The sequence below is a fragment of the Mixophyes fleayi genome, chromosome 6, assembly GCF_038048845.1.
Source record: "Mixophyes fleayi isolate aMixFle1 chromosome 6, aMixFle1.hap1, whole genome shotgun sequence".
In the NCBI taxonomy this organism is placed as follows: domain Eukaryota; kingdom Metazoa; phylum Chordata; class Amphibia; order Anura; family Limnodynastidae; genus Mixophyes; species Mixophyes fleayi.
Genome location: NC_134407.1, coordinates 16,549,603 through 17,029,279, shown reverse-complemented (window position 1 = coordinate 17,029,279; position 479,677 = coordinate 16,549,603). Strand labels below are relative to the sequence as shown.

General features: G+C 41.3%; 2 protein-coding genes across 2 annotated transcripts; both read right to left on the bottom strand.

Moving 5' to 3' along the window:
• Nucleotides 1-95,269: 95,269 nt before the first annotated feature.
• ZMAT4 (zinc finger matrin-type 4) lies at nucleotides 95,270-383,137 on the bottom strand. The gene is made up of 8 exons (XM_075215932.1): nucleotides 382,764-383,137; nucleotides 325,624-325,728; nucleotides 315,692-315,784; nucleotides 274,860-275,019; nucleotides 238,430-238,666; nucleotides 151,572-151,668; nucleotides 110,405-110,535; nucleotides 95,270-100,118 (listed from the first exon to the last, which is right to left on the bottom strand). Exons 1-8 carry the CDS (start codon nucleotides 382,842-382,844, stop codon nucleotides 99,991-99,993), a joined length of 1,032 nt encoding a protein of 343 aa, XP_075072033.1. The 5' UTR covers nucleotides 382,845-383,137; the 3' UTR covers nucleotides 95,270-99,990.
• Nucleotides 383,138-470,628: 87,491 nt separating this feature from the next.
• MARVELD1 (MARVEL domain containing 1) lies at nucleotides 470,629-471,739 on the bottom strand. Its single transcript, XM_075215931.1, has one exon. It carries the CDS (start codon nucleotides 471,508-471,510, stop codon nucleotides 471,016-471,018), a length of 495 nt encoding a protein of 164 aa, XP_075072032.1. The 5' UTR covers nucleotides 471,511-471,739; the 3' UTR covers nucleotides 470,629-471,015.
• Nucleotides 471,740-479,677: the final 7,938 nt, after the last annotated feature.

The following is a 479,677-nucleotide window of genomic DNA, read 5'->3' as shown; positions in this document are numbered from 1 at the left end:
CAGCCAGTAATTCCCTACCTACGGGTCCGGCTGTATGGATTAATTCTGGACAATTAGTCTGAAAACACAAAATCAATTATCTCTTTTTTACTTTACTGATATGCACTGGATTGATAAAGAATTGTTTAATACTCTTGCACAGTGGAACTGTAGTGACAAGCAATATTATAATGAAACCCATACATCACAGTAGAACTACCCCCAAACACTAGTGAAATTTATAATTAAAATAAAGTTTAATCTGTGGCAATATGCCTATGACAAGATGGGACAGCAAGATCGGATGATTCCGCTACAGAAAGACAAGGGAGAATGGTTGCCGGGGTAACCACGGCTTAAGACTTCCTGGGGCAGCCTTAAAGAAGCCAATTTTTATGTGGTGATATAAATTAGGGTAGACAGCAAAATATACCAATGAAGAATTCAATAAATAAAACCACATTTTTACAGTATCCCAGATAAGGAACTTCACTTTATCCATTTTTAACATTAGTTTCTACTGCCAGCCGCCCCAGATCTGCAGCTTCGAGGAATAAAATACCTTGAAATAAATTGTGTAACCAACTCTTTCTTTCAGACTTTTCTTTACTCTTTCATTCTTTTTATATTTTTTTTCCACCCTATGATCAAGGTGCATGAGAACAGAGAACACTTTGATTCTGTACGGCAGTGATCCATATAGTCCCTGCATGGATTGTGCAGCTACCGCTGACTGTAGCATGTTAATAAAACTTTCATACAAAAGGAATTATTCCTTGGCATAGATTGTACTAGTTGGGATGGCTGGCCGAGAATGTTACTGAAGCAGCACTTTCGGATGCGGAGAAAATATTGCTATTCCCAGTAAAACAATTGGAATGTGACTTGCATGGCATTATAATAATATTGTCAGCAGACACTTTGGGCTATTTTTAGTCATCTCCTTAAAATATGTAATCGGAGTGCTCCCCAAACATAAATGCATCCCTCTTATTCTCGTTTTTCTTCTTTGTTTATTGCCATCGTTGTTATATGTCTTGGTGTGGATATGATAGAAATCTGGAAAATGTTAAAATTAAAATGTATCATATCTTGTTTGCTGCGGCTTCAGCTAGTCTGGTGGTTCCTGAAGCTGGGTGTTTGCTTAGCTGCGGCCACAGGTTCTGGATTTAGTACATAGGGCGTATGATGAAGCCTGGGCAGCAGGTACCTCTGCTATTTCACTGCTGCATTACTGCGTAGGCAAACCGAGGGGGGGTTTCCTAGTGCCTGAAAATCCCCCTCCAAGCCTGGGGCACTGTATGATTTAGGTGTCTGGACCCTGCCCCCGCTTCACATGGCTCTGCTTGAAAAGAGGGAGCTGCGTGCACCTAACAGTAGTGCATGCAGCATTGCCCATGTATATTATGGGGATAGGGAGAGTTGGAGAGCAGCCAAGCACTCTCTAAAATTATAGCCACGCCCCGATTCATGCTGATCAAGCCCACTGGTGTGGAAACCCCCCTCTACAAATCCTGCGTTTGCCCCTGTACTGTTACCAACTTGGCGTGTTTGGGGTCATCCCATTCTGCTGGATACCCTGACCTTTAGCTTGTATGTCATCCCCGTACCTGTGCTGCCTCTCCCGACCTTTGAACTGTCTCCTGCTCCATCTGTGTCTTATGCTATGTATTTTTTGGACTTGACGCTGTCAGCTGGTGACTAGTAAACCAAAAACTCCATATATTACCATCGCTACATACGGCACTACGGGGTCTATTTAACAATATCAGGTTCTATGACAGCTATAGAAAATCTTCTCTCGTCTGAATTTACCATTACATTTTCACCAGGACAACTGAGTGATGCTCAGTTTCCCGGCGATACTGTCTGGCAGCAGTGACGGTAGTATTAGTGCATCATTAGTCTCCCTTTAGGATGTAAGCTCGTATGAGCAGGGCCCTCCTTCCTCCTGTCTCCTTTACTGTTCTTCTGCTCCGTCTTTACTGCAGTAATTATTTCATTCACAAGTATTAATAATAGTATTTTATCAGCCCGATCAATGGCATTACCCAGCAGACTGCTATTTAATGAAGACAGCTAATAACGGAACGCGGGACCCTGACCTAAGGGATCTGTAAAGCCAAGAGACTAATTAGCTAAAGATCCATGGTGGTGTATGAATCATGTGTTTTCAGCACAGAGCGAATCATTAAAATCTCAGTAATTTCTTTGACTTTTTTGGGGGTATGATTATAAATCCAATCATCATTTCATGCAATAAAATTCCAGTAATTTATAAACTTGGCACATGGTCACAATGTATTTCGACACAAAGCCTTAATGTGCACTATATGTAGGAAATTATCTTTCTGTTGTCTCCATCTGTTTGTTTTCTATTATACTTCTCATATCCGATTCGGTTAATATCTGATAAACCTATATTGCTGTGTAGAACTGTTGACCTGCGTTATAACATTATATATTGAACAGGACCTATGCTTGGTTTGACGCTTTATATATCAATAGCAAATATGATGATAAAGTCGAGAAGGGATGACAATTGTTATAGACTAGATGAGGGAGACAACTTGTATTAGTCGTACTCCAACTTGCAGCTGCTCCTGTTCATCCTGTGCAATCTTGGATTTCCCTAAGCAGTATGCGTATGTTGTGTACAGCTTTATACGGGATGGGCATTCGATTTGGCAGTACCTTGACTTTTAAATACATTGAGGAAGGATTCATCCTATCTGATGCCACCTTACTTGCTACTAGCTGCATTGGGGGCACTTTTGGGACATTGGGAAGTGGGGGATTTTTTATTTTTATTTTGCCATAAGAGTTTGGTGCATATTATGGTCGAAAAATATACTTTGCTAATGGTTGTAGAACATTTCATCATAGGTATAGATTTTTTGGGGATTCCTAACGAGACTCAGCACTCCTTCTGAATATTCTTTCTCTGGACTCAAACTTACCTCTACTGACATCATATAATCATCAGCTATTTATATAGCGCCATTAATTCTACAGCGCTGTACAGAGAACTCACTCACATCAGTCCCTGCCCCATCGGAGCTTACAGTCTAAATTCTGTAACATACATAAAGAGAGAGAGAGACTAAGGTCAATTTGATAGCAGCCATTTAATCTAAAAGTATGTGTTTTGAGTGTAGGAGGAAACCGGAGCACCCGGAGGAAACCCACGCAAACACGGGTAGAACATACAAACTCCTCACAGATAAGGCCATGATCGGGAATTGAACTCATAACCCCAGTGCTGTGAGGCAGAAGTGCGAACCACTAAGCCACCGTGCTGCCCTGATACGCACCCCCACCGACGTATCCCATATAATTTAGAGTTAGGAAGAATTACTTGTTAGAATATCTGTGAAGCTTTTTCCATCCCTTTGATAATATAATATTGTTTTATGTTTTGCTTTTGATGTTCGTGTGTGTGTGTGTGTTCCTGTTTTTCATAACTTTATTGCAATTATAAATTAACATCTTAAAAACAAACCTTTTTACTCCAGTAATCTCGCTGGCGTTCCTGCGGCTCTCTGAAATTACAAAGTAATGCTCATTTTGAAAAATTGTTTTGTAGTCGGTTAGGGAGATAATATAATTTATCATCACTTTGATACAGATTGGTTTTGTAAACAGAAACAACGTATAATGTCGAAGGACTGTTTTTCCTGCTGCAGTACTTTTCCTGTAATAAAATAACCGCCTCAATAAGTCATATGCTGCTCAATAGCCGCAAAACTAAAATGATGCAAATTGTATAAATGTTCTATGCGTAGATCTCTCTGGACACTGATAAATGACCTGCTTTATGTTTAAGCAGATTACTTGTTTTAAATGAATTTTATATTTTCAGAGCCTTTCAATATAGTGATCATTTTTTTTTTAATGTAGAAAAGGTATTCAATCTGCATGGAATTTTCTATGCTATTTAAAGTTCTGGAGCCTAAATAAGGATGGTGTAATACTTTACTTACAGCTTACATCCCTAATGACATTAGAAGGGTTCACAAAGCAACCATTATCATCATCATTTATTTATATAGCGCCAGCAAATTCCGTAGCGCTTTACAATTGGGAACAAACATTAATAAAACAATACTGGGTAATACATACAGACAGAGAGGTAAGAGTGCCCTGCTCGCAAGCTTACAATCTATGGGACAATGGGAGTCTGAAACACAAGGGTAAGTGCTACATTATATTGCACACTGGACCAGCTAGAATACAAAGGTAAAAGTATTGAGTGGGCTGTGTGATCAGTCACACAGCAATGTTGGTCAGAGGGTTGTTGTCTTCTGTTAGCTGTGTAGAGGGTGGTAATAGGGTAATCTAGAGAGATTAGGATGGTGGTTGAGGAATATTATAAGCTTGCCTAAAGAGGTGGGTTTTCAGAGAACGCTTGAAGGTTGTTCACTTTTTGGGTAACCCCGCTTAATTATACCTAATGGAGTTTTAGGGGGACCACTCTTATTAGAAGTTGGGATCAGGCAATACCTTCTGCTGTTCTTTTTTACTCCAATAACCATGCATCTCATGACATGTATTAGAATCAGTGTATTTCTCTTTTATGGAGTTTTGTTAACTACATTGGGCAGACTGAGGGGTAAATTTATCAAACTGCGGGTTTGAAAAGGTGGAGATGTTGCCTATAGCAACCAATCAGATTCTAGCTGTCATTTTGTAGAATGTACTGAATAAATGATAACTAGAATCTGATTGGTTGCTATAGGCAACATCTCCACATTTTTAAACCAACAGCTGGATACAGTTACCCTTGAGTCCTCTATGCTGTAAGCACACAGCACGATCTGGCTTCAGGTAATGGGGGAGCCCTGCACCAATCTATTTGTTGAACAGGAAGACAAGCAGCACCGAAAGCAAAGGGTCGGAGGTCCCAGTTACTGAGTGTTAAGAGCCTGTTAAATACAGCAAATGGTGAAGGTCCTCACCAAAATACTAATATTGGGAAGGGATTTAGGATACTTCTTAAGTCGAAATCAAAACCCCTTTAAGAGGAAGCTTGATTTCTAAATATAAAAACAGTTATCACAATTCAGCCAGTGGAGTGGATTTTCAATATGCTCAGACTGAACAATGCCCTAAAGAGATCAACATTGGTCTACATCAACATTTTGCTGCATCTATCAATCCTCTCATCCTGTCAATCAAGTCTGAAATTAGACATCAATCTTACTAAGATCAGCATATAGAGAGCCCTGATCTCAGTTTTTGAGTGAGGAAAGTTTATTTGACTATTTTAGTAATGCTCTTATTCTGAATATCATCTACTATATAGTTTCAAATATAGTCAATGAGAAATAAATCCAGGGCATTGGTAGATTAGTTACACAATGTTCTGAGCATGCACAGAAGTTTCCCAATAACTTCTTGGTTAATTCTTATGTTATTGATGCCTTAGGAAAATCTGTGCAGCCTTTCTGTGGGCAAGCCATGAATTAAGGCTCATTGACATATGTGTGTGTATATATATATATATATCATGTATGTATGTTCACGCATAAAAGAAACGTCAACATGCTTAAAGGACATTGATCCTCTTGCCATAGATCCATGTGTGTTCAAACTATACAGTAAATTTTGCTGTATGAAACATAGAAACATAGAATTTGACGGCAGATAAGAACCACTTGGCCCATCTAGTCTAACCATTTCTTTTAATTAACCTATGGTAACCTCAAACCCTATTTGGTCCTTTCAATATTTGTAAGGATGTCCTTATGTTTATCCTATGCATGTTTAAATTGCTGTACTGTATTAGCCTCTAACACCTCTGATGGGAGACTATTCCACTTATCCACAACCCTTTCTGTAAAGTAGTTTTTTTCTCACATTTCCTCTGAACCTACTTCCCTCCAGTGTCAGTACATGTCCTCGTGTTCTAATACTTCTCTTCCCCCCAGTGTCAGTACATGTCCTCGTGTTCTAATACTTCTCTTCCCCCCAGTGTCAGTACATGTCCTCGTGTTCTAATACTTCTCTTCCCCCCAGTGTCAGTACATGTCCTCGTGTTCTAATACTTCTCTTCCCCCAGTGTCAGTACATGTCCTCGTGTACTAATACTTCTCTTCCTTTGTAGAATGTTTCCCTCCTGTACTTTGATAAAATCCTTGATATATTTGAAAGTTCTATCTTGTCCCCTGTTCCCTTCTCTGCTCCAAAATATATATCTATAAGATCTTTTAGTCTCTCCGGGTAAGTTTTGAGCTGTAAGCCATGCACCATTTCAGTTGCCCTTCTTTGTACAGTCTCTAACGTATTCTTATCTTTCCGGAGATATGGCCTCCAGAACACAGTATTGTAGATGAGGTCATACCACTATACAGTGGTGTTATTACTTCTTCCTTTCTGCTACTGATTCCTCTCCCTATACAACCAAGCATCTGACTTGCCTTTCTCATTGCTTTGTTACATTGCTTACCTGCCTTTAAGTCACCTGAAATAGTGACTCCTAGATCCATTTCCCCCTCAGTAGTTTCTATTATAGTGCCATTAATACTATATTTAGCATTTGTGTTTTTGAGACCCAAGTGCATGATTTTGCATTTTTTGGCATTAAACTGCAGATGTCACTCTCTTGATCATTCTTGTAGTCTACCTAGATCATCAATGAGATATGTAAGGTCCTTTTTCCATTTCCCCTATAGGTTCACATGCACAGACGCAAGTGTTTTCAATAAGGATCAATGATCCTTATACATGTTAAACTTCCTTGTGTTTAAGAGCAGTGCGCCTTGCAAGTTATGCATAACAGAACACACAATCACTGCAAAAGTCTCTCGTAATGAGCCCGCAAAGTGCTGACAAAATGTCACTGCCTCTGAAAATGATTGCACAATTTATCAAGATGATTGTCCAGGAGAGATGGCAAACTCTGAAACAGGGGTGTGGGGAGTATATTGTCAAGGAGGGCAAAACATTTGGATGTGAGATGATTACAATACAATGTGGTCCGACCATTCAACAGTTTCTTAGCTTTATAAACATCAACGATCTCTTATCACACTTATATCTGACACCAGATGAATCCCTCTTCCATATGCCAAATGTTACAGCTGAATTGTGATGTATTTGTCCCTGAATCAGAGTGGAACGCAAGTGTCAGTGTAACTTGTATGTCTATGTACGCAGAGTTGCATCCAGGGGGTAAATGTATCAAGTTGAAAGTTTTCCGGCGGGTTTGACAAACCAATCAGATTCTAGCTATCATTTATTTAGTACATTCTACAAAATGAAAGCTGGAATCTGATTGGTTGCTATAGGCAACATCTCCACTTTTCAAACCCGCCGGAAAACTCTCAGCTTGATACATTTACCCCCAGATCTAAATGAGTAGCAGATGCGTTCTCTCGGCAACAAACACACTTATGTCTAACTTGTGAACATGTACAAAAACCTTATATTTTATGATACAAATGTAATTATATGAAGCATCATTTAAACTTGACTAACCCAGCTAATACAGGAGGAACAGTTTCCTGGCACGCGTACAAAAAATATAATATATTGAAATCTTTCCTACAGTGTGTTCTGCAAATCCTAATTTATGGCCGAGTGAGTACTAAAGTCTCAATAAGCGTCTGCTAATCATTTGCAAACCTCTAATTACAAACAATTTGCTAGTTTGGGTGTCCATCACCATCATCATCATCGTCATCATTTATTTATACAGTGCCAGCAAATTCCGTAGCACTTTGTGATTGGAAGTTTAAAAAAGTCCTAGCCCCAGATGGCTTCACAAATACTGTACATACTATAAAAAATGTCAGCATAGTTAAGATGAGTGGCGGATGTCACTGCCCGCCAAGCCGGTGACTAGTGACAGCGACCGATGCCCTCAGCCTATCAGGTGGCCTCGCTCCAAGCTGATTCCCAAGAAGCAGCAACAGTATTTCTCCGTCTTCATTGCCGGTGTGTCGCCAATTCCTCAGCAGATGCTACCTAGCTAAATTTGTTTTTCAGAGCCTACTGCATTAAGTGCGGATAATCAGGCTAGGCTCTTCCTGTATGTTCCTCTGTGCTGCTGATAGTTTCTGCTAGAGTTTGCTGCTTTGAGTTCTAATCTGATATGACTTCTTGTTTTCTCTTGACCCTGACTACTGCCTGCTTCTGGATCTGCTACTAACCTCTTCCTGCACTGACCTTGGCCTGTTACCCGGATTTTGCATTGAACTCAGCCTGTGATACCGATTTATTCTACTAAATGCCACCAGCCTAGACCTCAGCTTGTTCTTTGATCACACCTTTGTACACAGCCTACCCTGACCTTAGCCCTGTATTCTGGACTAATCCTGATATCCATGTGGTTGTCTGCAAACCTCATACATGCCAACTTTTAAGATTGCTCCCCCGGGGGTGAAGTCATGTGACATGGGGTAGGAGGGGGGCGTGGTGACATTGTAGGGTCACCATAACCCCCCACTAGGAAAAGCTGAAATTCACGGCATTGAATAACAGGGGTGGAGCCTAATGACGCGATTAAGCCCAGCTCCCTACATTTAAAGCCGTGAATTTCGGCAACTGCGGGAGCTTTGTCTACTCTTCCGGGAGAGTAGGCAAGTATGGCAAACATCCTTCTGTTTCCTGTCTACCCCACTGGAAATATTGTGTTTTATAAAGTGCTACTACCACGAGGGGGCAAAGGGGCAACCAAGTACTGTGGATCATATCAAGTTCTTTGGACCAGGGGCTGCTATAAGTGAAGACCTCGTGGCTTATGATCACTTCCAATATTGTCCATAACAAGCACACACCTATCACACTGTACTGAATTTGATTAACCTTTTTAATATATATATATATATATATATATATATATATATATATATATATATATATATATATATTCCAGCCTTAATGTTCTCAGCCCATATAACGCTAATTCATAAAACTGGTAAAGATACAAATTTATGTGTTAATTTACATCCCATCTCCCTAATATACTCGGATCTCAAGATCTTTTACTACCAACTCTTATAGACCCTGACTGCGTAGGCTTCTTCACTCATCGACAAACCCCAGATAATACTGGGCAGACTGTTAATTTGATACATATAATAAAAACTCATCAGCCTTATATGCAAAACATACAACCATCCTAAAACTTCCTGAAAAATCTAACCCTCCATTTTTAAGTATGATACACATCAATATAGCCTCTTGTCTTCCTTACTTTTCATTATCTCAGTTGAATCCCTTGCCTCTAAAAAGGAATGCCAGAACCTGGATATTTAAAATACTTCTCCAAAAGACAGTGACTATAAACTATCATTATCTGCAGGTGATATTTTAATAAATCCACCAAAGCCTTCAATCTCCCTACCTAATCTGTTTGGGGAAATTCACACGGAAAAATTATTCAACTTCCTAATGTAACGATCTGCCTACAGCTTGCTGCTTTGTATTGGCAGCTCCTGCCTCCTGGACTTTTGGACTTTATTATTTGTGTTTCATTTTATATGTTAGCAGCAGTAGCTCTGATCACCAGAGGTGCTGCTATTGTTCCTGCTTCTTGTCCTTTAGGAGTTAACCTTGTTGCACTATTATCCCTTGCACCTGGGTGTTTCCCTATGTATACCTGTCACTCCCAGCATACATTGCTGGTTATTGTTGTTGCTTCCCATTCTGCTGTGCTTGTGGTTTACCTGCTGCCTGGGAACTCTCCATATCACCGCTTACCTGCATCAGCTGTGTACCTGGTATTTACTTCTGCATTTCCCTGTAATGCTCAGTTCTACACCTATAGGTTGTACTTCCAGCAATAAACATTGTGTGTTTTCACCTTATCCCTGGCTCCTTAGCTGTATTCCTGCATTGAATCGTAACATCTAATCAGCCACGTTAAGTAACAAGCCATTTGTATTTGGATCACACACCCCACTCGAAAACTTTTAAGTTCTTTTTGGACCACCAAAGGCCTAAAATACCTGGGTACAGTGTTTACGGATTCTTTTTTCTACTTTGTATAAATCAAATCTTACACCATGGCTAAAAGTCATTACTGTAATAATTTAGAAGAGTTGGATCGTTACTCAATCTCTTGGATAGACTCAATTTCGTTAATATAAAGAAAAATCGCCATATATTGCTATATTGCCATGGAATATTATATAAAATCCACAAGTCTACAACCCAACAGTGTTGGAGAAATTGTTGTCACTCTGGCTCCTTTCGCCATATCTTATGGGACCATCCAAAAATGTCTCCAGTGTGGCTAATCGTCGAATCATTGCTAGCTACATTCTTCTTCCAACTCATCCCTCTAGACGTAGACATGGGCCATTATCTCCTGAAATGATGCTTTCCTATACTCTCCAGATCCCAAAAGAAATTATCTGGTAATGTCCTGCCTGCTGCCAGGTGCCTTATTGCTTCATTCTGGAAATCTCAATTACTTCCCAGTGAGGAACAAATTGTTGCAGAAGTCTGGTTTATAGCCCAGATGGAGAAGCCGACAGTAATGATTATACATAACTTGGGAACATAAAATCATAAAACTTATGACCCATGGGTGAATTTTAATACAAATTAAGAATTTTTATGTTTCCCTTACATGCCTGCCCCCTTTTTTCTCATAAAAGACAAACACACAGTAAAGACTCTCGCACCAAGTCAGTACTTTACAGGGCTTTTTTGCACCCTATTACTCTCCATTAGTACCGTAGATGTGGGAACATATCTTCACTCCCTGGCAAATATCTGAACAAAGCACTGTTGAGTTTATGTAACACAAATCAGGAACAGAGCTATAGCATTTTTATGAAAGGTTAAATCAATATTCCTATAAATGTTGTAAGATAACACACATGGAATACAATGCAATATGATAGTGGTCTCCTTATAGCTAACCCTAGGGTATCCACTTCACACGTAACTCATTGTTAGGGTGGCTCCTCTCCAGTTGCTGCCGGCATGGCAGTTGTCCTGCTTCAATGTTGTGCGGGATGACTCTTTCTCCAGGATAGTAGGGGACACAGTTTAATTATGTATTATATATAACATAAACATACAGTTAAACATGAGAGGGGTTATAGGAAAGGAGAGAGAGTCATAGTGGGCTTAACCTTTATTGAACATGTCTGGCCTCTGCCTCTTCTGAAACCTGGGGAAAAATGAGCAAAAAGTTTCCATGGTGTAGTAGAGTTAATTCCTCCTTTGGTCACATTCTTTTTAGACCTTGTTCCCAAGTGGCTTGGGCTTCCTCACAACAATCTGTCTCAGACAAGTGCAAAGTCTGCTGCAGATGCCGCTGCGCTATTCTGCTATTTCTCTACCCGATACCGGTGGGTCCACAGGCAATAGTCCACAGGCTCATGTTCTCTCAACGGTTTCACAGGGACGTGGGTGCAACAATTCCCAAAGCTGGGAGGGTTGATTTGAGCCTCCAAGTAGCAGATAATAAAGGAAAAGGCTGGGTGTTTAGTGGCACAGCCCTGAACACAATAGGTGATATTTCTGGTTTGCTCTGGAGAAAGAGCCAATGTCCCCCACTAAACTTCTTCACAAATCCCCAGCAAATCTGAATAGGGTAACAGGGATGCAGCCCCATATACTCAGTTGGCCCATTCCACCTCCAAAGCCATCGAGAGGCACGAAAGCTCCAGTTGAGATGCTAGCAATACTTAGGGCTCCTTGCCTGGCTCTCTTTAAGGCTTAATACCGACTCTCCCAAATGTGCAAGCGATAAACTGCCAAGCGGCAGGAAAATGTAGGGCCTCCAGGATGCCCAGCGGGGCCGAAAGGACCTCATCTGAAGCTTCCACTGGTGGCTCATCTGTGGCGAGGGGTCATCTGCTCCACTATTGTTTTGGGTGTACTGCTATCTATGTTCAATGTTCGTATTACTTTCAGTATTATTTTGGCTGCATGGATTTGCATTGCCCGCTTTATATATAATACTTTTGGAGTACGGTATACTATTTGGTTCCTTGTGTGAGCACTGTTTTGAATATAGTTGTCTAAATGTTTTGCAATATAGAGGCTGATATTGAGTATAATAATAATTAGCTGTTACTTTTGCTTGTTTAACATATCTAATATATTACCATATCCATGTTTCATATCTCTCCGTCTGATTGGCAGAGTGTTAACACTTTTGCTATATGTCTATTGTTGCTTAGCAACTTGAATATACTACAGTGATTTATGGCTATTTATACATTGCTCTGCGTGGCCAAATAATATTCTTAGTTATTAATTAGGTCTCTTTCAACACACTTGAATATTATTGTGATGATGTTTTGACTTATGAGTGATTGCCAACATATTCTGCTGTCCGATATCGCGGCTGTGATTAATTATTATGGCAGCTGCTTTCTAGCCACAATACTGCTACAACCATTCATAATGCAATTCTTATTATGAATTTCTGTTCTATGTATTTATCTTATTTATATGTGTGATTGTTCTATTGTGCTTGGTTGCTTTTTGGTATTATAGTATTTAATATAATTAGCTGTCAGCTGCAGGCTTGATGAGCTGACGTTTTTGAATTTGCTATTACATTTTTTCCCCTAGTTCTTCATTGATTTGGTTTTTCACTTGTTGTTTTTTTGTTTGTATTGTAACATCTGTTTTGTCATTAATTGCTGAGTTCTTTCTTTTTTTGTTGTTAATTAATTATTCTGATTTTACATGTGTGACAAAGGTGACATGCAATAAAGCTAAGTCTTTTCTCATGATTAAAGATAAAAATGGAGATAAACTGTGCTGTGTTTCAGGAAAAACATTTGGATGTTTAAATTAATGGGGTGAGGTCCTAAAGAGGAAGTAAGTAAAGAGGGGTAAATTTATCTAGCTGCGGGATTGAAAAAGTGGAGATGTTGCCTATAGCAACCAATCAGATTCTAGTTATCATTTATTTAGTACATTCTACAAAATGACAGCTAGAATCTGATTCGTTGCTATAGGCAACATCTCCACTTTTTCAAACCTGCAGCTTGATAAATTTATTCCTTGATGTGATGCTTTGACTGTTTTACCCATGTATATTTTTTAGAGATGAGCGGGCTCGGATTCCGCTAATCCGAGCCCACCCGAACAGTGCGGATCCGAACGGGATTCGAGCACTGTTCGGATATTTCCGGCGGGCAAAAAATTGAAAACGAGGCTCTGTCGTCCAAGTCTCGCGTCGAATCTCGCGAGGGGTGGGAGGGAGGGCCCAGAACAATTCCATCTTGTACCTCTTTTTTTGGCATTATGTGCTCAAGCTACCTCGGTGCAACCTTTTGGCCTAAAAACAATATTGTGAGGTGTTCAGAATAGACTGGAAATTAGTGGAAATGATTGTTATTGAATGTTATTGAGGTTAATAATAGCGTAGGAGTGAAAAAAAAACCCCACAAAACTGGTTTTTAGCACTTTTTATGTTTTTTTCAAAATAAATCCGAACCAAAACCTTTCGTCAGGTGTTTTGCGAAACAAATCCGAACCCAAAACCTCAAGAAAATCCGAATCCAAAACACAAAACACGAGACACAAAAAGTGGCTGGTGCACATCCCTAATATTTTTCAGTGCACCCTTCTAACTGAAGCGCTAGGCAGAAAATGATTTTAATTGGGATGTTTCCAAAAACTGCCAAGCGAAACCGCTCAACAAGTAGGCGCACACAGAGACACTGCAGGTCGCTACTTTCAGTATCTCTTAAATGAGCCTTACTGACATCCTTTAAATCGAAAAATTGGACTTTGTTCTGACAAATATCTCTTCAGAGCTTCTATGCAATTGGGTATATACATACACTTTATTCCTTAGAAATAAAAGATAACAAGCTCTGCAGTAAGTAATATCAATATAAAATACAGGTTTAACTGGTTATCTTTAGGAACTGTTTCTTGACTACAAGTAAATATAAATGGCCATCCCATTTTAACAGTAAAAAAAAGACTGAAAGAGCCATTTATAAAGATCCATAGTAATATGCGGCCCATTATTTGCAGTTTTTGTTTCCAGTAATATTTTTAATTAGCGATTAAGCTCTCATTGGTATGTTAAATTCGAATTTCAGGAGCTGATCTTATTGTGTGTTCGGAAAAATCTAAATGATTTCAAAATAATCTATTGTACCTCCCCTTCTCCCTGATGGGGTGTGTGTTAAGAAGTGTGTGTGTGTGTGTGTGTGTGTTAGAGATGAGCGGGCTCGGATTCCGCTAATCCGAGCCCACCCGAACAGTGCGGATCCGAACGGGATCCGAGCACTGTTCGGATATTTCCGGCGGGCAAAAAATTGAAAACGAGGCTCTGTCGTCCAAGTCTCGCGTCGAATCTTGCGAGGGGTGGGAGGGAGGGCCCAGAACAATTCCATCTTGCACCTCTTTTTTTGGCATTATGTGCTCAAGCTACCTCGGTGCAACCTTTTGGCCTAAAAACAATATTGTGAGGTATTCAGAATAGACTGGAAATTAGTGGAAATTAATGTTATTGAATGTTATTGAGGTTAATAATAGTGTAGGAGTGAAAAAAAAACCCACAAAACTGTTTTTTAGCACTTTTTATGTTTTTTTCAAAATAAATCCGAATCGAAAACCTTAAATCCGAACCAAAACCATTCGTCAGGTGTTTTGCGAAACAAATCCGAACCCAAAACCTCAAGCAAATCCGAATCTAAAACACGAGACACCAAAAGTGGCCGGTGCACATCCCTAGTGTGTGTGTGTGTGAGTATGTGAGTGTGTGTGTGTGTGTGTGTGTGAGTGTGTGTGTGAGTGTGTGTGTATGTATGTGTGTGTGTGTGTGTGTGTGTGTGTGAGTGTGTGTGTGTCTTTTCTGAATATAAATCTTCACCTCAATATCTCCTGCGCAATGCTTCCACTATAGTCAGGATTCAGTACTATCTTTGCTGGGTAATGTTGAAGGAATAAGCAACACCAAAGGGAGACTAAGGAACCCTCTGCCCACCTACCTAAGACCACAGACACACAAATAACGTACCAATACAACAGACTGGTCTTTAGAAGCCACATCGGCACATTTATTAGTGGAGGCGTGGACTACCAAAGGTATATTAGTTTTGTTCAGGGCTTTTTTCTCATAGAACGCTCTGAACGGCATTCCAGCACCTTTTTTCAAGGGGTTTTCAAAGTTTAATTAACTTTTTTTTTCTCTGCGGTGCAGCACCGCATCTTAGTGTGTGTCCTGCTTCCGGCTCCGGCAGCGTTGTGATGTAACGACGCTGCCAGTGAGAGGTGAGAGAGCCATTGAGAGAGCCACGATCAAGCAGAGGAGCGAGAAAAGAAGCATAGAAGGTAAGTACAGACTACAGAAAGTGGGGGACGGGGGCGCAGCAAGAGAGGGCTACAGAAAAATGAAGTGGACAGAAAGAGAGGTCTACAGAAAAACGAGGGGGGCAGAAAGAGAGGGCTACAGAAAAATGTGAGAGGGCTACAGAAAAATGTGAGAGGGCTACGGAAAAATGAATTGGGCAGAAAAAGAGGGCTACAGAAAAATGAGGGGTGCAGAAAGAGAGTGCTACAGAAAAATGAGGGGGCAGAAAGAGAGGGCTACACAAAAATGAGGGGGGGCAGAAAGAGAGGGCTACACAAAAATGAGGGGGGGCAGAAAGAGAGAGCTACAGAAAGACGGGGGGGGGCAGAAAGAGAGGGCTACAGAAAAATGAGGGGGCAGAAAGAGAGGGCTACAAAAAATGAGGGGGGGGGGCAGAATAGGGGTGAGAAAAGCTAATTGGCATATGTGAGAAAAGTTGGTAGGCAGCAAGGGACATGTCAGTGTGTAACAGGTCAGTGATGACCAGTTGTTTTGTATTATTAAATCTAACATTTGGGGCCTCCCCTCTAGATATCCTGCATTTGCTCCTGGGCAGCAGTGAAGCCTGTACAGCATTCTGCATCAGACTCCAGTACGTCTGGACATCAGTGCATCTGGACATCAGTGCATCTGAACTGCAGCCTTGCCAGCCAGCCAGGAGGGGGTAAGAAGAGAAGTATTTGATTATCTAGCACAGAGGTGTTTGTAAGGAACCATTGTACAGTTTGTATACACTAATCACGGCGTAATACATTATAGAGTGGCTCAATAAGTCGTATAACATCAGTACAAAAGATCTTTTTTTACTAAAAGATTAACAAGATGTGAGTTCTGGCACCTATTTTCTTACAAAAAAAGCACTGGTTTTGTTACCAATATAATATTTCTTTATATCAAAGGGTATTTTAGAGGTAGCCTTACATCCAGAATAACACACTAATCGTTGGACGGGTATTTACAAGGTAATAGCATACTTGCCATATTTCATTATTTTTTTCCGGGAGCTGCTAGTAGGAGGTAGGCGTGTAGGGGGCGGGGCCCCAAAAATCGCGTCATTTTAGCCCCGCCCCCATTACGCAATGATGCAAATCGCGTCATTTTACAGTGGGGCCAAACGCTGCGATTCCCGGTGAATCGTATTCTGCCCACTTCTGGGCAGATCAGGGAGATTGCCACACTCTATCGGGAGTCCGGGAGACTCACGTAAAATGTGGGAGTCTCCCGGACGTTCTGGGAGAGTTGGCAAGTATGGGTAATAGTCTGTGTTAGAAATGAGTTGACAACGCTAAGCACAGTTTGTATTTTTACCACCTGCTGTGTGTGTGTGTGTAAATTTAGACTGTAAGCTCCAATATGGCAGAGACTGATGCGAGTGAGTTCTGTGTACAGCGCTGCGGAATCAGTGGCACTATATAAATAGCTGTTGATGATGATGATCAGGCTGTGCGACCCATCTGTTAACTTGATGCCTGGTTCCTGGTAGACGTGACCAATAGAGATGCTGTTATGATGTAAATCTGAGAAACAGTCCACAACTGTTCTGCTAACTGGGCAGTTTTATGGATTGTTCGATGACAATTTGGATTTGGGAGCAGGGGCAATTGCAGGATTTTCAGAGGGGGGGTTTCCTCACAACGCCGTCAGTGGGCGTCACCAGCATGTATGGGGGAGTGGCTATAATTTTAGACAATACTTGGGTGCTCTCCAACTCTCCCTATCCCCATAATATACATGGGCAATACTGCATGCACTACCGTTAGGTGCAGCTCTCTCTTTTCAAGCAGAGCTGTGTGAAGTGGGGGCAGGGTCCAGCCACCTCAATTATACAGTGCTCCAGGCTTGGAGGGGGTTTTCCAGGCACTAGGAACCCCCCCCCCCCCCCTTCGGTTTTCCTATGTCTATAGTATTAAGAGGTACCTCTGACCCACTTATCCTCACTAAGGGTAAGTCTACAAAACCCCTCTAGTTACATAAACGCTTCCTGTAATAATTTAAAATTATCGCACTCAAATCTTGCTCAAGATAAACTAGCATATATCATACAATAACATTCGTACAATAAACATATACATTCAATGACATGGTTCCATAGGGTAGCACAGATTTCCACTCTTTGTCCACAGAGTTAACATTCATGAACATAGCGGGATACATAAAATGAGAGCATAGTTCTCTGTAACGCTCAACTTGACATAACACACAGGACCCCCAATAGTTATATATAATGAACATCAAAAGCAACAATGGTAAAGGAAAGAGGGACTCAGATTTTTGGGGGTTTAAACCGAAACTCCCCCAAATCAGATAGAGCGTTTATATATCATGGGTTATAAAGTATCTTATAGAATGCCAAAAGTATACTAAGCTTCCAGACTGAAATGTAAATGCTATAAAATTATATTTTATTGTTTCTAATCTATCTAATGCACACAGGCAAGACTACAAATAAAAGGATAAACCGGATAATAGTTCTGTATAGCGAGATCCGTAATTATAGACGTGGAAACATAACAATACACGGGGAACGTGACTTGGGTAACGGCCTCTAGGCACATGAAGCAGCTTGATCTCTATTTCTGGGTAGGGTGCTGTCCTCAGGTTTATGAAGCTGCCGATGACAGATAACAGCTAAGCCATACAATCTGTATAGAGTTAAAAGCAGCATTTGATTAAACAGGGCTTAGCTTGAATTCTTGCCAGGAACTCCGATTTTCTTACAGAACGGTTTTCATTTTAAGGTACATTGGGTTCTAGATTAATGAGAAATCCCAGAGTGTGCAAATATTGTGCGTTTTTCGGAAGCTTTTTCTAATGCCTCAGGTCCCAGGTTCAGTCTTTTGCAAAATACCAGATTGTTTGAAAGTTTGCAGGGCCTGGGGGGGATGTTTAAAGAATTAGCCATTCGTTGCCCTTTTAAATGTATTATTAGCAATGTACTGCAGGGTATGAGTCTACTGTATATAAGCCTATGAGTTTACCTTTTTTTATTATTTTCCTGAATTTATCCAAAAGTGTTCCTAAGTCATGTTAGAATTTCTCTGGGGAAAAAGGAAATAGGTAATATTCAAAAGGAAGTAAGTGCATATCATGACATTTTATGTTATGGAGCTAATATTAAACGTCCTCCATGAGCGTTAGTAGTCTTAGATATTATTTACTCAGCATAATAAATGTATTCCTTCATACCCCACTGGACACTGAAGGCATGCATAATGTTCACTGCTATATGGTGGTGTTTATTTGTAATTTTTATTGGGACCCTATCATTAAATATGAATAGCAGTAAGGACATGTGTACACTGACACAGGCATCTATTACTGATGCTGTTTCTTGTGCGATATTAAATCCATAATTGCCAACTCTCCCTGAATGTCAGGTAGACTCCCTGAAATAGGGGTGATCTCCCTCACTCCCTGAAGAGTCTGGCATTCTCCCTGATGCTGAGCCAGTACAAGACGTGGTTGGCTTCGCCATCTGTGGCATGATGACACAGTTCAGAAATTGTGTCCTATGTCCATGTATTGATGCCTATGGAGGTGGCCATTTTCATGGAGACCAAGATTTAATCGAAGACTGGCAGGTAAGACAACATGACTTCAGGAATGGAGACAGAACTGTAAAAGACACTTAAGTCTCTAGAGATTCATTAGCTGCTATTCTTTAACGCATAGTTGCCTACTCTCCCGGAATGTCTGGGAGACTCCCGCATTTCTGGGAGAGAGGGCAACCTCCCGGCTCTCGCCCCGCAATAAATAAGTGGCCATCTTAGCCCCTCCCCCTGCTGTAATTGGCCAAAATTGTGACAATTGTTTAGGGGGCGGTGCAAAGATGATGCGATTCACCCCCGCACGCCCACCTCCCCCGGGATCTCCCTGAAGCCAACGAGGAAAAGTTGGCAAGTATGTATTAAATACCCCAGCTCATGGCCAGGTTTTGAAGGGTGCCATAGATGCCGCTGCACAGGGCCCACACTTAATGCCCTTCTCTTCACTTTGCTCATGCCCCTTAATGGAGCCATGGGAACCGAACACAACAAAATTTCCAGCCAAAAACCGGTGGTAACAGCATTGCCTCTGTTTCTTTTGTTACCTGCTATGAGGAAACTGTGAAGATCCTGGGGATGCCCATGGTCATGGGGAGGGGTTCGTCCAACTGTTTTCAACTACTTTTAAGTTTATATAAACAAATTCTACTCACTGTAAATTTCATTTAATTGAAGTACTGCATTGCTGCCCTCATGAGTGGGTGTTATTAACCTTAGTCATACCCCCAGAAGGTATATAATATGACTGCTCATATTTTCATTATCCTTAACTTCCCAAGATCTCCCTGAAAAACATATAAACAGGTAACATGGGAAGGAACATTAGGGCTGGAGTACTTAAAGGAAGTGAAATTAAGGCTGAGTATAATTTGCTTATTTCCTTTTCAGACTCCATGGCAGCCCTCATGAATGGGACGTACCTAAGTAACAACAAAGGCTGGGTCCACAGAATCAAGTCAACATCAATCAATCAATCAATGCATATAAAATATTTAATAAGCAACTGCTTGAAGATTTTTCCTTGCAACGTAAGTGTCAGCCGATGATACGACATGTAAAAGGTCATTCCTGGAGAAGGTCTGAAGAGACGTTCATACTGCTGCTTTGCACAGTTCAGTTCAGCTACTGAAGCCGGAGCTCTGTGTGCCCAGCGGGTTACCACTGCCCTTGTGGAATGTGCCATCAGTCATTTTGGCACCTCATGTCTGTTACTCTTATAAACCTGTGAAATTACTTCTGGAATCCATCTTGTAACTGTTGGTTGGGACTTGCCCTTGATATGGACCTTCTACAAGTACTTCCTGAATATTACAATTATATTTCTATTTGCTAATTACTGGGAACAGGTGTCGGTCTGCATACCTTTTCCAAAGGTATCTGAATTCTTCTTTATATTTCCAATACAAGTAGAGCGATGATCATACTATTCTGTTAACATATTTCAAAAAAATGATACCAAGCCTTTGTCAGGAGCACGAGACAAAGAAATTTTACATCATCATTTCATGTATACACTATGTTGCTGTGAACTCTTTTGCTTCTGATCCTAGTTAAGTGCTTGGAGTAGGGTCCTTGCATTGTGAGAACTCCCATGGTTTAATTCCCGATACACCATACGCGCAGGTCTACTCATCATTTTGTACAATTACAGCAGTGTTTCAGCTGGTTATCACAGTTTAGAGCCACACTAATGTCTCAGTAGTCCCATTTCTATGATGTTTTACAGCAGACTTATTCTGAAGAACACGGAGCCAGGGGCAAAAATACCGGTGATCAGTCAGGGGCCCGTCTGCCAGCTTTCTTTTTTTTGTTTGTGTAGACCAGAACAGTGACTGATATTATTAAATGGGGAACATCTGGCTTCCTCTTGAACAGGCCAGAGCAGCCTGTGGCTCTCCAGGTATTATGAAACTACAAGTCCCATCATACCCTGCCAGCTATCAGCTGGCAATCTACTGGCAAAGCATGCATGCTGGGACTTGTAGTTTCACAACGCCTGGAGAGCCACAGGTTGGCCAGGCTTGCTCTAGAAACTCCTGAAAGAGAGGCAGAAGGGTAAAGAAGACTTGGGGGTTGATATCAATCATTTACCTTCTAAAAAGGAAAAGTGGAGGTGTTGCCCATAGCAACCAATCAGATTCTACCTATAAATTTATCCAACACATTCAAGAACATGATAGCTAGAATCTGATTGGTTGCTATGGGCAACACCTCCACCTCCATATCTGTCAAGTAAGATGTGTTTACCTTTTACCACTAGTTATTACAATATATTAGTCAGTGGTTGTTTTTGCAAAAAAAAAATAAAAGAGTAAACCGTGGGTGCTTGTGTGCAAATGTAATCATTAGATACGGAAAGTCCTCAGAGTATTTAGGGCAGTAACTTAAGTAAATTGGATTTATTTACAGTATATCAACCTCACAGGGACCTTTTACCAAGATATTTGAGAAATTACCTGTGAGTTCAAAACGTTGATCTATGGTCAATAAACCCAGTTTATTTACGTTACTGTACCGTAACCTTAAGTCCTTGGAGGGTTCTGCTACTTAGATGGCTTTTAGCTGGCAGACTGCAGCAGTAAGCCGCTGCCGGGTCTGTAAATTAATCATAAGAAAAGAAAATTACGATCTCTGGCACACTCGTTAGATATTTTGATATGACTTATGATATGTGATATATATGGTTTTGCAGTGATCACTCTCTGCATCTGTGCACACCATTTATGTTATTTAAAAGTGAAATAAACTAGGGATAAAAACATATTTATCCATTGGTTTGTATTTTTTGGGATGGGGTGGGGGGTCATGAATAATATTATTGCACCTAAACTCCTTTTCCTTAGCCCTTGCTCCTTGCGCTGTGTAGGGGAGGTGTATGATCAATTACTTTGTACCCAGAATTCTTCAGTTGAGGCTTAATCCTTCTGTCTGGCTGATATAAACCAGCTATAAGATTGTGAGTTATAGGCAAACTTGTGCTGCCTAATAAATTTGTATGACTTGGCTCTAGTCGCTTATATCCTCCCCTTCGAAATTTAATTTATTTACTTTTGCGGATGTTCTTCTGTCCTGTGCTCAACCCCCCCCCCCTCCCAACCCTTGTCGTGTTATTGTGACTCTAGAGAAGCTGATCATTCTTTAATTATAGTTTATATATTTGTAGCATTATCAAAACTTGATTTACCTGTGCAGTTGAGCCATAGCCGGATCATCCACTAGGCAACCGAGGCTCTTGCATAGGGCCCAGTGGGCACTGAGGGGTCTGGATTACTATAGTGTTTATTTTTGTTTTTTTAAATTTAGCATGGGGGCCAAACCAAGGCTGCATGAGATCTTAATCCATCTGTTGGTTGAGTTACATGTTTAGTGGTTGAGTCCTTATTACCTTATGGCCAACAAGCAACTGCAAAGCCAATAGAAAGCTGCTGTGCTGGGAGTCTGACTTCCGCACTATCACTGGGGTATGATGCTGTGAGAGGAGGAAGAGGGTTCATAACCAGATTCCCGTCATTGAAGTAACAAGGACTTAGAATGGTCATGTAGTGCATGCAGCACTATCGGATCCCGAATTACTGATCTTCGATCTTTATATTGAACAGGTTTAACTGGTTAACAAAAACTGCAAATAACGGGCTGCATATTACTATAGATCTTTATAAATGTCTCTTTCAGTCTTTTTTTACTGTTAAAATGGGATGGCCATTTATATTTACTTGTAGTCAAGAAACAGTTCCTGAAGATAACCAGTTAAACCTGTATTTTATATTGATATTACTTACTGCAGAACTTGTTATCTTTTATTTATAAAGAATAAAGTGTCTGTATTTTGGAACATCCATAGCAAATTGCATAAAAGCTCTGAAGGGATATTTGTCAGAACAAAGTCCAATTTTTCGATTTAAAGGATGTCAATAAGGCTCATTTAAGAGATACTGAAAGTAGCGACCTGCAGTGTCTCTGTGTGTGACTACTTGTTGAGCGGTTTCACTTAGCAGTTTTTGGAAACATCCCAATAAAAATCATTTTCTGCCTAGCGCTTCAGCTTGAAGGGTGCACTGAAAAATATACATGGGTAAAACAGTCAAAGCATCACATCCAGGAGTATTATTTATCAAGATGCAGGTTTGAAAAAGTGGAGATGTTGCCTAAAGCGACCAATCAGATTCTAGCTGTCATTTTGTAAAAATGTACTAAATAAATGATTACTAGAATCTGATTGGTTGCTATAGGCAACATCTCCACTTTTTCAATCCCTCAGCTTGATAAATGTACCCCTGAGACTCTTCCTGACCAAGTTATTGAAATATTTTGTTCTCCTTTGTTTCACTGAATACAATTTACGAATCACCATAATCGATCAGCCCATCTCCAATCAATAATCCCAGAGAGTAGATTATCGGTTCCGCCCCTCAGACCCAGGCTGAACCACAAGTATATATAAACCTTCACACTCTTCAGCCAGAAAGCAGAGGCCCAGTGGTTCTAGGAGAGATTGTCTCCTATTAACCTCAGGGGGAGTTCAACGTTTTCATAGAAACTTCTATTTTATTAATGTCCATAAATGTTCTCATTGTATAAGTAATTTGAGCAGATTTTCTCTAGCTGACGCCTGGCTGCACACTCTGCTACGCTGCACATTTACATGACATTTTCTGCTATTTCTATGGATTTACTGTCCTATTTTACTTTACAGATCAATACATAATCCCTTGCAAATCATCCTACATTATGACCATTCTGAATCTCATTATGAGCATAAAGCCTGACAGATCGTCATCTTGACATTTGTAATCCTTTAAGCACAGGGAACTAATAAAGTATTTGCCCCGGTTAGTGTAGCTAGATCACTTCGCGTTGTATAAATATTACTTTTGCAAAGCAAATGAGGGGTAAGGAGCGCCTGCATTGAGTAATAGGGTCGTAACATATGTTCCTCCTATTAGAGCTGGTTCAACATCTCATTATGTGCAGCCATAATGTGGCTGCATGCGGCAAGATTCATCACGTTCTCTTATTCCTAATTACTCCCACATATGGCTTCATAAACATTCCGTCCTGTGCGCTTACCAAACAAGCAGTTTATCAATTCAGTTGCTTAACTAAGATGATATCGACTTAAGTAGCTATGGCCATACTTCCCCACATTGTCCCGCTGCAGTTATTGGCGTTGTGCAGACAAAAAGGCAGGGCCAGCTCTACCACTAGGCAACCTAGGCAGTTGCTAGGGCACTGGGGTTCAGAGCCTGTTTAAGACCCCGTAGGGCCCTAGGCAGTATACTGGTACCCTCCCTCTTTTAAAAAGGGACACATAAAAACAGGTTAGAGTCAGGCCCTCTGAGCCCTAGTCCACTAGGTTGCCTAATGGATGACCTGGCTCTGTCACAATGTCACTCATTCCGTTTCTTTATTTTCACCGCTTTGTCCCATCGCTCTGCACCGGTCGCTGGCATGGAGGGGCAGCAGCAGGGTAATAGGCTGTGAGTGCGGCTCTGGGCTATGGTGCCACACTCCCAAGAAGAGAGGACGTCACCCCACACTTCTTACCTGGCTTGCAATTTGGTGGCATGCCATGTCCCTTGGGTGCATTCTGAGTGTTTCCGAAGCACCAGGTTGCCCTCAAAACCTTTCCTCCCCTAAAAAGACCCTTGCATTGCTGAGTACACCAGTGGCTGCTGTGCACGGCACCTGCTCACTATGGTGAGTGAGACAAACATCCCAACATTCCAGCCTAGATCTAGGCATTTGGGAGGTAAGCGTAATACTTCTGTATAGTGGTGATTCTTGGAACATTCAATAGAAAAACAAAAAATGCAATGGTATCTCAATTCACAATGAACAATTTGAGCACTGTGGATATTTCAAAATGTAAATTTATTAGTATAAACACATATAAAATCTCACCAAAATGGTGATACCACTACTCTGTATCATTCAATGATTAGGATCTAAATATTAACTAAAATATATTTAAAAGAGACCTCAAAACCATATAGGTGCACCTATTTGAATAATACATATATATCTCTCTCTAATGTCTTGAATGATCCTTACAACAAGGTATTGATGTAATAGCACTGAAAAGTCAAAGAGCTAGATTTACTAAGCTGCGGGTTTGAAATAGGCGGGATGTTGCCTATAGCAACCAATCAGATTCTAGCTGTCATTTTGTAGAATGCACTAAATAAATGAAAGCTAGAATCTGATTGGTTGCTATAGGCAACATCCCCACTTTTTCAAACCCGCAGCTTAGTAAATCTAGCCCTTAGAGTCTCCATATTGGTTTCAAGGCACCCCTCCAAAATAATTATACAATGTCTGCCACTCTTCATCCTCACACTGTCTACCCCTCTTCATCCTCACACTGTCTTCCCCTCTTCATCCTCACTGTCTGCCCCTCTTCATCCACACACTGTCTGCCCCTTTCCAATATTAATCAGGGAGTTTGATATCCAATAATCAAAACAAATTTGTGCAGCTAGATGAAAATATATATATAATAGCAATCCACAGAATGTAACGTAGAAAGAATAGTCTCTTACCAGATGAGCGTTTTTTTGGCATTCAAGAGGGGGGACAACATCGGCAAGGTATAATATTGAAAACAAGTTCTTACCAGATACCTGGAGTATTAGTGTTACATTCAACTCGGGTAGTCAAAGGTTGTAGATAGGGTTTCACCCAAAAGCTTCTACCCTAGCGCCGATTCCGTGACTTCTGTGTATATATAACGGCGTCTCACCCCCTTAGACCCTTAGGTTGGATTTTTAGGTTAGATTCCAGAATGCCGATGGAATATGTACGCTCAACGTCTGATGTTGGTTCTGATATTAGTTTCTGTGTGGGTACATTATCCAAGGTAGTGATGGGTACTCTGAAACATTTTTGGGGCCACATGGTGGAGCACTTTAACTTTCCCTTAAGTACCCTTAATCTCAGTAATACGTTAAAATAAAACATTTCATTAAAGAAAGAGAAACCTATCTGTAATAACAGATCAGCAGTCTTCATAAACAAGTGTTACAAGCTATAACTAACATATCTGACAATAAACTAGGAAGGAGCTGGGGGCCACAGATGAAGGCTTGGGGGGCCGCATGTGGCACCAGGGCCGCCTGTTGGCCATTACTGATCCAAGGGAACTGTTTTGACTGTAAGAAAACACCACCAATGTGCTTGAATATGACTGTAATTCATAGATAATGAATATTTAATTCCAAAAAAGGGTTAAGTATTGTCTGCGATACATGTTCTGTTAATGCTCAGGATTATAATAATTTATTGATTAAATACATTTTTGGGTGCAGATCTCTTGGCCAGTTGCTCATTGGAGCATAAACTGCATGTGAAAATGCATACAGAAGTTTTTGCATTTATATGTGGTTCGTATACGTACTCAGGAGACAATTGGTCTCAGGGGGGCCATGGCTATTATTGCAAGAACCTAAATTATGAAGAAACTTTGATAAAGGGGGTTACATTCTAACCCATCAGTGCCTTGAACACAATTCCCTCAGGAAGAACCCCAAGCGTTGTAAAAAGACTAAAGACAGAAATCAAAAGTCTCCCCTTAGATATTTTGAATGAGATCCACAAGAGGAAGCTGCAGACTGTGTCCTCTGTATTTCTTGTATATTATTTTGCACCGGGCCAGAGAACTGGCTACTAGAGAACAGGGATTCAGCAAACTCTCACAAAAAAACACCAATTCAGGTTCACATTAGGACAAGAAAAACACTATATCATCATCAGATGACGAATGATCTTCTCAGATTAATGTCTCAGATATAATATAAGAATGTGTCTTCTCCAACAACTTCTGCACAGCAGGAGAGCTAGGAGGTAAAGAGGAGGCTGGCCTGAAGGTAAGGTCTCTATTCTGACATCCCAACTCAACTTCCAAGTGAAGCTATCATACTGCACTATGCTCAGGGTTGGAGGAAGGTCCATGGGCACCCTAGGTGCCCCCTCTGCTCTACCCTCCCCCGCTCAGGTTCTGCAGCATCCTCTGCTCCTGCCAGATTGCGAGAGTGGAGCTTGGCTGTAATAGTATAGCCCAGTACCCCCCTCCAAGCCTGGGGCACCAACTCTGCTTGAAAAGGGAGAGCTGTGTGCACCTAACAGTAGTGCACACAGCATAGCCCATGTATATTATGGGGATAGAAAGAGTTGGAGAGCAGCCAAGCACTGTCTAATGTTATAGCCACGCCCCTATGCATGCTGGTCACACCCACTGGCGGCGTGGTGTGGAAACCCCCCTCTACAAATCCTGCGTTTGCCCCTGTAATAAAAAACATTTGTGTATTAGATTCAGTAATATCACTATACAATTTAATATCTGGGCATAGTCACAATTTGATCAAAATGCTGGACCAGGAAGGCAGGGTGACAGGGAACCCTGTTTTTTATTTTTTGGCTAACTTCATAGAGCACCATGCATTAAGCAGTAAAGCAATAAAATGACAGTAGACAGCTTGGTGGCAGGCCCTCTGTCTGTTGGAACGCTGGTGAATTCCGCTGACCGGTATCAAGTGAGTTATACGGTAAATGATACATCTCCTCTTTCCCCCCCCGTGACCTTGGCAGGCAGCCAGCGGAACCTGGGAACTACGACATTTATAGAAAGTTTGATGAATGTTAGAATTGCCTAACTTTGTGCCGCATAAGCGGATTCTAAATGCTGTGATTTTACAGCGCTGCTTTTCCAGCATGAATAGTTTTTAATGCACTTTAAGAGAACATTTCTGGCTGCATGCGAGAAAAGGGTGTTTTTTTCCTTCTTTCTCGGATAACTGGGTATCCATTAAACATATTTTCCTGATTAACACTCTTTTCCCTTTGTATTATTATTTTTAAACCTTGTTGCAGTGTTTCATAATAGGATATTGATTAGCACTTCGTTAATTCCTGTGTTAATAGTTATATTCCAAATAAATGCCACCTGACTTGCTTCTGCAGCAGCGGACAGCAGACATATATTATTTATATGGTTTAACCAAGTTTAACTACAAGACGAGCGATATAGCCTTCGTTTAATAAGCCCAAGATGTGCGCAGTTAAAGGACTCTGCTGAACCGCAACTGCCAATCAGAAATGAAATTTTATCTGTATGAGACGAGATAGACACAGAAAGCATGTCATTGATTTAATGCAAATTTTGCAGCTAAATCCAATGTTAGTAAAATAGCCGTTCTGCGTTTGTTAAGCAAAGGGGTACAATAGTTTTGTATCTAGTAAGCAGACATTGACCACAACAGTGCGCAAGGCAGCGTCGGTGATGAAGGGACTGTCAATAAAAGTCTGTTCTATCCAGAGGCTCATTTCTGCTCTCCCTTCTCTGTACATTATTAAATAAATATTATTATTAATATTAACTACCAATTAGAAAGATAATTTATATTTTTCATCTTAAAAAGTTTAATTTTTTATAGTCATTAACCTAATTTTTATTCAGATTTCGTTGACAGTCTAATCTCATTTGATTGGGAGTATTTTTAAATCTATAATCACTGGCTCACTATGGTTATGGTATGTGCTATAAATATGTATGTACATATAAGTATGTGCACTATGGTTGTGGTATGTGCTATAAATTTTAATTGCTGTAACTCATGTTTGCTACTGGACGCAGCGCACGAAATTCAGGGTAAAAGTAAAGTGAATAGTTAGCTGTTCATCATCAATACAGGTTATTTATTTATCATCATCATCATCATCAACATTTATTTATATAGTGCCAGCAAATTCCGTAGCGCTTTGCAATTTATTAAATGTTTATGGACGGAACAGTTAGTTTTTTAAATAAACAAATCAATCAATCTGTATTAAATCTGTACTAAGACAATCTATATTAAATAACATGTGGTAGTTATACTAACACAATCTATCATTTTAGAACAGATACCAGGGGGTAAATGTATCATAGTCCGGTTTTTGTATCCTGCGCAAGATCGGCCAGTTGACAGCTAAAATTTAAAGCGGCGCTGGCTTGTAAAGGCAACTCGCCGATCTCGCGCGGGATGCAAAAACCGGACTATGATACATTTACCCCCAGGACTTCAGAAAGTAGCAAGTAGAAGGCTTTTGTGTAGAAGTTCATGGGGGGGCAAAACAGTCTTTACCCACCCAAGAGAAATCATGGGGGGGTAACTGGCCCCCCAGTTCCTACACCCCTACCGGCGAGTCCGGTGACTATTCTCCCCCCCGCCCTCCACACAAACACTTCCAAACCTGTGCTGATGGCGAGTCCGCCAGCATTGCTCTTTTAATATCGGCAGTGTGACTGTCACATTCTGAATGTCGACAATCACACTGTCCACATTTTGAAGCTGTCACCAGCTTCATTTTTGAAGCTGACATTTTCACGTCAACATTTTTATTGTCTACATTTCGTACCCAACCCATGCAGTGAAATCCCATTTGAGTCTTTGTACTAAATTCTGCTAGAGGGCACAGTGATCACTTGTTACGCCCTTGGCTCAAAAAAGATCACCCCTTCCCTCAATGTGAACAGGAAGAGTTCAGGATTTCAGAGGCTGGGTAGAAAGGGCTTCACGTTGTTACTTTGAGCTGTAAGCGCACAAACCGCTATTTGATGGAAAAGGGAAGAATTGTTCTCTGCAAGAATTTTGTGAACATTATAAAAATGACTAGAGTTTTAGACCCATTATCGTCACAGGAGTAAGAATCCTCTCGCACAGCTCTGACAGTGGAAGGGTTAAAACATGTTTAATGCATGGCTTGGGGGGGTCGATCGTGGGATATATATTTGTGGAAATGACATCATCTCCATGGCTACAAACTCCAGGAGATAATAGAAAATAAATGACACAAATCATATACAATAATAAAAACAACATTAGAAATTATGTCAGCAGCTTTTTTTGCATTAATTTCTTCTAAAAGCAATCTCCGGGGAGACAAAAGGTTATTATTATCTTGGGATTTTTTTCGCCATTGTGTGTTGGGTATATGCTCTGTCAGCTCAATGTCATTTTAGAACAGTAATGAAAACCACAAAAAGATTAGTATGCGATGTCTCCTGACACAATCTCATCAAAAGTAAGCGTGGAACCCAAGAGACGTAAACGGTTAATACCGATGTACAGTAATTGAATGAATCTGCCCAGTTGTGTTTTCTTAGCAGCGTGATGTGAGAAGTGTTTAGGAATACAGAAGGGAAGATTCTTTTGGCTCTTCTTTTCTTCGTTTCTTCGCTCACAATAATATGCAAAATTGCTGTCAAAGCAGATCGAGATGTTGACATGCAATCTCTGGGGTCAATCCTGTTAGAATTCCGGCTGCGACTTGCGAATCATCTGTGAGTGGCATTTGCGCTAAGTCTAAGTGGAACGGAATGAGGATGAGCAATCCATTTGGCACTAATCACAGTATTTAGCTGATAAGTCCCAACTTCCAATTTCTCAGTTCTAGGACATGCATATGCTTAATAGATGAGAAAACTTAGCTACAGTAGACAACCTGGAAGAATATTTTATATCCATTATATAATTCAAATTTAATCCGTCCTCTGCTGCAGCAGAATTAATGTCGTAGAAAGTAGATGCATATTAAAAAAAAAAAAAGACGACTAAAAAAAAAAGAAGTTGAATTTAAAGTGACAAAAATACTCCCCAAAAAATCTTAAAATCACGGCAGCTATTCGATACAGTACAGCAGTTTTTAAAGGGCTGATTTCTGCTCTGCAGGGACTTCTGTGTATTTCTTACCGATACAGAGAAATCACAAATGCTATGCTAGGCAGCAAATTACTTTATCAATCAGTGATTACCAATGTCTCACGAGGGGTGTGTTCAATAACAAGATGTTGGCAATAGCTGGAACAAAACACTGTACCCCAGGCATTTGAAATTAACCAAAATAGTTTCCCTGTTAAGTTAAATGAAGCCACAAGGTGCAGGACTGAATTATGAAGGGATGATTAGGAAATCAAAATGTGTATATTCTATGTATGATGTACTGTGTACTCTAAATGCAAAATGATTTACAATGTGCGCCATTGGAGTCTATGCAATGAGTTTGAAACCAACAGTCCCTTAATGTTTATATTGTAACACACATACTTGTGAGTCCATCACTGAACCCCTGGTTTCTTGAATTGCTAAAGTGAATCTTTTCATAAGCTACTCAAGCACTGACTGGGGGGGGGGGGGGGTACATTTATCAAACTGAAAGTTTCAAAAAGTGGTGATGTTGCCTATAGTAACCAATCAGATTCTAGCTGTCATTTTGTGGAATGTACTAAATAAATGATAACTAGAATCTGATTGGTTGCTATAGGCAACATCTCCACCTTTTCAAACACGCAGCTTGATAAATTTACCCCCAGTTGTTATTTTGCCCTTAGTCAAGGGTCATCTCTACCCCCTTGAAGAAGGAACAGCAGTAGGAATTGCCGGTGGAGTAACCTATGGTAGCAGATTTTGGGAACGTGATGAGATCCAGGCTGTCAGCTAAAGTCATGGTCCAGTTCCATTCCGATTGGTCCAGGGTCTTAAAGACATCGCACATGGAGTTCATAATGAACCGCTCTATCGGGCCTATTTATTAAAAAGCGATGATAGGGATAGTTTTCTACCGGCGTTTATCGCAGCGATAGTAAACCATCTATCGCCATAATTTAGTAACGAAATATCGCCGTGGCGATGTTAATAATAATAGTCCTAAATGCACACAGGGTCTATATTATTCCCATTTGCAATTAAATGATTGTTTTTGTGAAACAGCCAATAACCATATACACATACAGACCGTCAGGAGCCAGACACGTATCAACAACATGCGCGCAAAGTGCTCCTAGTGAGGATTAATCTTGCTTGGTTGTTAGTTACCCGCAGACACTGAAATACTTGTTTTGTTCGGTGGCAATATAATCTCATCAAATGAAAAATTGCTGTGTCTGGGACCGGCATTGTGTTGCCGCTTTGTGAAATCAATCCTGTATTTCTTACATTCTGCAAATTCTGCTATTTTCAACACTACTCCTTTGGAGTTTATGGCTGATTTTCATTTTAGCTCAGCAAAGCTAAACATTTGGCATGTTTAATAAATGCAAATACCCAGAGAAATGTTTTCTGTGCTGAGCAATTCCACTCATACATTTAACTAACCAAGTTTATGGCAGAATAAAGACCAGTATTGACAAGGTATAGAGGCGACACGATGCCTGTATACTTGGCAATGATGACAAGTACTTGTAAGGTCATGTACAGTGTTTGGACTGGTGAAGGGCCTCTGGAGAATACAATGTTTGAGCTCCGCCACAGAGTTGTGTCTGGCTGCAAGAGGGGGAGTGGCCAGCCACCAGAGAGACGTGGTCAGCCATTAAAGGGGGCGTGTTCATCCTATGGAGGATGTCCTTTAATAAATAAACATTAATACATTTATACCCATAGGAATTAATTCCAGAAATATAATAAATACAAAATATCCTGTATAATAATGCATCATAAAAAAAATGATATATGTTCATAAACTGAAAATATAGTACTACAAGTGAAGACAAAGACAAAATAGAATCGCTGTAGCTATGGAGAATAACACTATTTGGCTCTCATTCAGATACCATACTATGTGCAAATGGCCAGAGGTTACTTATAATGAGAAGGAACAGATTGGGCATATATGATATTAAATATGCATTTGCCTATATTGTTATTCTTGAACAAAGGTGAAATTGTTGGATAATGATGTATAAAAATATATACATAGAAACAGACATAGATCCTCTGCACTCACCATGTACAGACTGGGGTGCAAGAGGGGGTTGCCCACATTATATAGACAAAAAAACAGGGATACTCTGCACTCTCCAAACACATAATTAATGCTGTACTAAATACTGTTCTATATTAAAAATATAGGGAAAATATATACATGTTAAACTGCCTCTGATCCAACTATGTGCACAGGTATTGTGGCAATATTGCATTTAATTGAAACAGTCTACTCCAGGTACATAAATTTGTACACACACGCACGCACACACATGCACACGCACACACTTTATTGGGCAGCACAGTGGCTTAGTGGTTAGCACTTCTGCCTCACAACACTGTACAAAAGTCTGTACAATATTGCAGCAAAAGAGCTTTTGGTGTAACGGTAAATCTACCAAACATTACATTATTTATATCTACCCTTACTGACACTAACAAGTTTGCACTAAACACTGACTCATAACATTAGCTGCTTATGTAATGATAACTAACCTTCATATTTTTCAATCATTAAGAGAACATCTACAAACATGGGTATTGGGCTACCAATCATAGCTGGGCCTTATTGCTGTATATGAGATCCTTCTTTCTACAAGTGTATATTTTTTCATGTACCACCAATATTTATAGGCAGGACCAGTGGGTGAAGTGTGCCGGTATGTCGTACCTCCACTTATCCCACTGCCTCCATTGTAAAACTATCAAATTCCATTAATTTACATATTCCATACCGCCACTTCTAAATTTCCACTTCAACCACTGGGTAGGACTTCATTCATTAAAAACTATTTACCGTATTTCCCCATGTATAAGACGCACCTTTTTCCCCCAAATTTTGGGTCTAAAAAAAAGGTGCGTCTTATACACTGCAAGTCTTACTTACCTCAATAAAGAAGTCGGCACCTGGATGTGAGAGAGGAGAGAGGAGTCCCCGCTGGCTGTATGGAACAGCGTGTCCCCGCCGGAAGTCCCGCCGCGCAACTGGAAGTAGCGGGTCCGCCGGGCTGTTCCAACTCCAGCCCCTGGTCTCCAGCGGAAACAGGCCACAATTGCCGTGAAAGGCGCTCCGAGAGGTAGAGGTAAGGCACTCAGCTAGAAACCACCAGGGCCAGGGGGGACTCTCAGAAGGCGGGGGCACCCGGGAATTTGGAAACCGCCAGGAGGGCAGCATGCTCAGAGCATGAGATGGCGCGGGACGTCCAGCCGGCAGTGGGAGACCCCAGTCGTCTCGGGAAGCTTTTTTTTTCATTTTGGGCCCCAAAATTAAGGTGCGTCTTATACACGGGTGCGTCTTATACTTGGGGAAATACGGTATCTGTATGTTTTGAGAGTGGTTGGCCATTTCGACTCAAGTCATGTACAGTCAAGTCCATAAATATCTATAATATAAATGCCTAGTGGCGTGTGTTTGTCTGTGTGTGTGTGTGTGTGTGTGTGTGTGTGTGTGTGTGGAAAAAATAAAACCAAGCTGCAGCGCCACCTGCTGGGCGGAGTTATACACTGACCTACTAAACTCTTAGTGTGTGTGGAAAAAAAAATTCAGAAAGGGCTGAAATTTGGTATACTAAGATGTTTTTAATTTGTTAATTTAATTTGTTCATTGTTAAAAGTGTTTATAAAGATTTAAAAAAAATATATACATATTTCTTGAAGGAGAAGTGACAGTTGGGAGTAGTTGGTGGTTGCCGGGGGTGACAGTGGGGAGTGGTTGGTGGTTGCCGGGGGTGACAGTGGGGAGTGGTTGGTGGTTTCCGGGGGTGACAGAGTGAGAGGAGTGTGATACTCAGGACCGCTGAGAGAGATCCCTGTGTCTGGATAGACATCTGGATAGATGTGGCGATGAAAATGAAGGATGAGGTGATGGAGAAGAATTATGAGGGGGTGACATGTGGACAAAACCACATTAAAAAAGGGCGCTTACGTCGGGAAGTAACGCTCTTCCCCTGAGGAGGTCTGGGCTATGGACCAAATGCATGACAAGAACCTTTTTAACACCTTAAGTAGCTTGATTTGACTAGAATGCATGAGTATCATGCACGGGTTAACTTGTTAAAAATATAAAGAATTCATCCTGCTGCTTTTGTCAGCAGTCACATCATTTCCCACCTAGAATCAACTCCAGATCTTTTACCTGCTTAATTGATGATGAAATAACGAGGGAATAGCCCACACATGTCCAAGAAATAGCTTTTGAGTCGATTGTCCCATTCCTTTTGGTCCCTTAAAAAGTGGGAGGCACATATAGAAACCGTTGTAATTCCTACACCATTCACCTGATTTAGATGTAAATACCCTCAAATTAAAGCTGAAAGTCTGCAGTTAAAGCAAATCTTGTTAGTTTCATTTCAAATCCATTGTGGTGGTGTATAGAGCCCAAAATATGAGAATTTTGTCGATGTCCCAATATTTATGGACTTGACTGTATATTCCCCAGCAACTTATATTTTTATATTTCCTTCAAAAAGTGAATGACTGTATTTTTCTCTTAACCGGCTCCGGACAAATTAATGCATATTTACGTCAGGCTGAAGTCTCTTAGGGGTATATTTACTAAACTGCGGGTTTGAAAAAGTGGAGATGTTGCCTATAGCAACCAATCAGATTCTAGCTGTCATTTTGTAGAATACACTAAACAAATGACAGCTAGATTGTGATTGGTTGCTATAGGCAATATCTCCACTTTTTCAAACCTTCAGTTTAGTAAATAAACCTAAGTCTCTAGCCCCAATGTGTATTTGCTAAGGCCAGTAATGACAGCCATTGGTGAAAGTCCAACAGGGGCAGGAAAGAAGCAAACTGACTCCTACCCCTTTGATTACTAGCATGCTAAGTACAAAGTAATTCAGCAGAGAGGGAATACCAGGTAACAACATATTTGTTCTTATGTGCTAACAAAAGTAAGCTCCATTTATCCCAAACACAACCCCAAAAATTGAATCCAATTCCATAGACTAGGCTATAAAGTGGTGCAATTCATAAGCAGAAACTTTCACAATGATGTAGAATTTAGTCCGCAATCCGGATAGAAGAGAGTTTACAGACTCAGACCAGGTCCACTCATTGGGAGATGTAGGAACTACCGTACGTCTGGTGATTTGACCAGTATGTTAAGATCTTATTCTACAATTTTGTACACCATCTAAAGCATGTGATCTGTTATGGTGACGGAACTGGTCAGGAGTGGCTGCGATGGTGCTGTGATCTGCTCTATTTTTCCTTGTTCAATGACATAATACGCAAGGGGTCAACTGAGTGTCCTTCATTGACCACAGCTCCAACCGCATTAGCTGGTGTTTGACATGTACTGTCGTCACTTAATGCCAGCGGGTAACCTGTCTTAAAAAAATATGTGTTTTCATTGGAATAAATTGCTATCATGTTACAACAGTAGAAGACCCCAAGTGACCAATAGTAAGTCTACAAAACCACAGTTTGGGCCAGTTTGCAATATTGGGACAATAGCGCACATCTCATCACAAATCTTTTCTTTCTGGTCCAGACAAAGTAAATCAAACGCAATTTTCGGCTTCTACTGTTTTAAAAAATGTTGGGTGTTTATTCCACCCATTTGGGACTGACTTATTAATGGTTAAAGAGTATCTTTACTGATGTATGAACATGGATGTTTTGGAGTTAACTGTATGTCAGTGCAATGCTATCTGTCTACTGTTTTCTCCTCTCTACCAATTTCAGTAAAGCTATTATTCATCAAAAGATGTCACAACATCCTTACTGAACAAGGCTGCTTTGTTGATATGTAAGGGAAGCTAGCCTTTAATTCTACATTTAACAAATGGTCTTTTTCTCCAAAATGCATCACCTCTCTTTCTATTGCATTGTGGAAGTAAGCAGACTGACGAGCGAGACAGCCTTATCTCTGGTCTGCAGTCATCATAGACCATTGTTTCATTTCAATAATGCTCCCTGCTTTAATCATCGTTTTCTAAGACTTGACACTCTTTCCTCAGTATGGTGCCACTTCGATTTATGTCCCAAACAGCTTAATTATTGTTATTATTTTTGATTACATGGTTTAGCGAAACATGCATCCTTGTAAGCAACCCCCTCCAACTCATTTCATTTACTTCTTAACTGACCAGCCACGATGTTTCTTGCTAAGTACTTACATTTTTGCCTACGAGATGTTAATGCACAGAAAGTGTTTTTTTTTTTTTCTTAAAGGCAATAATTTGTACTTGCAGATTCATCAAATGTCAGCAGCCTGGTAGTGACGTTTCTTTGGTTCGGATAATTACACAGAGAGGTGTGTGTGTGGCACGACATCGGGACTATTTTTAGAGGGCAAGCTAATTTTCATGGAAATCAAGCTATAAAAACAGAAAAGGCTGAATCTAGCATCAATATTAATGTAACAGCTGTGTCTTGCATGTACAAAAGTTATTTTTATCAAAGCATTTGTCCTTTAAAAGCCCAACTAAAAAACAAACAAACAGGCGAAAGATGGTATTTAGTGAATTTCTATGCACGTAGGAGCGTGGAATATCAGAGTCTTTGCTATCAGCTGAATTTAAAGAAAAGGGACCTGATTCATTAAGGAAAGGAAAGCAAAAAAATGAGTAACTTTGAACCTTTGCAAAACCATGTTACAATGCAAGGGGTGCAAATTAGTTTATTATTTTGCACATAAGTTAAATACTGACTGTTTTTTCAGGTAGCACACAAATACTTGGTAGCTTTATTTGTACACTGAAATTGATATAGGACATGACCTACCCTAACTATAAATCTGTCCCCACATTTTAAATGTGTCTCCCCCTCCAATGCAACATGGTTTTGCCAAGGTGCAAAGTTACTCATTTTTTTGCTTTCCTTTTCTTAATGAATCAGGCCCAAGAGGTGTACAAAAGGATCACTGTAGCAAGATTGTTTTAGGGAAAAAGTCCACCTCAGTCATTTACAGCATCTAAATTACCCTTCAGGGACATATTTATATAAGGGGTAAAAGCCCTATGGCCAGGAAATATGGGTAACCCCTGGCAGTGATCAGATTCACAGGGCCTGAGTCAATTAAGGCAAAAAAAGGAGTAAATGTTCTCCTGGACAAACCATGTTGCAATGCAATATTTTGTACATAAGATAAATACTGGCTGTTTTTCATCTAGCAAACGAATACTTGATAGCATTATTTTTAAACTGAAATTTAAAGTTGATCTAGGACATGCCCTACCCCAACTATAAATCTGTCCCCACATTTCAAATTTATCTCTCGCTCTAATGCAACATGATTTTTCCCAGGTGTAAAATTACTCCTTTTTTATGCTTTGCTCTCCTTAATGACTCAGGCCCACTGGGTATTGTGGGAAAGCCTATTTAATATACATTAGAGCAGTGCTATACAGCTCCAATTCTTGTTCTGTTACAGCCATTAATGGATAATGATAATGAATGAATAAAGCATTTTTTTTCAATGGTCACAATTTTTTTTTTAAAATATTGCTAGACCTGTAATGTAAATATAATACTTATAAATATATAAACTCTGTGTGGGAATAGTTTTCAGTGCAAAAAAAATTGCAATATAATATGGAGGAGACCGGTCACTGATTTAAAGGTAGAAATTGCCCACTCACAGCACCCAGATACCGGGTACCCGGCACCTCCCCGAGAGAGTGAGGGGACATTTGTTCCACCAACTATAAAAGAATGTGAGATATTTGCATGGAGCGAGCAGAGAGTTAGGATGGTGACACTGAAAAATGAAAGATTGTAACAAGAAATGTTACACTCTCCTCGCGCACTGTGTCTTATAGATATCACTGTGCGGGAGCCAGAAATCAGCATGTGCAATCAGTGTTACTAGGTAAAGGGAGGCTGGGGGAGGGGCTCAGACATCACAATGCAGGAGGGGAGGAGCAGAACTCAGCATGTGCATTAGTAATGCTAGGTAAAGGGAGGCTGGGGAAGGGACTCAGACATCACAATGCAGGAGGGGAGGAGCAGAACTCAGCATGTGCATTAGTAATGCTAGGTAAAGGAAGGCTGGGGGAGGGACTCAGACATCACAATGCAGGAGGGGAGGAGCAGAACTCAGCATGTGCATTAGTAATGCTAGATAAAGGGAGGCTGGGGGAGGGACTCAGACATCACAATGAAGAAGGGGAGGAGCAGAACTCAGCATGTGCATCAGCAATGCTAGGTAAAGGTAGGCTAGGGGAGGGGATTAGACATCACAATGCACGAGGGGAGGAGCAGAAGTCAGCATGTGCATCAGCAATGCTAGGTAAAGGGAGGTTGGGGGAGGGGCTTAGACATCACAATGCAGGAGGGGAGGAGCAGAAATTGGCATGTGCATTAGTAATGCTAGTTAAAGGGAGGCTGGGGGAGGGACTCAGACATCACAATGAAGAAGGGGAGGAGCAGAACTCAGCATGTGCATCAGCAATGCTAGGTAAAGGGAGGCTGGGGGAGGGGATTAGACATCACAATGCAGGAGGGGAGGCGCAGAAGTCAGCATGTGCATCAGCAATGCTAGGTAAAGGTAGGCTGGGGGGAGGGGCTTAGACATCACAATGCAGGAGAGGAGGAGCAGAATTCAGCATGTGCATCAGCAAGGCTAAGTAAAGAGAGGCTGGGGAGGGGCTTAGACATCGCAGTGCAGGAGGGGAGGAGCAAAACTCTGCATGTGCATTAGTAATGCTAGGTAAAGGGAGGCTGGGGAGGGACTTAGACATAGCAGTGCAGGAGGGGAGGAGCAAAACTCTGCATGTGCATTAGTAATGCTAGGTAAAGGGAGGCTTGGGGAGGGGCTTATACATCACAATGCAGGAGGGGAGGAGCAGAACTCAGCATGCGCATTAGCAATGCTAGGTAAAGGGAGGCTGGGGGGAGGGGCTTATACATCACAATGCAGGATGAGATGAGCAGAAATTGGCATGGACGGTGAGTGATACTAAGTAACAGGATGCTGGGGCCAAGGATCAGTCATCAGAATAGAGGTGTCAGTAGGGAAGGATCAGAACTCGTTATATGCAATGAGCGATGCTTGTTAACTGGAGGTCTGAGAAGGCTGTGTACCCCAGACATGCATGTCCACATGCTGCCCAATACTTGCACACAGAGCTGTAACTAGGGCGTTGCGGCATGTAAAACCACCCAGGGCGCCGGAATACAGGTGGCACTGTCTATTTTAACTTATAAACTGCATAATATAGCAATGGGTTATGTGTTGTTTAGCTTACCAAATGTTGGATGTATAAGATTTGTATGTATTTGTCAGATTTATGGACAGAAGCTGGGACAGACACGGTGGTAGACCCAGGAATTCCACTGCATCCCAGCATGTTTAGACGGTGCACTTGGTTTCCTTGACACCCTCTGATACCCTGTGCTGGACATTCATTAGTATTATGGGGACTAATTGACTGTTCAAGATTAGTTCTGGTGGGTTTATTAGGCTTCTGTACCTTTCACTCATTGCCAGTTATAGTGTTTGCTTCACTAGTGTTCGTCCTCTGTATTATTCTAGTATCCTTGTCGTTTGACCCTGTTAGTTCAACGATGACTAAGTCTGCCGCCTGTAAAGAGCTCTGCTTGTTTTCTGATTACGTTTGGATTCCGCCTGCTCTGACCTCGGCTGTTATTCTCTTGTCTGCTGCCCACCCTGACTTCAGTTTGTCTTAGTTACTCTGATTTACCGTTAGCACTGATTTCAGATTGTTACAGTTATTCTTGTCTGCAGTTCTCACTGACCAGCTTGTTACAAGAATTCTAGCACTTACACTGACTTCAGATTGTGACAGTTCTTCCTGTCTTTGACTCACGCTGACTTCTTATTGGTTATACTTTGTATTTCTATACATGTGGATCTAGTGCAGTTTCTCTTCTGCTGTTTAGTATTATCAGGGTTTAGTCTTCAATATTTCCTTGTATGCACCAGTTTGTTTATACAAACTAAGGATGTTCACTGACCCCTGTGTTTTGGTTTTGGTTTTGGTTTTGGATCTGTATTAACTTCATGCATTGGTTTTGGTTTTGGCAAAACCGCCCTCACGTGTTTTGGATTTGGTTTTGGATCTGTATTTTTTTGAAAAATTGCTAAAATATAAAATCACATAATTTGGCTCTTTTTTGTTCTTACATTATTATTAACCTCAGTAAGACTAATTTCCAGTCATTTCCAGTCAATTTTGACCACCTCACAGGTCACTATATTATTTTCATCTACTTTTGGCCAAATACTGCAGCGACCTGGCTGGATGGTAAGCGACAGAGCAATGACACAAACACACGGCAGTTCCTAGCACATCTAGGAAACATTGCCAGACAGCAGTGGCAGAAAAGAAAAGTGGTGCAAGATGGAATTGTCCTTGTTCCTCCCACCAACTCTTATGTTGGATCTTAAAAAGGACATGTAAAATTTAACAAACCAAGCACTTTAACAAGGAGTGCCACTTTTGTAGCTGAATTTGTTTGTTTGGGCGCCCATAAACAAGCTTCCAATGGGCTAAAAGCAGCTAAGCTAACAGTGCTGTCAATGAATTCTAAGACTGCAGCGAGCTGGCTGGTTACTAAACAACAGAGTAATGGCACAAGCACACGACAGTTTATATCACATGTAGGAAAAATGTCAGAAAAGAAAAGTGATGCAAGATGTACCTCCCACCCACCCTTCTGTTGGATTGACATAAGATGATTGATGGAAAGCAGACTAGACAAGGTTATAAAGTCGACAATTTATTGACATCAACAGTATTATTAGGACAACAATTGAAAAGAAGACATAATTTATTCGGTTGACAATTCAAATGTAGACAGTATTATCCCTAACTCTAACTCTGTCTCTATCTCTAGACCTGTACCTAACCCTGTAATTATCCCTGTCCCTGTCCCTAACCCTGGCCCTAGACCTGTCCCTAGTCCTGTAATAATACTGTCCACATTTGAATAGTCTACCTAATCATACTGTTCACCATGTGAATTGGCAACCTAATAATACTGTTGACACTGCTACCCCTCCTGTTTCTGTGTGAGCAATGGCACAGAGCAATGTCTCTGGAAACAGGAGAGTGAAAACAACACTGCTACACCTCCTGTTTCTGTGTGATCAATGGCAATGAGCAATGTCTCTGGAGACTGGAGAGTGACAACAACACTGCTACCCCTCCTGTTTCTGTGTGAGCAATGGCACAGAGCAATGTTTCTGGAGACAGGAGAGGGACAACAACACTGCTATACCTCCTGTTTCTGTGTGATCAATGGCAATGAGCAATGTCTCTGGAGACTGGAGAGTGACAACAACACTGCTACCCCCACTGTTTCTGTGTGAGCAATGGCACAGAGCAATGTCTCTGGATACAGGAGAGTGACAACAACACTGCTAAACCTCCTGTTTCTGTGTGATCAATGGCAATGAGCAATGTCTCTGGAGACTGGAGAGTGACAAGAACACTGCTACCCCTGTTTCTGTATGAGCAATGGCAATGAGCAATGGCATTGGAGATTGACAAGAATGCTGCTATCCCTCCTGTATCTGTCTGAGCAATGGTGCCGAATCACCGGTGGAGGGAGGTACTTTATGGAATCCAAAACCCATGAGATCCAACGATGCAACAATGATGTTTTGCCTTGATTTCAGTTCCGTGGAAGCAGGAAAGTACTGAGCCGGCTCGGCACTCGGATTTATGATGTTCGGGGGAGGCTCGGCAGGGTGGCCTGCAGCTGCACATCCCTAATATAAACCTATAGTATTACATAAGACTTGGGAGCAACTGATGATCAGCATATCTATCTCTGTGAGAAATTGGGACTGCTATAGGTGAAGACCAGAACTTCAGTTCTGTGGTATATGTAATAGCTGTCGGCATATGTTACAGTGAAATTGTACAGATATATTTAGTGCCACCGAGTAAACATTATTTTACATAGGCCAAGGTCAAAATATCAAGTGCAATGAATAAATTACAATACCGGCAACAGATACTTTAAGAAAGAACACGTGACTGTAACAGGATGGATATTATCCTGTCCTGAAAAGCTTTCACTTTAAATATTCATGAAGCACCTTTTAGAACTCACTTGATTTCAAGGTTTGAACATTCTCAGTTAGGATATTAACTTTATTTGTTCTAAAGGGAATTACAATTGGTTCTTATACCATTGCATTGAAATACTGTTATATTTATTTTTCACATTAGCTCCTTCGTAGACATTAAAATGTGAATAGAATATGAATTCTATAAATCAAATCACCAAGCCTTGCTACCACTCTCATTTATTCACTGGCTTATTTTTTGTCAGTTCTGTGATCAGATAAAAGACCATAAAGATACATAAGAATGATTAAAATCTCGACACCCAATGGGGAAATGAACTAACCTCCAAGACTGTCTCATCTCTTTTATTATCTGCAATATTTCTGAAACATGAATCTGGATTGCCTCCCTCCTCCAAACAGTTAGAGACATTAAAGTACATTTCCTTTAATGACTGGCAATAAATTGTTTCCCGACACCTAGCCAGAATTACTGACAGTCAAAAGGTATGATATTCCCCGGAAGTCTCTCATGTCAGATTCAACAACTGATCTTTAAATACTGCAAAAAAGTTTCGTAAAGAGTTGAAGGAATGTGGAGACAAGCTAACGATATGATTTTTTTTTTACAGCATGGGGTATCGTGTCACAAGCTATCTCTCGTAAGCTGTCCTTGCTTTTTACTCTTATGCATGTCTTTATTCGGCTTTTTGTACATTTACAGCAAGAGCTTGGGGATAATGTCACTGTAAAGATAGTGGAGGTCATCTTGCCTGAAGCCAATGAATTTCACAACATCTTGAGTTTCAGTTTATTGCGTTTGTATTTGTAAAATATAGACACAAACGTACGTAGAAGTGAGGACCTTATATAGGCAAAGTGCAGTTTGCATTAAGTGAAATTGAATGTGTAGTTGTTAGTGTTGATGGTACATTGCCATCTTAGCTGGTATTGCGGAGATCCTTTCATGTTGCAGTTGCTTTGGCTAAGATCAGGTGTAGATCCCCATGTATTCAGTGGGGCTTAAAGACGCCCCCTGTAGATGACGGGCCATCATCTGGTCCGCTAGCCATGAAGCCGGGTTGCTTTCGGCCGATGGTGCACTGGTGTTGGGATGCCACCATGAGTACATTGTAAGGCACTTTGCGCTACAACACTTTGATTTTCAAGTGGCACCACATTTTTTTTGCCCTAGCCTATTGCCCAGGTGCAAGGACAACTTTTATATTTCCGGATGAGAGGCTGGAGCCTATATGGCACTTATTATTTTACATTTTAAACGGCACATTTACTTTGCATATTTTTTGTGTTTGTATATTGGGAGGAAGCAGAAGACTCCAGTCCCAGGGTAGGGCTTCGGTTGACCCATGAAAAAAGCTGAGCCTTGTGGTTAAGATAAGCCTGAAGATCCATGCCCCCCAAAGGGCCATTAGGATCTGCATATCAGAGATGTAGTAGGCCCCTCTAGCTTCTGGGAAAGGGGGCCTGAAGACCCTTATACCCCTAAGGGGTCTTATTGGTCCAGGCGAAGGGGAGGAATGGAGTCTTCTCTTTTTGGATAGGGCCCAAGACCTGAGCACAGTGTGTGCACTGCACTGGGTAACTGGAGTTCTGCCCCTTGGACTTCAATAAAAAAAAATGTTGCCAGTGTTGGCATCATCTGTAACCTGTATTGCAGCATCTCCTCACAATGCCCTCCCTGTAGAAGCACACTCCAGATGCAACCCTGAAAGCTTGGCAGGATGCAGCTTGAAGAATTTGGCAAGCATGGCAGGTGCATGAACATCAGACTTAATCCAAGAGGGGTCCCCAGGTGATCTTCCTCTACCTCTTCTGTGGGAGGAGGAACTATCTTTCATTTTGGAAACAGATTCCTCATCATTGGTTTCAGAAAGGAGACGTGAAATGCAGGGTGGATGATGGTAGCTCTAGACTGCATGCTACTGGATTTATCTTCCCAATTATTGGGTGTGGATTGAAGTATTAAGGCCTCATTTTGACTAAAGGCATGTTCAGAGCAATGTTACATGGGGAGAGCAGCACTTAATCGCCCACTGAGAACGTTGGCCCTTCCCGTCTCCTCTGGTTCCCCAAACCTTTTTTGGTTAGCTATCACCGCTTTCAGTCACTCCTCCAGAACATAGTCCCTGTAGATCCTGCTCATGCTTTTCCGCAGAAGGAACACCAGAGATGGCATGGGAAAGTGGGAAGACCACAGGGTGGAAACTGTGGTTTATTTAGAAGGGGAATACCCTGTAAACTCCCGCACAAGGTTGTTCCCTGAGCCCATATAAGCAGGGTGACACCAGCCATCCAGGGCATCCAAAAAAGCACTGTAGAAACTGATTGAGGGATTTTTTAGAATGCTCTGTGTGTACATTTCAAAGTGAGTGGTAACTGTATGAAAAGTGGAATTAAATTTGCAACCCTTTGCAGAATGCCCTCCAAAACTTAAGCCACCCACCTAGCCCCCTCGGCCAGAAACGTCCTCCAATGGAAATCCGTGTAGCCGGATGAACTCTTTGGTGAAGATCTGGGAGAGGTAGAGTGCTGACGATACTTTTGTTTAAAGCAGTGAAGTGAGCTTGCTCATATAAGTGATGCACTACCACAAGGGTGATGGTGTTATCTTGGGATAGGGTGGTGATTAAATCCAGAAAGAAATGGGTCCATGCCATCTATGGAATGGGTAGGGTCATCAGGAGTCCAGAGGGCATGGTTCAAGCATAAGTAGTGCAGGATTGAATGAAGGAGGCAACAGCCTTCCTACCAGAATTTCCAGAAGAGCAAATCATTGTTTTCTTGATGATGGGATGCCCTGTGAATCGCAAATAGTGTCCCCATTGCTGGCTGCAAGGAGAGTGCTTGTGTTTTCGATCAGGATTCGGTTGAGCAACTCCAAAAAGATGATTACTCCCAGAAACAGGTATAATGGCTTCACTTTTATGATGGATTGTTCAGGAGAGAGCTGCCAAGTGAGCACATCAACCTTGACGTTGCTGTATCCTGGCTTGCATGTTATGATGAAGTTAAACCTTGTTATGAATAGCACCCCCTGAATATCATATCCTGTGGTCAGTGAGGATAAAGAGAGGGAATCTATACCCCTCTAGAAGGTGCCTCCACTCAGTGAGGACCATCATGATGACCAGCAACTCATGGTTTTCCACGTCATAGTTGACCTTGACAGAGGTGAACTTCTTTGAAAAGAAGATGCAGGGATAAGTGGACTCCGCTATCTCGGATGCTTCTACTTCAAATGTATATTGGTCAGGATAACAGAGGAAATTGTGTATGCCAGGAAGCTCACTCTGGACTGGTGAAAGAACACATCTCCATCTTGGCAAATAGACAATTATCCATTATCCTTGTTGAATTCAGGAGTATGTATACCCAATTTATGTGCGTTTTAAAACAAACGCACATTGTGCACCGTATGAGTCCTTGATAAATCAATCCCAGCATCTCCTCTCCCTTCACCTACATTACCAGGCCACCCGCTTCTTGTTGTTGTCTGAGGCTGGCTCCGGCAAATGTCATTCTCTTCAAATGCCTTGCGGTGTCAGTGGTCACACAGCACGGAGCTCATCAAGCTCTCTGCTGACCGAAGACACTGTGCAATTTCCCTCTGAGTTCAATGCTCAGAGAAGATGGCAAAGAGAAGGAGAGCCCACAGCAGTATTGGTGGCAGCTACAAGGAGGCCCCTTAGTTGCTGGTTCCTGAAGCAGTTACTGCATGCCCATGATGGTAAGGTCCGCCATCGTTCTTGGATTCGGAAGTAATATTAAGATTTTTTTATCCAAATTGTTTTTGGTTTTTTTGGCAACTTTTAAGAGTTCCACGGCTATTTGCACTACCTGACTCATAGCTCTTGTTTACAAATAAGGATTGTTACTGAAGTGCATGACAGTATGCAGTGATCAGCTAGTGAGGAACCAAACAAGAGACTGGACCTGATGCTGTTCCTAAAAACAGAGGTGCAGCAGTGTCAGCTCACGTAGGATCCAGAGGTTCTCCATGTTCATAAACATCAAGCTGCAGTAAGTGAGTAAAGGGAATATAAACTCTCCACTGGACCGTGATATGTTCCAGACTTTTCCCAGCTCAGAAGTGAGTCTGGAACTTGGAAAATTGTGTTTGAGTTGCTAAAGAATCTGAATAAATGTTAAGACCAAGTAGGTCTACAAGAAGTTAATGAGCTCCACTTTGTAAGGTCCGTCACTTCCTCTACAGCCGTTCTCTCTTCATAGGCTACTAACATTTTACACATCAGTAACACTGACTATAGCCATCATGCCGTCTACTTGGGTGTCTTCTTGGACTCCTTGCCCATTGTTTCCCATATTCAATCCTGGTCACTTCCATCTTCATATCATATCGACAATGTATCATAATCTAAGACTACCAATATACAAATTGACTTCCTTTTTATTTCCTTGATGGAGTTTCGGGTCTCCCTTCGAATTCACCTTCTCCATTTGTAAGACCGTTCTATTCCATCTTGAATGTAACATTTTTACCCCAAGACATTTCTCCCTTGCTGGTCCCTTCTGCCAATCATTGCAGCTCAGAATCCAAAAGTAAAATCCTAACACTATCTTATAAACCTGTTCCTTTACTGCCTCTATCTTCCTATATAATCACCGCTCCATTTTACAGTCAGAAATTCTGACATTGCTCTCTATCATTAACGCTCTCTATATGGAGCAAGGCACAGTCTACCTTTTTGTATTGGTCTATTGAGAATCCACCTAGGCATGAGGAGCTATCGTTCATCACTCTGGTATTGTTAAGCAGATGAATGATTATATAGAAAAGCTTTGAAGATGTGGCCAATTGGTTTGCAGGATTATGGGTAAAAGCTGAGCTCTCTACAGAATGTCTGGATAAATACTATATCATGTTCTTACTGCAGATCAGAAGTCTCTGCAGGTTTAAAAGGACAGATAAGACAAAAAACCCTTTGAAAAACATTAATAATGACCTAAGCAGCTGTAAGAGGAGGCTGTATAATAATAAATACTGAAACAAGACAAATGATAAAGCTTTTTCTATGGGCGGCAATTTAGAGAGTAAAATACGCCCAACATGCATTCAACTCAGCATGAGGTCCATAGTATCCAGCGCTGGGGCGTTTGAAAAGTTCAATTAAATCGTGTATTAACCATAACACATTTCGTTACAGCTTCTTCAGAGGGAAATAATGTGTAATCTGAGAAGGTTTAATGCTCTATATAAATATACTTCATTAATTCAGACAACTTGCAGCTGTCAGGTGCTGTAGTGATTTGCCGAAATCCTAGAGATCATGGCTAAAAGCAAATTTATATGAATGTATATAAACAGACCCAGAGATATAAACAAATCAAACATATATGTATAGAAAGATACGGAGACAATCATATACCACTCGCACTTCAGTAAAAGTTAACAAACATCAGTTTATACAATTTGTGGCAAAGAGGGATATTTGCCACAGTTCCCCTATAAGGGAACAGGTAGGAACACAGTTAGTCTGCAGCAGTTTAAGTTTTCCCTAGGTTCCTCTTTTAGCACATACACACACAGATGTTCCACATGGGTGTAATCTGTTTGCTTTGCTGTGATTTGTTGTAATGCTGGGGTGGAGGATAAAGGCACTGTCTGTATGTGTGGGTGGCACCACCGATGCCAGTAAGTGGCCGGCTTGCAGACAGGGAAGTTATGTCTAGCCAGATGTAGATGGTGGAAAATTTTGTGTTCCTGTTTCTGGATGACTGCTGTACCATTGCTGGAGCTGTTTACCATTCTGACAACTGCTAATAAACAGTTAAATGGTTGAGCATACCTGTGTCCGATTCCTGTGAATGCTGTACTCTCACACATTATATAGGAATATAAGGAATAATATAAGGGGTATATCAGTATCTGGATAAACTACATTGGGACAATTAAGTTCCATATTGGATGTGATTTGTAGCCAGAATTACATATAGTGTCGAATTTTTACCTTTAAAGATTGGATCAGATTGATTATCCATATCCTATATACATACAATAAAGTACTGTTTGTATTTTCCAGTATTTGGTGTGTAGAAATGATTTCTGCTTAACAGTTGTATATGATGTTTTAGATTTGTACAGTTTTATTATTAATACATAATAATATTTGTTACTATTTATATGATATATTACAGTGATTGGTGTCATATATAGTTTATTTGTCTTATTTAGACAGACATATGATTCTTTGCCTTTTTCAGCCTATTGACCCACCTCTCATCTACTGTTATTTAATTTGGGCTTACAGCAAATCATGACATGTAAAGACTAATTTATGGCATAAGACCATACTTGATAACTGTCCCGGAAGGTCCGGGAGACTCCTCAATTCTAGGTAGGTCTCCCGGACTCCCAGGAGAGTAGGGTAACCTCCCGCATCTGCCCACTTCCTAATGAGGTGGGCAGGATTAGAGTCGCCTTGACGCGTAAGCATCCTTACATCACAGGGGTTGGGCTAAAAATGACGTGATTTGCCAAGTCCCGCCCCCTCCATCTACACCCCCCACCTCCCACTCCCGGAAGGGAACATCAGAAAGTCGGCAAGTATGCCTAAGACTGTACTAAAAAAAAAAAATGATTTTCCACTTCTTTACATTAAAAAAGATTATTTGTCCTGTGATGGTCTCTTGAGAAAGGTTGGTACCCTACTTATGGTATAGAGTTAGCAGGGGCAAATGCAGCATTTGCAGAGGGGGGGGGGTTTCCACACGACGCCGCCAGTGGGTGTGACCAGCATGCATGGAGGCGTGGCTATAATTCTAGAGAGTACTTGGCTGCTCTCCAACTCTTCCTATCCCCCTAATATACATGGGCAATGCTGTGTGCACTACTGTTAGGTGCATGTAGCGCTCTCTTTTCGAACAGAGCCGTGTGAAGCGGGGGCAGGGTCCAGGCACCTCAATTATACAGTGCCCCAGGCTTGGAGGGGGTTTCCAGACACTAGTAACCCCCCCCCCTCAGTTTGCCTATGAGTTGCAAATTGCTTTTCACCTAGGGTTGTCAGGTCCACTGGTGACTCAATTGAGCCCTGTTTCCTGGTTCCTATCTGTAAATGTCATTTTCGGTGTTTAGTGGTTCTATAATTAGCTGCAGGTCTACAAACACTACTGCTGAATGGTGTGTATCAGCAAATGTGATCATTCCAACATGATACTGCCCAGTGTACATACACACAGACAGACTGACAGACATCCAGTCATACTTTCCTGTCATCCCATCTCCCTGGCAATCTGATGTCAGTCAGAACATTAAACTACAGAAGAGACAGCTGGAGGAGATTACTGATGAGCTGCAATTCCAGGGAGTAAATGTCAGCTGGGAATGTTACAGATGTATTATTCTGTGAGAGGCTGCGGAATAGGCAATTCCGAGATATCTTCCCCAGCCACCCCGGTCACTGGACCAACATGCAGCTACACCTCAGGGTTCCAGTCCATAGCTTCTTATTACTTGCCTCCCTGCACAGAGTAATGACACAGAAGCAATCCCCAGAATGCAGCCTTGTGAGTAGTCACAGAATAAAATCTTGTGGCAGAAGACATTAGTCTTACGGAAGTGTTAAATCACTCGAAGTCCAGGGGAAGAGGGACGGAAACAAACATGCTGAGCGCCTGCTCTCAGGCCTTCCTCTGTCACTTTGATGAAGCAAACATGGGCCCATGATTTCCTAATTAATATTTAATTGTCCTTCCAGACAATCTTTCTCATGTGATTCTGCTTAGCCCTACGGTGTGATCTTAAATCTGACATTCTGTTCTCAATGTCTGGCCAAATTGTGATGAATGTTATTTTTTGGGCACTTTCTTAAAACACTGGTGCTTTGTAAGCTCAACACATTCACTGTCACTGTCGTCACCTTCACGCCATGCCTTCAAAATTAAGGAAATATCACTTTATTTCAGGTAGGTTTATGCTGGAGTCACACAGAAGCAAGGACAGTACATCAAACAAAGTGCTAAAAATTACACAGGCAAAATTACTAAAGTGTTAAAAAATATACGCCCCAAAAATGTACATGGAAAAATAGCGTCTTTCAGCCCATACGCTGAGTCACGCGCCTCTCAGGATGTGTCTAGTTCTGCATCTGTAGCGTATTAACCTGGTTTACAGCTGGGGTACTTACACCCACATACACAGCACCAGGTCGTAAGCGCAATAAAACGTTTTAAACCTGTTTTTCTTTATAGGGAAAAACACAGTCGCTATTAAGCTTCATATAATACAGCTGATATAAACTTCCTTCTCGCATACACATTAAAGTTAAACAAAAAATATTTTTTTGTAAAATATGCACACAAAATACTATAATATATGTCAAATCAAGGAAAAAAGCTCCTGACAGCCTCAGCCAATCAGACGCATCTAGCTAGTGCTGGTGCGTTTTGGAATTTTCCTGTGAACTGTAACCTACAAATTACCATTGTCTCCAATTTCAACTTTCTAGGTCTTCTGCAAGTGGATTGGACAGCGTATAATCGTGTGCTTGCATCAGTGTCCGAACATTCATGTAGAGTATATTAAATGAGGTCCTAGACTAACCAAACTCACAAATATGACATCAAACTCTGATGTCATAATGCATGCAGACATGGGTTGTTTAGCCAGGGCTTAATCTGTTAGCCCCCCACGTATAATTCTGTTAGTAAAATATTTACCTATTATATCAGTTTGTGTATGAAAATTCAGCCTGCAATTATATTTATCTCTATGCTAATTAGTTTGAGCATGCTGTGTGTTTACAAACTGTTAAAACATTGCTCCTATAAATTTTATATGTGTATGTTGCTGTTATAAATATAATACATTATACACATAAATATATTTATAACTGCAACATATACATACTTCACTTACTACAACTCGTATTAAATAAAATATGTCCATAGTTCATACTTACCAACTTTTTTAAGTTGGTGTCCGGGAGACTCTCTGTAGCAGGTGGGCGTGCGGGAAGCGGGTCGCCGAAATCGCGTAATTTTGGCCCCACCCCCGCCAGTATTGCATAGCTGGGGTAATGCGTGCACTCACAATGCAATGCCAGGAGGTTGCTAGGCAACCTGGTGACATCGCTATGACATCACTGTGATTCCATAAGGTGTGGGAAATTCCTTTGATAGTATTGGAGAGGACCAGAACAGGTTTCCTCGTTCTCTATTAGATCAAGTATCACCATGCTCTCATACAAATCACCTTTCCCCAGCTCAAAAAAAACCTCACCACTGTGTTCCGGTATTGATACCGCTTCTTTTTGACAGAATAACAAAATAAATTGTTTAAAATGAACTTGTGTAAACTAAGAAGCAAAATAGTTGTTCCCTGCAAAATGTTGTACAATGTGTTCAATCTGTTTCCCCATTTCTCACGTTTGTTGTGATACCTAATGTGTAATGTTCTGTAGTTTACGGACACTTATTGGGGCTACAAGTAAGGATGAGTCGTTTGTAACAATTTTTTATTATTTTTATTTTTAAAATTTAATTTTTATGTTTTGTTATTTTTTTTATTAATGCTCCCAACTTACTTCACAATAGACCTTGTTGGACTTTACAAATATTCATTTTATTTGGATACCACCTGTTTGTTTGTTCTAACTGAAGCCACCATATCAAGCCACAAAGTCCTATTTTTGTGTTTTTACCCTGAGAGCCTGGGAGGTCTGAGACCCAATCACTCCTCCAGAGTCACAGCGGTGTGGAAGTATGGCATCCTATATGTACTGCGCGGTGTCATATTAAACGCGCAGACAACACAGCCCATTCATAAAAGTTCTTGCCCATTTCTTTGGAGAGAGTGACAGGTGTTTTTGTGCTATAACCTACAACTATCAGTCTCTTATCTTCATTAGTTAGGCGTACACCTGTCTAATTGTAGTAAGTACGCATCTCGCCTGGTCACTGTGGAGACAGCCATAATGTGGGGTGAGAATGCAGCCTATTATTCAGTAGGGATCAGTGCTCCTTTTGTCCCTCAGTGATGATAGGCTCCACATCTGCAGCAGAGATACAACAACTGTAAGGACGGACTGCAAAGTTCCCAGCTGTCCAGGTTTTTGTTACAGGTTGCGGCTATTGACATGAGCTTTCAGAGCAGGAGACAGAGGTCATCACCTTTAGCAGCCGCCTTTCCCGTAGAGCTGGACATGCTCACAGTTATTTGGATACCCCAGGTCTTAAATTCAGTATAGTGAAAGCTCACATACAATACCGTGGCAGGTGGATAGAAAGCAGTAGCCAGACAGGAGCGGATAATCAGAAACTAGCCGAGGTCAGGGGTCTGTGGCAGGCAGAGTAGTCAGAAACAAGCAAAAGGGTCAGGAACGGCAGCGCGCAGGGATATCCAAATAACAAGCAATCAGAGTTCAAGCAGATCCAAAACAAACCAAAGGTCAAAACAGGAAATCTATCAGAAGTTAGCAAACAGCAACCAGCAGGTCAGCTATCTACAGAAAATAAACGCTATAACCGGCAGGGAGGCTAAACTCTCCCTGCCTTAAATACTCAAAGTGACCAATCAGGGAAGGGGGAAGAGGTGGATCCCAATGAGCCCCAGCAGGTGTATAATACTAAATAATTTAGCCCACAGGCTATGAGTATTACTGAGCACACGCCCGGCTGCCCGGCGTTGCCGGGACATGGCGCTGAACAGAACAGCGTCTCGGCCGTTGCCCTGGCAGACAAAGGTAGGAGCGAGTAGGGGGGGGGCCGCCGCTCGTAACAGTTTTAGAGTGTAGTCCCTGGAAATGTCCCTATTTTTCAATAGCATTTTTCTTTCTGTGCCTCTTAAATGCAATTCTTACCAACTTCTTAATTCCTGGGCTTCATCAGTTAATATTTACTGAAGAGAAGTATTTTAAATGCAAAACATACTTAGTAACGGTAATAGTGCGCAGGCCGCGTGATGCCTAGAATAACGCGGTCAAATTGAATCGGCCCCTAAGTCAGCACCAAAAATATGTCAAATATGATGTAAATTGGGCAGAAGAGGATATTTTAATTAGTCTGCACATTAGTATAACTTAGTCACGGTACATAGCATGTGGCTGTATAGCCAGCAGCATTTGTAAGCGCGGTCCTAAAATAAGAAATGCATATTTTATTACGTGGAGAGGATTTCTATTCTTGTCCTTCCATAAGTCATTCATTACCATAACTCATAACACAGTCTTATTCTTCCCTCTGTCCTTACTACTGTATCATAATTATGCTGAGAATACAAAATAGCAAGCAGACATAAATAGCTAAATGTGACGAGAGTTCTGAAGCTATATTTATTCTTGCATGGAACATATTTATAATAAAAAAAAGATAGAAAGACACACTGATTTTTCTATAAATTAAATATTAAATGTTAAACGAACCAAGAAGTTTAACCACAAACTTAAAATAATATCTACAATAAAGTATATTATCAAATATGAATAAGGCTTCATAGCTCTCAACTGTCCAGGTTTAAGCAGGGCAGTCCCGGTTCTCAGACTGTTGCCCTGCCGTGACCAGGGCTGTCTTTCCGACTGGGCACGATGGGCAGGTGCCCGGGGGCCCAGCGGACAAGGGGGCCCAAGGAGGACTCCTATAAAAAGCAAACGTACCTTTTACGGTCACCTGACCGTTCAGGTCAGGTCAGGTGACCATCCGGCTCATTCCCTGGTCCCCTCTTCCGTGATGCGCTCGCAGTGAATATCGGCCATGATGTTGTTAAGATGGCCCTGGCCGTGACTGTGTGTCCTGCTCACCAACGCTCCTGTCCTTGGTGAACGCGATAATGGGGAGGTGTTTAAAGGAAAAGGAAGGGGCGGGCAGCCTAGAAGAACCCCCAATTGGACAGTACTGGTATTACAAGAAAACAGTATTAAGAATTTGAGATTTTTTATATATTTTTGTATATATTACAAAGCTTTCCCATTTAGCCTGATAATAGTGTACTGTACTTTGTACTGCATAATCTATAATATAAATGTCTAGTCTATAATATAACAAATACATAAATAAAGCAACCAATATATGCTATTATAATCTGCCTACACACGCTCATGTACAAACCACAAACGTCTTTCTCGGTGTAGTGCATCTGTTTGTGCACATAGTGCATTTCAAGATCAACATCCACCTACCTGTCCTTGGTGCTGCTCCCCAGGAATTCAGTTTTCACCCAGCTTTGCGGGCTTGTGGATCATCCTGTAAATGTGCATTGTGCAAAGAGTGAAATATCACTTCATATTCCAACCGCAATCATTTAGGACCAGTCCCTGCATTTATTTCAACTTTTTAGTTTTCTCCTAAAATAATGCTTGGATTGCTTTTATTTCTGTCTTAAATTCATCATAAAGGGATGTAGGGGCTGTCTTTATTACACCTGTCACTTGTGTGTGTTTGAGTGTTTCTATTACATTGCTTGAAGTGCGCCTACCAGTGCACTTTTCCACAAAAGTCCGACTGGTATAGTTTCATCGCTGTATGAAACTTAAATGATACAATCGTATTTTGGAAACTGTGGAATGGTCTCTTGATTATCTTAACAACAAGCCCGGTTTAAAACACAAAATACTTTTTATGGACAACAATTTCTTCAGTTTTTTATCCCTATATGTGCACTATAGGAGATGTATAAGTTATTGGTGATATAACAAGTCCGGATCATTGTTATTGATTTTAAACTATTGTGCAGTTTGCTTGTGTTTGTTTACTTTGAAGTTGACACACAGACAACTTATAGATTGAAGCAGCATTATATATCCTTACCTAAGTTGTTCAACAGGATTACGGATGGTTTATTTTGTTAATATCTAATATTTAAGGTCAGCACCTAGTTTTAGCGCTCAAGGTTGGATGCTGGATTTTTGGACACATCATACTTGCCTATTCTCCCGGAATGGCCTGGGGACTCCTGAATTTTGGAGTAGTAGGCATTTCTTCTAAATCCCGCCCAGATGGGGGCCTCAATAACTTCACTTCTGGACCCAAGTGGAGTGATTTGCTACTCCAGGTCCCCCTGCACTCCCCCCTTGCCCTTTCATGTGTATGGTACACATATGGGAGAGAAAATATAAACAGCGCTTCTGGAATGTTGCAGCGCCTCTTAGTATATTCCTAAATTCTTAATATGGGTACAAAACCTTGACTTCCAATTAGCTACATTTGTATCTATGTTTCGAGCTCAGCTTCTGTGAAGATAAAAGAAAACATATACAAAAAGATATATCGCTGGTACTACATCCTAACAAGACTTAAACTTATACACCCTGACTCATCCAAATGTTGTTGGCGGGGATTTCCTAGAACAGTGGTTCCCAAACTTTTCAGTTTGCAGAACCCTTAGGGCTAGATTTACTAAGCTGCGGGTTTGAAAAAGTGGGGATGTTGCCTATAGCAACCAATCAGATTCTGGCTGTCATTTTGTAGAATGTACTAAACAAATGAAAGCTAGAATCGGATTGGTTGCTATAGGCAACATCCCCACTTTTTCAAACCCGCAGCTTAGTAAATCTAGCCCTTAGAGTCTCCATATTGGTTTCAAGGCACCCCTCCAAAATAATTATACAATGTCTGCCACTCTTCATCCTCACACTGTCTACCCCTCTTCATCCTCACACTGTCTTCCCCTCTTCATCCTCACTGTCTGCCCCTCTTCATCCACACACTGTCTGCCCCTCTTCATCCACACACTGTCTGCCCCTCTTCATCCACACACTGTCTGCCCCTCTTCATCCTCACAGTGTCTGCCCCTCTTCATCCACACACTGTCTGCCACTCTCTATCCTCACTGTCTGCCCCTCTTCATCCTCACACTGTCTACCCCTCTTCATCCACACACTGTCTGCCCCTCTTCATCCTCACACTGTCTGCCCCTCTCTATCCTCACTGTCTGCCCCTCTTCATCCTCACACTGTCTGCCCCTCTTCATCTACACACTGTCTGCCCCTCTTCATCCACACACTGTCTGCCCCTCTTCATCCACACACTGCCTGCCCCTCTTCATCCACACACTGTCTGCCCCTCTTCATCCTCACAGTGTCTGCCCCTCTTCATCCTCACACTGTCTGCCCCTCTTCATCCACACACTGTCTGCCCTCTCTATCCTCACTGTCTGCCCCTCTTCATCCTCACACTGTCTGCCCCTCTTTATCCTCACACTGTCTGCCCCTCTTCATCCACACACTGTCTGCCCCTCTTCATCCTCACAGTGTCTGCCCCTCTCTATCCTCACTGTCTGCCCCTCTTCATCCTCACACTGTCTGCCCCTCTCTATCCTCACTGTCTGCCCCTCTTCATCCTCACACTGTCTGCCCCTCTTCATCCACACACTGTCTTCCCCTCTTCATCCTCACTGTCTGCCCCTCTTCATCCACACACTGTCTGCCCCTTTTCATCCTCACACTGTCTGCCCCTCTTCATCCTCACAGTGTCTGCCCCTCTTCATCCACACACTGTCTGCCCCTCTTCATCCTCACACTGTCTGCCCCTCTTCATCCACACACTGTCTGCCCCTCTTCATCCTCACACTGTCTGCCCCTCTTCATCCTCACACTGTCTGCCCCTCTTCATCCTCACACTGTCTGCCCCTCTTCATCCTCACACTGTCTACCCCTCTTCATCTTCACACTGTCTGCCCCTCTTCATCTTCACACTGTCTGCCCCTCTTCATCCTCACACTGTCTGCCCCTCTTCATCCTTCTACATCGTTTTTGGTTAGACATTAAGAATTTGATCTTTGCAGTCCTTCAAATTATCATTCCCCTAGAGCCTAAATGTATCCTCTTACCCCTTGGAGTCCCATCTGCTAATCTCCATCAAAATAAGATTATTCGGTACATAATCTCGGCAGCCACCTGACAACTAGCTGCCAACTGGAAGCAACCCAACCCTCCCACCACCCAAGCCATCAGTAAGATCTGGCAAACCGTATGCATGGAATTCATGACCAGTATTATCAAAGATTCCACTAAGTCTTTCCACGAGGTATGGGGGCCTTGGTGAGCCTTTATTCATTCTCGTTCCCCTTTTAACGGAGTTCAAATTTCTCCTCAATATTTGGTCCTTCTGAGTTTCTTTCTCTCTCCTGTCCCCTTCCATTCTCGTTGACGGTTTTAGACTCTCCGTTCCCCTCCCTTCTTTCTTTCCTAGCGACCTTCTTTTATTATACAGTGAAAATTGGAAATTTCTTCCAAGTCTCTTCACAGATTATCCCTATGAGATGTAGTATTTTTAGTTGTCTTCAGACTTATTTTCATTACCTTATGATACTGTAATTAGGCTTCTAAGGACTTGACATTTAGTAAAACATTTAAAAGAAATAAAATAATGACGTACTTTCAGAATGAAGGAAAAAACATGAGCCCCTTAATGCGACCACTGCAAGTCCATATCATTTCTTGTACATTTGTGACAGCCGGGTACCAACCCCTATTTGCAGGGACCTCACTGTGTTTCAGTCAGATATAATTATACATTGAATATGCTGCAGGCTAGGCAGGAACATAGGAAGCTGTAACAATAATAGAGAGGAACATAGAAAACCATGACAGTAATTAAGCATAACGAATACTTTAGATGTTGGTAAGTTTGAGGATATGCCAGAGCTTAGCATGTCAGGAGGCAGCTGCAGAAATGCAGTAACACAGTTATATTCCATTATTTACTATATCAATAGTTTGAGATGTATGTGCTCAAATCTGTTTGCAGAATTATGCAGTGAATTGAAACTCACATTTGGTTTGCTTATTAATCATAATAAATCTTCAGCATTTTAATAAGCTTGTAAAACATTGCATCTTGAATTAGTATTTTGTATTTGCAGGCTCTATAGCAGTAATAACTTAATAACATTTTATGTCAGAAGGCAGAGCTGTCAGTTCACAAGGTCCCCACGGTGTGTGACAGTCACAAGCCAGGTATGACACATGGGCATTGTCACCTGGTAAGTGTAGCTCATCACATAGAGTTCTCCAGGAAACAAAGGATTGCTCAGTGCCGGATCCTAACATAGAAAGCAAAAGGGAACAAACTGTGCAGTTATTGGTTATAGCTCTCCATTTGTTTTTCCTGTAGTCATATACAGCAGCCAATCGGAATGCACTATATAAAGAGTAGGGGCTAGATTTACTAAGATGCGGGTTTGAAAAAGTGGGGATGTTGCCTATAGCAACCAATCAGATTCTAGCTATCATTTTGTAGAAGGTACTAAATAAATGAAAGCTAGAATCTGATTGGTTGCTACAGGCAACATCCCCACTTTTTCAAACCCGCAGCTTAGTAAATCTAGCCCCAGGTGTAGCGCTATAGGACAAGGATGATTCATATGCTGGAAATGCGATGTAGCAAACAATCAACATTTTGCATTAAGAAAATTGCCTTTTTTAATTATTTTTTTTATTTTTGATGACCCCAAAATCTGCTGCCTGGGCCAGTTGCCATGGTCACCTCATTATGGGCCAACGTGACCAACAGGATCACACAGAGGCCGATTGGGCAAGTTGGCCAATGTCCCACACACACTGACGAATCCCAGTTACAGTATTACGGGTATATTTACTAAACTGCGGGTTTGAAAAAGTGGAGATGTTGCCTATAGCAACCAATCAGATTCTAGTTATCATTTATTTAGCACATACTACAAAATGACAGCTAGAATCTGATTGGTTGCTATAGGCAACATCTGCACTTTTTCAAACCCGCAGTTTAGTAAATATAGCCCTCAGTCAGAGTTTCCTCCAGTCCATTCAACATCTGGTTAATCACAGCTAGTTATTGATCAGGGTCACTGGTTGTCTTGGCCGTATAACTTTATATCATTTTGACCAATTTCTTACAAGAAAATGCCAAAGTGCCCTATCCGATTGCTATGTTTATGGCTAGCTCAATAGTTTAGGACAGGACATTTTGTTGAGAAATTGTACGTATTAAACTGTATTTAGTATCGATTTCAGTTTTAGAGAGAAGGGTGTAATTACAAAGCTTTTACCAAACCCTTGTTCCGTATTAACAATAGTTCTCACATCAAGGGTATTGTTGACATCAAGATCTTCTCTTGTATATTTTGTCATTCTATACACAGGAGTTTCTCCGAGAACTAACCCGGTATCCAACATAAAGCCTATCCCTTATCCTAGAGGAAGTCATGGTAATGAGTTGATTTGCGAGCGGTGTCACACTGAAGCAAGAGATTTAATTTGTTTCTTAAATAGGATACTCTGCTTCATCCGTACTCCACAGGTGTCCCTGTGTAAGGAAGATTTCTGGATTTCATACCTCCAGTCAATGTATTATTTTCATTATAATTGGGAAAGAGATGTCATTAAAGAAACGAGGCCACAGCTGCAATGGGCCGACAGCTACTTTGCTCTGATTTATCCTCAATAACTTCCTGACGTCCACAGAGGAACCGGGGGAAAAGAGATTCTGGAGGGGCTCAGTGGAAAATACAGCCTGAATTAAGCTAATGATAGTACCGGCAGTGATGGTTATCCTTTACAATGGCTTAAACAGCGGCCAGAGAGAAACTATTTTTGGCAACGCCAATCAGTGTAACTGCGTCGCCCATAGAGGAAAATGCTTTTAAGTTATAATAGGGACAGAGGTGAGTGACATAACTGATCTATGAAACTTGTAATCCATCACGGCTTTAAGTATATCTGTTAAATGTAAGAGCTGCTCTGAAATCTTCACAAATACAGTAAAGACGTTTATGAATACTGCTGCTCAGGTGACAATGCCGAAAAATTGATGTAACCGATAGCAACCAACCCCCGCTTCCACTGAGCTCCTCTTTAATCTCTACTTAATGCTGTAACTAGACTTATGTTCCTCTCTCGCTGCTCCACTTCTGTCTCCCCTCTCTCCCTAGCCTTACACTGGATCCACTTCCCCTACAGAATCCTTTTCAAACTCCTCATCCTCAAGACCCTCTCCCACTCCACAAATAAACAAAGAAGAAGAAAAGTCTTGGGGCTGAATTGTGTATTTTAAAAGACAAGGAAAAAATTGTGAAAGGTCCCAAATGAAGCTGCCCATAGCAGAAAGTGTCAATACTCCCCTTAAAGTAAAAAACAACTAGAAAAATTATTGGGCTGTGGAGACGGGATCTGATCCACCTTTAAAGACTGAGTAATCAAAATCACCTTTCTAGGTGCAACTGCATGCAAAATTTATAAATCATGTGATGTGTCAACCGCATAAAATACCATGTATACCCAATGAATCAATAAAATAGAACACAATTTAATAAATGCATAAAAATAGAAAAAACAAAACACATAAATAACAAATAAAAATTATAGATGTTAAGCCACAAACCACTTATCACGGCACAACCAATAATTATATCGCAAAAATATCTGGTTAAATGTCCAACAGTATACGCTGGAGAAAATAAGTGAGAATGTATATGTTTCCACCAAAAGTTTCTTTGGATTTGAGTATGTTCTCAAGCCTCTCAAACACCACTGCTCCCTACATCTCCAACCTCATCTCCATTCATACTCCCTCTCGCCCCCTGCAGCCGGCCAATGACCGTTGCCTTTCCTCCCTTCTGGTAACCACATCTCACACCCTTATCCAAGATTTCTCCCGTGCTACCCCCATAACTGGAACGATATCCCTCGTTCTATCAGACTGTCCCCTAGCCTGTGTAGCTTCAAGCGATCGTTGAAAATCCACCGGTTCATAAAAGCCTACCAGTCCTCCACTTAACCATCTCACCATGTAGTATACCTCACCCTCTTTCATCCTCCATCTCTCCCACTCTTGCTTCTTGCCCTCAGATCCCCTTACATTGGCTCATCCCCATGTTTCAATCCTTTGTCTTCCCCTTTCCCTTTAGATTGTAAGCTCTAGTGAGCAGGGCCCTCTTCCCTCCTGTTCTCATTACCTATAACTATTTATCCCAGGTTATCAGTAGCTGTGTTGTGAGTTGTAGATTTATTTGTTTACTGTATTGTATTGTTATACTATGTACTGTTGTTTGCCCACTGTATGGTGCTGCAGACCTCATGTGGTGCCCAGGGACAGGCTGGACTCGGGGCAGGGCGGAATCTGCCCCCTGGACTGGTCCTATAGTGGGCTACCTTGGGCTGGGTCACTGGGTCATCTGCATTTCTTTAAAATGTTCTTAATAGGCTGCTGAGTTGGGTCTTGGCACTTGGGCTAAAATTTGCCCCCCTGGTGGCACCCTATAAAGATATTGGGCCTGATTCATTAAGGAACTTAACTTAAGAAACTTCTTATTTCAGTCTCCTGGAGAAAACCATGTTACAATGCAAGGGGTGCAAATTAGTTTTCTGTTTTGCACATAAGTTAAATACTGACTGTTTTTTCATGTAGCACACAAATATCAACTTTAAATTTCAGTATAGAAATAAGCTATCAAGTATTTGTGTGCTACATGAAAAAACAGTCAGAATTTAACTTATGTGCAAAACAGAATACTAGTTTGCACCCCTTGCATTGTAACATGGTTTTCTCCAGGAGACTGAAATAAGAAGTTTCTTAAGTTAAGATCCTTAATGAATCAGGCCCATTAATTATAATAAGGGAACACTTTTCCTTTTTACCACTGTTTCCGCTGCTAATGTAATTAGAAATGATATATGAAGTTGTAATGTACATAAGTGACATCACAGAATTCTTTTATGATGTAATCAGTCACATGATCAACCTAGTTAAAGCTTCTAAATAGCAACCTGTCTGCAATTGTAACTGGTCAGAGGGATATTAAGGTCTATTTATAATATTTTATTGGGAACTAACCCCTTTTTTTAGATATCAGTGGAAAAGCCACTCACTGATTGCAATCTATGAACTCTGTTAATACTCTTGATGACAAATTACAATTTTAATAATAAAAACATTGTCAAAACTAATAAAAACACAGATTTCACCAGCCCTTGTTCCGTATTAACAATAGTTAATACTAACAATCAGTGTGGGAGATTTTCTTTGAGGATGATGATAAGATTCTAATGTGTGTTCCCAGAAATTACTTTTGTGAGGACAAATCAGTTTTTCAGATATTTTATAGAAGCAAATATGGTTCTTCAGTTGACAGGTACAATGCAATATTTATATTGAAAAAAACATTTTACGGTAATGGAAAAATCCAATTCCATTTGTAATGCTTCTCCATAGGGCGTATTTTCATCTTACGGAGGCTTATTACACAGCGCTACATATAAATGTTACTATAACATCATGTGAAGGTACCGTAATCAGGTTTATGGTGGTTATTATGTCTTTTTATTTACATAGGACCAATATATTACACCGCGTGTGCAGAGATTGAAATAGAACCCACTGCATCCAAGTACTAAACCTTCCCACCGGGCATAGATGTGCGTAGGGTGGAAGATAGGGGGAGGACTATTTCCTATTTATCACTTAAAAAATACAATGAATATCTTTAAATACTAATACAATTATTTATTTTGTGTAGCGGAGACATGAAATGGTAACGGTAAAGCTGATGGAGTTCTGCAGTGATGGGGAGGAGGTTGGGGTAGGAAATAAAAATCTAGTGGGGTAGAAATGTTTAATCTAACACCATATATAAACATTTACATGGTGTGTTGTGTGCAAGAACAATAGTGTAACGATGATTCGGGATAGATGGTTCTGACTGGGGGGTGTACAGAGAAGTACAGGGGATACATTGGATAGATTAAGGATCGGGAGAATTTAGTTAGTAGTTTCAGTGAAGAGACAGGAGGTCAGGCTTTTGCTGAGGAAGAGGAAATACCATTGTTGCAGAAATGTATGGAATGTTCAGGGGTCCTGGAATGCTGGTAGCCAGGTAATCATTTGGGTGTCTTAGTTACAAGCAGTACTTAGATATGGCTTTAGGTGTAGAGCCACTTTAATCCGCCATTAATAAAAAGATATCTGAGACAAATCTACATTTACATTCTTTTAAGTTCTCGTCTACAAGACACTTTGTCATATTGGAGTTTCATCATGGAAATTAAAAAGTTGCATGTGTAATTCATTTTGTACCAATTTTTTTACTGATGATATGAGCAACACAAATACCAATGTGTTTCTGGCCTGTATATGGGAGTTTTTCAAGGGTAGAGGGATTTCTTTGTGTAACATACTAGAGGGGGTATATTGTTATTTTATGGGCATTAAATGGGGAAAGCCAGTAAAAAAAAGGGAAATGTACTGTGTTGCCCAAGCTGTTAGGGTCAGCAGGCAAAATTTGGAGGGTTTCCACCTGTTGTCCCTGGTTTATTCTTTGTGGCATTCGTTTTTGCGTCAGTGCATGATGTTCGTTCTTGAGGCATTGGGGAGACACTAGCAATTTTTTTTTTTTTAGATTTTTGTACTGTTTTATTTATTACATATGTTTTGTTTTTCATTTTTCTCATTAACTTTTATTTTTCAACTTGAGGTGTAGTGGGAACCTACTCCATGTGTCCTGCAACTTGGCATAGTAAGATGCCAAGAAATCAGGGAAGTATTGGAATCATAAAGTGGCCCTAGGAAAAATTCTGAAAGTGGCCTCATGTAGGCGGGACCAAAACAACTGTAGGGAGGCAACACAAAGTAGGAGGGGCCAACGCAAAGTAAGCAGGGTTAGCACCCAATGGAGTCAAAGCCTGAGACGCCAGTAACAGAACAGGTATAGCGCTGGTACTGCCATGATACTTGTAACACGGGCTTCCCCAGGGCAAGGCATTCTGTATGGTTGCTGGGAATAAACCTGTGAAGCGTGATAAAGCCCTGTTGATTTATTAAAGTGTTTTTTAGTCTTTAATAAATTGACCCCTTAGTGCGTTTTGACCATGATGAATAAGACATATTATGTAAACAAAGTTTACTATTGAGACACTCAGCAAAAATTATTAAAATCAGAAAATTGTACTTACCTGCCTTCCTTATGTGCTGTTGGACAGGGTTGTTCCTCTGTTCATCCGCAAGGACCCATAATGTGGAGACAGAGACACACAAACAATTGGCGGGTGCGGGTAGAGAGAAACACACAGGGGGAGACAGAGACAGATGGGGAGAAATTGGTACACAAACAAAATTGGAGACAGAGACAGACACACATAACAGGTAGGACAGAGGGCACACATAAAAGAGGGGACAGAGGGCACTCATAAAGGGGGGACAGAGCGCACACATAAAGGGGGGGCAGAGGGCACTCATAAAGGGGGGAAAGAGCACACACATAACAGGTAGAACAGAGGGCACACATAAAGGGGGGACAGAGCACACACATAAAGGGGGGAAAGAGCACACACATAAAGGGGGGGCAGAGGGCACACATAAAAGGGGGGCAGAGGGCACAAATAAAGGGGGGACAGAGCGCACACATAACAGGTAGGACAGAGGGCACACATAAAGGGGGGACAGAGCACACACATAAAGGGGGGGGCAGAGTGCACACATAAAGGGTGGACAAAGGGCACACACATAACAGATAGGACAGAGGGCACACATAAAAGGGGGGACAGAGGGCACACATAAAAGGGGGGACAGCACACACATAAAAGTGGGGACAGAGGGTACACATAAAGTGGGGGACAGAGGGCACACATAAAGTGGGGTACAGAGGGCACAGAGGGCACAAATAAAGGGGTGACAGAGCACACACATAAAAGGGGGGACAGAGGGCACACATAAAGTGGGGGACAGAGGGCACACATAAAGGGGGGACAGAGGACACACATAAAGGGGGGGACAGAGGGCACATGTAAAGGGAGGGACAGAGGGCACACATAAAGTGGGGGACAGAGGGCACACATAAAGTGGGGTACAGAGGGCACAAATAAAGGGGTGACAGAGCACACACATAAAAGGGAAGACAGAGCGCACACATAAAGTGGGGGACAGAGGGCATACATAAAGGGGGGACAGAGGGCACACATAAAGGGGGGACAGAGCGCACTCATAAAGGGGAGGACAGAGGGCACACATAAAGGGGGACAGAGCACACACATATAGGGGGGGGACAGAGGGCACACATAAAGGGGGGACAGAGCACACACATAAAGGGGGGGGCAGAGTGCACACATAAAGGGTGGACAAAGGGCACACACATAACAGATAGGACAGAGGGCACACATAAAAGGGGGGACAGAGGGCACACATAAAAGGGGGGACAGCACACACATAAAAGTGGGGACAGAGGGTACACATAAAGTGGGGGACAGAGGGCACACATAAAGTGGTGTACAGAGGGCACAGAGGGCACAAATAAAGGGGTGACAGAGCACACACATAAAAGGGGGGACAGAGGGCACACATAAAGTGGGGGACAGAGGGCACACATAAAGGGGGGACAGAGGACACACATAAAGGGGGGGACAGAGGGCACATGTAAAGGGAGGGACAGAGGGCACACATAAAGTGGGGGACAGAGGGCACACATAAAGTGGGGTACAGAGGGCACAAATAAAGGGGTGACAGAGCACACACATAAAAGGGAAGACAGAGCGCACACATAAAGTGGGGGACAGAGGGCATACATAAAGGGGGGACAGAGGGCACACATAAAGGGGGGACAGAGCGCACTCATAAAGGGGAGGACAGAGGGCACACATAAAGGGGGACAGAGCACACACATATAGGGGGGGGACAGAGGGCACACATAAAGGGGGTTGGACAGAGGGCACACATAAAGGGGGGGACAGAGGGCGCACATAAAGGGGTGACAGAGGGCGCACATAAAGTGGGGTACAGAGGGCACACATAAAGGGGGGACAGAGCACACACATAAAAGGGAGGACAGAGGGCACACATAAAGGGGGACAGAGCACACACATATAGGGGGGGGACAGAGGGCACACATAAAGGGGGTTGGACAGAGGGCACACATAAAGGGGGGGACAGAGGGCGCACATAAAGGGGTGACAGAGGGCGCACATAAAGTGGGGGACAGAGGGCACACATAAAGGGGGGACAGAGCACACACATAAAAGGGAGGACAGAGGGCACACATAAAGTTGGTGACAGAGGGCATACATAAAGGGGGGACAGAGGGCACACCTAAAGCTGGGCACAGAGGGCACACATAAAGGGGGGACAAAGACGCACACGTTGAAACAGAAACAAAGGTACACATACAAAATTGGGGAGAAAGAGACAGATGGGGTGAAATTGGTACACATACAAAGTTGGACACACACACTAAGAAGGGGACAGAGGCACATATGAGGAAACAGTTAGAGAGAAAGGCACACATATAAAATTGTCAAAGACATAAAGTGAAGTTATATAATGCACATGTGTTCCCAGACACTGGATAGCTAACTGGTCTGTGACGAGCACAGGCTCTTATACTAAAGCTGCAATGACATCACAGAAGCCTTTAAATATGTAATCGGTCACATGATCAACTTAGTTAAATCTATAAAATATCAATCTGTCTGCATTTCTAACTGGTCAGAGGGAAATTAATGTCTGTTTATAATATTTTAATGGGAACATACACTTTCTTAGATAACAGTGGGAAATCCAATCACTGATTACAGTCTATTAACTCTGTAAATCCTCTTGATAACAAATTACAATTTTAATCATAAAGACTGTAAAAACTAATGAAACGTAAAACTACACAATACAAGTACAAACAATTAATTAATCCTATCAATCACTGTGATTCCTTTTAGGATGATGTTAACCTATATTTTTATATATTTATACATTCCAGATTAACATTATTTTCATATATTTTATATTTTTTATAAACCTTGGGTTAAATTAAGTTTACCTTAGAAATGTGTGAAGTCAGATCCGGTGGACATAGGTGAAATAATCAGTAAATATAATGTATAAGTTGTAACCTGAAACACGATTTCTTTTGTAACAACTCAGTCTGATACTAATTACCCTAAAAACAGGGGATGTTACAGTTGAAATCAGTGCCGGTGCTAAGGTCCTTGGCGGCCTTTCAAAATCCGCCCAAAGGCACACTTTCAAAATCCCCGCCCCGCCCGCCACACTTTCAAAATCACGGCCCCCCTTCCCCATCTTTCCTTACCTTAACTTGCCTCCATAAAGCTGCTCCTCTCTGCTCCGTCTCCTCCCCTCCACTCACTGACACTGTCGGGCCGTGATAATGATGTCACGCCCAACAGTCAGTGAGGGGAGGAGACGGAGCGCCCCATCAGCTGTTGGAGGGGAGGGCGGCGGTGGTGATCCATAGCCCCTCCCCCCTCTCCTTGGATCTATCTGAAGCTGTGCGGCGGCCGTGGAAGGTATGGTCAGCGGTCGCCGCACAGTTTTAATGTCATTTTAATTCTGTGGCGCCCTCCAGAGCCCGGCGCCCTAGGCAAGTGCCTAACCTTGCCTAACGGGCCTGGTTGAAATCCACGTGTTAAAGCGAAATGTTGTATAATTGAACAGATTCTGCCTATACTATTAATAGAAGTAAAACTCAGGCGCAAAGAGATATTTTTTTAAAAAAAATCACCTTGCTAAATGGTAAATTAAATTATGTGAAAAGAATTGCATTGGAAAATGGAAAAAATACACGAAAAAAAAACAGTCTACGCGGCAGAAAAAAATAAATCACATCTAATTGAATTCCCCCTCTTATACTTTTGTTTTAGGTGTGGAGCCTCTTTAATCCCCATTAGTAACAAGGTATCTGATACAAATCTATATGTACAAAAATTTAAGTTACAACTTCTTGTCTACTGATGGTTCGTCATATTGGAGGTCTGTTGGATGCAAAAAAAATTTGGATGTGTAATTCATTTCCTATAAAACAAGTATGTCCATCTAGCGGGTTCAAACATTACGTACGGTGGCTCAGTGGTTAGCACTTCTGCCTTACAGCACTGAGGTCATGAGTTCGATTCCCGACCATGGCCTGATCTGTGTGGAGTTTGTATGTTCTCGCCGTGTTTGCGTGGGTTTCCTCTGGGTGCTCCGGTTTCCTAACACACTCCAAAAACATACTGGTAGGTTAATTGGCTGATATCAAATTGACCCTAGTCTGTGTGTGTGTGTGTGTGTTGAGGAATTTAGACTGTAAGCTCTAATGGGGCAGGGACTGATGTGAGTGAGTTCTCTGTACAGTGCTGCGGAATTAGTGGCGCTATATAAATAAATAAATGATGATGATGATACAAGAGCATACTGTACTCTCTCACAAATGTACAAGAGATTCCCGGGTTACGGGTACCGCTCCCGGAGAACAGGCTGCCCTTTCACAATCTGCCAACTCCCTAGAGAAGCGGGTGGAACGGGAACTTCAATGACTTCATCGTGACATTTCCCTGCAGGGTCATAATGATGCGACTCGCGGCGTCACACCAAGGCACACTGGCCACGTGACCTCCAGTCCGAGATCTTCCGGAGGGGAGAGTCAGGAAATTGGTACGCATGAACGAGAGCAACTGCAAATATTAGAAAAATAAAAAGCGTAACAGGTTTTACCCATACTTACCAAATTCTTACACCTCCCCTTCAGGAGATCCCAGAGGGGAGGTGAAGCCTGAGGGCAGAAGGGGGCGTGGTACGGGAATCGCATCATGGAGGTTCCACTTCCATGCAGGATGCAGGAGAACGGCCTGCTCTCTCGGCAGTCTGTGAGACCTAGCCAGAATTCGGGAGTCTCCCGGATATTCCAGAAGAGTGGACAAATATTGTTTCACCCCAATGCCACATCACCTACTAAACTGCTTGAATCCCAGTGTAACTGAAATATTTTTTTGCTAGTTAATAATGATATGAACATTGCTCAACAGAATGTTGGAATTTATAGCTGTTTTCAGAGCTGGGCTGTGATCCTGTCATGTTGTTAATCTTTCCTGCATTTATCTTGATTATCTATGCATAGAAGCCAGGAGTTGCAGAGGTTATACTCTATTACACTGACCCGCAACCCTTCCGTAATTAAATAAATATCTGAGGCCACCGGCCAGACCCAGACACGCGACCTCACTGAATCTAAAACGGGCTCGATCTGCAGTTGTGATGTGCCTTGGGTTTAAAAGCATTTTCTATGCACATAGACATTACCTGCTTTGTACTGACATAGAACTTAGTTCTACAAAATGCTTGGTGCATAAAAGGCTATTGCATTATTTACAGGGGGCTCATTTTTTTTGTGCCAAGGTTAATTAACAGTTTCAGAGTAAGAGATTTACTAAAACGGATAATTGGAGGGGTTGCCCATAGCAACCAATCACATTCTATAACTCATTATATAGAATGTATGATGGGGCAGACTTAGAATCCTGCAGGTGGCAGCACTAACATTAGTGGTAGAAAGTGCTGTTTCTGTACAATCTACCCTCCATTCATTTATCTCTTTACCAACACATCAATCAATGTCTGATTCCTGAGGAATTGCTCCACAGGGATCCTACATGAACTACAACTTACATGCACAAATTTGTCAGCCACGTCTTATATCCTGTGACATTACATTATTCTGCCGTCAATGTCTTGTATGTTATAATTCCATTTCTACATCAATAAAGACTCCGTCTTACTGGCTGCAATCTAGCTGCTCTGTCAGGCTTTTGATTATTGAATAACCGAAAGTAATTTTACAGTTATACAAGATGTTTTGAGAAGATAAAATCGCTGTAAACAATACGTTTGTGAAAACTGTCACCTTAAAAGTCTGAGTAATTTCCTACCTAATTACGTCTGCAAGATGAGTGTATTATTTTTTTCTTCTTCGCGTGTTTACTCGCCGTCTCCTGAATCTTACTGCACAATAATCTGACACTGATCTCCAACTCCTGTGTTCTCACAGCGCAACCAGTGTCGGACTGGGGCATTAAGGGCCCATCGGTTGGGGGAATCCAATGGTAGAAACCCACAAAGCAGTATGTGCGCTGCATTGTGGGGCGTACTTACCAACTTTTTTCACCTCCCCTCTGGGTGGGGCATGGCGAATCGCGCCATTTTGCCCCTGCAACAAAAGCCATGCTGTACACACCCACATACTCATATACTTCCATAAGGATGCCACCCGAGTTGGCATTTAAAAGCTCTGATCCCGCAACTACATTCCTGGCCCCTCCAAGGCGGTTCCATTCCTAACACATTGCCTATGAGATAGATTCAGATAAAAGCTGATGGGTTGTTATAATTTTAGTGCACGTTTACACCCTTCAGACTTGACAAGGGTTATTTGCTGCTCCAAGAGTCAGGACATCAGTGATATTTGTAAATAGCATGTAAGTGGGTAAGGGAATGAAACGCATTTCGCCCAGTGACCCCATACCCACTATCATTTGCATTGCAGCATCATTTTTCAATGCTGCCTGCTCCATTTAATGAGGTCAACAGCGTATTTTCCATTGAGCCCCTTAAATGTAAGTGCAAGCACTCGTTGATTACCAAATGACAAATGTGATTGTGTTTGACACGCAGTGTCACTGACATTTAATGTAGAGCCAGTGGGTACTAAGGGGGGTTTGGTTTCCCAAAATCTCCCCTCCTCACCACGAGGATGCGGTTCTTGAGGGCATAGGCCGAGGGACACTACACTTCCTGGTGCTGATCCCTCCCCCAAGGACCAGCAAATTTACAGCAGACGACTGATGACTGTCCAGATCCTGTCCTCTTGTCACGAATCAGAGTAGAAATACAGCTGAGGAGTCATGGATAGGTGGAGAAAACAAACAATGTTTATTGCTGGTGAACAGTTGATGAGATAATATCTTGCAGAGTTTACCAGATATACAGCTGATGCAGGTAAATAGGAGGTGAGGTAATATTCCAGACAGCATGCACAGGGAAATACACGGATAAGTCCCAGGTACAAATAAGGAACAGGTCAGCAGATAGTATGCTGAGATAGATCCCAATGCAGCATACAATCACAGGAGCAGGGTAGGAGAAAGAATCACAAGGTGGAACCACAGGATATGACATCAGGATGACAACAATAACCAGCAATGACTGCTGGGAGGAACAGGTATATATAAGGGGAATGAGACACACCCAGGTGCATGAGATAATTAGTGAACATACAGGTTAACTCCTTAAGCACAAGAATAATGCACAATAGCAGCACCTCTGGGGAAAAGAGGTACTGCTGGAACACAAAATAGAAATACAAATAATAGAATGACAAAAAGGCAGGAGCTGCCATGCAAAGCAGCATGTAATGCATACGCTGTAGGCAGATCATGACAGTATCCCCTCCCTTAAGGGCGGATTCCAGACGCCCAATTACCAAAAATGTCTGAATTCATCGGAATCATAGTCCAGAATTGGGGGCCCGGCAGAAAAGTCCTCGTCCATGGGTGGATGGGCAAAGGAGACTATGCCAGCTGCCAGTTCAAGCTCTGTAGACCTTGCTCTCTTCTTTCGCTTTTTCTTTTTGCGAGAATTCCCTGGAACAGCAGTTTGAACCAATTGGGTGGAGCCCAAAGAAATCTCTAGGGCAGGTGAGATGGGTGGACCTGCTGACAATACAGAGGCCCCGTAACAAGGCATAGCGGGAGGTGTTGGTGAAAACTTGTTGATCACTGCCTCGACAAATAGTTGTAAGTCAGAAAGAATGGGGTGATCAGACTCAACAAAAGGGTTTGCCCATTCCATAGCCTCTCCTCTAAAATGTGTTAACAAAAACAAAACTTGCCTCTTTGGGTCACTGGCAAGGCTAGGTACTGAGGGGAAATAAGAAGCACAAAACCTCAGTAGAGCACTAAATTGAGAAAGGTGCCCCTCAAAGGTAGATGACAGCTCACACTTGGCACCCTTGGCAACGGATGGTTCGGACTTGGCAGCAGGCTTGACAGGAGACCCGGACTGGGTGGCAGGCTTGACAGCAGGCCCGGACTGGGCGGCAGACTTGGGAGCAGGCCCGGACTGGGCGGCAGACTTGGGAGCAGGCCCGGACTGGGCGGCAGACTTGGGAGCAGGCCCGGACTGGGCGGCAGACTTGGGAGCAGGCCCGGACTGGGCGGCAGACTTGGGAGCAGGCCCGGACTGGGCGGCAGACTTGGGAGCAGGCCCGGACTGGGCAGAAGGCTTGTCAGCAGGCCCGGACTGGGCAGAAGGCTTGCCAGCAGGCCCGGACTGGGCAGAAGGCTTGCCAGCAGGCCCGGACTGGGCAGAAGGCTTGCCAGCAGGCCCGGACTGGGCAGAAGGCTTGCCAGGGACAGCGCTTTGAGAAGCCTGAGGGCAGACAGCGCTGTGAGAAGCCTGAGGGCAGACAGCGCTTTGAGAAGCCTGAGGGCAGACAGCGCTTTGAGAAGCCTGAGGGCAGACAGCGCTTTGAGAAGCCTGAGGGCAGACAGCACTTTGAGAAGCCTGAGGGCAGACAGCACTTTGAGAAGCCTGAGGGCAGACAGCACTTTGAGAAGCCTGAGGGCAGACAGCACTTAGTGGTAACTCGGGCTGAACCGCATGGACTGGCAACTCGGGCTGGACCGCATGGACTGGCAACTCGGGCTGGACCGCATGGACTGGCAACTCGGGCTGGACCGCATGGACTGGCAACTCGGGCTGGACCGCATGGACTGGCAACTCGGGCTGGACCGCATGGACTGGCAACTCGGGCTGGACCGCATGGACTGGCAACTCGGGCTGGACCGCATGGACTGGCAACTCGGGCTGGAGGGACAGAACCCCCTCTGGAGCAGACTGTAAGAGCAGCGCCCCCTCTGGAACAGTCGATAAGGGCAGCGCCCCCTCTGGAGCAGACGGTAAGGGCAGCGCCCCCTCTGGAGCAGACTGTAAGAGCAGCGCCCCCTCTGGAGCAGACGGTAAGGGCAGCGCCCCCTCTGGAGCAGACTGGAAGGGCAGCGCCCCCTCTGGAGCAGACTGGAAGGGCAGCGCCCCCTCTGGAGCAGACTGAAAGGGCAGCGCCCCCTCTGGAGCAGACTGGAAGGGCAGCGCCCCCTCTGGAGCAGACTGGAAGGGCAGCGCCCCCTCTGGAGCAGACTGGAAGGGCAGCGCCCCCTCTGGAGCAGACTGGAAGGGCAGCGCCCCCTCTGGAGCAGACTGGAAGGGCAGCGCCCCCTCTGGAGCAGACTGGAAGGGCAGCGCCCCCTCTGGAGCAGACTGGAAGGGCAGCGCCCCCTCTGGAGCAGACTGGAAGGGCAGCGCCCCCTCTGGAGCAGACTGGAGCTCAGGAGCAGAGACAGCGGCTGAAGACTCAAAACTGGACACAGTGGCAGGAGACTCGGAACCGGACACAGTGGCAGGAGACTCGGAACCGGACACAGTGGCAGGAGACTCGGAACCGGACACAGAGGCAGGAGACTCGGAACCGGACACAGAGGCAGGAGACTCGGAACCGGACACAGAGGCAGGAGACTCGGAACCGGACACAGAGGCAGGAGACTCGGAACCGGACACAGAGGCAGGAGACTCGGAACCGGACACAGAGGCAGGAGACTCGGAACCGGACACAGAGGCAGGAGACTCGGAACCGGACACAGAGGCAGGAGACTCGGAACCGGACACAGAGGCAGGAGACTCGGAACCGGACACAGAGGCAGCAGGCTCCAAGCTGGAGGCAGATGATGTGACCTCAGAGCTGGAGGCAGATGATGTGACCTCAGAGCTGGAGGCAGATGATGTGACCTCAGAGCTGGAGGCAGATGATGTGACCTCAGAGCTGGAGGCAGATGATGTGACCTCAGAGCTGGAGGCAGATGATGTGACCTCAGAGCTGGAGGCAGATGATGTGACCTCAGAGCTGGAGGCAGATGATGTGACCTCAGAGCTGGAGGCAGATGATGTGACCTCAGAGCTGGAGGCAGATGATGTGACCTCAGAGCTGGAGGCAGAGGCTGGCACCTCGGCACAGGAGACAGTGGCTGGCACCTCGGCACAGGAGACAGAGGCTGGCACCTCGGCACAGGAGACAGAGGCTGGCACCTCGGCACAGGAGACAGAGGCTGGCACCTCGGCACAGGAGACAGAGGCTGGCACCTCGGCACAGGAGACAGAGGCTGGCACCTCGGCACAGGAGACAGAGGCTGGCACCTCGGCACAGGAGACAGAGGCTGGCACCTCGGCACAGGAGACAGAGGCTGGCACCTCGGCACAGGAGACAGAGGCTGGCACCTCGGCACAGGAGACAGAGGCTGGCACCTCGGCACAGGAGACAGAGGCTGGCACCTCGGCACAGGAGACAGAGGGAATGGGTGCCTCAGGACAGGCGGCTGGAGCTGGCAGATTGGGTCTCTTCGCAGAGGACAGGAATGCTGGAGCATAAACAGATTTGGAGTGCCGAGAGGAAACAACAGGAGATGGTTCAGTAAGCTGACGTGGTCTACGGATAGGACAGTCCTGCAAGAAATGTGCATTGCTGGCACAGTAGAGACACAGTTTGTTGGTTACTCTGCGCTGTCGCTCCACTTCGGTCAGATGGGGGCGTGGCCCACTTGTGAACCGGGCATTAGTTAAACTGCAGTTGTTAGTTAAATGCAAATTTGACATGGTATTATTGCAAGGTGTTGGCGGCACGGATTCAGCAGCAGACAGAGTTGGCTGGGTCAAATCAACAGCATTTGATTTCAGTGAAACCGTCTCTGATAGTCTCCTGAGTGGGTCCAAAAGCAAAGCGGAAAATCCGGCCAGCTGGGAGCGCAACAATATAATGTCCATTTGTAAGGTTTGTAGCAGGGGCAATTCCATGATTGGTAAAACAGACATGTTGCAAAAGACAAATGAAAACTTGATTGCAGCAAAAAAAAGGTCCCAGAATAAAACAAAACTTTCACCTGACTCCAAAGCTGTTTTTTGGGCTGGTTATACTGTCACGAATCAGAGTAGAAATACAGCTGAGGAGTCATGGATAGGTGGAGAAAACAAACAATGTTTATTGCTGGTGAACAGTTGATGAGATAATATCTTGCAGAGTTTACCAGATATACAGCTGATGCAGGTAAATAGGAGGTGAGGTAATATTCCAGACAGCATGCACAGGGAAATACACGGATAAGTCCCAGGTACAAATAAGGAACAGGTCAGCAGATAGTATGCTGAGATATATCCCAATGCAGCATACAATCACAGGAGCAGGGTAGGAGAAAGAATCACAAGGTGGAACCACAGGATATGACATCAGGATGACAACAATAACCAGCAATGACTGCTGGGAGGAACAGGTATATATAAGGGGAATGAGACACACCCAGGTGCATGAGATAATTAGTGAACATACAGGTTAACTCCTTAAGCACAAGAATAATGCACAATAGCAGCACCTCTGGGGAAAAGAGGTACTGCTGGAACACAAAATAGAAATACAAATAATAGAATGACAAAAAGGCAGGAGCTGCCATGCAAAGCAGCATGTAATGCATACGCTGTAGGCAGATCATGACACCTCTCTTATCTCCACTGTTTTGTGTACCTGCCCATCTCTCACCCAACGCTAATAGTATATGTGAAGAAAGCAAGCTACAGCTCCTGTAAATGTGGTGGCTGGGAAGGGGCTTTTAATGTAATGTGGCTGAGAGTGTGAGCTGCTAGTTTAATGGTAGGGTGAGTGTGGGGTTAGTCATGTTATGGTGCATGGTGCATTAATTTATTGGTGGGGACTATTTATTTGGTGGTGGGGATTATTTAATTTATTAATGGGGCTATTCATTCATTTAAAGTGGAGTAATGGAACTATTAATTTAATGATGGGGTATTTTTGGGGCTATTAATTGAACATGTGGCTGGGTTTAGGAACAAGAAGGGTCATTTATTAAATGTGGATACTATTAATTTAATGTCAGGGCTATTAAGGGGAAAGTAGATCTGAAGGTGAATGCTATGAATTTAATGTTGGGGCTGGTTATGGGGATATAGGTCTATTTATTAAATATGAATGATATTAATTTAATGTCAGGGCTGGTTGCAGGGAGGGAAGCTTAATTATTAAACATATGTGTTTTTTATTTAATGTCGGTGCTGGTTAGGGGGTGTAGGAAGTCTTAGAGTGTGCACTGATTGCTCGGCTTTCTGTATATTATGTTCAAATCCTCATTCCAAACAAGGCCCCAACATTCCAGGATCCAGACAAGCAGCAACTGAGCTTAAGACAGTAAGTAGTGGATGACCTATAAATATTGTGAGTCTATACACCTAAGCAGCCCGTGATTATTAATTTCCTAAATGATGAACACAACACCTAAAGTTAATTTCTGACTCCAAATATTTTAAGATGCTGCCCATACAGTTATATTGATCAAATAGTTACTCAACTCGTTAAACTTGTAAGCTGGCTTTCAATTTTCAAATCTCCAAAATTCATTTTTTCTCTACTTCAACCTGGAGTCACTTTTTGCCGGTGATAACAAAAATCCGCTTTGTGAGTTAATTGTTTTTTACTTGAAATGAATAGTTTGTGTCTGTTTTTTGTTTGGGAAAAGATCTATGTTTGCAAGGTCAGAATGTATAAATCAAAAATGCTTCTTCTAGAATTGTCAGTGACTCTAGAGCAATGCCTTTATAGCTGTATCTACTGTCTGCTGGGAGATTTAAATTCCTGGTGGCGTTCCAGCGTCTGTCAATCAATCTTAGTACAAAGATGAAGGATTTAATCCAATTTCTCAGGTTGGTCAACGCTGGATGATTTATCTTTTCGTGTAGCTGCTGAGGTCATTCCAGAACTGTAAACGCTGAGTGGTCTTATTTCCACTCTCATCAGAAACACATTTGCAGAACTGTGAAGCCCGCTGACTCATGGGGTGTATTATTATTGTATTCTTAACTTTTCTTTGTATAACGCCATGATATTCCGCAGTGCTTTAGAGTTTGGAATAAACACAACAATAATATAAGACTATAGTATTATAGTCTATTACTGTATATTGTATATATAATATACATGTCCAATGGATTGGACGAAATGCGTAGGGTTTTGAAATTACCTCATTTAAGCCAAAAGCGGAAACTGGAAGTGTGCGTTAGAACTGTGTTTCACGCACCACATCTGGTCATCGGGAAGTGGACGGTAAGCGACTTTCCAATATCGGGATCAGAACGGACAGAAGAAACAAGACTTTACCGGACAGAGGAAGCATCTGACATGGTAAGGCAGAATTAGCAATAGGGTTAGAACCAATATTGATTTGCGCTTCTTGAGCCACAGTATTCTTGATCTTTTTTATAGGAGCAACATAGACCCAATTTTTTTTTAAACAAAGTGCATCTTATACATGGGGAAATACGGTATTTGTCAACATCTTCTCCTATTGGAAGTGCCTGCACTATATATATAACTGTTTAATCAGTAAGCTGCTGCACACCCATACTCAATCAGCTACGTTTGGTAAACATAGCGGCTCCGGAACCCACCAAGAGACGATTCTGGCTTCTGATCCTTTGCTTTTAATGCAGCATGTGATGAAAGAACACATGGCGTAGAGCGCTGTTCAAAAAAATTACATAGTTAGAAGAGACAATGGGCAGATTGTGTAGTGAGGTTGGTTCTGTCCAGGGATCCATCTAGTCTAACACGCTCTGCGCAGACAGTAGAACGACCATTACAACAAGTATTATGAGAATCAGGGGACAAATATCAAGGAAAGACAATGTATTAGGCAGCTCCGTTATTAGACTCGCACATCCGGACCTGTAGCTTTAAGCACATTTCTTTGGTCACACAGTGTATATTATCATTATATTAGCAAAATATTGATGGTGTTTTATGGCCATATTATGTACTGTGGGATTGAAATATAAAACTTCACATAAAAATGTCCTTGGAAATGAAGTAAAGATTGGAGACATTTATATAGCTAGGTCATGATTCTCTTTAATCCATTATACAGATGTGTCAGTGTTTCTGCTGTAGAAGTAAAGGACACAGAGGGTCAGGCGGAGGACTTTCCTCTTTCATTGTATTTTCTATGCTTTGTATATTATACTCCGTCTTCTGTGCACACATTATTATTATTAATATTATTATTATTATTATTGTAATTACTACTAATAATATTAGGTTTTATTTCTATAGCACCAGTGGTGGAAGCAGGCTGGTATATGGGTGTATGTCATTCCGTATGTCATATCGCCAAATTTCAGGAAGATATATGAGGCGAGATGGAACGAGTTGATTTCATCGACTGCCTTGAAAACTCTTAAAGAGTCCAAGTGGAACATGCCTCAGCTCTTTCCCTTTCACGGAAGATGTGAAAAAGATGCACTTGTACCTCGATGAGAAGCAGCAAGCCTACCGAAGTGGTCTATCCACCAAGCATACGGTTAACCACTGGGCACTACTTGCAAAAGTCACCCTGGCACAAGTGATCTTGTTCAATCGAAGAAGGAAAGGGGAAGTTTCAAAAATCTTGCTGATTACCTTCTCCTCAAGTGATACTTCAGATCTCCACAAAGATGTGTCCCTAGTGCTTTCCGAGGTTGAGAGGAAACTCTTCCGGGACTTCACTCACATTGAAATCCGAGGAAAAAGAGGGAAAAAAGTCCCCATCCTGCTGACAACAGCCATGGAAGCTGCAATGGAACTTCTCGCAGAAAAGCGTAACAAATATGGAGTGGATAGCCAAAATGTCTACATGTTCACCAGACCAGCGGCCTTGTCACACTTCAGAGGCTCCGATTGTATACGACTGTTTGCCCGAGAGTGTGGGGCCAAGCATTCCCACACGCTGTCTTCCACGAAGCTTCAAAAGCACATTGCCACTCTCTCGAAGTTCCTTAACCTAAACGACACAGAACTGGATCAGTTGGCAGACGACTTCCTTGGGCACGACATCAGGGTGCACCGGCAATATTACAACCTCCCAGAAGGTACCCTCCAACTCGCCAAGATCAGCAAACCGCTAATGGCTCTTGAGAGTGGCAGACTGGCCAAATTCAAAGGCAAGAATTTGGACGAGATGTACATTGATCCAGACGGTAAGTGGAAAATCTGGTGTCTGATGTATGCTTTTGACTTTTACCTTGGTCATTTACATATCTGTTTCCTTTCAGAACCGGTCCAGCTACAGAGCGAAATGTGGGATGATGAGCAATCCCCCGTGACAGAGGGACAAGTGGCCAAGCGTTTGGTAGACACTTCCACGTCAGAAGAGAGGCAGTGTATGGACCTGGCAGCACGGGACCAGTGCCCAGCCTTGGCTTCCACAGGTGGGTGTAGCTAGGGAGAAGAACTTTGCCTTCTCTGTATTTTTCCGAGCCATAATGGACCACTCTACTTCCTTTCAGGTTGCAAAGAAGTGCGGAGGAAATCCTGGGACAGAGAGGAGGTCCAGGCTGTGGAGAAACATAGACATGCCGGGTGTCCAGAAAGCGAGACTGTGTTGCGTGACTCATGGCTGAACCATCCATACTGAAAGATCGGAATTGGTCGGGGGTGAAATTCTACATAAATAACCGCATAACATCTTTAAAGAAGGATAAAACTTGTTGAAATGATGCGCAGTGATTGAACAGGGCTGTAGCCTCCATGGCTAGGTGTCGGTGTAAGCGACATGCGGATGTCCTCAGACGGCCAGGAAACACAAAACTTTCCCTGTGTCACGGGCACTAGGAGTCTTTACCCAGGGATCACCAGGTGATAGGCTTACCAGAGCAGTATAGGTGGTAATATGGTACTCTGGTAGCAGGGTGATCACGGAACAGGAAAAGCAGATGATGAGATGCTCAGGAAAGTCTATGACTAGCAGCACTGGCAATATGGAGGTAGTAATACACGAGGAACTGTATGGACAAAGGACACGTGAAGGTAGTCAGTGGTCTGCGGTAGCAAGTTGTACCACTGCTATAGTGAGGAGGAATGTCCAACAGAAACGAGGAGGTGATGAGAGTCAGCGGTCTGCGGATAGCAAGTTGTACCGCTGTCTGAGTGAAGGAATGGAATCCAAGTGGAGGTATCCGGGGAGTCAGTGGTCTGCGTTAGCAAGTTGTACCACTGCTATGTGAGAGGATACTGGAACAGGTGAAACTGTAAACAGGAGTCAGTGGTCTGCCACTAGCAAGTTGTACTACTGAATATATATGTGAGGAGGTGCACGGGGAGAGACTGCAACACAATATATACACGGGCACCTTGACTTTGATCCACAGTAATATGCACAATATAAATGTATAAATGACTGAACAACACTGCCAATATAGAAAGTCTCTTGAAGTAATCCGGCATAAGATAACACAGTCAATGATGGCAGTAGAGTCAGCAGATAGTACACTCCAGAGGAGAACCAACACAGTCAATGATGGCAATAGACTCAGCGGATAGTACACTCCAGAGGAGAACCAACACAGTCAATGATGGCAATAGACTCAGCGGATAGTACACTCCAGAGGAGAACCAACACAGTCCAGCAAGGTATGCAATACACAGCACAGTCAATGGGAAGTATGCATACCGTGGTTCAGGAGAAGGCAGTCAGACAGGAGTGCAGAGATACCTGAAGGGCAGGAGGCCAGCAGGATAACACAGGAAGGCGTGGAGAGCGGATCAGCAGTAGATGGATGAGTAGCGCTGAGAAGTAACAGCAGCGGGTCTCTGCGGGAACACGGAGGTAACCAATAGCAACCAGCAGGTGCAGTAACGATGGGACACCGGAGCAGAGTTGAACTGGAACAGATGATCACGGAGAGTAGCGGGTAGCAATAGTGGCAGCAGACTCAAGGAAACACGGTAGAGTAGACAAGGACTGAAGACTGAAGCGCACAGAGGCAGCGGATAGGAATCAGCTAAACAGTCACGATGAAACACAGACGGGTTGCAGGTTGAAGACTGTAGTGCACGGAGGCAGCGGATAGGAATCAGCCAAACAGTCACGATGATGAAACACAGACGAGTTGCAGGTTGAAGCCTGTAGTGCACGGAGGCAGCGGATAGGAATCAGCTGGCAGTCACAATCATGAACAGGTGAGTGGATGTGGTTGAAGCCTGTAATGCACGGAGGCAGCGGATAGGCATCAGCTAACAGTCCCAATGATACATGGTAGAGTTGAAGTGATTAGAAGACTGTAGTGCACGGAGGCAGCGGATAGGAATCAGCTCACAGTCACGATGATACAGTAGATGGTAGAAGTGGTATGGGAACCACAGTAGCAGAAGTGGTTTGGAAACCACAGAGGTAGAAGTGGTTTGGAAACCACAGGAATCAGCAGGGCTGAATAAACGAGGAAACACAGGAACACCTTCAGAGACTCATGGGGAATGAGACTCCAAGATCAGGCAACGTGGTGTTGACCACAGGTGCTTAATATAGGGAGGTTGCCTGATCTGCCAATTAAGTTAAAGGAACATACACTGAAGGTTTGGAAAGGGCTGCGCATGCGCAGTCCCTCAGGATAGAGGACGTCCACGGTTCCTAATAGTCCGGGAAGAAGCACTCACAGTCCGGTGAGTGACAGTACCCCCCCTTTTAAAGGTGGGCACAGAACGCCTGGAACCGGGCTTGTCCGGATTTTTGGAATAAAACTTCTTCAGAAGGGCAGGAGCATTAAGATCTTCAGCTTTGATCCATGAACGCTCTTCAGGACCAAAGCCCTTCCAATGAACGAGGAAACGGAGGACTCCTCGCGAAATTTTTGCATCCAATACCTCAGTAATCTCGAAATCCTCCTCCTGATGAACTTGAACTGGCTGCGGTGCTGAGGGAGGAGTCGAGAAACGATTGATAATAAGAGGTTTGAGTAAGGACACATGGAAGGCATTGGAAATCCGAAGATTCTTAGGAAGAAGAAGTTTAACACATACTGGATTGATAACTTGAATGATCCTATATGGACCAATAAAACGAGGGGCGAATTTCATAGATGGAACCTTCAAACGAATATTTTTGGTAGATAACCAAACCCGATCTCCAATTTTTAGTGGTGGAATAGCCCGCCTCTTCTTATCTGCGAAAGACTTATATTTGTTAGATGTCTTCTTTAAACAGGTTTTGACCTGAGACCAGATATTTTTGAAGGTCTGACAAGCAGTCTCCACAGCAGGAACTTGGGTGGGTGGGAGGGCAGGAAATTCCGGAAAAGACGGATGGTGACCGTAAACCACAAAGAATGGAGTTTTGGATGATGACTCATGGTACATGTTGTTATGGGCGAATTCAGCCCAAGGGAGCAATTCTACCCAGTTGTCTTGGTTGGCTGAAGAGAACATCCTAATAAAAGTCTCAAGATCTTGATTGACTCGTTCCGTTTGTCCGTTAGATTGCGGATGGTAAGACGATGAGAGTGCTAATCGTATGCCCAAGGTTTTACAAAGGGCCCGCCAGAATCTGGAAACGAATTGTACTCCTCTATCTGACACAATCTCAGACGGACATCCATGGATGCGGAAGATTTCTTTAATGAAATGTTCAGCCAGAGTAGACGAGGAAGGTAAACCGGACAGAGGGACGAAATGAGCCATCTTCGAAAATCTGTCTACCACTACCCAAATAGTATTGTGATTCTTACTTGGTGGCAAATCAGTAACGAAATCCATACTAATATGGGTCCAAGGCTTGGACGGAATGGGTAGTGGTCGCAGCAACCCTGCTGGAGTTCTGCGGGAGGATTTGAACTGAGAACATAAATCACAGGAAGCAATAAACTCTTTGACGTCTCTCCTCATTGAAGGCCACCAGTAACTACGAGAGAGAATCTCAAAGGTCTTATGTTCACCGGCGTGTCCAGAAAAACGAGAGGCATGGAACCACGAAAGGATTTTCCTCCTCAGAGTAGGAGGCACGAGGGTCTTCCCAAATGGTAGCATTTTGGTGGATGAAGCAGCCAGAGAAATACATTTGGGGTCTAGAATAGCATGGTTGGGAACCTCTTCTACATCAGAGGACGTCACAAAAGCTCGAGATAGAGCGTCAGCTTTCTTGTTCTTAGCAGCTGGTTTGAAGGTTATAATTAATTCAAAACGGGAAAAGAAAAGAGACCATCTTGCTTGACGAGGGTTCAAGCATTGAGCAGATTGCAAATATGACAAGTTCTTATGATCCGTGAAGATCGTCACCGGATGGCGAGCTCCTTCCAACAAGTATCTCCATTCCTCTAATGCAGCTTTGATGGCCAGCAACTCCTTGTCCCCGATAGTATAGTTTTTCTCTGCGGGCAGAAGACCCCGAGAGTAGAAGGCACAAGGATGTAATTTTTGTTGCTCCGAGCGTTGGGAGAGAATAGCTCCTAAGCCCACATTAGAGGCATCTACTTCTAGGAAGAAGGGGAGTGTCACATCAGGTTGTCGCAGAATGGGAGCAGACGAGAAGGACTCTTTGAGGATTTGAAAGGCTTGGAGAGCCTCAGATGACCATTGCTTAGTATTAGCCCCTTTCCGAGTTAAGGCCACAATGGGAGATGCAATGGATGAGAAGTCTTGAATGAAGCGTCTATAGTAATTGGCAAAACCTAAAAAACGCTGGATGGCACGAAGAGTAGTTGGCTGAGGCCAATGTAGTACAGCATTTACTTTGTCTGGATCCATCTTCAGGCCAACTCCGGAAACTATATACCCCAAGAATGGAATCTGGGGTAACTCGAATGAACATTTTTCCAATTTGCAGAACAACGAGTTTTTCCGTAGTCTGGAGAGGACCTCTGCCACATGTTGGTGATGAGAAGGCAGGTCCTGTGAGAAGATCAATATGTCGTCCAGGTAGACAACGACACATACATATAATAAGTCCCGAAAGATCTCATTGATGAAACCCTGGAAAACCGCGGGGGCATTACACAGCCCGAAGGGCATTACTAAATATTCGTAATGCCCATCTCTGGTGTTAAACGCGGTCTTCCATTCGTCACCGGAACGGATTCTAATTAAATTGTAGGCACCACGAAGATCCAACTTAGTAAATATCCGAGCTCCCTTGATGCGATCAAATAGCTCAGTGATCAGCGGAATGGGATACCGATTCTTGATAGTAATGGCGTTGAGTCCACGAAAATCTATACAAGGGCGTAATGATCCATCCTTCTTTTTGACGAAGAAGAACCCAGCTCCAGCGGGAGAGGTGGAAGGTCGAATGAACCCACGCTGGAGATTCTCCTGTATGTACTCAGATGTGGCTTGAGTTTCAGGTAACGAGAGAGGATAGACCCGACCCCTGGGAGGAGTCTTGCCAGGTAGAAGGTCGATCGGACAATCCCAAGAACGATGAGGAGGAAGACGTTCAGACTGAGCTTTATCAAACACATCGGCAAATGAAGCATACTGAGGAGGGAGTCCCGGGGAGGAAGATGAGATGGAAGATTGCTGTACTTTAAGAGGAATAACTTGAGAGAGACAACGATGGTGACATTCAGGCCCCCAAGACGTAACTTGAGGGGTGCGCCAGTCAATCTGGGGAGAGTGACATTGAAGCCATGGAAGGCCTAAGACAATCGGACTTGTCGTAACAGGAAGAATTAAAAACGAAATTTCTTCATGGTGTAGTACACCAATCTGAAGGGTTACTGGAGACGTACTCTGGGTGATGAGACCATTGATGAGACGTGATCCATCTATAGCCGTCACAGTAATGGGTGTTTTTAAAGTGATCACTGGTAGGGACCATTGATTCACTAGTGATTTAGAAATGAAATTTCCTGCTGCTCCGGAATCAATCAATGCCTGTGACTCAAAGGATTTGGTAGCAAAGGAAATCGTAACATCGAAAGCGCAGACTTTAGATTTCATAGACAATGGAGAGGACTCCAGGGACCCTAACTTCACCTCTCCAGAACTAGTTAGGGCCTGGCATTTCCCGATTTCTTAGGGCAAGAACTGAGCATATGTGTGGAATCAGCACAATAGATACAGAGTCTATTCTTTACTCTTCGTTTCCTCTCTTCTAAAGATAATTTGGAACGTCCTATCTCCATGGGAATCACAGAAGGTGAAACTGGACGAAATTGAGGGTTTAAACGAAGAGGTGCTTTAGCAGAAGTTGTTTTCTCAGATTCTCTTTCACGAAATCTCATGTCTACACGATGGCAAAGAGAGATCAAATCTTCTAGTGACGAAGGAAGCTCTTGGGTAGTCAGTGCATCTTTAATTTTATCGGAGAGCCCCTGCCAGAAGGCGGCAACTAATGCTTCAGTGTTCCACTGAAGTTCAGAGGCTAAGATCCTAAATTGAATGACATACTGTCCTACTGTATGGGAGCCTTGTCGCAAACGAAGAATGCTGGAAGCAGCGGAGGTCACACGACCTGGTTCATCGAACACACTTCGGAACGTGGAAATGAATTTGGCACTATCTTGTAGAATTGGATCGTTTCTTTCCCACAGAGGGGAGGCCCAAGCCAGGGCTTGTCCAGAAAACAATGAGATAAGATAGGCCACTCTGGAACGATGGGTAGAAAAATTTTGAGGTTGGAGTTCAAAATGGACTGAACATTGGTTAAGGAAACCTCTACAAGTTTTGGGGTCCCCGTCATATTTTGACGGAGTAGGCAGGTGAAGCGTAGGAGCTGTAGACACCTGGGATGGCACTGGGGAAACGGAGGAAAGCACAGGAGCTTCAATACTAGCTGTAACAGTCTGTCCAGATGTTCCTTGGGAGGTTAACGATTGGTAACATTGAAGTAACAGCTGTTGGCGAGCATCCTGTTGCTCCACACGGCTGACCAGATGCTGCAGCATCTCTTTAGCAGTAGGTTCCGTATCTGGGTCTGTCATGGCCTGATCTTACTGTCACGGGCACTAGGAGTCTTTACCCAGGGATCACCAGGTGATAGGCTTACCAGAGCAGTATAGGTGGTAATATGGTACTCTGGTAGCAGGGTGATCACGGAACAGGAAAAGCAGATGATGAGATGCTCAGGAAAGTCTATGACTAGCAGCACTGGCAATATGGAGGTAGTAATACACGAGGAACTGTATGGACAAAGGACACGTGAAGGTAGTCAGTGGTCTGCGGTAGCAAGTTGTACCACTGCTATAGTGAGGAGGAATGTCCAACAGAAACGAGGAGGTGATGAGAGTCAGCGGTCTGCGGATAGCAAGTTGTACCGCTGTCTGAGTGAAGGAATGGAATCCAAGTGGAGGTATCCGGGGAGTCAGTGGTCTGCGTTAGCAAGTTGTACCACTGCTATGTGAGAGGATACTGGAACAGGTGAAACTGTAAACAGGAGTCAGTGGTCTGCCACTAGCAAGTTGTACTACTGAATATATATGTGAGGAGGTGCACGGGGAGAGACTGCAACACAATATATACACGGGCACCTTGACTTTGATCCACAGTAATATGCACAATATAAATGTATAAATGACTGAACAACACTGCCAATATAGAAAGTCTCTTGAAGTAATCCGGCATAAGATAACACAGTCAATGATGGCAGTAGAGTCAGCAGATAGTACACTCCAGAGGAGAACCAACACAGTCAATGATGGCAATAGACTCAGCGGATAGTACACTCCAGAGGAGAACCAACACAGTCAATGATGGCAATAGACTCAGCGGATAGTACACTCCAGAGGAGAACCAACACAGTCCAGCAAGGTATGCAATACACAGCACAGTCAATGGGAAGTATGCATACCGTGGTTCAGGAGAAGGCAGTCAGACAGGAGTGCAGAGATACCTGAAGGGCAGGAGGCCAGCAGGATAACACAGGAAGGCGTGGAGAGCGGATCAGCAGTAGATGGATGAGTAGCGCTGAGAAGTAACAGCAGCGGGTCTCTGCGGGAACACGGAGGTAACCAATAGCAACCAGCAGGTGCAGTAACGATGGGACACCGGAGCAGAGTTGAACTGGAACAGATGATCACGGAGAGTAGCGGGTAGCAATAGTGGCAGCAGACTCAAGGAAACACGGTAGAGTAGACAAGGACTGAAGACTGAAGCGCACAGAGGCAGCGGATAGGAATCAGCTAAACAGTCACGATGAAACACAGACGGGTTGCAGGTTGAAGACTGTAGTGCACGGAGGCAGCGGATAGGAATCAGCCAAACAGTCACGATGATGAAACACAGACGAGTTGCAGGTTGAAGCCTGTAGTGCACGGAGGCAGCGGATAGGAATCAGCTGGCAGTCACAATCATGAACAGGTGAGTGGATGTGGTTGAAGCCTGTAATGCACGGAGGCAGCGGATAGGCATCAGCTAACAGTCCCAATGATACATGGTAGAGTTGAAGTGATTAGAAGACTGTAGTGCACGGAGGCAGCGGATAGGAATCAGCTCACAGTCACGATGATACAGTAGATGGTAGAAGTGGTATGGGAACCACAGTAGCAGAAGTGGTTTGGAAACCACAGAGGTAGAAGTGGTTTGGAAACCACAGGAATCAGCAGGGCTGAATAAACGAGGAAACACAGGAACACCTTCAGAGACTCATGGGGAATGAGACTCCAAGATCAGGCAACGTGGTGTTGACCACAGGTGCTTAATATAGGGAGGTTGCCTGATCTGCCAATTAAGTTAAAGGAACATACACTGAAGGTTTGGAAAGGGCTGCGCATGCGCAGTCCCTCAGGATAGAGGACGTCCACGGTTCCTAATAGTCCGGGAAGAAGCACTCACAGTCCGGTGAGTGACACCCTGCCATTGTTATCATTTATTAATTTATGTACGCGGGAATGTAGATGTCCTCACACAGTCAAAATACATGACACTTTACCCATCTTGCAGTCCGTGTCAGTACTTTATGCAAAGTCAAAGTATAAATCTCACAATGCAATAAAAACAAGTGTGTATGTGTCTGTGGCTCGTGTGTGTGTGTCTGTGGATCATCTGCGTGTGTGTGTCTGTGGCTCGTGTGTTTCTGTGGCTCATCTGTATGTGTGTGTGTCTGTGGCTCATCTGTGTGTGTGTATCTGTGGCTCATCTGTGTGCATGTGCCTGTGGCTCATTTGTGTGTGTGTGTGTGTGTGTCTGTGGCTCATCTGTGTGTGTGTCTGTGGCCCATCAGTGTGTGTCTGTGGCAGGGCCGGTGCCAGGGTCCATGGCGCCCTAGGCATTTTTAAAAAAGCGGCGCCCCCCCCCCCCCCCCCGCAAAAATCACCGCCCTCTTCCCTCCTCTCCTTACCTTGTCTTACCACCGCCGCCTCTCTGCTCCGTCTCCTCCCCTCTACTCACTGACAAAAGTAAGTGGAGGGGAGGAGACGGAGCAGAGAGGCGGCGGTGGTGACAAAATAGCCTCTTCCCCCCTCCCCGTGCATCTGAATGCTGTGCGGCGGCCGTGACAGGTATGGTCAGCGGTCGCCGCACAGTTTTAAAGTCTTTTAGAATTCTGTGGCGCCCTCCAGAGCCCGGCGCCCTAGGCAAGTGCCTAACCTTGCCTAATGGGAGCGCCGGGCCTGGTCTGTGGCACATCTGTGTGTGCCTCTGTGGCCCATCTGTGTCTGTGTCTGTGGCCCATCTGTGTCTGTGTCTGACTTCCTCCACTTCAAGTTCATGATTGGCTCTTATAGTTCGGCCCTTTCCCTCTCTAAACAATCTTTCTTCAAAGCTCTCATTTCTTCCCAATCCTCCAACCCCCGTCGGCTTCTTGCCACCTTCAACTCCCTCCTCTCCACTCCCCCTCTCCCACTCCGCACCACGCTCTCTGCTGTCGACTTTGCTACCCACTTCACCTCCAAGATTGAGTCTATAAGTCATGACATCTCCCAGCAGTCCCTTCTTACCCCACCCTCTCCCTCCTACATGCCCATTCTGTCCCCCTTCTCACCCTCCTCTGCTGCTACTATCTCCTTTCTCCCCTCCCCTCCAGCTAGCTCACCCTCCTTCTCCTCCTTCACTCCGGTATCTGCAGATGAAGTCCATACCCTTCTCTCTTCCTCTCCCCCCTCCACTTGCACACAGGACCCAATCCCCTCCCACCTCCTCCGCTCGATCTCCCCCGAAGCCTGCTCCCACCTTCTCAACCTCTCCCTCTCCTCTGGAATCTTCCCCTCCTCTTTTAAACATGCTCTTGTCTCCCCCATACTCAAGAAACCATCCCTTGATCCCGCCTCTCTCTCTAATTACCGCCCTATTTCGCTTCTTCCTTTTGCCTCCAAACTCCTTGAACGGGTTGTCTACAACCGTCTCACCTCCTTTCTTTCCTCTCACTCACTACTTGACCCGCTCCAATCTGGTTTTCGCTAGGGGTGTGCACCGGCCACTTTTAGTGTTTTGGGTTTTGGGTTTTGGGTTCTGATTAGCTTGAGGTTTTGGGTTCTGATTTGTTTTGCAAAAACACCCGACGAAAGGTTTTGGTTCTGATTTAATTTTAGAGTTTTGGGTTCTGATTTATTTTTAAAAAAGCATAAAAAGTGCTAAAACCCAGTTTTTTGGGGTTTTTTTTTCACTCCTACGCTATTATTAACCTCAATAACATTCAATAACAATCATTTCCACTAATTTCCAGCCTATTCTGAACACCTCACACCTCACAATATTGTTTTTAGGCCAAAAGGTTGCACCGAGGTTGCTGGATGTCTAAGATAAGCGACACAAGTGGACGGCACAAACATGTGGCCCACCGTAGGTGGCTGTGCAGGCTTGAATGGCCTTTTTCTGCTCCTCCATCCTCTGCAGCATATAGAGGGTGGAGTTCAAGCGCGTCACTACCTCTTGTTTTTGTTGATGGCAGGGCATGTTAATGCTTTTTTGATGTAGCGGGAACAGTGAACGTAGTTTAATATCTGATACTAATATTTCTGGACTGCAAGAACAGTGAACAATTTTTTATAGATTGCAGTACTATGTTTATGGACTGCAAGAACAGTGAATAATTTTTTATAGATTGCAGTACTAATGTTTCTGTACTGCAAGAATATATAGCACTAGAATTTTTTTTTATACTTTTTAAATTCTTTTTTTCTATTTTTTTTAAATTATTTTTGTATAATTTTTTTTTTTTTTTTAAGATTTTTTAATACTTTAAAATAACTATGCACTTAGCAGAACAATGCACAGGACAAAAGCACCACTGTACTCAGCAGCACAGAGCACAGGACAAAAGCACCACTGGACTCAGCAAGGTCAGAGCACTGGACACAAGCATAAAGCACCACTGGACTCAGCAAGGACAGAGCACTGGACTGATGCACCACTGGAATCAGGAAGGACAAAGCACTGGACACAAGCATAAAGCACCATTGGACTCAGCAAGGACAGAGCACCACTACTCTACACACCCTCCCTCTTCCCTGATGTCAGGCGAAATGAAGATGGCGGCTGCAAGGTGAGAATTTATGACATCCGAGTCTCGCGAGATCCGACACTACTCCCTTCTTATCCTTCTTGACCTCTCTGCTGCCTTCGATACCGTTGACCACGCACTCCTTTTGCAAACTCTCTAACCTTTAGGCCTATGTAACACTGTCCTCTCCTGGTTTTCTTCTTATCTCACCAACCGCTCCTTCTCAGTCTCTACTCATGATTCTACATAACCCCCTCTTCCCCTACCCGTTGGCTTTCCTCAAGGCTCCGTTTTTGGCCCTCTGCTTTTCTCCCTCTACACCTCCTCCCTTGGTGTCCTCATCCACTCCTTTGGCCTCCAGTACCACCTCTATGCTGATGATACCTAAATCTATCTTTCATCCCCTGACCTCTCCTCTTCCCTTCTGTCTCGTGTCTCCTCCTGTCTCTCGGCCATCTCATCTTTGATGTCCCAACGCTTCCTTAAACTCAATATTTCCAAGACCGAGCTTATAGTCTTCCCTCCTGCCAGGACTCACCCCCTATCTATTTCTATTAATAACACTACCCTCGTTTTTGTCCCCCAAGTCCGATGCCTTGGGGTCATCCTTGATTCCTCCCTCTCATTTAAGTCTCACATTCTGTCCCTCTCTAAATCCTGTTACTTCCACCTTTGGAATATATCTAAGATACATCCCTTTCTCACCACGGAAGCCACGAAAACCCTTGTTCACTCTGGCCTACCTGATTCTCGCCTTGACCCTCTTAAGTCTATCCTCAATGCTGCTGCCCGCCTCATTTTTCTCTCCCGACGTTCTATCTCTGCGGTCTCCCTCCAACAGTCTCTACATTGGCTCCCCATACCCTACGGAATTAAATTTAAAATCCTCACCCTCACCTTTAAAGCTCTTAGTCAATCTTCCCCTCCCTACATCTCCAATCTCATCTCTACCTACACTCCTACCCGCCCCCTGTGCTCTGCCTGTGACCGCCGCCTCACTACGTCACTGATCACCTCCTCTCACTCTCGTCTTCAGGACTTTGCCCGGGCTACTCCCCTGCTGTGGAACGATCTTCCACATCCCATCAGGTTAGCATCTACTTTCAAAGGCTTCAAGCGTGCCCTTAAGACTCATTTCTTTATTCAAGTCTATCAGTCCTCCTAACTTTCTTGTCCTGGCTCTTTCCCCTAGTTAGTACCACCCTTTATGTGTCTCCCCCTTCCCTTTAGGATGTAAGCTCTCATGAGCAGGGCCCTCTTTCCTTGTGTGCTCCTTCTACTGTTCCTTCACCCTCTGTACCTCTTGGCCTGCTTCCCTAGCCCTGTTTTCCCTGTTTTATTAATCTTCGGCCTTCTTCTTGCTGATTTCTACCATCCCTTTTACTATCTGTCCCAGATATAATCTGATTTGCTTTACCCTGTCACCTGTGTTTGTATATATGTGTGTCTCATGTTGTGTCTTGGTTCTGTTTTCTGTATATGTAATGTACGGTGCTGCGGACCCTTTGTGGCGCTTTATAAGTCAAAGATAATAATAATAATAATAATCTGTGTCTGTGGCTCATCTGTGTATGCGTGTGTGTCTGTGGCTCATCTGTGTGTGTGTGTGTATGTGGCTCATCAGTGTGTGTGTGTGTGTATGTGGCTCATCAGTGTGTGTGTGTGTCTGTGGCTCATCAGTGTGTGTGTGTGTCTGTGGCTCATCTGTGTGTGTGTGTGTGTGTCTGTGGCTCATCAGTGTGTGTGTGTGTCTGTGGCTCATCTGTGTGTGTGTGTGTGTGTGTCTGTGGCTCATCAGTGTGTGTGTGTGTATGTGGCTCATCAGTGTGTGTGTGTGTATGTGGCTCATCAGTGTGTGTGTGTGTCTGTGGCTCATCAGTGTGTGTGTGTGTCTGTGGCTCATCTGTGTGTGTGTGTGTGTATGTGGCTCATCAGTGTGTGTGTGTCTGTGGCTCATCAGTGTGTGTGTGTCTGTGGTACCATCTGTGTGTGTGTGTCTGTGGCTTATCTGTGTGTGTCTGTGGCTCATCTGTGTATGCGTGTGTGTCTGTGGCTCATCTGTGTGTGTGTGTGTATGTGGCTCATCAGTGTGTGTGTGTGTCTGTGGCTCATCAGTGTGTGTGTGTCTGTGGCTCATCAGTGTGTGTGTATGTGGCTCATCTGTGTGTGTGTCTGTGGTACCATCTGTGTGTGTGTGTCTGTGGCTCATCTGTGTGTGTGTGTATGTGGCTCATCAGTGTGTGTGTGTGTCTGTGGCTCATCAGTGTGTATGTGTATGTGGCCCATCAGTGTGTGTGTGTCTGTGGTACCATCTGTGTGTGTGTGTCTGTGGCTCATCTGTGTGTGTGTATGTGGCTCATCAGTGTGTGTGTGTGTCTGTGGCTCATCTGTGTGTGTGTCTGTGGCTCATCTGTGTGTGTGTGTGTGTGTGTGTGTGTGTGTGTGTGTGTGTGTCTGTGGTACGGAAATTAGATTGTAACCTGCACTGGGCGAGGACCGGTGTGAATACAATTTTCTGATTGTTGGCGCTACATAAATAAATATAACAGCAATAACCACATCAATGGCCTGGACCATTTTTCTCTCTGTTCAAATTTCCTTTTAAAAGCGATTTTGTGTCTTGAGGGCAGGTAACATATTAGAGGTTCTTGTTTTATTCTTTTCCGGCGTTTCAATATTTATACTGTTTATTCTGTGTCTCTCCCGGTTCTTAGCATTCTCCTCTAATAACTGTACTCGCCCCCAGTGTGAGCAGTGTAATCTAACACTTGGAACAGACAGTACTCTGCATAAGTGACGGTAATGCGTTATTCCACTTGTCACTTTGTTTTCTTTTTCTTATAAATCAAATAAAACAGAATATGTTACGGTGTAGGCACATTATTATAATGTGATATTCTTGTTGTCACTGTAAGGAAATCACACGAGCTCATCCGCATCAACTACATTTCATTTTAATTATTTTAGATGTTTGGAGTTCTCAGCCCTAATAATGGAATATGCCAGATAGCAGCCATACTTTTCCAGTGTCTATCAGGTGAGCATTAGATGGCGGTATTATTCTGATGCACGCAGTTAGCAATATGCTGGAATCTCTGTTAAACCACAGATTAGATGAACCAGTCATCACAAGTGTTGCTACTGGGAAATAAATATATCTGTAATTCACTGGGTGTCGCACAAATTTTGCTTTGCTTTATAAAGTCTGTTCTTTACCGAAGGCTGCCTGCTTTATAAGGTAGATTATACTATATGAATAGGTTATACTGGGTACCAAGAACACCTCTATGCAGTGTGAACAAATATCAACGATGTTTCATGTACCGTACGTCCCGCGGAGGCGCATTGCACAGGGCTCCTACAGGACCTTGTGCTGTATTGAACCCCCCCCCCCCCCCATGTGTGAAGACTATAACATTTTATTCTGCTATGATTTTTTTTTTAAGTACTGTATTGTGTACTCACATAAAGGAGGGGGGTCAGTTATAGCATAAACTTCACCTCTTTTTCGGTTCAGAAGGCGATTAAAGGGTTAATGGCTTGTTAACGGCACAGCTAACGACAGGGTTAATGGAATGTTACAATGAATGCGTATTTCAGTGGTGATAATTCATTCTGCATATGTAAAATGTTTGCTAGGGTCTAGAGGTGTTATGAGACACCAAGTACATTCTTTGCCTTGTATATGGGCATATAGTTGATACATAACCAGAGATATATAATCTTTCATCTTGGCTCTGCGTTGCCACTTATGCAATCACATTATTGCAATACATAGATAATCCTTAATCAATATCTGGACAATCGCCTTCTCCACTTAGATAATTGTATCTATGTTTGACTTATGTGCACTGGTGACTTTTGACTCTTAGGGGTATATTTACTAAACTGCAGGTTTGAAAAAGCAGAGAGGTTGCCTATAGCAACCAATCAGATTCTAGCTGTCATTTTGCAGGCCGTACTAAATAAATGATAACTAGAATCTGATTGGTTGCTATAGGCAACATCTTCACTTTTTTCAAAACTGCAGTTTAGTAAATATACCCCTAAAAGTAAGTAAGCCTTCTGATTCTCCACAGTTGTCTGCACCAGACATAAACATACAGAAGTAGTAGAATGTTGTGCACAATTTAGCCATATTAGGATAAACTCATATAGGAGATGCCTTGACGTTAGCAGGTGAGCTTGTCCCAATATTGTTCACAAAATGTGCCTACTTCTGTATATGCTGACACATAGTGATCTATATATTGTTTGTTTTACAGCGCTGGACTAACTTTCTTTTATTCTCACATACACAGTGGTTTTAAGTGTCCTGGCTGCACTCTCTGAAATGACTTTATTCAATTCTAAACATTTTATTATTTGAAAGGAGCGCACCTTGGTCTCACTGATTATTAAACCCATACTTGCCTACTTTTGAGACCTCGTCTCCCGTAGAACCCCAGAGAGGAGACCAAAGCGGCAAGCAAGTACACCGGACATGGTCATGTGATTCACATCATCGCGCAGTGTGGTTCGAGGCTGCCGTGACGCAGTTTGCCGTGAATAGCCCCATCAAGTCCCTAGTGAGCATGTCCTCTTCTTCCAGGAGAACTCCCCAAAATTCGAGAGTCTCCCAGACAATACGGGAGAGTAGGCAAACCCTGCATAACCCTGTTTAATCAATCTTTACTACTCATACATTATGCAGTCCACAAGAGCTTACACGTTGTCAAACACGATTCTTACACCACATCAGTGCACAATTTTTAGTGTTTGTTTTATTGTCAATTCTTTAGCACAAACACAGATACTTAGAAGCATGAGGGATGTGTCGATAACACAGGTTTTACACAATCTGCTTCCAGAGTGTTACACACAATAAAGTGGCACAATACTATGTATGTAATAATTCAGAAATGTTATGTGCTGAGCAGTGACATGAGATTCCAGAGAATACAAAAGGAACTTAAAATACACAAATCTATTTATAATTTATTCACACAATATAATGTTTTAAGTCATTAGAATGTTCGATTTTTGGAGAAACTCCTATAGAACATTTAATTCTGTTTTTAATACCAAATCAGCAGAATACATCAGCGTTTCTTACTTTTTTTATTTCCTATCTGAGCAATAAAAACATTGTATGCATATATCTTTTCAAAGTAAAATAATACCTTTATTAAAACCATAAGAGGCCATCCCCACAACCTTGTGTAATCTTAGCTGTATATCAGTTCTCTAACACTTGATTTATCAAACATTCTGAAAAGGAAGAGTGGAGGTATTGCCCATAGCAACCAATCAGATTCCAGCTATCATTTAGCTAGTACAATTTACAAGATGATAGCTAGAATCTGATTGGTTGCTATGGGCAACACCTCCAATTTCCTATTTAGAAGGTTCACTTATCCAGCTGTATTAATGAATGTACCAATATGTACTATTGTTCATAACAGTACATTAGACAGCTCCATCAACACTAAGATTACAATGTTGGTTAAGTTGTAATTTGTGTTTGCTCGTTGCTGAGACTACAGTTACAAGGTTACTTTCAAAGCCCACAAAAACTTCCCTCTGATGTATACAAATTAATGGATTGGCTGAGATATGGTCATGAATATTATATTAAATACCTTTGTACATGTTATTGAATGAAGCACACAGTAACAAAGTTCTCATATAAAGCACACACATATATTTTGTTTCCAAATGCTGGATTATTGACATACTGTTTCCTTGAGACATATTCAAAGGGTTCCCAGTAGTGCTTAGAAGCGTTCACTGAAAAGAACCCTCTCTGTAAAAGGCATTATTATCACATCTAGAACCCAAATACCTGCCCGTCCACAATACTTGGCTATTGCTATTTGTAAGGCAACTTCCTGTATATATCAGAATGCTCCACTTTTCCCTATGGCTCTGTACAATTTAAGTATGATCTGTCAACACTATGCAATATACAGTATTGTCTGAGACAATGTCACCCTCCTCAATTTATTTTCTATCACCTCTCAAATAGAGATTTCAATAAAACTGTCTCACGTAGGTTAGAACCCACTTTTTATTTTTTTATAAACCGGTTTTCTTTTTGATCCTCCATAAGTTTGTTATGGAACACCCTAATTAACCATATAAGAGGGAATTTTAATGTTCTGTCCTACTTTGCTCTCCTCTTTGAAAGCTGCCAGGAGAAGCATTAATATGCCCTTTAAACCTTAACATATTACACTGTAGGTATTGATTTAATACCACGTGGACCAGTTTAACTTTGAATTTTGCAAATGTTATTTTCCTTTCCTATATACATTGTTTAAACAATGACTTGCATATGTTTTAAATGATACATGCAACCAGACAAGAGACAAAACACTTCCTGTTAGAAGATGCAAACCCCGATTCACCAGACCTGACACGTGTTGTCATTTTATTCTTTGGAATTGAGAATGTTTGGATGTTTAAACTGTATCAAGTCATACCTCCCAACATTTAGGTTTGTGGTATTGGGATAGGGGGCGTGGCCACACCATGATGGGGGTGTGGACACACATCTGGGGGTGTGTCTAGCACTTTTGAAGCACTAGGCTGCCTCGTTCTCTCCTCCCCTCCCCACCAAACACATCCATTGCCCTGCAGAGCAGCAGTAAACAGACAATAGTTGTCGATGTTCCCACCCACAGGACAAATCTAACCCGATCGGGATGGCGGGACAGAGTCTTTAAATCGGGACTGTCCTGACTAAATCGGGAAGATTGGGAGGTATGATCAAGGTGACAAGAACTGTTAAGTTCCTAACATTTGCACTTTGTGCTGCGGGACACCTAAGAATGACTGCGTAACCTGCAATACTGGGGGTACTAGTTAAGCAGGTGGCACAACAGTAAATATACTCTATTGTTCAATCACTTGGCATTAATTAAGGAAAGTGTATATACACAACCCTAGAGCCCAAGCAAATGGAACCCTGGTTCAGTTTCTGCAATACAAAATAGTTTATTATATGTAGTGTTACTTAGCTGCTAAACTGAGCTTGCAATCTTGGTTTTTTAAGCGCGGCAAAGTGATTGGTTGAAGGTCACGAGGAGATAACACTGGGATTCGACCTTGATCTCATCGCGTTTCTCGTTGTTATATGGCCAATGGCTTTAACCATTGCACAACTTCACGTTCATAACCTAACAGCGCCTATATTTATATTAATAATATTCCATGTCTTATTCCGACCTGCCCTATGCCGTCTCACTGTGTGGGACTAAGAAGTCTATTTCAGAAGAGGTGAAGAGCCGAAATGCCGGCGTAAGTGGCTGCAAAAGGCTCTTGCAACATTTTTTGCTATTTATTAAAGGGTTAAACATAGCTTTCTCTGACATTAGCCTAATTTTCGGAGCTTACGGCTGTCCCCATAGACTTCTATGCGGACAGCGGCACTTGTTAATTTATTAAGCTGAAAAAAGTTTTGCAGTACGCAGCAAAGTAACGTCATCTTAGGACCGGTAATGGTCAATTTCAATGGGATCCAGCTAAAGCCTCTCCAGCATCACTGAACCCTCACTGGGAAAGCAATAAGCTCATAGTACTTTTTCTAATTTCTCCTGCTTTAACCTCTTGATAAATTAAATGAGGAGCTGCGATGGACATTCTCTGGAGAAAACAGCTGTTTTTGGGCTCACAGCAGCTCAGTAAATAGACTCCTAAGTCTGTAGATGAGGCTTTTCTAATGAATGTTATGCTGAGCGAGCGTCAAGTCTTTTAAGTTACCCGGATCCTGTGTATGTGTTTAGCTGTCTGGCTTTGTTGGTGGCTCATTGGGAGATGTACCGAAAGTACTTTTGACCTGTGTATTATTAACCTGAGAATTTTGGTGAGTTTAAAGTTCATTTCAGTGTCAGAGGTGACGTTCTGTGCTCCTAACCTGTACTGAGGACCAGGCCTTCTAACCACCCAGTTCCTAATCAATAAAAGCGCGGTCGCGTTGGGATGAGCATTCTGCATTGCAGAAGTGTAGGGATTGCATGCACGCCATACGCAACGTCTGTGGACCGCACAGAAGTGTCCCTAGTGTGGTTATGGAGCTTTCACTAAGTGTTTCGGGATCATCTCTGCTCGGGCTCTTTCCCTTTGGCTCATAATCTGGATGTCACTAAAACCGTTTCGGAATGCATTTCACATCCCGCGTATTAACTCAAGCCCTAAACTGCTTTTGATACATTTATCCCAGCGCCGTGTAGCCTGTAGATTCTGATATTACACTACAAAGACGGATCGCCTCATGTTTATAAGGGATTTGCTGTCTTGTCTTACAAGCACAGAACTACTGATCTCAAATAATATGCGATGAAACAAAAATACAAAGCAAATACGTACTAGAAAATACGTGCACAAGACACCAGCTTTTATATGCAGTTTCCATACAAGAAAGTCTAAACGGCATATTATCCCCCAGACAGAGGTGCTGAGAAAACACGTTTTAAGGGTCAGCAGCAATTTTGGTCAAAAACACAGGTTAACAAAACTAGAAATATTTCCTCAATTAAATCAATATTTTTTTTTTTGCAGGCATACTGCTGGAATTACCAGCAATATGAATATAATAAATATATAACTGTTTCTATATAGCCCGTGCTCTATATTGTTCCTCATTAGAGCTGTTTAGGCATTTGCTACCATCAGCTTTGCAGCTGTTGCTGAACATGGCTCCCATGATGCTCAGCCATCAGCCTAAAAACCTATTTTCACTAATTATGTTGTGAAAATGAATACTAATAAGAAATACATACAACATTGCATTTGTATGTAGTGTATGCCTTATGTATCCACCTGAAATGTTCTTGTGTTTACGCTCCGTTAAATCGGTTACCAATTTTCGATCCACAGAGGACAGTCACACCCCATTCCGGGCAACGGGAGAATAACCTAGCCATGTAGAGTCTGACGTATATTGAAAAAAGTCTCGAAATCCCAGTATAGCTCGACAGGTTGTGCAAGTGGAATCGGATAGCTTTTGACCTTTCAACAATGATTTACGGGGAGAGTTAAAAGTGTGTTGATGGTAAAAGGTCAAACAAGATGTGTATTGAGGACCTGTCCAGACCTCTTCATCCCAACGTGTTTAGGCAAAATGAACTTTCATTGTGAACTTTCCAATGAACTCCTTAAGGTTTCATAGATGCAACCAGGTATCAAGTGGCTCTGTATGGTCCAGTGTAGGAGATCCGGAGGAACCAGATTGAAGGTCATCGAATGTCAAAGAGCCAACCTATGCTGTAGCTGAAAGAAATATCTGTGATGCCACAAGATCCACCAATAATCTCCCATTGGATCTAATCAACGTTCACGCAGATGAATTTGGGGCAGGAGAAGATCTTGAGATAAATACATGCTCATTTCTCTGCTTCTTCCAACCCAGGGATAAAGAAATAATTAAAGCCCTTTCTTGTGCTGTACTCATTAGGAGAAAGTCTTCGCAGTAGGTGTGACGTCCTCAGCATCTAATGTGGCTTTCCTCTCCCACCATAATGGAGAAGAAGTTATTCTCCGGAGAACATTCTCCTGCTTCTTCTGTGACTTGTGGTGGACTAAGGGAACTCCTCCCGCTGTCATTGTCCTTCCCTGTAAATTGGAAAAGGACATTGTTTAATAGGAGGTCAAGGTTCAATCAAGTACAAAAATAGAATATTCTACGTGTCCCTACATTTTCCTTCTACGATGTTTAATAAGAGCATTTAGATGCTATGTGAAAGGGATTAAACAGATACAACCTATAGCAGATGAATGATCGGAGATTAGATCCATCCTTCATATTTTTGATTATTATGTTTGTTACTTGTATCACTCAGTTAAACCTGCTTGTATACGCAGTTTTGCGATAGCTGTGGATTCACAAGAAAAGCCAGGATGATACAGACTAAGGGGTAAATGTATCAAGCTGCAGGTTTGAACAAGTAGAGATGTTGCCTATAGCAACCAATCAGATTCTAGCTGTCATTTTGTAGAATGATGAGAGGAGTTGAGAGAACTGAGGATGTTGCTGGCTAAGTAGGTTGTAGGCACATGGGGGCGTCTAATTTTGGGGAGCAGTGCAAAAACAAGTTTCATTTTGCCAAGTGATATTACATAAATGAGGTAAAGGGGGGAGAAGGGGCGTTTCCTGCTGTTTGAAAGGTCATCAAGCCATTTCCACTCTGCAAAAGTACTTGAGCTGGTGAAGATCTGGGGGTAAATGTACCAAGCTGAGAGTTTTCCGGCGGGTTTGAAAAGTGGAGATGTTGCCTATAGCAACCAATCAGATTCTAGCTGTCATTTTATAGAATGTAATAAATAAATGATAGCTAGAATCTGATTGGTTTTTCAAACCCGCCGGAAAACTCTCAGCTTGATACATTTACCACTTGATCTTGTGCGATTAGAAATACAAAAGTGATACATGTAATAAAGACACTCTCTCATGATTAGTTTAATGCATAAATTAGGCTAAACTAGAAGTAGTTATGATGTAAGCTTAGGATGTAAGCTCGTATGAGCAGTGCCCCTTTCCCTCCTGTCTCCATACCTGTTCTTCTGCTCCGTATTTATTGCATTAGCCTGCCTGAAGTATTGGTATTTTTTTATTTATTGTTCTGTATTGTTTCACCCTGTATAGTCTACTGTTTGTACAGTGTATGGTGCCGTGGAAATCTTGTGGCACCTAACAAATAATAATAATAATAATAATAAAAGTAGTTTAGGTGGAAAATGGAAAGGTTGTAATGAGAGGGGTGGTTGTGAAGGGGTAGGAGGTACTTCTGCACAGTATGCCCCTACAGAGTCTCCTACCGCCCCCCAAACATAGGCGCACTTCAGGTTTGAGAGTGGTGTGTAGGATTGTACATTGATGTGTACTGGGGGGGTCGATCTAAACGCCAGAAAACCAGAGCACCGTGCATCAAGTCTGCTTCACAAATGAGGTCCATTCCTTACACACAGAGAAGATGGGTTTTATAGTTTGAACCAATATTCATCAGACTGCAGCCTATTGTAACTAATTACATCCCCCGGGCACAGTGCCTAGTGAATTGATAGGCTGCATTCTGATTAATATTGGTTTATCCTAAATAAAAGGACTGCTTCCACAATAGGTGCACATTAAGGCCCATTGTGGGCAGCACAGTGGCTCAGTGGTTAGCACTTCTGCCTCACAGGCACTGGGGTCATGAGTTCAATTCCTGACCATGGCCTTATCTATGTGGAGTTTGTATGTTCTTCCCATTTTTGCGTGGGTTTCCTCCCACACTCCAAAAACATATTAGTAGGTTAATTAGCTGCTATCAAAATTGACCCTAGTCTCTCTCTCTCTCTCTCTCTCTCTGTCTGTGTATATCAGGGAATTTAGACTGTAAGCCCCAATGGGGCAGCGACTGATGTGAATGAGTTCTCTGTACAGCGCTGCGGAATTAGTGGTGCTATATAAATAAACGGTGATGATGATTAAAAACTGTGTTCATTTTCAGGATTTCAGCATTGCCTTGGAAGCAACGGTCCTTCTTCTGGACAAGTATAGCTATTTGATTTTGACACCAATCCTCACTCACTTTCAGACATGTCTGAACATAGTATTGGTAATATTTCTGTACGTTACTGCATTGTGGTGCTTGTGGCGATGTATACATGACTATGTGTCACAGGAGATGTGGCTTCAGTTACGTCTACTAGTCTTCTCTTTAACCAGCAACTTATTGCTAGGTTTTGTTAATCCCAAGTTTGCTTCAATCATTCAAAAAAAAATATAATAATAATAATTGTCCACCTTAAAACTACATAGTAGCAACATTTCCATTGTTTGATCACTTTCCTGCAGATTTACTCATTTATGAAAATGCTTATTAATAACAGACCAGATGGTGGCTCCTGCTGAATCTCTCATATGTGGGCAGCACAGTGACTCAGTGGTTGGCACTTCTGCCTCACAGCACTGGGGTCATGAGTTCAATTCCCGACCATGGCCTTATCTGTGTGGAGGTTGTATGTTCTCCCCGTGTTTGCGTGGGTTTCCTCCGAGTGCTCCGGTTTCCTCCCACACTCCAAAAACATACTAGTAGGTTAATTGGCTGCTATCAAATTGACCCTAGTCAATGTGTATGTATGGGAATTTAGACTGTAAGCTCCAATGGGGCAGGGACTGATGTGAGGGATTTCTCTGTACAACGCTGCGGAATTAGTGGCGCTATATAAATACCTGATGATGATGATGATGGAAGCACTGGTCTAATTTATGGAAATACTGTTCATTTACAATCTTCTCTGCCAAAGGAAGAAACAACCTTAACTTACCATTATCAACTTAAATATAATATTAGGGATTATGCTGAAATATTACTTATCTAAAAAGCAATACAAACATATGTTTTGCAGAAAGAACGCACGAGGGAGCATATTGTGATGTGTCAGTCATAGTCTTCTGCTGAATAATCTAATATCTCCGCTGCTGAATCCTTGTGAGTATGTGCTGAGTGACTGCGTTGTGTCTCTGTTTACTGCATCCCCCCAGCCGTATCAGCACAAAGGTTTTATGAGACCAGGCGCCGCTGAGTGTATTAACTGCAGCACAGAAGGTCGCCATCAGCTTTCCTTCAGTGCCAGATCTCATCAGCAAAACTGACTGCCTACCTATCTCCTTGCCATCCATCCTAAGGGGGTGGGATATGCTGACTACAAAATTCTCCAGGTCACCCCAAGAATGCATTCTGTTGCTGGATCAGTCATACTACACCAGAGACACATGACATAACTAGTTCAGTAATATTGTGAGCAGACAGCATGCATTTAAAATAATTGCAATTCATATATGTCTTCATGATCAATCTGGTCTAAAAATGCAGGCAGTGGATGTCTGCCTAGGGGGAGAGAGCTGTGTTTGGGAATGGTTGATTCTCTGTTAATTCAGGAAAGGTTGGATACATCTTCCAGAGCTTTACCTTTCAAATAGTTGTCAGGGGCAAATGCAGGGTTTGTAGAGAGGGGTTTCCATGCCACACTGCCAGTGGGCATGGCCAGTAGGCTTCGGGCGTGGCTATAATTTTAGACAGTGCTTGGCTGCTCTCCAACTATTCCTATCCCCATCATATACATGGGCAATGTTGTGTGCACTACTGTTAGGTGCACACAGCTCTCCCTTTTCAAGCAGAGCCATGTGAAGCGGGACATACCTCCCAACTGTCCCTACAATCAGGACAAAGTCCTGACTGAGTGTGTCAGAACAGTGGACAGACTGTCCTGCTCTCTCCTACCTGGTGTTGCTGCTTTCAATACTTGTTGGGAGAGATGGGTGTGAACAGTGCAGACAGAAACGATCTGCACACAAGCTGCAAAGTGGCTGGTCCTGGGGCAGGGTCCAGCCACCTCAAGCATATAGTACCCCAGGTTGGGAGGGGGGGGGGTTATAGGCACTAGGAAACCCCCCTCGGTTTGTCTATAGTTGTCAAATTGTAATAAAGTGATTAGGATCCACACCCAATTAGAATAAATGCACGTGTTGTGTGTGTGTAATCTGTAGGGTGAATTCATGTTTACAAATGACATTTGTGACAAATAGCTCACTCCTGTATTTATTTTCTTAATATACATTTCTTGAGATGAAATAATGGAATCCGGAGTCACTTGTTATTGATAAAAGTCCACGTTGAGGTAGATTCGTACGTGATGACAGGAGATGTTGTACTTCAAATGGGGAAAGTGAGATTTTGTTTCTAAATTTTAAATCAGCCCTGAAGTAAATAAGGCTGGAAACTAATCAAGTCTAATCCTGGATTAGTTTCCAAACAGGATGAAAGCATAAAGCAAAGTCAGATCATTAAATAAAAATGAAATGATGTCTTGGGGATTAAAGCGCGGGACAAACTAACGGTGCTGTATATTTGTTGTGTCACTTAAAGGGAAAGTGTTTTTCATTCTCACCCTCCATGGATTATTTCTGCCCTGGATGTGGCAACCTTAGATACTTGTGGCCTAGCGCTTAGTTGGGAGTACTCCCGTAGGCAGAGGTCGCCTCCTTACGCCTGGTGAGGCGGAATGGAGGACGGAAGGGAGGCGGTTTAATGCAAGCCACGCACAGTAAGGGGCGAGTTCACCCAAATGCGGCTGAAGCAGACCAGTACGGAGACGTATATAAATCAGCCAGGAGACAGATCTTTTGCACCTGCTAGAGGGCAGGTGCAAATACACACTGATGACCATGATGGTCACCAGCGCTTCTGATTGGCTGATTGCAAACTCATCTTTCAAGCTGATAGGTCAGACCTGGCCAACCAGTGGCTCTCCAGCTATTGTGTAACTATAAGTCACAGCATACCTGGCTGGCTATCTGTTGACAAAGCATGCTGGGACCTGTAGTTACACAACACATGGAGAGCCACAGGTTGGCCAAGCCTGGGATAGGTGCTTGCTGCATTGATTGTGCCTATGTTATAGGATTTTTTGCCGTATTTTTAAAATTATTTATTTGCTACTTTTATTTGTACGCAAGGAGTATTATACTTGCTGTGTTATATCAAGCCTAATAACGAACTTGTTTTTCACTATCAAAACAAATTGAAAAACTTTTCTTGTGCTTCTGACCTGGTTGTGTGTATGTGGGTGTATGTATGTCTGACGTTAGCCTGGTGTATATACTACAGGGGCACAGCTGTACACACCTAGAGGTACCTACCACTGGGCATATGGGTGTAAATACTATATCTATGGGTGTCTTTATTGAGCGTAACTTACGGCCAATATGTGTCCGACCCAGCATTGGGCCCATAGTGACTGTGCTTACTCTCCCGCTCCAGGACGGTCTACTGATTGATGTAGAGTACATGGAAACACACGCATTCTGTTGGAAGCTACATGTGCAGTTCCAAGGTGGGAATTCCGGTGACCGCGGAGTTCCTCCGGAATGCTCGTGGGGACATTCCGCAGAAATATAACATTGCAGATTTCTCCTTGCACCCCATTGAGGTTGTACCCGGAAATGTGCGCAGTTGCGATGTTCTGCCACACATTACGGTTAATTTATTTCCTCACCAAATATCTTTATAATACAACAAAAGGTCATTCAAGAATGTGGATAACGTTAGACAGGTAAAAGCCATTCCTTCATATACTGATTAGTGATAGTGAACGTTGCCAGACATGGGGAACTGGGCAAGCTGCAGCAAATGTAGAATATCAACAGCAATATGTCTGATTTAAAGGACTTATGTATAAACAAACTTTTATTCTGAAGAGGTGATGACATATTGGTGACATATTTCAAGGTTTCCTGTTTAAGAATCAACCAAGCAGATCAGTAATCAGAACTCACCTCTTACTTTAAATCGTCCGCTCTGCCAAAGCACATTTATAGTGGATGTATGTTAACATCATCGTTGCACCATTGTTTGCATTGCTGTCTCACAGCGCTGGGGTCATGGGTTTGATTCCGATCAGGGCCCTATCAGTGTGGAGTTTGTATATTCTCCCCGTGTTTGCCTGGGTTTCCTCCGGGTGCTCCGGTTTCCACCCAAACTCCAAAAACATACTGGTAGGTTAATTGGCTGTTATTAAATTAACCCTAGGTTAATTGACTTCTGACAAAATAAACCCTAATGTGTGTGTGTGTGTGTGTGGTAGGGAATTTAGACTGTTAGCTCCAGTGGGACCGGGACATATCCTCTGTACAGCGTTAAATAAACTATAATAATAATGAGAAGCACAAACACCATTCTACTGAACTATTCAAAATGCAAAATGATTACTATATAAAGACATTGCCACCTTATATTATACATATGGGATGGTGAAAAATAAGTAAAATTCTAAGTAAAGGGCTGGTACAAATGTAATGTTTGGCTGTACTTTACTTTTACAGAAATACACATCTCAGTCACGGCGCAAAATACACAACTTATCTGCTCAACTGGACTATGAAAACGCAAAATGGGAACATACACCTGTTATACAGTATACAGCGTATGCACTGTGCACGAACATAAGCACAAAGGTCAATGTGCTTCATATATACGTACTTGTAACAATTCTTAACTGAGTCCCAAGACAGACCCAACATAAGTCCTGGTGGCAGCAGTCGGAATGAGCTATGATGCTGGGGGTAGATGTGGCTTGTGCGGTTCAGTGTGCAGTCAGCAGATCCGGGCTGGGACAATTTTGTCTATTTTTCGTATTTCAAATGTTAGAAGTATCAATGTGTATATATATTAATTAAAAATGCCAAATATTTAGTATAGGAGCAATTTGTATTTGAAATTGAAACCTGAAGGTTACGCTGAATATAAAAGTGCCAAGGTCTACAACCGAGGACGCCGACCGCGCAGTACCGAGGTGTGGCTGGCATTCATTTTCACTTCACATTGGGTTTATGTCCACTTCCCAGAGATGTAATCTGGTAACACATTATAAAGTGTTATAGAGCTAGCAGGCTTACCATTACATTAGATTGATGCTACTGTAATGATAGCCTGATAGTTATCTGTTCAGACCCATTCCATTGCCCGGTAGTTATTTGTCAGAGGCCTTGACAGTCAGTAGTAATAAAACACAGATACAGTTATTCTCAGGCCTGTGTTTCTGGGGAAAGGTAATAGAATAACACTTGTAAAATAATCACATTGTAACTGGGGTAATTCCGGCATGAAATGACACCATAGGTAACAAAAACAAATTTAGTTTTTCTAAAGGGCTCACTGTGTATGTTCCCGTAAACCTTACATCAACCTTAGAATTCTAACATTTTGCATGCAAATAAACACACGGAGACATGTATAAGTTATTAAAAAATTGCCAGAACTTTTATTATGATTTTAACTTTAACTAAAACTTATGGTGGCGGAGAAAGGGCCCTGTGAAACAACTCTCAAGCTGATAACACTATATCACAATTGGACTGGCGCAAACCGCCGTACGTCCACAACCACGGGGAACAAATCCCATCATAACTTGCGCTGAGTTGGCGTCAGAGTGACTGCCCCTTTAAAACTCACGCTGCCCTCCCTCACCGAGCCGGACAGGGACCCTCCTCACCGAAGGGCCAAAAAGGGAGTTACTGGTGCCTCCAAGGGGGCAGTGACCTACGACAACTACCTGTGCGCCCACAAATCAGCCGCTGAACGCAGTGCCTTCCTACCGCAACATTAACCCAGAAATACTCGCAACTAGGAGTGGGTGGGTGGGATCTCGTGCTGTGGAATGAGGCAGAACAGGAAGTACAGCCTTCTTTACCAATCAAGGTCCCTCCCACTGGAGCACACATTGGTCGGGCCAAAACCTATGTTAACCCCTTCAGGTAAGATTTCAGCTTACTACAAACCCTGTCGCCCTTTAAGTGCATTCGTCCTATGCAGCCTCACTTGTCATTTTCAAAGTGTGAAAATGTCGGAGGCTCCTTAGGCCAATGATATTTCCAGTAATGGATCCGAATTTTGTTTTTAAACGAGGCATCATAATGTTTTTATTTATTATCAAAAGCTTGTGAAATGTTGACATGTGTATCTGTGAATGTCATTAATTATCGTTTCTATGCACAAGTTGGTATTTTAGGATTAGTGACCCATCATATCATGAAGTTTTGCTGATCAAGACGTATATTGTCTTCATCTAATCCACTTTGTATGAGCTTGTAAAGCCAATGCAAACTTTAAACATTACGGATCTGATTTAAGTCCGAGCACAACATGCACGCAACTTGCGGCTGAAAGAAAAAGCGCAGAACTTGAGCGCTATCCTGCCCATAGTTTAGTGGCATGCATATGTATAGCTTTAATTCAAAGACTATGCCGTTGTCAAACATCGATATCAGTCGGCGCTTACACCTGCCCTGTACCTGGTGTACATGATACGGCTAAAACAAGCGTACTTACGAGAAGTCCAGGATGGAATTGGTCACATCTGCGTTTGAACGCCCTCAGCGCACCATAACGGGTCTTTCCCTACATTTGTTAGCCCCTTCCCTCCCCCCATTCCGCCCTTTAGGTGGTAGACAGTCGTAAGTGTCATCTCTGTTCAGACATGAATTGCATACAATTGCGTTCATTAGCGTAAGTTCCGTTTCTGGAGTATGCGCACGGCGAATTCAAGCAAGCTTTATAGAAACCATTTTTTCTTTAATACACAAAAAAAATGGACTTACGTCCGAACAATAATCAGGCCCTACTTGTTTAAACCATTACATTTTTGTATTAGATCTTGAATGTGCATTATATCCTGAATAAATACCTTTTACTTGTTTTATTTTGACATTGGACATTAAAGAATAACTTAATTGCTGGAATTCCTTACCCATCCACTGATACTGGATCTATTATACTGTAAACCACCTAAATTCTGTGCTGTTCTTATTAATCCAGTGATTGGACTGGCAGACTTACATACACATTACATATGTAGATATATGGGAGAGATTTCACAGATGACAGTTAATCATAAGACAAAGGATTCTGGATGATTTTCAAATGACTTTTCCAATCCATTCTATCAAATTGTTTTTAACCTGCGCTTCATATTTTAATGTTAATTTCTCAATCTATTCAGACATTATTTTACAACAAGTTAACCCATGCATGATACTCATGCATTCTAGTCAAATCAAGCTACTTAAGGTGTTAAAAAGGTTCTTGTCATGCATTTGGGGCTAGCCCAGGCCTCCTCAGGGGAAGAGCGTTACTTCCCGACGCAAGTGCCCTTTTTTAACGTGGTTTTGTCCACATGTCACCACCTCATCATTTTTCTCCATCACCTCATCCTTCATCTTTATCGCCACATCTATCCAGATGTCTATCCAGACACAGGGATCTCTCTCAGCGGTCCTGAGTATCCCACTCCTCTCTCCCTGTCACCTCCGACAACCACCAACCACTCCCAACTGTCACCCCCGGCAACCACCAACCACTCCCAACTGTCACCCCCGGCAACCACCAACCACTCCCAACTGTCACCCCCGGCAACCACCAATCACTCCCAACTGTCACCCCCGGCAACCACCAACCACTCCCAACTGTCACCCCCGGCAACCACCAACCACTCCCAACTGTCACCCCCGGCAACCACCAACCACTCCCAACTGTCACCCCCGGCAACCACCAATCACTCCCAACTGTCACCCCCGGCAACCACCAACCACTCCCAACTGTCACCCCCGGCAACCACCAACCCTCCCAACTGTCACCCCCGGCAACCACCAATCACTCCCAACGGTCACCCCCGGCAACCACCAACCACTCCCAACTGTCATCCCCCGGCAACCACCAACCACTCCCAACTGTCACCCCCGGCAACCACCAACCACTCCCAACTGTCACCCCCGACAACCACCAACCACTCCCAACTGTCACCCCCGGCAACCACCAACCACTCCCAACTGTCACCCCCGGCAACCACCAACCACTCCCAAATCTTTATAAAGCCTTTTAACAATTAACAAATTAAATTAACAAATTAAAAACATCTTAGTATACCAAATTTCAGCCCTTTCTGAGTTTTTTTTCCCACACACACTAAGAATTTAGTAGGTCAGTGTATAACTCCGACCAGCAGGTGGCGCTGCAGCTTGTTTTTTTTTTTTTCACACACACACAGACTAACACACGCTACTAGGCTTTTATTATATAGATAAGCAGGTAGCTTAATCAAGAAGGAGCGAGATGGATCAATTCATTTTCTGTATCATTACTATGGGCTTAAAGGTGGCAGCGAAAAATTGTATGATTCAATTAAAAAAGAAACATTTCAAATATAATTTTATCTACATGTTCCCCTCCAAATTTCTATATCGGGACATAAACAGCGAGATGTTTATGAAAACTGGAGTTGGAATGGAAGCATCTGCAAAACATGTAGCTGCATATCAACAACAAATGCAAACAGGACACAACAGATCTGCTGATAGTTACCCTCCTTGGCCAGTCTTTTCTGCACGCTGTTCCTGCTGTGATAGTCGGTCCTTGGCTGCGTCTGTGAATCAACAGATTCCTGCAGATCACTTTCTCCGTTTAACTTGGTTCCATCTGAGCTGTTGTTTGCACTTTAGATTAAAAAAAATTAAAAAAAAATTTAATTACCGTTGTAAAAACAGATTATATCACACACAGCTTCAGTTAATTTATTAAACACACAGGCACATGTCTGCAATATCTGAATATATAATTGTGTTTGATGTCAAAGAATAAAATGTTCCTGATAATTACATGTAGTATAATTTATTAATATGAAAGTGCTGAAGTGGAAATGGCTATTCTACCTTATGTGAAGCGATTCAGTAGCTTAATACTTAAATATATTTACACATTGCATGATAATTACTCACATTATTATACATTATTTATTATGCAACATTATTCAAGTTCTTATATTTGCATTAATAAGGCTGCATTGTCTCTCTCACTCAGCTAATCTTTTCTCAATTTTCAACTCAAAGGTAATGTTTCTAAGATTGCTAAGCTATAGGTATTCATGAATACAAATTAATATGTATTTTTAGAAAATAGTTTGCTCACAGACAGCTGAATTTCATGCTTGCGATAACCTGTAAATGAATCTGCTGACGTGAGGCTTTAAAATGATATGTGCTACAAATTCTAACGTATCCAAACATTCAGCATCGATAGTATTCACACTTGAGATTCCCGGAGACCTCCTGGAAGAGCAGGATCCCCTGATGAGTTCAGGGGCAAAGGCAGGATTTGTAGAGGGAGGTTTCCACACCACGCCGCCAGTGGGCGTGACCAGCATGCATGGGGGCGTGGCTGTAATATTAGTCAGTGCTTGGCTGCTCTCCAACTCTTCCTATCCCCATAATATACACGGACAATGCTGCGTGCACTACTGTTAGGTGTACGCAGCTCTCCCTTTTCAAGCAGAGCCATGTGAAGCGGGAGCATGGTCCAGCCACCTCAATTATACAGTGCCCCAGGCTTGGAGGAGGGTTTCCAGGCACTAGGAAATCCCCCCCCCCTCGGATTCCTATGGAGTTGCAAATTGAATCGTCATGGCCCCTTCCACGAATGTTGCTTTTGCGCAGTGTGGTGGGAGCATAATGTTACAAATGTCAGGACTCCCATACTTGTCGCTTGGACCTCCCCTCCGCCATCGCCCAGGCAGGAGATCCATAAAGTAAACAAGTATAATATTATTATTATGCTTTGTATACCATCAACATATGGTGCAGTATTGTGCAGATACAGGATTTTTATCTTTTTATGATTATTATCTTTTATTTATAAGGTGCCACAAAAAGTCAGCGCGGCACATGACATTTATAGTAGTATACAATAAACAGGCAACATATTGTCTCCTGGACATTCCGGGAGATTCGCTCTCATTCTATTTTCTGCATTGATATTATGCTTTTGTCTCCATGAGGGGATATAGTTAATACATTACATTAATATTTGCCAAAAAGTGTTGAGAATGGATGAGCGAAAGACTTATATTTAACAATGTATCAGGCTGTCATAAGAGTTGAAACCTCCATTTAACAGAGCACTTTTCCTTATTCGGGGGTGGGATCACTGAGATAATGATATGAAGTAGAGAGGTCCTGGTTACTAGCATAGTGAAAGTGAAATTATTCGGTAATGTTCCATGACATTGTGTTATATCTGAGAGCATTTAAACTTCTACTGCAATATTTTTGCTATTCTTTCCCTTGTCCTCAATATGGAAATAGGTACAATTACACATTTTATTCACATTCATATTGTGACCTTCATTTAATTTTAATATGTTATATAGCAGCCTAAAAGGATCATACTAATTATTGGTAAGCATCATGACTCACTTACTCATATAATTGATCTAAATGATGTTTTCATATCTGGGAGCAGTTATGGAGTTGAATGTTTTGATAAAGTAATTATACACTTTCTTTTTTTTTGCTTAAGGTGGAAGCTACCCCCTTTTCTCCCTTTCAGACATGTACATCAGTGGATGTCTCTTATCCCTTACTCGTACCAGGGATGTCTACTGGAGGTCTGTAGGAGCCCTGTCTAAAGGCACCAGGTTCTGATGCGTTGGTAGAAATGATAGCAGGCTCCTGATGGGTTGGCCCATAGTGCTTGTCCAATCTGGGACAAGCAGTAGTTTTACTCAGTGCTTTCTAGCCCTGCTCTCCTACAGCAGATGTCCCCAGTATAAACGTACCAAATAAAACATCAGGGGGTATATTTACTAAACAGTGGGTTTGGAAAAGTGAAGATGTTGCCTATAGCAACCAATCAGATTCTAGTTATCATTTAGCACATTCTACAAAATGACAACTAGAATCTGATTGGTTGCTATAGGCAACATCACCACTTTTTCAAACCCGCAGTTTAGTAAATCTAGGCCCAGGGGTCTTAGAACATAGATTCCTATTGATGCACAAGTCTGGAGGCAGGAAAGACTGTGCTAAATTATACCTACCTCACTCAAAGGCGTTGCTACATTCACTCCATAGCTGTTCGCTAGCTAATAACATTGCACTCTTACTTATCAGTATGTAATCTCTATAGGCTGGGTTGACTTGCTATTTGGATAACACACACACGCTGTCTTGGCATTCTGGCCGATGTCCTAAACTTAGGAGCACTCACTGCTCACACAAATGCCGCCTTATGCTGAATATATTATTTTGCTGTTTATGTATATAAAATATATATAAATACGTTTTTGTGTTTTTTCCACCCACTGGTTAAAATCACAGATATGACAATGTGCAAGCAGCCGTACAGAGTGTCCAGATCTTCAATATAGCATATTAAGATAACTGTGTATAGCTTGGCATGATGAATAAGGGCACACTGATAGCTGGGAGTCCGCAGGGGCCCATTAAGAGATGATTATAATGCAGTATACACAACATTATTGTAACTGAAATGTATGAAATATTATTTGTGCCATTTCTTCTTGCAAATATGTATTATTATTATTATTATTATCATAGATTTGTAAGGTGCCACAGTGCTCCACAGTGCCGTACAGTAGGGAAGACAAGGACATACATAAAACATGGACATACATATAATAGGGACATACAAGGGGGTAAATGTATCAAGCTGAGAGTTTTCCGGCGGGTTTGAAAAACCAATCAGATTCTAGCTATCATTTATTTAGTGCATTCTACAAAATGATAGCTAGAATCTGATTGGTTGCTATTGGCAACATCTCCACTTTTCAAACCCGCCGGAAAACTCTCAGCTTGATACATTTACCCCAAGGTAGACAAAATAAATACAGACATGAAAACAAAGGGTATGGAGGACCCTGCTCATTAGAGAGCTTACATTCTAAATGGAAGAGGGCACAGCCGAAACAAGAGGAGCGACTGTGGCTTAGAGTGGAGATTGGGACAGTTGTGAGGGTGAATTAGTGTGAGTAGTATCATCAGGGATAAGGTAAGATCTAAAAAAGAGATGGGTTTTCTAAAGATTTGAAGGATGTGGGAAAGCCTGATTGGGCGTGGTAGAGAATTCCATAAGTGGGGAGCAGCGCGGGAGAAGTCTTGTAGGCGGGAGTGAGAGGTGGGTACCAGAGATGAGACAAGGAGCAGGTCAGAGGTAGATCTAAGAGGGCAGGAAGGAGAGTATTTTGATATGAGATATGAGATATATGAAGGGGTGGTGTTTTTAGGACTTTGTAGGTAAGGGTGAGTAATTTGAATTTGATTCTGGAGGACACAGGGGAGCCAGTGTAGGGACTTGCTGTATGTATATAATATGTTCTGCCATATCCATTTTAATTTTAAAGAGGGTCTGTTAGATAGGCAATTAAAATATTATGCAATTGCTCATTAAAATATAGTATACCGTGCAACTTTTTTTTATAGCAAATGTGTTTGCATTTACAAAAAACAACAACTCCTGTTTGAAACTGAAGTTGTACTGTGGACTTGCAGTCACAGTAATGCTGCTAAGGAAGCCAGGAGTACCAGTCCTGAGAGGACAGTCTGAGGGGCAAGCTAATAGTGTCATCATAAGGAAAAAGTGTGTAGAAGAGGCCAGCAGGGTCTGTTGTGATGAGATGGTCTATAGAGCATGCCAGCAGTGTCAGTCATGATGAAACAGTCTATAGAACAGGCCAGCAGTGTCAGTCATGGTGAGAAAATTTGCAGAGGAAACCAACAGTGTCATTAATGATGAAACAGTCCATAGAGCAAGCCAGCAGTGTCAGTCATGGTGAGAAAGTTTATAGAGGAAACCAGCAGTGTTAGTCATGATGAAACGATCTATAGAACAGGTCAGCAGTCTCATCCACGATGAAACAGTCCATAGAGCAAGCCAGTGTGTGATGACCTCATCTAAATCCCTGAGGAAGTCTGCATCAAATTCTATGAAACGCGTGGGGTTCTATCCACAGTCATCACCATTCTAGAAGCTCCCGGCTTCCGTAACCCACCAGTGACATCAGTGTTAACAGCAAGAGCGACTTAGTACTGGAGACTCAAAACTACACAGCACACCTGAAGAAAAGAGGGTGTGACTCCTCTGATCTCTGGATATAACACCCCCTCGTAGACAAGACACCAATAGACACATCCTAAACATTGGATACAATGACTCATGCCAGCTTAAAAGATGTCACTGCTTATTGTTTTACTGAACTCAACTCCACTGTTGGTATACATACTCTATCTTGCCATTCCTGTTCCCACCAGTTACCACCAAGAACGACTCAAGGAGCATCTACTACATTCACTTTCATTAGTGTCTAAACTTCTTTACTTTTTCTCTACATTAAGATATAACATTGAACATCCATTGTTAGAGCACAAACCGGATTATTATTTACTTTATATGTCTCAGCAATGTTTCTATTGCCAACACCAGATTACTTTTCATGTATACAGGTTCTTCTTTTGTACATTGGTGTCACTTTATGACACCATATTATTGTGCTATTGCCCATTGAAATAATTTCACTTGCCACCTACATCAGCCAGCACGATAGGGTCGCAACACACCACATTCTCGAAACACATCCATCAGATTTTCATGATTAGATTCACACACAGACTCGCCATAAAAACTTACTATACCTTTTCGTGCTATTAAAGTAATTCACTCAAGAGACTGGAATCCCCCTTGTTTCCAAATAGGCTGCAAATAGGTCTCTTTTACATTGGAAGGGCAGCGCGTATGGTCCCCTACCCAATTTCAGTGTCAAATACCGTGATCACGTGATCCTGTGTAAGGATCCAGCTCTTCTACTCTCTGTACGAGAAGAGGACCAGACAGCGTGCCTCTTCTAACAACTGTGGGCCTGATTCATTAAGGAAAGTAAAGTAAAAAAAAATAAGTAACTTTCCACCTGGACAAAACCATGTTGCATTGGAGGTGGAGATAAATTTACAATGTGAAGACAAATTTATAATTGGGGTAGGACATGTCATAGATCAACTTCAGATGTCAGTGTAAAAATAAAACTATTAAGCATTTGTGTCCTACATGAAAAAACAGCCAGTATTTTCCTTATGTGCAAAATAAATAAACTAATTTGCACCCCTTGCATTGTAACATGGTTTTGTCCTGGAAAAAATGTTTTGCCTTACTTTCCTTAATGAATCAGGTCCTGTGTGTTTAAAGTAAGTGAAGATGGGGGGATAAAAGGGGGTGAAGAAGGAGAGGGAGGTACAGATGGATGTCCCAAGTCATACTTATCGACCCAGTTAGTGGCATTAAAGTATAATGAAAATGTTGTTGTGCGTGGTATTACAGGAGGCTATTGCAGCCCAAAGCACTAGGCATGCCCTCAATGTGATATGGCCATGCCCCCATTATTATTATTATTTTATTATTATTATTAAAGTGTAGGACACTCAATCTCCGCCAGTTCAGGCGCATCGTTCTGCAAAGCAAAAAAAAAAACCATAAAATGCACCCACCCTCTCATCTAATCACCCCGCTCCACAAAATGAAACCTAATTTTTCCCCTGCTTCCCAAAACTCGCAGCACTGTGCCAATCCATATTTGGACACAAAATGTTGAAACAAGTCACCTGAAAGAGGTTGTTTACTGAGGCACTCCAGTCCATAAGAGTATAAAAACAAAGTTTATTGAAAATCATCTTTAAAATCAAATAACCAGGTTATTTGATTTTAAAGATGATTTAATTACCTAAATATATATATATAAATATACAGGGTGATTCAAAAGTCACAGTACACCCTTTTATTTCAAAAACTCTACTGGAATTGGGCCGATTGGCCGATTTCAAGATGGCGCCCATGTTTGGTACATACCGTAAAAGACAGACCACGTCACCCATACCTTACTGGAGTATTCAGGTTTCCCAATTTCCTGTAGAGTTTTTGAAATAAAAGGGTGTACTGCGACTTTTGAATCACCCTGTATATAAATAAATTTTAAGGTAACAAGGATGAGGAAGTCCTAACTCTAGAGCGAGATGGGTTTGCCTTTTTTCCAATCCATATTTGGTAAGAACGCCCTTGCTCTGTCTTACTATTGCTCCTCCGCCAACGCCGCCTCCTAGCTCCGCAAACCCATGCACCTTGGTGAACACTAGACGCGTTTCGCACACTCCCTAAAATATGTGTTTGTATTTATAGCAGCTGAACAAAATGCCATTTTCAAATATATTATACAGATTGCATTTAACAGTGAAAAAAATCCGTATTGCTTTATGACCTGGAATTCATAAAACACATTAGACCCTCTATATGCAATGAGAACAACATTTAATTATTTTATGGCCTTAATAAACATGTATTTTTACATTGTTAGTTTAATTGGTTCCTAAGGGATAATCTCAGGGAAATATATCTTGATTTTCATTGTGGAAAGTGTTTGCTGTTTTTAGGTTAGATATATTTCCCACATTATGTGCTCTTCCTAAAAGTGATAATATCCCTTTATTATTATTATGATAATTACATTTTGCAGAATTGTCTGATTTAAGAAGAGAGGTTAAACTGAGGGTGGCGCTTTGTTTTCTATAACACGATTAGATAAATAATGTATCTATCGCTTAATTGTTGGAGAGTGGAATATACAGTAAAGATAAATCTTCCTCTGTTTTTGCTTATAGTCATTAGGAGCTGAGATGCAGCGGACCTAGAACAGTGTCTTCAGAGCTAATGTCTCTCAATGCATAATCAATTACTCACACCCTCGGAAGACTTGGAGCTGCTGGGTGCTTGATAATCAAATGAGTTCTGCTGATGACTGTAAATGAATTACTGCAATATTTCAAAGCTAAGCAAACAGTTGTTGTCAAATTTCTTGGCGTAGCTATATAAAGAGACATGAACGTTGGGTTATACACACAATACAAAGGGTCATTTATGAAGCACAGAAAATGCAGACGTACAACACTTACGTAGCGCACATGTTAAAAAAATACATTAAGATTTTTTAGCAATGTCTCTGTATGAATACCTTGCGCAATCATTTGCAGTACTGTGATATTTGATGGGAATGCGCATGACAGCAAAAGTATAAAAACTGCAATAATGTGTACAAAATTTAGACTGCCACGTAACAGATTTTACAGATCATCATCATCTAATTGTATAGCGCCACTAATTCCGCAACGCTGTACAGAGAGCTCACTCACATCAGTCTCTGCCCCATTGAAGCTTACAGTCTAAATTCCCTAACATACAGACACACGCAGAGAGAGACTAATGTCAATTTATTTGCAGACAATTAACTTACTAGTATGTTTTTGGCGTGTGGGAGGAAACCGGAGCACCCGGAGGAAACCCGCTCAATCACCGTGAGAACATACAAACTCCAAACAGATAATGGTCAGGAATTGAAGTTATGACCCCAGTGCTGTGAGGCAGAAGTCCTAACCACTAAGCCACCGTGCTGCACACAGTAAACGTTTCACACAGTAGACCAATCCTCTTTCTATTGCAGTGGTCAGGGAACAGGGGTAAATTACCCCAAATGGGGTAAAAATGAAATTTCTGGGGGTAATGCTGCCGATTACATGCTGTCAGTTGAATTGTAGACCCCTTTAAATGTGAAATTGCTGTTGTACCAGAAGAGCCTCAAGGGTTGGCAGAGGCACTTCTTGAGCTTCGATGCAATAATGAAGCACGTATTGCATTTGAAAACAAAGCAGATCTGTCATATGTTTGGATGTCAACAGCTGCAAAGGCATTCAAATGAGGAGGCAGTCAAAAAGTTGCTGCCTTTTGCAACCTACCTTTGCGAACAAGGATTTTCCACTCTAACGAACATAAAAACAAAGCAGAGAAATCGATTGGACGCTGAAGACTGTATCCAAATTGCTCTGATATCAAAATGCCCCAATATTGATGCTCTCGTATCAAAAATTAAGCAACATCATTTCTCCAAAACCTGAAGTTTTGAAGTTGAAGCTTTCGAAGAAATTTTTTAATAGATTCAAAAAATATTTGAATTCCAATAATTAATAATATATGATTTTCTTCCTTTCAAATCAAGGGGGTAACATCGGCCTATCTAAATATATTTTGGGGTAAAAGGTAAAAAAGTTCCCTGACCCCTGTTCTATTGCAAAGCTGCTCCATTTAGCGCAGAGGTGTAGGGAATGAAAATGTCCTACACACCTAGCTTTGCACATTTGTAACTCTATGAAGCGATCTTATAATGCTTTATTTTATTAGATATTTACTTTCAGAATTCTCCCCTACTTTATCAATAAAGTTAAAGGCAAAGGACCTGATTCATTAAGGAAGTTAAGTAAAAAAATTGAGTAAGTAGTCTCCTGGACAAAATCATGTTACAATGCAAGGGGTGCAAATTAGTTTTCTATTTGGCACATAAGTTAAATACTGTCTGTTTTTCATGTAGCACACAAATATCAACTTTAAATGTCAGTGTACAAATAAGCTATCAAGTATTTGTGTGCTACATGAAAAAACAGTCAGTATTTAACTTATGTGCAAAATAGAAAACTAATTTGCACCCCTTGCATTGTCACATGGTTTTGTCCAAGAGACTACTTACACATTTTTTTTTACTTAACTTCCCTTAATGAATCAAGCCCAGAAAACTTAAATGTGAATGATGTAAATATTAAGAGTGTTAGGAAAAAAGTTAAAATAATTTAGTCGAGCTCAACAATCAACCATTTGTTATGTATTTCTGTCTGTCTCTTGCTACAACTTGCCAAATACGTAAAACATTTACAAGTACAAAAAACATTTCTTTTGTTATCTACCTTTAATTTGAATTTAGTATTAAAAGGGTTGTTCAATTTTGGTTAACCCTCCTTATGTCATTACCCTCTAAGAAAGCCCGAAATACTTGTCTAGTGTCCTGGTTTTCATGTCACAAATTGATGTTTGTCGGTCCCGCAAGAAATTACTTATTGTGAAAGATTTTTGTTGGCAGGGACGAGTCTAGAGAGGATATTCTGGCAAATAAATAGATTTTATTTTACTTGGGACTGATCCAGAGTTTTCCAGAGGTAGAAATTTACTTTGGCAGATAGAGCTCATCGTGGACTACAGAAATCCTCTATTCTGTAAATACAGTTTGCAAAAACATTAAAAGAAAAAAAGTTTACTGGGACAGCCAAACTTCAAGCACCTGAAAGTCAGTGCAATGGAGCTGGTCATTGGGATCTTCGCAAACACTAATGAGTTGATACATTTTTTCATCAGACTTTTTTGACTGATAAACGAGCACTTTCAGGAGATCATGATAGACACCTGTGCGGATGTATCCACGTCAGACCCGTAGAACACTGGGACTTCACAGATATCATCATCAGGGTTCCATTGCGAATGACAACTCTTAGCTGAACCCCAACTCTTCTGTTGGCTACTAATACACAGACCTAGTTTACTATTCTGCTTTTCAAGCTATATGAAATAGGTTTGAAATAAAATTCACAATAACTCCACATGAAGAGGGATATTAAACAATGCTACATACTTATGGTGTTTATCAGAAGCTGTCATGTACCAGACCCGCAGACCACTCGGACAGGGTCCAGCGCATTTACCTGGATTCCCCCGCTATCTTCCTCCTCTCTGGCGCTCAGCAGTGCATCTCGCTCATGGATACTATATTGGATTTGACTCTACGCAACCTCTTAGACTATTTAAGGCACTGGAGTTCCTCCAATGGTGCCAGGTCCTCAAGTACTTTGTGGCTCCATACATCCTGTGCATGCAGATCATTGCTCCATCTGATTTTCATCTCACAAGCTTCTGAGCTAAGCATCCGGACAACTCCTGTCTGCAGGCTATCATCACCACCAACATACCTTCACCACCTGTACCTGCTTGCTTGTCGATGTCTTCATTCTCTTAAACTGGTCTCGCTTGTTACCCACTTAGAGAACTGCGACTAGTGGGGCAGAAGTAGCAAAGGCCACCCCTCTTTGCGGGGGTTCCTGGCAAACACATTTTGCCTTGTTAGACCCTAAACCTCCCCAGGTTAGCATTAAACCAAACAAATCACAAGGATCCGACTGATACCTTGAATTGTGACAGCAGCATTTCACAGAGTAGAGTAAGAGTAATCTCGGACCCTGGAAGAGCTTCCTTAACTAGTGGGCAGAAGACATCAAAACAGTGTAGACAGTGGAGATGGAGGTGAAACTGCACATTAGAGGAGTAACTATTTAAACCTTTGTTGAAAGTTGTATTGGTAAGGGGGCATTAGCCATTGCCCAGCGGTGGCCAACAGGCAGCTTGCGGGCAACCAGCGGCCCATAAGCCGGCTGCACCCGATCTTATCATAACAGGGAGCAGCTGGTTTCTGTGTCATGTGACTTCCTCTGCACAGTACAGGGAGGTCACATGGTATACCCGGAGGAGGAGGGAGTGCACAGTACAGGGAGGTCACATGGTATACCCGGAGGAGGAGGGAATGCACAGTGCAGAAAGGTCACATGGTATACCCGATGGAAGAGGGAGTGCCTTGTGCAGAGAGGGCACATCGTATACCGGGTGGAGGAGGGAGTGCACAGTACAGGGAGGTCACATGGTATGTCCGGAGGAGGATGGAGTGCACAGTACAGTGAGGTCACATGGTATACCCGGAGGAGGAGGGATTGCACAGTGCAGAGAGGTCACATGGTATACCCAGAGGAGGAGGGAGTGCACAGTGCAGAGAGGTCACATGGTATACCCGATGGAGGAGGGAGTGCCTTGTGCAGAGAGGGCACATCGTATACCGGGTGGAGGAGGGAGTGCACAGTGCAGAAAGGTCACATGGTATACCCGATGGAAAAGGGAGTGCCTTGTGCAGAGAGGGCACATCGTATACCGGGTGGAGGAGGGAGTGCACAGTACAAGGAGGTCACATGGTATGTCTGGAGGAGGAGGGAGTGCACAGTGCAGGTAGGTCAAATGGTATACCCAGAGGAGGAGGGAGTGCACAGTGCAAAGAGGTCACATGGTATACCCAGAGGAGGAGGGAGTGCACAGTGCAAAGAGGTCACATAGTATACCCAGAGGAGGAGGGAGTGCACAGTGCAGTGAGGTCACATAGTATACACGGAGGAGGAGGGACTGCACAGTGCTCGGAGGTCACATGGTATACCCGGAGGAGGAAGGAGTGCACAGTGCAGAGAGGTCACATGGTATACCCGATGGAACAGGGAGTGCCTTGTGCAGAGAGGGCACATCGTATACCGGGTGGAGGAGGGAGTGCACAGTACAGGGAGGTCACATGGTATACCCGGAGGAGGGAGTGCACAGTGCAGAGAGGTCACATGGTATACCCGGAGGAGGAGGGAGTGCACAGTACAGGGAGGTCACATGGTATACCCGGAGGAGGGAGTGCACAGTATAGGGAGGTCCCATGGTATACCTGGAGGAGGGAGTGCACAGTGCAGGGAGGTCACATGGTATACCTGGAGGAGGAGGAGGGAGTGCACAGTGCAGGGAGGTCAAATGGTATACCCGAAGGATGGGGGAGTGCACAGTGCAGAGAGGTCACATGGTATACCTGGAGGAAGAGGGAGTGCCTTGTGCAGAGAGGGCACATGGTATACCGGGTGGAGGAGGGAGTGCACAGTGCAGGGAGGTCACATGGTATACCCGGAGGAGGATGGAGTGCACAGTGCAGGGAGATCACATGGTATGTCCGGAGGAGGATGGAGTGCACAGTGCAGGGAGGTCACATGGTATACCCGGAGGAGGATGGAGTGCACAGTGCAGGGAGATCACATGGTATGTCCGGAGGAGGATGGAGTGCACAGTGCAGGGAGGTCACATGGTATACCCGGAGGAGGAGGGAGTGCACAGTGCAGGGAGGTCACATGGTATACCCAGAGGAGGAGGGAGTGCACAGTACAGGGAGGTCACATGGTATACCCAGAGGAGGAGGGAGTGCAGAGTGCAGGGAGGTCACATGGTATGTCCGGAGGAGGATGGAGTGCACAGTGCAGGGAGGTCACATGGTATACCCGGAGGAGGATGGAGTGCACAGTACAGGGAGGTCACATGGTATACCCAGAGGAGGAGGGAGTGCAGAGTGCAGGGAGGTCACATGGTATACCAGGAGGATGGAGTGCACAGTGCAGGGAGATCACATGGTATGTCCGGAGGAGGATGGAGTGCACAGTGCAGGGAGATCACATGGTATACCCGGAGGAGGAGGGAGTGCACAGTGCAGGGAGGTCACATGGTATACCCGGAGGAGGAGGGAGTGCACAGTGCAGGGAGGTCACATGGTATACCAGGAGGAGGAGGGAGTGCACAGTGCAGGGAGGTCACATGGTATACCAGGAGGAGGAGGGAGTGCACAGTGCAGGGAGATCACATGGTATACCCGGAGGAGGAGGGAGTGCACAGTGCAGGGAGGTCACATGGTATACCAGGAGGAGGAGGGAGTGCACAGTGCAGGGAGGTCACATGGTATACCCGGAGGAGGAGGGAGTGCACAGTGCAGGGAGGTCACATGGTATACCAGGAGGAGGAGGGAGTGCACAGTGCAGGGAGGTCACATGGTATACCAGGAGGAGGGAGTGCACAGTGCAGGGAGGTCACATGGTATACCCGGAGGAGGAGGGAGTGCACAGTGCAGGGAGGTCACATGGTATACCAGGAGGAGGAGGGAGTGCACAGTGCAGGGAGGTCACATGGTATACCAGGAGGATGGAGTGCCTTGTGCCGAGAGGGCACATGGTGTACCGGGTGGAGGAGGGAGTGCACAGTGCAGATAGGTCACATGGTATACCGGGTGGAGGAGGAAGTGCACAGTGCAGAGAGGTCACATTGTATACCTGGAGGACGAGGAAGTGCCTTGTGCTCTCCCTCCTGCCTCTGTGCAGCCACTTTGAATGCTGGAGGGTCACACCTGCGACTCTCCACGTCTCTCTCATTGCCCCTCACTGCCGTAGACCATGATCATTTTAACTAGCTCTGGGAGAGGGTCATTACACTGGTTTACAACAAGCATTAACTGGATCACTGCTGCTAGTGTCTCCAGCGCTGCTATCTGGCCTCTCCGGAGGGGTCGATAAAATGTCACAGTGCTCAGATTCACTGACAGGTTGTGGCAGCTCATTAGCCACAACAGCTCTTCCTGAACCTGAAGGACAGGAATATAAACACAAACGTGTCCCGTCAAGCTCATCTGTTTCCATCCTGCTTTGTAAAATATGATATAAAAGCAATCTGGTCTCCTATATACATTTATGAGTGACTGCTTAATTACGAGGTTTTGTTAATCCCTTGTTAAATAAATTACATTTCCAAATGGATTTGTTTTCTTTTCTTTTTTTTTAGAAAACCTGTTACATTGTAATTGCTGTGAATTGGATTGGAATAGTGCCAGTTTTTTTATTAGTCAGATAAATGTGAAGTGTCTCTAATAACGCCGTTTGATTGGAATTAGAATTTAATATAAGCCTACTGCTTCCTTTGTAATCTGTGTGTTCCTTTGACGCATTTAGGCTCCGTTAAAGAGCCTGGCTATAGATAAACATAAACCCCTCAAACAGAGTCTTTCTCTATAGAGATCCATTTATGTGCACAACTCCTCAAGCTGCCGCATGATATAACTTGACTTCTCTTTAACCTTGAACATTCCTGGCTGGTTCTCAGGGTTCTGTGTATCAGTTGAAGCTGTCATACGTTGTGTGTGAAAGTCAACAGTTTGGCATTTGATTAAGGTGCTTTCTCCACCATTCGTAAAGTCCTGTGCTGCAATCTCCGATCAAGTTTTCTCTTGTGGCCATATTCAGGGAGGTTGGCTACAATGCAATGGGTCTTAAACTTATTAACAACATCATGTACAGTGGTAATGGGAACTTCAACGTCTCTCTTGATTTGTAGCCTATTGACCATGTTTGCCCACAATCTTCTGTTTGACCTTCTCAGGCAATTCTCTGTCTTTTTATTTTTTCCCCAAGCCCATTGCAGTACACACAGTGACACAAAACAGGAGAATGAGTCCTTTTCTCTACTCAAGCTCGTGTAATAAGTGCTTTTAATATTGCAGACACCTGCTACTCAACACTGGTGAGCTCACTTCCAAAGTGAAGAAGAATACTGTGCTTGAACTACAATTATTTCTAAGTATTTCTAAATGGTGCCAACAATTTTGACCTGCCCATTTCAGGATTTCTGTGTGGAATAAGCTAAGGCTTAAAATATGTTTTTAATTTCCACAATCTGGAAGAAATTGTGCATTATTAGCGAAAACTACAAGGATGCCAATATTTTTGGCCACATCTGCATGTCACTTAATAAGACACTAAGGCTAATTGTTTTTTTTATTAAAGCCTATCATCTTTAGATTGTTAGATACACTCTGCTCTATATCATTGGGATTCATGACATTGAGCAGATGATGCAATGGTGGGGGCCAGGGGTGCACAGAATATCGTTTCAGCAACAGAATAATTTCTAACGACAGTTAACCATCGGATACACTCTGCCAGAGAGTGTATCTAATGATCTAAAGAAGATAGACAGGGACTTCAGTAATGAAAAATGACCCTGTAATCTAATTAAGTGAAACATCTAAAGTCCATAAAAGATAGACTTATCTTTTAAATATCCTTTTTCCTTCTGCTTCTGTGTTATTTAAAGTGGACTTGTCACATAAGCACCAATACCACAGCACAATCGTACATTATATGGATGGCACAGTTGCTTTCTGACAGTGCTGGAGCTGTGGCTCCGATCAGGGCACTAGCTCTGTGGAGTTTGTATGCTCTCCCTGAGTTTGCATGGGTTTTCTACCACAATGTGTGGGAAATAATTTTGACTGCAAGCTTCACTGGGACAGGGACTGATGTGAATTATTAACCATTCTCTGAAAAGCCATGCAATATAAATATTATTAGTTGATTCATTGTGTAATATATTTTTATTTTCAGCAAATGGGTTTTAATTCAGCAGAAAAATCCATTTGTTTGAAAGTTCCGACCCCATCCAAAATTCCCAATTACAATGCTGTTGGCTTGTACTGTAGACTATCTGATCATGACTGACACTGCTGGCTTATTCTGTAGACTGCTTCATCATGACTGACACTGCTGTTTTCCTTTATAAACTGTCTCCTCATGACTGATACTGCTGGCTTATTCTGTAGACTGCTTCATCATGACTGACACTGCTGGTTTTGTTTATAAACTGTCTCCTCATGACTGACACTGCTGGCTTATTCTGTAGACTGTTTCATCAGGGTTGACACTATTCGTTTCCTCTGTAAACTGTCTCATCATGACTGACACTGCTGGCTTGCTCTATGGACTGTTTCATCATGAATGACACTGCTGACTTGTTCTATAGATCGTTTGATCATGACTGACACTGCTGGTTTCCTCTATAAACTGTCTCCTCGTGACTGACACTGCTAGCTTATTCTGTAGACTGTTTCATTAGGGTTGACACTATTCGTTTCCTCTGTAAACTGTCTCATCATGACTGACACTGCTGGCTTGCTCTATGGACTGTTTCATCATGAATGACACTGCTGTCCGGTTCTATAGATCGTTTGATCATGACTGACACTGCTGCTTTCCTCTATAAACTGTCTTCTCATGACTGACACTGCTGGCTTATTCTGTAGACTGTTTCATCAGGGTTGACACTATTCGTTTCCTCTGTAAATTGTCTCATCATGACTGGCACTGCTGGCTTGCTCTATGGAATGTTTCATCATGAATGACACTGCTGTCTGGTTCTATAGATCGTTTGATCATGACTGACACTGCTGCTTTCCTCTATAAACTGTCTTCTCATGACTGACACTGCTGGCTTATTCTGTAGACTGTTTCATCAGGGTTGACACTATTCGTTTCCTCTGTAAATTGTCTCATCATGACTGACACTGCTGGCTTGCTCTATGGAATGTTTCATCATGAATGACACTGCTGTCTGGTTCTATAGATCGTTTGATCATGACTGACACTGCTGCTTTCCTCTATAAACTGTCTTCTCATGACTGACACTGCTGGCTTATTCTGTAGACTGTTTCATCAGGGTTGACACTATTCGTTTCCTCTGTAAATTGTCTCATCATGACTGACACTGCTGGCTTGCTCTATGGACTGTTTCATCATGAATGACACTGCTGACCTGTACTATAGATCGTTTGATCATGACTGACACTGCTGGTTTCCTTTATAAACTGTCTCCTCATGACTGACACTGCTGGCTTATTCTGTAGACTGTTTCATTAGGGTTGACACAATTCGTTTCCTCTGTAAACTGTCTCATCATGACTGACACTGCTGGCTTGCTCTATGGACTGTTTCATCATGAATGACACTGCTGTCCGGTTCTATAGATCGTTTGATAATGACTGACACTGCTGGTTTCCTCTATAAACTGTCTTCTCATGACTGACACTGCTGGCTTATTCTGTAGACTGTTTTATCAGGGTTGACACTTTTTGTTTCCTCTGTAAACTGTCTCATCATGACTGACACTGCTGGCTTTCTCTATGGACCGTTTCATCATGAATGACACTGCTGTCTGGTTCTATAGATCGTTTGATCATGACTGACACTGCTGCTTTCCTCTATAAACTGTCTTCTCATGACTGACACTGCTGGCTTATTCTGTAGACTGTTTCATCAGGGTTGACACTATTCGTTTCCTCTGTAAATTGTCTCATCATGACTGACACTGCTAGCTTGCTCTATGGACTGTTTCATCATGAATGACACTGCTGTCTGGTTCTATAGATCGTTTGATCATGACTGACACTGCTGCTTTCCTCTATAAACTGTCTTCTCATGACTGACACTGCTGGCTTATTCTGTAGACTGTTTCATCAGGGTTGACACTATTCGTTTCCTCTGTAAATTGTCTCATCATGACTGACACTACTGGCTTGCTCTATGGACTGTTTCATCATGAATGACACTGCTGACTTGTACTATAGATGGTTTGATCATGACTGACACTGCTGGTTTCCTTTATAAACTGTCTCCTCATGACTGACACTGCTGGCTTATTCTGTAGACTGTTTCATTAGGGTTGACACAATTCGTTTCCTCTGTAAACTGTCTCATCATGACTGACACTGCTGGCTTGCTCTATGGACTGTTTCATCATGAATGACACTGCTGTCCGGTTCTATAGATCGTTTGATAATGACTGACTCTGCTGGTTTCCTCTATAAACTGTCTTCTCATGACTGACACTGCTGGCTTATTCTGTAGACTGTTTTATCAGGGTTGACACTTTTTGTTTCCTCTGTAAACTGTCTCATCATGACTGACACTGCTGGCTTGCTCTATGGACTGTTTCATCATGAATGACACTGCTGTCCGGTTCTATAGATCGTTTGATCATGACTGACACTGCTGCTTTCCTCTATAAACTGTCTTCTCATGACTGACACTGCTGGCTTATTCTGTAGACTGTTTTATCAGGGTTGACACTTTTTGTTTCCTCTGTAAACTGTCTCATCATGACTGACACTGCTGGCTTGCTCTATAAACTTTCTCACCATGACTGACACTGCTGCCTTCTCCCAGCATATCGATGACTGTGACTCAAGCTCTTCCACTGTGGCTTGATAAAGGCAACAGGTGGCAACAAGTCAAGGAGTCTGAACTGGGCCACTGTGACTCATGGACCCATGTGCACAGCACACTTTGCACCCTTGGCAGATGGGTCACTGTTCTAAAGTGGTAGGGGGTTGGACTTTGGATGGGATGTTTACACTTTGCCACCAAGCAATCCGTCTAGTTTGCAGAGGCTTCTCCGGAGAGCGCAGAGTTGGCACACAAATTGAAGTGCACTGGGCAGACCATACAGACGCACCCGTGCAAAACCATTGCAATATTGCAGTGCATGTTTCGTGCACTTTGTAAAGGACATCCACTGTGTGCATGTACTGATGTACAGCATCTACAAACCATAAGGAGGACAGAGGTACAAGTGTCAATTTTCATTTGTGTTGCATAATTAGTTTCCTTCAGTAGCAACAACAAAGTCACCACATGTCTGTGACTTGATGCACCTGCAGGAAAGGAGATTCATGGCCCAATCACTTGTAGTTCCATCAGATTCTAGCTTTTAAACAACCCTGTGTCAGTGCTAGAGGCTCTTAGTTCTCAAACTTATTTAGATAGAGACTGAAACTCTATTTGGAGAATGGCTGGAAAAATGATTCACGGTTTAATGATTGTTAATCATGGTTCTGATGCCAAAGGCAGCGACATCAAATATTTCTGGCCACAGGTTCTTTAAATTGAACTGACAGCTCTGCGTGTTATGGCAATATCCCTGCATATTAAAATTAATCAAGGAGATCATTATCACATCAGTGTAACTTTTTATCCGGTTTTCCGCAATAGCTGTTTCTATGATGGCTTTCACAGACAAGGTAATGGAGAAATATTATTGCACTCTCTTCCAAGTTATTTAATTTTGTTTCACTCAAGGGCACGGACGCCAGAAGGGTATTATCAATCCCCCCACCCTTCTTTCTCCAGGGATGCCCTCTCCAAGCTTGTAATGAGCTGTCAGTGGTGCTGACAGATCTCACAGCCTTGGGTCACGATACCTCTTCTACCTTGCTTTGCTATGTGAAATCAATCAAACACGTATTACTCTTACATGAGGCTGTGTGTGGACATTTACAGTGCAATTGCAGGCCATATTTGTTCTAGCGAAGGATGATAAGACATATCATCTATGCAGCCTGCATGTGGCTAGCAGCGAAGACAGATCTCAGCACTTCGACTGAGAATATGTTGAAGGTTTTATTTAGAATCTGCTGCTAGAGACTTGTGAGAAGAAATGCCAGCCAGCGTACAGATGCACAATGTAGTCTAAGGGGAAACAGAAGTATTGACATTACATTTTACAAAGGATTGTTAGCTAAAAGTTACTGTTTCTAAATCTAAAGCTTAGACCTCCAGCGTGGTACATGTTGGAGAAACGCGTCTCCCGAGATGCAAACTGTTTTAATTCCTGGGATTCTGTGGTGTGAAAATGAACCAGAAGCAATTTTACTAGCACCTAACAGTGCAGGTTCACAGGATGTATAATCTGTATAAGGGGTTTTTCAGCAGAGAATCCAAAAACCCCGTACTGCATGATATGTTAGAGAACATTACATGGGATACTAATGTGAAGAATTTTAAAAGTTCTCCCAATTAGCACAACTTAGTCAATCTGTTCTGGTCATCGCATATATAATAAATGTTACACTGTGTTGTCCATCTCCACAGATTAACCAATGTATTGTCACAGATAATGTCGTGCCACTCTGCAGCCAGAAAAGAAAAGATAACCCTCTTCCCCCAACTAGTAAAAGAGCAAGGGAGTGCTACACTCGGGTGAGTATACCATGACCGGCGGGAGTACGAGGGGCATGATCCCAATAACACACTTCAAGATTTTTATGCATAAGGACAAATGCCTTTCTTTCAATGTTTAAATTATTGAAGTCATCAGCAGCAGCTAATTATATAGCGCCACTAATTCTGCAGCGCTGTACAGAGAACTCACTCACATCAGTCCCTGCCCCATTGGAGCTTACAGTCTAAATTCCCTAACATACACACATACACAGACAGACAGACTAGAGTCAATTTAATAGCAGCCAATTAACCTACCAGTATGTTTTTGGAGTGTGGGAGGAAACCGAAGCACCTGGAGGAAACCCACGCAAACATGTGGAGAACATACAAACTCCACACAGATAAGACCATGGTCGGGAATTAAACTCATGACCCCAGTGCTGTGAGGCAGAAGTTCTAACCACTGAGCCGCCGTGCTGCCCAAAGATAATGGTGCATGGCATTGTCATGAGGGGGCTTGCTACATGCCCCGATATTGTACACAGCTTTTTTGAAGCACTAAGCCACACCTTAATACTTCCCAACAGTCCAGTCCTTTCCACCACAGTTTTAAAGCTGTGGTATTGATGTTTGTTCTTAAAGTAACATGCTCTATTATAACAACATTGCAAAGCACAGCCCTAGATAAGAAGAGCAGAAGAATTGCATAACAATGGGATTAATGTGCACAATAACTTTATAAAGTGTGAGTTTGGGTATCACTCACCAATTATACATTACTTTGCACAGAAATATATTGGGGCATTTTTGTTTAATATGTAATATACAATTATATTTTATCTTAAACATTCATTGTTATTGAATACCTTTAAACAAGTCCTCTATGTATTAATTAACAGCAATAACTACTCATTTGTAGGCTGCAGTAGTATAAAACGGAGCACACGAAGGTTGTCTTACACAAGGCACACATGCGCACTGCAACTTTTACATAGGCGCCATCTGCTGGTTTGAAATCGGAAGTGTATGTCCGACAAAGAATAGCAAAGGATATTTTTTCGATCTGAAGGGATAGTTAAGGAGGATACACCAATGTTTATAAAATAGTACTGCTGCACCTGTATGTCAGAACCTGGTAATTGTGGGATCAGCTGTATTTTTATGTTATATTCATTTATGTAATGTGGTCATAAATGTGTGTGGATGTATTTGCATGTATCAATGTGTAAATAATATGCATTCTGACACACAATACATTTTCCCTTTGTTGTCATCATCATGCACACAACTTAGAAGTGACAGGTTTAGCTTTTGTATAGCTAGTGAAAGACTCGGGAAAAGTAATTTATTTTTATTCAAGTCCACTAGTACCTCTGAATTCTATTTAAGTCACTTCAGTTCAAGTTAATTCACTTATTTATCCACTCTGCCTTCAAACAGTGATAAGAGGAAATAATAAAATCCATCATTCATACAGTACCACAATGTGCAGAATCTCTCATAGCTTGTTAGGTTCTTATCAGAATGGCCCAGGAGTCAGAGACTGTGCTAGCTGAGTGATTATATCCTTCCTTCAGGGGTTAGGTCTTTTTACATCAAGTAAGTCAGCTGTACATCTCTATTACCTTCTTCTACAGTGTTCAAACAAAATAACTTGGGAAAAAAAACAGAAAAAGTTTCTTCGCAGGGGCTGGAACAGTTTGATTTAAAGTTTTCAAGCTGCTAAACTAGGTCACAAGCAGAAATTTTTTTCAGAAATCTGATGAAATGTAATGGTGGTCGCGTCTTTTACTGTACAGATGTCTAGGGCGGCTTGGGTCTTGGTCAGGATGCAAATGCTCCCTGGGCCAGCTTTACCAGAACTAGACCCAGATATGAGCAAACCCAGAAGCCCTGAAAGAACTGAACCTAGAACGGGGTCAGGGCTGGGAGGCCTGTGCATTGCTGCAATTCAGAGTGGTTCGCCCCTCTACGGAGACTAGCTCCTCTGATCTGTTCCTATCCTTCCTTCCTTCTCACACTCCGACCTCTTTCCTCCTGTTGTAGTGGACCAGAACTCCTGATTTCTTTCCATCCTTCCTTCCCACAATCCTACATCACTTCTCCTTCTGCAGGTGCCAGCTCCCCTGATCTGTCCTATTCTTTCTTCCCACACTCCTACCTCTCTTCTCCTTCTACAGGGCCAGCTCCCCTGATCTGTTCTTATCCTTTCTTCCCACACTCCTACCTCTCTTCTCCTTCTACAGGGCCAGCTCCCCGATCTGTTCTTGTCCTTTATTCCCACACTTTGATCTCTCTTCTCATTCTACAGGGCCAGCTCCACTGATCTGTTCTTATTCTTTATTCCCACACTTTGATCTCTCTTCTCCTTCTACAGGGCCAGCTCCCTGATCTGTTCTTATCCTTTCTTCCCACACTCCTACCTCTCTTCTCCTTCTACAAGGGCCAAGGTCTATATAATTCTGTTACCCCTGGCCTAAATGTATTGATTGGCTATATGGTAGATACTTTGAAAGGAAGGGTGTTGTAGCAGGACCCCTGACAAAGTTCAAGGAACGAAACGCGTACGCTGGTTGCCGTCACAGTTTTATGTTGACATTGCTGGTTGTCTGTGTCGATGAGGAAAGCTTTGTGTCCGTGGTATATGATCATCATTGTCCAGAGAGCGATATCAGAATTGGACTGCATAGATAATCCTTTGTTACATTTACTCATTGTAAGGGTTTTTATTTGGCATCTCAGAATAAAAACTGTTTGTAATATTTTACACATGTGGCTGATTTTCGGCCTGTGTTTATTTGTAGTACAAGACACCAATATTTGATTCAACAATAGAAAATCGTCTTCAAGGTAGTACCTTTTTTATAATGTACAATTTTTCTATTAGATTATAATTTATGGTGTCTAATATATTACACTATGAGCGCCCTTATCCTTTATTTTATTCATTTCTGGTTTTGGAGCAGGGGTCAACTTATTTTCTATTTATTTGTTTGGTTTGCAGATACAGTATATACATAATATATTATCTAATCTCCCTTTAATCCTGGGTGATATATACATCTCTGTAAGACTGATTAACACGACTCAGAGAGAATTCTGCAGACTTTTCATGTCACTGTGCTCTTTTCTCAACGCATGAGCTTATTTTTGTATTTTATACTTCATCTCATTTCAGTTCTTTATCCGTTTTTGACTTAACCTAACCGGTGAACGGTGAGAGAATTGGCGGCTTTTCACTCTGCACTTTGTACCTGATCACTGAACCACAGCACAATCTGCTGCATGACCTTTCACAGAAGTGCTGTGCTAGTGGATTATGCACCGAAGCCTTTAGCTAAATGTTTTGCATTAACTGGTCAATATTCCACTGTATTAATTAATATTGATATTAAAAACCAACCAACTGTGCTACAAAACATTGGGAAAATCAGACATAAAGTTTAGTTCCATAGTTACATGGCACTGTGCGTTTGTCAGTAATTACCTCCTCATTCCTTTACTTTCTGGATGCCCAAATGGCAACTAATGGCACGATTACATCTATTCCTAAGTGACGCCACAGAGCTTTGAATATGGATAATATAGGATAAAGAAAAATGCTTAAATTTCATGTAATCACAATGTAACATTCTCTGATTCCATAACCACCATATAACTGTAAACAGTGGCCTAGTGGTTAGCACTTCTGCTTCGCAGCACTGGGGTCATGAGTTGGATTCCCGGCCATGGCCTTATCTGTGAGGAGTTTGTATGTTCTCCCTGTGCTTGCGTGGGTTTCCTCTGGGTGCTCCGGTTTCCTCCCACACTCCAAAAACATACTGGTAGGTTAATTGGCTGCTATCAAAAATTGACCCTAGTCTCTACCTGTCTGTATGTATATGTCTATGTGTGTGTGTCTATATTAGGGAATTTAGACTGTAAGCTCCAATGGGGCAAGCACTGATGTGAACGAGATCTCTGCGGAATTAGTGGGGCTATATAAATAAATGATGATGATACTAGTTAGCTATGTACAGGTTTTTAGTTCCTAATCATGTGATTTAGCATCTAAATCTAACACAGTATTAAAATCTTCTTAGCGCCTGTTTTTTTTTGTCGTTTTGTTCAAAACCATTGTCTGTCGTGCGTATTTCTTTTCAGAATGTGTTACATACATTTACTACGTCTACTTAGAATCTTAGCTGGAAAGTTGAAACTTTGACATTAGCAGACAGGTATCTGGCTAAAACAATGTACTATTTACAACTTCCTATCTAAGTGAACTCAACCTTAAAACCATTGGCGCTTGTTTTAGATTGGAGGCGTGATAATTACTACCTATCCTATACAGCAATGACAACAAAGAGGAAATGGAATGTGTCACTGAAAAGCCCAACCATTGTGTTCCTCCAGCTGCCTGCAGAAAAGTGACGGGCGCTTGGATTTAATGGGTACAGAGTACATGGGCAGCGGCTGAGGTGTCTGTCAATGTCACAAAAGACAGGAAAAATTGGCTTGTGATGAAAGAATAAGGGCAGAACCCAAAGAAAAAGGTTCATTTTACCCATGATGCGGAGGAAGCAGTTTGGAAGAGAAAAATGTGCCGATTACCTGACTCTATCCTGTGACATCGCTGTGATCTATAAGTTGTTTAGCTCTCTCTCTCCTACTGCTTGTTGTGTATACAGATCTATGATCGTCTATGTTAAGGGATTTAAGCAACTGTTTTTGTTGCTTTTGTTTTTGCTTCTGTTTATGTGTGTTATGGATAATGTCCACATTACCCTGATATATTTAGAACAATAAGGGGGGGATTTATAAAACCTTGTAAAAAGGAAAAGTGGAGGTGTTGCCCATAGCAACCAGTCAGATTCAAGTCATGATACGTGATAGCTAGACTCTGGTTGCTATGGGCAACACCTCCACATTTCCTTTTTACAAGGTTTGATAAATCTACCCCTATGAAAGTAATTACAAAAACATATTTCTACGCCAGAGATCTTTAGCTGAAATGGCTAAAGCCTAAAAATAATAAGCACACACACAACTGGGCAGGTACCTCTATAGGGTGGCTGTTCCTTAGCCACTCCACATTCCCAATCCCAGGCCTACAGGGGGCAATATTTTAGTCTTTAGTTAATTAAAAAATATACTCCTTTTACTCTCTGGCCTGGCTGTATCATATGAAAACGCTCTCTGATAGCTGCCTCTACATTCTGCCACTTCAGGCTTACATGAAACGTCTCTGGACACACAGTGGGCACAAGTCAAACATGGGTTCTGCTTGATTTCCCCCAACAGCACAAAAAAACATGTTCAGAGCTTTTTTTTTATTTGGCATTATTTAGAAAAATTCCTTAGTTTGTTTTAGAATAGTAAGTTAGGAAGGAGAAACGCAACCTGAATAACACACAAACAGACCCAGCGTTGCTACTACTATCACTGGCATTGAAAGACCAGGTTGTCTACATTATAAGGAGCAGGGAGCCAATCAAAAGCCCCAGCAGAACCGAGCCCTCTCTAGTGATTCGTTACAGTGAGATCATGTGATCGCATTGCACTAATAGACTGGCTGCGAGTCGGCTGCCTAAACAACCCAGCAGCCGAATACACAACCGAGGACTGGACGATCCTGACACTAAACTATCATTAATGTGATACCCTCCACTTGTCCTTTAATTCACTCTACAGCAAGTTCATATAGATTGTTTAAAAAATAATTGATCTAAAAGAAAAAAAAAAAGACATCTAACTAAATAAATAAAAAACCTGTCCAACATCCAAAACACTTACTACATGTTACGTAGAACTCCATTTGCGTTGGGTAGCACAAACATGCTGTTATTACCTTAATAAGTATTCAGTGCTTTCTAGCGTTTACTAAGCGAGTTAATTGTGTCCATAGAAATAAGCTGTTACAAGGAATTCTAGGGAGAATAATCATGACAGCCATACATGTTTCAAGCGGGGAGGATATGCCGTCGGGGATCGCTAAACTAATTACTATTGTGACGGCCATATTTATTATTTTTTCACTAGGGAATAAAAATTCAATGTAGACGTAATGGTTAATGTAGACAGGAAGAGAATTGCTGCAAAAAAACCATCAATATCTATTTCTAGAATTATATAAGATAAAATAATGTACTTACCACCCAACACAAACACAGTTTTATTTTGTAGCCGGTGATGGTGACATAACAACAGTGGTCAACACGATCACAATTGCAACCAACTGCGCCCCATGTCCGGTGGTCTTAGGGCTGCGATCGCCATATGCGTCCCCCAATGCAAAAAGTACCCTCTAAATTTCCAAAATGTCCCTTTGTTACACTTACACTTATCACTGCCCCTATGAAGATGTCTTTGTTTACATGGTGCGGCACCCTGGCTTAGACATTGCATCAGTGTCCACGGACCTCTATCTATCCCGCTGGTCGTTGACAGTAAACGTGACATTATATCGACACCTGGTTTAATTACATGTCAGCTTCCTGGTCAACAAATTTCGTTTGTGTTCTCCAATGGGTAGGAGTGTATGATGTTTGTTAACTTCTACAGTGTGTACAAATATCAGTGCTGAATAAAAATAGAGCTGGTTAATAGGCATAATATAATATAACATCATAGCAGAGTAATAGTAGAGTGCTTTTGTCTTTTTTTTTCAAACCTGAGGCTGGGAGGTTTGTATTGCTCACTGCTTCCATCACTGGGCTCTACAGGCTGCTCTCAATCAAAGAATTGCCTGTCCCATAATGCCTTGCTACAAAAAATGTCTCCATGCAGCAATGAATCAAGCTAACAGAGCAGGCACAGGCAACTGATCTTGCCTGTCAGATGGTAGAGAATAAATGTCTTAGTTCAAATATTGGGAACTGTAAGGAGACATAATAGTCTCAAAAATTCCCTTTTGCTGTTCTAGAAAGAGTTTCAAGTCAAGCTCGAGTGTAGAAAGAGACAATCCTAGACAGTCTTCCACGTTTTTCCTCTGGTGACAACCTCCAGAAAAAAAAGGGGCAGAGAAACGCGTCAGAGCAGAGCCGGATTAACAATAGGGCTAAAGGGGCTACAGCCCAGGGGCCTCGGGCAGCTGGAGGGCCCACTGGCATTCATCGGGTCGGGGGCATCCCCGCCCCGGCTTCGTCTGTCATCTGTTAAAGGAGAATGGCAGGCAGCTAATAGCAAATGTTATGTTGTTAGCTGCCTGCTGTCACTGTAGTACTTACGCGGTGCACAGTAATCTCCTTACTGTGGAGATCTCTTGAGAGTGAGACTATGACTCATAGTCTCATTCTCACGAGATCTCAGTAAGGAGATTACAGCGCCTCGTAAGTACTACAGGGAGTGAAACAACGGAAGGAGGTAAGCTCATGGTGGAAAGGAGGGCCTCACAGAACCCTTAGCCCGGAGGCCTTCCTTCCCTTAATCCGGCCCTGCGTCAGGGTGACATTCTGACATTTGGCTCTACTTCGCACTAGATACTTGCCACTGTTGTTTGGCCACCAATCATGTTGACGAACATATAACCAATTAATTGAACAAGCTTTCTGGCCGGATACAGATTTGGGCCCTCAAGTTACCAATCCGCTGCGCCATAGATTAGCTACAAATTGTCATCTGCGGTGTGTGCCTAATCCTATGACAGCAAGAGGATCTCTAAAGCTAATTATATGGAGAGTTTGGGGAGTTCCATTAAACCAACACAGGATTGGGCAAGTTCTGAACAACCACTACAGCTGTTTCACTAACGCAGTGAGTGTGAGCTAATATAATAACAACATGTTTGCACAAAATCAGTGGCCACCTAAATGTTTTAAATCGTGTATATTAATCCAATTTCCCGACTCGATAAAGGATTTTTGGAAACGCCACAATTATAGCAGTACAGGACATTTAATGTTCTTTCCTTTGCTTTGCAATATATGAAATTTGGATGTGGTTTGAAATGTGATATTATCTGAACCAGCTATGATAATGGTTTATCACTAAATAAATTGTAGATTTTATTTATTGCACATCAACGCTTTTTATTCTATTTATATATAGTCTTCCATGTATGTCTGCACCAACACAAGTTGTGCAAATGAAAAAAGTTTACTTAGTACATAGAGAAGAGCTTGTGTTTCATGGCTATGGTTATACTAAGGCACACAAACTTTTCAATATATCCAGAGATGACACAGATGGCATTGCATGTTCTTTCAGCTATCGTGCTTATTTTCCAGGCAGGATAATTCGTTGTTACATATTTGTCTCCAAAAGAAAAAAACAGCTCGAGATTCTGATAGAATAAGAGACAGAACGTACCCAAGGTCCTGGCCAAGAGCCACTGAATACTTAGATGCTCATAGCAAGACGATTTCCCTGTAACCGTTCTGTGGATCCCATCATCTGAGCTCTTCATTAGCACACTCAGCCAGAAATCTACTAGGACTAGAAGGATAATTGACATAATTTTCGAGTTAGACCCAAGCAATTCTTCTCAAGTAGTTTTAAGTGTCTTCTCTAAAAGTCATGGTGCTTCTGACTCCAGATGGGCTCGGCAGGACCTCCCCTTAAACTGGCATTTTAAGGAAGTCAAGTGTATAATTGGGGAACATTTCTATACAAGGGAAAATTGCACTAGTTTTGGCATTTCAGATAACAGCTTACTATGTATAAAGAGCTCGTTTTATACATTTTTGTCTCTAGTGTGACTTGAGTCGAAATGTTTAGCAATGTTAACAGACTACGGGGTCTATGCATCAAGGTAACTTCCACTTAAAAGATGCGGAAAAGGCTGTTTCCGCATCTTTTAAGTAAGTTTGCTATGTATTATGTATGTATGTATTGCAGAAATCTCCTTCGTTTAGGCTAACACCGTGCAGCATCGCAGACCCCATAGATTACTATGGGGACTGCGATGTTCTGCAATACAGCAAGCTTTGCTAAGCTTTATATTACACGGACAGGTAACGCCGTCTCAGAATGGTGTTATCTACCATTTCCTATGGGACTCTGCTGAAAGATGTTCGGCCTCGTAGAATCCGATATATGGTAAGAGGTGTGCGCATGCGCACAGCACTTCCTCCTGTAAGCGGCAGCGCTAGTAACCAGTTATATATATATAAATTAAACTTTCCTTCTAACCATAAATATCCATACTTTACCCATTGTTTTGCTAAGAAATTGAATACATCCTTACAGGGAAGGATATGGAGTGGAGCCAACGTACCCTATGATGCTTGAGGTCTAAGTGGAAAACAAGAGTAATATTGACATCCCAGCAATCAGTACCATACTTGGTGAACTGCTTGTATCATACAGGCTTCAGGGAATTTGTTTCCATTTTTTAAACAAATAATTCTAAAAACGTATCTTTCCCTTTGCACCTTCCCTTTCCTTCACTTACTGTGTATATAACGCGCCTCTATATAAAACAAAGCTCATACACCCAACTTGTCACAATTAAGGTTCTGAGAATATTGGAGAGGTGTCACTAAAGTTCCCCATACTTGGGAGATAATGGTGCTGGCATCAGGGGTGTAACAATAGAGAGCACAGGGAGTGCAATGTCGGGTCACCCCCCCATCCCATCATCTGAGGTTCCCGCTGCCCTCAAAAGAGTGAAGACCTCAACTGAGCAGCCCCTAAGTTTTTGCTATGGGATCTGGTGATGTACTGGTCCACCCCTGGTTGGCATCATGTTCTTGGGATCCCTTATTTGCCAGTGATCTCATTGCTGTCTATTTATAATGCCACCACCAGGCTATTTCACGGGGCACCTGGAACCAACCACTTATTTCTGGGTAGCTGGTATAGCTACTGCAGAGCCTCTTTGCTGTAGGCTGGCTGGTACCTCCTGGCTGCTTACTATGGATCGGAACTGCTGGGTAGCGGGCAAAGCGATGACCCAGAGATGCTGAGTTCTACACAGGGCAGCCGTGTAATGGATTTAAGTGTAAGCTATTATCTGTTGGTCACAGGATACAGCAGGTAATAGGCATCAGGCAGAATATTCAAGCAGTGATGTTTATTGGCTCAAGGGGTCCTTACAAGGACCATTACAGACTAGTTGGAGGTAGTAGTGATCATCCAGAACTACAGATTGCATACTACAGTTAAAATAGAAAATACAGCTCTTTATATACTGTTTCTGAGACACGTGTTGACAGGGGTTAACCCAGCCCCCTGATCCTATCTGGCACCACAAAGTCTGAGATATTACATCAGATGTTTAGCAACATGATGTAATATATTCTCTAAACTTGGATTTAACGCAATTTAAACGTAACAAAATTTACATCAATCTGTGATTTTCCAAATTGCTTGCTGTTACTATTCAAATAGTCCACTATCTTTTTAACAGGACAGAATTCACAAGATAGAAAGGTAAAGACCCTTAGCTGTATATTCAGGCTAAAGAGATGTGCTGCTCACTCACAGACAAAAGGCCTAATTAGCATGGGATTTCCTTTCTTGGGAAAGTACAAAAACAAATTTCCTCCAACATGGCATATGGCCTCAGAAATCAATACATTTGCAATACAAAAATCAGGACATTTGCAATGATATACAATAAGTTATTTCTAGGTGATCCTTCCACACACGGCATAACATGGGGATTAATAGGTCCCTAGCTAACATTGTTTTACCAATCGTTCATTCTACCCAGAGGGCGATTCAAATGGAATGGGCTATAGTTGTGACATATTGGGAGAATTACATAAGCAGATTGTGACGTAAAGCCTCCTCCATCTATGTGTGCGTAGGCGTGTATTCTCACCACAAGATATCCACGAAAATTAAAAATATTACCAACTATCCCACAGGATAATATGTTGAGCCCTTACACCATCGTGACATAAACATGTTGCCTTTCGTTATTATAGTCTTGCAGAACGGGAAAATACTATTTTAAATCATTTTAACATATTTGTAGAGTAATTGGTTGATTAAAATTCAATCATGGAAATCCCCCACCACGGCCTTGGGGCAGATTGGGATCCTAATGCTCACGTTAATTTCTGATAGGCCGATGCTGCACAGCAATACCTAAGAACATTAAATCCCAGGCTTGATTGTTTTCAGATATGTGATTAAAACACAGATGTTCTTGACCGACGTTACAAGGTTTGATCATTCAGGGGAAAAAAAAAACAAAAACATCACTCATTTTGCTGCGCTGGAATAAAATCTCTCATCCAACGCTTAATCCAGAAGACCAGACAAGGAGAGAATAAGGGATTCCCTTCTGTATACATGTTAAGAGGCAATGGAAAAGAAAGCTCCCTAATAAAATAGCCTTTCATATCACAGCTGCTTGAGATAAAGGTTTCAATAATTAAATCTTAACCCAGGCCTCCCTTGTGGAACCATTAATTAGAAGTATCCAGTCTGGCTGATGATGGAGGAGAGGAGCCGTCATGTCTTGGGATCGGTTAGATAACGCTGAATAAAGCTGCCATGCATTTGCTTTTCCTAATGCATGTAACATTATTTAAATACAGCTCACACAAAGTGTAAGCGCAGCTATTATCATGAGCAGGACCAGGGTAAAGATCACATTTGTGAGCTCTTAGGAAACAGGACGGAGAACTTGCAACTGTATCACGAAAGTAGAGTATTATGTTTTATAAACAGAATAGCGGTTTTTGGGTGTTTTTTATGTTGCAAGTTATGTTGTCTAAGGGGGTTAATGTATCAAGCTGAGAGTTTTCCGGTGGGTTTGAAAAGTGGAGATGTTGCCTGTAGCAACCAATCAGATTCTAGCTATCATTTTGCAGAATGTACTAAATAAATGATAGCTAGAATCTGATTGGTTTTTCAAACCCGCCGCAAAACTCTCAGCTTGATACATTTACCCCCAGGAGTTATACTTTTAGGTTGACATTAAGGTTAGGATTTTTAACATATATTCGGAACCTTGAAACAAGGAGACTCTTGTCTTCATAGAACACCAAGGGGCTGAGCCTGAGATACAACCTCTTTTATATCCTTCCCTAACCAGGCTACATCACCAGGAAATGTACAAGTGGTGAGTCCAGATTAAATGCAAGAGTGTGAAACAAGATAGTGAGATTTATATTTTGTTATATATTTAGTTTGTTGAGCACAGCTTTTCATTGGCGTTCAACTCAAATGCATACATTTTTGCTACAAATTTCCATCAGAATAAAGCGTATTTTGCAACCTATCGCTGGAAACACCCCTATTTTATGGATAATCTGGTCCTGGTGGTACATCTGTGTCCACTGTCTGTAAGCTCAAAGCCTTTTTGTTAAAGACAGGTATGGGGTACAGTTGTTGGGACCAGGAATCATACAGAGGGGTTCCTGACAACAGTGGCTCAGTGGTGAGCATTGCTGCCTCACTCATGGAGTCATGAGTTCGATTTTGAGCAGGGTCTTATCTGTGTGACGTTGTGTGTTCTCCCTGTGTTTGCGTGGGTCTTTGTCACATGGGTGAGAAAGGGATGTGCATTGCACGGCAGCAAGTATTGTATAGTACAAGAGTATGTCAGACGCTCACAGACCCCATTTTAATTATTATTAGACGGTAACTTAGCCTTGAGTCATTATCAAGCCAGACAAGTACAGTTATAGCTTTCTGCCATAACAGTTGTGGCTCAGGCAATGGTACGGGAAAGTTTGGAAATGTTTATCCACCTAGGTAACGTACATTGTAAGGATGCTTAGTTTACCTATCCAGGACATTTTAGATAATGTGGTTTAAGGTCACAATACTGGAACAATTTTTAGCACCAGAATCTCTGACCACCGTCTACGTTTTCACTGCCACTTAAAGCAGATATTATCTCTGATGTAAAATATAAGAAGTTAGTGAAATGTTCAATGAAGACTATCAAGACTATTAGCCAATAAATTGCAGATATTTTTAGGGAAAGCTATAAGCTATCTGCCATAAAATGTAGTTTTTGTTCTCTTTTGTTGTCACTGTAATGGAAGCAGCTGAACTTTACCTAGGAATGAAGCCGCTTTAGCTATAGAGTTAAAAATAGCCAAAAATATTCTGATACACCTCACAAAATATCTTGTAGTATATCACTGTGGAGCTGCCTGGGCCAGGGATCCTGCCGTTAGGCGTAGAGTTTAGAGTCTTCTCTTGTTTATTGTGATATTTGTAGGAGTTTCTCAGTAAGATAATCCTGTATACAGTATAGGAATGGACTACTGCTGCCTGTGGATGGCTCATGATTTAGATCTTTGCAGAAAGAAGCTGCTATTTTTCTATGGAATGAGGGAGATTCAATTTGGCACAAGGTGTCTCCGGAGACACCTCACGTCTGAGATTTTACAGAAATCGACGCTCATTTTTTCTCGCACCCCATAGAGATGGGCAGAAAAATGAGCGGAGATTCCTACCATAATGGCCGGCAAAGTGCGCGGCGCACATCACGGCGAGGTCCGCACGCCACTTCGCCGGCAATTGGATCTCCCTCAATGTCTGCATGTTGCCTCTACCCAACTGCACTTTATGCAGTTAATAGGCGCACACTCAGGTGAGTGCAAGCTGCAGAAACAGGACAAATAGTGTAACAGGAGATGCACATCTTGTACTGCACCTGAGTTTGTGGCTAAAATCCCACCTGTCCATGTAGATGTGTGTACTTCCTGCAATATATAAAAGAGCATTTTTATATTTCGGTATGTTATACAAGTATGTCTGTGTAAAGAAGAGACAGACTGGGTAAGTAAAGACATCTGGGGAGGAGGACACAGCGCCCTACACGTCTCCAGGAACAACCTATAAAACGCACGTAAATTATAACTTCTACGCGGAGAGTAGAGATGTTACATGACTCAGTTTGAAAGTAACCAATAGGCATAAAGGAAGCACAAGATCATTATACCTTATTGGTTCACAGGTACTCGGCTTTCAGATTATAAACAGTCATTGTGAAAGTGTTCTGTGATAGGTTGTGTAGAGCTGTCAGTGAGGGTAACATGCAGTCTGATAGGAGGATCTCCGGATACGGGCAACTGTCTGTGGTTCGATGGAAACCCAAGTATTATAAGGAATAATGTAACTCCTACTGCTAAATGTACGTAAGTAAGTAAATGTATGTAAGCATATTACAGTACCACAGAGATCTGCGACCCACATCTAGCACACAAGTACCTGATAGCTTTATGTTTACACTGAGATTTAAAGTTGATCTAGGACATGCCCTACCCCAACTATAAATCTGTCCATATATATATATATATATATATATATATATAGTTACATATCTATTTTAAGATATCGTCCTATGTACAGAATCCAATCACATATGGGGAGATTCAATTTGGCGCGAGGTATAGCTGCGCGTATTGCCGGCTACTACAACAATCTCCACTCATTTTTCAGCTCCCCTCTATGGGGTGCGAGAAAAAATTAGTGGAGATTTCTGCCATAGGAACGATGTGTTACTGGGAACATTCCGGAGACAGAACTGAATCTCCCCCATGGAGTTATACCTAATTATACACAGATTCCAATCACACAGAAGTTCAGGGCGTGATGCAGAGTGAGCACCACGCCAGTTTGAGTAGCGTATATTGCGCACGCCAAGAAAAGTGCCCATACCAAAGAAAATGTGCGTCATTATGGCACTTACCCTCGCTTGCGTCTGGAGAGACAATATGTGGAAGGGAAGGGACGGTCTAGCGCAGGCCGAGTGCAGTAAGATGCCGACACCGACACACTTATCCGCCTGCCTAAGCCATATTACTTGCGTTTGGTCAGGGACAAGTGTAAATAACGGATGATGATGAGCGTTACCAGCAATAGCGAACCGCTTGTGATTGGCTGTTTGTGAATGGTCGGCTGTTGCTGATTGGTACTTCCTTTGTGTCATGTGCATGCTTTTGTGTGCATGTTTCGGCAAATTGTTCACGCATGTGAGAAGGGGAGTTGTTTCTTCTGTATTAGAGAGGTTTTTTAGGTTTTCTTGATGCCTAATTGCAAAAATATATTTTGCAAACAATACAAATGGTTGTAAACATGGGCATAAATCAGAGATGTTCACTGACCTCCGTGCTTTGGTTTTGGTTTTGGATCTAGATCTGGATTAACTTCATGTTTTGGTTTTGATTTTGGCAAAACCGCCCTTGCGTTTTGGTTTTAGTTTTGGATCCCAATTTTTTTCTAAAATCCCTTTTTTTTTTGCTAAAATCACATTATTTGGTTCTTCTGTTATCCCTACATTATTATTATTAACCTCAATAACATTAATTTCCAGTCATTTCCAGTCAATTTTTGTCAAGTGACAAGAACACTGCTACCCCTCCTGTTTCTGTATGAGCAATGGCACTGAGCAATCTCACTGGAGACTGGAGAGTGACAAGAACACTGCTAACCCTGTTTCTGTGTGAGCAATGGCACTGAGCAATGTCACTGGAGAATGGAGAGTGACAAGAACACTGCTACCCCTGTTTCTGTGTGAGCAATGGGACTGAGCAATGTCACTGGAGAATGGAGAGTGACAAGAACACTGCTACCCCTGTTTCTGTGTGAGCAATGGCACTGAGCAATGTCACTGGAGAATGGAGAGCGACAAGAACACTGCTACCCCTGTTTCTGTGTGAGCAATGGCACTGAGCAATGTCACTGGAGAATGGAGAGTGACAAGAACACTGCTACCCCTGTTTCTGTGTGAGCAATGGGACTGAGCAATGTCACTGGAGAATGGAGAGTGACAAGAACACTGCTACCCCTGTTTCTATGTGAGCAATGGCACTGAGCAATGTCCCTGGAGAATGGAGAGTGACAAGAACACTGCTACCCCAGTTTCTGTGTGAGCAATGGCACTGAGCAATGTCACTGGAGACTGGACAGTGACAAGAACACTGCTACCCCAGTTTCTGTGTGAGCAATGGCACTGAGCAATGTCACTGGAAAATGGAGAGTGACAAGAACACTGCTACCCCTCCTGTTTCTTTGTGAGCAATGTCACTGGAGACTGGAGAGTGACAAGAACACTGCTACCCCTGATTCTGTGTGAACAATGGCGCTGGATCTCCTGGGGAGGGAGGTACTTACAGAATCCAAAACCCACGAGATCTGACAACGCAAAAGATGATGTTTTGCCTCGATTTAGATCCGAGGCCGCACGAAAGTAACGAGCCGGCTCGCGAGCCTACTCGGCTCCCCTAAGCATCTCTAGCATAAGTGTATGTACCGTATCCCAGGTGTAAACCAGGCTACTGGTGCCATCCTGCACGTATCTAGCCATAGTTGCAGCTTTGCATATGCCCACAATAGCATTTTTTGTGCTGGTAAGAAAGATGACACATAGTATAACAATAACATGTTACATTTTTGTAGAGAAAGTGTAATGCATTAAGTGCATTTGCAAGTAAATAAATGCAACATTAACTCCAAAATCCAAGTTTCATATTCCAGCCTTACAGTTAAAGCACAATACAGGAGAAAGACTATAAACCAGAGAATGTGAACATAAATAGATAGTACTTTTCTATACAGAGTTTTTCTGACTGCCGCTGAGATTATGGAATCAATATGAGGAAAATATGTGATCTTGTGTCTCTCTCTGCATTATCAATCTCTATAAAGAAAAATCAATACAAAGTATTTTACCTTTACTATCTAACCCCAATAAAGCTCTGGAATATATCTCTGCAGCAGTCCACTGCCCCAGCTGTCATGTAACACTGCGTACTGCAGTTATTTCACAAATAACACTGGCTATTCTTGGAATCGAATCACCTGCAAAACATAAACTAGGTTTCAGCTACAAACAAACCCCACACTTCCTTGTAAATGAATTGTGACTGCAAGCATTTACAGTGCAAGCTGGGTTGGCAAATCCCAGCAATACAATATGGACAATGCCTGCAGATTACTGTGGGAGTCATAATGGAATTCTGTCAACAGATGGCAGCACAGAGCTCACATTGTTGATCTCTGAAATTATGCGCTAATTTCATAAGTGTGTGTTCTGTAGCCGAAACTTCAGTTACAAAATAATCTACAAGAGTTGGAGATACTGATAATCAGGAATTTCCTTCATGTTTTACATCTCGTACATTTCTGTACAGAGGATCCCCATGATTCAGCAAAAACGCACCCTAGAATCATGAACTGCCATGATGCTCCAGGGCCTTAAATTTGAGCGTAAACTATAGTGGATGATATTTGCCAGCACATGGGTTACATGGTGTATAATCTCAGGGGACTGTAGGAGCTGGTAGTGATTATTTCACCCAAAAATCCAGCGATTTTACTAAGTGGGGGAAGGGATAAGGGTAATTCCTAAATTCAGAATATTTTTGCAAAACCAAGGCATCTTACTTCATACCTTCCAGCATTTCAAACAGGCAAATAGGCAGGGATAGTTGGGAGATATATAACTGCTAGACCTATGGCCTGCACCTTGTTTTACTCTCCTCTACTCTATTTTAGAACCTATTTTTACCTTGTTTTATAATTCCCATGAGGTTAAGATAGAGGTGCTCTAACCACCATTTTATTTTTGCTTTTGTGGTCAGTTATAAGCAACTAAATTGCTGATATACAAGGGTTCAAGATACGTGTAACTTAGCTGGTAACTCGCTCAATGTATATTCATATTCTGAGGTGAGCTCCCACTCCACTAGACGCAGGGGAAAGTGTGATGGTATATGGTAGAGGTGAGTGAAATTCTCAAAATTGGAATCCCCATCTCACTCCAAATTTGACTGCAGAACGTCACATGTTTCTGTTGCAGAATTTGGTCTTCAGTGTTCTGCGTTTGGAATTCTCCATATTATAATTTTTCTACCCAGAATTCCCAGTACTACTCTGCCCACAGCACAGCGCAGAATGAACTAACTGTAGTTTTCCCAGAGCTATGTGTAGACTATAAATACCACAAAACACAAATTTACACAATTGCTCCCTGGTTTCCTCTCTTAGTACTGCATTTATTATATATGGGTTCTGTGTTTTTTATGTTTAAAATAAAATAAACTTAAGGATATTTTTCTGATCATAGGAATTGCTACTTTTAATTACATTTGCAATTGTGAACAGTGGTTTGAAAGATACGTCTATTAGTTAAAGGGGAGGGTGTTAATTTAGTTTGCTAAAGGGCGATTGAATTCTATGCTCAGTACCTACCTTTTAGCTATTAAATAAAGTTGCAATATGTTTGTGAAAACTACTATTTATTTTTTATTTATATAGTGAATACTTTTTATGCAGTGCTCTACACATATACTATTTTAGGGACCGTTTTAATGCCCAAATGAGCTTTCAATCTATCGGGTTGAAAAATGAATGAAGAATTCAAAAGCCAATCCGTCAAATTGGATCTTTTAATAAGCCAAGGAACATGTTCATTCAATGGATTCCTATTTTTCACTGTACAATCACAAATGAATATTTATTTATTGATACATATGCACTAACTTGGTAATTCAGATTTTTTCAGATTTAAATTAACAAAGGTCAGCCTGTGTGTCTGTAGATTATTGTTAGAGAAGTGCTGTGTTCTTGCACAAGATAGGTATAAGATGTCAGAACATGAGATGTTACCATGTACAGATCTTAAATAATCAGTTCCCAGCATCAACCCACTAGGGGCGAGCCCCTGGACATGTCCATGTTATTGATAAATCCATCAATCACTTGAATTTAAATATAATGTCACAGTCAGTGTTTCATTTCTGGCCTAAGAGGTAATTGCACCTGCCACAAGACATCCCATAGTGCACATGATAAATGGCATCTTTATTTCTCAATATATCATCTACATTTTGTTAATACTGTATCGACTTTACTCTGTATATCCAAGACGAACACCTGGCCGGGGTTCTATTGTAAAGAACAAACAACATAAGGGTCAGCACTGGTTGTATTACTGTATTTTATATCTGGGTGTACTGAGATTATATTGGGAATAGGATTGGGGGTCAGTGAGTTTCCACCTTAAGAGGGTACTGATTTATTTGAGCTATTGCTGCCTTACATGTAAAAAAATAATTAGTTCCATTTTATCATTACATTTACATACATCTCAACTTTTAAATAGGCAATGAAGAAAGGCTACTGGCAGCATGTATAAATTACACTTTAATACCATTCTATAAATTCTATGGGGCATATTCAATTCTTGGCGGTAAAGCCAAAAATCCCACGGCGCACGCACTATTACCGTTATTATGGTAATAGTGTGTGTAAATACCGTTATTACGGTAGTTTTCTCGCTGGATTTCAGCTGAAAATCCAGCTTACTATTACCGTAATAACGGTAATAGTTTTAACGCCGCGGAAAACAGCGAGAATTGAATATGCCCCTATGGATTAATAAAACTTTCGGGAACCAAAGTTTGGTTTTTCCACAAAGATCCAGTTAAACACTGAAAAAACAATACAGAATAAAGTTCCACTTAAACATTGAAAAAAACTAAAAAAAACAAAAAACAGCACAGAACAAAAATCCACTTTAACACTAAAAAACAGCACAAAACAAAGATCCACTGAAAGTCTAAAAAACTGTACGAGAAAAAGTTCCACTTAAACACTTGGGAAAAAAAACTAAAAGAAAAGTACAGAACAAAGATCCAACTAAACACTAAAAAACAGCACAAAACAAAGATACACTTAAACACTAAAATAACAAAAAGCTAAAAAACAGCACAGAACAAAGATCCACTTAAACACTAAAAAACTGTACGGGAAAAAGTGCCACTTAAACACTGGAAAAAAAAAACCTAAAAAAACCAGTACAGAACAAAGATCCACTTTAAACACTAAAATGACAAAAAACTAAAATACTACACAGAGCAAAGATGCACTTATACAGTAAAAAAAAAACAACCTTCACAGAATGGAATAAAAGGTGAGTATGGAGGGGAGGTGCAGTGTAAAATGCACATTATAATTTAGAGTAGTTATGAGGGGGAGGGGAGGGGGGTGGCCTAGCAATGTAAGAATAAAGCTATCCAGTATGTGGGCGCTGCACGTAGGATCAGGCAGTATTTGCCTTGCATACAAAACAATGCTTTCATCACTACCTCTTGCAGTGCAACACAGTTTGCTCAGATGCAAATTCTGTACCACGGCAAAATTTGTGCCCACTTGTCAAGTTGGGTATGCTATAAATCGCTCCCTGTGTATATTATAATGGAGGCCTCTGCTGGTTAATTAATTATTAATTATACACTGACCTAGAGACTTTGATGAATCGACATAGTAAGAAAGGACAGGGACAGATATTGAAGGGAATGCCCAGAATTAGACATCAGTGGGCACAGCGATAATACAATGTACTTGTACTTTTCACACTTACAGTCTACGCGGCCTAGATTTTCAGAACTTTTTTTGTAAAAGACTTAACAAGTAAGATAAAGGGAGTAATTCACTGGAGTGAGATTTGCTCTTTCTGTGAAATCTAGGCCAATATTTTATTATTCTGAAAACCCCCATGTAGAGACCCATTACATTCAAATATAACATTGATTCATTATATAATGTATTAACAAGTACACATTTTCCCCCACCATGGCACAACCTAAGAAGTTTTTATACCGTATGTTCCATTGTTCTCTTGATAAGAGATGATAAGCGATAATATGCCTTCTACTAACCACCTTAGGCGTTGAGTGGCTCCATGCAATTTGCAACAATAAATGATTGCCTTATCTACAACATCTTTTCTCCTAACACATCCCTGTAACTATGTGAAGACATATATGTGCAGATTACCAGTAGTTAGTGATCCTACAGCCACGATGGTCTCTTACCTGCAGAACCCCATCCACCATTAATATAGGTGGCTGCAGTTACCTCGCTTTAACATTCTACTTTATTATGATTGGTCCACTATGTTAGCGGGACTCCGTGCTTGCGGTCTTTGTTATAGTGGAAACCAGCCCAGGCTGTTTAATATTGGGACAAGTTGAGGATTTGGGCTGGGGTAAAGCTGCAGTTAGTTATTTATTTTAAAAAATCCGGACCTGTAAATATTTTTCCCTCCTTCACCTTCACGTGCGCTGGGCTTGTCATCATCATTGTCATCATCATTTATTGATACGACAGCACAGATCACTGTAGTGCCAGACAGTCATCTTACAGATATGACAAAGATGAGCGCAATAACTAAATGACAGATATAGATAGTAACGGTGACATGGATACAATGGATGGTCTCGAGCTAGCAGTAATAAATGGAGATAGCGGAGGATTCAGCTTAAGGTGTGACCACGAAGGCGTACTGGGGGAGGCAGACATAAGATGTAAGGAGGGGAGGACCCTGCCCGCGAGAGCTTACGTTCTAGAGCGAATATGGCGCAGAGGTGCTAAGATGTTTTATGAAGTGCATCTTGTGTGCTAGCGAATTGTCCTCCATAATATTTGGTTTAAAGCAATACTTCAATGTCACCGATTTTTCTTGGTATATATATTGGCTTGGTTACGTCACTTACTTGTTCTGATGCCGGGCTCCCTTCAGGTGTGCATTATACTGCTCAACCGAATTTAGCACCATGTTGCAGGTATTACATGAGTAACTGTTCCGTAACGCTGCAGAGAGACAGAAAAAAAAAACAGGAAGACTGAGTATGTCTCACACACCAATGCCAAGATACAAATATTAAATGACCATGGTTATATGAAAGCACGTACAGCATATGTAAAAGTTTCCAGACTATAACAGGCGTTCAAATGTTTGAAGCACCTTTGATAGGTAATTGATTAGTACCGATACAAGATAATATTGTAGTTGTGGTAAGAAATATATTTAATTTAGTTTGAAGCGGATAAGAGAGAACGTAAAGAAAAACTGAATTCACCAAATGAATGTTCACAAAAGCTGGCGCTGATGGTAATAACATTGATAAATGTATTTTTTCAGTGACTGTATTTGATGGGAATTTGTAGTAAGAATGTATCTTATTATTTATTTATGTTGCATTTATAGTTACTTTTTGCAGCTTTTTGAAAACCTATAAATATTTTTAATTGATAGATACTTGCCCTACAGACGGGATGAGAGTGAGTATTACACCAGTTGGCATATTTTATGCCCATGCAGACTTCTGTGATTGTGCCGATTACACCTATGTGCGCCTGTATAGGCGGGACGGGGCGGGACTGTGGCGTTGTAATGTAGGCAGAGTGGGATATTACTGCCGCACTAGGTCTACATAAATAAATGTGACCGTTTCTGCTACACCCCAAATCTTAAAGATATCCATGGTACGCATCTGCCAATTGTGAGCGCAGTGTGCGCAAAATCACTCTACTTGTCCTTAGAACCGGGAGATAGGGCCAGGAACGCAACGCTGTTCCGTGCACCAACACATCTAAAGGACACTTTATGCAGTCTACAATTTCGGAAGTGAACTGGACGGGGACAGAGTGTTTTGCAGTAGTGAACATACAGTAGGGACGTGCCAAACTCCATTGCACGCAGCCACGTCCAAACACGGACAAATCCATCCCTGTGCTTCTGTGTTTTTCTCCCGTATTTCTTTCATGTGCGTTCGTTTGCAAATTTATAATCCACATAGGTATTGGACAAATCATGCAGTGTCCTGTGTAGTACAGCACAGCAGATCTGTCTTCGATATCACAAGCCCAACGCATCTTGCTGAATCATCATCATCATTTATTTATATAGCGTCACTAATTCCGCAGCGCTGTACAGAGAACTCACTCACATCAGTCCCTGCCCCATTGGAGCTTACTGTCTAAACACACAGACATACACACACATACTAGGGTCAATTTTGATAGCAGCCAATTAACCTACCAGTATGTTTTTGGAGTTTGGGAGGAAACCGCGCAAACCAGGGCCACCTTAACAACATTATGGGCCCCCGGGCAAAGCAGTGCAGCGCGGCCCCTACCTCTATAGATGTGTATCATATATATATATATATATATATATATATAGATAGATAGATAGATAGGTAGATATAGATATATTTGCAGGATTTTTTTATTTTTTTTGCAGGATTATTTATTTTACTTAAGAGCCCTGTCTATGGGGCCCCATTGCCTGTGGGGTCCCCGGGCACCTGCCCATCGTGCCCAATGGAAAAGATGGCCCTGGCGCAAACACGGGGAGAACATACAAACTCCACACAGATAAGGCCATGGTTGGGAATCAAACTTATGACCCCAGTGCTGTGAGGCAGAAGTGATAACCACTAAGCCACCGTGCTGCCCTAACCGTGCTGAATTCGGGTGGATGCAAAGCCTAAATACAGGCGTATTATACTGAATGCTGGTTGCGCTGAGAATACGGACCTTGATGAATCGGGTGCATATTGTCTTTTTCAGGTAATATCCTATCAGCTTATTTATACACACTATATACAATCATAGAGAAGGAGCGACCACTTTAAACAATATGAACTTACACAAAAAGGAAAGAACAAGTGTTATATTGGGGCGCACAAACATTAAACAATCTGAATGTTTCTCGAATGTCGCTTTCAGTCATTTAAAAACACAACTTTACTTATATTTTGTTTAAAAAAAGTAAACTATTATTATCTAAATGAAAATAGTATCCCAGCGAATTGTTAACGTTTGTGAAGTGAATTAAAAGTGTACGTTGGGAATAGTGTCATTATTATAATGTTTATTAATAAGTTATAATGTGTCCTCAAAGTAAGAATCAATCATTATTAAAGTGATGTATAAGTGCAGAACAATTGTAGCGATAGAGCATTAATGATTTTGCAAAATACAATCAGATAATTTAAAATTGTCTAGAGATTCTCACTGACCCCCGTGAACTGGTTTTGGTTTTGGATCTGGATTAGCTTCGTGTTTTGGTTTTGGTTTTGGCAAAATAGCCCGTGTTTTGGTTTTGGATTTTTTAGAAAAAATCCTAAAATAGCCTAAAATCACAATTTGCTCTTTTTTTGTTCCTACATTATTATTAACCTCAATAACACTAATTTTAAGTCATTTGCAGTCAATTTTGACCACCTCACAGATCACCATATTATTCTCATACACTTTCGGCCAAATACTGCAGCGACCTGGCTGGATGGTAAGCGACAGAGCGATGACACAAACACACGGCAGTTCCTACCACATCTAGGACACATTGGCACACAGCAGTGGCAGAAAAGAGAAATGGGGGTCCGCCCTCCCTTCCACTCCTCGCTATGTTGGATCTTAAAAAGGAATTCAAAACTCTCGAGATCCAACGACGTCACAATGACGTCTTGCCTCGTTTTCAATTCCGAGGGCACGCAACAGTACGGAGCCGGCTCGGTACTCAGATCCCCTAAATTTGGGTGTGCTCGGTTCTCGAGCAACCGAGCCTGAGCATCTCTACAATTGTCTCACAATATAAGGGCAAAACCAGCAGCTCTTCAATCTGTGATCATTAAGGATCTAACTATCGCTGCAATTGTTCTATCACTTTAATAATTATGTGATGATATATACCTGCCGCAAACCAGGCGCATATGTACTACTTTTTCCAAACTGCCACTCTGTATATAATCACAATTGCGTCATTTTAATGAAAACAACAAGTGCCCACGTCTGCGTCAGTCCCTCTTTATGTGTATTAATTGCAAAGAAACATGCATAGACACTAAAATGAAGCCAGCATACCCCATTTAACATACCGGATATAAACAGATGTGTAATCTACTAATAAAAAATCAGTGTACACTCCTTATTTTAATAGCTGATTACTGTTTATAATTATGATCGGCAACAGAAATATGCAAAGCGCGATGAAGAAAAAGTCTTCACAAATGAAAATGATCTAAAGTGCATTATTAATGAAGGATTCATGAAATCACAACAGACAATGAGGAAGAGTTACCAAACATTCAACAGAGTAAAAGAGGAGATGTTGCCCATAGCAACCAGATTATGCCTATTATGTATCTAGTACATTCTATATAAACGATAACTGGAATCTGATTGGTTGCTATGGGCAACACCTCCACTTGTCCTTTTTAGAAAGTTTAATAAATCCCAAAAATATGATCTCTGCTATATATAAAGAGAGTGGTCAAAATGTTCACAAATTAATAGTAAACATGTCAGGAATAAGTTATTTACTTAACCTTTTTTGGACACATATTTAGACCTCTTGTGTGAGTTCAGGTATTTATAATAATAGAACAGAAACAAAACAAAATACAGTATAAAGCAAAGGGGAATTTGGCAAATTCAATATATAGAATTTAAGTATGTAAATAGTTGTTGGATATCCGTTTCCATCGCTTGATGTTCACAACTTCATCCAACTTTTATTTTCTACCTTGCTCCCCTTATTGAGGATATTTCCGATTGAAGGCTGTGAACAGCGTTTTGTATTTCAGCTTGTAGAGATGTTTTCTTTTATTTCGTTTAACAGTGAAAGGAAATCTTTACTCCTTATTGGTGCGAGGTCTTCTTCATAATCTAATTAGTCTTCCATCTGAGGAGATTTAGGTCTGTCCGATTTTGGAGGATTTTCTAAATTATTGTGTTAGTTCAGCTCACATGAATTTCTTCCCTCTAGACATTAAAGTAGTTTATCTGTGGATGGTAGAGATGGGTTTTGTGGTAGAGAAATTGCACTTGCTGCTCTTTGACTTTAAAAAGTCGCTCTTGTGACCAAGAGCAGAAGAAAGTGAACGTCTTGGTTTATTCCATCTTGGGATGGATATTTTAACATTTAATAGGACACCATATCTTACGTCTTTTACGCAGGTGGAATAGTGGTATGGTCGTATCCTCCCGGGAAACTTTTACATTGTTCATCATCATCATCATCACCATTTATTTGTATAGCGCCACTAACTCCGCAGCGCTGTACAGAGAACTCACTCATATCAGTCCCTGCCCCATTGGAGCTTACAGTCTAAATTCCCTAACATACACAGAGACACACACAGACTAGGGTCAATTTTGTTAGCAGCAAATTAACCTACCAGTATGTTTTTGGAGTGTGGGAGGAAACCGGAGCACCCAGAGGAAACCCACGCAAACACGGGGAGAACATACAAACTCCACACAGATAAGGCCATGGTCGGGAATTGAACTCATGACCCCAGTGCTGTAAAGCAGAAGTGCTAAACACTGAGCCACCGTGCTGCCCACAGTGCTGAGAATTTATGTTATATCGTAGGAGGAGAAACAACACTGGAAGAAGGATACCGGGAGAGTGGGACGGCGCAAGTCAAGATGGGGGCTGACAGATTGTGATCTGTCTCAGGATTTTGTTACCTTATTAAAGAGGTTCGCATAGCGCTTACTGAAAACATGTGTTGCCCCACCAAAATTTGGTTTACATCTCAAGCGAGTCCTTTCTTTTATTTTTAAAGGGCATCTAGACTGTTCTGAGCTATATAGCAAATAATAGGATCTTATTTCAATACAAGTTGTAAATGCTGATCTCTCTTATAGCACAGGGTTCCCCGTGGGTACTTACAGTAGCGAAGGTTAGTTACATATTACAGGATTCAACAGATGATGTGCTATTATTCACAACAATTGTGTCTCTTCTTGACTCAAATTTCGGGCACAGGACCCAAAGTGACAGAACCACCAGCGATAATCCCAGGAAGTTCTGGGGTGGGAGCCTTCCAGTCGTTGAGTTAGGGGTAATGTATCAAGCTGAGAGTTTTCTGGCTGGTTTGGAAAACCAATCAGATTCTAGCTATCATTTATTTAGTGCATTCTACAAAATGACAGCTAGAATCTGATTGGTTGCTATAGGCAACATCTCCACTTTTCAAACCCGCCGGAAAACTCTCAGCTTGATACATTTACCCCTTAGTGTTTTTATGTTTTGTTGGTAGTTTAAAATATAGAAACTGGCTCGGGTAAAACAGACAGGTGCAGGCCGGCTGACGTCTGATTTAGGTCCAGTACAGTTTGCACACTCTCCAACAATGTCTCCAAAACACACGACTTTCGGGGAATCCTCCCGGACTATCGGCAGAGTAGACAACCCTCATCTGTCCCACTACACTTTCTTCAGAAGTGGTTGTGATCTCGATGGCACAATTCCCATGGCCCTAATACATGATTGCCCAGCAGGGGGGGGGGATGGGCTGTGGTGGCACAAATTGCGCTATTGCTCCCCTGTACTTCTCCTAGAAACCTACCCTCTGGTATCTCCCAGGGCACAACCAAAAAGTAGACAATTCTGCTGTCTTACAAGTAAGAAAAAAAAAATTTCTGTGACATTTCCGAGAATACCTTCTAGCTCCGAGATACCAGAACTACTGCTATCTGATTAGGACATGTAAACTGGTATTTCCAAAGCATATCCAGAATAAAAACAAAAAAGGAGAAACGACAAGACTAATCTATCGACAAATACCTTGGTACATAAATTATATTCTGTTAGTGCTAAACTGCAGTGCCCTGTAGCAAATGATTGGTGCAGCAAGATACCAATCTATGCTATGGCTAAGTGTGCAATGGCAGAATCTAAAACCTGCTGCCAATCTCCATTAAGGACAATAATATCCCGCCATCACTGGACCTGCGCAACTGCTACAATCGTCTTCAAGTTTATGCAAATCAAACGGAACACGGACAGTTTCTTAAATACGCCGATGGTGCAAGCGTCAGTGTGTTGTCTGCTGTAGACAGAGCTCAGATGAAGAAATAAATACCAGCTATCAAACTATGGGCAAAGATTGATTGCTTATCGCGGGTCCCCTCCCTCCATTTCTCAGAGCTGTCATCTTGTCCCCAAATAATAAGTGACGTGCAGCCATTGCTTGCATTACACCGTTGTATAAATCACAGCGGTTGTCAAGGACATTACTTTTCTTGTCACTCTCTGGCTGCCTATTACGCAGAGAGAGCTACTGAAGCATTATAATGGGCGCCGATATTGAACACTAAGCAACTCTATTTTGGAGGGCAGCAGCGTCAGAATATAACGGGAGGGGGATCTATTTCAGTTATTTTTAAACACAATCAATTAAAAGGTTGTCTTCAGGGAAAACTGCAGCTAAAAATACAGTTTGGTGAAGTGTTTAAGGATGACAGTGAGAGCTGCAAATATATTTGTATAAACTGGAGATATCACACTGAGCTTAGGTCAAACAAAAAGTGCAACGTTACATTCCGTATAGAGGTATAGTACAAAGGGCACTGTGATAGGAGACTTACATTATTAGAATTCGTGGAGCCAAGATCAAAGGCCGGGTACACACTACGGAATATTTCTCTCGATGCAATATCAAATGAATGATTTTTACCAACAACTGAAAGTCCCGATCAGCAGCCGATTCCTGTGTACACACTATACACGTCTTACAAGATTTACCTTCAGATCTGTGCTCTTCATCTGTCATAACCATCAGCTGAAAATATGCTGACTCTGCACACTCCATAGGGATCTATGGACACTGCCGGTCCTGAGTGCATACACACTGCAGAATTGGAACGACATCATTCCATCGTTTATAGACATTTTTAGTCCATCAAATTAAATGATACAATGTGCTTTGAAACAATAAAACACGATAGTTGGAACGTACACACTAATGCTAAAGAGGAACTAATGGTCGTTTATCGTATGATTGGCGCGATAATCAGCTGAAAAACTTGTAGTGAGTGCCCAACCTAAAGGGTATATTTACTAAAAGGCAGGTTCGAAAATGTGGAGATGTTGCCTATAGCAACCAATCAGATTCTAGCTGTCATTTTGTAGAATGTGCTAAATAAGTGATAACTAGAATCTGATTGGTTGCCATAAGCAACATCTCTACTTTTTCAAACCCGCCGTTTAGTAAATACACCCCTAAGTATATAGTTAGGACTCAGGGGACTTTTCATAATTTTTTACCTTGCTGAGTGAGGTGAAGGTGGTCATATTTTTATCGTCACAAAAAAATTACTTTTTGACAATACTTATAAAAAGACAAAAAAAACATTGCCAGGGCAGGTGAGTGTTATTCAGATGGTACTGCCCCTGAGCGATAAGAGTTGCTACTTTGACTATAATTCCGCCCTTGGTTAGAGATTACCGAATTTCTAGGAGTTCTCCCTGAAGTGCAGTGCACCCTCCCACATCCTGCCCACTTCCCTAGTGAAGTGTGTGTGTGTGGGGCTTAATGACGAGATTCACAGGGAATTGCGTCATCCTGGTCATGCTCCTGCTATATTATGGCATGAATCACAGCATTGAGCAGCACGGGATGGGGCTACACCCCTGTACCCAGCCCCAGGAACTGCCCTCGGGAATCCCGAAATTAGGGCACTGTCCTGCTGTCCCTCCCGGAGACATGTTTGTCCTGCGGGTGGGAATGTTGGTGTGGTAGCTAATGGGCAGACTAGCGCTTTACAGTCTTAGGCTAACCTCTGGGGGCGTAGCCATGCCCTGTCACGCCTCCATCATGACGTGGCCACGCCCCGTCCTTGTTCTATAGATGACTGTAGTAATCAGCAACTGTGGCTACATTAATCTGATGGGAGCCATAAGGATTGAGGAACAATCAAGGGGTAAAACTTCTAAAAAAGGAAAAATGGAGATGTTGCCCATAGCAACCAATCAGATTCTAGCTATCATTTATCTAGTACATTCTAGAAAATCATAGCTAGGATGTGATTGGTTGCTATGGGCAACACTTTCACTTTTCCTTTTTTTTTAGAAGTTTAGTTAAGTCAGTATTGTGCTGTCACAGACAAGAAGTCTATTTATTTCTTTATTACCACTGACATTTGTTAAGTACTTTTTTCCTGGTACTTCCCCCCCGTCAAACTATACAGCGGTATATTGTTACGGGAAAGCATTAATGTTGTGCAGCCCTATAAATGAAAGGGAATGAGTAAAGATGTGTTAGATCCTGCAAGAGGATTTGTCAGTGCTGTTGTAATTCAATTAACAAGCACCAAACGGCATGCTCTGGTCTATAAATGTACTCAATATTCCCTAAAGCGCACAGGACGGCTCAGAGTTGTTTGACCACACTAATGTAGATTAGAAATTTGAACGCCATCAGCTATTCCCACTTGTCAGTTGTTGTTTTTTGGGGTTTTTTCTGGTCTCCTTTATGGCTCGCTGTCAACGAATGTATTATAATCTCGTCTCGTCTCTGTTATGTCTTCGCATGACATAATTAGTTCAGTCTCATTAGCATATGCGCAAGGCTTCATCCCAATGACTGCACACAACATTCTCTTTAACCCTTTACTAACATAACATTTTAGAGCAGCACTCCAAAGTAGAGGGCCGGATTCACCTTTAGATGTAAGTCCATTTGTCTGGCGTGAAATAGCTCTGCGCGTGCGACAGAACGGGACCTGCGCCAATGAACAAAATCGAATGAGATTCTTGTCTGAACGCAAATGACACTTACGGCTGTCTATAATATGGAAGCGGGTAGAAAGGGAGGGGAGCGGCGGATGAATGTAGGCAAAAGGTCGTACCAACGCAAATGCGGATGATTCAAGGTCTGGATGTGGTTTTCAGCCGTCACATTTGCACCAGCTACAGGGCAAGTGTAAGCGCAGAGTGATGGGATCGACTGGCACAGCATCACCTTTCTATTTAAAACTATACGTATTATGTCACTAGATAGCACAGAACATGTATAGGGAAGTAGGAAAAAAAATCTAAAAATGCATTTTATGTGCATTACGAACATCCTGATTTATGAACTTAATGTTAAAAAAAAAAAAATTTAAACACATTTTTATTAATTATTATAGTGTTATGAGTTGTTACTTTATCTTATAAAAATCTTTTTTTGCATGCGTTGTGATAGGACCTTGTATTGCACATATGCACGTGCGTATACTGCAGTCTGTCTGCATACAGCTAGTAACGTTTAGCCAGAGGGTACTTACACCCAGATTGAAATAAAAATGTACATTGAGATCTGCTTGTATTTGAATATGGACGCATGTGAGTAGTAAGCGTGTTTTTAAAATATAAGTTGCGCATAGGTTGCATCCAAAGATGTATCAGGCCAAGAAGGTGTATTTTTTAAGTGTAATAGCAAGTAAAGTACCTTTTAAGCATGCATCATTTTTCTTAGCTATTCTTACCAATTCTTCTACAAATCAATATCTCCTTTTCAAATGTCGCAGCCGGTTACACAGATACAGACTCACAGCTCTCAGCATGTCATATGAAGGCAGAGGGGGGAGGAAGGGGAGTTTTTTCAGTACACAGAGCAGACAGCGCTCAGAGGGGCGTTGCAAGACCTCTCTGCTCACTACATTATGTGCCATGTGACTGTGGTTGCCATGGCAGTCCATGACACTGTGCAGCATTATGAATCATTAATAGCAGCCTGAAGCAACAAACCAAGGAGAAATGGTAAAGACCAACAATATTCTTATAACCTGCCACAGTGATTTTTGTTCATGGGATTGTTGCTTTAATATGCATAGTTATCAGAATAATCTTTTATTATAAAAATATAACAAAATAATTATATTTATCTTGGAGTCATCAAACAGTCATCTTTAGGATGTCTGTCCCTCAATAACAATAAGCAGCAGTGTTTATCCTATTAATCACACATTCATAACACATCCTAAACTTTATATTCCAACAACAAGGCTCTTGTTATGTATTAGAAACAAGAACATCATAAACTGTAAACATTGGTCTTGATCAGTGATGGGCAACATGTGGCCCCTGAGCTCCTTCCTGCTTTATTGTCAGATGTTATAGCTTGTAACACTTGTTTATATTGTCTGCTATGTTATTATAGATAGGTGTTGCCTTCTAGCAGTAAATGTTTTATTTTAACTTATTACTGAGATTAAGGGTTACCTTTTCAAGGTTAGAGGGCCCCCATATGGCCCGTAAAATGTAACAGATTCTCTGTCACTGGTCTAGAACATGCAACACCAGCTGACCTCAAGGTTCTGGAGATGATATAACATCCAAGTTTGTTATAGGTCATTTATTATGTTTTAAAGAGACATCCTTTGTTTACATTCTACAATAATTAATATGTGTGTATTTTGTATATATATATATATATATATATATATATATGTATGTATATATATATATATATATATATATATACATATATATATATATATATATATATATATATATATACACATATATTAATATATAGTGTATGTGTATGTATATGTATATATATATCTATATATCTATATATATCTATCTCTCTCTCTCTATATATATATATATATATATATCCTATAGATTGTAAGCTTGCGAGCAGGGCCTTCTCACCTCTTTGTCTGTTTTACCCAGTTTGTTTATTAGTTTATTATGTTTGTCCCCAATGGTAAAGTGCTATGGAATATGTTGGCGCTATATAAATAAATGATGATGATGATGATATATATATATATATCTATATATATATCTCCCTCTCTCTCTACATATATATATATATATATATATATATATATATATAGATAGATATATAGATATATATATACATATACATACACCTACACTATATGGACATAAGTACTCGGACGCTTGACCATTACACCAACAGGGACTGTAATGACATTGTATTCACATACATATACTTTAATATGGCGTTGGTCCCCCTTTTGCAGTGATAACAGCTTCCACTCTTCTTGGAAGGCTTTCCACAAGATGTTGGAGTGTTTCTGTGGGAATTTGTGCCCAATCATTCTGTAGAGCATTTATGAGGTCAGGCACTGATGTTGGACGAGAAGGCCTGGCTCGCAATCTCCATTCCAGATCATCCCAAAGGTGTTCAATGAGGTTGAGGTTAGGGCTCTGTACGGGCCAGTCAAGTTCTTCTACACCGAACTCATCAAACCATGTCTTTGTAGTCCTTGCTTTGTGCACTGGGGCACAGTCATGTTGGAATAGAAAAGGGTCATCCCCAAACTGTTGCCACAAAGTTGGAAGCATAACATTGTCTAAAATGACTTGGTGTGCTGAAGCATTAAGATTCCCCTTCACTGGAGATAAGGGGCCCAGCCTAAACCCTGAAAAACAGCCCCATACCATTATCCCTCTTCCAACAAACATCACAGTTGGCATAATGCAGTCAGGTAGGTAACGTTCTCCCGGCATCTGCCAAACCCAGACCCGCCCACCTGACTGTCAGAGAAGCGTGATTCATCACTCCACAGAACAGGTTTCCACTGCTCCACAGTCCAGTGTCAGTGTGCTTTACACCACTCCATCCGAATCTTAGCATTGGTCTTAGTGATGTGAGGCTTGCATGCATCTGCTTGGCCATGGAAACTCATTCCAGTAAGCTCCCGCAGCACAGTTATTGTGCTTACATTAATGCCCGTGGAAGATCAGAACTCTTCAGCTATGGAATCAGCAGAGCGTTGGTGACTTTTACGCACCATGCGCCTTAGCAGTCGTTGACCCCGCTCTGTGATTTTACGTGATCTTCCACTTCGTGGCTGAGTTGTTGTTTTTCCTAAATGCTTCCAATTTCCAATAATATCAGAACGACCCATTTTGTATCACAAACGTTTGCAAATGGAGACTGCATGGATAGGTGCTTGATTTTATACACCTCTGACAACAACAGGTCTGATTGAAATGCCTCAATTCAATAATTAACATATTACATAACATATTTTATATATATATATATATATATATATATATATATATATATATATATATATATATATATATATATATATATATACACACACACACGTGTACAGAAAGATTTTCCGCAGATTCTGTGACTGCTGCACAGAGCAGTAACACAGCCTATTGTTTTGGTTTTGTTATAAGATAATAGCCCCTCTTTTCCTATATTTGATAAAAACTTCTGCTCTGCCGTCCGCCCACTCACTCCTCTGCTATAGTCTCTTGTTTACTTTCTTATCAAACATCTGTTCAGAGAGATGGGAGAGGGCAGAGTGTGAAAGAGGAGACAGGTAAAGGGCAAGGGGATGAAGTATCACTTAAGGCTGACTACTGTGTGTAAACACATATTAGTATCTGCCACAGAACGGCCTTCAGTCAAGAACAGTAAAAAGAAAACCAAACATTATTTTCATATTTATTTTCCGGCACAAAAAAAAATATAAAGAACAATACTGAGGTTAAAATGACTTAAATGGACATAATGCTTGGCTGTAATTTACCAGCAAACAAGAATTCAGATTCAATTACTACATTGTTTGCAGTACAACAAACGCTCACATAAAGGGCTTTATTTATTATGTAGAGAAAAGTCATATTTCCCGCCCTAGCGGTTGATATGTATCCCAGACATCTCCAGCTCTATAAGCCGGAATCTTTTCTGCCTGTTGGTGGGGGTTGATGCTTATTTGCTCTTTGACTATAGTGAAACGTGGCCTGTCCATTGTAAGTAGAGATGCTCAGATTCGGTTCCACGAGAACCGAACACACCCGAACTTAGCAGATCCGAGTACCGAGTCGAGCCGGCTCGGTGTGTACTGTCGCGTGCTCTCGGAATTGAAAACGAGGCAAAACGTCATTGTTACGTCGTCTGATCTCGGATCTTGCGAGTTTTGGGTCCTTTTTAAGATCCAACATAACGGGGGGTGGGAGGGAGGGCGGACCCCTATTTTTCTTTTCTGCCACTGCTGTGTGCCAATGTGTCCTAGATGTACTAGGAACTGCCATGTGTTTGTGTCATTGCTCTGTCGCTTACCATCCAGCCAGGTCGCTGCAGTATTTGTCCGAAAGTGTATGAAAATAATATTGTAATATGTGAGGTGGTCAAAATTGACTGCAAATGACTTGAAATGAGTGTTATTGAGGTTAATAATAATGTTGGAACAAAAAAAGTGCAAAATTATGTGATTTTAGCATATTTTAGGATTTTTTCTAAAAAATCCAAAACCAAAACACACGAGGGCGGTTTTGCTAAAGCCAAAACCAAAACACGAAGCTAAACCAGATCCAAAACCAAAACCAGTTCACGGGGGTCAGTGAGCATCTCTAATTGTAAGTGATTAGGTTGGGATGGGCATCAGCGCTTCTAGACTATAATGTTATCGCGGGGCTAATTATGTAAATCTAAGAGTGACGCAGATTTGCCTTTAGAACTGTGTTGGAATTAAAGTAGTTCAATCTCCTAACAACTTTTTACAAACCTTCCCATAGGCAGAGAAGTACACAGCTCAAGACAAGCCCGCCTCCGCATCAACGACATATGCACCTGTTATACGACAAGACAACATCATCAGCGAGTATTTGCATGTGCCCTATACCGTGTAAAAGATCCGCCTCCTAACGGGCGTATATATGGGTTTCTGCATGAGCCGCATTAGCTTGAACACTTTTGCTGTCCTTAGACAACTGTAGAATGCTGCTCCCCCCATCCAACCTCTCCAGGCGCAGGCGGGCGTAAGTAACAGATTTGTAAAAGTCAGCACAGGTGCACCGATGTTCTGGGCGTGCGCTGAGCATTGTCACTCTGCGGAAACACACGCCCAACTTTCCAACAGCCCCTCTGAGCGTATTTGCTTTAGATTGGTTGTTATCGTTTATTTATAAGTTGATACAAATGTCCGCAGTGCTGTACAGTAGGGAACTAGAGCGTATGACAAAGACACACCAACAGGCAACGTAAATGGACATAATGAAGTATAGTAATGGGCATAAGACAACACAGACAGGTTGTATAACAAGAGAACCTACAGCAGGCAAGAGTCAAGGACGGACAGGCGGACGAGTTGGGAGCAGACAAGAGGAAAGAGGGCCCTGGTCGCGAGAGCTTACGATCTAGCCTAATGTTTTGTTTATTAGAGTAATATAACTGCAGCCTTTCCAAAAGACAAGCTTTTTAGCACAAATAACTGGTATATTATATATACTTTGCTGTTAAGTAAGAGTTAAGCTCATTATTTTTTCATTAAACCAGTCACAGCAGCGAAATGCCAAAGTACTGCGTCTGACATTTCATGATTTCATCTAAAATTAAAGGGTTGTCAAAAAGCCAGAGTCTATAACTGTAATTTAATTGCATTTATGTGTAGACCATTAAAATCACATCATCATTGCCCATATGCTAAGTCTCTGGAAGACGTCACAATTCTATGCCATTAGGGGATGATATAGGTCTTATGGGGAACCGCGCACAAAATTGTTAACGCACGTAGATGGCCAAACGCTACAAGGTTCAACACTTGGGGGTATATTTACTAAACTGTGGGTTTGAAAAAGTGGAGGTGTTGCCTATAGCAACCAATCAGATTCTAGTTATCATTTATTTAGTACATTCTACAAAATGATAGCTAGAATCTGATTGGTTGATATAGGCAACATCTCCATTTTTCAAACCCGCAGTTTAGTAAGTATACCCCTTGGTCTGAGCAGCCGGATGTCTTACGGAAGAGGTGTCCAAACTCGGTCCTCAGGATCTATCAACAGTTCATGTTTTCAGAATTTCTGTAATCGTGTACAGAAGGGTTAATCTATTGAGTGGGTCAATAATTATCCCACCTCTTTCTACAGACAGAAATCCTGAAAACATGACCTGTTTGGTAACTCTTGAGGACTGGGTTTGAGCACCTCTGTCTTATGGTGTATAACAAGGCTGGTTAATTATTATCAAGCATGCCAGTAAATATGGTTCAAAGATGGTTGCACACAGGTTGAAAGTCACCTTCCAAGCCACATTTTCCAGCCACTAGTAAAAGTGTGTGGTCAGATTTAGTTTTTTTTTACTTTGTTGCAACAATGTTGCAGCTCTTTAAAACAGTGAACCTTTAGTGCTGCAGAGAAGCAGATGGGGGTGGTTTTTTTTACCTTTTGAAGTCTTCCTCTGCTGGTCTCCCCTCTGGCTGTAGCTAAATCCCCCTGAGACATGCCCTCTACCCCCCGAAGTTGCATACAGACTATGGTGCCGTGTTTCCTATAACCACCACCACAGCTGTTACTAGGTGCAGAGACATACATTTTTAGTAGAGATGCTCAGGCTCGGTTCCTTGGGAACCGAGCACACCTAAACTTAGGGGATCCGAGTACCGAGCCGAGTCGGTTCCATTGCGCTTTTTCGGATTTGAAAACGAGGTAAAACGTCATTGTGACATCGTCGGATCTCGCGAATTTTGAATTCCTTTTTAAGATCCAACATAGCGAGGGGGTGGGTGGGAGGGAGGGCAGACCCCCAATTTTTCTTTTCTGCCACTGCTGTGTGCAAATGTGTCCTAGATGTGCTAGGAACTGCCATGTGTTTGTGTCATTGCTCTGTCTGCAAATGAATTGAAATTAGTGTTATTGAGATTATTAATAATCTCAAAAAAAGAGCAAAATTATGTGATTTTAGCATATTTTAGGATTTTTTCTAAAAAATCCAAAACAAAAACACACAAGGGCGGTTTTGCCAAAACCAAAACACGAAGCTAATCCAGATCCAAAACCAGTTCACGGGGGTCAGTGAGCATCTCTAATTGTTAGGCATTGAGCTGCAGTCAGAGGCAGGCTGGGCTGGGGGACAGGAGGAATTCTGCCCCCCAGGCCGGTCCCAGGGTGGGCTACCTTGGGCTGGATCACTGGGCCATCTGCATTTTTTTTCCCTTTAAAATGTTCCAAATAGGCTGCTGAGCCGAGTCTTGCCTCCCACGGACTAAAATTTGCCAGCCCTCCCCTGGCTGCAGAAGTGACCTTGTTATCACAGTCTACTGGTCACTGCCCTGCGATCGATTGGCAGACCTCAATTGACCACTGAGTCACCAATGGTTTAAATTGTATTAAAATAAATTAATCTGGCAGAAAAAAAAAACTGATATGAAGGGAAAACCATGGTGAGCAGAGAATTGCAGGGTGCTCTCTCTCTTTGTATTTCCTTCACGTTCTGCTGCATATAGAACATGACATTTACATGGATTGTATTCATGGTAATTGGACCATATTACAATTACTTAGCTTGCCCCACGTGGGCAGCCAGCAGTCACAACATGCATCCATCTTCTTTCTGTTACATAGTAACACCCGTGGGCCGCACCATGCTTGTAGGGTTGATTATTACACATAGAACTAGATGGAACACGTTATTCAGAAAAATTGTAGTTATACATTTATCTATAGCCAGGATCCAACACAAGGTGAACACCAACATCTAACTAGAGCAATCATTTTATTAAGTGTCAAAATTTACCCCATTCAATTTTAATAGCTCATGCAGAAACCCACCTTTACTTCTTCCGTACATTGATTAGGATTTTCTAATTAACATCCATCTGCTTTCTCAATTAAACAAAATGTGATTGCACTATTAGCATTTATCTGCTGATTAAGGGCAAAACGTTGAATACAGTCTGAGCGACATAAATTTACATAAACTTGTCAGTGTTTGCATTTATGTCTATCTATCTTGCCCTGTCTTAGTAGAAAGCAATTATTGGTTGTCATAATGACATTCCTGACAGCTTGTTATGTCACACAGTGCTCCATTTAGCTGCAAATATGTACAATAAATATACTAGACTGCCCTTAAGCAAAAAAAAATTTAGGCAGAGTACACACTACAGGTTTTTTACCCGATTATTGGGCCAAACACACGATAAACGACCGTTTGACCCAATATCATATAGATGTGTACGCTCCAATGATAAATAATTTCCGTTCCAAAGCACATTGTATAGTTATAAAATCTCGTTCAACGATGGAACAATGTCGTTCCAATCCTGCAGTGTGTATGCACTCAGGACCAGCAGTGTCCATAGATCTCTATGGAGTGTGCAGAGTCAGGATCTATTCATCCGATGGTTATGACAGATGAAGAGCACAGATCTGACGGTAAATCGTGCAAAACATGTACAGTGTGTACACAGGAATCGGCATACTGATGGGGACTTTCACTCGTTGGTAAAATCGTTAATGACATTGAGAGATATTTTCTGTAGTGTGTACCAGGGGAGGGCTGGCAAATTTTAGCTTGGGGGGCAAGACTCAACTCAGCAGCCTATTAGGAATATTTTAAGGAACAAAAATGCAGGTGGCCCAGTGATGCAGCCCAAGGTAGCCCACTAAGGGACCGACTGCAAGGCAGATCACCCCCAGCCCAGCCTGCCCCTGGTGTGTACCCGGCCTTAGCGTCTACTCTGCACCAAAAGAGAGAAGGTCTTTTTCTCAGTTTTCCTCTGGTAACGTACAGCTCAGAGAGAGGCCCTGAGACTGAGCTCTGAGAACAAACAGAGGGCAATGCAAAACGCACACATATAGTCACATGCAGTACAAATTACCAAATGTATAACTTATACCACGCTCCTTTTTCCACCAATATGTAAAGCACCACTCACGTTACCCACACCCCAGAGCCAGCATAGCTACCAATCTGAAGCAATGAGTTCCTTGGAACGCTAGATGCCTATATCCTCTCCATCAAACTGAACTTTTACCTCTTAACATTCCTTATTTTCCTAGAATTTAGAATCTTGATGCGGAAAACTAACACGATAAGTCAGGATGCACCTAACACTGTGTTACATCACAAAGGCTCAAATGATACAGATTTTATAACTTCAGGTCACAAAGGTTTTATCTTAAGCTTATTGGAGCCTTTGATTTTGTGATGTCCCCAAGAGGGGGGACCTGCGGGACTTGGGGTTCTATTTTCTAAATATTTGGCAGCTTTTGCCTTATTATGGGTACTTGGTTTCCCAATATCATCTTTACTACTAACATTTTTACAGGTTTATGGAGACAGAGTGGCAGGAGCTTCCTGCTCTATAAAATTTAGAATTTTGGGAAGATTGTCTCAATTCCAAAACAACACCGAAAGGATGCAGATGGTTTTTGTGGACAAACCTTTCTTAACAAATCCTAATAGTGTGTACAAATAGCCCTACCGTAATGATACTCTCACCCAGGCACAGACTGGCCCACCAGAACCACAGATGTCTCCAGTGGGCCCCACTGCCAATGGGCCTGCCCCACGTCCCATCCTTGTAGGCTGTAATAAGGGTCTTTTGCGCTCAAAGATTAATTTGACGTTGCTGTGTTCACTGGCGCATGCTCCGGCTCTACGCATGCGCAGAGCTCCGTAAGTCTGTTTATTTTGCTATCGGATTTTGATAAATTCGGATTTTATTTGTAGGGTTTGTCGCTGTCTGATTTGTACTCATCGTTCAAACGCACCCAACCCAGCTGCCACGACTTCTATTTTTCTCTTCAACATGCTGCCAAAGTCTACAATAGTTCTTTATCCAGTATATAAGATAATGGGTAATGATTAGTATAATTACATATATATATATAAGGATTAATCATTAATATATTAATAAATATTAAGTAAAACATCTCGTTTGTAATATCAAATGTAATGTGTTACAAGAAATACATTTTAGTGGCATATTGTGTATGATTTGGCTGAATGGACAGAAGTTCCAGTGAATAGCTGACTACGTGTGTAAGTACAGATGGTCTATTGTGATGTACAGATACAGGTTTTCATAATCAGATTTGTAGACATCCACCCTTTAACATCTAATAGAAAATTATATGGAAAAGAAAATTATTTGAATTTCGTTAAGAAATTTTGCTAATGTTATGTAAATGCTACATTTGCACTTGTCCCAAACAAGTTATGTGTCATAAACACTATAGGGTATATTCACTAAACTGCGGGTTTGAAAAAGTGTAGGTGTAGCCTATAGTGACCAATCAGATACTAGCTGTCAATTTGTAGAATGCACTAAATAAATGATAGCTAGAATCTGATTGGTTGCCATAGGCAACATCTCCACTTTTTCAAACCTGCAATTTAGTAAATATACCCCTATATGTTACACTCTTAAGGTGGCTGAATTAGCATTATGTGTTAGGTTCAATAATATTTAAAATAACTGTCCTAGTTTTAAATAAGAGTAGCAAAGAGACCAGCTTTGGATCTCATTCTATATCTGTACTTTATTCCATAAACCTTGTTGACATCTGTCTCGGGAAGAAATAAAGTCTGCAAAAAGGGATACCTCTGTGTTGTCCGGTCACTACAATGTACAGGATTCCGAATAACCCTACTTAAAAATTATGTTTACTTGGGAAATAGGAATAGGAAAAACAAATATTCCTAACTATAGAATTGGAAGCAGTATTTTCAATACCATTTATTTTATTTGTTTAGCTGTATTTATTGTCTGTTTAATTTATCTTTAACTACTGTGTAATATTATTATTATATTATTGTTTTTAATATGTTTAGTATTACATTATTTTTATTTGCACACTAGTCAATACACGTTGACCAATCTCTACAGGTTTTGACTTCAGATATAAAAGATATACCCCACTATCTACAAGTATAAGTATTTGTTGCTAGTTCAGAAACTTGTTTTCTGGAGCCGATCCAAGTTTATTTCTATCAGGTGGGAATTTTGCATATAGTCAATAGCACAGCATCAACATTTCACGTAAACATGACATAAAACCAATACTAAACCGTAAATTAGCCGGAGGCGAAACTAAAAATAAAATCACAGGTGTTGTGCCCATCTGTGCAGAGAGGTTGCGCAGTGATTCAGGTTTGTACAATCTAAAAATGGGATCGTAGTGTTATCCGGAGAACAATGATTCACCCGGATCGTGTTCGTGTGATGTGAACAGTAAATCGAGGCAGTGTTTACAAGAACGGACTCTATGTAAAGTTATTTATGTACTTGCAGCACGGTGTAAAGCTGTCTAGATAAACTCTCAGTCTCTGCAGAATGTTGTAAAGCATTTAAAGTTCTGCTACACAAGCCTCTACCATACATCTATATGTTGTTCCCTATATACTTGTGGCTAGTACCACATCCGTAGCAGATGGCTTACAACGAACGACTGAGTGTGAATTCTAGAGTGCTTAGAATCCTCGTAATCTTCATCATCATCATCATCAACATTTATTTATATAGCACCAGCAAATTCCGTAGCGCTTTACAACTGGGAACAAACATTAATAAGACAATACTGGGTAATACATACAGACAGATAAGTAAGAGAACCCTGCTCACAAGCTTACAATCTATAGGACAATGGGAGTTTAAAAACACAAGGGCATGTGCTACATCATATTGCACAATGGACCAGCTAGAATGCAAAGGTAAAAGTACTGAGTGGGCTGTGTGTGTGGCAATGTTGGTCAGAAGGTTGTTGTCTTGTGTTAGCTGTGTAGAGAAGGTAATAGGGTAATCTAGGGAGATTAAGATGGTGGTTGAGGAATATCATAGCCTTGTCTGAAAAGGTGGGTCTTCAGTGAACGCTTGAAGGTTTGGAGACTAGAGGAAAGTCTTACTGTGCGAGGGAGGGAATTCCACAAAATGGGGGCAGCCTGGAAAAAATCCTGTAACTGAGAATGGGAGGATGTGATGAGAGTGGAGGAGAGAAGTAGATCTTGTGCAGAACGGAGGTGTCTAGTAGGGAGATATTTAGAGACAAGTAAGGAGATGTATGTCGGTGCAATTTTGTTGATGGCCTTATATGTTAGTAGAAGAATTTTATATTGGATTTGTTGAAATACAGGCAGCCAATGTAGAGACTGAGAGAGTGGCTCAGCAGAGGAATAACGGTTTGCAAGGAAAATCAATCTAGCCGCTGCGTGCAAAATAGATTGTAGGGGTTCAAGTGCCTGGAAACCCCCCTCTCAGCCTGGGGTACTGTATGCTTGAGGTGGCTGGACCCTGCCCTGGGACCAGCCACGTTGCAGCTTGTGTGCAGATTGTTTCTGTCTGCACTGTTCATAGCCATCTCTCCCCAACAAGTATTAGAAACCTGCAAGAACAGGTAGCAGAGACCAGGACAGTCTGTCAACTGTTCTGACACACTCATTCAGGACTTTGTCCTGATTGTAGGGACAGTTGGGAGGTATGTCACGTTTCACATGGCTCTGCTCGAAAAGGAAGAGTAAGAGAGCAGCCAAGCACTGTCTAAAATTATAGCCACGCCCCAAAGCATGCTGCCCTCACCCACTGGCGGTGTGGCATGAAAACCCCTCTCTACAAATCCTGCGTTTGCCCCTGGTACCGCTGTGAGATTGCCAAGTATTGTGCTAATAATTATGCATAACTGTACACTGCATTTAGGATTATACTCTGGCTGTACTACATTTTAGATTTTTAAAAACTAAATGACAGGTACAATTTAGACACGCCACTGGTGATGTTTTGGATGAATGACCCATCACCACTTTATATTGGTATTATGTGATTTTAATTTTCCTACATCTAGTTTAATGAACTAAGAACATGCAAATCACATCATGGTAACCTCAACTAAAATTTGATATATAAGATATATATATATTTATCACAATCCTATTTCAGTCAGCAGCATGGGTAGAATGTACCAGTGTTTGTGTGAAAGAAATTCAGCACTACAATACATGGAGCACCAAGTCCCAGTAGAACATTAAGCCTGTGTGATGCATAGCTGAACAGTTACTAGGATGTGACTGCAATTCACAATTATCATTCATCTGGAACCCCTACACAAGCTGAATACTCCTTCTTCTTCAGATATCAGACTATATAGAAGACATGAATGTTATACCTGTGAAGAACACAAGCAACAAGACATTGTTATCAGTCTCAATATTATGACAGTATCAATACAAGATGACAATGAGCCTGTACCAGCAGAATGACCATAATTCTGCAGCAAATCAAACATGAATACAAACACTACTGGTGGCTGAGCTATAATAACCTTGGTTAGATTACAGCTTGAGCTCACATAGTTATTTACCTGTCCTGTGAACGGAGTCTTAAGGGCCCGATTTAGCGTAAAACGTAAAATTGCGACTTTTGTGTACACACAAAAAACATCCCTAAACTTACGTTTATTAACATCGTCTTTCAGAATGGTTTAAGGTTTTTTTTATTCTGTAAGTTTCCAATTTTTTAGGAATATATTAAGCTGTGGATTTTTAGCCAATTCCATTGCGTCAGTAAATTCTGCCATTTAGTTTAGGGTTAAATACATCTATTACTACAGCTGTTTTCTGTATTATGAGCTGCAGAGATCTTATCATTGTCTACTCTCCCGGAACATCGGGAGGTTCCCGCATTTGGGGAGTAGGCACCCTCCCGGATCCTGGGTGGAGGCAGGACTTAATGACTCCCCCTGCTGTGGTGGACATTATCATCCTCAACTCTGAAACTTGCGTTAGGCCTATGAGACATGTAAGTCTAAAACAGGTCGTATCTCTACGGACCGGGCGTGACTTACATCTTCACTCTCCTACTTCACTGAACTGACACATGAACGCCCCACTCTCCAAGAGCAAGTGGGTGCAAGTAGAGGATCAACTGAAAATACCGGAGCTAGTTGCGGCACATGAACATTAAGATAAATTTTTACACAAGCAGAATTTTTACGTGACAAAGATAGACATACGTCCAGCTGTTTATCAAGAACAATATGGCAATATGTTAGATACTTTTATCGACCGATATCGCGGCAATACAGGCCTAGAACAGTAAGCGTTGACCTACAGCTTCACCGTCTCAGATGAGCGCATGCGTGAGCCGGTAAAGGTTAATTCACAGTTTTATTTTTATACTTTTTTTTATCTTCTATTTTTTTCCACATCAGTGGGATTTCCTTTCCACTTCGCATGCTTGAGCCACCATCCGGGCTTTCCAACAAGTACATATAAATGATAAAAAAAAAAAAGAAAAACTTTAAAAGAAATTTTAATAAAAGAATAAATTATTTTTTTTTTTAATGATCTGTTACTGAAATCCTTAGTTGGGGATAATATAACACGATCCTTAGTCACAAGCCTTTACCCCACCCCCCAAAAATCATTTTAATTCTGGGCCCGGTGAAGGTGTGTTACTACTATATTCTGCCGCTCACCAGGGACGGAATCTTTGTGGTTGCTGAAATTTAATTGTAATCTATTTGCATCCAAATTTTTAAACAAAATAAAAACCTTTTAGCTTTGTCTGGAGTTTTCATGATTTTCTTCTTTTTTTTTTAATATACGGTGCAGAAGAAGGGGTGGATTTCATTTGTACACTTGAATAATTTTGATATTTCTGGAAGGGAAATACATTCTCACAAAATAATAATTAACAGCCCTTTACTCTGTGTAGAATGGGCGACTGGGACGTCTTCCAAACCTCTGTAAATCATGAATTGCCAACAAGGTAAACATAAAAGCGCCAAGTCAAAATGTCAATTGCATGGGTAGGAATAATAGACACATTAATCTTCAATTATATAAGATGATATTTAAAAAGAACAACTTGTACCTGTAAACGTTTAAAATGATACATGTCATAGGGTCAGGTACCGGGATTGCAGTAATCGAGGGCCCACCTGCCCGCCATTTTTTTTTCCAGGCACATTGAGGACCAGTTGGATTAAGATAGGGATTTATCAGTGTAAGACATGGGACACCGAGATGTTTCATTACAGACTACGTCCTCTTCCTCTGCCCCAGCACAGATGAGTTTAGACCACCATGTCAGAAGTTTTTAAAGCGGCAATTCCGGCTGACGATCCCTAATCCTAACCCTAACACGATCCCTAACCCTAACAGTTACACTTACCTTACATGGCAGCCGGCATTGCAGCTTTAAAAACTTCTGATATGGCGGTCGCCATTTTCAATGACGTCAAAACGCAGTGCCATTAGTACTTGTGATCGGGATGTTTCAGAAAACAGTCGAAGACTTCTGTTGTCATTAAAGAGGTAAGTCTGGATTTTTTAAATGTCGTTAAAGTCACATTCGGCCATATTTTGTCCATAAACTCATTGTCGGTAATATCTGCACCGCTAATTAGTACCCCACCCGAGTATCTCACATGTATAACTCACCAATAATACTTGCGGACTCTCGGTAGTTACAAAATCCGTGACACAGAGGCTCACTGTCTAACGTAAAAATCCATATGGGCAGCACGGTGGCTCAGTGGTTAGCACTTCTGCCTCACAGCACTGGGGTCATGAGTTCGATTCCTGACTATGGCCTTATCTGTGTGGAGTTTGTATTTTGTCCCTGTGGGTTCCTCCGGGAGCTCCGGTTTCCTCCCACATTCCAAAAACATACTGGTAGGTTAATTGGCTGCTATTAAAACTGACCCTAGTCTGTCTGTCTGTCTGTCTGTCTGTGTGTATGTTAGGGAATTTAGACTGTAAGCTCCAATGGGGCAGGGACTGATGTGAATGAGTTCTCTGTACAGCGCTGCGGAAATAGTGGCGCTATATAAATAAATGGTGATGATGATGATGATGCATAAGAGATGAATATATCAGAAACTTAACACTGGTTTTAATGGATTTTCTATAGCAAAGATGCTACAGTAACAGAACCAGGGTACACAGGTTGACGAAATAACATTAATAACAGTAAAAGGTCATATATTGTCCGCAAATCACTAATAGCAGTCACTGACAGAAAGACACACTTAGAATTTAGAACAGACCCCTCTGTGCACCCTGATATTTTTTTACAAAATCCTTTTTATGATAACTTTACATTGTACATGGCCAACAGATCTATAATGTAATGCACATACAGTACAGGCGAATATCTTCACCGTGAAACCATAGAACGTACCTTCCAATATTTAAAAATAAAAAAATGGGAACAAATTTTGCTTTGCCTAAGCCACATTCCGATTGGTCCAGCTACACCCAAATTCACAGCACATTCGATTTGGAGATGACACGTTGCTTTTGACCTCTGAAAACCAGGTCTTTCTCACCAAAACCAGGAATGTTGACAGGTATTCCCATTAAAAAAACATATGTGGCACTGATGGCTTTTCGGCGCACTTCCCTAAATGTGCACACCTGTATTTATTTTTCCCTGGATGTTCATGTGTGAGCCTGTTTAAATCACAGCATTAGAAGCGTCAGTTAACAGCCAACTTAAAGATGTTTTATAGAGTAGCAAGCAGCGTGCTGAGCTCCATAAAGAGTACTCAGATGTGCTCAGTACAGCAATGAATACCGTGCCTCATTGGCAGAACTGGTTTCTGATTTAATAGGATGCTTCCACCAGGTACGTGTGACGAGTGCACTGTAAGATGCCGAGGGAGGAGAGGCTGATCGTAGACACGTCTTCGACTATACAGAATGCTGTATAGCAATTTTCCTAATTGCAATAGGTTTTAGAGATGTGATTACTGCCCTGGGGAGGGCAATAGCAGAGTATAATAAGGGCAGTTGAAGCAGTAGATAGCAGCCAGAGATACTTCTCCCAATCCTTGTGGTGCAGCTTTGCACTTGTAGGAACCTTTTGGCTGCAAGATACAAAGCACCCAGTATAGTGTAATGTGCAGCCACAAGCACCGCTGAAAACATGCACAGTTTAAAAACCAGGACACACTTGGTCATAATCCATTTTGCATGCGGTAATATGGGACTTTACAGATAAAAAAAAAAATAGGACCACTGAGAGATATGCAAATGGTATATACAGTGTTTTACTTTATTCCTGGGACTTCATTATGAACAAATAGAAAACCATGCTTGAGTCCTGGTGCCTAGCTTGTTTTATACAATCTAGCAGAGGCAATCAAGTCTTCAAATCCTTCCTGAAACAACCATAAAACAATGCAAAGCTATTATCACAAAAAAAAACAAATCTTATTTTTGCAGTGTGAGTAAATCATAAAACAAAACCATAAAATAAAATGTCAAAATTGGTGATGGATAAAATCAATCCAATCAAAATGGATAAAATCAATCCAAACCAAAATAACCCAAGTAGAAAGCGAAGATAAATCAATACATAATAATGCCCAAAGGATCAGAGGAGAAAGTCTAAAACGGAAGCATTCCTTTAAAAGTGTCAATATATTTCAATTACGGTTTTACAAGTGATGGATGTTACTCCTGAGACTTGGTAAAAGTAACTTTAGAAATATCCATTACGTGGTCGGACCATCATCCCTTTACTCAAATTAAAATCCCTCCGTATCCATGGATATTAACCAATTACTTGTTGACATCAGTAGAAGCTAGGCAGGACCTCTTCATTTCAAATAATCAGTCGAAAGATACCTCTATATTTTAGTATTGGTGGACTCTGAAGGCAGTGGTCAGTTAAATAGCCATTCTTACTGGCTGAAAAGAGCAAGGATCTGAGCACAAAAGGAACCACACAACAAGCAACATCCTACAAGCAGCCCAAAAAGAGCTTTTATTAGCAATGAATGAATTGCAGACATTGCTCGTGGCACAGATCCAATCTGCACATTCTCACGTATGCCAAAAATTATATATTTTCGGTGATTGAATAAGTAGACAATTAGAGAGAAAGTTAAGAGGTTACAAAGCAAAAAAAATAGTGTTTGACATCTAATTAATCAAACAGCTTCCAAGGTTTCAACCCCCCTATAGTCAATCAATGTGCTTTTTACTATGCAAAATTGTAGTATTTGGAAAATAATTCTCAGACTCCCCAGCCTTCACAGAGCAGTCATACTTAGACACCTTAAAACTCACATCTCTAGACCCAGAAACGAGAGACTCATTTATGTTGCCCTAGACCCATCCCCCAATTTCTTCTTTCTGTACCCCTTTTACTTGCGAAATCTTTAATATAAACTAATAATGAAACAACAATCCTCTTGGGACTGTAATTCTTATACAATCATCGTCATCATCACCATTTATTTATATAGCACCACTGATTCCGCAGCGATGTACAGAGAACTCATTCACATCAGTCCCTGCCCCATTGGAGCTTACAGTCTAAATTCCCTAACATACACACACAGACAGACAGAGAGAGGGAGAGACTAGGGTCAATTTTGATAGCAGCCAATTAACCTACTAGTATGTATTAGGGTGTGGGAGGAAACCAGAGCACCTGGAGTAAACCCATGCAAACACGGGGAGAACATACAAACTCCACACAGATAAGGCCATGGTTGGGAATTGAACTCATGACCCCAGTGCTGTGAGGCAGAAGTGCTAACCACTGAGCCACCGTATCATAGAATGTAGTATTGGTGCTAGTGAAGTACTCAAGCTTACAAACCGAGATTCAACTTTACTTAGTCAACACATCTAACCAGTATAAAGATATGGTATTGATGGTGGGACCAATTGCCACCCCCTGGCAGTGTTTTCAGTCATTAGTTCCCGTCCTTGGTATTATTGCTGGACTCGCAGTTAACTGTCAGATCCAATTCTCACCTTAGAGAAAGGGGTTAAAAATACGTTAGGTGTCACAACCAAATAACTTCTGAAAACTCCAAAAGAAGGTCAAAAGTTCCACCAACTACAATTCAAACATAACTTCCCTCATCACTGTGACAGTAAGTAAGCACGGAAATAAATAGTTCCTGGGAATGTTGGGGGCCATAGATACTCCCAGAATTAAGTCTTAATCTATCACTTCCTATTAAGACAGACATCCTAAAAACTTTGCTTTCCAACGCACTTTTGTCGATTTCTACATATAAAAGCAATATTACAAAGAGAAAAGATTCCCGTGTCATGGAGCGAAACAGAACAGTGTATCTGACACAACCTAACAGCATAAATAATGGGGATATCCTATAAAAGATGAAGAATGAAAATGTTGGCTCAACGCATGTTGTTGCCTTGTCCTCGTTTGTGATCCATTGTCTATAACGTTCTATAACGTTCACACCCCCTTTTTGATGAGCAAAAAGTGGGTGTGGTTTAGTTAACACCGCAATAAAACATCACTTTTAAAGAATGACTGTTATGACATCATCTTATACTAAAAACTTTTTTGATCTAAAATCGTATAGTCAATCAATTAAAGACATTTTTTAAGAAGATTGTTAGATTTTTCCACTTTTATAAAAAAAAATATCTCCCTATGTTTCAAGCCAATGTTTCCACTATAATTCTCTACAAAAGCTCACACATAATCCAGTCTTCATAACCAGTCACCATAGCTAATTGCCTGTACCCAGCACACATGAAATCTCTTCCCAAAACCAAGCTTATACTATTTCGGTTTAAATTTCAATTGAATTTCATTGGTTTGATGACCCTCAAAATATTCTCCAGCTCTTGGATTCACCCTTAGCAATTCATCGTTTACATTAAAATGTTTTAAACACAATCAAAATAATATTTTGAATTAATTCAAAAAGTATTTTAATTTTATTAGTAATTGAACTGCGTACACTTCTGTGATGGCAATTCATCATGTGTGGCTCGCCTTGCACTGTTTGTGTTAGAGATTCACAATAAAAAAACAAATCCACAAAAATCATTCCAAATTAACTCCAACAAGTTCCGATTTAAACATGTGCAAACTGTCTCGCACGAGTGCGAAATGGTTGGAACACTATCGAACAGGCTTAAACATGGTGACGTGGACTCGTGTTCAAACCTGTTTGACTTTCTCAAATTTTTAACAGGTTCTAAAAATTCGAGAAGTTCCAATGAATTTTCAAAATGGTCCGAGAAATCGGTTTGAGAATGGAACCGTGACCAACTAGCATCTCTACTCACGTATTATAGCTACAGGCCATGTGTCCTTATTATGGGTTCTGTTGATCATAACTCCTCTGGACTAGAGTGATGTGGGTTTTTGACTTCTACCAATTGTTTTTAGGAGCCCCGACTATACACTCTCTCTGTGTTTTTTTTGTCTTTTTGGGATGTTGGCCACCCCGAAAGAATAGAGTAGATTTCTTCCTCCATAGCTGCATTCTGTGAGCCAGAATCACAACGTCCAACCACAACTGAACTGAAGTTGAGTTCAACTACGTCACCCTGTACGCCCTAGACATGAACCGCTCTGAGTAGACCTAAAATACACATGATATAAATACACAGGTACAGACAATAAAACTTAACTTCTCACCGTCCAAGTTTATTGTAATTCCATTAATGCCTGCATTATACTTCTGGTAGTTCTACACTATATCATCCTGGACATTACTTTCCCTTCAGAAGCTGACGGACATCCCGAATGTTTCCTAAGATCTCTGGAACTGCGAGGATTCTAGGTGGGTTACATTATATTATATGGCTCATTCTATCCATTTTCAGTTCAGTGGCTCCCAGTGTCTTTCCTCTCCACAGCCGGGAACACACAATATAATGTTGAACTTATTTGTTCAATTATCTTGTGGATTTCAGCACTGCATTGCTTGTGAGAACATTCCCAGGACTATATGTGTTTATCAAACTAATCAAAATGACAGCGGCCACAACAATAATCATAATAATAATGATGCCTGTGACATTTTAGGTGAATTTCAACATAATTACAGTATTCCTGGGGGAGTAATGCATCTTATAAGGTTTTTGTTCACAATGGTAAAATGTATTATGGCTGCTTTGGACTGACAAGAGCTGTAATAGTGGTAACGACAACAGAAAACAACCTCATTAGTTCTCCAGCATATTTTCATGCTGCAATAAATGGGTCTTCGGCGTCCTCATCTAGACTTGACATGGAGCGAATGTTGTCCTCGCATGCTTAGGGGGGCATAGGCTCCAGGGAGGAGAATGTCCTGCCACATTTGCCATCTTGTGACATCACTGTGTTATAAATACTACTATCAATTATATTCAAATATATACAGCATAGTTACCTACTTACCCGGAATGTCCGGGAGACTCCCGAATTTCTTTGAGTCTTCCCGGACTCCCAGGAGGGCAGACAATTCTCCCTGTTCCGGGCTGGCTGTGTAAACTAAACCTAGGGGGTGGGGCCCAGTGACGTCATGGACGCACCATCGTGGCCCCGCCCCCTGTTTTTATTGGTCCAGAGTAGTGATGTCCGTTTTGGAGGTGTGGCTAAAGACGCAATTCTTCGCGCCCCGCCCACACACACCGACCTGCACCCCGGACCTCCCAGGAATCATCAACATCACCATTACAAACCAGTTACAAAGTTGTGGTAACAGTGGGAAATTACAAAGTAGTAGAGAAGGCAACGGCAACGATCAACAGCGATGGCGGCTGCTCTGTGCGTCAGCCACAACCACTGAGTATGTGTTAATAGATGACCCAGAATAACCAGCTGTACCACTCTCGCCATAAATCATTTTGATATTTTTAGAGGAGCTTAATTGTCCATTGATGAAACAACCAACCCAGGTTACGCTTTATATATCACCAAAGGAGAAGTCATCGGTGAAAGTGCGGCTCCATGACTAAAAGCCGCCATTGGACTGGTGAGCTGTCATACCACCTGGGCAGGTAAACGGTATTCTTCTCGCTAACGGCTTCCTCAAGCCAATGATTCACCACAGAATAGCAGAAAAATGCCAGTCACCAATATTGTCACTTTAATATTAGTGGCTGCTAATACTTCTGCCTTACATTAACCACACCACCAGCAGGGGCAAACAAAGGATTTGTAGAGGGGGGGTTTCCACACCACGCCGCCAGTGGGCGTGACCAGCATGCATGGGGGCGTGGCTATAATTTTAGACAGTTCTTGGCTGCTCTCCAACTCTTCCTATCCCCATAATATACATGGGCATTGTTAGGTGCACGCAGCTCTCCCTTTTCAAGCAGAGCCGTGGGAAGCGGGGGCACCTCAATTATACAGTGCCCCAGGCTTGAAGGGGGGTTTCCAGGCACTAGGAATCCCCCCCTCGGATTGCCTATGACCAGCTACTACCTTTTGTATCAAGAGTTCTCCACACCCCTTAGATGGTAAGATGGTTGAGCAGGGCCATCTTTACCTTCAGTTTAATGTCATTATATTGTGCGTAGTTTATTCTTATTATGGCAGCCTCAATTTACAGCGCTTCCTAATACGGCAGAACTTTATAAATACAAGATAACAATGATAATGATATTGAAAACCATAGACGTGATTAGACGACAATCATTTCTGTAGACTTGAGACTAAAAAAAAAAAATTGGCCAGTTACAAACTGTGTGTAAGCGATATTACAAATTGTCCATGGCGACCTGTGGCAGCGACAGCTACTGTGGAACTACAAGCGCCAGCATGCCCTGCCTAAGCCCGTGCTACAGTTTTGACTCAAACCGAAGGCCATGCAGTCAGCAGCTTGTTATAAAGTGGGATTTCAGCCTCTGTATAATCAAGCAGCATTTGTTTTCTCTGCCAGACTGTACACAAAGCTGGCAACGGTCCCTAACTCCCAGAGGCGATCCCGAGTTTCCAAAAATACGTCCCTGGAAACTTTTTTTAAATATCGAAATTGCACAGTACGATTTTTTTACGACGTGCGTGTTGAAATTCAGCCTTTGTAAGTGAATATATAGTGAAGAGGAGCATTTAAAAGACAATGGAACAGCATTCAGCGAGCACGCCAGGATAGGTCCATCTAAGCGACACTGCAAGTGGTTTGTATCGCTGGGAATTCTAATCAAATGTTGACAACTCTGGTTTGCACCGCAAGCTAATTAAATTATTTTGGAAAGTGCTGACACAGCTGTAATTTATCACTAGGACTTACAATAGAAAGGAGCAGAAGTACCGTACAAATAAAACACCATAATAATATTGTGAGCATATTGAAGAGTGTGAGTTTATTTACTTTGAGATTGATTTATTCTGCTCTTTGTCACCTGTTCTAAAATTCTATTGCATATATCTAGCGTCCATTAACTAAAGAACAATTCTGTATGTATCTATCCCTTTGCAGTTCTATAACATTGTCATGAATATCAATATTTATCCCTCTATAAAGACATGCAGCGCCTGCTGTATAATATTATGTGTGCCCCTGGGGTGTTTAAAGGTTACTGCTATCATTTCTATATCATTGGGAAATGAGCAGAAGTAAGTTTCCAATACTGCACTTAGATCCCACGACAATAGTCGCAATATTTCTTCATTTAAAGCGGCGCACAAGTTCACTTTGGGTGCAGGTGACAATTTAACGCCAATCATTTCACACTGCGAGGTAGAGAAAAAAAAATAATTACTTGAGGGAATAAAGTACACATAGCAATAATATAGCAGTCAAAAAAATATCAAGATATCATATAACATAGGTGGTAGTGTGGAAAAAAACAAAACAATAGCGTCCATCAGGGCTGTGGGAATAGGACAGTTCCACAGATCAGTGCAAAGTATCTTTAGAGAATTACAAATCTGGCTGCTTCTAAAAGGTTCAAATAGTAATATAAGAGTTTTGTTATACCAGTCATATTCTAGTGCAGGTCTGGCCAACATGTGGCTCTGTTGTGAAACTACAAGTACCAGCATGCTTTGCAGGCAGGGTATGCATTTTATATTATTATTCGATAACCCTAAAATATGATCAAATGCAACCAATCTGGCTATTGGTCACATAGGGTACTAATAATATGAGTCTCATCTGGCCTTAATTCACAATAAAGTGGTATGATAAGATAGGGATGGAGAAAGCATTTCTGATTGGCTGGCTTCAAGAGCACACAATAATACAAGACAGATGATATAGCACCTAACCACGTTACTATCTGCTAGAGGAATGAGTTTGAAGGTGCAGAGGCCAACGTTTATTCATGTATGCAGATTGCAGACTAGGAGATATCTGTTTTCCTGTGTTGTGTAGAACTTGGTAATTTTTTTTAGCATACTGTATCTTACTACCTCAGAAAATACAGAATGATTCAAAGTAATTAGGAAAGCAAAAAGGCATTAGGGGGTATATTTACTAAACTGCGGGTTTGAAAAAGTGGAGATGTTGCCTATAGCAACCAATCAGATTCTAGCTGTCATTTTGTAGAATGCACTAAATAAATGATAACTAGGGGCCTGATTCATCAAGGTACGCAAACTCATGTTTCATACTTTGAGTGACGCAAACCCTTATATTTGCGTTGGAGTTTGAGATTTAGTTGACTTTGAGTGCCGTATCTGCTCTGTTTGCGCTGCGTATGTGGTGTTTTACGTAGCTCAAGTCCCGTTTAGCAGATGCGTATGAGTTTGCATACCTTGATGAATCAGGCCCTAGAATCTGATTGGTTGCTACAGGCAACATCTCCACTTTTTTTTCAAACCTGCAGTTTAGTAAATATACCCCTAGGAGTGTTATTTACTATCATTAAAATTGTACATTTTCAACAGCCAGGAAAGACAAAAACAATATTAATAAAGTGGGTGCAGTGATTAAAGCTAAAAGTAAAGAAAATAAATGTTCTAGTAAGGAATAAACAAGGTATTACTGTTTTTCTGTGGTCAGGTAAACTCTATTTCATTGGGAAATGTTTTTCTGTACACAGGGTCAAACACGTGGGCAGCTGGTGTTTAGCCGCCTGCCATTAATATACATCCATTAATTAATTAATTAATTAATTAATTAAGAAACAGTCATTCAGCGCGGAGGTTACCATTATAATTATTGTTTTTATTTTATTCGCATTGGATTATCAACAAAGATGAATTCCCACTGGAATCTAACGTCCAGAGCCATATCTGGTGGCAACTTGTGTGAAGAAAAGCAGCCCCCCCACCAACAAAACGTTGTTTGATGCTGACAATTCAGATGATGATGATGATAATGAAACATGTTAATCTCTATCACCCCCTTTATCAAATCATGATATAAGGATTTCTTTATTTATTCAAATCTTTGAGGACAATATGTCAGGTCCTACCAATGTTGAAAATAAAGTACTGAAATAACAATTAAATGACAGTGACTCTACAAAGCAGTTTGAGGATGAGCATATAGTGATAAATATTAATACTGCAACAGAAATATGTTGAGGGTGAACATTAATCTCTCCCCATGCTCAAAGGTGGTCAGAAGACGATGAACACTTACTACCAAGTGGTAAGCCTAAATCTGGTACATTTTATAAGAAAAGAAGCAATGCTAGTGTCAGTGGTAACGAAGAAAATAAAAGTGGTGCTGATACACATAAAATGTATTTAGATTTTTGTTATAATTTGTCACTTGTGTCTAATGCAAACCAATCTGTGTTTGCAGATCTTGATGGCATAGCACCACAAAATTACATTAGATAACCAGACTTTTAGAAACTGCTTGCAAAGTTGTATCAAGCAGTGATGATGAAGAGAAAACATTTACGCAACTAGATGCAGTTGCCGTTTAGCAGGCTCATGAGTGACACAGATAACATAGCAATAGTCCAGTGTATAGTATGTGCACAAAGGATCAGTCAAGGTCAACAGGGAACAAAGCTCTGAACATTGGCCCTCATCCATGGAAAGGCATCAGGGACCCCCTGAAGGACCAGATGTGAGTCCCAAAAATAAAAAGGAACTTTAATTGCACATCTAGGGCCTGATTAATTAAGGAATGTAAAAGCCTATACATGCCATATTTTGCATAAAATCGCACTGTGCATGTCCAGAAATGGACTATACGCCAGTGGACACAAAAACATCCATTTCTAAGATGTCACAGGAGGAACGGGGAGGGGAATGGGCTTGTGCACGTAGTCAATGTACAGTAAGGGCGTGCCATGCTCAAGCGCACATAGCAGCGCTTTAGTCAAGCTTTGGGTATCTCTAAGATACGAGTCTTTCTGTCTTATCAGTTACTGGGCAGGTGTAAGTGCCGATTGATAGCTGACAGTCCCGTATGCAGGCTAGAACATGTGTTTGCATTTCAAAAATATAAAAATGCACTTTATTTACAGTAGACATTAATAACAACATGATAAATTTATTTCATTGAAAAGAATGGAAGAAAAAAGTTTTGGAAAACAAAAGTTTAATTAATGACTATTATTAAAAGGACAAAAATTGATTTATTTATTTTCCTGTGCGTTTTGCTGGGACGTTATATTCCACATATGCATTGGACGTCTCCAGCAGTGTATTCTGTCTGTCGGAGCAGAGAGCATCTAGACCGTTATTCAACACAAAGAAAGTTGCTTCAGATCCGCTTGTAGTTGAATACGGTTACGTATGCCCCAATTACTTGCACAATTCTCTGAAGACTTGCACACTATACTTTAGTTACCTTAATGAATCAGGCCCCTAGGGCTGTTGTCCTTGCTTATGGTGATGAGTGTGATGAAGATAATCTACATGTTGATCATTATGTTACTGAAGCTACAGCTGATGACAATTGTGAAGTGTTCTCAGTCACCATCACTTAATATATTTGTAAGGATTCCAAAGCACAATTCAAAACCTGACACATGTATCTCCAATATCATCACTGCTGGCCGTATTAGACAGGGGGTAAAAATACAATTCTGTTTTCAGAAAGATTGTAAATAGCTGAGAGTAAGTGGGCAGAGCACATCGAAGCCAATCGTTATTTACTGGCAGTATTTAACAATTCACACATTTTAAGCTGAAATTTGGCTGAATTGTGTTGAACTGAATTCTAGTAGCTTTACACAACCCTGCTGCACAGCCCAGTAACACCAAATCTGGGGAGAAACCTCTTATTCTGGAAAAAAGAATGTGAATTAAATTACACAACACAAAATGAATCTCGGAAAAATACAGTATATTAATTTTGCTCTGCAGCTAAAACCAATCATATTATACTCTCCATAATTTCAGCGTAATGGCCCTTTAAGTAATGACTACTTACCAGGTGATAATGACTGGTAGTTAGTCTTGAACGACATAAAGGCACATTCGATTTATTTTGTTCTAAATGGAGAAGCCCCATATTACAATCCTTGCCGACATCCCGTCAATATTCTGCTTTCAAAGCTAACACAGTGTCTGCTAAGCTCATTTTTAGGACGACTAGGAGTTAAAACGTAAAACAACTTTGTTTTTCCTAAGCGCGGCTCTTCAATTTTTATATAAAAGGGAAATAAAACGGACTCATGCTTCCTCTGGCACAGGTTTAATTATACAGCGTCGTGTTTTCAAAGCGGTCAACAGCTCTACCTCTTTATTAACTGAATAATTGGGCTATTTTACATCTAAACAGCTATTATTTTATTGCACTTTGAAATCTGAGACTCGCTGGTGGTGGTGAGGAGGAAAATAACATAATTATCCTGGTAACAATATAAAAACATAAGTGTATAATTACCATTACAAGAACTTACTGTCATTATATTGTCACTGTAATTGTACGGTAAGTTCTGTCTAGAATATATTAATATTTCTGTTAAGGTTTAAAAATAAATAGATTTTCTGGCCTTTGGGTTTTTTACAATATCAGAAATTACGCATGTGGTGGATGTGTAAACTGAGTGAGCCCGGTTTGTGCCCAAATCATAGTTGTGAGAGATCTCACTGTGGGCAGCACCGGGATATTATCACCCACGACCCTTTGTTTGCAGCCAAAGATGGAACCAACATAATAACAGCATACTTGCCAACCTTTGAACAGTGAATTCTGGGAGATTCCGGGCAGGGGGCGTGGTTGGAGGGTGGGAGGAGGGCGGGACACGGTCAATCGCATCATTTTGGCCCCACCCCCGCAACAAAACCGTCATTTTGTCGCTGGGTTAATGACGCAATTCACCGTGAATGGGGTTATTTTGGTGAGTAAATTGCAGTATGCAGGATACTAGCCTGCTCTCCCGGGAGTCCGGGAGACCTACCCAGATTTCGTGAGTCTCCCGGACATTCCGGGAGAGTTGGCAAGTATGAATAACAGGGGATAAAGGAGAGGGAGGTCCGCTAGCCCTGGCAAAGTCCCCTATGTGTTTAAGTCATCATACTTACCAACTTTTTACTCTTACCCTCCGGGAGATCCCAGAGGGGAGGTGAAGTGTGAGGATGGAGGAGGGGAGGGGCGCAGTGAATTGCATTAATTTGGCCCTGCAACTCACCTAGCTTTTCATTTATCGCAAATCGCGCCATGGAGGCACCCATCCTGCCCCGCTTCACTAGAAAGTGGGCAGGATGCGGAGAACGGCCTACTGTTCTGGGAGGCCGCAAAACCTACCCGGAAGTCCGAAGTCTTCAGACATATCAAGAGAATGGGCAAGTATGGTATAAGTGATATTTTCGCTTTTGGGTGGTGAAGGTATTGCCCCCTCTAGCATACATGTACATTTTGTCTCTACAAAATTTTGTTATGGGGGCCACAAACATCTACTTACACCTGATAGCAGCCATATTATTTTCATACTTTACTTGTCCCACTTTTTTCAGTGTGCACAGGGTTCTCATTAGATACTATTGGTTACCAACATTCTAATCTTATATTGTATAGTTCACAAAACTGCTGTATTATGAAGAGTTCTTTTTACGTTTTAGAACACGTGGTAAACTAGAATAGACTGAATCAATGTCTGGGCCCGACGTGGGCACCAGGCTGGATAACAGGGTGCCGTTGGATTGCATGCATGGTGATCTGACAATAGAACGGGCACTGCTATCATTGATCCCCATGATACTGAACCGTTTCCCTACACGCCTGGTAAAGCACATTTGCATTTATGGAGGGAGGATCAACATGTCACCAGTTTCTGAGGGTTCTTCATTAAACCACAGCAGGGCCGCCATCAGATATCATGGGGCCCAGTACAAATGACGCGGCCGGGCCACCCACCAAACAGGAAAACCTGAAAAAAAAATCTTTAAAATATACTTACTGTTTGAGATGTTGCAGCTGCTGCCTCTTCTTCTGCAGCGGTGGGAACAGTGGTGTGACGTCAGGTCACACCACACAATCAGTGAGAAGGGAACATCACATAATCGCAGGGGCGGAGCAATGATTCCCCTGCGATCATGATTGGCAGCTGCCTGGCTGTCACAGGCAGATCACATGATCGCAGGGGAATGATTCCTCCAACCCTGCGATCGCATTCTACTGCCTGGCTGTCACGCTGCCAGGCAGGCTGAAGACAGCAACAGACAGCAGCGCAGACCAGCGGAGACGCAGTGGAGACCAACGGACACTGGAAGACAGCGGACCCCCTGTGTTGCGCCACAGCCGGGCCCCCCGGTGAGCCTGGGCCCGGTACAACAGTACCCCCCGTACCCCCCTGATGGCGGCCCAGAACCACAGCATAACATTCGTGAAATGATAAGATATTTGCAGGACAGGAAGTGAGCCCTTTATTTCATGTCATAGTTCACAGCAAAACGTTTTCTTACACACTCGCCACTAAAGACACTCAACCAGCTATACCTGAGTATCTGTCAGTTGTCAGCGCCGATTAACTATATAAATCCCCCTGTCCCAGTCCCTCCTTTCTTTCAGAGTACTCCTCATTTTGGTCTTTTGAGTAGATAAGTATCAATAAATCCAATAACTCCCTAAACACAAATACATTTAAACTATCATTTAGTCTGAGTAATGCAGTTTGTCTGTGCTTCGTGGTGTATATAGTAACTTTTCTTTAAAGTAAACTGATACCAGTTGCAGAGCGTGCGTGTGTCTTTTAATATAAAAACGTTAGTTACTAAAAAATATATATCTGTTCCGCCTTTACCTGCTTAAACTGTTGTGAGGGGAGGAATAAGCAGAGAGAGTGACTACGAAGCACACTTTCCTTTCTTGTAGTGGGCACTGATCTTGGTGCAGGGGATCCTGGCAGGTCAGGCTGGTTACCTACTGGCTTTAGGAAAACACCAGTGACGCCCTATGTATACCTGCCAACATCCCTCCTAAAGGGGAGGTCAAGTGATAAGTGCAGGGGCTCTGGCACCCCGTATCGAGTCATCTTAGCCCATGCGGAAAAATATTGTGATTGCGTCATGGCCCAGTGGGGGCACGGCCAAAATCCACTAGGAAGCGAGCATGATCTGGGAGAAAGGCCTGCTCTCCCAGGGGTCCGGGAGAACTACCCGAATTCGTGAGTCTCCCAGACTCTTCGGGAGCGTTGGCAAGTATAACCATATGTCAAACACATTTGCGTTTGACAGTCGGTCTGAGTAGACCTCATTCACACCCTTGTGTTCACATACCGTTAACGTGTGCAAACAGTGCAGACAGCACCCAAAAGCTCACAAAGCGTCACCGCTGCTCCCAACTATAGGCGGAAGTGGGTATGAGGTCACTCTTACCAACAGGTTTCACCATCCCCATATATATTGTCGAAGTCAGATAATTGGATAAAGTCATTTCAATTAATATCTAGCAAACTTGATCGTCTTTGTCTGAAAATTATGCGTAGAGCACGCTATGGCGTGGGGAAGCGTATTCAGTCGCAACACGTGGCAATAACAGGTTTTACACATTTACACGTATTCACACAAACATACACATTGGTAATTACTACACACTAACATAGTTATTTATGTCAAAATGTAGCAAGGTTTAAGGTTAATATTTAAAGTTATATACATGTTAGTGAAATCAAAGGTTCAGGTTACAGGAATTATGTCATGTTTAGTATCATTTTAAACCCCTATTTATCCGCAGTTGTTCGGTTCATTTGCCGAAGGGATCGCACATTACATACTCTAGTTAGCAATGATAGGGAATTAATGTTTAAAATGATACTGTCTGTGTAATGTAAATAGACTAGTCTAAACTGGATTCTTGGCGGGAAAAATCGGAGTGCATCCCCTGGAGAGCTCATCCCCACCTTTGGATATTTTCGTTTGAACTGGCCTATGACTTGCATTACACTGGTCCCTCCTGAAGCCTGGACCTATAGAAGCAAGCCACATCATCCGCATTGTTTTACTGTATTCACTGACTGTATATAAGCAGGGGCTCTGGATCTAGTGGACAGTCTACTTGACCACAGCCTTCAGACCTGAATGACTGTACACTGGATCCAGGGCGCCTGCGATAAGTGACGGCTGTACTTATTTTATTCTGATTGTTATTCTGCTACTTTTGGCTATTAAATCACATTGTGCTTTGGAACCACATTTTCGGCAATCGACAATCGTTATTGGATAGCAACTAGACTTGCATAACAATATGATTTTATTAGCTTTAAGAAACACTATTTAAAACATTATCTTTGACGGCAGTGGTTATGGAGCGTTATAAGCATCTTGACCATTATTCAGCCCAGTAACTTCAGAAGCGGAGCAAGGGTTCATTTCAAACTATTTGTTAGTGTTTTGCCTGACACAGCACTTACTGCAAAGTATAATGGTAATGTTTCTCTGTAAAATAAAACTGAAAAAAAAACTATGCTCCAATGTTGAATAATTGCACGTTTGCTTCCACACACCGCATAAAAGCTACCTTATAGTAATTATATCATAACTAGCACAACACACCTATAACTATTGGGACACTAAGAGTTCTCCCTATATATAGACTTGTTCTAATTTCAGATTTTATGTGCCCATTTGCATGCTAGCTTCCACCCGTCTACGTGTCTCCAGGGTCTCCCGATACATAATGGTCAGGCATCAGTAAGAAGCTGCACGCGGAATACTGATCAGCACAATGTACTTTTCTTTGCATTATGCTCTGTGCCACTGAGGTTTATATTCAACTTTTTTTTTTTCTACAAAACTGCCTCATTCTCCCTTTTTCATCCTGATCACATAATCCATTGTGAAACCTACCATATGTTTTCCTTTGGACTAAGAAGTAATGATTATGTAAAAATATGGCCAGTGTTCTGATGCTCTGAAAACTGCTTTTAAACACTTTTAAGGACTCTTAAAATGATATTAATGCATCATTTTGAAGCCGACGTTCACACAAGCATAAGTCCTCTCTCAGTACTTTAATATGTTTACAGTAAGTGGATCTCACACAGTATTAATGATCAAATTGTTGAGTACAGTTTTATCACTGGTGTTTTGTACTGTTGTTATGTTCAGACAAGACCTGGGGTAGATTTATCAAACCTTTTAAATAGTTTTAAATAGTGTGTTGCCCATAGCAACCAACAACAATCTAGCTATTATTTGTCTATTACATTCTAGCTAGAATCTGACTGGTTGCTATGGGCAACAACTCCATTAATCTTTTTTTTAAAGGATTAATAAATTCTCCTTTAGCTGCTTGTTTCATCACAACTACTGGCTGAATTGCAGTTTATCTGTAAAGAAGAGGTACAAAGGTTTGAAATCTAATACTTGTTCCACCAATGGAATTTATGGACTGGAAAATAGACATGTAAAGGAGCAAATGCAGCAGCCATGGGGATTGAGAACCTGGTACCATACAGAACCAGCTCATTCCCACTCAATATACCTATGTAAGCAGAAAGCTTGCCAACTTTCCATCATTCAAGAGGTAGACAAATCTCTGAAGACGCATTTATTTTAACTCGAGTTCTCCCTATTTTATTATTCATGCGAGCCTCTGTTTTTCGTGTGCCCAGGATATTAGACACATTTTTAAGCCTGTTGATGGAACAGAGCTTTAACTGACAATTTTCTACAGCTTCTGCAACAACATATTCTCATCGGCTCTGAAGTCATTAATAATTGTGAAGTCTTTTCAACTTCTCTTTTCCTAAATATTTGCAGCTCCTTATCTTTTGAGGCGTATAATACATAAAGATGCACTTCTTTAATAGTATTTAGGTATCTCCTCTAGGAATAAATTGGTGCAAATAATGCATGAGAATAGCAAGTTAGCAAGTAAACATAAAGGGGTTTATTTATCAAACAGAGGAAAGCCCTATCCCTCGTGAAAATTGCCTCCGAATTGAGGCAGTACCAATGCTGTTCTCTTATTGGTATCGCCAGTGGTTGAGGTGGAAATTTACAAGTGGTGGTATGGAAAATATAAGTGAATGGAATGTGATAGTGTTACAATGACGGCAGTAGGAGAAGTGGCAGTATGACATACCACTGTATACACCCCACTTCTACCACTGTATATATATGTATAATGTAAGTGACTAGAATGTGATAGTGTTACAATGAAGGCAGTAGTAGAAGTGGCAGTATGACATACCACTGTATACACCCCACTTCTACCACTGTATATATATGTATAATGTAAGTGACTAGAATGTGATAGTGTTACAATGAAGGCAGTAGTAGAAGTGGCAGTATGACATACCACTGTATACACCTCCACTTCTACCACTGTATATATATGTATAATGTAAGTGACTAGAATGTGATAGTGTTACAATGACGGCAGTAGTAGAAGTGACAGTATGACATACCACTGTATACACCTCCACTTCTACCACTGTATATATATGTATAATGTAAGTGACTAGAATGTGATAGTATTACAATGAAGGCAGTAGGAGAAGTGGCAGTATGACATACCACTGTATACACCTCCACTTCTACCACTGTATATATATGTATAATGTAAGTGACTGGAATGTGATAGTGTTACAATGAAGGCAGTAGTAGAAGTGACAGTATGACATACCACTGTATACACCCCACTTCTACCACTGTATATATATGTATAATGTAAGTGACTGGAATGTGATAGTGTTACAATGAAGGCAGTAGTAGAAGTGGCAGTATGACATACCACTGTATACACATCACTTCTACCACTGTATATATATGTATAATGTAAGTGACTGGAATGTGATAGTGTTACAATGACGGCAGTAGGAGAAGTGACAGTATGACATACCACTGTATACACCCCACTTCTACCACTGTATATATATGTATAATGTAAGTGACTGGAATGTGATAGTGTTACAATGAAGGCAGTAGTAGAAGTGGCAGTATGACATACCACTGTATACACATCACTTCTACCACTGTATATATATGTATAATGTAAGTGACTGGAATGTGATAGTGTTACAATGATGGCAGTAGTAGAAGTGGCAGTATGACATACCACTGTATACACATCACTTCTACCACTGTATATATATGTATAATGTAAGTGACTGGAATGTGATAGTGTTACAATGACGGCAGTAGGAGAAGTGACAGTATGACATACCACTGTATACACCTCACTTCTACCACTGTATATATATGTATAATGTAAGTGACTAGAATGTGATAGTGTTACAATGAAGGCAGTAGTAGAAGTGACAGTATGACATACCACTGTATACACCCCACTTCTACCACTGTATATATATGTATAATGTAAGTGACTGGAATGTGATAGTGTTACAATGAAGGCAGTAGTAGAAGTGGCAGTATGACATACCACTGTATACACCCCACTTCTACCACTGTATATGTATGTATAATGTAAGTGACTAGAATGTGATAGTGTTACAATGACGGCAGTAGTAGAAGTGACAGTATGACATACCACTGTATACACCTCACTTCTACCACTATATATATATGTATAATGTAAGTGACTGGAATGTGATAGTGTTACAATGAAGGCAGTAGTAGAAGTGGCGGTATGACATACCACTGTATACACCCCACTTCTACCACTGTATATATATGTATAATGTAAGTGACTAGAATGTGATAGTGTTACAATGAAGGCAGTAGTAGAAGTGGCAGTATGACATACCACTGTATACACCTCCACTTCTACCACTGTATATATATGTATAATGTAAGTGACTAGAATGTGATAGTATTACAATGAAGGCAGTAGGAGAAGTGGCAGTATGACATACCACTGTATACACCTCCACTTCTACCACTGTATATATATGTATAATGTAAGTGACTAGAATGTGATAGTGTTACAATGAAGGCAGTAGTAGAAGTGGCAGTATGACATACCACCGTATACACCTCCACTTCTACCACTGTATATATATGTATAATGTAAGTGACTAGAATGTGATAGTGTTACAATGAGGGCAGTAGTAGAAGTGGCAGTATGACATACCACTGTATACACCTCCACTTCTACCACTGTATATATATGTATAATGTAAGTGACTAGAATGTGATAGTGTTACAATGAAGGCAGTAGTAGAAGTGGCAGTATGACATACCACTGTATACACCTCCACTTCTACCACTGTATATATATGTATAATGTAAGTGACTGGAATGTGATAGTGTTACAATGAAGGCAGTAGGAGAAGTGACAGTATGACATACCACTGTATACACCTCACTTCTACCACTGTATATATATATGTATAATGTAAGTGACTGGAATGTGATAGTGTTACAATGAAGGCAGTAGTAGAAGTGGCAGTATGACATACCACTGTATACACCCCACTTCTACCACTGTATATATATGTATAATGTAAGTGACTGGAATGTGATAGTGTTACAATGAAGGCAGTAGTAGAAGTGGCAGTATGACATACCACCGTATACACCTCCACTTCTACCACTGTATATATATGTATAATGTAAGTGACTGGAATGTGATAGTGTTACAATGAAGGCAGTAGTAGAAGTGGCAGTATGACATACCACTGTATACACCTCCACTTCTACCACTGTATATATATGTATAATGTAAGTGACTGGAATGTGATAGTGTTACAATGAAGGCAGTAGTAGAAGTGGCAGTATGACATACCACTGTATACACCCCACTTCTACCACTGTATATATATGTATAATGTAAGTGACTAGAATGTGATAGTGTTACAATGAAGGCAGTAGTAGAAGTGGCAGTATGACATACCACTGTATACACCCCACTTCTACCACTGTATATATATGTATAATGTAAGTGACTGGAATGTGATAGTGTTACAATGAAGGCAGTAGTAGAAGTGGCAGTATGACATACCACTGTATACACCACCATTTCCACAACTAGGTATCGCAATCTCAGGATCCACATGTGCAAGTCTGGACTTTCACACTCCATGTATGAGCCGTGTAGCAGAGTCACATATATACATAGTTCTCTACCATTGTAGAACGCAGTACTAGTCATTGTATCCTGCACACATAAATCTGTGTATTTACAGGGCAGCAGGTATATATAGGAAACATCACGCTTGAATTGTGCAAGCAGAAATAAATCCTCCTCCACTTTTCAGAAATGTTCACTTGGAGGTGAAAGGCATTAATTATATCAGAACAGAACCTCCTCATACACAGTCTCATTACTGAAATGATACATGAAGTCCCAGCCAAGCCAGCCATCCACATCACAGATGTGAGAGGGGCGGGAAAAAATATGGGATGTATGCACTTGGTTTCATATAGAGGTGACACAATCTTCTTTTATCAGTGTAACTGAAACCTCATATCGTTACTTTCTGCTGGGGGACCCTGCTCATTCCAGTATCAAACTTTCAGTACGCGGCTTCCTGCTGCCTCCATTCCTCTCCTCACATCATGTCACTGCCCCTGTCATATACAGCCCTGTCCTCACTAACACATCACTCATCTCCTGATATATTCTGTGCTGCTGGGGACCCTGCTCCTTCCACTATAAAACTCTCAGTCTGTGGCTTCTTGCTGCCACCATTCCTCTCCTCACATCATGTCACTGACCCTGTCACATGCAGCCCTGTCCTGACTAACACATCATTCCTCTCCTGATATACACTGTGCTGCTGGGGACCCTGCTCCTTACACTATATAACTCTCAGTCTGTGGCTTCCTGCTGCCACCATTCCTCTCCTCACATCATGTCACTGACCCTGTCACATGCAGCCCTGTCCTGACTAACACATCATTCCTCTCCTGATATACTCTATGCTGCTGGGGACCCTGCTCCTTCCACTATAAAACTCTCAGTCTGTGGCTTCCTGCTGCCACCATTCCTCTCCTCACATCATGTCACTGACCCTGTCACATGCAGCCCTGTCCTGACTAACACATCATTCCTCTCCTGATATACTCTATGCTGCTGGGGACCCTGCTCCTTCCACTATATAACTTTCAGTCTGTGGTTTCCTGCTGCCTCCATTCCCCTCCTCACATCATGTCACTGCACCTGTCACATGCAGCCCTGTCCTCACTAATATAATCACATAAGTGGACCGGTCACTGACTCCCGCAAGATCAGCTCACTTGTCTTCTGAAGTAATCTGTGCTGCTGTAATCATTCTGAACATTTGATTGGCTACTTGTTCTTTTTCCATTGGGGACATCCCACATGAGCAGGACATGAAGAATGATAACAAAAACAACTGTGGTTGCCCTAATTCCTACCCATGTTCACATTTTATTGTACACAAGTGGGTTGATTACTTGTCGATTTAGTTCAGTGGTGAAGTATGGGCAGGCTGGCATGGGGGCAGGAGGGCATCTGGCATCTGCCCCCCAAGTCAGGCCCATAATGGGTTACCTTGGGTTGGATCAATGGCTTACCTGCATTTTTTTCCTTTAAAACGTTCCCAATAGGCTGATGAGTTGAGTGTTGCCCCCCGGGCTAAAATTTGCCAGCTCTCCCCTGAGTATGGGTTCGGTTTTGCATAATCAGCAAATACTCTATGTACCCTAGCATCAGGGTAATTCCCTATTATCTGCTTCTAGACACTGCATCAATAATACACAACATTTCGACTGGGTGGTGAGAAATTGTCTTGTGGATTTAAACTACTTAAAAGTGGCCCCATCACCAACATTCCATTGCCAATCACCTTAGCAACTTTTGGGGTGATATGTGTCAAGCAATGCCTATACTTCTTCTAGGGAGTCTTCAGGAGAACAGAGAGGCAGCCTAGACACCAGATGCCTCCACTGTGTGTAGATGACAGATTCACTTAAACTTATTCACTTTTGTGGACTATCCAATTATATCACTTTTATATAATAGAAATGCATTGTAAACATACTGTACAGTATACACTGCCAGGTAATGCTACGGTCAAAGTCTTGTTGCAAAGGGGGGGTCAATGCACAGAAGAGGTTGACGTGCAAAGAATTCTGGGAGCTATACTTCATCGTCAGCTGAAGGGTCCCTTAAACTTTTGCAAATAATAATATTCTAATATCTTTTAGCAACAGTTAAAATAACACCCAGCAAAAGAAGCATTGTCCTTACGTTACCAAGGTAACCAGCTAACGGTCACTTTTTGCATTTAGTGAATAGATATGGAGAAAGTGCCTCATTCTGAATTAAATGTAGATTTTATAAACACTTTTGTGTATTCTTATTGCGTTTTCTGTGGCACAAAGAGGTCAGAAGAAACAGAGCAATTATCCTGTATGTGCAGCTCTTTGATTACAACCTGGTTAACCCGCGACCCACCTCTAAATGAAGATGAAACGTAAAACCGCTCATGATTCTGCTAATATCTATGCACAGAGGAAAGTGTTGAATTACAGTCATATATTTTAAATTGCAGAACATGCGAGTACACAGAGTACAAAACATCCCCTTGGGAAGAGGTGCAGCTTTTTTTTTTATTAATATGAAACTAATGAAATGGGGAAAATGAATTATCCATTTTTCATAACGATGTTAGAGTGTTTCAGATGTCTAAGCAGAGCCCTATCCTGTGTATAGATCATCTGACACTGCTGCCGGCATATAAACTAATAACTTATATAAGAGATACAGCTTCACCTTGAGAAGTCTGCACTGTGTCAAGGGATTTGTTCCCCGCGGGTGGCAGAATCTGGGTGATGTGATTGCTCCCTAAAGTCAGATTATAATTGTGCGCGAGAGATATAAAAATACACGATTTGGGAACATCATTAAGCGGAGCAATGTGGTGTGAGGAAAACTGTATGCAAAGCAAATTATGATGTTTTAAAAAGTCTGCTCTGGTAGAGTCAATTATCTGAATATCACATGTGCTGGAGGTGGTGCCCTATTAAGAGATCGCAACAAGAAGTTCACCGTCTTCTTCTGCAACTTTTTTATATATCTTATGTATTTATTTTTGCAAAACAGGGACAGGCAGTCTACAAGTTGCAGTAGATGAATATTCAGTCTAACAAGTTGGAGGGGATTATCAAAGTAATTATTCCATAGAGTATCAGCCTTATTTTCAAAATTGAAAGTTACATGTTACATACTGTGACAGAGTCACTGGAAGAAGGCTAAATGACCGAGGTACGTGTCCCAGGCTTCCAGCATTGTGTACAACAAAACACCAGGGAGAAGATGTAGATGTTTTGGAAAAGTTTCCCACATAGTGTTCCCATGTGATAACAAAACATGGTAAGGGTCCCTGGTGTTATGTATGGAGAAAGAGAAGGGTGGGCTCCATACATAAGGCCCAGTCTGGGTGTTCTAGTCTGCCAGTCTCTAAACAGACTGATCAAGAGATGCACCAGTGAGGTGCCTGTGAAAAGGCAGCTAGAATATGCAGTTATTGTCTCAGACCTGGGGATGAGGTGAGTTACCTCCTGAGACACTCTGCTGTGGTGAGTAATGATATGTTGACTGTGTGTTTGGACACAAGGTCCAACACCTGAGAGAGGGTGTCGCTAAAATGTATTAGCTAGTAGCCAGACGGCTAGGATTTGTTTATGTTTTGTTTTGATGGCAAGCTGGTGAATAAACTAGCTGTGGTTTTTAAACTGAAACCTCTGGACTTGTGTGGTTTACTGCTGTTGTTCATCGCCATCTTCCCCCAGAAGATGGTATCTGTTCCCCTGATTATTCTACAATACTTATAAGCTTGAAGAAAGTCATAGCCCCATCAGGTTAAACATCCCTTAATTGTAAGTGTGTTAGAGAAAGGCAAAACAAAACCCTCATTCTGTGACATTTGCCAATTTAACCTCACTGGGTGAAAAACATTCTTTTCTAAGAAAAAATGGCAATTGGACACATTTCATGGATTACTCACCCCAAACAATAAAAAAGTTACCAAATCCATTTTTCAATTATGTTAGGAAAGTTTCCATTAACCACCCTTACAATAAAGAATCGGGCCCTATGCTGATGGTGAAACTGTCTCTTTTATTTGCAATTGATATTCTATTGTCTTCTGTATGAAAAGGTTGTTAGATAAATCTTTGCATTGACCTTAAATGTACTTATACATATTGCATGACCTCAAAGGCATATTTTCTCCAAAGAAAACATCTCCTTTTAATTTACCCTTCCATTCCCTTTATTAATGAGATTTCTGTCCTATGAATCCTCTGAGTTCTCCTATGCCCAAAGGTATACATTATATTCAAAATGTAGTCCATACCCCTTTTTATGCATCACAGGATATCTCTGCCTTTGCAGCCACTGTCTGGCATTGTGTACTACTGTCTACTCCTCTTCTTTTCAACTAGTTTTCCTAAGTCATTTTTCATCTGTTTTCCCCAATCTAATTTAATATAGCATAGTTATTACTACAGCCTACGTGCATCACCCTATAAGTATCCTCAACAAATTGTATCTGCTATTTCACAGCCCAGTTTGCCATTTAGTTCTGATTTTGTTCCCTTTTTCAATATTGGTAACACATTTGCTTTCTGCCAATCTTGTGGCAAGGACCTGGCATAAATATAGGAAATAATGGTCCACCAATTACTGAACTTAAATGTTGCTTCTCTTGCACAAGAGGAAGGACATTTACACTTAAATAATTTTAAGTCAGAAAAAGCATCTGGTGGAGATAGCATACACCCATGTGTGATAAAGGAGCACACATGGGTGTATGCTATCTCGACCAGATGCTTTTTCTGACTTAAAATTATTTAGGTGTAAATGTCCTTCCTCTTGTGCAAGAGAAGCAACATTTAATTGTGCGTATTGGCTTTTGCTACATAATCTAAAATATTCAATGCTAAGTGGCTTTAAACAAACACATATCAATAATTTACTGGTGTCTATTTTACCTAAAGTTCTTAGTTTACAATGTACCCCAGCTGTCTAAATATCATTTCCTCCAGAAAAGCCAGTGTTGCCAGAAAACGCTGTGCAGTCGACAGCCAGTGGTTGGAGAGCGCATTATGGTAGTGGGCACAATGAACCCGCCACCCTTCGATGAGTCGGCTATAGTCTCGGTGCAAGTACCGCTCCTGTGGCTCAGCTTGTGTTTGCACTCCTTTCAGCCCAAAGGAGTTGTGGGATCTGTAGTGCCCGGGATTGGGTGCACCGGTACGGTAGATATGTGCTCCCGGAGTGCTGTTTGGTAAACCACCCATGTTTGCGGATATCCCACGGAAAAGTTTACTCGCATTGCTGGTATATTTTGGTGGCCTTGTGTGCCGTACTGCCTGCTCCTTTTCTCCACCACCATATTTGGTTTGCAAATAAACTCCTTATATTATTGTCACAATTATGTCTCGTGTCAACTATTCAAAGAAGTTAAATAAATTATTCAGAGGATAAATGGAGTGAGAGATATCAGCCATTAAGCATTTTAATACTATGTATCAATCCATCTACCTCTAACTTAGGTCCTGCTGGGTCCTCCTTAGGCTCTTCCAACAATCTATGGACCTGATCCTGCCAGAGCCAAGCACCTGGGAGACAGCAAACTGGTCAACATTCATTGCCCTGGAGCTTAGATAGATTACTCTATCTGTCCTCCTAATTATTGAATCCCCTATCACCACTACCTGTCTGCCCCTCACTTATGTTTCTATCTATGGTGGAGCATTCATTCACCTGGTTGGTGTGGAAGGGATCCGTTGAGGCAATGTGACTCCTGAATGACATAGTGTTAAAGAGGTTTTATTTTGGATGAAGACAATTTATTAACATGAAAACATTTACATTGTTTTATCTTATTTTAGTATATCATTTATATTTGATGTGGTTTTATTATGTCAACTGGATCCTTGCGTGTGAGCTGATGAGAGGGATATGAACAGGAATGAAGGAGTTAATTCAAAGAACAGATGTTTCTAATCAAAGTTGATGAACAAAGACTTGCACGATTTTCTCCAAAGTCTCCATTGAATCCAGGGGAACCAAAAGGATCAAGACACGCCTATATACCTTCTCAGCCAATTGTAATATGACATTTGTAAATTTTAGTACAACCTACTTTTGTTGGTACTAAAAGTAACTGTCTGGTCTGTGAAAGACTAGAGATGTCAGAGACTGAAATTGATAGTGATATTATCACAGCGCAAGCTTTTCATTTGTAAATAAAAAATTATATAATTTTATTGTTAAAGTTTCTCTAGCTGAAGAAATTAAATTATTACTTTAACAATAGGCAATGTCAATGCCAATTTGGCATATATATTGGGCTGTGTCAGATCGAGACTTACCTCACTGACATTCTTCCCTTACGGTGACCCAGCTACCTACCTTAGTATCCCGCTCTCCTGTGTCTCTAACCCTTCTAGACTGTCCCCGACCAGTGCTTGCTCAATGAGCAGCAATTTCCTCTTCATGTTTTAAGGAAGCGAGAATTAAAATAATGTAAAAGATGATGCCCTGTTATGATCTTTTCAGTATAAACTATTGGTGGACAACAGAGGCCACACGCAGCCTTCCAGAACATGGCAACACCAACTTCTGCCATTCCACCAGTTGTCATAAACGTGATCTATTGCATGGCTAACTTGCCGGACAAACACCCTCTGTGAAATATTATCTTGTCCGCCACTGATATAAACCAACAACTAGCGACATACAGCTGTTAAATACAAAACATTGTAAAATGATGGAACCTTGTTAGAAACAGATGGAGACTCACCACAATAATCCATGACAAATGATGACACATTGATTGCAAAGAATAATCCACAAACTGCAATAAATGATGAAACACCAATACAAACCATTACATTAGTTATAGGTGTCAGAGCGTGACTTAAAACCAACATAAAACATTCATTTTAAACGCTGAATGAGTATTCTTAAAAGAAACTTGCTATATTGATAGACAAAAAAGTTATGTAGGCAAAAAGATTTGTACACACATAATTTCTGTGTTCACTCCACTTTGTGTCAATTTGCCTGCAGAGTTCAGAAGTGTTAACACTCGGTACAATATAATGCAGCTTTATAGGAGCGCATGTTTAGTATATAGTATATGACTTTGAGAACACACACTTCTCTTGCTAAAAGCAAGAACAGAGTACAAGGTATTGTCTATGCCCTAAATGATAACAATCTAACATGCAAAGATACCACTTTATAGAGATCAGTGCTGGGAAACAAGCGGCCCTGAGGCTGCATGCAGCATTCTGAGGCTTCACCTGCGGCCCTAGCGTTCCTGCGTTAGATACAAAGAGTTATATTTACTAAACTGGGGGTTTGAAAAAGTGGAGCTGTTGCCTATAGCAACCTATCGGATTCGAGCTGTCATTTTGTAGAATGCACTAAATAAATGACAGCTAGAATCTGATTGGTTGCTATGGGCAACATCTCCACCTTTTCAAACTCGCAGTTTAGTAACTATACCCCTAAGACTCCAGATGGCGAAAGATGCCTAGGAATGTATACAATTATAATATTAACCACTAACTGTAGACAAGAGTGATTTGCCGAAATGTCACAAACATTGGCTCAGGAGTTAGGCTTGGCCACCTCCTAAACTGATTTTAGAAAGCGATTGGGTGACAGAATAGGTCTCGGTAGTGTTTGGGAGAATTTATGTAGACAAAGTGATAGATTGGAATTTAGATGTAACAGAAATGCAAACATGACAGAATTATACATAAAGCCAGACGTGGCCTAGAGCCAGCTCCGATATTATGGGTAGAGTTGGTGGTAAAGTCTGTTTTTGAAATGGTGATGATGATGATGTCAACTTGCTATACCATACTTGCCAACTCTCCCGGAATGTCCGGGAGACTCCCGAAATTCAGGTTGGTCTCACAGACTCCCGGGAGAGCAGGTAAGTCTCCCGCATCCCGCAACTGCCTAGCCTAAATGACGTGATTTGTGGTGAATGGGTGGGGCCAAAATGCTGTGTTTGGCCACGCCCCGCCCCCTCCCGCCCTTTAGTCACGCCCCTCTCACGGACGACACTTGCCGAAAGTAGGCAAGTATGATATAGCCTGATAACAAACATATTGAGTATTCACAGCAATATCAGATAGATGTTAAGTATATATAGACACCACTGTCCTTACAAAAAGCACTATGGACAACAATAAAACTAACATGGTAATCTATGGTGATTTGGTAGTTTACCAGATAAATACTGTGCATTTATATAAGGTAAAACATCTCCCTAAGGATATCATTATCTTACTGTACTTTAATGTAGGGACTCCAGGGTTCAGGCCCCCAATGTTTTGCCAGCTTGTACATGTGGGGAATACATTTTAAAATGTTGTCCTTTAAAAACAGTCAAAACTATACCCAACATAACGTAAAGGTGTTTTATGACGTGAATAAATGAACAGCAGTTTAACAAGCTGGGAAGTTGTGATAAAACTGTAACCAAACCGGCCATAAAGTCTCTGAAAATGAGATTCCACAGGGACGGTTGTAAAAGACTTGCAGTTGTAAATGAGCCTGATAGGTGTGGCGCTTTCATTAAAATATCGATAGAAAGGATTATGTGCTCTAGTGTAACAACTCGGAGCAGGATATGAAGGGTTTACAAAGAGTCGTGTAAGAACCACAGTTCATTCCAGGTTACTCTTCCAATCTCATCATTCTTAGAATGTCATGAAACTTTCTAATTCAAAGTTAAACCCAAGATTAACTTACTGATTGGGAATTAAGGCAATGGCTGCTATCCAATGGACAGGACATGTAGATGGGCGATTATCTTCCAGTTACAAACTTTATAAACAGATTGATGGATTATAAAAGAAATAAATACAGTTCTTTAAATTAAAGGTGTACATACATTACTGGTAACAAATGTGCTAGACGGGACTTAAATGGAGCTACAACCATTAAAATAATGCTGTCGACTCCATTTAACATGCATGAGAAAATTACAACAATACTCACAGGGGTTTTACTATACCTCAGTCAAGTTAGCTCATTAATAAAAGTTGATATAACATTTATCTCTCATTAATTAATAAAATTATTTTATTGATGTATTGAGTGCCTCTTATTTTCAGATTTGAGAAATTGAATATATTTTCTGTGTTAAAACAACATTAATAAGCTGCTTCGAATGAGACATACACTCAAAAAAAAAATAGCGCAATCGAAGAGTCTTAGATCAGTAATTTTAGCTAATAAACTTCAAATAGAATGGTGAGAAATAATCAAGATCTAACTTCATCAGTGGCAGAACTACCATTGATGCCGCAGGAGCCGTGCACTGGGGCCCATGGAGATAATGGGGCCCGTGGCATGGTAGATGCAGAGAGTCAGGGGCCCTGGATCCCTTGTACCCGCCTCCCTGCACCGGGGCCCACAGCTCGCTAGTCCCGCCTCTGGTCTTTACTTATGTATCATGGGGGGAAGAAAGATAATCAGCCACAATGCTCGTACTTCTATCTCCCTCTGTCTCTGTCTTACCTTGTTTGCCTCACTGTCTCCAAATTTGTCAGGGTACCTCTCTCTCTCCCCATGTGTGTGTGTGTGTGTGTGTGTCTGTGTGTATCTCTGTGTTCTGTGTGTGTGTGTCCCTTTCTTTCCCCTTTGTGTGTCTGTCTCTAATTTTGTATGTGCACCTCTGTCTCCCTTCCCATTTTTGTGTCTGTGCCTCTGTGTCTTCACAAATAATCAATACTTTTTTTTTAATGTAGTTCTACTGACAGTGGTATTTTTTTTAAAAAATAATGAGAGAACTTAAAATATCAGACTTGTGATTAGATAACATGTTTACTTTGTACAGCAATACAAGCTCCCTGTGTGGATGGGCGTCGTTCCTCTGCACTGCCCCGGAGAAGCTACAGAGAAGAAGCAGGCAGGTGGGAATACAAGCTGCAAGGTAGGTGGGCCGTCAGTCAATGACACTCTACTTTTATCAGTGCCTCTTCCGTGTTGTGGAGCTACAAAGCACAGCATGTCCTGCCAGAGAGCAAGCTGGAACATGTCGTTCCAAAATAGCTGGAGAGCCGTAGTTTACACTGTATACAGCCAGCCACATAATATACTTAAAGTGGAACTGTCATCATATAGATAGACAGGTGCTCATATGGGCCAGTGCTGTGTGCTCGCCCACCGTGGCAAAAAATTTGCCCACCAGCCTCTGGTGTAGATCAGCTATAGTTTACTAACACGGGTACGGTAGAAGAGATGTTTCACACATTTAAATTATACTTGCCTACTTTTAGGCACTGAAGTCTGGGAGATCCCGGACAGGGGGCGCAACTAGAGGACGGGCAGGCATTTGCCGGATGCGGGAGACTTGCCTGCTCACCCGGGAGTCCCGGAGACTGACCCGGATTTCGGGAGTCTCCCGGACATTCCAGAAGAGTTGGCAAGTTTGATTTAAATACATTTTGGATATTTTAATACTTGTAGTAGAGATGCTCCAGGGAAGTACTTCCTCTGGACACAAATATTGCTTATTCAGCCATCTATCCCTATTTTTAGGATAAGGTTCCGTCAGCTCACTGTACCATCTGCTTGTCTGCTATGTCTGTAGGAAATTTCCACTGTTCACTCAAGAGGTAGAAATCACTGATATTTTCCAATGAAGGACACTTCTTGTCTGCGCTATTCACCCACACAAATAATGACTTCAAACCCTATGGGAGAGAATGATGAGTGTGTCCAAATTGACCACAATTAGCAAAAGTACAGAAAAGCAGAGTAAGTTGCTGCTGTGCAAAGATTACTTTGCAAACTGTTGTGAGAATTACATTGGCTCTTCCCCTCCTATCCTTAATGAATGGTGACAAGTTCAGCAGGGGTGTAAATACCCTGTAGAGATCTCCCATCTGGTAACCTCTGAGTCAGCAAAGGAGGACAAAAGGAGACGGCACAAAAAAAAAACCTCTTTACAGTTCCGTTGTCACGAGGGGAGAACTGCCAGCTCCCAAACGCTCCAGCGTGATACTATTTTCTGTTCCATGACATTTTAAAAAGACTTTAGAGATGGCCATAAAACATCTTTTCCGTGCTGGCAACAATACTACCTGTCCCAATTAGTAGCCACCAAAATATTATAAAACAAATTTAAGATATGACAAATAACAGGATATGTTCACTCTGGGAATATTTTACGGCAAATATTGCTTTAAAAACAGCCACTACGGTTTTTTTTTTTGCTTGTTAATTCTAAATATGCATCATTAAGACAGGAATACGATGACTTTGAGCTTTCACGAAATTGTTACCTTATCTCCTATTGTCGTAGAAGTAAATACAATGTGTTGGCACAAAACTATTCTTCAATGTGAGGAAGGAGCAACGGGAGGTCTAATGTGCCCGCGTGGCAGCTTCTGGGGGACGCAACCTATGGTGTATTCTATCTTAGCGGCAATAAGGGCGACAGTGTCACTAGATTTGCATAATGTTGCTTGCCCACGCACTACTCAGCCATTAAAAAACAATAATATTAGAATGTGAAAAGGCAGGAATATTTTTATCATCATCATTACGGCTGTAGGACCCAAGCGCTTTGCCGTTCATGGGCATTTTATCTGCGCGCAAGCAAAATATGTTTTATAATCATTTCTTTTCATTAGTCGCTTGTGAATATTTTGGTGTTTTGTAGTTGTTTTTTTGTAATTAAAATGCCCGCTTGGCAGGCTTACCTACATCTTAATACCTAAAATCCAGGTTTTACTTAACTGCAAATTATAGAAGTAGAGATGTTAGACAAAAGATAATATTTTTAAATCGAACCTTGTATAACGCAATTCACTCTTACATGTTAAAGTCTAACATTAACTCTAACATCAGTGATGGGCAACCCGATATACTTCAAGGGGCACATGTGCAGCCATCCAACCTCCAAAGGGATTTCTGAAGAAGAACAATTTCAGAACAACATTCGGCACCCTCACATCAATCATCCCAAAATGCAGCCACATGCACCAAAATACATCACAACATGCCAGAGAGATCCGCTACTTGCTCCAAAATATCACCACATACTCTCAGACCCCCACTTGCAACAAAACACTCCCCCATGAGTCCCGAAACTAAGCCACACGCCACTCGGGCCTCACTACATGCCCCCCATGCCACTTAGATCTCCCACCATGCCTCCACTCACCTGCACAGACTGAGGGCACAGAGGAAGGAGGGAGAGAATGTAGTGCAGAAGGCACTGCACTAGCTCCTCCCACTCCTCTGATTGGCAATGCTGTGTGACCTCACTGATACGTAGGTCACATGATGAGGAAGCCAGTTGCTCCCATTCACTCTTATTCTCTGCTTGCAGGTTGGGGGTCACAGGTAAAGGCTCGGGGGGCCGCTGGTTGCCCAACACTGTCTTACATAGATTATATGCTAAAACATTCAAGCTCACTAATCTATTGGTATCCAAGCAACAGGCTACAAAAGGCGCTTGATGTGGAAGTAGCGTTTTTCATTTATTTATTTTTTTGTCAAATTCTTTTATGTTATTGGAATCTTTGCAGTGTGGTAGTATTAAAATCCCAGGAATGTAGTATCAGCATTTCAGAATGAAATTTACAAACGATCCAGATGGAGGAGACACCATGACCTTATAATGAGCTCATTCACATCCCATAGAGGGGACCTTTTCCAAAATTGGTGCTTAGAAAAATATGCCAAAAAAAGGTGCAATAAGTGTTAGGCTGCTGGGCTGATAACGAACTTGCAGAACAGATGAGAGAGGTCTTCACCTATAGCAGCTGCCTTTCCCGTAGAGCTTTATGCGCTCACAGGTACTCGGATGCCCCCAGGACTTAACTCCTAGCATAGTGCAAGTTCGTTAAGCAGCGCTGTAGCGGCAGGCCAGAGGAGGCTGAGTAGATGGTAACGGATGGTCAGACGTAAGCCGAGGTCAGGGGTCACAAGCAGGTAGAATGGTCATATAACACACAAAAGGGTCAGGGTCACAGGCAAACAGCGAAGTCCAGAGTATAGGCCAAAAGGTTAGGGTCAAAGGCAAGCAAGCAGGGTCCAAGGTACAGGCAATGGTCACAAAAACAGATCAGGCAAAAGGTACCCAAGAGCAGGTCAGCACAGCACAGGATAGAAACGCTATAACCGTCAGGGAGGCTAAGCCCTCCCTGCCTAAATACCAATGGCAACCAATCGGGGCTTTGCCTTGTAATTACCCCCAGGCACTGATATTGAATGTAATAATTAATTAGCCCACAGACTGGTAGTACTTATTGCACACGCGCCCGGCTGCCCTGTACTGCCGGGATGCGGCGCTGAGAGGCTTGGCATTCGAGCCGGAACCGGAAGTGATGTCCCGGTCGCCAAGGAGACGGCAGGGACGCCAGGCAGTGCAGGGAGCGAGCCGCAGCGGCTATGAACACTGCCGCAGCTCGTAACAATAAACACCACATTTATAAACACAGTGTTCTGCTTTAGTATAAAAAATGTCAGCAAATGTAACGATTTTTCTATATATGGGTAAACATATTAACACATATTGGTAGTGATACCTGTATGCTGGTATTTAATCATATTCAACAATATATAGTTATAAAGTAGTGTCCTACCTGTACAAACACACAACCTAGTTTCAGTAACAGAGATGTCGTTGTGTCAGAGCATTCACTAAGAGGTCAGAGATGTGTGTTTTGAGCATGATGAAAAGAAATCCTTTGAAGTTGCACTATGATTAGTAAATGTGGATCTTAAACCAAACAGTTTATGCAAAACAAAATATATCAAGTTCTCAATAACAGGCTAACATTAACATTTAGCAAAAGGTTCATGACAACAGTGAGTGTTATTAACAGGGCATTTTCATTTTTTGGGCTAGTTCCATCAAGAGTATCACAATAGGATCCACCCGTCAGCTATCTCGCAGGCTTGTAGCAGAGAATTCCCCTCAGATTGATGTAAGTGACAGTAATACAACCTTCACCGGAATAAAATCACTGGTGATCAGCTTGGCAACGTTTGAACATGGCGATTTTCTGTTTTCTAGCTACATACTTTGTAGATTGCTTATAGTGTACTAGCAATATAACTGACAAATACATCCCCATAAATGAGACATGAGGTTAAATTTACTAAACTGCGGGTTTGAAAAAGTGGAGATGTTGCCTATAGCAACAAATCAGATTCTAGCTGTCCTTTTGTAGAATGTATGTTACGACTCTGCCTATTCCTTGTATGTAGCAGCAGTACCTCAAATCCACCAGAGGTGCTGCTGTTCTGTTCCTGAACTTTTCACCATGTCTGTAGAAGTTAATCCCCTTGCCTGATGCCTGATTAGAACTGCACCTGTCTCACAGCTTGAAATACCTGCCTTATGCTGTGCTCTGTGCAGTTCATCTTTAATCCCTGGCTGCTGCTGGTTCCTTATTGTTCTAGTGTTTGTGCTTCTGCTGTTGATCTCCCGTTGTGACCCTCTGCCTGATTCCTGGATCCTGCTTGTTTGCCTGTTGCCCCGACCACGGCTTGATTACTGGACTAGGCTATTTCGCTTGTGACCCCGACCTCTGCATGGCTTTGGTATTCTGCTTTACCTGATCTCTGCTTGATCACTGGATTCAGTTTGTCTGCCTCCCTGGACAGAACAGAGAGTAAGGGTTGCGCTGCTGAATAAGTACAAAATATGATAAATGCTACTGGTGTTCTCTTGAAAAATCAGAAGAGGCACTGGACAACTTATAAAACATTTAATATAAATATATTCGACACAGAGTACTAGCAAATGCCAAAAAACTGCTTCACAGTATAAAAAATGGTATGTCTATTACTAACACATAGATAATCCAGCAAGAAATAAAGCAGCATATAAGCCGCCGAGGCTGTAAAATACAAATATTAATAGTGGTCCATGGTGTGATGGATTGCACACCAAAAAAAATGTGCCCAACAGTTCCTAAAACCAGTAATAGATAAAGAGGTACCTTCAGATTGAAACGCTAGCGATAAAGTCTCAATTGGTGTGAATAAATATACATCAATAGAAACAGAATTTTGTTAGATGCAGATTCCTCTTTAGATTGATAATAAGTCACCTGAATCCCAGTGTACGGATTTGCAAAGTGGTGCAGCAGATGTGGAGCTGTGAGAGAGGAAGATCAGTCTTGCAGCAGCATTTAGGATGGATTGAAGTGTGGATATATAGGTGTCGGGAATGCCAGAGAGCAGGAGGTTGCAGAAGTCAAGATGGGAGATGATGAGAGAATGGCTAAGAGTTTTAGTAACATGTTGAGTAAGAAAAGGGCGTATTCTGGCAATGTTTTAAAGGTGGTGTCGACAGGACTGGGAGAGAGTCTAGATGTGCGGAATAAAGCAAAGGGTGGAGTCAATGTGACACCAAGGCAGCAGGCTTGATTACAATTTGTTACACAAGACAGTACAGAAGGGGAAGGGGAGAGGTCAGGAGAAGATAGATAGATTTGGGTGTCATCAGCGTAGAGATGGCGAATTAGCGAATGAGTGTCCCAAGAGAAGTGGTACACAATAAGAACATCGACATTTATGTATTAAAAGGTAAATAAAATAGAAAGAAAATATTTTTAAACTCTTTTTTATTAATGATTATTGAGTTGTTAATTTATTTTATACATTTTTTTGCATGCATTTTGATGTGACTTTAAATTGCACATATGCAGATGCGTATCCTGCACTTTGTTCTGTCTGTCTACATGCAACAAGTAACTTTTAGGCAGCGCCTACTTATACCCAGGTTCAAAATCAAATGTACATTGAGATCCGCTTGGATTTGAATACGGTCATAACAATGCTCAAGTTTCGAGCTTGTTTTCTAGAGGTAAGTTGTGTACAGGTCATGTCTGAGCATGAATGAAGCCCATAACGTTCAGTGAAAGCTGCAGGACGGCACAAATAATCTAATAAATTAGCTGTATTTGAAGTTGAACAACTCTTTAACTTGGCAAGACGATTCAAACAAGTCTATGTTCTCAAAAGGAGAATTTTCCCAGTATCGACTACATGTAAATAGCACAATCCAAAGGATGTAATAAGAAAAAACAATGAAACAGTAAAAAACACTCAGCTAATAAAACAATCGCTAGGAAAACATTTAAGCATTTTTCTCCATCAGTCAGGGGGTGTAGTACGAGTTATCGGCGCTGTAAACACCGACACTGTTTACTCCTACATAATTATTCCTATAATGAACAGTGCGACATAGAAAAAAATAACTATTTACCAGTAAAAAGACACAGCGGAAATCCTATGAGAGGACATCCCGACACTTCCAAATGATGTCAGTTGCTTACGCAACTTTGTTTTTTGTTTTTTTTTTAAAGCGGCAACGCATGGACTATGGTAATATTAATTTTATTCCTAATCCTAACTCCTAACCATAACCTCAACCCTAACCCCTAACGCTAATACTTACCTGGGTCCGTGCATTGTCGCTTTAAAATCCAAAATTTCCAACTCGTGCACGTAACTGACGTCATTTGGAAGTGTCGCGATGTCCTGTCATCGTATTTCCTCTGTGTCTCTTTACTGGAAAGTAGTTATTTTTTCTATGTCGCACTGTTCATTATTGGAATAATCATGTAGGAGTAAACAGTGTTGGTGTTTACAACACCGATAACTCGATTACCACCACTGTCAGAGACATGTAATACACATTTACATCCTTCCCATGTCTGTACAAAGTGTGCATTCCAGGGACATGTTACTGAACTAGTATGGCTTCCCCAAGGATCAGAGTCTGCTGCCGGGGACACATACAACAGATCATTTCTCTGTGCTTCCTCCTACATCTGTTGCTGTACAGCAGGCACAAGACGCATCTTCTTTTGAAGATGCTGACAGCACCAATGTAAGAATGATGTCGTCCCGATGGAAAGCATTTAAGTAATAATCATGTTTCAGGAGAAAACTATGCACCCGGACACAGCGGACCGCATGCCTGCGAAGAAGGAACCACACAGGGGGCCATGTGATGGAAGATGCATTTCACAGAGCAGTGGCTTTTAGGAATATGTGTCACACACTGAACGCTGCTGAGGTTGAGTCACAAGCACCGGCTGCTTTATTTCAGATGAACAGTAATACAATATATTCAGAACAGAATTAAACACTAGTTTTACAGAGTGTTTAAAATCCGAGAGGCAGACGCGCCCCTAACAACACTTAGACAATACTATTGAATGTATAAATCAAATAAACAATCACATTTATTAAGGGACTGTCCTTATTTCAGGGACTGGGTGGGGAGGTGGGTAAAGATGCCAGTTCTGTCAGTGTAATAATCACTCCCAATATATTACATAGATGGTCTTATGCCTATCTAGAAACAGACTAAACTTGTGGGCAAAATGTGTCCTTGCTACAATACAATTATGTTGGATTTAGTGCATACTTGCCTACTCTCCTGAAACTTCTGGGAGACTCCTGGATTTCGGGGAGTGCTCCCAGACTTCCGGGAGAGAAGATCACCCCTTACCTAATGAAGTGGGTGGGACAAGGATTGAGCAGACGGCGGTGAGCCACAATGTGGCAAAACGCTTTGTTGCACCCCCTGCATTCCCCCTGCGTGTCCTCCATCTATGTCACGTTGTAACCAAATTTCATCATCCCCACAAGCAGGATGGAGATAGGAATAGAGATTTACTGGTCCCTCTAGTCTGCCCTTATTTGTGTGTGTTTATTTTTTTTAATTATTTATTATTTTTGGGTTTCTTTTGTTTTGTTTCTTTATTAATATTTTCAATCTAAGCCTTGACAATGACAGTATGTTTGTTCCATGCACTCTCCGCAGACTATTTCATGGATCTATCACCCTTAGTTCTTTGTCCCTCCAGTGATATCCCTTCTAGGTATCTCCTTTTCTAAAATGCTGCCTTTGCCCCTATTAATACTGATATATTTGAATGTTTGCTATGGACAACACCACCATTTCCCGTTGCACCACTTTTTATTAGAGATGCTCAAGCTCGGTTCCCCCAAGAACCGAACACACTTGAACTTTCGCGCGCTCTTGGAATTGAAAATGAGGCAAAACGTCATTGTTACGTGATCGGATCTCGGATCTCTTGAGCTTTGGACTCTCTAAGTACCGCCCTCCACGGCGATCCAGCGCCATTTCACAGAGGGACACAGAAGGGGTAGCACAGTTCTTGGTAGTCTCTAGTGCAGTTGGGCAGTGTCATAGGTAGAATAGAAAGAGGAGGGATAGCAGAGTTCTTCAAAGTCTCCAGTGACATTCAGGAGAGCTCTATTGCTCCATTGCTATTTGTCATTGCTGAAATACAAATAATAGGCCTAACAGGCTTGGCCTTCTAAATCTGCAGTTACATTGTACTGTGTTATATAGGTAACACAAAGAGGAGAGCTCCATTGCTCCATTGCTAATTGCCCCACTTTTCTTTACCGACACTGCTGTGTGACAATGTTTCCTAGATGTGCTAGGATCTGCCGTGTGTTTGCGTCATTGCTCTGTCGCTTACCATCCAGCCAGGTCGCTGCAGTATTTGGCCAAAAGTGTATGAGAATAATATTGTGATCTGTGAGGTCGTCAAAATTGACTGCAAATGACTTGAAATTAGTGTTATTGAGGTTATTAATAATGTAGGGGGGAAAAAAGCAAAAATAATGTGATTTTAGCAAAAAAAATTGGAATTTTAGCAAAAAATCGGGATCCAAAACCAAAACCAAAACACGTATGGGCGGTTTTGCCAAAACCAAAACACGAAGTTAATCCAGATCCAAAACCACAACCAAAACCAGAACACGGGGGTCAGTGAACATCTCTACTTTTTATACATGTCTACCAGTAAAGGGAAGGATGGAGACAGGAGTATAGCAGAGGAACGGGATGTGGGAGACACTTGATCATTGGTGGGCTGCATAAATCCTCCCAGCAACAACAATGGACTCACTGGTTAGCTACAGAGAGACCTTGTACTCATTTGTATGCAACATTATCGTTCTACTGTTTGGAGACTTCAACTGTGGTTGTTTGTTGCCATAGTAACCTACTCACCCGGAATCTGCTTTTACTGTTTATGACATTATCATCATCACATTCCTATTTAGAAGTTTTACTTGCCAGTTTTGTTAACTTTAAAATTTGGAGGACTTTTTTCTTTTTTTTTTAAATGTTATTATAAACCAAGGTGACTTTTTATTGTGTCCAAGGTTGGATTGTTGCTGCTTCTTTTTTTTTTCTTTAAACGTCAAAGCATTTTCATTATTATGTTCTCCACTCGACAGATCATTGATGTAATCGTCAACTTTTAAGGATAAAATAATTTTACACGAATGTCTCTCTAGTTTATTACCTAATACTTATTTGCAATTACAGTTTTACTTACTTTGATATGTAGAATCCATCTATAGCATCCATTGGCTGTTTTTAACTACCTGCTATTTTACGTTCTTTTTCAATTATTTTTGTATCATGATTTATCTCATGTGCTGAGACTAACTCATGGGTTTTCTTAGTTTGGCGAATGTCTGGTAGACATGTAAAAAGAAACGTTTGTAAAGTGAGTACTTTTGTAAATAAAAATAAAAGTCATTAATAGTACAAAAGAAAATAACATTCAAAGTCATATGTCCGGAACTAGGAGACTCCCTGACTAATACCCTGGCTGAGATCTGTGCTGTGTTTTGCAGACTGTGTATAAGATATTTCTAGGCTGCCAAGTGAAATGAGAAAGAGTTTAGGCTCAAGGACGACATGTGCTGAGCATGGCAGGAATAGGAATTTAGAGGTTTACTTCAAAATGTTCCTCTAATTCAGACTATAGATTACATTGCACCCAAAGTAATAACACAGTTTACACATGTATCGCACTTCTGTGAACATTTGTCTATTCTGAATCTTTGTGATAAAATAAAGATGACGGACTTGTAACTAAAGCTCCTGTACACAGCGGAGGCTTCTAGTGGCTCGTGCCTCCGAGACGTCACTAATTCTTATTTTATTTTTATTTTTCTTAATCAAATATTTTTATTTAAGTTTTTCAAACAACATAATTGAAACATGAAACATAACTTAGCACATAATTCCAGTTCTTTCAAGTATATAAGCCTGCAAGGAAATACATATATGACGTTAAGTATATAAACAACGCACAGTTCAAGTGAATATTCAATGTAACATTTGGTCCAAAGAGATATAGCTTTCCCTCTCATTCCTAATACAGATGCTCAGGCTTGATTCCTCGAGAACCGAACACACCTGAACTTAGGGGATCCGAGTACCGAACCCCTTCGCGCTTTTTCGGATTTGAAAACGAGGCAAAACGTCATTGTGACGTCATCGGATCTCGCGATTTTTGGATTCCTTTTTAAGATCCAACATAACGGCGGGCCCAAGGACAATTCCATCTTGCACCATTTTTCTTTTCTGCCACTGCTGTGTGCCAATGTTTCCTAGATGTGCTAGGAACTGCCGTGTGTTTGTGTCATTGCTCTGTCGCTTACCATCCAGCCAGGTCGCTGCAGTCTTTGTCCGAAAGGGTATGAAAATAATATTGTGATCTGTGAGGTGGTCAAAATTGACTGCAAATGACTTGAACTTAGTGTTATTGAGGTTAAGAATAATGTAGGAACATAGCATATTTTTCTAAAAAATCCAAAACCAAAACACACGAGGGTTGGTTTTGCCAAAACTAAAACCAAAACACGATGCTATTCCAGATCCAAAACCAAAACCAGTTCACGGGGTCAGTGAGCATCTCTAATATTTAGACTTCATCCAGTGAGACAAAATTTTATTGTGCTCAGGCATAGTGTTTCTGGATTGGTAGGTAAACCGTTCATGTCCCATAGTCTCATTCACCAAATCCACCCAGGCAGCAAAATTGGGTCCATTACTGGCCATCCACTTTTGGGCTATAAAGACCTTAGCCAATGTAAGGAGATTAATGACATATCTGAATGTGCTCCTGTCAAGCAGCAAATATATTCCAAGACCTAACACACAAGTCTTAGGAAATAATAAAGGAATCTTGATGCCCGTATTGCGTCTCCCCACAACCTCCTTTGACCAGAAGTCCCCAACCACAGGACATCCCCAGAGAAGATGCCAAAAGTTAGCAAAGGTTCCTCCAATATTATTTTATTAATATTTTTCTCTGTGGCCTGAAATACTACTCAGCAGACAGTCAAATAAGTTACATAACTCTTAAGAGCATGTTCTACTTTTCTCCATCCTTGTTCCATCACCTCCCCAAAAGCCACCCAACTCCATATAGTCTGCTCTCTCCCCTCCATTCATTTTTCAAAATTTAAACGAGCAAAAATGAAAGTATTAACCTGCATAGCTTGTTTGTACTTCACCGACCTTATTCTATTATTTCCCATTTCCCATCTTCAAAACACGACCACTTAAGAAACCCCGGTTTAGACCTCTGACCACGCTGCATGAACAGTCTGAGAAGGTTTTCCTGCCTACACTGTATCTTTTAGCCAGAAGACTAGGTCCAGTTTTACTCCCTCATTTTATCGACAGAGACCTTAACCAAAAGCTCTCTGTTATTGTTGGCCCCCAGCTGTTTCGGAACTCCAAGCTCGGGAAATGATTTTCTGCTTTGTAAATTGATTATAAGACAACTTTTCAGAAAGACAAGGCATTGATCAGAGGCTGTCCTGAAAGAGATGTTACACAAGGAATATGGCATTTTACAAATGAGTAGGACACTCGGTAACAGGTATTGACATAATCAATAAACAAATGGATGGCTACCCAGTGTGCTGGAAGACATGCTACTGATAAGGATCTGTACACTCGAGTGAGAAGAATCCCAGGAAGAGCGTATACATTATTTATATAAATACATTCTTCTTTACCAACCAGACTTTGTGTTCCATTTGCAGATAGTTCATACGGTCACGGCACCCAAAATAATTTTCTGAAACCAGGAACGCTAAAGAAAGTTCATAATGCTATTGTTTGTTTGTTCATGTATCAAAGAACCTGCAAATGATAATATTAATAATAAGGGGAAGTCTATAATAATATTGCTTATATTAAAAACCCTTTATTCCTTATAATACACAAAAAAAATTTTCACCGTCAATGAAATGACGCCATCAAAAACTCACCGATGATAAGTAATGATTTTAGAAGCCACTGTTTACAGAGATGTTATGTAAGTGAGTTTATACATAACTTAAATAAAGTGGGTTAGTTTGAATTAAATACAGATGTTTTGGCAAAATGTAAGAGAGACAAAAATGTTGTATATGTCATAAACTTCATACCACAGATTCATTCTTCCACGCACAACCTCTCCTCCGTTATAACCATATCTCTTACCAACTAATAAATAAAGACACCGACAACTTCAGCTTTGGCTAAATAGGTCACAGTTTATTAAAGTATATATATAAACCTGGTGGTGGTGAGAGCACTTGACTTCAGCAAACCACTAAAGGCTAAACCAAACAGTGTACGACCACCTGGTCTACCACTGGTACCGGGTCCTAGTCCCTTACGATTGGCCGGTGCTAAATCTGGCGTAATAGTGACCACATCACTTCAGGGCTCACAAATGAATTGCCGTACAATGCAGATCAACGGGTCCCCGTACCGGGTAACCACGAACCAGGGTGCTTCGAAGTATGTGGTGGCATTAGCCAATCAGCGATAACACTGTATGCCCTAGTTGCCAACTGCAAGGGCTCTCCCGCCTAACCTTACTCACTCTGTGACTACTCAAACGTTATAAACATCATCATAAAGGGCGGGTGGGAGGGGATTTCTGCGATGGAAAAGACCCAGCATCCTCTGCGTGAGAATATATGGGCACACAAACCTAAACACTCCCACAGAATTCTATTGGCTGGAGATCTCCAACAACTTAACCCTCAATGGGTAAGTGCTATGTTTCTGAACATGTGGAAAAGTTTAAGGGCGTTTGGCTTCATGTGCCTCACTTCACAAAAATGCTCTTTGTAACAAAAATAAGATTAAAGCATAAAAGCACCTAATATAAAGAGCACAAACATGCCACAGGTATACCACCCAATATGTCAAAATGTCCAAAAGGGGTATTTTACATTTGTTTTAAAAAAAAAAGAAAAACACATCTAAAAAATGTGTAAATACCTCTGCAGACTACCAGAGACAAGTGATCATATCTCTCCTGTCTCAGGTCTTTTCTAAACTCAGCAGTTACAATAAACGCCGTCTCTTCAAAACCTCAACCTACACACCCACTATGGGACCACGCATCCTCATTTGTACCCTAAATCACAGCGCACGTGACTGCAGAGCTGCCCCAATGCAGCTGCTTCTATTTAGCACAAAAGACAGATCTAAAGGTCAGCAGTGAAAGGGTAAAAAAAATATCATAAAATAGTTTAAAAAATGACCGTCAGCAGAACTGAAGCTGTAAATCCCACTAGGAAAGATAGCAACCCTTACACAGCTGCTGCTCCCGCAAGTAGCCAGGTGTGACTGCAGCTGTGAGAACGTTTTGTAAAGAATTTTGGATAAACAGGTCATGCGAGTAAAGGGGCAACAGCTACAAATAGTGAATTTCATATTTTAGGAAATAATAGAAAAAGGAACATACACAGTCCTCAACATGACTTCTAGAAATATGGATGTGCAATTTTTTGAAGGTATTTTAAGAGACTTTAAATCAGCAACCCCATTAAAACATCTGGGGGTAAATGTATCAAGCTGACAGTTTTCCAGCGGGTTTGAAAAGTGGAGATGTTGCCTATAGTAACCAGACTCTAGCTATCATTTTGTAGAATGTACTAAATAAATGATAGCTAGAATCTGATTGGTTTTTCAAAGCCGCCGGAAAACTCTCAGCTTGATACATTTACCCCCTGATGTGTTATTTCACCTAATTGACTGCAGCAGGCTATAAGAAAAATGTTTGTATTTACCATTTACCCTTGTTTTTATTCTACAGGCTGCTATTAATGATTTATGATTTTGGAGTACCATGGCAACCACAGTCACACAATGTAGTGAGCAGAGAGGCTTTGAATAACCCTCTGAGCTCTGTGACATTCTCCTTCTATCCCCCTCTATTACATACTGTGAGCCTATGTCTGTGTAGAGGACTGACTGTGTCTGTCAGCCACATTTGTTTATCTTTAAAGACGAAAAAATATAAATCTTCTGTGTGAGATTGCTGCTTTAAAGTTACATGTATTGAATGCGCAAAAGTTCAGCTTCTACATGCAATAATAACACTACAACCCTACAGCGCTGAGACACAGTGAATGTAGCCTGTAACCATTGTAAACCACCTGACGTTTCCAGAACTCCAAAACTGTATCCTTAGACCAGGTATTCTTTCATTACTGAATATTCTATTCAAGTTTGAGGAAATTCCTCAAATGTAATTTCTATGAGTTCTGATAACAAACCTTGCTTCGATTTTAGAATTAAGCTTTGAGAAAAGTGTCGCAATTCCCTTTGTATTGCTTTATTCCTTCCCTCCTTGTTACTTACCTGATACTTTGAAAATTACATTTAGTTTCCATATTTTATTTTTTGCATTTATTTTTTCTTACATTAATTACTTTAATACCCTGAGAAGCGTTGCCATGCAGTGGGGGTCATGGGCACACCGCAATGGACGATGTATTCTAGAGAAGAGACCTGTAACGTTAGAGATATATGAATCTACAGAAATTCTATTATAGGCAGATAATGCAATCGGCGTATTATGGAACGGTAAACATCACCTGAAAAGCCCAATCTCTGATCACTTTAAAACTACATCTTTCATTATATACATTTTACAATTGTTCCCCTAAAATACTGTGTGTTCTGGCTCACTGATGGTCTAAATAAAACAAGAGAGCACGGCGGTCTGTCCTTTTCATATGCAGCATTTTTGTGTGAGCTTGAAGTTTTTTTTGCACGTTGGGAAAAGTGGGAAGGGCATATAAATGCACTTCTCTTCCAAAAAACAACTGAAAGGAGCACAATACACCCTAATAAAAGTATGTACAATACCAGAAATGTATCCTTTTTTGCAGAGTGTAAATGGCCGTGCTTCCTGCTGCACAGCAAAGAACGCGACACTAAGAGTACCATTGCATCTACTACGTACTTTGCAAGACATACCCTCAATGTGCCCAACTACAAGGCAACTCTCAAACCGCCAGTGCAAACTTCCGTTCTTCTCCAAACATGGCCATCTTCGTCCATAAACTATTCAGTAACATATTAACTTTAAAGTGATTTTAATTTATGTATAAACCCATTTACATATTATCTGTGTAAACAGTGACCTTTAAGATCATCACATCTCATCAGTGAGTTTTGATGTCGTCATTTCAGCGTTCGTTAAAAAACCTTGTGTATTAAGGTTATTTTATTCAAGCAGAAGTATTATAGATTTCACCTTGAAAATATTATCATCTGCAGGTTATTTGATACATGAAAAACAAACAAACATAAGTCAAGATCAGTTGTTTTCCTACACTGCAATATTAACACTCTCCTCAAGTAACCAGACAGAAGATTCCAAGGACATCCAAGGTCACACAAGAACACTTACAAGAACACTGACTCACTAGATAGATCCCTTACTTCTGTAGAACTGGGCGTACTAAACTGGCTGCTTCACCAAACTTTCTGTCTGATTACTCATTAAATAAGGCAGTATTGTATGAGGAGGTAGGAGGAAATTATAAATGTCTAAACCAATGTCAAAATTTATCTTTTAGATTAAAAGTTATAAAATAAATGCAGGTCTGGTTTTGAGATTCAGCAAATGCAAATATAAAAATGACTACAATTTTAATCATAATTAATCCAGAACATTAAAACAAAAGGTAAAATATAAAAACATCGACTTAAGAAATATTACTGAATAGGACAGTCTATTAATTATTCATGGCATGTATAGTGTAAATAACACAATGATTCTGCAAAATCGATTTAACAAAGTTTTTTGGAGTGCATTGAGTTTCTCTTTTTATTTAAATGTATTGTGACAAAGGGAAGGGTTTGCCACAGACCTCTAAGAGAGGAGTCAGTTGTTCAGCTGAACAACTTCAGTTGTTTCAACTTGCACAGCAAAGCTGCAGACAGAATTATATATTCGCATAACAGTGCACCTTGTTTAAGGATAAACAGGTGGAGGAAATATGTGTTACAAAAATAATAGTATAGAGAGTGAGTTAACTTACATATTTTGTAGTGGTTTAGAAGGATCTTTTTCCACAGCTAACAGCAAGTTGACTGGCTGTGCCTGTAGTGAGAGTAATCAACAAGAACACCTGCAGAAAACTATTTTTTAAAGGCAAGGTGGAAGTGTCATCTGTCCATCAAGTTAGGGCTGGGGGAGGAGTGTAAAGTATTTAAACAGTTTTTTTTCATTTGCACAGTATGACCAATGCTGAATAAGTCGGCCGGTGTCTAGGGAGTTGGTCTCTGCTTATTTACCATTAGGATCACAAGAAAGTGTGTGGAACCTTGTGTTATCTGTTAATTTGCTATCCTGACAATAAAAGCAAAGAAGTTGTTCGTGTGTGCATCACCAGAAGGGTGCCCGTACTACAGTATATTTTAAGTTGCTCTGTTTCATGGTGTCATTGCATATTACTCTGGTCTACTGAGAGCGTGATGCAGTGGCAAAGTGTATTCATATCAAAATAAAACCTGGAGAATGTGAAGCACAAACTGTGCTGTGTAGATTTGTCAGAGAGAATTTGGTTGGACACAGCCGCAGGCTGTCTAAGCTTTTCTCCAACTGCACAGTTTGTGTTCAACACTCTCCAAGTTGCCAGACCAGAGTATACTGCTGGCACCACAGCTGTGGTCTGGGCATAGGACCTTCATATTATGAACCCCACAATCAGTGACTGATAACCCCTATACTGAACCTATGGTGCTGGGTGTCTTTCACCATTTGCTGCCGCCTTTCCTGGAACCACACTGTTCACTGGTACTTGGCTGGCCCCTGGACTTAATCCTATCAGTGTATAATTGTTAACAGCCGTGAGTGAGGTTGAGTCAGGGAAACTTGCAGCTATGGAGCAACACATAGATAAAAAAAAGACAAACAGGACACAAAAGAGGATGGTCAATAGGCAAGCCGGGTCATAGGACAGGAGAGGTAATCAAGGTCAACAAACAGATAGAAAGTTCAAGGGCAGGCAGAGATCCAACAGCAAGGTCAAGTAAATAAAGTCAAGGTCAAACACTAAACACTAAATTTGGCAGCAAAATATACCAATCTATAAGGATAAAGATACAGGAACTAGCCTAGACAAACCTAACACTAGCAAGCAATTATGGCAATGAGTGCATTTATGTAGGTCCTGGCCAAACAGCTGCTGGGTATAAATCATGTGAGCAGGAAGTGTTGACTGATCAGATGCAGGGTAGAAAACATGAAAGCAGAAAGTGTTGACTGCTCAGCTGCTAGGTAGTGAGCAGTGATGAGTCCTGCAAGAGCTGATAAATCAGCTGCAATATGGAATCCAAGTTAGCAGCTCAGAAAGCAAGGTGAGTATGGTTGAGCAACAGAAACACAACAACTCTGACATCGGCAAAATCTAGAATGGAATTCTGAGACAACAGAGCACCAAAAACATAACTCTTCATAGTACTACTAGTTGGTGAGAAGACGGCTTCCAATGAAACATAAGTTTTGATTTCACTCAGTTGTGTAACCTGGATACTACACAGCTTACACAATAACCTACACACAATTTCAAGGTGGAAACATATAAGAAGTAATGTCACATTCACAAAAGGTCACCAACTTTTGTATTTGCAGCAGAAGGAAATTGCAGACAACAGGATTCCCAGAGTACACCGCTAAGTGGACACTCACATCAATGTCAATCAAAATTTACTGGAGGGTTTTAAAGGCTAAGATTTATTTGATTTTAATTAAATAGAAAATAAACACAATGCAGTCACATCCCTAACACGATGCGTTAACACCCCATTATCAGTGGGTCATGGCCAAGTCTTGATTCAAAAAAGTTGAATGTTGGGAGTAATGATCAACAAAAAGTTACATTTTGTGCCCAAATGGATTTAGTTTCCCCTAATGGTGCATAATACATAGTTCAGATAAAACAAAATGATACATTTAGTAAATATTAGTTAGATGTAGTCCTAAGAGAACTTGCCAGTATCATAAGACTGCAATGTAATAAATCATGCATGATGTCATATGAATTATCTGTGCTACTATAACATATAAGTCCTATAACATATAACATATAAGGCATATAAGTTTATATAAATATAATTCAGTACTGCTTTATGACAAGGGGCAAAACAATGTTGCTGCAGACTGAGCTAGTCCCTCTTTGGCCTAACCTCAAGGTGGTTAGATCTCCACAGCAGGAATGGGTAAGAGCAGGACAGTTTTTGGGGAACATTCTTTAATATGCTGTAATGTCCATATTAGTGTTTAATTTGCTGCAGTGTCCAATTTCTGTTTAAAAGTAAATTCAATTATTTTCCTTTCTCCTGGGGCCAAAGGGAAATCAGATCTATCAGTGAATTATGGGGCTCTTATCATTTTAATGTTATGTTAGTGTAATTGTCAGTATGTCATTTTATAACTTCATGCATATAAATGTTATGGACAATACTGGAAGGGATCATAAACTACTAGAACCGCTTCAGGTCTTCACCTACAGCAGACCCCTTTCATATTAAAAGTCCTTTGAACCCTTCTCCGCCAGCCACAGCAGAGCGGTAAGAGCTGTGCTTATTTGATGATTATTGTGAACATTTTGGCAATGTCTGTTATTTTCATCATCACCCCAAGGTGGTGCTAGACATGCCCGCTCTGTGGTGCAGATATCCTGGGGTCTACACCCCAATGAAATGTGCTGTGCTCGCCTATGGCCCGCTATCCAAGGAACATGGTAGTGGTAGTAGTATTTTTTATTAAACACAATACTGCTGATGGTGTGGACAGAACACGGAAGAAGGTAAGAGGCAGCCGCATGGGTAGCAGGAAAAGTGCAAAATACAGGCCGGAGATCAGGGGAGGCCGAGTTCAATAGAATAAAACCATAGTAAAGGCTGAGGTCAGGGCAGGTCGAGTTCAATGGCACAAATCAGTATCACAGGCTGAGGTCAGGGTTGGCAGAGCTTAATGCAAACAATCTGGAAACAAGCCAAGGTCAGGGACAGGAGAAGATAGAGAAACCTAATACACAATCCGGGTCACAACAAGAAGTCGAATCAGATTATAATTCAAGACACTACTTCTAGCAAAAACTATCTACAGCACAGGAGACAGACAGGAAGGGGTTTCATGGAAGGGCCAATGAGAGAAGTTCAGCATATGTGGAGCAGGCTCTAAATGAATGACATCGGCAGCTGCCTAGCAACCGGTTAGATGCCGGCACTGTAGAGAGAAGGGGCACAAGTTGCCGTTACTTGGAGTGAGTCTGCCGACTGATTGGTCTGAGCAGCCGGTTGCCATTACTAAGCTACAAACACATCAGACTGCAGCGCTTGCAGCTGATCCTGACAGGTGCATTTTCAGCCAAAATATCAAACTGATGTCTTATACGTTTTCTAAATCATACAACTCAGAGGCAGTTTCAGGGAGATCTGGAGAGAATTAAACAAGCCCTAGCACCATCTGTGTAACCTGTATGGTAACATGAATGGAGAGAGTGGCTCTGACGTTGCAGTAGTGCAGTGATAAAGTGCGCTCTTTGCCATTGCAATGTAAACGGAAAAAATTAAAACGTTGCAGCGTGTCACGCTGGCATTTTGCTGCCGCAATTGTAAGGTGCAGCTCTGAAAACATCAACAATCTATATACAATGGTTAAAAAACGCCCATCTGCCTGTTCCTATGTGGTGCTGAGCGGGTAGGAACATATCTTTAACCTGGTAATGCATAATAATGTACAACACTTTCAGTTCCTTCCAACATAAAATGTCATTTTATCGTACTTATTTACATGGAAATGTGCTCCCTGCCTTATGTGCTCCCTGCATTTCTGATTTAAAAGGTATAAATATGAAGTTTATAATAGAAATCGATAGAACTTCTGACATTCTGCTGTGGTTCCAGACATCCATCACTATCTCAGCGGGACTCTTTCATTGATACCTTCTGTTGTCACGCACACACACATATATATATACTTTTTGGCTGGGATTTTTCTCATATGCACATTCCCTATTACGCTATCTCAGCTCTAGCTCTATAACACATCAATATCCTTTTTATGTCAAGCGTCCAAAAGCCCCCGGGGGTTCACATTTAATTAAAAAAGACAGCTGGGACCTAAGCAAAATGAAAAGCAAAGTGACGAAAATGAAAGTGATCTCCCACACTCTGCGATGAGCAAGTAAAATGAAGTGAAAAAGGAAGTTGGAAGAAAATCTATTGTTATATCATTGCATTGTCCATCTATCCAAAGCCGCATTCATTTTCCTTATACTTAATCAATAACAGCGGCTTGGAACGAGTTACTCTTTATATGTTTCTAATAGACATGTCATCCTGGTTACCCTCATTTGCTGTAAGATACATTGTGCAACATGATTGGGCTGCAAACACTTAGCAGGCAGGTAAATGATCAACAGGGCAGGTTTTAAGGCTACAATGATTATGGCCAAAATTCTCCTAATGTAAATCTATAGATCACTGTTTCCCAATGGAGGCCCTCAAGCCCCCCTAAGGATATCCATGCAAATGATTTAATTAATCATTTTGATTTAACCACCTGTGCCCAAACATGGACATCCTCAAAACCTGAAATGTTAGGGGGGGTTACGGTCTGCATTTGGGAACCACTGCTATAGATGCTCATACAATCTATGTGAGATCTATGATAGTGAACAACAATGATCCAGGGCCAAGCATTATGTCACTCAACCAATGTTGCAGGGGCCACCTAACCATAAGTGCCCTAGGCAATCGTCTAGGTGTGCCTAATGGAAGCACCGTTCCTGCATTGATCCACGTTTCAATAAAACAGTAACATAATTTTCTTCCACAGCCTCTCAATGCTGATTTGTGCCCCTCACTGTCTGTTAATAAAGAAACACAACAGCTTAAAAAGGATATATATATATAATACAACGTCTTTCAAATTATAAAATGTTTATTAACTTATTAACTTCAAACTTGCTAACCTTTGAAAAGTTAATTCCGGGAGAACCCAGGCAGGGGGCGTGGTTGGAGGGTGGGAGGGACGGGGTTCGGTCAATGGAGTCATTTTGGCCCCGCCTCCGTGACAAAATGCCGTTTTGTTGCGGAGGGCAGGGACAAAATGACGCAATTCACCGCAAATCGCGTCATTTTGACAAGCAAGTTGCAGAATGCGGGATACTTGTTAGCTCTCCTGGGAGTCCGGGAGACCTACCCGAATTTCGGGAGTCTCCCGGACATTCCGGGAGAGTTGGCAAGTATGATTAACTTATCATGTTTGTGATACAAACTTCCCTATCACCCCCAGCTCCTACCTATGAACCTAACTGTTCGCTCATGCTCAATGCTGGTTCACATGCTAAGCATGCCACAATTTTAATGCACTCTGTGCTACCACAAATTCTGAGAGATGAGACTAAGTAAGAGGGCAGATGGAACTGAGTGTTACGTCTGCCCAGCAAAAGACAGCAACTCATCAGCTCTACAAGTGATGTCATTTACATACAAGTCCTACATTTTCTACAACAAAACCAAATTTCTATTTGACATAAAAATGTCAAACCAATTATTGTACTGTACAAATTCTATGAGTAATCCCATATGAAACAAAGACAACCAGGCTTGCTAACGACAAATGGAAAAGCCACTTTAAGCAGATTGTTTTATCAGCTAAACCTTTACATGACGCATCCAAATTATTAATTATTCAATAAAATGCATTTTTATTAGATACACAATCAAGCATAAAACAGGGGAAACTATAAGATTGTATCAAATATATAGAAATGTGGTTTCAGTTGCCTTCCCAAAAGCATCTTGCTATATAAATCAATGTAGGTATTGATTGTGTGCATTGATTGTTTTGTTCATGCACACCCATTGTGTTCTAAATATAACTTCCTTCCCTAAACTAACAGAACAGAATGACAATAGCATTCATCTCCTAATGAATTCCTTCCTGTACTGCACAGTGTATGGATCACAATAGGAATTTGGGGGTTCGTGTTATTATGTGTTACTATACTAATGTGGCTTGCTGTGTGGCCACATCCATGTGCACTAGTACATACAATGGGCCTGATTCATTAAGGAATTTAGGCAAGAAATTGTGTAAGTTTTCTTACTTAATTTTTCTGGACAAACCATGTTACAATGCGAGGGGTGTAAATTAGTTTATTATTTTGCACATAAGTTAAATATTGGCTGTTTTTTCATGTTTTTCATTTAGAATCTGATTGGTTGCTATAGGCAACATCTTAACATTTTTAAAACCTGTAGTTTAGTAACTATGGGCCTGATTCATTAAGGATCTTAACTTGAGAAACTTCTTATTTCAGTCTCCTGGACAAAACCATGTTACAATGCAAGGGGTGCAAATTAGTATTCTGTTTCGCACATAAGTTTAATACTGACTGTTTTTTCATGTAGCACACAAATATCCACTTTAAATTTCAGTGTACAAATAAGCTATCAGGTATTTGTGTGCTACATGAAAAAACAGTCAGTATTTAACTTATGTGCAAAACAGAATACTAATATGCACCCCTTGCATTGTGACATGGTTTTGTCCAGGAGACTGAAATAAGAAGTTTCTCAAATTAAGATCCTTAATGAATCAGGCCCTATACCTCTAAGTGTAAGGGAGGAACAGTCTTTAGGGGTCAGAGCAGTGCGATAGTGTCCTCTTCATATCCAGGTCATGCTGTATGTCTCAGGTAAATTAATATATCTGCATATAGGGGTCTATTTATATATATTTGGCAATATTGAAGTTTTCTATTGTCCAATAACAAAAGGTCATTGTGGATGCTCATCTCCGCGGTAACGCTGGCAGAGATAAGAGAATTCTGTGCAACTGGAAGCCTAGAAAAAAATAGGAAAATCAAACTTTATTTAAAAAGCGGAGAACAAATTGCTTTATTTTGCTAAAAAAAAAGCATTTTCCAGTACTGACCGCCGACTGTCACCATCCTAAGATGGCGATAGTGATAGGAGGACAGCGGTGGTTCTTGTACTTCCACTGTCGATGTTAAGTAGGCATCCCCGATGCTGATAAATAGGGATAAGCCCCAAATCCGGCAATGACTCCTGTTTCTGCCAGATTTAGGACTTTGTCTAGATTCCATAGTGCATGCCTCCATGTTTGTCCTGTGGGTGGGAATGTTGGAGTAAGGGAGATAACTAATGTGCAGACTAAGGGGTATATTTACAAAACTGCGGGTTTGAAAAAGTGGAGATGTTGCCTATAGCAACCAATCAGATTCTATCTATCATTTTGTAGAATGTACTAAATAAATGACAACTTGAATCTGATTGGTTGCTATAGGCAACATCTCCACTTTTTCAAACCTGCGGTTTTATAAATCTAGCCCTAAGGTTTTACAGCACTAAGCAACCCATTGTAACATGGCCACGCTCCCTGCTGGGGACCTGCATGTTGGGAGTATGGGAGTATGTCATAGTACAGTGGATCCCAAACTTTTTCAGTTCAAGGTACCCTTAGGGCCTCCATAATTTTTCAAGGCACCCCTAAGCCAAAATCATTACCAAGTAGTCCCTCGCCTTGCTTACCACTGGCCCTGGCCGAGGCACCCCTGTGAGATCGCTGAGGCACCCCAGGGAGCCTAGGCGCACAGTTTGGGAACCACTGCCATAGTGTGTACTTAAAGCAATATGTATATTCCCATTTCTGGTATGTTTAGGTTTTAAAAGAAGCCAAAAAATCAACAATAACATTTTCAAACTTCAAATAAATATTTATATGGTTTATAGTTTTCTAAAACAGAAAGGAAATGATTCCAATACCAACTAAATAGTTACTCGTATCACCCATCTGCTTTATATTCAGTAAGGGAGGACAGCTAGGAGAAGGTTTATGTGAGACAGCTAAGTGACTGAAAGTAACCATTTCTAAACCCAATCATTTCAGTATGAGATGAACAAAGTTGTGATGCACTATTGCATCAGGATATGTTAATTAATTGTGGCAGGTCCACGTTATCATGTATAATACAAAACTGACAGCCCAGTGTTTCAGCTGACACCTAAAATAAATGCTTTGAAAATTTTATCTAAACTCCAAACCCTGGTTTCAATTTAATGTAAACTTCTGTTACTCTTGAATAAGTCTATAACGATGTAACAAGAAATTGCATTATGTCAGTCTGTTGGTCAGATAATGCAGATTAGAAAAGGAAAGACGCTCATAATGGCAATGTGACATTAGACTTCATGAGGTCAACTCCAAATAATTTTTCTGGGCTGCAGAGAACCGTTGGTAATTATATCTGGTATTTAAATGTGATGGGACTCAAGACCCTCCAGAACTCGACTGACCTACAGTGGAATTATTTTTACATCCATTTATATTCTGCTTCATAAGTAATGGGCATTCTAGAATAAACCTGTGAGACATATCCTCGAGGGCAGAATGATGTACATATAATGTAAATGTACAACTTTGTACACAGAAAGGAGGAACTCTCAATTTCTTTATTCATATAAAGTGAAAAATGGATGTGGATTAAGACAGTTGGCAGTTTGCACCTCACATTGCCTACTGATATGGTCTGAAATATCTTACTGGGGTAGACTTACTAGAGATTCTAGAAAGGAAACGTACAGGTGTTGCCCATAGCAACCAATCAGATCCTACCTATCATTTATCTTGTACATTCTAGAACAATTATAGTACCTAAGAAATATGCATCATGATTACCATAAAAATATGCATGTCTTGTTCAGTTCTGTACTGAAGCCTTGTTTAGTGCATACAAAGAAAAAGGTTGCAAACATTATGGGGTTATTCTACAGTAATTGAGGATTGAACAACTACAATATTTATCCCATATTCTGATTTAAAAAAAATCTTTACTCGGGATATGAAGGGGGAATTCAATTAGCCGCGAGGTATCTCACGGACAATCCGGAGACACGTTGAGGCGGATGTGCGAGGAGGAATGAGCGGAGATTTCTACCGGTAATTTCCGGCAATGTGAGTGGCGCGATGACCACGCGCTACATTGCCAGCAACTCAATTCCCCCCAGAATGTCCTTTGATGGGTGATCTGTGTCTGAAGAAGATATTTAAAAGACAAATACATAACATGGAAAAATTGTCACTATAATGTTATAAAATATGGAGTACAAGTTACAAATTTGTCACAATTTCCCCTCCTTCTCTGCTACAGCTACAGGTTATCATTTAGAGTAAGGGCCAAGTGTGCAGATTGGTACCTGGACAAACCACGTTGGTTAGCAAGCTGTGCAAATGCACTTTATTCATGCATGCAGGGAAAATACTGCATACACCCGCAGGTAGCAAACAACTGCTGGCCAGATTTATTTTATATTGTGATTTAGAGTTAAACTAGGACGCCAACTCTAAATCTGTCCACACATTTTACATTTTACCCCTCCACCCACAATGTGGCTTTGACAAGATGCAAAATTGCACATTCAGGCTGGTTTAATACCTAACTATAAATTCAGCACGTAACATCTTACTTATTACATGTTTGGGAAAAGATAGAATATATCTCCTTCTTCAGCATAAAAGTGGTTACTAGTAGCTGGTATTCACCACAAACAAGTAAAAATTCCGAGCTCAACTCTCCGTTATACCAGATGATAAAAGCCCTGTGAAAGTATACACAGCACGTGAGTCTAAAGAGCATTCAGAAGATCAAAGAGAAGAAAACGGGTACAAAATAAACACCTGGCAAAAGTGTTAAAAGCTTTGCTGAAGTCATATAGATTTTTCTATTGATGTCAATTTTTTTTCATCCAATCCTTGACAAGAGAGGAATTTTCACAGTGAAAAAAAAAAAATCATTTATTTTAATCGAGATCTGTTCTGAAAGTTTATTTGAACATTTTAATCGATTCCACTGATTGAAGCATCGATTCGTTTTTGGTTGCAGTCTCAAGTTGCTTATTGGGTTAAGTTTTGAGCCGAGGAGGAATCTTTCTGGATGAATCAGCAGCCGAGAATATTTCATCAGAAGTGATTAACGAAGTTGTTGGCCTAGTTCAGGGTTATCTGTTGTGAAATACAGCCGTAGTCTAGGGGATAATCATAGCAAATGTCATTTCAGTGGTAGCTGGCCAGCTCAACATCTCAGGCCAAGTAAGTGACCGAGATCATTAGTCAGATACTGGGAAGTATCTTTTATGTAGTCAACTGTATTAAGTATGACACATTTATATCTAAGGAAAGCTAGCATCTAAATCATACTTGCCAACTCTCCCGGAATGCCTGGGAGACTCCCGAATTTGGGGTAGGTCTATCGGACTCCCGGGAGAGCTGACAATTCTCCCTCATCTGCCTACTTCCTAGTGAAGTGGGTAGATTTGAAGCCTCCATGATGCGATTCTACGGCATCATAAATTGCCGCGTTTGTGTCATTACGTCACAAGGGGGCGGGGCCAAAATGATGCAATTTGTGGAGCCCCGCCCCCTCACGCCCACTTCGACACCGAGACTCCCTGAGGCCAATCGGCAAAGGTTGGCAACTATGATCTAAATCAGATCTTTAAAGTGCATTTGACTAGGTCGGAGCACCTTATCAGGATACCCACCGCAGAACAGAGTATTTCAGGTGACCTCTGTTTCGATCTCTTGGGGGGCAGGGACCTGTCCATTTGTGACTTTGCCAGAGTAGGGCTGCACGTTATGTCCCCCTACAGCAAGCAGTAGTGACGGGGGGCTTCTGTCAAACTGGAGCTGGAAGAATGTGGATTCGAACACAACTCTATATAAGACACAGTTCATACATACAACTTCCTAAATATGCTGCAACTCAAATTCAGCATGGATCTGCAAGCTGTAATAAAGAGGACCCATTACCCGCAGGAAATGTAAACATTTCAAATTCTTATGTGGCAACACTTATAGTGATAGATGAAAAGGTGGAAGAGGGGAGGTGATGACAGCAGCTCAGTCTTTTATAACTCGACTGAAAACTTGCAGGATTATAAGGCAAATTATAAACACTCAACAAATTTCTGAGAATCAGATCTTTTGGGTGGATTAATAGTCCAACAAGGATATTTGTCTATGGATATTAAAAACAAAAGAGTGGAGGAAAATATTCAAGTTAATTTATACACTAAAGCTAGCAGAACGTCACAAACATGCCACTTACAACAGAGAGAGGAGAACATCACTGCCCGGTCTATGGAACCGAGGCCTCTGACCTCTGCTTTCTCAATAATACAGGTCAATGTACGGCTGTCATGACATTGGCCAGCTGCAAACAAGGAATCGGTTTGTGTGTGAAACACACACAAGCAATAAGTCATAGTAATAGACTTCCATCCCCTTGCCTTACACCATACTCTACACCATACCATAGTTTATTTTAGTATTCAATTATTTTTCTGCTTTATTAACCCAAAATATGTCATCCAGTCTAATGGTCACCTCATTGTCCATCTAACTCTCTCTCCACCTGATTCCTCCATAACACTACTTTGTATTAGATCTCCTTATGTTGTATATCTGCTGATCCCACCAGTTCCATCATTAAAACCTTTTTGCTCTCCAGATAGAAAATAAATCCATGTATTACTCTAGAGCACTCGATTGTTTACACACCTTTATATTTACAGGTGTTCTTTGTTGCCTTAAAACACTTAAATGTGTCTCAATTTTACTTTAGGTTACAAAATCTAGCAGGCAGCTCACTTCAGCCTTTTCTCTGAACTCATGTTATTATGCGCTAATAAGATAGCGCCGACATAGTCTGCAGTGCTGCATAGTTAGCTAGAACTTATCATTGATGACAGTACAGTAAGAGAGTAGGTAAGTGGGCCCTTCTTGCTAGAGCTTACAGGCCAGTGTTCCTGTTGTCAGGACCGTTTTAAGAGACTAGTGGACCCTGGAGAAAGTTCATCCATGGACCTTTACAAAACAGGAGGAGTAGTAACGTATTTTTGTGATGTGACCCCTGGGGTACTTATCTTCCCTGGACACCAGTAAGTTGAGACAGCTCTTTTAGGGTCTCTACTATCTGGGCTTCATTACTAAGAACGGAAATGGTGGACCCCCTAGGGGACTCCCCAGTGAGCCCCAGGCAAAAGCTATTTTCCCCCCTTTTCTTAGAAGCATAGTTGCCAACTTTCTGGACATCCCGTCCAGGAGATCTAAGAGGGGAGGTCGAAGGGAAAAGTGTGGGGCGTAACAAGCGATTTGCGTCATCACTGTGAGGTGAATCACAAGGGGCCCTGCCCACTTACTAAGTAAATGGATCTAGGACGGTGTCTACTGACCTGAAAGTCCAGCGGAACTCACTGAAATTCAGGAGTCTCCCAGACATTCCGCGAGGGCAGACGAGTAAGCTGAACAGTGCCTGTTGCTATCAATGTTTGTCTTGATCTATTGTAAAATGTTGTGGAAAATGTTGGTGCTGTATAGCTAAAGGTTCAGAATAATAACAAACTATATCATTCACATTTAGCTCCTCCTAATTTTGATATACTATAGTCATACATGCTATAATGAGATTTAATGAGTGTTATAGTAATACAGTTTAAAGCTGTGCACACTTTACGGGCCTGATTCACTAAGGGATGTCCAATCCACAAAATCACTCGTCCAGATCCGTACCATTCACCAGAGAACGCAGCCATGGTCAATTCATTTTCGAGCACAAAGGACACTTGCTACAGCCTACGCTTTCAGGGATAGAACAGGACGGGGAAGGGGCGTCAATGTACAGTAAGGGCGCGCCAATCTCGAGCGCAGCAGCGTCCGATTCAAGCTCTGGACATCTCTCAGCTACGTGTTTTTGAGCCGTATCTCTTGCACCAGCTACAGGTCTAGTCTAAGTACTGATTACCAGGGATGACGGCTGTGTACGCATGTTGTTACATTGGTTTGCAATCAGGATCAACTGTAAAAATGTATTTTATGTACAGTGGACATTAATAACATACTAATAAATGCATTTCATGGAAAAAATAATTAAACAAACAAGTTTTCTTTACTTTTAATGTTTTATCATTACTGCCTATATTATTATTAACAGGTGACATTAGTTGAATAGCTTTTATTTTTTTTCTGTGTGTTCTTTTGTGATTTTATATTTCACATATGTATTGGATGGATCCTGCATTGTCTGTTAGAGCAGAGCAGACCCGAATTCATCAACAAGTGTATCTTACATCTGCTCCTTGTTAAGTTCGGGTTTAGATGTACTCGATTTAGGTGCTTTTTTTAAAACCGACGCACATTGCACTTAGTATGTGTGCCTTAATGAATTGGACTCTACATCTTACCATAATTCATGCTTAAGAAAAATGCAAACGATAACTTAAAACTGGTGGAGGGGGAAATCAATTGCCCACAAAGTGCCTCTAAGATTCTCCACGGTCATGTAAAATGACAGAAATCTATGAAGTTGGGTTATTGTAGTACCTGGAAATGTTCAATAATTGAATTCCCCCTTAAGAATCTAAAATAAAATGTATACTTCAAACAACTGCCAATAATCTATTAAATAAAGTTACTGGAATTTTGAAGGTTATTGTGCAAAGGTTTAAATAAATACAATACCAAATAAATTTATGTAAACATATATTAACAAAATTCATATCCCAGAAAACTGAATGCTAAAAAGTTTGTTTGACACGGTAAGATACACGCACTCTCCCGTATCCTCTCACCATTTAAAATTATGAATAAAGTGTCACATCAGATTGTGATTGAAAACAACAGCAAAACATACATCAGATAATATGGAAAAGAAAATATATAGTAGATGTAGTAGGAACATAATTCAGTATCATTTGTCACTATACAACAATGCTGTAATCTCAGCATACTGTGAAGATGATATTGTCATTTCAAATTTAATATATATAGTTTGAGATGACTAATGCTCTGTTTTTACTATCCAAGAAAGTGAATCATCCGTGACAGCCAGCTACATCAAATATTAAGTTCTACTTATTTAAATCTCATAAGCAGACCGTGTTCTGTGTGACAGAAATACATTTAATATTCTGCACCCATCCAAAATTCAGTAAAAAGCGAATGCACTCTGCAAACTATCACTTATTTCAGGGAATATAATGCAACTTGACTATAAATTTAGACAAAGCATCCAACAATTAAGTTACAGGCTTTCAAATTCTTCCTCGCCCTGCTTTATTCGACTTAGGCTGGGTACAGACTACAGAAAAATTCTCCCGATGCAAAATCATTAACGATTTTACCGACGACTGAAAGTTCCGATCAGCAGCCGATTCATGTGTACACACCGTACATGTTTTACACGATTTACCTTTAGATCTATGACCATCTGTCATAGCCATCGGCTGAAAAAGTTGTGTCTCTGTAAACTCTATGGAGATCTGGTAGTGAATGCATACACCCTGCAGAATTGGAACGGAATCTTTCCATCGTTGAACGTCATTTTTAGTCCATGTAGAAAATCAACAATGCGCTTTGGAATGATAATCGTTCATCAATGGAGCGAAAACACTAAAGCGATATCGGGCCAAATGATCGGCTTATGACAAGCAGAGACATTTAATGAGAGTCACACATAGGTTTAGTCTTCATAATAAAGCGCAGGGTTAAGACACTTAGGTTACGTAATAAATTATAGACAAGACATTGGTTCCAAACGTCAGCTTGTAAAGTATCAGCTTAAATGAAGTCTGACAGCTTAAAAGGCTTGAGCTTAGCTCATATATACATAATTAGATTATAACACTTAACACACACACATATAATTTGGTTAGTAGGAGTTACAGAGTTAGCTGCGCTTTGATGCACGTCCGCAGATAACATGCACACAGTGAACACAGACATCTCAAAACGCCATTTTTGTTTTTTATATGACTAAAGATTAATCTTTCAACCTCTGGTGAAGCTCTGTCTTCTCTCACACTGTTACGGCTACAAGTTGGGGCACAAAGCTACTCCACATTGTGGTGCAAATACACACTTTCATTGTCTCCACAATTAATAAAGTTGTACAGACAGAACCTATTGTTTGAGTACTGCCCAGAGATCAGGAAAGCCTTAAAGGATACCCATTACCTGCACACCTGCACCTCATACGTCCGTGAGGTCACTACCTCCTAAAAAATTGATTGGTCGCATTCCTGTGAACATTAGTCCGGCCCCTAAAGTGGCTGCTTCCACTGTGTGTGTAGGCGACAAGAGTTCTTTAATTTACCACTGGTACTAGGTTAAGTTACTGTAAGCTCACACTTTTTCTTTCAATACTCCCATCATGACTTTGTATTAGTTTCAGACTCTCTGTTTGTGCTACTTGCTTTGTATGGTAATAGAGGATATAATAAATAATATTATTAGACACTGTATTTATCAGTGGTGATGTTAAATGTACTTTGGTTCACAAAAATGAAGCCGCTGAGAACACAGAATTCTAAACTGTAGGTGGAAATGTTGGTATAAAGCATTTCTTGTAACCAAAAATGATCCCTTTGTCCCCAATAAATATCTCCCATGAAGTTAGTGCAATGCATATGCCGGGGGACATAGGCTGCTCTCAGCTCTTTAACATTTCAACAAGCGAGGACTCAGGGGTACAACTTAGTGCTACCGGTATGGCAAGGGACACTCAATGCTGCTTCAAATATTAAACACTGTGATATTTGCCCAACTTTTTTTTTTAAAAAAAACCATCTATGAATCAATGGATAACAGAATGTATATTAATTATATATATAAATGCACTTTGTGCACACTGTTTATGGCTGTGCTAGTCAGGCACCAAACATGTCCCTACAATAAATACAAATATTGTTACATTGTCTCTAAGTCAAGAAACATGGAAGAAGCAATGTCTCAAAATGTATCACAAAATTATGATGGATAGAAACGAGGAAAGGTCCTGAATTGTTAAATATGCATTTTGTGTTGGACATAATGCAACCATTTTGAGGTTTACCGCAACTTTTAGATACTTTGGAAGACTAACCTTCCAATGCCTCGGAATCCAAGGTCTCTCCCAACCTCTGCAACAGCTTCGCCCGCGCTGCGTTTTTCTTGTGCTTTTTGCCTTCGTAATGTTGCTGTGCCATCATTGGGTTATTAAACCAAGCTCGGCAGAGGTCGCAGAATTTCCGCGACTCGCTTCCAATGTTGATGCTCCACAAAGTGTCTTCTTCTTCTTGGAGGGAGACCTCTGTGGGTTCTGGATTCTCCTGCACAGGTTCTACAACAGGAAGGTACAACAGTAAGATCTAGTGTATGCTACATCAACAAAATCAGTGACACAAAGGGGAAAGCCATCTAACCTTCAAGAGAGACGCACATTCAATCTCCGAAATAAGTTAAAACAATACATTTAATCAAAGAACAAGACACCTATTTGCACTTACATATCAGCAGGCTTTTAGAAAAGCGTTACAAGGAGCTGGGCCCCGCAGGTGAAGGTTCGGAGGGCCACATGCGGCCCTAGAGCTGCCTGTTGCCCATCACTGAACTATATTCATCAATCGTATAAAAATGAATTGTAAATTTCAATTAGCACTTGGACAAGTTCTTGGTTGTAATCGTGTTTTATTTAGGGAGACAAATGGAAGACCAGTAAATAGAAAATTACGTTACCATGACTTCCCATTTATTGAATAGTTAATCGTGCTCATTTCCAGTGTAACCACGATTGTCATTAGAATAGTAAATATAGAAGGGAAGGCAGGGGAGGAGAGAGAGACCAGTGTTGTGGACATGTGGTAGCAATTTAACTTTAGAACCCAACGAAAACAAGGAATGATCTCTCTCATGTATAATTATACACAAAGTGTAGATGTATAATATCACACTAAAATTGTATTGTATCTGATTTAATTGTTGCTGAACTGAGTACTGCACTGTACCCTTCATTTCAGAAAATCTATACACAGTGGCTCTAAAATATATACACTCCTTTACCATTTTTATTCATTTTATTTTCTATCATGACGGAATAAAAATTTATTTATTTTGGAATTCTTACCACCGGTCAACACAAAATCTATTGTAATGTCATATTAAAATAACAAATCTAAAGAATTTTGTCAAATACAAGTAAAACAACAGACAATAATTGACTACATAAGATACACCAAAGGCTGGTGTGTACACAATACAGAACATTTCTCCTGATACGATATCATTAATGATTTTAGAAGTAGTGGGAGCATTATACTTCTTTGCTTCAGAGACTGGAAAACTGTTAAAATAGAGGGCAACATGGATGGAACAAAATATAGACAAATCTTGTAGCAAAATCTGCTACAGACCTTGGACTTGCGAGAAGATGTATATTCCAAGAGGACAATGAGCTACAGCATATAATTATCATTGTTGTTGATTTGTAAAGCGCAGAGTGCTCCGCAGAGCCAGACAGTAGGAAAAACAGGGCATACATCTAATAGGGACATACAAGGTAGACAACATTAATGCAGACATGAAAACAAAGGGTAGGGATGGCCCTGCTCATGGCAGAGCTTACATTCTAAACATACAGAAAAAGACACATTGGAAAATTGAAATAATCAATGTTTTGGCGTGACGTAGTGTTAGCCTCAATCTCAGGGAAGTGTGGCCATCAGCCCAAACAAAGTTAAAATCACGTGGGTGAGTGATTAAGTGTTTAGCCTATGGGCTTCTGTTTATGTTCGACCAATAAGGCAGAGGAGGGGAGTGGTCTGGTTTCATATAGGTAAATGTTCTCCTTCATTTCCCCCTCTCTGCTTCCGGATTCCTCCCGCCCACCTGGCAGTTTTGTGGTTTACTTTTCCTGGTTCTGAGTGGGAGAGCAGTGCAGTCGGTAAGTTTGCATATGGTGCTTGGGTTATCTTGTCATAGGTCACTACTCCCCCTTTTGGATTGTGTTGTCATCACGTGTGTTGGGTCCAGTGAGTGGGATCCTGGGCCGGTATGTTGAAGATTTTACTGGCGGTTATAAGGGGGGTGTAGTCTTGCCGTTGGACAGATATTTCGCACCGGCCAATAGATAAGGTATTGTCCTGGGTTGGTGGTACAATGGTCTGACCTTTCCACCGTTATTGGTTTTGTGTTTGCTGACTGCCCTGCTCTCGTCCGCCTTGCAGCCCCTATAGTTTTAATTAGTTAATAAACAATATTTTATTCCAACGTTAATCTGGTGTCCGTGTCTTTATTGGTTATTAAGGTATTATGTTAAACACTAAGAACTTCCACACTGTGCATTTTAATAACTAGAGGGGCTTATCCCTGACAATCAATGTTTATTAATGCAAATGACAAACCCTGGACAACAAATTTCAAGCACACCAGTGTTCGCAGTTTGCATTTTAGAAAAGATTAAATAGTTATTTTTATTTAAAAAAAAAAATATTATTTTGTGTTTAAAATGAAAAAGATTTGAATACACAAATTTTAATGTGAAACACAAACTCAAATCAGAGTCAATGGAAGATTGTACATCGACCATGTTCCTGGCAATCGAGCCGATGTAGTGCAATCCAAAAAGAGGAATGAGATAAACTTGTCCAAGAGTCCAATTGTTGAAACCCAGAAGAAATTTACCCAAATAGACTAACTGATGAGATTGCAACTAAAGGTGCCAAGTAATAAAACAAGTGGGGAAGGGGGATTATTACTTATATCATCAATTAATAATTCGTTTTATTTGTAATAAAACAAGCTGTAGAATTGTTATTTTTATTTCATATTTTGTGCTGATCAGTGGTAGGAGTTGCCAAATAAATCCATTTTGATACCACGATAGATGGAAAAGAAACTGTCCAAGGATTGTCAATACTTTTTAATGCCACTGTATATATAAAAGTATATATAGATAATCTGCGGCTCCGGTGTGAAAGAACTTTGTAGCATTCATAAAAATTGTTGACTGCTCCCATATTTTTGAAATATGAAATTCCTAAAAACAAAGGGACAGCATTGTACTTGCATTCTTTACTGGTGTTATATATGGTAAACTGAGACTTTTAATCATTTTGATCATAATTTTTCCCACTATAGGAGAGTCCATTGTGGGCATCTGAATAAGTCTATTAATGCAATATGCAGATACATATGGTGACTGAGCCCAGACTATATTCTTACTTTACTGCTGTTTTATTAGGACAAAATAAATCTTGTATATTAGTTTAATTGTCTCTCTTTGGGCTTACACTAGCAAATTGTTGGCTGCAAAAAAACAACAAGAAGTTGCATTTTCTAATGTGATGTCCTACGGTTTGAAATGGATTTCTCTTTTGGATTGTCAATTTGAACTTGTTTTATTGTGACTGAATTCTATCAGATGTTACATAGCTATGCCGATGATTGACTTTGCGTCAGTGTGAGTGTGTTGCTGATTGTTGCCTCTTTATCAATTAGCACTTGATTTTGTTATAAATTATACCCAACTAATTTTAACAGGAGCAGCGATTAGATGAAATTTGCATATCACACCATAGGCAAACCGAGGGGGGTTTTCTAGTGCCTGGAAACCCCCCTCTGAGCCTGGGGCACTGTATAATTGAGGTGGCTGCCCCCGCTTCACACGGCTCTGCTTGAAAAGAGAGCTGTGTGCACCTAACAGTAGTGCACGCAGCATTGCCCGTGTATATTATGGGGATAGGGAGAGTTGGAGAGCGGCCAAGTACTGTCTAAAATTATAGCCACACCCCCATGCATGCTGGTCACGCCCACTGGCGGCGTGGTATGGAAACCCCCCTCTGCAAATCCTGTGTTTGCCCCTGCACGCAGCAAAACACAAGTATGACGTATCAGTAAGTGGGCAAGGCTTCATGGAGCTTATTTTGTCCCAATTTCGCTTTTAAGAATGTTAAATGCTCTGCAAGGTTTTAAAGTGTTACATGACGGAATGTGTAATAAGACCACTGAATATGGGGGTCATCTATAACTTCGGGCTTGTTTCACTTTTTCTGGCCTTAAAATATCTTTATGAACTATTCCCAATAGTGCAAAATGCTATATTTTACTTGATACAAACACTTGCAGTCGCTATAGATGATTGACATCAGCGGCAGAACACTACACGATCGGGCACCATAGTGAAATTTGGAGTGGGTCCCCGTAAATACAGTCCATAATTCCGTTGCCCCATTGGTTTTCCAAGCATACGCGGTGGCCTGCGCATTCTTAGTGAAGCGCTTATTCGGCATCACTGCACTGGTGCTGAAACGATAGCGGCAGGAGCTACCGCCGTTGCGCGGAGTGTTTGGTGGCTATGAACTCCCGCTCATCTCCAGGACCCCTAGCCAGTTACACCACTGATTGGGGTACACCCAGAAACTTATCGCTGTTGCATTTTCACAGTAGACAAAAGATTCAAACTAGAGATGATATGATTAGAATGTAAGAGGTGAAGCCAAACCCTTTGAAAAAGAACAACCCACTTGGTGGCATCAGTCAAAAATTCACTAGTAAATATATCTCAGACTTGTAACCATTTATCTTTTTTAAAAATGAATCCCTTCCCTTCTCAGAAATATTCCTAGATGTGTTACGAATGCACTTGGGCCTGAAAATCTTAGAAAACCTCTCATCTCGAGTTCAGAGATTTCCATTAAGTAAATCTCTTTCATCTGAATCTCGGAGGATAGCCTCGATAATTTATGACTCGATGCCTAGTCACAAACCAGAAAATGAAGCTGCCAAGAGCTGCGGGCACAACACATCCCTTCACAGCGCTGTCAGACCGACTACAGCAAAAGTGCTGCTTTTTCCCAGTATAGGAATCCCCAGATGTCCCTAGTACCTTTATGGCTTTAAATATGCAATATCTTATTTCTTTAGCAACAGCTGCAGAACTTTCAGTATTGAAACAGTAAAGTCACAGTTCCTCTGGCAATTTAGGTAAACACTTTTTTTTTTTTTTTTTTTAATCTCACTAAAATAAAATAAAAAAATCTCATCATGCTGTACTAATCGGCTGCTCACAGAATCGGTCTTTATGTGGGCAGCCTATCAGATAGCTAATGAGTATGTCGGAGGCAGAGGGGACTTAACGATACATCTTGTGCTACAATGACCCACCACCGCAGCAGGATAATGGAAATCGCATCATTATGCCACAAGGAGTGGAGAGTGATGAACCAAATTGAGTCATTATACTTGGTTTCACCCCTCCACTTTTCTGTAGGACCAGGTTTAATAGAGGTCTATCGTGAGACCGGGAGATCACCAACTATTATGGAAGTCTCTCTGACTATTCCAGAGACATTTAATAAGTATGATAGTATCATTCCATAGATGCCTCGGGAACCAATCACCGCTGAAGTCACATGGATTATTGTTTGTTCCATCGATTCTGGCTATGATCAAGTATATTCATCATCATCACCATTTATTTATATAGCGCCACTGATTCCGCAGCGCTGTACAGAGAACTCATTCACATCAGTCCCTGCCCCATTGGAGCTTACAGTCTAAATTCCCTAACATACACATACAGACAGAGAGAGAGACTAGGGTCAAATTTGATAGCAGCCAATTAACCTACTTGTATGTTTTTGGAGTGTGGGAGTTAACTGGAGCACCGGAGGAAACCCACGCAAACACGGGGAGAACATACAAACTCCACACAGATAAGGACATGGTCGGGACTTGAACTTATGACCCCAGCGCTGTGAGGCAGAAGTGCTAACCACTTATCCACCTTGCTGTCCTAGAAGGGTAGGTCAGGCTCTCCCATAATGGACGTGCTGCCTTGGTCCTCTGGCAAGGAGGTCAGTAGCTTGCAAGCAGGGGAGGACTGGCAAATGTTAGCCCGGGGAAAAGACTTGACTCAACAACCTATTACGAACATTTTAAAGGAAATAAATGCAGGTGATCCATTGACCCAGCCCAAGGTACCCCACTATGGGAGCCAACCTGGGGGACAGATACCCCCCTGACCCCCAACCCAGCCTGCCCCTGCTTGAAAGCCCAGGATGCAGTGCACCCAGAGTAACGACACGTGGTTGCCTGAAATCCACTTGTGGAGTGGTGACCCTCACTTGAGAGTATGGCATGGTGCACCAATCCTACTTTTCAGTTTAATTAAAAAAAAATAATAATAGCACTAGAAAATCTAATGATATAAGCTTGAACAACCATCATTTTATAGGTTTTTTTAAGAGTGTTTTGTTTTAATCGTGAACTGTAAAATCAAATTCTGAACTTCAAACCAAGAATTTGGAAAGTGGTCCTCGAACCCAATTCAAACTGGATCAAAATTCCTCATCATTCCAAGAGCAAGTTTGACACCTCTCACTGGTCAAATTCAAGTTTGAAACGGTTCAAAGAATTCCAGCATCTCTACTAATTTTTCATTGCTGATTGGCACAGGGCAGCTTATGGTGGTGTAAGGCAGCATACCTCACAACATGTCAGGTGACGTGGCCCTGTCCCAATGGGGCCACTGTGCGACAGAGTTGTGGTCATGCCCCCAGAGGGCTCCCCGTGCGGGACAGAGCCCTAAAATCGAGACAGTTGGGTGGTATGAGTCAGGGTCTCTTTTGTAGTCACATACACAAGTAACTGTGCCCAGGATGTTGTCGTACCTTACTAGATTCCTATATGTACAGTAGAAACTGAAGATAGGAGCAGGGGTGTCCTTATAATGAAACACACTGAGGCAATTCTATAAAACACCAGGGGATAGAATCAAAGCTACTACAAAGGAATAGTGGAGGTATTGCCCATAGCAACCAATCAGATTCTAGCTATCATCATCATCATCATCATCATTTTTTTATATAGCGCCAACATATTCCGTAGCGCTTTACAATTGGGGACAAACGTAATAAACTAATAAACAAACTGGGTAAAACAGACAAAGAGGTGAGAAGGCCCTGCTCGCAAGCTTACAATCTATGGGACAATGGGAGATTGACACATGAGGTTAAGTATACATTTTGCATCTTGGCCCAGCCAGACTGCAAAGGTAAGGTGACTCATAAGCTAAATGATCCTGTCACACAACAATGTTGGTCCGGGGGTAGTTGTCTTGTGTGAAATTGTGTAACAGGCTAAAGGTAGTGAGGTTAAGATGGTGGTTGAGGAATATTATAAGCTTGTCTGAATAGGTAGGTTTTCAGAGAACGCTTGAAAGTTTGTAGAACAGAGGAGAGTCTTATTGTGCGAGGGAGAGAGTTCCATAGAGTGGGTGCAGCCCGAAAAAAGTCCTGTAACCGGGAATGGGAGGATGTAATGAGGGTATCATTTATCTAGTACATTCTAGAACATGATAGATAGAATCTGATTGGTTGCTATGAGCAACATTTCTACTCTTCCTGTTTAGAAGTTTTAATAAATCTACCTCCAGGTTTTTGGGGCAGTAAATAAATAGGTAGTGAATTAATATTTACAAGGAGCCAAACTGAGTGGTTTCTAACTTGTTGGTAGATCTAACAATACTAAAGTTGTACTATTGTATGTTACGAGATACGTGAAGAAATCTTTATGTCTGTCGTATAATGAATAAGAAAGATGTAATTTCAGTTAAAAAAATTATATTGAGTTAATGACAAATACATTTTATTTATTTTTTCTCCAGCCTGACATATTAACAGGGAGTAAAATAAGAAATGATATGAAATACAGACACCAATGCATCCAAAAATAATTACATATCAACTACCTTGAGTGGTTACTCATAAACAGATGGTACTTTTTTGTCACATTAATAAAAACATATTAAGAATAACATATTAACAGAAGTGACCCTATGATCTACCGGTATAAACGCATGATTGAAATAGTAATCTGTTGGCTACAGATAAGTAGTCATGAATATCTCAGTTATTGGTATGTGGGTGGATGTTAATGTAAATGTTATTGCTATTTTCATTCACATGGAGAAAACTTGAATTTTTACACAGTGGTCTACTGGGAAATAAATAATAAAATGTTTGAACTGATCACAGCATTTTTTTTTTTAATTTAACTTCATTATTTCCACGGTAACAAAAATGGGTTTGAGCTAACCGGGTTACATGTCAAGGATAAGAGGAGAGATCACAGACTCTTCTCTATATGCCTCTGTACCCACATCAGGGGCAAACGCAGGATTTGTAGAGGGGGGTTTCCACACGCCGCCGCCAGTGGGCGTGACCAGCATGTATGGGGGCGTAGCTATAATTTTAGACAGTGCTTGGCTGCTCTCCAACTATTCCTATCCCCATAATATACATGGGCAATGCTGCTTGCATTACTGTTAGGTGCACGCAGCTCTCCCTTTTCAAGTAGAGCCGTCTGAAGCGGGGGCAGGGTCCAACCACCTCAATTATACAGTGCCTCTGGCTTGGAGGCGGGTTTCCAGGCACTAGGAACCCACCCCCTCGGTTTGCCTATGCCACTTAGTGGTGCTGCACCCTACACTACAAAGTACCCTCGGGGGCAGTGCCACAGTACACAAAACACTGGGCATCAGAGGAGGTAACAATAGTAGAGAGGATAATTGCTGCATCTCATTGGGCAACTACTACTGACATATATAACTGGTGCAGGGATATTCCTGTCCACTATTAGTAGCATATAACTTGCAGGCATATTGCTGAGTATTACTGGTGATATATTGAAGGGCAGCTACTGCAAGTCTATACAGTATCTACCACTGCCAGGGGTGTAGGAACCAGGGGGGGTAAGTGCAGAGGAGGCAGTCGCCCCCCCATGATTTCTGTAGGGTGGGCAAAGACTGGGCTTTGCCCCCCCCCCCCATGAACTTCTACACAAAAGCCATCATGCTACTTTCTGAAGTCATGACATCTGTTCTAAACTTGTGAAACTTTTATAAATGGTAGGTTGTCTTAGTATAACTACCAAAGGTTCTTTAATATAGATTGTCTTAGTATAGCTTTAATACAAATTGATTGATTTGTTTATTTGAATAAAACTCTTAATTGTTGTGTTCATAAACATTTAATAAATAACCTGTATTGATGATGAACAACTATTCATTTTACTTTTACCCTGAATTTCGTGCAGTGCGTCCAGTTACAAACATGAGATACAGCAATTTAATTTTATAGCACATACCACAACCAGTGAGGCAGGGACTATAGATTTAAATGTACCCACAATCAGATGGGATCAGGCTGTCAAAGAAATCTGAACAAAAATTAGGTTAATGACTATGAAAAATGTAAATATTTAAGATGAACAAATGATTTTATCTCTCTTTCCAGCAGCTATTGTACTAATTGATAGTTAATATTAATGATAAGATTTATTTAATAATGTATAAATAACTTTTGGACCGACTCCTGAAAAACTGACAAAAATTAACATAGGATTGGGAGTCTTTGTATATCTACAGTCACTGTTACAACTGTCGTAAATGGAGATACCAAACGCAAGTAAAAGGGGCTCCAAGCCCAATAGTAATCCTTGGCCTTTTGCTCCCCCTCCCTTCCCCCATGAAAATTTTCGCTCCTACGTCCCTGACCCCTGCTGTAATATTACTACCACTGGACATTGCTGCTGGCACATTAATGGGTAAACAACTGGCATATTTGTGAATATTCTTACTGATTGCTTATTACAGTGTTGGCTAACCTGGTGTTGTAAAACTACAAGTCCCAACATGCTTTGCCAATATATAGCAGCTTATTGCTGGAAGGGTATGCTGGGACTTGTAGTTTCACAACACCTGGCGTGTCACAGGTTAGCCAACACTGGCTTATAACTACTGCTGGCATATTACTGAGCAACTACTTCAGGAATACAATTAGTGATGGTATTAACAGGCATATTACTCAGCATCACTTACTATTGTTTGCATATCACTTAAATAGTAATTTTGGATGTGTAGGGGGAGAAACATTTTTATATAAAAGAAATGTTTCAGTGCGATCTGCGTCCACAAGCAATAGGATGGCAGGTCCTTGGGGGAGGGGCAAGCCTGTCAATCAAGCCTAGGATAGTGGGCGGGGTCATCAGGCAGGGAATGCCTCAGCACCCTGCTGCTCGGTGTCCAAATTATTCATAACCAACCTCTGCGCTGGAGTGAAGCAGAAAGAGAGGAGGAAGCCACGGGGAGCCGGGAGAAACAATAGAGGGACCATGGAGCGTGCTGGATATAGGCAAGTACAGCGGAGGCGAGAGGGAGGGAGGCAGGTACAAAGTGTAGTGAGTAGTGTGAGGAGCTACCAACCTCAACCTGTGTGACCATGCACCCTTTGGCAGCTCTGGAAGGGGGTCCAAGAAGCTGCTATCCCGGGGACCCAAACTCTTGGCGGCGCTGGGCAAGAGAGAGAGAGCACGGTATGTAGGGTGCATGTACAGTGTGTGTGTGTGTGTTTTACTACAGTGTACAGTATATTGTGTGTGGCATTGCTGTTGATGGAGTAGGCATCAGGACTGCGGTCATCAAGCCCCGCTCCCTGCTATTTTTGCCATTTTATAACAGGGGCGGGGCCGTGGTGATGCAATAGTGTCACCATGACCCCTCATACCCCTGTCACATGACCTTCCCTCCATGATCTTACCGTTTGTTAGCACCCCTCCCCTGCTCCACCTCTGGCTGCTGGGTAATGTGAATACAATGAAGGATATTTATAAAAGGCCGTGTGCGCACAAGTGACTGTAGGGAGATGAAAGTTCACATAAAGATCATGGATCATGTTTAATGCCTGGTCCCTACCAACATTATCTCTCCATTATTTCTTTTTCCTTTAAAAACCAAAATTGATATTTTATATTCAAAATAATTATTTTCACTGGACCATTTTTCTTATAAGTTTCCCATTTTATTCCTCCCTAAGCAATTTCCCCGATTGATTCCTACTCATATGTATGTATTAAAGTATAAGAGGAAAACCAAGATAAATCAACCCGTATATGAATTAACATATTGAAAAATGATTGTATGTCTACACACTGGGCCTGAGTAAAGCACAAAAAATGAGTAATTTTGCACCTTGGCAAAACCATGTTGCATTGGAGGGGGAGGTAAATTTAAAATGTGGGAAGAGATTTATAGTTGGGATCGGCATGTCCTAGATCAACTTTAAATTTCAGTGTAAAAATAAAGCTATCAAGTATTTGTGTGCTACATGAAAAAACAGCCAGTATTTATCTTATGTGCAAAATAATAAACTAATTTGCACCCCTTGCATTGTAACATATTTTTGTCCAGGGGAAAACTTACTCATTTTTTTGCCTTACTTTCCTTAATGAATCAGGCCCACTGCATATATATATTTCTTTAATAAAAGAAGCACAATAACACATGGGCTTTGTCAGCATAGAAGAAGAGATTGAAATAAGAGAATACAGAATGTATTTGCATATTTCATACATTTCATTTTAAATGAATCCTACGGCTTAATGATTGTTCTTCATGCAGTATTCCTTATTCCTACAGTGACTGAAGAGAATTGTTGCTCAAAGGTGCAGATCTGCCCAGCGCCGGTTAACACAAACTTGTCATTTTTTTGAAAAATAATTTAAGGGAGAGTCTGTGAGCTTTACTCCAGTCCTGCGAACAGCGCAGTGGCCTTCGAAGGGTGTGTGTGAGTAATTACAAATTAATAGCATTAGTTGACTTGTCTCATTGCATATTCCCTTTAGGGAAATATAAAATACTGTCCAGAAGATAGTTCCTATCTTCCCTTCAATAGGAAAATCAGTTCCATATACAGTAAATTAGTTTCAGTTTTATTTATATACTGTAGCTCACATTAGGGTTAGTCCAGTTAATATTATAATTCTAAAAAAACACAAACAGTTACTGTCCTTGCAAGACCCATCAGTCACCCAACAACTTTCAATCAGCGCTGGTGGTGGGATCTGACAGTGTTAGTGCAGGACAGCGGTAGACAGAACAGGTAAGAAAGGTGGAGATGAATTACGCCACTGCCCCGTGTTCCGTCATGTCTTCTGGGAGACACCTACAGTTTCGGGAGTCACCCTGGCAATCCGAAAAAACGGCAACTATGGGTTAACAATAAGTAGAAATGTCTGGTTAGGTTAGATGACGTATTTCCCACCTGTCCTGATTTATGTGGGACAGTCCCAATTGAAAGGACTCAGCGCTGTGAGCAGCCACAAGTGCTAGCGGCATTGGATGCTTCTGTTATTATGGTCCGCGGCCACAGGTGTCATCATTAAATGGCCTAATGATGTCTCATTAGGAGTTTGTACCGGGCCTCAGTGGCGCCTCCCAGAGTCCAGTGCCTTAGCCTATAGCTGCCTATTGGGACATGGCTATCTGCTCTCTGGGCCAACACAAGCTGGAGGTCACCCCCACCTGTCGGAAGCGGCGCCTCTCTAGCACTGCACCCCCACCGCACCGCTCTTTAGCACTGCACCCCTCTCTAACACTGCACCCCCACCGCACCTCTCTCTAGCGCTGCACCCCCACCGCACCCCTCTTTAGCACTGCACCCCCACCGCACTCCTCTCTAGCACTGCACCCCCACCGCACCTCTCTAGCGCTGCACCCCCACCGCACCCCTCTCTAACACTGCACCCCCACCGCACCCCTCTCTAACACTGCACCCCCACCGCACCCCTCTCTAACACTGCACCCCCACCGCACCTCTCTCTAGCACTGCACCCCCACTGCACCCCTCTCTAGCACTGCACCCCCACCGCACCTCTCTCTAGCGCTGCACCCCCACCACACCCCTCTCTAATACTGCATCCTCATCGCACCTCTCTCTAGCACTGCACCCCCACCGCACCTCTCTCTAGCATTGCACCCCCACCGCACCCCTCTCTAGCACTGCACCGCCACCGCACCCCTCTCTAGCACTGCACCCCCACTGCGCCTCTCTCTAGCACTGCACCCCCACCGCACCCCTCTCTAACACTGCACCCCCACCGCACCCCTCTCTAACACTGCACCCCCACCGCACCTCTCTCTAGCACTGGACCCCCACCACACCCCTCTCTAGCACTGCACCCCCACCACACCTCTCTCTAGCGCTGCACCCCCACCGCACCCCTCTTTAGCACTGCACTCCCACCGCACCCCTCGCTAGCACTGCACCCCCACCTTCGCTGGGACCATGAGTCTGACACCCAGCATAACACTGACATGAAGCAACAGCAGCTTTACACCCTCTCCAGCCCTGAGTCTCATCTATATATTTTGTTCCACAAAACAAAATCTAATTTGTGCATGTGGGTGGGATTTGAGGCACAACCAGCCTTCATTTAGCAAATATCACCACTGATCTACCCAGCACCTCCCATCAGAACATGCTACGCTGTACGCTGCGCCCATCTTCGGAACCATGCACCTATACATATATACCAGGGGCGCATGCAGGGGGGGTTTCTGAGTCTCCAGAAACCCCCCCCCCCTCCGCGGATCGTAGCTGGCAAAAGCATGTTTTTAAACATGCAAAACATTTTTTCTATTAAAGCACCGACGCGACGCCTCTGTCACAACGCCGCGGCTGCTGTATAGCTCACGTTCGCGAGAAGGAGCTGCTGCGCATGTGCGAGCGCAGCAGCTCCTCCCTTGAATACCCGGCATCACCCATCCTGGCTTCCCTGGGGCACGGTAGGGCTTGATATTTCAAGCAATCTTTCAGTTAATAAATAATAAAATATTTTATGATACTGGCAACAATCAATATGATGTATTGTTTTATTAACAGACCAAAGACTCCATTTCTGGGCAGCCTGCAGGGTATGCAGAGCTGTGTTATTGTATATAAATATTGTATTATAGGATTAAAAAAGTAGAGGATTCCTCTACTTTTTTAATCCTATGATACAATATTTATATACAATAATCAGATTGATTGTGGCCAGTATCTGATTTCACCCTGTAATATTTATATATATATATATATATATATATATATATATATATATAGTCCAAACTTGTTTCATGGTATAATTTATTTTTGTTGTTCGTTTTTTTCATGTACATTAGCAATGTTAGTTTTAATGTGTGTTATCAATGCTATTTTGATGTGCGGTACCATTGCTAGTTTTAATATGGAGTTTCAATACTCATTTTAATGAAGGGTTTAGGTTTTACTGTACAGTATTTTAGTGTGTGGTAGGAATGATTTTTTTTATGCTTTATTTTGCTTTGTTCCGAATTCAACTATTTGTAAACCCCCCCTTAAAAATCCTGCGTTTGCCCCTGTATACAGAATATAAAGTTACAGTCTGTTCTCTATGGCTGCTCTCTAGTTGTATTACAGTAACATACAATATAGAGCTGCCCGTCACAAACATCTGGTTCCTTGAAAACACTCAGCTCCCCACCCCAAGCATCTTATAGAGAAATGCGTCATTAAGAGGCAAAACATAGAATTTGCGCTAGGGCCAGCACATATGCGGTGAAGTCCAAAACCGGGAGAGCAGAGCGGGGGTCTCAGGAGGGTGGTGGGGCACTGCCGAGCCCCGACCCTTGGCCTTAATGCACTAATATGTTTTTGGGTTTTGTGTCTTAAGCGTTAATTTTTTTTTTTTTTTTACTACACAACAGCACGGCTTCTCCACTGGATTATTTTACATGCAATTCCCGTCTAAAAGCTTCTTTTGTAAAAAAAAATAAAAAATCGGATAAGTCTGTTGGAAGCTTCTGCGTCATCCTGAATTTCTGCTGAATTCATGATGTTGCCGAGATCACCGCCAAGTCCCAGAAGTGGCTGCGCAGCCCGGACCGAGAGCCCGGCCATTGTTTACAATCTCTTAATCAGATTTGATTTCATTTGGTCGGCTGCCACTCTGCATCAGCCTCAGACGGTGAAAGGTAATCAAATGTGAAGTTACATTTTGCCCTTCCTAAGGAAACACTGGAAAAAGCCCGTTCTGGCCTACCGGGGATTTACACTGTCAGTCTGATTTGCTTTTTAGCTGCAGATGAGGCCACCCTAGAACAATTTTACAATTCAGGCCAGGCAAGCCCCCTGCTGATGAGGTTGGCCCTACACACAATGTCACGTCGGAGCCTCTTCCGAGAGTAACACGCTGTAAGGGTGCAAGCAAGCCCATGTTATTACATACAGAATCATCATCATCATCCTCATTTATTTATATAGTGCCACTAAGTCCGCAGCGCTGTACAGAAAACTCATTCACATCAGTCCCTGCCCCATTGTGGCTTACAGTCTAAATTCCATAACACACACACACACACACACAGGCTAGGGTCAATTTTATGGTGTGTGGGAGGAAACCGGAGCACCCGGAGGAAACCCACGCAAACACAGGGAGAACATACAAACTCCACACAGATAAGGCCATGGTCGGGAATTGAAATCATGACCCCAGTGCTGTAAGGCAGAAGTGCTAACCACTGAGCCACCGTGCAGTTCATCTTCAAAAACCTCAGTTCACATTTGCATGGAGGTTACCGCCCACACAAACAGGGCCTGATTCATCAAGGAACACAAAACAAACGCAATCTGCGTTTTATAAAACGGAAGGAAACTGCACGCACGCACGCACCCATATACAAGCTCAAGCGGATCCAAAGAAACAATTCCATTTGAATACGGGTATAAGTACACTCCGCCTATACGGCACTTGCCATATGCAGACAGAAAAATACACTGCAGGATACACACAATGCATATGTGCAACATAAAGTACAAGCAGAACACACAGGAAAAAAAATAAAATGCATTAACACGTGTTAATACTATAATCATTAATAAAAATACATTTTAAAAAGTTATAATTTGCTTGATTGCAAACACATGTTCTAGCATTCATAAACATTAGTCATCACTACCACTCGGCACTTACACATCTCTCGCTGGTGCAAGTGCTACGAATAAACATCACGTACCCCAGAGATGCCCAGAGCTTGAATCGGAGGGACGTGCATGTGCCTGACAATGACATGTCCTTACTGTACATTGCAATTCATAGGTAGTTGAAAGTGTCATTTGCGTTCGACCTTGAATCGCATGCACTTGCGCTCACTGGCGTAAAGTCCGTTCCTGAGCATGGCTGAGCAATTTCATGCAAAATATGGCACCGAACGGAACTTACGTTCCATAATGAATCAGGACCACAATGTTTTTACCATAAGACGTTCAAGAGGAGCTAAATCGGTGCTCTCGCTGCCCGGACAGTGAGATACGAGCCTCATTCATCTGACATGTAATGTTACCTTAACCAGCAGTAATGAGTCAGTCACCTCCCACTCATCTAAAAGGTTTTCCGCTGACCCCTCTTGGTCCTCTGTTTGTAAGAACTCTGAGCCAAGGAGACTTGTTTAGAAAATCTTGGCTTAGCGGCAGCTTCTCTTTACATGGCAAATGATTGTCTCACTATCTCTTTGTACAGTAGCAGGCTGCCAGCAAAAAAAGAAATATATATATAAAGAAACATTTCTTCTCCGGTTTAGAAGTCTCGTATCTGGTAAAGACAGAACATTGGAAAGCTTTGTGATCCTGGCACGGAAGACCTTTGTGAGCAGCCGCGGCCAAGTTACAGACATTGTAAAGACATTTTAAATGGAAAAAAGATAACTCTCTCTTAGAGATTCTTTTACCAGACCATGTAAACACATCTCTAAACACTATAACAAATTTCAAATCCTAAACTACAATAAGCAACATAGAAAGGATTTCTTACATAACATTCTGTCCACTCCAAAAAAAAAACCCACCAAAATAATTTCTTAAAAAAGGTATAATAATGGTGATAACCTCCATCATCAAAAACCTACATTTTTTAATTAACTAAAAAGCTCAGATATGAAAATTTATTAACAAGTACATTGTTCTTTTCAGGACTGGTCTAGGGGGTGAATTTATCAAACTGGGGGATTGAAAAAGTGGAGATGTTGCCTATAGCAACCAATAAGATTCTAGGGCCTGATTCATTAAGGATCTTAAATGAAGAGGATTCTTATTTCAGTCTCCTGGACAAAACCATGTTACATTGCAAGGGGTGCAAATGAGTGTTCTGTTTTGCACATAAGTTAAATACTGACTGTTTTTTCATGTAGCACACACATACTTGATAGCTTATTTGTACACTGAAATTTAAAGTTGATATTTGTGTGCTACATGAAAAAACAGTCAGTATTTAACTAATGTGCAAAACAGAACACTCATTTGCACCCCTTGCAATGTAACATGGTTTTGTCCAGGATACTGAAATAAGAATCATCTTCATTTAAGATCCTTAATGAATCATTTATTTAGTACATTCCACAAAATGACAGCTAGAATCTGATTGGTTGCTATAGGCAACATCTCCACTTTATTAAACATGCAACTTGATACATTTTAACCGTAGGAGTTAGGCTGGGTGCCCACTATACAAAAATTTCTCCCAATACCCTTAACGATTTTACCAACGATTAAAAAAAGAAAAAGTCCCGATCAAAATGCTGATTCATGTGTAAACACAAAATACGTTTTACACAATTTACCCTCAGATCTGTGCTCTTCATCTGTCATAACCATTAGCTGAAAAGTTGGTGACTCTGCACACTCCATAGAGATCTATGGACACTGCCGGTCCTGAGTGTATACACACTGCAGAATTGGAACGACATTGTTCTATCATTGAACGGGATTTTTAGTTCAGTTTTGAAAGGATAATCTCTCATCGTTGCAGCGTACATACTACTGTGATATCAGGCCGAATGGTCGTTTATCGCTTATTTTGTATTTATTACTAGGTATTCTGGGAGGAGGGCATTACTACACATCTGAAATACTGGGAGTGCCACAGCTTGGTACATTTGCCATGTGTGCCAAAACACCTATTTCCGGTACATTGTATTTTACGACAACATAAGTCTGCAGCTCTACCTTATGCACTCGGCAGAAAGCAGATTTCATGCAGAGCTCTATATTTTAAGACTTAATTTATTAAAACCTTTCTTCAGTGGTTAGTAGTAGATTACTTCCCCCAAAAATTGTTATAGGGAAAAGGGTTTACACGTAAAAAAAAAACACTAGAGGTAAAGTAAATTAAAACGTATATTGCTTGAAGACTCCAATTTATAAAAAAAAAAAAAAGCTTTAGAGGTGCCCAGTGATCACTTTCCTTAAGTCATTTTTCAGGAATTTCTTAGAGACCCCTTGTGGGTCAGTTACTGCTCTCCACTCCTCTGATGTTGATGGTGGAGTTAGCGACTATTTAGGAAAAGAGAACTGTTCTGATGAATCATCCCTGCATGTAAAACTGAATGTGCGAAGAATATTACATCTTACAAAATAACTCCATTAGGTGTTTAGGGAGCTGAGTCTAGGAACAATATTTCTTATGTATTCAATAAAGATAGTAACTCATCTTGCTAAGCTATGTAAAGTTATCAGGTAGGCACCACAGAATATATTTACAACAGACGGGAATTTGTGGAGTGGTTTAAATGGCAGAGAAATGATAATTAAGTAGTGGGGTCAAAAAAAGAGCAGAGGTGTGTGAGTATGTTACTTCCCATAGGCTCATACACTGGGTGCTATAAGTTACATTATATGTACCAGAGCCAGTACCAGCAATAGACACAGTTACATTATATGTACCAGAGCCAGTACCAGCAATAGACACAGTTATATTATATGTACCAGAGCCAGTACCAGCAATAGACACAGTTACATTATATGTACCAGAGCCAGTACCAGCAATAGACACAGTTACATTATATGTACCAGAGCCAGTACCAGCAATAGACACAGTTATATTATATGTACCAGAGCCAGTACCAGCAATAGACACAGTTACATTATATGTACCAGAGCCAGTACCAGCAATAGACACAGTTACATTATATGTACCAGAGCCAGTACCAGCAATAGACACAGTTACATTATATGTACCAGAGCCAGTACCAGCAATAGACACAGTTACATTATATGTACCAGAGCCAGTACCAGCAATAGACACAGTTACATTAGACAAAGAAAGTTAACTTTAATGTGACTGTGTCTAAGCAGAATTGAGATTTCATTGAAACGGATTTGAAATATAATACAGTTTAGATATACAAATAAATATATATATATATATATATATATATATATATATATATATATATATATATCACCCACAGAGTACACTATTACCCCCCCTCCATTTTTTGTTGGTATGATATTAGAGTTTTGAGGATATCCACACACCGGAATAACCTTTCCGCCTTTTAAACTAGACGGATATGAAATATTGGAAGGTTTATTACTGTGATATACGTTAATAGAGCCACACTTTTCATTTATAGGTTTAATTTGGTTTCTAAGGTGGAGAGACTTGAATCATGCCATGATAATGCTCTATGAGGACATGATATTTTTGCAGATAACTCACAACTCATTGCTTTAAATTAAAATTTTGCCACTGATGTATCAAGCCAGAGAGTCTACAACTTCTAAAGTTGTGGCCATCCTATTTAATAAGGCTGTTTCATGGATTCATCACAGATTATGGGGTAGATTTATCAAGCCTTCTAAAAAGGTAATGTGGAGGTGTTGCCCATAGCAACCAATCAGATTCTAGCTATCAGTTATCTAGCACATTCTAGAACATCAGAGCTCGAATCTGATTGGCTGTTATGGGCAACACCTCCACTTTTCCTTTTTAGAAAGGTTTGATAACTCTGCCCCACAAAGAGATCGTCTTGGGCACTATTTCCTTTTTGAAAGACAATGTCAATCAAATATCTGTCATGTCAGGTAAGTCTGCACAGGAGCTTACGGGTGCACCCACTTTTTTCACACAAGATATGCCACGCAAACTGGCGTATGTCCCACTTTGCAGCAGGCCAATGCTTCTCTCTACATATAAAGTTAATATTATTTTTTATACTTGGCTCTTAACGACTTTTATAGCCACATGGATTATTTTTTCAATTACCGGTATTTTGCTCTCCGTTATCTTTATTAAGCATCCATCCATCCTATAAACTGGTCGGGTTATAGGATGGTTGAACTCAATCTGAGAAGATGGCTCTCTGTTCGTCCCAAGGGTGAATGACGTTTAAAATAATCCCTCCTGTCCCATCCTTCAGTCTTGTAGGGGGTGTCAAAGAGCTTGGATGTATATTAATGAAACAACTAAGGTTTATATATCTGTTTTATGGGCAGCTCATAAACCAGTCATCTGAGGCATAGTAATCAAACATGATGCTAAGCTACAATTGCATCAATGGCAAAGTCTTACTCTAAGAGCTAGATTTACTTAAGCGCCAGTTTTCGGCCGATCTCCCAGCAGAATTACTAAAGGCCAGAATGAACATTTTTAAAAACCACCATTTTACAGTTCGCCATCCCAATTTTAACAATGACAAACTTACAGTCAGATTTACGAAGCTGGGGTTTACAAAACCGTCATCCAAACGGCCAAAACAAAAGAGGTGGGTGTGAGAGGTGAGATTGAGCTATTTGGCCATTCAGAACATAAGAGGAATTACCATTGATATATAAATTATGGGGGCAATCATTATTTATTGATTCACCATGCCCAAATAGAAAGTAAATCGTCTTTGATGCTGAACAAAACTTCTAGTAGAATGGACTGGAAACGCTCGCAATCACTTCTCTGCCATTTTTCCTTCTCAACTTTCAGATGTCATGCTGGAATGAGGCACCAGCTCGTGCCTCATCCCGGATGTCCACTCTCTCCTCTACTTTTTCTACATAGAGTAATATAGAAAAAATAATAACTTAAAAAACATTTTTATTAATGACTATAGTATTATGAGTTGGTAATTCATTTTATAACATTTTATTTTTTTGGATGAGTTCTGATTGGACATTATATTGCACATACACCTGTGTGTATCCTGCTCTGACTGTCTGTTAACATACGACAAGTACTGTTTAGGCTCATCGTACTTATACCCAGATTCAAATGGAAACGCATCTTGGGATCCGCTTGGATTGGAATACGGGTAAACATACACTCAAGTTCCGTGCGCGCTTTTAAAAATTTGCGTGCAGGTTGTGGTCAAAGATTAATCAGGCCCTCAGTAAATAAAACTCAAATCATTTTACTTGTGTATAGTTATGTGACAGAATGGGAGCTTTCTACTGTCTGTGAATTTTACAGAGAACTATTCATATATCATCATCATCACCATTTATTTCTATAGCGCCACAGATTCCGCAGCGCTGTACAGAGAACTCACTCACATCAGTCCCTGCCCCATTGGAGCTTACAGTCTAAATTCCCTAACATACACATACAGACAGAGAGACTAGGGTCACTTTTGATAGCAGCCAATTAACCTACCAGTATGTTTTTGGAGTGTGGTAGGAAACCCACACAAACACAGGGAGAACATACAAACTCCAAACTCATGACCCCACTGCTGTAAGGCAGAAGTGCTAACCACTGAGCCACCGTGCTGCCCCATCAATGAAATACTGCAAAACACTTGGCCAGTAGTTATGGAAGAACATATATATTATATAATAACAACCAATGTTATGTAAGTCGGGTAGATCTGGAAATCACTGTATTCTAGTGATTTAACCTTGAACAGCCCTCATTAACTGTTCACAAACGGATGGAGTGCAATACTTTAAGATGAACACCGCAATTTGGGGGTCAATGACTTGCACCATCTCTTACTGAAAAGCAGTTAATTACTACCTATTGTTCATCTTATTATTTCCAGGTGATCTGATAAAGTATCAGCTACACATGTTCTCGATTGGAATAATTTCAGGTACATTTGCTTGAAAAAAAATGGGTTTCAGGTTTGGATCTCTTACATGCATCTGCAAGCTTAAAGCTGTGCAAATATCCCTGTAGTAAAAACTTTCAAACACACAGATGACACATGCAATGCAGACAGTCTCCATGTTCCTTTGTTCTCTTGTTCAATTTAAGACATAATTCATAATAAGTTTCTTTAGGAAGAAAAGGAAATTCATTAATTATATTCATTTCTGTAAATCCTGTTGTTGACATGTACAATGCACTGTATGTCATGTTTTCCCTACATGCATGTTCATAGAACTGTTTTGCTCTAATTGAAGACATTCATTTTGCAGGAGGCAGCACCAGAGTAAAATATTAGCATGACAGTAATTTTACCTCCTAATCTGGAGGTGCTGCCGTGACTAGGAGAATCTCGCCTTACAGTGTCTCAAGCTGCTAGGTCTGGATGTGTTTTTCTTGCATTTAGATAAATGGTTTCTCTAATCACAGTTTTACCTAAGAAACAACGTTGAAATGGTTGCCACAAATGCAGGGGCAAACGCAGGATTTGTAGAGAGTGGTTTCCATGCCACACCGCCAGTGGGCGTGACCAGCATGCATGGGGGCGTAGCTATAATTTTAGACAGTGCTTGGCTGCTCTCCAACTCTTCCTATCCCCATCATATACACGGGCAATGCTGCGTGCACTACAGATATGTGCACACAGCCAGGGGCGGGCTGAGCCGGGGGGCAGGGCGCACAGGCGGCCACATCACATGACATGCAATGCCACCTCAAGCATACAGTACCCCAGGCTGGAAAGGGGGGGGGGGGGTTTCCAGGCACTAGGAAACCCCCCTCAGTTTGCCTATGAAATGTTATATATGAAAGTCTGTGAAACATGTTTAATGATTTGTCCCACATTTCTGCACAGAAAGTCAGGACTGTGTCTGCTGTGTGCAGATCAGAGGCTGTAGAATGATCCCCATTATAACATTGTCCATAATGCCCAGATAACTGCTCGACACTAAAACTTTTTGGAAAACAGAAATGCAGCACATTTTAATGCAAGCTTCGTCAGCAGTTCCAGTGGGAGATTAAGAGGGGAGGTGACAAAGAGCAAATGAAATACTAAAAAGCTCTCGAAAAAAAGCCAATAAGCAAAATGAAACGGAGAAGCAGAGAAGCAATTTGAGAACAAGCTAGTGGATGAAATAAGAGGGATGAAATGTGGGTATTTGAGATACTGCCATCAAACATTACTAGAGAGAAGTTTGAAGTTTGTCTTTTGATGTTGCAGGCTTTATAATTATCTACCTTCCACTGGTATTTCATTCTGTGAATGTCTATAATGTAATGGAGAATTGGCTAGTATCTATTTGCAGTATAGATGAGCGTCTGTCAGTGCAGAGTGCCGCTAAGGATCATGGGAGATGAAGCTTGACAACGCTATAATCCTGAAAACTGCCCATCACTGCTGTAAAGGGATAAACAGTGGATAGCATTGCGGTATAATGAAACAGCTTTTAGTTTAAACCTGCAGGTGTTATAAACCAGCTGAAGCAGAATTAATTAACATAAAAACGGTGTTAAAGAGAGAAAATGAAACTGTAACAGAGATCTTGTGCACAATTCACACTTTGAATGCCGTAAAACTATGATGTTCTATGCAGAGTAGTGGCAATGCAAGTAGCAAGCTTGTTTCATTTTTTATTTTTTGGGGGGATATCGTCTATATTAGGGTTTTTCTTTGCCAAGTAAGGTGTTGTAAAGATTTTCCAATTACTTTACACCTATTATATCTGCTCTGTGTAGCGGAACTTCATTTCTGCAAATTCTCACTTTTAGATCTTCAATGCAAAAGGCATCTCAACGACTGCAGTTTGATGTAGTGTCTGCGATTTGGAATAATTACGAAATGGAATTTTATTGTACTTTTGGACTCTTCATCTGTTTAATAATCTTCACGTAAACCACCTTGATGACTGAAGAATATGAATATGTCCTGTTACATTAGAGTGGGCTGCCACTGTATCACAGAAAAAAAACTATTTTCCTGCTGGTACTTGTAGTTCCATAGTAGGTGGAAAGCTAGATCACCTATTGTGGAGCTACAAGTACCTCCTGCATCAGGGAAACCTCGGATAAAAATAATAGCACTAGACTGGGAGCGAACATTTTCTTTTATTATATATTATATACATATATATATATATATACACAAGTTAACCCGTGCATGATACTCATGCATTCTAGTCAAATCAAGCTACTTAAGGTGTTAAAAAGGTTCTTGTCATGCATTTGGGCCTAGCCCAGGCCTCCTCAGGGGAAGAGCGTTACTTCCCGACGTAAGCGCCCTTTTTTAACGTAGTTTTGTTCACATGTCACCACCTCATCATTTTTCTCCATCACCTCATCCTTCATCTTTATCGCCACATCTATCCAGATGTCTATCCAGACACAGGGATCTCTCTCAGCGGTCCTGAGTATCACACTCCTCTCGCTCTAATATATAAATGTCTAGTGGCGTGTGTTAGTCTGTCTGTGTGTGTGTGTGTGTGGAAAAAATAAAACCAAGCTGCAGTGCCATCTGCTGGGCGGAGTTATACACTGACCTACTAAATTCTTAGTGTGTGTGGAAAAAAAATTCAGAAAGGGCTGAGATTTGGTATACTAAGATGTTTTTAATTTGTTAATTTAATTTGTTAATTGTTAAAAGTGTTTATAAAGATTTAAAATATATATATATATATTTCTTGAAGGAGAAGTGACAGTTGGGAGTGGTTGGTGGTTGCCGGGGGTGACAGTGGGGAGTGGTTGGTGGTTGAGGCCTGGGCTATCGCCCAAATGCATGACAAGAACCTTTTTAACACCTTAAGTAGCTTGATTTGACTAGAATGCATGAGTATCATGCACGGGTTAACTTCTGTATATATATATATATATATATATATATATATATATATTATTTAAAATATTTTGTTCCTGACACCAAAAGAGGTGAAGGAGGTAGATAACCAGGGTAAATAACTTGAAAAGTATTTTAGAACAAATGGCTAGCATGGTAGATAGTTTGCAGAATATAACCTATTAACACAATGTTTCTTTATGGTGATGTATTGTCTCATCAATGCTACTCTGTTTTATTATGTGTAAGACCATTATTAACGATTGCTAGGTTGACGAGAATAAAATATAACACCTCAAATTCAGATATATCTGCGTGTAATTCTTCCTGATATAAGTATCATTGTCCCTATGATGTTTTGTTTTTATCTAAGGGTATATGGCTCTTTAATCATACTAAAAAAAAAGTATAGCAAAAACTATACATCTATTTTGTTTTTCAGAGCAGCTTGCTGCACTGTATTCTGTACAATGTCTTTGGATTTCCTACTGCGATGTGTACAAGATGCAGTTTGAAAATAAAGACATAAAAAAGTATAGCAGAATCTGTGTGTAAGTGGCTGTAAAGAAATGATACATATTGTATGTAGGATTGTAAGTCCCGCGTCTAGGAAATCTGCTGTGGTATGTCTGAATAACATATATACATACCTCTGACACAGAGTTCATTTAGACAAGAAAAGAAATAGTATTTTGGGTAAACGTGAAACTACCTTTGTGAGTGGTAAAGTATAGAGATTAATGGAATTAGTTATTAAATAATCGTTAGAGTATTTGCCTCACTCTTAGCCACTCTGTGACATTAGCACTTCCTTTTACAAAAATTTGCTTTTCCAATGGTAGGTTGTGCAAGGTTCGGCTTGAAGATATATGCACAAGCAAGATATTAAAAGTTTCAGTGGACAGAGCACAAGCAAATACACACAGCCATTGTCCCTTCCCTCTCTCGCAGTACAAATAGGCTATCCAGAAGAACAGCTGAACAACAGAAAGTTTGTTTAAAGTCACAGGTGTGCCATAGGAGGTACATGCAGGCAGTGTTACACTTGACTTTGCATGTTTGCATTTGCAAAAATGCAAATGCAAGTGTCTGTGTAGGGCTCAAGCCAAGGGACACTACGCCACATATATGTTCCTTGCTCAGGCACTCACTGAAACACTCATTGTTCTTTAATATATAGCCATGAGCTTTAGTTTCCAAGTAATTGCAATAAAAAACAAGAGCATCGCCAAAATCTCATCATCATATACAACTACACCCTTACTCAAAACTGACACATGCCAAGCTCATACTTGCATCACTGCGTATGATTGGCAAATGTCTGGGTCCATTTTTTGCCTAAGCCACTAGCACATTTTTCAATATCTTACAATATTTTCCAGGGACAATTTGCTGCTGAGCAGAAGCATCTTGGCGCGTCAAGCATAGTACTGTCTAGACGGGCAATTGTCTACTACAATCACCAACAAGATATTCTCTCTTGGACTTTGGTTATAATGTTATTTTTATATTTTAAATAATATGCAAGAAATACGGACACACATAACTTTGAGGATATCGACAGCGAAGGTTGCATTTGTACGCAAAAAGAGTTATACTGCATACCGCTCATTTTTTGGAAAATCAGGGACATTTAAACCCCATGAATGTCCCTGGATATATTATCGGACAGTTGGCAACTATACCCTAGGATGTTGCTCATATTCTCCTATCATAACTCACCCCTGCAAAAAAGCTGCAGTTCCAGCCCAGGCACTTTTGGGCGATGATTGTATTAATTTCTGTATCTGCAGTGAGAAGTGTCAGAGTAAGCGTTGAGATGAATAAACACCTTATAGTCACAGAGAATTCTCGCGCACAGATGACAAATGTTTTACTGTACTATTCAGTGCCCATTCTGAAGTCTTCAGACTTAATTTTTTTACAAGAAGAACTTTAAAGCAATACAAGTATCATATATTCTACATTGTACAATTACTGTAGTCCTTTATCTTTTTTTTTTTTCCAAATTTTAATATATGTATCTCTCAAACTCTATCCCGTCAGGACTTTTTTCACCCAGTCTGGTATTTTACACTGAATATTTGAGCATTTGTAGAATGAATCACTAATGAGAATCTCAAATGAAAGAACAAAAGCTCAGATTAGGAGCACGAGCCAAGAAACTGCACAGCACAACCTAAGAAATGCCCTTCTTATTAAGGAGAAGAATTGAAGGATCCTGACCCTTGGTGTGCCTGCTCGCCTGTTTAGCATATTAACAAGTCATTTCGCTTAATGTATGAAATGGTGCCTCAGCTAGAGGTTAACTCTGTGAACCAATCAAGTGCTGTCATATAAAACAACTGCAAAAGCTTTAATTTAACGACATGCCTCTACAGCTTATTTTATACACCGTAGGCGAGCACAGGGGAAGTGTCTGCAATATTAGTACAAAAATGTTCAGGATTGCCGTTAATGTTTAATACTTTTTTCATAAAAAGAAATTTTTGCCTGTTCTCTATGCATCAATGAAATGGCTTTCATGGCACTTCAGTTCCATGTAAGTTTTATCACCATGTAATGTATTCACTTTGAAGAAAAAGCAGTATGAACAGTGTGCCATTGTTTTGGAGCTCTAAGTGTCAGTTCTTCATTGTTCTGGGGCCTCAAGTGTCAGTGTGCCCCTGTTCTGCGACCCCAAGTGTCAGTGTGCCCCTGTTCTGCGAACCCAAGTGTCAGTGTTCCCCTGTTCTGCGACCCCAAGTGTCAGTGTGCCACTGTTCTGGGACCCCAAGTGTCAGTGTGCCACTGTTCTGGGGCCCCAAGTGTCAGTGTGCCACTGGGGACCAATTTAATTACCCATTTTTGTGCGTGATGTTTCACGCATGAAGACACAATACATTTTCAGCTTCATGCCAATCCTTTCTCCTCCTATTCACATTATCACAACCAAAAAGAGAAACTTTTTCCACTTATATTATTTCTCTGTAGAAAGTATAAAGTGAGCAATATAATCTTATTCAATTAGTTTGTTGCAAAATTTTCATTTGAATGAAATTAATTATTATTGTGTGAATCTGCTTGCCATATATTCGGTGGTTAAAAGATGCAGGAGTATTGAAATTCAAGTATAAATGGGTCACATACAAAGAAGAATTTCCCATTATGATGAAGAATGAAAAGAGAAGATTTATACTGTATAAAAGTATAGCAGAATCTGTGTGTAAGTGGCTGGAAGGAAATATGATGAATGAAGGTTTGGGGAGTGTTTAATTCAATTGAGCTTTCTTTTAATGTTTGTTATTTTTTGCTATTGTAGAACTACATATCTTTATCTTAGCATGCACCAGCAGCCACTGATGGGAAGTGCATGCTGGTGCTTGTAGTACAACTCATTTAGTTCAATCCGGTAGACATCAGCTCTTTTCACTGGTCTGGCGCACTGATATCCATATAAAGAGCTGCTGGTGGTGCAGGAGCCAATTTCGGCTCAACAGTAGAGTTAGCAGGGTAAATACTGCAGATTGATTAGCAGTACAAAAGCACTTCTGGTCAGATGCTGTCCTGGGCAAACTGAGGGATGACGGTTTCTGCGGGGGGGGGGGATTTGCATTAGGCTCTTATTGCTATCTAGTTAATTAAATAATCTCTGCCCCCAATCAATATTAAAATAAGAATGGTCTGGTAATGAAGCCACCTACACTGGAGACCCAGATATGCATTCGATTTCAAGCCTTGACTCAAAGGTTCTAGTGGTTAATGGTTGTGACTCAAGTGTTCTGGTTAAGGGTCGTGACTCAACGGTTCGAGTGGTAAAGGGTTGTGACTGAAAGGTTCTAGTGGTTGAGGGTCGTGACTCAACGGTTCGAGTGGTAAAGGGTTGTGACTGAAAGGTTCTAGTGGTTGAGGGTCGTGACTCAACGGTTCGAGTGGTAAAGGGTTGTGACTGAAAGGTTCTAGTGGTTGAGGGTCGTGACTCAAAAGTTCTAGTGGTTAAGGGTCGTGACTCAAAGGTTCTAGTGGTTAAGGGTCATGACTCAAAGGTTCTAGTGGTTAAGGGTGGTCACTCAACTGATCTAGTGGTTAAGGGTCGTGACTCAAAGGTTCTAGTGGTTAAGGGTCATGACTCAAAGGTTCTAGTGGTTAAGGGTCATGACTCAAAGGTTCTAGTGGTTAAGGGTCGTGACTCAAAGGTTCTAGTGGTTAAGGGTCATGACTCAAAGGTTCTAGTGGTTAAGGGTCGTGACTCAAAGGTTCTAGTGGTTAAGGGTCATGACTCAAAGGTTCTAGTGGTTAAGGGTGGTCACTCAACTGATCTAGTGGTTAAGGGTCGTGACTCAAAGGTTCTAGTGGTTAAGGGTCATGACTCAAAGGTTCTAGTGGTTAAGGGTCGTGACTCAAAGGTTCTAGTGGTTAAGGGTCATGACTCAAAGGTTCTAGTGGTTAAGGGTCGTGACTCAAAGGTTCTAGTGGTTAAGGGTCGTGACTCAAAGGTTCTAATGGTTAAGGGTCGTGACTCAAAGGTTCTAGTGGTTAAGGGTCGTTACTCAACAGTTTGTATGGATTTCTGTAGTGTTGTGGAAAGATACTTGGGTATAACATAAACTGTGTATAAAATAATGTAATCATTTATATTTAAGAAAACACACATTTATGTTTTCTTTCATTGTCCTGGTTACATAAGGGCTGAGAAGTGAGTTTATTTAGGAACGAGTTTATTTAGGAGTCCATGCAGAAATTGCCTTAAACACTGTCCATATGCTATTAATTCCCCATAGAGCAGTTTGATTCATTGTGTTCTTATGAACAGCAGCTGAGGTTCTGGACTTCTGACTTCCCTGGGAGCTCGCTCTATGCACCTCAGCACAGGGGTTCTTCAGCTGTTTTAGGAACACATCTCCCAGTGTGCTCTGACAGCTGTGCTCCAACTGTATGTCCTTAAATATGTAGGTTGTATTCTGATACATTTATAATAAATACATCAAAGATAATTGCACACAGCAGCTATTACAGCATATATATGGCTAATTCCTGCTATGTCCTGTTTGGATTTTAGGGACAAACCCCCAACATACCTCGCCGACTGATCGTCATCCCCAATGTTGAAGGATTCAAACTGCAAGTACAAATCAGTATTCCAGTTTTCACAGCCACTTCCTTCACCACATCATTTATCTGAGGTCACAGAATTTGAACTGCTGGGCAAATTTAGGCTGACAGCAGTGGGATTTGGCACTGGAACATCACTGCAGTACAGTAGCATCACTGCTTGTCTATAGCAGGGGTCAGGGAACTTTTTTACCATTTACCCCCAAATATATTTAGATACGCCGAAGTTACCCCCTTGATTTGAAAGGAAGGAAATCATATATTATTAATTATTGGAATTCAAAATTTCTTTGAAAGCTTCAACTTCAAACCTTCAGGTTTTGGAGAAATGATGTTGCTTCATTTTTGATGAGAGAACTTAAATATTGGGGCATTTTGATGTCAGAGCAATTTGGATACAGTCTTCAGCGTCCAATCGATATCTCTGCTTTGTTTTTATGTTCGTTAGAGTGGAAAATCCTTGTTCGCAAAGGTAGGTTTTTGCAAAAGGCAGCAACTTTTTGACTGTCTCCTCATGTACAATTTTGAATGCCTTTGCAGCTGTTGACATCCAAAAATATGACAGATCTGCTTTGTTTTCAAATGTAATATGTGCTTCATTATTGCATCGAAGCTCAAGAAGTGCCTCTGCCAACCCTTGAGGCTCTAATTTACCCCTGTTCCCTGACCACTGTTCTATATGTTTTATTCTCGCTACGTGTTAATTATTACTATTGTGTCTAGTATGGTTATATGAGGGAACGAAGCACAATACAGCAGAAAATGAGACCTAGTTGCTGTGCTGTATGCAGTGACCCTGCGCGCACTGTGATTGCAGATCAATACAACAGGCAGAAAAACATCAACTTGAAATGTGATTGTTGGAATGTTGACAACAATCATCGCCCTATATTTAAAGATACGATAAAACAGACCCTTTATCATGACACTCTCCCTTTAAGCAGCATTGGCTGGTGTGTTTTATGCTACAAAATGTCGCACATACATTGCTCCCAATTGTCATTAATTTCTGTCCTTCTCAAATGCCCTGTTGTATATGTATTGTGAGAGTTCTGCAGCTTTGCATAGTAAGAGTTGTTTCATGTTTTATGTGTTTGAGATCTGAGAGGTAAATAATAAGGGAAATCTAATCAAAATAATTTTATCATCAAATAAAAAGCTGTGGGAAACCCATGCAACCGTGCTCATTAATGTCTCCTGCCGTCTGCACACTGCAGAGGCAGCCATTTTATTGTGGACCGAACCAATATTCCTGAGAACGCATCTGTGTGGTCTGCAACCCAAAACAACAAAATTTATTTTAATATCTTGAATGAGTTCGGGAGGGGAATCAAATCTTTGGGACATATTCAATTCTCGGCAGATACGCCGAGAAAATCGCGGTCCGCGCATGATTACCATTATTACGGTAATCGTGCATGGAAAAACCATTAATACGGTAATTTACTCGCTGGATTTCAGTTCGCAGCTCCCTGAGCCGCGAGCTGAAATCCAGCTATCTATTACCGTATTAATGGTAATAGTTTTTCAGCGGAGGGGGGGGAAATTTTTTTGAATATGCCCCTTAGTGACCAATTTATGTGAGATGGTGAAAACGTTTGAACTATATTAGGGCTAAAAATATTGAATAATGAGTAAAAGGAGGCTGGATTTGCTTAGGAATTCTACTGAGCAGGGCAACAACGGAAATAACCTCTTTCCAATACTCAGAATATTGTAACATCTGTATACAATTAGTGTGCTCTATTAAATTAGCATATTATATATACACATACCTCCCAAAAATTAAAAACACTAAGTTAGGACACGTCCCCAGCTGAGTGCGTGGTCTTGTCATGTTGGTTGACATTTTTCATACCGCCACCTCTAAATTTCCACTTCGACCACTGTGTATGTATATATATCTACAGTATATATATATATATATATATATATATATATATATATATATATATATATATATATATATCATAGCTGCCTACTCTCCCACTCTCCCGGAATGTCTGGGAGACTCCCGGAATTCTGAGAGTTTCACCGAGCCCCGCCCCTAAACGCACAGCCTTCTCCCGGGTGCCAGCTGGCTAATGTTGGCAAGTATGATATATATATATATATATATATATATATATATATATATATATATATATATATATATATACTTTCTGTTTAATACTCTAATTAATTTTAGTGATTCCCAATGCCTGTTTGGCTTATGATAACCGCACACCTACAAAGAGCCAGGCTCAGGAAATATATTGTGCTTCACACTGTAGTCTGATGACAAGTGAAGAACCTGAGAATATTAAAGTAAGCCAAAAAACAGTTTCACAACCTAATGCCAAATGTAATTACACAACAACTCATATGGGACGGCGACAAGTATAATCAAAAGTTCATTCTTCACTTTAACAGTGTGAAATCAGACTTTGCAGCACTTATTCAGGAATGCCTGCAATATTATGAGCAAGCTGTCATGGGAAATATCAAATAATACAGAAAGAACAGCTCCGGCTGTACAACACTGATGTATGCAACGCAGGTGAAAAATACTGTATGGTATACACACAATGGAAACAAAGCCTGAAAAACGAATTCTGCTGCAGTTCTACAGAGTGTGTAATGCTAACAAACAGTTACGTTACTAGCGATATATTACTATGCAAATAAACCATTTGTATGTTTAGTAGAGCAGGGTGGTCTGTTTGGTTTCTTATTGTCACTCTCAGCTGCCAATCTCAGTGGTATGACATCATTTTTGGGAATATTAATAACTCTGCAACAACTGAGTTATAAAACATAATCCTGCCCACTTCCTTTAAATACCTGGGTAACACTGTTATAGATGATTAGAGAGGATTTAGAAGTAGGTCTTGAGTGTATCATCCACAAAATCATTCTGCGTGTGTCTAGAACCGGGAGATACGTCCATGAACCCAGCCATGTCCGCTGCCTGCTCGTACATAAAGGACACTTACTGCAGCCTACGATTTTGAGGCGCAAACTGGGCGGAGAAGGGGCGTATTGCCACAAAGTACAGCAGGGGCGTGCCAAACTCAAGTGCATCTCAGCCATGTCCTAATCCAGCTCTAAGCGGTGCAAAGTTACTTGTTTTTCTGCTGCATCTTTTGCTCCAGCTAAGGGTAGTGTTGACAGTCTCGTATGCATGCTATAACATGTGTTTGCAATCACAAGCAACTGTAAAAATGTACTGTATGTTCATTAGACAGTAATAGCATTCTTATAAATGGAGAATGGAGAATTTTTTTTATTTTTTTTTAACTGTTTTATCCTTAATGCCTTTATTACTAGCAGGACATTAAGTCAATATTTTTTTGTTATTGTCCTTTGCATTCTTTTGCAAATTTATAATCCACATAGTTACTGGACGTATCCTGTAGCGTCTTGTGCAACAGAGCACAGCAGACCTGACCCCGATTTCAAAAGCAGACACATCTATATATCTGCGCCTTGATGAATTCGAGAGTACGCAAAGCCTAAATACGTGCGTATAATAATGAACACAGGTTGCGCTCACAACACGGGCCTTGACGAATCAGGCCCACAGACAACAAACAAGTGCAAGTTTAACCACTAAATTAAACATGGGTAAATCTGGATACACACATGTGATTTACCACCTGGGGATTTCAGCACTGTTGACGGTAGAGCTTACATACTCTAATTCACCGGAACATTGCAGGCAGCGTAAGCAGAACGTATCCCTGGAGTGTCCATTGAGCTTATCAGTGATCATTTAACAGGAGATTGGTACTTATACGACTGCCGTGCACAGGGAAATAGGGCGTGCAAGTGTTCCCAGAGCTAAAACACACAGGTGCTAAAAGATGTAGGAAGATCTTTACGATACCCCCAGGGATAATACTAAAATAAGCCAATCCCATTAGGACAACAGACTACCAATAAAACTGAAAACCTAGTATTGTAAGTCAGGACAAAAACAAAATCGAATTGCTGTAGCTATGGAGCAGAACAGCACTTTGCCCTTATTTAGATACCATTCAATGTGCAAATGGTTCTTACATTATCATATCATAAAGCTGGGTCTAAAGAAAACATTTCTCAGCTATAGGAAATAAATGCATCCTAATATTCTATATAAAAATAAAAAAATCGGTCATACAAACATCTTCCAATTTGAAAGCAGTGAGAAATGTGTACGACACAATGAAAACCTATATGGACGTAGGGAAATATTCATATATCATCCCAAAAAGTCAAAGATAATTTAAATTCAATTCACTTATAACTTGGAAGAATACAACGGAATAAAAAAAAGAAGATAAAACATAATAGAGAAAAATGACTAGTAATTCATCTGGAAAGAAAATCACAGAATGAAATATAATTCCAAGAAGAGAATCTCTGCTATTGTCACACAGCCAGTGGAAGCATGTGGGACACTGTAATTCAATGTAAGATAAGATGCATGGCTGTGGTTCTTTTATAATATGAATAATCCTATATTATGTATATAAATAAACAGAAGCCACTGCGAGATGAGGTGTAGGAGGGAGAGAAGAGGACGAAGAGGAAATATATATTGTTATATGACCAAACACAGTGAGACTGCATCAAAGATTCATATTCGCATGTGTGAACGATTATCTAACCCAGCAGATAATATAAAACATTGGTATAACTGCTGAAAGGTCTCCTTAAAGGAAAAATATTCCCAGATTTGCTAAAACTTGTAAACAGGAAGAGTGGAGGTGTTGTCCATAGCAACCAATCAGATTCTAGTTATCATGTTCTAGAATGCACTAGATAAAAGATAGCTGGAATCTGATTGGTTGCTATGGAAAACACCTCCACTTTTTCTCATAAAATGCAAACGTTTCACTCAAAGTTTGTGGTCTTCTTATTTTAGAATAGAATTAGTATTGATAAGTAGCTTGATCTAGTACAAGGTACCGGCTGAATTACTGGGAACACGGGCCAGATGCCCTACTTGGCAGTCAAAATATCTTCCTTCTCAGCAAGCCGGATAGCTGTAAGCAAGCAGCGAGTCATGCAAAATCTTGGCTTCCCTTCTATAGAAGGCCGGTTACCGTTATGGACTGCAGAGGAATCTGCACAGTTCTTCCTGCCAAATGTGTACACCTGGCCCAGTGCAGAGACATCCATAGGAGGCCTAGCGAAAATGCTCTTTAAAATGTCTTTGATGGAACAATAATACAATTTTACACCATATTCCAATAAATAAAAAAAGAATATTCTTTAAAAAAATATTTTAAGGTGATTTCTTAAGAAAATAGACTGTATTTAGTTGTTCTTGATTTTCTTAAGACAAAAATCATTTGCTACTTTTAAAATGTGGCATGATGATTGAGTCAGACAGAACCTGTAAAACAAACGACATAATGTGAATGTTCTATAACTGAACCAACACTCACTTTATTCTTATCAAGCGTAAGAAGAAGAGATAGAAGTGGAGAAGAACAAGGCAGCACACTATTACTGAATCTATCTGATAGAATATCCCCTAAAGCAGGGGTCAGGGAACTTTTACCTTTTACCCCCAAATATATTTAGATACGCCGACGTTACCCCCTTGATTTTAAAGGAAGGAAATCATATATTATTAATTATTGGAATTCAAAATATCTTTGAAATCTTCAGCTTCAAACCTTCAGGTTTTGGAAAAATTATGTTTCTTTATTTTTGATAAGAGAGCAACAATATTGGGGCATCTTGATGTCAGAGCAATTTGGATACAGTCTTCAGCGTCCAATCGATTTCTCTGCTTTGTTTTTATGTTCATTAGAGTAGAAAATCCTTGTTCGCAAAGGTAGATTGTTGCAAAAGGCAGCAACTTTTTGACTGCCTCCTCATGTGCAATTTTGAATGCCTTTGTAGGTGTTGACATCCAAAAATATGACAGATCTACTTTGTTTTCAAATGCAATACGTGCTTCATTATTGCATCGAAGCTCAAGAAGTGCCTCTGCCAACCCTTGAGGCTCTTCTGGTACAACAGCAATTTCACATTTAAAGGGGTCTACAATCCAACTGACAGCATGTGAATCGGCAGCATTACCCCCAGGAATTTAATTTTTACCTCATTTGGGGTAGTTTACCCGTTCCCTGACCACTGCCCTAAAGTAAAGTAGGCAGAGTGAAGCCAACCTCTCATATATCAAAGGCGGGAAGCGTGGCCGACACTAGGCATTCGCCTTGGGTGCCATGGTTTGGCGGGGGCATCTAAGATCCAGAATGTCATTCAGTGTTTGTAATGTATCCGCAGCTCCCACACACAGAGCGCCACCCACTGAGACGAAGGCGAAATTGCCGACAGCTTCTTACATGTTAAGATACTGGGTGCTGCTCCCAGTATCGTAGCCCAATGCCACACTGGAAGTGTGGTGTTGGACTACAATGGCACAGCACAGCACTCCCAGTCTGGCACGAGCAGAGGATGCCCCCCCTTTCCCTCCCACTTGCTAGGTAACAAGTGGGGGGCTCTAGGGGGTGTTAGAGATGGGGGGTGGGCGCCTGCTAGCCCTGGAAGGCAATTAATGAACAGTAAAACATATGGGTGTACCTAATTGTGTTCAGGAAACGTATTAGCTGCATATTTCTGCTGATACACACAGTATGAGTGAGAGCTGCCATATCAGGAAAAACGTGCAAAATCAGCAACAGCTCCACCTAGAGGAACCTTTAAGAATTCAGTTTTCGGGGAAAAAAATATTATAGCTGTTCATAGTGCATAAAACACAAATGGCTACATTATTGTTATTATAGTCAACATATTCCGCAGTGCTATACAGTCAAGGTAAATAGTAATATGTATATTTTAAAAGCAGATATTAATCACTGACTCTCACCTGCAGGAACGGGAACATCCGGTGACTCCCCGAGGACTAGTTTTACTCGTTTGGCGTGAGTCTTCCCCTGGTAATGAGATTCAGCCACAATCGCAGACGTGAAGAACATGTTGCAGAGGGTGCAGCATTTATTTTTATCCACTTCAGTCTCATCGCTTTCCTGTTTTAAACATATATATATAAATAAAATTTGTTAACAATTCATAAATTCATAGCGTTTCATAACATATACATAACTGGTGATACTAGGAAGATTAACTGCAATCAGACAAGAATTGCAACAGGAACATATTTTAATAGTCTTTCAAATTTGTCTAAATGCCAGAGTAGACGGTAGACACCACTAGTTTAGGTTTTGTAAGGAAATTAAGAAAGGATAAGACATTTATTATAACTAAATGTCATATGTAATGCATGTTATTTGAACTAATTGAAAATGTAATTTTTTCTCTATAGTGCACAACGCCAGTCAGCAGCTACAAAAGCCAGCACAATTTCTTGGAGAATTCTTGGGGATCCTAGATGGAAAAGATCTGTTGGCATGCTAAGGGTTGCTTGAGAGAGTGCAGTGACTGGCGTTAGGAGATATACAATGTGAGAGAAGAAAGATTTACATAACTATCGGCAGGAATGAGTGACCTTTTGCGGTAAATGACCTGAAATAGACTACTCATCGGATCTTGTAGCTCTATGTCCTAAAGACTGGAAGCTGGACAGATTGATCATATTTAATAGTGAGAAAAATCATTATCAAATGTTGTATTTGGTTCCCAAAATGGTAGGTATAATAACCTGTCCTCAGGCCTCACAATTGTGTTTGCTCAATGCATGATATCTGGTGGGCCCATACAGATAGTCTAAAATGACCAAAAGTGTATTTAGGTTTAAATACTGACCCCTACTGTATTTGCCAACCACCACTATCAAAACAACCCCACTCCCTTCCCTCGTAGTTAGGATTAGGATTGTCAAAAATGGCTCTTTGACCATTCGTTTTGCGGATGCTCCATTATCACAATTTATACAATTTTATCCAATGAACAAAACAGCACTGTGCTGTCCAAACACAACCAAAATAAACACATTTCCCTGGCTGGTATACATGCCTTGCTCAGAAGCACAGAAGGCAACCAGAAAGATGAAGTAGTATTATCAGTGAAAGTTACAGGAAGGAACGTACAGACCACTAATTTAAACTTGCCTAAATGGTGTGAAAAGGAAACTTCAATTGGCAAAAGTACGTCTGCCATCAGGGCAAAACTGAAATTTGTGTTTTATCCTACGGCAACAGGGGTCTCCAAGTCTAAGGATGTGGCGTGCAAAATAACTAATTTAAAAATTCACTGTAAATGCCTAGGGTGGCCACAGGCAAAACATATGGTTAATAATTTAGGCTATGGGGTATATTTACTAAACTGCGGGTTTGAAAACGTGGGGATGTTGCTTATAGCAACCAATCAGATTCTAGCTATCATTTTGTAGAATGTGCTAAATAAATGATAGCTAGAATCTGATTGGTTTCTATAGGCAACATCTCCACTTTTTCAAACCTGCAGTTTAGTAAATCTAGTACTAAGTGTTGAATGTACTCAAAGACAAACCCATGATACCAACATTGCTCCAGTGGGGAACTGATTATATATATCAGTTACCCTCTGAGTACTTCTGTGCAGAACCCCGTGTCTGCACCTGCTGCATCAAGGAATAACTGATCAGTTCCCCTTCAATCAAGCATGACAATATCTGATCTTACATTATAGAATATATCGAGGTGCTTGCAACATTAGTGAGCCATTGAGAAATGACCAATAGGTCCCAATAGTCATCATCATCATCACCATTTATTTATTTAGCGCCACTGATTCCGTAGCACTGTACAGAGAACTCACTCACATCAGTCCCTGCCCCATTGGAGCTTACAGTCTAAATTCCCTAACATATACACACACAGACAGACAGACAGACACACAGGCTAGGGTCAATTTTAATATCAGCCAATTAACCTACTAGTATGTTTTTGGAGTGTAGGAGGAAACCGGAGCACCCGGAGGAAACCCACGCAAACACGGGGAGAACATACAAACACTACATACAGATAAGGTCATGGTCGGGAATTGAACTCATTACCCCAGTGCTGTAAAGCAGAAGTGCTAACCACTAAGCCACCGTGCTGCCCCAATCGAGTCTGTGAGATGAGCTGACAGACAGACGTTTCTCTGTGTGAAACACCACTCTGGCAGATGTCGCTCGAGTTATAATAGTACAGTCCCTGTATAATACACCAACTGATGATGCTATGGGCTGGATTTAGAGTTGAACAGAAGCCCTGTTTGCTTATGAGCAAAATGCATCTATACTTATGTTTCCACATCTGTGTTTTGAGTTGCACACATCATAAAATACACGCAACCTTAAATCTAGTGTAAAAAAGGTCCAGGAGCAAAGATGCCACAATCATCATCATCAATTCTATAACTTGCACGGCACATAGGTGCAAAATTTATGTCTCAAACTAACGCATTTCAAGATCCGTATATCCGTGAGATGCATATCGAAGGGGCATGCTAAACTTGCACCTGCATGCCCATACTGTATTGCCCCCGGCATGTTAACACCCCTGATGCCTCTCTCCACGTGCAAGTGTAAGAAATGTGCAATATAGATGCTAGTTGTGCTCACACAAATGCCCTTTAGTGCAACTCTAAACCTGACCCTTTTTGTATAAAACATGGAGTTGGAAGCATATTTTAAAAGTGAAAAAAAAAAAAACAGGCTGATAAATATTTCATTACATACCTGCCAACATTACTAGTCATAGGAAGAATCAGGATCAGCAGTAGCAACCGCCCAGAGGCTTTAGGGGCCCCTCTGTGACCCAAAGCTGTTATGGGCACTCAAGACCACCCTAAGCTACGTCCTTTCCTCTGTTTTCGCCCCTGAAGGCACCAGCACAACCTGTTTAGCCGTTTTAGATTTCTAAATCGGGAGTTCTGTATACTGACCTCACAACACAGTGCTCCCCCGAGCATTAAGAACTAGAAAGTCTCTGACGTCTATTCAGCAGGACATGCTGGTGATTCCACATGTCCAGTGGCCCTAGCTCAGACATTGCACAGGGGCCAATTACCTGTGAGAAATGTGATTTCGCTAAGCTGACGCCATCTTGTTTGCCTTATAGCCATTTTGTTCTCTTATAGCTTAAAGACAGATTAGATACAACTAGCTTGTAGGAGTTATTCATTGTTTGCAGAAGACTGTGCTCATGGCCTTAAATATGGCAGCACAGGAGATAAGCCAACTCCCCCCTGGGGAGTATTCCTGTGTGAAAATGAGAGAATATATCAACATCTGTGTAAAGGGAGCATGAGTGGTTAAAACTTTTTGGGGCATAGTTTTCTGTAATACGTGATTTTTGCTATATAGATGTGGACTTGTAACTAATAAAGCAGAGCTAATTGTACACACAAACCATGCAGTGTATTTAATTCTCTCCAGCTGATGAGCTCATAACTGATAAACTGACACTTACAGGTGAACAATCTGATTTAGATTCGACACCTGTGTCGCAGATCGTGCCAGACATGCGCTGTAAAAACAGCACCTTCAGCAGATCCATACTTTTCTCTGAGTGTACATCAACAAACAATCAAGTCTACTGTGGTGAATGTGGGTTTAGTTTTTGTAAGTTCCCTTCGCTATAAAACACTTTATTAACAGCAGGATTCACTGTACTGAGTTCTCAAGCCCCTAGACACAAAGCTAAAAATCTATTCCCAGGTTACAAAGAGATGGAATTCCAAGCTTACCATTGAGAATATTCATTTACATTCCATTTCTCTCTATTAGCCGCTGGGAATTTCATAATATTTAACTTAGATAGGCAGTATAATAGGGATGATAAACGTTCCACCTGGCGCTTGCAATTAGCAAAAAAAGTGATTACCACGAGGCTGGCATCGAAAATATTCGTCTTGACAAAATGTTGGCGTAAAAACGTCTACATAATTTACCGTGCAAAGAAATAAACCACTTACGTGAAGCTGTAAAGCTGCCAACTCAATTGATCCCAACTAGCGATGAATAATTCACTATTAGCTGGGGAATAATTTCCATGTGATAAACCGGTCAGTGCTATAATGAAAGAGGATATACAGGTGCGGTGTACGGGAACATGTGCAGATCTGTATATTAGAGCTGCCTTCATTTCAATAAAGCACTGCTACAATGTAACAACGCACCACAAAGGAATCAATTATAAAACGTTAGGAAAGAAGACAACGGGACATTAACAGAAGACCATTCAGCAACAGTGGAATCAAAGCAGACTGAGATTTAATGTGTTAGAATTAGAGATGGGTGGGCTCGGTTCCCCGAGAACCGAACCCACCTGAACTTCGGGGATCTGAGTACCGAGCTTCCGCACTTTTTCGGATTCCAAAACGAGGCAAAAAGTCATTGTGACGTTGTCGGATCTCGGATCTCACGAATTTTGGAATCTATAAATACCGCCCTCCATGGCGATCTAGCGATATTTGAGAGAGGGATAAAGAAGGGGTAGGATAGAGAGCAGTTTGGCAGGCAACCGTATAGAAGTGAAAGAGGAGGGTCGTAGCAGTGTCCAACAAAGCTCCATTGCTAATTGTCATAGGTGAAATCCAAATATACAAGTCCTTGCAGGCTTTTTGTCAGCATTTGCACCAAAAAGCGTAGGGTGTTATATACACCCAAAGGCAAGAGCTCCATTGCTGAATTTGTCATTGCTGAAATACAAATACAATATACTAGTCCTTGCAGGCTTTCAGGCTTTTTTTCTGAATTTGCACCAATAAGTGTAAGGTGTTATATACACTTTTTGCTGGGAATTACAATGGCTCTTTTTAGTGCATTGTTTGGCACCCTGGATTGGTGTGTGTCTGATAAAAGCACGCATCCCGGGATGGTCAGCGCTCGTTGCCATGTATTAGCTATAGAATTACCTCACTTATCCAAGAAACAGGTGGAGCGATCAAATGAACCATAACTGGTTTCATAATCCAAGGACAATTCCATCTTGCACCACTTTTCTTTTCTGCCACTGCTCCGTGCCAATGTGTCCTAGATGTGCTAGGAACTGCCGTGTGTTTGAGACATTGCTCTGTCGCTTACCATCCAGCCAGATTGCTGCAGTATTTGGCTGAAAGTGTATTAAAAACATATTGTGACCTGTGAGATGGTAACAATTAATTGAAATGACTGGAATTTAGTGTTAGTGATGTTAATAATAATGTAGGTACAAAATAATACCTAAATTGTGTGATTTTAGCCCAAAAAATGGAATTTAGTAAAAAATAGCTAAACAAAACCAAAACAGGCAAGGACGGTTTTGGCAAAACCAAAATCAAAACCCGAAGGTAATCCAGATGCAAAACCAAAACCAAAACACGGGGGTCAGTGAGCATCTTTAGTAAGAATGATAGATAGGCAGCTTGTGTAGCCTAAGTTACTGAACAAAGAGAACACTAGCATCTGAAACTGGCGGCTTCTTACGACTGGAGAGGGTGGAATGGCGAAGCGAAGGGGTATGTAAATGCAGTGCAGGTGCAATTAGAGGTAGACCTGCAGCGATGTACTGTGTGTTCTGACACCTTTCTAATCATAGCCAACATTAACTTTTTCAGCAGTATATGCTACAGTAGTGTTAGGAACCCCTCCAGCCAGTACAGCAAAACCCAGAGTCTGCTCTGAAGTCTGGTGTTCACTGTTGCCCCTAGTGGTGGGGACAGACTTGGCTGAAGACAAACAGAGGGTCATGAGATGTGTACTGGCCAAGGAGAACTCAGGAAGAGAGTGCTATGGCAGACAGCAACGTGGGGTCCAGGCAAGGGTCAGCTGACAGCAGACAACGTATCCAAGGAACACAGGGGTCACAGGCACAGGTTCTTAGTCCAGAGACAGGCGTAAGATCGGGGTCACAAGCAGAGGTTCAAAATCCAGGTTCAAGCAATAGGTCGGGGTCAGAAGCAGAGGTTCGAAGTCCAGAAACAGGCAAAGGTCATACACAGTAGTTCAATCCAGGAGGTTTACACCCTAACAGCACAGGCAGGCCCGGTGCTCCCATTAGGCAAGGTTAGGCACTTGCCTAGGGCGCCGGGCTCTGGAGGGCGCCTGGAGGGCGCCACAGAATGGTAAATGACTTTAAAACTGTGCGGCGACCGCTGACCATACCTGTCACGGCCGCCGCACAGCATTCAGATGCACGGGGAGGGGGGAAGAGGCTATTGCTCACCACCGCCGCCTCTCTGCTCCGTCTCCTCCCCTCCACTCACTACTGTCATGTGGAGTGGAGGGGAGGAGACGGAGCAGAGAGGCGGCGGTGGTGAGAAAAGGTAAGGAAAGACGGGGTGAGGGGGGAGGAGGGCGCCGATTTTTGCTGGGGAGGGGGGGCGGCGCCGATTTTTGCGGGGGGGGGGCGCAGATTTTGTAAAAATGCCTAGGGCGCCATGGACCCTAGCACCGGCCCTGAGCACAGGAGCAGGTTAGCAGACAGGGAACTGGAAGCTATAACCGGCAGTGAAGCTCAGACCTCACTGCCTTAAATAGTACTTAGAGCCAATCAGGACAGAGGAGAACCGGGCTGACAATCAGCCTCAGGAGGCTGCTAATTAATTACTAGCTAGAACTGGCATAGGTAATAACATAACCAGAAAGCATGTATAAAAATATAAATGAACCAGTTTAAATCATATGAGAGCTCTCCCTGGAGTTGGAGGATGTCCCTACACCCTCCTACATCTATGCCACATGGATAACCCCAAAGAATAAAAACAGAGCATAGAAACTAGAGCACGCGCCTGGCTGCTAGATCACACCAGGATGTGGCGTACTGCTGCGGCTCGTGACAAGTAGCTTTTCTCTGGGATTGGACCAGATGGGCTAGTCTTCGCTCCCCAAGCACATCAATGAGCCTTGGGCGGCCATGACCCTGTTGCGGTTAACCGGTTGTCTTGCCTTGGACCACGTTTGGTAGGTACTAACCACTGCATACCGGGAACACCCCAGACAACCTGTCGTTTTGGAGATGTTCTGACCCAGTGGTCTAGCCATCACAATCTGGCTCTTGTCAAAGTCGCTCAAATCCTTACGCTTGTCCATTATTCCTGCTTCCAACACATCAACTTCAAGAGAACTGACTGTTCACTTGTTGCCTAATATACCCCACCCCTTGACAGGTGTCATTGTAACAATATAATCAATGTTATTCACTTCACTTGTCAGTGATTGCAATGTTGTGGCTGATCGGTATATATATATATATATATATATATATATATATATATATATATATATATATATATATATATATATATATATATTTATAATGGACAGAAATGAAGAGTGAAAAGTGAAGTGAATTGACTATTGCTGGCATGTGAAGTCTCCAGAGATATGTAATAATAAATGCATTCTAGATTTATTATACAAAGATGACTCTACTTTTCCTATGGTGTGTAGTTATTAATGTTCCTTCACTGTGCAGTGATTATTGCTGGAACTGTCATGACTTACCCTGCACTATATAGTTATTTATATACCGTCCTTCCTATTACTTTGTAATTGCAGAAACTTGGATGCCCATTTGCTCTTTGAGCCTTTAAAATCCCAAGTGAGTTATTTTCAAGTACATTACAGCAAATCACCTTCCTACTTGGCTTCTAAAGAGTTTAGTCTTATTCAACTTTTATAATAATTCTATCTTTAAATAATGATTCTTGTGAAATGAGGTTGTTGCACTGTAAATCCAGGAATGGATATCGCTAGAGAGTATGAAAGTGAGATTGTACTGTGCCTCAGTGTGTACAGTAGTACAAAATACATGTGTGCAGTCGATGTGGTGTGTCTTGTGTTGTATGTATACTGATATACTGTACCTCACTATGTACAATATACATGTGTGCAGTCGATGTGATGTGTACATATTGTGACAGAGTCACTGGAAGGAGGCTAAATGACCGAGGTATGTGTCCCAGGCTTCCAGCATTGTGTACGTTAAACACCAGGGAGAAGGTGTAGCTGTGTGGGTAAAGCTTCCCACAGGGTATTTCCCTGCGCTAACAAAACATGGTAAGGATCCATGGTGTTATGTATGGAGAAAGAGAAGGGTGGGCTCCATACATAAGGCCCAGTCCGGGTCTTCTTATCTGCCAGTCTCTAAACAGACTGATCAAGAGATGCATCTGTGAGGCGCCTGTGAAAAGGCAGCTAGAATATGCAACCATTGTCTCAGACCTGGGGAGGAGGTGAGGTACCTCCTGAGACACTCTGCTGTGGTGAGCAAATCCAGACAGCTAGGAGTTTGTTTATGTTTTGTTTTGTGTGCAAGCTGGGGAATAAACTAGTTGTGGCTTTTGACCCGAAACCTCTGGACTTGTGTGGTTTACTGCTTTAGAAGTGGCATATCATAATGGCAAACCACTGTATACACCCTACTCCCACTACTGTGTATATGTGTGTATATATATATATATATATATATATATATATATATATATATTAAATTACTACATATTCTTTGTACAGTGCTGTGTGGTGGGATTGACGATCAATGAACAATAATAAAAATATTTAGTATATATATATATATACATATACACACACACATACACCTAGAGTAGGGTAGCGATAGGGCCTGATGCAAAATGTGAGCCAGAGCGATACCCCCCACATCGCCACATCCCCTAGTAAGAACACTCTCCAAACCTCACACATATCACAACTACTTTATTCAAAGACATTTCTCCTGCACTCAGTATTATCTAGCGAGTGTCCGAAGCCCGAGTGTAATCAATACTACCGTATAGCATTAATCGGCATTGCTGTGTGATAGGATCATATAGCCCCACTAATGCACTGTTTTTCATTGCAATCCATTTGGTCAGATATTGCAAGAGTGTGTACGCTCCCACCATCATGTTTTATCACACCAGAACACATCGCTGATTTGGTTTTATAAGCTTCCGAAAAATCACGATCAACGATGGAACCATGTCTTTCCAGCAGATGGGTGTGAGAGGTGAAGACCACAGCTCTAAAGGATCTGGATTGTGTAAGTGTGTAGACATGAATTGGCATGATCATCGGGACTTTCAGTCGTTGGTGAAATCGTTAGAGATATTGAATAGTTGTGTACCCAGCTTTATTGTGGTTGTCCCCAGTGCTACAGAGTATGCTTGGCGCAGTATGCAGCACGGTGGCTCAGTGGTTAGCATTTCTGCCTCACAGCGCTGGGGTCATGAGTTCGATTCCCGACCATGGCTTTATCCGTGTAGAGTTTGTATGTTCTCCCCGAGTTTGCGTGGGTTTCCTCCGGGTGCTCCGGCTTCCTCCCACAAAAGTATACTGGTATGTTAATTGGCTGCTGAAAATATCCTCTGTACAGTGCTGCGGAATTGGTGACGCTATATAAATGAGGATGTCGACGATGCTGGTGCTATAGAATTAAATGTTAATAATAATAATTAAAGATGCTCAAACTGACCGGAAATCATTAATCAAACACTTTCGTTGAATCAGGACATACATTTTTTAGAAATCGCAAACATTTTAGATCAATTAAACAAAAAAAAATCAAGCTGAATCTGAGAAAGTTGAATCGGTTTGACCCATGCTTATCAACGTTTTGGAGATTCTGGTGCTGAGTGCAGGGGGTGTGGCCACACGAATTGTGGCCCCACTGCACAATGCCATGGTTCGTGGCATAATACTGTGGAGGGTGTGGCCAGGATGATGCAATTTGCTGCCAAGCGCATCATTAAACCCCACTCCCACTAGGGAAGTGGTCAGGCAGAGGGTGTGTGCACTGTTCTCCCTAGAAATTTGGGAGTCTCCCAGACATTTTGGGAGAGTGGGCAACAGTGATTTTCAAACCTGCTCGAACATGTTCAAACGAAATTAATACAATTAACTTTGAACAGCGAATGTGAACTGCGAAATCTGAACTGCAAAATCTACAACGTTCACTGATTGAATAAACATAAAGAAATGCAAAAACTTTTTTTAAAAATTATATAAAGATATTATTTAGTTTTCAAAAATAAAATATTTAAAAATATTAACACTTAAGCCGCAAAGGGCAAACTGCGAACAGCACACTTGAAAGAGCTAACGCGAACCTGGATCTATTGATGATTGTATGAACATGTTCCTGACCTAGGAACCGGTGAAATACGATTTGCGCTCTAATAATAATAATGATTACATGAATTGCTATTATTATAAATCAGACTATGACCATTAGTTTAATACAGCAGCCAGGGAATTAGTCATTATTAATCATGTCTGATGTGCCGCACTTTGACATTTTATTGGGGCGTGCAAAGGAGTTACTTTATATCCGTATCTGCTAATGTAGATCACTTTCCTCCTCAATTTTCTGCACATCAGCTAAAAGACTCTGCATCAAAAGCAATCAACCATCTTATTGGCCAAGGGGAGATCGTTATTTCCGCCCCACTGCTCAAACCAACACCAAAGGCCTGTTCTCTTCCTCTGGCCCCGCAGCACGGGAGCAATTGGAACCGTGGCTATGTCAGAAAAAATGTATTAGGATTTAATTTATTCAACATTTCAATCATTTATTACATAGATGGAAAAGCCATTTCACATAAGTACTTAGCCCGCGTGCATCACATTAAAATACGTCTTTGATGACTGTTCTGCTTAATTACCACTCCAGCTTGAGCATAATTCATGATGGAACCATAAAAACAGCAAAACAGAGATAATGGATTAGCAGAATGTACACACTGGCTACTATACCCACTGCATCTTGTAGGGTTTATATGTTATTCACATCTCCCATACATTAATCAAAGGCAAGTTTCTTTCTTGCGACAGAAAGAATTCACCCAAAAAGTTAATTATTAAATAGATCAAAAGATATCCTTGGTATAGCAGGGCTTATCACAAGGAGACCCAGTTAGCTGAAAACAAGACGCACTATCAATCCCACTTGCTCGTGTAACATGTTACATAGCAGACTATGCCCACATATGTCACTGAACGTGCAGTAATTACACGGAAGTAATGTGCTTTCTGTAGATGTCCATTAAATGTCTGAGAGTCGCCAAGAGTTAATTGAATCAGTGAAATTTACCAGTGAGTGATAATGGCAAACAAACCAGCAGGGCCCTTGCGACTCTTTGACCTGAAAGAGGTTGCTAATTTGACTTGCAGTGTAGGGTTTTTCAAAGCCTGCTGCATCCACTACAAGAACAAAATAATTGAAAGCAGGGATCGTAAGGACTGCAGGGAATGTTCTGACTTCCATGCATGCAGGAGAGCCTAGGCTGGGCTTAGCTTTGATACCTAATCTCTGCTAGTATTTGCAGTGCCTACTTTAAATAGCAGAATATATTATGTAGTATTTCCTCCATGCATTAGTGCTAATTACACAGATCAAACCAAATGTTCTTCCCTATTCATATTTATAATGGCAAGTGAATCTTCTAGACCTTATAAATAAAATCCTTAGAAACTAAGGGGTGCATATTAATTTAGAGGGGGTATGAATGTTTATTTTTTGCTTTACTTCAGTATAGACCTTATTTGATTTAATATTCAAAATGGAAGCCTTCTCATATTTTAGTTTAATGGTGGGGAAAAAATAACTTTAAGCCCCCAGTGAAAAATATGCACTTGGACCTGTAAGGGATCACACAACCATGTAGAGTAGCACAGGACAATATGTGGTGTGACAGTATATAGTGCATACTTGCCCACTCTCCCGGAATGTCTGGAAGACTGCCGAAATCCGGGTAGGTCTCCCAGGAGAGGAGGCAATTCTCCCGCATCCTGCCCAGGATTGGAGCCCCAGTGACGCGGTTGTGATCCCTGCAACAAAATGCTTTTGTTGCAGGGGACGGGGTCAAAATGACGCAATTTGCCATGACCCGCCCCTCCCACCACGCCCCCCCTCTCGTAGGACAAAAGATCGAAGTTGGCAAGCATGATATAGCGGTGCCAGACCTCTAACAACAGCAATTGGTGTCCCTCCATATACAGTATAATTGCATAAAACAGAAGAACTTTCCTTATTACAGCATAGGTATAATATGGAAAGTTATATGGTATAATATAACATGTGGCATGGTAGGCAGTGTCGGATTATTGTAGGAAAGTGTGGTTCTTTACTAGTGGTGGGTAACAGGCGGTAATCCTTTAGCCAGCTGCTCCCGGTCTTATTCTCTGCTTTGTTAAAGTGGAAAATAAGGCAAACCGGGATCAGCCGACCTCCGCATAGCTTGATCTCCTCATGAGTAGTAGGGAGGTTACGCTGCATTTCGGAGGAGGGAGTGCACTGTGCTCCTTCCTCAGCCCGTTGGAAGGTTGGAGATGCCGCCCTGCAAGACGACAGAGTTGCCCATCGCTGGTCTACACTGACCTTGCATGACCTTGACAGGAGAGAAATGTACCTTGTAGTTGTAGATTTGCTGTTAACTCCTGTAAATCTGTGAAAACTTTACAGGTAAATACTAAAAATGTACTATACAGGCTTGCTGTGAATATTAATGGACTATGGGTGAGGGGTTCCCATTGTGCTCTAGTGAAAAGGGAAACTTAAAAGAGACCCAGAGAGGGTATTAAATAATTGTGTCTCGGTGTATGATTAAGCACAAAAAAGAATGTGGTCTGATCTCCGATGGCTTCAGTGCCACCCGAACACATTGTAGCTTTAATCCTCCACTGGTCACAGATACATCGTTCCACGGACCTCATCTTTATAATGAGGTAACCTGCCTCCTACTTAGATTTCTGTCTGTGTATTTTAGCCACGGGAACTTGGTGTTTGTCTTTACACCAAGCCGTTAACCCGAATTTTGTTACGAGGCCCGACACTACTCCTCCCCTGCCACAGATTCTTGGTGCGTCATTGTCCCACTGGAACGTAAATCTTCTCCCAAGTGCTAAGTCTCTTGTAGACAGCAGCAGGTTTTCTCCAAGTTTTGCCTGTAACTTGCTCTATCCATTTGCCCTCTGAAATGTTTCCTAGTCCAGAATACAGAGAGGCATCCCCATAGCATTATGCTCCCACCACTGTGGTAGGGACAGTGTTCTTAGGATGAAGCACACTGTTAGCCTTGTGCCGGACATATTAGCATTGAGGCCAATAAGTCAAATCTCACCAGACCATAGACACTTACGCTATTTAGTATATGGGTCTCCAACATGTTTTGTGTTTAGTGTGTTTTTTATTGGTTTTCCGTCTGTCACCCTCCTATTAAGCTTAGATTGGTGAAGTGCCCCAGCTATTGTTGACTCCTGGACAGTTTCTCCCATTTTTGCCATGGAAGATTGCAATCCTGGCACGAATGCTCACTTTTGAAGGACGGCCTTTTCTAAACAAATTGACAGTTCCATATTTTCTCCATTTTTTATCATGGACGATTCTCCAGGGGACAAATGTTCAAAACACTTTTCTCGGATTTGATTTGAACATTCTTTGATCTTTGTGATGAAGCTCTCATTTGGAAATTAACTATTGTGGAACTTTTCACAGACAGGTTATGTTCATTTTGAAACCCTTTCAATGAGTAGAGGATTCTAATCAATTAATTAAGTGCCACGGTTCCATGGGGTGGATATGAGGAAATCGGGGAAACATCTAGACGCTAGGGCAAACACATGTTAAATGCAAGAGTGTGGGCACGTATAAGTTACTAGATATTTTTATTAAATTGAAGGTCACTTAGGCTTCCTCAATGCAGTAAACGAAAGCGAATGGAACAAGATGCATTCAGAGAAACACTCAAAAAAATTGCAACACATCCAAACGCTACAAAAAATACCGTAGAGGTCATTCAAATATTGTGTTCTACTTTTATTCTGTTTAGATGCATTGCACCAGTGTTAAAAACACTAGAGAAATGCATGCAGTGGGTATGAGACATTGTGTAATCAATTATTGTCTGTTGTGTTTATTTGTAATTAATTAAGAAATATATTGATTTTTCTTTTTTATTTGACATTACAGGATCTTTTGTGTTGATCGGTAGAAAGAATTCCCCATTCTGATTCCATGATGTAGGAAATTAAAATGTGAAACGTGCCACAAGGGGTGAATAATTTTAATATCAATTTTAGGCTGGTGGCATAGGATTGTTATAGTGGCATGGTGGTGTATATTCTGGCATTATTGGGCTGTTATTGTAGCATGGGGATGATAACATGCCATGGAGACATTAATGCTAGATCAGGACGTATGTTGCTTACGGTAGCATGGTAGGGCAGCAATGCTGGCATATGGCTGGTACAGCAGAATGTAATTATATAGGCTGGCACTATGGGGCTGTTATGATTGGCATGGGATGGTATATGAAGAACAGAACAGAAGGATATACTGTAAAAATAATTATTATGTATAATCATTCTGAAGTTAAGAATAATGGAAAATAGACATGTTAGTGCAAAAGATATATATATATATATATATATATATATATATATATATATATATATATACAGATACACTAATATTTGTATAGTTAGTACCGGTGTTATACTGTTGGTAGCATTAGGAAATCCTATGTATTAATCTTAAACAGGAGCTCAGCACTCACAACAAAGATCTTAGAGTAAGATTTATAATCCCAAGTATCTGAACTTTAATAAAAACTATGGGGATTATTTAATTGTGCACAATTTGCAAATATCACAGCTGTACACATTTCCAGTTACTGCGGTACCCCATCATCACAGATTTTCCCACGCACCTTTATGGGGTGCAAGAAGAAATATGCAATGTCACATTGCAGAGGAGAAGCCCCTCTATGAGATTTTTTTTCCCATATATACATTGTTCAATATTAAGAGAATTTCTATCCTATTTCGCGTCTGCTCTATTGAAGCCCATCCTCAATTCCCATTCCCTAAGCTATTACCCCATCTGAACCCCATTGCTAAGTAGAGACAAAGGCCTCGCTAGCAGGTTACTGCACTGATTGCTAATTCTGAGACCTGGGATAGGGCATATTAATAGAACGGAATGTTGGTGATAACGTGGTTACATACATTATTGTATGAGGAATCTACGCTGTTCAATCTTACACTTTTATTTCTCTTCTGCAAATCTGCCTTCCGAAAATGTCATCTGACTCACACTGGGATGAAGAAACAAAGACATAATCCTAGGTGACGTCTGTTGACGTGCCTTCTGCCATGTTTTCACCTGATAATTGTCCTTATCTTTCATAAATGTCAGGACTGACGTGGCCACTTCTGTGACACCAGGCAAGGTTGCTAATGAAGAAATGAAAAAATCATTTTTGAAGAACTCATTCTGCATCTCTGCCCTTCAGCCACGGCCTCCGTTCTCCAATCTAACAGTGGGGCGCCGTTCTGTGTAACAGACACTAAAAATATTTAGACAGCAGCATTTGGTGCCCAGCAGGACATCTGCAGACAGATAAACAGATAAAATATTCCGAGATCTCAGCATGCAAGAACCGTGCGTTGCTGGAGTGGGGAAAATACATATTTCTGCATTGTAAAAACACGCCAGTATCACTATATTATGTATTAGGATGAGACAAACAACTGTAATTGCTGTGGATCAACTGACAGTAAACCTATTGAAGAAAAACGTTAAATAAAATACCACTTTATCCAATTTAAAAGACAACATTGTAGCAGTCATAAATACACGTGGAGAGCCCTTGATACAGATCATTATGGATCGAGTTCCAATCGAGTTCCTTAAACTCGATTGGAATTACTCCCAATAGCAGCGCCCTCCCTTTATTCTGACGCCTGCATTCATTTTGTCTTCTTTGCATGTCCCTTTTTTATGTATGCCCTGTTTTCCCCACTGCACGGCGCTGCTGAGCACTGGGGGTATTTTTCCCACCAAGCGGCAGTAAGGAATATACTTAGTATTGTCTATCTAATCTAGAGATCGTTATTATCTAACACGTAACTTGTTTTTTTTTTGATGGTCCCAATTTTTTGTCCCCATTTTAGCATGAGTAGTGATAGCATGTGGCTAGTTTGCCGGTATGGTTATATATAGTGTAACTGGGAAGCGTGGAGGTACAGAAGACAGGGTTCGGGGATGTCTGGCATAGAGCACTAGACTGTCTATAATTTAAAATTTAATTCCAAGCACTACACAGATTATTATAATACGTTGATGCCTCTCCATGGGAGGATCAAAGTACACATCAAACTTACCTACTGTCCAGGAATGTACGGGAGACTCACGGTTTTCAAGTAGTTCTCCCAGACCCCTGTGAGAGCAGGCCTTGCTCCGGGATCCCTAGTGAAGTGAGCGGCATTGGGAGCCTAAATGATGCAATCCGCCAAGAATTGTCTCATTTTGCCCCGCGGGATGATGAATCATTTGCGTCATTTCACCGCCGGGGGCAGGCTCAAAATGGCACAATTTTCTGTGCCACGCTCCCCTACACCTTTCACTTGCTCTGCCTTCCAGGATCTTCCATAGGGGAGTTTTTTAAAATAGGCAAGTATGTTACATTTTAATATGTCGACTAAATTGAAATACGATTGAATTTTAGTACTTAATCAGATAAAAACATTTATTTTCCTGATAGTTAGAAAGACTCTCTTTCCGTTTAATATGTTGGCTGGTATGTTGGACTTTTTGTCTATGACTTACAGCAGCATATTATAGAGAAAGAGCATTGTAAAATAATATAATGATATTTAATTGTTCAAGAGCTTAAAAATATATGGATTACAATGTATATCTAACAGAGAGCTAATAAAGTGTAACATCGTTGCTTCGGTTAATAAAGAAATAAAACCCCTATTTAAAAGGGAACTGAACAAAGCCCCCCAAACTGACCACAATGTAAACAGACTGAATTCTGAGAAGATGTTTATTATACAAGACAGCTCGCAAATTATAGCCAAGCGAGCAGGCTGCGGCCATCTAATTAAATCTGACTTGAAGTATGTCCAACGACCTTTCTACAGGTCTGGATAATACAGTTTGATGGTTTCGCTATAACATTAGGTCTATAGATTGTAGACTTTTATTCTTATGTGATAGCTCACACACATTATTTCCATAAAAGCAATCTTACTGTATTAATATAGGGCTGTCAATAAATGCTATAATTTATATGCTTTAAGTGCCATCAATATTTGCTAGTACACTAAAACGTATTTTCCTGTATTGTGTATTACGCCATGTACTTTATGATTGCAACTGTATAAAGTGCTGAATAACCAACAGTACTATAAAAATATATATAGTAATACAAACATACATACGTGGAATCATGGTGTATTATAAAAGATAAAATTGTTAATATGGAGCGCTAAGCTCCGTCTCCCATCTTAGTATTGGTGTCCTCTGTGATCTAATGAAGACAGGAAGTGGGGCAGCCTCTAGCCGTCCGCATCGCTCTGCTGAGCAAGCATAGACAGGAAGTTCGGCTCTCAGCAGATTCTTCCAGTGACAGTTGAACTGAAAAGAAGTTGATAACTAGAGCTGCACCATTTTTGTGTTCTCATACCTATATATAGATGTATAAAGTGACCGGAGGCACAAAAATATATATGAGCAACTTGTTCTCTGACATTGCCCACAATATAAGCTTACCACCTGCGTATATGAATGTACTATAATAGAGTTAAGTACATTAACTGCATAAGCTTGTCATACTGCTTGTCTGTTGCAGTCAGTATCATCTGGTACAATAAGTTTTGAAATAAAACAAACAAACTGGTTAAGTCTAAAAGCTGATTCTATTGCGATTTAACATCTACCACCAACGCCGCTTACACCTATTACATATAGCAGCACAAGTGCCCAGATAATAGGTTTCTGCCAATAAATAATTTTTGCTACACATCTATCCAAGGCAAGCAAATGTTCTATTTTTTCCTGGATTAATAAGGATTTCTTTTGGTGTCACAGAAAAGCAAGTGACACCAAATTTATGGGCATTATATGGAGAAAAATGAAAGTATTTAAACAAAATGCACTTTAATATGATACATCCTCAAGCTACATTTAACAAAATTAATTCAACCTAAAAATAAATCCCTTGTTTATTCTTCGACTACTAACATATACAGGCGATATCATATATAGTTAATTGTAAGTTCAAGTTTTATGGCATAATACAATGTATATGTAAAAAGTGTTTGTGTGTCTTTGTTTTTTTCACTTTTTTAATATTTCTTTTTTTATATACTATTTTCAAAACTAATATTTACTATGCACATGGTAACATGCAGCCTGGAATGTCGTAGATAATCAAGCCTATGTCCGAGCATGTAATCATATGATCGAACACTGGGGGTGCTATGGAGTAGCAAATCTAGGTCTTTCTACGTTCAGATCATCTCTTTCATACAGAAAACACAGGTGCTCATATCATTGATACTTCCCACATGTTACCGGCCTAACAGCCTCAGCTTAGAACCAAAGATGGCACCTTAAGTGTAGGGCATAGACTGAATATATTTACAACAGCTATATTTAATTGCTTTATTTCGAAATAGTTATATAGAGTGCTGTATATTATATTTTAAGATATCTTCAGTAAGACCTGTATATGTGTCATTGAAAGGTGTTTAATGCAGGTTCAGAAACCCTATTAAATGGTCTAGTACGGGAAGGAAACGGTGGCTATAACTAAGTTTTGTATCTTACTGTGAGTCCTTAACCATTGATTTAACAGATATTATGGATATTTATTAGCCAACAAGGCTAAAGTGATGTGTTTAGGGCCATCCACGGGGAGGACTAAACCTTCCTTCTCGGGTCTGCTCATGAACCACTAAGTGATGTCACTGGATCCTACTGTGCTCTGTATGAATATTGGTTCATCATCATCATCATCATCACCATTTATTTATATAGCGCCACGGATTCCGCAGCGCTGTACAGAGAACTCCCTCACATCCGTCCCTGTCCCATTGGAGCTTACAGTCTAAATTCCTTAACATACACACACTCAGACAGACACACAGACTAGGGTCAATTTTGATAGCAGCCAATTAACCTACTTAATTGTATGTTTTTGGTGTGTGGGCGGAAACCGGAGCACCCGGAGTAAACCCACGCAAACACGAGGAGAACATACAAACTCCACACAGATAAGGCCATGGTCGGGAATTGAACTCATGACCCCAGCGCTGTGAGGCAGAAGTGCTAACCACTTAGCCACCGTGATGCCCGTTCATCCAACAAAAACACAGGTTCCCTTTAAGAGGATGACAATTGTGCTGCACCAGTAGATTTTTATCCTAGACTTGGACAAATAATCAACATTCGGTCTAGCGGAGGATGATGAGGATGGGTTTGTATAGCATTCAAAACAGAATAATCGCAATGAACAAGAGAAATACTCCCCCACTAGTACGACAGTCAGGCACCGTTTATCACAGGTACTTTGTAACAAATTACTGGGTGTGCTACTGATGTGTCTGCTTTGCAATTGGAAGAAAATGAAACACCATTACTTATGTCTAGACTCAGTAAGGTGTAAACATGGTCCTGCTTGTCTGCATTAGCAACAGGTCTTAAAAAATGCGTTCGGTATTTTGCATTCTATGCCCAGAAGGCCAAACTATTGATTCCGGTACCTGAACTTCATCACTGTCCCTGTAATGCACCACATTCACTTAGCATTCATTAGTCAGTTAAATGTACTTAAATGACTCAGACTGATAAACAGAGCTTACCTTTCCTTTCCGTATTAGCAATTACAATGGAGATAAATGTGTTCAACATCAGCTTAATTTTAAAAGTTAAGCAAAGATTGGACACAAAGAACTTATATCTCCCAAGACATGCAGAAAAAGTCGTCCCCGGGCTGCTGTCGGTGTACAGAGAGGTATTTGCAGCCATCACAAAATCCAGGACAGATATAACATCTATTAGTTATGAAGTAGGGTTTATTTCCATACTATTTGTCATTTAACCTGAAGTAAAACACAAGGGGCCTGAGTCATAAAGGAGAGCACAGTATAAAAAAGGAGTAACTTTGCACCTGGGCAAAACCATGTTGCATTGGAGGGGGAGGTAAATTTAAAATGTGGGGACAGATTTATAATTGGGGTAGGGAATGTCCTAGATCAATTTTAAATTTCAGTGTAAAAATAAAGCTATCAAGTATTTGTGTGCTAGTTGAAAAAACAGCCAGTATTTAACTTATGTACAATCTAATTTGCACCCCTCGCATTGCAACATGGTTTGACCCAGAGAACATTTACTCCTTTTTTTGCCTCCCTTTCCTTAGGACCTGATTATTATATATTGTGAAATGATGATATTTTAAGGGTGTCTATTAGCCCTATGTGATTTGGAAATTATTCCCTTCTGTATATCGTCAGCGCTGTGCCTATTTTCCATTTTTGTATATTTACATTGTAGAACAAGCCTAACAGGGGCTGGAAAGTTTTAGCAGAGGGGGTTAGACGTGGCTCAGCAACCTATTAGGAACATTTTAAAGGACAAAAAACGAAAATAGCCCAGTGACTCAACCCATGGAAGCCACTATGCGACCAGACCCGGGGGTGGGGGGCAGATGCCGCCTACCCCCCAGCCAAGATAGCCCCAGAAGCCTTGCTATAAGGGTAACAGTGACATCCCAGGAAAGCCCCGCCCCTCCCCATCATAAATTAGAAGCAGAAGGAAAGGGGAAGGGGGGGGGGGGGTGATAGCCTTTGGCTGCTCTCTTTTCAGTAGTCTGTAGTACAATGGACATTTTAAACTACATAAATTCTTTTTAAATTAAGGTATGTATATTATATTGTTCCTTGCAAACTTGAATAAATGTAAGTGTTATTTGCCTAATAATACAAATCAGGTGCAAGCAGGGCTGCCAAGAAGAATTCAGGGCCCGGGTACAACAAATTCATGGGGCCCCCCTCATAGTGAAGTAAGCCCCAAAATTTTTTTGCGCCGCCTCACGGCGGCGCAAAAAAGATTAGGTATATGGTCATATATTCAGGGGCGTGGCTAGCCAAACGGCAGTGCAAAAATTTTGGGAGGTGCGGTCATGCATTTGGGGGCGTGGCAAACGTGCCATTGGGGCGTGGCTAACATAAAAACCACTAGGCTCTCAATTCGCCGGAGCGTCACATATGTTTAAGCACTCCTGACTTTCAGGACATCTACCACCACAGGGTAGTATACAAACAATGCAGTGTGTACACAAACAGTTCAGTCTTGGCCTACACCTTACATTGGACACAACATTCACCAAAAATTGGTATTGTCCCTACTAGAATCACAACATTTCACACACTGTGCTGCTCTCTCCTACCTGTTCTTCTCACTTTCTCCACCTGTGGCTGCTGCTTTCTTTAGTTGTGGCTTGTCCGGATCCAGAAATGTTGAAGGACCTATTTTGAAAAAAAAATGGCTACATTTAGAAAATTACAGCCAGCCCCAGCGTTAAATCAATAGCACCCACGATTAATAATTAGGCCTTCCTCCAGCTCCAATATTACAATAATGTGCCCCTTCATCATCGCCATGCCTTATGATCACACTGTGCCCTCCATGCTGTTTTTGCCCCCTTCATCTGGCTCCCCTTCATCAGACTATACTATGCTGCTCCCCCCCCTTTTTCAATCCCACTGTGCCATGCCTCCCCCCCCCCTTTGTAACCCCACTGTGTCATGCTGCCCACCATTTTTTAACCCCACTGTGCCATGCTGACCCCTGTTTATTAACCCCACTGTGCCATACTGCCCCGTTTTTTAACCCATCTGTGCCCCTCTCATTTTTTCACCCCCTCTGTCATGCTGCTTTCCCATTTTTTAACCCCTCTGTGCTCCCCCCTCAATTTTTAACCCCTCTGACATGCTGCTTTCCCATTTTTTAACCCATCTGTGCCCCTCTCATTTTTTAACCCCTCTGACATGCTGCTTTCCCGTTTTTTAACCCCTCTGTGCTCCCCCCTCAATTTTTAACCCCTCTGACATGCTGCTTTCCCATTTTTTAACCCCTCTGTGCCCCCACTCATTTTTTAACCCCTCTGACATGCTGCTTTCCCATTTTTTAACCCCTCTGTGCTCCCCCTCATTTTTTAACCCCTCTGACATGCTGCTTCCCCGTTTTTAACCCCTTTGACATGCTGCTTTCCCGTTTTTTAACCCCTCTGTGCTCCCCCTAATTTTTTAACCCCTCTGACATGCTGCTTCCCCGTTTTTAACTCCTCTGACATGCTGCTTCCCCGTTTTTTAACCCCTCTGTGCCCCCCCTTATTTTTTAACCCCTCTGTCATGCTGCCCCCCGTTTTTTAACCCCTTTGTGCCCCCTCATTTTTTAACCCCTCTGTCATGCTGCCCCCCCGTTTTTTAACCCCTTTGTGCTCCCCCTCATTTTTTAACCCCTCTGTCATGCTGCCCCCCCCCCCCCCCGTTTTTTAACCCCTCTGTGCCCCCCTCGTTTTCCTCCCTTCACTTACCTTTTCTCCTCTCTTGGTCTTCTCTGCTGCTCTGTGCTCCATTGCTCCAGACTGACTGAATGCTGGGCATGACATGATGACATCACACCCAGCATTCAGACAGTCTGAATAGAGCACAGAGCAGCAGAGAGGAGGGATGCCGGCTCCGCGATCAGGTGAGTATGTTTTGTTTTTTTTTTAAACTAGCCTGCTCCCCCCACCAACGACCGAGCCCCCCCCCCCCCGCCAAAAAAAAAAAAAAAAAGGAAAGGAAAAAAAACGTTTTGAAAAAAAAAATTTAAAAATTAAAAAAAATCAGCAGCGCAAGGGCCCGGGCCGGGCCCCCTGACATGCCGGGCCCGGGTAATTAGTACCCGCTCCCCCCCCCCTCTCGGCGGCCCTGGGTGCAAGAGCTTCACAGTCCTTACAAATAAACAAAAACTATATATTTATTTCCCTTGCATGTGTGTGTCTATGAATTTTAGTTTTCCAAACAGGCTCAAAATTCATGACTATTTATTTTGTTATTAGACGTCCAAAGAGTCCACCTCTGCCGCAAGGCTCGGGCGGACCGGACCCCCTTCTCCCCAAGGCAGGCCAAAGTTCCTCCGGAAAACTGTTTTTTTTAGCTCCCCCAGGAGTAGGGAGCCTCCGACGACTAGGGGACACCCGGTAAGGGTCTATACCCAAACCCCGAAAACAAAAACGTGCCTCACGAATAGAAAAAATGCTCAACAATGTGTACAGTGTGGTGGAAGTGTAAAATAAATAAATAAATAGTGCAAATTAAGGCCCCAGCTTCTCGGCCCGGGCATATAAAAGATTGTCCCTGGCCTGGCCAAAAGGCTAGGGCAAGTAAAAATGGTGCCACCTGGAATTTAAGTGCTAAGTGCCGTACACTGTGCTCCATCACCAGTGCATTTTCAGGCAATCCCAGCTCAGGCCATACCATGGGTACATAGCATCTTGGGGCTCAGGCAGACGGCCTCTTGGCCAGAGGACCAGGTGATGGCGTTTCGTCTACAGAGGGTGCCTTTAAAACCCACTGCGTAAATAGGTATTTACACCCGATCTCAACCAAAAGGTCATTAGGGGCAAGCACCCACAGAACTGACACTACCTAGTCTGAGTAGAGCCTAAAATCCTACCCCACAAGAATACCACATGCTAAGGTGAATGTGCAGGTCTGCAAACTCCCCCGCACAATATATAACTTCCGCCACACTCTGACAAAGCCTTCAACCACACCAGCCATATACAAAGACGGCTCTCTCTGAAAACACAAAACATTTACCTCACATAATTGGCATGGGTTATTATTTGGAGAAGTATAGGCGTTTTAAATTTAAAGCCAATGCATAATTGAACCATTCCATTACCGGCAGCTCACGTTGCCCTTTTATCAACTGAAACAAGCAATTTGTACCTTCATAATGGAAAATCAATGATCAATATATATCTTATAAGGAGCGTCCTTTCAAATCTTCAACACATTTACACTCAATTAAATCTGAATAACTGTTTTCAGCAAAATTCATTGTCCGTGACCAGAAACGCTTCCTTATTATAATCTCAAGTCTGAATAAAAAAATAAAAAAATAAAGAGCATTATCAAATCCTCATTATCACTTCTATAAATGGAAGAAAACAGCGAGCAACTAAACACATAAAACATCATGCCCAGGAGGGGAAAAGGATAATAAGGAGGATACGAGGATACAAAGCAAACGTTTCTATCATCATTAATACAGATTTCTATGTTCTGTGCACGCTCATTTAAAAGCAGATACCCTGAAGGACTGGGGAATTATATTTTGCAAGGAAACCTTTAGTGTCACCTCTGAAGTTAACAGGAGAATAACCCCAAGCAGAACAATTTCGTAAGAGCTAGTAGTAATGATCTGTAGCACAGTTAATGGAATATTCTGTGGTCCCCGCCCATTAGCAAGTTTAAAGGGTAAAATAACTGAAAAATTATTTCAACTAATGAAAATCAATATGCTGGGTACCAAAATATACTGTAAGATTTGAGAGAAGTTACCCTTTAAATGTCATGTGAACACAGTGTTACTGTTTTTACTTTATATTCCTGAATTGATATTAATAATATCTGAAAATATTGTTATTCGCTTCTCTTCTGCCTTATGTTTCGGGAAAAACAGTTACATCTGTCAGCATCCCCTGCTGGGATGCTTTGCAATGTGTAGCAACATTTTGCAACAAAATAAACAAAATAACAATTATTATAGCATTAATATATAATCATGGTAGAAATCTCAAGACCTCTTGCCACTGGCAAACATGACCGTCCTTCAACATTTCCATTATCTGAACCTCGTATGTCTTACAGTTCTGGAGAAGGCTTTTGGTCTTGTGCTGCATGAGCCCTCTTGTGGTTACCCACCAGCTCAAAGTAGTTGTGTGCCTGGAATATTCGTCTGGCATCATGCTCACTGCTGGACACAGAGCCAGGACACTTATTCCCTGTGTCCACAGAAGGTGTGGCAGCAGCATGCCCCACCAACAAGGCCGTGGAAATCACCAGAGTAGGAACAGAGATGACAGCAGCAACGTCGGTTGAATTAACTGAGTCTGCCAGCTGAACTGAGATAGTATTCAATTTGATCTTGGGCTGCCTGACAAGTTCTGGTCTGTTTCACTGAATAGGAAAGGGACTCCCAAAATAGTTGGTGATCTCCCGGACTTCCAAAAATTCTGCCAATCTCCTGGTGCCTAAGTAAATAAGTTATAAACAACTTATAAAAATTGTTTTTTTTCTTCCAGAAGGCAGTAGAAATATGAATACAAAATAAATTACCAAGCTTCTTATAAACTAAGTCTATCTATTAAGCTTCTGTTCTCAACTCTCCCCAAAGTCTCCAGTTCATCTCACAGTTGTGTCTGTTAGTACCTGACTCATTGTAATACCCACAGGTGCTACTTATTACTTCCTCTTTGATTCTGTGAGAAGATCTGCAAGACATATACTGCTGGGGTGCCCGAGGACAGGGTTGATAAACACTGGTTGAAGAAATGAAGGCATATTTTACTCTTGTTTGTGCAATCTCACATTGATTGTTCGGTTTAAAAAGCCTGACCATGCTTCCTCAGGGGAGACTCTCTAGATGTATCCTCAGTGCATTATTAACGGGACAACAGGAAGCAGGGACAGGCCGCCGCTTCACCAGGCTTGCTAAGAGTCGTTCAATATTCCAGATACCCAAGGGTTAGTGTTAACAAACAAACTTCAGCGTGCTTTCAGACATAAATTAGAAGGCAACTACATACTTTTATTTCACACCTACATATATTTTATCAGTCTCAGTTTCAACCAAAGTTTCTCTGTAACCTTCAATTTTCTTATTTTAAGGATCCTCCTCTGAAGGGTTCTTTAATGCCACCTCAGCATCTTGGTATTTTTCTGCCAACGTTGAAAATTCCGCAGTCAGCAATGTTGTCCTGCCGAGCAGACACCTGGGGTGGATATCTGCAGCTAAAGTTTGCTAACAGAAGTTTTTGCCAAGAGGAGCCCTCATTGTATTATTAAGTAAAGGAAAACAGAAGATAAGGGCAAGGATAGGTTTCCACCTTCAAAATTAGTAAAATAACTGTGCAAACATTAATGAAGCATAATTCACTTATACGGAAGCTAAAGAAATATTTGTGAGCATTTTAAAAGAGCATTATTTTTGCAATTGTTATTTAAATATTAATAGATGTGAAGTGTTGGACATTTTTCCAAGCTAGACTATGGAATGTAAAAACAACAAAATTGAAAGAGGGTTTTAAGGGAGAATTGCTGCCTGCAGAGTTTTGCATGTGTCCAGGGAAAGTTTAGTTGCATGGTGAATGAAGTATACACATCAAGGGGTATTTTTACTAATCTGCGTGTTTGAAAAAGTGGAGATGCTGCCTATAGCAACCAATCAGATTCTAGCTATCATTTATTTAGTGCATTCTACAAAATGACAGCTAGAATCTGATTGGTTTCTATCAGCAACATCTCCACTTTTTCAAACATGCAGATTAGTAAATATACCCCCAAGCCTTATTCATTAAAGCGTGTAACTGGCAATAAGTTGCGTATGATGCGCAAAATCACTCTGCACATGCCCAGAATCGGATTATACACCACAGAACACAGCAACATCCAATTCATCTTCAAGCAACAGGACTTTTACTACAGCCTACAATTTCAGAGGCAGAATGGGGAGGGGAATGGACGAATGCACGTAGTCAATGTACAGTGAGAGTGCGCCAAGCTCAAGCTCCGATTCATGCTTTGGGCATCTCTAAGATACGTGATTTTCAGTTGTATCATTCGTTGTCATTGACATTAATGACTATGGGCCTGATTCATTAAGAAAAGTTAAGTAAAAAAATTGAGTAAGAAGTCTCCTGAACAAAACCATGTTACAATGCAAGGGGTGCAAATTAGTTTTCTATTTTGCACATAAGTTAAATACTGTCTGTAGCACGCAGATATCAACTTTAAATTTCAGTGTACAAATAAGCTATCAAGCATTTGCGTGGTACATGAAAAACAGGCAGTATTTAATTTATGTGCAAAATACAATACTAATTTGCACCCCTTGCATTGTAACATGGCATTGTCCAGGAGACTACTTACTCAATTTTTTACTTAACTTTCCTTAATGAATCAGGCCCTATATTATTAACAGTTGACATGAATTGAATAGTTTTTTTTTCAGAGCGTTCTTTTGTGACTTGATATTCAACATATGCATTAGACGTATTCTGCAGTGTCATGTCTGTTAGGGCAGAGCCCTAGACCCGTATTCATCACCAGACGTATCTTCTGCTTCTTGCTGAATACAGACGTGCGTATGCCAAATGCACGTGCGTTTTTTAAAAAACACACGTTACATTTGTTTTGCATTAGGTAATGAATGAGGCCCATCATGTGGAATAGGGATCCTTAATCCCTATAGGGGAGAATATAGAATGTTCCTATTCAATGCTGGATGAATTATGAGCGCTACTTGTCATGGCAGTGTTCAAAATTAAGGCCATGCGTAGTTCTCCGCCGGATTAATCCTGTCTTTTCCACATAACATGTATACTACAAATTGTCGTAAGATATATACTAGATGAGTAAACACAACTAAACAACTAAGAAGAGATTTTACCAAGGATACATGGAAAACATTGGATATTTGTAACAATTTGACACAAAAGTAATAGATAACACAAATAAATAAACAATACAAACAAAAAAGAGTAGACTAGATGGATCTGTAGGTACTTTTCTGCCACCAAACTCTATGGCTCTATGTTTTGTGCACACACTGCTCAAACTATACTGTATTCAATATGATGTTTCTGAAGAACCCTGAAGGCAAGTTTTTAGATGGGTCAATTATGTGAGGGATTTGTCCCTCTGACTCAGGATCACTGCAATTAAATGACTGGGAAAAGACAACTTAAATTTTTGGAGCTTGGGAAAAGTCAATAAGATTTTGAGCCGAGAGAAGATTGGGATCAGACTATTGGAGGTATTGCATTTCTTGTGATCATTATAAATTGTGATAGTCCTTCTGAATGCCCACATTCTTTTAATGTTCAAGTTTCCCAACTTCTGTGGACATTGGTTTACAAAGTGAACTTTTAGTTCCACAAAGACTCGGAGGGATATGAACATCCCATTTGTATAGGTTCTTCAGTGGATGAAAGTAAAGATTGTATGAAGCTGGGAAACATTGCATCTCTAGGTAGGTTTAAAAGCAGAACAACCTACAGCACAAGGAAATCAAATCATCAAGTGTTGCTGGGAGATCCCGAGATGCCAAATCATCCTTAATAAGTTCGGGGAACCTTGTCAGAAGGTGGCAACTAAAGCCTCGCTGTCCCAGCCCAATTCTGAGGCCAAGGTCCATAATTCCACAGCATATTGTCCTGCAGTCACGGTGTCTTATCTAAGAGGTCAGATGCAGAAGAAACCCAACTGGGTTACATAGTTACATACATAGTAACATAGTTGATGAGGTTGAAAAAAGACACCAGTCCATCAAGTTCAACCTATATTGGATCTCCTGCGATCCTGCACTTATATTTGAAATTAATCCAGAGTAGGCAACCGCCCATCTGTTTCAATTTTGAAAATCCCCCCAGACTCAATATTGCAATCCAATTTTTACCCTATATCCACTACTATCTTTTATTTTAAATTAACGGTCGTATCCCTGGATACACCTTTCCGCTAAAAATTTGTCTAACCCTTTCTTAAACATATCTATTGAATCTGCCATCACAACCTTCCCTGGCAATGAATTCCATATCTTGACTGCCCTTACTGTAAAGAACCCCTTCCTTTGCTGGTTGCTCAAAGACCTTAAGGAATGGCGACATAAAGGCAGAAATAATACAATAAAGGACTATTCCTCTTACCATAAAGAGGAGACCGAGGCATAGGCTTGACCAGATAACAGGGAGATCACGGCTACATTAGCCTGTTCAGAGACACCATTTTCAGGTTGGAGCACAATGTGAATCGAGCATTGTTTGAAATACCCACGGTGATGAAGGGGTGCAGGAATGCACAGGTTAGGCATGGATTGTGCAGGAAAAGACATAATGGGTGCATAAACTGTGGAAGGACTTGAAACCAAAACACCAGAGGGAGGAACCATAGAGGTCTGAGTGCATCCATACTATTCGAAAAAAATCCTTGCAGAAAATGTATTATTTGGTCCTTTTTGATTTTCTATAACTTCACTCACTCAGAGAGATCCTGAGGAGTCGTGGCTGGAAGCAGAATGTCAGTGGGGTCCACATCTTGAGCAACAAAATGCCCCAGATGTGGACTCACTATGCTTCTAAAAATGTTGCTAAATCTGAGGCATGGAGTCTAACAGAAACCCCGGTTATCACCAGGTACCCCCACTAGGGGATGATGGACTTCATACCACAGTTGCTGCCTTCAGAACTAGCCTCCAAAGGCAGCAGTTGGCTACAAAGAAGGATGTCATACATATTATGTTGTATATTGAGTTACGTAATAGTTTCGTTAAGAATAGCTTATGCATTTAAAGACGACAGTTGACTGCTGATCTATTTAAAGAAACTCTGAACACTATATATTTTTAAATTTTTCTTTGTCTAATGTAAATATGGAAGGATAACTGTATAACATTATCTTGTTATAGGCTTTGTATGCTGGTGCAGAGCTCAGTGTTCAGTTCAGTTGCCGTAAACTGTCTTTCTCTTCAGTGTAATCATCTCCTCCCATATCTCTCCTGTCAATCCTCTTGAGATTGTGCTATTTTTTACTGGAGAGCCCTAGACTAGTAACAGCGAAAAAGCACATAAAACAGGTGCAGTATTTTTTTATCAACACGTGTCCCCGGTTGCCTGTGAAAGAGGGTTAGTCCTGGAAACACACAATAGGAACTCAGATCCTGGTTAACCTAGTTCAAACTTTACCAATTGTGATTATTCTGCTCATTTACTACTTGGCCGATGCAAGTGCAATTTACTTTATTTCTAATTAATTAAAAAACTGCATGTGATCTATATGGATTTCTACTTTTCTTTGTCTAGCGCTCTCCAATAATAATAAAAAACACATAACCAATTCATTGTTGCGCTGGTGTTACTGATATATTACATGATGCCTAATGAGGATCCGCTGAACGTGGTTATGTTTAAGCCCGACTTAAGGCAGGCTCATCTTCTGTTACTACATGCAGAGAGCTCGCTATCCCGGACTGGGAAAATTATCAAATCTTATTGAGAGTAATAATCCTTTCATAATACAATACTTTAGGGGTGAGGCCTTGTGCTAATGGATTTGTGACAAAATTGTACGAAAGGAATAATGTCCTAGAAAGGACCACAAATGTAACAGAGGAGGCATTGGAGCAGCATATAAAATCCCATAAGTGTTGCTCATAGCCCGCACAGAGGAATTACATACCACTATGACCATCATATACAATCTTTTGAAATCAAGACGCTTTTTGTGATTACATATCGGAACAAACTCGTTTGCAGGATTATTTTCACTTAGTTTATTGCTGCTGTTATACCTTATTCTAAATGAAAGCATCAGGAAGAGCGGGTGAAACTCATTTCCGCAGCGTACATACTGCTTCATTCTATTGCTGCCGCTTTCACCATTTCTTATAATCATTTCGCCTGTGTCTTTCACTGTCTTTGTTTTGCCTGCAGCTTTTTTATTTATCAGTCACATATTTTCATCGGTTACCTGCTGTTTCCCACCAGATCTTACAACATCTATAATCTTATGTTTTCTAAGCTTGTTGTTCATTACTACAAAAAAATTCAGTCTTCATGATGACAGTCACCCACTTTAAACAATATTGTGCCTAAATCCATGTGCACTCAGGTTCATTGTATTTGGCAGGAGATCCGGATCCATGCGAAATAGCAGGAGAGATCCGCTGTGAATGAAAGGGGCTGCTGATTGGAGTAGTGACAGGTCCTCCAATCAGCAGCCGGTTTCATTCACAGGTGTTTTGTTAGATCTTTCCTGAGCCAAGCAGTGCTAAATTTGATATCACGACCAATTGCAAGAAAGAGTGGATTTCAATTATCTGCCAGAAAAGGCTCCAATGGAGCACCCCAATTTTCACTAAGAACCGCCGCAATGTGGTATGGGCTTTGCTGCCGGGAGCTCGCAGGTTGCAGCCCTCTGAATTGCTTTCTAGAGTGATGGCCAGAGATAGTCGCAGAAGAACGCAATCAACTATAGCGTTGGGTCAACAGTCCAAGGTCTGGTCCACCAGCGGACTTGAGAAGTGCCAATTCAGAATCCAAGATCATGGTCAAATTCTAGTGGAGGTCAAACACAGGGGTAACGATAGGAGAAGACAAGTAAAGATAATACAGGGAATAGGAGTAGGTAGCTGTGGTGGAGAACCTGTTGCTCTGACACTGAGTAGTGTTCAGAGGCTGTTTAAGTACTATTCCAGATTTGCATTCTTCGCCCTAGGACTAGTGGTCACATGACCGAAAGTATTGAATGCGGAAGTCCCGCTTATGTGTAGAATACAGCCAGCATTATCTGAATGCAGAGAGAGACGTCGTTGGAGCCATGGAGGAAGCGACACCTGAACGGGACCCAGAGGTCAGTGTTCGGCTTCCTGACAGGTGGTCAGCAGAGATTCTAGAAATACAGTATATGAGTGCTGGACCCTGCTAAGTACAAACAACATTATTATAGGCAAGGAGGGGTTATTTAGGCACAATACTATTTAAAGTTTAAAACCCCTTTAATCTAAAGCCCATTCACTTCCACTATTCCACTATTAAACTGTACTATGATATATTACACCTAGAACTGCCCAACGTGGCCAAATGTCACAACACATCAACATCTAACAACTGCAATATGGTCTATCATGTATAATTAATCACTACATCATTAAGAGTGGTTGCAGCATGCAGACTGCACAAAATGTGAACTTAAAGCATGATCAGAATCCTTAGAAGTGATGGGATGAAACATTTAATGGGAATGTAAGTGACTGGAATGTGATAGTGTTACAATGAAGGCAGTAGGAGAAGTGGCAGTATGACATACCACCGTATACACCTCACTTCTACCACTGTATATATATGTATAATGTAAGTGACTAGAATGTGATAGTGTTACAATGAAGGCAGTAGTAGAAGTGGCAGTATGACATACCACTGTATACACCCCACTTCTACCACTGTATATATATGTATAATGTAAGTGACTGGAATGTGATAGTGTTACAATGAGGGCAGTAGGAGAAGTGGCAGTATGACATACCACTGTATACACATCACTTCTACCACTATATATATATATGTATAATGTAAGTAACTAGAATGTGATAGTGTTACAATGAAGGCAGTAGTAGAAGTGGCAGTATGACATACCACTGTATACACCTCACTTCTATCACTGTATATATATGTATAATGTAAGTGACTAGAATGTGATAGTGTTACAATGAAGGCAGTAGTAGAAGTGGCAGTATGACATACCACTGTATACACCTCACTTCTACCACTGTATATATATGTATAATGTAAGTGACTGGAATGTGATAGTGTTACAATGAAGGCAGTAGTAGAAGTAGCAGTATGACATACCACTGTATACACCCCCACTTCTACCACTGTATATATATATGTATAATGTAAGTGACTAGAATGTGATAGTGTTACAATGAAGGCAGTAGTAGAAGTGGCAGTATGACATACCCCTGTATACACCCCACTTCTACCACTGTATATATATGTATAATGTAAGTGACTAGAATGTGATAGTGTTACAATGAAGGCAGTAGTAGAAGTGACAGTATGACATACCACTGTATACACCTCACTTCTACCACTGTATATATATGTATAATGTAAGTGACTAGAATGTGATAGTGTTACAATGACGGCAGTAGGAGAAGAGGCAGTATGACATACCACTGTATACACCCCACTTCTACCAGTATTGAATGCGGAAGTCCCGCTTATGTGTAGAATACAGCCAGCATTATCTGAATGCAGAGAGAGACGTCGTTGGAGCCATGGAGGAAGCGACACCTGAACGGGACCCAGAGGTCAGTGTTCGGCTTCCTGACAGGTGGTCAGCAGAGATTCTAGAAATACAGTATATGAGTGCTGGACCCTGCTAAGTACAAACAACATTATTATAGGCAAGGAGGGGTTATTTAGGCACAATACTATTTAAAGTTTAAAACCCCTTTAATTTAAAGCACATTCACTTCCACTATTAGGTTTATCACTGTTGTGAGTCATCTTCCATCTGATATATTCATTTATTGTTATTGATTGGATATAGAAATGCCCAATACAACTGTAAAATGTTTGTATGTTGTGTACTTCTACAGATAAGGTTTCTGCTCCTGTTTTGCAATGGATGTAAATCCACACACTACTGCTCTGTAACTAGGAGGTGATTAGGAGGTCAATTTGGACGTTTTCCCAAAAATGATTAATGTTTGAAATTATTTGCCTTTTTATCTGTATACACCATGTCTCTTGCCGACAGCCTATCTCTCATGCCACTGGGGCAGGAAATTTAAATAGCTGTTTGTACAAGCTTCAGATCACCATGTGCCAAACATCGTCTGGTGTGGTGTAAAGCACACCGCCATTGGACTCTGGAGCAGTGGAAATGCGTTCTCTGGAGAGACGAATCACGCTTCACCATGTGGCAGTGTGACAGATGAATATAGGTTTGGCGGATGCCAGGTGAACACTTCCTAACTGAATGCGTACTGCGGAATGCAACGTTTTTGATGCTACAGCCTACAATGACATTCCAGTGCTTTCAACCCTGTGGAAAGAGTTTGGGGAAGGCCCTTTCCTGTTACAACATGGCAATGCTCCTGTGCACAAGGCGAGATTCAAAAACAAGGTTTCTGGAGTCTGGTGTGGAAGGACTTGACTGGCCTAAACAAAGTCCTGACCTCAACCCCATTAAACACCTTTAGGATGAATCTGAACGCCGCTTATCACCCAACGTCAGTGCTTGACCTCACTAATGCTCTTGTGGCTGAATGGAAGCAAATCCCCACAGCCATGTTCTAATATCAAGTGGAAAACCTTCCTAGATGATCGGAGGCTGTTATAGAGACCAACTCCATATTAATGTGCATGGTTTTAGAATTAGGTGTTCAACAAGCACATATGGATGTGATGTATATACCATACACAGTGTTTCCAGCTTCAGTCCCCCCAGACATCCTTAACACCTGGACTGTGGATTGAAGTTTGGAGATGGAAAACACCTCCTTTACAGAATCTGGGATATCTAGAATTATATTTACATTTACTATGTAGCTGAGTGCAAACCATAATTGTTTGTTATCATTATCTGCAAATGAATGCAAACATCTTATTATATACAGTGCATTATTTACAGAGTATTTTATAAGCCAACTTCCAATTTAGTTTAGTGGTCCTTTAACGGCTAATAATCAGCACCAACAAAGGATTGTGTTTCACCAGTGTTGAAGGATCTGTTGATCCCTATGCCAAGCTGTATAAGACCCCTTCAAGCCAACAGTTCCCTTTAAAAAAAAAACACAGATACCAATACATAGCTTCCAGTATGGCTGAGATTAACAAACTAGACATCTCCATACAAAATTCTAGAAACCAAAAAAAACAAACATCTATTTTGATATTTTTAAAACAAATCACTGGATATAACTATAATTTTAAGAACAGCAATGTTGAAGGGGCTGTCCAGCGTTTAAAAATAGGAATAATACAGCACCTAACCAAATCAGATGTATTTTAAAACACAAATATTATTTTCAATTATTCTTCATACTGTCACCAGCTGCGGCGGCTCCAGGCACCGCCGCGCCTCGCTTCCACCTCTGGCCCAGCGTCCCAGCCGTCGTCATGATGACCGGGACGTCACTTCCGATTTTGTTACAGCGCCGCGTCCCGGCATCCTGGGCAGCTGAGCGCGTGCGCATATGATTAATTAATCATCAGCCCCCTGTGGCTGATGATCTCCTGCTGTGTCCCTAATCCTCCTATTGGTTCCTGCCAGTATATTAAGCAGGGAGGGCCAAACCTCCCTGCCGGTTATAGTCCCTGCTTCCCTGCATACTGCCCTGCTGTGTTGTTGCTCCTTGCTTTCTATTGCTATCTTGACTGCTGACCCCTTGCCTGGATATTGACTTTGTGGATTGCCTGTGACCCTTGACCTCTTGCCTGGATTCTGACTCTCATTATCTGCCTGTGACCCTGACCCATTGCATGGATACTGACGCTACCGTATTGCCTGTGACCTATTTGACCCCCGGCCTGGACCTAGACGCTGCCGTTTTGCCGGCGACCCTCAATACCTCTGCCGGGATCTTCACTCCACCTCTGCGGGAACACCAGCGCTACGTTCTCAGGTTATCAGCTCCTACTACTAGAGTACAAGACCTGGGGGCATCCGAGTACCTGTGAGCGAATCTAGCTCTACGGGAAAAGCGGTTCCTATAGGTGAAGACCTCTGAAGCGGTTCTGGAGCTGATACTTGGGGCGTGAGCCGTCACACATCTATAGACAGCTGGAGTGTGTGGGGACTGGGGTCATCAGGTGTCGGTATATTATACTTGCCAACTGTCCCTAATTATCAAGGGCTGTACCAGGTTTTTAATTTTTTGTCCCTATTTTTCAACATAAGCCAAATGCACATAGCAATTCCTCTTTATTACAAATACTTGATGCAATACTTTTCCTAATCTCTGGGCTTTATTAGTTAATGTCTATTTAACAGGTGTATTTAAATGAAATAAAAATGCATTGTGATTAAGTTCTGTGAACTTGTCATGCTGGGGATTGTAGTGCACCAACATCTGCCTAGACAGTATCACGTGTGACAGGCTTACATGCACTCACTCAGAAGCACAGTATCCTTGGAAATCATTTTAAACTGTACTATGATATATTACACCTAGAACTGCCCAAACGTGGCCAAATGTCACAACACATCAACATCTAACAACTGCAATATGGTCTATCATGTATAATTAATCACTACATCATTAAGAGTGGTTGCAGCATGCAGACTGCACAAAATGTGAACTTAAAGCATGATCAGAATCCTTAGAAGTGATGGGATGAAACATTTAATGGGAATGTAAGTGACTGGAATGTGATAGTGTTACAATGAAGGCAGTAGGAGAAGTGGCAGTATGACATACCACCGTATACACCTCACTTCTACCACTGTATATATATGTATAATGTAAGTGACTAGAATGTGATAGTGTTACAATGAAGGCAGTAGTAGAAGTGGCAGTATGACATACCACTGTATACACCCCACTTCTACCACTGTATATATATGTATAATGTAAGTGACTGGAATGTGATAGTGTTACAATGAGGGCAGTAGGAGAAGTGGCAGTATGACATACCACTGTATACACATCACTTCTACCACTATATATATATATATGTATAATGTAAGTGACTGGAATGTGATAGTGTTACAATGAAGGCAGTAGTAGAAGTGACAGTATGACATACCACTGTATACACCTCACTTCTACCACTGTATATATATGTATAATGTAAGTGACTAGAATGTGATAGTGTTACAATGAAGGCAGTAGTAGAAGTGGCAGTATGACATACCACTGTATACACCCCACTTCTACCACTGTATATATATGTATAATGTAAGTGACTAGAATGTGATAGTGTTACAATGAAGGCAGTAGGAGAAGTGGCAGTATGACATACCACTGTATACACCCCACTTCTACCACTGTATATATATGTATAATGTAAGTAACTAGAATGTGATAGTGTTACAATGAAGGCAGTAGTAGAAGTGGCGGTATGACATACCACTGTATACACCTCCACTTCTACCACTGTATATATATGTATAATGTAAGTTACTGGAATGTGATAGTGTTACAATGACAGCAGTAGGAGAAGTGGCAGTATGACATACCACTGTATACACCTCACTTCTACCACTATATATATGTATAATGTAAGTTACTGGAATGTGATAGTGTTACAATGAAGGCAGTAGGAGAAGAGGCAGTATGACATACCACCGTATACACCTCACTTCTACCACTGTATATATATGTATAATGTAAGTGACTGGAATGTGATAGTGTTACAATGAGGGCAGTAGTAGAAGTGGCAGTATGACATACCACTGTATACACCCCACTTCTACCACTGTATATATATGTATAATGTAAGTGACTGGAATGTGATAGTGTTACAATGAAGGGAGTAGGAGAAGTGGCAGTATGACATACCACTGTATACACCTCCACTTCTACCACTGTATATATATGTATAATGTAAGTGACTGGAATGTGATAGTGTTACAATGAAGGCAGTAGGAGAAGTGGCAGTATGACATACCACTGTATACACCCCACTTCTACCACTGTATATATATGTATAATGTAAGTGACTAGAATGTGATAGTGTTACAATGAAGGCAGTAGTAGAAGTGGCAGTATGACATACCACTGTATACACCCCACTTCTACCACTGTATATATATGTATAATGTAAGTGACTAGAATGTGATAGTGTTACAATGAAGGCAGTAGTAGAAGTAGCAGTATGACATACCACTGTATACACCCCACTTCTACCACTGTATATATATGTATAATGTAAGTGACTAGAATGTGATAGTGTTACAATGAAGGCAGTAGTAGAAGTGGCAGTATGACATACCACTGTATACACCCCACTTCTACCACTGTATATATATGTATAATGTAAGTGACTAGAATGTGATAGTGTTACAATGAAGGCAGTAGTAGAAGTGGCAGTATGACATACCACTGTATACACCCCACTTCTACCACTGTATATATATGTATAATGTAAGTGACTGGAATGTGATAGTGTTACAATGACGGCACTAGGAGAAGTGGCAGTATGACATACCACTGTATACACCTCACTTCTACCACTGTATATATATGTATAATGTAAGTGACTGGAATGTGATAGTGTTACAATGAAGGCAGTAGTAGAAGTAGCAGTATGACATACCACTGTATACACCTCACTTCTACCACTGTATATATATGTATAATGTAAGTGACTAGAATGTGATAGTGTTACAATGAAGGCAGTAGTAGAAGTGGCAGTATGACATACCACTGTATACACCTCACTTCTACCACTGTATATATATGTATAATGTAAGTGACTGGAATGTGATAGTGTTACAATGAAGGCAGTAGTAGAAGTAGCAGTATGACATACCCCTGTATACACCCCACTTCTACCACTGTATATATATATATATATAATGTAAGTGACTAGAATGTGATAGTGTTACAATGAAGGCAGTAGTAGAAGTGGCAGTATGACATACCACTGTATACACCTCACTTCTACCACTGTATATATATGTATAATGTAAGTGACTAGAATGTGATAGTGTTACAATGACGGCAGTAGTAGAAGTGACAGTATGACATACCACTGTATACACCTCACTTCTACCACTGTATATATATATGTATAATGTAAGTGACTGGAATGTGATAGTGTTACAATGAAGGCAGTAGTAGAAGTAGCAGTATGACATACCCCTGTATACACCCCACTTCTACCACTGTATATATATATATATATAATGTAAGTGACTAGAATGTGATAGTGTTACAATGAAGGCAGTAGTAGAAGTGGCAGTATGACATACCACTGTATACACCTCACTTCTACCACTGTATATATATGTATAATGTAAGTGACTAGAATGTGATAGTGTTACAATGACGGCAGTAGTAGAAGTGACAGTATGACATACCACTGTATACACCTCACTTCTACCACTGTATATATATGTATAATGTAAGTGACTGGAATGTGATAGTGTTACAATGAAGGCAGTAGTAGAAGTAGCAGTATGACATACCCCTGTATACACCCCACTTCTACCACTGTATATATATATATATAATGTAAGTGACTAGAATGTGATAGTGTTACAATGAAGGCAGTAGTAGAAGTGGCAGTATGACATACCACTGTATACACCTCACTTCTACCACTGTATATATATGTATAATGTAAGTGACTAGAATGTGATAGTGTTACAATGAAGGCAGTAGTAGAAGTGGCAGTATGACATACCCCTGTATACACCCCACTTCTACCACTGTATATATATATATAATGTAAGTGACTAGAATGTGATAGTGTTACAATGACGGCAGTAGTAGAAGTGGCAGTATGACATACCACTGTATACACCTCACTTCTACCACTGTATATATATGTATAATGTAAGTGACTAGAATGTGATAGTGTTACAATGACGGCAGTAGGAGAAGAGGCAGTATGACATACCACTGTATACACCCCACTTCTACCACTGTATATATATGTATAATGTAAGTGACTAGAATGTGATAGTGTTACAATGACGGCAGTAGTAGAAGTGACAGTATGACATACCACTGTATACACCCCACTTCTACCACTGTATATATATGTATAATGTAAGTGACTGGAATGTGATAGTGTTACAATGACGGCAGTAGTAGAAGTGGCAGTATGACATACCACTGTATACACCTCACTTCTACCACTGTATATATATATATGTATAATGTAAGTGACTGGAATGTGATAGTGTTACAATGCAGGCAGTAGTAGAAGTAGCAGTATGACATACCACTGTATACACCCCACTTCTACCACTGTATATATATATATGTATAATGTAAGTGACTGGAATGTGATAGTGTTACAATGAAGGCAGTAGTAGAAGTGGCAGTATGACATACCACTGTATACACCCCACTTCTACCACTGTGTATATATGTATAATGTAAGTGACTAGAATGTGATAGTGTTACAATGAAGGCAGTAGGAGAAGTGGCGGTATGACATACCACTGTATACACCTCACTTCTACCACTGTATATATATGTATAATGTAAGTGACTAGAATGTGATAGTGTTACAATGACGGCAGTAGGAGAAGAGGCAGTATGACATACCACTGTATACACCCCACTTCTACCACTGTATATATATGTATAATGTAAGTGACTAGAATGTGATAGTGTTACAATGAAGGCAGTAGTAGAAGTGGCAGTATGACATACCACTGTATACACCCCACTTCTACCACTGTATATATATGTATAATGTAAGTTGATAGAATGTGATAGTGTTACAATGAAGGCAGTAGTAGAAGTGGCAGTATGACATACCACTGTATACACCCCACTTCTACCACTGTATATATATGTATAATGCAGAATTAGTGGCGCTATATAAATAGCTGATGGTGATGATTATAGTATTTTTAATCGTTTACCTGCAACGTTAGTGGTCAGAAAACTAATGACATCATTGGTCGGGACAACCATTACCTGGTATAGCATTACATTGTGTGCAGCTAATGGGTGTTCACTTTTGATATCTACATACTGCATTGTATTGGCACTCCTGTTTAACCATCTCTTCATTTGTATGTCGTATCGAATCCACATACCAGTGAATCTGCCACTGAACACTGATCTCTACATTATTTTATCAGATTAAGGGGTAGATTTATCAATCTAGGTTTGCTAAATATACCCTTAAATCAATAGACAGAACCCTGTATTCATATTACTTTTTTTTGTGCTTTTTAGTTACAATATATGCTTTATATCAATAGGACAGCCTCATTTTCCGCACTCTTAGAAGCAGATTCAGTTTGTTGTTTGGCAGCGCATCCTGTCGGCTAATACGGTACAGATATCTCTGCTCATTTTCCCTCGCGATGTATCTCCATGGACCATTCAGGGCACACATTGCGTCTCCTCGCTCCAAACTGAATTTGCCACTTAGGCCTATTGCTTTTTAATAAAAGAGAACTAAAACAGCCCTCTGGACGCACCCTTAGGCTAAGCGTCGTATATTTAGTGATATTTATCCACTTACTGGGTCATCTGGGCGAAGCTTTTTGGATGGCGGTCCCCCATCTTCCGGGTGTAACATGTAATAAAGTCGGACCTTGTTAGCGTGTTTCTTGCTCTGAAAAAAATATACATAAATGTAAGAATGTTAAGATGCATGTGACAAAAAAAAACAAAAACTATATATAAAAAAAACACATAAAAGTACTGAATCTGTTTTGCAAAGACCCAGAAATTCACACGCTTATCAGGAGCGAGCTGAGGACATCTGTTCTGGGCTTCTCAAGGTTGCCTTGTCCTGGCTTGTGCAGCTGATTAATCATGTCATCTTGTTCCTCCCCAAAACTACATGAGGATGACACTTACTATGTTGCGTTACAAGCATTTTCTTTTTCCAACCAGATGCATGCGAGCGGCACTAGTAGAATTATGATAATGAGCAGTGATCTGTCAGACTGCTGGGTGACTGGTGGTCTATCCTCTCTGCTTGCTATACAAGTCTGATTAGCGCTCGCTCAGAGCAGCCTGCACGCTTAAGTGGCAGATATAAATAAATAAGTAAATGCAGATGTGCTTGGAATAAAAACACGGCATGAAAGGAAGACAAATATCAAACAAGGGGGCGAGATTTAAAATGAAAGATGAACACGAGCAAATTGGTCCAGAGAGAAGGGAAGGCAGAAAAAAATCAGCATAAACTGCTAAGGAATCACGTTTATATCAAAGTCTATAAGGCTGGAGATAATCTGTGCATAGGGCTGATAAAGCCCACTGCTATTACAGTTACAATTAATCTATATTGTGGTTTTATTGAACAAAAAACGTAACAAAAAGATCACATAACAGCAACACTAACTTTTCTTTATCTGTGCTACGTGCTGGCATTATGAGTCTATCTTCTATATTTGGATAAAAACATTTCTTTATTGAAGAAACTTAAGGATCATAAACAACAAAATAAAAAAAAATATTTTCAAACATGAAAACTTGAATGGTTCCACTATGGTTTTTTTTAAGTAAAATTAGGGAAGTGGGGGGTTGTGAGGGGGGAACAAGGGTGAGTAGGTATAGCATATTATATTATTAATATCCACATTGAAGATAAATTAAATAAATAAATAAATACATAAATAAAAAATAATAAAATAATAAATAGAATAAATAAAAGAATAGTGATGCGTATAAATCACTTATATTAAGTTGACAGCAGGAGAGTAAGATAAAACAACCAGTATGCTCAACAAATGGTATTTGCATCCAAGGTTCAAAAGGATATTGGGGCCTTTTTCTGGGGGGTTCAAAAAGTGGGCATCTCCCTAAAATACCAAGGGGCCCAAACAGCATCAAATTTGAATTGTTTGTCATGTTAGTAGTCAGTGATGTTCTCTGTCCATGCAATGTGCCCGAAGAAGGGTTTTGAGGGCTGGAATAGAGCGGGGTTCCTGTTGTTTGCAGTTTTTAGCTATTAATGATTTTGCGGCTGTAAGAATATGAGAGGCCAGACTATTAGTTTTACCACTCACATCTTGTGATGGGCGCAAGAGCAAAAAAGACCAGGGGTCTTTGGGTATTGGTTGCTCAGACATCTAAATTAATAATCAAGCTAATTAATAAATAAATGATAACTAATTATAGACATTTCTGCATGTGACAGTCAGTCTAATTTAGGAACTGCATAAAATATGAGCCCGCACTTCTTCTTTTTTTAACCTAATTGCTCCTATTTCACCACCTAGGGGTCCACACCCAATTAGCAGTCCTTGGAACTGTCCCTAAAAAATCAATCAGTGCCCAGATTTGCAGCTACACCAGAAAATGTACATGGTGGGAACCGAGTAATTGTTTAGGACAGCTTCTTTATTAATTTAAGCTTCTCTTCTAAATTACTGTTCAGTTTTTCCTCATTTATGTCTTAAGTTGATCATAAGAGTGACAATGGGACTGTGCTGATCACGTGTGTGGGACTGTGCTGATCACGTGTGTGGGACTGTGCTGATCACGTGTGTCACATCATGTGTTTAAATGTTATTACATTGGTTGAAGAACACCTAGAAATGGTGTAAAAGAGCAATTGGAAGGTGCCAAAGGTGTGGCTCAGTGGTTAACACTTCTGCCTCACAGTTATGATGGTTTTAATTCCCAACCATGGCCTTATAGAGTGTGTTAGAGAATTTGGACTGTAAGATTCAATGGTGCAGGGACTGATGTGAATGACAAATATTCCCTGTACAGAATATTTGGGTGGCGTTATGCAAATAAATGGTAATGATGAAGGTGTCCCATTGAAAATACAGGTGGAGATTTGGTTTCTGGTTCCTCTAGCCATCCAGAGAAATCCAATCTTTTGTGGTTCCCATCCATAATACAGGGAATGTCTTCATAAATGCATTTTCCCTATCCCACAAAATTAAATTTTGTTTTACTTATGTGGTCTCTCCACTTATTCTTTACCACCCATTCTCTTTTCTCTAAACAAATGGTGTGTCTGAGAGTAAAAATAGGCTGATCTTTTAAAATGTTACTAAGACAGGCTGCTTCAGAGTCGGACTGGCCCACCTGGCCCATAGGGCTATCGGGGAAATCCCTGGTGGGCCCTACTGCCTGAGGCCTCAGAAGGTTAAATCCAACACAATGTTTGATGGTGCCACACTACCTGCAACCTCTAGGCTTCCCACTCTCAGTCATCAGCAGCAGCTATTTATATAGCGCCACTAATTTTGCAGAGCTGTACAGAGAACTCACTCACATCAGTCCCTGTCTCATTGAAGCTTACAGTCTAAATTCCCCAACATACACACAGACAGAGAGAGAGAGAGACTAAGGTCAATTTAATAGCAGCCAATTAACCTACCAGTATGTTTTGGAGTGTGGTAAGAACCCAGAGCAACAGGAGGAAACCCACACAAACACGGGGAGAACATACAAACTCCACACAGATAAGGCCATGGTCGGGAATCAAACTCATGACCCCAGTGCTGTGAGGCAGAAGTGCTGCCCACAATGCAGATCTGCAGAGAGAGAGGGCATCACAGCAATCAGCCGTGATCATGCTAGGGAGTCCTAGTCTTCTGCTTATTACACACTCATAAATTCATATTGAATTCAATATATATTGGTAGACAGAAGTGAGAAAAGTTACCACCTCTGTTGTGTGTCCAGTTGTTGGATTGACTACTCTTCCTGCATGCAGTGTGTCCTCATCAGGTGTTATGTTTTTGCTGCTCTGTGTTTTGTTTTACTGCTCTGTTGTCTCAGAAATCCATCCCACATTTTGCTGAATATCAGAGTTGTTGTATGTCTTTCGCTGAGCAACCTTACTCACCCTGCTTCTTGAGCGGCTATCAACAATTCTACATTGCAAATGATAATCAGCTCTTGCAGGACTCATCACCGCTCATTACCTAGCAGCTGAGCAGTCAACACTCTCTGTTCACATGATTTCTACCCGGCAGCTAATTAGCCAGGACCTACATAAATACACTTATTTCCATTATTGCCTTGCTGGTGATAGGTCAACCAAGGCTGGTTCCTTCATCTTTATCCTGATATTTGATTATCCTCTGCTGCTGGGTTTCTGTGTTTGACCTTGGCTTTGTTTATTGGACCTTGCTGTTGGATCTCTACATGCCCGTGAAATATAGGCCTTGTTATTGACTTGGCTTGACAATTGACTATTCTCATTTGTTCCTGTTTTGTTTTGTCTTGTATTGTAGACTGTAAGCTCTAATGGGGCAGGGACTGATGTGAATGAGTTCTCTGTACAGCGCTGCAAAATCAGTGACGCTATATAAATAAATGAGGATGATGATGATGATGAAACCCAAGGAATCTGCAGGAACAGGCTGCAGACAGGGTTAAAATCCCTCTGGGTTTCTCACACAAACACACAGGTGCACCACATGGATGTAGTTGATTTGTTGTTTTCTGTGATTGGTTTGTAGTGCTCGGTTGGAGGATAAAACACTGTCTGTTCTTACCAAGCAAGAAGTCCTTTGTGTCTGCCATCTGCGGGTGTCAGTATCACAATATATAAAGATTTCTTTTTTTGTAGTGTCAGCAAATATTTTTAGCATCACGAACCTGGTTTTTGTGCAGATCCTCAGGTGGATATAATCATTTAATATATTTTGGGATGTCATTACATGGTGTAATCTATACTTTTCATTGGTTTCATTTCATAATTATACTCAGTATCACTAGAGCTAGCCAGTATTATTACTCATTCAGTTTGACCATTAAACTACACTAATAAAACTGCTTCGAAACTACACTAAGCGACTTCCGTGTTAATTATGAGTCGAGTTCTGCACTGCTCCTCTCTTTCATGCATGATACATTTTCCCTGAAAATATCTGCTCAGTGTCAATTGGGATGCCCATATTTTATACCATAAATACAAAATAATCTAAAATATGGGTAGAATTGTTTTAACAATTGTGTGCTTTTAGAGAACAATTAAGCCACATCTCCCTTGATTTCCTTGTACCAAATCAGCTATAGTGGCCTAATAGAGGTCCCTCGGAAAACGTTAAAAGCCAGTCGGATGGTGGGGTTAATGCAGCTTTATTTCCAGATCAGAGAGTTCTGACAAAGCATATATGAAGATTAAAACCAATCCACATTACACTTTGTTCTGCATGAAAGAATGTTGGATTCAAATAGTGGATTGTAATAGAGCAGTAGTAAGGGAACAGGGATAAATTACCCCAAATAGGATAAAAATGAAATTCCTGGGGGCAATGCTGCCGATTCACATGCTGTCAGTTGGATTGTAGACCCCTTTAAATGTGAAATTGCTGTTGTACCACAAGAGCCTCAAGGTTTGGCAGAGGCACTTCTTGAGCTCCGATGTAATAATGAAGCACGTATTGCATTTGAAAACAAAGCAGATCTGTCATATTTCTGGATGTCAACAGCTGCAAAGGCATTCAAAATTGCACATGAGGAGGCAGTCAAAAAGTTGCTGCCTTTTACAACAGCCTACCTTTGTGAACAAGGATTTTCCACTCTAACGAACATAAAAACAAAGCAGAGAAATCGATTGGACGCTGAAGACTGTATCCAAATTGCGCTGACATCAAAATGCCCCAATATTGATGCTCTCGTATCGAAAATGAAGCAACATCATTTCTCCAAAACCTGAAGTTTTGAAGTTGAAGCTTTCAAAGAAATTTTGAATAGATTCAATAAAATTTTGAATTCCAATAATTAATAATATATGATTTCCTTCCTTTCAAACCAAGGCGGTAACGTCGGCGTATCTAAACATATTTGGGGCTATAAGGTAAAAGTTCCCTGACCCCTGTAATAGAGCTTACATAACAAACTTTCTTTCACTTCCCCTCTGAGAGGTCTCAGAGGGATGGTGAAATGCAAGTGTAGAGGAGGGCTGGGCGAGACACAATGGTATGATCATTTCGCCAAGGGGTGGAGTCAAAATTACGTGATTTGCAAGGAGACCTTCCTACAACACTAGAAAGGGGGCAGAATGCGGGAGAATGTCCTTTTTACCTGGGAGTCCGGAAGACCTACCCAGAATTTAGGACTGGATAAGTATAATTTAATAGTCTGGGGCAGTGTACCAGGTCCTGTTGTGTATAGGGGTCCAGACCTTATATGGCTTTGACAAGGAGATATTTCCAAATACATTTGAGAATGTTATTTTTACAATGGCAAAATACTATGCTTGTTTGAGGCTTGCTATGTATAGTAATGCACATAGGATGAGTGGTTTGCTGTTTGTCCCCATGAAAATGTATACTGTATTTAAGTACACTCTTCTGCTCTGCAAACAATGGACCTGATTCATTAAGGAAAGGAAAGCCAAAAAAATTAGTAACTTTGAACCTCGGCAAAACCATGGTGCTTTGAAGGGGGAGATAAATTTAAAATGTGATGGCAGATTTATAATTGGGGTAAGACATGTCCTAGATCAACTTTAAATTTCAGTGTACAGATAAGCTATCAAGTATTGTGTGCTACATGAAAAAACAGACATTATTTAACTTATGTGCAAAATAATAAGCTAATTTGCACCCCTTGCATTGTAACATGGTTTAGTCCAGGAGAAAACGTACTCATTTTTTCTTCTTTACTTTCCTTAATGAATCAGGCCCAATGTGTATAATATCTCCGCCTAGTTTAGGTGTCTGTATCGTGATACTGTACATTACAGTTTTGCGGTTTTCATGAATCTAGAGAACGTGCACAGTATAGCCAGCAGCAATGTAGATATTGAGATCAAACAAAATTGCTTGAAATAATCACAGCTTCTATTTGTAAAATACATGTTCCTTTCACTCCTAAAATGCTTTACAATAACAAGAAAGCAATGTCTGTTGTTTATAGATGGGGGATAAGAGACACATTGACAGCAGAGGCCTTAAAGACTTGCATGGTGACTAACAGTGATGACTCATGGTTCAGATGTAATAGTATATGAGTTAACCCTGAGCTGCGTTAAGAGGTTGCAATAATAATGAGGTCTGTAGGTTTTAAAAGAGTGTTTTCACTTATTGCTACTTCTGTAGAAAAAAAAGAATCATTAATTGGATTACATAAAGCACAGGGATAGCCACAGTGTACCCAACGCATACACACATTGGGGTTCAAACAATATTTATGAGAATGGTTCACAAGAAACCAGCAACAAAACTGAGACACTTTGAAAATATTTTTCACTGGTGGGTCGAACGCTTATTTGGTGGCACTGGATCCAAGCTGTAGCCAATCAGGACCTGAATCATCAAGATACGTATATGCTGGTTTTGAGTTAATCACTCTGCGCAAGTTCAGAACCGGATCATACGCCAATAAATGAAGCCATGTCCGCCCCAACTTCAAGCGCAAAGGACACTTACTACAAGCTACAATTTTGGGGAGTGGACAGGGTGGGGAAGGGCCATTTGGTCGTAGTCATTTTACAGTAAGAGCATGCCAAACTGGAGTGCACGCAGCCACGTGCGAATCCAACTTGGCCATCTCAAAGTTACTTGTGTATCTGTCTATCTCTTGCTGCAGGACTAGTCTAAGTCCTGATCAGTAGTGATGACAGTCTTATATGCATGCTATAACATGTGTTTGCAAACAAGCAACAGTAAAAATGTATTTTAAGCTCAGTAGACATTAAGAACATCCTAATAAATGTATTTCATTGAGGAGGGGGCACTTTTTTTAAAAAAAAAATACTGTTTTATCATTAAGCCTCTATTATCAACAGGTGACATTAATTCCATTTTTTTTCTAGGCATTCTTTTGCAAATTTATAATCCACGTAGGTATTGAACCTACACCCGAATTTATCAGCGCACGTATCTTCTGATCCATTCCCTGTTGAATTCGGGTGTGTGCAGAGCTGGTTTACGCACGTTTTTGAGCAAACACACATTGCGCTCAGAATGCCGGCCTTGATGACTCAGGCCCCCAGAGTATTAGACCAATCACAGGACTAGAGCCAGCTTTAGAATTTTAATAGGGCAAGATGAACCAGTAACCTTAACATGTTCACAAGGCATCAGCAGCCTGTAGCCAATCAGAACCTCAGAAAGATCACAAAAGTAAACAAACCAATCTAATAAATTAAATGTGTACATCCCACTTAAAGTGCTTCAGTACAATGCTATTTTACAATAAAAGCAGCTCATTTAAATTTATGTATTATCTATATGCTAAACAACACAGAGCGGTACTTAGTTCTGATTGAGTGATGACTTTTTTAAGCCTTAAAGAAAATAAGCAGGTTAAAGTGTCAGCTAGAGAGGACAAAATGGACAGAACCAATCTTTGTGCATTGAAGTTGAAATGTATTTATACTGCACAGATCTGTCTTCTGCTCTCCCGGGCAGCAAGACTGCATTATCGAGCCAGCCATTCTGATGTTATGTGTGATGTACGTGGTCTTTTATAACACATTTCCTAGAAGGTGTTACTGTAAATGTAGCATTTAGTGCCAGCATTCAGAGAAATGATTAGTTTGAAGTCAGACAGAGGTGAGAAAAATACATTTACACTGTCACTTTGAAGGAACACGTTCCCTTTGAAGGCACTTTCACAAAAATAATGGCTGGAAAAGAAAGGCAAAAGTTCATGGTCGCTCTGACTAAACGATCAGCAGTTGCCCTCCTCAGGTGTGACATTAAATAGGATTCCCCCCTCACCCCTCACACACAATCCTGCACATGAAGGACCCCTGATGGGGAATGTGAACAAAAAGGTCAATACAAATCTTTAAAGTAATAAAATATTAATATTCCAGGAAAGCAGAAACATCTGTCTTCCACTTTGTGAGTCATCTATCTATATATATATATATATATATATATATATATATATATATATATATATATATATACATATACACATACATACATACATATAACCATTGCACGGCACTAATAGGGCAGGTTCACGCTGAAAGCTAAAAAGTTCAAGTACTCCCGATTCTTTACCTGAACTTGACGGGCACCATCGTTACAGTGTATAAAATTATCATTGCCAAATACCATACTTGCCACCTCCACCTGCCGGGGGAGGTGGGCGTGACGGGGGGCGGGCTTCCAAAGTTTGCGTCATTTTGGACCTGCCCCTGTGACGTAATGACGCAAACGCATCATTTTACAGCAGAGGGCGGGGGTAAACACCGCGATTCACCGGGAATCACTAGGAAGTGGGCAGATGCGGGAGATTGCCACACTCTCCCGGGATTCCGTGAGACTCACGCGAAATGCGGGAGTCTCCCGGACATTCCGGGAGAGTTGGCAAGTATGCCAAATACCCACAAATTTCAAAACGAGGCACCATAATGTTAGCACGCCAACAAAGATAATAAACCACACCTAGTAATGGTCACAGGATCGTAACCGTTGACTTGTAATCACAATAGTAGACAAGCAATTGGCCACATAGATGAAGCCTGAGCTCATAACAAACATTCGTGTGCAAAAAAAGAAAAGTAGGACAATGTACAAAAGATGATATGGATCGCATGCAATAATCAAATGAGAGTACAAAGAACAGTAGTCTCACAAGGAGAAGCATCTGGGGTGTGGAATTGTTCTAAAGAGGGGCAAACCCACCTTGCCACTCTATGCTTGTGACGAAATCAGACGAGATCTGTCCCTTCTGCGCTTGGACTGAGCAGCAAAAATACTTCCAGTATTACCCAAAAACATTTAGATCACGTACACAAGTGAAGAGCTCTCTTCATGCAGATCTAAGGAGAGATCAGGCGCTGTGCCACATCACTCTGCCAAGTCACTAATCAGTAAGTGCGGAGCAGATTGAGGTAGGTAGCGGGATTGGCTCGCCAGAAGATAAGAACCAGATCACACAGTTTCTCAAAAACAACATTTCTCCATCTGTAATTGGGATCTAACAATGGCCGACCTTTTATTATGATCTAGCAGTAATGGCATGGTCTTGAACAAACATTTGCAGGTCTTTAATAGTGATTTCCAGCCAACTATAAATACATAGGTTTGAATCGTTCTCCGCACAATATATATAAGTATGCTTTGTCACCGTCCAACACAGTTTATCCCTGAAATAACTGGGGTGTTTACATTAAAAACATTCACTATGTTTCTATTGCACAGCGGACACAGCATTGCGTGAATTAGTTTATTCATACACAGGGTCGAGGAGAGTGATGTCACAGTTGCTCAAATGGCTGCACTCTCAGCATTTTGTCATGTATTAGATACCAATGTTCTAAAAAAAAAAGGAAGGCGATTCATATTTCTGAAATGGAAGACAGAGTTGGGGGGCAGTAACAGAGCTGACGAACTGTAAAATTGAACAATGTTTTCACTTTTATGGTTCATGTCTGATCATTTAAAAATCGGGGATAAAAATTGCCCATAGATAAAAATGCATCAGATGGAAGAGAAAATCTTAACACTATCGATAACATTTCTTTTGAAGTTACGATGTTACTGAGTGCAGGTATCTGAGTCTCACCTCGTAATGTGCAACCCTCTGAGACTCGGATATTAACTGCGCATTGCAGATTTTGCAGTAAGTCTCTGTAAACAGCGCTCTGTCCTCCGCTTCTTCAGACTTCATCTGAAAAAGAGAGAAAATGAGACAAGGGAGCAAATTAGCAACGTGACGAAAAAAGCAGAACATACAAAGAAAATACAACTAAGCCGTGTTTAATATAAAGTTTTTTTTTTTTTAATTAATGCCTGAAAAAAAATAGACAGAGACACGAGAATCTCAGGAAGGGAAGATTAATTAATCACTGACAATTGGCTTGGCAGCTTTTTTTTAGACTGTCAGTTCCACAATAACTCAAACCAACAATCGCCATCCTTCATAGTATGCACCTCTACAAGCTTAATATGTTCTGGTTCTGCTAGAACAAAACTTATTATGAATTTTAATTTTTCTAGACAGTGTCATGGGGAATCAAACTACAATACTCATCCTCATTGACAAATGACTTATCCAAATTTTATTACTATACAAAATGTTCAGTATTCCTTTCCGAGGGAGCCAAAGGCGAGATCCACCTAGTGCACTTGTCCGAGTTGTTGGTCTGGCCTTCTGAACTCAAAGAAACAATGCCTGTCTGCACTATGGCATGGGCCAGTGGCAGGCTGGGCTGGGGGACATGGGGGCATCCGCCCCCTGGGCTGGTCCCATAGTGGGCTACCTTGGGCTGGGTCACTGGGCCATCGGCATTTTTTTCTTCTAAAATGTTCCAAATAGTCGAGTCTTGCCCACCCCCCGGGGCTAAATTTTGCCAGCCGTCCCCTAGCATGGGCAACACAGTGGCACAATGGTTAGCATTGCTGTCTCACACCTCTAGGGTCATGTGTTCTCCCTGTGTTGGCGTCAGTTCCTCCAGGTGCTCCAGTTTCTTCCCATATCAAAGACATACTGGTGGGTTAATTAACCCTACTTTGTGTATGTATGTGTTTGAGTATGTGCGGTAGGGAATATAGATTGTAAACTCCACTAGGTAAGGACTGATGTGAAGGACTATCATCTGTAAAGCACTTTGGAATATGTACGAGCTATATAAATAACTTAATAACTAAATAATTATAAAATGTTCCACAATTTCATTTATAATTGGCAAAGGATAACTCCACTATCTACTAACTTGTACAACAGTATTCCCAATAACCCAATAATTTTTCTAATAGAGTACCTCCAGCTGCCACCTACAACCAGAGCCGGATTAACCTAATGGACTTTGTGGGCTATAGCCCAGGGGCCAGAGGCAGCCGGGGGGCCCTCACTAAGCAGCACGCTGCGCACCGCGGCCGCAGGGACAGCAGGACAAGAAGAAAGAAGAGGAGGCTGCAGCGAGAGAAGAGGACCAGGTGTGTGCTGTATATATATCAGTGGGGGGTCCACTGTAGCCTTAGCCCGGGGACCTCCATTGCCTTAATCCGGCACTGCCTACAACCTTGTCTTCACAAGTTACAGGTACCCACAGGTATCTGCAACAGTCTATACGATCTCCAAGATTATTGAAACTTGCTACCGGCCAGTCTTCCCTGGCATCAGGGTATCTGAACTGCCAGGAGGAATCTTATTCTTGCTGGCATCTTCACTCACCTCCCTTCCCCCACGTCATTAACCCATTATCAGGGAATACAAACCAACATGAATAGACATTCGGTCTGACAGCTCAGCTTCGCTGTCATGAGACAACCAGGGTTGGCCTGTGACAACCAACCACAACTATGAAAGTAGCAAACACTGGGATTACTTGTTACATAACAGAATTAGGTAGGGGTTACATTTTAAGTTAGGTTCAGGGTCGATCTTACAGCAATAGTTGGTAGACAGGGAAGTTAGCCTGTACTTTAAAGCACACCTCCAAATTACAGCAATTCGGCCTGTGACGGCTTTAAATGAACATGTACTTTCAGAAGATTGTCACATCTATTATTCCGCGGGAACAGAGTGTGTCAGCCTGTGACAAACGGCTCCCTGATTCAAAATCTGCTGAAAACTAATACAAATAGACGATTACTTTCTTTGTATAGTAATATTTCACCTGCCTGAGTGGTATTAGTCATTCTGTGATCACTCACTTTACATTCTCCATTAGACTATGCATTGAACTCTTTCTTGAATGCCTGTGGCAGCCTGTCAAGGCTTTTCCCTGTTACTTCTTGATTGCTCTGTGAAGCTTTTACTGCTATAATGGCAACAACTCAATGCACATCAATGCTCTATGGATCAGGCAACCTGCTAGTCTGCTACCTGCCTCTCACTGATGGGACAGCGCTATCTTAGTAGCAGCATTGCTTTGATATTCATTTACACCTACGGAGACTGTGAACTAGTGCACTGCGTATGGAAGTGTTTGCAATGTATGTATGTGGTCAATGTCAAGCTGTACACGGTTGCCATAACACAGGTTGGCAGAACTTATATACTACAAGTTAACCCGTGCATGATACTCATGCATTCTAGTCAAATCAAGCTACGTAAGGTGTTAAAAAGGTTCTTGTCATGCATTTGGGCCATAGCCCAGGCCTCAACCACCAACCACTCCCCACTGTCACCCCCGGCAACCACCAACCACTCCCAACTGTCACTTCTCCTTCAAGAAATATATATATATTTTTTTAAAATCTTTATAAACACTTTTAACAATTAACAAATTAAATTAACAAATTAAAAACATCTTAGTATTAGTATACCAAATTTCAGCCCTTTCTGAATTTTTTTTTCCACACACACTAAGAATTTAGTAGGTCAGTGTATAACTCCGCCCAGCAGGTGGCGCTGCAGCTTGGTTTTATTTTTTCCACACAGACAGACTTACACACGCCACTAGACATTTATATTATAGATTACGTGTGTTTAATTATATCAACCAGGAGGGGGCACTGTTTGATGTCTTCCAAGTAGACACACATACAGGGGTAGCGAGATCACAGCTGGGGAATAACAATGGGAAATTGTCCCCCACTACATCCATATAAGGCACATCACACTGGGTGGGAACTTATGGATCACTGTGATAGGTAGAACTACATTACCAAGAGACCCAGGATGGGATCTGGGAGGATCACAACCAAGAGAAGGTTAGTTGTTAAGATATGGAATCCATCACCAAACAACTCTTCATCATCTATCAAACAACACTACATCGCCTATCAAGCAACTCTTCATCGCCTATCAAGCAACTCTTCATCGCCTATCAAACAACTCTTCATCGCCTATCAAGCAACTCTTCATCGCCTATCAAGCAATAGTACATCGCCTATCAAGCAACCCTTCATCGCTGATCAAGCAACTCTTCATCGCCTATCAAGCAACTCTTCATCGCCTATCAAGCAACTCTTCATCGGCTATCAAGCAACTCTTCATCGCCTATCAAGCAACACTTCATGCCATACAATGGAGAATGCATAGTCAGATCATCCATTAGGCAACCGAGACACCCACCTAGGGCCCAGTGGGCTCTGTGGGGCCTGAATTACCCTAATGTTTATTTTTTTCTACTAATAGAGGTAAGCATTCTCTCTAGGGCCTCATAGGGAGTTAATATGGCTCTGGGAGAATGGACTTGGGGCTAAAACCACATAAACCTGAGGAGGGGGTAGACTAGCAGTAACTCAAAATAAAAATCATCACTTTCAAGGGTCAGTGGTCTAGGATTAGGGAAACCCCCTAAGTAAACAACAACTGGTGCCATTTGGTATTAGGCAAGTACAGAATTTTCACATAAGATAGAATTCACCAACAATTTCATATTCTCTGTATATGAATATTCTAAAGCAAAAATGTAATTTATATGGAGCAATCAACAATGCTTTGCGAAGAAAATACTGTGCAAAATGTTCTGCAGTCTTACAAGGTAAAAGCAACAGGTTTATTTCAATTATTCAAAAGGCTCATTCAGTATTTCTGGCTTAGAATTGCACATCAAGGCACTTGTAATCTCTTCTGCATTTATATATGAAATGGTTTTGTTTCAACGTGCAAACATCGTAATTATCAGTTGTTCATGTGAACTCTTTCCTTCCAGCAAAAAAAAACAAAAACTCATGTCCAATTCAAGAAGACCAAGCTTAATTTAACAGAGGAACATTACAAACATTTAAATTCAATAAAGTTGAGTTCTTCTTTACACATCCAGATGAGTCTTGGCTGTAGCTGCTATGACTTCCCTGTAAATGTGTTACCAGTGCAATCCAGAGACAGGGCTTCAGCAAAAATATGGAGCTAGGCAGAGAAGCAGATAGAGCAGTGTTGGCTAACCTGTGACATTCCAGTTGTTGTGAAACTACAAGTCCCAGCATACCCTTCCAGCAATAAGCTGCTATATATTGGCAAAGCATGATGGGAGTTGTAGTTTCACAACACCTGGAGTGTCACAGGTTAGCCAACAATGAGATAAGAGGAACATGTAAGTATCTAATGAGAGAGCTATGAATGAGAGGACGCGGTCAACGACCACTTGCAAGCGTCCTGTTTCACACTCTTGTTTCCTCCTTTGCATTTTTTGCAGTAGTGATCTTAAAACTAAACTAAAAACCTAACATTTAAAACTACAATTATAAATGTTCCTTAGCCACCGACATTACAAAATCATGATTTTACCAGCAATTTTTTTTAATGCTGGCAAAAGTATGTAAACGGGTACAGAACACTTTAATCGCGTTATATTTGCTCATAGTGTCCTCTGTTGACACCCTGACACCCCCCCCCTTGAGCGCAAGAGCGCAACATGTAAACGTGATTGTGTTTGGTGTGTCGCAGTTACAGCATCACTGAACACTAGGAGCCTGATTCGATAAGGCACACAAAACAAATGTAAAATGTCTTGTTTTTTTTAAACCCACATAAATCGGCCATAAGCACGTCTGTATTCAACTAGGAGCGGATCTAAAGAATACGTCTCTTGTTGAATACGGGTCTAGGTGCTCTCTGCTCTGACAGACAATACACTGCTGGATGCGTCCAATACATATGTGGAGTATAAAGTCCCAAAAGAACGCACAACAAAAGTAATTTAATGTCACCTGTTATTAATATAGTAAATAATGACAACGTTTTTCTTTTCCATTCCAACACATTTATCATGATGTTATTAATGTCTACTGTACATAAAATGCATTTTTACAGTTGTTCCTGATTGAAAATACATGTTTATTTCAGCATGTATACACAGCCGTCATCCATAGTAATCAGCACTTACACCCAACCTGTATCTGGTGCACGTCATAACGACAGAAAAACACACACCTTTGAGATGCCCAAAGCTTCAATCAGATGTCGCTGCGTGCGCTCTAGCTTGGCACGCCCTTACAGTACATTGACTACGTGCATACGCCCAGTCCCCTCCCCGTTCCGCCCATGAAATACCAGGCTGTAGTAAGGGTCCTTGGCGCTTGAAGATGAATTGGACATTGCTGGGTTCACTGGCGTATAGTCATTTTACGCAAATGCGGCATGTATAGGCATTTACGTTCCTTAATGAATCAGGCCCTAATTGACATCTTTTAAATGCGACATGTATGTGTGTGCAAACCCTGTAGACTGCGGTAATGTTTTGGATGGACAAAGAAAGCAGTCACTTTACAAAGTGGTCAGATATAGATTACCTATATATGTCAGAAACTATATCATCTGGATAACTTAATGAAAAGTACAAATGATAATATTCTCCCAAAGCAATTACGTTATACAGTAAAAACACTGCAATGCTTCTTTACTCTATGCAGGGCCGGTGCTAGGGTCCACGGCGCCCTAGGCATTTTTAAAAAAGCAGCGCCCCCCCCCCGCAAAAATCACCGCCCTCCTCCCTCCTCTCCTTACCTTGTTTCACCACCGCCGCCTCTCTGCTCCGTCTCCTCCCCTCCACTCACTAACACTAGTTAGTGGAGGGGAGGAGACGGAGCAGAGAGGCGGCGGTGGTGACAAAATAGCCTCTTCTCCCCCTCCCCGTCCATCTGAATGCTGTGCGGCGGCCGTGACAGGTATGGTCAGCGGTCACCGCACAGTTTTAAAGTATTTTAGAATTCTGTGGCGCCCTCCAGAGCCCGGCGCCCTAGGCAAGTGCCTAACCTTGCCTAATGGGAGCGCCGGGCCTGACTCTATGCTACTTCTCCTCTACATTCAGGTAATAGTAAGAAATGCTGCTGGTAGTGATCATTCTCGGACACTAAATTACAGTGAGGGATTCACAGATACCACGGAGATCAATACAATGTATAATCTATAATGACCTCCCAGACCCACAATTGCCTCTCTGCTCCTTGTCCTCTGATGTTCCCATTGATTTCTGCTGATTTGTCAGCCTGTATTGGGGAGAATCGAAGGCTACACACAGTTCCCTTTTTGGCTCCTTTCTGAAAGCTTTATATGGCAAAGGAGTCTGGGAAAGAAAGTTATTGATTGATGCCTTTGGAAGAATAGAACAGCGTGAATAGATACAATAATTAAATACATTTGATTTCAAAGCTGAGAGAACCGGTTAGTAGTTGGAAATGGGGTCATGTCCGAATTCTCTACAGCAAACTAAATTAAATGGAAATCTATATCAAATTTATGTACCAGCACAGTACAAAGGATACATTTGGGGAAGAGTGTGGGTCATAACAAAAATGTTCTTTTAGAAAAACCTACAGGGTGTGGGAGAGGGGATTAATTTTAGCCTGGGGGGAGCTCGACTCAGCAGCCTGGTAGGAAGATTTTAAAGGAAACAAGCGCGGGTAGCCCAGTGACCCAGCCCAAAGTAGCCCCCAATGAGACCGGCCGCCAAGCACAGCAAGCCCCTGGCTATAAGGCTGAGCTGCCTCAATGGTACTGGCTGCTAACTCCGGTATCTCAAGGGACAGGCTAGCCAGATCACACATGCAAAGTGGAGCAGAAAGCCCAGACTGGGTATTCAGTCCCACATAGTCACCAAAAATAAATAAATTGTTACAAATAGTTTAAAAAAATCAAACATTTTACACGTGCTCAAAAATTATTATTCAAAGAATACAGCATTTCTCTATGATTTTCTTCTGTTAACGCCATACTGAGATCCTTTAAATAGGCAAAGACCCGGCGAATCTTATTCCTGGGTCTTATAGCCAGCCATACGGCTTTTCGCCCTTTGTTAAACAGACCCCATATGACTTATGACTCAGTGACGTCAATAGTTCTTAGTAGACTGATTGGCTGCATACTCACAAATATTGGTTCAACCCAAAAGATGGCTGCCTCCACCATATGTACACTGTAACTACCTCTGACTTTCTTGTCTGGGTATTGACTTTATTTTTTTAAGCCATTTGAACATTCCATTCTTATTCATCTAATCTCAATAGGAATAAACGTGATTGGGTCCTCTCTCCAATGGAGAATGTGCAACCTTCTGGGCATGATTGGTGTATCTGTACCCATCAAATAATCCAAAATAAAATAATAAAGCAGAATTAAGAAATACTACAATACTAAAAAAAATACAAAATAATAACTAGAAATTAAAACAATACTAAAAACACTTAAAAAACCATATACAAATCTGCCAACTACACACAGCAATCCAGTTACCTGTGCTTTAGCCCAGTCTACATGTGAAAGCTCTGAAGAAGCGGGGAGAAAGTGAGAGGGAAGTTTACAAAGGACCATCATCATTTATTTATATATAGCGCCACCTATTCCGCAGCGATGTACAGAGAATATTCACAGCCTAATTTCCCTAACTAGGGTTAATTTTGTTAGCAGCTAATTAACCTATAAGTATGTTTTGGGAGTGTGGGAGGAAACCCACGGAAACCCACAAACTCCATAAGGGCCTGGTTAGGAATTGAACTCAAGACCACAGTGCTGTGAATTGAAGTGCTAACCACTGAGCCACCATGCTGTGAAAGGGCTCTAAGTAAAAAGTCTGAATTCTCAATTTCCCCATTATTTCCCCTACATTATTTCCCGAGTACAAATAAAGAATAATATTTTTTTATGGGTAGTATCCATATAACTATGAACAAAAAAAATATTTTTTGACAGAATAAACTTTTAGAAGATATATAATTCTATCTTGAAATAAACAAAGGCAGAATGCATTACAGTGAGGCAGTTATGGGTGTTAGAAGTATGTCATTTTAAAAGGAAAGCTGATTAACAACAAAACACAATATATTGCTTTGCAGCAAAACAATCAAAACAATGTGTGGGGAACAATTTGAAAAGCAGCCATCACCCTCCCGCTGGTTCAGAGATTGTTACTAAATACTACTATTAGTATGTACAGCCTTCACCCAGCACAGGAAGAATGGCTGGCAACATTTCCCCATCAATGTGATTAAAAGACAGAATAAAGTTACCCTGTTTCTGTGCACTCATATTTTCTGACTGTATAGAAAGGCTTATGTTTCATTTTTCTTTGTTTAATCTAGAGAGATTCCGCAGCATTCTACCAAGATGAAAAAGAAAGATGTTTGGGGAAAGAATAGATCATTACAATTGTTTATGACACATACCTCCCAAAATTTTAGTCCCTAAAAATTGGAACTGTCCCACAAAAATCGGGACAGTTGGGAGGTACGATAACATAATGCAAGTAAATAAGTCTAAAAATAAAACCAATAGTTTTTAGTGACACAATACCGAATGTTTTTTTTATTAGCACTTGGATGTGTTTCATTTGAGCAGTTTTTTGTTTCTCCAAATGCGCTGTGTTCCATTCTCTTGTGTTTACCACTAGTAATAATATCGGGGAAGTGACCTTCAATTACCTAAAAGCAAGTAAAAGTTCTAGCAACAAGGACATCCAATGCTCTGACATGTGTTTGCACTGTCATTTTTTTTAACATAGGTGCACTCAGTGTGATATTACTAGCAAAGCAAGTTTACATTACATACATGATATAATATATATATATATATATATATATATATATATATATATATATATTACATTTTATATATTACATTATATACATAATATATTAAGCAAATATGCTATTTTGACAAACCTAAACTAGAATATAAGAAAAGTAAAACAATAAGGTGCATTACCTAGTGCAGTGGTGGGCAAACTCAGTCCTCAACGGCTACCAACAGTTCATGTTTTTAGGATTTCTGTCTGTAGAAACAGCTGGGATAATTACTGACCCAGCCAAATAGATTAACTCAGCTGCGCATGATTAAAGAAATCCTAAAAACATGAACTGGTGGTAGCCCTTGAGGACTGAGTTTGCCCACCACTGACCTAGTGTAATAGCTCATGTCAAATTCCAAACTAAAAAACATACTTGACTACTCTACCGGAAATTCCGGGAGAATCCTGAAGATCGGGGAGGCCTCCCAGACTCCCGGAAGAGCGGGAACCCTCCTGGATCCCGAGTCATGGCTTGATGATGCATCAACTTAGCCAGCCCCACGCTGCGAATTGCAGAATTACTTGGGAAAGGCCAGGGTGACACAATCACTTCTGCATGGAGTCATTTGTATGTGATGGACATTCAGTTACTGGACAGAAAAAAATGCACCAAAACTTAATCGGGCTGCTCCTCTTTAGTACATGCCCAATAGTTTCATTTATCCACTGACGAGGGCAGTGGGGGGCATCAGGCTTCTCAGGGCTGCCTGTTGCCCTATTGCTCATAGTCATGTCCTCTCTTCGGCCCTTTGCTTAGTGAGTGAATACACTGCATGTACACTGTAGCAGGTTACTCCATGATTGATTGGTGATGTCTGTTCAGCTGCAGAATGATCACAGATTATCCTGCTGCTTGGAATACACAAACATTTCTTGCTACTGATGACATAAAGTTATCTGATTTTCTAAAGTAATGTCCCTCTGCATCTCCTTGTTGACTAAGGATCATTTGTGAGGTCCCTGAAAATATCATGTTACCCACTGTCATATGCAAGCTACTTACTAGTCATATAAAACTGCAAATAGTTGTTTGTGATTTTATTCACAGTATTATCTTGGTGTAGCTCACAGGAACTCTGTCTCCAACCATGGGTTAAAACCTGAGAGGGGAGACAAAATTATGTTGTTATCTCTTAAGGGTCTCTACGTTCTTGTGCTATACCGATGATGTATTTATGTATAGAGAATCCAGTTGCGTGGTCTTAGCTGCAGATGAGTGGCCAATACCAATGGCACAGGCTGTAAAAACTGGAATATCTCTTTAAAATCTTATACCAACACCCATCAATTATATACAGACCCCTCACATTCTTTGTGATTCTGTGATGTCACAGGACATCTCAACTGGGTGACAGGAGACTGAGCCACTGGGCTAAGTTTGAATGAAGAGAAATAAGGACACAGAAAAAGGCCATATTTTCTCAAATATACTTACAGGAGTTTGTTATGTAAATGAATGGAAACCTGGGGGTAAATGTATCAAGCTGAGAGTTTTCCAGTGGGTTTGAAAAGTGGAGATGTTGCCTATAGCAACCGATCAGATTTTAGCTGTCATGTTGTAGAATGTACTAAATAAATGATAGCTAGAATCTGATTGGTTTTTTCAAACCCGCCGGAAAACTCTCAGTTTGATACATTTACCCCCTGTTGTGTGGAGGTAATATTATCTTTGTAGGACATTCTGGTAAGACGTTAGGCCAGTATATAGACTCCCTGACTAGAAATGTGTTTTGAAAGGACGGTAGTAAAACTCATTTGTATTCACATTTTTCCTGCTTCTAAAATTACAGTGGAAGGGGGGTTGTGGGCACCTGAAGCATATTTAAAATGTTCTGTAAATGTAAATGATTTGTCTACTTTTGGAGTCAATATCATACTGAGGAGTGTTCCAGCAAATTCATTTTCTTGCAGCAGGCAGAAATCTGATCATTCATGAGTGTACCATTTTTCCGTTGTTTACTCCTTTTATTTTACAAGAAACTATTGTATAATATCTTTGTATGTCATTTTTGTTAATTGTTTTTCATTGTGGATTCATTTTCCATATTAAATCACACTAAATAGGTTTATGTCTCTGTGTTCTTTTAAATTAACATGTCAGGCTTAGTTTGGTATTAGAACGCTGCATAGTTGAAACAGAGGAGATCATTTGGTATATGATAACTCTGATTAATATGAGTGCTGATAGATTAGTTTAGATAAAGGGAGTACCAAAGGCTTCCTGAGTGTTAGCTCTTCACAAAAAAACCTTGGTGGTCGCATGATAGGTAAGGCAAAAAGTAGTGTGTAAGAAAGACAGGGAGAGTTTTAATAATTTTTAAACAGACCAGATGGTAGTATTTGATTAACCCTTTGTCACACACACACATGTCATGCAGGCTCAGGTGAGTGCTGGACACCCACCACTAGACTATGGTACACTGAAATTATTTGATTATATTTACATTTGGAAGAGTGTCATGAATGGCATGCACCAAATCTAACTATCCAATGTGCCAGAGTATTATACCTCTCGGAAAAGGTCAAACTCAAGGTGCATTGAGAGAAATGATTGCCCCTCTATGACCATTAAACCTCAATTGTTCTTCAGTCCCTCTATCCAAATTTAGGGGCCTATTGGCCAATAGTGAGTCTTCCTTGCTAAGTACAAGTTAGCGGCATGAGTGCATCTACTTTGCATCAATATGCAAAAGTTAGTTTTTTATTTGAAGAACAAGATTATTTAAATGGGAAAAGGGGGCGTATAAGACACATTTACGGGGAAGCCACAACTTTGTGGGAAGGCGCACAGCATTTTTCTCCCCACAAAAAGATTTGATTTTTTCAACTCTGTTGGAGATTTGATTTCATCCTATATTTTCAAAGAGACGCATGATACACCCCTGTATTTTAGGTGAACTTTGACCTGTGTATTCCAAGAAAAAGACTACATCCACCATTCACATTTTCAGGTGAATGTTCAAACTTAGGAGCAGATTAATACATTTTTCGGTTCAGTGCTACAGACAGGGGGGGGGGTATTCTTTGGATTGGTTCAGGTAGACAAGACGGTGCCTGCACACTTTAAGGAACAGTGCGGGGCCGCACCTTTTGCAGTTTGTAAATGACCCTAACTGAAGTGATGTCAGCACCTGCAGAAGCTTTTCCCCAATGTGTCAGATTACACTAAGCCCACCTCATATCAAAATCTGAAAAAGTCTTCCAGCGCTGACCTCACACTGGTAAAAGAGCCATACTCAATATAAATATAAATAATATATATTGTGATGCAGTGGAGGACCGTAGGAGGCTTGAGGGCCACCAACGTTCCGGCAAGCCTTCACCTGCGGACCTCAGCCGGTTGTACCTGATCTGACTCTCTGCTTTTCTTGAAATACATTGCAAAGCAAATTATATCCTAACAGGTGGCGCGACACATTATGCAAAGGGAATAAATTGTAATGCATCTTTAGGTGAAGTTAAATAGCTGTTTCAGTTGAGTCACAATGCAGCTCTCTACTCTGTCCCTTTAAACGTTGCAATAAATTCAGCTTCCGAGTGACAAGTCTCCAGTGTAGAGTAAACTATTGGTGTATTTTAGGGTCACTGCTGTGTAGCTGAGTTGAGTAGTAATTATACGAGAATGGCATCTGATTACCTCAAGAACAATAATCATGTTCCTGGATATTAAGCAACTAATTACTACGTAATTTTGTGTGATTGAATACTAATGAGTGAAATTTACCGTGAGTATCAGCGCTTGATTTTTTTTTTCCAGTTCAGAGGTTTCTATTTTCGTGTTTTTTGAAGTGTGAGATCATTCCTGGCAGCCGCTAACATGGGGTCTAATTTAATTTTGCTTATTCATCTCATTTTAGTGACAATTACATAATCTTTGTGTGTGTCATGTGCGAGTCTACCAGACTGCTCACTGCAATGCAGAAGAGGGGGACAGCAGTCTATCCGCAGGTCATGTCAAGTCATTGTTTTAACTCTATCTTGAGCTCGCTAAAGGATAATCCATGTTAGATTACTGACACCACTATTTTCACAATGTTGCTAAAACCACAACAGGTTAAAACAAGTGACCATCCTTTATATTGAGAAAACTCAGTCGACGCAGATATGTCTGGATTACACAGCTCCGAGCTGTCAATTAAATTGATGGACATGGCGGATACTGCGGCGAGGATGGAACAGGCACCAGCTTACATGCGGTGTGACCGCGTTCCCCTGGCCCCCTGGGGAAACATTATCTCAGCAAGGCATTCAGCAGATTGATGTACCATATACAAAAAATGATTGAGGCAAAGTATTATGTTCAAAGATGCTTCTTTGGGCCTCAAATATTTATAAATGTTAAAAAAAAAACACCTTTATTTAAAATGCGCACATCTACCTCAAGTGAACAAAATACGTATTCAGCCGATATAGCTCCCCAAGGCTCAGAAGAAGTGGGGCTTCACGGTTAGATTCCTTACACGGTCAATAATGGTGATCAGTTTTCCCTGGTTCTAGAACCCAAAGTCGTCGGGCAAGAATGGCGGAAGTATCAGTTTGACAAACATGTTGGCATTAGTGGAAGCCAAGAGCACTGAGAGACTACATTGCATGGTTTACATATGATTAATAAAATAAGCAGGAACAAATGAACAGTAGTAGAATGATGTATGAGAGTACAGAGGTCAGCCAGATAAGTATATTCCCGTGCATATAACCAGTAAACGCTCAGACATACAGCAACATCTCAGGAACTGAAATCCATGTTTTAAATCTAGATGGATAATTACAAGTTATCAAAGATTAAGGATGCAAGCAGACTTATTCTCACAGGAAATGGATGTATCAAATCTATAATTTTGGCTCTTTTACTAACAATTTGCAAACTATTAGATTTCTACGCAGAACAATTCCTTGTTCCAATAACCCTATTGAAATATTAACAAAGTATTTCATACTTAGACACCGTAAGCTCCAGCAACAAGGGCCCTCTGACCTTTTGTTCCATATACAGGTACAGTATGCATCTCTGAATGAAGATTATTTTGGAGCACTGTACAGTTGTCAATGTAAAATGAGTCCTGAAAGCAGCAACTAAAGTGACATTTGATCCGGGGATCACAATAAGGGGTATCTTTAATAATTAATCCAGATTTTTACCAATAAATAACAATTTTGAGAAGAGTCCTCCTTTATTTGAACTCCAACAATGGGGTAGATTTATCAACACGGTGGCTCAGTGGTTAGCACTCCTGCCTTACAGCACTGGAGTCATGAGTTTAATTCCTCACCATGGCCTTATCTGTGTACAGTTTGAATGTTCTCCCTGTGTTTGCGTGGGTTTCCTCCGGGTGCTCCGGTTTCCTCCCACACTCCAAAAACATACTAGTAGGTTAATTGGCTGCTGTCAAAATTGACCCTAGTCTCTGTCTCTGTCTGTGTGTGTATATTAGGGAATTTAGACTGTAAGCTCCAATGGGGCAGGGACTGATGTGAGTGAGTTCTCTGTACAGCGCTGCGGAATCAGTGGCGCTATATAAATAACTGATGATGATGATGATAATGATGGTTCTTTCTAAAAAGAGCAGTGGATGTGTTGCCCATAGCAACCAATCAGAACCTAGCTCTCAATTTTACAGTACATTCTAGAAAATGATAGCCAGATTCTGATTGGTTGCTATGGGCAATACTTCCACTCCATCTACCAAAATGTCTAACATACATGCAGTTCACACCATCTATACCTTACTTGTACCATTGTTTAGTGAAAAACTCTTTAAACTTGCAGTCTGTCTTCTTGGTCATCACATAAGTACTAACCAATACATTGAGCAAAATTGCTTTAGAAGGCAACACACAGGATCTATGGGACTATCCCCTTTTCATCTGCTCATTTGCTAAATAATATTTGCATAAAAAAAAAAACATGGCACTGTTAATGACAACATTCGCTCACTGTTGATTTTTGACAGAGCTGAAAGAGTTCTGAAGAACACGTTTCACTTCTCCTCAGCAGCAATGGAGATAAGCCTAATTAAATTTTTTGGGGTGGAGTTCTCATTTAATACAGCCATCTGTCGTGTGATAACAATACTAGTAACGTGTTAATTAAACCAAAGTTTTAGTTTGTATACAATATGTACATGTCCCTACAATTATGTCCTTGTTTATAGAACAGTGCAAATAACAGAGAACGCCAAATAGACAATAGAGCTGCTCTGTGCACCATTATTTAGCTGTAATGGAGAAATATTAGGAAGCCGGAACTGTCCACATTAAAAAATACTAAAATGACTAACTTACATTTTTGGGTATAATTTCTCCGCACCAGGATTGTTCTCCTAGGTGCACTTTAAAGCAACAATTGACTGCTGCAATTTGCTAATAGAGCTCCATTGTAAGCAACAAAAGTTATCAATATTTAAAGGCACAAATTAGATGGCATTTAATGCCCAGGCATTATGGAAATGAGGTTGAACGCAAGAGAGGGGAATATGAAACAAATGAGCATCCTGGGACATCTGGTTACACGGAAGATATGGATCGCAAAATCATTAAAAAATATTGTATATTTAATTGCTAATCACAGGTATTAATGCCTAGTACCAGCAATGTACATACTAATCAACTCGTTAACTTTCATTGTTTAACATACTGGATGTAATTCTCAATATCTGCTCTGCATCCTGTAAATATTTATGAAAGAGGAGTTTTTAAAATATGTACCAGTCTACTAGTCAGTTCCTCTTGAAAAATGTGGTCCCTGTATGTCCTCCTATACTGCATCCACCGACCACAAGGGAAGTGGTATTAGACGATTTGTCAATATAGTAAAAGAAAAGACAGTTTAAGGGTCTTGTGTGAACTGCAAAAACTGTGGACTGACAACAGCTCTCTGTGTGTGGAAGAGATCCCATTGGTCCACACATTAAAGGCTTGCCCAATCATGGCCTTTGGAAATACCCCTATAAAAGCAGCTGTATCAAGGTTGTGAGTAAACCTGAAAGTACAGATGTTGGAGACAGTAAAAATTTCACAACTCAGTCCAACTGTTTTCCTTTTTATGACCACTTCCTTAAAAAAATTTAAACTTGGAAAATGAAATCTTATTTTTGCATGTGGGTGTAAAGGTAGGCGTGGTCCTGTGCTGAATCCGAACTCTGCAATGAAATACATGCAAATCGACTGGTGAAACCATTCGTACCACCCACAGATGTCTCCATCTTTGCACACAAACCCATGTGTGTACCATCATCATCATCATCATCACCATGTATTTATATGGCGCCACTGATTCTGCAGCGCTGTACAGAGAACTCATTCTGCCCCATTGGAGCTTACAGTCTAAATTCCCTAACATACACACACAACAGAGAAAGAGAAAATAAGGGCAATTTTAACAGTAGCCAATTAACCTACTAGTATGTTTTTGGAGTGTGGGAGGAAACCAGAGCACCTGGAGGAAACCCACGCAAACACAGGAAGAACATACAATACAGATAAGGCCATGGTCGGGAATTGAACTCATGACCCCAGCGCTGTGAGGCAGAAGTGCTAACCACTGAGCCACGTGCTGCCCATAAAACTAGACTAGAAGTCGGCCCCTCACATCACAAAAGAGTATCAGCGCAGCCGTTTTCTCAGTTCACAAATTATTTATTGCTAGAAATATTTTACAGGGACAAATGTTCAAAACCTGGTACTGCACAAGAGATCAGAGCCCTTCAAAACTGTATGAGGGTCAATAAATTATATTTAAGCTGCCCCTGATACAGATAAGTTACAGTGGAAGCCTGTAAGGTTTGAGTCTGGGCCGGGGTTGGCTGGCAAATTTTAGCCTGGGGCAAGACTCGGCTCAGAAGCCTATTAGGAACATTTTAATGAGTAAAAAATTGCAGGTAACCCGGTGAAGGAAGCCCACGGTAGCTCAATCTGGGAACGGCCCACGGAACAGATGCCAGTCTGCCTTTGAGTCAGGGGTATTGCCACCACCCTAAATATGAGTTCTTGCAGTGCATTATCTAGTACAGCTGGAGTAGACTTTATCATATGCACATAGGCAATTTGAATATTCTGCGATGACATTGCAATTGCCTCATGAGAAATAATAGACTCATATGTTGGATACGGTTTAAATTTACCTGTGTTTTGGACAAGAAGCAGATGTGACATTTCATTCTGAATAAATATACACTAACTGATTATCTGCACTATTATTGTATCTCTGTTACAACATTAATGATGTCTGCACTTGTTACGTCTGTACTCTAAGGGTAAAGTATTTTAAAGACATATTTTATAGTACCAATATGGTTTTTAGTTTCCTCATGAAACTTTTTTCCTGGAATAATCCACCAAACTGTTGGTGATAATGCTTACTAATGTACTATATTGATATTACATGGTGGTAGACATTGACATTACCATAAGGTATTGACTTAAACTGGAACGGTATGGTGTAGAAATGAAAAACAATTTGTATGTGATTTTATTACTCGTGTGCTGTTATTAAGTGGTAGATATACACAGTGAGGATACTGTTCCAATGATGAAAATAAGCAATGTAATTTTTTTCAGTATTTACCATGGTATTTGAACATTGATTAATCATAGGACCATTTTCCTCTACGGTGAATAAGGATTGTTTCATTCTTATTTTTCTATGACTGCTATACATATGTTTTGCAACCTGTATACTTTTGCTTTTGTCCATGATATAGAGCCTAACCTTGTAATTTATTTTTTGAATTTTATCTTTCCATGGTGGGACAGAGAAGAAAATGTTTATAATTACTGCACCTGTTTTTATTAATTACCTCGGAAATCAGGTAGTGCAATCTTCTAATTACATATTTATATTTGTTTAAAGCTTGTTTTATTTACTGTGTTATACTTTGATAAAGGGACATTAAGGGGGTGCTTCAATTCAGTGTGATATACATCTGAGTGTCTATGGAACGCACTCTGCTAACATGTAACATTGTGGATATTGAATCACACCCCATAGAGGTGTGCAGGAAAATCTGCAATGTTGGGTACTGTAGTGTCCAGAAAAATGCAGAGTCGAATATCATGGCTGAATATCGTGCTAGATTGAACCGACCCCAAGTGTCCCAAAACACTGGATTAAAAACTGAAATTTTCAGAATTTGTGATAGTGTGTTGGATCTTCATTTATTAACATTTTTGTATACTGGCCTCCAGAAACGTGTTTTGAACTAGTCACCATTATAAATGTTGCTTTCTATATTTGCTACCAGGTTAGACTCTGTTTTGTATACTAGCTACCAGATTAGGCTCTGTTTTGTATACAAACTGCCAGATTAGGCTCTGCTTTTAATACTAGTTATCAGGTTAGGCTCTGCTTTGTATACTAGCTGCCAGATTAGGCTCTTCTTTGTATACTAGTTACCAGATTAGGTTCTGTTTTGAATACTAGCTACCATTTTAAGATCTGGTTTGTATGCTAGCCGCCAGATTAGGCTCTGGGTTGTATACTAGCTACCAGATAAGGCTCTGCTTTGTACACTAGCTACCAGATTAGGCTCTTCTTTTTATACTAGCTATCAGATTAGGCTCTTCTTTTTGTACTAGCTACTATATTAGGATCTTCTTTTCATACTAGCTATCAGATTAGGCTCTGTTTTCCATACTAGCTACCATATTAGACTCTTCTTTGCATACTAGCTACCAGATTAGGCTCTTTTTTTGCATACTAGCTACCAGATTAGGCTCTTCTTTGTATACTAGCTACCAGATTAGGCTCTTCTTTGTATACTAGCTACCAGATTAGGCTCTTCTTTGTATACTAGCTACCAGATTAGGCTCTTCTTTTCATACTAGCTACCAGATTAGGCTCTTCTTTGTATACTAGCTACTAGATTAGGCTCTTCTTTGTATACTAGCTACCAGATTAGGCTCTTCTTTGTATACTAGCTACCAGATTAGGCTCTTCTTTGTATACTAGCTACCAGATTAGGCTCTTCTTTTCATACTAGCTACCAGATTAGGCTCTTCTTTGTATACTAGCTACCAGATTAGGCTCTTCTTTTCATACTAGCTAGCAGATTAGGCTCTTCTTTGTATACTAGCTACCAGATTAGGCTCTTCTTTGTATACTAGCTATCAGACTAGGCTCTTCTTTGTATACTAGCTATCAGACTAGGCTCTGATTTGTATGCTCGCTGTCAGATAGGCTTTGCTTTGTACAGTACTGCTTAGAGCAGTGACGGCCAACCTGATACACTTTGAGGGCAATATGGGCAGGCCCTCTAACCTTCACAAGGGCTGTATATTAATTTCAATAAAAAATTGAAAGCAATACATTCACAGAAAGACACCTATCTATAATAATATACCAGCAGACATGATAAACAAGTGTTACAACCTATAACAAACAAATATAACAATAAAACAGGACGAAGTTGGGGGGCTGCAGGCAACAGCTCAGAGGGTCTCCTGTTGCCATTCTCTAATTTAGAGGCTCAGTCAAATATTACAGAGCCCCTGAGCTGAGAAGATACAACGTAGCCTGTGGGATTTACAGCTATATAAATATACATACGTACATGGCATTCAAAGCACATCATTAAGCTTCTACTGGTCCTTCACAGGCCTTGTTACAGATTGATGGCAATCTCACCCCCTCGCCCCGTTTTTTGCGCTGCCCGTTATGAACGCACCAGCAATCTGTTCTCAGGCATTCAACGTAATCTACTCGCACACCACTAGACTGGGCAAATGTCTTCATGTTTTTAAATGGCTCTGTAATATTCCAGGCACAATGTGGCCATGTGGATAATGAGAACGTATATACAAGCAAAATAAAAAAAAACAAAAAAGAAAAAACATGAACTTTTACAAAAAAAAAAAACACTGCTGAGCATTCAGCTGCAGAAATTAATCATCTGTGGCATTTAATTTGCAGCGTGTAACGCTTTGCATACTGGAACAAACTTTAATAGAGCAGAAAAGGTTGTTTGAAACATCAGAGCCTTGAACGCTAAGCAGTGCAGTGTATGTTGCTGCACAATATTTAAATCTGTCAAGGCAGAGAAATAATCATTAATTACGTACTGTAAAGCCGTGATATTAATCATGACGGTCCACATTATTCGCTACCACAAGTCATTACACTTCTTACACCAACAGGGCTGGAGTGATGCTTTTGATGACAACTATGATAATATAGAGACCTGTGCTTCTGCAGAACCTCTTAGAAATCAATGGTATACTACGCAAGGGAAATTTGTATTAGATTTGGTACATATTCCACCTCACTAACTAAAAGAGAGTGCTATTTATGGTGTAGATTTACCAAACCTTCTAAAAAGCAAAAGTGTAGGTGTTGCCCATAGCAACCAATTGATTCTAGTTATGTTCTAGAATGTACTGGATAAATGATAGCTAGGATCTGATTGGTTGCTATGGACAACACCTCCACTTTTCCTTTTTAAGTTTGATAAATCTACCCCTTAGTCCATTTGCTCTGGTAAGTGGGCTGTAATAAAGAGACAGGTTAGCCTGTCTTTTTAGTAGGGATGAGCGCGCTCGGATTTCTGAAATCCGAGCCCACCCGAACGTTGCGGATCCGAGTCGGATCCGAGACAGATCCGGGTATTGGCGCCAAATTCAAAAGTGAAACTGAGGCTCTGACTCATAATCCCGTTGTCGGATCTCGCGATACTCGGATCCTATAAATTCCCCGCTAGTCGCCGCCATCTTCACTCGGGCATTGATCAGGGTAGAGGGAGGGTGTGTTAGGTGGTCCTCTGTGCTGTTTAGTTCTGTGCTGTTTAGTTCTGTGCTGTTTAGTTCTGTGCTGTTTAGTGCTGTGCTGTGCTGTGCTGTTTAGTGCTGTGCTGTGCTGTGCTGTGCTGTGCTGTGCTGTGCTGTGTTCTGCAGTATCAGTCCAGTGGTGCTGTGTGCTGTGCTCTGTCCTTCTGAGGTCAGTGGTGCTGCTGGGTCCTGTGCTGTGTCCTGTTCAGTCCAGTGGTGCTGTGTCCTGTGCTCTGTGCTTCTAAGGGCATAGTTATTTCCCCAATATTCCCCTGTGTTTAAAAAAATAAAAAAAAGTTTTTTTTATAAAATACCAAAAACTACTTTAATATTTTTTAATTACCACAAAATTTTCACAACCAATCCTGCAGTATAAGCCCATTGGTACTGCAATATTACCAAGTTCACACATTCAGCAGTAAAAGTCCAGTGGTACTGCAATATTACAAAGTTTACACATTCTGCAGTATCAGTCCAGTGGTGCTGTGTCCTGTGCTCTGTCCTGCTGAGTTCCGTAGTGCTGCTGGGTCCTGTGCCGTGTCCTGTTCAGTCCAGTGGTGCTGTGTCCTGTGCTCTGTGCTTCTAAGGGCATAGTTATTTCCCCATTATTCCCAAGTTTGTAAAAAATAAAAAAAAAAGTAAAAAAAAATAAAAAATTTAAAAAAAAAAAAATATATAATAATTATAACCAAATTTGCAAAACCAATCCAGCATTATAAGTCCATTGGTACTGCAATATTACCAAGTTCACACATTCAGCAGTAAAAGTCCAGTGGTACTGCAATATTACAAAGTTTACACATTCTGCAGTATCAGTCCAGTGGTGCTGTGTCCTGTGCTCTGTCCTGCTGAGTTCCGTAGTGCTGCTGGGTCCTGTGCCGTGTCCTGTTCAGTCCAGTGGTGCTGTGTCCTGTGCTCTGTGCTTCTAAGGGCATAGTTATTTCCCCATTATTCCCAAGTTTGTAAAAAATAAAAAAAAAGTAAAAAAAAATAAAAAATTAAAAAAAAAAAAAAATATATAATAATTATAACCAAATTTGCAAAACCAATCCAGCATTATAAGTCCATTGGTACTGCAATATTACCAAGTTCACACATTCTGCAGTATCTTGTGCTACATATAATGGAGACCAAAAATTTGGAGGATAAAGTAGGGAAAGATCAAGACCCACTTCCTCCTAATGCTGAAGCTGCTGCCACTAGTCATGACATAGACGATGAAATGCCATCAACGTCGTCTTCCAAGCCCGATGCCCAATCTCGTAGTACCGGGCATGTAAAATCCAAAAAGCCCAAGTTAAGAAAAAGTAGCAAAAAGAGAAACTTAAAATCATCTGAGGAGAAACGTAAAGTTGCCAATATGCCATTTACGACACGGAGTGGCAAGGAACGGCTTAGGCCCTGGCCCGTGTTCATGACTAGTGGTTCAGCTTCACCCACGGATCTTAGCCCTCCTCCTCCTCCCCCCCCTACAAAAAATTGAAGAGAGTTATGCTGTCAGCAACAAAACAGCAAACAACTCTGCCTTCTAAAGAGAAATTATCACAAATCCCCAAGGCGAGTCCAAGGGTGTTGGTGGTTGTCAAGCCTGACCTTCCCATCACTGTACGGGAAGAGGTGGCTCGGGAGGAGGCTATTGATGATGTAGCTGGCGCTGTGGAGGAACTTGATGATGAGGATGGTGATGTGGTTATTGTAAATGAGGCACCAGGGGGGGAAACAGCTGATGTCCATGGGATGAAAAAGCCCATCGTCATGCCTGGTCAGAAGACCAAAAAATGCACCTCTTCGGTCTGGAGTTATTTTTATCCAAATCCAGACAACCAATGTATGGCAATATGTAGCTTATGTAAAGCTCAAATAAGCAGGGGTAAGGATCTTGCCCACCTAGGAACATCCTCCCTTATACGTCACCTGAATAACCTTCATAGTTCAGTGGTTAGTTCAGGAACTGGGGCTAGGACCCTCATTGGTACAGGGACACCTAAATCCCGTGGTCCAGTTGGATACACACCAGCAACACCCTCCTCGTCAACTTCCTCCACAATCTCCATCAGATTCAGTCCTGCAGCCCAAGTCACCAGCCAGACTGAGTCCTCCTCAATACGGGATTCATCCGAGGAATCCTGCAGCGGTACGCCTACTACTGCCACTGCTGCTGTTGCTGCTGTTAGTCGGTCATCTTCCCAGAGGGGAAGTCGTAAGACCGCTAAGTCTTTCACCAAACAATTGACCGTCCAACAGTCGTTTGCCATGACCACCAAATACGATAGTAGTCACCCTATTGCAAAGCGTATAACTGCGGCTGTAACTGCAATGTTGGTGTTAGACGTGCGCCCGGTGTCCGCCATCAGTGGAGTGGGATTTAGAGGGTTGATGGAGGTATTGTGTCCCCGGTACCAAATCCCCTCGAGATTCCACTTCACTAGGCAGGCGATACCAAAAATGTACAGAGAAGTACAATCAAGTGTCCTCAGTGCTCTTAAAAATGCGGTTGTACCCACTGTCCACTTAACCACGGACATGTGGACAAGTGGTTCTGGGCAAACGAAGGACTATATGACTGTGACAGCCCACTGGGTAGATGCATCCCCTTCCGCAGCAACAGCAACAGCTGCATCAGTAGCAGCATCTACAAAATGGCTGCTCATGCAAAGGCAGGCAACATTGTGCATTACAGGCTTTAATAAGAGGCACAACGCTGCCAACATATTAGAGAAAATGAGGGAAATTATCTCCCAGTGGCTTACCCCACTTAGACTCTCATGGGGATTTGTGGTGTCAGACAATGCCAGTAACATTGTGCGGGCATTAAATATGGGCAATTTCCAGCACGTCCCATGTTTTGCCCACACCATTAATTTGGTGGTGCAGCATTACCTCAAGAGTGACAGGGGTGTGCAGGAGATGCTTGCGGTGGCCCGCAAAATTGCTGGACACTTTCGGCATTCAGCCAGTGCCTACCGCAGACTAGAGGCACATCAAAAAAGCTTGAACCTGCCCTGCCATCACCTCAAACAAGAGGTTGTGACGCGCTGGAACTCCACCCTCTATATGCTGCAGAGGATGGAGGAGCAGCAAAAGGCCATTCAGGCCTACACAGCCACCTACGACATAGGCAAAGGAGTGGGGATGCGCCTGAGTCAAGCGCAGTGGAGACTGATTTCCGTGTTGTGCAAGGTTCTGCAGCCATTTGAACTTGCCACACGAGAAGTCAGTTCCGACACTGCCAGCTTGAGTCAGGTCATTCCCCTGATCAGGCTGTTGCAGAAGCAGCTGGAGAAAGTGAGGGAGGAGCTGGTAAGCCATTGCGATTACAGCAAGCATGTAGCTCTTGTGGATGTAGCCCTTCGTACGCTTTGCCAGGATCCGAGGGTGGTCACTCTTTTAAAGTCAGAGGAATACATTCTGGCCACCGTGCTCGATCCTCGGTTTAAAGCGTATGTTGTGTCTCTGTTTCCGGCGGACACAAATCTACAGCGGTGCAAAGACCTGCTGGTCAGGAGATTGTCCTCTGAAGAGGACCGTGACATGCCAACAGCTCCACCCTCATTTTCTTCCACATCTATGGCTGCGAGGAAAAAGCTCAGTTTTCCCAAAAGAGGCACTGGCGGGGATGCTGATAACATCTGGTCCGGACTGAAGGACCTGCCAACCATTGCAGACATGTCTACTCTCGCTGCATTGGATGCTGTCACAATAGAAAAAATTGTGGATGATTACTTTGCTGACACCATCCAAGTAGACATGTCAGACAGTCCATATTGTTACTGGCAGGAAAAAAAGGCAGTTTGGAAGCCCCTGTACAAACTGGCTCTATTTTACCTGAGTTGTCCCCCCTCCAGTGTGTACTCGGAAAGAGTTTTTAGTGCAGCGGGGAACCTGGTCAGTGAGCGGCGAAGGAGGTTGCTTCCTCACAACGTTGAAAAAATGATGTTTATAAAAATGAATAATCAATTCCTCAATGAAGTACAGCACTGCCCTCCAGATACTACAGAGGGACCTGTGGTTGTGGAGTCCAGCGGGGACGAATTGATAATGTGTGATGAGGAGGAAGTACACACTGTAGGGGGAGAGGAATCAGAGGTTGAGGATGAGGACGACATCTTGCCTCAGTAGAGCCTGTTTAGTCTGTACAGGGAGAGATGAATAGCTTTTTTGGTGTGGGGGCCCAAACAAACCAATCATTTCAGTCAAAGTTGTTTGGTAGGCCCTGTCGCTGAAATGATTGGTTTGTTAAAGTGTGCATGTCCTATTTCAACAGCAGACCTCTCAACTGCAGCTCATCCCTCCTCTGCGGGGATAATGTCTCCTGTGCTCTGACACGTCACTCTGTGTACTCTCAGCCTCAGGATCTGACACTACAGCTACCATGCCTCTTGTAGCAGCCCTCACTCCAGGGCCTCTTCCATGTGCAGTGTCCCCCTCTCTCTTGGGTTCACTATAGTGGCATGGAGTTCTCCCCCTCATCCAGGGCACACATTCCTTGCCCTGGCTCAGTCACCACGCTCAGACTTCCAGGCAATGCTGGGGGAGCCTGGGAGCTTCCACCCCAGGTCCCCAGCTACAACTCTCCTCTCCTGTGTCTTCTCTCTCTTTCTGACACTTTAAAGATCGTGCCTTTAAATGAAAAAGTCAGTCTTCATTGCACGACTATGTGCAAGTGCAACAGGGACATTTTTTTGGGTTTACAAAGTCAAACAATAACACTACGACCCTGTCTGTCTGGGGTCTGTCAATGACGAATTGTCTGGAGCATGTTTTGAGGAGGTATTGTGGCCCCGGTATCAAATTGGGTACCGGGGCCACCCCACTATGCAGTCCAGATACTTGTTTGGTGGAATTCCGACACGTGGAGGGTTTTTAAATTATATTGTGGCCTCGGTACCAAATTGTGTACCGGGGCCACCACACTACGCAGTCAAGATACTTGTTTGGTGGAATTCAGACCAGTTGAGGGTTTTATTATTATATTGTGTGGACCACTCTATCTATACCACACTACAACTCTATACCACTCTATTTCCTACTTTAATTCTATTTAATTCTATTTCCTACTTTAATTCTATTACTAATTAATTAACATAAAGAGGAACAAAAAAAACCAATTTTACCAAAAGTATAATATGACTTAGACTTACAAACACTACACTTGAAAGATCGTGCCTTTAAATGAAAAAGTAAGTCTTCATTGCACGACTATGTGCAACAGGGACAGTTTTTTTCTTTACAAAGTCAACTAATAACACTTGGACCCTGTCTGTCTTTAACATACTTAATGGGATCTCAATGACGAATTGTCTGTAGCATGTTTGGAGGAGGTATTGTGGCCCCGGTATCAAGTTGGGTACCGGGGCCACCCCACTACGCAGTCCAGATACTTGTTTGGTGGAATTCTGACACGTGGAGGGTGTATTTATTTTATTGTGGCCCCGGTATCAAGTTGGGTACCGGGGCCACCCCACTACGCAGTCCAGATACTTGTTTGGTGGAATTCTGACACGTGGAGGGTGTATTTATTTTATTGTGGCCCCGGTATCAAGTTGGGTACCGGGGCCACCCCACTACGCAGTCCAGATACTTGTTTGGTGGAATTCTGACACGTGGAGGGTTTTTTAATTATATTGTGGCCTCGGTACCAAATTGTGTACCGGGGCCACCACACTACGCAGTCAAGATAGATAGATGCGTATCATAGATAAAGTACATTCAGTGGTGTGGGGCAAATTGAAAAATATTCAAAATGCACTGACATTATCAAAAACAAGAGGTTGTCACACGCTAAAACTCCAACATGTATATGATGGAGAGGATGGAGGAGCAGCCGTATGTGTAGTGTAATGCAGACCTGTTGAAGGTTTTTTATATATTTTATTGTGGTGCCCAGTGCCCACTCCTCTACGCAGTCCAGGTACATTTATTGGTGCGATTCATAAAAGTTCAGGGTTTTTAATATATTGTGGTGACCCACTCCTCTACGCAGTCCAGGTACATTTATTGGTGCGATTCATAAAAGTTCAGGGTTTTTAAGATATTGTGGTGACCCACTCCTCTACGCAGTCCAGGTACATTTATTGGTGCGATTCATAAAAGTTCAGGGTTTTTAATATATTGTGGTGACCCACTCCTCTACGCAGTCCAGGTACATTTATTGGTGCGAATCAAACAAGTTGATGGTTTTCTTATTATATATATTGTGGTGACCCACTCCTCTACGCAGTCCAGGTACATTTATTGGTGCGATTCATAAAAGTTCAGGGTTTTTAAGATATTGTGGTGACCCACTCCTCTACGCAGTCCAGGTACATTTATTGGTGCGATTCATAAAAGTTCAGGGTTTTTAATATATTGTGGTGACCCACTCCTCTACGCAGTCCAGGTACATTTATTGGTGCGAATCAAACAAGTTGATGGTTTTCTTATTATATATATTGTGGTGACCCACTCCTCTACGCAGTCCAGGTACATTTATTGGTGCGATTCATAAAAGTTCAGGGTTTTTAAGATATTGTGGTGACCCACTCCTCTACGCAGTCCAGGTACATTTATTGGTGCGATTCATAAAAGTTCAGGGTTTTTAAGATATTGTGGTGACCCACTCCTCTACGCAGTCCAGGTACATTTATTGGTGCGAATCAAACAAGTTGATGGTTTTCTTATTATATATATTGTGGTGACCCACTCCTCTACGCAGTCCAGGTACATTTATTGGTGCGATTCATAAAAGTTCAGGGTTTTTAATATATTGTGGTGACCCACTCCTCTACGCAGTCCAGGTACATTTATTGGTGCGATTCATAAAAGTTCAGGGTTTTTAAGATATTGTGGTGACCCACTCCTCTACGCAGTCCAGGTACATTTATTGGTGCGATTCATAAAAGTTCAGGGTTTTTAATATATTGTGGTGACCCACTCCTCTACGCAGTCCAGGTACATTTATTGGTGCGAATCATAAAAGTTCAGGGTTTTTAATATATATTGTGGTGACCCACTCCTCTACGCAGTCCAGAAAGATACCTTGTTGCAACGTTTTGGACTAATAACTATATTGTGAGGTGTTCAGAATACACTGTAAATTAGTGGAAATGCTTGTTATTGAATGTTATTGAGGTTAATAATAGCCTAGGAGTGAAAATAAGCCCAAAAACTTGATTTTTAAACTTTTTATGTTTTTTTCAAAAAAAATCCGAATCCAATACCTTAAATCCGAACCGAGACCTTTCGTCAAGTGTTTTGCGAGACAAATCCGAACCTCAAAAATAACGAAAATCCGGATCCAAAACACAAAACACGAGACCTCAAAAGTCGCCGGTGCACATCCCTACTTTTTAGACTGTTGTTTCTACATCACGTAGATGACACAGGTATACTAGGGATCACTGATCCCTATGGGCATGTGCACACAGGGTTCTTCACAAAATCCATGAGAGGGGCTGATGTGAAAAACCAAGAAGTGTCCTTTTATTTGCTTCCACAACAGTCTGCATTATGTGAAGCCCATAAGTGTATGACCTGTGTGTTTTCTCAGAGATCACTGAACCCTAGCCTGCATCGAACATATGTCTCTTTAATGAAGACTAAAAGCAGGACACATCACAGGCAGATTATCCATGTGCACTAGCCCAGATAGTAACTAAGGATGGAGTCACTGCAGCAACACAGAGTAAATCCATGCAGTAATGAATGTTTACAATATTTGCTGTACACATTAGGGATAATACCGGTGGATGCATGAAATGTTGATGTTATGCCGGCACCCTTGGTAAGATCAAATAAACTATAATGTTTTTGGATGCGATGGGTTCCCAGCTGAGTTGTAGCACAAAAGATAAATGTTACAAAACTAAACTAAATGTTACTAAGCCCAGGCATTGAAATGTTATTCTATTTTGTTTGCAGGTGAAAATGAAATGTTTAGACTGCTTACTGCAACTAATACAGAGTAAAGTGTGATGACATTTGTTGTCATAAACTACAAAGGCCACAATCCACAGCTCGTAGACAATAATTAAAAGGGTGTAGTACAAAAAGACCAAATGGTAAAGCACAGCATGTCAGTTATGTCTGATGTGACATCCAGGGCCACAACCCTTTATACACCAAATATGCAGGCTATTTGTTACCTACCACATCGAATGCACGGAACTTTTTGCTCTACACCTGCAGCCGTGTTTCATGGTGAAGCTCTGTCTTCCTAAGTAACATTTTTTTTCGTCAGACTGGAAAGATTTAATAAGGTTTACACTTCATTTCAGGTATATTATTTGCCTCAGCACTAAGTATTAATTGTGGATTAATATTCTTATTTCCCGTTGCCCATCACCCTAAAGACATGTCCCTGTTGCAAGTATTTCAGGGGGAAAAACTTAGCGTATTTTATATTATAAAGGGTACTTATATATTATTGACATTATCCAGATTCTAATAACTATTGTTATACAATTAGCCATAACATCGCTACAGGCATTGGGGTAAATTTACTAAACTGCGGGTTTAAAAAAGTGGAGATGTTGCCTATAGCAACCAATCAGATTCTAGCTGTCATTTTGTAGAATGCACTAAATAAATAACTAGAATCTGATTGGTTGCTATAGGCAACATCTCCACTTTTTCAAACCCGCAGTTTAGTAAGTCTAGCCCATTATGTTTGTGATTTTTAAGAACTGTAGTCACAGCTGGAATGATAATGTATCACCAGTGGAATATTGTGAAACACAATATATAGCAGGAGGAGTCAGGAAAATATTGTAAGGTGTTGTCTCCAACATTTCATATTGAGAGCTCTGATTAGACTGTTACTCAACCACCCCTCTGTGTTCTCACCACAAGGAATCACTGAGGTTTCGGCTGCACTTGAAATTCAAAATGTCTTTTCTGGCAGGAGAACTGACCACTGCTTATGTGCCATGGGATATCTCACATCTGGTGTGGGTGCTTGACCCACCAGAGTTATTTTACTTCTGGGGACATTGCTCCTAAGGTTATATAGACAGGAAATAACTCAGGCATGATATATTTGTATTTCACTGGTATTCAGCAGTATAGTTTCCCGGGGTGCAGGATTGCAATGTTTGCCATCATTGTTAAATACGGTTCCCTATACTTATCGCCAGCGGTGATTACCTCCGGCGAAAGTGGTACATCATCTATGTTAAGCCCTTAATAGATAAAACGAAAAAAAAAAAAAAAAAAAGCTTTTCACTGTTTGTAAAATAGACCCCATAGTGTTTGGAACAAGATGAGAGTCAGGGGAGAAGACTGCATAATTCAAGAGGTTCCTGGTCCTTCAAGATCTATTGCAGAAGTCACTAACCCACAAATATCTGCTCCATCAACATAATACCCAACATTACAATATACTAATCATATATTTACCAACTTGGTGCATATGCTGCATCTATTCCTCTTATACTCACTTCTGCCAAATAAATAACAAAGAGTCTAAACGCGCTTATACAAGCTCTCCGGACCACCCCTATAATTACGTAGCCCCCCTTTACATTGTCCATGTGGCACAGTAGGGAGAGGAGAGATTTGTCACACTAAGGGGTACTATTCAAAAACCTAAGGCGAGGTGTATGCAGTGTATGGACCAAATTATTGGAGTAACTGGAGCTGTCCATCACATCTGGTGCTGAATACACTACACCTCCACATTGTGACAATGTAACCATGCAAGCAGCTACAGTAGAGCAGATGTCTACCTAATTAATATATATATATATATATATATATATATATATATATATATATTTATTTATTTCTTTATTTATATATATATATATAGATATATATATATATATATAGCGATCTATATAGATATAGATATATATATATATATATATATATATATATATATATATATATATATATATATATATATATATATATAATATCTACAGGAGATGCCTTGACGTTGGCAGGTGAGTTTATCCCAACATAACTATATTGTGCACAGTATTCTCCTACTTATGTATATGATGCCACATAGTGATTTATATGTTGTTTGTTTCAGAGCACCGGACTATCTTTTCACAAACACAGTGGTCTTAATTGTCCTGGCTGCACTTTCTCACATGATTTTATTCACTTGTACACATCTTATTCATTTAAAGGTCTGCACCTTAGTTTCACTAGTTTTATATACAGATATATATACATATATACACACAAAACCCTTTGGACTGAAAACCTGCACACACCAATCGTCCCTGAGCCAATCCAGAGTAATGATAGCATGGCGAGGAAAGCACCACTCCACATCACAGAGTGAAGGGTGATTAGCAAATTAACCTGAATTTGTCACTCCTTAAGTGCAACCACATACGGCAATCGAATAAAATGCTAAAGGTTTATTCTCGCAAGCTTCCTGCAGGCGATTTAAAAGGGAGCCCCAAGGACCCTCCGCACAGCAGCTCACACTGCTGAACTCGATGTTAAATGAACCAAAACTCTAAAAGCTGGCATCCTTGAAAGCAAAATGGGCCAAGAGCAAAAGGAGAGGAAGCGAATGACTCCCAGTAGCTCATCAAAGAACCTAGCAGGACTTTTTCGCTCCGTCATGTGACCATCTTCCTTTTTACCCTATATGCATTTTCTGCTATTGTTGTTCTAGGGCCTGATTCATTAAGGATCTTAAATGAAGAGGTATCTTATTTCAGTCTCCTGGACAAAACCATGTTACAATGCAAGGGGTGCAAACTAGTGTTCTGTTTTGCACGTAAGTTAAATACTGACTGTTTTTTCATGTAGCACACAAATATCATCTTTACATTTCAGTGTACAAATAAGCTATCAAGTATTTGTGTGTTACATGAAAAAACAGTCAGTATTTAACTTATGTGCAAAACAGAACACTAGTTTGCACCCCTTGCATTGTAACATGGTTTTGTCCAGGAGACTGAAATAAGATACCTCTTCATTTAAGATCCTTAATGAATCAGGCCCCTGATGTACAGATTATATCACCTCAGAAGTCAGAAGACTTTTCATTTGCTTTTGGTGACATATTTTGGCTGGTGTGCCTCTGCCCTTTGCCCCAGTTGCTGCATTGTCGGTTAAAACGAACCGCAAATCTAATCACAATAATCTGGTTTGCAGAAAGTACTTCATTTAATGAAAACACGATCTGATTGTCTTTGTCAGGGGCCGGAACATGCGGTCACCACAAAAAGATGCATTTTGCATCAACAACTGTAGTTTTTAATAAAACATGAATGGGTTTTAAATCTTCCTCTGCTGTACTTAAGTGAACATTCTCCGCCTATTGCCCAGGTAGTACATTTTTGTCCTGGTGATACTTTTACTGCGTTTTTTTAGATTGCAAGCTTTCGAGGCTATTTAAGTCTCTTATATATACGATGTGGTTTAGGCACCAACCATTTTTGTAGTGGTAACAATGGCACAAATAACCTTACCATACCTCCCAACTGTCCTGATTTTCGGAGCCACAGTCCCTACTTTAGTTGTCCTGTCTGGGGCCACGTTTGTCCTGTGGGTGGGAATGTTGGACGTAGAAAGGTATGTAATGGGCAGCAATCTATTTGCATGGCCGCCCCCAGCCCCCCCAATGTGCCCTTGCACATGGTCAACACAGAGGAACAGGAAAAAGTGGGAATATATAAATTTATGCAAATCAGGGATAAAGGTTTTATTCAAAAATAATGTAATCAAGCTTCAGTTTCATCTGTATGTAGCTTGGGTAATGTTTTCCTACAAAACAGCACATCAGGGGAGAGTTAACACTAAATAGATTGTATATATCATGCTGTTACTCTCTGCAATGCACCTTGGTTGTGTATCAATTATCCCACCTTCTGTTCACAGGTCTGTATTATGCTTTACATATTGATCCATCGCAAAGCTGTATTTAAAAAGAGACATTATGCAAAAGAATTACTTACTATGAAAACAATGTTATTAATAGCTTGGGAACTCCTAAACGTGCTGGATATTTTTTGTATGTTATGGGTCGGAAAGCTAGGTAAGGATTCTTCCAGTCTATTTCAGTGTATGGTTAATAAGGTCATTGTACATTGACAGATCAATCAATGTGACAGTCGCCAGTTCTATTAATAAATGCACATACGTCAGAACTAGGGCCAATGGCCACACGGTTCTCTGATTATTTAGATTTTACTTTTATGGAAACATGCTGCTATGAAACACTGTGGGGTCAAACCTTCTAAAAAATAAAATTGGAGGTGTTGCCCATGGCAACTAGTCAGATTCTACCTATCATGTTCTAGACTGTACTGTATGAATGATAGCTAAAATGTGATTGGTTGCTATGGGCAACACCTCCACTTTTACTGTTTAGAAGGTTTGCTTAATCTACCTTGTGTGACATACTGCAGACACAAGGCAGTTTCTTGAGTACATAAGAACAGGGTTAGATATAAAAAATGAATAGGTGTTTCTGGCGATCAGACAATTTTACAGCTTTCTATCATATTATACAACCTCAATTTGTATTGCATATGACAGAACCCCTCGATTGCCCAAAATTTAATACTCTCCTCAAATGTTCAGTATTATATTGAAATAGCATATTAAACAACCCCCCCAAATGTCCACCATTCATTGCTTCCCAGAATTCTTAAGTTATATTATACAGCCACCGATTTTCCCGCAGCCGCTCACAACCAATCAGAGAGCGTTTTGCTAGCCCCAAGCCTGACTCCTGGGGGTAACTTGAGATTGGTAATAGCAGAAGATTCACCGGGACTCCTAAACTAGACACATATGTGGCCACTGGAACTCCTATTAATATATTACTGCTGAAACACAACATCGGAAATGTAGAACTTGAGTGTTGTATATATAGTTATCCAGGGGAACACCACTGAGCAAGTCCATCTACCAGGTGGACCTTTATTAGGTCAAGTAACAGGTAACAATACATTGATATACAGTGCACAATACTACAGTCAGATCAACAATAATCAGGATAAATAAAAATATGTTTGTGTTCTGGTAAAGGATAGCTGGTAAGTTATGCAGAACAATCGGGAAGTGAGTCATTCAGATTTATACCTTATACAACAACATACAGTGTTTAGTATTCCTGTAAGGGCATGGCAGCCCAACAATGAGATTAGATTAAGTGGATGTTATAAACTAAGCGACGTACATAGTCCGTTTAAAAGGAACCCAAATGGTATGATGGAGAGGACAAGCGTCAGGAGAGCAGAGCAACATGTTGGGGAGAAGGGGGTCTGGACCAAGGACGATACTAGGAGGGATGGAAGTGAGATACTGTACGTATACAAGGAAGCGCTTTCTAATAAAATACATTAAGATCAATGGACTTTATCACGAGAATAGACTACGGGCTAGATCTACTAAACTGCGGGTTTGAAGAAGTGTAGATGTTGCCTATAGCAACCAATCAGATTCTAGTTATCATTTATTTAGCACATTCTACAAAATGATAGCTAGAATCTGATTGGTTGCTATAGGCAACATCTCCACTTCATCAAACCCGCGGTTTAGTAAATATACCCCTACGTCTTTGCAGTTACTTTCATTTGAAAGGGTGTACATATACCGTTCATTCATCAGAGGTAATCAAAGGAATTATATATAGACAGCACGATCCAGAAGAGTATTGTAGTGAGAAAACCCCTTTCTCTGGTCAATACGGGTGCAGCAAATGAGGACTACGATTGTCTGTGTACTAAGAGGAAGAACTTCATGCCATTTCATAAAAGTAGAACAATTAATGAACTTGACCGTTCCCTTTAGGAAGGCAAAGCCCGGACTCATTTCTGTACTTGGAAACCTATTTAATATTCATTCGATGGTCACACCGAGCTCATTTATCATTCACACTTCAATTTAAATCAACAAACAGCCCTTAAAGTCTATAAACGGCTGGGTGATGGGCATCTCGCCGTAAACTACCCGAACTGTTAAATTATTGATACCTGGAATATTGACGGCAATTTCAATTTCCTCCAGGTGGAACCGATACTGAGGAAATGATTTACTTTGGGACAATTTAATTTCTCTAATACAAAATAAGATGGTTTTCAAGATCACTGTGACTTTTATATATTTTTTCTGAAGGCAGCGGATGAGAAATGAAATAGTTTCTATTGATCATGTTTATGTGTTCCTAATGCATTTTCTTCTCTCCATCCTGTTATAGAGTTTACATTCACGATTTATGTGATTAAACCTCAAAATATAATATATACTGTATATCAGGCCTTTTGGCTACTGCATGCGGCCCAAAACTGCAGAGAGGTAGTCCTAGTTGCCCTGCAGTTAAGGGGTTAAGGAAAGCCAGAGATCACCATCCTATGTGATCATTGGCTGATCTTGCAGTGATGCATTGGGAGAACCACTGATGGTCACAAGGTTATGTGCGTATGCAAGTTGTGATGTCACAATGTGCCCAGGAGGCAACGAGCACTGCAAATGCCAGGATGCAGTCAGTAAATAACATCAAAGTAGATAGTAAGGCGCTCTAAACGAGTTCTGGGGGTATATTTACTAAAGTGTGGGTTTCCAAAAGTGGAGATGTTGCCTATAGCAACCAATCAGATTCTAGCTTTCATTAATTTAGTGCATTTTACAAAATGACAGATAGAATCTGATTGGTTGCTATAGGCAACATCTCCACTTTTTCAAATCCGCAGTTTAGTAAATCTAGCCCCTAATCTCATCCACCGGCTCCAAAACTAAACAAGGGCAGCCTCATTTTCAAGAAGGAAGAAAGGTGCCCCCCTTTATTTACTTCTTGCCTGGTGATCAATCGTAATCACCAAACAACAAAAAAAACACACAATATCATCATCATGTTATTTATATAGTGCCACTAATTCCGCAGCGCTGTACAGAGAACTCACTCACATCAGTCCCTGCCCCAGTGGAGCTTACAGTCTAAATTCCCTAACACACACACACAGACAGACACGCACACAGACACACACACAGACTAAGGTCAATTTAGATAGCAGCCAATTAACCTACTAGTATGTTTTTTGGAGTGTGGGAGGAAACCGGAGCACCTGGAGGAAACCCACGCATGTAGATACAGGGGGGAAGGCTCTTTTAGAAACCATATTTCGCCTCTCTCATTTGCGAAACTGCAGGGGTACTCACATCTGAAAGAGGGGAGTCTTCTCTTACAAACAAGGGAGCCCCTTTTTATCTAGCATCTGTGGATCACTAGTCATTACCAGACAAAGAGACACATATTCATGTGGATAAAAGTATTAGGTGCATTTGTGTACTGCTGGCAAACCTTTACACTCAACCAATAGGTGCCAGTGTTGTCGGCAGACTAACAGCTCTTCAGAAAAGAATGACAATCCCTCATTTTCAACTGTTTGCCAAGTTTAATTTAATAAATAAATGAAAAAATGTGAACAATGGCCTCTATTGCGCCACCTCCTGGAAACCATTGTGCATTCCAGGTTTTGGTTAGAAATGAGCACAGACACAATTTAGTGTGCACAGGATGGATAGATAGACAGAGAGAGAGAGAGGAGGGGAAGAGGGAGAGAGGGAGGAGGGGGAGAAAGAGGAAGGGGGAGAGGGAGAGAGGGGGGAGGGGGAGAAAGAGGAGGGCGGAGGGGGAGAGAGAGGGGGGAGGAGTGAGAATGAGAGGGGGAGGGAGAGAGGGGGGAGAGAAGGGGGAGGGGGAGAAAGAGGAAGGGGGAGGGGTAGAGATAGGGGGAGAGAGGGAGCAGTGAAAATGAGAGGGGGAGGGAGAGAGGGGGGAGAGAGGGGGGAGGGGGAGAAAGAGGAAGGGGGAGGGGTAGAGATAGGGGGGAGAGAGGGAGCAGTGAGAATGAGAGGGGGAGGGAGAGAGGGGGGAGAGAAAAAAGGGGGGAGTGAGAAAGAGTTGGAGGGAGAAAGGGGGAGGTGAGAGGGGTGAGATAGAGGGGGAGAGAGGTAGGAAAGGAAGTGAGAGAGGGAGAGGGGAAGGGGGGAGAGAGGCGGGAGAACTAGAGGGTGGGAGGAAGAGGGGAAGAAGGAGAGAGAGGTGAGGAGAGAAAGAGGGAGAGAAGGGGAAAGGGGGAAGAGAGAGGGGAGAGAGATACAGAGAGATAGGGAGAGAGAGAGGACAGTGACAGAGAGAGAGGGGGGAGAGAGAGAGTAAAGATATTATCTGTACTTTATCCACGGCCCATCATATCTTTTCCTTCATCTGTGTTTACAAACCAGTCATTCAACTTTGGGATTAATTATCTGGATTTAAAACTCTGCTAGAACATTGCTCACAGCAGCCTAAGTAGGGCCTGGAAGCCACGAGTGTATAAACACTTAGACGCTTTCAGCATCGTATCAGCAGACAGACTGGCACTATTTTGTTAAAGATGCTTTTGAGCTGTAATACAGCAACTAGGATAACAAAATATAATTATCGATGTATAACACGTGCAGGATGTCAGGTATAGTATATATGCATCCGGCCCTAGGACAGTCTAACTTACTTAGGGTAATCCAGGATTCTGTCATCCTCCTTTTTAAGAGAATTGTTAAATATTCCATTATAAGACCACTTCCCCCGAGGTAGTTGTTGCACCCATCCATTCTAGATACAGGACTTGTCAATAGCACCAAATCCGACTTCTGCCTCTGATGGGTGGTGTCTCCCAAATTGTCGTGATATGAACACTGGACCCCGGCCACTCTGCTAGTTCGGTGGGGGTGGGGGTACAACTAAACATTTAATGTCTGTGTATATCTACCTAATATAATGACTATCCAAAAATTAAATATTTCAGCATCCACAAATTCATAGATGATTTATAGTTGGGGAAAGACTATCTGAGATGAATGGTGCATCCCGAAATCTGTCACCTTGTTAGCCAATGGCACTGGTCACGACACACCTGCCAACTGACCCATTGTTTCCCCCAAGATGGTCCTGATTTTCTGAAAGCGAGCGACATTGTTCAAACTGGGCATGGCTTGTTCAGATCTGGGTGTGGATTCAGCATGACCTATCGTGTCCCGACTTTTCCAATCTGCAATGATGGCAGCTAAGGAAATAAGCTGGCGAAAACTATTGCAACCTCCTCAGTTTGGGACAGGCTCCATTTCTACTGGTCAGTGTTGGTCCATCCAGACCTTATTTGTGCACAGAATCTTTTCTCAATTGTTGGAATGGTCACTAAAATCCCAGCACATCACAGAAACGGGGGTGGAAAATTCTCTCTTTCTCTTCCCAGCACTAAATATTTCCTACATTCATCTGACCTCCTAAATGGAAACTTGCATCCAAGATGGGCAGCAGCTCATTTGCATTGCATATAGATAACGCCGACACAAACCGCTGGAACTATGAATATGAAATGACATTTTGCAACCGCGATTGCTTTGCAAATTAACTTTGCTGTTTCCCCTCCCCTACCATGGAAATGACAAAACATTAAGGCTGAGCAAGTGTAGACAGGAAGAGTGGAACGGTAACAGGACTATAACCAATCGTTTTATTTAATCCACCCTAGGCTTCTTATTTAGTCAACGTTTTAATCATATTTCAAAGTAAGACGAAGAACTGTAAGATTCATTCTGACTTTTCCATATAGAGTTGCCAGGGAGAAAATGTATGTAAAGTGAAGCTGTGGAAATTGGAAAAAGCTCTGGGATTGAGAGACAGAAGATACTGATAGATATGATGATTTCATAACCTTTATACCCATCTGTTCTTCTCATTTTGCTCCAGCACACACTCTAGTTTTCGAAGACACCATTCACGTTCAAATCTACTTCCACAACTAGCAGACCTGCATTTATTCCGAACCTTCGGCACGTTTTCATTAATGCATTTTAGCAGTGCACAGCATACCAAGCAATACCTAGGTTTTAAACATTCCTTACAGGGCTGTATTTAGAATGAGGCTTCTTGGCTTAGGCACTGTCAGTACATATGCCCTGACCTAGCCATTTTGCACCCCACATGTTGATGCTACTTTGCCCGCCGCCCTCTAATTTAGTTTTTTGTGTTTGTCAAGACCTAGCAGAAGAAAGTGAAAAATAAAATTAAAAATAATATGATATCACTGCAATCTGACCAACTCGTTGAGGAATTTGTCCACAAACATGGAATAACAAACTGCACAGACCAAATTCGATTGTTAGAATTTGATTGTCTAAGACTGCTTCACTCCTAGTAAAAATGTTGGCCAATTTAGTTGAATTGGCCAAAATCTAAATGTGTATCGGCAACTTTAAAGTGTCCACGGGTGTGGAAATTTTGTTAATCTATATCAATTTAGCCCCAAACTGCCATTTCATGGGACTACTCTAATCATCAAAGATGGCAGAGAGGGAATTGCGTCTGGATTAATAGCTTAATAGCTGGATTAATTATTACTAGATCCCAGAAGAAAAGGCCATAAACCAGCGACCACTACAACAATGTGTTTGCAGTTATCAGCCAAACCCACTAATCGAGCCCAAGACATGTGGTTGTTTGACAGCTGATCTGCCCAACTTAGCCAGTCACAAATCTCAACCTGTGCGGCCAACTTGAGCCTGTAAAATTGATGGATTTGGGGCTTTCTCATAGGACCGGCAGTGCCATAGCAACATAACATCTTACCATAGCAGAATTTGGGTGTTACCCCGGTGAAGCCACTCTAGCCTCAGACACGCCCATAATTGCTCTTTTCGGGCCTCCTGTGAGCACGCGCGGCCCGAAGCATGTGCTGGTTAAAAGAAGCCTTCGCTCCCTCTTCTGAGAAAAGAGAAGGGCACTTGTGGGGTGTGGGGGTCCCAGAGGGGGTGACCAAATGCTGTTGACTGTTTGACATGCCCGATTTTATTTCTACATTCGGGATTCTGAATACTCACAATTGTGAGATTCCATAGCAGTGACTCTGTATATCATGCTTGCCTACCCTGGCCCATCAGAAGAGAGCTCCCTCCTACCCCTCCATCTGCCCCTTTCACTCCACCCCTATTGTCTCTATTAGCTATTCTGCCCCAAACTAAATAACTCCCTCCTCTCACTCCACCTATCCCATCCTCTCACTTCCCTCCACCTCTATCATCTCCATTCACTACCCTAATCCTCTTATGGTTACCTCTCACATGTTTGGTCCTCTTTACCTCCTATCTCCTCGTCCTCTTTGTAAAGTTTCCTTTGTTTTAGTTGTGTCTTCTTATGTAGTTGTTTTCTCTATTGTCTCTTGTATTGATTTTTACTGATTCTATTGTTTTTCTTGCCTCTTACTTATTTCTGTATGGGATGTAGTTGAAAAGTCAACAGTGAAAATTTGTACACCAAAATGTCTACAATCAAAAATGTCTACACAGTTAGTTATAAGGTCGACAGACATTATGTCTACATGTTCATAAGATGAACTCAGCCAAAATGTTGACATAAATCATTTACATGTAAAAAAAATAAATGGCAAGAAATGTTCAAAAACAAATCCCCCCCCCCTCCCCCCCAACAAACAGCTTAACCAACCGTAGTGCTGCAAGCCTAGGCTGCTACTACCAAAATCAGGGAGACAAAAAGCTTTGTCCCCCCTCGATTTTAATGTTGCCAGTCTTACATGTCGACATTTTCATTATGTGGACCCTATGAACATTGCTGGGGGGGGGTTCTGGATTTTTTCCTTGCTGGATAATCCCACCCTTTCAAGCACCTGCTGTGAACCTATAAATTGATTGAGCGACTTCCATTTCTGTATTGTTGTTTGAGAGACATGTCTGGTATCACTAGCTGATGGGGGGTGCTGGTCCTCTATTGCTGTTTGGAGGCTCTTGGGGTTCCTCTTGGTAAGTTAGCTCCCAATTTAAAACACATGACTGTATGACCCAGTATAGGGACTCTCATTGTCTAGAGTTAGGACCACTCTATTAGCAGAAGCACCTTGACGGGGCGGGTGGCTTATCCTACATTTGCAAATGTTTGTAGTTAAGATTTCTGCATTTTATGTACAATTAGAATATCAGATTTTATACTGGATCACAGCAGTGTGCTGGGGGAATTTTCTCTACATTTTTTTCCTTACTGGATAATCCCACCCTTTCAAGCACCTGCTCTGAACCTATAAATTGATTGAGCAACTTCCATTATCTCATATGAAACCTCTATATGAGATATTTGCGTTATAAGAGTGCTCCACGATCAACTTGTCATTGCAGAGTGCACTTAAGCGACATTTAATTTTCCACCGCATTGTTTTACATGAGAATTTTCAACTATATATGTCTCATAATAGAGCTGCACAGTTTATCTGCAATTGTTGAATGTACCCATGTGAATGTGCTCTTCTTTGAGAGGATATATTTCCTAGTGGAAGATTTTAATAAGTTTTAGATGACAGTCAGCAGTTTTTATGTTCTATTCGTCTAGACAATAGTTATTTCTATCACTTGTAGTATTGCTTTCTATTGGATTTGTTTGTAAGAAGATAATAAATTAGAAATATCTGCTTTTTATATACAGTGAATCACAGCTTTTTATTAGTTATTATACGGTCTGTGAGTTTATAGCGTTGTTCTGCTTCCCTTTTTCTGTAGTACAAAAACTTTATTCACAAGATTCTAGTCCCTAGTGAATTTATAAACTACATTCTCATGAATATAAGACCAGCCCTCAAAATGGCTTTGCGGGGGGTTGGTGACGGGTCCGTTTTAAAGCCACAAATGTTGGTTTATGAGGGATATGGTGCCCCTGCCACCTAAATCATAGTTTCCTACTCTCCCGGAATGTCCAGGATACTCACAAATTTTTGGGAGGTCTCCCGGTCTCTCTCTCCTGAGAGCAGGGCAGTGTCCCGAATCCTGCCCGCTTTATCAGTGAAGTTGGTGGAAGCTGGGCTAATCGCGTCATCCTGGCCCCGCCAGGGCCTAATAGCACAAATAGTGTGGCCACGCCCACAAGACACAAGCAAATCTGGAGATCTCCCAGAGAGGTGATCTCCAAAGCTGGCAAGTATAACCTAAATATAGTGGGGGCACCCATAAGGGGCGTAACCAGAACTTTGGAGGCCCCATGGCAAAACGTTAAAGAGGTTCCCAAAGTTTCTAGAGAGAGGCACCTCTCTCCGCAGCACATCATTAGTAGGGGTGTGCCTAGTGCTGTCAGAGAGGTCATGCCTAGCGCCACCCAGTGGGGATGCCTAGTACTGCCAGAAGCTGCATGTTTTGTCAAACTTCACATAAAAGCAGAACTATATAATCCATTAGGCAACAAGGGTTCTCTCCTAGTACCAATGGGCGCTGAAGGGCTCAGATTACTCTAACACATTTTTATGTGTTCAATGGAGAAGGGGGGCCCAATTAGGAAGTAGTTGTAGAATTCACTATTTCATATATGTAGGTGATGCCGTCACCAGGAGAGAGGACAGGGAGCAACTCCAGACCCTCAAAACTGAGTTCCCATATGGGTGGGTGAAGTTATGGGTGGCCCTTCCCAATAGCCCCTGCCCTCCTAGGACACTGAATGCAAATCACACACCCAGGCACTAGTCAGGTAGCAATTCCAGACCCATTTCCCAACTCCAGACCGATTCCCCTTATGGGTGGGCAGACTCACAGGTATATGACGGTTGTCATGGGCATTCCGTGCATCTAACAACAACCCCCACCTCCCGGAAACCAGGACAGCTGGTTCACGGGGACAGATTCACAGGCAGAGTAGACATATCAATTAGCCCCCTGCAAGCACTAAAGTTCCACTAATACTGTAGATCAAAACATTTGAGTGTGCAGGGTATACATTCACTGGGGACCACTGCCAGGAACCAGTGACATAAGAGCCTTGGGAGCATATTTATCTAAGGGCGAGAAGACAAATGGGTGTTTTCCTCTATACATCAAGGGGGTACCTGCCAGATATTGCACCGTCATCAACCAAAAACATGAGGCTGCTTGTAGCTTCACATTACATGCCATCTCAGAATGACGATAACAGAAGAAAATTAATAAAAACATGCTTTACTCTTTGACTAAAGCCTTTTTTTCAATGTTCACTATTTGTAATATATTTGTAATTATTGTTTTAATATTTTAACAATTTATTTTAATGCTCTTATTAGTGGAATGGAAAACTCAAGACGATGATTTCAGTTCCACTGCGCATGCGCAAATCTGATGGTCGGGTCACGCACGCGCATGTCCCCTGAACCTCTTCCGGCAACGCAGTAAGTTATCCCTGACTGTTCCGGGCCAGAATTCTCAAGGGAACTGAGTATTGTTCAGCTGCATAGGCAAAACTTTATTGATAAAGGACGGCGATAACAGATTTTTGTACCGCTGACGTGTGTCGATAAAACAATCATTGTAATCGCTGATTATTAACAAACAGGCCCCTTAGAGAGCTCTCAATGACGTGATAGGCTGCGTTCTCATAGATATTGGTTCGAACCACAAAATAGCTGTCTGCTGTGCACAGGTGTGCCTTAAGACACAAATAAATCAAAGATACCCCACCGAGGGAATAAAAGTGGCTAAATAATCCACTTCTCCAACTGTGCAACAATAGTTTTGTTGGAGACTGCGGTTGAAATCCCTGGGTCAGCTCGGGACAATGGACAAGTTGCTTGATTATTTTTGTGCGTCCCAGTCATTGTAATGTTCGATTAATTTGTCTGTGCAATGATGTGCGTCACCCTGCAAAACTGTGTTATATAACACAAAATATCACGCACAGATTCAGTTCTGTGCTCAGACAATAACTTGTTTATGGAAAATAAGCCCAGTTATGAAATCACTATAGTGTTGCAAAATAATAAATATTTTCTAATCGGAGTTTTTCATTCGTTAAACGGCAATACAGGATTAACCCAGAGACTACACGACCTTCATAGAACAGGAGACAAGAAAATATATTGTTTCCACCTATGTAGAAGCCATCAGACCATTGGCATCTTTAATGACCAGATAGCTGGAGGGAGGGAATAAAAATGTCAGCTATATCTTGTGGGCTATTCCAGCTTTGATGACATGAAATGAAACGGACAATCTCATTCCTCAACATCTGCAGCTGTATCGGAGGATGCAGGTGCTGGGATTCTTCTGTTGTGTCAGTGTAAGCAGGAGATGGAAACACAACAGCTGAAGCCAAAGCCATCCGTCTACCTCAAGCAGCTCCGAACACTTCAAGATTTAAGGGGAGAATTACATCTGCCGCAGGTAGATCGGGAGAGATTTAAAGGGGGGGAAGAAACAAAACAACATCAGAGCAGGGAACTGAAGTGTTTTCTAAAATGAGCACTCGATTGAAACAAAAAAAACAAAAGCTGTATTTAAAAATGAATAAATTAAAAATGATCATAGCAGCATTGTTCCGCCCATAGTAGCGTAGGAGAGATGGCCACGCTGAAGCTGGGGCAGTACAGATTTATGAAGCTGCGCAGTACCAAGGCATCTTCGAACCCGCCGTGCGCCATGAATGGCCCAAGGGCGCCTAGTTTTCTGTTGACGTGCACTTGTTTAGGAGCAACGTACCAGTGTTGGCCAAGGAGCAGTAGTTTATACAGCCAGGAAGCAGATATCGGGTGGTGTAAGGGCGTTCCTAGGAGAGTATGGCACAGGCGCGATGATGCACAGTCTTTTGCACAGTAGCGCAGAAACAGGATTTCCTTATGCAGAGGGAGATTATTGTAATGCGATAAAGTTTGTAAAGGAAGCATTTTTAGTAGTGTCCCTAGCTGTGCGGAGAGGGACAAGCTGTGCGGAAAGGATGAGAGCTTCTGGTCTCATCCAATATGTCTAATGGAACCAGTTTTGGATGGAGAAGCCCACGCTCCAAGCAATTATCATTATGATTATTATTATCGTAGATTTGTAAGGAGCCACAGTGCTCCGCAGCACCGTACAGTAGGGAAAACAGGACATACATAAAATAGGGACATACAAGGCAGACAGAATAAAGACAGACATGAAAACAAAGGGTACGGAGGACCCTGCTCATCAGAGAGCTTACATTCTAAGTGGAAGAGGGCACAGCTGAAACAAGAGGAATAAATGTGTTTCAGAGTGGAGATTGGGACAGATGTGAGGGTGCATTGGAGTGAATAGTGTTATCGAGGATAAGGTCACCTCTAAAAAAGAGAATGTAATAAACGGTTCCTCTACATGCCAGAAACAGGTGCTCAGGTGCCCATTTGTTTAGGATTTTTATGCTTATTATTCTGGAGGCAGTTTAATAGAGAGTCATCATCATCAACATTTATTTCTATAGCACCAGCAAATTCCGTAGCGCTTCAGAGAATAATTTGAATGTATGGAAGGAGCTAGACTTGGCGGCAGAGAAGAACTAACTTGCCCATATAGTTGCGATATTTTTTTATGTCTATTAGAACATATTTGTATATATATTATAATTATTTACAGCCATATGTTTGTCACATGCCTTTTCTATATCACTGGGACTTTCAAATGTGGTACTGGCATGGGCTTGCTTATTTCTACGGATGTACCGAATCTTGGATTTGGTTCAATGTTCTGGCCCATTCTTCAAAGAGTCCGGCTGAATCCATTACCAACTCCGAACCAAATCCAGATGCACAGCTGCCCACAGCGGCCGCCTGCAGACAGAAGCGGGAAAGGTGGTCTGCCCATGTGCGCTAAGGACTCATCTGACCCTAGCAGCGGCACTTCCTCCTAGCACCTTCACTTCCTGGGTCGTTCAAGGCCAATGAGAGCTGTGTTAGTCCTGAATGACCCCTGAACATTTAAGACTGAAATACAGGTGCCTGAGATTCAGAAGAGGAGCGGTAAGCTGCTGGGTGTGATCTCTATGCAACTGGTAGCTGGCATTTGGGGGGTCTCTTTGTAACAGACAGCTGACATTTGGGGAGACCTCTTTGCAACAAGCAGCTGGAATTTAGGGGAGGGCTAAATAATATGCAACAGGTACCAGTATCCAAGTCCATATCATATATTCCCATTACTTTCCCATTCCTCCCCCCCCCCCCCCTTGTCTTTGCGCCCAATCCTTATCTCTTTTAATATGCAACAGGTGGCTGGAAATTTAGGGCAGCTGTGGTATCTCTCTGCAATATTTAGTTTGCAATGGGGGTATTTCTCGACAATATATGACTGACAATGATTATTTACCTGTGTGCAATATATATATATATATATACATATGCGGTCAATCGGTGTGTAGGAGAATGCAACCGCTGTTAAGTAGGATATGTCATATATTCGTTTCCCACATATGGTTCTGTTGAAAAGATATTTAATAAAAAACACAGTCAAGTATTTTTATAATATGATTCAGATTCGGTCTAATCCAAAAAGAGTGGATTGGGCAAATCCCTGGTTATTTTCCTGATGTTTTAAGACACTTATTCCCCCCTAGTTTGAGAAATGGAAAGCTGCGTCAGAAGGGTCTTTGAAACAAAAAATATAGGATCCTACAGGAGTGCACTGGGGGGCGGGGGGGGGGGAAGGCATCAGTACATAGGAGCATGGACTCTCCAAAATCTGAGGTCTTCCGTAACTCACCCCACCTGGCACAGCCACCCCGTTACAAATACTTAGGCAACTTTAAAAGTGACAGAACAAAGAAGTACATTCACCTCATTTGCCTTCGTGCGGTCCTGTGAGAACACAGAGATAAATAAGGAGAGATACAGAAAGGACACACAGCTTGTGCATCACTTTCTCTATCATTATTCTCAGGGAAGAAAACACCTGCCAGTTGTGGATGGTAAAAAGCATCTTCCGCTACTATATGTCAGCTGGAAATGTTACACAAGATTTATTCAAATGATTTAAATTTTCTTCTTTTGCGCAACTAGAATCCATTTAAATGACTTCTTTCCTGACTGATTACCTTGTGCAATCCGTGACCTCTTTACATATTTTACTACACTCGTGGAGATATTTTTATACGGGTTACAGGAACGTTATAGCAGGGGTGATTTATCCCCTACATGTATGGAAAAATGTACTTGTTAATGTAGACTCTAAGGATATGAAAGTTCACCCATTAGATCTATGCACATATAAAGTGTCCACATATATAGTAATTGCATGTAGGACACAGAACTCTACTTAAAAATATTCTTACTGTCTCCACTAAGGGATATTATAACATGAATATTAGAGGAGTTTTTAAGAATGTTTAAAATAGTGAAATATACATCTCTGAAACAACCAGCGTGATTGGGCACTCGCTGGGCATTCGTTGGGCACTTACCAGCAACTCATACAGAGGGTAAGGTGAGTGTGTTCTGGTACATTGTCATCATTTAGACAAGTTCCTATAAATTCCATCAGTGCCAAGAATAGGTGCTCCTTCTATATCTCACAGACTTTAAATGGCCAGAGATGTCTAATAAAGATTTGCTATATAATGACCTATCTTTGGGTGTTGATAACCATGAACACACAGCTAGGCAGTCATCTGATAAAATGATCATACAACCAGGTAAATATGTATACATGTAAACACTACAAACACTAACAGGTGTAATAATATACATATAGAAGGCAAATAGACTTCGGAAGCCAATGGAGAAATTTCCCATATCGCACCCAAGAAGAAAAATTAAAAAAGAAAGGGAACAGGAGGATTTTTTAGTTACACCTAAATGTGTTGATCCAGGGAGGGAGGGGGGTTACTGACCCAATATAATTGCTTAATTTGCTCATTATAACCGTTCATAACATTCCTTATAAGAGAGACATCCAATCCAGGTTTAAATCCATCCAGTGATTGCCCTTATTACCTCTACAATACTGGGCCTAAAAAGTTTGTCGTACAATTCTTTGTATTATCCTTGAATATAATTGTAAACTTTAACTGGGTCACCTCTAAGATACTTTTCACCAAACTTAGTTTCTCACTTCTTTCATTGTAATTTAACTATTATATTCTTTTTATTAGTAAGCTCTCTCTGAACTCTTTCAAGCTCTTATAGAAACATAGAATTTGACGGCAGATAAGAACCACTTGACCCATCTAGTCTGCCCATTTTTAACCTCAAACCCTATTAATCCTTAGTTCTTTATAAGTATATCCTTATGTCTATCCCAAGCATGTTTAACTTGCTCTACTGTATTATCCTCTACCACCTCTGATGGGAGGATATTCCACTTCTCCACCTCCCTTTCTGTGAAGTAATTTATCCTCAGATTTTTTTCCAGGAGACTGAAATAAGAAGTTTCTTAAGTTAAGATCCTTAATGAATCAGGCCCAAGATGACTACTGTTGGGATGTGTGTATGGTTATCTTGTCTCTCGGGTTGAGTGGCAGCATTAGCCAATGTGCGGGCATCCAGCTGCATCCTCATAACACTGCTCATTCTGTCAAATGACATTGAAACAATTTCTATGCAGAACTGCCCATAGCATCCGAATGGTTTGCAGCTGGGAGCATAAAAAATAGAGAATTAAACCGCTGAAACGTGGCGATGCTGGACAGCGAATAACTACAATTCTTACCCAAGTCACCCCCACTCTTTAAAATGGCCAAATTGTATTTTAAGAGTTAGCACCATTTAAACAAACTCTTTGGGAAAATATTTAGTATCTGCCAACAATACAATAGTTCCAAATGATTAAAGATCTGAATTCACGGAGGAATGCTAAGATCACAGGTCATACCTTTAATAACACTCTTTTATTCGCAGCAGTCGTGTGCGTTGATAAAGGGTGCGCAGTTGTGACAATAATAAAATTGCTTTCAACTATTGTGTATTAGCAACCAGTAAGCTCAGCGTTCTTGAATGTTACTGTGCAAATGTGCTTCATTTAGTGACTGTAAAGGAAATACATCATTAATTAAAGCCCATTTGATCTGCATTAACCATAATCAAAGCCCATGAACAGAGATCGGTTGTAAGCCACTGCTTGAAAGGAAAATACACCCGTAGGTGCTGATTTAGAGGTAGGATCAAATCTAGCCATTGGCTCTTAAAAATTCTATTTACTTTCTTTAGTAATTTAGGCAGCAATGTTTATTCTTATTTTATTCATCTACAAAACTAACTCTTTTATCTATTTATTTCCATTAATTAACAGCAGGATCTGTCACGCTGCTTGTCCAACAATATAAAACTATATCCACATACTTCTCCACTAACATGCTGGCATACCTGTATAATCACCAAGAACAGACACTTGCATGGATGCAAACTGGCCGCAGCGCTTATTAATTACATTTATGGTGAGGCAGTTAGTATCCTAACAACACAACCATGCGTTACAACAATGTATGCAGAAGAGCACCTCTGAACGCACAGCACGCCAACCCTTGAAGTAGATGGGCTACATCATCAGAAGACCACACCGGGTTCCACTCCGGTCAGATAGGACCCGAAAACTGAGGCTACAGTGGTAACAGGCTCCCCAAAACTGGACAGTGGAAGACTGGAGAAATGTGTTGCTCTGACGAATCTCAATTTCTGCTGTAGATAAAGTAGGGTTGGAATTTGGCCACCATCCATCCTGCGGATGTAATTGTGTGGGGAGTGTATTCTTGATACACATTAGGCCATACTTGCCAACTTTTGAGATCAACCATCCGGGAGATCTCCAAAGTTGGGGGGGGCGGGGCGTGACTCGGGGGAGTGAACACGATAATCGTGTCATTAGGCCCCGTCCCCTGCTATACAATACAAATTTCGACCTATTATAGCAGGGGGCGGGGTCGGGATGACACAGCCCCACCTACTTCACCAACGAAGCAAGCAGGATTCGGGAGGTTGCCCCGCTCTCCCAGGGGTCTGGGAGAGCTCCCAAAAATACAGGAGTATCCTGGACATTCTGGGAGAGTAGGCAACTATGCATTAGGTCCCTTAATACTAACTGAGGATTGTGTAAATGCAACAGTCTACAGGAGTATTGTTACTGACCATGTACATCCCTAAATGGTCTCATTCTACTCAGCTTCATGTACCTACTCCGAGTAGGATAACACGCTATGTCACAAAGCACACGTCATCTCAAGCTGGTACCAAGAACATGACGATGATCTCAATGTACTCCAATGGCCTCCACAGTCACCAGATCTAACCCATAGGCAAACCGAGGGGGGGTTTCCTGGAAACCCCCCCCCCTCAAGCCTGAGGCACTGTATAATTGAGGTGGCTGGACCCTCAATCCCTGAAAAAGGAGAGCTGCATGCGCCTAACAGTGGTGCACGCAGCATTTCCCATGTATGTTATGGGGATCGGAAGGGTTGGAGAGCAGCCAAGCACTGTCTAAAATTATAGCCACGCCCCCATGCATGCTGGACACACCCACTGGCAGCATGGTGTGGAAACCCCCCTCTACAAATCCTGCGTTTGCCCCGGCAATCGAACACCTTTGAGATGTGGTGGAATAGGAGATTTCTAGCAACTGCGTGATGCTATCATGCCACCATGGACTTGAATCTCTAAGGAATGTTTCCAGCACTTGTTGAATCCATGCCACACTACCCAGTACCACAGGAGGGTACCTGATAAAGTTGCCACAAAGTGCATATATACAGTATATATATATATATATATATATATATATATATATATATATATATATATATATACTGTATACTATTGTGCAATATCAGTTGCACAAATCATATAACTAACCACTTTAAACATGTCATTGTTCAAGTCACTTGCAAATGACTGGCTAAGAGGGAATCCTACCGAACTCCATATATACACCATTACACGTTGTTAGGAACCCCTCCAACCGGTGCAGCAAAACTCCGAAAGTCTGGTGTTCGCTGTTGCCCCTGATGGTGGGGACAGACTTGGCCGCAGAGTCAACGGAGGGTCGTGAAATGTGCACCGGCTGGGGGGAACCCAGGAAAGCGGAGTGAAGTCCAGGCAAGGGTCGAACAGGTCACAGGCAAGACGGCAGCGTCAGAGTCCAGGCAATAGATCAAGGGTCACTAGTAAACAATCATGGTCAGTATCCAGGCAAGGGGTCAAGGGTCAAAGGCAATAAAACGAAGCCAGAAATCCAGGCAATAGGTCGGCAACAATAATCAGGATCAAGGAGATATACAGAGAACAGGACTAAGCAGGGTAGTGTGCTGGGAATCAGGGACCATAACCGGCAGGGAAGTTTTGCCCCTTCCTGCCTTAAATACAAGCATGGCCCAATGAGAGTGTAGCAGACACAGGGGAAAAATAATCAGCTGGCCCCTTTCTTAATTTGCGCACGCGCCCGGCTGTCCTGGAGCTCGTTACACACGTAAACCCCCCCCCCCTTATACTTGACTTTTACAATGCTATTACTTTTAACCCTGCGTATTCCAGCTCAGGCATGCTCCCCTTCCTCTAATCTTCAGGGGATGCTGTACAATCCAATGAGACAGCGCCTCTAGGGGCCAGATGACAACGGAAACATGACAACATTCTTACTTGCTTTTATAAAGCTGTTGCACAAATCAATTTACAGAGATGGGGGCTTTGCTTGTTTTATTCAACAATAAGACTAATTACCAAAGAAGATGTTGTAGTTTCCAAATAAACAAACCAAAGAGCAGATTTAAAATGAATTTTAGAAATATGGGGATATAGGACATAGCCTGCATGATGTTCTTTTATCTGTAAGCACAGAAGCGTTATGTACACATCTTTAAAAAAAATCGCCTGTATCTATGTAATTCTCATGTTGTGCTGGGCTGAAATGGACCGCTGTGTAAATCTATATGTCATGATCTCATGTACACGAGAAAGATGATGGGAAACAACAGTCTAGTAGGTCACACTCTGTACATACATAATCACACAGAGAATAAATGGATTGAAAATTATCCCCCCCAATGCAGATTCTTTTAAAGCCATAATCATATTTTATACTGAGGAATAGGCATACTGCATTAAATGACAATAATATTACTATTAACAGGTTTCTATTTTCTTGCTTTGATAATCGTGTGTGATAGAACTTGGCAACAACTGTGATATGTGAAAGGACAATTATGCAACGTCTCTAACGTTCAAGTCGTAATACACAACGGTTTACCTATTACAGATAATGCACATATACTATATTCTGTAATATATAATATACTAAAGATATAATCATATGGGGTTTTTTTTTGCCTGACATAAATATCTATCCTCCACACGGCAGGTCCTATTGCTGGACTAATTTAAACAGATTACATATTGAATTAAGCATTGTCCTTTGTTCTCCCGGTGTCACGTTTTTGACCTTTTCAAAAATTGAACAAGCACGCTTATAGAATAATTGTTCTGGGAATATTGTCTGCTAATTGAACAATTAGTGTGTGAGTGCGTGTGCGCCCGCGCACGTGTGTGTGGGGAGCAAATGTTTGTGTCATCTCTTTAAACTAGCATATAGATTGGACATGATTGTTGTTGTATCTGAGGTTTCAAGGACGGCTGGCTGAGGTTATAGAAAATACGCCACTAAAAAAATAATGTACTTTTAGGATAAGAGCATTGTTAGTTTATAATCACACTGACAAGCCTCCTAAAACCTCTTTCTCCTAATGTCAGGGACTCTTTAAACACACTTGTCTTCTTTTTGGACCCCCCCACCGGCTCCCTCCAAGAGATACCAGAGAAGAGGTCCAAGTGCAATTTGGGAGCAAGTACAAGGTGACTGCTTATTCGCTGCCCGCCCACCGGTTACGCAGTAACGCAATTTGCGCAGCTGTGGGCGTGGCCATGTTCTTGTGATTTTCATCATCGACCACAGTTGACTTGGGCTCGAAGATGGGAACCAAGGCCCTGCCAACCTCACAAGACAGAAAAGTGGGATCTGGGAGGGCGGCCTACTGCCCGAAATTTGTCAGTCTCTTAGACATCCTGGAAGAGTATTATGGCGTTATTTCAAATATTATTTATAAATACGGACACTTTCCAGGAATGATTTGTGTAGGTGACTGGTCAACTGTGAGTGACAGCTCAGTCCTTTGTCAGACCTGTCAATATGAAAAGGTTTTTAACAGTGTAATTACATGGACCAGCCTAGCTCCTTGGTAACAGAGGGCTAAACACATATTCAACTACTTTTCCTAACTTGCTTTGTGAAATGCGAGACGAGGTAGGAGAAGACGAGTGACGCTCGATGACATGATACGCATCAATGGCTTCATCAAGTGGGGATATGACGACTCTCATCCCGCCTCAGCAAACACTGCGCGGCAGAGGTGTGTTGGCGCAATTCATATCATCGTGCCCCTGGCACCTGGTGCTTATTAAGGTGGGTGGAGGTAGATGATGAGTCAGGTAAGTTCTCTCCGGGAGAATTGCCTGCTCTGCAGTGAGTACTGGAGACCTTCCCCTGATTCTGGAGTCTCTCAGATATGAGAGTGTGCTATTACTAAAAAGATACACCTGTGTGTGTCACACAATGAGAACGTGTGACCTGGGACTTATGGGTTGTGTAAATGTATCTCCTTAAAGGGGAACTGTCACCGCTTTGTTAAAAGAAGATCTAAACAGACAACATATACTACATAAATATACAGGATTGACTTACAGTTTGTTATAGATATAAACAAACTGTCTACATAAAGGTTTAGTGATGGGAGCCATCTTATGGGTATGTACCAAATATTTGTGAGCAATGATTAAAACTCCATAGAGAAGTTAAGACCTCTCTCAATGATTTAGTCAGGTATCACATATCGCTGTTATAAATACTGCAAAACAAGTTGGCAAACTAAACATTTAAAGACATTTTCATGGTCGTGTAACAACGGTGAAGTCAGAGGCACCTTAAAAAATAAATAGATCAAAGAACGCATTTTCAAAGACCAAATAAACATGGACACAGCCACTTACCCATCAAGTTTACCATGTTTGTCGGACATGACAGGAAACGACATAATGGGCCTGATGCAGCGTTGGGCACTTATTGGGCATAATTTGCGCCCAAAAAAAAACGCCCGTAAAAATAGCGTATGCTGAGTCGTAGGCATATGTACCAAGATCACGTCAGGCATTCGTACATCCACATCCACACAATCGGGTTATAAGCGCACAAGAAATGTTTGTTAACATTTGTTTTGAAAGCGAAAAACACATTTGCAATTAGACTTGACTTAATACAGGAGATATAACACTCCTTGCGTACGTACGAATGAAAGTAAAAAAAAAAAATATTTTTAAATATGCCAACAAAATCCTATAATATCAATAAGATCAATGAAGAATGCACCTATCAGCTTCAGAACTGAACTCTCAATCAGCCAATCAGAAGCAGTTAGCTAGTGCCGGTTTCATCATCATCAGCGTGTATTTGCACCCTTGACAGGTATATATGTGGCAAGCTGCAGGCCAGTCGGACACAAATGAACACGCCACACAGAACACATGGCATAGCATGCAATGCTTTTTAAAAACATCCATTCTGGGACCAATATACTGGCATACCCATCAAATAAGTGCAGTGCTTGAATACAACTTATCATACCCAATTTTTGCAAATGGCCCCTATCTACACTAAAGGCCCTTTCTCAAATTTAGGCAGCACAAGGAACAACAGACAACAGTCACCAAATCTATTTGTCGACAGCCGGTTTGGCTGCAGGTGTAAGCAATTCAGAATTATTAGTGATATTTTACAAGACAAACCTATTTCGCTAATTAAATATTGGGATTGATAGTGATAATTAAGTCATGATTGATATATTGACCCTGAAGAGAAAGCAACACAGTTTTAACCAATAATGCATCTTATTTTCATTACAACTATGAGGTCACTGAAGAGCACAGTAAGAAAAATGGTGATCAGCTCTATATTTGCTCATGGACTGGACTTATAGAAGTCAGTGCCGGCCATTGTCTTTTGGTCTCACACAGAGCATTAATATAAGTTGTTAGAATATTAATTGTCTATGCAGTCCAGTCTATTTCTGTCAACTAGATGCTATCTAAGGCCAAGTGAGTGGGACAATGAGAGCAAATACACCAGGGGTACAAACACCAGTGAAATTGAACTCTCAGGCATAGATTACCTAAAGCTTCTATAAAGAGGAGGTGTTGCCCATAGCAACCAATCAGATTCTAGCTATCATGTTCTAGAACAGTGATGGCTAACCTGTGACACTCCAGGTGTTGTGAAACTACAAGCCCCAGCATGCTTTGCCAGCTATCAGCAAGTTATCTACTGGCAAAGCATGCTGGGGCATGTAGTTTCACAACACCTGGAGTGTCACAGGTTAGCCATCACTGTTCTAGAATGTACTAGATAAATGATAGCTAGAATCTGATTGGTTGCTATGGGCAACACCACCTTTTAAGAAGCTTTATGAAATCTACCCCTTTTTTCATTACCTAATATAAAATTCTCACAATTTCTTTACACTTTTAATAGGGAGAGCTGAAACATACACTCTATAGCTTTGTAGAAAGCATTTTAAGTGCTATTTATATGTAGACATGCATTCCTGGAGAGTTAAGACAAGATTTATAATAATTATGTAAGACGAGTACACAGTGTTGTTTATGCCGGGTGCTGTGCTGATATTACAGCATATGGAGCCATGTCATAGGTTGGAGGAGTATATATATATATATATATATATATATATATATATATATATGGCTTGAACAGGCTTTAATGGGTGATTTTGACAGAAGATAGCAAATAAAAAGATTTCATAATTTGCAACCATGTTATTATAGATAAAGCAGCTTATATTTAAAAACAAGAGGCAATCAGGACCCCATAAGAAACCTGGGGCTAGATTTACTAAGCTGCGGGTTTGAAAAAGTGTGGATGTTGCCTATAGCAACTAATCAGATTCTAGCTTTCATTTATTTAGTACCTTCTACAAAATGATAGCTAGAATCTGATTGGTTGCTATAGGCAACATCCCCACTTTTTCAAACCCGCAGCTTAGTAAATCTAGCTCCTGGAGTTGAATTAGTCCACTAAAAGCATTGCTCGTTCTTTTTAGGGTCATAGGACCCATCTCTTGTACTAGACAAGTGCAGCAAGAATCTGCATTCTAGCAAAACCAACATTTCAAGTGAAGGAATTAGAAGTGAATAGCCAAGATTGTCCTAGGAAAAGAAAGAAACTTGAGTGACCTGAGTATTCAATATGTGCATCTATTTAGTGGGAAAGGAGTCCTTGATGTGAAGAGATTAAAACCCGTACTATGAGCAAAATAGTTTTCTGTTCTCAATAATGCAGCGATAAGGACTGAGTTGTAAACAGCTTTGCTCTAACTCCCCTCTATGGCCAGACATGACACTTAATAAACAAGTCAAACTGTGTTACAGCCAGTTCACAATGCTAAAAAAAAAAAAGAACAGAGTGTAAATAAAAAGTATTATTTTGTGATATAAAGTTCTTACATGTAGACCTGCACATATGCTTGACCTATCCTGCACATATGCTTGACCTATGACCCTGTTCTATATAAACTAAGTTGGGTCAGCTTATATATTCAAATAGCAGATGTGCCTGTGTGGTAATTATGAAAACACTAGCTCACGTGACACTATCAATATGATGACTACACACTAAATATCTTCTTGCTATAACAGAAAAAGTATTGATACCATCTAACTGATGTTAACATTATCCTAATCAACTGTATGTCCCCCTAATGTTTACATTACTTGTGAAATCAATTAGACTCATATAGGTGTGCATTTATACACACACACACATATATAAACAGTTATACAAGCACACTACCTCCGTATATACACAAATACACAATATAGGACCAATGAGTTACTATCACACAGAGGCAGAAAACAATAATCACTTGATCTTTGCTTGGCATTTCATTTCTGACTAACCCTCAGGATACACATACAAGTTGGCACAGAATTATTAGCAGCAAATTTAAAACACTCTCCTGAGAATTGCAATATCATAAACTGTGCAAACTTTCCATTCACCTTTGCCAACCAGCCAAGTTCAGCTGACGCTTTGAAAACAAAAAAACAAAAAAAAAAAATCAATTCTAATTATATAGACTCTCACCTTTCCTTAAAATAAATAGACACCTGTTTCCACACAAGCGTTTTAGCTGCTTTGACATAAAAGGTCTGACTGAGAGAACTTGTTTAGCTGGGGATGGGTGGGAGCCAGCACTTGGCACAAGAACTGTTCCCAGGCACATTTGTGAAACCATGGCATTTTCCCCTTCAATGGCGAAACATCTTGCTGGAGGGACTTGATCCAGGAACTGTCCAGCACTAACAATGCTGAGTATTCCTAGTCCCATCTGGGATGAATGCAACTATTGTGCTTAGATGGAAAAAAAAAACAAAAAAACACTGGGGTCTTTAAAATGCTTAAAAGAAAACAGTGTCTTTAAAGAAATAAATAAAAAAACAGACCTAGCATCCAGTGCAAGCCATCTGCTTATATGACACTTTTAAGGTCACATATTTATGATCAGTTTGGTGATCTGCATGTCAGGGTCATTTATAGGAGATCTGTGCTCTATCCTGCTCTACACAGTCACTTCCTATTGTATCCCCCTCTATACAGAGCTGGCAATGCACATAGGGGCTCAGTTATCAGACTGTCCCTGCAGCCATGTGATACTGACCCCTGGGTTATTTTTGCTCTATCCCACAACAAAGGACCCGTAGAGCTGCAGGAAACTTACCTCTACTGCCTGTGTCCCTGCTGCTCCGGTCAAGGTCCTGTCCTGGTCTTTAATGGGATCCCCAGCACAAGCTGGATACATCCAAGCCGATCGCTGCTCTATCTGACAGCTCTGCTGCCAGTCTGCTGCTCGATCCTCCTCGCACTGTCACGTTGTTCAGAGCTGAGCTGATTGATTCCCGGGGATGAGGTGAAATGCCCGAGCTGTGTGTTTGTGTGTGTGTTTGTGTGTGTGTGTTGTTCAGCAAAGAGACGACTTTCACTGCCTCTGCCTCTTGTGCACACACACACAACGCACACAGCACACACAGGAGCTCCTTCCTCGCTATGTCCCTGTTTTGGGCTGACACCACCAGGGCTCACACACTTGTTCATCTGGGACCTGAGTGATTTACACCGCAAATGAGAACCATCCGGAGTCTGCAGGCTGCAAACCAGCAATTATAGGGTTAATGTGTGAGCTGTCTGAATATATATATATATATATATATATATATATACACATATACATCCTGTGTATCTAAAAAAATATATATGCACACACACACATATATATATATATATATATATATATATATATATATATATATATATATATATATATATGGGACATGCATCACCGTCGATAGTGTGTAATTTTTGCAATAATTGCTCCCAGCACAGTATAAAAGAGATAATATAAGGAGACTGTGATATACATTGCTAGGTGTTTAATTATATGTATTCACACTCAAATAATAGAACTATATAGAGATGGATATTAATTCATGCTTGAGGTGCAGACTTTTTAGCAGTCAATTAAAATATGCATTGCTAAGAAAAAAAAAAAGGTAGGTGGCAAAGGGTTAATCAACAGAATCCAGAACTGAGGAATTGCTTTATCTGTCCAATTGTGTATTATAATTACACTACAAAACTTTGCTTTGATTCGAGTCCAAGTTTCATGCAGTTGCTTTCCTCCTATGGTTATCAATGTTTCTCAGCTTAGAGAGCTATTGTCTGCATACAGCTGCCATTGGTGCAAACTGAGGGCCTGCCCTGAATCTCTGAATACCTGCCCAAACATTCGAAAATCTAGATAAACCTTAGCACAACTGGGACGTATATATATATATATATATATATATATATTCTCTGTAAAGACACCTGTGCTTAAATATATATAATATGTGTATATAGGTGCGTGTAATGTGTGTATATGTATATATATATAGATGTGTATATATATATATATATATATATATATATATTACATCATGTGTGTGTGTTGTTGAAAGGTCAAGAAGGTCACTCTTGTATTAGACTTACTGTCCTGTGGCTGGTCAAATGGGGTCATGCAGAAATCAATGAATTCAAACAGCATTGGAAATAGATTCCTAGTAGATTAAAAAAATTATAGAGCTGTCTACCGTTATTAAGATTAAAGCTGCAGGAGTGCTGTCTTTGTACTTTTTGAATATATATATATATATATATATATATATATATATATATATATATATATATATATATGTCATTATATCAATTAACAAATGGTTTTCAAATGTTTACATGACTGGTCATAAATATACATTTTTACATTGATGCTGGACAGCTACATCCTGGAGGTAACATTATATTATAATCCTTCCTGTATATCACATAGCAGTGATTCTATGAATAAAACATAGCCTAATTACCGATGAGCTCAGTAAGGTGAGAGGGAGATGATAAAAGGCAAGTGACTAATAATCACTATCCCCGTAGACCAGATTTATAAGTGGCTAATCTGGCACCTTGTCCTGGAAGGTCCTGTAGTTCCTTTCATCATATTTCCTTGGTACCGTTTTACATTTTAACTGTGTGATGTGTTCAAAGAATCGCGGTGGACAACACTAAGGGTATACGTTGCCCCATTGTCCGTCACCGCTAGAACTCCGAGAGACACTCCAGACCACTACATGCATAGACGGATTGGGAAGCTGACCTCAAGGAATACTTTTACTCACTATACACTGAACTCATAAAGGACACTCTTGGGAGTCACAAAAGCGCCTGAATAGAGGAGAAAGGGCACTGAAATAGCTCCCACTCCCAGAAATTAAAAAATATAATTTTAAACAGCATTATTAGCATTTATAATTCAAGACCTCATAAGCAAACGCCAGCATTGGCCTACTAGCAAATTAGGATGGGAGCTGACTGCACTGTAAGACCTGGCTCCAGGTTCTACGGCAACCAGCTAGCCTCAAAATTGAAAAGCAAAGCGTTCCCTGTAAAATGTTCCTCCTGGCATGGCTCCGAGAGCCTTCTCATGTGGATTATATCAGTTTCCGATAAGACTTAACGCTTTTAGGGTGCTTGGTTGACTTCTCCGAACTGCGGTCTTTACCGTCGGTTGCTGGTGAACATTTCCACCAATTCCTTAAACTCACACATTTTAGCAAGTCCAGAAGAACACAAAACTCTCTGAGATTGTGGTCAAAGTTGGAATCAATGTGCATTTTTTCACCTTAACTTCAAAAGGCCTAATTTTCACCATCTATAAGGACTTGACAACTAATACAGATAATAACATAAAATACATATGGAAACAATTCAATTTAATAAACCTACAAAAGGGCCTGGCTTGGAAAACAGGCTTCAAACCATCTGAAATCCTAATACCTGAACAGATGTCCAGAATTTAGGAGAAATCAGCTACAAATACCCAACAAATTGATGGCGTACAGCCACTTTGCAAGCATTAATCCATTCACACTGCTACAATTAGTGAACCACTAAATCCCATCTGCTACAAGTTGAACTGAGATTTGGACACATCTGGGAAGAAAATCGTCAAAATGAAGTAATAGTATAGCCTCCCGCTTACAATTTTATCTCCAAGTATGACTGATATCCTGGAAACCGGAAGCCGTACCATCTCCAAAATAATCCCAGTTTGTCCTAGAATCCTAATTCCCTCTTGGAACAAGACCCGGTCCTCTATCTCTCTTCCTAGTCATCAGATAGAGACTATTCTTTTGCACGAACATGGTTCCGATAAACACCGTAACTAAAACATTGATAAATAGACCATAGTGTTGTGTATAAAAACAGATCTGTATTACAAAAAGTAGATGGAAAAACATGTACCTCAAATAAAATGGTAATATAATAAGTTTGGTATGCCATGGTCAAACCAGGCTTGTTTATAACCCTGCCCTTGTGGATTAACAATCCTTTGAAAGTGATAAGAGGCCCTTTTATTTTTAATTTGGTTCAACAGTAAAGGATCTGTTTTTTTCCCCTCATCATAGAATGTTTGAGTTACAAATCTTAAGAGTTGTTGTACATTCTATGCCAACATTGAATTGAGTTCAGCTCTTACTGTTTTTTTTCCCTAGTTCCTCTAGTTTCCCACATGTTTATGTCTGGCTGTTGTAATTGGCTGTTCAGTGTGTCTATATTATGGGGTATTATAATTTATAATGTGACACCCTAATCGAAGCTTTACTGTATGTGCTTCAGGTTATGGTTATGTCAGGAGGTTTGTTACGATCGAAGTATTGTGTGAAAAGTAAATCGATTCTGTTCTGGAACTCTGGAATTTGGAGAACATGTTCGTTGAGTCTCGACATTGATCTCCCCTGTGGGGTTCCTGCGTTTTTAATTTGAGTCAAAACTGGAAAATGATCTCACCAAGTGCATGTGTCAATGTGGGAAGACTCAATGGTGAGAGAAAGTGTAGAAAAAATGTGCTATGGGGTATTTAACTCCCTGGCATTTATTTGATGGGCTTATTAAGAGCTTTTCAGGAATACCTTACTGGATTGGTTTTAAGGCAATGGATTGATAAAGTTCAGAATTGATAACTGTGTAGATTCCCTCCAATCCCCAACTTTCTTTCTTTTTTAATTTTATGCATATATTTAAACATTTTAGGAGGAAATCTCTTTGCCATTCATTGGGGGCATATAAATTTGCTAGTGTTATTGGGGATGGTCGTAAACCACCTATGAGTATAATATATCTACCCTCATTGTCCAGGTACGTGTTGTCTACATTTCAGGGAATATATTTGCTCAACAGAAATTGCCGCTCCTTTCTTTATTAGAGTTTCGGGTGGTTATCTCTGAAGAAACGAGTTACTTGTAGTAATGCTATGCCCCTTCTGTGCTGACGTAGTGTTTTGAACAAATAGGTTCATTTCTGCAGGGTATTGAGGCCTTTAACATTTAAAGATGTGATTCATACTGCCATTACGTTTGAGAACTAGAAAAGACCGAATGAGTGTTTTGCTAGTTTTATAATTAGATAGAAAATGAGTTTTCCTATTTATTTGCTGCGTATCTGGTACTGATGTCTTAGGGTATATGACTTGGTGATTCCTCATGTTGACCCGTGAAAAAAGTGAGCAATTCTAAATTGAATTGCTGGGGTCCATCGTTGCTCCTTCTCCTACAGTATAAAGATGTCCTTTTAAATATGTGTTCTTAAATGTGATCTGGTGTAGGAGTCTGGGCTAATAAAAACGTCAGTCAACTAAGTAGCAGTCTTTGAGATAATATCACGACCATCGTACAACTTTAGTCACCAGAACAACATGGAAGAGTGTCAAACATTTTAATAAGTTCAGATTTCTTCTCTTCCTTCATTGGGTAGGGGACATTATGGGGTATATTCACTAAACTGCGGGTTTGGAAAAGTGGAGATGCTGCCTATAGCAACCAATCAGATTCTAGCTGTCATTTATTTAGTGCATTCTACAAAATGACAGCTAGAATCTGATTGGTTGCTATAGGCAACATCTCCACTTTTTCAAACCCGTAGTTTAGTAAATCTAGCCCTATGTGTGAGATTAGTGGGGTTATGTTCTGACAAAAGGGCTTATCTCAAAGTTCTTAATTGATAGCAATAGTCTGATAAAGGATGTAGTACTCATGTTTTAGTTTTGTTGACTATCTTTTATCTTTATCAGTATTTATTCCGTAAGTTAAAGCTTAGGACGAGGAAAAGGGGGAAGGAACACGTCATGAAACATTTACCCAGTGAAGCCGACCACCTTCTGCGTATTTTCCAGCAACAATATTCACAATATTATAAGTTATACATAAAACATATTTACAATTCAGATTAACTTTCCCAGCTATTAGTAAACATAAATTAAGTATAGAATGTTCAGAGGGCATAACCCAGGGTTAGATGGAAATAAAAACAGATACATACCAATAAACTTAACACCGCTATACGACTTGTGTATTCTGGGAGTCCGAACTTGTCAATGAATCCTTGACTAAAATGAACCAAATCAAATGTCATTTGGTAGGTATGACTAAATTGATGAACCGTTAAATAAAGTAATGCCATAGCATTTATATATTTATTTATGACTGGGACAATTTTGAAACAGAAACTCTAATCTCCGACTGATTGGGCGGCTTTAAGCAGAAGGGGATATGAGGGGGTCACGGAGTCATGTGAGTGAATAGGGACCGATTGAGGATTAGGAAACCGTGAAATTTAAAAATAGCGTTTCTATATCATATACAAAGGGTTTGTGTGTCTAGGATTTTAATAGGTTCCCTTTCCCCTTTCAGTGTCATGCTTCCATACTCTTCTTTGTGTCCTATTGTTATATATTCCCATCTCTTCCTTCTCAGTCCTTTCATTCTGTCTTCCCCTATTCACATACTAATTATCTGTTGCCTCGCTTTTTCCTTAACGCTACATACCGCACTCACTCACTGCTTAATAAGCTCTACCCTCCATTTATCTGTATATTTCTAGATTATACACTCTCCTTTCTGGCATTCTCTTCACTTTCTAAAAGCTCAGGAAACAGAGCGGACAGAATAAGATAGACGATAGGTTGCCAGGCTCCTACGTTGCCCATGAAGCCAACGTCTAAATCAAAGGGTGACCTTGTTTTCATTCTCCAAGGTTCAAACAGCTATTGGAACATATAAATAAACCTGTGAACACTCAATAAATATATATAGTTTTGTGGATAAACTAAATTTTTATATTAATAAACACTCGTTATACATTTAAAATATATTAAATATTTGTAAGTTTAAATGCAACGCCACAAATGGCCGTAGAAGTATTTATACTTCTGGGGTCTGGAGAAAGACTAAAACATTTAATATAATATTTTATTAAGTGGTTTTGAATTCTCTTACTTCCCTGAAGGATGTATACTACATCGAAGATGGGAAAAACCCTCCATTGTCTTGGTACTTTAAAGGCTATTGTCAAGTGAAAAATATGGCTCCTATATTGGCTCTATGAAAGTTATTACCTGGTTATAAGTAATGCACCATTGGGGGCGCTTCTGTTATTCAGACTGACATTTAGGGATAGATTTACTAAGCTGCAGGTTTGAAAAAGTGGGGATGTTGCCTATAGCAACCAATCAGATTCTAGCTGTCATTTTGTAGAAGGCACTAAATAAATGAAAGCTAGAATCTGATTGGTTGCTATAGGCAACATCCCTACTTTTTCAAACCCGCAGCTTAGTAAATCTAGCCCTTAGAGTGATTACAGAATTACAATTATACAGACTTAGTTACTTTATTTTGGATATACGCTCTCTCTCTCTCTCGCTATAATATATATATATATATATATATATATATATATATATATATATACATAGAAACAAAGGGCCTGAGTGATTTAAGGAGAGCAAAGCATAAAAAAGGAGTAACTTTGCACCTGGGCAAAACCATGATGCATTGGAGGGGGAGGTAAATTTGAAATGTAAGGACAGATTTATAGTTGGGGTAGGGCATGTCCTAGATCAATTTTAAATTTCAGTGTAAAAATAAAGTTAATAAGTATTTGTGTGCTACATGGAAAACCAGCCATTATTTATCTTATGTGCAAAATAGCAAACTAATTTGCACCCCTTACATTGTAACATGGTTTGTCCTGGAGAAGATTTACTCTTTGTTTTGCCTTACTTTCCTTAATGACTCAGGTCCAAAGAGTTTAATTCCTCCAACCGGAACCATCTGAGACTTGACCCCAGGCCCCAGAGGACCCCCTTGATCCCCCTAACCCCTCTGCTTTCTCCCACATGTTGATGCTTGTAAGTATTCAAACTGTATGCTTGTTTGTCCAACAATGAGTATCAGCTTTGACAATTCTACTGGAGGTAACTATTCTCAGTCCCTGTTTCAGGGTTCCTATCTCCTTCCTACAGTTGCCATTAGAACGTTGTACAACTAGACCTTCTCATATGCTCAAGATCCCAGGTTTTCCACCGGATTGCTGTAACTTTTGTGGTACGATTTTACCTATGATATGCTATTTGCCTCCCCATAAATCTTTGTTTCTCCTAGTTGCAAATATACAACAAAAGGCCCCAACAGAGCTTTGAGTTCATAATTTGAAATTTATTGTGCAAAGTGCAAAAGATATGGGAAAATCTGTAGGGGGACTTAAATTGGATTTAATCTGGATTGAGTATGTAGATAGTGTTCTAGTATATTTTAACAAGCTGGATTTGTGAACTTCGCTTCATAGGCAGTTGAGGAACACAGCATCTAAACCTTGCTCTGTGTCTTTCTGCCTTCCTCCGTTCTCCTTACATCATGATCCTGCCCCTGTCATATGCAGCCTTGTCCTCATATTCACACTACTTCGGCACAGAACTAGAAAGAAAAAAAAGTGGGAACCAGGTACACCCATCTGCTGTTTGGAGAAGTCTGGCCAGAAGTGGTCTTCATGGAAGAATTGAGGCCAAAAAGCCAACCTTCCATGTGGAAACAAGGTCAAGCGACTCAACTATGCACGAAAAACATAGGAACTGAAGTGCATAAAAATGACAGCAGGTGCTCTGGACTGAGGAGTCAAAATATGAAATATTTGGCTGTAACAGAAGGCAGTTTGTTCATCAAAGTGCTGGAGAGCGGTTCAATCATGAGTCTGCGGGCAACAGTGCAGCATGGTGGAGGTTTCTTGCAAGTATGCGGCTGCATTTTAGCAAAAGGAGTTGGGTATTTGGTCAGGATTAATGGTGTCCTCAATGCTGAGAAATACAGGCAGGTACTTATCCATCACGCAATACCATCAGAGAGGCGTCTAATTGGCTCCAAATTTATTGTGCAGCAAGACAGGGACCCCAAACATACAGCCAATGTCATTAAGAACTATTCACTACTACTTTATCGTAAAGAAGAACAAGGAGTCCTGGAAGTGATGCATAGGCAAACTGAGGGGTGCCTGGAAAGCCCCCTCCAAGCCTGGGGCACTGTATAATTGAGGTGGCTGGACCCTGCTCCCACTTCGCACGGCTCTGCTTGAAAAGGGAGAGCTGTGTGCACCTAACAGTAGTCCACGCATTACCCATGTATATTATAGGGATAGGAAGAGTTGGAGAGCAGCCAAGCACTGTCTAAAATTATAGCCATGCCCCCATGCATGCTGGTCACGCCCACTGGCGGCATGGTGTGGAAACCCCCCTCTACAAATCCTGTGTTTGCCCCTATGATGATATGGCCGCCACAGAGCCCTGATCTCAACATTATCGAGTCTGTCTGGGATTACATGACAGAGGATTTGAGCAAGCCTACATCCACAGAAGATCTGTGGTTCTTCAAGATGTTTGAAACAACCTCCCTGCAGAGTTCCTTCAAAAACTCTGTGCAAGTGTACCTAGAAGAATTGATCCATTGATGCTATTTTGAAGGCAAAGGATGGTCACACCAAATATTGATTTGATTTAGATTTCTCTTCAGTTCATTCACTTTGGATTTATTTAATTGATAAAAATAAACTATTAACACTTCTATTTTTGAAAGCATTCTTACTCTGCTACATTTTTTCCACACCTGCCTAAAACTTTTGCCCAGTACTGTATGAGGGGGAGGTGATGATGATGATCGGAAAAAGGTTGACTCAGACCCTAGTAAAATGCACTTTACAAATCAGTAGGCTTAGATCAAAGCATGGAACAAGCCCCAGGAGGCTTCAGTAAACATCCAGACCATGGCTTTTAGGACATTGCTCAAAACGTAGGCTATGTCTCGAAGGGCCAAATGTAAAGCACAGGGTCTGTCTCACGCCTCTAGGTCAAAAGCGTGGAGCATGTCCCACGAACCTCCGACAAAGACACGGGCCATGTCTGGTGGAGCAATGGCCACGTCTGCCCTGCTGGCTTATTTTTATGAGCTGTGGTATTTTTTCTTTCTTCGAGAACATCTGTGAACCTGGCCCAATTGTCCAGACAATTTAAAATGTAAGTGAGCAAAGAACACCAAGTGAGCACCATTAATAAGCCTTTATGAACTACACATGTATATTGCAGAGGAAGATTATTCTGGAAATCGTGGAAAGATAAGGAGACAGCGTAAATTCTGCAACATTTCTCTCTGAAGAGAAAATCATGTGACTGCCGCAGGGCTGTGAAGTGCGCTAGTTACTGTGGATATGAAAGGTTAAGTGAAGCTGACAATTGACATTTTAATTTACTGTTCAAGTTCAGTTTACTAACGTGATTTGTGGTAATTCCAATAACCGTCACAAAGATGTTATTATTCTGTGAAATGTATATAAATAAAATACATACACACACACACATATATATATATATATATTTGTTTTGTACATTTTGTGATAATTAGACACCTATTTTCTCCTTGTAGAAGTATAAAGAACCGGAAGTGCTTATTTGTGCAGCTTATTCCAAATGGAAACCACCAATCTCCTAAAAGGTGCTCAAAATCGTGAGTGTGAATTAGCCTTGTACCAATCGGAACAGCGTAAATCAATATTATCCGCCTATATTTGGTGACTATTCCCAGGTTCTTCCTGATGAGAAATTACAACTTCAACACAATATACCCCATGGAAGAGAGAGGACAGAAATAGTGTAATAGGTTCTCAATCAAAACTTTTTAATAACAAAATGTTATTAATGCTTGTGCATCAATTAAATACAAAACTGTCTTATCTGATATAAACCTGCTCTCACTGTGCAAAGCCGTCCTGGTCCATCGTAGCAGATACATTGCACTCCAGGAAGGTAATATGTTGAACCAAAATGATGTCCTTTATAGCAGCAGAGTTTTTCCCTTGTGCCTCCTTGTGCCTGTTTATGTAGATTAAAAATCACATGATGACACCAACAGGCATTTAGAAGGAAATGCAACACAATTATCATCCAATATTGGAGTGAGATGAGACACAGAAACATAGACGTACAATGATCCAGAAGATTATCTGTGTTTAATTCTTCCAATGGTTTATAAGACACATCCAAGTTTTTATCTTAATGTTTTTCCAGATTATTCCTGTATAACACTCTGCTGAACATTATGCAATGCCTCGATGTCTTCTGATTCATTTCAGATCATATACGGGCTACATGCCAGAGGTGGGCTATAATTACTAACATATGCAATAAATCGGTAGTAATCGTTTTCACGATTACCACTAATCCGACATCGGCAAGCCCTACAAAGAATATCCGAATTTCTGCAAAACTGATTTGAAAATAAACAGACTTAGCTTGAAGCCGACGCTGGAGATCTCCGATTGGATCACCATGCTGACAGCTAGTTATTCCGATTGGACAAGCATTCGGCACTGCAGCTTGATGTCATCGCGACGTCTGTCATTAGAAATTTAAAGCGGCAATGTGGGGACCACTAATGTTAAGTGTTTGAACACTTAACCCGACATTGTCGCTTTAAATTTCTATTGACAGACATCGCGATGACGTCATGCTGCAGTGCCGAACACTTGTCCAATCGGAATAACTTGCTGTCAGCATGATGATCCAATCGGAGATCTCCAGCGTCGGCTTCAAGGTAAGTCTATTTATTTTCAAATCGGTTTTCCAGAAATTAAGAGTTTATTTGTAGGGCTTGTCGATGTCGGATTTTTCCGCATCGTACCCAACCCCAATAATACACTTTCTAATGCACATTGCACTGATTCTACACATGTAATCACACGGTCAGAACTCAACTCCATCAAATTCAGTTTAAATGAAGCCAATCTATTAAAAGGCGGAAGACGTATTCCAAACGATAAGACTTTTTCTTACTTTGTCCTATACATCAAAGGGTGGAGGTAAAGAAACCTTTTTTCTTCGGTTTTAAAAGGTTTTTACAGATGATATTATGTTTTTAGATTGTTTTAAATCTTTTTATATTACTGGTACTAGCCAGCTCACACGTGTATAGCTGTACAGAGACCGGCCTGGCAAAGTGCTACGTTATTTTTTTCCGCTATAGGGCAGCTGGGTACCGCTCAGTTCACCTAGTGATATTTTCTCAATAAATTGCGGCGAAAAGTGATTTATTTATTATTATCGCTGCGATAACAAATCTTGCTCATCATTGCGTTTTGATAACTAGGGGCCTGATTCATTAAGGATCTTAACTTAAGAAACTTCTTATTTCAGTCTCCTGGACAAAACCATGTTACAATGCAAGGGGTGCAAATTAGTATTCTGTTTTGCACATATTCTGTGTGCTACAAGAAAAAACAGTCAGTATTTAACTTGTGTGCAAAACAGAACACTAATTTGCACACCTTGCATTGTAACATGGTTTTGTCCAGGAGACTGAAATAAGAAGTTTCTTAAGTTAAGATCCTTAATGAATAAGGCCCTAGGTCCCATAGCTTCCATAAGCAAACTGGAATTATCCATTTACCGTACCCCACATTATTACTGCTTAAGGTCAGTTTTATCAATTTGGGGATCAGTACTACTTTATACTCCAATGTGAATGTTGAAGCAGTATTTGCAATTGACTAGAATTATCATTCGTACCTCCCTGTGTACCCTTTGTAACCCCATTTCTAACACAGACATACTCTTATATAGTCAGGGCATAACTGAACTTAGTGACAGAGCATTCTATTTTAATGACAGGCTTTCTATTGCAGTCCCCTGTAGGTAAAATAGTTACATATTCTCTTGCATGCACTAGGAAATTGGGCTAGCCTTCACTCACATCTTTTTCATGCCAAGCAGGACACAGCGATTAATAAAAGAATAGACTGCACAAAAACAGCCTCCACCATCCTTTGTAACGAGAAGAATTGTGGCAGACTTCGCTTGTTTGCTGTAAGGATTGTTCTGTATTTGAACATTTCAGGATAATTCTAGGAGAAGCATTCCAGGCAGAATTTCCATCATAGCTGCAAATTACTTACACTTCCTGTCCTCGAAAAAATTTACATAAAACTGACTTCATTTATAAGCCCATACTGTGGATTGACATGAGAGCCATTTAACCAGCTGTGCTATTTTAAGGCTTCCGCATTAAGCCCGTCTTCATATAAGGATGACATTTAGCTCTTGTCTGAACATGTGAGCTCTGGAGGCTAAAAGGTTTTTCCTTGTCTTGAAACGAGTCCCTTTGTGCTGTTAGAAACCGGGGCTCAGAGTGCTATAGGAAAAAAGAGAGATGTAAATGGAATGTGCGTAATTGTTCAGCACATGTCTATGACGGAGACATAGGGTGGAGCAATGTGTGAATCTAAGTCTCCAATCACTCCACATCACTCACTCCTGACACTACTCCATGTTCATCCAGACATAACATAGCAAATTTAAAAGGACACTTCACTGCAGTGAGCCACAAATATCAAACCGATGTGTGCCAATGACACTAATGGCACTGACAAGGTTAAAAGGGGCAACTAATAATTTACTTTAGAGATATCCAATCTTTATAACATTAAATATGGTTTTGGTACGGATAATTCTTCCATAGTTTTATATTATATCACTGCTTATCACAGGGTACCTGGATCTAGAGTTCTATTACAGTGCAGAAAAACAGAAATCGTGACTTCCCCTGGATAGATAATATGGATGGGTTTGTAGCTAGATTCATTAATAATAGACGAAAAATAACGAGAAGACACAGAAAAGGAATTGTTGACCATTTGGAGCCTTATGATTAAAGTGCCAAGACAGTGGGGTCTACTTCTGGCAGATGTTGGAAAACAAATGTAAGGGACCAGCGGATATCACATATGTAGATTTTAGCAAGATTTAGTATTGTATCATAATATATGTAGTAAATAATAGTATATATAATAATAAAAAAATTATATAAATCAATTCAGTAGCGTCAAAGCTTAGGATTTAACCCCGGGTTGGTGGAATGGATAAATGCTTAGCTAAATAAAATAAAACATAGCCAATTACAAAGTGCTTATGTGTATTAATCCATACCAGCAAACAGGACTAGTTTTAATTCCTATAGTGTGTTATGTAATAAAAGTCTGATTGGTTGCTATCAATTTTTGTACATTCGTATCTTGTAGGTAGGCAATGTATCATCATCATCTATTTATATAGCACCTCCAATTCCGTAGCGCTGTACAGAGAACTCACATCAGTTCCTGCCCCATTGGAGCTTACAGTCTAAATTTCCTAACATACAGAGAGAGAGAGAGACTAATGTCAATTTTATAGCAGCCAATTCACCTACCAGTATGTTTTTGGATTGTGGGAGGAAACCCACGCAAACACGGGGAGAACATACAAACTCCAAACAGATAAGGCCATGGTCGGGAATCTAACTCATGACCTCAGTGCTGTGAGGCAGAAGTGCTAACCACTGAGCCATCGTGCTGCCCAATGTATGGAAAGAAGAGTCTTGAAGATACGATTTGAATCATCAGGGCATTACACCGTCCTCCTGCCAGGCAGGTAAGTGCCCGTCTGAGAAAATTGTCAGCTTTACTGGGAGTCCAGGAGGCCTTAACCTAATCTGGGAGTCTCCCATACATTCCAGGTTGTAAGTAAATAGCCTGCTGTCTGTAGTCCGTGGCATCACCGCAGAGGAAGGGCAGGGAACCGGTGAAGTTTCAATGTACAGTAGAAACAAGAACATTTACGCCAAACTAGTCATGTAACATCAGAGCCTTTGTAATGTACTTTATATATGTACATAATATATATTATGTATATAATACATGCAAAAAAACACAGAATACTAAATGACTAGCAATGTACTGTAAAATTACTTTTCTTGTTCAAATGATATGAAGTTTTATTCAGCAAAAGCCAAATCCCTTATCTGAGACACAGGTAAGGGATGGAAGCGCCCAACTGCATGCTGCACTTAACATGCCGTAACTTATAATGTGTTATCTTAACAGGATATACTTTGTCACACTGAATATAAGTTCCTTTTACGTTTTTTTTTTACTAGGATGTTCTTTTAGAGAAAAGTCTATATACAATAATTTTGGTCTGCAGCTGTATACATAATGTGATGTCTCCTGTCTTTAGTTTTGCAAGTTAATGACAATACACTGTGTGACATACACACTTTAAACTTACTTACTTGTTTGTATAGGAAAGAGATATTAGTAGCAGGTACATATACTTGTATAGGTCCCTGGGAGGATCCCACCTTGAGCACAGTGTACAGTTCTGGAGTCCCTATCTCCGACATGACATTAATAAAATCCAACCAGGTCAGAGGAGGACAACAGTATAAAAACCAAACTAATCAGTAAAGAATTAAAGAGCGTAACATACTCTTTAGAGAAAAGAAGGGACACAGGTGATAAGATAGAAGCAGTAAGAGCATTAGCAGAGTTACAGAATGCGGCATATTATGCAAAAGAGGATTTCCAGTAAAAGAGGATCTAATCTGACGGGGAAAGGGAGGGCAACTGAAAGGTAATATAAGTAAAACCTTTTGTCCAGAAAAAGGTAACAATTTCTATGGAATAGTCTCCCTGCAATATATTCAATTTAAGATGCAAGGGACAGACTTAAGGTTATTGGATGAGCATCTAATCCAAACATAAATAAAACGTCACAAATACACAATAAAACTTTTTTCATTTGTTGTGGGACAAATAGATGGACATAGTAGATCTTTTATTGCTGTCAAATTCTCTGTTTGTATGCTTCTATGAAATATATCTCTAGCAGAGCTCTTCAGTATAAGACCTGTACAACCTACTTGTCAAACTCCAGAACCATGAAAGAGCGTTGATGATCAGTCTGCACACTAATCCAGACTGTTTAGTAGTGTCTCTTACAGGGGCCTATTTATCAAAGTTCTACCCCCTGTAATTTAGAGGTAAATCACCGAAAAACAACAGTTTTCAAGGATTGATCACTAAATTACTATGTATTATTCCAGCATCGCAGGAGATATCTCAGATATCTGCTGCTTTGCTTCTCTCATCATTTTACTGAGCACTCCCCATAACAGTGTATGGTAAGTGCTCAGTAACGCTATGTACCAATGACCGATACTTAGTTTTCAATCATGTTAATGTACGCCATCTGAAGCTGGCGCCATCTCAAGCTGGCGTACATTACCATGATTGAAAACTTTCACTGAAAACAGCTCTGCTCCGAAGAGAAAAGCTGCACAGCGCATGTGTGGAGGGATCATGTCACATGACTCAGGTTCATTCATTCGGGGATCTCTGTGAGCATGTCCGAGTTTACTGGTCGGCGCATGCGCACAGGGATTGAAAGAGGGGTAAGCAGCATCGCACAGGGAGGAGAAAAGAAGACCCAAGTGACAAGTAAGTGTTAATCTTCACAGGAGCAGCCGTTTTTCAGAACGGCTGTTCCTGTGTTGATATTTTGATACATATGAGAAACTTTTCAATCCGCATCTATGCGATGAGGATTGAAAAGTTTCATTCATATGTTGCGCTGATTGGTAAATAGACACCACAGTGAGGTGTAACAGCACAGCAGTGTATCTCCAGAATGAGCCATGGGACAAAACTGCAAATATTGTTACATACGCCCCTTGGTATTTATCACACAGACGGTCTGTGATAAATGCTGGCGGGGGTTGACAAGTGGCTTTTTCTGAAGGAATGGGAAATATAAACTAATGTTTAACTTTTAACTGCAGTAGAACCGTGTGGCTAGCGGAAGGGGCTGGGCTTAGAGCCGTAGAGGTCTTCAATTATGTAAAGATTCCGTAAATCTGGCTCTGTCCACAAAACTGTCTTTCAGGGAAAAAAAATACATTATATATATATATATATATATATATATATATATATATATAAATATACATATATATATATATATATATATATATATATTAAAAAAAGTATTGAACAATTGCTTACCGAGCCTATCTTCATTGACTTTCATATCTTAAAATTCCCTTGCAACATGTCGTAGCAGGATGGATGACCCAACTATATGATATCAATAACCCACCCCCCGCAACTGTTTCAGTATACAGAAGCACACTGATGATAACTGCAGTTACAAGTAATCACCTCCACCCTCCTGGATGAATAAGGCCTTAGTATTTACTGCTGAACTCCCATATTAATTTTTGTAGTCACAAAACCAAGTACAATCATGTGATTAAATCAATTAACCATACCTTCCAACATTTGAGTGCCCAGCATCTGGACAGGGGGTGTGGCCACATCATGAAGGGTGTGGTCATATCACAATGGGGTCATGGTCACTCCCATAGAGGCTGCCTAGATCTGTGAAGCACTATACAGCCCCTTAGAAAACTCCCTTCCACTCCAAACCTGTCCACCACTGCTCTGAAGGAAGAGGAGGTGGTTACAAGTGTGATTGCATGTGAGCTCCTATGCATGAGAGTAATTCCTGTTTCCTGCAGCATCCTGGTTCCTCTTCAAAGACTTGAACATAGGCAGGTAACTGCATCTAAATGAAATGTTTCGCATCACAAAGATTTCTCGAGCATGAAAAACACATTACAGTGGTATTTAAACACATTTAGGTGCTAGACTCCATCATGTTATGTCCACCGAGTCTGGTCACATGACCAGCAAGTATTTAGCTAGGACAATTAACTTGGTCTTGTAAATCTGATGACACTGATAATACAAACAGCAATACTGTGATATAATATAATTGCAAAACACAAACACATAAACAACTATGTACTTTTTTTTATTTTTACCCATTATTACGGCGGCTAGAACTTTACATTTTGAGTTTGGACCAAGATTTTGGAAATTTCATCTACATCCCTGTAAAGCTTTAAGGGTAACACGTGCCCTTGAAAACTGAACTTCAGAAACCTGAGACCTTGGCAGATGACTGAAATCCAAGCTAGCAGAAGAGAGTGTTACTAAATCTATGCAGAGATCCTGCAAGTCACACGCTGCAGGATGAAGTTCAAGATGCATATATATTATAGATGTATATATATTTATTTATATAATAGATATATTTTAATAGACTTCAAGGGATGGAAACTGCACATATTTAGAGAAGCTCCTGATTTCTTGGGAGCCCACACAATCTTTTTAATCTCTGAAATTGTTACCAATTTGTTTTATTAAAACAATTAATAGTGTCTAATAAGAAATACTGTTCTTAATAACTACTGTTGACAAGAACCTGGACATACAAAGTGTTAAGCCTGAGTGCAATCTGCCATTTCATCCTGGATGTCCACTCGCCACCACAAACTCAATCTGTCAGAGTTAATAATCTTTCCACCAGTCAACAGAAGCTCCCTATCTGACATCTCTATTTCTGTTAATAACATGACAATAAACCCTACCCCTCAAGCTCGAAGCCTAGGCTTGATATCTTGACTCAGAACTGTGCTTCGTTCCCCACATCCAATCTGCAATTCAATTTGATCTCTGATTTGATCTATTTTTCTTATTTTAAGTCAGGGCCATTAGTGTACATTATGCTTTGTTTTAAAAATTAGCTTGAACTTGGGACATGTGAATAAATAATTCATTATCTAAATGCACATTTGTTAACCCAAAGTCGGTAGAGCAGGAGTACAGCAGGATGGAGAGAGGACTTTGGGCCTGGCCAGGTGCGTAGTCAGTTGTTGGTTCATGGACCCAAAGACAACGTCTTCACGTGTCAGAAGTTTATAAATGACGGTAAACAGTTACAGCTGTGTAGATAATATTAGAAAGGCTCCATTAGTCAGTCTCTTCACATCCTATTTTCCGAGCAGGGGAGAACCAGATTGCACTGCAAACTCTTGACAAGCAGCCTCTCGTCAAAATGCAGAGTCCTCTGGCACAAGTCCAAAGAGCAGCAAAGTGTTGAGTTGAACCTTTATACCTTAGCAAGACCAAGCGTTAGCGCAGAATCATTTTGTCTTATAGGTTAATTTCTCAGGCTGGCAGGGTCATCCGATTCCATGGAAACAACACCCCTGGAATTCTTTCAAACAGACAGAACCCCGGACGTTTGTCAGACATCTCCTATGGGTGTGGGATTATAATATGTAACATTTAAGTATAGGATTGTAGATATCGTACCAACTTAAGCCTAAGAATCACAGCCAGAGGGCAGTAGAATCAAATCTTCATCTTTATTATCTTTACAACATTCACTTCTGTATTTTATTGCTGCTTGGTCAATTCTAGTTGCCCGTTATCCAGTTCCAAGCCTCAGCCGGCAGCATTAATATTATTAATTATAAAATATATAATATATAATATATATAATATTATTATATTATTATTAATATTCCTTAAATAAATGATCCTGTAGACATGATTGGTGGTAAATAAAACTGAAAAATGTTTATTGGTTTAGTTATAGGAAACCCCCAAACTTCCAAAAGGGATGCCTATATTTCAGGATATAAAATAGATATATATGAAAAATCTGGCAAAGAATCAATGTCGGCTTTCAGAGAATGTTACATGTAGATACACAAACTTCAGAACAGAGTCCGTTCTTGCTACATTCATTGCAAACAACATTCTACATGGTCGTCCGCTGTTTTCCTCTCATCCAGAGACGCCTTACCACCTGGCAAGCATCTGACAGGATGTCACAAGGCGGAATTAATAAGGCTACTACATGGAGAGAGAATGTTGACAAGGTGGTTTCGACTGAAGCAATTCGCTGGACAAACCAGCTGCTATACTTGCTCAAGTGGGACTGAAAACTTCTCTTGGGAAATCCAATTTGCAATGCCTACTTCTCCCATTTCAAAAAATAAAAAAAAAAAAGCAGAGAAAAGAAATTACCATACGGACAAAACCACCAATTAAAAAGGAAACAATTGCGCTTACACAAGATCATCCATCATTTCAGATACACTGTGTAGAGGCTGATGTAGCTCAGTGGTTACAATTGTTTGAATGGTAACGCAGATGAATATTATATCGCAACAACAGAGAAAGTGCCCTCACCCAGATGACCCGGTAACATTTGAAAGTACATTGAATTAATTAAAATTATTTAAATTAGTTTTCAGTTATTGGAAGGCAATGATTAGAAATAAAAGAGGAAAATTAATGTTCACCTTACGCCAACTCTGATCTGTTTCTGAACTCCTGGGTGTGTGGTCCCCGGCTGCAGCGGGGAGTTAAGCATGATAGTTATTTATGGGGAGTATGGAATGTACCACAAACCACATTAGTAAATGATAAATGCAGTTTTTATATATACCCCCCCCCCCAAATCTGATTAACAGATAAAGCCTGTGATGACGATTTCAGGGGCAGCGCTACCATAAGGTGGGTCTGGGGGGGACTTAGGGTGCCAGAACGCCGAGGGCCTGATTAATTAAGGCAAGCATACTGAATGTAATGTGCGTTTATTTTAAAATAAATCGGGTATAAGCGCGTCTGAATTTAACTAGTTGCGGATGTGTGGTGATGAATACGGGTCTAGATCCGGTCTGCTGTACTACACAGGACACTGCAGGATATGTCCAACACATATGAGGAATATAAACTCACAAAAGAACTCACAGAAACATTTTAAAAAACTATATAGTTAATGTTTCATGTTAATAAGATTAATCATGACAAAATATTAAAAAACATAAAAAGTGGGGTGTTTTTCCAGTTTTTTCCCCCATTTATTATTTATTATGATGTAATTAATGTCTACTGTACTTAAAATACATTTTTACAGTTGGTCCTGATTGCAAACACATGTTCTAGCAGCATACTCAGCTATCATCATTAGTAAACAGCTCTTAGACTAGACCTGTAGCTGGAGCAAGTGAAACAACAGAAAAACACGTACCTTAGAGATGCCCAGGGCTTGAATCAGATGCTCGAGCTTGGCGCGCCCTTACTGTACATTGAATACGTGCTAAAGGCCGTTCCACTTCCCATTCCCTCCCTGAATTCATAGGCTATAGTAAGCGTCATTTTCGCTCAAAGATTAATTGGACGTTGCTGCTATCGTGGTGTATGGTCCGGTCCTGGGCTTGCGCAGAGGGGGGGAAAACTCGAAGTTTGGGAAGTGAAGGCTGCCACCTAGGGTGCCCCCTGGTCTTCTGTCGGCATTGGTACCTTATTACACAAGGAATATCCTGATATTATACCAGAAGTGACCTACATTAGAAGTATACATAATATCATCATTGCTTCATATCATACCAGCAGGGTCCCATTTCAAAAAGGGGGAGGTAGTCGAAATGTCTACATTCATCTAAATGTTTATAGTGTCTACACAGTTAAAATGTTGATGGGTAAAATCAAGGGAGGGGGAACCCATTCACATTTCAGCCCGTTCACTGTGATTGGTCAATGACCGTTGCCTCTCCTCCACTCTGATCACCTCACCCCACTCCCAAATCCAAGATTTCTCCCGAGCTACCCCCCTCCACTGGAAGACCTTCCTGACTCTATCCGACTGTCCCCTAATCTGTACACCTTAAAACGGGCACTTAAAACTCATCTGCCGGCCATCCACCTAACCCTCTCTCTATACTCGTTCTCTTCACCTCTCTCTTCCCCTGCCCGTTACTCGCTCCTCCTGCACTAGATCCCCCGCACTGACTCCCCACTGTGTCTGCAGTCTGTTTGCCCTCCCTTTAGGATGTAAGCTCTTACAAGCTCTATAAATAAATGATAATAATAATAATAACCTCCAAGGTTGGTATAATGGGAGCTATAATTGGATATAAGACTCTGCCTGTGCAAAGTCCATCAGTCTATAGATTTATATAAAGAGCACATACAGTTATAGATTACGCATCAATAGATTAATATTTTAAGAACAATAGTAAAAATCTATACCTCTCACTCCTAATATGTTTATATATTCTACGTAGTTTATATCTGTCACCATCAATATGTCAGATTTGAGATCTGTAGAACCACAGTAGAGGTTGAGTCTTTGCAAGTGATTGTTTATAATGATATTTTATATCGAGGTGGATGTCACATTCTTTCTCTAGATTTCTTCTGGATAACTTGATAGAACATTGTATAATCTCAACGGAGAGTAAGAAACAGAGGATTCTTTAACTAAGGCCAGCACATGTGCATTCATTACAGGGCTGAGAAGGATCCAAGGATGCAGATTGCTTCTGTTTACGCTCTGAAATTCTGCATTTTCAGGATCTAGGAAGTATCTTGGTTGCTATTAAAATGAATCAATATTTACATTAATAGGTTGCAGAATCCTTTGCAATACAGATCAATTCTGTCACGCTCCTCCGCTCCCAAGGCTGTTGCAGTATTTAAACGCTCAGCACACTCAATGGGGCCATTGCGGATCTCGGCATGCAGACTACAGAGTGAGGGAGATGGAGAGAATATATACTTGATTATCCAAGGAATTCATCTATGCTTATACCTTGAAAACATCTGGTACGCAGTTCATTATATACATCACGTGGGTGTTTAATATATTGCATATGAATCTCCACTTTGGGTATATACGGTTTCTTTCTCACAATAAGGATACCTAAATAGGTGGTGTGCATGTTCACAAGAAGCGTGACATATACCATGACCGTACTACTCTATGTTATTTTGTTTTTCTGCATTGTCTGAGCTGTGATTTATTGGGAGGACAGCCCGGAAGGAGAATCTCCCATATACAATTAAGACGACCTACGAATAACTTATGGTACGCAGCTTATTACATCCGTCTATATATATAATCAATTGATAATACACATTGTAAGGCGCCGTGCCTGTCTTTTGTTGCAGTGTTCCATTTCCTGATTGACCATATGGCTACAGGTTATCGTGGCTGCCGCTCACACTTGAGCCAACTATTTATCTGGAACTGTTCCATATTTTATTGTATTTGATTTATATTGATAATTCTGTCACGCTGTGGTTATTAGCGCCATCTATATCAACTTGTTGGTTTTCTATATATATATATATATTTGTAATTGATAAAAACAAGTGTTTCAATCTGGATCAATTTGCATTTCAGGCTTAATGACCTTTATTTGCATTAGCATACCTCCCAATCTTTGGGAAACCTGCAGTGGGACAGCGGGACAGAGTTCTAAAATCAGGACGGTCCCATCAAAATCAGGACAGTTGGGAGGTATCGGTTAGTCATAGTTGCCTACTCTCCCGAAATGTCCGGGAGACTCCCGAAATTTCAAGGAGTCCTCCAGGGAGAACGGGGCGGCCTCCCGGAACCTGGCCACTGCATTTAGTTAAGTGGTGGAAGCGGGGCTTATGACACGATGCATGCATCATTGTGACCCCGCCCCCTTCCATTATAGGCTTGAATTAATTATGTACGTTTGGGGGGCTTAGCTAAATGGCGTGATTCTCCGATTTTATTCACTTGTACACATTTCATTAATTTAAAGAAGCGCATCTTGTAATAACTCTTTTCTAGGCTCTCCCAAAGCGTTTCTGCTTAATACGAAACCGGTTCTGAACTCTAAATTTGCACGTTAAAACCTGGAGCACACTACACTGGTTCAGGGAGCGAGAAACGACTCCTGCGCGGAATCTGGATTCAGTCGGCTGATGCTTAAGGGTTTTGAAAGACAATTTCTGCTAAAAACCCTTCAATGTTTATATAACTGTACAATATGAGGCTGAACATGACTTCTCTATGATGAGTAATATAGGAGCCTCTTGGGGGGGGGACTCGTAGTTCACCTGACATTTTCCTAATGTACACAGATGTGGAACACAAAAGGGCAGTGTAGCTGAATAATTGATAGCTAGTATGTTATTTAGCCATTTTTTATTTCCTTCAGAGTTTCTTCTTCACTTATTTATCATCATCATTCTTGATCAAAGTATGTCAGCAGATAAAGTAAACACCATTACATTCTCCCAGTGGTGCTGTTTAGCGCTTGTTTAAAACATTGGTTTGAAAGGAGGGATTTATTATTCACTATTCCCAGCATTTTTGTTCTATATCTTGCTAATTAGTCGCGGTATCACGTCGTTACTTATTTGTATAGAGCATTTTCTCAAAATAGCCTTCTCAGAAACTAGACATTACGGGCCAGAGTCATTAAGGAAAGTAAGGCAAAAAAATTAGCATGTTTTTCTCCTGGACAAAACCATGTAACAATGCAAGGGGTGCAAATTAGTTTATTATTTTGCACATAAGATAAATACTGGCTGTTTTTTCATGTAGCACTCAAATACTTGACAGCTTTATTCGTACACAGTGAAATTTAAAGGTGATCTAGAAAATGCCTTACCCCAACTATAAATCTACCATTACATTTTACATTTACCCCCCCCCCCCCCCCCCTCCAATACAACATGGTTTTGCCAAGGTGCAAAGTTACTCCTTTTTCTGCTTTACTTTCCCTAATGAATCAGGCCCTACAAGTGTTATTTGCTGTCTTAGCGGACACTTTATGATGGTATTTTAATGAATAGAACGAGAATTTAAAAGTGTAAATTATGGAGGCGCTTGTGGCTTAAGATTCAACTAGATTGCATGAAAGTATGGGTGCTGTGCTGTGACCTTCTACCATTAGAATTATTATTTATTTATATAACTCTACAAAATCTGCAGCACTCTACAATGCCGAATCCTTTCGACAGGGAACAATGAGCACCAGTTGAGGCTGAATATATCATGTCTTAAAACCATATGTATCAGGCCGTACACTTAAAATTGTGAATATTGAAATTCTCTTTCCTCTAACTGGTGCTTCCTCTAACAACAAATCTCTAACTACTTATTTATAAAGGAGAACTTACTTTTTCCTGAAATTCCCCACATAACACTATTTTACTTACGGAATATATAAGGACGACATAAGCACATTGGGTACCCTAGACTGCGTCCGCAGTCCCCTCATTCCCCCCTCCAGAGACCACATCTCTGCCCCCTGTTGCTTCGCATCTTAGTAGATGGGATGGAGGAAGAGGGTGAAATCTCCCAATCCCATCATTCTGGGTGTGTGGCGCTTGGCAGTGACATCATAGCCCAGCGCCACTCTCCTCGCCCATCACTGACATGGAGGAACAGCAGCTTCACAGGTAAGAGCTTGACGGCTGCTCCTCCTCCATGTCAGTGACTGGCACTCCTCATGGACGCGCCCCAGGGACATTAAAATCACTGGATTATTGACATTGTACGACTCATCCAGTGTTTTAGGCACCCCCTACAGGAGCAAACGCAGGATTTGTAGAGGGGGGTTTCCACACCATGCCACCAGTGGGCGTGACCAGCATGCATGGGGGCGTGGCTATACTTTTAGACAGTGCTTTGCTGCTCTCCAACTCTTCCTATCCCCATAATATACATCGGCAATGCTCCGTGCACTACTGTTAGGTGCACACAGCTCTCCCTTTTCAAGCAGAGCCATGTGAAGTGGGGGCAGGGTTCAGCCACCTCAATTATTTCCAGGCACTAGGACCCCCCCCTCGGTTGCCTATGTCCTAAACTAACGGCATCACTAGGCAGCCCACCTAAGTTTGTTTAATGGTAGTGTCTGCCCCAGTAATAAATCCAATATTTTATTAACATTGTAAAAATCAGCATCAAAACAGCACACATTTAATTGTTCTGTACAGATTCCCTTATTAAATGTAAACGGTACAATGTATTTAAAATTGTCTAGTAGTAGGGCTGTTTCAGTACAAACAACCATATGTCCATACGTCAAGAATTGGTGGCGCTATATGAATAGATGATGATGGGTGTGGCCTACTTGTGGTCATTGCAAAATAGATGTAAGGTAACAAGCTTGTGAGATTGGTGAGGTGGTTCTTGAAATTGTTGGCTTTATTTGGAGACAAAATGTTGTTTGATATTTCAAAGACATGAGTGCAGATTAATGTGCATATTACATATCTACTTTATAAAGTGCCTCTGATCATGGTGTACCTCCCTACTCTTCTGGAATGTCCGGGAGACTCCCAAATTTTGGGGAGTCCTCCCTGACTCCTGGCAGTTTAGATCACCCCCCCAGATCCCGCTTCCCCATCTTCTAATGCGAATGGGACCTTTAGCACACAAATGGCTTCATCGTTCCCCTGCTGCCCGCTGATGCAAATCGCGTTGCTCCGTAGCGAGGGTGGGAACTTGATGGCGCAAATCTCCTTATCACACCCCCTGAACTTGTCCCTTATAAAGGAGGTAAAAAGTGTGGTAGACAGTAATTGTGTGGGCTGAACCTATGAATGAGTAGGCAGCCTGTCTTTTATCTAGGACTAAGCATAGCTCCCAAAATTTAGAATCATGGAATTGGGACCCCGTTCTGTACAAACTCTGTCCACAAATAGGCAAATTATGTTAAAACTCCACCCACTTTTGTCAAGTTCCACCCCTTTTGTGGCCCACGAATCGGGATGTCCCGATAGTTGGGAGGTATGGTGACATCACTGGTGAAGTATTCATTGGGTGTAGGTTCAGAGGAATTAATAGTATGAATGTTGGTCCAGTCCAGAAAATGGCTACATTCATGGTGTGCAGTTTACAAGTGCACTGTAATTAAAAGTAAGACACAGTCACATGTATCTGATTCTATATATGCAGTGTGTAAATATAACATACTTAAATAGCCTTCCTTTTGTAGCCATATAGACATGACCAAATTTATCACATACCTCTACATGTCAGCGGGACATACATTAAAATAACACTGTTACTACTATTGCTATAAAGCATTACAACATGCACAGTATAATATAGTAGAGGTATTGGGCATTTCAACACGGCATCAGTAATGCACAGGAGGTAAATGCAATGCAATGAAATCAATACTGCGGTTTTCTACATGATGTATTCAATTGATTCCAACAGCATGTAATTGAATTTGATAGCATTGACCGCTAGGAGATTATTACGCCTGTACACTGGTGTGGTTGTCATTACTTGAATACAATATTCAAGGATATTTGCTGCTGAACAGATGCACAGGGCTTTATTGATCATGTAGGAGAACTAGGCACATGCATAGGGCAGCATAGATAAGGGGGCAGCTCAGAAAGGGTTTGATGTTAATTTTATTGACTTTTTCTTACATTTGTTTTCGGTTTCTAATTTGGTCTTTACCAACCACCTATTTTACCCATTAAGAAAATTGGAGGAGACGGTGTTGGACAGAGTTATTTGGGGTGCACAATCACCAACTGGGGTTGTCCTGGGCATCTTCTAAACACAGGCCTGCAGAAGCACCAAGTACATCATGTACAATGCATTTTACTTGACAACTTTAAAGATCTTGCCTCAGGGAGATCCTGAAGGGGAGGTCAGGTGGCAAGTGCAGTGGGAAGGTGGTGTTGTAAATCATATTATTTTGGCCCCACACCTCATGGCAAAATGCCGTAGTTGTATCATCATGAAACAGGGGTGGGGCTATATTTACGCAATTCGCTGCTAATAGCATCATTGAGGTCCGGGACAACTACCCGGAATTTAGGAGCCTTCCCAGGAGAGTAGACAAGTATGATTTTAAATTGTTCTCGCTTTTCATTTAGAAATTGTAAAAAAGACCTTGGGGATGCAAGAAGTGAACGTCAACTGCTTGGGCTTCAACACAAAGGGATCCCCCGATCCAGAAACCAGCTAGGTGGAAAAGGAAGAAGAGTAATCGGAAAGTTTATCAGATGTATTTGGTTAGGGTATTTTTTCACAAACAATTGCCTACCTTTTCTTGTTAGTTACTTGCTTTCACCAGATGCCCAAAGAAGCCAGAACCAGTGAGGGAGGTAGCAGAAAAAGATAGAAGGGCCAGAGCCAGTGAGTTTAATGGGAGCCAGAGAGGAGAGCAGCGGTAGGGAACAGGAGCCAGGAAGGCTGGAAGCCAGATATAAGAACAACAGTAAGGAGCGGTAGTCAAGAGGCTGGAGCCAGTGAGTTTTATGGCAGCTAGAAAGGAGAGCAGCAGTAAGGAGTGGGAGCCAGGAGGCTGGAGTCAGTGAGTTTGATAGCAGCCAGAGAGGAGAGCAGCAGGAAGGCCAGGGCCAGTGAGTTTCATGGCAGCCAAAGAGGAGTGCAGCAGTAAGAAGCAGGAGCCAGTGTGATTGATGGCAGCCAGAGAGGAGAGCAGCAGTAAGAAGCAGGAGCCAGCAGGCCGGAGGCAGTGTGTTTGATGGCAGCCAGAGAGGAGAGCAGCAGTAAGAAGCAGGAGCCTGGAGGCCGGAGCCAGTGAGTTTGATGGCAGCCAGACAGGAGAGCAGCTGGAAGGCCAGGGTCAGTGAGTTTCACGGCAGCCAGAGAGGAGAGCAGCTTACTGCTGCTCTCCTCTCTGGCTGCCATGAAACTCACTGACCCTGGCCTTCCAGCAGGAGCAGGAGCCAGCAGGCCGGAGCCAGTGTGTTTGATGGCAGCCAGAGAAGAGAGCAACAGTAAGAAGCAGGAGCCAGGAGGCTGGCGCCAGTGAGCGTGATGGCAGCCAGAGAGGAGAGCAACAGTATGGAGCAGGAGTCAGGTAGGCTGGAGTCAGCAAGGGTGACAGAGCAGGGATTTGTTGTGGCAGAAACATGTGGTGTGCAGGAGATTACAAGGGGGGTGGATGTATCTTTCTGTAAAAGCACACTGCATATGTTAGCCATGATTTATTGCAGATATTCGCTATTCTTGGAAAGATAATTCACTTTGCTTCCAGAATATAGCAAACGTTCCAGGAGTGAGAAGGTTAATGATGCGCTGGCTCAGAGGAGGTCATCATAACCTTTCCCTCTTTCACCTCTGTAGCGTTATTCTCCTCCCTCATCAATCAATGTCTCCGTTTCTGAATGAGCCGTACACACAGCAGAGTGTCCTTCACCTCTGCACTCCACTCTATTGTATCTAATCTCTCTCATTCTTCAATTTTCTCCCATCTTTTGTTCATCTGTCATTCACATCTGAAGTTACCCTTCCACTCATCTGCTATGCAAAACTGCCCTTAAAGGTGATGCCTATTGTATGCAAATGTCGGCATCCACAATTATTCTCTCCACTGAAGCTAAATCCAAATATTATACTATATCAGTACAGGAAAGGAAGGATAAAAATAAATCAGCTTTCAGCATTAACAAATATATATATGTAACCATTATCATACCATGACATTTGAAAGGTTCTCTGTGAATTAATTGTATTCAAATAATTAGGTCTTTTATAACCAGACATAAGTGCTGTAGATGTGCATAGATAAGATGCAGAAAGCTTATGTGAAGTACTCCATATAACTAGGTGTGAATGTTAGGCTTTCCATGGTAGACTTTAAAAAATAATGATGTGCAAGTGGGTGAATTCTATGCAAGAGGATATTAGTCATAAAAATAATAATAATAATAATAATAATGATAATAATAATAATAATGTCATAAAATTTCGTTAGAAAGCATTAAAATATTCTGCTGCATTGTATTGTGGGTAAATACAATAAATCTACAGCACAAACAGTGATTGATTAAAATTGATTAATATAATATTATTATTATTATTATTTATTTATTATTATAAATGGACTCCTGTAAGGAGGGGCCTGATTCATTAGGGATCTTAAATGAAGAGGATCCTTATTTTAGTCTCCTGGACAAAACCATGGTACAATGCAAGGGGTGCAAATGAGTGTTCTGTTTTGCACATAAGTTAAATACTGACTGTTTTTTCATGTATTAGCCATTAAGCCCACATCCGGCGGCACCTTCATCATCACCATTTATTTATATAGCGCCACTAATTCCGCAGCGCTGTACAGAGAACACATTCACATCAGTCCCTGCCCCATTGGGGCTTACAGTCTAAATTCTCTAACACACACACACAGACATACTAGGGTCAATTTGTTTGCAGCCAATTAACCTACCAGTATGTTTTTGGTGTGTGGGAGGAAACCAGAGTATCTGGAGGAAAGCCACACAAACACGGGGAGAACATACACACTCCACACAGATAAAGACATGGTCAGGAATTGAACTCATGACCCCAGTGATGTAAGGCAGAAGTGCTAACCACTGAGCCACCGCGCTGCACCTTGCTAATCACTTCTGCCCCAAAGCATTTTACAGGAGACGGTCACGCTGATGTTCATATTATTAGAGGCTATGGAGATTTCAGGGAACATGTTTAGGGCCGCGAGCTGTCACCTGAGCAGCCCTGTGTTTATTTTTCCTTTAGTTTACCCAGTAAATCAATGCGAGTCAAGAACTAACTGTTGTATCAAGGATACTTACACTGTCACACACACAGCTCCAGGGAAAGGGCATTGCAGAAGCTATTTTATATAATGGACGGTGGGGTCACTCGGTCTTGTTGACATACAAGACATGCTACTTATAGAAATCACATCCTTAAATCTGCTGAAAGGGGAACTTGCTGATAAAACTAATGTCTCGGTAACAATTAACCGTCTCACAGTCCTGCAAGTTAAAACGACGTCTCCAAACTAAAGGAGAGATGTGCTTAATGTAAATGTGATTGTCCTTGCATGCCGTTTTTTAAGGTGTAGATTCAATTTCTGCAGTATTCAACGTGCAGGGATAACATTTCCAATGATGCTCAGTAAGTACACTGCTGCCATGTACAAACAGCCATCTAAGGAAGATAGGAAATAATTGTCCCAGCATAGAAGAGATATTATCATCATTCAGCAGCTCTGCCTTGCAGTATTATGCGGATCTTGCTGCTGTACAGAATATGCAGGATGCAATTTTCTTTTGCCTCTTGGCAAGTCAGCAGCTCAGTGACAGCTCCATTATATCCAAGTCACCGACTGTAGACTAGCATATCGACAGCCACACTGCTACGCACACCAACCGAAGGTCATTTATTCTATATTCGGACAATTATTTTTGGTTTTCCTAGCATCCTTAGATTATAGCAGTAGGTTTATGTTCTATATGTTCCGGACGTTATGCGGAACTATTTAAATAGACAGCATGGTGGCTAAGTGGTTAACACTTCTGCCTCACAGCACTGGGGTCATGAGTTCAATTCCTGACCATGGCCTTATCTGTGTGGAGTGTGTATGTTCTCCCCGTGTTTGCGTGGGTTTCCTCCCAGACTCCAAAAACATACTAGTAGGTTAATTGGCTGCTTTCAAAAATTGACCCTAGTCTCTCTCTCTCTCTCTCTGTCTGTGTGTGTGTTAGGGGATTTAGACTGTAAGCTCCAATGGGGCAGGGACTGATGTGAATGAGTTCTCTGTACAGAGCTGCGGAATCAGTGGCACTATATAAATAAATGGTGATGATGTTATTTCGAAAGACTCATTTTGGCATAACTGCCCCCAGCTAATGTTCTTGGGTACATGTGGATACTTTGAGTTTCTTTTTTACTTATAAAAGGCTTCCTGTCTGCCCAGTAAGTGAATATCTAGGGCTATGTGTCTTACACCTGTGGGTAACCAGGTATAAGGCTGAGTACACACTACAGAAAATGTTTCCCGATGCGATATCGTTAACGATTTTACCAACGACTGAAAGTCCCAATCAGCAGCCGATCGAACACCCCAACTAGCGAATCGCTCGTACTTCGAGTTTTGTGAATGGTTCACAGACGTTTATTGAGACTTTAGTAGTCGCTCGGCTGTAAATTAGGACTTGTCTGACGGGAAGTAGTTCCTGCTGTATTATGAGGTTATTCAAGTTTAAATGATGGTTCATAGCTATTGCATTAGTAACTTATAAAATAAAAGGTTTTTGTACATGTTAGCACATTAGACGTAAGTATCTGAGGAGAGTGTCTGTTGTCAAGCGGACAAATCTGCTACACATTGAGACCTGGACGCATCTTCAACTCTTTGTCAATTGCAAGTTACGCTGACTCTTGCGTCCCATTTTGAATCAGGCCCACAGTGTACAGCCATAAATATTGAAATACACCATTTTCTGGGGGGTATTCAATTGACGGCGGGATCGCCGAAAATCGAGCGCTCGAAAAATATTACCGTTAATACGGTAATTACTCGCTGAATTTCAGCTCGCAGCTCCCTGAGCTGCGAGCTGAAATCCAGCAAGTAAATTACCGCATTAACGTTTTTTACTCGCAGATTACCGTATTAACGGTAATATTTATCGAGCGCTCGATTTTCGGCGATCACGCCGTCAATTGAATACCCCCCAAGTGTATTTTTATATGCAGAGTGAGGCGACATTTATTTAAATTTAGACGACTACTCAGTTTAATTAAAAAAAAAAAAAAAAAGTGAACAAAACTGGAAGACAATTTGAAAAAAAATTAATTGTGTTAATGCCGACCAAACACAATCTGCACTTGTTTGTTGTTGTTTCAGACACTACCCTAAACATACGCGGTATATCTCACATCTCCTGGTTACGTCACCAGTCACAGCGCCGCTCTACGGAATAACTGCTCTTTTTTTACCAGACATTTTCTAATCTTTCATACATTGTGTTCCTCAGTGTTACATAAGCGCCAACTGTCTTTTAAACAGATTTACCTAGTTCTCTCTCCAGGAACGAAGTGCTGGCTGCCAATTGAGCTTTCCGGTGCCTGTTTTATATTTGTTTCATATATCTCTTCATGTTGCCAAGTTCCAATATCTACAAGTACTTCTCAATTTCCGGGCCAGACTTCATCAGGAATCTATTCTTTTCAGTTCTGGTTTCCTAGTGAAAATATTGCAGATCTCTACACTACGTGCTTGTAGTTTGGCAGGAATTGGCTTTGAGGCCGGGTAGCCACTGGTGTTGGATTTCAACCAGTGTAACGTCATGCAACATGCAACCGTAAAGCCTTTGCCGTACGGTTGATATCTTGTGTTTTTTTACTTGCCTTTGGGTGATCATTGGCGATAACTTTATTCATCTCAAAGTGTTTAACTTAAATGGAGCAAGAAGCTTTGGAAAACAGCAACGCTAACGCAAGTAAAAACGCAACTGGGTATGACGGCATTGGAAGCAAAACATGTCACACATGTACCTTTTGATTTGTGTTTTGGAGGATATGTTTCAAACTGGTATTTAAGGTCAATGGTGAACAATGACTGTGTGTAAAACTTGAGGTTTCCAAGACAATTTGTAGGACTACTGCTTAGATAATACATCTGTTATTTTCAGTCTGTATAACTTTAGACAGAACATGTTAGTTAACAATGAATGGGCAATTCACATGTTCAATTGTAATAGTGAAACAGGACAGTGTCGCCTGCGAGTTAGAAAGGAGATGCGCTATTTACGATGGCTTCTATGTAGAACATGGAAACCAGAGATGAACAACGGGGGACTCATCAGCTGTTGAGGAACTATGACTCCCACTACCACTGAAACCTGTAGTTCTACAACATTGTTTAGCATTGCTGACTCACAGCGCTTGGGTCATGAGTTTAAACCTCACCATGGCATTATCTGTGTGGAGTTTGTATGTTCTCCCCGTGTTTGCGTGGGTTTCCTCCGGGTGCTCGGCTTCTTCCCACACTCCAAAAACATACTGGTAAGGAAATTGTCTTCTGACAAAATGGAACCTAGTGTGTGTGTCTGTGTTAGGGAATTTAGATTGTAAGCCTTCATTATCACCATTAATTTATATAGCACCACCAATTGCACAGAATATTTGTCATTCATATGACTATCTGCCTCATTGGAGCTTACAGTCTAAATTTCTTAACATACAGACACAGAGAGAGGCTAAGGTCAAATTAATAGCAGCCAATTAACCTACTAGTATGCTTTTGGGGTGTGGGAGGAAACCGGAGCACCCGGAGGAAACCCACAGAAACACGGGGAGAACATACAAACTCCACACAGATAAGGCCATAGTCGGGAATCAAACTCATGGCCCCAGCGCTGTGAGTCATAAGTGCTAACCACTGAGCCAACGTGACACTATTTTCTGAACAGGGCTGAGTACTATATAAATAAATGATAATAATAATAATAATCTAGGCAGCCTAATGTAAACACCACTGTGGCTGGTGCCACTAATGCCAAATCTATTTGTGGGGAGATTTGTTTGCTCTTCCGCTTACCACTGTCCTAGCCTTAAAGCGCGTGTTCAGGGACTGCCCAGCGAGGACAGGGTCTCTGTGTACGACTTTCCATGCATGCCTGCAAATTGCAAAACATGTCAACACGAATGTTTTCAGTAGCTGCAATTAAAGCACAACTCCAAAAAGATTGTTTATACTTGATATAAATTATTTATAATGGTTGGCACAGAGGAAATAAGATGTAGGATAATATCAAGCTCAGTAGGATTGAACTGACAGAAAGAAACAGACATACAGACCATACAGTGACCCAGATATGTCAGGTTTCATATCCGTATGGTGGGTTTAAGCCAATTTGAAATGTAAAAGAGAGGAATTATATTGAGTGCTGCTCATATTGTGGAAACCTACTGTCCTGGGTCCTTAGAGCTAGCAGTCTAGTTTGTTTATGGAGACGGGAAGAAAAAAAGGTTTACCTAAGGTGACAATCGCTGATATCCGGTTGGTGACATAACAAATAAAGGCAGGCTACAGCCAATTAAAATGAATCTCGTTACCCTCTCTATAGCACATATCCTACCCCCACGTCATAAAGCAAAATATGTTTTTCTAATAATTATCTGGATTGCGATTTTAACACTATTTGGGGTTGCATGGAATCCCCCTGAAAGTGCTCTGTTAGTACAAATGTGCATTAATGTGTCTTGTGCAAGTCATAGGATAGGGGAAGCCAATGGAGGACACTAATGAAAGACCTAAGCAGCTAGCTGTGTGTGTAGTACATTAGGTCCCTAATATTATCATAGGCAAACCGAGGGGGGGGTTCCTAGTGCCTGGAAACCCCCTCCAAGCCTGGGGCACTGTATAATTGAGGTGGCTGGACCCTGCTCCCACTTCACACAGCTCTGCTTGAAAAGGGAGAGCTGCACGCACAGTAGTGCACGCAGCATTGCCCATGTATATTATGGGGATAGGGAGAGTTGGAGAGCAGCCAAGCACTGTCTAAAATTATAGCCACGCCTCCATGCATGCTGGTCACGCCCACTGGCGAAGTGGTGTGGAAACCCCCCTCTACAAATCCTGCGTTTGCCACTGATTATGGAGCTTTTAGGTCTCTTCTTTGTTACATACAGACACTGCTATTGTTTGGTGGCAGCTCTGCTTTCATTTACAAGGGCTGATTCTAGGAAATTCACCAGGACTTTTAAGTTATTGATCTGTGGCTCCATATTGAGAATTGATTAGATGCATTTTGTCACTCACCATAAACTTTTCCATCTGCAGCTATTAATCTAGACCCTCTCTCTACCTTTCATGCACCAATACGTATATTAGCCTGAGGCTATGGGAATGATCAATATATTCTATAATGTAATATCAATCTACAGTATATCCTCCGCTGGGCACAAATGTCATAGGAAGTGAGACATAATTTTTGTATCGTAATTTCACTACCAACAAAGAAACATTCTAAGCCAACATTCTAAGTCAACATTCTAAGCCAACATTCTAAGCCAACATTCTAAGTCAACATTCTAAGCCAACATTCTAAGCCATGCCGTTAAAGGGTGGATGATTCCAATAAACTCACGGATTGACCAATACAGTGCTACAGCACAATGGCAATGAAAATTAGAGGGACACATTTATATGATGATGCAGAAGAAGGCAGGTCAAACCGGCTGACATAATGCATACAGTAGTCCATGACATGTAACGAACATCATCAGCAAATCTAGCTTTCATGTAGCACACAAATATCAACTTTAAATTTCAGTGTACAAATAAGCTATCAAGTATTTGTGTTCTACATGAAAAAACAGTCAGCATTTAACTTATGTGCACAACAGAAAACTAGTTTGCACCCCTTGCATTGTAACATTGTTTGGTCCAGGAGACTGAAATAAGAAACTTCTTAATTTAAGATCCTTAATGAATCAGGCCCCAGGTGAGTAATATGATGGTGACAGGATACATGTAGGACTGCATGCAATGCCTGCTTCCTGTAGACACGGGTCTACTGAAACATGTACTAATACAGATGCTCTGCTAGAAAGTGTGTCTAAACAACAATAAAAGTTAAGATAGAAATTAGATTTACAAAATAGACCCAAATGGTTTAGTATGCCAATCTTAGATAAAAGTAGGCACTAAAGTAAAGTTATCACATAGTTGCCATCATTGGCATCAAGCTGTTTGGGAGGGGGCTCCGTCATGGAGGCGTGGCCAAGAGATATGCATCATTAGGCCCCACCCCCTGTCAAACACTGTCAATCTTGACCTATTACAGCAGGGACAGGACTAGGATGACACATTTTAGCCCCGCCCCCACCCATTTCAGGGCATGATCCGGGAGGTTGCCATGCTCTCTCGGGAGTACGGGAGAGCCCCGAAAAACTTGGGAGTCTCACGGACATTCTTATAGAGCAGACAACGATGAGTTATCATTTAAGGTCATGTGAGTCAAAAATGTTATATCAGTAAAGTGCTTTAACACCTACACCAGACACCTAGAATGTGAGACGCTGACTGTGCTATGTACTTGTTGGATGCTAGCATGCAGGGTGCACAGCTTCCAATTTACTTCTGGAAAAACACATGCATCTCAACCCACAAGAAAGGTGTCAGACCACAAGCCAGAAATCTAACACAGAAACAAGGCGATTCTCCTTCCCTTACAGGAAAGAGCTTTTAAATTGGATGAAGCCTGAAGACGGATTACAATCACCAGGAGCGAAATACAGGAAGTCAACAAACTTGCTTTTCAAATATTTCATATAAAATGAAACACGTAAACTATGAAACTCATTCCACTAGCAAAGAATGAAGCGTTGACCTTCTGTGCTATAGTGTAGTAGTATTAGTTGTACCCTACGTACGTCAGTGCTTCTGTTGGTCTGTAATGGGGGTTTAGTCACTGATTGTCACAGAAGCACATGCGTCTTGTATGTTCTTTACCGAACTTGTCTTTTTTTTTATAAACAATCGTAGATTTTTAAGGCACCACAGTGCTCCATAGCAATGTACAGTTTGGAAAAACAAGACATACATAAAACAAGGACATACAAGGTAGGCAAAATAAAAGCAGGCATAAGAAAAAAGGGTAGGGGGGCCCTGCGCATGAGAGAGCTTACAATCTAATGGGTAAGGGCACAGCTGAAACAAGAGGAGAGAGTGTGGCTCAGAGTGGAGATTGGGACAGTTGTGAGGGTGCATTAGTGTGAGTGGTGTCATCGAGGATAAGTTAAGGACTAATAAAGAGATGGGATTTCAGAGAGTGTATAAAGATTTGAAGGCTGTGGGAAAGCGGAAAGCCTGACTGGGCGTGGTAGGGAATTCTATAAGTGGGGAGCAGCACGGGAGAAGTCTTGTAGGCGGGAGTGAGAGGTGGTTACCAAAGACGAGACAAGGAGCAGGTCAGAGGTGGATCTAAGAGGGCGAGAGGGAGAGTATTTTGATATGAGATTTGAGATGTATGAAGAGGTGGTGGTGTTGACGGCTTTGTAGGTAAGGGTGAGTAATTTGAATTGGATTCTGGAGGACACAGGGAGCCAGCGTAGGGATTTTCAAAGCGGAGCAGCAGATGTGGAGCGTTTAGAAAGAAAGATCGGTCTACCTGCGGCATTTAATTTGGAGTGGGGATAGATGGGTGAGGTGAATACCAGATAGTAGGAGGTTGCACTAGTCAAGGTTGCAGATGAGAGAGTGGGTTACAGTTTTGGTAGCATATTGGTTGAGAAAAGGGTGGGTTCCAGCAATATTCCTAAGGTGGAGGCAACAGGACTGGGAGATAGTCTGGATGTGAGGAATAAAGTAGAGGCCCGAGTTAAGCGTGACACCAAGGCAGCAGATTTGGGAGACTGAGGAAATTGTGGTTTTATTGATGGTGAAAGAGATTTGATGGGAGGTGGTGACTGTGAGAGGAGAGAATATGACCAGTTGAGTTTTGGATGTTTTGAGCTTTAGGTAGTGTTGGTACATCCATGTGTACATAGCAGAGAGACAGTTGATTACACAAGATAGTACAGAAGCGGAGAGGTAGATTTGGAGGTGGTACTCAAGGTCAAATGATCAAATTAGCTCCCCAAGAGAAGAGGGGTAAACAACTAAATGCAGAATACAGAAAACAGACCCCAGCAGATAGTGGTAGTGAGGGGAGGATGTGCCAGAGGCAGAGACACTAAAGGAGCAGTTTGATTGGTAGGAAGTGACCAGGAAAGAGATGTGTCACAAAGGCCAATGGAGTGAATGGTCTGCAGAAGAAGAGGACGATCAACAGTGTCAAAAGCAGCAGAGAGTTCCATTTGGATGAATATGGAGAAATGATCCTTAGACTCTGCTGTAAGTAGATCATTGATCACAATTATGTCTTATGTACAGTATTAGGTTTAATTTCACGCTAATCTTGCATTAATGCTTTTTTTAGTATCCTGTAATTTTGCTTTTGCTTGTTTCCAGTTTTTCCTGCTGGTCCTCTACTTTATCCCATTACGCTGTATTTCCCCGCTGTACAGCACTGTGGAATTTGGTGGCGCCATATGAGTAAGTCATAATAACCATAATGATAATCATAAAAATAATAATAGATTTAAAGGGTAACAAATTAAAAAAAACACTCATCCTGGATAAAATATTGAAGCAATATTAAATGGTAAAATGTATTCTAAAATGGAATTAACTTGAACAATATTGATTAAAATAAATGAAAGAAAACAGGAAGAGCTATCAGTCCAAAGATGTCAGAAATGACAAAAAGAGGTAACACAAAGGTAACAGAACAGTAATTTGCACATGCTGGTAACAGGTCTGACACGTGCAACAAATGTCAATATCTTATTCCCTTGATATTTGTTATATACATCGTACCTATTACCAGCATGAAATCTCCATTCAAATTATCTTTCTGTTCTCTCCCCCATGCTGACAGTTTTGGACTGAGTACTGACAGTAATTTATTTTATTATTTTTTCTTTTATTTATTTTAATCAATATTGCTCATGTTGGCTGTATTTTAAAATACATCACTATATTAATATTGATTAAATAATCCGTTTTCTTTACATTTTGATTTTTGCACTACTGATATTCAGTGTGCATAACAATAGCTTTGCCCCAACACTTTGCCCCCATCACCTGCTATCTCAGTGCCACCATTATTACTCTCCACGTCTTGGTTAATGTTCTTGAGGATAGTGAAAGCCCGAATGGTAGGCACATGGATTGAAAGTGGTGACCTAGAACACAAAAGCAGAGAGCAAAATGATGTTGGGATGTTCCTGGGATATGTAGATAGTCGTCTTCTCAAACTATTACTTTTATAATGGAGTTTATGTTTTCCATACAAAAGTGCTTTACTTGGATGAACTTGTTCAGTCTTCATAAATCCAGTGCTGTCCAGGGGGTAAATGTATCAAGCTGAGAGTTTTCCGGCGGGTTTGAAAAGTGAAGATGTTGCCTATAGCAACCAATCAGATTCTAGCTGTCATTTTGTAGAATGTACTAAATAAATGATAGTTAGAATCTGATTGGTTTTCCAAACCCACCGCAAAACTCTCAGCTTGATACATTTACCCCCTGAAGTCTCCTAATCGTTTTCGTACCAGAAAATGTTTGGAATAAAATCTTGTTCCTCTTTGACTAGTGTATGGTGGCTTAGTGGTTAGCACTTCTGGTTCCCAGCACTGGGGTCATGAGTTTCGATTCCCACCCTGTTTAGCGTGGTCGGAAGAGGACTGTACACACACAGACCTATAGCAGCAATTAAACAAAATGTCTAACATCTGATCAGACCATATCAGGTATGTTGGTTATTTTGGGACCACACACACACCTGCAGATATAACAGCGATATAGGGCAGCACGGTGATGAAGTGGTTAGCACTTCTGCCTCACAGCGCTGGGGTCATGAGTTCAATTCCTGAAAATAGCCTTATCTGTGTGGAGTTTGTATGTTCTCCCTGTGTTTGCGTGGGTTTCCTCCGGGTACTCTGGTTTCCTCCCACACTCCTCCAACATACAGGTAGATTAAATGGCTGTAATTAAATTGACCTTAGTTCTCTGTACAGCGCTGCGGAATTAGTGGCGCTATATAAATAAATAGATGATGATGATAATGATAGAATAATGTGCTTTCCCAAAGATACATTCCTCCTTGGAATCTCTCTAAATTCTATTTTGTAACCTGTGGTTACAATGTCTCTTACCCACTGAGCCTGAGTAGTTAGGATCTAACTTTGTATTCATTTGACATTCTGGATCCTACCTCAGACTCTAGGAGCTGAGTCCCCTCTGAATCATTGGGGATTGGTCTAAATCTTCTTTCTCTTCCTCTAGGAACATGAAATGACTACATAGGTACATTAGTTCCAAACTGTCTGATGTACCATCTACCAAGCCGATATTTTCCTTACTTCCCTGAATTGTTGGCGAGCCGACAATGGTCTCATTGTGTGGTGTGTTTTCTCTCCACTTTTCGGACCATTGAATCTATTTTCTCTCCAAACAATAAATAATCTTCAATTTGAATAAGGATCAGCTGACCAAGGCTGTAACCAGAGTGTTCTCCTAGCTATCACTGATGAAGCTATGGGTCTTGCCAATAGAGCAACCATATCTATCATTACCCTTAGTCATAGTTTCAATAATTCTTAATAAAATGTATTAATCTTGTCTTGGGTATCCTTACACAAAGCTTCCATCCAAGAGTTCTAGAAACAGTCTGTTACCCCAGACTTAACCGAGATATGTAATCTCTTTAAACACCTTTCCATCTTTCTATCAAAGAAGTCCTCTAAGAGGTGTCCATCCACTAGAGGAAGGGGTGTCCATCCACTAGAGGAAGGGGTGTCCATCCACTAGAGGAAGGGGTGTCCATCCACTAGAGGAAGGGGTGTCCATCCACTAGAGGAAGGGGTGTCCATCCACTAGAGGAAGGGGTGTCCATCCACTAGAGGAAGGGGTGTCCATCCAGTAGAGGAAGGGGTGTCCATCCACTAGAGGAAGAGGTGTCCATCCAGTAGAGGAAGGGGTGTCCATCCACTAGAGGAAGGGGTGTCCATCCAGTAGAGGAAGGGGTGTCCATCCACTAGAGGAAGGGGTGTCCATCCACTAGAGGAAGGGTAGCTTTTGCTGAAAGATTAGCAACCACTGCATCAACTTTCAGAATAAAATCCCATTTTTTCCACATGAAAAGGGATACATTATTTCAATCTTTTTTGCATTTAACAGACACCTTTCTGGTTGTTCCCATTCTTTTCTAATAAGATCTTTACAAAAACTCTGCATTTATGTTGATTTTCTTCAAAGAAAGCATCTTGTAATGTAGCATTGTTGGTACATCTTGAATTCCCATAACTTTATTAATCTGTTTCAATAATATTTCAACTGGATCTACATGAAAACATCTGCTTTTCCTTCTCTTCATCCTCTAAAGACCAATTTCTTTCTTCCATAGATTCCCTGATGGATACAAATGGGAGTTTGGCTAATCTACATTCTAATCCCACATGTGGCTTGATTTGTCTACTGTTTTAGTGAACATATAAGTCCTCTTTAGTTACAAAAACTTTCTCATCAAATCCACCTATTCCCTATAATGTTCCAGTGGTTGTACCGAATCCTTCATGAGTTGAGATGTACAATCCACACACAGCGGCTCTAAATAGTCAGTAGGTAAATATTTGTCACTGGCTCCACAAATCCTATGATATATCTTACAGATCTTATTTGTTCCTACAGGCTTCATATGGGTACTAGTAGAATAATAAAACATAACTATCTATATATAAAATATAACTATCTAGCTCTCTCTAACAAATCCATCAAACCACAATTACTAATGGGGTTTCCCTTGATTCTGTACTCTTTAGCCTTTATGGGGCGGGCTGTGGGTCCTTTCTCTGCAATACACAGTCCCTGGTGATCAAGCCGCAATTCAAATTAGGCACCTTTATCTGGAAGCGTGTTCTGTGAACCTCTTTAGGACTCGCCGGTTGCATCTTTAACATTCAGACTCGTCTTTAAAAGCCGGAAGAACTGCCCCGACTCTTCATGATCAACGGGGGAAAGGTAGTGGTGTCGGGAAGCTACCCTATGCCGTGGGTACAATCCCCACCCCTCCAAGCACCTGCTGTGAGCCTATAACTTGATTGAACATCTTCTGTACTGGGTACTAACCTGCCTGGGGCACGACCCCAAGGCCTTCTGGACTCCAAAACAAACTCACCTACACTTCACTCTGTCTACGTGGCTGGGCAAGAAGATGAAAGGGAAGTCTCAATATATAGACTCAAGTGTATTCTTTCCTGTCTATACTCAATGAGTCTGGAATTAACCAATTAGTCAGAGCTGTCAGGAAGTCCATAGAGGGAAAATAAGGCCTTTGAGTGTTCTCCTTTAACTTCGAAATTTATGAGTATGATGTAAAATGTTTTCGGACAAATTCAGAACTTGAATTATAAAAACAAACAAAGAAAGATTTAGTCACCAAATTTTAAGGGGTATTTTGCCAAAGACAACTATGTCTGTTCACATGTAAAATACAACCAGACTCCTTTCATGATATCACTTAGTAGGAAAAGATATATTGTGATGAAAAGCGTAACACAATTGCTGGAGGCTAAACAAGCCCGTTAGATGCAGAGAGAGAGGATCACTATATCTAACATATGTCTACTCCTGTACCCTGCACGTCTATGTAAGTATAAGGAAACATCTGAGTGTACGAAACCGAGACTTCCTATCACCAACTTCTGGTCACAGAATGCAGCAAGTATTTCATCGATAGCTGTAAAACTGTGTGTTTATTGGCTGGTTTCTGACTAGTAAGGTTTAAATACTAATTTTTCCCCTTTGCAAAGACTACTTAAAAATTCTTCCGGTTAGTCAAGTGACAAAAACTGGCACCTTCAGTGCAGATAATAGATTCTCACATGATAGAGTCTTGAGATTTCACTTGCAAAGTCTGTTACCTGTTAAAGAGAGAGGACTCCGGGGGGGAGGGGGTTTGGTGGTAAATCAGAACACATGTAATAAGCACTTTTTTCACTTAATCTTTTTCTTTTGATCCAAAGGGGATAAAAGTCAAATGTTCTCCAAAAGAGATTTACTACTTTAACACATATGCCCAAATATATTTCAATTTTGTTCCTCACCTTGGCTGTGAGACACTGCACAGTCCCATAGTCACTCGTTTCATCAGTGGACCGACCTGTGTTTTTGGGTGAAAAAGTATTGAACAGGACACAAGTCAGCACAGGATTGGACACTTGTGACCTCAGAGAAAAACGCATGGAAATGGAACACCAGATGCTTTACTCTAAATCAGTGATCAGGGAACAGGGGTAAATTACCCCAAATGGGGTAAAAATGAAATTCCTGGGGGTAATGCTGCCGATTCACATGCTGTCAGTTGGATTGTAGACCCCTTTAAATGTGAAATTGCTGTTGTACCAGAAGAGCCTCAAGGGTTGGCAGAGGCACTTCTTGAGCTTCGATGCAATAATGAAGCACGTATTACATTTGAAAACAAAGCAGATCTGTCATATTTTTGGATGATGTCAACAGCTGCATTCAAGGCATTCAAAATTGCCCATGAGGAGGCAGTCAAAAAGTTGCTGCCTTTTGCAACAACCTACCTTTGTGAACAAGGATTTTCCACTCTAACGAACATAAAAACAAAGCAGAGAAATCGATTGGACGCTGAAGACTGTATCCAAATTGCCCCAATATTGATGCTCTCGTATCAAAAATGAAGCAACATCATTTCTCCAAAACCTGAAGTTTTGAAGTTGAAACTTTCAAAGATTCAATAAAATTTTGAATTCCAATAATTAATAATATATGATTTCCTTCCTTGCAAATCAAGGGGGTAACATTGGCGTATCTAAATATATTTGGGAGTAAAAGGTAAAAAAGTTCCCTGACCCCTTCTCTAAATGCATTATTTTTATCTTTAATAGTTGATAACTTGCACGGCCAGTCTATAAGACTAGGGTAACGGGAGCGGGCACCCGTCAGCATCTTTTAGAAGGACAGAAATACACCTTCCAGCGACCAGATCCAGGATCACTTGTGCCTCAACACCAACAAAAATAAATGTAAGCTACATTGCAATCAAGAAGTCTCACATACACTCGATATGTATTAATTGTCGGATTTGCAGATAGGAGATGTGCCATTCATATTCACAGTCAGCATAACTGACATATCACTGCGATTTCAGCTTTTTGTCCTCATCAGCACACTTTTGTCCACTTTATAAAGGCTATAAGATATATTAGTGGTTTTTTTATAGAGGTGGAGAAATACTCTGCCATAATTTACGCTATTGGATGCTTTTCTTGAAATGTTCCACTTAAATAATTACACCTTTACATATTATTTTTAATCAGAATCCCAAAACTCCAGTAGTGGATCCTGTCTGTAGTCCTGCTTGCTAGTAGACATATAGCATCTATGAGAAAGTCTACAACAAGGCACCAGCAATTGTGCAGACTTTAGCAAGCAGCTTTTCTGCATTGTCGGATCCTCATTCATGCAGGTTTTTCTGTTTGATTTAACGGAACACTGTAGAGGAACAAATTCATTCCTGTTGACACCTATAAATGAATTTCTTGTGTACGCTTTGCCAGGGTATTTTAGAAACATCACACACTGTATCTACAATCGTAGAATTTCTACCAGAGCTTTTTATGGTTGATACATTTTGTTCCATCCAGTTGTCCTCAATTATCCAGGAACAATGTATAACAACAATTTATGTCCCAGCTTTGTTTGTTTGATAGCGTGATTACAGCACTATTAAAATTGTGCCGTTTGAATCCCCGGTTTATTTGCCATCTGTCGTTATTAAATATCAGTTTTTGTAAGTGCACCTGCTAAGAGAAACTGTTATGTATCTGCAGAATTAAAAAGCACGTTCCACAATTTCTGTCAATTTCTGCTAATGTCCAAAAGAAAAGCAGATTCATGAAATATCAGAATTTTCGAAAATTTCCCAGCTTAGTAAATGTTATTATGTTATTAAGTTCACATGGCTCCATTAAGAAATATGATTTGATTCAATGGTGTATCAAACTACACTTATGTTGATTGTGTGCTATTTTTCCCAAAAGTGTGGATAATTACCTTATCCCTGATGATACTATTCACACTAATGCACCATCACAGCTGTCCCAATCTCCACTCTGAGCCACACTCATTCCTCTTGTTTCAGCTGTGCCCTCTTCCACTTAGAATGTAAGCTCTCTAATGAGCAGGGTCCTCCATACCCTTTGTTTTCATGTCTGCGTTTATTTTGTCTACCTTGTATGTCCTTGTATTATGTATGTCCTGTTTTCCCTACTGTACGGCACTGCGGAGCACTGTGGCGCCTTACAAATCTACGATAATAATAATAATAATAATAATCATCATAATTAGCCTTATGATACGCTATAATCCCCTCTTTCCTGATTATATTCTATTGTTACTGCCTATGGCTCAGTATGTAAATGAGAGGGAGGGGACAGACTCTCTCTAGTATGACAAGGATTGCTCCTGACACTTTTTTGTTTCATGTTTCGTGTTTTGTGTTTCATTTTTGTTTGACAGACTGTGTTCTAGAATTAAGACAAATAACTATGTTTGTCTTTGCAATCATTATGCGTATTTGGTGTTTATCAAAACCATGGGAAGCCTGCCATCTACCCAGGTACAGAGAAAAATAATATTACCGTGGATGACGACGTGAAAACAACATTTGAGTCAATGACATTATCCAGAGACCAACAATGACAGAACAAGGACAAATGGCAACAGAGTAAAATGAAACCCAAATAACATGCAAAAAAAATTCCAGAACCTTATACAAAAATATCTTAGAAAAAATAGGCGCCAGCCCAATATCTACATAACGGGACAAGTAAATAAAGAAAAAATCAATTTAGTAATCCTAAAGATTAAACGCATGTTCTCCAGTGTTAATTTCTCACCTTGAGAAAAACTCAGATGGAGGTGAAACGCGTTGGTGCGTGGAAGGGGTGGACGATTTCTTAATTCTGAGGGTCCCTATTGTAGCAGGTTGTTTTCCGGAGAGGCAATGTATTAGACACATGATACCATTAAAGATATAGTATGAATCCTATTATACCTGTGTTCGGGTTGTGTACTTTTACTTTTTCCTATATTGTATTTATTGGGGCAATAAATTATGTGTTTTATTCCACGGATTTGCACTATGTTGTTTCTTCCTTTATGTGCACTATTGGAGTTTTAATCGTTTACTCTTTATACTTCTCTCTCGAGATTCAACTGGGCTCTATCCTCCTCAAGCCCCGAATCCTGCCCGATATGTTTTTAACCATATCCTTATTCCTGCCAAGGCCACTATAGCACAGGAAGGGAAAGCTCCTCTCCCCTTCACCTTAACAAAAGTCCAGTTTGGTTTAGAGATGGAAACCCTGGGTGCTCCCTATTCCACAAATCCATCCTCTCCATGGCTGAAATGGTCTGATTGGTATATATATGCGACAGAAGGTGGAGGGGCTCCAGAAGCAAATCTTTCTACCTCTCCCCCCCAACAATGGTATCCCCATTACCTCGATCAAGTCCCCACAACCCGTCCAGACAGTGTCCACAAGTCCCCAGGTCGATACAGAAGACTCAGCCTAAAACCCCACGGTGGTACACACGTTGTATGTAAACTGTTTATATTGTACTGGTGTGTTCATAGTCATATCCCCCTCCCCACCCTCCATTTCTTTTTTTACTTTCTGTACCCCCCATTTACTTGCTAAAACTTAATAAAAACAATTAATCATAAAATAATGCGTCTCAAATATTACCTAGATTTATTGTTGTATACTCTGTTATGTAATTATATTATACACAGTGTGCTATATAGGACAACTCCAGTGTATCATTACTGGAATAACAAACTAGCCGTGCACAACACATTACAGCCGGACTCTGTCTTACATTGTCTCTAATCGAGTCTCTAAGGGGCACATTTATCATTATTCACATAAAGTGAAAAGTAGTTTTCAATCCTTATCGCAATGATAAGGATTGAACTACTTCTCACATTTATGTACAGCCCTGCACAGAAACAGCAGTTCCGAAAAACTGCTGTTTCAGTGATAAAAAAAATCATACTTACCCCCCTCTTCGGAAGCGCTGTCTTCGGGTCTTCTCTTCACTCTTCAAGTGTTCCAAGAACTGGACATGCGCACACAGATCCCCTCTCTGTCTCTGCAACGATAGTTGCAGAGAGAGAGCGCTGAGTGACAGGGAGGGATCATGTGATCCCTCCACACATGCGCTGTCCAGCTCTGCTCTCCGGAGCAGAGCTGACAGCATTAGATTTCCTCATGTACGCCAGCTGCAGCTGGCGTACATTAACATGACAAGTTCCCGAAAAAAATGTTTTTTCGGGACTTGTTAGATTGCGGCCAGGAGCAGTCACCATTCTGTTGAATGGTGACTGCTCCCAAAAAACGAAGAGGAGTGCAAAGCAGCAGCATGCCCCCTTAATAAATTTGCGGAGGACACTGTGGGACCTTAATTATCCGTTAAAAGCACTATCGTGCTTTATTAAATATGCCCCTAAATGAGTCAGCTCATCTGAAAGTTCTCTCTCTCTCTCTCACACACACACTCTATTTCTCCTCCCTAATCCTTCCCTTCATTCCAAAACCTTAGGATAATAATGCAAGTTTATGTGTAATCACGCTCGTAATCTTTGCTGCAAAAGCAAACTCTTGTATGTGTGAAGTAGGTTACAGAGTCTCAGGGTATGAAATTGTGTACACAGTATGAAGAGTTGAAGAAACATCTGCAGGTGTTAAATTAGAACATTTCACAAGCCCAGATCACACTGTCCATCTCACACCTTCCACTGCTATTTGTACAACGGAAATCTAATACGTCTGCCCAACACTTAAAAACAACTATGCTTTTTTGTTGCACAAAGCAAGTAGACTTCAAATCTGCAAAAAGCCATGAAAAGATTGAAAAATACAATTAGGAAGTATGCAAACTTAGGAGCATGTGTACTTTGAAGGTAGTCTTCTTGGTGGAAGGTCTGGTACTAAGAATAAAGACCTCTCAGAGATTTTTTTGCAGAAAATTTGCAAGTGTTTTTATGTATCTTTTCCTGGAAGACTATTAGCTAAAAGTTAAATTTACAGACTGCAGTAGCAAAATCCTCCATTAGCATCCGAATCAAGGAGAATGCTTATAAGCTTCTGTACTGATGGTACCTAGTTCCAACTAAACTACACAAGATCTTCCCCCCCTCTCTCAGAGAAGTTGTCAAGCACATGGGTCATCATCATCATTTATTTATATAGCGCCACTGATTCCGTAGCGCTGTACAGAGAACTCATTCACATCAGTCCCTGCCCCATTGGAGCTTACAGTCTAAATTCCCTAACATACACACACAGACGGAGACGGACAGACTAGGGTAAATTTTGCTAGCAGCCAATTAACCTACCAGTATGTTTTTGGAGTGTGGGAGGAAACCGGAGTACCCGGAGGAAACCCACGCAAACACGGGGAGAATATACAAACTCCACACAGATAAGGACATGGTTGGGAATTGAACTCATGACCCCAGTGCTGTAAGGCAGAAGTACTAACCACTACACCACCGTGCTGCCCGGTCTTGTAGAGAACCTGATGCAGTATTCACTTTCTAAAACACTACACTCACTGCAGACCCAGGTGAGGCAGCTCCACCACCTCACATTATCTCCGACGATCCAAACCCCATCCTGCAAACAGACCCCCCCCCCCCCCCACTTTCAAAAGTGCTTCCATTCCACAGAGCGCTAATGGAGAAATTCTCACTCCAACACAGACTTCTTCCACTACAAATGTATCCTATCTCTCTCCCCAAGCAAACCTACGTCAGACTTATCATCCACTCAGTCTACCAACAATCGCTGTCTCTTTGCCTCTTTCAACTCACTTCTCTGCCCACCCGAACATCTATAAAACAGGTAAAGAATTCCGAGCAGCAGAAACTTTATAATGTATTCTGTTGAATGGTTTCTATGATATGCACAGTGTGTAATATTATATTATTGAAGCTGATCTGTTAATATGAATATAACATCTTAAACAAAGCATCAGATTTGCGTGCAATCTTTCCTGATATAAGTATTATTGCCCATTTGATGTGTTACGTGTATCTAAGCCTATGTACTTATCTATTCAGACTTTATTAATGTATAGAGCAAAATCTTTAAGAGGCTGGAAGCAAATAATATGTACTGTGTATATTCTAATAGTCCTGTGTCTAGAATATCTGCTATGGTGGACCTGTGAAGAATATATTGTGATAAACATACAGTATGTCTAACAGAAAAGTTAATTCGGAGCAGAAAAGGAGCCATAATTCTGGGTAAACTTGAACCTGTCTCTGTGAGTGGTTCTTGTGGTATAATGTATTATCTTACCTGTTGAACTGTCCTGTAGTATATGTTATGTAAGGACTTTTACGTACTGTTTATATGATCTTTATGTTATCTGGTAGAGTTATTTGTGTGTATGTTCATGATAGGCGACAGAAGATGCATCTTAGGACATCTGTATTGTGTAGTTCAACATGATTTAAAATAGTCATTAAGCAAAGTAAGACAAAAAAAATGTAGTAAATGTTCTCCGGGACAAACCATGTTACAATGCAAGGGGTGCAAATTAGTTTATTATTTTGCACATAATTTAAATACTGGCTGTTTTTTATCATTTAGAACACAAATACTTGATAGCTTTATTTTTACACTGTAATTTAAAGTTGATCTAGAACATGCCCCAACTATAAATCTGTCCCCACATTTTAAATTTACCTCCCCCTCCAATGCAACATGGTTTTGCCCAGGTGCAAAGTTACTCCTTTTTATGCTGTGCTCTCCTTAAAGGCCCATAGTATTCGGATATGGTGGACATAGGGTTATATTATATACCGTACAGTTGGTTCTGGTGTGTTTCATTTTTTTCTATATATTTTTTACTTTTTTGTTGCGCTCTGAATTCTGGTGATAACTATGAGGAATAGAGCAGTATTAAAAACAAGAGTGCAAAAGGCATGGTCTTCCCCCTACGGGGATCAAGAACGACTACATTAATTAATCCTGAAGGCTGGATAGAACATCAAGAAAGCTCAGTACCTGAAGGCTATTTTTTCCTATAACGAGCTCCTTTTAGGCAGGCTGAAAGGGGTGAAGGAAACGACTGCTGAAAGCATAGCTTCTGGCATCTCTACTCTTGATGTTGATGTATCCCGCCTGGAGGATATAAATATATACCAGATTATTATGTTCTAGTCCCCGCTTCTCTTCTGATCCTTTTCAAGTTTTGCTCGACAGTGATGATTTTGTTGCCTTTCTCTAGAAAGTTGGTGCAGAGGCCACAAGTCATGTACTGCAGACAGCAAGATACTTTATGCTTATTAAGGATTATTTACTGTCAACTGCGAAAATAAAAGCTTTAGTGCACGTCAAAAGTTTGTGTCTTGCGTCAAAGCTCAGGAAATATAATTAAATGTGATTTATGAAAGGTTAAGGGTTATATTTAGTAAACTGTGGGTTTGAAAAAGTGGAGATGTTGCCTCTAGCAACCAATCAGATTCTAGTTAGCATTTATTTAGTACAGTCTACAAAATGACAGCTAGAATCTGATTGGTTGCTATAGGCAACATCTCCACTTTTTCAAACCCACAGGTTAGTAAATATACCCCTGAGAGTCATGTTACAAAAAAATTAGAGGAACAAAGGATCATTATTCCAAAAGAACGTTCTTTAGTGGAATTTTCATCCTTTTTCCTTAGTCCTGTCACATGTACATCCAGAATATAGAAATGCGTGTTCAGCGAAAGATCATTTGTCGTATCCATCAAATTTACCATCATTGTTTGTAAATATTCTTTTAATATATTACAGTTAATTTCTTATGACAAAAAAGGGATCAAAAGAAAGAAAAAAAACTACGTAAGTTTTGGCCTCAAAATGAGTGTTATCATAAAATTGATAAACACAAATGCCTGGTATAGGTCTATGTGTGTCATCTTCTAACCATATTTGGGGGCCTTAACATGTTCCTGAGCCACCCAACCAACATGCAGGGGGTCTAGTCTAATTTGGCCACCTACATGTGTGTCACTTGGTGGTATATTTACTAAACTGCGGGTTTAAAAAAGTGGAGATGTTGCCTGTAGCAACCAATCAGATTCTAGCTGTCATTTTGTAGAATGTATGAAATAAATGAGAACTAGAATCTGATTGGTTTGCTTGCATCCCTGTGAAAAGCGAGCAAAAATGAGCAAAGATCATTACCTACATGATTACGTGGTTACTACTGAACCTCGCTGCCTATTAAACCCCTATGAATCTGCTAAACGAACGGACGACACTGCAATATCAGCATTTTAAGAAACACTAGAACTGTCCCTTTAACTGATTTTTACAAATTGTTTGTTCTAAACACAATATTTACTTATGTTGTTCCAAGTTATATGAGGTCATAATTCTCTCTTCCACAGCGTCTGCTATTACCTAGCAAAGCTCCTCTCTGCAACCATCTGATTAGACCGGGTAAAGTCAAAAGACAGATTTATAAGGCGCATAAATCGCATCTATTAAATCTCACAAAATTACTTTTTCTTTTAAAAACAGATGTTTTTACTTTTAACCGTTTTTCATCCGATTTTAGCGGCGCCGTCTTTGTTAGCTCTAAACAACTTATTTTATTGCCTTGACCACGAATGGTAAAACAAAAATAGGTAGAGACAAAGCTTTTATAGGTCATTCACAGAATTACCAGCGAGGGTCTTTGAAAGTTTTCTATAGTTACCTAAAATAGTTGGTAGCTGACGCAATGCTGCCCCCTGGTGTTTGTAAAACATATCTGAGTTCTTATTAAGTAAAATATTTTTGTATGCACTAAACCGGTGTTTCCCAAATCCGTTCCTCAGGGGGCCCTAATAGTGCAGGTTTTCTATATCTCCTTGCTGTAGCACAGGTGTATTCATTACTGATAGACACTTTGTAATAGATCCACAGGTGGTATAATTAGTTCACATGTGACCTGAAAACCTGCACTGTTAGGGCTGTCTGAGGACTGGATTTGGGAAACGCTGCACTAATGTGATTTTACTAGATTTCCCTCACATCATTGACATGATTACAACTAGCTAATAATCACTGTAGATCATGACTGACTCAGAAAGCAAAAGTCTTAATATATATGTGACATGCAAAAATAATTATATTCTTCCAGGCATGCACTTAGGGGGGGGGTTCTAACTGCCCAGCACCCCCCCCCCCCATGCTTGAATTACCACCTCTGGTAATCTGAGGTTTTCCCGTAATCCAGCACCCCCAAGTGATTACAGGAGGCTGCCAGAAAAAGGCTTTTTTTTTTTTTTTTTTTTAAAGTTGGAGGACCCAGGAATTCTCTCTCTTCTCTTACAGGGGCAAATGCAGGATTTGCAGAGGGGGGTTTCCACACCACGCAGCCAGTGGGCATGGCCAGCATGCATGGGGGCGTGGCTATAATTTTAGAAAATGCTTGGCTGCTCTCCAACTCTCCCTATCCCCATAATATACATGGGCAATGCTGCGTGCACTACTGTTAGGTGCACTCAGCTCTCCCTTTTCAAGCAGAGCCATGTGAAGCGGGAGCAGGGTCCAGCCACCTCAATTATACAGTGCCCCAGGCTTGGAGGGGGGTTTCAGGCACTAAGAAACCCCCCTCGGTTTGTCTATGTCTTACTACATGATACTAAGGATAATACTGAATTGCACGTACCCTACTGGCAGCCCGGCAGGAACAGGCCTGGCAGATCGCGGCTGCCCCACTGCGCTACAGAAGGAGAGCAAAGGAAAGGAGACAGGAAGACGTAACAAAACAGAGGAGTGGAGAATACAGAAGGGTGATTAAGCAACACATAGGTGGAGAAACGGGACAAAGAGAGGAGAGGAGAAATTAGAGAAGCAAATCAAGGGCCACATGTAGGGGAGGGGGTAGGAGCAGGTACAAAGTACCGGGCCCAGGCCTGCCTGGGGGCCCTAGTTTGCAATCTAGTGGGAGGAGCCCTGGAGTGGCCACGTTCCCTCCGACTGCTATGGAAGGGACCCCAAGGAGTTGCTGTACCAGGCAAGGGCGCACGCAGGATTGTTAGGGGGGGTTTCCCCCCCCCCCACTGAAAATAAAACCAAAACAAAAAGAAAACCGAGAGCTGCTGCGCATGCACCCGCACATGCGCAGCAGCTCCGTTTCGGCAGCACTGTAGTATACAGCAGCCGCGGCGCTGTCAAAGAAGCGTCCGCGGCGGTGCTGTGTACAATACAGCACCGCCGCGAACGCTTCTTTGACAGCGCCGTGGCTGCTGTATAGTACAGTGCCGCTAAGTGGGGCACTGCGTTAGCGGAGGGGAGGGGTTTCTGGAGACCCAGAAACCCCCCCTGCGTGCGCCACTGCCAGGGCCCAAAAATTCTCTGCACTGCGCAGGCACTGCTTATTATCATACAGAAGGCAGCGCGTAGCTATTAAACAGAGCAGAACCTGCCACCACCTCTACTCCTGTCTCTGCCCCAATGTTTGTGTCTACTGCGTTTGTCTGTGACTCGTTTTGCCCTCTCAGCAAACCTTTGCGCACTTAGATGGAGTTTCCTGTTGCCCAGAACGCCCTCAAATCTGGACATCCCAAAATAAGCACCTGCGCCGTACGCTGAAGCCGGCTACGGTGGTGGAGAGTTCAGTGAGAAAGAGTGGGGCGCGTGCATGGTGTCATCCAGACCATGTGACGGAGCCTGAGCGCAACAAGCAGAGATGAGGTCCTTACACCCCGCAACACGGACAGCGGCCTCTCTGGGGAAAGGTGAGCGGCTGTTAGTATAGATTACAGGTGTAAAACTCCTACTTACAGCATAATAACTATATTGGGCTTTCAGCTCGAACATTGTAGAAATAAATGAAAGCAAAATTCAAAGAATAAAACATCTTCAAATGATATTAATCTGTTAACGACATTCTGAGATGGCGATAACAGAACAGGTATTGCGGGGGTACAAATACGGTATCGGCTGAACAAGATTTCCCTTGCAACCATTTGGAAACCCCACTCTTGAAATAATGCTTTTCCCCTATTGTCCCCAATTTGTCTGAAGACAAATAATTTCTACAAAAAACACCCCCCAGCATTGCTGACATTTTTTTGAAAACAATATAAATTTATAGTTTATTTCAACTGTACCCAAAAAGTAGATCTATGACGTTTACTCACGAGGGGCCTGATTCATTAAGGATCTTAAATTAAGAAGTATCTTATATCAGTCTCCTGGACAAAACCATGTTACAATGCAAGGGGTGAAAATTAGTTTTCTGTTTTGCACATAAGTTAAATACTGACTGTTTTTTCATGTAGCACACAAATACTTGATAGCTTATTTGTACACTGAAATGTAAAGTTGATATTTATGTGCTACATGAAAAAACAGTCAGTATTTAACTTATGTGCAAAACAGAATACTAATTTGCGCCCCTTGCATTGTAACATGGTTTTGTCCAGGAGACTTAAATAAGATACTTCTTAATTTAAGAGCCTTAATAAATCAGGTCCGAGAGTAGGACAATTGTGAAAAAAATATAAGTCTATAAAGTTTAAATTTGTATTATAGTATTACAATGTGAGGATTGGAGAAGAGACCAGTTTGCACTGATCACTGTAGAGAGTTGGTTAGGTATTTATTAAGCCACGGATCAGTGATTGAGGTAGTTGCAGATTTAGGATGAGGGTTAAAGGGGTGTATTTGTTAAAAGTATTACAGGGTAATTCCACTCATAATCACAATAATAAAAATGATAAAGGTAGAATTGTCTAATTAAAATCATTATGCCAGGTACCACACTTTACTGGAATAAATTTGATTCCTTATTTCTACCCAACATTGGCATATGATAGACTCAGCATGCCGTTAAAAACATTTTAACACATTTTTATGGAGGATTTTATTAGACGTTCTGTACCATCTTCTTCCCCTTCTAGATTACAATGATAAATGTACAAACCTCTCACCCCCTAAGGAGGTGCGAACAAAAATGAATAAATTATATTTCCACCTGTGGAAATGATCGCAGTTGAATTGCTCCCCCCTCCCTGTGAGCAGAAACATAACATGTGAGGTACAAACGAAAAATGTGCTTCTAATTGAATTGCCCACTAGGAAATAATAAGGAAGCAAATCTTTTTCCTCCTTTGTTATAACCAACAAGACAGAGAAGAATAAATTGTCTTAAATATTATTATTATTCTCCTTTATTTATAAAGCGCCAACATATTACTCAACGCTGTACATTGAGGGGGATCATGATACAAAGACATAACATACGAAGACGAGAAACAGGAGGTAAACATAATCCTGGGCAGCACGGTGGCTCAGTGGTTAGCACTTCTGCCTCACAGCGCTAGGGGTCATGAGTTCAATTCCCAACGATGGTCTTATCTGTGTGGAGTTTGTATGTTCTCCCCGTGTTTACGTGGGTTTCCTTTGGGTGCTCCGGTTTCCTCCCACACTCCAAAAACATACCAGTAGGTTAATTGGCTGCTATCAAATTGACCCTAGTCTTTCTCTGTGTTTGTGTGTTAGGGAATTTAGACTGTAAGCTCCAATGGGGCAGGGACTGATGTGAATGAGTTCTCTGTACAGCGCTGCAGAAGCAGTGGCGCTATATGAATAGATGATGATGATGATCCTGCCCAAATGAGCTTACAATCTAAGAAGCTTGGGGAACAACTGATAAATAATGTAGCGAAATGACAATTTAGGCTAATGGTGGAGAAAGTGTGTGTGGCGGCTAGAATAAAGAAGCATTATCTGACTTCAATATAAAAGCCACCATAGGCGACTGGCATTTCTGGGCAGCTACCGGTGGTGTAATATGGTTGGAATAAGTAGCCGCGGAGGAAAGTGAAGCCAACCATGGCTGTCCTACACCACTTCTACTACCTGGCACTCTTGCGGCTATCAGCTTAGAGTAGTTATATGCCACAGAGCCCGGGCACTTGTTCCCAATAGTTCGTATTAGTTGTGGCTTCATCTGCTGCCACCACCGAGATCACCAGAGAAGGAACAGAGATGCCAGCAGCAATGACGGTTGACCTCTCTGGGTGCAGCGGCTGAACAGACATGGCGGACCAGTAGGTTTTTCAACCACTCCTTTCTATCACCTTAACATTTCCATGATTACATCATCGTCATCATCATCATCCCGGCTTCATTTATAGACTGCCATAGACTGTAAGCTTGCGAGCAGGGCCTTCTCACCTCTTTGTCTGTTTTACCCAGTTTGTTTATTACTTTACTGTGTTTGTCCCCAATTGTAAAGCGTTACGGAATATGTTGGCGCTATATAAATAAATGATGATAATGATGATGATGATGATGATGACGACTGCGGAAAAATGCGAAATCTCATTCCACGGAATGGCAAAGCACAGGTGACACTTGTAGTGAAATGTACAGGCGCAGCTCTGTGAATCGGCCATTACAACTGCAAAACTCAATTTGCGTGAATCGTCGCTGCAACTTTGCGCATCTCTGCTATATAGAATGTTCTTCTTTACAGTCTGTAAGGTATAGTCCAATGGTGCCTGATGCATCTAAAGTAATATTCCTTACCAGCGCTGTGGCTTACTGGTTACCTGATCCGCAGCACACACTGATCTTACCCAATTATGTTTCTGACCAGTGCTTCAGTGTACCGGCTATCATCTAATAGCAGTTTCCATACCATGCTATATAGTATAGTATGGTATAACATTACCTGAAGCCTCAATGTTCATTTTTCCCATCAGATTATTTTCCCTCTCACCAGTGCCATAGCTTACTAATTAATGTAGGTATTTAGATGGACAAAGGGTATTAGTAACTCAGGTTACACTTTTACATTCAAACCCAGGAAAAAATGCCAGTTGTGGGGATGATCATGTTGACAGGTTTTCTGTAAAAGAGATTCTGTCTTAATCTTCATTCTAGGGCATAACACCTTCCAAGCAAAATCAGTGGATCAGACACTTGGATCACTTCAATTAACAAATTGCTGATGGAACTGTTTATATATTTATATATTTTATATTATATATTATACTCTGTGGACCCTATGTACCTTATAAGTAATAATAATAATAATAATAATAATAATAATAATAATTGTAACTAGAGATGCTCACTGACCCCCGTGAACTGGTTTTGGTTTTGGATCTGGATTAGCTTTGTGTTTTGGTTTTGGTTCTGTATTTTTTTTAGAAAAAATCCTAAAATATGCTAAAATCACATAATTTTGCTCTTTTTTGTTCCTACATTATTATTAACCTCAATAACACTAATTTCAAGTCATTTGAAGTCAATTTTGACCACCTCACAGGTCACAATATTATTTTCATACACTTTCGGACAAATACTGCAGCGACCTGGCTGGATGGTAAGCGACAGAGCAATGACACAAACACACGGCAGTTCCTAGCACATCTAGGACACATTGGTACACAGCAGTGGCAGAAAAGATAAATGGGTGTCCGCCCTCCCTCCACCCCCGCCATGTTGGATCTTATAAAGGAATTCAAAACTTACGAGATCCGAGATCCAACAATGTAACAATGACATTTTGCCTCGTTTTCAATTCCAAGGGTGCGCGACAGTACCGAGCCGACTCAGCTCCGTACTCAGATCCCCTAAGTTCGGGTGTGTTCGGTTCTTGAGGAACCGAGCCTGAGCATCTCTAATTGTAATGCCCCCAAGTGGCGGTTTAAGGAACCATGCACCTAGTGACTTAGGTGGGTTCCTATGGTGACAACCCAGCACAGTCTGCTAGTGGCTGAGAAGAAGGATGGGCTGTATAAAGGGGAGAAAAAGAGAAGGTGGAGAAAGTAGGAGGGACTGAGAGAGACAGAGGAGAGAGGTGAAGTGTGAAGCTGGAGACCTCCCAGGCTCCTTTGGCATTGCCTGGGAACGCAAGCACGAAGGCTGTGCAAGGGCAAGGAATGTGTGCCCTGACTACGGAGAGAGTCCCCAGAGCAGAGACCCCTGGAGTAAAGGGGGGGGATTGCTGCAAGTGGCAGCATGCAGACACTAAGGGATGTAGGAGCAAAGACCCCTGGAGTAAAGGGGGAGGGATTGCTGCAAGTGGCAGCATGCAGACACTAAGGGATGTAGGAGCAGAGATCCCTGGAGTAAAGGGGGGGGATTGCTGCAAGTGGCAGCATGCAGACACTAAGGGATGTAGGAGCAGAGACCCCTGGAGTAAAGGGGGAGGGATTGCTGCAAGTGGCAGCATGCAGACACTAAGGGATGTAGGAGCAGAGACCCCTGGAGTAAAGGGGGGGATTGCTGCAAGTGGCAGCATGCAGACACTAAGGGATGTAGGAGCAGAGATCCCTGGAGTAAAGGGGGGGGGATTGCTGCAAGTGGCAGCATGCAGACACTAAGGGATGTAGGAGCAGAGATCCCTGGAGTAAAGGGGGAGGGATTGCTGCAAGTGGCAGCATGCAGACACTAAGGGATGTAGGAGCAGAGACCCCTGGAGTAAAGGGGGGGATTGCTGCAAGTGGCAGCATGCAGACACTAAGGGATGTAGGAGCAGAGACCCCTGGAGTAAAGGGGGAGGGATTGCTGCAAGTGGCAGCATGCAGACATTAAGGGATGTAGGAGCAGAGATCCCTGGAGTAAAGGGGGAGGGATTGCTGCAAGTGGCAGCATGCAGACACTAAGGGATGTAGGAGCAGAGACCCCTGGAGTAAAGGGGGAGGGATTGCTGCAAGTGGCAGCATGCAGACACTAAGGGATGTAGGAGCAGAGATCCCTGGCGTAAAGGGGGAGGGATTGCTGCAAGTGGCAGCATGCAGACACTAAGGGATGTAGGAGCAGAGACCCCTGGAGTAAAGGGGGAGGGATTGCTGCAAGTGGCAGCATGCAGACACTAAGGGATGTAGGAGCAGAGACCCCTGGAGTAAAGGGGGGGATTGCTGCAAGTGGCAGCATGCAGACACTAAGGGATGTAGGAGCAGAGATCCCTGGAGTAAAGGGGGGGGGATTGCTGCAAGTGGCAGCATGCAGACACTAAGGGATGTAGGAGCAGAGACCCCTGGAGTAAAGGGGGAGGGATTGCTGCAAGTGGCAGCATGCAGACACTAAGGGATGTAGGAGCAGAGATCCCTGGAGTAAAGGGGGAGGGATTGCTGCAAGTGGCAGCATGCAGACACTAAGGGATGTAGGAGCAGAGACCCCTGGAGTAAAGGGGGAGGGATTGCTGCAAGTGGCAGCATGCAGACACTAAGGGATGTAGGAGCAGAGACCCCTGGAGTAAAGGGGGAGGGATTGCTGCAAGTGGCAGCATGCAGACACTAAGGGATGTAGGAGCAGAGACCCCTGGAGAGAGGGTTGTAGAAAAGAGAGGCAGTTGTGGAGATGTGGGAAACCCAGAGCGGGGCAGAGAGAACACTAGTGAAGGGAGTTATAGCCCCATGGATGTTACCCCTGCTTGCAGAGCTGTGAGCTACACAGAAAAAGGGGTCAGAGCTATAAGTGTGCGCTGGAGGTAAGTCATCCTGTGATTCCTGCCTGTGTGTACTGGAAACAGATGCTGAACTGTGAGTAGTTGTGTAACTGTGATAACACCTGAACTGTGCTGGAGAGAGTAAGGAGCTGTATATATATATTTTTCTGTATTGCTGCAACCTATATGATTATCGTGCTGGAGGACGAGGAGTGTAAATAAAGAGTTCAGTTTGTCATTGAGATGATCTGGCGCCCAAATTATTGTGACTCTTATTGCCCTGCACCACAAAGTGACATCACCTGTGTCCCACTACTTACAAAGAAACACCTGTATGTGCAGGGACCCCCTGGTGAGTTACACCCATGCCCATCAGCTAGCCAGGGCTGGAGAAGGAGGTGCACTGTGTACCCTTCACACCTCACACCAAACACAGTGACAGGGGGTTACATAATAATAACATCACTGTGCATTGATATATACGTGAAACTCTCGAGTGCAGTTTTATTCAGTAACATTTATTTATATGGCGCCCGCATACTCTGCAGCGCCTTACATTAGACCTCCGTGTATGGCGATAATCTGGAGCAATATGTATAACATTCTAGCTCTGTGTATTCAGGGGAAGGCTGGTAACGTTTGACCTATGGGACAACAAGTAAGTGTCCCAGACTCTTCTACCAGAGCGCTGCAATGGAATAATGGGCAAGACAATAAAAGCAAATGGGTGTGGTTTATCTAATGTGGGCGTGGTTTCCTATTACCCATAAAACATTAAAAAATACAACATACAGAGCACCTCAGTGGAAGATGGATAATATTGAATGTTGGCTCAACCCACAAAGTGATATGAAGAATTTGAAATGCTGCAACATCCCTGGTCTTGGCCTTACCTGGGCAGCATGGTGGCTCAGTGGTCAGAACTTCTGCCTCAGAGCTCCGGGGTCATGAGTTCAATTCCTGCCAACGGCCTTATCTGTGTGGAGTTTGTATGTTCCTCCCTGTGCTCTGGTTTCCTCCCACTCTCTAAAAACATACTGGTAGGTTAATTGTCTGCTATTAAATTGGTCTTGGTCCTTAATTCCCTAATATTTAACATAATAGGGAATTTAGACTGTAATCTCCAATGGGGCAGGGACTGATGTAAGTGAGTATTGCCCTGTGGAATTAGTGTCGTTATATAAATAGATGATGATGATATATAACTTCTCCAATCCCCATCAGAAAGCCTGTCATCCACACTCTGTTGACTCAGTTAGAGAAATCCCTCTCTCCACATAGGTCAACTGGTTAATGTGCGGTAGTGGGTCTATTTGCTCTTTAAAATTAAACAAAAAAAGTATTTTCTTAAGCAACCAACATGTATTTATATAATCAATACAGATCCACTTTAATGTGTACAGCATTGGAAACACAAATTTACACAAAAGACTAGTAATGTATAAATGGATGCAGCCTATCCGGACTGACTGTTCAACACATTGTTGTGTTTTGTTTTGTGTCTGGAGGATAAATTCTAATAATTGTCCAACAAACTTGAGTAGCACCAGGAAGTTAATTTAAAGCAGAATGACTGTAATTGTTTCTTTCCTATAGGATTTTCCATTAGTCATTTAGCTGCTCGTTTGTCTCTAACATCCAGACTAAAATGCAGAACATGTCAGGAATTCACAATCCACTAGAACAGGCTCCTTGTGTCCTATAACAGACGTTTTCATTCATTTCTCTCCTTGCCAAAGCCCAGATATAGCCGTTGAGCCGCACCCTGCCAGAATTGCTGGGGAAACTGAAAAAGGGACATTTGTGGGAAGTACAGAACACCATTTATGTAGAGCTGAGCACGAAATCTATATTTAGACCCAAGCACTACAGATGTCTGCCAGCCATGACGGACCATTTAAACTGGACACTTTTTAGGCTATGTTCACACACACAGTCCTCGTTTGTCAGCATGGAAAGTGGTATAAGACTGTTGGGTTTTAGTTATCTTTTAATGAGTTTTAAATTGTTGAGGTTTAATTGATTATTTTATTTTATGCATACTATTTTTTTTTTCCCCCCCCTCGATTTTTCTTTTTTGGGATTACGCAAGAGCCACTAATGTGTTGCAGCGCACTCCCTCCTATTTAAAATAATTGCCATAGGTAAATGCATCATTTGCAACTTTTGCTATTAGTCTATAGGGTGGTCAGCTTTCTAGACTATGTACAACAGCGCCACCTACAGCCACATTTGTGTGTTTTATTGGATTTTAAACTCGTTAATTTCAATAGTACAAATTATTTCGGAAAAAGTTGCTGGGGGGAAACAAATTATTTTAGAGAAGGCATGGTGGGGTATTGTAGTATTAAAGTTACTTGTCATTTTACAATCCTCTATATGGAAAATATTTTGTCAGTTTTTCATGTCATAGGGGAGATTAAATCAGAGCTGTATTTAAATTACTATTACAGATAATGAATGATTTGATTTTATATATATATATATATATATATTTATATATATATATAAATATATATATATATATATATATATATATATATATATATATATATATATATATATATATATATATATTGCAACAGAAAAAACAAGTAGGGCGCCCCAATGTGTATTATCACAAATATGGTGTTGGGAAGATGTAATAACTGCGTACCGTAAGGATGTATTCAAGAAGTATAGATCATATGGAGGTTTCCTCTCAATCCCTCTCAATCTCCATCAGACATAACGACAATGTAGAAAAACAGAACAAAAAATAACATAGTGCAGTATTGTTATGTATAAAAACTGCACCAGAACCCAGAGATAGTCCTCCACTAGGAGACAAAGTGTAAAAATAGGTAGCAAACCCAAAGGTGAAGCACACATGTGCAACATGCAACCCTAGGTAAATAAAAACTGCGTACCAGATAGTCAAAAGACCATGAATTTCCTTGGACCATGTAAAAGATCAAGCCATTCCTCTGTCACAACCCCATCCAGTAGCGGAAATGAACAAGATTGAACAGAAAAAATGCAATGTAAAAAATATAATCAATTTATTTAAAATTGAATAGCGCAATAGTGACTCACATGAGGTAACCACAATAGCACTGGTAGATGTCACCGCTCAATGCGTTTCGTCCCGGTGCAACGGGACTTCCTCAGAAGCAACAGCATATAACATAACACATCCATAGTGCCGTTTATATAGCAAACGGCCGTGCCATCTTGGCGCGTGCGCAGAGGCCGCCAGTCTCCGCGCATGCGCGACAATAACTTTATTGAAAAAGGACAAAACAGACACTCCGTATACCGGAGAAAACTATGTAAAACAAGCATACAACGATATTCAAGACATTAGAAAAAGATGTAACCTACCTAGAAAAATCCATATATCCAGCCTCATAGTGACTAGATTATCTGATGTGATACACTCTATAATCTATAAGTGAAGTTAGTATGGTACCTCCCATATAGTATATATGGAGTACCAATAGTGCTATAAGTACCAAATCTTTAAGACATGTATACTTTAATATAATATATGGCAAAACTGGGGCAATAATACTAATGATATTAAGGTGATGTATAACCAAGTGATATGTATTATTAATTCAAACAAAACCTTCCATATGAAGGTGATTATTGCTCCATATGAAGGTGCATAAAGTGCAATATATATGAGACATACACTGTAACATAAAACAATTGAGATGTGTCACAGAACTATAGTTGGATTTCAATAACCAAACATATACATACCAACTATATCATACACTATATAAAAATGTACATTTAAAAGCATACAGTATTAATAAAAATATACAATGTTATTAAAAAATATATATATATTGTCAATTATATGTCCTTGATGTCCTTCAGAGCAACGGATATCAAAGGGTTAATCCTCCCTTCCACTTGAGTCAGGACACAAAAGAGGACACCTTGTGAGGGTCAAATTTTCACAGCTGCTGCACACTGCATCAAGGAGAAAATGTGATGTCCTTATAAGGTTGCATATAGGTGAGGTAATCATCATCAGCTATTCATATGGCGCCACTAATTCCACAGCGCTGTACAGACAACTCACATCAGTCCCTGGCCCATTGGGGCTTACAGTCTAAATCCCCTAGCATACACACAGACAGGGAGAGATACTAGGGTCAATATAATAGCAGCCAATTACAATACCAGTATATTTTTGGAGTGTGGGAGGAAATCAGAGCACCCGGAGGAAACCCATGCAAACTCCACACAGATAAGGCCATGTTCGAGAATTGAACTCATGACCCCAATACTGTGAGACAGAAGTGCTAACCCCTTAGCCACCGTGCTGCCCATGGTCTGTTAGTCGTGATTGACTTGACAAAGTACATGCAGTTGTCCGTGTTGATGCACTCCCACTTGTTGTCAGTAGGTGGTTTTGCAGTGGATCCTCACAGAAATTGCACACCATTGCACACCTTCTCTTGACAGTTGTAAAAACCCATCTGCCTGTAGTTTGATAAGATCCATCCTTCTGAAAACATGGTGAACCTGCCTCCTACCTTTATATCCCCAGAAACATTAACCTCTTAAGCATCATTGGGAAGAAAGTCTGGAAAAACCATGGGATGCCTCTCTCTTGAAGTTTCCACTTGAACTTGGAGCCTAAATTTCCCCAGGTCTGTATTGTCTGTCTCTCTGTAGTCTTTGTGGGGGCTAACCCTGGCCAGAGGTCTTGAGTAAGCTCTTCTGCTGGGCTCATCCTGTGATAACTGCACTGAGCCACCTCCAATTTTAAAATGAAGGAATCCAGGTTTTCTTCAAAGAAGTATCTCATTTCAAACAAAATAATACCAACTAATTCTTGGAGTGGGTATCTACCATCCATGAATGCAACCATAAAACTTGACTGGTTACCATCGCAAGTGCCATTACCCTGGCAGAAGGTCTTATTGAGACTACCCAAGGTTCCCAAATGAATTTGATTGCCCTTTCTTGTTCACTTCTTTTCACTCCATCCTTAAGGTTCTCTTCATATCTTAAGGCATATCCCACAGTCTGGTTTCCTCTGGAGCAAATGGATACATACAAGTTGTTGTATTCGACTGACGTCTATCAGAATGCTCCCATTCTTCAATTATAATGTCTTTGATGGCTTTGTGAAACGGAAACATCTGCTGCTCTTTCTTAGTCAGTTCCGGCAGTATCTATTTTTCCATTGCCTGTTCAATCTTCCACAATTTATAGATATATTAAATCTAACCATCTATCATATCGGTGTTGAGATCTCTTAGGCCTTGACTGGTGAAGATCTCCCTGGGTCACAAATGTGTTAGTGAATGCAACTTTCATCCATTTAAATCAGCTTCGCCATTTGAGGAGGTGGCTCTTGTTGTTCATACAATTTGTACATAATTTCCAAAAATATCCACCAGGGAGACTTTCCACGCAAGGACCTTTTGTTTTTTTTATCTAGGGGATTCTGCAGTATGAGAACATCTAAGAGAGAAAGGATAGGGCTAAGTTAAGAAAAGCATCTCAAAGACCCATATGAAGGATCCTGAAATCTGGTTTTGGGCCCTTTTTTAATCCAGTCTTGTAGTGTAAGACAAGAATCAAATGCGATGAAAAAAAATCCACGGCTTTAATCCTCCCGCTGGCAAACTCCCACAATCCTATGCAAAAAAGAGGCCGGGCTCAACGGTCTCACACAGACAGAATCTGGTGGAAGATGCGTTTTCCTTGCTAAGTAGACTTCCACGATAGGCCAGTCCCTCGTCTCCTCCAAGCTAGTACTGCCATACGATGACGGGAGGCTTCACCTCCTTATGGATATCGCATCCTCCAGGTAGGTTCTAATGCAAAATATAAAATATCTCACTATCGGACTCTTTTAGAGGACAGGAAAGAAGAGATCAGGGGGTAAATGTATCAAGCTTTTCTGGCGGGTTTGAAAAGTGGAGATGTTGCCTATAGCAACCAATCAGATTCTAGCTTTCATTTTGTAGAATGCACAAAATAGATGATAGCTAGAATCTGATTGGTTTTTCAAACCCACCGGAAAACTCTCAGCTTAATACATTTACCTCAAAGGGACTGATTCATTAAGGAAAGCAAAGCAGATAAAAAGAGTAACTGCACCTTGGCAAAACCATGCTGCATTGGAGTGGGAGGCAAATTTAAAATGTGGGGACAGATTTATAGTTGGGGTAGGGCATGTGGTAGATCAATTTTAAATGTCAATGTAAAAACAAAGCCATCAACTCTTTGTGTGCTACATGAAAAACAGCCAGTATTTAACCCCTTGCATTGTAACATGGTTTTGTCCAGGAGAAAACTTACTTCTTTTTTCCCTCTTACTTTTCTCAGTGAATCAGGCCCAAAGTTAGAATTTCAGATGGATTGCAGAGTATCAGCAAGAAAGTGGAGTGTGTAGAGCTGTACAGAAGACGATGTGGTGGATCCTATACAGAGTTTGTCATTGGGATGTAATGACAGCCATGCATCCATTACTTATCACTCCCCGTGGTCTCTTACATTCACCATTGGCTCAAACACTTCCCAAGTCCCAGCTGGTATCACTAATGCTCTGCACATGAGCGATGCAGTCACCCCCCTTCCCCCCCTCTGATAACTTATGGACAGCTATTCATTCATACATTAAACATCCATTTCCTGCAAACCCATTTCAGAGTGAGGCACAAGGGAAAGTAGCGGAGAGAAAGTGCAGGCGTCTCTCCAAAGACACTTCACTCCATTAAACACCAGAAAACATCTTACATCAAAGTGAAGTTGCATCTCAAATCCTATTCTACGCTAGTTGGAGAGAAAGATTGGTAATAAGGATTAATGCTGGGTGGAACCACAGCAGTATAGAGCAATTGGCTCATAACTCAGCTATTTACCGCTCATCCATCTCTCCGCCTTCCTCTCAACAATCCATTTTCATCTGTTACATAAAAAATAAGCCATTACACTTTTCTACATGAGACCAGAAGGAATTACTGCGTAATGCAATTATGCAGCTGTAGCAACGGACCCAGAGCCCACGATGTGACAATGCAAAGCTTGCTCCCAGCTAAATAAATACTTGCCAATATTCAGATACAATTTCCAGGCACGGTCTTTCTGCCAGAGACATTCGGCCACTGGTGAATGAACCTGTCACTTACAGAACACTACACACAAATACGAAAGGACACATTCCTAAAACGGCACGATCACTCGTGAGTCTAACTCTTTTATTGTATTTAATCGATTATTTCAATAAACTGTCATTTCTGGATCATACCGAAAAGGAATGGATATTTTAAGCTTTTTTTTTAGCACATTGAACAAAAGAAGTGATACAGTGTAATCGGTTAATGCAGAAAAACAAAGACATCATAATAGACAACCAGAGACATAGCTCTACCTAGTTAGAGAGAGCTGACAAGTTTGCAAGTTAAAGTGTGGAAGGTTTAACATTGGATAGGCAGAATTAACAATGATGGTATAAATTATTGCCCAGCCAAGGGTTAAATGGTGTTTCATCAGATTATCGTCCCAATCACACGATAAACGACAGTTCAGCCTTGTCACAAACGCCCAGCTTGTCTCAGATACGGCAATCTGAACAGCTGGCAGTGACTGTCGTCACCTTAGTCACTTAGCAATGAATACACCTTTTCTGCCAGCACAAAGGATTTATTATGGTGTCCTTACTTTCACCAAAACCGCTTATTAATGTTTCACATTTAAATCATATACACATGTAGCATGAGCCTCCCTGGGCTTCGTAACTTCACGGAAAATAAACTAGATTAAATGTATTTAATCTGAAATATGCTTCCAAGGCTTAGTTACAAAAAGTGAATAACTAGCCATACAGTAAGTTGCACAAATAAGTTTTAGAAAATAAAATAGGAAATAAAACCAGTCACTACTTACTAGTTAAGACTTGGCGTGTGTGAGGGAACACATATGAGATAAATATGACATTTCAGTCTTGATAGACCCCCTTATGAAAATGCACTCTGTAATGTCTAAAGCAGAAGATTTTAAACCCTTCCTACAGGCTCTTCATCCCCTTCCCCCTTAGGAATTACATTTTCAATTAGGTCAGATTGATTCCCAAAATAACACTGAGCTTTCCGAAGTGAGTTATGGATGTCCTGGGATCTGGAATGTTCACAGAACCACAGGAGTTCTCACCTCTGCTAGTTCTGCTTGGCTGGTCAGGTCCATATTCTCTGCATACAAAAAACTCCTCAGAGATGCTTATCTATCCCTGGATCTGGCTAATTTCAAAAAATTATTGACACTTGCATAGGTTTAGACTCATGTCATTTAGCAAAGCACACGTTGAGATTACATGAATCAGCATGCTGATCGGGACTTTCAGACGTTGGTAAAATCGTTAACGATATCGCATAGAGAAAAGTTTTCTGTAGTGTGTACCCAGCCTTAGTTGTTATCTGTAGGTCACATGATTTCAGTAGATAATAAGCATCTAGCAGGATCATATAGGAAGAGCAGTGTTTATTGCTCATAAATATTCCTTACAAGGACTGTTAAACAAAGTGGTACTGCTGACACACCCAGATGGAACACAAGAATGTACACAGAATAAATCATCATGTGCTCTTCATATAGAGCCAAGACCAGTCTCCACCTCGGCCATAAATTTGACTAAGCACTTGAAATACTGCACCAATCCTAGTGGATGTTTGAGCAGACTGGAAAGGCCTTTATACTCATGCCCAGTTCATTTCAGTCATGAGGACCGTCCACTCTCTTACAAACAGGATAGCTTTCAACACAGTGATTATTACAATATAATATTTAACATTAATTCTAGTTCTAGCTCTAGCCACAGGTAATGCATTATCTAAAATTGGGATTCAAACACAAAGGGCTAGATTTACTAAGCTGCGGGTTTGAAAAAGTGGGGATGTTGCCTATAGCAACCAATCAGATTCTAGCTTTCATTTTGTAGAAAGCACTAAATAAATGAAAGCTAGAATCTGATTGGTTGCTATAGGCAACATCCCCACTTTTTCAAACCCGCAGCTTAGTAAACCTAGCCCAAAGAATTTTTGTTGAATTGGGGCAGGGTTAGGGTGGATGGGGCAGGGCTTATTGTGCCAATTCTGCACACATCAATGTTCGGAGGTATGTGTATCTTAACATACATGTAACCCTTCTGTATAGATGCGTCATGAGCAATTGGGTAATCATGATGATCATCATCAACTTTAAAACTGCATCTGCCTTGTGTAGGTGCAGAATTTATAGGGAACAAATGTCAAATATACATGTAACCAACACTAAGATGTGTAACTTGCTCCTTTACTGTCACCAGCAGTGCAACACGTTTTATGTGACACGCAAATGTACGATGCACAAATGCACTTGTGTTCAACTCCAACTACTCTAAAAGTTTTGCTTTTACCGTACTGTGAGTTAGTCACTCGGTACATTTTTATAGACTTCATATTTTGCACCTTGTATATTAAAGTAAATAACAGACATAATTGCTTTTGATGCCTAGTAAAACACCTTGTAAGCAAGATCGCTAAATATCAAGCATTTCTCTGGTGAATAAAATCATTTTACTTATTTTTCACAGACCACCAACTTCATGAGCCCATTATCTGAAGCACAGGAGTGAATATTGTGCTGGTACAGCACTAGATTTACCGCATAACCTGGCAAAGCAATGAGTACACAGTTGGCAGTATAAAAATAAAACAATAATATTGAGCGATTTCTTGGCGTCCATTAATCTGCCGGGCTCGCCAACAGATGGCTCCACACCTCTTAGTAAATGTCTCTGCACTGAATCATGAAAACATGACATGAAAATGATAGCATTTATCGTCTCCTTACCAACTTCACAACACTGCATTCATTTCATAATAGAACGGCTCAGTGCACGATCATTATGACTTTATACAACAATAGTGAGAATAGCAGCATCTGTCATCTAACAAGGCCAATAAATGTTACTGAACCACCTACCACAGATCAAGACTAACAAGCCACAGTAGTTTGTTTTCTCTGTGTGCTAAACAAGGAGCACGACACAACTCCAATCCCCGTCCTCTCTGTCCTTCAGAAGAACAATAACCATAACATGCCGGGAATAAACATGTTGGACAATGTAGTCTGCCAAATTATTATGGAATTCATTGTCTTCCAGTGCTTTTTTAAGCCCAAATGTGGCAAGATAGTGCTTGGCACCTTTCTAATGTGTACAATAGGCAAAGTGGGACATAGACACAGAGGTCCTGTGTTAGTCTGCTTGGGCTGGCCTTGATTATTATTATTATTATTATTATTATTATTATTATTATTATCGTTTATTTGTTAGGCGCCACAAGGTTTCCACAGCGCCGTACACAGTACAAACAGTAAACCATACAGGGTAAAACAGTACAGAACAATAAACACAAAGTACCAGTACTTCAGAAACTCCAGGCAGGCAAATACAGTAGAGACGGAGCGGAAGAACAGGTCTGGAGACAGGAGGGAAGATTGGCCCTGCTCATATGAGCTTACACCCTAAGAGGTTGTCACTATCCTCCACCACCAGTTATTATCATGCTTTGGTGTCTGGAGGTCGGGAAAAAGGGTGGATGTTCACAAAATGACAAAGGGAGGGTCAGTGGGTATAATGTGTGACAAGGGGGTTTAGGGGGTAGAATGTGTGACAAGGGGAGGGTGAGGGGGTAGAATGTGTGACAAGGGGAGGGTTAGGGGGGTTAGAATGTGGGACAAGGAGAGGTTCAGGGGGGTAGAATGTGTGACAAGGGTGGTCAGGGGAGTAGAATGTGTGACAAGGAGGGTTAGGGGGTAGAATGTGTGACAAGGGGGATTAGGGGATAGAATGTTGTGTGACAAGGGGAGGGTTAGGGGGGTAGAATGTATGACAAGGGGAGGGTTAGGGGGTAGAATGTGTGACAAGGGGAGGGTCAGGGGGGTAGAATGTGTGACAAGTGGTGGTTCAGGGGGGTAGAATGTGTGACAACAGGGGTCAGGGGGGTAGAATTTGTGACATGGAGGGTTAGGGGGTAGAATGTGTGACAAGGGTGGTTAGGGGGTAGAATGTGTGACAAGGGGAGGGTTAGGGGGTAGAATGTGTGACAAGGGGAGGGTTAGGGGTTTAAAATGTGTGACAAGGGGAGTGTCAGGGGGGTAGAATATGTGACAATGGGGGGTCATGGGGGTAGAATGTGTGACAAGGGGGGTTAGGGGGTAGAATGTGTGACACGGGAGGGTTAGGGGTGTAGAATGTGTGACAAGGGGAGGGTCAGGGCGGTAGAATATGTGACAATGGGGGGTCATGGGGTAGAATGTGACAAGGGAAGGGTTTGGGGGTAGAATGTGTACAAGTGAAAGGTTAGCAGGGTAGAATGTGTGCCAAGGGGAGGGTTAGGGGGTAGAATGTGTGACAAGGGGTGGGTAAGGGGATAGAATATGTGACAGGGAGAGGGTTAGGGGGTAGAATGTGTGACAATGGGGGGTCATGGGGTAGAATGTGTGACAACGGGGGTTAAGGGGTAGAATGCCTGACAAGGGAAGGGTTTGGGGGTAGAATGTGTACAAGTGAAAGGTTAGTGGGGTAGAAAGTGTGACAAGGGGAGGGTTAGGGGGTAGAATGTGTGACAGGGGTGGGTAAGGGGGTAGAATATGTGACGAGAGAGGGTTAGGGGGTAGAATGTGTGACAAGGGATGGGTAAAGGGGTAGAATATGTGACAGGGAGAGGGTTAGGGGGTAGAATGTGTGACAAGGGGAGGGTGAGGGGGTAGAATGTGTGACAAGGGGAGGGTTAGGGGGGTTAGAATGTGGGACAAGGAGAGGTTCAGGGGGGTAGAATGTGTGACAAGGGTGGTCAGGGGGGTAGAATGTGTGACAAGGAGGGTTAGGGGGTAGAATGTGTGACAAGGGGGATTAGGGGATAGAATGTTGTGTGACAAGAGGAGGGTTAGGGGGGTAGAATGTATGACAAGGGGAGGGTTAGGGGGTAGAATGTGTGACAAGGGGAGGGTCAGGGGGGTAGAATGTGTGACAAGTGGTGGTTCAGGGGGGTAGAATGTGTGACAACAGGGGTCAGGGGGGTAGAATTTGTGACATGGAGGGTTAGGGGGTAGAATGTGTGACAAGGGTGGTTAGGGGGTAGAATGTGTGACAAGGGGAGGGTGTCACGACTGTAGTGGGTGTATGACTGGTAGAAGGTACCTGCTGTTGTTGGCGCAACTCAGAGGAAGGCGCGGAGTCTAACGTGCCCCTGGTATTCACCAGGAACCCCCGCAAGGAAGTATGGACTCCGCTGCAGGGACACGCAGGTCGTGGTCCTTCCTAGAGTCCACAGCGAGATACAAGGGGGTGTCAGACAGGCCGGTTCAGCAACGTTCAAGTAGAGGAGGTACAAAAGGGAAATCCAGAAGAATGGTCAGGCAAGCCGAGTCGGTAATCTACAGGGAGCGCAGTACAAGGCAGAATCCAGATAGGGGTGGTCAAACGGTCCGGGTCAAAAGGGTCACAGGCAGCACGAGGAAGGTCAGGAACAATATAGCAACTGGTACACAGAAACGCTGGAGGCAGGAAGACCTGATACTCTGGCACTGGTAGGAGGGCCAGAGAAAGTTTAAATACTGGAGTGCTCCAATAGAATCAGCGCTGCAGCGCTGTCATCCTCAGCGCCGGGAATCACTATAGCGTCCCGTTGCCTAGCAACGGGTCGCGCTGTCTTGCAGAGGTCAGGCGGCCGAGACTCCGGAAATGACGCGTCTGGTTGCCTAGCAACCAGACGCGCGATCACACAGTCAGGCGGCCGTGCGGACGGCGCCTGACAGTATACCCTCCTCTTCCTCCTCCTGTTTGAAGGAACTTCTTGAGAATTCTAGGAGCGTGAAGGTCCTGCTTGTCCACCCATGATCTCTCCTCTGAGCCAAATCCTTTCCAATGGACCAGAAATTGCTGTTTGCCACGAAGAATGCGAGAAGCCAAGATCCGACTGACTTCGAATTCAGTTCCAGAAGAGGTTTGTATTGGTGGGGGACGACCGGGAGGTCGATAGAATTTATTGAGTACCAGTGGTCGTAGTAATGAGACATGAAAAGTATTATGACATCTCAGAGAAGGAGGAAGTTTCAATTTGAAGCATACAGGATTAATGACTTGCATGATGGTGTACGGGCCAATAAATCGAGGAGCCATCTTCATAGAAGGGACCTTTAGTCTTAGGTCCCGGGTGGATAGCCATACCTGGTCTCCCACCTTTAAGAGAGGAGTGGCCCTCCGATGACGATCTGCAAAGATCTTGTGATGCTGAGTAGCCTTGAGTAAAGCCGTCTTAGTCTTAGCCCAAATGAGAGAAAATTCCCGATAAAGAGTATCTACGGCTGGAACCGGTGAAGAGGACACTGGAAAAGGATCCGGAAACACAGGGTGACTTCCGTATACACTAAAGAACGGAGAGAATCCGGTAGACTCATGAATGTGTTGATTATGGGAGAACTCCGCCCAAGGAAGGAATTGAGACCATTTATTCTGGTTGTCGGAGGTAAAACAGCGGAGGAATGTCTCGAGATCCTGATTGATTCGCTCCGTCTGTCCGTTGGTTTGCGGATGGTATCCCGAAGAGAATTTCAATTCTATGTTTACTCTCTTACAAAAGGTTCTCCAAAACTGGGATGTAAATTGGACTCCGCGGTCCGAAATGATCTCCTTCGGGCACCCATGTAGTCTGAATATCTCCTTGATAAAGATATCTGCCAGACGACTGGCCGTGGGCAGTCCAGTTAGAGGAATAAAATGTGCCATCTTCGAAAATCGATCAATAACCACCCAGATAGTGGTAAACCCTGCACTGAGGGGTAGGTCTGTGATAAAATCCATGGCCACACTTTCCCAAGGAGCATCGGGGATAGGAAGTGGACGAAGAAGGCCTGCCGGGACTCTTCTACAAGTTTTGTGTTGAGCACAGGTAGTGCAGGAAGCAATAAATCTCTCAACATCGGCACGTACATTAGGCCACCAGAAGCGTCGGCAAAGCAGCGATGTTGTCTTCTTTATTCCAGCATGGCCGGCAATGCGGGATGAATGAGCCCACTGCAGGGTCTTGAATCGGAGATGGGGTTCCACAAATGACCGGCCTGGAGGAGGAGAGGACGTTTTGGTCCTAGTAAGGGCTACGATATTAGAAGGATCAATAATATGCTGCGGAACCAATGGTCTTAAACGATCGGAATCGTCAAATGAGCGAGATAATGCATCAGCACGTCCATTCTTGGCTCCCGGGCAGAATGTGAGCTTCATGTCAAATCGAGCAAAGAAGGATGCCCAGCGGGCTTGCCGAGGATTAAGGCAACGAGCCTCTTGAATGAACACTAGATTCCGATGGTCGGTAAACACAGTAACAGGAAATATAGCCCCCTCCAACAGATGTCGCCACTCCTCCAGAGCCGCCTTGATGGCCAGTAATTCCTTGTCCCCTATTCCATAATTACATTCGCTTGGAAGAAATCGTCTGGAGAAAAACCCACACGGGTTGTGTGAGCCAGCCGGAGACTCTTGAAAAAGCACCGCCCCAATGCCTACTGAGGATGCATCTACCTCTAGGAAGAAAGGTCGTTCTTGATCTGGCTGGGACAGAACTGGGGCTGAAGAGAATGCTTTCTTTAACGTTATGAAGGCAGACATGGCCTCCGAAGACCAGACCCTAGGGTTGGCAGTCTTCCTGGTTAACGCTGTAATGGGGGCTATAATGGTGGAGAATCCCTGAATAAATTGGCGATAATAGTTTGCAAAGCCGATGAACCTTTGAATAGCTTTAAGGCCTTGTGGCTGAGGCCAGTCCAGAATAGCTGACACCTTGGTGGGATCCATACAAAGACCTTGACCCGACACGATGAAACCAAGAAAAGATACCTGACTAATCTCAAACACACATTTCTCCAGCTTGCAATAGAGGTGATGTTCCCGAAGTCTACGTAAAACCTCCTTTACTTGTTCCCGATGAGTCTTCAGATCTTTAGAAAATATTAATATATCGTCTAGATATACTACCACAGAAGTGTATAACAGGTCATGAAAGATATCGTTAACGAAGGTTTGGAAGATGGCTGGGGCGTTGCAGAGGCCGAAGGGCATCACCAGGTACTCGAAATGTCCATCTCTGGTGTTAAAGGCCGTTTTCCATTCGTCTCCTTCTTTGATGCGAATCAAATTATAGGCCCCACGGAGATCTAGTTTGGAAAAGATTTGAGATCCACTGAGTTTGTCAAAGAGGTCGGAGATGAGAGGTAGTGGATATCGATTTTTGACAGTGATGCGGTTGAGAGGACGATAATCAATACAAGGCCGAAGAGACCCATCCTTCTTCTTAACAAAAAAAAACCCTGCACCCGCTGGGGAAGTAGATTTGCGGATAAATCCCCGTTTCAGGTTTTCTGAAATATATTGAGACATGGCTGACGTCTCTGGACGAGATAAAGGGTAGGTCCGCCCTTTGGGGATGGGTTGGTCAGGAGATAAAACAATAGCGCAATCCCAGGGACGATGGGGAGGCAAGATCTCCGCTTCCACTTTACTGAATACATCCTGGAATTCCATATAGGCCTCAGGAAGGTGGGTTAGCTCGGAATGAGCCATTACTTGACATTTAGGAGGCAAGACTCTAGACAGACATTCAAAGCGACATCCTTCACCCCACGACATAACTTGAGCGTGGTCCCAATCCATCTGAGGAGAATGTTTTCTCAGCCACGGTAGCCCCAAGATGAGGGGATTAATGGACCTCGGCAACACCAAAAGTTGGATAATTTCGCTGTGAAGTACTCCTACCCTCAACCGAACAGGAGAAGTCACGGAGGAGATGGAGCCGTGAGTGACACGACTTCCGTCGACTGCCGTCAGAGATAACGGTTGGGGCAACGGGTTCAGAGGTATTTGGAGCTGCGAAGCTAGATCCGCCGAAATGAAGTTCCCGGAGGAGCCGGAGTCCACAAAGGCCGTGGTGGAAAAGGTACCCTTGGGGGTGCTCAGGATGACAGCCATCTGAAATTCTGGGGAATTTTCTTTAGAATAGGGAGCAACTGTGGATTCTCCTAAAACGGCCTCCCCGCCACCATTTAGGAGGAAGAGTTTCCCGGTTTCTTGGGACAAACTCTTAGCAGGTGTCCCGGATCTCCACAATACAGACACAGGCGTTGTTTGAAGCGTCTCTCCCTCTCTTCAAGGGATAATTTAGAGCGTCCTACTTGCATTGGTTCGTCCACTGGCAGGATGGGATTTTGGAACTGGGGTGCTAGCCGTGGTATGAACCGTTTGCCAGGAGAGCGTTCCTGCGTGCGCTCTTGGTAACGCAAATCCACCTTTATGCACATGGAGATGAGAGAATCTAACTCAGCCGGGAGTTCTCTGGAAATTAACTCATCCTTAATCCGATCCACCAGACCTTGCCAAAAGGTTGCCACCAGTGCTTCGTTATTCCATTTTAACTCGGAAGCCAGGGTTCGGAATTGAACTGCGTATTGCCCTACGGACAGGTCACCTTGGCGGAGGTTCAACAAGCTGGTAGCTGCAGAAGCAACTCTTCCGGGATCATCGAAGACTTTCCTGAAAGCTTCAATGAAAGAGTTGGAGTTATGAAGAAGTGGACCCCCTTGTTCCCATAAAGGTGAGGCCCAGGCAAGGGCTTGACCACTGAGGAGGGAGATGAGAAAAGCTACTTTGGTGCGTTCTGAAGAAAAGGCCCCTGGGTTGCACTCAAATTGGATGGCACATTGGTTCAGAAAGCCCCTGCACTTCTTGGGATCACCGTCAAACTTTTCGGGTGTCGGGATGCGTACACCGGAGGCCGCTGCAGAGACCGTAACCACACTGGATGCTGTGGATGCCGCAGAGGTTATGGCTGGTGTAGCGGGTGCAGCATTCTGAAATGTATCGAAGCGGGTAGCAATCCCTTGGACACATTGTAGAAGATGCGCTTGGGCTGCTTCTTGTTGCTCCACTCGTTGGGCCAAATGCAGGAGTAGGTCACGAGCAGACGGTTCACCAGACCCCTCCGTTGTCATGGCCAGAGTATACTGTCACGACTGTAGTGGGTGTATGACTGGTAGAAGGTACCTGCTGTTGTTGGCGCAACTCAGAGGAAGGCGCGGAGTCTAACGTGCCCCTGGTATTCACCAGGAACCCCCGCAAGGAAGTATGGACTCCGCTGCAGGGACACGCAGGTCGCGGTCCTTCCTAGAGTCCACAGCGAGATACAAGGGGGTGTCAGACAGGCCGGTTCAGCAACGTTCAAGTAGAGGAGGTACAAAAGGGAAATCCAGAAGAATGGTCAGGCAAGCCGAGTCGGTAATCTACAGGGAGCGCAGTACAAGGCAGAATCCAGATAGGGGTGGTCAAACGGTCCGGGTCAAAAGGGTCACAGGCAGCACGAGGAAGGTCAGGAACAATATAGCAACTGGTACACAGAAACGCTGGAGGCAGGAAGACCTGATACTCTGGCACTGGTAGGAGGGCCAGAGAAAGTTTAAATACTGGAGTGCTCCAATAGAATCAGCGCTGCAGCGCTGTCATCCTCAGCGCCGGGAATCACTATAGCGTCACGTTGCCTAGCAACGGGTCGCGCTGTCTTGCAGAGGTCAGGCGGCCGAGACTCCGGAAATGACGCGTCTGGTTGCCTAGCAACCAGACGCGCGATCACACAGTCAGGCGGCCGTGCGGACGGCGCCTGACAGAGGGTTAGGGGGTAGAATGTGTGACAAGGGGAGGGTTAGGGGTTTAAAATGTGTGACAAGGGGAGTGTCAGGGGGGTAGAATATGTGACAATGGGGGGTCATGGGGGTAGAATGTGTGACAAGGGGGGTTAGGGGGTAGAATGTGTGACACGGGAGGGTTAGGGGTGTAGAATGTGTGACAAGGGGAGGGTCAGGGCGGTAGAATATGTGACAATGGGGGGTCATGGGGTAGAATGTGACAAGGGAAGGGTTTGGGGGTAGAATGTGTACAAGTGAAAGGTTAGCAGGGTAGAATGTGTGCCAAGGGGAGGGTTAGGGGGTAGAATGTGTGACAAGGGGTGGGTAAGGGGATAGAATATGTGACAGGGAGAGGGTTAGGGGGTAGAATGTGTGACAATGGGGGGTCATGGGGTAGAATGTGTGACAAGGGGGGTTAAGGGGTAGAATGCCTGACAAGGGAAGGGTTTGGGGGTAGAATGTGTACAAGTGAAAGGTTAGTGGGATAGAAAGTGTGACAAGGGGAGGGTTAGGGGGTAGAATGTGTGACAAGGGGTGGGTAAGGGGGTAGAATATGTGACGGGAGAGGGTTAGGGGGTAGAATGTGTGACAAGGGATGGGTAAAGGGGTAGAATATGTGACAGGGAGAGGGTTAGGGGGTAGAATGTGTGACAATGGGGGGTCATGGGGGTAGAATGTGTGACAAGGGGGGTTAGGGGGTAGAATGCCTGACAAGGGAAGGGTTTGGGGGTAGAATGTGTACAAGTGAAAGGTTAGTGGGGTAGAATGTGTGACAAGGGGTGGGTAAAGGAGTAGAATATGTGACAGGGAGAGGGTTAGGGGGTAGAATGTGTGACAAGGGATGGGTAAAGGGGTAGAATATGTGACAGGGAGAGGGTTAGGGGGTAGAATGTGTGACAAGGGATGGGTAAAGGGGTAGAATATGTGACAGGGAGAGGGTTAGGGGGTAGAATGTGTGACAAGGGGTGGGTAAAGGGGTAGAATATGTGACAGGGAGAGGGTTAGGGGGTAGAATGTGTGACAAGTGGAAGGTTAGAGGGGTAGAATGTGTGACAACCGAGCCAGATTATAGACCTGGGGAAAATGGGGTTGATTATGTAAAGTAGTAGCTTCTTATTGGTCAGTCACACACCACCACCCTATCCCCAGGCCATGTGTCCAGCACCTGCTTTTGTCAAGGAATAAGGGGAGGGAGATAAGCCACCGCTCCTGATCCCCCCCCCTTCCCTTCCCACCCACCCAACATGTATCTATGGAACTTTCACCAAGTTAGAAACTTCAATTATATGTGTATAATTCATATCTAGATAATACTTCACCTGACTTCTCATGGGCAGCACGGTGGCTCAGTAGTTAGCACTTCTGCCTCACAGCACTGGGGTCATGAGTTCGATTCCCAACCATGGCCTTATCTGTGTGGAGTTTGTATGTTCTCTCCGTGTTTGCAAGGGTTTCCTCTGGGTGCTCTGGTTTCCTCCCACACTCCAAAAACATACAAGAAGATTAATTGGCTGCTATCAAATTAACCCTTAGTCTCTCTCTGTATGTATGATAGGGAATTTAGACTGTAAGCTCCAATGGGGCAGGGACTCATGTAAGTTAGTTCTCTGTACAGCACTGCAGAATTAGTGGCGCTATATATAATAGCTATATAAAAGCTCGTTTGAGCAGGGCCCTCTTGCCTCCTGTCTCCATACCTGTTCTACTGCTTCGTCTTTACTGCATTAGCCTGCCTGGAGTCTCTGAAGTTCTTGTATTTTGTGTTTACTGTTCATAATGTTCGTAATGATGATGGATACCCCTGAGCATAGATCACGGTGTGTTTTTTTATCAAACATCCCCACACACACACACACACTCTGGGGGGTGTTCAATTGACCGCGTTACTTGAAAAAGTAACGCGGCTTGCGCACTATTACCGTTATTACAGTAATAGTGCACGTAAATATCGTTATTACAGTAGGTTTAACACCAGCTTTTCGCTCACAGCTCCCTGAGCTCGAGCAGAAACCCGGGTTAAACTTATCGTAACAACGGTAATATCATTGACGCGGTGGTAGTTTGGGGCTAATTGAATACCCCCCTTTGAACAAGCATTTCAAGTCAAGATGTTTTTTTTCACCCAACATAGATTTCAAAGATATAAATGACAAAGGCATTAAACTCTCTTTGCACAGCATTCCTTCACCTCAGGAGGCTACATATGCATCCGGCCCCCAGCATTGAACAAGTCCCTTCTATGTAAACGTTTCCCTGCTGCGGGGCTGCACTGGGAGAGTCTCCAGCATTAACACATGAAATAATTCCTGTGTCTGAAGGAGAGTCCACAGCAAACAAATTTGCTTTGTGCAAGCTGAGTCTAGTTAGTGATCACATGTATCAGTGTCTTATTCAGTAGGCAAGTGCAAACTTTTACTATGCATCATGAATGTGTAGGTATGTCCTATGACCAAAACTGAAACTTAACAGGAAATAAAAGAACAATGTGTTCTGTATCTACTTGCTTGCAAAAATAATAAAAAGGATTCTATATCCCAGTGAATAAGTCTCTCATTGCACCTATCCCTCTTCATCCCCACAGAAAACATTTAGTTTTTTTCCTCATAATTGACCTGCTGGTGTATACTTGTAGCTATGAAGCCCCTACCTCACTGACAGACTACTATAATGTGATATATATACATATATACAGTGGTAGAAGTGGAGGTGTATACAGTGGTATGTCATACTGTCACTTCTACTACTACCTTCATTGTAACACTATCACATTCTAGTCACTTACATTATACATATATATACAGTGGTAGAAGTGAGGTGTATACAGTGGTATGTCATACTGCCACTTCTCCTACTGCCTTTATTGTAACACTGTCACATTCTAGTCACTTGCATTATACATATATATATATAGTGGTAGAAGTGGGGTGTATACAGTGGTATGTCATACTGCCACTTCTACTACTGCCCTCATTGTAACACTATCACATTCTAGTCACTTACATTATACATATATATACAGTGGTAGAAGTGGAGGTGTATACAGTGGTATGTCATACTGCCACTTCTACTACTGCCCTCATTGTAACACTATCACATTCCAGTCACTTACATTATACATATATATACAGTGGTAGAAGTGAGGTGTATACAGTGGTATGTCATACTGCCACTTCTACTACTACCTTCATTGTAACACTATCACATTCCAGTCACTTACATTATACATATATATACAGTGGTAGAAGTGGAGGTGTATACAGTGGTATGTCATACTGTCACTTCTACTACTACCTTCATTGTAACACTATCACATTCTAGTCACTTACATTATACATATATATACAGTGGTAGAAGTGAGGTGTATACAGTGGTATGTCATACTGCCACTTCTCCTACTGCCTTTATTGTAACACTGTCACATTCTAGTCACTTGCATTATACATATATATATATAGTGGTAGAAGTGGGGTGTATACAGTGGTATGTCATACTGCCACTTCTACTACTGCCCTCATTGTAACACTATCACATTCTAGTCACTTACATTATACATATATATACAGTGGTAGAAGTGGGGTGTATACAGTGGTATGTCATACTGCCACTTCTACTACTGCCTTCATTGTAACACTATCACATTCCAGTCACTTACATTATACATATATATACAGTGGTAGAAGTGAGGTGTATACAGTGGTATGTCATACTGCCACTTCTACTACTGCCTTCATTGTAACACTATCACATTCCAGTCACTTACATTATACATATATATACAGTGGTAGAAGTGAGGTGTATACAGTGGTATGTCATACTGCCACTTCTACTACTACCTTCATTGTAACACTATCACATTCTAGTCACTTACATTATACATATATATACAGTGGTAGAAGTGGAGGTGTATACAGTGGTATGTCATACTGCCACTTCTACTACTGCCCTCATTGTAACACTATCACATTCCAGTCACTTACATTATACATATATATACAGTGGTAGAAGTGAGGTGTATACAGTGGTATGTCATACTGCCACTTCTACTACTACCTTCATTGTAACACTATCACATTCCAGTCACTTACATTATACATATATATACAGTGGTAGAAGTGGAGGTGTATACAGTGGTATGTCATACTGTCACTTCTACTACTACCTTCATTGTAACACTATCACATTCTAGTCACTTACATTATACATATATATACAGTGGTAGAAGTGAGGTGTATACAGTGGTATGTCATACTGCCACTTCTCCTACTGCCTTTATTGTAACACTGTCACATTCTAGTCACTTGCATTATTGCAACCTCCTCCTTACCGGCCTCCCACACTTCCATCTTGCCCCCCTCCGCTCTATACTCAATGCGGCTGCAAGACTCATCTTCCTTTCTCATCGCTCCTCCTCTGCCTTGCCCTACACTGGCTCCCCGTCCCCTACAGAATCCTTTTCAAACTCCTCACCATCACTTACAAGGCTCTCTCCCAGTCTACTGTCCCTTATATCTCTAACCTCCTCTCCATTCACATTCCTGCCGGCTCCCTGCGCTGGCCAATGACCGCTGCCTCTCCTCCACTCTGATCACCTCTTCCCACTCCAGAATCCAAGACTTCTCCCGTGCAGGCCCCCTTCACTGGAGCGACCTCCCTCGCTCCATCCGTCTTTCTCCCAATCTGTGTTCCTTCAAACGGGCACTTAAAACTCACCTGTTCCTCAAAGCCTACCAACCTTCCACCTAGCCCCTCATCTCCTCCGCCCGTTCTCCCCTCTCTCCTCCCGGCCCCCCTGTTCTCTTCCACATACTTCAACTGGCTCCCTTTGTGCCTGAGTTCTGTTTACCCTCCCTTAGGATGTAAGCTCGTATGAGCAGGGCCCTCTTCCCTCCTGTCTCCATACCTGTTCTACTGCTCCGTCTTTACTGCATTAGCCTGCCTGGAGTCTCTGAAGTTTTTGTATTTTGTGTTTACTGTTCGTAACGTTTCACCCTGTTTAGTCTACTATTTGTGCTGTGAACAGCGCTGCGGAACATTTGCTGAATATCTTTCCCTGAGGAAGCCCTCCTGAAACGCGTAGGTTTCCAAGTTCTTGGATATCGATATCTATTGTATTCACTAGTCGCCACTTTCCTATGGTAAGGCTACCGGAATATAGTGTTGGAGGAAATTGCTACATCCATCCTTGAAACCAGACCTGCACCAGACACAAGGCCTCTAGCTCTGGGAACGCTCCCTCCCTGTTATATAACACTGGAGTAGCTCAAGTAGCCTGGGGTGCAGTCTGGTTTTTATTCATCTGTGTGATAAGAGACTCTGGGGTGTTCTTACCTTTTAATGTAGAGAAGATGTTTGTCCCATAAAAAACAAGAACTTTATTCTGAATAGTTCATAAGTAATAGGGGTAGATTCCGTTGTCTACTAAAAGCATGTAAGGCGGAGGCTTTGTTGTCCTGGGTACACTCCTGTATCCTCCTATCTAGTGGCGAGATGGTACTCACTGAGCTGTGACAGATTCCAATCAGGGAACCCCATTAAACCATGAGACTGGTGTCTAACAATTTCCATTCTCTTATTAAATATGTCCGGTTCCCTAGACCTGTATAGTATCACTTAATATCTACAGCAGTCAGTGGCTTCAACAGTGTATTATTCACATTCATTGGCAGCTCACATACTGTGGGTCTCACAAAAATGTCAGTGTGACTTACCTCCTGCATTTAAATAGTGTCACAGTGCCTCATTTTGCGAAGCAGTGCAGAAACGCACCTACGGTTTATGATGTAAGATTATTAAGGGTGGAGGTGGCACGCTTTCAGGGATGTTCCTTGCTATGTAGATGAGTGCACAGCCACCTACCCTCCGCCACAGGATGTGAATTTTGGTGCAGTCCAGGTCTCATCCTACACTTAATGGAAAACGCGTTTTACAGGCACACTCCGAGATATGTACTAAAATGCCTCCACATGCAAAGCTTCCACCTCTAATAAAAGACAGTCCTATGTCCCCACACTCTCATGATTGATATACTGTAAGCCATGTACATCATCTTAACAGAAAGAGAAAATAAAAAATGAAAACAGATTTCACTGGAAGCAGTCACTAGAGCGACAGGGGGGTAAAATTTATACTTTTTCACAGTACACCTCTAAAGATTCTTTTCGTCTCGCTGCATATTGAGGAGCATTTTTAGTTTGCAGAGTTGACTCCTGACGGAGGAGAGGAGCCATGAACCTAGAACTTGCACCAATACAAAACCCACGCGTTTTACGAAGTGTTCCCAATAAGCATCACAAATGACCTCTAGTATGTTTATGTTGTCTTGTGTCTCAATGTTAAATAACCAAACCACATTGCAACAGGGACATTAGCAATTACTTGTTTCCTAATCAAAATCAGTAGCCATAGGGTTAACAAATAGAGGATTTACGCCCAGTTAGAATGTCAGCAGAGCAAAATAATTATTACATTTCTGTGCATTGCATCCCATGGTCCCTGGTGATGTTTTTATCCTGGCTAGTCCCATCTGCTCCCTCTTGTTCTAGCTATGCAGACACAATGCTGAGAATTGGACAAAACCTTCTTTAAGCCCCCGTGAAATTATTTACAAAGGAAAATATTTTTTCTTTATCCAATTGATGGATAGATTTATTTATTTTTTTGCGGAGAAAGTTATTAAAACGTGTTTTTATTCTTTAGTTACACAAGATTTCCATAGTTTTCTTGTCTAAATAAATCAAACTTCCACCTTGTTTTTGTAAACCTGTCAATTTATGTTGATCAGCTTGTGGTGAAAAAAAAACAGCATTATTTTTTCATTCAAATGTTTAGTGTGACAGATATAAAAACTCAGTTTAGTTTTTGGTATGGTGTCAATCATTTGAGAGACTAAATTGTTGCAGGGGTGGTTCTAAAATGTCAAAAATACAATCATGATTTGTTACTACAGAAGTCTGGAATAAAATAATTTCTGTTTGTGATTGATAAATGGCTATGATGAAAGAGAACATGAAAAAACATTTTGGGGTATATTTACTAAACTGTGGGTTTGGAAAAGTGGAGATGCTGCCTATAGCAACCAATCAGATTCTAGCTGTCATTTATTTAGTACATCCTACAAAATGACAGCTACAATCTGATTGGTTGCTATGGGCAACATCTCCACTTTTTCAAACCCGCAGATTAGTAAATATACCACCTTTGTGACATTTAGGAGTTTATTTAGTAAGACTTGTCCGAAAATAGGATTTCCTCTGCGTAGATTAACTGTTATCAGTTAATTTTTGTAAGAAAATTTTACTGGGGCAGCCAGACTTATCTACCTTTAATAACTAGACCCATAAAAATATTAAAGTCGTGGGAAACTAAGCTAAGCTACAGTACAATGATCCTGTTCTTTGTAAATGTTCAGGTATTTACGCTGTAGCGTTCGGTTTCACTATAAAGCGTATTCCATCGACAGAGGATTTCAATTTTCTTTTACTAAATACATTTAATTTTCCTGGTTTCCTCCTGCAGCGTTACAGTATATTTTTAGTTCAGTAGATCGACTTGTTTATTTGCTTGCGGATATAACCCATAGCTCCTCTCTGTACACATTTGTAAGAATCCAGAACTTAAAATCTAAAGTTAGGCAACCCATTTAGTCGCTGCATGGTTAAAAGTAAAACACCATACAAAAAAAAACAAAAACACCCCTAAAAGTCCAGTATTGGGGCGAGTCCTGGGATATTCTAACCACTGACGCTCTCGTTGCTGGATCTAATGGTTCCCTAAAAACTGACAACGGTCTAGTTCCACTATGCTGTATATTACTACTGCTTACGTTGTTCCATTGTAGTCTACTCTCCCGGAATGTCCGAGAGACTCACAAATTTTTGGATCGCGGCAGCAAGATCTCCCTTCCCGAAGGAGAGATCTCCAAAGTTGGCAAGTATGCGTTATTCAAACAGGCAGTGGTGTTGTCAATGCCCCTCCCATTTGTACTTCATAGTGCACGTGGATGACAAGAGGGGGAAGGGCATTGACAATACTGCTGCCTGTTTGAAGAATACACCAAGTGAGGACTGGTATAAAGCAGAGTTGAACAAAAGGAGGATTCTGTGACCTGACGGATTATAAATCAGTTAGGTAAAATGCACTAATTAAAGTCACCCTAACTCTACCCAGTTTAGTGATGAATTATTAATTAACTTCCTTAATGCAAAACACTCTTATAATCATTATTGTAAGTTGGGGGTATCACGATTTTGCAGTCCCAGCGATGGGGACAAGGAGATATTGTTGGTCCCTGTGAGTTGTTCAGGGTCTTTAAATGTAAACATAATTTACACAGAAGCTTCAGACTGTTCCTTCCCATATTAGGCCTCCATAAACACACATACATACATATCCTTATACACACAATAATTAACCAGTTACATGTCACAGTAATTTCCTGTGATTTTGCGATGTATGTAAAAGTACCCGTGGGAAGAATTATGGAGATTTTTTTGGGGATGATTTGTTTTTCCACCTAGAAGCCAACTTTAATTTTAAAGGTTAAGAAATTAAAAAGTTATTTTCATCAACACCAAAGTAGTGCGACACCATAAAAATGGATCTGGTCTTCAATGGGTTAAAAAAAACGTGTGTGCCTAATCACATACCGTGGGCCTTGATAGATTAATAATCTACCTCTAATGCCATAATAATTAAAATGTTGTTTTTCTCCAGATATACACCACGCTGGTAATTAATTACTTTTTTTAAAACACCACTATTTCTGGTGAAAATTGCAGCCAGGGAGAGCTGGGAAGACAACGGACATTGTTTAGTTGTCCGTTCCTCCAGTTGATGAGAATATAAGTAATTACATTTTCTGCGTTAGTGCAGCCTTTCCGTTAACTCTTTCAGTGCTTCATGAAACAGTAACACATAGTGGTGGGTCACACAGCCAAGGCTGCACTCCCGTATACAGACTGACAGAAGATCAGAATAAGTAAGAGTGGAGTTGTTTCAGGCAACCTTTGACTCACCGGCTATTGTATAACTACAAGTCCCAGTATACCCGCCTAGCCAGAGCCTGTAATCAATGAGGAAAGATATATTTGTCAAAATGGACAACAATATTGGCCAAACTGAGGAAGGAAGTGGAATCCATGAGACATAGTAAGCATATTGAGTTATATAGAAGGTCATTGTTTAATTATACACAGTACTAATTAGAAATATGTTGAAAAGGATCTTGTGCAAATAATAATATATTCAGGATTAAGTAATATGATGCTGGGCAAACAATGTTTGATCTTGTTACTCACCCTGAGGTATAGGATGAGAGTCCACACCATAGCTGCACACCCCTTCGAAATGTCCAGATGACTTTGATATAGGGGGTACACAGCCAGGACCAGAGGAGCAGGTAACTCTCAATTTGGAGAAGATCTGGCTGAGCTGCCATATCTGGGGCTGTTTAGAGTGGTTGGAAGAGGACTGCACACACACAGGGCTGTAGCACACACACACACACACACACACACACGCTGCACGGTGGCGAAGTGGTTAGCACTTCTGCCTCACAGTGCTGGGGTCATGAGTTCAATTCCAGAAAATGGCCTTATCTGTGTGGAGTTTGTATGTTCTGTGTTTGCGTGGGTTTCCTCCGGGTGCTCCGGTTTCCTCCCACACTCCAAAAACATACCAGTAGGTTAATTGGCTGCTATCAAAAATTGACCCTAGTCTGTCTGTGGATGTGTTGGGGAATTTAGACTGTAAGCCCCAATGGGGCAGGGACTGATGTGAATGAGTTCTCTGTACAGCGCTGCGGAATTAGAGGCGCTATATAAATAAATGATGATGGTGATGATGATAATGTTGTGTGGCCAACATTAGCCCCGAAGATATTACTAGGCTCCAAAACCGTGGCCTAGGTTTCCATCTCAACAAACAACAAACTGGTGGCCAAACTACAAACATCTCACTGACCTATGAAACGCAAGTGTACAAAACATTCCCCAGTAAGGACCTGTCTAGCCTGCAGCCACATTAAGAGGCAGTTGAGATGCTGCGCTGGACAGATGATTCACCGAGTCCTAAACTAATAACTATACATTCACCATAACAAAAATACATAGCGTTTATCAGTAGGGACTTCCCGTTTCTATAAATGTATAAATAAGCTGCGAGTCTTCTGCGGATTTACATTTACAAAAAGGGACTCTCCGTAATAGAAAAATCCCTACTCCTTTACCTAATTCTACTACTAAACACTGGCCGTATTAATCTTACCACCGTTATTCAGCATTCTGCAAAATTCCCAGCTCCTGACCAGTTTCCCCGGCTCTCCTGACACCTATAGCACATTATAATGTGCTACACCACAATTGCACATTATAATGAGCTATACTACAATGTGCTATCAATGCACAGCACATTATAATCTCAGGGGACTGTGAAAACAGTGATCTCCATATAAGGCTGTCAGCATAAAAGGTTATAAACAGGTCCAGCCCGAAATGCAAGTATGGCTACAGTTTAATATTAGATATACAATAACGGTGTGTAATATCAAAATATAGAACTCTATAAAAAGGATGGAGAAAACCGAGGAAAACAGAAATACCAGCCATATTCTCTAATAATACACCATCTAATGCCCAAATTTCCATGAAACATGATAGAACATTTTTTTCAAAAGACATAACTTAGTCTAATACCTTAGACGTGGGGTGCCATTGTATTATTCAGTATGATTAGCTCCATAAAGTGTTTGATTTGTATACGAACGTGGCAGTATAAAGCCTATTTGTTTCACTGAAACCTGTACTGTATGAAAATAAAACATTTCCTTTGTTAGTGCCTAAAGAAACCAGCAAGTAGTGTCTATATTGTAGATATTCCCCTGTGGGTTATATAGACAATCTGATTACCTCCACATTGCTACTTAAGCTAGGTACACACTACAGAATTTTCCGCCAACTTTTTATGCCGATCGATTTTACATGCGATCGATGTTCCGATCGCTCGGTCCATGGACTGCATACACACTAGCCTTGTTTAGGACGATAAAGGGAATAGCGGACGTCCCTTTATCGACTTTTTTTACAGCCATGTTGTCGTGAGCAATGACTTTAATTTCGTACTCACTGTTGTGGATCGGTCGGAAGTTTATACACACTACACAAAGGAAACGAGATTGGAACAAAAATATTTAACGGTACGACCAACCAAATGAGGCGACAATCGTCCATTTGGGCAGACTTTCGACCATCGTGTCACTGCACACACTGACCTGACTTTTGAACGAGCAGTCGTATGTCGGCTGATTGAGCCGATTATTGGACGAAAACCGTGTAGTGTGTACCCAATTTTAGACATGGGGTGCCATTGTATTATTCAGTATGATTAGCTCCACAAAGTGTTTATTTTTTATAAGTGGCAGTATAAAGCCTATTTGTTTCACTGGAACCTGTACTATATGAAAATAAAACATTTCCTTTGTTGGTGCCTAAAGACACCAGCAAGTATTGTCTATATTGTATATATTCCCCTGGGGGTTATATAGACAATCTGATTACCTCTACTTACATTTATCACTATCCTCTACAATCCATTGCTAACAAAAGACACACCCAGTTTACAACACACTACAGAATCTTGTTTTTAAAAAAAAGCCACTACAAAGAGATTTAAAAAAACAGATTTTGTTTTTCCTTGAAACCACAATGTAACAGTCAAAGATCGGTGTTTATGCATCTGTTATACTTGGAACTAACAAATATACATCAGTATCACAAACAAATAAATGCAAATGTTACATTTGCACAAAATAAAGAAATTGTGTACCCAAAATAAAACATGTATCGCTTTATAACTAAACATTTCTTCTGGCACAACTGTAATACTTTGGTCTTGCAGGTGTGTTTAAAAAAAAATGAAATAGAAGTCAAGTTATTAGAACACTGTCACTTTCTTTCCATCCCACGATATAAAAAAAAAAATCAGAGCTTGTTTCTCTATGGTTGGGGAGTAAGTTTAAATAACACTAGTATTTCCTTTGCATTTCTTGAATAAGAAGCAGAGGGTGGTGAGCAGGTAGAATAGACAGCACAGACATGCAAACACCGAGGCCACCATGTAGGTCTTGAAGAGACAAGGTAGCTTGTAGGATTCTATGTTGCAGTAGGAATAGCTGTCTGTCTTCTGGATCATAACGATCGCGGCTGCGACGTGCGAAGCGGTGGCCACAGCATCATAAATAAGGTTGGTGAGCAGCCAGCGTTCGCCCCCGAAGACTGGCACCAGGTCTTGTTTGTCCAGCAGGGTGAGGAAATAGAAAAGAAGGGTGACCAGCCAGAAAAACACGGCCACGAACAGGGCAAAGTGGACGGCACCGCTGTAATAGTTGGAGGCGATAGTGATCCAAAGAGCAGCTCCACTCACCAGTTGCAGAATTCTCACAACTCCAGGGAAACTTCGCAGGAAATCCTTGTTGGCACTAAGCGAACTCCTGGTAACTATTGCGGACATTTCTACAAGTCCTGGGTTGTAAAAAGCAGGAGATGTCTGTCTTTAGTCCCCAGATTTGCAGTTTTGATTCAGTGCAGATTGCAGGATTCTCAGTCTTTTTTTTTTTGGTGCTCGCTCAGATGTAGGGTGTGGACAATCTCAGTGTAACCTAATGCCTCTTCTTCCTATGCTGACATCACTGTGCATGCAACTTCCTCTGCCTGCAACATCTGTAAGTAACGGGTGCAGATGACTGTCAGACAGTTGTACTAGCAGATCCTTGTAATACAGCAATGCTTAGAAGCCAAGTTGTTGAGAAATAAATGTACCTGTGCAGCTACAACTAACACAGCAATGGTTTGATTGAAAAATGTGTACTTTATTTTGCATAAAAATACAAAAAAAACAGACATAAGGCATTACATTCAAGTCTAATAATATTAAAAATTCTCAATGCTTACATTGAAGGCTTTAAAAATATCATTCAAATGCAAACAAGTGGGTTAATATGTAGGCAGTGAAATTTGTGTGCCGGATTAATAAGTGACATGTACTATGCACAGAATCCCTATTGGGGGAGGGAAACAACAGACGTTTAGCAAGACTGCAATAGTCTGCAAGCTGCCCACTGAAATGGTTTATGCAGACGGTTTTCCCATTTATCCTTCAATCATACTCATGTGCTGTAAGGGTGTGCTCAAATTTGCAACTGAAATGTGTTTTTGTGTTTTCGTTTTTTTTCTCTCCACAATGTGTGTGTTAAGAACAATGAACTAGAGGATTAAGAAACATTGATTTAAGTTCATTGATTGGGGCTGTAGGGGGTCATGACAAATGTGATTTTAACAAAGGAGGGAGGAAATAGTACAAAGCTTTGTTAGTTTAATTCTTGTGACAGGACCATCTGTAATACAGAATGTAATCTGAAGTCTGGGTAGTGGTTAATGTGAAGCGTAGGGCATCAAGTATTGTGAGTCCACATGGCCAAATTAGGTAAATCTGGCTCTGATATTGGTCATGGGAATGGTGTATAACCGGTGCTAAGGCCCTTATATAGAATGCACAGGGAATAACAATTCACCACACGTAGAAATGTCAGGTTTACTAAATATTTCAAACACAGACTGGCTTCATAGATATCATGCAGTGTGATATATTTATCAAAAGCCGAAAAGCACATGGTCATCAAAAATAACTGCTTTCGTCAATGACACAGCTTCATTCTACAGCATACTTGCCAACTCTCCCGGAATTTCCGGGAGACTCCTGAAATTCGGGTTGGTCTCCCGGGAGAGCAGGAAAGGCTTCCGCATCCCCTGGCCAAAATAACGCGATTTGCGGTGAATCGCATCATTTTGGCCCCTCAAATTCTGCTAAATTGCCTATAGTAGTTGCCACGTTTCTCAAGAATCAAGAAATTGTACTTCCATTTCTTTGTCTAAAGTAATGAAAGTGTAAACTGATTACATACTCTAGACTTGGTCAGAGCAATTGTATCTCTCGAGAACAAAGGAATCCAGAAAGGTTGATTCTCTTTGTACTTCCTGAAGGTCCATATCAAGGGCCAGATCCATCCAAAGACAGTCCTGCAAGGTAGATTCCAGAAGTAATTTCCCAGACAAGAGAGGAGAGGAACCAAAGGAGAGGAACCCAAAATTCTGAGAGTGCATTTCACAAGGGTGGTGGCACAGGATCCGGCTGCAGCAAATGATCTATGAATAGGTAAAGGCTGTTCATGGCTTCGCACCTTCTCCAGACATTGCCTTCTGGATGTCGTAGCTTCGACGGATGCTTCATTTGGAAAGAAAATTTATCAAGTAGTTAATCAATAAATTATTTTATATACATGGATTGACCAGTGTTGGCTTAATTTTGTCATCATCATCATCATTTATATAACACCAGCAGATTCCGTAGCGCTTCTCTCTGTTATTGCTTGGGTACTATTCCACACCGGTCCTGCTGAGGCTTCGGTTGGGTCCCGGCTATCACGTCCTCTAACAGCTCCTATTCTTTCCTGTTGGCTGGCACCTGTGTCAATCCCTGATTGCTAGTTCTTTGAGTCTCTTCTACTGTGTGGACGTGTTGCTCCTGACTCCCTGTGTTCTGAACAATATCTGTACCTCTGCCGCATACCGTTATACTGTTCCTGATCCAGTTTTTGTGCGCACTTGTAGGTCTTCAAATAATTTATTAACAGATACAATTGTCATTCAATCAGTATCTATTCAATGATTTATTACATGTCTTTGTGCATAAAATTGTATTTGTGATTATTATACGCTCTGTGTGCAGGAAGGCCAACCTGAAGGTTATTTTTACTATGTGAAAACCATGCAGCATCATGCAATAGTTTGTGCACATCAAACAGGTAAATAATTATGGTGTTCACGGCTCAGTTGCCAGGAAACATACAGGCATTTAATCAAAGCAATTTTGGAGATGGGATTGGTCCATTCTACCCCTACCCTCCTAATAAATGCACTTGTGTGGTCTCCTGCTACTTGCATGAAGCCAGCATGTGATTGGAGAATGCTATCATCATCAGCTATTTATATATATATATATATATATATATATATATATACATGAGATGTAGGAGACTTGTAAGGAGAGGTGTATGCAGTTCTTTAGGAAAAAAATCCTCTATCTTAATCTTTTCTCATACTTAAGAGTATTGAGAACATTTACACTGTAAGCTCCTTACTTGCTGCCAACATATTCCTTTTAGTCCCCTTGAAATGTTCTGTCACTCACACATACAAGTGATACTTCAGAATTCCTGTAGGGGGAGCTATAAACCAACTTTATGTGAGCTTGGTCATATTTCACAAGAAAAGAATATGGTTTGCTAGCAGGTTACTTGTAAGGTCAGTGCTTTTTTTGTAAAAAAAAAAAAAGGTGGTGGAACTCACATCTTGTTAATATTTTGTTTTTGGTTTTTTTTTATATTCATGTCTTAACATACCTTTAATGTATTATATGTATTGTATGTCCCCCTTCAGTTTTAATCCTGTGCCAGTGCTCCTAATCATTTTTTTGTGCCCCTTGAGTTTTTATGCTGTGCCAGTGCCAGTGCCCCTAATCATTTTTTGGTCCCCCTTGAGTTTTTATGCTGTGCCCCGAGCCCGCCCCTCTCATGCTGGCCTTTTTCTTTTTTTTTGTCACCATTTATTTTTCTGACCACTTTCTTTTAAACGGCGCCCAATTTTTCCTCTAACTTACCTTGCTTTCTGTTGCCTCCTTTTTCCTCGTCACTTCTTTTCAGTTTTCTTTTCTGTCGCTGCGCTCCTCTTTTTGTTGATTGCTCCTCACAGCTCCGTGAATGACTGTCGGGGCAACGTGCGTGATGACGTCACGCCCAACAGCCATTGGAAATAGAGAAGGGAGGAGGGCGCAGCCGCGCTGGACAGATGGTATTGTTTACTTTTTTTTTTTTTGTGTGTGTTAAAGGCCGGCGGAGAAGCCGCCGCAAAGCCCAAAAAAAAAAAGGTCCCGGAACACCGTTCCCAGCGTTCAATGGGAAAAAAAGCACTGTGTAAGGTCACTTATGCAATCGTAACTATGTTACTATGTTACTGTGTAAGGTCATTTATGCAATCGTAAAGAGGACAAAATAGGCATGAGTAAACTGGATAGAGGCAACATCTTGCCCCATATAGTGAGAAATTGCAGCTATAAAGTATAGAGTGCCCATAAAATGTAAACAGTAAGTATTACAAAGTTACATGTGCTCTCTTAAGATCAGTGTCCATATCACAGTGCATGTTACTAACATGAAATGCGCACACTAGTGTCAGAGTTTGACAGATAAGTTGCATAGAATGAGCAATGTTGAAATAGGATCTATTTTAAGTTATTCTGCACAGGATTTTAATCCAGTATTCCCCAAACAAGCAAGAAAGCAGCATCTCTGCAGCCACATGCCCTCCTGTAGGTTATCTGATTATCTCACCCATTACCTCCATCAAAGTTCTAATTCTTATTAAATTGTCTTTCTGCAAAACAATCAGCTCATCTTCCACCATGTATGCAGAGACAAAGGACTGTGTTTCCTCTTTATATCCCCATCCTCAAATTTTGGGCATGGAGTACTTGTGTTGGCCAAGGGCCCCTCTGTGGGTATAGTGTTAAAGGGGCCTATATTTTAATTACCGGGTTTTCCCCCGTTGATTATAATCTTTCATTGCAACGATGACAGATAATTTTTCAAATGCATTTATTAAAATATTATCCTGGAACAGCCCATCCAATAGGAGGAGATGATGTTACTTACCTTAGACCCCCAGTAGTCTGTCTCTCCCCTCCAGTTACTATCACAAAGTGGCATTGCTTATATGTGATCTAGGTCACGCATGCGCAAAGTTACTTTGCGATAGTAACCAGAGTGGAGAGCAGGAAGCTTGTGGTGAGAGGTCCAGAGATCCCTTTACCACAATGATCTACCCATAGGGTAGAACGGCTAATGTCATCTTCAGATGGCATTATCAATGGGCTTGAGTTCCGAAAATCTAGGCTTTGTAGAGCTTGTTAAATAGTCTCAGACCGTAGTCCCCATTATTATTATTATCATAGATTTGTAAGGCGCCACGGTGCTCCACAGCGCCGTGCAGTAGGGAAAACAGGACATACATAAAATAGGGACATAACAAGGCGGACAGAATAAACACAGACATGAAAACAAAAGGTATGAAGGACCCTGCTCATTACAGAGATTACATTCTAAGTGGAAGAGGGCACAGCTGAAACAAGAGAAGCGAGTGTGGCTCAGAGTAGAGATTGGGACAGTTGTGAGGGAGCATTAATGTGAGTAGTGTTATCAGGGATAAGGAAAGATCTAAAAAAGAGATGGTTTTTCAAAGACCATCTAAAGATTTGAAGGCTGGGGGAAAGTCTGATTGGGCGTGGTAGGGAATTCCATAAGTGGGGAGCAGCACGGGAGAAGTTTTGTAGGCGGGAGTGAGAGGTGATTACCAGAGACGAAACAAGGCGCAGGTCATTGGTAGGTCTAAGAGGGCCGGAGGGAGAGTATTTTGATATGACATTTGAGAAGTATGAACGGGTGGTAGTGTTGAAGGCTTTGTAGGTAAGGGTGAGTAATTTGAATTGGATCCCTACACAGGCAGCCAGTGTAGGGATTTGCAAAGTGGTGCAGCAGATGTGGAGCGGTGAGAGAGGAAGATCCATTGAAAATCATGGGTATTACAGTTTAATGCGAAACATAGCCTAATGCAGGAGATATCTATATCTACGCTATCTCCTGCATTAGGCCGTTGATACATAGCTGTTTAACTTACAAAATGCGTAAAAAGCCGTTTTATGGCTTAAGAAATAGGCCCCAAAGTCTCTATACCAAAAAGACATTCCCCCTTTCTCCTTGCGCCGATGTCCAGCCTCCATCAGCGTAGGACACGCCAGCCAGTGAGGGGGAGGGATGGTTAACTAGTGAAGGTCCTACAGAGAAATGTAAACATTTAACTACTGGGGCATGGGGGGGGGGGGGAGTAAATTGCTCCAAACAGCAATGGGCTATTTCTGCCTAATAACCATGAACTATAAAGATGTAATTGTGTCAACTCCAACTGTAGGGAGGACAGGAATGTACGACTGCAGTGATGTAGACGACCATTTCAATCATTATCAGTAACACTTAGGCTAAGTTACCCTCACAGCATCCTCCATAGAAAATACAAATAAAAAAGTCAATACTCCGTCATCATTATTTATTTATATAGCGCCAGCAATTTCCGTAGCGCTTTCCAGAAACAGTAATTTTAATAAAGATGCTGACGAGCACAGATGCACATTTTTCTCTTTTCTCGTAATTGGAACCTTGATATTGTGGCACAACAAATATACAGCTGCATTTATTTCTAGAAAGTCCCAATGGAGGATTTGTAAGAGGAAACCAGGAACCAACATCAGACCCTGTAAGGTACAACTATTGTTTATCTGCTGAAGAGGAGACCTTTTTTTTTTGCACTGAAGAGTGCTGGGGCTCCATGTATACAATTACTGCTGGATATATTCCTGTTAAAATCTCAATTGTGAGACTGTACTCTTGTACTTTGGGACCCATTGCTGGATATTCCCCAGAATTATATGCTGGTACTATTGGACTTTTGGGTCTCTACAGCTGTTATAAAACGTTTGCAACTTTGGTGCTATTTAATAGCTCGCTGAGCGTGTTTAACGATTAATAATTATTTTTTATACACCATTTTTTTTAATAAACATGCTATTTTATAGATTAAAAAGTGCTGCCACTTATTTTCTCTGTTTTAGTAAACGTTTATACAGGGAAATGATTACCCATAACCCTCACAAAAGCAGTCATCACTGCTCACTAACCCAAAGCAGCATGCACGAAATATGCCTCACACTAGTATGGGCAAACCAGTGAGGGTTCCTGGTGCCTGGAAAACCCCCTTCCAGCCTGGGGTACTGTATGCTTGAGGTGGCTGGACCCTGCCCTGGGACCAGCCACTTTGCAGCTTGTGTGCAGATCGTTTCTGTCTGCACTGTTCACAGTCATCTCTCCCAACAAGTATTGAAAGCAGTAAGAACAGGTAGAAGGGAGCAGGACAGTCTGTCAACTGTTCTGACACACTCAGTCAGGACTTTGTCCTGATTTTAGGGACAGTTGGGAGGTATGTCCTGCTTCACATGCCTCTGCTCGAAAAGGGAGAGCTGCGTGCCCCTAACAGTAGTACAAGCAGCATTGCCCGTGTATATTATGGGGATAGGAAGAGTTGGAGAGCAGCCAAGCACTGTCTAAAATTATAGCTATGCCCCTAAACATGCTGGCCACACCCACTGGCGGCGTGCCATGGAAACCCCTTTCTACAAATCCTGCGTTTGTCCCTGACTAGTTCAATGCCCAAAGTAGTAAAATGCCAAGTGAAGCTTAGCTGATGTAATATGTACAGTATTTACCCAGCATGCACTATGTAGTATGCCCTGGAGGATGTAATTTACCATGTAATAATGGGCAGCAAGGCACTTAATGTTTTGCCCAGTAAGATGTAATATTGCAGTTACACTGCCATGTAATAATAATCCCCAGCATGATATAACATGCCTTGCGGGGATATAATAAGGTACAACATGCTGATGCCATCCTAAGAGAGGGCGTGAGGTGCTCCTCACAGTGATGACTAGTCACATGATGTCATCGGCATGCCATCATCTTCTAACACGCCATGCTGGGCCGTTGGGGCAGACAGGACAGGATCTCTGGGTGCCCCATTTCTCTACAGCACCATCATCATCATCATTTATTTATATAGCGCCAACATATTCCGTAGCGCTTTACAATTGGGGACAAACGTAATAAACTAATAAACAAACTGGGTAAAACAGACAAAGAGGTGAGAAGGCCCTGCTCGCAAGCTTACAATCTATGGGACAATGGGAGATTGACACATGAGGTTAAGTATACATTTTGCATCTTGGCCCAGCCAGACTGCAAAGGTAAAAGTGACTCATAAGCTAAATGATCCCGTCACACAACAATGTTGGTCCGGGGGTAGTTGTCTTGTGTGAAATTGTGTAACAGGCTAAAGGTAGTGAGGTTAAGATGGTGGTTGAGGAATATTATAAGCTTGTCTGAATAGGTAGGTTTTCAGAGAACGCTTGAAAGTTTGTAGAACAGAGGAGAGTCTTATTGTGCGAGGGAGAGAGTTCCATAGAGTGGGTGCAGCCCGAAAAAAGTCCTGTAACCGGGAATGGGAGGATGTAATGAGGGTGGATGAGAGACGCAGATCTTTTGCAGAACGGAGTTGCCGAGTTGGGAGATATTTTGAGACAAGAGAGGAGATGTATGTTGGTGCAGCTTTGTTGATGGCCTTGTAGGTTAGTAAAAGTATTTTATATTGGATTCGGTAGAAGACAGGCAGCCAGTGTAGAGACATACAGAGTGATTCAACAGAGGAATAGCTATTTGCAAGGAAAATCAGTCTTGCCGAAGCATGCAAAATAGATTTTAGGGGTTTGAGTCTGTTTTTGGGAAGACCAGTAAGGAGGGAATTGCAATAGTCAATGCGGGAGATGATTAGTGCATGAATTAAGGTTTTAGCAGTGTCTTGTGTGAGATATGTGCGGATTCTGGAAATGTTCTTTAGATGTATGTAACATGATTTAGATATAGAGTCAATGTGGGGAACAAAGGATAGGCGTGAATCAAGGA

Coding starts and splice junctions, on each gene's coding strand:
- ZMAT4 (XM_075215932.1), bottom strand. CDS start 382,844: ATGTATCCAGCTTGTGCTGGGGATCCCATTAAAGACCAGGACAGGACC. Junction 325,729..382,763: donor CAGGGACACAGGCAGTAGAG/GTAAGTTTCCTG, acceptor TCTCTTTTTCAG/ATGAAGTCTGAAGAAGCGGA. Junction 151,669..238,429: donor GGATTCCGAGGCATTGGAAG/GTTAGTCTTCCA, acceptor GTCTCTCTGCAG/CGTTACGGAACAGTTACTCA.
- MARVELD1 (XM_075215931.1), bottom strand. CDS start 471,510: ATGTCCGCAATAGTTACCAGGAGTTCGCTTAGTGCCAACAAGGATTTC.